The sequence below is a fragment of the Balaenoptera physalus genome, assembly GCF_965194825.1.
Source record: "Balaenoptera physalus genome assembly, chromosome: 2".
NCBI lineage: Eukaryota > Metazoa > Chordata > Mammalia > Artiodactyla > Balaenopteridae > Balaenoptera > Balaenoptera physalus.
Genome location: NC_138883.1, coordinates 78,814,619 through 79,391,334, shown reverse-complemented (window position 1 = coordinate 79,391,334; position 576,716 = coordinate 78,814,619). Strand labels below are relative to the sequence as shown.

At 38.8% G+C, this 576,716-nt stretch overlaps 5 protein-coding genes and 1 long non-coding RNA gene across 16 annotated transcripts in view; 5 read left to right on the top strand and 1 right to left on the bottom strand.

Annotated features, from left to right (window-relative positions):
• DPH6 (diphthamine biosynthesis 6) overlaps positions 1 to 77,829 on the top strand; it is a 306,643-nt gene extending 228,814 nt beyond the window's left edge. The window contains exons 12-13 of the mRNA XM_082452408.1: positions 57,985 to 58,047; positions 63,599 to 77,829. Of these exons, the coding sequence (XP_082308534.1) occupies positions 57,985 to 58,047; positions 63,599 to 63,772 (237 nt within the window). The 3' untranslated portion in view covers positions 63,773 to 77,829. The remainder of the gene's footprint in view (positions 1 to 57,984; positions 58,048 to 63,598) is intronic.
• Positions 77,830 to 144,947: 67,118 nt separating this feature from the next.
• LOC309656287 lies at positions 144,948 to 294,307 on the bottom strand. 3 transcript variants are annotated; one of them, XR_014261253.1, is made up of 4 exons: positions 294,081 to 294,304; positions 293,301 to 293,367; positions 155,054 to 155,247; positions 144,948 to 154,312 (listed from the first exon to the last, which is right to left on the bottom strand). It is a non-coding gene; the product is annotated as an uncharacterized lncRNA (long non-coding RNA). The 3 variants fall into 3 exon arrangements; XR_014261252.1 differs by lacking the exons at positions 144,948 to 154,312; positions 155,054 to 155,247 and adding exons at positions 162,291 to 168,894; positions 168,988 to 169,120 and having other exon boundaries at positions 294,081 to 294,307; XR_014261254.1 differs by having other exon boundaries at positions 144,948 to 155,247; positions 294,081 to 294,299.
• Positions 294,308 to 294,347: 40 nt separating this feature from the next.
• Positions 294,348 to 302,928, top strand: ZNF770 (zinc finger protein 770). Of its 2 annotated transcripts, none has more exons than XM_082452378.1 (2): positions 294,348 to 294,454; positions 298,398 to 302,928. In XM_082452378.1, the coding sequence occupies exon 2, from the start codon at positions 298,454 to 298,456 to the stop codon at positions 300,533 to 300,535; it is 2,082 nt and encodes a 693-aa protein (XP_082308504.1). In that variant the 5' UTR covers positions 294,348 to 294,454; positions 298,398 to 298,453; the 3' UTR covers positions 300,536 to 302,928. The 2 variants fall into 2 exon arrangements, with proteins under 2 accessions (XP_082308504.1, XP_082308505.1); XM_082452379.1 differs by having other exon boundaries at positions 294,356 to 294,482.
• A 5,501-nt stretch (positions 302,929 to 308,429) lies between these two features.
• Positions 308,430 to 432,623, top strand: AQR (aquarius intron-binding spliceosomal factor). Of its 7 annotated transcripts, XR_014261212.1 has the most exons (37): positions 308,430 to 308,737; positions 311,141 to 311,197; positions 313,296 to 313,336; positions 319,761 to 319,796; positions 323,713 to 323,833; positions 325,861 to 326,001; positions 327,713 to 327,781; positions 328,837 to 328,937; positions 331,327 to 331,403; positions 334,591 to 334,655; positions 335,789 to 335,905; positions 337,660 to 337,773; positions 339,266 to 339,369; positions 344,569 to 344,671; positions 347,215 to 347,335; positions 350,608 to 350,749; positions 353,645 to 353,823; positions 357,330 to 357,497; positions 358,843 to 359,012; positions 362,275 to 362,516; positions 364,525 to 364,671; positions 365,461 to 365,530; positions 367,817 to 367,927; positions 370,669 to 370,778; positions 382,712 to 382,847; positions 384,740 to 384,949; positions 387,080 to 387,217; positions 390,715 to 390,786; positions 392,156 to 392,343; positions 393,038 to 393,209; positions 395,156 to 395,326; positions 398,156 to 398,241; positions 402,947 to 403,121; positions 406,428 to 406,541; positions 409,561 to 409,923; positions 410,761 to 410,852; positions 428,503 to 432,623. XR_014261212.1 is itself a non-coding variant. In XM_082452349.1 (36 exons), exons 1-35 carry the CDS (start codon positions 308,663 to 308,665, stop codon positions 409,873 to 409,875), a joined length of 4,458 nt encoding a protein of 1,485 aa, XP_082308475.1. In that variant the 5' UTR covers positions 308,430 to 308,662; the 3' UTR covers positions 409,876 to 409,923; positions 428,503 to 432,623. The 7 variants fall into 7 exon arrangements, 5 of the variants coding, with proteins under 5 accessions (XP_082308475.1, XP_082308473.1, XP_082308474.1 ...); XR_014261213.1 differs by having other exon boundaries at positions 409,561 to 410,852; XM_082452349.1 differs by lacking the exon at positions 410,761 to 410,852.
• Positions 432,624 to 460,997: 28,374 nt separating this feature from the next.
• Positions 460,998 to 466,332, top strand: ACTC1 (actin alpha cardiac muscle 1). Its single transcript, XM_082452442.1, has 7 exons — positions 460,998 to 461,155; positions 461,695 to 461,845; positions 463,028 to 463,352; positions 464,033 to 464,194; positions 464,325 to 464,516; positions 465,289 to 465,470; positions 465,997 to 466,332. Exons 2-7 carry the CDS (start codon positions 461,717 to 461,719, stop codon positions 466,138 to 466,140), a joined length of 1,134 nt encoding a protein of 377 aa, XP_082308568.1. The 5' UTR covers positions 460,998 to 461,155; positions 461,695 to 461,716; the 3' UTR covers positions 466,141 to 466,332.
• A 27,832-nt stretch (positions 466,333 to 494,164) lies between these two features.
• Positions 494,165 to 498,094, top strand: GJD2 (gap junction protein delta 2). 2 transcript variants are annotated; one of them, XM_082452461.1, is made up of 2 exons: positions 494,165 to 494,743; positions 495,800 to 498,094. In XM_082452461.1, the coding sequence occupies exons 1-2, from the start codon at positions 494,673 to 494,675 to the stop codon at positions 496,692 to 496,694; spliced, it is 966 nt and encodes a 321-aa protein (XP_082308587.1). In that variant the 5' UTR covers positions 494,165 to 494,672; the 3' UTR covers positions 496,695 to 498,094. The 2 variants fall into 2 exon arrangements, with proteins under 2 accessions (XP_082308587.1, XP_082308588.1); XM_082452462.1 differs by lacking the exon at positions 494,165 to 494,743 and adding an exon at positions 494,754 to 495,657.
• Positions 498,095 to 576,716: the final 78,622 nt, after the last annotated feature.

The window sequence follows — 576,716 nt, the reverse complement described above, 5'->3', positions numbered from 1 at the left end:
CTTAGACAAGACTGAATTCAACAGACTGGTGGAGAGAAAAGCCTGATAGCTATTGGTTAAAGTGCAAGTGGGAGAAGAGACAGTGGTTATAGACGACACTTTCAAAGATTTTTGCCATATAGAGGAACAGAAATAGGGCAGTTGCAAATTGGGGTCAAGAGATTACTGTTTTTCAGGTGGAAGTCACTGCAGCATATTTTTATGTTAATGGGTATAATCCAAATGAGAGGATAAAACTGAACACATAAGACAGATAAATAGTATTTTCAGAATCCAAGCCTTTGTGTTGGCAAGATGGATGGGAACTTTAAGTGGAGTGGTTAATCTTAAATAGAAGCAGGGATGATTCTATTGTGATCTAAGGGAAGGTGCAATATGCGGGCTCATCTCTTTGTAGATTTGGTACTGGGAAAATGAAATAAGAAGCCAGGTCATCAGCTTAGAGAAGATGAGGAATAAAATTGTCAGGAGAATGGGAAAGTTAAAATACTAGGGAAATGTAGTAGGACTGGGCAACAAGAAAGGCCTGCTTGAAATCTGTGATCATAAATTTAATGTGGTGCCTGCCTACACAATCATGTGTTTTTCTCCAGCAACATTCAGCAGCTTGGATGGTGGCACAAAGCAGTTGGAGAGTTGGGTGTAGCTTTTGGGGTTTTGACAAAAAAATAAAACTGAATAGCAAAGGGCAAAGGACTTAAAGGTATGATGAAAGTAATAGAGCCTGGAATCTGAGACAGGCAAGGAGGGATGAGAGCATATGAAGGGGGAGGTAGGAGTACAGTAAAAAGTGGTAGAGTCAGTGAATTGGAAGTCTTCTAAAAAATCTAGAAGGAGGAGACTGGAACAAGTAAACTCTAAAGTTAGAAGGTGGTAGTTAGCAAATGGGATGTTTAAAATCAAGATTTTGAAAGTAATTTGGTTATTGGTGATGACAAAGTTGGTCAGTGTTTTTCACACTTTTTGGACTGGACACAGTAAATAATATGATTTTCAAAGCAACTTAGAATGCTCATATGTATATGACATGTAACTGAAAGAAATGTTTATGAAACAATGTTTACCTTAATGTAATAAGCTAATATTTTAAAATCTAATCTATGTTATACTTAAAAGAAAAAAAACTGTTTATAACTCATTAAATCAAATCAAAGATTATTTATTTTTATGATTACTAATGGACCAAAACTTGTAGTTTTGTAAACACATTAGAGTCTACATTAGAGTTTGTACTCTAATGACCCCAGGAATGGGTAGTTAAGGTGGAGTGGGGACACAGGTTGTTGGAAATGTACGATTCAGACCCCTGAGAGTCCACAGGCAGATGGATTATCTGTCTCAACATGGAAGCCACCAAGGATGACAGGAGTAATGGCACAGTGGAAGACAGTGAAATAGATGCTCTCTTAGTCCATGAATGAGTTCGGTGATAAGGTGATAGGTGCTTGACGATATAAAGTAGGGGAAGTGGTGATACAGTCTGCTGGTGGTTTGTGCTTCTAAGAGGCCATAGGTTTTAAGGAACTGGAAAGGACACACCAGCCCCAAGTCCTAGAGTGTGGGGTGGGAAAGAAAAAAAGAGCTCCATTTTGAAAGCCTCAGGGGAAGATGTGGACTTGGAATATAGCCTGGTTTCACTGTGAGCAATAAGGTGAAGAGAAATTTGAGAGAAGGGATAGTGGATATGGGGAATTGTATTGCTGTGAGATGGTTTGGGCCTTCTGTAGGGCCCAGGGGGAGGCTTTGGGAGGTCAGAGATGGGTGGGAGATGGAGTCAAATGAAAATGACTCGGGAGGCTTGGACTGAAATGAACATGGATCTGATTATTCTTGATGATAATGTAGGGAGAGGTGGGAGGTCAGTCTATATGACCTCCCTGACCAGACTCTTACAGCACCTTGCACCTCACCTTTAATCTATTTATCCATGTGTCACAACTGCAGTTTTACGCCTATCTGTGGGATTGTTGTATCAAACTTGACTCCTTTACTAGACTAAGCTCCATACAAAAGGGACTATACCTGCTTTTGTTCACTATTGTATCTCAAGCACAGTGTATGGCATATAGCAGGTACTCAGCAATGATAAATTGAATTAATGAAATCAGAGCTAGAAGATGTTGATGACCAAAAAAGGCTGGGGGATAGGAGTGAAGCAGTACAAAGGGAGCTAAAGAGAACCAACAGGAGATACTGTTGAATTTGCAAGGAGGACATCTTGCTGCAATTAGTGAGGCTCCTTTTGAAGGTTTACAGCTCAATCCTCATGGACATAAGCTAGCCGATCTTGAAGGGACAATACTGTGAACCTAGTGTCTGAAGGCAGAGAACTATCTAAAGACTATATTAATTACCAATAATCACCAGAGGGGTTGTTAGATGGAAATTTGGGGGGAAAACAAAAATCTAGAGACAACTTCAAAGATAACTCCTGTAAGAACCTAGTCCTGACTAAGGAAATAACAACTGTTTCAGTTCTGTAAGTGTCTGAGGGGACAGGGTGCACCTAGGAGAGAGGAGGTGCTTTTGGCATGGGGTGGAGCGGGGTGAGAAGAATGGGAGAACAGGATAGAAAGTAGCATTGCAACATTCTGAAGCTGGGAAGCAATGGGCCATATTTGGAATCGATTCAGGAACTGGGACACTTCAGGGAGTGTGGCCATGCCAAAGACAGTTATTTGGGAAAGACAGAGTTGGTCAAGTTGGAGCAAATGATTTAACTACCTGGGTTGTGGGACTCTCTCCTACCTGAGTAGGACTTGGAGTCTAGAGGTTGGAATGCCAAAGGTTTGTGGGAACTGTACTCTTCCCTTATGCTACCAAGTGTCACCCAAGACAAATATCATAAGACAGTAGTACAGAGTTAGCACATCTTTGACAAAAGTCATAACAAAGTTGAAGAATCACCTCCAGGGAAGATTTCATTCTGTTTCCATTTTAGTTTTGTACCGGTCAGGAACAGCGTTACATTCCTTTCACACCCACCCCCTCTGTGCATTCATAGTGCATACTCTTCATTTTTCTTGTTAAGACCTGCGTGTGAGAAGTGATTTTTTTTCCTTACTGGATCATCATTCAATAGCAGAGTAGGAGACCTCTGAGCAATCACTGAGTTTCATCTTTCTGTCACAGAGGAATTCAGTGACTCACCTTTTGCAACTGCATTAACTCCTTCAGGCCAAGAGGCCACTGGCCAGCATTTTGGAGGAAGTAATTTACTAAATGGTGCCTTTGTGGCCAGAAAGGCTTAACACACATAGAAGAGAGAAACCACAAATTCCATTTCTTCTCTTCAGAGTGTTGGAAACAATTAGGATTAATTATGTGTTTTTGTGTGGAAGAGATGATATGAATTTCAATGGCATATAGAAAAAAAAAAAAAGATAAACCTATTTTTTAAGGGAAATAATTCCAGTTTAGGTCCATTATAGCTACACAATATCATTATGAGATATGAGAAGGAGATAACTAAATTATTCATATTATAATGTTATTTGTATTCTATTCCTTATTTTTCCTGTAAAATGTCCCTATTTGTTATTAAAACTAGCATGTTTTGTAAAGAGATTTATGTTAATTACACAGAAAGATGCCTTGCTTAACAGCAAATTCTATAGTGAATTTCAGGGTTTTTTAATGTGTGATTTCTATGGTGTAGAATATTTCTTGCTAATGGTTCATGCCATCTATATATTTAGTGATCTTTGAGCCCCATGTTCATTATTATGGTTATAGCTGTACCCAAATGGCAACATATTATTAAAATACGAAGCACTGATAGAAGAAACTAGATATAATTATGCTTGTAAGGAAAACAAATCTTCTCGGAGTTTTTAGAAAACAAAATAATACCTTTAAAATGTTGTACTCAAAGTAAACACATTATGACAGATGACAAATACCAGGTTTTCAAAAAAGAAGGAGAGAGACTGAACACAGTATCAAAGGCCATCTCAAAAAATTCGCTCACTTCAAAAAACTGTACTTTTGGGGCTTCCCTGGTGGCGCAGTGGCTGGGAATCTGCCTGCCAATGCAGGGGACACGGGTTCGAGCCCTGGTCTGGGAAGATCCCACATGCCGCGGAGCGACTGGGCCCGTGTGCCACAATTACTGAGCCTGCGCGTCTGGAGCTTGTGCTCCGCAACAAGAGAGGCCGCGATAGTGAGAGGCCTGCGCACTGCAATGAAGAGTGGCCCCCGCTTGCCACAACTAGAGAAAGCCCTCGCACAGAGACGAAGACCCAACACAGCCATAAAAATAAATAAATTTTTAAAAAAAAAAAAAAAAAAAAAAAAAAAAAACTGTACTTTTTTAATAGGAGGTGTCCCAGAATTTTCTTTTGATAGATTTGAAATGTTTTATTATACAAATGAATAAACATAGTCATTGTTATTTCAGCAAAATCTGAAGTCCTACCACTGGGGAGTGTCATTCCTAGCTTTGTGCTATTAACTTTTAGCCCAGTAGGTCTATTTCTGTGTCATGAAGGCTAGGAGCCTGAAAAAATAATGAAAACTCGTTCCTGTCACCAGCTGAATCAGTTCCATTATCATAATAGTGCTAACAGTTCAGGGAGAAAAACAGGTATCAAATACTCTCATATCAGGCTGCAGAAAGATCTTGTCTTACAAAAGAGACCCAGACATGGAGGGCTGAGCTTAAGCTAAATGTCCTATAGACTGACCAAGAGTTGATCATTCATCTACTGAATTTCTCTAGAAGGGGATATATTCATCACTGTTTAGGACCAGATAGACAATTTACATTCACAGTATATTTTTAATGTAATAATGGCTTAATAACACTGCCAGATGTTTGCAAAGTATGTTTACTTTGGATACAACTAAAAGGAAATATATTTTTAGCACAGTAACATTTTTGCCTAAGTATATTTTTATTAAAATAATTATTTATTTATAGAAATGTGTTTTGGGATTGCATGAATATTTGAATGTTTGAACTTTTAACACTAGTACTCTTTTTTTTTTTTTGGCTGCATTGGGTCTTCGTTGCTACGCGTGGGCTTTCTCTAGTTCTGGGGAGCGGGGGCCACTCTTTGTTGTGGTGTGCGAGCTTCTCATTGCAGTGACTTCTCTTGTTGCAGAGCATAGGCTCTAGGCACGCAGGCTCAGTAGTTGTGGCTCGCGGGCTCTACAGTGCAGGCTCAGTAGTCGTGGCGCACGGGCTTAGTTGCTCTGCGGCATGTGGGATCTTCCCGGACCAGGGCTCGAACCCATGTCCCCTGTATTGGCAGGCGGATTCTTAACCACTGCACCACCAGGGAAGCCCTAGTACTCCTTTGAAGGCTTAGTTCTGAAAGCTTTCTGAGAAAGGGAAAAAGTGCTTATATGAGGAAGCACGTAAGCTGGTAATGAATCAAGTAGTAGGGGAAAGGGGTGGCGATTGCTGAGGTCAGAAAAAAAGAGTGAGCAAAGAGAATTGAACAAAATCACAAGAAAAACAACAGTGGTATATGAAATCAGAAATAAAGAAGTGAAGACTATCTCAGAAGAAAAGAAAAAATAAGACCCAGAAAAAAAAATGTACGTATCATAAAAAGTTACCACCCTGACAGCATGATTCCCATTAAGCTCTACCCAAACACCTTTCTTCGTATCTGTCTGGTCATTCATAAACAGACAAGGCTGAGCTATCTGCCTTAAGCCCTAAGGTATTACAACATCATCTTTTGTAGCTGGGATGCTGGAAGTAAATCCTGGAAAATTGGGAGGGACTGCGAACATTAAGAGTTTATAAGAAAACTTCTGCCACTTACCCTCCATTAGGTCATAAGAATATCTTATCCAAATAAGCAGAAAATATGGAAGAAGAGCCAAAAATTTTAAAATTACAGGATTTATACATAAAAACAATTTAAGAGTGTGATATTGTGGAGTTTTATCATAACATAAAAATCTATAGGCCGAACTGTGTGAGAATATTGTGCTTCCCTTGTTATTGTTTACCTAACCAGTGTTTAACATTTTTCCTACTCATTGTTGATTGTCAGGTCATAGGCATGTAGGTTTTTATTTTAAATTACTATCAAATTGTAAAGACAAAACACAATGTCAGTGAGGTGATTTTCTGTAACTCCTGGTTTCACTTCTTTGAGGAATAAGTTAATTCTCTGCTAATGGTTTTGGAGCCTAGGTAAGCAACTTCCCCTATTGCCTGTAAGTAACTTACATAATGGACATTGTTTCTTTTAGACACATTTGACTTGTGTTGGGAACTTTTAATGAAAACTACCTGAGAATGGGATGAGTTTAATTATTTCTTTTGCCTTCTGAAATCCATTGTAATTGATTAGCGGGGATTATACTGCTACCAAAGAAACAAATAAAAAATACCATGTATCATATAAACCAGAAGTGAAAAACACCCCAGCCTTCTAGTGACCAACACTATGGCATGCACAAAGGGCGATGCATTAGGTGGCGGAGGGAGGGACGGAAGTGGATAATTATTTGTAGCAATGCTTTTACTGTTGTTCGAATGAGACAGACTAACAGTGGCAGCAGTCATTTTGCTGAATCAAAGTCCATGTTAGTCGCATTATACACTGCCACAAAAGGTTGTTAAGGCTGGTATTAGCATGTACCACTGAGGACATTGGAAGGACTCGATCTGTCACACTAAATCGCCTTCTTGCCCTCAACCATTGAAGTCTCCAGCTCCTCTGACATGTTCTTTCATTAATGGCCTGGCCTTGACAACTGATCCTAATTGCCTCTGAACCGCACTTCATGTATTATTGGTGTCTGCCTGCCCTGGTTCATGTCAACAAGCCACAGAATGCACAGGGTGTGCCCAGTGCCTTTGCTGAAGTCACGCTCACATTGTCTATTCCTCTGAGGGGTCTGGGTCTCACTGGGAGTAAAGTAGAAAGCTAAAGATCCTCCTGTCTCTTCTTAGTAATACTTTCCTGTCATTTTGTGCTGTGTGCTATGAAGCTTCTTTACGGACCCACTAAAACATTAAACCAGTAAGGCAGCATTTTATTAAAGCAGAGATATAAATGCTGACTTAAATTTGCCCTTACTTCAGTAACTAGTAAAATGTGTGTTTATTGTAAAATCCTTTTTCTACCTTAGATAGTACAGTTTACATTCTTTCTTCCTTGATTATGCATAGCAATTTCAATTTGATACATGATAATGGCCAAAAAAGGTCTATAATATTATGTAGTTTCCAGGTGGAATTACACATGAGACCATGATTCCCCAAAAGTAAATTATTGAAGGTTTGAATAGGATATTTTACTCCTAACACTTATCAACAGATTTGTATTTACTGCATTTTCTAGAAGTAGTTAAAATAATCAATTTTAGTGCATTACATGTATTTAAAAGTCTTTATTTTGTTCTGACATTTTCAGAAGATACTCATAAATACAGCTTAGATGTATTTTAATTTACTATTCTATAAGGTGATTTATATGCAGTGAAATACTTTAAAATCTGAAACATAACATTAGAAATGCTCAAGATATTTACCTTTTTTTTTTTTTTTTTGGCGGGGTGGGGGAAGTGTCTCTGCAATTTAAAATTTACCTCATTCCTGTGACAATTTTTTACAATCACATCTCCAAACAATAATATGAGATTCTTTCAATCTTTTCATCCTTTTTTATTTATTGAAGACAGTTTTCTGGTGAGCCTGTTAAGCATGCAAGTTCTACCCATGATCATAAAAAATAAATCATAGAAGCTCTTCCGTGCTAGGTATCATTTAGCCTAATCTAGACAGTGACATTTGGGCCACTAACAGCATAATCATGGTTATTGCTACAAATTGCTCCATGTTTGAGTTTTAATGTTATAAGTAAATTATGCCACTGGATAAAATATATGTTTCTTTGGGAATTAAACATGTTTATTTCAGCAATGTGGTCATAGAATTTCACATAGACTTTAGACTTCTTTCATGTAGTAATACTGCCACCTTCTGAAGCACAGAGGGATTGTCCTCAAGGTTAGCTGTCTGACTCTTAAGACTTCTCAGGTGGCCATTTGCAGTGACCCAGCAGCAGAAAAACTTCCAATCAAAAGCATTCCAGTCTAGAAACTGTCTGATTTTTTTAAATGATAAGTTTGATCTTAACTCTTCATTTTAAATAGCTAAAAATGAATAGAGTATCCAACAGTCAGTAAAAATGTTTTCTCTTTTCATTTTACCACCAAATGCCTTTTATTTTCTGGACTTGAGAACTATCTTGATTGGTGATTATGTATTTTTCCTGTAAGACAGCTCAGTTGATATGAAGTTAATAATTCTCATATGGAAGTTACACAGCAAGAGCAGTTGCCTGGCAGAAGTGAGGCAGTGGTGGCCACAGCTGGGGTTGTGAGAAGGGGATGGCAAATGTTGTTTTCCTATCATTCAATCAGACAGTATGCCCTTCAGCAGAACAGCAAGCCCTCCTGATTCTTTAGAATTAGTGAGATTAGCATGAAGCACGTAATGCAGGATGATGGAATTTGTCATAATTTGCATTGTCCTGGAAAAATGCGGGTTGATAGAGCGATGCATCTTGGAGCATGTCATGTCCCACGGGCAGGTCACAGAGGAAGCTTGGCAGAAATAATTTTATGATATGTGCATCAGTTGCAAATGCTTCATAAATGATTTGTCAAAATAAAATAAAATACATAGGAAGAGGTTAGAAAGGTAGAGAAAGTAAGGTCATTGCGGAAGCATCTCAAAGAACTGGATAGGCCATCCTCTGGTATCGGCAGGCATTTTCAGTGAATAAATGAAAAGATGCAGAATGATTGACTTCACTCTTTTTTCAGTTTGACATTACTAAAGCCTTACTGGTAAGTCTTTCCTTTCTCCCTGGTCTAGGAGTCAGATCTTGGAAAATACCTCTGTGTTTCTGCAAAGCTTATTGATGGAAGCCCCTTACAGAAATTATCAAATACAGCCACATTAAGAAAGGTTATCTGAGAGATTGCTTCTGACCTTGATAATGTTCCCAAACTGCAGATAGGAAAGGATAATCGGCATGTAGTTGACAAAATGAACATGACAGTGTTACTTATCTGCAGCAGCATTTCTGGAAATGGGCATGTAGAACTCAGACAGGCAAGGAGAGCATGCTTATTTAGCATAGCAGTGCAAGAAGGAAAGGTCCAATGTCAGGAACTGTCCATGGTTTATTTATGGAGCACCTGACAGTGATGCCACTGTCTTTGATATTTAGGAATTTCTTCAACCCAAGAACATTATAACTAGTGTTTGCAGGTTATATTGTTTATCATTCCAATATCTGCTTCTACTTCACAGAGACATTTTGCCATGTCTCCTTTATTTGTCTTTCTTTATACATTTCAAACAAAAGATTAATGCTGGCAGTTCAGTAACACTGATCTTTTATGACAGTTGAACATTTGTGGGTTGAGGGTCTAATAAGAAAAAAATTTTTTAAGTAAGGAGTTTAAGGAAAATGAAAAAAAATCACTTGTGAGGATCAGGCTTATAATAAAAATGTTTCTTCTTACTACAGTGTTAGATAGGAAGAGTACTCATTTTCTCAGATGGTTATAATTGTGGAATTAGGTTTTACGAAAACTAAAATTACCTCAGGGCACAGCTCAACATGAATAAATCTTTCAACACCCAGTATCGGGAAACATGATACATATGAAACTAATAATGCCCTACAATTACAAGTAGATCAAGAAGAACTGTGTGAAGTTTTTAAAAAGTATTATTTATTGAGTTCTATAACATGAAAGTGACTCTGAATAATTGTTAGTTCAGACCATTTTAAATCATTTGTTGTTTGTAAAATAATAGCCCTCTATATAACCTTCATATGTTTTAAAGCTTGCCCTCCTGTCTGTATTCTTCAAAACTGATTGCTTTCAAACAAACTGTTTTAATAATCAGAGATAATAACTGCTTTATGGTCCCAACTGTCCAAAGGTAGGTTTTTTTGTGAACATTTGTTTCTCTAATATATCATCTCTTGACTCATAAAAAGATTTTTTTAATGAAGCCTGTTTGCTGGGTTGTAACATTTCAGCCCAAATTTCAGCATCGTGCCCATAAGTAGATATCCTGTACAATATTTGGTGCATTTGGAGTTGGGATTGTAGACTCCATTTTTATTGTCTATGCCACATTTTAACTACTTTTTCCATTATCTTCTTTTCGATGGAGACTACTGTGAAAAAAAGAAAAAGGCACCTGTTGCTTCTGCGAAATTTCTTTCCTTGCAGGAAATGTGCTTGCAGTGCCCAATAGTCTGCCTAGATTAGAACTTCTTCAGCGTTTTCCCCTAAATGTCAAAGCCGTAGTACTCTTACATAACCTTCAGAGGAGAAACCAACAAACAAAAAAGCAAAGAAATTATTAGCTTTCTTTGCAGAATATTATGACAAATGATGAAAAACTTTTTCAAATATGTATGTTTCACCACCCACCTCCCAAAATTTTTAATAAAATAAGAGTTTTAATTATATTTTTCATATAAAGTTTTCTAAATTGATTAACCAGCGTAATGCAATAGATAGATCAAATTTTGCAGTATTTTTAAGCTTTATTCTGTTGCTCTACCTAGTGACCTCTAACCTAGCAGTGCTAGTTTAACTCCGCTGTCTTATGAACTGTTTATTCAGTCATTCGTTCACTCAGTCAGTATATTCTCCTACTATTTATGGTGCCTCCTCTGTGTCCTATGAAGGATAGCATGCTAGAGTTTATTTCCCAGAGAGATGGAGTGAGCAGAGAAGGCCCAATCAGTGAATTTAACCAAGAAGTATTTACCGAGCAAAGCACTGCACCCAGAGTTAATGGCGTTGCCACTCTGCAAATGAGCCTCGGAAAATGAAGAGGTAGCTAAAGGAATTAGCTTATTAATGCGCTGTCATTACACCTGGACTCAGTCCAGTTCTTGGTGCTTGCCTGGAAAATGCATTGTATTATCAAAGGATAGGGTGATCTTCAAGTTAACAAAAGGATATCTAGTCTATGGTTCTCTGTCCACCTAGTCTGTGATGCAGCCCAAATCACTGGTTTATTTGAGAATGAAGTGATGTTTTTCCTGGTACAATTGACTTAGGGAAGATAACTACATTCATTTTCCATTCTACTTTCATTGACCTGTCTTCTCTAATATACTTAATGCCTCAAAGATTATTAATGGTGTTTGGATGCTTTTTCCATTTTGCCCTAGCTTCAATAGCTGCCCCTATTAACTCAATCATTTTAGAGTTGTCCTTTAGGATTCTCTATGGTGGGCAAGATGTCTCAAGGAAGAAAATCAAAGATAAAATGATGATTGAGTCAGCCAAGAATGTCATTGAGCCTGTGCCATAGAGACATCTATTGTAGGTATTTCAAGGTAGATAGGTAACTTCCTTAAATAAATGAGAATGTTAACTAAACCACTATGCACAGAATTTAAGGCTAAGTATTCATTTCTAAATATAAAGGAAACAGATTAAGTAATTACTTAATATTTATTGGATTTTTATATAAAAGTTATGTTTTAAAGAAAAATATTTGGTTACTATAAATTCTTTAAAAGTCGTTAGTAATGGGAAACAACTAAAAAATAATCAAGGCAAGGAATAAAATATGCTTATTTTAAATACAGTTTTCTTTTCACCACCAGGGTAGATATCTCTAATACATTTCAATGTATATAAGTTTTGGAGGCTCACCCAAGAATGTTCCTTTTATATCTGTCATAAGTTTTAATACAAAAGTCATTGTACTTGTTTCTGGCTCAAACTTGCCATATAAGCTCTGAAGTCCTTTTACTAAGATTATGGGGAAAAGAAAGTGTTCCTTCCCTCACTTATTCTTACTTTTCCACCTTCACCATCCACCCCACCCAAAAAAAGTAAGGGTCTATTGCCTGTTATAAAATAATTTATAAAATGTATGTATAATTTATATTCTAAAATGTTTCTGAAGTTATAAAATAAAGCAATGTGTTCTCTCATTTTTTTTCTTCATTAATTTTTAAACCACCATCTTTATTGCCCAGACAGTTTTTGCAGTCTGTTAGTCCATGATGTAGACAGGCTCCTTGTAGCATTTCAGATAAGAATTTAGCAGAATGATAGTCATTTTACCTTAGGAATAAAAAAAAAAGCATCACTTCATTTCCTTCACACACAGTAATTTTATCCCTCACAGATGATTCAGAGGATGTCTTCTTACGTATACTATGTGGGAAATATATTATTTGTAAATATCTAGTAAGATCACACTGAACAATTTTTAGGGTGGGATGTCATCAAGCTCTCAAAATGTCTGAAAGTGCATGGCAGTTGATGAGTGACAATAGATGACAAAAGAAAAAAAACCACTAGTCTTACTGTGAAAGGTGATCAGATCACTCTTACAATGGAAAGCTTCCCTGTTGACACAGAACAGAACTGTGTCCAGAAAAGAAACAGTGTTCCTAGGTCCTGTTAGCCCCTTGGAACTGGATTAAAACTCATGGATTCTAAAATGTATGCTTGATGAAAGACTAAAGCATCTGAAATTACCACAGCACAGATGGAGCCTAAAGAATCACTAATGTAACTCTTGGAGAACTAGTTCTCCCCACCATCAATTTATATTGCTATGGCATATATCTTATATACAGGTGTCAAAACTAGCTTTCCAAGGCATTAGAAGTTGTCTGGACTGTGTGCTCGAGCGCATGCATGTGCTCAATGCTATATGCCCAATGAATATAGGTAGACCTTTCTTGCCAAAAATGGTGGCCAGTGGTTATACTTTAGGTTGAAAGTGTTTTGGTGTTGATGACGGGGTTCTATAGGATCTTACCCTGGAGTTGGAGGAGATGGATGGACCATAGGAGTCATGAGTCATTTAGGAGCACCAAGAAAAGTGGAGAGAGCTGGACCAGTAAAAGGAAGTTACATGAAGCTTGCTTCTGGCCAGGAAAGGGAGTTAATGTGATAATGTCAAGGCCAGGAAAAAGATGACATGCCCCTTAAAGGCCATACGGCTACTAGGAGAGAACATCCAGAATGTAAATGAGAACAATGAGTGAAGAAGGCTGGCTCCACTGGATAGCTGGACCATTCTTAACTGCAAGGTAGTTCAGATCTAATAAAGAAACTGGTCAGGGGCCAGGGGCAAAGCCATAGAGACTCAGTGTATTCTTCATGCTAAGCTAAACATTTGTCATTTAATCCTCACAGCCATTCTTTCAGATGAATGTTATTGTTCGCATTTTCAGGTATGGAAACTGAGTTTCAGAGAGGTTGTGTATTTTGTCCAGAAGCACATAGCTAGTAACTGGTGGAATAAGGGTGTGAATCTCAATTTTAGCTGACTTCAAATCTATGTTATTATCATACATTATTTTTCAAGTTTGGGAAAGAAGGAAACCAATAAAAAAGTAAAGACTAAGCCCCTTTAAAATCTATGTGCAGAAACTGCATCATGCCTTAGGAATAACAAAAGCAAGTAAAGATCTGGAATATTAGTTTTTTATGAAGAGAGAACAGAAGATTTGGGGATTGTCTTGGAGAAGCAAGGACTAGTAAGATGAATTGAATAATATTATACTCTTGAATATTCTCTAAATCCTGAAGCATTTTCAAGAAAATAATACCAAAGTTGTTCTTTTATTAATTGAAGACAATATACAAGGAAATGAATGTAAGTGAAAACAAACAATAAAAAACCAGTTTGTGGCATGTGACAATATCTTAACCAAAGGGTATTGAAAGGCTGACATAGGCTACCCGAAATATCTACAGTATATGTCTCTACTGTGCATTCCTCCTTAAGCTGTATCGGCTCTTTGAGATTCTTTGCTTAGAATCTTTGCCTGACACTTACAGGCAAATAAGTGTTTTAGGAATGAACAGATAACTGAATGAATGAGAACTTTTCCTACCCAGCCTGGGAATTCATGAATGCCTTCCTAAAAGGGATGATACCTGAACAGTGGGCCGATTTTTTGGAAAGAAGAATGAAAATTGAGAGGTCATGACTTTGCTAAAAGCCATAGAAAAGAAAATGACTTCCCTGCCTGCCAGCCGCCTGCTCGGGTCAAAAGGCATGTCTCCTCTAGGACATTTTAAATGACGCTAACAAATGTATTATTAGCACATGTTTTCTGAATTTAAAAAAATTATTTGGGGTCAAAGTATGTTAATGCATATTTAAATGACACTATTTAAATAATAGTTTTCAGGCAGTGTCTTTCTTGGGTCTTATGAGCTATTTGGGGGAATATACCTGATAAGTTTGTTTTAGAATGGGTTGATTATCTTTAAAGTTTTAAAAGAAAGTAGTGATGAAATTCACCCTTGAGATTTGTAAATAAGAGTTTGCTTAAGGGAACAAGACTTACGATGCCCTTTTGATTTTTACAAGATAGCTCACTCAGAATTGTAAATGAAGTGGTACAGATAGGCAATTGTTTGTCTATTTTAATATTACATTTGAAGAAGCATTCATCAGTAGAAGGCATAGAATTATCTGTCCAACAAAGACCTAGAAGAGCTAACAAATTTTCTGTGATATCTGAGAGAACTTGAACTTTTTAAAAAACTGATGCTTTGCAATGAGAATTATGAATAAAATTGAGAGAACTCATGGGATTTGCATCCTCACTGAACATAACACAAAAGAGAAAAATAATTTTTACCTTACCTATTTAACAATGCCTTAGGTTTTATTACAGCATCTAGATATTTAAATTTGAGACTTGTGCCTTTATTTAATATGTTTAAGATACATTGGAAAATAGTTCTCCATAGCTATGAAAAATATAGAATAATCCAAATTTCATATTTGGATTATTACCACTGAGCCTGATGTGTACCTGCTGTGGTGTGCACAGCGCACACAACTCTGTGCTCTGGTCTCTGCTATCAGTGCATTTTCACTCTCTCTACCTTTTAAAAGTTTAGTCATTTTCAAGTTCCAGCTTAAATTCCGTCTTTTCCATGATACTTTCATCCCAATCATGAGCTGCAAGTGACTTTTGTCTACCCTAACCTACAGTGTCGTTTATTGGTAAGACTCTTTGGTTATCAATTACAGAAGCCTACTTAGACTATTTAAGCAAACAGTAGGAAATATACTATGAGGATGCTGTACTATCTCCTAGAACCTCAAGGTACGAATTGGCCAGCCCTCTGAAAATCACTAGGAGCTAGAACTAGAACCAGGAACTGAAACCAGAAAAATAATGATAGCAAAGGTTTATGTCATGTGTATTGGTCTGCTTAGGCTGCTAGAGTAAAATACCATAGACAGGGCAGCTTAAACAACAGAAACTTCTCACAGTTATGGAGGCTGGGAAGTCCAAGATCTTAATACCAGCCAATTTGGTTTCTGGTGAAGTCTCTCTTCCTGACCAGAAGCAGCTTGCAAATAGCTGCTTTCTCTCTATGTCCTCACATGCCTTTCCTCAGTGTATATACGTGAAGGGAGAGAGAGAGAGAGAGAGAGAGAGAAAGAGGGAGAGAGAGATCTCCTTGTAAGGCCACCAGTCCTATCAGTCAAGGACTCCATCTTTATGGCCTCGTTTAACCTTAATTACCTGTTAAAAGTTTTAACTCTTAGATATAGTCACATTGGGGATTAAGACTGCAACACATGAATTTTGGGAGAACACAAGTCAGTCCTTAGCATCTTACTCCCTAGGTACCAGGCCTTATTATAAGCACTTTACATATATTAGGTTATTTAATGCTCACAAGGATTCTATGAAATAGGGACTATTATAAATAGATAAGCAGAAAAAGGTTAAGTAACTTGCCCAAGGTCACGTAGTTTATAAATGATGAAGCCACGTTTACACATAGCTGTCTGGCTATAGAGTCCATGCCTTTGAACACTGAGCTAAACTTCCCCTCTGGAAGCCAACAGGACTCCCTCTGTCATCTGTCCTTCTATCTCAGTATTTGTTCATCTTGCAACATAGCTTCCTCAGCTTCTTCAGTCCACAGAGAGGAATATAGGCAGCCCTCAGCCCCAGAGTTTCCATTATACAGTTCTTTTAGGCCCCATCCCATATGTCTGAGCAAGAGAATTCTACTACCAATGTAGATCAGCTTTGCCCTGCATAGTACCTAACAATATTGATTAAGGAAGTAGAAAAACAGTCACTATGTGTTGCTGTTATGCTCAATATGTGTTGCACTAGTGGTCAAGATGGGTGAGTCATGCTCTGCCTGGGTTCACTCATCTTCTTTTACTGTTGTTCCCCCCTGAAATGGCCCCTTGATTCAGATGCTTTCCTTTGAAGTGAGTTTAATTGTTGAGGGTGTTTTCATCGGATGCTTGTTTTATCTTCTTGCCTAAGGAAATATTTGCAAAAGATATGTTTTCTTTCTGCTTGTCTTCAAATTGTGAAAAGCAAGGGAGCCAACTGGAAAAAGAAAAAACAGGAAAGATGGGTAATGCTTAGTTGTTTGTTTGGCTCAATTTACCTCTATTTGAATCCCTCTGCTCCTAAGGGAACTGTCTGTGGTTTGCGCAGCTTTGTGGGGATAAGGGTTAGCTCCACGATGTGAACGAAGTTTGTCTGAACTAACCCTTTTCAGGAAGGCCTTACATTTGGCTGATAGTGGTTTCATAGGCATGTTCATACCCCATCTCAACTTTCACTCCTTCTCTCTATCTGATCAGATAAAAACTAAAGAACAGGGATTTGTAGGTAGACAGTCTTGGCTTCAACCCCCACTTCTGCCATTATACAGGCGACGTGATCTCTGACAAGTTACTGAACTTCTCTGAGTCTGTTTACTGAGCTGTAGCATGGAAATGATGCTTATATCATAAAACTGCTATGGGAATTAAATGAAAATATATCTAAGTATTTTGTCTGTGTTAGAAGCTCAACAATAGTGGCTTTGTTTCCCAGTTTCTTTGTTAAGAAAATATGACCGTAATAAAAATATGTGGTGAACTGGATCCTTCTAGGCAGTTGCCGTTCCCTACATATGCAAGAGCGTTTTGAAGGAACAGTTAGTTCCTCAGGATATCAAAGGGTGTTTGAGAAACAATTGAAACTTTTCCTCGATGGCCTTAAAGAAATAAAATAGACAAAGTTTCCACTACTGTGGACCAAATGCATTGTCTAAAAGCTGTACAGAAATAACTACTAAAAAATAGCCATAACTGTATTATCAGCATCCTACTACTTGAAGTACAGTTTTTGAAGGCTGGAAAAAATTTGTAACATTCAACCTCGCCTACTTCCTTCCAGGATTTGGAAACCAATGCCCAGATGCTTCTGTTCACCTTTGAAATTACCTTGCCTTTACCTTACTATACAAATAACAAAATAGCTAACAAGACTAGCAGGACGGGGTGCACTCTGTCCACAATATTGCTTCTCTGAAAATGACTTTCCACTTCAGCATAGCACAGACTGAAGATTATAGTGAGATTATAACAAGCTGTTATTTCCATTGTTTCTTTTTATTGCATATTTATTATTTTTCTAGTTGGTGCCAGTGAATAGAATTCTAACAGCTCTATGGATTGTTACATCTTGTATTCCAGTTAACATTTTTAAGAATTTAACAACATACCCTTGATAATGTTAAAAAAAAAAATACAGAAAATGAGGTCCTGAAACTCAATGAAATAAGTTTATTCTTACTGACTAATAAGTCTAAACAGCTCACTGTGTTGAAAGATTTCAGGGATTGCGTAGGTTCTCCCTACTCCTATAGATTTAGGCAGACCCTATAATCAGAACAATCAATAGCTAATAAATTTGGGAGAGTTCATAGGGCAGCAGTGAAGAAAAAAAGGAGTATAGGTCTTAAGGAATTGAAATCATTTAACTTAGGAATGACTTCAAGAATAATTAATAGTCTTCAAACATATGAAGGGGTTTCATTCAGGTGATCCTTACAATGTGCTCTCTACTTTCATAGGCTACAGGGAATGAGTCTGAATAGCAGCAAAGGACTTTGGGATTGATATGAAGGAGTTATTTTAAATGATGCATCAATATAATCATTTGCTAAGTGATTTATATAATCAAAAAGTGGTTTTCATGTTGATAACATCCATCTTGGCATTGTTTCACATGTAACCTACTTAATATTCCTTATTTTAATTGTATATCATTCTCCTTTACCTAACTAATGGCCTTTCCTTGGTCTCCTCCTACCTTACCAGCCTGGCTTTTTCTATCTTTTCCTCCTCATGTACCCTACCTGTGGTTACTCCCACAAAGTCCAGGTACTGGCCCTTTGTTCCTTTTTAGACCTTCTATTTATTTTTTTATACCCTCTATTATTTAGCCTATCTGTCCTTATGGTTCTATAGCATGACTTCATGTATAACTTTGTGCCTTCTAATCTTGTGTTTCAGAAAAATACGGTGTTAGAAGATATCCTGTAGTCACCTCACCTTCACTAAGTTTTTTCTACATCTCCCTTTAAAAAAAAAGGAAAAAAAAAAAAAGAGAGAGAGAGAGAGAAAGAGAAAAGACTCTCCTCTTTATTGCGTTCTCTTTTTTTTTTAATCATTGTTTTATTTTATTCTTTAAAAAATATTTATTTATTTATTTTGGCTGCACTGGGTCTTCGTTGCGGCATGCGGGCTCAGTTGTGGCATGCATGCGGGATCTAGTTCTCCGACTAGGGGTCGAATGTGGGCCCCGTGCATTGGGAGCACAGAGTCCTATCCACTAGACCCCCAGGGAGGTCCCCCCAGTGTTCTCTTTAATGCTATAAAATCACCAGCCTTCCAGGCTTCCAAAAGAGGAGCCTTCAAGTCATCTCTGCATATTTCATCATCACATCTATATCATATTTGTCACCACGCTCTGCCATTTTTTCCTTAATCATGCCTCTCAGATCTGCATTTCATCATCCTTCCTTCCATTGCCATCCTTATTACCTTAGATATATACTACTGCAATTGTGTTCCATCTGGTCCACCTGTCTCCATCTCCCTTCTTCCTAATTCTTCCTGCAAATATGACTACAAAACTATTTTATTATTGATTCTCTACTGTTCAAAATCCCTTCAGTTTCTTTTAACATACTACATCAAGTTCAAATTATTTTGCCTAGCTTCTGTTAGATTGAATTGGTAGCATTAAGATCCTGTTAGAGCATTGCCCTAAGAGACCCAGGAGTTTCCATATCCTGTCCTACCATTCACACCTTGCCCTCGTGAGGTTCTCAAGGGAAATAAATATACAAAGCCTTCTCTATATAAGCAAATTCTTAAGGTATATTTATATGATACTGTTAAATAAAATCATAATGAAAGTATGTAGTCCGGTCTACCTCTTTTAGGTATTTAACGCCAACAAGGAATAATATTCAAAATATAGCAATCATTATTGAACAGGCACTGACCGATGAGAATGGATTTTTGACTGGTACAGTATCAAATTTATATTAATCGATTGAAAGTACAAAATCCAGATAGTTCAGAACTAAAATAAAGTTTAATTCCTGCTTTGTCACAGATTAACAATGGGTCTGTAGCCATACCTTATATATCTTAACTGATTTTTTCATTATATCTACCTATAAACCAATGAAAGCCAATCAAGCTAATTTAATACTTAATCTGACCATGCTTTCTTTTCTCCCTCCTGCAACCATAGCTCTCCTGTGTATGTATACTATAGTATGATTGCCTATTCCGTACACTGTCTATTTCAAACTTTTGTAGACCCATAAGCATCATATTTGGGGTGTCGTGGTCCACAGTATATAATAAGCATCTCTATTGGCTACTCTCATAACTATGCATTTGGTACAATAGCAAACACCACTGAACAGCAGTCCATGCCTTTCATGATATAATGAAATGCTTTTGGATTACTTTCTATGTAGAAATTACTTTGGGCCTAGATGTTTTTATATTACACATACTTTTACAAAAATATATTCCTTACATGTGTCCTGAAGTACTTGTATTCAGAGTCAATCAGTTGAAACAATAAACGTGGACTATTGAGGTAGCCATCTACACTCTTCAGCATTAACAAAGCAATTTAGGTGTTCTGTTACATTATTTCAAAATACTGATAATGCCACAACTGTCATATGACAGCAACATAAAAGAAAGACTATGTTGGGTTTTTTTAACCTGTCAAGTAGTGAAAGTTAGTATCTGTAAACTGAACTCTAACATAGTATGGGGATAAGTGTGTATGTTTTTAAAGACAACAGATTAGTCTCAATCCAAAAGTGAAAGCTATGTAATTTTTTTAAAGACAGAGAGATGTCTTTCTGGGTGCTAACACCTTCAGAAGCTATTATCACAGTGTAGCAGAGAAGGACTATCTTGCAGATGGAGAGAGTAATGTTAAGATTCCCACCAGACCTTGTCCTTCTATGCCTTTTCCCCTGTGCAAAGGAATCTGTCAGATCTTATTCCTTTCTTTGAAGAAATGCCTAAAGAATGTCACTTCAGTCTGGCTACACTTAGGCATCATGTGGAAGATTGTGGATGCCTTCAAGAAAGAGACACATTCTGAAAAATGTAATTTAATTTAAGGATTACCAAAAGGAAGTTTTTTGGCTTTTTATGACTGGCTTGAAAGTTTACTGCTTTTTCATAATAATGGCTTCTCACATTTGTATTGTGCTTTTTCCTTTTTTAAAACACTTTAGAATTATCTTATTTGATTCTCATTATATTCTACATTTAATTTAAAGTTATCATGTTTATCGTCAAAAACAGTACTGTTTTTGTATTTTGTATTTGTGACCACTAGAGCCTGTAGCGTAGGTTTGGTCATTTTTCTAGTAACCATGATGGATTATTTGTCACTGTGTGGACTACAGACAACATGACCCAGTCTAGAAGGGCGTAATTGTTTCTCTCAATAATAATTATAAACATTGACATATACTTTCAATCATTTCTGAATGTTCAGGAGGATTCTCCAAACCCTTCCTTTCATGTTATGCTCATAATCAGATGATAGAGACCAAATATCTCATCAAGGAAGTCTTCCCTGACCCCCAACAGAGCTAGATACTCTGCCTTTCTGCTCTCAGAACCCTTTGCACACAGTATTGGCATTATATTGGGGTCCCATTATGGTCCTGACTATGTTGTATTTATCTCTGTGTTCTCAGTACCTAGCTCAGTAAATGTTCATTGAATGAATACATGCACAAATGAATATGTGTGTTGTGCTTTGTTTTGTTAAACTGATACCTCGTGCAAAGGCCACTCCACATGACTATTGCTCTGTTCCCACCCACTGAGTCTGAGGGTAAGTTCAGCAACATGACTGGGACATGCAGGCGCTACTTAAGCTACTTAATTTCTTTGTTATCTACAATTAAAGTTTAAAATAGCACACCTTTTTATTTTTCAAACAACACTGTATACCTGTATTTCCTGAGAGTAGAAGAGAGTCCATTATGGTTTATGCATGGCCACAGGGTAATATAAAAAAGATATTAAAGTATTGGGTTAGGTCAGAGTGGAAACTTTAAATGCTATTTTGAGCAAAGCTTTGAAAATATTGAAAGGGAAATGTGGCATTGCCTGTAGTAGGAAAAAGAAAAATTTAGGTGAAATAAATGTCAAATTAAATCTAATTTCTAATGAGCAGATAGTACTAAAGAAAACAAACAAAGCTTTATTCTTTATTTTTATAAAGCATTGGAGAAACACACTGCATAAGTTCTTGAAGTAGATTTTTTCTCCTTGCTCTAGAGGGAAAAAGAAAACTGTAAGAAATACTTATTTTAATACTTGTATCCTTCCTTTAATCCTGAATTGTAAAATGAGACTTGATCCATATGAGTGAAAAGTCAGAATGGACTAGAAAAAAGGTCATTAAAAAATTATGAACTGTTATGTTCCATTTAAAATATTTTCTTGGTATTATCCTCTTATGAATTTAGAGAAAGTATGAAACAATCTTTCTAGAGTCAATTTATACCTTTAATATCCCCAGGTACCATAGTCTCAGTGGGGGTTTGTGAAGAGTAATGAAATGTTTATAAGAAGTCTGAGATCGCTGGATGAAGTGTGATCTATAGATAGAGTATTATTATTAGTTGGTATGATAAACTAGTGAATAAAATATTTTCCTTAGTTACAAAAGTAATGAGTTCAAATCCATTGAGCTATCTCTCTTCATTAGAAAGTTTTCATGTCTTTTTTCCTTATCATATCAAATAGAGATCTTACTTTTGGCACTTAATTATCCACCCTGAGCTGAAATTCCCCAAGACTCAGATATTTTAAAGGGGTATTCCTTATTCGAGGGTAAAATTTTAATTTTCTAATTATTTGTAAGGGCAAAATTTTGCATGGTTTTCCCATTTTAGTTTTCTTCTTTAAGACATGTAGGCATGAGAGTAATCTAGTGGCAGACTCCTGGAAAGTATCTTGGTAACGATCTCTCTAGAGGTTGGCAAGAAAACAAAGAGGTATTTGTACAATTAGGAAGTAAAGAAAATTTTGCATAAATGGCTATTCATCAAGATTTCTAAAAAATCACTTAGAAAAATTTTTAAAGAATTAGGAAAAATTATGGGAATATTTTTTCTATTTTTCCAATTTTTCCAAAATTACTAGGAAAAGTTAATGTTGATTAAATGTATTCTGAGTTACTATTAGAATTAGAAATTTTTATGAAATGTGTTCATCTTATTTTTGAAGCACTTTGGAGATTACATGAAAAAATTTGGTATCACTTTTCAAATAGGAAATTTTAAGGGTGTTGACTAAAAAGCAATGCACAACCTGAGAACTGTGAGTTCAGTTTTATTTGGGGACTTATTGAGGACTGTAGCCTGGGAGACAGCCTCTCAAATAATCCCAAGGAACTGGTCCAGGGAGGTAGGGGGGAGGTCAGTGTATATATGATTTGGCAAAGCGGGTATGTGCAATCAAGCACACATCTCAGTAGAAAGTTGCTACTACTCACAAGGAGCAGATGTCTTCATTAATGATTTTAGTGCTTTTCTAGGTATGAGGAGATGCAAGAAACAGGGTTCATAAAATTCCCTCCCGAAATTATCTAACTATCTGAAGGCCTGTTCTGCCAGTTTTTCCCAGAGCACAGAGTACCTCATTCCTGATCTGCATCCTGAATTCCTTTCAGGATGTGTTGGAGTCAACATCTGCAGTGGCTAGTGATCTAATTCTTGTAGAGCCAGATGGCAAGTGAGTGACATTCTTTAGTTGGCAAGGGGCTCTAGTAATAAATCTAATTTAAGTATCTAATGAAATGAAAAAATGGTACAAATGTATATAAACTTATTGATTGTTGTAGAATCTTGAGTTATAAGTAGTCTTTCTAACATATTTATTAGTCGTTTTACATAAAACTCCCAGGATACTGAACACAGATAAGTGCAAGGGCCATACACAGTAGTTCTCAAGAGGCCCCCTTATTATATGACTCGACCCTATATCACCTTTTATATGTACATGGTATTCACTTCTCTTTCACTACAGTAAGTTCAATGAAAACTTTTTAAATCCATGTTTTGGGTCACTTTAACTTAAAATTTTCATTCTTTTCTGTAATGCAAAGGAGGAGTTTTCTTTTTCCCTAACTTTCTAGATTTACTTTTCTACTTCATCCTGAGATATCGGTTTACTTAAGCCCTTCCATTATATATGTAAAGTTTATGCCTAATAATTTGGAGTAATTAAATCTATATCTGTGACTATCAAGGTGGAACTACAGAATACTGAGAAATTATGCAGTGGCCTCTGCAAAAGATAGTCAACATGAGAAACAGGGCAAAACAAGATTTGAGAGGAGGGAAAAAATGCTTAAAGCCAACAAAGACTTCGAGGTAATACCGGATTTCAGATTAGCTGAATATTTCTAGTTCTGCATGACAGCAAAGACAGTGGTGTGGTTATGGGCACCATGCTCGGAGGCACGCTTTATCGCTGAGCTGCATCAGGAAGGATACAATTTCTCTATAAAAGCCTAGTTAAACTGCATAAGGAATGTATTTTGGGCATCCCATTCTAGAAAAAAACTAAGTCATCTGGATAGGGGATGGGGCAAGAAGGTATGCAGAAGTGACTTCCAAGAGGAGATGATTTAATAGAATGTGGGCTTTGGTTTCTGGATTTCTTTTCATAAATCAGTAGTTAACCTGTGAATAACTATAAGGGTGGATAGGTGTTAAAATATTATATATATAGAAAATACATAAAGTGAAAAGAATGACTTAGCGTTCTTCCAGAAAAAATATGAATATCGCTAAGTAACAGTTTTGCTGGAGTCCTCTACACATCATACTGATGTCCTTAGGCCCAGTGCATCCAGAAACAAAAACAAACAAACAAACAAAAAAGGATACTCTGAAGGAATTGAGAGGCTTTCTCAATTTTTGTTGTAAGGAAGTCTCCTCTTGAGATAGGGAAGGAGAAAAAAGGAACTAGGTAAAATAAATGAAAATTTGTATCATCAAAGCAAAAGTGAGTTGAGGAACCACTGTACAAAGCTACTTCATTTATTCTAAATTCAGAGGAAAAGATACTCCATGTAAGTGAAGTATTTAGATTACTTATGTTATTTAAATATTTTAAATAAAAAATCTTTTAAAAATACATTTCACTTTACCCTGCATGATAAAAAGAATGTACAGAAGATTTTATTTGTTCTTAAAGATTTGTGGTCACATGAAGAATATTAATTATTTTATTCTAAAGCAGTTCTCCCAAAAGCGGTTGAGGTTAATAGGACCATTTATCCCTGCTTGGATTTCTGGGTATTTGTACTTGCTTTATGTAGCCCTTATATCCCCTCCCTGGCTACTAGTTTACTGGCTGTCGTTTCTTGTTATCATCCGTGAGCCTGAGTCTAGTGACTTCCTCCCTGCTTCTTTCCAATTTGTTGGATCTAACTTGTTGTGGGCAGAAAAAACAGACAAGAAGCTTGGTGTAACCATAACTAAAGTAGAGTGAGTTTTGAGGAAACATCTGAGAAACTATACTAAGATTGTGTAAACTTAAGCATATGACTCTTTTAGGACTGAGATTGGCTGCTTATTGCTTTTTTTTTGCAGGGGGGTGGGGGAGGAAGAAGGGAAGGACCTTGCTTCAAGGCTCTTGACTGCATTCTGCATAGTAAACATCATGGCATTACTTATTTCTGTATATCAGCTAACTTGTTTGAAATTGTCAGTGTATTCACTATTGCAAATGTAAAAGGGAGCTGTAGAGCATATTCTAGAAGAGATCCTGTGAAGCAGTGCTTCATAATTGAAATCTTATTATCTATGTTATATTACTTGTGAATAAATACTATCATTAATTACAGGAACTTATCCTTTCTTTATATGATAGGTTATGTGTCAAAGACAGCACCTCCTCATGGGAAGTGCAGTATACATGCATAGTCACAGTTATATTTGTAGCAAAATCTCCACTTTGAATAATTCACCCTTAAGCCAATAATTCTCTTCTGTCAGTTGCCCCATAGATTTTGAGAGAAGTGGGGCAAAAAGTATTGGCTTAAGCTTGCCTCTACAAAGATGTGATAGAAATTAGAAGACAGCCTAATAGATTTCAAGCAGGGAAAGGGACAGAAGGACGATCACATAGGAGGAATCTTAAGGAAAAGAAGACTATGGAGTACTAGGGGCAGTAAATATATAAGGGAACGTGAAAGGATTGGGGAGGTAAATAAAGTATACCATCAACTAGTGAAAACAAAGTCTTTATGAAACCCTGAGAAAGATAAGTGTCCAAGTATTGGAGAAAAAGAGTGAGAATGGTTCATAGAAAATTGAATTTCTATCTTGATAAGGGTTTATTGCTACATTAGCATATCTCTAAGCTTCCTGAGACAGCTTGGGATAGAAGAGGGACATTACGCTCTAAGCCTAGCTCTGTTCTAAAGAAACTTCTGGCCTTTAACTGACACTTAGCAGACACTTAACCCAGACTTCAGTTTTCTCACTAAAAAAATGAAATGAGAAGTTTATATAGTGAAAATTTACATATTATATAACTAAATACTTCAGTATACATTTACATAATGAAAAATTATGAAATGAAAAGTGTAGACCAGATGATTTTTAATATCCTTTCCAACTCTAAAATTCTGTGATTTTCTGAGGAGCAGATTTTAGAGTATTGGCTTAGAATTTGTATAGCCAACTGATATCCCTATCACAGTGTCTTTTTTCATGTCTTACACTAGTCTTTTACTCTTGTGGAAGCTGCCTTCTTCCATGGTTCCCTTCGAAGAGACACTGTCCTGTCCATCTCTTTTACAGAGAAAGTTCTAACCTGCTCTTTGTGCAGAGTATGAGCCCCACACCTATCTCTCACACTATCAGTGACTTTTTGTCCAAGGCTCAAGGTCAGTTATTCCATCCGTCATCCAGTGACCTTATCAAATGGCTTGGCACAAACTAAGAGGTGACAAGAATAATCTCCTGCCCCAAAAGATATGGGTTGGGCTAGTATCAGACTGCTAAGGTAGAATGCATAAAAAGATATCATAGAATAGGGGGAAGCATAATGTTGCATAGGAGAGCTAAAGTTGTAATCCATGAGAAACCAGAACCTAACAGGAAGAGAAGCTCTATGGAATGGTGGGTTACATGGCTGTTTGGAGAAGTTCCCTTTATTGCTTGCGTTTATGTTCTAAGGACAACACATTTAAATTATTTAGGAGTACCACCAGTCAATCCATAGAAGTAATTATAGGAGAAGTGAGAAAATACACACTCAAAAAAACTGAGACCAAGAAAATAACTGTATATTTGTTTGAATGAATAGAAAATTCCTGAACAGCTGCTATAGAGGTTCTTAAAACCGCCTTCAATCCAAAACAAGACTTTAGTTCCAGTACTCATGAGACGTTTTTCTGAAGTTCTTTTCCTATAATGCCCCTTGTATCCCTATATAAATCCCTATTTCTTAAACCTGAGTTGAATATAACCCAAAGAACCTACTTAAGAAGTCGTTATACTTTCAAAATCATTCCCACATCTACACAGTCTCACAGCAACCTCTTGAGGTATGTTGGATCCTATTTCATGGTTATGGAAACTCAGAGAATGTAAATGATCTTTCAGGGCCTTTTGGCTCTAGCCTATATTTTTCAGGCCTATAGATAAGCAGTTGTCTAATCTGGTGTATCTCTGACTAGATCCTTTACCCTCTCTGAGAAAAATCCCACCCTATAATTTTTTTCCCAAAGATATTACATGTTCCTAAGAAATAGCTTACATAAACATGAAAAACTAATACCCTTGGCTATTAATGGAGCTTCTACTATTTTTTCTCCTCCTTTCCTGGTTTGCAATACAGATGTTGTCTCTAGGGGGTGATACCTGCTCTTGTCATTACTGACACTAAATGAGGGCACAGAATTTTATGCTAATGGTACCCATTCTTTTCCCAAGTCACCAACACTCTCCCGAATCACTACCAAACTACTAGCGTTCTATCAGTGGTGAAGTAGTGGGCCCACTGCCTCTAATGTCTATCAACAGACTCTTTTAAATTTTTCTTTATGCTCTTTTTGCATATTTCTTGCCATAAAATTTAGAAATGATATGGTTGAAATCACCACTACCCCTATTCTCGCCCCTACCACACAAACACGTGCATGCACACACACACACACACACACACACAAGCTTGCCCAGGGTCAATGGGCAAGCTTGTTTCTGTGTGTGTGTGTGTGTGTGTGTGCATGCACACACGCGCACACACACACGTGTGTTTGTAAACTTCTCTGTTTTCCCTTAGGTCAGATGTATGTTCTTCCACTCCCATCTGTAGCCTCCTGACTCCCACTTTTGCAAATGGATCCCTAGTGGACCCAAACTACCAGTCCTGTAGACATGCCCAGACATAGCTAAATCCTACAGTGAATACAGATCTTGGCATCTACTCCACTATTAATTAGTAATGGGGGCCTTTCTGTTACATCCACACAGCCGCTTTTGTAGATTATTACTGATGATGTAAATAACTTGCCTTTTATTTCTAAATAAACAAAATATTATATTTTAAGTACATTGAATATCCTGAGAACTTTCAAAGATAAAAATATATTACTTATGAGAATGGCAGTTTACTCCTGTGGTCTTCCTTGCAAAAATCCATAATCGCGGTCTAACCATGAGAAAAACATCAGGCAAACCCAAATCGAAGAACAATTTATAAAGTACCTGACGAGTACTACTCAAAACTGTCAAGGTCATCAAAAACAAGGAAAGTCTGAGAAACTGTCAGTCAAAGGAGCCTAAGGAGATATTATGACTAAGAGTGGTATCCTGGATGGGATCTTGCGGCATAAAAAGAAAAAAGAACATTAGGTGAAAACTAAGGAACTCCCCAAAAATATGAACTTTACTTAATAATAATGTATCAATATTGGTCCACACGTTGTGACAAACGTATCATGATAATGTAAGATGTTAACAATAAGGGGAACTGGATGCGGGTTATACAAGAACTCTCTGTACTAACTTTGCAACGTTTCTGGAAATCTAAAATTATTCTAAAATTTAAAATTTATTATATATACACACAGATATATAATGTGTGTATACATACACATACATATTTATTTACATTTATTCATTTATATGTAAATGTATATCATTATATCATTTACTTTTATATCATTTACTTTTTATATCATAAATATAAAAATATAAAATATATATAATATAATGTAATATAAATATATATAAATATATTATATAAATATATAAATAAAATATAATATAAACAAAATATTAAAAATATTTACTTTTTTTATATCATTTACAATTTATTATTGCTTAGTTGGACAACATTCATCCTAGTTGATAGGATGAATAATAATCTAAGAATAACATTCAAATTATTTAGCAGTACCCTCACTTAACTAATAAACTCATTTGGTTAACTATTTAGCAACAGGCAATGATTTGAAAAGTCAAAAAAATTTTTAATACAGGTTTTACTGAAGCCAGTGGGAGTAAACTCGTGCATCCAAAATCGTGAGGACACATTCAAATTCTCCAGGATTACTCAACAAAGTTTGAGCGACTTCTAGTGGGTGGAGAAGTGACGCCTAGATAATGATTAGAGAAAAATATCTGTGACAAAAGTAACAGTTACCTCTTGGGGAAACAGCTTTTTAAAAAAAAAAATCAGTGTTAATTTTTGAAGAGGTCATAAAAGCATTTGAAAGGAATATTTTCATGCTGATAACTATTGAATTTCAGATCACTCCTCATGAAGCCTTCTGTTAGGCATAATCTTTAGCCCTCATTTATCTTCACTTATACTCTATTGATTCTCAAACTGATGGATGATTGAAGATTTTGAAGTATGGTTTCAGAGCAGCAGGTCTATTTAAGTAGATTTGAGGAGGCCCCAGTGCAGGACTAACATGCAACCTCCTTTTCATTATGTTAATGTTTATTTGCTAGATATCTTGTCATAATGGATCATTTGACTGTCACCTAAGGAAGTATGATACCGTCTTGTTTCATATTTCTCTTTTCAAAAACCCCAAGTAAGGCAGGAACACTTTTGCATCACCTTTTATGCTTCCTATTTTCTAGACCATTGATGCTTCTAGACTGCAACTGTAAACCACAGTTGCAAATTGGGTTGCAAACAAATTTTGCTTGAGGCACAAACCATAAATTAAAGTAATGATCACTTCAAGATGAAACTTTTTTCTGTCTTTTGAAATCAGGATGAAAGTAGGTCAATGAAATTTAGGATATTTTAGAATATGTACAGTATTGTATTGTTTGCCAGTACCTAATTTACAATTACAGAGCTCCATGAATATTGAAATGATTCAGCTTCCCATTATAAATGTATGTGGCAGTTTGGTTGTTGATCAGTTTATGAAGTTAATGCAAATGGAACTGTCTTCCTGTCAGCATTTGAAATCTATAATGCAGTCATGTTGTATATTCAGGGACAGGCCATTGACAGTCAATTAACAAGTTTGATTGGTATGTCAACTCATTCTTTTGAATTGTTAATAGTATGTTAATAGCGTTCATTTCTTTGTGCAGTCCCATTTGCAGCTTCATAGTTACAGCTATTTTTTGTGATTCTGAGTAACCTGAAATAGTGCCTTAATAATAGATTATTAAACACCTGTCTAGTGTAGCTTAGGGAGGTTTTTCTAGACTGGGAGTTTGCAGTGGATCTCTTTGATATTCAAATCAACAAATGATAGCCTTTTTATTCAAAACGTAAATTCTTTTGATGGTTAGCTTGTTAAGAAATATTCAGCTCTAGTCTGACCTGATCTGGTTTCCCATGGAAAAGATCTGATGCCGTTTGAAGGTTCATAAATGGAATGCCAATGACAATTTGTTGTTGACGTTCTGCCGCCTCAGCCCTCAGATGCTGCTGGTTGATGTGCCGCTTTACCTTCACCAAATAATCCTGGCAGGTAAATGATCTATGAATTGATCAGATAGTTTCAAAGCAAAGAGGGCCCTTCTGTGGTCTGGATTTTTAGGCTTGGAGGGATACTTAAAACGATGCATCAAAGTTGACAGATGAATCTTAAGGCATAGACTGATGGGAGAAAGCAGAAATGTGGGAATATTTTTAAGTGACTAGCATATTACTTAGAGTTTTGAAAACCTTCAAATGTCTATCAAATCTGTTCCCCATAGCAGATTTATTTCTACCTTGGTTTTTGTTATGGTTGTTTTGTCTGTGTGCACAGGTTTACTCTCACTTTTCTGGGGAAGTTGATGAGACATTAAACGTATTATTCCCGAATGGTGCTTTGGAATAAGGTTGCGAGTTCATTTGCACAGCCATGTTTTATTCATATAGTTCCTGTACACCAGAATATAAGAATCTGCCATTTCCCTAGCCTAAAAAAAATTGTCTTCACCAAGGAAGCAGTACAAATTTTACTTTATTTTTCCTCCTGTTCTTCACTTCTCTTGATGATGCTCTCCACGACCTACTATTTATATTTAATTTCTTCGGTAGAAGTTTCTTTATAATATGGAGAAAGAACTCCCACCAATGTAGTTTAGATATTTAGTTAATATTTTTCTATTCTTCAGTGAATTTGGAGGAGCAATTTGCATGTATTTGAATTTTAGAATTAGATTAGATTGAGAGATTGCTACTCAAAAATTCTTAGCATACAGGTAAAGAAACTGAGGCATGTAGTAAGACCTCGCAGCTAGTTGGTGCATACCCAAGTGTCTTTATTCCTAACCCTGTACACATCCCGCTTGCTGCCTTTAGAAACACATAGAAGCTCAATTGAAGATTGATACAATTCTAATGTACATTTCTCAACTGGACATAGAAAGTTGCTGAAGTTTTCTAGCTATAACATAAAAACCTTTATACTATAATTTAAGATTAAGAACTATACTTGACATCAGTAAAAAAAATTATGAAGAGTATGTATTTCTTAACATGTAATTAAAGTTTCTGTAAATCTGAATGAAAGAAGGAAGAAAGGAAACTAACTACTGTCTTTGACAGTTTGTTTACCTCTGCCCTTAGGCAGAACCACAGAACTTGTGACCTAGCTCAGGATTGGGGGAGGAGAGGAAGAGAAAGAGGCATGCAAGTATTAATTGATAACAGATTTTATTACCTCAACTTAACTAACCCTCCAGCAGTGTTTTTTAAAGTGTGTTTCACGGATCTAGGTCCACAAGATGCTTGGCCACCAAAATGTTCTGTGTCTAAAGAATCTGGGCATATATATATATACATATATACCCTTAATGGAGTTTCACATTATCACAATGCTTGTTGGCAGAATAAAGACTGTAAGTCTGCAAGAAAGAAACTTGTTTATTTAACCCAGGATTTCCAAAAACAATTTGAACGCAAAATCTTCATTTGTTTGTTTATATGTTTATTTCTTTTAAAACCAGTGAACATTATTCATGGAAATTTGGGGGTACTTGAATGTCCCTGGGCAAATAATTTCCCTATGGTTCAATTTCCTCTTTCTATAAATGGAGATAATAATAGTATCTATTGGCATGAGGTTTAAATGAGCTAATATATGTAGAGCAGTTAGAACAGTGTCTGTCACATTGTGTTATATAAGTATTTGCTATTGGTATTGTTTATTAATAGTAATATTGTTAGTGTTACCATTGAGACCAACGCCATAGTTTCATTTGGTTTAATGGATGTATATATGTATTAAACGGTACACAAGGCATTGGGTTGGAGCTAGAGATTTTGAGTAAGATAAGGCAGAAATAAAGGGAAGCAGACAAGTAAGCTGATAAATTACTGAGCAAAATGGTAAAGGCAGCTACAAAGATAAGCTCCAAAGCACTATGGGAATGCTGACGACAAGAGTCTATTGACAGCTCAAAGAGACACCAAAGATTATACCTAGTAGCTGACAAGCTACTGGATGTCTCAGAAACTCCCAGAGGAAGAAATAGGGAAATTCCAAAGAGAGAGAACAATTTTGCTTTCTGTGAAAGAGACTAGTTAATATGAGGGGGGATGAGGATAATAAGTACAGGGTCTTGGATGTGGCAAGGGCACATAGTGTACTGGCAGGGTAGATTGGAGCCCAAGTGTGAAGGCCTTTGTATCCAAGCTCAGAAGTTTGAGTTTTATCCTCCAGACAACAAAGTAGAGAATTCTTACGTATGAACGTGACATGATCGGCCTTGTTTTTTGGAAAGAAAACTTGACAGCTGGGTTTGGGAGGACATGAGAGAAGAGAGGCAGGGAAGCATGGTGGGAGTCTGGACTGAGGCAATGGCAGTGGGAACTGAGAGGACATTGACAGATTAAAGAGACCTGTCTGAGGGAGAATTGACAAGAACCCATGACCAATTAGTTGGGGGAAGAGGAATTAAAAAACAGAGAAACCAAGGATAGGGCTGGTGTGTCTAGTATGGGAGGTTGTGTAAATGGTGATTCAATTTAGTTTTATAAATAGAGATACTATTTTTCAAAATCGTTTCTCAAAAAGAAACCTCCAGGTGTCCACAGCCTGCCATCAGTTTTATAACAATGACCTTCTTCTCAAGAGGGATTAATGGAATATATGTGTGGATTGCTTGATACTACTCATGAAAACTACTGGTAATACAAATCAAAAGTGACTAACCCACCTCACTAAGTGACTTACTGGAAATACATGGGAATACACATTTAAAAATTAAGTGTAAAATGCCATATGCAAAATTAAAAATCATAGTGAAAAATTTCTTTTGTATCTGCATGATTACAAAGTTTTACAAATGGCTCAGCTAAAGCACTTCTAATATATTTATTATATTTATTATTTCAATGCTTTCCTCCACTCTCCTCTTCTCTTTCTTATTCTGAGCTTCTTGGATCCTGGATCTTGCTTGTCTGTATTTACAGATTCATCCACAAATGATACATAGTAAGTGCTTAATGAAAGGTTTAAATACATAATACTTGAAACACCATTACTCTAATTTCATTCTTAAAAGAGAAATGTAAAAAATATTCAACAATATTAGTTATAAAATATCATATAGGAACTTTTGCATAATGTGTTTCTTGTACCTTCAAAACCTTGAGACTATATTGGCATGTAGCATAAATTTGGGCCACCATGTTACATGAACATTAGTGGAAAAATAAGCCCAAACTCATAGTTTGATGTTTGTTAAATATCAAAGAAACTGACATTTTGAGTCATCTATTTTAACAATAAGCCTCTCTTCCCTGTTGTGGGACTCCTTGTTGGCATGGCCTTCTGTTTGAAGACACAGGAAACTCTAGTCTTCTGGGGATGTTAAGCCATTAGTTTATATCTTATACAATTTTATCAGAAGTTGGTTGACTGCTGTTCCTATTACCTCATGCTGTGCTTGTAAGTATTTTCATCTAATTTTATGTTGTGCCAGTTTTCCCCATTCCCTAACACATCACACAAACTTAAATGATAGCAGAAAAGACATTATCAGCTCCAAATTCAGGACTAATAAGCTATTTTTAAAGTTGTTCTTAACTCCCAAATTGGAGCAGCATATTACTTTCTACTCTCCACTCTATTTAAGTAGTACCAAGATTATAAATCTGTCCTGTAAAGAGACGAGAAGTAAAAAATAACCAATATAAAGACTGTGGAAGGTCTTAAAAGTTTTAATAATTATTCATTCCACCATAAAGAATTTTTACATAAAATAATTTATCCATGCCTTTGTTACCCCCAGGAATGTAGATTTATACCATGTATTTCTTTAAGTATTTTTAAGATTTCTTTTTATTTTGAGGAAAGGAATTTATGCTTTGAAAAGGGAATGCAACCATGAAAATTTCTCTCATTCCCAAACCTAGTATTTTTAACCTAAATACTCAACTTTTTCAATCTAGATATTTTTCTTTACGTCTTTCCTAACTCCCTGTAATATGCCAGGTTTTGTCCAGGTAGTGGAGTAATTTCATCCACAGTAATGAATATGGTTCCGTAAGAGGCTGCTATCTCGAGGGACAACATTAGAGACTGTAGTCCCTGCAAGTACGTGGGCCATCCTGTTGTTCGGTAAAAGGAGCACAGTTCTAATTTGTTCAGCCACTATATTAACCTCTGTATGATAGGGACCACAAAGATTCCAAAGATCTGGAATTTCATAATATAATTCTACAGCTTCCTGTAGTCCTGCAAGCTCACCATCTTTATTCATTGTTAATTCTTATACTTTAGATATGTTTTCATTAGGGTTATTACTAGAGCAAGGGAGAAAAATTACAATGCATGAAAATTTAAGAATTACTTGCCCTTTAATGATGTGACCATTATTGGGAATTATACAAACAGCTCCTCTTGATTGGGTAAAATTCTAATTTTGTTGGTATGTACATTTGTGTGATAAGTCTTGCCATTTAAATAAGTCAGAGATAGTTTGTGACTTGCATACCATATGCCTATAGTAACATGTGGATTTCTAATATATACTTTTTGTACATAAGGATTGCATCATGGACAAACTGATGTGTTATGCCCTTTGCATTGTTTACCATTGATTTTATACTGTCATCCACACATTTCCCCTTAAAAACCAGTCAAATTTAACTGTTAGACAGTTAATCCAGGTTTCAGATTTGGGTCTATGAATGTATGACAGCTGAAGCAAAACAGTAGATGCAGTGATCACACCTGGCCACTTTGACCTTTACCTGGTTTTTATTTCTTGTTTTGATGCACAGCTTTTTACTTTTATTATTAATATTTTTAAACTAGCACAGTGAAACTAGTTTGAAGAACCAGAAACAAATATGTCAAGGGAGCAAAGAGATAAAGATTTAGAAATCGCATGCATGTTACTTTATCTTTGGCATGGAATAACTGCAAACTAGAGAAATAGCAACAGATCTGCGTTTGGGTATTTCCCTTCCTCTCCCGATTGAAGCAGATCTACTATAGTTCTGAAGTTCCTATTAAATACTTGGGGCTAAAGAGATTCATTTTCAGTAAGTTAAGAAATCCAGATTTATTTTGTGACTTGGTAGAAGTTACTTGGTGGCAAGAAAGTGAGTTCCAGTAGTGAAAGCTGGCAGGCCAGTATTTGTGCTCCACTCTGTTGGCATATGAAATTACAGCACGTCATTCAAACAAAATCAATAATCCAACTTTTATGTCCTTCGCTAGGTACAGTGAAAATTTTATTATTCTGTGATCATTTTATTCTTCCTGGATTAGGTCATGTTCTGTAGCAGTAAGAAGCATCTCAAGTAGGTATAATATGCAAGATCAAAACTTTTGTTTTTACCCATGTACCAGAATGCTCATATAATATTCAAGGAAAGATGCTATAAAAGTCAGACTCTTATTTCCTTAAATCATCCCTGTAATACCCTGAATGATATTTAGAGGTTCAGTTTACCTGAAGAAAGGAATTTTGCCCCTCAGTGTGGAATGAGGTTTATAAGCTGTGGTATTCTTTAATTGAGGCAAACAGAACAGAAAGAGATAGTTTGTTTCAACATCAAATTTGCTCTACATGAACAAGGAGAGAAAATCGGATCATATTCTTGCTCCTTTGGTTTACCTTCTTCTGTGTCACTCTTTCTCTATGGAACAAGAGTATTTTTATAGAAAAGACAGATTGTTCTTAGGGAAGGTCTACAGGGCCATAAAAGCCAGGTAATAAATTTACTTTAAAGCATCAGTTCCTAAAGTATGTTTGCATAGTAAAGTATGGACCAGGCCAAAATCCAGGCTTAAACAATTTTCTCCTTGTTATCACCTCGTTAAGCTCCCCACCTCTGAGCCATGCCTCCTACAGTCACAGGTATGATGCCACTAATTAAGAAAAAGGGGCTCATTACCAATTCTCATTAACATCAATTGGAGTTTTAAAGCCAAATCCCTGGACTGAAAATTTACCCCCTTAATGTTCAACACAGGTGAACAAATAAAATCGTTTAAATGCCTGTTTCATGGGGTAGTGCAAATGTGCTCTCCAAGGATGAACAAATTGCTTACTGCAGTATGGCACTAATCCCATTGCTCAGTTAAAGACAGGCAGAGCTTCGAAGAAAATACTATTCAAAAGGGAGATTCTCACAGGGAAACGGGTGGAGCATGGGAACTGATATCACAATATACAAGTTATCGTCTGAATCTGTGTCATCTCTAGTAAGGATATATGGGTGAACAAAATTAACAATAGATTGTGCCTGACAACTAAGTGCTCAACAAATATTACCTGAATTAATGATTGAAGAAATAATGTTCACCAGTATGTTTTAACCTGCTGAAGAAACTTATCTCTCAGACTCTTTTAGCATTTGCTTCAGAATGTCCTAGATCACATTCTTTAAGCCTTCTTATGTGATTTTAATTTCTTATAGATAACACTGTAAGTTATTTTATTGTGGGAGGCTCTTGAGTTAAAACACTTCACAATGCTTAATTTCATGAAAAGTTAAAATGTGTTGATTTGGTTGATTTGAAAGAGCTGTTCCTCAGTTCATTGAAGTGATAAGCCATATGGAAATAAGTCTTCTTGGAAAATAAAAACAACCTTCCCTTGCATCAGATTAGGCTTTCTCTCGTTTGTAAACCCAAAAGCTAGCCAGTTTTTAAACTGAATTTCTACTTTCCCTCATAATTTCTCTTCCTTACCCCAATGTAAACAATGACCCAGAAATATTCGCAAGATTAATGTTTGCCCCTAAACTATATGTGGATTGTAGACTTTTTTCTGGTTTATAGAATCTTGAGTTATATGATAGATTACTTTATAAATTGTCTATATTTTTCCTGAGTGGGCATGTTTTTCATATTTAAATCACGTTCATGATTTGTACCATGATTAACCTCCCCGCAAAAGTGTACTGACTTTGGTCTAAATTTCTCATGAGTGTCAGATTTCTTCATAATGTTACTACCTGTCGGTGGCAGTTAAGGAATCATAGAGTATTGTAGCTAGATGGAGCTTTCAGAGCCATTGAGTTCAGTCCTCACATTTTACACATAAGGAAGCTGAACTCCAATAAGTTAAATTTACTTTCCCAAGCTCATAGGCAATGATAGGACCCTAACTAGAATTTTGGTCTCCTTACCCCCATTGTAGCCCTGGTGTTAATAGCTGACTCAACCCAAGTATGTAGTAGAAGTCTAGCTTCACTCCCCCATCACACGCTACCTTCTTTCATAATTCCAAAGTTGTCTTGAAATTGTGATTAATCAGAGTAGAAGAAACCCTTAGGGAAACACTCTTCTGGATATATGTGAAGATACGCCTGCCTTATAAGCCTTATAACCTTATAAGCATTAACTTTTCACCTGCTTAAAAATGGAAAGACAGTGATAATGGATGCATAAATGCATCATGGGATGGAGAAATTGTGTGAGTTAGAGAAGAGAAAATGAATGTGTTCGTGAAAGAGTGAGCACGTCAATCAGTGGTTGCACGGTGTTTGCACCAGTGTGTCCAGGGAACACCTCACCAATCAGTCATTCAGGAAGCTCCCTCCAGCTTTCAGGAGAAAAAGATTTCACAGTAAAGTGCTATAGAGAAAGCATCTAAAGAGGTCATTCTAGGGACTCTTCAAGTTCCCAGAGGGGAGGAAAAAGAGGATAGGGAGCAAAATGCCATAGAAAGCCTATAGTTTGGAATTTTTTAAAATGCTGATTGTATTATGAATCATTCTCATTTTATACTGACTCAAAGGCACTAATTAAACATCATGCGGTATATTCCACTCTTATCTGAGCATAAAAATATTGACATTCCTGCCTTCAAGGAAAGCTGAAAAACTGGAAACAGTGTTTTCTCCTCAAACCTTCCATCACTGTACTGAATTATAATCCAATACTGCTGTTGTCCTTGAACATTAAACATACAAACATTCATTGGAAATATTTCAGTTTTGTGGGTCATTCATCCAATAATTGTTGGTCACGTGCAAGATACTACTTTAGCTACTGCCTTGAAGTAGCTTACATTGATAAGGCAAATAAAATTAGTATGTGAATAATTATGATGCAAAAGAGAAGGAGTTAAATGACAGAATTGTTTAAGCAACATTGTCTATTCCCAAATTTCCAAGAAGATAAAGAGAACCACAGAAATACGAAAAGTTTGTCCAAGATAGTCTATTATTGAATTGCAGATCTGGGAATTTGCTTCCCAAGGAACTCAGTTCTCAGTAGTATTATACTTGCTCCTGAAGGTGGTGTACCATTTGCATAGCTAATTAAAGCAGGAAACATATTGAAATGTCTTAATAAAATGTTGCCCATCAGTAAGGAAAGGCAGCTACTGCCAATAAAGTGATTTTGTGAACAGGAAGTAATTCTCGCCACACAGTCCTGACAGCATGGCTTCATTTACTGCTTGCAGTCACTCTTTCTATACTGGCTTTTCAAGTCAGAAACTGGTAGAAATTCAGTGTAAGGATTACCATCAAAGTGTAATTGCAGAGGAAAATGCAAGCAGCCAAACAATAATGAAATGTATCCATTCCAAACCAAGGAAACCAGTATTAATTGTGATATACAGTATGAAAACAACAGCATCTGAGACAGTGTACAGTTTAGTATAGAAGTTGAAAGCACAAACTTGGGGATTGGACGGACAGGGTGTTAATTCTGCCTCTTCCATTTGTTAGCTGCATGGCCAAAGATTTCCCTTTCTCATCTGTATTAACATCACAATAAAAAACGGTAGTGGTTTCTGTTTTCCTTCATTTTCCCCCTTTATGACTCCTAAAACAGAGAACAACCATTTATTTAAAAACATGAGTACTTATCATACTTTGTCTTATATTATATAGGTTGCTGTAGGCTCATCTGTTGCCCTGCTTGCTTGTAAACTATTTGGGGGTAAGGATCTCTTGAATTCTCTTAGTGCCTAAACAGTACCATACACATAAGAGGCACTGAAAAATTTATGGAAGATGACAATGTAGCCAACTGCATGTAAGGCTATGTGAACAGTCCATAAATCCTTAATAACCATTCCAGTTTGACTGGTATCACTGTGGATTAAGAGTAGCATTCAACCCATAAGTAGTTTTCTAATCTCAAGAGTTTTCTACCAATAACAAAAATAACAATAATAGCTATCATTTATTGAGAGTCAATTATAAATTTGGTGTTTTCCCATACATTAGCTCACATAGTCTTCACAGTCACTTTCCATAGAAGATATTTTAATCCCCTTTTTAATATAATCAAAATAAGACTTAGAAGGACGTTAACTAGGTGGTCCAAGGTCACACAACTTGACAGTAGAAAAAAAAAAACAGATTTTTACTTAAGTCTAACCCTAAAGGCCAGGTTTTTTCTTACATTTCTTTATATTGATATTTGCAACATTATGAGTCTTAGATTGAAGACTAATTTCCTAGTTGTATTTTATTGAAAGTATGATATCCACTAGTGAAATTTACAGGTGAGTATAATTTTTATAATTTAAAATTAATTTTAATTTAAAATTAAATTATAAATTTAAATTATAAATTATAAATTAAATTATAATTTAAAATTATAATTTTATAATGCTTACAAGTAGCATTTTATTCAAATGTCCCTAAGACGTTCTTAACCACTTAACTATTCATTTGAGAATTCTCAGGTCCAGTGCCCTCAACGGCTCACCAGATGATACAACTTGGGTGAAGCACTTATTATTTATCCATCAGTTTTGTCCACTGTGAACTTCAAATAGTGTTTATTAACAGAATATATTCAGTGTGTCATGGAAAGCAGTATGTAAGAATCCAGGTCTTGAAGATATTGAGTAACTAAATGACTTCCAGATCATATTATTTAATTAAAGCAGCTATTCCTATTACTGATTATTTATCTAAACTCATCAAATTGCACCAGCTTATAGGTAGTGATGGTCTACAGAAAGAACATCAAAATCCTGGGTAGATTACCATTATAATACATGTATAGGGGCTTCCCTGGTGGTGCAGTGGTTGAGAATCTGCCTGCCAATGCAGGGGACACGGGTTCGAGCCCTGGTCTGGGAGGATCCCACATGCCGCGGAGCAACTAGGCCCGTGACCCACAATTACTGAGTCTGCATGTCTGGAGCCTGTGCTCCGCAACAAGAGAGGCCGCGATAATGAGAGGCCTGTGCACTGCGATGAAGAGTGGCCCCCACTTGCCGCAACTAGAGAAAGCCCTTGCACAGAAACGAAGACCCAACACAGCCATAAATAAATAAATTAATTAATTAAAAGAAAATAATAATAATACATATATAATACATATAAATAGTAAATACCTCAATATCAACAACACAAAGTTTTCTAGCCTATGATTACAATAAGGCAAATTCCTTTAAGAGGTTCCATGGCCCATCATTATTACTTTTTTAACTATCCAAAATTACTCCTATTTGAAAAATTTCACCAAAATCCAACTTGAAATTTCTTACTTTTTGACCACTTACATTGACCTATAAGTCAACTTTATAAAATGAAATGATTAGTTTTCCATGAATAGTGTAATGCTGATTTAATATGTCAGATATGTGATGTCTCATATTTATACATATAATGAGACTAAGAATATAAAACCTAAACCAAAAAACCTTCACGGTTCTATATAAATAGTAGATTAGAAAGCACTTAGTTTTTAATCTAATCACACATTAAAATCAGCATATGTGGGTATTATTTCAGTAAACTATTAGTCACAGGGGGTTTTCTGGTTATTTCTTTTTTCACTAAGAAAATATTCATAACACAAATTAAATTTTGAAGGCACAGTCAGTAATTTCTAAGTTGAATATCTTGCAACAGCAGTATATTTTCCTACAACTCAGACAGCAAATCCCCCACGGTGAGTACAGCACACTGTGGGAAAGAATCATGCTGTAAGCACTGACCTTGGTACATAAGAATTCAAGTATTTAAGAAATAATTCTTTATTTTAAAAAAGCTAAAATCTTATCAGTGTTTTACAAATTTGAAGTTTTAAAACATTGTATATTCTGGGACATACACACACTCAACATTGAATTTTTGATAAAAGTCTGTGGAATTGTCTTGCAGTCAGGCTCTCTCTGTTCTCTCTGGAACCAATTCAAATTAGGCAAAAGAAAAACTTCTCTTATCATGGTTCTAATATTCTTATTGCACCCTTTCTGCCAATGATTGACACTGGCACACACATTGAGGTGTCTTAGACCAGACCCTTAGATGAAAATTTGTATGCAAGTGATCTATGAGGGAAGCACAGACAGGAAACAGAAGGAAGGCTGGCATAGTGCAGCCTCAGGGGAACTCTGGAGTACACATTATGCCACAGAGTTGTCCCAACCGAGGCAAGGGAAGTAGACATCCCTACCCCTGGACTACACAGTCTCTGATACTTGTGGGCCAAGTGGCTCTAGCAACCCAAGAGGATGTGGCTATTACACCAAAGGGTGAGTGCACAGAAACAAAAACAGTAAAAAGGTTTCTGGGCAGAGCATTGACATTGCAACAGGTTGTACCCCAGATACCAGACATGGAAATAGAACCCAACTTAAGATCTATGTTTTCCTTGATGTCCATTAAGAGTATTTTGACTTCAGGATATAGAAATGAATAGATCTCACTCCAGATGTAGCTTGATCCCATATTCACACAATATCATCAGGTTCCATCTCTTAACTCTACTTTCTCTGGGTTTACTCCATCCTGATGGGATCTCCTAGCAGCTCCTATCTCTCTCCTCATTGCCGTTGCAGTTCCAAGCTTTATATCTCCATACACGAAGCACAGGTAGAAATGAGGGAATCCATATCTCTTTTTCACATCAAAAATACTGGATTACTTGCATTGATCCAGTGTAGATCACATGTTCAATTCTATTCCAATTGATAAGGCCATAGAAATGTAATGGATTCATGGGCTTAAGCCAATGTTACATGCCCATTCCTAAATTTAGCTTCAGTTCATTAGTTGAGTCAATATTATTCAAATGTCATAGTTTGGAGGTTCAGAATAATATTAGAAAGGAAGAAGAGGAAAGTACCTGCTAGGAAAGAAAGTAATAAATAGCCACTGGTCTCTTGTTTTTACTGTAAATTTGAATTTGCTGTGATCTGAGCCTAAGTAATTTCAAGCTATAGACATGACAGTGTTTCAGCCAAGTTGTGAACCCAGTTGGAATTAGCAGAATTGGGTTGAGTGGAAGGAGAGACAGAAAATTCCCAGAAGTTAGGCTATGGTATGTGAAGCATGGGATATACCACCTCTATGATCACTACCACCACCATCACCTCATCACCCTACCCCTGCAAACAAGAAAACAAGCCTTCCTACCATATTTACTCAGTTGGAATAGAGGTTTGCAATTAAATACAGCTTTTGAAATGGATATCCCTGGAATTTCCTATAGGCCCAGTCTGGGCCAAGACAGAAGAATGAGGCTTAGTCAATTAGACATATGACTATCTCTTAACTGTTCCATCATTTATTCACTCAATAAATATTAAACACCTATTATGCACCAAGTACTATTCTGAATACTAGAAGTATAGTGGTGAACAAAACATAGTAGGTACCTACTGTCAGCAGGGGGTTACAGACAATTACAAATAGGCAATAAGATATCTTTAGAGAGTGATAAATACTATGAAGAAAATAAAAGGGAATGAATTTGAGGTCAGGTAAGTGGAGCATTTATCTGAAAAGGTGATATTTGAGCTGAGACTTGATTGATAAGAAGAAGCCAACCATGCAAAGATCTCTAAGAGCATTAAAGGCAGTGGAAATAGCACAAAGGCAAGAAGTAGGAATAAATTTGGTATTATTAGAAAACAGGGGAAAAAACAGTGCCTGGAACATGGTGAGTGATGTGGGGAGAGGTGGGTGCAGTTAGGGTGGACCTATGGCCAGACCCACGCATGAGTCCTCTGTGTCTGTCTCTAAGGGCAGTTGGTGTTCAGCTGGAGATGAACTTCAAATTCCAATGGTCTTCATTCTTCAACTCTGCTCCCAAGTCACTTGAGTATTCCACAAAACCCTAATGAAATCATAATTGTTCATTTTAGCCAATGTCTTTATCTTTTATTGATTTTGTACTAAAATATCTTTACTTTTTAAATTTTAGAACCTGTAGAAGCTTTTAAAATCCAGGAATTTAAACAAAAAATTTTTAACAACAAAAAGAACTTACCTTGTGCATACATACCATTTTATACCTTACCCCACCCACACACTTAATGAGATACCATGGGCACTATCTCATATCTTTACATACACCACCCCCTTCATTCTTTTTCATGGTTGCATGATATTTCATTGATGAGTGTATGATAATTTATTTCACCAATTGTCTGTTGATGGACATCTAGGTTATTTACAGTTCTTTTCTATTGTAAACACTTCTGCAGTTGAACACTCTTGAACAAATGTCTTTACATTCTTGTACAACTATTTAAGTAGGATAAATTCCCCATAATGAAATTGCTGAGTGAAAGTACGAGAATCAAAGCAAATATTGCCAGACTGCCTATGAAGATGTTGTACCATACTCTTCCCACACTTGGCCAATACTGGAACCTATCGATACGTTTCGTATTTGCAAATCTGATAGAAGGAAAATGTTGCAGAAGTTCTTATTTTATTTATTTTTATTTTTTTATTGAAGTATAGTTGATTTACAATATTGCATTAGTTTCAGGTGTACAGCATAGTGATTCAGGTGTTTTTTTGCAGATTATATTCCACTATAGGTTATTATAAGATATTGGGTATAATTCCCTGTGCTATACAGTAAATCCTTGTTGCTTATCTATTTTATGTATAATAGTTTGTATCTGTTAATCCCATACTCCTAATTTGTTCCTCTCCTCTCCCCTCTTCCCTTTGGTAACCATAAGTTTGTTTCCTATGTCTGTGAGTCTGTTTCTGTTTTGTATATAGGTTCATTTGTATTATTTTTTAGATTCCACATATAAGTGGTATCATACAGTATTTGTCTTTCCCTGACTAACTTATTTCACTAAGCGAAACATCCATTTTACTGCACATGGCAATATTTCATTCTTTATTATGGCTGGGCAATATTCCATTGTATATATTATATATATAAACCACATCTTCTAAGGTCAATCATCTGTTGATGGGTACTTGGGTTGCTTCCATGTCTTGGCTATTGGAAATAGTGCTGCTATGAACATTGAGGTGCACGTATCTTTTCAAGTGAGAGTTTTCGCTTTTTCCAGATATAGACACAGGAGTGGGATTGCTGGATCATATGGTAGCTCTATTTTTAGTTCTTTAAGGAACCTCCATACTGTTTTCCATAGTGGCTGCACCAATTTACGTTCCTGCCAACAGGGTATGAGGGTTCCCTTTACTTCACACCCTCTTCAGCATTTATTATTATTATGTTTTTAAGAAATTCACGTTCTTTTATTTATTTATTTATGACTGTGTTGAGTCTTCGTTTCTGTGTGAGGGCTTTCTCTAGTTGCAGCAAGTGGGGACCACTCTTCATCGCGGTGCGCGGGCCTCTCACCATCACGGTCTCTCTTGTTGCGGAGCACAGGCTCCAGACGCGCAGGCTCAGTAATTGTGGCTCACGGGCCCAGTTGCTCCGTGGCATGTGGGATCTTCCCAGACCAGGGCTCGAACCCGTGTCCCCTGCATTGGCAGGCAGATTCTCAACCACTGCGCCACCAGGGAAGCCCAGCATTTATTATTTATAGGCATTTGATGATAGCCATTCTGACCAGTGTGTGGTGATACCTCATTGTGGTTTTGATTTGCATTTCTCTAATAATTAGCGATGTTGAGCATCTTTTCATGTGCCTGTTGGCCATCTGTATGTCTTCTTTGGAAAGATGTCTATTTAGGTCTTCTGCCCATTTTTTGATTGGGTTGTTTGTTTTTTTGGTATTGAGTTGTATCTGCTGTTTGTATATTTTGGATACTAACCCCTTATTTGTTGCATCATTTACAAACATTTTCTCCCATTCAGTAGGTTCTCCTTTCATTTTGTTGATACGCTCCTTTGCTGTGCAAAAACATTTAAGTTTGATTAGGTCCCATATGTTTATTTTTGCTTTTATTTCTTTTGCCTTGGGAGACTGATCTGAGAAAATATTGCTATGATTTGGATCAAAGAATATTTCACCTATGTTCTCTTCTAGGAGTTTTATGGTGTCATGTCAAACATTTAGGCCTTTAAACCATTTTGAGTTTATTTTATGTGTGTATATGGTGTGTGTTTATTTTATGTGTATGTATATGGTGTGAGGGCATGTTCTAATTTCATTGATTTACATGTAACTCTCCAACTTTCCCAACACCACTTGTTGAAGAGACTGTCTTTTCTCCATTGTATGTTCCTGCCTCCTTTGTCATAGATTAATTGACCATTGGTGCATGGGTTTATTTCTGGGCTTTCTATTCTGTTCCACTGATCTATACAGAAGTTCTTATTTTAGTCATCTGCAGACCCTCAGATTATTTCCCCTCATTCCTTACATATTTTGACTCCAGTTTCTCTGTCAAGTCTTGGTGACTACAATATCTTTCCAAGGTAGACAAGATAGTCCTTCCAGTACCTACCTGCTCTTCTTCATTGACAGACACTAAATCTCATGGTTATGCACTGAGCCTTGTCATTTTACCAAAAACAGCAAACCCTCCATAGTCTCATTTCAAGCATCTAACACTCTGATTGCCCCTCCTCTCTTTCCAGTTCACTACCTGTAGTATTCTAATCCACTACCTGTAGGATTCTAATCCACTGTAGGACTTATAATCATTAATCCTACATCTCTTAATTCTTCTCAGTCCCTCCTTGTCCTTCCTTCATAGCTCCCTGCTGTCCTTCCTTTGTTTCCCTGGATAGATGTAATGGCCCATCTTTGTGATCACTCCATGCACTTACCCCCATCTTCCTTGTGCTTTCCCCACCCCCATTACACTCACCTGACAAATCCCAGCCCTGGTGTAATCCAGTTCACTGCCCACTCTTTACCTGCCCCTGGGCATCTGTAAACATAGCTAAAGAAAAACCACAGTCATGCTGACTGGTATACTTTAAATCTGTGAGCATTTACCATTACTGAGCACTTTCTGCTAACCCAGAAATCTTACTGTATTCTCTAATCCATTCACTCTCTGTCAACTCCTTGATGACTAGTTCACAATTTCTCCTCTCATCCCAGACCTCCAACAATTTCTTCATCCTCTTGACTCTTTGATGATGATCTTAATTCACAGAGATAATGGAAGCAATCAGAGGAAAATTCCCACACCCTCCTGCTCCACATTTAATATTCTATTTATATCTGACTTCCTCCTGTTACTGCAGATGAACTGTCTGTGCACATATCTAAGGCCAATTTTGAGACAAGGAAACTTGAAGTCATAAATAGGAATACTAACAATGGAGTAAATTAATCTTTGTATATGGAATAGTTAAGGTACAGAGTGCTAGATTTGTTGTTCAGCTCTTTCTGTACATTGACATCATAGTGAACATACTCTAATGATTCATGTCTCCATGGAAATGTACAAGACCCCATAAGTCAGTTGGCTACCCCTTCATTTTACAAGTTGAGACCTAAAGAAGTAAAATGACTTTCCCAAGGGTATAGCTTTTTTTAATGGACCACAAGAGGAAAAATGGCAAGCAACATAAGAGTAGTTTCACAAAATTTGTTTCTGTAGAACTTACCAAAAATTAACAAAAGAAGCAAAAACAAAAAATTGTATGACCAGCGCTATAACTAGGGAAGGATAAAAATGCATGATCCGAATACGGAACAATTTAAGTCAAATTAGAATAAGATCTTTCTACACAGAGTTCCTCTTCTAGAGAGTAGTGTAATGAGGAGATAATATGAGAATAAAATTGTTTTTAGAAAACTCACTGATACCCTTCCAATTTTATCCTAAATTTAGAGGGATAGAAATTAGGGGTAAAAATAGGGCAAATAAAAATATGTTGACTATTCCCTTTAGGAGTACCAGTCCCTTATTATTTCAATAAAATAAGCTGGAACCCTGACTTGAAGAGCCACTGAGTTTGGTCATTTCTGTTCTCGGTCCGAAGGAGAGAAGGAGTGAAATGGGGAATAATCTCTACGGAGCAGTTGGCTTGGTCAAGACCAGCAAACAGCAGCCAACAAAGTCAGGGAGGCAGTGGAAAAAAATGTGTTGTTCATCCATACAGACCACACAGGAAAATATCTAAATTACATAGGAAAACAAAGTGAAGCCCATAGTATTTACCCACCTCCAAACTCCACTAATGTATAAGGAGAAAGAAGGAAAGGCTATCAAAAACAGAATTCCCTCACTCTTCCTCCCATCCCCTCTGATATCTGAGACACAAAACAAATAATACTGAACATTGGTATATGGCCACTGCATATATGCTAACAAAGAATTTACCGAGCACCTAGGCATTCAAAAAAGAAAAAGCTTGGGGAATACAACCACACTATTCTGGAATGAGAGAGGGTTGGATAAAATGGCCCACTCAGAAATGAGAGCTATCAAATAAATTTTACTCCCACCAAAAAGAAAAAAAAAGGAAGCAATGAATTACAACATATAAAATTCAGATAGAGATGATAGTTTGGAAGAAAATGCAGTTCAAAAATAGTATAAAAATCTTGCAACTGCTTTGCACACTCAAGAAAATTGAGAACTTGGACTTTATGAAGTAATAGATCAAATATGGGATAAGACAAGGAATAAGGTGAAAAAGAAGGTCATAGAACAAAAGAAAGAAATTGGGAGGAAAGTAACAACACAAGAAAAAAAAATTAATGTATTTAAAAAAGCAAAGAGACTCAGCAATGTAGAAAACCCAGACAGGATTGAGGACAGGATTGTGAAAAGTCACACAAAAATAAGAAGTCATAACGAGTCAAGCACTCAAAAATACCAAAGTATCAATAGATATGAAGAAAAGTGGAAAGCTAACATGTGGTTATTATATGCTGGGGGGACAGAATAAATGAAACCTTCAAAAATATAAAGAAAAGTCTCCATGAGTGAAAAAAAAAATACCTTGAAACTATAGATCAAAAAGGTTCAATTTGTTTTAGAAAATGCTTATAAAGAATGGCCAATATCAAGACATATTTTAAGTTATTAAACTGCAAGGATAAAAAATGCATTTAGAAGATCACTTAAAAGGGGGATGGAGACTTAGGGACTCAGATTTTTTCAAATTACAAATGTGAAGATGCTGGAACATTGTCTATAGAATTTTCAGGTTAAAACTATGACTGTCAGCCAAATGGATATATTTGAGGAAAAATTATATTCTCAAACGTGTAATGACTTAGTAAATGTGTCACCCATGTCTGATTTCTCACAATCGTACTTAAAACATAACCCAGACTTCCATTTCTGACAATATGATGGATTAAATTCTAGAGCTGCCAGATATAGTAAAAAAAAAAAAAAAAAAACAGAATGCCCAGTCAAATTTAAATTTCAGATAAACAAGGAATACTCTTAGTATAAGTATGGCTCATGTGCTATTTGGGATACACTTATACTAAAAGAGTATTCCTTATTTATCTGAAATCCGCACTTTGTATATCCTGAGTTTCTTGCAACCCTAGGTAGTCTGAAAAATATCCCAAAACATACAACTAAAAATAGTGGATTTTTTTTTTAAAAAACAGACAAAAATATCCCTTAAATTCTGTGACTGATCTCATAAGAAAGTAAAATAAATCTCTAAGGGAACAAATGGAAAAGAAATTGGTAAGCTGAACCTGAAATGATGAGAATTATTTGCTAAGCATAGTGACCAAAATGCTTGTGTTTGAATGGCCATTTAGGACAGAAAATGGTGCTTTGGAGCTGCATAAAATGAAGAGTAGGATCTGAGGCCTCTCTATAAACCAGCATCCTTGGAGGGCTGTAATTTCTGAAAGGATGATCTGGGAAAATATGCTCACCAGAAAAAGGAGACAACAGGAAACTTGTGTGTCTTGGCTTAGGCTCTAAGTAGAAAACAAAATACATTCCCCTGCGAATTCAAACACACAGGTTTTCCCTGAAACGAATTTGGACTTGAAATTGCATGATCAGTGAGGTCCTGGAGACCCCAAGCAGATAAATTAGTTTCAAGTAGTCCCAAGTTAGTAAACTGGTAATGTGGAGCAACTGGCAGAATCAGATAGAAATTCCTCTGAAGAAATGCACACTGAACCCAGGCTTTGCAGGCATTGCACAGATAAAGCCATGCCAAACATTAGTTCACCATCCAAAACAACAGAATGCATCAAAAAACAGACTACTACAGAGAAGAGTCATCAAGAGTCATCAGGACAAAAAATGAACAAACAAAAAATAAATACAAAAAAAAAAGATAACAACAGAATTAGAACCCTAGGAGCTTTTTTGGATACATTATTGTTGGATACATAATATGAAGTATTCGGAAAAAACAAGAGACTACTAAAAGTGGGCGAATGTTTGAAAGAAAAAAAAAACTGAACATTTAGAAATAAAAACTATAATCATTAAAATTTAAAATTCTGGGAATGAATTAAGCAGAAGATTAGACACAGCTGAAAGAGAGACAGAGTAAATTGAATATAGAGCTGAAGCAGTTATCCCATATGCAGCACAGCAAGACATAGTCATGGATAATATGAGGCAGGGGTTAAAAACATGAAAGATAGAAAGAGGGGTCTAACATGTCCAGTTATGCTCTGGAAAAAGAGAATAGGGGAAATAAGGTAAAATCAGTACTCAAAGAGATCATGAGTGAGGAGGTTTCAGAATTGAGGAAAGACTTCTGATGCAGGACAAGTAAGAAATCCTCACTTAACCATATGGTGTTTTAAACTCAGAAACAAAGATAGCAAGAAGATTTTAAGAGAATATTCTCCTGATGAGAGTGTACATTTATCACCCTTTTCGAAGGACAGTTTAACAATATTTATCCATGATTAAAGTGTTCATATCTTTTTACCTTGTGATCCTCCTCCTAGAAGTTTATCCTAAGGTTATACTCTGACAACAAGGATGTTGATCTCCATATATTTTATAACAACAATACTTTGGATACAATTTAAATATCCAGCAATAGGAAAGCTAATAAATGAATTATAGCATAATAGTTCCCTGGGATATTATACAGCATTAGAATGGCTGGTATATGTGTATATCTACATTTATTGATAAGGACAGATCTCCATCCTTATCAATAAATAAAGCAGCAGAAGAGCAAATACCATGTGGTCCCACTCACATAAGGTTACATATACATTTATGTTTATATTTAAGTTGTCTTGGTGTATTGCCCAATGTGGGTGTATATAAATAAAAAAAGGTCTAAATGGACATTGGAATGGTCTAAAAGATTGAAAGTGGTTATCTCTGAGTAGTGGGATTTCAGGGAATTTGAGTTTTCCTTCATATATATTTCTTCAGTGTTTAATTTTTTTTCTTAGGAAGCATGGTTAAACATACATACATCTACACAGGGAATATTCCACATTTCTTAATTCCCAGTATAGTTTTCTTTCCTCAAAACACAAGACCATTTTGATGATATACCATTTGACTGGTATGGATAGGGCTATCCATACAACTATAATTATGCTACACTTTCCTGTATGTTTTTTAATGTATCGATATATAGGAATCATCCTCCATTACCACTCCCAAATGTCAGGTAACTAGTAAATGAATTCATTTTGGTTACCTTATGTAGGTAAAGACTAAGGAAATGTATTCAGAAGTTTAAGTAGAGAAGTACACGGGACTTCCCTGGTGGTGCAGTGGTTAAGAATCCGCCTGCCAATGCAGAGGACACGGGTTCCAGCCCTGGTCTGGGAAGATCCAACATGCCATGAACAGCTAAGCCCGTGCACCACAACTACTGAGCCTGCGCTCTAGAGCCCGCGAGCCACAACTACTGAAGCCTGTGTGCCTAGAGCCCATGCTCCACAACAAGAGAAGCCACCGCAATAAGAAGCCCGTGCACCGCAACGAAGAATAGCCTCCACTCGCGACAACTAGAGAAAGTCCGCACGCAGCAACGAAGACCCAATGCAGCCAAAAATTAATTAATTAATTATTTAAACAAAGAAGTACAGATAATTATACCAAAAGACCGTAGTGTTTTTTTAGTTAAAAAAACAAAATAATGACTACAACACTACACTAATAAAACTGAATGGATATATGATCATTTACAACTATTTCTGATGTTTCTGTCATTTTTTAAATAAATTATTTTTATAAAGGTCCAAATAGGGCTGAGTAAAATCACAAATAAAAATATTATTGAAAGTAGTATAGTTTTTTCTAAGACATTGGATAAAATGGAACAATTAATGGTACTTTTTTTTCTTTTCTCAAATGTTTAAGAAAAGTTGAATTTTCAAAGAGTGCTTCTTCATGTCACATTCTTAGTGATTATCAAGTTTAAAAAAATCATTGTGGTAGCACTGCCATGGCAGTGAGCACACTGGCATCTGGATCTTGCTTTCTAAATACCACTCCCAAATAAGAAGAACCAGGACTCCTTGAAGAAATGGCTGACTCTATAGCTGAAACAGGGAGGATACAAGATGAGCCTGGAGAGTCTTATAATGTCAGAAAGTAAGAAAGTGCTCAAAAAACAACAGGATGGGGACATATCAAGTAGACGGGGAGCCATCCCGAACAAGCCTCCAATGATCAAAGCTGGAAAAAAAATTTAGTAACAAAGTCCAAAGTATAAAAATAAATATACATGAGTCCATACTGATATAAATAATTCCCAACCCTCAAGTATGCACTGGTCTTAGTAACTCCCTTCCAAAGAACAGAGTATGAAAAGGGAGGAATAGTGACTTTACAGTGAAGAAATCTGGCAAACACTACCTTAATCAGAAGATCAAGGAATATCACCACTGATAAGTTATGTTCATTGCATGTACCCCCATTGTATGATGTAATGAGAAGGACACTTCACCTGTGTGGTATTCTTCCTCAAAACTCATAACTTCAGTCTAATCCCAGGTAAACATCAGTTAAACCCAAATTGAGAGGAATTGCACAAAATGACCCATACTCCTCAGAGCTGTCAAGGTTATAGAAAACTAGAAAAGACTGAGAAACTATCACAGACTAGAGGTGATTAAGGAGATATGATGAACTGAATGCAATCCTGTATGAATCTTGCAACAAAAGGGTGACAATGATGGAAAGACTGATAAAATCTGAATAAAGTCTGGAGTTTACTTGCTATCAGTGTATCAATGTTGGTATCTTCATTTTGATGAATGTACCTGGTAATTTAAGGTGTTAACATTGGGAAAGACTGGGTGAGGTATATACAGGAAGTCTCTGTATTATCTTTGCAACTTTTCTCTAAATATAAAATTATTCCAAGATAAAAATTTGCTTTAAAAATAAATTAAATCCACTACACAACTATCAGAATAACTAAATCCAAAACACCAACACCAAATGCTCGTGCAGATGTGGAACAACAGGAATTCTCATTTATTATTCATGGGAATGCAAAATGGTACAGCCACTTCAGAAAATAGTTTGGCAGTTTCTTAAAAAATTAAATGTACTCTTACCATATAATCCAGCAATCATGCTCCTTAGCATTTACCCAAATGAGTTGAAAATTTACATCCACACAGAAACCTGCACATGGATGTTTATAGCCACTTCATTCGTCATTGCTAAAAATTAGAAGCCACCAAAATGTCCTTAGGTGAATATTTTTCAGCACTAAAAAGAAACGAGGGCTTCCCTGGTGGTGCAGTGGTTAAGAATCCGCCTGCCAATGCAGGGGACACGGGTTCGGGCGGGAAGAGCCCACATGCCACGGAGCAACTAAGCCCATGCACCACAACTACTGAGCCTGCGCTCTAGAGCCCACGAGCCACAACTACTGAGCCCACAGGCCACAACTACTGAGCCCACACGCCACAACTACTGAAGCCCGCCCACCTAGAGCCCATGCTCTGCAACAAGAGAAGCCACCTCAGTGAGAAGCCCACACACCGCAACGAAGAGTAGCCCCTGCTCGCCGCAACTAGAGAAAGCCCGCGCGCAGCAACGAAGACCCAATGCAGCCAAAAATAAATAAAATAAAAACTAAAAAAAAAAGAAATGAGCTATCAAGCCACGGAAAGACATTGATCAACTTTAAATGCGTATTACTAAGTGAAAAAAACCAATCTGAAAAGGCTACATACTGTGTGATTCCAACTATATGACAGTCTGGAAAAGGCAAAACCTCAAAGTAAAAAGATCAGTGGTTTCCAGGAGTTCCTAGGGAGGAAGAGATGAATAGGTGGAGCACAGGGGATTTTTAGGGCAGTGAAACTACTCTGTAAGATACTGTAATGGTGGGTACATGTCATTTTACATTTGTCAAAACCCATAGAATGTACACCACCAAGAGTGAACACTAAACTATAGACATTGGTTAATAATAATATATCAATATTGGTTCATCAATTGTAACAAGTGTAACACACTAATCCAAAATGTTAATAGTGGAAACTAAGGAGGAGGGCTTGAGGGGGAGATGTGGGAACTGTGCACTTTCTGCACAATTCTTTTGTAAATCTACAACTGCCTCCCAAAAATAAAGTCTATTTTTAAAAAATACAAGCAGTCAATCTAAAAGAAAAACAGTTGGTGGTAGATGGAAAGATATATGATACAGCAGCTGTAGTGAAATGCTAATAGTGGTGATGTATATGGATGTTCACTATATAACTCTACTTTGCGCTGTTTGGCATTTTTCATAATAAATATGGGGGAAAAGTCATTGTGGTTAATATTAGGAGAAAGCTTAGCATAGAAAGGTCAAAATAAGCCTGTGGGATTTAATTTAACTCCATCATGGATTTCTCATATGTTTCTGTACAGAATAGGTAACTTGATTTAATGACCTGAATTACTCATCTAAATTTTGAATCCCAGTCGGCCCTGTCTTCAAAGACCAGTCTAGATTAAACTGCCTTATTGTTTGAGAAATACAACTAGATATTAACTAGTTAATATTGTTTGAGGAGTACAGCTAGTTAATATTGTCTGCGAAATACAACTCGTTAATACATTTTGAGAAATACAACTAGATGTTAACTGTATGTCATCTCATCAGTAGAGAAAAATGAGCAGTGCTTTGTAGTTTTTGAAACAGTACTGATGACATGGTAGTGTAATCTGCGCGACTACTGTGCTGGACTTTGTCAGTGTCCTTGTTATGATTTAGCACTATTTTATTTACTATCCCAAGACATACATTTTTATTACTCGCTACAATATGACAATAACAACAGTTTTGAATGGTACATATTTCTCACTATGAATCTAAATACACAGAATGTTTGCTCTATTCTGAGTCACTACACTGTGTAAAACTAGTGTATTAAAAATAGTATGACATATTTGCATATTTATCTGTATTAAAACCCCCATGAAACAGTTATTGCAGATAAACAGCTGTTGCTTTTTAAGTATCTTTTAAAGGAACCATATTTCCTCTCCTATATAAATTATATGCATTTTCAAATATATCATATGAGCCAAAGGAGTTTCAAAGCTTTAAACAGGAAAACATGCTCTCAGAGGAGAAGAATGTTAAAGGAGAGGAACTGTAAATTTTTAGTCATTGTGGCCAAATGATAAATTTTTAACCTAAAATGATGAACTTGTCCCTTTGCCAACTCAGATATTATACATTGTAAACAGATAGTAATTCTGGATGCGTCTACAAATTATGGCCATATTTCAGCACGGAGACTGTTTACCTAGTCTACAGAGCACATAAAGAGATGCTGCTTTATATCGATCAAATTACAGAAGAGAAGTCTCCACTTTGTGACTTAAAAGTGGCAAATTCTGTTGTAATGTAAAGAACTTTTTCTTTTAATAGCATTCCCATATCTTCATAAAAGCCAATAGTAGCATTTTTCTTTTTAATTAAAAAGGAAACTATGCCCCTGGAATGCTAGCTACTATCATCTTGTAGTTCCCAGAAAAAGAGTCCCAAACTGAAAAATGATTCTATCAAATTTCATTATTTTCTTTATAATTTTAATATGTACCAAAAGGTTTTAGGAAAACATGTATATTCTTTCAACTCTGACCATATTCAGTTGATTAATATATAATTCAGATACACATGAGAAGTTCTCATTTTAGTATCTGAATTACAGTTTGTTTTAAGACTTTTAAACATAAATAGTTGAATCAAAGATGTCACATTTCATAGTTCAGTTTCACCGTGTTAGCTAAATAAGGGGGGTATTAAAGGAAAGGATTTTCATATGTTAAATTAAAAGTTTGTCACTTTGCAGCTCTAAGCCTGTTTAAAAAAAAAGATAATTTCTGTCCAATTTAATCAGCAAGAGGTCTTTATTGCCTTAAGTATTAATTGATCAGGTTCTCATTAAGGTCAAAAGTACACTTAGCTGCCCAGAGATGGCCAATTAGCACATTGTCAACCGCGCTTATTTATATTGACTGAACATAATGGTAGTCATTTGACTGTCAAGTCAGAAGGTCACTGAATCTTTTGTACACTTTGCCCTCCAAAAGGGCAACAGTCATTTAGACACGAGAAAGCATTCATAACAAAGATTTAGTTTATTACTTATTGACTTAAATCACTCTTAGAAACAGGTGTTCTATTCTCTTTGGACAAATGATATATCATTTCTTTGTGAAATGCTTGAGGTCCAGTTGAAATCCTGTGGTTGATTGTGTCTGAAGATTTTTGTTCAGCAAGCAGCTTGCACTTGAAACTCTAAATAGCTTTTTTAAAGACCAAACCAGTTCAATGATTATAATCCTTTGCGATATAGACTTTTCTCCTGCTAAGTGACTGCAGCAAGTTGAAACAAGTTGGACACACAGGTGCTGAAATGCCTCTGGGGCACCAGTCTCAAAGTTGAAGGTTAGAACCACATTTGAGTCTCACCTTAATGAGGACATTGGTATGCTTTTTAAATGCACTGGTGCTGCCATAGATATTGGATATTTGCTACAGAACAAAAGAGAAATAAAAATTCAAGGTTATTCATGAACCAGTAATCTAAAATTTCTACCTATAGTCCCAGTGATTTTTATCATCGTAAATCATTACACCTAACTTATATAGTGATGATATAACTAGTTGCATTTGCTAGCACTTTATTTTTTCTATTTATCCTCTTCCACTTAAATTTAACATCATTCTCCCTTACATTGTTCTATTATTGAATGAAATATCACTGATGATTCCATGAGTTAGATTTTAAGGAGAAAGTATTTTTGTTTAGCACATCACTTTTACAGCTTATCAAATTAGAAACCCATGAGTCAGCCTAGATTCCCCCCTTTACACTCTGCCCTCTCCAAATATGTGTCTCATCAAGCATCACATTCCATCAGTTCTAGTTACTGAATAGCATCAATAGATATAAGTACTTCAACCCACTGCCACTGCCTCAACTTGTTGTCTCTTTATTAAATTGCTGTGATACATTTTGATGGGTCTTCCCAGTGATTCAGTGACCCTCTAGTGGTCTTCTCACTAGACTGGGACTCCTTCAGAGTAGGGTGATATATTTTTATTGTATCCCCAACCAACAGTTAGTGCCTGGCACATACAGGCATTCAGTAAAAATATACTGAATAAATAAATGAATGACCACAATTAGCTTTATGCTACATATAAATGTAAACCTTGATAGAATTTGCTATGATTTAAGAACTCATTAAATCAAACCTTTTCACTAGTATTAAATTATTAATACTTTCTCAGACTATTATAGGAAGCAATAAATTCATCCATATGGGTAAACCAACAGCATTGACTATGAAGACAGAGTGAGAGCCCAAGTCAAAGGAAAAAGTTACTACCATAATTCTTGAGTAATTAAGCTACCAAGTATATATAGAAAACAAATCCATATACTATCAAAACATGTGCTTTGTCTGTGGTATCATATTAAATAACAGTTACTATTTATATATTGTGCACTTCTTATACATTAGCTATCGTCCTCTCAAGGACCATGTAATGTAGATATCATAATTGTCATTTTACAGATAAGAAAACTGGTTTCACAGGGTAACTTATCCAAAGGCACATAACCCAGGTCTTGCTTGCTCCAAAGCCCAAGTTCTATCTACCACACTAAAGTTTGCATCCTTCTTTAGAACTTTGGACAACCTATTTCACATTATTCAAAAACTTTACTAAATGTTGTATAGAAATGTTTCATATCCATTGTTGGGTTGGGTTGGGTTGGGGAGTGTGGGGGAGATAATCAGAGTCAAAGATGAGAAAAATTACAGTGGAAATGAAAGGTAATATGACTTAGTAGTTAAGACTGCATGGGCTTTGACATCATACAGCGCTACACTTGAGTCCCAGGTCTGCCTTGTACTACCTGCATGACCTTGAGTGAGTGACTTGACCTCCAAGTTTCAGTGCACTAATGTCTAAAAGAGAGATAATAACAGTAACTGCCAATTAATTTGTGAAGATCAAATGAGCTTATGCAGATAAAATGCTTAGCACGGTTTTTACTTAAAACAGTTCTTACTGTGTTATTTCTTTTAGTTATATAAAAGACAGGCAAATAAAGCAGATATTTTATTGCTTTTTCCTCATTTAATGACAGGTTATTGGAGGCTCTATAGTTAAGCAGAAAAAGAAGAAACAAGGTGAATTCACCATACTGAAAGTATGTTGACTTGTGCGTTGTCTACTAATTAATAAGCATTTATGGAATACCTGCTGTGCTAGATGTTGGGGATAATATACCTGATTCTGCAGAACTCATTTTCAGTCAAATTTAAGTAGAAATGCAACACTGATTTATACTCTTACTTAAGAGAAAATTTCAAAATTTTTAAATACAATTCAGCCATTAATATCAGGTTAATCTCTTGTTAGGATATCTTTGGAATGACCACAGTTTGCATTTAATATTTGGTATGCAATCTTAAAGGAATGAAATTTTTAGATTTTACTATTTTTAGCATGCCTAGCTCAGTCCTTTACTGCATCCTATTAGATAGTTATTCTAAACTTTTTTCTCATCAACCATTTCTTATTCTATAATAACAACTATGGTTGCTTCCCTAGTTGTTACCTATTTTCTCTATGCTCATCTAAAATAAAGCATGACAGTATGGATTGCCTTTTTTCTTAATCTTTTGGTTTATTTTAAACTAAGGCATTGTATACATTGACTGGAAAAAGAAGGATATTCCTTATTCTTTTTTCGGTTTTTACAGTGTTTCCCATGACTTTCAGTATATGTTCTTGGCTAAACCCCTTCCTTATCATTCATTGTGTTGCTTCTGAAATGGATTCTTTCAGCAAATATTTATTGAACACTCACTATGTGCTGGGTTCTATGCTGCTGCTGTCATGGAACTTGCATGCTAATAGAGGGGAGACAAAAAATAAACAAGATAAGGGAGATTGAGAATGGAGATAATGATGTAGAGGGAGAAGGAAGTTACAATTAAATAGGGTCGTCACGGATGGGCTCATTGAGAAGTGTCTTTTGAGCAGAGACCTGAAGGAAGTGAAGGATTTAGCCAAGCACATTACTGGAATATGGCAATCCAGGCAGAAGAAACAGCCAGTGGAAATGTGATAAAGCAGAAGTGCTCAAGGTTTGAGGCTTGTTTGAGAAATAGCAAGGAGACTAATGTGGCTAAAGCAAAGTGAAGTTACAAGAGAATGATAGGCAATGCCATAGAGGTAAGAGGAGAGGGTCGGATTTTGCTGGGCCTTACAAGCGGGGAGGCGGGGTAGGGGGGAGATTTGGGTTTCACTCTGAGTACTGTGGGGAGCCAAGAGGGTTTCGAGCAGAAGACTGACCTGATGTGATTTACATGTTAAGAGTGTCACTTAGGCACTGGCTTGAGCATGGGTCCTACCAAGAGTAGAAGCCAGTGGACCAGTTAAGTTATTTCATTAATGCACATGAAAAATGATAGTGACTTGGATCAAGAAAGTAACATTGAACTTAGTGAGAAGTGGCTGGATTCTGGATATATTTTGAAGGTACAACTGACAGGATTTCTTGGCAGATAGAAAGTGAGGAGTAAAAAAATAAAAAGAAAGAAAGGATTCAAGGATGATTCCAAGGTTTGGGGCCTGAGCAACAGAAGAACATAAAAAGGGTGAAAATCCTACACACTCTGTGCTCCTAATGATTCTATATGTCAACTCTATTTTTTCTTTTTTTTTTTTTTAATTAATTAATTTATTTATTGGCTGTGTTGGGTCATCGTTTCTGCGTGAGGGCTTTCTCTAGTTGCAGCAAGCGGGGGACACTCTTCATCGCGGTGCGCGGGCCTCTCACTATCGCGGCCTCTCTTGTTGCGGAGCACAGGCTCCAGACGCGCAGGCTCAGTAATTGTGGCTCACGGGCCTAGTTGCTCCGCGGCATGTGGGGTCTTCCCAGACCAGGGCACGAACCCGTGTCCCCTGCATCGGCAGGCAGATTCTCAACCACTGCGCCACCAGGGAAGCCCCATGTCATCTTTATTTATAAAACAATTTTAACTTCTATTTTACCCTCTGATATGTAGACAGTAGAAATCCAGCCAACTCAAAAGTTCTAACAGCACTTTGAATGCTCTTGGTAAATCTGAAGTACCTATATGTAAATCAGTACACTAGCTGTCACTTCTGAGGACACCACCACCTCTAGTATTTACTGGACAACATAACATCAACATGAGGATACTTGGAACACACAGAAGAATTAGATGACATGGCCCCTGTCTTCTTTAAGTTTATTGTCTATCTCACCATCTAGGTAAACAGAACTCCAGCTCTCTGCCTGGGTTTGGATCTTAGGCACAGGGCCTGGATGTAAGGGTAGGTGCTTTCAGTTGGTCTCTGTGTGATGTAAAGGGTGGTCCAGGTGAGAAGTTCCAGGTGAGATGGCTTTAGGGAAGTGGGAACCACTGTAAATATTAAGTCCCAAATCAAGGGGTCAGGCTAACCCTAAAAACCAATCAGCAAGAAAAGACCTGCCCCAGGACACTGTGTATATTTGTCCAGTTACCTCAGAAGGCATTCTATCTCTTTTTTTCTAAATATTTAGGAAAAGCCTTGCTGTAGCCTTCAAACACTAACAGCAAGTTTACTGGGAGGTGGGGGAAAGGTGAATACATAGAAAGAGAAATATGAATAGATGTCAATAAGCATAAAATGTGTGGTATCACAAAATTCTTATCTACAGTGAATTCTCTTTATTATGCTTCCTCCTTTTTTATTGTATGGACTTACTTTACTGTCACTTTAGGCAACAACTATTAACAGCATCTCTTTTGATAATTTCAAATTTGTTGATATCTTTTTTCTAAATTTAGTTGAATGCAAAGAAAACCTTTGAAATGCAAATAATTAATCATTTCTCGGGTCTCTAAGAAGGTTTGGGACATGGCAAACCTTGAATCAGTCTTGGAAAGAATCATCTAATTCCAGTAAAGTTTAGGAATCCCAAGTCTAATCCTCAGACAGATAAGGGCTAGCTGGACATGAAATACAAACTGTGGCCAAGTTTAATTTTCCCAAATCAGATTTTCATGAAACATTTTCATTTCTTTGAGTGAGACAAATGAATTTTTCTAATATTTTATAATCCATTGTTAAAATTCAAGTAAAAACAAGTCTACAGTCAAATATAAATTACTTTGTTATGTTTAATTTTAGATAATCCTCTTCTCCTTTCTTTGGCATTAGAACAAATTGCAGTTACTGAAGCCCGAAGATTATAAAGCACTATTTAAGCATTCATGTTTGATATCAAGATTAAAGGAGAATACAAAGACTAGCATTAGAGGATAAAGTTTCTGAGACCAGATGGGGCAAGTTTAAAAAGGTTTTAGGGAGAAAATACAATAATCAATTTTAGAAGGAAAGGAGGGGAGATAACATATTTTAGCAGTAACTTAGGCTTTTAGTACAAAGGATATTATTTGGTCTTTGTAATTGAATATAATAAAACACTTTGCCCTTTAACATAAAATCATATTTCCCATATGTATATGAGTACACTTCTCTGAGACTAAGCAAACTGTTTGTAAAACAGGAATTGAATTGAAGAGGGATCATATTCTTTTAAATAACTTTCCTCAGCCCTTTCATCAGAGAGTATGAGTCAGCCTAGGGCACTCAGCACCAGGACAGACCCTACCTGCTTGTATTTCTTTTGCTGCAGAGCACAGGCCCATAATCCTGATTAAACATTTATACGTCTCATTCATCCATCTACTCAAGTTGACCTCTGACAGAATTCTGGCTGTTTTTCTCTCCATTTCGGAAGAGAATTTTCATTTTAAACTCTTCCAATTTAACAGAGGGAAAAGGTTAAAAAGAAAGTCAACCTACACCCCCCATTCAAAAAAAAAAAAAATCATCCACAGTTTCCCACTGAATTGGAGCCAAAATCTCTGCCAATTTTGCTCTCATATCTCCAAGTTGTTCCCTGACCCTTCATATGACCAGTGGGGCTTGTTACAAAAGCTCTCTCTGGGCGCCTTTCTAAAAGTGCTATCTTCGTCCATATTTCAAAACACTCACAGATATTTTATCATTAATTAGTATTCATATTATGTCTCAAACAATCTGTTCACGAACAGGGGAAGTGAACTAGTTGAACAGCTCTTCTGTTTGTCTAGTGATTAACATGGATGATGTATGTAGTGCCGAAGACCTTTTAAGGCAGGAAGCAGTCAAATGTTGGGTAGGTAACTCTTGGAACATTTAGAAGCTTACCTGTTTTGGAGGCTGGACCTCTCCAGAGAAACCAGACTTGGCAAACAGGATGGGGAGACACAGGCCCCTTTAAAAATAGACCCATGCCTCTTTGATTCACAGCATCCTGGATTTGCTTTTCATCATGTTAACATGCCACTTGGGAGCTGGCTGGACTCCCTTGTTCAGTGACATATATTTCATAGTGTTTTTTTTTTTTTTTTTTAAACCCATTTGTTCTTTCAACCACAACATGCTTTGCATTTCTCTTTCAAATTTGAGGGTGTATATATAGATTGATCAAAACAATATTTTTAACATTCCAAACAATTTAGAAAGCTGGTGGATGGGTGTCAGTTAATCTATTATGTTCATCTTTTCCTCCTCCCCCTCTTCAGCTGCTAATCTTAGAACTTGTGTGCCAAATTGTGTAAGATATTCTTCCAATAGCTACATGTGTGACTCTTTTGTGAGCTCAACAGACAGTTATGAGGACAGATTTGGAGTTGCATATGGGACTGTCACATGGTTTGATTGCCTTGTCTTCCAGGCACTGAGATTTCTTTTCACTGAGCTTTAATATTGAGGAATTTTTAGTTATGATAAAAGTTCAGCAAAGTCTCTATTAAATTATTTATACACCTCAAGAATGGAGAAGAAAAAAAAAGTTTTTACTCACCACCACTCTGTATTTGGCATCTATATATACTTAACAGTTCCTATGTTTACTTTTTACAGTAGTGAAAAAAATTCGCAGAATTTTTATGAAAATCAGAGCGTTAAGAGCCTTTATTATCCTCCTTGCTCTTTTGGAGCAAGATCTAGTAGATGTCTCGACAGAAAAGAAAGCAGATGCTTTGTAAAATGGTCTCATATAATTCATGTCCAATTATAGAGGATGATTTGTAGGAAAATGTGATCTATCAATTGTTAGGAGCCAAAAATCCTATGTCTTTAGTCTCTGAAATGGTAAGGTGCAGATAACTTTATACACACATATTGAAAACCCTCTTTCAGGACCCAAACACCACAGCCCTTCATCCCATTGAACCATAGTGCCACCCTCGAGGGACACACAGCCTTACAACAAGGTCTTTCTCCTAATCTTATTTCAAATACTTTGCAAGAATGAACAATGTCCTAGTGATAGCTGCATCCAATGAATGAAGACATATAATATTAGAAAAGCATTAATCACATATACTTGTATTAATTTCACCCTGTAAAACAAATACAATGGTTAATTATTCAGAGCTGCGCCTTTATTTGCTTCAGTCTTAATTCAGAAATATTAATGATGGCTACCATATACTGATTTGCCTCTGTGAGACTAAACTCTATAAAACAGATGTTTTACATACATTACTCCTAATCCTCAGAATAACACACCAAAGTAGGTGTTATTATTATCTCCTTCTTCCCAGTTAAGTTAGAACTCAGAAACAGCTTGAATGAGGATAGAAGTATATTTTCTTTTTTCACACTTTAATTTCCTTTTCCTGTTTTAGGTTGGAGAAGTCATGTACCCTGCTGGGCAAATTGCACTAGTACCTAGCACAATGAAACTTGTGAGTGGCAGAATACAAACAGAAGCTTCCATGTCCTTGAGCCACACCCTGAAAATTCTGGAAGCTCTGCATAGAGGCACTGGACTTCACCACATTCTCATGGCTCACTGTTAACATAACAGGCAGCAAGTTCATTGCGACTGCTCTGGATACCTGGCAGAAGAACTTACGGACACGTAAAGAGGTACCTAGAGTACCTATTTTATTTCTAGTCTACAGAAGAGCAATTTATGAAGAGGTTTCCTCCAGGCAATATCAAGTCTTTCTCAGTGTATTTCATAAGGGTTTGAACTAAATCCATAATAAGGTTTGACTGAGCTGTTACGTTCTGCCTCGTAAGTGGCAGTGCACAACTGAGAAAGAAAATTGCTTAATAGAAAGTTATAGTCATCACTAACTTTATCTTAATTCTCCAAAGCAATAAGTTAAGAGTTCTATAAGAGCAGCTTAGAGCTCTTAGAAAATGTTGAAAAATACTCTGTTTAGAAACATTTCTGCTCATATGTCACACTGTACTTTCTGGGGATGGGCATTTATTTTTCTGATACTTTGCTCACTTAGGGTAAGTTTTATCGTGTGTCTCCAAGGACGTTTTAAAAGGGCCTTATCTATCCATTCTTCTAAAATATTTAACAGAAATTCTATTTTTCAGCATGAGATCTGTACCCTGGTTTGGGGTTGTAACTCCTAGTTATCCCACAGACATCAAAAGCCATTTCTGAAATATATTGAATTTAGATCAAAGCATTATTTATACAGTTGTGTCATCAGAAAGTAATGGGCTGTTTAAATGAAAAATTGATTAAGCTGATGACTGGAATTTATTCTAGGAAGAACTTACAAGAATCTGTTCTTTCTTAACGTTAAAAGTTATACTGACAATGCAATCATTATTTGCAGGTGACATTGTCTACCTAGTAAATGCATGAGACATGAGAACCAGTAAAACTAGTAAGAGTTTTAGTAAGTTTAGAGTTTAGTAAGATTGCTAGGTATGAAGAAAATTCTAAAAATCTTTTACTTTCTAAATATCAGCAATTACCAATTTAAAAAGATAATGGGAGAAAAAGACACAATGTACAGTAGCATCAAAACCTATAAGAAATTTCAGGACCTCAATAAAGAAAACCATAAATCTTTATGGCAAGATGAAGCTTTAAAAAATTGGAAAGGTATACCATATTTATGAATGGAAATGATTTAAAGATACCTGTTTTTTTATATTTTTATTTTAAAAATAAATTTAATTTCATTAAAATCAAGTCTCATAGGGAATGTATTTAACATAATGATTCTGAAATAGATATGGAGAAATAAAGCAGGCAAAAATAGACTGGAAATTTTTAGCAAAAGAAGAAACTGAAAGGGAAAGAGGAGTACAGAGGAAGAGGAAGAATAAGAAAACCTTACACTGCCAGATATTAAAATATAATGTAAAGATCCAATTAAAATCATGTAGCATTGGTACAGTAACAGATAATAATCAGTGTCTCAAACTGGAAATTTCTCTTAAAACTATGTGCTTTCATATTTGTAGAGGTGGGAGTGTTTCTTTAGCTCCAGCAGGAACACAGAGGTCATGTTGCCTGTTGCTGATTTGGCAAAGCTTGGTTTGGCGATGCCTCGTTTTCCATGAATGAGCCTGCTCATTGCTGCCTCTACTAACAAGGTGGAGTTTGCTAGCCGTCCCCACAAGCTGCCTCTTACTCTGGTTATGACTTGGAGTTTCTCCGAATCCAGTAGGGTCTAAGGCTTGCATATCTGAGAGCCTTTCCTCTGCACGTGACTCATGGGGTCTGTAGAATTCTTATGAAAGTTGCTTTCTTTGTGCTTTATTTAATTTTTGCTGTGGCTGACATATGTGAATTTGAGCTATTGCACAGATTCCCTCCCGCCTCCGCCCTCAGTGGCTTCATTTGGTATTCAATGCCAGTTAAAAATAAGACAATATAAACTTCTATATTATTTAAGCTAAACTTAAGTTTTGATATAGAGTGAACACATTTATTAATAACGTATTTCTTCTTACATATCCACAGATGTGGGTTCCAATTTGGAAAGAGTTTCACTAAGGAAAGTTTGTAGAATATTTTCATTGTGGCTAAGGGGCAAAAAATACTGGTCATCTTTATAGATTTTGAAAACTAAAGTAATTCCTAGGCAAGCCAACCATACCCACCTTACAACTAAATGTAATGCAAATTACCATATCAAACAGAAAATTTGAGTGTTCCAGTTAGTGGTATTTAGTTTCCTGCTTATTAATGTCAATTTAGGTGCTGCTTAGAGTAATTTGCTACAGAATCATTGTATGTCATTATTTTGCTGTTGGAAGAGATTACATTTTTAGCTAAGAAGGAAATGAGTTTGGGAAAGATCATTTTGCCAAGTTGAAATTTATGGCCAGGACTGTAAGGTATGAGAAATATATCTAGTTTTGCTTTAACAATGACTTGCTATCAGAAGTTAAGTGATCATTTTATAATTTTCTATAAAGTGAAAGAAAGGTGTTTTTAATTTAATTACCCATGCCTGAAAGGATATTTGAGTATATTCTTATTGGAATAATTAGTAATTGGAACATATCATAATAAGCTATTATATTCTTTCCAGAAATTTTTTGGTTCTTTGGTTTTCTTTGAAGGTGCTAGGAGAGTATACAGACTGCCATAATATTATTCAACATACTGATACTTCTTAGGATCGTAATGTTGGTTGTTAAAACTTTACTAAATTGACTTGACACTTTCAAATTAAGTATCATCTTGTGTTTTTCCTTTCTACATATCTTTTTAATGACAGTGTCGTATAATATGATGGTTTTATGAGTGGTTTTGGTATCTCATTCATCAGAGTAATCAATGGGGAAAGGAGCCATATGGGTAGTTCATTTGTATTGGATAGGACAGATGGCATTATTGATAGATGGAAATATTCCAAATATTTATTGTATAATGATACCACAAGGACTCTGACTTCTGAATTTTAATGCTTTAATTTCTACAGTAACTGGCAAAGTGAGTAATTTATTCAGTTGCCACGTATCCATTTAATGATATCAATGTGTGAATTGTAGCATTAATTACCTTTCAGTTAATACTGCATTTTATATGATGGGTATTTCTTTTTCTAAGCCTTTTGTGTTTACTTATCTGATTTCTGACCAAGCTATCAGTTTGGTCTTGAGGATTTTAAAGTTGAAAGCAATATTTGGAGCAGACAGTATGTAAATATAGGATGCAGAAGTGAGCAAAGTGAAGATTCAGTAATGGTTCTCTCCCAGTATCACCTCTGTCCTGTGGGAGGCCAAAGGGAAAAGGTACCCTTAAAGAATCTTTACATTTGCCTCTTGCATAAGTTTTTACTCTCAATAGATTTCTTAAAATTATGTTCTAATATAACCATAGACAAAAGGACATAAGGATATAATTCAGGATCTACTTATATTTTATTACCTCAATTTGAAATTGAGTTATTCCAGGAAGGGTTACTGCTGGATGGTTAATACACCATCCTCTCAAATGTTTGACACCATTCCAGAATCACATTTGCACTACTAGAAATAAATGAAATCCAGTGAAAAAGAGGTCTTCACTTTTTACTTTTGTATTTTATATTTTTGTATTCTTTAAATGCATACTGAATGCATATAGTCATGCCTTACTTTTGCAATTGCTAAGTTAAAAATGATAGTTTGAGTCATTCTAAAACTTCTGTTGCCATTGTTTTATTTTTAAAATACTATCAACCCCTAGTATTGAAGACCTACTATGTATTTAAACACTGCTGGGAGCTCTCTGATATTACCTCCAGGTTACTTACTATTTTACTTAGGAAGTAATATAAATTCCTTGAGTAGTGACCTTTTTTTTCCAAACTAAAAATTAGGACACATTGTCCAACAGTGTTTTGTTTTTTCATTTTGTGAATTTGTTACTGTGAAAAAAATTACAATGGTATTAAGAACTAAAGATTATTTACATGTAAGTTATAAATTTATCAAGTTACCTCCAATACTGACTGACACCACTAAATTCCCAGTATCCAGCTCACTGCCTTGCACATGTCAAATTCAATGTTTGTTGATTGCATAGTGATAAACAAGGTAGGATAGTTTACATCCATAAAGATGATTGGAAATAGAGTTTAATTATATGCTTTCAAAATGATAGTGTGATCCCACTAACGAAATAGAAGCTTTATACTAAATTTTGATAAGATCAATCTTTTTAAAAAGTTCTTATAGAAATAGACAGTGTAATTATATTGGAAGAGTAAGTTGACCAAGCTTTATTTAGTCAAAATATCTAATAGTGTGCAGTGGGTCAAGAGGACAAAACAACTTAGACCTATCCAGAGACATCCCATTCAAACAGACTGTCTTTGTATGATTTAGGGCAAAACTTCTTGCATTCTTACTGCCCTGGCAAGTACAAATGGACCAAATACACCCTGATGATCCCAGATTTCTCCAACACTCTAGGACAATTTCAGAAGCATTGATGAAAATGGCATAGATAATATTCTGATAGAAATCTCAGGACCAATAATAAACCAAGAAAAAGGCTGGCACTAACTGAAGTGATATGGAATTTTAAATATTCTATATATATTTACTGTTCCTTTAAAAAAAGTCAAAGTCTCAGTAAAATAAAATGCATGAATATTTTGTTGTCACTAAAGCCTTCTATTTCCTTTATTTATGGAATAAAATATATGAGTGCTTTCCAGTAAAATTTGGGAATAATTTTTAATCTGAACTTTGTATCATATTTGCAGCCTTGAACCTTTGCTGATCTTTTCTCACTTTTCTCATTATCAGTGTTTGTTTCTCTCCCTCTCTCCTTTCTCCCTTTATACTCTTTTAGGCATTGAGAGACAGAATGAAAAACTGACAGACAAATAAGCTATTACTTTGAATCTCCAAACAGGAAAACTTCCTCTCAGGCAACACTGCAAAGTATAGTCATATTGTTATGTGATTATTGTTATTTTAGGAAGATTTTATTTTTCTCTTCTTATTTTAAATTTTATATATTTGGAGAAATTTTGTTATATCTTTCCATTGATAGAAAGTCTAATTACATTTATAGTGAATGAATGACTCTCTTCACTGTATTTTGCTAGAGCTTTTTCTCATAAAAGTTCTTATCCAGACTTTTGGGTATGACCCATACTCCCCTACCCCCCCAAAAAAGATTATACATTCCTAAAAGTAAGACATGAAAAGTAAACCTCAGAATTTAATTTGTGTTCCTGTAATTTCATATGACCCCAAGTTATTTAGAGACAAACAAAAGATATTACAATTATGTTTTAAATAAGCAAGGCCTGTGTGGAAGCAAATTTTTTTAATAATGTTTTAAGAGCACCAGAATATTTATCCAGCTAATCTTCTTTAAAGATGTAATGCTCTTACAGAGGAAATAAAGGTGCTCAATAATAAATTTCTAAATTTAGTCCTGAGCATTCGGACTTTGATTTAATCAAATTTATCAGAAAAAAATAATTTTCCAGGCAACCCACTTAATTTCTGAAGACAGGATAATAGTAACTGATCATGCTAGTGAATAAAGAAATAAATGTTGGCATACTAAGGCAATATATAAGCTGAAGTTCTTGAACAAAGCAGCCTGTCAACTACAGTACGTTTAAGTACAGGAACGATTGATGTTTGCCAAATGTCAAATCAGAGAGAAGAAAAATGTTTTCAAGCTTAGGAGATTGCCAACAATGAAAGGGAAAATAAATAAAAATTTAGATGTACAATATTGTTTTACCTTGTCAAGGAAATGTTAATTGAAATCAGGCCTCCTTTTTGAAAAACATAATGTAAAATTTCCACCAAAAGACTACTCAGGAGTCTGACAATTAATGCAAAACTAGAATTTTAAAAGACACAAAGTGATGGCTGACATTGACAAAAATTGTGCTGTTAGATTATCAAAAAGCTATGCCCTAGATTTCATTGTCAATGATCTCCTACAGAGTAATTAATATAATCGGTTATGTTTTAAAAGAAAACTAGGAGTTCTGAAAAATGTCGACATGAACCATGTGAGACTTCATCATGAATTCAGTAGTTAAAATACACAGGTTTCTGTTTATTTCTTCTGCGTTATCAGGTTTATGACATTTATTTGGTAGCTAGATATTGTTTTGAATGTGCAATGATTTATTAAAAGACAGCTCACTTATGATCCATGTTAAGAACATGCAGTGCATTCAAATAACTAGGTAACGTTAGGCCTTTCACCTCCGAGCATATGTTTCATTTTCCTAAGGTTGGGATTAAATTGAGATTTTGTATTCATTTGAAGTATAATTGTAATGAGAACATTTAACATGGGTCAAATGGAGAATAGTGGCACCCTGGAAGTGCTTAGAAATCATTTGCCTTTTTTATACATTGTTCCACAGTAGGATTGAAAAAGATTACCACTCCCTGTTTAACGATGTTATATTGCTCTATCTGTGAATCTAATGAAATCTTTGGCAGAAAAGAGCACAAATTTCTCAAACGGATTTTAGAAAATAAGAAGGCACCTGAATCAAATAATTATACATTTGAAATACATGAGATACTGCTAACAATCTTTATCTACAGAAAGTCAGAGATATGTATATATATTTTTTAACTCTTAATGTTTCCTTTTTATTCCCATAATGGAAAGTGGGGGAAAATTGTATTTTATTTGCCCACAGACATGGGAAAGAATTACCCAGCAAAGCTATGTACCCAAACAGATTTTTCCAGACTCCTTTTTTACCCTGAAGCAGTCTTTTTATTTGAGAACCATAAGTGATTTTCCATCTTTCTCACTGAAGTGCTCAGATATATTAGCACCACTCTCCCTCTCAGGACCTTGACTTTGTTAAAGCCAAGAGGAAATAAATTATTTTTTTGTGCTGCTTGTCTGTGAGTGCTAAACTGGATCAGCCTGTGAGCAAAAACTGGCCTGTCACTGAATGACCAGCTACTGAAAACCATGTAAAAATTATATTAGATTGGATAGTATCACAGATCTTAAAGAATGTTTCTTTATGAAACAATGCAAATGTCAATAAAATTCATTAAGCTCTACGTGGTATTCAGCAACTGTTTTATTGCTAAAATATACCAGTGATTGCTTAGGGCTAGATTATGCTGTCGCAAAAGAAAATGATAAGTTAGGTCACTGTAACAAGCTAAAATAATACAGTATTTTCTTAGAGAGTTACAGCCTTTTCCCCTAAGTGGAAATGTATTTTTGTTGAGCACATTCTAGGATGGAAGCTTGTTTGAAGGTCCCAATAAATCCAGTCACTACTTCAGGACACAAAGAAGTATTGCTTACCCAAGAATTATTAAAGAAGGGAAAGTGTTCCATTCGGTAAACTCCCTAAGGTAACATGAAAGTTCTGCTGTATGACCACCATCCTTGGTCTTCCCAATACCACTGGAAGTAAATATATTAATACAGTTACTATTCATTGTTTATGCTTGATGAAAGCCTTTCAAATGTGCCTAGAAAACAGCCACTATATTGTGCATAGTAGAGACAATCCTCATCAAAATCTGGAACAAGGCAAAGATGCCTAGCATAGCACTATAATTTAAAATTATTCTGGAAGTTCTAGACAATTCAGTAATGTAATGAAATGATACAAGATTTATTAGAAAAAAGGAGAGCAAATTTTCATTGTCATGAAATATATAATCACATACAATATAATTTACATCAAACATACCTAAAATTGCCCAGGGCTTATTCATCCTGTTTCAGAAGAATGTGATAAATTGGGATAATGGGAATGGGCTGACATAATATGCCTTTTCTGATACATTTTCAGACTCCTACCTTAAGTACACAAATATTTATGTTGCTCACATTATAACATGGAGAAACCCAAGTGAATCAACTGGAAAACTACTTGAACTAAAAAGAGAATTAATTAAGATGGCAAGATACAAAATAAATAATATACTTAAAAAATGCCTGTCTATCAATAGTATCTTGATTTTGGGGTAAGGAAAAGGGAAAATAAATTCATGGTAACAATCACAGTTATAAAATATCTGGTAATATCCTAATACAAATTGCACAGAAGACCCCTATCTGGAAAGAATTACAAAACTTCCCTGAGCAACATATAAAAAGACAAATAAATGTAAAGAATGATGCTTCTGAATGGGAATATTGTAAAGATAGCAGTTAATGTATAGGTGTAACGTTAGCACATCAATCAAAATCCTAGTGGGATTATTTTAGGAGCATGAAGAAATTATTCTAAAATGGTTAGGATTCAGAATAGCAAAGGTGAAGTATATATTAAATATATTAATATCATATTAAATATGAAAATATTTTCTAACACCATATTTTAAGTGGCATGATATGACTACAGCCAGAATCTACACTTATATTAGTAAAATGGAACAGATAAGCATGAAATTAACCCTAGCATTTCTTTGAATCAAATATGACAGAAGCTCCTAATAATGTAGGTAGGATAGGTTATTCAGTGAAGGATAGTAAGAGATCTGGCCAGAATTGGGGGAGGAAAATAAAAAGAGTGATACAATGGAATTCAGACACTATATATAAGTTTTAAAGAATTTTAGTTACATAGAAATGTTCATAAAATAGAGAAAATATGAAAATATTTATACAATATGAGCTGAGTCTGGTAAAATACATATATATATATATATATATATATATATATATATATATATATATATATATATATGAAAACGGAGAGGAGTTGTTGGTATGACTGCAGGTGATTTTAGTTTTCTTCTTTATACTTTTTTGTTATTTCCAACTTTTTCCTTCAATTATAATATATTACATAATCAGAAAGATAAACATTTTTGCCTTTGTTATTTAAAGCAGCCTTCATGTTATCTAAGTACAGTTATCCCTTGGTATCCATGGGTTATTGGTTCCAGGACCTTTTGCAGATGACAAAATCCTAGGATGCTCAAGTCCCTTATATAAAATGTCATAGAATTCGCTCATAACCTATGTACATCTGCCTGTATACAGTTGATCCTTGAACAACATGGGTTTGAATTGCATGGGTCCACTTATATGTGAATTTTTTTCAATAAATATAGAGTCAGCTCTCCGCATCGCAGATTCAACAAACTGCAGGTCAAAATTTCCATCCGTGGTTGGTTGAATCTGTGAATGTGAAACCCGCGGATATGGAGGGTTCGCTGTACTCATTGTACTACACCATTTTATATAAGGGACTTGAGCGTCCGTGGTTTTTGTTACCTGCAGAAGGTCCTGGAATCAATCCCTGGTGGGGATTAATCATCTCTAGATTACTTAATACCTGATAGAATGTAAATGCTATGTAAATAGTTGTAAATAAAATGCAAATGTTATGTAAATAGTTGCTGTCCAGGCAAATTCACGCTTTGCTTTTTGGAACTTTCTGGAATTTTAGGGGGAGATATTTTTGATTTGCAGTTGGTTGAATCCATGGGTGCTGCACCCGCAAATATGGAGGGCCAATTGTACATAATAAATATTATATATTTTCTAGCATAAAATACAGACTTTCTTCAGGAAGATACTGTTTTGTTGTTGTTTTAGTCTCTAAAATCAGCAGACTTTTATTTTCTTTTCCTTTTGCAATGATGTACAGTTAGAATAAGATCTATAAGCGGGGAACGTACAGCAACGCTTACCTTTATATTTCCAACACCTAGCATAATGGCTGACACATAGAGGGCATGCAATAAGTATTTGACTAAAGAAATAACTAATCAATACAAAACTCACCTATTTCCAAAAAGTATTAATGAATTAGCTCTTTCAGATAATCTTTTTTATGTTGTCATTTGTTAGGATACAATCTAATCAAGAAATGCCAATCATTTGATTATCTAGTATCTAACTTGGACTAGTTAAAAATTTTTCCTGTTTTTATTTAATCTATTTAGATGTGGTTTAGTACACAAGGCAAGAACTGAGATGACCAAAGAAACATCTCACCACCTTACATTTTGACATGCTAACCCTAGAATTTGGTAATCTTCCTGGGGATCTAACATTTCTTTTGGATAGGCCAAGACTTCTCTTGTGGGAAAAGAGAAACCACTCAACTGCACCTCTTCTTTAAAGAGCTCAATTTTTAATTCTTAGAGAACCATTTTGCATTAAAACAACTCCCTGGAATATACATTATAATGACATCACAATACTGGACCCTTACCTTTCTCCCAGTCCTGGTGCCCTCATCTTGAGAGACATTTTTTTTCTCTTTCTTCTATTATATACCCACTCTCCTTTTGCCTTCCACTGAGCATTGTCTTGTTCTGCTCCGAGAGGCTCTTCTTCCTCCAGAGTCATTTATATTCAGCTATTTTGCTGAATTATATTAAGCCATTGTGTTGTAATTGAATTACTGCATCCTTTTTTATGACACAAGGACTCTCCAGATAAAAGCCTGATAATGTCATCCTTGACTTACATTAAAAAAAAATAATGACATGAAAAAGAATTGGTCTAGAAGTCAAGAAATTTGGAGTCTAGTCTTTATTGTTTTTCTCTGAGTCACAAGTTAAATAAATGGCAGTTAAATCAACTGTGGCTTCAACTTTCTTAAAAAAAAAATCTTAATATTGCCTTCTATCGCTAACAGTCTTTGACCATTTCATTGATCTATTTTTTCAACCAATGCCATTTATTGAATTCTTGCTAATTCCTCAGCACTGTGCCAGGTATTTATTTGGGACACAGAAATGATTAAGAGATAATTCTCACCTCCATGATACAGTTACATTGCTTCCTTTATGAAACTGTGAGGGAGATGATTATTCTATAATTGAGATGTTGAATCTTGATTTCTGATTGAGCTTCCTAGGCAAGGACTTTTGAAATGAGAGCATTAAATTTTGTGATACCATTCTATCAAGAGGGCAATACATTATTTTTAAAATAATTTCTGTATTTAAAAGTATTTGGAATGTTATTTTATAAGAATGCATTTATATCTTTATAATCACTTCTTGGTTGTACATAGAGTAGTGTACTACCAATATTCAACTTCTAAAAATTATTGAGCTGGCAACTTTCTTGCATGATGACTTTTCAGATAAATACTTCTGATCCTGTTATGCTTGCTATTACTATCCCTCAAGAAAAACTTAACACATTTCATTTTTGTTCACCTGAGGAAATTGCTTTTAAAAGAAAATACCCAGATAGCTTTTCAAGACGAATAGTGCTTCCTGATTTTCACTTGACTCAAAGGGTAGAATAAATGAATAATTCTGTATGCAAGTTTCTTGGTTTGCTTACAACTTTCTGCTAAGACTTCAGAGACCTTTAAGCAAAGGATTCCACCAATTACATTTGTTGTATGTGTATGTGTGTGTACATTTTTTTCAGAAAGCATATGTTAGTAGGGCTATTAAGCAATTAGCTTCATGCATATAGATAGTTCGTTTTGCACCAAACCATATGATGTGATTGGAATTTATAGAAAACCATCTTTCTTGCCAGGAATTGAGGCGAGTTAATTCTCTAGTTTGGAGAAGTGTGGTCTTATGGCTGCAATCTGTACCCTTAAAAATTAGGAACCTAGAATTCTATATTCAATAGCTTAGAAAGGCACATAAAATGTAAAAGTTTTGTCTTTAATAAATACAGAAATTGGAAAGAGAAAACCCAAGTAGAGTACCTGATTCATGTTGCATGCTCACTACATGTTTGTTAACTTACAATGAAATGAAACCAGCAAGGGTTGAGATTAGGGTTTTTTAAATATAAAATGTGTGCCATGAGGTCTTATGTCCTTGCCAGATTTGGCTCTGAGCTTTCTAGCAGTCTATGCAAAAAGGGAAATGCCATCAGCGAAGGAATCTGTAATGTCAATGAGATAAAAACAAACTGGCTGCTCAGGAGAAGCCCAGCTATTTCAGATATTTAATAACTATTTCCAGAATGAATGAATGATGCTGACAGCTGAGAAAAATTTCTCCCATTTGCATTTTTAGGAGGTCACTTGGCTCTTCACCATTTTTCCAGCAAATAGCCGAGAACTTCACGTGGCTATTTTTCAGATCAGTGCGTAAGAGTTGTTCAGGAAAACTGCTATTATGGACGTGAAACACAGTCACAGCCTGATAATATGCCTTAATTCAAACAATATTCTGAAATACCTAGAAATCCGGAAGCAGAGGTAGATCGATTGCATATACTTCAGGCATGTATATATTTTCCATGTGTTAAGTAAGATTCATGGCCACCTTTTGAAGCTCTAGTTGCACTTTACAAAAGGAGTGTGTTACCATCTTGTCTCATTTTTATAGCATTCACAGCCCTGGCCACAGCGTTAATCATTTTTTTTTCTTTTGGGGGTGGTGGAGATTATACTAAAACTCCATGGAATGTCTACTACAAGATGTAAAATTCTACATGATTGGCCTTTTGTAAATATTAAGCAAAACCAGTAAATCAAAATGATCAGATTAACATATTTTAGCAGAAGCATCCATATGAAAGGAAATGTTGACATTCTTTATGAAAGCTGTTTTTTCCCTTTACTGCTGCCATTTTTTATTGTGGATTTCCCTGTTCAGCACTTAGTTCCAATTTTTTTAATGATCCATTTCAACACTAGACAGCAATATTCTTCCAGTCATATGAGTTTTTGGTTGCGTTTTATTACGTTAAAGATTGCAGAGCTCTACTGTGAATTACAGTATTAACATTCCCTATATTTTAGAGGACTGGGCTCACAAGCATTATGACTGGGTCCAGGAATTCTTTGTTTGGGCCTTTGAAGAGAAAAGTCCAATGCAATTTAATCTTTAGTAGTAACTAGGTTATGGATTTATTGTATTTACAATTACAAAAAATTTGGAAGTACCAAAAACAATGGATAATTCATTCAAGAATCCCAAAGAAATGTTTGATTTAAAGGAGGTACCCAGTTGAAAATGGTAAAATATTCAAGTAATAAACAATTCACCTAAATATAGATTCTCAGGGCTTTGCTTATAACTTAACTGGTTTAGCTCAAAATGCAGTTTTCTTAGAAACAATGCTAAAAATTCAGGTCCATCCTAAATGGATACTTCATTGCCAGTGCTATCTCTACCCTTAAGAACTTGCTTGCTGGTGGTGTGGAAAAAATAAGGCAAGGGCACAAATAACTCAGCAAATCTCTTTTCAACACATTGTCAAGTGCCTTATAAAGCAAGCTCAAACATGGCAGAAAGCCACCACTGAATTTCAGAGTAGAAGAATGCATAAACTGTTACAAGCGTATTCTATAGATCAACTACCCAGAATTTGGGAGGTTTGCGCTAGTACCTTACTCTCAACCCCCCTTGTCATTTCTTCTTCTCCCAGCATAAGTACCTCACTGCCCACCTACTCCCCCAAAACGAAGGGACAGGTATAAACCTGTTCCAGCTAATATTCCAGCTGATATGATCATTGGACCTTTACTGGATTTCAGAACTTTACTCTTTTTATTAACCTTGGAATCTCTACCAAGGACTCTGCTATTGCTTAAGTAAATGAGTAATATTGATCCAAAAAATGACAAATTGACAAAGCTTTAGAGATTTTTATCTCTTCACTACAAGTGGCAGAGTTTCTGAACCATAATCAATTTTCACTTGTGATAATTTTATGATCTAGACACTTGTTAATATTTTGAGAATTGTTTATACTGTTTTACCTTAAATTTTTTTTTAATTGAAGTATAGTTGATGTATATATTATATGTTACAGGTGTACAATATAGTGATTCACAATTTTTAAAGGTTATACTCCATTTATAGTTATGTGTACCCATGTTGTACAATATATTCTTATAGCTTATATTATTTTATATCTAATAGTTTGTACCTCTTAATCCCTTAATCCCTTACCCCTATCTTACCCCTCCCACTCCCCTCTCCCCACTGGTAACCACTAGTTTGTTCTCTATATCTGTGAGTCCGCTTCTTTTCTGTTATATTCACTAGCTTGTTGTATTTTTTAGATTCCGCACATAAGTGATATACGGTATTTGTCTTCTCGGTCTGACTTATTTCACTTAGCATAATGCCCTCCAAGTCCATTCATGCTGCTGCAAATGGCAAAATTTCATTCTTTTTTATGTCTGAGTAGTATTCTATTGTGTGTATATATATATATATATATATATATATATATACACCATCTTCTTTATCCATTCATCCGTTGATGGACACTTAGGTTGCTCCCATTCCTGGAAATTGTAAATAATGCTGCTATGAACATTGGGGTGCATGTATCTTTTCCAATCAGTGTTTTTGGTTTTGGTTTTCTGGATATATACCCAGCAGTGGTACCTTAAATTTCGTGTTTGCATTTGGAGACCAGTTTTTCTTTTTCCTGTAGATCCCATTTAAATGTGATTGAGAACCCTATTCTATTAAATGGAGAATACCTCATTTTATCAATACTTGCATTTTTCTCCTGGTCTCCCAATCAGAGATGATATCTTAAATATTTACATCTACAATAGTACCCACCCCAACCCACCAGCCAGCCCAGACTTCCAGATTCTTCTGTCTCTCCCTGGCTCCCTCAGATTCCTGTGGAGACTGAAGTTGCTACAGCTACAAGGACAGGACAAGGGCCAGCCAGCCTGTGGGGATCCCTGTGGGAGCCACTGGCAGTAACCAGGAGGCAAGGCTTTGAGAGACTGGCTCAGCATCGATTAGTCAGAGTAGGTTTCTGGAACCTGGTTAACTGGGCATATTAACTCATTAGTTGTTATATCAAGAGTATCCTGGATGAGAAACCAGTGTGGCCAGGGCACTTTTACCAACCTGGAGGGGATGTTTAAAATATTTTAATAATCTGTGTAATCAGTGGAGATTTACCTATAAATATTGGCTGAGTATCAGACCTACTCAGAACCCATCATAAGAAATTGAATCTCCAAACTTAAGGCAGTGAGGATAAACAAGCATTTTAGCCACCTATCTAAATGTTTCCTTGTCTTCCATACTTGAATCAGACCTTCTGCTTTGAATGTGGGTTTAATGCCTGCAAGACTCTTGATACCTGTTTACCCAAACTTTTGACTTTTTCCTTCTAAGCCTCAGTTTCCTTTTCTGTAAAACAGTTAAATTAATAACATTTCAACGTACTGTTACTGTGAGGTTTAAATGAAACAATGCAAGGGAAATTCTTAGTACAATACCTGGAATACAGTTAGTGTTAGCTATTATCTACTTTTCACAGGGATCTTCAATTAATGAATTTTATAATCCTATATGCAGGTTCATAGCAAATCGGTATATTTGGTTACACGAACACATGCTGTGCATTGTGTTAGAACAAAAAGATGACCAGAAAAATAGGTTATTATTGGGTATGAGAGGTTTTCATGCTTTCAGACACTATAGGGCTATTATTGTATACTCTGATGACTTGAAGAAGCCAAGGGTTGCAGGGACTGATGTCAGTTTGTGGCTTCTGGGCTTTTATTCCTAATGAGGAAGAGCTCTTCTCTCTCTAGAAAGAGGGGGATCCTTTGTCAAGCTTCGGGTGTCCCTGTACTCATATATTATCTTTTCCTTTGACTTTTGCTCAAAACTGGGGAATAGAGCATATCTTAAAAGCACCAGTGTCAGGAAACCCCAGGCTCTTTTGTTTCTGGGCAACATGAATAAGAAGACTGTCATAAAAGATATGGAACCTTAGGAGGAAATAAATAAAAATGAATCCTAGAGGGCAGCAAAAAAAAAGTGTATAGAAAAACTCTGTTAACAAGTAAATGAGTCTTTTTAACAAGGTTGTCTTGTCATCCTCTTAGACTGGCATTGAGTCTTCATTTGAACCATGTCACATTAGGTGCTCTGAGCAAAAGTCAATTATATTCTAGAGACCTCATGAAGACTAAACATCAAAATAAGAGTTGGAAGGAAACACTGTGGCATGCCATTTGCTGAGAGCTTCTTTGAACCATGTCTGTTTGCTTCCTCTTCCCCCCTTGGTCATATTCACAATATGGGGTTTTTGTTTTCGGACTTCCCTTCTCGAAAGTCTCGTTCACAAGTGTGTGTCATTGTCCCAATCACATATTGGTTTAGCATTGACTAATTAACTTTTCTTGATGTTTTCTTCATCATCCACGAGGTGGAAAAATTCCTCAGATGCCTTTCAAAAACTCCCAGCTAATTCTCTAGTGATTTCTAAACCAAAACTGTTTGCATTATTCTAACTCTAAAATTTCTTAGTCTGAAAAATATGTATATGATGATGGTCCTTCTTTGAAGCAGTCTTATTTAAACCACTTTCCTCCTGTTCTTTCCATGCAGCTATCTTCATTACTGCCAAGGAACAACTGCCATGACCATCTAGATTAATAAGTGAAAGCCAAACATAAAAGAAAGAAAAATGTAAAGCTGGACTTATATATGAGAAATTATTAAACCATAATTGCAGATGTTAAAGAGTATCCAAATATTATTGATTCATCTTAGGTTTGCATGTCTGTTGATATGATTTTCTTTAACTGAAAAAATCCCTGTCTTTTTTGTAAAGTTGGGATCATTTAGCAAATTCAGATTTAGTGAATGTCCCAATTTCTCTGTCTTTGCATTGTTGTTAGAAAAGAGGAGAGATCTGAAACCCCTCTTTTTGTTTTAATCATACAAATTTATTTCTTTTTAACATCTTTATTGGAGTATAATTCCTTTACAATGTTGTGTTAGTTCCTGCTGTATAACAAAGTGAATCAGCTATATGTATACATACACCCCCATATACCCTCCCTCTTGTGTCTCCCTCCCATCCTCCCTATCCCACCCCTCTAGGTGGTCACAAAGCACCGAGCTGATCTCCCTGTGCTATGCAGCTGCTTCCCACTATCTGTTTTACATTTGGTAGTGTATATATGTCAATGCCACCCTCTCACTCCGTCCCAGCTTACCCTTCCCTGTCCCCGTGTCCTCAAGTCTATTCTCTACGTCTGTGTCTTTATTCCTGTCCTGCCCCTAGGTTCTTCAGAACCATTTTTTTTTAAATTCCATATATATGTGTTAGCATACGGTATTTGTTTTCCTCTTTCTGACTTACTTCACTCTGTATGACAGACTCTAGGTCCATCCACCTCACTACAAATAACTCAATTTCATTTCTTTTTATGGCTGAGTAATATTCCATTCTATATATGTGTCACATCTTCTTTATCCATTCATCTGTTGACGGACACTTAGGTTGCTTCCATGTCCTGGCTATTGTAAATAGTGCTGCAATGAACATTGTGGTACTTGTCTCTTTTTAAATTATGGTTTTCTCAGGGTATATGCCCAGTAGTGGGTTTGCTGGGTCGTATGGTAATTCTATTTTTAGTTTTTTAAGGAACCTCCATACTGTTGTCCATAGTGGCTGTATCAATTTACATTCCCACCAACAGTGCAAGACAGTTCTCTTTTTTCCACACCCTCTCCAGCATTTATTGTTTGTAGATTTTTTGATGATGGCCATTCTGACCAATGTGAGGTGATACCCTCATTATAGTATTGATTTGTATTTCTCTAATGATTAGTGATGCTGAGCACCCTTTCATGTGTTTGAGGGCAATCTGTATGTCTACTTTGGAGAAATGTCTATTTAGGTCTTCTGCCCATTTTTGGATTGGGTTCTTTGTTTTTTTTATATTGAGCTGCATGAGCTGCTTGTAAATTTTGGAGATTAATGCATTGTCAGTTGCTTCATTTGCAAATATTTTCTCCCATTCTGAGGGTTGTCTTTTCACCTTGTTTATAGTTTCCTTTGCTGTACAAAAGCTTTTAAGTTTCATTAGGTCCCATTTGTTTATTTTTGTTTTTATTTCCATTACTCTCGGAGGTGGGTCAAAAGGATCTTGCTGTGATTTATGTCATAGAGTGTTCTGCCTATGTTTTCCTCTAAGAGTTTTATAGTGTCTGGCCTTACATTTAGGTCGTTAATCCATTTTTAGTTTATTTTTGTGTATGGTCTTAGGGAGTGTTCTAATTTCATTCTTTTACATGTACCTGTCCAGTTTTCCCAGCACCACTTATTGAAGAGGCTGTCTTTTCTCCATCGTATATTCTTCCCTCCTTTATCAAAGATAAGGTGACCATATGTGCGTGGGTTTATCTCTGGGCTTTCTATCCTGTTCCATTGATCTATATTTCTGTTTTTGTGCCAGTACCATACTGTCTTGATTACTGTACCTTTGTAGTATAGTCTGAAGTCAGGGAGCCTGATACCTCCAGCTCCATTTTTCTTTCTCAACATTGTTTTGGCTAATCGGGGTTTTTTGTGTTTCCATACAAATTGTAAAAATTTTTTTGTTCTAGTTCTGTGAAACATGCCAGTGGTAGTTTGAAAGGGATTGCATTGAATCTGTAGATTGCTTTGGGTAGTATAGTCGTTTTCACAGTGTTGATTCTTCCAATCCAAGAACATGGTATATCTCTCCATCTGTTTGTATTGTCTTTAATTTCCTTCATCAGTGTCTTACAGATTTCTGCGTACAGGTCCTTTGTCTCCTTAGGTAGGTTTATTCTTAGGTATTTTATTCTTTTAGTTGCGATGGTAAAAGGGAATGTTTCCTTAATTTCTCTTTCAGATTTTTCATTGTTAGTGTATAGGAATACAACACATTTCTGTGCATTAATTTTGTATCCTGCTACTTTACCAAATTCACTGATGAGCTCTAGTAGTTTTCTGGTAGCATCTTTAGGATTCTCTATGTATCATGTCATCTGCAAACAGTGACACTTTTACTTCTTCTTTTCCAATTTGGATTCCTTTTATTTCTTTTTCTTCTCTGATTGCAGTGGCTAAAACTTCCAAAATTATGTTGAATGATAGTGGTGAGAGTGGGCAACCTTGGCTTGTTCCTGATCTTATAGGAAATGGTTTCAGTTTTTCACCGTTGAGAATGATGTTGGCTGAGGGTTTGTCATATATGGCCTTCATTATGTTGAGTTAGGTTCCCTCTATGCCTACTTTCTGGAGAGTTATTATCATAAATGGGTGCTGAATTTTGTTGAAAGCTTTTTCTGCTTCTATTGAGATTATCATATGGTTTTTATCCTTCAGTTTGTTAATATGGTGTGTCACAGTGGTTGATTTGCATATATTGAAGAATCCTTGCATTCCTGGGATAAACCCCACTTGTTCATGGTGTATGATCTTTTTTATGTGCTGTTGGATTCTGTTTGCTAGTATTTTGTTGAGGCTTTTTGCATCTATGTTCATCAGTGGTGTTGGCCTGTAGTTTTCTTTTTTTGTGACATATTTGTCTGGTTTTGGTATCAGGGAGATGGTGGCCTCATAGAATGAGTTTGGGAGTGCTCCTCCCTCTGCTATATTTTGGAAGAGTTTGAGAAGGATAGGTGTTAGCTCTTCTCTAAATGTTTGATAGAATTCACCTGTGAAGCCATCTGGTCCTGGGCTTTTGTTCGTTGGAAGATTCTTAATCACAGTTTCAATTTCAGTGTTTGTGATTGGTCTCTTCATATTTTCTATTTCTTCCTGGTTCAGTCTTGGAAGGTTGTGCTTTCCTAAGGATTTGTCTATTTCTTCCAGGTTGTCCATTTTATTGGCATATAGTTGCTTGTAGTAATCTCTCATGATCCTTTGTATTTCTGCAGTGTCAGTTGTTACTTCTCCTTTTTCGTTTCTAATTCTGTTGATTTGAGTCTTCTCCCTTTTTTTCTTGATGAGTCTGGCTAATGCTTTATCTATTTTGTTTATCTTCTCAAAGAACCAGCTTTTAGTTTTATTGATCTTTGCTATTGTTTCCTTCATTTCTTTTTCATTTATTTCTGATCTGATCTTTATGATTTCTTTCCTTCTGCTAGCTTTGGGGTTCTTTTTGTTCTTCTTCCTCTAATTGCTTTAGGTGTAAGGTTAGGTTGTTTATTTGAGATGTTTCTTGTTTCTTGAGGTAGGATTGTATTGCTATAAACTTCCCTGTTAGAACTGCTTTTGCTGCATCCCATAGATTTTGGGTCATCATGTTTTCAATGTCATTTGTTTCTAGGTATTTTTTTATTTCCTCTTTGATTTCTTCAGTGATCTCTTGGTTATTTTGTAGCGTATTGTTTAGCCTCCGTGTGTTTGTAATTTTTACAGTTGTGTTTTTCCTGTAATTGACATCTAGTCTCATAGCATTGTGGTCAGAAAAGATACTTGATATGATTTCAATTTTCTTAAATTTACCGAGGCTTGATTTGTGACCCAAGATGTGATCTATCCTGCAGAATGTTCCATGAGCACTTGAGAACAAAGTGTATTCTGTTGTTTTTGGCTGGAATGTCCTATAAATATCAATTAAGTCCATCTTGTGTAATGTGTCATTTAAAGCTTGTGTTTCCTTATTTATTGTCATTTTGGATGATCTCTCCATTGGTGAAAGTGGGTTGTTAAAGTCCCCTACTATTATTGTGTTACTGTCGATTTCCCCTTTTATGGCTGTTAGCATTTGCCTTATGTATTGAGGTGCTCCTATATTGGGTGCATAAATATTTACAATTGTTATATCTCTTCTTGGATTGATCCCTTGATCGTTACGTAGTGTCCTTCTTTGTCTCTTGAAATAGTCTTTATTTTAAAGTCTATTTTGTCTGATATGAGTATTGCTACTCCAGCTTTCTTTTCATTTCCATTTGCATGGAATATCTTTTTCCGTCCCCTCACTTTCAGTCTGTATGTATCCGTAGATCTGAAGTGGGTCTCTTGTAGACAGCATATATATGGGTCTTGTTTTTGTGTCCATTCAGCCAGTCTGTGTCTTTTGGTTGAAGCATTTATTCAACTTGTATTTAAGGTAATTATCGATATGTATATTCCTATTACCATTTTCTTAATTGTTTTGGGTTTGTTTTTGTAGGTCTTTTCCTTCTCTTATGTTTCCTGCCTAGAGAAGTTCCTTTAGCAATTGTTGTAAAGCTGGTTTGGTGGTGCTGAATTTTCTTAGCTTTTGCTTCTCTATAAAGGTTTTAATTTCTCTGTCAACTCTGAATGAGATCCTGGCTGGGTAGTTATCTTGGTCATAGGTTTTTCCCTTTCTTCACTTTAAATATGTCCTGCCACTCCATTCTGGCTTGCAGAGTTTCTGCTGAAAGATCAGCTGTTAACCTAATGGGGATTCCCTTGTATGTTATTTTTTGCTTTTCCCTTGCTGCTTTTAATATTTTTTCTTTGTATTTAATTTTTGATCATTTGATTAATATGTGTCCTGGTGTGTTTCTCCTTGGGTTTATCCTGTATGGGACTCTCTGTGCTTCCTGGACTTGATTGACTATTTCCTTTCCCATGTTAGGGAAGTTTTCAACTATAATCTCTTCAAATATTTTCTCAGACCCTTTCTTTTTCTCTTCTTCTTCTGGGACCCCTATTATTTGAATGTTGGTGCATTTAATGTTGTCCCAGAGGTCTCTGAGACTGTCCTCAGTTCTTTTCATTCTTTTTTCTTTATTCTGCTCTGTGGTTGTTATTGCCACTATTTTATCTTCCAGGTCACTTATCTGCTCTTCTGCCCCAGTTATTCTGCTATTGAGTCCTTCTAGAGACTTTTTAATTTCATTTATTGTGTTGTTCATCATTGTTTGTTTGCTCTTTAATTTTCTAGGTCCTTGTTAAACGTTTCTTGTATTTTCTCCATTCTGTTTCCAAGATTTTGGATCATCTTTCCTGCCATTACTCTGAATTCTTTTCCAGGTAGACTGTCTATTTCCTCTTCATTTGTTTGGTCTGGTGGGTTTTTACCTTGCTCCTTCATCTGCTGCATATTTTTCAGTCCTATCATTCTGTTTATCTTACTGTGTTTGGGGTCTCCTTTTCACAGGCTGCAGGTTCATAGTTCCTGTTGTTTTTGTTGTCTGCCCCCAGTGGCTGAGGTTGGTTCAGTGGCTTGTGTAGGGTTTCTGGTGGAGGGGACTGGTGCCTATGTTCTGGTGGGTGGGGCTGGATCTTCTCCTTCTGGTGGGTAGGGCCGCGTCCGGTGGTATGTTTTGGGGTGTCTGTGAACTTAGTATGATTTTAGGTAGACTCTCTGCTAATGGGTGGGGTTGTGTTCCTGTCTTGCTGGTTGTTTGGCATGGGGCATCCAGCACTGGACCTTGCTGGCCGTTGGGTGGAGCTGAGTCTTAATGTTGAGAGGGAGATCTCTGGGAGAGCTCTTGCCAATTGGTATTACATGGGGCTGGGAGGTCCCTGGTAGTCCAATGTCCTGGACTCGGCTCTCCCACCTCAGAGGCTCAGGCCTGACACCCAGCCGGAGCACCAAGACCCTGCCAACCACATGGCTCGGAAGAAAAGGAAGAAAAAAAAAACAAAAAACGAACAGATAGAAAACCTCATACCAAATGGGAAAAGCAAAACTAAACAGACAAAATCACACAAAGAAACATACACATACACACTCACATAAAGAAAACAAGCAAACAAAAACAAAACCAAACAGAACTCTAGGACAAATGGTATAAGCAAACATAAACAGGCAAAATCACACAAATAAACATACACATACACACTCACAAAACAAAAAGAGAAAAAAGGAAAAAAAATTTTTTTAATTAAAAATAATAATTAAAAAATAATTTTTTAAAAAAGAGAGCAACCAGACCAATAAACAAATCCACCAATGATAACAAGCACTAAAATCTAAACTAAGATAAACATAAAAACCAGAGACAAATCAGATGCAGAAAGCAAACCCCAAGTCTACAGTTGCTCCCAAAATCCACCGCCTCAATTTTGGGAACATTCGTTTTCTATTCAGGTATTCCACAGAGGCAGGGTTCATCAAGTTGATTGTGGCGATTTAATCCACTGCTCCTGAGGCTGCATGGAGAAATTTCCCTTTCTCTTCTTTGTTTGCACAGTTCCTGGGTTTCAGCTTTGGTTTTGGCCCCGCCTCTGCGGGTAGGCCACCCTCAGGCATCTGGTCCCTGCCCAGACAGGAAGGGGTTAAAGCAGCAGCTGATTAGGGCTCTCTTGCTCACTCAGGCCCAGGGAGAGGGAGGGGTACGGTAGTCACAATTGGAATGCAGGGCAAGCCTGTGGCAGCAGAGGCCAACATGACATTGCAACAGCCTGAGGGTGTGCCATGTGTTCTCCTGGGGAAGTTTTTCCTGGATCTTGGGACCCTGGCAGTGGCGGGCTGCACAGGCTCCTGGGGGGGTGTGGATAGTGACCTGTGTTTGCACACAGGATTCTTGGTGGCAGCGGCAGCAGCATTAGCGTTTCATGCCCATCTCTGGGTTCCGAGCTGATAGCTGCAGCTCACGCCCAACTCTGGCGCTTGTTTAGGCGGTGCTCTGCCTTCTGTGGGCACATGGAGCAGGAATCCCCTCTCCTTGCGCACCCCGAAACAATGGTCTCTTGCCTCTTAGGGAGTTCCAGACTTTTTCCCGACTCCCTCCAGCTAGCTGTGGTGCAGTAGCCCCCTTCAGGCTGTGTTCACGCAGCCAACCCCAGTCCTCTCCCTGGGGTCTGACCCCCGAAGCCCGAACCTCAGCTCCCAGCGCCCACCTGCCCCGGTGGGTGAGCAGACAAGCATATCAGGTTGGTGAGTGCTGGTCGGCACTGATGCTCTGTGTGAGAATCTCTCCGCTGCACCCCTCTTGCTGCGCTCTCCTCTGTGGCTCCGAAGTTTCCCCCCCTCCCACCCCTGCTCGTCCCCACCAGTGAAGGGGCTCCTAGTGTGTGGCAACTTTTCCTCCTTCACAGCTCCCTCCCAGAGGTGCAGGTCCCATCCCTATTCTTTTGTCTCTGTTTTTCCTTTTTTCTTCTGCCCTACTCAGGTACATGGGAATTTTCTTGCCTTTTGGGAATTCTGAGGTCTTCTGCCAGCGTTCAGTAGGTGTTCTGTAGGAGTTGTTCCACATGCAGATGTATTTTTGATATATTTGTGGGGAGGAAGGTGATCTCCACGTCTTACTGCTCTGCCATCTTGAAGGTCTCCCCCAGTAATACAAATCTATGTAAATATTTTACTATTTGGAAATTAATCATAGATATTATGTTTACTTTCTTAACACTTACATTATATTTGCTACTGGTATTTGTTACTGGTGTTGAGATGGAAGATAAGCATTTAGTGCTACAAACGTGTGAAACACTCTTTTTTATCTATTAGAACTGTTCGTATAATTCAATATAGCACATCATTTTGAGTTACAGTATTAACTTATATCTCTGTTTCATCACCTTCCCCTTCAAGGTTGGTGGTTTCTGGATAGAAATACCTTGCCTGCCTTATGTTCATTCCTTATCATCATACAGGTTCTTGTCATGGTGCCTGGCAAATAGTGGGTGCTCGATAAATGCTGTCATTAAATAAATGAATGATATTGGTGTTATAGAGGCATAAAAATTGTGTAGAGTTGCTATAAATGTTCAAATTCAATAGTCTTATAAAACTGTCAATTAATTATCCGTATCTTAGTGTACATCAAGAAACAGCAAAGAACCCTGTAAAGACCAATACTCAAACTTAATCCCAAGCAGGTTATATGGCTCTATCCTATGTAGTGAGAAGGATGTGGTCACTAAAGACCTTCCCTAAAGTTTGGAGTGAGACTTCCAGCTGTTGACACTTGTCGGGAAATAATGATTAAACTTAAAGTAATTGTTGATAGGGAAAAATAGAGCTAGTCTGCTTTCAAATTGGACCACCCCTTAGAGGGAGGCAAGTCATGGTCAAAGGACAGGGTAGAATGAAGAGGGAACTAGTATGTATGATCTACTTTGTGCCAGCAACTAAGCCAGGAGCTTTACATGTTACTTCCTATAGTTCTCACAACAGCAATAGGAGTTAGATAGTATTATTCCCTTTTATTAATGAGGAAACAGATTCCTCACAGCTACCAAGTAGGAGTCCTGGAATCGAAACTGTAAAATCTAAAACTCTTTTTTTTTTCACCATAGCAGAGTACATGATTGTGTTTCACTCCTGTCTTAAATCCTTTCTAGAATAAGGCAGGGCACAAATCAATTATACAAATTATTCCCACCAGCTTTATTAGAAGTTACATCCATCTTAGCAGTGGGAAGAGTGAGTGTCAAGGAGGGTCTTCACAGTGGAAGAGCACAGACTTTGACTTGAAATGGACTTTGATCTGTATCCCTGTTCTGCCTCTTTCTTGAGCAAGTTAGTTAACCATACTAATCTTTGATTATATCATTTATGAAATGAAGATGTTCATAGAATTTCCAAATGGACAAGTACAATGCCTGAAGCAGAGAAGGCCTTCAAAACTGGTGGTTGTTTCAATCACTATTTAAGCAAAATAGTAATTCATTCTTCTTTCTGGGGATGCTACTTAAAGAAGGACTTTCCATTAGAGCAGCACAGAAAAAGAAAACGGCTATCTCTAGGGAGGGCTTAGCTGGTTTTATGACAAAGGGATATACCTCAAGGTATGGGTCAGCTTGATGTAAAATGCCTTTGACACACAGTGAAATATGGCTGGAATTTATATTTTTCCTTGTCATTTGCTTCATTAAAAAGTGATTGACAGGACTTCCCTGGTGGCACAGTCGTTAAAAATCCACCTGCCAATGCAGGGGACACGGGTTCAAGCCCTGGTCCGGGAAGATCCCACATGCTGTGGAACAGCTAAGCCCACGAGCCACAACTACTGAGCCTGCACTGTACAGCCCGTGAGTCACAACTACTGAGCCCGCACACCACAACTACTGAAGCCCACGCACCTAGAGCCCGTGCTCCGCAACAAGAGAAGCCACTGCAATGAGAAGCCTGTGCTTGCCACAACTAGAGAAAGCCTGCATGCAACAACAAAGACCCAACGCAGCCAAATATAAATAAATAAATACTTTTTTTTAAAAAAGTGATTGATAATACATCTTAAAATTCATCAAAATTTTGAACAAACTATTTTTGAGAAAAATATTACAAAGGTACCTCAAGGAATTTGCAATATAATATACTGTAAATTATAATCAGTGCCATAATAAATGCAATGGAGAAGTCAAAACAGGGAAAGATAATTCCAAGTTTAGAAGATAATTCTAGATTTGGGGTTTTCTGGGTCTTAAATCATTGGAATGGACTCTCAGAAGCTAAAGGAATATGAGAAAAATAGAGAAAGGGACACCAAGACAGTTACCTTCCTATGTGGTACAAACATAAGAATAGGGACAGAAAAACTAAAGTGTAGTATAAACTAAAGCTGGTGACAATGCTAAAATTTAATCATGACAAGTCATTTAAATGCAACTTTTAGAGTGAGAATTAAAACAAAGAAGTGATCATCTCACTGGTTGGGAAGCATACCGTAAAGTTAAAAGTTGAAAGAAAACGTCATCATCATTCACTTCCTATTCTGTTTCTGTCATCTCCAACCCATGATGATCTTCAAATTGGAAAAGCAGAACAATAACAACACTAATAACAATAGTAGTTTGTTATTGACACCATGCTTTTAATGCTTCTTCAAATCCCAGAGCAATTTTTCTGAAATCATAGTGGACAGAAATCATGAATTCTAATTCTAACTGGTGAAAAGTAGAACTGTGCCCTTGACACTCCCTTAAATTAAATTACATTGTATGACTACTTTTTAAATCATAAAATATAATAAATCAATAATAATAAAAAAGTAGACCCAAGAAGCAGTAGGACATAAGTAATTATAGACCACCTCCCCAAAAAACAGCTAGACACAAACACTTAACACTAATGAAATTTAAACCATTGCATCTGTCAGCTGTTCCCCAACTTATAAATGGACCACTAGGCAATTCTGTCCAGTTCGTCTTCAGTTAATATCAATGCTTTCAGCTGTTGACAGTGCATTTACAACTTAACGTGGCTAAATCATTCAGACTGGAATCCCACTCAAAATTACACCATGATTAAACAGTGTCTTGTAGTGGAAAGGCTCAGGCTTTAAAGACAGATGTGGGCTTGTATGCAGGCTTTCCGAATTATTAGCTGTGTAATTATAAAATAAGGATAATAGTACCTCCTTGTCAGTTATCATGGTAAATCAATGCAATAATATTTTTAAGGAAACTGATATTTACTGAGCACCTCCCATGAGTCAGGTAGCCTACTATTTAATCTTCTAGGCAACTTAATGAGGCAGATATTAGAGTCAGGCTTTGAATACAAATCTTAGTTCAAATTTCATGTGCCTTCCACACCTTGTAATAAGATGCCTGTCGTGTACAATGTTGTACACACCAAATGTCTAGGATTTTTTCATTTTGCATGACTAACACTTTATACCCGTTGAACAACTCCTCCAGCCTCTGGCAACCACCATTCTACTTTCTGCTTCCATTAGTTTGACTACTTTAGAAACCTCATGTAAGTGAAATCTTGCAGTATTTGTCCTTCTGTGAATGGCTTATTTCACTTCTCATGATGTCCCCAAGGTTCATCCATACTGTAGCATATGACAGAATTTTCTTCTTTTCTATAAGTGAATAATATTCCATTGTATGTATATACCATATTTTCTTTATCCATTAATCCCTTGACGGACACTTAGGTTGTTCTTACCTCTTGGCTATTGTGAAAATGATGCAATGAAAACGAAAATGCAGTATCTCTTTGAGATTCTGATTTCAGTTCTTTTGGATAAATACCCAAAAGTGGGATTTCTGGATCATATGGTATTTCTCTTTAACTTTTTGAGGAACCTTCGTACAGTTCTCCATAGCAGCTGCACCATTTTACATTCCCACCAACAGTGAAAAGGAGTTCCAGTTTCACTATATCCTCACCAACACTTACAACATTATTAATAACAGCTCACTTTTGTAAAGCCTATCCAAAATATTTAGCTTAATTTTTATAGAAACAACTCTGCTTTGTTTTACATTCATATTACAGAGGAATATGTAATACTTAAGAGAAAGTACAAAATGCCAATAACAATTGCAAGTAGCATATTCAAGTTTGGAATAAAGACAACTGATCATTTGTAAATGAACAGCTCAACTGGTAGGGACAGAGTGGTGGGAATCTAGAGAAGAGCCAGAAGCCTAAATAATTCATCCTTCCATGAGTATCAATGAAGTGTTTATAAAGAGAGTGGAAAGGATTACTCTTGTGAAGGTGAGTTAAGAGAGAGCCTACTCCTTGAAATGAAAGGGTTGGACAAGATGACCTCCAAGGGTCCTTCAACATCAAAATAAGCCTTTGTGGTAGACTAAAAATGATAGAACTGGATTAGAATTTCAAAGCTATCATCAGGGTCATATATTTAATAAGCCCTTGAAGGTTTTAATTGAGTATACAGATTTCATACCTTGCAAACTGACCCCTCCCCAGATTTTCTTTGAAGATATAAAGGAATTGTACAGGCTTTCTTCTAGTTTAAGAGGTTACACCTCTATTTGAAAGCTGATGCGCCTAAAATGCACTCTGAGTAGGGTTTATAGCTAGATCAAGCATACAGAGATGTGGCTTCACGTGCTAACTCTGCTTCTGACTGGTGAGCAAGGCAGGTTTTTCTGCAGTTCTGTTTCCCTTACAAAATGAGAAGGTTTAAGAGATGATGACTATGGCTTTGTCCAGTCCTACAGTTTAATAATTCTATGATTTTTAATACTTTCTGCACTCAGAAATTTTGATGTGAAAATTGTCACATATTTGGTAGCGGCTACCACCTGAAAGGTTGATCACTTTTTGCAACTCTGTCTTCCAGGCAGTAATCAGCCTGAAGTTTTTTTGTTTTTTTTTTTTTTTACTGAAGATCAACAACTCCATTCCTTGTAGCTACATACCAGGCTGCTCTGTCACCAGTGTCATAGTCATCTACAGTGAAATCCAGATTGCTCTAGTTCCTGCTTCAATAGTAATTTAGAGCATTTCTCTGCCCTCTCTGTTTGGCAATGTCACACATTAGAACGCTATACTCCAGTTCCTTGAGTATCCTGCTGTTGTCTCCTCCTCATACAAGGCCAATCAGCAGAACTGTGTTTCAATGAGCATCCCTTTAGTCCTGGTGGTCAGGCAGCTTTCAAGGACTTTGTAGTTATTACTCTTTTCTTGTCATTTGATTTTTCAGGTGGGATGAAATTATTTCAAAAGGTAGATATAATGTCAGCAGTTGTTCATGTTTACATACCTGTTGAATATCAGACAGCACTGGTTGTTTTTGTGTGTGATTTGCTGTGGATTGGGTTTCTCTGCCACATTAGAGCTGTATTTTCTGTCAATTTTTCTACATATGTATCTCTTTCAATTCAATTCCATTACCCTTAGTCAATATCTAATGAAACCTTAAAGCAGAAATCCCTGGAAGTTTTCAATTTCATACCTCCAGTGGAGAACCTTAAACTGCCCACACGATCTATGCTGGGGATGGCTAAAGGAGCTCAGTTGTGTTTAGAGCTACTGAAACTGCACACCAAAATGCTAATACCACAAAATGACCTATTGTCTGAGTACCCTTTAAGGACACACAAGTCCTAGGTGACTGTTACCACAACTTCAAATGTTACCTACAACCTATTGAGTTTGAAGAATAACCCACATTCCCAAAGGCGTGATCTAACTGATATAAACTCATAGGACCCAGTTGTATCTGAAGATACACAAAAATGTTTGTATTAAAGAAGATGTGTCAGGAAACCCAATTTCTCTCCTTTTCCAATGGAAAATGGGTCAAGCAATTCAGAGCAGTCAATCAACCTTAGTACATAGGTGACTTTTTTTTTTAGGTCAACTTTTCATACTACAATGATCCTCATGACCTTGCCATTTTAATTTCCATGAAATGGGGCAAGTTTAATTAACCTTGCTTGTAGGCTTAGATCTGCTCCAGGCTTTGATGCCAGTCCTGTTACTTTGCAGAAGAAGGATTATGAATTTATTTTCGTAGCCTAGAAGATTCAGAATATGGGTTCCACTCTCCCAGGCATTGCACTTCTTAGTTTCTTTTTCTTTCTTTGAAAGATTTAGAGTAGCTTTCCTAGAACACTGTTAATGTCATTCTTCTAAAAGCATCTTGTCTATCAGATGTGGCTGAATGAATCCATTGCAAAAACTAAACCTACACAAAAACAGCAAACAAACATAGAGCATCAGCTTTGAGAGTAATTTACAGAATTGTAAGAATATACAGATAAATTTATCAATTGTTAAATTTACATCTGTCGCAGTTTGATTTGTTGGAAATTACATCAATTGGATTCTACAGCATGTGTTTATTTTGCTGAACAAATTGTGTCCCAACAGTCTATCCTGGATATCCAGAATCTAGCAGGTGAATTTATGCTGATGGTTTGTCTCTCCAACAGTGTTTTGGCACATCTAAGTACTACTTTTAGCCCCAGGAAAGGATTCTAATCTCTAGAAAAGATTTTTAAATAAAGCCTTGCTAATATTCACCTCTGTAGGCACCTCAATTTGGCTGCTATTTCTGTTTCCTAAAAGATGGTTCTATTTTAATGTTGCACATGAAGGAAGAAATCCTAGTTTAATAATTTGAGATTATGTTTTATCTGACAGAATTCATTTGCTTTTAGTTTATATCATAATCAGTGTATTTATTGCTTTGGTCCTTACACAGTTATCTTTTACCAGTTGTGTAAAACGTTATACTGAATGTTAGATATTGCATGATATTTCAAGGAAATTTAACTTGAGCAATTATGGATTTCATCCAGAGTCTGGTGCCTCATTTTGTCAAGAAGTTAATGTTTTTTTAAAGATAAAATGACTTTATAATCTATAATTATTTTCTTATCAATTACAATTTTATAATCTCCTGATTAGCTGGCACTTGGTACTTAACTTTACATTTTAGCTCTGCAGGGTCCTTTTAGACATTATTATTGCAAAGAAAAATCAAAAATCAGAGTGAATTCTTAGTATTATACTTGAAGCAATAAGGTGCAATTGCTGAAACAGCAGCCAAGCATTGTGCTGTAGAACTAACTCACAGCTTGGTGCCCAGTCCCTGCTGAGAAGGAAATGTAGGGGAACTGGCAGAGTTTTACTACATCTGCTCCCTGCTGCTAATGAGCTTTAACCTGTTTCATTGTTGTTATGCGTACTGTTTAGATATTTTGCTTGCAAAATTAATTCTTTAGCTGAGAGAACACATGAAAGAGGATATGATTTATAAAGTAGGACTGTTTAAAAATTAAAAGGTATCAGCAAGGGAGACTAGAGGCCATAATGAGTGATATGGTTACTTAATATCAATTCAAGGGCAGAAGCTCAGATGGTAACACTGGAATTGTTTCTCAGTTTCTGTAATGTGGGCTCCAGCTTCAGGAGGTATAGTCTTTGTTTTGCATTGTGCATCTATACCAATATGCTTTACATTTATCGAAGATATTTAACAGTATTTTTTTGCTTTGAAAGCTTCCTTGGTCCTCTAAAAAGTGCCAGAGTTTTAGTGATGTGTAGCCTCTGCAAACAATCAGGTTTCAGCAATAGTATTTTATTATAGTCAAGAACTAATGAACTACCTATGCCCAACTCTTGTAACCTATGCCTGATCACCCAAACAAAAGCAACAAGATCTCAGAGAGTAAATAGGCCCTGAGATTATTGTTAATGAAATAATAATGTCATTTTTATAGCTATAGACTCTTGCTATTTTCACACATTCCTTTGCTCCTCACCTTAACTTTCTAAAGCAATCATATAGGTACTGTTCATTTTATAGATGTAGAACTGGAAACTTGAAAACGCATCTTATCATAAGTGGATGAAAATTCTCAATGGGTCTGTATAAATCAGCACACATCCTATCGATGGGGAGTAGGATGGTCATCTTTAGATTTGCAGAATCATCCTCACCACTCTCATTATTGTCTTTATCAATAATCATCCACAAAGCTATCCTACTTCTTGAATAGAAGCCAAATGTATTAGCTTTTCAGCCAAAACTGCACATTATTTTTGGCAATAACATGGTTTGAAACATTCTGCAAAGAGAAGCAGGTTACTCTACTACAGCATTTCTCAAACTTTTTACTCTTGAAAGTAATAAAAAATTCTTGCAGCTGTCCAGTTGTGGCCTGTATTCTTTTTATTATAGTGTTACTTGTACATGTAACACTATAAAACTAGCTATGAACTCCTTTACCTGTAGCTTTTTATCAGCTATACAATGAAAAAAACATAAAGGGTAAATAAAAATAAACCTACAAAACCAGTACAACTATGATTAAGGCATCGCTTTATTGTGACACATGCTGTAGTTAATTTTAAAATTATATAATTTACACAAATGTATACATCTTTATTTAGAACAATTATTTTAATAATCCTAACTGATTAATAAAGAAACATCATTAAACAGATATCCTATTATATATTTATTTCTACACACTGCTAATGAACTACTGCAAATTAATACTTAAAAAATAGGACTCATAATATATCTCCTAACCAAATAGGTGCTGACTCCTATGGTTTGACTTCTTTTCTGGCTGGTTTAGCTATACTGCAATGTGAGACAGGTAAGGACTCATTTCTCCCACTATTTCTATGTGAACCACTATAAAACCTTCTTTTGAGCAGAATGTCATGATATCATTTGGCCTCTACTTGGCACTAGGGCATCATTTATGTGTTAAGTCCACCTAAGTTCTCTTCCTGTTAGTGTAAGACCCAGTAGTACATTACTGTACTGCAATATTAATATCTTGATGTCAAATCATAATCTCAACTTACTAAATGTTAGGAAGCTAAAGTTTTATTCTATTAAAATATTTTTAACAGTGAAATTTTACTACAAAGCAGAGTTTTGTCCTTATAATTGACAAAAGACTCTGAGAGCAATAATAGTGAACAAGAATGACTATAATAGTCAGTGCCCATCTTTGTATATGTTAGTGGCAAATGAGCACTTTAACCGTTGGTACTTTTTTTTTTTTAATTTACTGAGTGCAAACATTTATTGGGTGCTCAAGCCTCTGTTTGCTGTCAGGGATATAAAAGGAGAGAAGACACAAACATCGCTTTCAAAGGGTGGAGCCTAGTAGGGTAGATAGACATGTAAACAAACAATGGTAGGGCAATGCCGGCAAGCTATAATAGAGATAGGAGTTAAGTGATGCCCAGAATCCCAGAGCAATTAACACTGTCTGGGGGGAATACAGACTGGAGCAGGGATTCTAAAAGCAACATGTAACTGTTGGTACTTTAAATGTTCACTGGCATCAACACAAATGTAAACATGGTCATAAATATATGTGGCAGTATCCAAATATAAGGTGATCATGTAGACGAATCTAAAAATGCTTCTATTATTCTCATAATGATGCTGAGATGGGAATTGGTGTTATCCCCATTTTACAGGTGAGGAAATTGAGAAGGTAAATAACTGTCCTAAGATCACACAGCCAGTACATGGTGGAGCCAGGATTCAAGCCCTAGTTGTCTGGTGAGTATCGATGTTCTTAGGCATTGGAGTTGACAATTGGAAGAACAGTAATGTCAGCACAACTGCATTCATTAGTTTGTTAAATGCACATGCTTATTTTGCTATGTTCCCTTTTTTAATGGAAAATACATAGAAATAAAATTTTTAAAATTACTTTCAACTGTGGGTACAACTAATATATTATTTTTTTTTACTAAAATAAGATCCAACTTTTTCTTTTTTCAAGAAAATAAAGTAAGCAAATTTATTATTTGACTAATCAGGCTTTGTAGAACTCAATGGGCAAAAATACACATGTGTGTGTATATTCTAAAATCAAGTGTCTTATTTCAAAAGGCAACCCAAAACTGAAAAGAGGCTCTGGGGTTTCTTATATTGATTGTAAATATAGCAATTTCCATTTGAGAGTATACTTCAGAGTCTTTCTCAGAACTACCACTTTTTTTTATAAATTTATTTATTTATTTATTTATTTATTTATTTATTTATTTATCTTTGGCTGCGTTGGGTCTTCATTGCTGCGCATGGGCTTTCTCTAGTTGCAGCGAGCAGGGGCTGCTCTTCTTCGTTGTGGTGCGCGGGCTTCTCATTGTGGTGTCTTCTCTTGTTGCAGAGCACGGGCTCTAGGCACAGGAACTTCAGTAGTTATGGTACGCAGGCGTAGTAATTGTGGCTCGTGGGCTTAGTTGCCCCGAGGCATGTGGGATCTTCCCAGACCAGAGCTCAAACCCGTGTCCCCTGCATTGGCAGGCGGATTCTTAACCACTGTGCCACCAGGGAAGTCCAGAACTACCACTTTTTAAAGTCATTCATTCATTGACTTGCTTACTTATTCATTCGACATTTTAAAAAAAAAACATTTTTTCTGATTATGATAGAAATGCACATTCATTACAGAAATTTGGAAAATCCATTAAAGTACAAAGAAGGAAATGAAAATCCCCTTCTTATTTCTGTACCCACAGCTAATGACTGTCTCATATTTTGGTGCATTTTCCTTCATAAAGATATCCCCAATGTGGGCGGGCCCCTCAGGCAGCCTTGCTTCTTGCCCCTCAGCAGGACTCTGCACCTGGTCACCACCCCTCAAAGAAAATCTACCTTTACAAAGTATAAGAGAAAAATAAAGTTTTGCTGAAGTTTTCAGGAGGAGGCAGAGGAGAAGGACACAATATGTACTGCACAGAAAAACTCAATAGAGAATCTGCATTAGACATCTGGGTTCTTTGCCATGCCCCTAATTCCTGTTAACTGCCGACTGCCATAGATCCCTGCCCATATTTAGTCCTGCTGCACAGAGCCGGGCTTGTCCTCAGCTCCAGCCTCTCTTCTCTCTGCATCCTCACACAGATCTCTCCACTCATTAAATAAGGACTCATCCCAACACCTTCTATCTTTATAAGCCAGCAGGGGTTTGCAAGAAACATGCATTTGTTGGCTTGGTCTTTTTTCCTTATAACAGATCATTTTTTTCTGTCTCATTCAGATATGTATGCATGTATATATGCACACACATATTGTGTATGCATTTTTAAAAATTGTACCTGCTTTTCTTTGAACTGCTTTTTCTCCCACACAATATATTTTATTTTCCCTTATAATTAAATTTTCTTTGCAAACATGGTTTTTAATAGGTTATCTATAAAAAGATTTCACTGTCTGATATACTATAATCTATCTGACCAGTACTCCACTGTTGGATATTTTGGTTGTTAACCATTTTTGCTATTATACATAACATTACAGTAAACATCCTGTATATCTCTAATTATTTCCTTTGTGCACATCTCTATTTCATTAAATTTCTAAACTTGGAATTTGAGTCAAATTGAATGAGCATTGGGAAATTCGATATAAATTGCCTTCCAGAAAAGTGTTAGTGTGAAGCATTCGTTGAGGACTTATTGAGTACCAGGCACCATGCTACCTGCTGAGGATTCATAAATATGTAAAATGTATTCTCTGTTAATGAAGAGCTTGTAGTTGACTATTTGTTTTAATTAGATGTTAGGCCTCTGCTACTTTCTCTAAAAAGTCTATCTGAATTTCCACTCAGTGAAATGGTTGAGAAGCTGCTGGCTCTGGTCCTAAATTTATTGCTTAAATATATATATCAAAAAAACCCCACTCAGGGCTTCCCTGGTGGCGCAGTGGTTGAGAATCTGCCTGCTAATGCAGGGGACAGGGGTTCGAGCCCTGGTCTGGGAAGATCCCCCATGCCGCGGAGCGGGCCCGTGAGCCACAATTACTGAGCCTGCGCGTCTGGAGCCTGTGCTCCGCAACAAGAGAGGCCGCGATAGTGAGAGGCCCGCGCACCACGATGAAGAGTGGCCCCTGCTTGCCACAACTAGAGAAAGCCCTCGCACAGAAACGAAGACCCAACACAGCCAAAAATAAAAAATAATAATAATAATAATAATAATAATAAATTTAAAAAAAAAAAAAACCCACTCTAATTCTTGAAGCCAAATAAACTTTCATATGCAATGTTTGCCAGCATCTAAAACCGTGGGCATATAAAATAGTTCTCACTTTATCCCCAAAATTAAGTTTTTTTAAAAAAATGTATTACTGTTTATTTATGGATTGAAAATTATTTTAATTTGATCTTGAAAAGGAAACCATTGTTTTGTTCATGTAAATATTATATACGAAAACTACCATTTTAAAACTTGGTTACAAATGAATGGACATCTGTTAAACCCATGGACTTTGAAGTTTCAGCAGAAATGTACTTAATACTTGTTTTCTCAAGTCTGGACACAGTAAACATTTACAGGCCATTTTTGGGATTACCAGAATGCAAGGGATATAAGGAGGGGTGGACAGAAATGCATTAACCTTCTGGAAAAGGCTGAATAACAGTGATTTCCCAGATTAGTAGAATAGTAATGTAAATTGACAAATATAATTACATTTAACCCTATGAATAGAACTTTAAGCCAAACAGTCCTTTATTGCCAACATTTTTAGGCAGAATCGTGTTATATGTTGTCTCTAATTGTCTCTTAAAAATGCAGAGGGACAGTAGTCACATTTACATTTCACATGTCATCTGAAAAACATGATGGTCTGAATCTGGTAGTTAAAATAGACTATTTTGTGCAATTAAGGTTGCTAAATAATCTAAATGACAATAGACTCCTTTAAAGACCTTAAAATGATTGAATGATGGTATGCTAAAGAAACTTGAAAGGCTAGGAAAGAAGATAAACGATGACAAAGGTAGGCCTAGCAATAGTCATGCTTTTAGATGCCCCTCTCCTTCCTTTTTTTCCATTTTAGATGACTAAATGGTCCTTATTTTTCTAAGTGTGACAGCACTTTTCTTAGGCCTGAATTGGAGATAGTTATTTTAAGAGGACCTAAAAAACATAGTAGTAAGAGTAAGGATAAAGGCAGTTTTAATTTAAACAGCTCTACCACAATGATATACACAATACCTTACATTTTAAAAGGGCTTACCATACTCAAAAGGAAAAAAAAAGAAAAGAAAAGAAGTATGTGGGTGTTGTGTGTACAGTGGCTTAGACAGAATGATTATCATTTGCTCTCTGGAAATGAACTCCATCTTGGCCTTAAATTCTTATATTTCTTCCCAGAGTTGAAATGCCAGGTGAAGGCATTCAGAAATTTAAAGTGACTGATTTAACAACCTTGGACAAAGAGAACATGTCTGAAAGTTTGTCTCAATGTTTGACTTGACCTAGGAGAGTTTCTCTGAGACTTATTTTCTGAACAGTACCCTAGCACCTTGGGCCAGCAAAATGGCCTTTAAGCTTGAATGAACAAGGTATTTCTTTTCCTGTAGTGCAAAGCCTCACTATTTCATCTTTTCAAACTCCTTTACTGCACTCAGTGTGGAATTATATTGACAAGGGTAGAATTTATCTCCTAGAGGAGAATGCTGTGCTTCTGTTAAGTGCTAATATAACATTTATGTGTTGGTACCTTAATAACAGCCCCAGCTTACCTAATGAAAGTTGAAAGCAAACAGTACTCTCTGAGATTTTATTATGACTGAAGTGACTGCAGTTTGAGGCAAATTATCCCTATTTTTGTTCCCATATCAAAAACAGAGATGCTAAAGCAATTGCTACATGTTTGGTGTGGAATTAGTTTCCACTCTCATTAATCTACAAGGAAGAGCATTTTTCATGTAAACAGCTCACGAGGGTCAGAGAGAAGAACTGTTTCTGTGAAAAATGCTCGTCAATAACTTTGTGAGTGAATTTTGAAATAAAGTGCCTGTAACCTGTCATTATTCCTTCCTCTCAAAGTCGAGAGTGAGTGGATGAAAATTGAGCCTGTGAATTGAAAGCAGGGTGAGTGTTATGGCCTTATCGACTTCAGGTAAAATGACTGTTTCAACTTGTTATTATTTTTCCATTCAGAGGTCAGGCAATGTACAGTATTACCAGCATAGACTGCAGTGTAAGCAAATTGGTATACAAAAAGGCTAGTACCCACACTCACAAAGCAGAGGAAAGTGTAAGTCACTAATATCAAGTGGACTCGTGATCTCTACAAAAACGAAATAACCAACAGTGCTTTGAAAAAGAATGGCGAAGGTATGTAAGTGTGAAGCATCTTGGAGGCAGGAAATATAAACCTGTTTAAATAAAAAGGCATATGTTTAGAAGGCAGTGACCATTTTTTAAAATCACATATTAATCGTACTTGTTTTGCTAAGGAATTACGGGACCTGAATACTGAGTGTTAAGCACCCCAACTCTATGTCACCTTAAAATTTTTTCCTGCCTCAGATCATCTTAAAAGTAATTAGCTGCTGAATTTTTCAAGTCCATCTGATATATTCTTATCAAAAGCAAAATATTGCTGTGGTTTTCCTTTTCACCTAGGAAAAACAGAACTCAGTGAGGCTTCAAAACACCAAAAACCCTTTCCTTGTCTTCTAGATTTTTATTTCTAATTCTGAAGAACAGCTTAAGAATTTAGCATGGCTATTTTAGGTTTGCAAGAAAAACATCTTTTCTCCAAGTAATCTCAGGCCCATGGAGAGTGTACATTTAATACTATTGTTCAAACAGTTAAATTTTTCTATTTCAGAAGACCGTCTAGTGTTTTTGTCTTTGATACTGATTTTTCCATTATAGACTCTGTTGGTCAGAAAATGAGAAGATTGACCTAGAAATTAAAAGAGGTTATAGAAGGACTCAATGACTGAAACCAAGTTTAGGGGGAAAAAGTATTACATTTAATTGTGGAGACATGTTCATATGCCTATTTGGCAGATTTCCCCAAATAATGTCAAAGGTTTGGGTTCTTTTACTTCTAAACAAGTTTTCCCTGGCTTCAAAATAATTTTAATGACCTAAGATAAAAGAAATATATTGCTTTGCATTTGCTCAGTTTATTCATTTATTTAAACAAATGTTTACTAGTTGGACATTGTGCCAATCATGGTAATACAGTAACCTCAGGAGAGTCCTTGCATTCATCTAGTGAGGAAGAGAGTCAGGAAAACAGTGAGATAAGTTGCCATGAAGTTACTAGAAGAATGCAAGCTCCATGGAGGCAATGGTCTTTATCTGTTTCTGTTCAGCAACGTATCCTAACCACCTAAACCAGTACCTGGCACACAGCAGACACCTGACAGATACTTGCTGAGCGCTGAATGGATGTGACTGGAGTATGCACAGTGTGCTTAAGAGGCCATGAGAGGGTCAGGGAAGACATTCCCAGGGAAACATAGGTCTAACATCCAGGAATGTTGACATGATTAAACTAGACAAAGTTGGAGCAGGGCCTTCTGTATCAAGGGAGCAAAGAATTCCAAAACTGAAGTTAGCAGAGAATGGACGAACTGCTGTTAATTCTACATGGCTCCAGCAATGCGTGAGGGGTGGGACAGACAGAGCTGGTTGAAGTACATGGGGGCCAGACCTGAAAGGCCTTGGAAACCATGCTAAGGAGTTTGAAGTTAGGTCAAAAGTCATTGAATGATGGTAAGCATGCAGGGCCTTTTTTTAGAAAAGGCAGATATATCTTAGAAAAAGATTATTCTGGCTGAAGTGTAGCAAATGGACTGAAGAAGATTGGAATTGAGGAGACCAGTTAGGAGGCTTCACAGAAATCCAAGCAACATATAAATGACAGTGACCTATATTAAAATAAAAGTAAGGGGACAGAAATGAATAGGCATATTTTAAGTGATTTAAGGAGTTAAAAATGACAAGACTTGTGGCTACTTCGAATGAAGTAGGGAGAAGTTACTAAGGAAGACAGAAGAGACAAGGACAAGACTCTGCTCTCCAGCCTTGGACAATGGAGTGGATAGATGACATTTCCCAAGGCGAAGAAAATGTATTTGGTAGAGAAGGTGGCAAGTTTATTCTTAGATATGCTGAGATATTTAAAGCATCAAGTTGTTGCATCCCAGGTTTCTATACCAATTCTCTTTTTTCCTACACTCCCAATCTAGAGTTGCAAAAATCCATTGCAAATGGATGAAATAAACCTAAGGACCTATCATAGTAGTTACGAGCATACTTTTCTTACATACAACACAAATTGCATTTTTCAATATAAAAATATTCTTCTTTCCTCATAAGTCTTTTTCAAATGCAAAGGAATACAAAGAGTAAACTATTTCTAACAGTTAATTATTCTAACTATCCTCAATTGTGACTAGTCAATGAAAAACATGACAGCAGAAACTAAGGCGCCACAAATGAGGTACTGTTCCCTTAAGGAGTTAATTTTGAGTGTATCTGTATAGGTAAAAATACTTCAATATTTTTGCATTTATAGTTGTATGACATGCAGGGACTAAAGTTATAAATTGAGTTGAATGTCTGTGCCCACATATATATTTGAATATATATGATTTTTAAGCTTTTCTCTCTCTTGGTTCTATCGAAGACATGAAAAGAAAGATTCAAAATGCAAACATATATAATAGGACTCCTCCTAGTTCATATTGGTTAATTAATTAATTAAGAGCTAGTAAACCAAAATACTTTATACAGCTCCTGTATTTAAGCTGTTTTCATTTATTACATAATTATTTAATTGACTAAATTCTTACTCAAGTGTGTATATGTAAACCTAATAGGGTTTCTGAATTATAGCAGATCCATTCTGACATCAACGTCCTGATTATTTCCTTTTATTTCCAGGAGGAACATGAGTGTCATGGCAATGCCAAGGACACAGGTGGCATCCTGGTGGTAGTGGTACTTCCCCATCTCCCCAGAGATGCTGCTATTGGGTGGCACGTCACTGCAGTGGCAGATAAGCCACCTAGAAGGAAGCATTTTGCTTTGTAGAAAATATCTGAGGCTTTTCAAGTTGAATGTGAAGCTGTGACTTCCAGTTCCGTGTCCAGTGCATCTGTCTATCTCCATTTCTTTAAGATGGACGTCGCCATCTATGTCCTCACCTGATTTAAACAGGGCTCTAGAAGACCTGATGACTGTGTCTGGGCAAGCAAGGAGAAGACTCTCCAAAGACAACCAAGGTGCACCACTGTGTTTAGAATATTCTACGAAAAAGACAGCATTGGTGCCCATGTACTGCAAGCAGGTACGAGAACTATCAGAGAGGTGAAAGTACAGACTGTGGCATCACATCATATATGCTTGTCACAGAGAGAGTTTGAGAGAGAGAGGGAAAGAATAACATAAGTAGTGTGGGAGACATTTGTTCCCAGTCCAGTTAGAGAGAGTGAGTGTGAGGCGGGAGATGTGAATCCACTGCTTCCTTTGTTGATCTCTGCTCTCTTGTGCCTTTTGTGTGAACCTCTCACTGCCCTATGAATGATTCTAGTGTTTAAAGATATTTTTCCTGCTATATAACCCTCTTTATTATATTCCAAACCATATTGTACACATTAAACATTTGTACATACATATCAGAGAATAGGTTTGTGGACACAGTACCTTGAATATACTATCCTTTAGAGATGACTCATGGGATTTAGACCAACCCCATGTAAATCTGACTCCATGATACACACACAAAGCGAGCCAGAGTCTCATCCCCAAAATCAGGTCTGACTCAAAGAAGAGCCCCGCTATTCATGTTCCAAAGGCATTTTACTAATATGGCTTTGAGTCATCCTTCTAAGAGACAGAAACAACCAACGTGCACTTGGCATATTTCACCATGTGGCTGGCTATTAAAACAAGAGGTCTGAACCAAAAGACACACTTCATTCTCATTAAGTGAGTCACGGTCAAGAGTCAGAACTCATAACCTACCAACTGGTTAATTTCCAACTTGAATAGCAGTGGGAAGTTCTCACTCTTCCCAGGCCCATGGAAGTTTTGGTTTTCATTGGACCAGTGTAATGTAAACAAGACTTAACTGAACAATCAATCCAAATTTGATATACTATTCCTTTATCGTATTAGCCTAAATTGTGTGCAAAGTCCCTCAGTGGGTTTGCAAATGCAGTTGTACCTCAGGCCTTGCTACAGGTGAATTTGAATTCAATATTTGCAAATTGAATTGTGTTTTGAACATTGTATGGAAGTTAGCTTTTAAAATGCATTATTTCTTATAGTAGATATTTCATAAGTAAGGTGAATAACTCCCTGCTCATTTTGTTTAAATACAGATTTTAATATGTAGAATCTGTCTAAAGCAAGAACCTTTCTGTAGCTTCTCTTTAGTCTTTTGGTGACTGTTTCTTTGCAGACCAAACGGAATAATAACAATTGCGTCACACCAATCCTGTGGTATTATTATCTTTATAATATGGGGACGAGAGTAAGTCCCAGGTGGTTCTGATCACCACCCCAAGATTGGTCACCTGGCTCCTTAGAGGACGGTAAGGTACAGAAGCCTCGTTATCTGTGTTCTGAGTCCACATCCTTTTCACTACTCCAGGGTCTGCCACAAGAAGAAAGGGGAAATAGGTGTATGGAAATTAAAGAAGTAGCTGCTTCCACGTGTCATTAGAAAGCCTATCAATGGCTTTGAAATTGGCTCATAAAGGGAAAAACAGAGACTATACTAATAACCTCAGTGCCTGAATCTAAATCATTTTGCAGCCTTGGGATTTTCATAGTTTAATCCTTTGTGGAATAAAATACACCATAATGGCCATCACAAACCACCTTGGGACAACTTTAGTTTTGGAGAAACACTGACTACATATATCTTCATAAAAAATAATTCTGGACATATCTCTTTGTACCTGTATGCTAGCATTTAAGGGCAGGGTCTATACATTCACATTTTAATGAATATGAATATGATATGAAATATTAATCTGTGTTAATTTCATCATGTAAAAGGTGGTGCTCCAAAGCCCCAGTATCCTATTTGAAGCAATATTAGAAGGATATTCAACTTGACATTCTTTAATATATTTAAAAAGATAAAGCAATGAAAATGTAGTAAAGAAAAAACTCCTCTCATTCAGGAAGGAAGGAGTAAACATAGAGCCTGACAGAATCTGGTGGTGGTTCTATGAGGACTAGTTTTAGAGGAAAAAAAAAAAATCAACCAGGTTAAATGTATTTCCTTTCTGCAGCATGCCTACTTGCTTGCTGACAATCCACAGTCTCATTTCTGAACAAATTATACTCATTTTGTTTGAAAAAGAAATTTAACACATACTTAAATAGAGCAGTTTTGTGGGGGAGAAGAACTGTGCTGAGCTATGCGTTATACTAATGGCATAGGGTGCAGAATGAGTCATCGTGGTTTTTATTTATTCATTCATCCTTAGATCCTTTAAAAAGTCTCCAAGGCCCTAATGACCATCATCATTATCATCAGTAAAATCTGCTTTCTGGTGAAAAGGCAATAGGCATTAAATTTAGAGGCAGCATTAAATTATCAGTAAAGAGGACTTGAAATAGTACTACACGCATATGCCAGGACACAATATACTGAAAGTTTATACAGCACCAGTCAGGCACTCTTCTTTATAAAGTCTGAGATTAAGATGTTCTCTTCTCCTTTACGAGGCAATGTCATTTAGCGCAGGAGAAAATTAAGTATAGGCCGGTTTCCTATGCTACAGAGTCAAACATTGGAAGTCAAAGGTATGTCATAAGAAGGTTCTTAACTATAAATAAAATTTTAAGAATTATCAGTATCAAAACTTTATTTCGAGCATTTCCCCTACCCACTATAGTTCTTTGCATGTATTAAATAAACACTATCCAGTGAGTGAAAAAATCAGTGAGAAGTGTTTTGAACTAAACCTTGGTAAGTCCTTTCTGTCTCAGAGGTATTTTAAATATTCCATTATCATTCGGCAAACATAATAGAGGCTTTACTACTTCTCTGTGTAATCTCCAGCAAAAGAATGAGAACTAGATTCAAAGGGTCAAATTCCACTCATTTGGGTATGAACTTAGTGTGTCATCTGAAAACAGGGAAAGTTAATACCTTGTGATCAATCCAGAGTGTCTTGATGCTTGTCAGTCCCCACCTTCTTCCCTTACCCACAGTTCCATCACAATGTGGGCAGTTGATGCAGTTCAGAAAGTTACCATGAAAAGAGCAGACCAGAGAAGATGACTTCATTGCTTTGTGGAAACCTTGTAGGTGAGTGCAAAGTGTTCTGAATTTGGAGCAAGACTGTTAGAGATCATTCTCTGCTACATATGATCCAGTCCCTTTAACTCCCTAAACTTAGGGGTTGCCAGATTTCTGATTTGGAAGCAGATGGTCAGGTATTTGAACTTTCTGCTTTGTAAAAACAAAACCAAGACATAAAGCCCCATTATGAAACAAAAGAAGTACCTTATAATGTAAAATGTAACTTTTAGTACCAGCTACTGTTGATAAATTTTCCATCTCTATGAATGTGGTTCTTTTTTAATTTGATCAAACATTTTTTTAATCAAGAGTGACAGGTATCTTTTTGAAAGCAACTGGCAATTTCTTCAAAGCCTCAATGTCCTTTTCCATAAAATGGAAATGCTAACTTAACCTTGTGCACACTCAGGGTGCTAACAGTGATCAATTGAGGCAATGGATGTAAAAGTGTTCTTGTTCATTGTTGTACCAGTGTAAATTGTTGCTTGTTGTGTTTGTGGCTACTCTTCTGAGATTCCTAGTGGCTTTAAAAAGAGTATAATTGGGGTTTCACTCTGTATCACATTCTTTAATAAATAGGCTTTTGTTTGCCTCCATATTTAAAAGCATAGTTTAAAGATACATTTAGTTTTACTGTTGATCTTTATAAATTTTCCTAATCCAGGCATATACGGAAATAGAGGTTCTCAAAGGGAATTCACTTCCATTCATGCTCCTAATTCTTCTGGCTCCTTAGTACTTCTAAAAAATGGAAAATATTTCCTTCCTTGATCAGGACCTTTCCTTCTCTTGCCTTTTGCAAAATGCTTATTTCCCTTAAACTCCTCTTTCTCACGGCTGAGAGTGATAGGATTTTCAATGTCCAGCATGCCCAGCTTCCCTTACCAGAGCAGATGGGCCAGTGCCTTGTCCCAAGTAGCAGACTTATAATGGGGTCCCCTATGTGAAAGGAGTCCTACAATTCGATGTTTTTCAATATTCTTTTTGTTGTGATCCTTAACATCGGAATCCAAGCATTTCCTCATTTCTTAAAAGAACTTTGAATGAAGTGTAGGGCAGGCTTCTTTTTGCATTCTTCCTTGTTACACTGGAGCACCATTATCATCTTTTTTTGTGTTTTGTTATGTTTGTTTGCGTGATTGGTTTTTTTGGTGCTGAAACCCACGAATTAGCCATTACCGTCTTTTTTAATTCTATAAAATGTTAATGGGGGCCTAAGTGAGATGTTGTATTTCTGTGATTAATGGTTTGGGGCTGGAAAAATTCTTCTTAATTATTGGTTTCAAAAGTGAAATAATGCTCTGTGCTGTCACCAATTTTAGTGTGTATGTTAAGAATCCAGTATATAGAAGTCCTCTTAATGGTGTTTTGACAGTAATTGGCTTATTTTTGTTACTATAAGACCCAGAGTTATTTGAGATGAGATGTATGATAGTTAGACTTTGTAGACATATAGAATTTTACTGAACTCCGGGAGTTTCTGAACAATTCAAAACCTTCTAAATCTTATATACTCTACAGACCTCTGAAGTAAAGTTGCAGTTCTGCAATTTAGGTTGTTCAGAATTCTAGACTAAATTACCTGGCTAGGTAGACTTGGGTCTTCGAATTACTGATCACAGTGACTTAACTAAACAGGGTTAAGCTAATTAAAGTTTTTAAAGCTATGTTTGCAGTTAAAATAACTTCTGAGCTCAGCATTTGTTTTATTTTACCATACTAGGGGCATGGTAAAATAATCCTCAAAATAGGTTAAGTTGATGCTGGCAAATTCAATTTAACACAGAATCTACAAGTATATTTATATAGAACTGAAATTAATTTGTAGAACAATTTGAGTTTCAATACCTGTAGTTATAAAACTTGAAACTGTAAAAAGCAGAGAGCATTTATTGTTATCGATATACTTGAAGGGTTCCGCATTGATCCTACCCTCTTTGGCAAATTCTTAGATGGTTTTAAAAAAAATTCTTCTCTTCAAAATTAATTTTAGTTTCCTAGAAATAAATCAAAGGGTGTTTTCTGCCAGAGTGAACCATATAAGATGAGGTATTGTTTCAACCACACAAAACTCAAAATTCAACTTGAGAAACATTTATTGGGGTACAGAGATTAATAGCCCCTGCCCACTTGCAATTTAAGTCTTAGAATAAAGCAGGGATATGCAATGAAGGTGTTAGGCTGAGGGCTCAGTTTGTGTGGCTACTGTATGTGGGTAAGCCTAGTAGTCCTAAATACCAGTCTGGAAGATGGCCTAGAAAGCATTTCTTTACCACCCACTCTTTTACTCATGATGAAATAAAATTCATATTGCAAGGCCAAAGAAGAAAAGTTTAAACATAAAGTCTTTTTCTTTCCCCGTTTGAGCCTCCTTCCTCCCTTCAAGCGTGCATTGTTGTAGAGTCAAGCCACTCAAATTGGCTGTTCCCTTGCTCCCTGTGCATCCCCTGCTCAACCAGGCCCTGCTTCACTCACAGGATTATCCAATCCTCTTAATCATAGGGCTGAATTAGTAACTGCCTATGTGCTTGCCCCCTACCCCAGCTGCTGGTTTCCCTGGTAACTAATGAGCCAACCTGAAGACAATTCCCCCTATAAAAGGTAGCCTCCTCCTCCCCAGAGTAGTGAAGGTTGTTGCCGTGTCCTGTCTGTTTTCCGCCGTACCCAGTGGGATGTCGCTCCAGGACCTTTGCCTCTGGCGTGTAAGACCCCTGTCCAATAAGCCCGTGATGTCTCCGTTGCTGTCTCTGGACTCTTTCTTCAGTCGTGAGGCTGAGCAGCTACAGGGCTTGCAGGCCTGCGGGGTGCAGCCCGAAAATTAGCAAGCCAGCTATGAGGCCAAGGAAACTCCCGTGAGTGCCAAGATGTCAGGAAATAAGGATGGGAAACAGAAAGTTGGGAGCTAATCCCGAGGTGGCTGATCGCTAGCATGTGGGGGGCCAGTGGCAGCTGACTACCATGAGCGATGTCTTTCTCTTCCCTTATAATGATGATATCCTGTTAGTCTCAGAATCTCTTTCCAGTTTAAAAGTAGCAGCCCCACGCTCGTGGCTCATCTGACTGCTCGGGGATGACTGGTGAATACAGACAAAACACAAGGACCTGGATTATCTATCAAATACTTGAGTGTTATCTGGTTGAGTGAGACTCGTATACTCCTGGCCCACCACCCCTGAACAATTACAGACACAGGCTTTAGGGATATTAACTCAGGGACAGGCTTGTGAATTGGGCGTGGCCAGTTACTCGCAAGGTGTTGCCTGGGGCCTGTGATAACAGCAAAATAGTAAGAGTATCCTTGCGTTTCTGGCCCCAGCTATGGAAGGGGGTGGAGCAACGATACAGTGTGATGGAACAACAGCTGTATGCTTCGACAATGCGTTGCAACAGGTGGGAGACCTTACAAAAGACCCACCTGAGTCATGGAGCAACGTAAAAAACATGTGCGACGTACGGGACCCCCACCCCGCCCATGGACATCAGTAGCAACAAAGGAACCCACTTTACTGGCTGTGAAGTTCAGGAATGGGCCGATAAAAATAACAAACACTGACCTTTCCACCTGCCTTGCAAACCCCACTGCTGCTGGGCTAATGGAAAGGATGAATGGACTACTTAACAATTGAGATGGAAACCCGTTCTCTCCTCTGTGGACCAGAGGCTAACTCAAGCCATCTGAACTATAACTGAACATCCCAGGAGCAACTGTCCTAGTGCCTACGTCATGTTCACCAGAGGCAACTGATCAACACCATCCAAGTTCAACTGCTGACCGCCGAAGAACTGTTGCCACCTATCCGTCAGGACAATAACTCCCTTCTGGCCCTGCCTCCGGATCTACACCCAGGGGAACACACTATAAAATGGCCCTGTGACTGGCAGGTAAGTCCCTGGTGGTTTGGGTTTGCCACCCCACGAGGAATAGGATTAGAAAATGACTTAGAGACCTCACCTGTCTTCTACCAGGCCCCACCTAAGACTACTAAGGTAATTAATCAGGGCCCCTACTGGAGAAAGGCGCCATTATGTTAACCCTGTGGTCTGTTGTTACCCCACCTCTCCAGTATTTGGCCCCGGCTGAGGAGACTGAGGGTGGACAGGCGGTATGGTACCTGAATGGTCATGCTCTTCCTATATCGTGCCTGTTAAACGTCTTACATATTGTCCGTTGTCTGAGCCAAGGGAATCTGTTCACGGAGTGGGCGACAATGGTGGCCTCACTGAGAAATCAGTCTGATTGCTGGGTCTACGGTGAGATGCCATTGTCATACTCCTCTGGACTTCCATGAAAAATTGACCCGATAAGCGCCTGGCTTACTCTTTTTTTTTAATTTTTATTGGAGTATAGTTGCTTTACAATGTTGTGTTAGTTTCTGCTGTACCGCAAAGTGAATCAGCTATACGTATACATATATCCCCTCTTTTTTGGATTTCCTTCCCATATAGGTCACCACAGAGCACTGAGTGCCCTGTGCTATACAGTAAGTAGTTCTCACTAGTTATCTATTTTATACATAGTAGTGTATATACGTCAACCCCAATCATCCAATTCATCCTACCCACCCATCCTGCTTCCCCCCTTGGTGTCCATACATTTGTTCTCTATGTTTGCGTCTCTATTTCTGCTTTGCAAATAGGTTTTTACTCTTGTTACTCTCTAGCTGCTGGTGTCTGTAGTGCATGTGTGGTATCGGGTTGCAATGCACCTCTACATGCCTGACCCCAGGGGTATCACAGAAAGGGGCAGACCAAGATTGTAAGGGCTGTGCAGGGTAAGTAGGGAGGCCTTCAATGTGGCTGTTCTCTTGGTCTCTACATCTCCTGCTCGACCAGGCTCTGCTTCACTCACATGACTATGCAATCCTCTTAATCATAGGGCTTAATTAGTAACTGCCTACGTGCTTGCCCCCTGCCCCTGCTGCTGGTTTCCCTGGTAACTAACGAGCCAACCTGAGGTCATTTACCCCTATAAATGGTAGCCTTCTTCTCCCCCAAGTAGCGAAGATTGCTGCCACATCCTGCCTGCTCTGTGCAGTACACCATGGGGTGTCTCTCCAAGACCTTCGCCTCTGACGTGGATAGGAAATCTTACAATAAACCACTGACGTCTCCGTTGCTGTCTCCACTGATGTCTCTATTGCTATCTCTGGGCTCTTTCTTGGTTTTGAGGCTGGGCAACTACAAGGCTTGCAGGCCTGCAGGGTGCAGCCCAACAGTTGTGCAGCATTAACCAGACCTCACCAATGGCAGAAACACCTGCTCAACCATAAAGATCAATTTCTTTTTCTGGCACTAGCCATTTACCTCCATAGAAGATAACATTCTTTTCCCAGTCCTGTAAGGGGTCACAGTGACATACCACTCACCTTTTTACATGCAGAACTTTATGTACAACACCAATGCATCATCTGCTGTAAAGATAGTCATTGGTGTGGAACAGACCAGGTCAGATAACCTGGAGAAATATTGGGCTGCACCTAATGGAAGTTCTTAGCTTAAATACTTACTTATGACCTTACTAATATTACTAGCTAATTACTGTATCCTGCCTATTTTACAAGATTATTGTTTCTTGCATTACCAAATGTATGGCCTCTGATAAAAATAATGATGACTAGCAACTTGAAACGATTGACCAAATAATACAGTTCTATAAGATCAATGATTGTAAGAGTGTAAATCTAGATATGGGAAGAAGCAACAAGAGGGAACCATTTCCTGGACCATAACAGACTAGTAAGACAGGCGGTCCAGAGGCTACTGTTAACAGGGCCTAGTCCAGTAATAGAACATTGAGTGGCCTATCAACGAAATCCTCCCCTGATCTGGGAATGAGCATTCCTAGTGCTATGGGACCAATTGGTCATGAAATGCCTCCCAAATCTTGGTCAAAATTATGTCCAAAAGGGGAAGGGATTGTAAAGTTAAGAATGTTGCCCACCATCCTGTTCTGTACGAATCAAGTCATTGGCCACTGCAGTTGCTGACCTATAATACACCCTGAAAGGAATTCAGGGTGAAGATGGGTATGAGGCTTCTGTGCTCTGGGAAAACTGGCAGAACTGGCCTGTAGTAGTTAGATATTTTCAGGAGAAAATTTTATGAACCCAGTTTCTTGTATCTTCCCATACATAGTGAAGCACTAAAAACCATTAACTAAGATACCTGTCCCTCGTGAATAGCAGTAACCTTCTACCAAGATGTGTGCTTAATTGCACGTACCCCTTCACCAAAATCTCATATATACTGCCCTCCCCACTTACCTCTTCAGAATAGTCCTCGGAGCTTTCTAAAAGACTCTCCTGGATTATAATCCTCAGGTTGGCTTCATCAACCCTCACAATTGGGATAGGCCTCACATAAGAGAAAATGTTACATATGTAAACTTAGCAAACAGGTAATTTTGGAGGGGGAGAAGAGGTAGACTTATTCCATTATAAAGTAGGGGGGGGGGTCAAGCTCTTTTCTAAAAAATGTATTGTTAAGGTCATTTAAGTAGCAAACGTCTGTGGTGACAATAGCACAGAAACAATTTTGCAAAAATTCAACTTAATTCAATTTTCCAAAGGTGACAGCCCATAAGACAGCCTAGGATGGTGATGGTTATAGAGTGAACGTTTTGTATTAAGAGGACATCTTTCAAAAGTTGACATATTTGGTTGGTATTATTAACTCTTAAACTGACAATATACCTGATCACCTCAGCTAAAGCCAAAGGATAGCTATAAGGCACGGGGTGAAAATATGGCATGTGACCCTTCTACAGTTTGGCTTTTCTCCCCACCCACAAAAAAATACTATGTTATGACTGAAAACAATATGGGCAATGAACCTTTTTTTTTTTATACCAAACTGTTAATTTAAGATGAATGCATTTAAAATAAAAAACTGGAAAACTGTTGCTGATTGCATAGAGGAGGAAATTTCACAGCTGATTCTTAGTTTTTTAAGAAAGCAATGATTTTGCCAAGTTTCATAGTTCCGGCATCAGAACTCTGCTGCTGTTCCAAAAAATAAAAATAAATAATAACTAGTTAAACTAGTGTTTGGGGAAATGGATTAGAGTGTAATGTATGCAAGCAATTAAGCAACATAGACTTGATTCACTGTGATGTCTAAAATGGCATTTTAAAAAATGAAAGTAGCTAAATTTGGCCCTGATAAAATATATAGCAGCAATGGGTTAGGAATTTTGCAGTTTTGCCCAAAGAGTCCAATCAAACAACCCATATATTAGGTAGCTGTTAACATGCAGCTGAATTCAGCTGGCAGCTGAATTTTTTACATCAGTTTCCAAGGTTGCACAGTAATTACATCTACTGTGAGTCATTTTTGCAGCATATTTTATAAAACTTTTACAGGTTTGCTGGGAAGGAATTATTCAAAGTCACCTTTTATAGATTCTGCCATGAATATTAGTTCTTTGAAAATGTTAGTGTTTACCACTTTTATTGCTTCTGGGTTAAGCCTAGTTGGCATTTGAGGGTTTAGTATGGTATATGAGTGGAGCTTCCTTTTCTGCGTAGACCTGCTGTTCCCTAGCATTGCTAGTTTATGTTCCCACTGAGCTGCCACCAGAATAAAATAAATCCAGTTGCCTTTTGCTGCTCAAGGCCAACCTAGCAACCATGGAAAGAATTAGTTGCTCTGAGCACTTGTCCTAGGATGTCATTGGAAGGTGGTGATGTGCAGTTTCATGGTCAATACAGTCCACAAAGGGTTTGCTCATTTGAACGGCTGACTAATTTAGATTTAATATTTTGGTACTTGTTCTTTATTCTTATTCACAATTATATCCAGTCAGTGCCCAGAGATGTATTGAAGACTGTGATTGGATAAATTACTTAGCATAACATTTAGATCCACTGCTTATTAAGTCAAATGTGCTTTAGTTTATTCTATTTGCATTAGTACATTTTCACATCTCAGTGAAAAGTCCTGGTTGTTTCTTCAAGTCAATATTTTAAACTTACTGTTTTATTTCATGGATGGCATTGTATTCACTTTAGAATATAAAAGCCTGGTAAGAAATATGAAGTTACATTTTGGAGATGGTGCGTGATCTTACTGGGAGGTGATATCAGTATTGGAATTTAGGATGGAGGAAGATAAATGGCAGGAAAGCTGGGGCTCTATGGAAAGCTAAAAGGCAAGAGGGAAGGAAGCAAACTGGTCTTCTCTGCTGGAGTCATTAGCAGCCTCAACAGAATCTTCAGTAAAGCTCAAACGAGGTGTAACAACTCTAGTTCAAAAGATGTGGGGATGAGAAATTGCGGTTGCACAGTAGAACCAACCTCTTTCACTCTGCTGCTCACTCAAGGATCCAAAAAGCACATGTGATGTTGTTTTCTATACTTACTTTCTCACGTTTTCTGTGAGCATGGTTGTAAAGCTCTGCTGATACCTCTACCTTTGCCACTCTGAATCTTCTTGTCTCACAAAGAACTAGTCCTGGCTATTGTGCCATTTGTGTTTTTTTTCTTCTCATTCAAAGAACACATTTTTGAAAACAGGTTTCAAACCTTAAAATTCGTAATTAGCAATGTCAGTATCTTTGGAAACACATTTGAGAACTTCATTCATTCATTCAACACATCTGTTGAATGTCTGCTATTTACTGGGTGCTCTTCTAGGCACTGGGGATTCAGTGATAAACGAGACAAAGATCTTGCCCTCATGGAGCCTGGCCTTGGTGAAGAGAAAGTTGATAAAGATATTATTATAAGTGCAATGGAGATAAGTAGAGCAGAGAAAGGGAGAGAGAGAGACAGGGGAGTGTCTATTTTAGATTCAACGCTCAAGAGAAACTTTTGTGAAAGGTGCCATTTGAACAGAGACCTAAAAGAAGTGAGGGCATGAGCGCTGCAAAGCTCTGGGAGGAGAGCGAGTCAGAAGGAATGAAGAGCTCCCGCAAGGGTCCCACGGCAGGAACAAGACTGGCATATTTAGAAGCAGCAAATGTAGCAAGAGCTAAGCAAATAAACAAAAAATTAGAAGGAAGTAAGGATGGAGAGACAAACAGTCGTCAGATTATGGAGGACCTTGGAGGTCACACTTAGGTATGATTTTAAAATCCAACAGGTAGGTTGGATTTCATTCTGAACATCCTAAGATACCACAGAAGTTTTCAGGCAGAAGTAACACTTTCTGATTCTTCCTTTCTAAAAAATACCTCTGCCTGCTGTGTGGAGAATATTGGGTTGGTTTGGGGGATGGAGATATGAAAGAGTGGAAGCAGAAGAGCTGCTAGGAGACTTTGCAATAGTTTATGGTAAAGATGTAAGCAACTTGGGCTAGGTTGGTAGCAGTTGAGGTGGTAAGAAATGGTCAAGATTCAGGATATGTTTTGAAGGAAGACCTGATAGGATTTGTTGCTGAATTTGGATGAGGAATGTGTGGTGGCGGGTAGAGTCAAGGATGCCTCCTGGCTCTCTGGCCTAAGCAAGTGGATACATACTGGTGCTGCTGCTGCTTATCAAACTGGGATAGCCTGGGGAGGAGCAAGTTGGAAGGCAAAGGGAAATGTGTTTATCAGCACAGACTTCCATAACAGGATACTATATACTGAGCTTAAACAACAGAAAATTATTTCTCATGCTTCTAGAGGCTGGAAAGTCTGAGATCAAGGTGCTGGCCACTTTGGTTTCTGGGAAGAGCTCTCTTCCTGGCTGATAGATGGCCACTTTCTCATTGTGTTTTCACATGGTAGAGAGAGAAAGTGCAAGCTGTCTCATGTCTCTTCTTATAAGGGCACTAATCCCATCATGACGAGCCTCATGACTTCATTTAACCTTAATTACCTCCAAAAAGCCCATCTCCAAATACCATCATCTTGGGGTTTAGGGCTTTGACATACTAATTTGGGTGAAAATTCAGTCCTTAACTGGGAGATACAGTTTTGGCCATTTTTCTGCTTTTCTTTACTTCAGATGCTGACATACATATCGACCATTTAAGTAAAAATGAGTAGGCAGGTACATGAGTATGAAAGTTAGGGAGACTATGAGGCTGGAAATATAAATAAGGAAGGCATCAGCATTTAGATTTTAAACCACAAAAGGGATGAAACATCTAGGGAGTTGAAAGCAAAGGAAAAATATTAAGAACTAGGGCTCCTTTTGGAGGTGAAGGAGTTGTAGGATTCAGCAAAGGAGACTAAAAAGGAGAGGTCTCTCTGAGGTAACAGGAATGCCAGCAATGCCTGGTATCTCAGAAACCAAAGAAGGAAGAATGTGTTTCAAGAGAGACAGCTTAACTGTGTCAAATTCTGTTGATAAGTCCAGTAAGATGAGAACTAAGAACTGACCATTGAATTTAGCTAGAAGGAGAATGCTGGCGGTCCTGATAAGAATGGTTTCTGTGAAGCAGCGGAGGAAAAAGGCTGAATGGAGTGGGTTGAGGAGAAAAGGAAGTGGAGCGATGGATGTGGAGAGTACAGACACAGAAGCCTTTTGAAGATTTTACTGCAAGGGAAAGCGAAGAAATGGGACAGTATTTAGAGGTGATGTGAGGCCTAAAGAGAAGTACTTTTTTTTAGCGGGAGCTATTACAGCCTGTATTTATGCTGATCAGGAATAATCCAGTAGAAAAGCAGAAATTTAGGATACAAGAGAAAGGTAGGATAATTGTAGGAGTGAAGTCCTAGAATGGTCCAGAGGGAATGGGATCCTTGTACAAATGGAGGGGTCGGCCTTACATAGGAACATGGTTCCCCAGTGTAAAGGAAGAAAAGGCGGGGTATATGGAGGCAGATTTGATAGTGAGAAGATGAAGTAATTCTCTTATTTCTCAATTTTGAATTGAAATAACTGGTAAGATCACTAGCTGAGAGTGAGGAGGAGAGACAAGTGTGAGAAGTTGGAGGAAAAAGGTAAGAGTGTGGGTGTGAAACTTAGTTTAGAAAATAGAAGAATAAATTGACCAGGTAAATGTAATAGGATTGTTGAAGGCCCATTTAAAACCAGTGAATGTAAATCTAAGATGAGACCAATGAGAATTTCTCTATTTAAAATAAGGTTACCTGTGTTTTTTCCTAACCACCTTTGCTGTTTGGTGCAGGCAGGAGTAGGTAGAATGCTGGGTTTTAAGAGAATTAAGGTTTTGCCAGGCGGGTAAGATAGAAGAGAGAATGGATTTTTAAAAATCATTTCTAGTTGTCTTTTGCTAAAACCAATTTCCCTAACTAAAACCCACTGTGTATGCTGGTATGTAGGCGTTCAATTTTTTTCTTAGTCATGCCATTACTAAAAAACTGAAAAACAGCTTTCCGAACATAAGCACTATAATTTTTTCTATCTCTCGCTTATTTAATTCAAGTTGAGGACTCTATTTTTTAAATTCTTTTTACCAGTTTTTCTTACATAATACATAACAGCGTAAGCTGTAGAGAAATAATTATGGATGTTATTAACATTGGTACTTTTGAGTTTCAAAACAACTTGTTATAAGAATGTTCAGAAAAATATGCTATTCATACAAGGAGGTTTATTTAAAATTATTCAGATTACACTAAGTGAATGCATGTAACTCCATAATTCCATGAAAACCATAAGTGAATTTAGTTTCATTGAGCACCACGATGAAGGTAGCAATTCAAAACTGATCAGGCAACTTCCGGGGGTGGCAGGGGAGATGGCTATGTAGCCTAACCAAGATATAAAAGCAGAGATCTTTGTTCATTTGAAATGTAGCCTTTTGGTCTCACCTCTTTTTTTTTTTTTTTCATTTCTGCCCTTCCATCCCCTCTAGAGAGGGGCCAGGAATGCACACTGGGCACATATAAAGAAATTGGACACTATAGAAATACAAAAGACAGGAAGTTGTCACAATTGGAGCCCAGGCAATGGCAGATATTTCCTCCCCTTCCTGCCTGGTTGGAATATGGTGGTATTTTAGTATTATCTAGGGATCCTAAGTAAGTGAAGTTTTTTTAATAGGAAAAGCCAAAGAGATTATAAATCTAGCATACTTGATAAAGAGTTTTTTGTTGGATAGATTTCAGGTCCTGTTAGTAAGTGCCTTTGACTTCCGATTGCTATAGCTTCATGTCCAGGCCTAAAATTCAGAAAACCGGCTTGCTCTAGGCTCTTAGCTTAAGAAGGAGAGTGAAGAAGAAAACTTCAGTTCCTTTCTTCGTTGTTCAACTAATTTATCAAAAGCAGGAATGACAGTTACAATTCAGGTGGGTACCTTATTCAGAATTAAAAAGTGGGCATCCAATAGAAGCAGCCATTCTGTATGTCTCTCATTTTTAACTTGATTATGCCTGCATAGGAGCATAAGACCAAGAATGAACCTCAACTCTAGGCATAGTGGAGAGGATTGAAAGAAGAGCCAGGAAATAAGGGAAAGGAGTATTTAAACAGTCTCTAAGAACTTCTGTTTTAATAGTCTCAGGTAAACTCATCTGCTTATTTATTATCAGTGATTCTTAACTTCTGGGGTGTAGGAGTGGTGGTGGATTCCTTTGAGAATCTAATAAAGGCTATAGTCCAAACACATATGCAACCCCAAAATTGTATACATACACATAAAGCTTAGAAAACAATGTCAAAGGTTCATGAACCCAAGAGTAGGGATACCTGCATTACATGATCTTAAAAATGCAAGCAGCAAGTAAGTTACTTATGATGTGATGTTCTGAACTTGATGTGTGGGTGTAATGATATCTTGGGTATATGTTTTTTGTGAATCACTTTTATTTTCTTCGTTAATTTGAAAGATATGCTGAAACAGAAAAGTTAGCACAACCACTAACTGAAACATTTATAGAATGTAAAAGAAATACCATCAGAAACTTCCCGGATATTCTTCAGGCCTAACAATCTGTATTCACCCTTCTCAGCCTCAGTTCCATCTCATGCTATAGAAACTGCTTTTCTGAAATAGATTGGATCTTGATTACCAGAATTATTATACAATCGACAAACTCAAAATTATAGCAGTGTTGTCAAGTGCTTCAGAAGGTAATGTTTTTTAAATCTCCAAAATATAGTTAAAAGAAGCATTTTCTCCAGTGGGATGTACCTATTCAGGTTCTGTAAACTGGCTATAATTTCTAAGCTGTGGTGCTCAGAAAGTTCTCTGTGATGGACATCTCCCTCATAAATGTGTAGGTTAACACCTACTTTCAACACAGAGTACCTGCAAACTGTATTTCTCTATTCATGGCCCAATGGGGCTTTCCTGTGCATCAGACTTCAAATAGCAATAGGATTGCTGGGGCAAAGGGAGAAGTGAATAATCAGACGAAGGCAGGTAATCCATGTCTCCAAATCAAAACAAAAGTAAAAACAGCTTTTCTCAACTAGCTTGAGTGAATTTGCATTCCCTGGTCTTTCTGGCCACATTTTGGTCCCCATTCCCTCCTGTACCCCTTCCTCCAGAGCCTCACACACATGTGTGTAGAAAGTTCAGTAATGCTGTTTTAAACTTAAAAAGAAGGTATTATTACCATGCTTTTCTCACATATCATACTACTTCAAATAAGAGGATTTAAATGTTAACATTCCAGATGTTTAAAAAAGGAAATTTAGTTTATGAATTCCAAATCAATTTGGGTTTTTAATTGTCAAAAAATCTTGATATAGGCCATGTATTTCATATTTAATATGAGAAAAAACGTAATGATTTCCTTAAATCTGGGCTGGGTTTCTGTAAGAGAATCCAAGAGTCATTAAGTATTCAGGATTCCCTTAACTTCTCAAATGTGAATCTCAATAGAGATGAAAGAAGATAAAGTCATTTAAGTGTTATCTGTGGAGGGGACCTTGGTCAGACACCAAGTTTGCTCCAGATCTTTAGAAAAGATAGTTGATTCTGTAATATAATAATTTTCAAGATAAGCTTTATTTAAAATACTTCAAACTATGCCCAGAAAATATAAACATTTAAAAATTGGTACACGTTTATTTTCAGTGAAACAAATATATGATTCAAAGTAACAATAGTAGCATCTCATAAAATAGTGCCCTAATCATGGAAGAACACATGATTCAAACAAGATTAAACTTCATCTGTGGTTACCTTTTTCATAAATGTGACCCAGTCTCCCTCAAGCTGAGTGTCATTTTTACATGCACATTCAAACATGATAAATGTCATCTTGGCATGTGTTTCACATAAGGATGGCCAAGCCCTTGGCTAACACAATGCAGGCCTGGAGATGTGTAGTCTCCCTTTGCCCTTTACCCTGGGGATTCATGGACCAAGACAGGGAAATGTGGTAGAAAGATCAGTGGACACGGAGTTGAAAGACCCCATCCCATCTCGGCACTTTCTAACCATGGGAAAGTAGATGAAACCCTTAATTTCTCAGTTTCAATGTGCTTCTCTATAAAATGGAGGGCAGTTACGCCTGCCTGCCTCATAAAGTTGTTATGAGAATCAAATGAGATAATGTAAGTGAACATACTTCAAAAACCACACGACACACAACAAGGTAAAGGAAAATCTGGATTCAAACTTTTATAGTTCTCTGGCTCTTATTTGAGTTATGAGGAGTTTCATAAGTCCAGTCTTTTTTATGGTTAGCTCTAACACTTTATAATGATGCAAAAAAGGGTTGAGAATGTGTGCTACAGTCATGCAGGAGAAGAGCTGGTACTTCTTTTCCATCTCAATTAACCTCTGCTGAAGGTCACAGACAGACCAGAGCTAAAGGTCCATTTTCCTTTTTGATCTTGTCATGCCTTCAAATGTAAAGGGAAGAAGTAGCTGTTGTAGGATATTCAGTTTTCTGAAATACTCTGAGGAGAAAGGAACATTTTCCTTACGTGGCTCCTTTATTCACATTTTTCTTAAATGAATAGATTTTTTTCTGCTATCTTCTTTGTCTCTTTGTCTCAACCAAACTTGTGAGTGCCTGATTATAGTCATCAATGGTCTGTGATATTTCTGAGTAATATTTTACAGCAGTGGAGGGCCAATGTGTCTCCAGGGCCTCATAGGTTTGATAATATTAAGGCTACTGTAAGAAAAAGGAACTTACCATTATAATAATCCTAATTTCATAACAGTTCAGGCAATTTGTCTTACTGGTATTCCTTTAAGTCATAATCAAAATGTAAAAGCGCAGCACTTTTTAAAAGGTATACATTATTTCACAGTGCGTTAACATTTGTCATGGAGAGAGAACTTTTCTATTTATATGCAACAGATACTGTTTGAACACCTACTATGTGCTTGATTGTATGCTGAGAACAATGAAATAAGAGTAATGGTAACAATATTAAGCATTAGTTGAGACCCTGCTATGTGCCAGATATAGGGCTACAAGCTTTATATGAATGATCTCATTTAAGCCTCACAAGTTAAGTATTCTTGGCCCCATTTACCAGTTGAAGAAATGAGACTTATCAAACTTAAGAAACTTGTGCAAGCTCACCATTCAACAGACATTGACTGATTGTGCAAGCCAGATATCAGCTGTGCTTTCCTTCCTCTGGAGATATAGGTGAGACTGTCTTGAACCACTCAATTATGCAGCTTTTGAATCCCAGTGTCTTCCCAAACGTCCTGCTAATTCCCCTGTCTCCCTTTGTCTCTTGGGTTCTAGCTATGCCTCACCCCCATTAGGAAACTCCATCCTTCGCAGCTTTTCACAACAAATCCCCTGCCAAGCATTCGTGTCATTTGCTGACTTTTGGTAGGTTTTGAGGACCCTTCTCGAGGGCTCACGTTACTCATAATCTTCCATTCATTCATTCATTCATTCATTCATTCTCTCTCTTCCGTCTTTTCCTCCAGGACTGCCCAAATTCTTCTTACTTTCTTTCTTTCAGAGAGCTCTTTCAGTCTCCACAATTCCTGGGTCAAACTTACATTCTAAACCCACTATAATGCTCTGCAGAACCAGAGGTCTTCCATTTCACAAGCTCTATACTTCTTCAGAAAGATGTAATTACACAAACAATGTGGATTCCTGACATAAATTCCTATTGGGTATTAGCCATGAGAAATAGTTACATACGAATACCTGTTATACATTTATTTTTTTAGTTCAACAACATTACTAAATAAGACAGGGCCCAATTCTACTGATTCTCAGATAATAAACTTTTTAAATTTAAAAATTGGGAGGAAGGGGCAGAATAATATATCAAAAGCCCATGTACCCTCTACCCTTTCCTCGTTTTAAATGTATGTCCTTCAGGCCCATTATGGCAGTAGTTGGCACATTATTTTCCTGTAAAGGGACAAATAGTAAACATTTTTTTACTTTCAGGCCATAGTCTCAGTTGCAACGACTTACCCTTCTTTCCTACAAAGGCAGCAGCCATAGACAACACATTAACAGATGGACAGGCTTGTGTGTGGATAAAACTTTACTTATGAAAACTGAAATTTGAATGTCACGTAATCTTCGCATGCCATTAAATATTCTTCTTTTGGTTTTCTCCAACCATGTGAAACATCAATTTTTTAATATAAAATTTATTTATATTTATATTTAAATGTAAAATTTAAATAAAAAGCCATTTTAGCTTCATACCAAAAAATGACCATGAGGACTATAGCTTGCCAACCCCTATCTCATATCTTTTATAGTTGTGAAAAGAGCATACTAACCTTAATTAGTAAGAGCTTAATTAGTATGCTCTTAATTTAGTAAGAGCATACTAAATTGTTACATTTTTTTCTGCCCTGCCCTAGCTACATCTCAGAAGAGTTAATATACATTCTAGAAAAAAATGATACTCTTCCCACTAAGTACAATAAGCCCATCATTTCTTACCCCTTCCTCTCATCTCAAAAATGCAATGTAATAATTTTTCTCAAGAAATAGATTTTGGAGGAATAAATTAAGATGGGTGTACTCTTCTTTGGGCTAGTATTTCCAAAAGTGTATATCATAGAACTCAAACTCCCCTAGATTTTAATGTGTTAGAAAAAAAAGAGTGGATAGGGAGATGCTATGGTATTTACCATTTAAGTTAAGTAAATGCTCACAGGAGTAAAGCTAAACATGTTTTCTTTTTACAGACCCTTAAGTTTTTCAGAGCTTTTAATATTAATATTAATTGTAACTAATGTCAATTATGACTCATCAAGAGGATGATATAGTCAGTGATTCCTGTCTACTAGCCATAGAACTCTTCTTTCTTGAAGCATTTCAAGGAACTAATAGTCTCAGATCTAGAGGTCTGCTACTCAAAATGTAGTCCATGAACCAGCAGCACCAGGTGTACCTGGGAACTTGTTAAAAATACTCTCAGGCCACACCCCAGATCAGACTCTTCTGAATCAGAATCTTCATTTTAATATAACACACAGGTGTTTTGAATGTACATTAAATTTTTTAAACAATGCTATAGACCATAGTTTTGTAAACAATACTTTAAGCTAAAATAATAGCATAGATCCAGAAGCTAAAATAAATTACAACAAGAATTACTAGAAATTTTGGCTACTATGAACATAAAATACACTTCCATGGGTTAAAGTTCAGTACCTCGGACTTGTTGCTTACATTTTTTACTTCTTCCTTTCTCATCGTATTCTGATGTTTGCTTTTATTTCCCTTTTGTTTTTGTGGGGTTGGGAGAGCAAGAGAGAGACAAGGCAATTGAAAAATACAACTTAACAAAAGATACAATAATTGACTCCATGTTCTGAATGTCTTCAAAGCCTTAAACAAAAATCATCATCGTGGAGCTAGAAATGTAAAATAGAAATAAGCCTCTATTTTTGTTTCTGATTCTTAATAGAAACACTAATCATCATCATCTTTCAATAGATCCACAGTTCTCTCCAGGAGCATCTGAATCTTTATTATTTCTATTACTTTGAGTGAATACAATGATTTTCCAGGTGAAAGTCCTAACACATGTTCTTCACCACAAGCCTGCGTATGTAGGTAGGAGTAACAACTAAATCTGACTGATGTTTACTGCAAGTAGATTTCTAATGGCCTTGTATAAAATTTACAGCACAAACTCTGCCTTCCAGACATATATCTGTTTAAAACCCCCGTGATCCATGGGCAAATAGTTTTCTTATATTTGTTAAGTGCTTGTTATGAATAACAGCTGTGAAGTTGTTCTGTACTTCACTATTGGCAGATACTGTTTGGAAATCAAATGAGGCTCTTAAATGGGTTCATATAAATTTTCATTGTGTACCACTAGTTCAGATAGCTAAGGAACTTCTCTATTGCTATTCTCAAGCCCCCCTTTTGTTGTTACTGTTATTAAATTGTACCATATGATAAGAAATGTGTTCCTGATTTTATTCTCCAGTTACAGCTCTGGATCTGTCATTCTCTCTCTCTCTCTCTCTCTCTGACACCTCAGAAAGAGTAATCTGATTTTAAAAGGTGGAAATGAGGCACAATTGAAAATAACATTCACATTGTCTCTATTTGCAAAAATCTTTCCAGTTTCCAATTTGTTGGTCCCTTTTGTAAAATGATTCAGCATATAAGATTAAAAAGTCATAAGACTCCCAGAGGACTGGATCCTCACTGTCCTCAGAGAAAGCCATTGAGAGTATTCTGCGTTAAAGAGATACGTGGGCCATGTAGCAGAACAAGCATCTGGATCACATATGTAGCTAACAAGGATGGATATATGTAATAAAAATATTTCTGCACTCACCGTGCAGTAGTGGCACCGAAAAGACCCTAACTCCAGCAATAATTCTTCAACACAACTCTAATGCAATGATAGCCTGTGAACAGTTGACCCTAGCTGTGCTCTCCTGCAGGATACTAAAGTGAGGCTTGTTCTTGTGTACATTCCTTGATGTTTAAGGCTTTCAGTTGTTATAAAACTCATGTGCTCAAATGTATCAGCCTAAGATTCCTGTAAAACTGAAACCTTTGGATCATATTTGATGATTCCAAAATAGTCAATAACTAGTTATTCAAGTATTAGGTAACAAACTTGAATTAGACCGCAAGTTCTTAAAGGGCTAACATGTGACCCATGTTGACTTTTTAATTCAGTTTATTTAAACTAAAACAAGAACAGTTCACCCAGTTCTCCCACCCTCCATCCCCCACCTCTGGCAACCGCCAGTCTGTTCTCTGTATCTATGACCTTGATCTATATAAATACATATTTTAGATTCCACGTGTAAGGGAGATCATATAGCATTTGTCTTTTTCTGTCTGACTTATTTCACTTAGCATAATGCCCTAAAGGTCCATACATGTTGTCACAAATGCAAGATTTTATTCTTTTTATGGCTGAGTAATATTCCATTGTGTGTATATACCACAATTTCTTTATTCACTTATCCATCTTTGGACACTGAAGTTCCTTCCATATATTGGCTATTGTAAATTATGCTGCAGTGAACATAGGAGTGCATATATCTTTTCAAGTTAGTGCTTTTGTTTTCTTCAAATAAATACTGAGACGTGGAAATACTGGATCATATGGTAGTTTTATTCTTTATTTTTTGAGTAACCTCCATACTGTTTTGGATAGAACCTCCACCAATTTACATTCCCACCAACACTGCACAAGTGTTCGCCTTTCTCCATATCCTCACCAACACTTGTAATGGCTAGTATTTTTGATAATAGCCGTTCTAACGGGTGTGAGATGATATCTCATTGCAGTTTTGATTTGCATTTCCCTGATGATTAATGATGTAGAGCATCTTTTCATGTACCTCTTGGCCATCTGTACATCTTCTTTGGAAAAATGTCTATTCAGATCTTCTGCCCATTTTTTAATTGGATTATTTGTTTTTTTTGCTTTTGAGTTGTATTAATTCTTTACATATTTTGGATATTAGCCCCTTATCAGATTTGATAAGGAAGATTAGCCCCTTATATGATTTGAAAATATTTTCTCCCTTTCAGTAGGTTGCCTTTTCATTTTATTGATGGTTTCCTCTGCTGTGTAGAAGCTTTTTAGTTTGATGTAGTCCCATTCATCTAATTTGATATTGTTGCTTTTGCTTTTGGTGTCAGATTAAAATAAATCATTGCCAAAACCTATGTCAAGGAGCTTACCACCTGTGTTTTCTTCTAAGAGTTTTGTGACTTCAGGTCTTAATCAATTTGAAGTTAATTTTTGTGTATGGTGTAAGACAGTGGTCCAGTTTGATTTTTGCATGTGGCTGTCCAATTTTCCCAGCATCATTTATTGAAGAGACTGTCCTTGCCCTTGTATATTCTTGCCTCCTTTGTCATAAATCGACCATTTTTGTGTGGGTTTATTTCTGGGCTCTCTATTCTGTTCCATTGATCTATGTGTCTGTTTTTATGCCAATACCATACTGTTTTCATTACTGTAGCTTTGAAATATAGTTTGAAATCAGGGCATGTGATGCCTTTACCTTTGCTCTTCTTTCTCAAGATTGCTTTGGTTATTTGGGGTATTTTATGGTTCCATACAAATTTTAGGATTTTGTTCTATTTATGTGAAAAATACCATTGGAATTTTGATAGGGATTGCATTGACTCTAGATTATTTGCGGTAGTATGGCCATTTTAACAATATGGATTATTCCAATCCATGAGCAGTGAATATCTTTCCATTTATTTGTGTCTTCTTCAATACCTTTCATTAATCTTATAGTTTTCAGGTATCTTACCTTCTTGGTTAAATTTATCCTTAGGTATTTTATTCTTTTTTGTTACAATTGTAAATGGGATTTTTCCTGAATTTCTCTTTCTGATAGTTCATTATTAGTGTATAGAAACACAACAGATTTTTGTGTATTGATTTTTTGTATCCTGCACCTTTAGTGAATTCATTTATTCTAACAGTTTTTTGATGGAGTCTTTAGGGTTTTCTATATATAATATCATGTCATATGTAAGTAGTGGCAGTTTTTTTTTTTTCTCTTTCCAATTTGGATGCCTTTTATTACTTTTCTTGCCTGGTTGCTCTAGGTAGGACTTCCAGTACTATGTTGAAGAAGAGTGGTGAGAATATTCACCCCTTTCTTGTTCCTGATCTTAGTGGAAAAGCTTTCAGCTTTTCACCATTGAGTATGATGTTAACTGTGGCTTTGTCATATATGACCTTTATTATGTTGAAGTACATTCCCTCTATACTTTCTTTGTTGGGATTTTAAATCATAAATGGATGTTGAATTTTGTCAAGTGCTTTTTATACATGTGTTGAGGTGATTGTGTAATTTTTATCTTTCATTTTTTCAATGTGGTGTATCACATTGACTGATTTGTGTATGATGAACCATTCTTGCATCTCTGGAGTAAATCCCACTTGATCGTGGTTTATGATCCTTTTTTAATGCTTATTATTGAATTCAGTTTGCTTAATACTTTGTTGAGGTTTTTTGTATCTATGTTCATCAGGGATATTGGCTTGTAGTTTTCTTTCCTTGTGGCATCCTTGTCTGGTTTTGGTAATCAGGGTAATTTTGGCTTTGTAAAAAAAGTGTGGAAGACTTCTCTCATTTTCTGTTTTTTGTAAGAGTTTGAGAAGATTGATATTAATTCTTTCTTGAATGTTTGGTAGAATTCACCAGTGAAGCCGTCTGGTTCTAGACTTTTGTTTGTGAGAGATTTTTGATTACTAATTCAGTTTCCTTGCTAACAATTGGTCTGTTCAGATTTTCTGTTGCATCATGATTCAGTCTTGGTAAGTTGCATGTTTCTAGCAATGTATCCATTTCTTCTAGGTTGTCCAATTTGTTAGCATATAGGTGTTCATAGTAGTCTCTTATGACCCTTTGTATTTCAGTAGTATCAGTTGTAATGTCTCCTCTTTCATTTCTCATTTCATTTATTTGAGTCCTCTCTCTTCTTTTCTTGGTGATTCTAGCTACAGGTTGTAAATTTGTTTATCTTTTCAAAGAACCAGCTCTTAGTTTCATTGATCTTTTCTATTGTCTTTTTAGTCTCTATTTCACTTATTTCTGCTCTAATCTTTGTTGTTTCACTTCTAACTTTGGGCTTTGATTTTCTTCTTCTTCTAGTTCCTTGAGGTATAAAGTTAGGTTGTTTATTTGAGACTTTTCTTGTTTCTTGAGGTAGGCATATATCGCTATGAACTTCCCTCTTAAGAACTAGTTTTGCTGCATCTCATATATTTTGGTATGTTGCATTTCCATTTTTATTTGTCTCAAGTTTTTTTAATTTCTTTTTGATTTCATCTTTGACACACTGGTGTTCAGATACATGTTATTTAATCTCCACATATTTGTAAATTTTCCAGTTTTTTTCATGTAATTAAGTTCTATTTTCATACTATTGTGGTCAGAAAAGGTGCTCAATATGATTTCAGTGCTCTTAAATTTATGAAGATCTGTTTTGTGGCCTAACATATGATCTACCTTGGAAAATGTTTCATGTGCACTTCAGAAGAAAGTGTATTCTGTTGCTTTTGGATGGAATGTTCAGTAAATATCTGTTAAGTCCATCTGGTCTAATGTGTAGCTTCAGGCCCATGTTCCCTTATTGATTTTCTTTCTGGATGATCTATCCATTGATGTAAGTGGGTTATAAGAGTCCCTTCCTATTATTTTATTGCTATTTCTCCCTTTAGGCCTGTTAAAATTTGCTCTATATATTTAGATGCATCTATGTTGGGTACATAAATATTTACAAATAAAACTTCTTGCTGAACTGACCCCTTTATCATTATGTAATGCCCTTATTTGTCTTTTATGACAGCCCTTGTTTTAATGCCTATTTTGTCTGATATAAGTATCAGCTTTTTTGGTTTCCATTTGCATGGAATATCTTTTTCCATCTCTTCACTTTACGTCTGTGCGTGTCCTTACATCTAAAGTGAGTCTGTATATGTATGCTGTAGGAGCATAAAGATAGGTCTTGTTTTTTATCCATTCAGCCAATCTGCCTTTTGACTGAAGAATTTAGTCCATTTATATTTAAAGTAATTATTGATAGGTATGTGCTTATTGCCATATTATAAATTGTTTCTGGCTGTTTTTATAGTTCCTCTCTGTTTCTTCTTCACTTGCTCTTTGTGGTTTGACTTTCTCTAGTGGTATACTTATATTACTTTCCATTTATTTTTCGTGTATCTGCTATAGGTTTTTGCTTTGTGGTTACCATGAGGCTTACATATAACAACTTTTATCTATAACAGCCTATTTTAAATTGATGACAACTGAAGTTTGATCCCATTGTAAAGCTGAACATCATTACTCTCCCCCACAACATTTATGTTTTTGATGTCACATTTTACATCTTTTTATATTGTGTATCCCTTAACTAATTGTCATCATAGTTATTTTTTACTACTTTTGTCTCTTAACCTTTATAATAGCTTTATAAGTGATTAATCCACTACCTTTACTATATATTTACCTTTCCAATGAGATTTGTTATTGTGTTCTTGTTACTAATTAGTGCCCTTTCTTTTCAGTTTAAAGAAGTCCCTTTATAACACTTCTTGTAATGCTAGTTTATCAGTGACGAACTCAGTTAGCTTTTGCTTGTCTAGAAAACTTTATCTCTCTTTTACTTCTAATGATAACTTTGCCAGGTAGGATATTCTTGGTTGGAAGATTTTTTTTCTTTAAGCATTTTGAATATATCATGCTACTCCTTTCTGGCCTGCAAAGTTTCCTCTGAAAAATCTGCTGATAGACTCTGTGGGGGTTCCCTTGTGTGTAATAAGTTGTTTTTCTCTTGCTGCTTTTAAGATTCTCACATAATCTGTAAATTTTGACATTTTAATTATAATGTACCATGGCTTGGGTCTCTTTTGGTTCCTCTTATTTGCACCCTCTGGACTTCCTGGATCTGTATATCAGTTTCCTTCCCCAGCCATTATTTCTCCAAATAAGATTTATGCCCCAGCCATAAGTTTTCAGCCATTATTTCTCCAAATAAGATTTATGCCCCATTCTCTCTGTCTTCTCTTTCTGGGAGCCCTATTATGTGAATGTGAAACCATTTGATGTTATCCCATAAGTCCCTCAAGCTATCTTCATTTGTTTTTTCATTCTTTTTTTCTTTTTACTGCTCTGATTGGGTGAGTTCCACTGCCTTGTCTTCAAGTTGACTGATCGTTCCTCTGCTTCATCTCGTCTGCTCTTGCACACACGTAGTGTATTTTTTAGTTCAGTGTTTGTATTCTTCAGCTCTGTGACTTCTATTCGATACTTTCTTATATTTTCCATCTCTTTGTTGAAGTTCTCACTGTGTCCATCCATTCTTGTCCCCAGTTCATTGAGCATCTTTATGACCATTTCTTTAAATTCTTCATCAGGTAAATTATCTCCATTTCATTAAGGTTTTTTCTTAGCTTGTTCTTTTATTTGGAACATATTCCTCTGTTGCTTCATTTTGCTTGACGCTCTGTGTTGATTTCTATATAGTAGATGAAACAACCACCTCTCCCAGTCTTAAAGGAATGGCCTTGTGTAGGAGTTGAAGCTTGACATTGAGTCCTGCCTCAGGTCTTGGTTGTCTCTCAAACATTTGTCTTTGTCCAAGCAGCCTACTACATGTTCAATAACTACCAGTAGTTGAGGATGTGCCAGTACCTGTTGGTGCCCCAAAGGGGAGGACCTCAGCACCTAGATTCAGGCTGACTAAAAGCCAGACCCTTAGACATCATATTTTATTTATTTATTTATTTTAATGTCTTTATTGGAGTATAATTGCTTTACAATGTTGTGTTAGTTTCTGCTGTACAACAAACTGAATCAGCTATATGTATACATATATCCCCATATCCCCTCCCTCTTGAGCCTCCCTCCCACTCTCCCTATCCCACCCCTCTAGGTCATCAGAAAGCACTGAGCTGATCTCCCTGTGCTATGCAACAGCTTCCCACTAGCCATCCATTTTACATTTCGTAGTATATATATGTCAAGGCTACTTTCTCACTTTGTCCCAGCTTCACCTTCCCCCTCCCCTGTGACCTCAAGTCCGTTCTCTACATCTGCCTCTTTATTCCTGCCCTGCCACTAGGTTCATCAGTACCACTTTTTTAGATTCCATACATGTGCATTAGCATATGGTATTTGTTTTTCTCTTTCTGACTTACTTCACTCTGTATGACAGACTCTAGGTCCATCCACCTCACTACAAATAACTCAGTTTCATTCCTTTTTATGGCTGAATAATATCCCATTGTATATATGTGTCACATCTTCTTTATCCATTCATCTGTCGATGGACACTTAGGTTGCTTCCATGTCCTGGCTGTTGTAAATAGTGCTGCAATGAATACTGTGGTACATGTCTCTTTTGGAATTATGGTTTTCTCAGGGTATATGCCCAGTACTGGGAATTACTGGGTCATATGGTAGTTCTATTTTTAGTTTAAGGAACCTCCATACTGTTCTCCATAGTGGTTGTATCAATTTACATTTCCGCCATCAGTGGAGGAGGGTTCCCTTTTCTCCACACCTCTCCAGAATTTATTGTTTCTAGATTTTTCTGAGGATGGCCATTCTGACAGGTGTGAGGTGATACCTCATTGTGGTTTTGATTTCCGTTTCTCTAATGGTTAGTGATGTTGAGCATCCTTTCATGTGTTTGTTGGCAATCTGTACATCTACTTCAAGAAATGTCTATTTAGGTCTTCCACCCATTTTTGGATTGGGTTTTTTTTTTTTTTTTTTTTTTGGTATTGAGCTGCATGAGCTGCTTGTAAATTTTGGAGATTAATCCTTTGTCAGTTGCTTCGTTCACAAATGTTTTCTCCCATTCTGAGGGTTGTCTTTTCGTCTTGTTTATGGTTTCCTTTTCTGTGCAAAAGCTTTTAAGTTTCATTAGGTCCCATTTGTTTATTTTTGTTTTTATTTCCATTACTCTCGGAGGTAGGTCAAAAAGGATCTTGCTGTGATTTATGTCATAGAGTGTTCTGCCTACGTTTTCCTCTAAGAGTTTTATAGTATCTGGCCTTACATTTAGGTCTTTAATCCATTTTGAGTTTATTTTTGTGTATGGTGTTAGGAAGTGTTCTAATTTCATTCTTTTACATGTAGCTGCCTAGTTTTCCCAGCACCACTTATTGAACAGACTGTTTTTTCTCCATTGTATACTCTTGCCTCCTTTGTCAAAGATAAGGTGACCATATGTGAATGGGTTTATCTCTGGGCTTTCTATCCTGTTCCATTGATCTATATTTCTGTTTTTGTGCTAGTACCATACTGTCTTGATTACTGTACCTTTGTAGTATAGTGTGAAGTCAGGGAGCCTGATTCTTCCAGCTCCATTTTTCTTACTCAAGATTGCTTTGGCTATTCGGGGTCTTTTGTGTTTCTTTTGTGAAATTTTTTGTTCTAGTTCTGTGAAACATGCCATTGGTAGTTTGATAGGGATTGCACTGAATCTGTAGATTGCTTTGGGTAGTAGAGTCATTTTCACAATGTTGATTCTTCCAATCCAAGAACATGGTATATCTTTCCATCTGTTTGTATTGTCTTTGATTTATTTCATCAGTGTCTTATAGTTTTCTGCATACAGGTCTTTTGCCTCCTTAGGTACGTTTATTCCTAGGTATTTTATTCTTTTGTTGCAATGGTCAATGGGAGTGTTTCCTTAATTTCTTTCTGGTTTTCGTTGTTAGAGTATAGGAATGCAAGAGATTTCTGTGCATTAATTTTGTATCCTGCTATTTTACCAGAGTCATTGATTGGCTCTAGTAGTTTTCTGGTGGCATCTTTAGGATTTTCTATGTATAGTGTCATGTCATCTGCAAACAATGACACTTTTACCTCTTCTTTTCCAATTTAGATTCCTTTTATTACTTTTTCTTCTCTGATTGCCATGGCTAAAACTTCCACAACAATGTTGAATAATAGTGGTGAGAGTGGGCAACCTTGTCTTGTTCCTGATCTTAGAGGAAATGTTTTCAGTTTTTCACCATTAAGAATGATGTTGGCTGTGGGTGTCATATATGGCTTTTATTATGTTGAGGTAGGTTCCCTCTGTGCCCACTTTCTGGAGAGTTTTTATCATAAATCAGTGTTGAATTTTGTCAAAAGCTTTTTCTGCATCTTTTGGGATTATCACATGGTTCTTATCCTTCAATTTGTTAAATGGTGTATCACACTGATTGATTTGCGTATATTGAAGGACCCTTGCATCCCTGGGATAAAACCCACTTGATCATGGTGTATGATCCTTTCAATGTACTGTTGGATTCTGTTTGCTAGTATTTTGTTGAGGATTTTTGCATCTATGTTCATCAGTGATATTGCCTGTAATTTCCTTTATTTTGTGACATCTTTGTCTGGTTTTGGTATCAGGGTGATGGTAGCTTTATAGAATGAGTTTGGGAGTGCTCCTCCCTCTGCAATATTTTGGAAGAGTTTGAGAAGGATAGGTGTTAGCTCTTCTGTAAATGTTTGATAGAATTCACCTGTGAAGCCATCTGGTGCTGGGCTTTTGTTTGTTGGAAGATTTTTAATCACAGTTTCAATTTCAGTGCTTGTGATTGGTCTGTTCATGTTTTCTATTTCTTCCTGGTTCAGTCTTGGAAGCTTGTACTTTTCTAAGAATCTGTTCATTTCTTCCAGGTTGTCCATTTTATTGGCATATAGTTGCTTGTAGTAATCTCTCATGATCCTTTGTATTTCTGCAGTGTCAGTTATTACTTTTCCTTTTTCATTTCTAATTCTGTTGATTTGAGTCTTCTCCCTTTTTTTCCTGATGAATATGGCTAATGGTTTATTAGTTTTGTTTATCTTCTCAAAGAACCAGCTTTTAGTTTTATTGATATTTGCTATTGTTTCCTTCATTTATTTTTCATTTATTTCTGATGTGATCTTTATGATTTCTTTCCTTCTGCTAACTTTGGGGTTTTTATTTGTTCTTTCTCTAATTGCTTTAGGTGTAAGGTTAAGTTGTTTATTTGAGATGTTTCTTGTTTCTTGAGGTAGAATTGTATTGCTATAAACTTCCCTCTTAGAACTGCTTTTGCTGCATCCCATAGGTTTTGGGTCGTTGTGTTTTCATTGTCATTTGTTTCTAGGTATTTTTTGATTTCCTCAGTGATCTCTTGGTTGTTTAGCAGCATATTGTTTAGCCTCCATGTGTTTGTATTTTTTACACAGTTTTTTTTTCCTGTAATTGATATCTAGTCTCATAGTGTTGTGGTCGGAAAAGATACTTGATACGATTTCAATTTTCTTAAATTTACCGAGGCTTGATTTGTGACCCAAGATGTGATCTATCTTGGAGAATGTTCTGTGTGCACTTGAGAAGGAAGTGTATTCTGTTGTTTTGTATATAATGTCCTATAAATATCAATTAAGTCCATCTGGTCTAATGTGTCATTTAAAGCTTGTTTCCTCATTTATTTTCATTTTGGATGATCTGTCCATTGGTGTAAGTGGCATGTTAACGTCGCCTACTATTATTGTGTTACTGTCGATTTTCCCTTTTATGCCTATAGCATTTGCCTTATGTATTGAGGTGCTCCTATGTTGGGTGCATAGATATTTACAATTGTTATATATTCTTCTTGGATTGATCCCTTGATCATTATGTAGTTTCCTTCCTTGTTTTTGTAGGTCTCTTCCTTCTCTTGTGTTTCCTGCCTAGAGAAGTTCCTTTAGCATTTATTGTAAAGCTGGTTTGGTGGTACTGAATTCTCTTAACTTATGCTTGTTTGTAAAGCTTTTGATTTCTCTGTCGAATCTGAATGAGATCCTTGCTGGGTAGAGTAATCTTGGTTGTAGGTTTTTCCCTTTCATCACTTTAAATATATCTTGCCACTCCCTTCTGGCCTGTAGAGTTTCTGCAGAAAGATCAGCTGTTAACCTTATGGGACTTCCCTTGTATTTTATTTGTTGGTTTTCCCTTGCTGCTTTTAATATTTTTTCTTTGAATTTAATTTTTGTTAGTTTGATTAATATGTGTCTTTGTGTGTTTCTCCTTGGATTTATCCTGTATGGGACTCTCTGCACTTCCTGGACTTGATTGACTATTTCCTTTCCTGTGTTGGGGAAGTTTTCGACTATAATCTCTTCAAATATTTTCTCAGACCCTTTCTTTTTTCTTCTTCTTCTGGGACGCCTGTAATTCGAATGCTGATGTGCTTCTTGTTGTCCCAGAAGTCTCTGAGACTGTCCTCCATTCTTTTCCTTCTTTTTTCTTTATTCTGCTCTGTGACAGTTATTTCCACCATTCTATCGTCCAGCTCACTTATCTGTTCTTCTGCCTCAGTTATTCTGCTATTGATTCCTTCTAGAGTATTTTTAATTTCAGTTATTGTGTTGTTCATTACTGTTTGTTTGCTGTTTAGTTCTTCTAGGTCCTTGTTAAACGTTTCTTGTATTTTCTCTATTTCCAAGATTTTGGATCATCTTTACTATCATTACTCTGAATTCTTTTTCAGGTAGTTTGCCTATTTCCTCTTCATTTATTTGGTCTTGTGGGTTTTTATCTTGCTCCTTTGCCTGTAAGATATTTCTCTGTCTTCTCATTTTGTCTAATTTACCGTATTTGAGGTTTCCTTTCTCCAGGCTGCAGCATCATAGTTCCTCTTGCTTCTGTTCTCTGCCCCCAGCGGTGAGATTGGTCCAGTGCCTTGCATAGCTTTCCTGATGGGAGGGACTGTTCCCTGTGTTCTGGTGTGTGGAGCTCTTTTCCCTCTGATGAGCAGGGCCTTGTTAGGTGGTGTGTTTTGGTGTGTCTTTGAGCTTAGTATGACTTTAGGTAGTGTGTGTGCTGATGGGTTGGTTTGTGTTCCTGTCTTGTTTGTTGTTTGGTGTGAGGCGTCCAGCACTGGGAGCTGCTGGCAGTTGGGTGGAGCCAGGACTTGGATTCAGATAGAGGCCCCCATGAAACTTCTCAGCAACTAATCTTCCCTGGGGCCAGGAATTCTCTAGTGGTCCAGCATCCTGGAGTCGGTGCTCCCACCCCAGAGCCTCAGGCCGGACTTCTGGTCGAGGGACCAAGACTCCACAAGTCGCTCATCCTGGCAATGAAGGGGATTAAAAAAAAAAAAAAAAGACTAATAAAACCCCAGACAAATGGTAAAAAGTAAAATCAAACAGACAGAAACAGAAACAAAAACAGAACCAAATAAATCAAAAAGCAATAGAACAACCAGATAAACAAAAGAACTCAAGAACGAAATCAAACAATTAAAAAGAAAGCTGACAAAAACACAAAACCCAAAAACAAAACCAAGGCAGAGTGCCAACTGAAGAATGAAGCAAAGAAATAAAACAAACCGACAAAAATGATTAAAAAAAAAAAGAAACAGAGAAAGGGGATAGAAGACAGAATAACAGAAAAACAACATAGAAATAGAAAAAAAAACCGAAAACAAATAGAAAATATATTTTAAAAAAAGACAAACAAAACCCCAGAGAAATGGTAAAAACAAAATCAAACAAATAAAAACAGAAACAAGGAAATGCAAACACATGTAAAAGAAACAAAAATAGAGCCAAATAAAACAAAAAGTAAGAGATCAACCATACAAATAGAAGAAGTCAAAAACGAAATCAGACAATTAGGATTAAGACTAACAAAAACACATAACCTAAAAACAAAACCAACACAGTGTGCCAACTGAAGAATAAAGCAAGGAAACAGAACAAACTGGTAAAAATGATTTAAAAAATAATAAAATAAAATGGGACAAACACAGGACAACAGAAACACAAAGTAGAAATGGAAATATTTTGTTAAAAAATATATATTAAAGAAAAAAGAAGAAAAAGGAAAGAACATAGAACAGAAAATCAAAAATAGAAATGTATAAAAAATTAAAATAAAAAATATGTTATAAAACATGGAGATCCCAAAAGACTAAATTAAAAAAAATTAAAACAACAAACAAGAAAGAAAAAGAAACCAAAAAAAAAAAAAACTAGCCAGAACCAACAACAGAATGAATCAAAACATAATAAAAATAATAGTACTAATAGTGTTTTCCTGGTGTCTCAGCTGTCAGTGTCCTTGCACATGCTGTGAGCCACAGCTCACCTCCTCCTTCCCAAGAGGCTCTCCTCTGCCTCTGGGCTGGTCTCTGGACCTGCTGTGAGCCCTTGGGGGACCACTCAGACTCTGATTGGGCCCAATTCCTGTGTGTGCTTGCCCTCAACGTCCACAGCTGCCAGAGCTAGACCATTTTCATTTGTGGGAACACTCATTATCTACTCAGATATTCCATAGATGCAGGGTCTACCCAGGTGATCATGGGGATTTAATCTGCAGCTTGTACAGCTGATGGAAAGATTTTCCATCTTCTTCCTTAGTCACACCATCCCTGGGGTTCAGCTTTGGTTTTATCCCCACCTCTGCATGTGGTCCACCCACAGGAGTCTGGTCCTGAGGCTGCCTTGGAGCTCTTGGGTCTGCCCCTGTGAGGACCAGGCGCAGAGGTGGTCTGACTGCTTGGATCTCGGGAGCCCCAGTGGTGCCAAATGCACAGGGAAACCAGTGGCCATGGGCGCAAGAGATATGGCCCTAGTGAGGGCCTTTTCTGGCGCCTGGCAGCAGGTGCACGAGGGCCAGCCCTGAGGGGGCTTTTTTTATTGCTCGGCAGCCAGCGCGCAATAGCCAGCCCTGAGTGGGCTTCTTTTATTGTCATTGGCAGGCACCAGCGTGCAGGGAAGGAGAGGCTACAATAGTGGCTCCTCCCCCTGTGTGTGACTTAGCAGTAGCACCCTGCTTCCATGGCTGTTCAGTCTTCCTCCATAGGCATTCCCTGCTGTGGATTTCTTCCCTCCCATCTCCTCAGTCCATCTCCCCACAGCCAACAGCAGTTCTTGCTCTCGGCCTGTTCTACCATCTCCATGCACCAGCTCCCAGCCCCCTTGCACACCTGTGAACACACATCCCAGTCCAGGGCACCTAGGGCCGAGGTACGGACCATCTGTGTATTTCTCACTCTGTCCCATCTGCCACAGATTGGCCGCTTCATCCTCTTCTGACAGCTTCAAATGCTTCCCTTCTGTCCCAATCGATTTCCCTGTCAGAGAGGGGGTGTCCCCAAATTCGGGAATCTCTCCTCTGCTTCAGCTCCCCCACCCCAGGGTGCAGGTCCCATCCCGCTTCCTTGCCTCCTCCTTCTCCCTTCTTCTTTCCATCCTACCCAGTTATGCAGGGATCTTTATAGTCCTTTCTGGTGTCCAAGGTCTTCTGCTAGTTTTCAGCCGGTGTTCTGTGAGAATTGTTGCATCTGTAGATGTATTCCTGATGCATCCGTGGAGAGAGGTGAACTCCACATCCACCTACTCCTCTGCCATCTTGAATCTCGACATCAGATTTTAATAGTATGCAAATATATACAGACCTGTAGGACTGCAGGTTTTGTAAGTCCTACTGGCCACCAGAGCCAGGCAATCTGGAGGTGTCCTTTGGGCAGTAGTCATAGTAATAAGGTCTTCAAACAAATGTAGAAGCTCTTTTCTGGGTGATACCATGAGCTGGAGAAATGTAAAGGGAGAGCCAAGATGGTACTGCTCTTGGGAGCACCAACATGATGTCCATAGCCCTCACTCCTTGAGAGCAGCTCTGTCGGACACTAAATATGTGCCAAATCTGAAGCCTGCCCCTCAAGATGAATCTCCAAGATAAGCAAAGAGGCCTTCTTCACAGACGAGGACTATACCTTAGTCTGCTGTCTGTGCAGTGCCCTGGTGGTGATAGCCAGCCAAGAATTGTCTGTCTGACTGCCATAGTCCAATGGGACCCAGGAATGTAAGCCTCTTCAGCCACCAGAGCCAGGCCATCAAAGGGTGTCCCTTGGGCAGCAGCGCAAAAACTAGGGCACCAGGCATAAAAGCCAAGGCATCAGACACATGAAAAGCTGCCTTCCAAGAGACACTGGTGCTCAAGAGCATGGCAGAGGATGAACACGAAGATAGAACTGCCTTCTGAGGTCTCTGGAGAGTATTACAGTGGGCCTCAAGATGCAAGTGTAATTAGAAGCCTGCCCCTCAGGCCACAATCATGATTAGCTAATAGGCCTCCTTCACAGAAAAACTAAGCTCTTAGGTGTGTTGCCTCTTGCTATGTCCTGGGGGTGTTAGCTGTTTAAGAACTCTTTCTCCTTTGGTTACAGTCCTGTGGTTCCCACAACTGAAAGCCCCACTGGCCACCAGAGCCAGGTGAAGTACAAGTGTCCCCTGGCAGCAGTCACAAAATTGGGGTATCAGACAGGGGTATGACTTCCTTTCTGGGTGACTGATTATTACAGTCTCATGGGACCAGTACAACCAGCTCCCCGGGCCTCCAGAGCCAAGCAATCAAGAAGTGTCCCCTAGGTGGCAGCCACAAAAATTGGGGCACCAGACAAGTGTAAAATTTCTCTTCCAGGAGATACTGGTGCTCTGGAGAACGGCAAAGGGAGAGTACCAAGATGGTACCCACCAGTCTCTGTCCCTGGAGAGCATTCCAGCAGGCTCCTAGATGTGTGTGTTAAATGAGATGCCTGCCCCTCAGGCTGATGCTTCAATATAAGCAGGGGAGTGTCTACTTTAAGTCTGGGTGCTATTGGCTGCTTCTGAGCTGAGCCCTGGGGAAGGTGAGCCTGAGTCTGTGAGCCCTTTAAGAGACATTTCTCAGATCACTACAGTGTGTTGGGTCTTGGGATGCAAGCCCTGTTGGTTTTCAGAGTTAGATGTTTTGGGGGCTTATCTTTCAAGTGTATGTCTTAGAAGTTGAGATGCCTGATGAGGGGTTTGAATGCTTTGCTCCTCAAGGAGAAGCTCTTGAGTTTTGAGATCCCTCCCAGTCGTGGGGCACCGCACTAGGTGTGGGGTTTATGGCAAGATTGTGTCCCAGCCTCTTCTACCCACTTCGATGTGCTTTTCTTCTCATTTGCTCGATGTGTAGTCATCACTCAGCCAGCCTTTTTTTTTTTTTTTTTTTTTAAGAGGAAATTGTTCTGTACGTAACTGTAGACTCAGTGTGTCCGGGGAGGAGGTGAGTTCACGATCTTCCTATGCCTCCATCTTGAACCAGCAGTTATTCCTGGGATACCCCACGTTGACAGAATTAGGATTTATACCATATTTTCACCCTTTTACTGATCACCTTACATCTTTCTGGACCTACCTCAGATTCTGCTGTTTCCATTAGATCATTTTTATTTCCCCAGTCTGATAGCTCTTCCTCTTTTGAATCTCTAAAGTATGTTGTATCTCTCTCAGGGAACATATAATGCTGTTCTGCCTTGTCCTATGTTTATGTTCACATGGAAGTAATGAGTACCTACTTCAAATGGTTGTTATAAGATTAAATGAGTAAATATATGTAAAAGTCTCAGAACAGTGTCTTGCACATTGTACATGCTATGGAAGTATTAGCTTCTAACATTATTGATTGTAATATTTAGAAAGTCCTTTACACTTCAAATTTATAAAGGAATTTGCTTGTGTTTTTTCCTAGAATGTTTGATTTTTTTACATTTAAATACTTGATCCATGTGGTCTTTTATTCTGATGAACAGGGTGAAGTATACAACTTTGTTTCTCCACATTGCTACTATATAATCTCACTATCACTTATTGTCTTCCATTTCTCCCCCACCGATTTGAGAAGCCACTTTTATCATAGACTAAATTCCCATAGGTAACTTGAGTCTCCTTCATATGCCAGAATGATACAACTCTTAAAGTTTATAGCTTGTTTCAGTATCTGATAGGTATAGTCTCCGCATCACTGATCTTCCTCTGGTGACCTTTGCAATAAATTCCCAAATGACTAGAATTAGCTTTAGTTTGGGGGGAAGGGTAAGAACAACAAAACCTGGTGGTATTTTTTTTAGGGGGTGAGGATATTGTTAGATTTACGAACTAACATATATGTGTTGTTGAGCTTCCCTAAGTACATGACTTATCTTCACATTTGTTTCAAGTGTACTTTTGTGTATATCAGGACTGTTTCCTCATATGGCTCTCTTACATTTTTTGTAGTGTTTATTCCTAAATATTTTACCTTTCTGTTACATTTTTTGTACTGTTTATTCCTAAATATTTTACCTTTTTGTTACTATTTTAGTAAGTTTTTTCTTCAGTTTTATCTTCTAAATGGATATTTGTATCATGAAGCCTTTTTTTCAGTATATTAATTTAACATCAAGCATCTTCCTAAACTATCTTATTGTATTTAGTGATTTTTCAGCCAAGTTTCTTGGGTATTCCAGGTATATAATCAAATCATCTGCAAACAGTACAGCTCTGCATCCTCCTTTACAATTTTTACACCTGTCTCTTATATAATTTTATATCTTTCTCTTATACAATTCAATAATATGAGTATATTATTATAATCTTGCATAATCACTTTCTCTTATACAGTTGTCTTGCCTAATATACCAGGTCATTGTTGAACAGTAGTATCATGGTAGTATCCTTGTCTTGGATCTGACTTTAGGAAATATCTCCAGCATTTTCCCATTAAGTTAGATGTTGGCTTTGGGCTGAGATATATGTATTTTATTAAGTTAATGAAGTATCCTGATTGCTTTTGTATTGAGTGCTTTTTTAAAAAAATAGCTATTTAATTTTGTCAAATGCCTTTTGAGTGTCTTATGGAGATGATCATGATTTTCTCCTTAAAGTTATAATATGATGAATAATATTAACCTACTTCCTAATATAGAACCATTCTTGCATGTCTGGCATAAATCCCTTAAAAACAAACATGATTCTGTAATTAATAGTTGGATTCTATTTGTTAATATTTTATTTTTTTGCAGTAATATTTATAAGTGAGCCTGTTCTGTAGATTCTTTGTACAATATTTGCCTATATCCATTATTTCATAAAGGGTGAGCAAAACAGTATTACAATTCTATCATTTATTAATAATTAATTCTATTGATTATTAGATGGAATACATCTATAAGGAGAAATTTTCCTTCATCAACCACTTGGTTACGCAGAGGTCTAGCTTATACTGAAAAGGCAGGTTAAATGCCCCATTTACCATTTTTTAGAATAATGAGTTTGTTTCCAGTATTCTCCAAAGATAACCAATGAGGTTTTGTGGATTTCCTTCAGTATTTCTATGAATTATGAAGTTTTAATGTGTCTGATATGTTTTAACCATTGCCATTATTCTTATTGACACTCAAATTGTCCCATTTTTGGCAAGTGGAAGTCTCTTCAGCTTGGCTTCAGAGTCTTTGATCGTTTCCCTGCTATCTTGTGTGCCAATGTTTCCAGATGCACCTTGTACAACTTCCCTCTTAGGCCAGAGCATCCAGATCTTCACACTCCCCCTTGCTCAGCCATTGGATCTGGTCCTACAAAAAAGGCATGACCTTGGGCAAGGCAGTTCAGCTCAGGCTGACCCTGTAGAGCTGGCATTTGGAGGCTGTGTGTTGACTGCACTCACCTCAGGTGGGTCTTCAGTCCTTCCTGAAAGGAGACTGGGGTAGAGCATCCTTCTGTTCACTATACATGTAAATGTTTAGTCATGTGAATATGGTCACCAGGAAGAGTGTACAATGTTTAGCCAACAGTTATTATGTGTTATAGCAACATTGGGGTAAACAGAAGAGAAGCCCACAGAGGGAATGGTAAAAAAGACGAACGAAGTAGAAAGAAAAACCAGGAAAACACAGTGTTACTGAAATCTATTTATTTTTCCCCCACAATTGTATCTCCTTTGCACTTAGAATAATGCCTGGCCTATAGAAAGAATTGAATAACTGTTAAATAAATGAATGGTCCACTGTGTCAAATCCTATAAAAAGCTAAGTCACGGAGAAGTATTCATCTGCTTTGTCAAAACAAAGGTGATGGTAATCATTATGATGGTAGGGCAGAAGCTACTGTGGGTTGAGGAGTGCACGGTGCTCAGGCAGTGAAGAGAGCCCATGCAATGGTCTGCTCTGGAAGTAGCTCGACTAAAGATGAGAAACTTAAGGATGATTAGAAAGGGGGGGAAGGAAGGACATTTTCTCAGTTTAGGGTTTTTGTTGGTTTTGTTTTGCTCTATTTCTTAAGTTGGAAGACACCTAAGGACATTTATAGGTTGAAGGGGAAGAGCAAATGGGGTGGGGGGATGTTACATACTGGAAAGAGGGGGTATTATTTCTGAAACAAGACTCCTGAGGAGGCAAAGCAGTTAAGGTCCATAGTGTACAGGTAGAGAGATTAACCTGAGCCGAAGGAAGGCCAAGGTTTCTCCTGAGACAGGAGGAAAAAGAGGGAAGCATGGTGAATAGTCAGTAAGAAGTTCTTCAATAAAGCATACGAGTAATAAGTTCAGAGCTTGGTGTCATAGGTAATACATATATATTTTTTATCATGAATTGGTGTTGTGATATTTAAATTTATTTATTTATTTATTTATGGCTGTGCTGGGTCTTCGTTTCTGTGCGAGGTCTTTCTCTAGTTGTGGCGAGTGGGGGCCACTCTTCATCGCGGTGTGCGGGCCTCTCACCATCGCGGCCTCTCTTGTTGCGGAGCACAGGCTCCAGACATGCAGGCTCAGTAGTTGTGGCTCACGGGCCCAGTTGTTCCGCGGCATGTGGGATCTTCCCAGACCAGGGCTCGAAGCCGTGTCCCCTGCATTGGCAGGCAGATTCTCAACCACTGCACCACCAGGGAAGCCCCATAGGTAATATTAATAGTCTTTTATATACACTAATACTAGCTGGTATTTCTGTGCCTTTTTTCTAATATTTGCAAGGAGCTTGTGTTTATAATATTTTATTACATAGTTACATATTGAGACAGATTAGAATTAAAACAAAGTTCCTTTCTCTAAAAGCATCATAGCAGATCAGAGAGAGGCTGAACCAGGAATCAGAAGACCCAGGTTCTGGACTCAGCAGGACCATATAAGCCTCTGGGTCCATAGAAATAATTAGCCTCTATGAACTGTATACACTATAAGATATTTAAGAGATATAATCAAGAACACATGTTGATTAAATATGAAGTGTGAAGGGAGAGGAAAGAATCAAGAATGACTTCCAGTTTCTAACTTTGAATAACTGGATGGATGGTAGAAATACTGGAGAGAAAATAATAATACCAGATTATGAGGATCAAATGAGATATATTTAATCTATATGTAAGTTAAACAAATTCTACAAAAGACAATATATATTTAACCTATATGTAAATTAAACAAATTCTACAAAAGATATTAATGTTAAGAAACTGATACATAATGTTCACTGAAAATGTGTAGAATAAATTATAATTAGCTAAAATGGGGAGGCAAACTATAGTACAATCTTATAGCATGTGAGGTAAAAGGAAAAAAAATAAAATAATCTTACTGTTAACTTAAAAGAGATGGTAGGAATAGGTATAGAGAATTTTTAACAATTTAAAATTTCCTATATTCTTATTTATCCTGAGGTGCCATTGGTCTTGTTGTTTAACTACCTATTATTTCTTCTGAAACAATTGCATCACAGTAAGAATAGATAAATATAACCCTGGAGTACTGTAGATCACTGAAATGTTGGTTGCTTTAAACAAAAAGAAGTATAAAATCAAGTCAGTTTCTAGATTGCTGTTGTCCTGGGCAGTGGTTCATTTTTCAGGGCTGTTAAAGGGTCTTGCCACTCCCAAGCTTCTGTGACACACTGGCTAACTGTTTGCAGCCCAAGGCATTGCATGTCCCACTTTTAAAGACATCAAGACAAGCATCTTCTGAATTATCTGATCACTCTAATTCTATATTAATGGCACAGTAATGGTGTTTTAAGTTCCTTTGTTTTATGTTAGAAATTCTCACCTGCTGGGGTTTAATCAAGTACTCACTCTACCCACAGATGATTCAAATTATTTCAGACCGTCTGTCTTAGTGAGTTTCAGAGACATTTTTAAGCTATTCCTATTTTGGATAACTTTGTAGAGCATAAAAAGTATCTTGATCTTTGGTCCAAACCTCTCAGAAGTCCAGATATATGAAGTCTTTCCAAATTTCCCCTGCTTTTGGTGACCTGGCCGTCTTCGAAATCCTAGAGAACTCATCTGAATGATTCCTTTATCACAGCTTCTATTGCCTGGTATTGTTTACAGTTTTATATTGTTTACCCTGTCTTTCTCACTAGGTTGAAAAACTCTAAGGACAGAAACAACTAATGCCTTTTTTATACATTCCTTGTGCATAGCATAATACTCTGTATATTTTTAAAAATATGATCAAATATTTACTGATAATATAATAAGGTAGGATAGCATTGGGATTAAGAGAAGAGGCTCTGGAAGTAAACTGCCTGGTGTGACATGCCATCTCTTCTCTATAAGAGCTCCATGACTTTGGATAAGTTTTCTAACATTCCTACTCCTCGGTTTCCTCATCTATTAAACAGGGATTCTATTGTACCCATTCACAGAATTACCAGAGGAAGAAACAGGTTAATATATGTCAAACATTTAGATCAAATTCTTGCCATATACAAAGTACCATATAAATGTTTGCTTGACAGTGATAATAATCCCTATTCAACTCTATTTAATTTTAGAGCTTAATTTATTCAATAATGTGACACAACTATATGTAATATACATTAAGCAGTGTTTCCTTCAGGAAAAAAAATAATCAGGAGCATCATTCCTACTTTAATTTGTCTAGAGTTAGCAACAACTGCCCCCAAGACATCTATGAACAGACTAACATTAAGCTAGATCAGCAGGATAGTCTGATTAGCTGCTTGGTGACATTTTGGATGATAAAGTAATGGTGTACATTCACTAAATGAATACCATTTTAAACAAAGGAACCTAGCCAATTTAGAGGCTCAATATACCACTAAATGTGCAGACCAAAGCAATGCCAAAACACTGTGATGACAAACATTGTCAAGTCTTTCAAGTTCACCTTCAGTAGCACCATTACTTGCTACTTCTGGGATATGGCAAATCAACGTGATTATTCTAGGAAAGAGAAGAAAAGAGGGGGGAAGGAAAGGGAAAGAAGATATAGAAGGGCAAAGAATGGTAAAAAGATGCACACACACAAAACGATAAGCCATTACATTCATCTAACCTTTATATACATCTTAGTGTTTTCCTTTAAGGGTTTTGGGGTTTTTGGGTTTTTTTGTTTTTTTAAGATTTTTTGATGTGGACCATTTTTTTAAAGTCTTTATTGAATTTGTTACAATATTGCTTCTGTTTTATGTTTTGTTTTTTTGGTCACGAGGCACATGGGATCTTTGCTCCCTGACTGGGGATCAAACCCTCACTCCCTGCACTGGAAGGCAAAGTCTTAACCACTGGAAGTCCCTCTGTTTGTTTTTATTTGGGTACACATCTACGAAACATTACACAGATACTATTACAAAGAGGATTTAAATATTTCATTATGCTATTTGTTTTTAAATCATTCCTTATTTTTAAAAATGAAGCTATTTAGGAGAAGTGTTCTGTGCCTCAAAAAAGTACATAGATAGATAGATGGATATATAGATAGAAATATCTCCAGCTATCCTTTTCATAGGGCATAAATAAAATTGTTCTTTGATTGCTGGTTAAGGTTACTTTAGAACTTGAAGCTCTTTTCACCTCTGTGTGTTCCAGTGAAGAGACAGTGATTGTTAAGTGTTTGGGACGATATTGCAGCAAAGAGAGAAATGGCAGAAGAATTTTGACAAACTGAAGGGATCTGTCACAAGCAGACAGGAAGAGGGAACACATGTTTCTAAGAAAGCATGTTCTGAGCCTTCTAGAGGGGGCTGCCACCGTAGAGAACACAGCAAGAGTTGGCTCCCCAGAACACTCGCGTTGTCTTTATCAGCTAACCAGCTCCCAAGCAGCATGTCCACCTCCTAACTCCTCTAATAGAGAGTAATGTCAATTGTTAGTCTTCCTGAACACAGGCCAGTGTATTTTACAAACAGAGGAAGTTTAGTTAAGGGACACTAGGAAAGCAAAAGACAAAACTCACTGTGAGTGTAAAACATGTAAAACATAGAACTTCCATGCTATGAAATCTACGATGAGTCACATGGTAATGCAGGTATGCACACAAGAAGCTGAAAGGAAATTCACCAAACGTTAAGAGGTTATCCCCATATAAAGGCGGGATTAAGATGATTTTGGTTTTATTCTTTATATGTGTATTATGTTGCAGAAAAAAAATATAGTAAAAAAAATCAGAATAATAATTATTTTAATGATAACCTACAGAAGAAAGATTAAGATGTAATTAACCATAAAGTCAGGGTTATTTCCCTATACTTAGATCTCAATGAAAATCTTTGCCTCAGAATCCTTAAAATTCAAAGTTCTTACCAAGAAAAGAAAAAGGACAAACCCAAATTCACTAAAAACAATATACCTTTATTATAGAAAAAGCTCTCTTCAGTGCTTTTGTTTTATTTATGTTAACAATTCTAGTCAGGCTCTAACTAGACCAACAACTCAATTGCTAAAGCCCTTGGTTTCTTAGTATGGCCCACTAGCCCAGATTAACAATTATGAAAAATTCCTATCTATTGGCAGTGGTTTTAAATAAATGAGTTGGATTTTTGAGAGGAAAGGAGACAGGAAAAGTCTAATTTTCAGGGTAGATGAAAAAGATATCTAACAAAAGATAGCTTTCCCATAAAATACTATGCACTTACTGGAGGTGATAGAAAGTAAGGCTTTGGGGTAATGGCCCCCAAAATAAGAAAATAATTAATATTTTAAATTAAAATTAAAAATTAAAGATCCCTAAGGCAACTTCTAACATGAAAAATCATTAGGAGGTTAACAGCTTCATAAAGTTATCATTAATAAAATAGATTCCAGTCTTTCTTAATAGTTTACACTTTTAAAAATAGAATCCTGTAGACTATAAGTAATTTCCAACTACATTAAGTCCCTTAGAGTTATCAGTGTTTGGGGGCTTTTCGTTTTTATGTTGTCTTGTTGCTGCTGTCGTTTTTTTATGAGTTTTCTGGTCCAGTTTGTATTAAATTTAAGTTAAATTAGTTCTTCAATGGTTCTCAAAATGAGCCTTCTTCAAGGAAGAATGAGAGTAAGACTTAATCACATTCTCCTTGTATTGCTGTGATAAGATTTATATTTAGACCAGGTATATATTAAGTCTAAGTTTATTTAAAGTTGAATGTAGGGACTTCCCTGGTGGTCCAGTGGTTAAGACTCCACGCTCTCAATGAAAGGTGCTCAGGTTCGATCCCTGGTCAGGGAACTAGATCCCGCATGCCGCAACAAAGACCCAGTACAGCCAAATAAATAAATTAATAAATATTTTTTAAAAATAAATAAAGTTGAATGTAGACAAGTTTAGCAGGCCATGAATCAACCTTGGGTGCCTTCATTTTGAATGTTCTTTTATACCCTTCATTTTGCCTGTGAAATAGCGTAGTAAGAAAAAAGCCCAGGGCTCATACTAACAAAGGGAAGATGGTTACCTTAGAAGATCAAATATGGAAGTCTTAGACCGGGGCGGGGGTGTGTGGGGTGCCCAGGTTAGGTTCCCAAAGGCAATAAAGGAAATGGTAAGAGGATCAAGAGAGTTAGAGCCTAGCAGTAGGAGAGAAGAGTCTGTCCAGTGTCTGCCCCACCTTTACTCTCAGAAATCAGAATTTCCTCCTTTCTTTGAGGGATTTTTAGAATATAAATTACAACCTAGATTAAACTATTGTTCTGCTAACCCTCACAAGGATCACATTTTGAAACCAGGGAAAACTGAATGATTATGAAGTTGCTATGAAACGCTGACTAGGAAAGTCTATCCTGAGGTCTCTGAAGCATTTGCCTTGTGAATTTACCCCAACATTGCTTTCATGTGTCCTTAGTCCTCTTTGCATTGATGCTGTGAGTCCAATTTCCACTTCGCTTAGAGATTACCAAACCTGAGGGTCTCATGATAGAGACAAGTTGTGTATACACATTCCCCATACCCTGAGGAAGGACCCTTCAGTCCCAGCCACGCCTGAAGAGGGATATCCAGCTGGAAAGTGGACACATCACCAAGTACTACACTACATCATCTGACCTGGTTTCCCTCCTTGTTTCAAACAAATTTCAGGCACCTCTGTCTGGGTCCCAGTCTCTTTTAACTCACACTAGCACTTCAGCTAGCTGTATCTTTACAACTCTATCTTCAGTTGTATCTTTATAGCACTTTTAAAATGCAGAGTTTTCAAGGTTTTTTTTCTTTTCTTCCTAGAGTAGTGTGTATATTGGAATAACTATATAGCTTTACCCGGTAATAAATAACTCTTTGGAGAAAAAGAAATGCTTAAGATGAATATTCTGCAAAACTCAAGAATTATTGTGAAATCACATTTTTATCTACCATTTTTAGAGCCCATTTGATTTATCCCAGCTTGGCATATTAGAGTAGATATGGGGATACAAACAGCCTGATAGTTAAAATTTTGTCTGCATATGAATCTCCTCTGGCTTCCTTCTCTGCCAGGAAAATTTTTCCTGTTGTCAGTCAGCTGATCCTAATATCTTCTTGGAACAGAGCAAACATTTTAAAGTGCAAAGCAAAATTCCTCCCCCAGCCCTGGAGAGAAAACTTTTTTTTCCTTGAGCTGTTGATGTCTTTAAGAGAAATGACTTTAGTTGGTTCAGTCAGATGACAGAGGATACAGTTAACTCCATGTAAAGGAAAAATGTTTGAATACCAGTACCACTGATTTCAAGGAAGGTTTACTTGGGTAACATTGTTTAAGAAGCTAATCTGAGTCATAAATTGCACAGGGGCTAAATCCCTCTTAAGCAACAGCAGAAGACTAATTTTGTTGTAGTTTTGAATTTTGTATCTCTACCTTGAAAAAGTCCCATATGAATATGCATTTTGAAATATTTTATCAGCTTAGAAAGGAACTCAGTCCTCCTGACGTGGACTGCATTGCTTTAATTAACTGATCATTTGCAGTTCTTTTTAGAGTTCTGGTCAGAATTAGTTACTCTGAATCTAAAGAAGAAAATGAAGACACAGCTTTATCTTAAACACCAGTAAAGGGTCTTATTTTAAGGTAGACAAAGCAAGTCTTCTTAAGACAGCCTTATGGTAATTGATCCAGAGTCTTTGAGCTTATTTCAACTATTATCCAAGCACACATTATTTTAACTGTTGGCTAAACATAAATTTATAGAAAACAGTCACCAGGGAGAACACTTAAAAACCAGAACATAGTAGTGATAGTCACAGAAAAGAGACTTAAACCAAAAAATTTGAAAACTATGTTAGGGTGTCTATAAAGTTCTTCAATGATCTTGTATTTTAGAAAAATGAAGTATGTAATAGGGATGATTCATGGACTGGATAGGAAAGTAGTGAGGAGTTGGGTGGAGGTGGAGAAAGAAACTCAGGGACAGGAATATTGGGGTAGAAAGAAGTTCTTTTGAGCTTTGAACATTTTTGTTATCAATTTGAACTAAAAGGAATAAAATATTTTGGATCAATTTAAATAAAGCAAGTGAAAAGTGCCCAAAATGAGAATACAGAATTACTTTTTTTCAGAAGTAATCAAGGTTAATGTCTTATTTGTAAGGTGTTTGGGCAATAATAGCTATTTAGGCAGGGTTTGTCTGAGAGGAACAGAACCAATAGGAGATGGATCTATCTATCTGTCTGTCTATCTACCTACCTACCTATCTATCTATAGAGAGACAGAGAAACAGAGATTTTAAGGAATTGACTTATACAATTTAGGGGCCTAGAAAGTCTAAAATCCATAGGGCAGACCAGCAGGCAAGAAACTCAAAGAAGAGTCGATGTTGCAGCCTTGAGCCCAAAATCTGCAATGCAGGCCAGCAGGTGGCAAACTTGGGCAGTGTTTCTATGCTGCAGTCTTGAGGAAGAATTGCTTTTTCCTCGAGAATCCTCCATCTTTGCTCTTAAGACCTTCAGCTAGTTAGATGAGGCCCACCCAGATTATGGAGGATAATCTGCTTTACTCAAAGTCTACTGATTGTAAATGTTAATCACATCTAAAAACTATTTTCATAACAACCAAATAACTGGGCACCACAGCCTAACCAAGTTTACACATCACAATAGCTTTAGAGACTACCCTTAATTTTGTACATTTCAGTTTCTCATAGTGTCTAGGAAGAATAAGATGATGTATTAAGTATTAAGTGGAATGTTAAATAGCATATGTATTTCTGAGACTTTGGAGTCTGATGTGCATGTGTGTGTCTGTGTGTTAAAGTTTGTGCCATATGCTCAGAATTATTAGTGTGTATTTCTAATTTATACTTTCAAAACAAGTATATGCTACCACAGAATTTCTCCTGCAACTTTCCAAAGGAATATAATCTATACATCTCAAACATACCATTGAATATATCTCCAATAATAACATTTAGTAAAACCTCACTGCAGATTGTGAATCATACGGCTAATATCTTTGAGGGGGAAAGTGTCTAAACATAAAAGAAATAAATGGTCCATTAGGATACATGACTTCAGTAAATCTAGACATTGATCTTTTGTCCTTTAACATTAGCAAGATAAAAAAATAGATATATGAGAGAGTTCATTCACGCCATTTGCATCACTTTTCAAAAGTGCTTATAAACTTAAATGCTTTGTTTTGTTTATTTTTTTGTTTTTACTTATATTTATGTTTGCAGAGTTAGTTGAGTGATTGGTTGGTTGGTTTTTGGATTAAAATTAAATACTTTATCAGGCTTAGAAAAAAAGAACCTATGAATATAAATAGGAATTTAGAGAATTATTTTGAAGAAAATGATCATAGATTTTTAAGTTGGTTTTATTGAAAGTACCATATCTTAATAAGTATAAACAATTTCACTAGCTTCTATAAAATAATGAATTTTTATCTCTCCAATATCTGCCTTTTTGCTGAAATTGGATAAACAGTATATAAAGGAAAACCATCAAGAGTACCATAACAAATATATTTAAGTAAGCCAGAGTATCTAATTTGCAATTTATGTAATGGAAATAAGTAGTTTAACAAAAATGGCACCAAAAGATGAGAGTAATGGGCTTAAATCATTCAAATGATTAATAAAACTAATCATATTAGCAATTTAAATATCTATTTAAACTTTGGTATATATATTCAAGTCTCTTTTATAGATATTCAGATTTACATCCATTCCTTTTGTAGTCAAAGCCAACAAATAAAAGCAGTCTTTCTTTGCTAGGTTTGTAAAATACATTCAAAGAAATTTTTAGCGTTAACCTTAAGGATTATTTTATTCCCTTCACATTTTGACAGCCTTTCTCTCTCTCTCCCTTTTTTTAAGAAATCTGTTTTCTATGGCTGCTATAAAAAATTACCTCAAACTCAGTGGCCTAAAACAACACAAATTTATTATCTTATGGTTCTGTAGGTAAGAAATCTGAATTAGGTCTCACTAGGCTAAAATCAAGGTGTCGACAGGCCTCCAATCCTTCAGGCTGCTCTAGGGGAGAATCTGTTTCCTTGTGTTTTTCAGCTTTTATAGGCTAGCCACATTCCTTAGCTCAAGGCCCCATTCCTCCATCTCTCTTCAACAGCATCAGCCAATACCTTCTCACATAGCCATCTATCTGGGTCTCTCTCCAGTGCCTCCTTCTTGCACTTACAAAGATGCATGTGATTAGATTGTTCCCACCTGGAGAATCAGGATAATCTCCCCCATCTCAGCGTCAACTGATGAGCAACCTTAATTCCATGTGTAACCATAATTCTTGCTTATCACATAACCTAACATATCAACAAGTTCCAGGCTTTAGGACATGGACATCTTGCAGGGGCCATTATTCTGCCCTGTAAGTTAATAATTCTTGCAGCTAGGTGATGGGCACACAGGATACTAATTTATCAACTTTTATAAGTTTTAACTTTTCCAAAATACAAAGGTAAAACAAATAAATTTAGGATCCTATATCACCCAAGGAATTGTGTCCAGAAGATAATTCTAAATTCAGTTACAACCTCATCAGTATTCATCCTCTTAGGAAATTTCCATATTTATTTCCAGTGAGCTATCTGAAAAAAGATAAAATAATGCAACAATTTTAAAACTTAAAAGTATAAAAACATAGGCATACATTTTGCCTCTAGCAAACAGCTCTTCCTCAGATTTCATGCTAAAACAACAACAACAAAAAATTTTAAATAATTTTTTAAAATACTCATTAAAGATTCTTAGAACTTTCAGGTTTGGAGAGCTCTTTCATACCATCTGGTCCAAGAAATATCTGACACATGACTTTCATGTCAAATGATCATCCACACTTTTATTGAACATCTCCAGAGGTAGAGGTGGGTCACAACCTCCAAAGTAGTCTACTGGACAACTATGATTACTAAGATTTTGTCCCACCCATATGACTTTGGAGAAAAAGTATACTACTACTTCTATATAACATTCTACAAATATTTGAAAGTAGCTCATATATCACCCTGAGGCTAAATACCTTTAGTTCCTCTAGACATTAGTGGCAACCTGAAATTGGTAAAGAATGAAGACTATGTCCCTATGGAACTTTATACTGGAGGAAAATTTGTCAATTTAAATGAAAGTCCTCCAACAACTCATTTATCTGATAAATTGAATCACAATATATTGGGAAAATCTAGAGAATATTTTACTCATAGCTATACTCCAAAAGCCAGTCCCACAGACTTCCTGGGATTTTTAACCTTCCATAGAAAGGATATTTCAACTGCGTGGTTAAGTAACCATTTTTGTCCTCAGTGAGTCCTGGACATAGCTGTCCTGCACACCTGTGAGCTGTGAGCACAGATGAGGGAGCCACGGAGGCCAGAGGAGCTCAAAGTGTGGTATGATTGATCTGAAGGGCTTTCAACCTTCACTGAAGATCTTTCATTAATAAGGACCAGTTGAATTTCTGCTTCTGTAACTTGAGAGAGAAGTTGATCTCTTTTCACCAATTAGCAGATTTGAAAACCAATTTTACCTGAAAAATAAAATTCAACAGAAAATGCACATTCTATGTTTCACTTTTCTAGTACCTAACTTGACAAGATTTGCTGAGAAGCTTACAATGACAAAAACCAAACAAGAGGCCATGGCCTTGTAAAATTTAAAGCTTTTAAAGCTTATTTAACACAATTTTATTACCTCAGGAAAACCTTAGTTCTAATAAAACCTGTAACAGGACCAGAGCCATGCCATTAGATTTCATTAGACAATATGGATAAATTCTAGACAGAGTTATAGGTATGAAATGAGTGGGGAACAATTTATAGAGGCTCAACTGATGGGCAGGAGGCTCAGTTCTCACCACCTTACAAGACAGTTAACTGCCTCAACTTTTGTCAATCAGGGCCTCATCCTGTACAGCCAATTGAAAATATAAACCAATAAAAGCCCTGGTTAAGACATTTTGCCCTGAAAGCTATTCAGTGACTTTTCAGAACTGAGATCTTTCCTCTTCAATAGCTTGTTTTACATGTTTATTGACTCTGGGCATAGTGTTGATAGCTCCTGGTGCGACTCTATCGTTCATTCTATTTTCAGAAAGGATCCCCTCTGTTCCCCCAAATCATACACTTATTAGACTGCTGGACTGTTCACCCAAATTATACACAACCCACGTGCCTGACCAATTATTGGCCATAGTTACGCAGGCCTTTAAACTTAGCTATTGTGCTACAAACAGCCACCACACTATCCTGCCATTTACCACTTCATGCGCTATCTACCAGAAGCACTTTCAGATTACGTGCAGCTTTTATTAACTTTTGCCTCTGTGGACAGGAATTAGTTATGGGTCAAGAAATATGAGCTCAACATATACCACTCTCCTCACCCTATCCCTATATTTACACAGAAATAGATTACTGACCCAAGAGTTAGTGTTACGTGGGATGATCTTTTAACACAGCACTTTATTTTTTCATAGTTTGTGTTACCCTCTTCTTTTGAACTTGTTTCTAAACAATCTTAGAAGCATGTCTGGATATACTCAATTAAAACTACCTTATAACAGAAACTATTTGGCTAATGCAATTTAAGTCTTGCAAACTCAGAATAGCCTGAACAGGCAACCGCCCCTGATAGCTAATCACTGCCAAAAGGAAAGGTTACATGTCAAACATTCTAAAACCAAAGTTAGTGTATTTGTTAGGTGGTGTTTAAAAATAACAAGCCAACCAGTAAGTTATTTATTTGGATTGGTATAAATGTCACAAATAAGTCATCTTGGCAAATATTCAGGCAGTAGAATTATTAAAGACAGGCATTACATGAGTACTTTATTAAGATTGTGTTTTGGTGAAGGTGGCATCTGGTTATATCTCCTTTAAAAAAAAAACAAACTCTTTTTGAACGAAAATCATACCCACTATGCTACAACAAATAGGACATTATGGCCTCTATCACCCATCTGTCCATCTGATTAAATGACTCCAAAATCATTCTTTTGAAATATCCTGGCCTTTCCAGTGGGTACAATTTCAGCTTACTCAGGGGGTAGCTTGGCTTTCTCTCCTAAACTGGTTTTTTAACTTCCACACAGAGATGTAAAATAGCTCTAGTGTCTGCCAAGGTTCACCGATGTCTGCTCAGCTAGCCTTATTCCTAACTCCATTATATCCTCTCCCTCATCTTTTCTCTTCTTTCACTCTCATTTTTACTCACTCAATGTATGATTTCTGTGTGCTGCTTAAAATCCTCTATGTATATATATTTAATAAATGAGTAGATGCACAGACAGAGGAATAGATGGACAAATTTGTTCTGCTTAAGAATGAACCTGAGCCCTTTTCTGTAATACAGCTTAGTGTTTATTACACACACGCCAGGAGATCTTTCGAACCCCACCTCTTGACATTTTCCACCACATCCTTCACACACCAACACATTGAAGAGTTGCAACTCTGTAAACATACCAGTTCTTCTTTGGGACAAATTTCTTAACCATCTGGGATCTGATATCCTCATCAGAAAAATGGAATAATACTTACCCTTTAGGGCGGTTGTAAAGATTAAAAGCATTCCTTTATGAAAAGCTTATAACACGGTGCCTGGCACATAGTAAGTGCATCGCACATATTAGTTGTTTTTGTGACTGTTGTGATAGCAATGATCGTATTTTTCCCAAAATCCATGGTTTTATACGTATTTTTCTTCTCCCTAAAATACTGCCTTGTCCATCTGGCAAATTCATATTTATTTTTCTCAGTGAGGCCCTCCTAACCCCTACAGGACAAGTTAAGGTCTTCCTTCTCTGTACTTTAAAACATTTTTATAGACATTTATTTTTGTATTTAATACATTATACTCTAATGATGTCTGATGTCTTCTTTTCCCCACTAGATTGTTAAAGGTGGGGGACATGTCTCCTTAGGGATATCCCTGACACTTAGCACAGAACAGATCATCAATACATGGGAAGAATGGAAGGAAGGAAAGAGAGGAAGGAAGGAGCAAGCAAACAAATGAATCCAGTCTTCTGACAGCTATCCTGTCCTCCTTCATTCCTGGATGATCCCCAACAGTGATGCATGGACCTCATTTACAAATTCTTTCAGTGTGCTGATAGACAGTTCCCAAGTTTATCACTCAGAGCATAAATAACTCCAGTTCTGCAAGATATTAATTCATTTGCAGTGACTAATTTGCCTCCTATTTGATGATAATGCCAACTATTGACTAAGGCAAAATCCCTCAGCTTGTCAACCAAAAAAAAAATCGCTTACTCAGAAAATGGCTCATATAGGAAAGAAGCAGCTGCTTTTGAAATTGACACAAATGAGCCAAAATTTGTTTCTTTAGAAAAAAATCTTATCCCGGTGATTAATTTAGCTCCAATGGTGAGGTTTTGGTGAAGACAAGTGGAAAATGAAGGTTAAGGGAGCACAGAGTAAGTAAGCATATCGATTTTCGTCATCATTTGCTTTCTCTCTGATAATTTTCCCTGTCTAGATTTTCTAAGTTATAGATGCAGGGTTCTTATTGATCTAGCCTGTTATATCAGAGAAAGAAAATTCAGTCAGAAAAATAAAATTAATTGTAAACTGGAAACATTTTCTCATAAAGAGCAACAGTTTTTCTCCCTTGATGTGACAAAGATCCTCTTTACGAACATCCGTTTTGCACACACTGTTCACTGGCAATAGAACTCATGAAAGTGAGTAAAATTTTCCCATTTTATGAAACAATATTTCAAGCTCTGAAAATGCTACAAACATATACGTTTTATCCGATAGCCTGTTAGATGATCCTAATAGTAATAAAGGTTGCCAATTTTTTTTCTATGGTGAAAAGATGTGTGGTAACTAAAATATAGATGAGGTTGCTTTTCTCACACAAACACACACATGTTCTCTTGCCACCAATGGAGGGAATGACCAAATGTAGATCACAAAGTCGGCTGTCTTCTTTCAAGCCAGGCTCTTCTCCAAGCCAATTTGTTTGTGGGACCCAAGCACAGCCCTGTGGAGAGCAGGCTCAGTCCTTCTCCCAGGAGCTCGTTGTACTTTCTGCTTTCTGCCCTCTGCATCCTCTTCTCAAAACTACCAACCAAGGAGCCGTCTAAGGTGAATCCTACTCTACTCTTACTCTTTCCATCTTCAAATAAACACTTGTATTTTCTATCTGTATTGTGTTTGATCTCTTTTCCTAACTCTCTTTGGCTCTTTTATAATTATTCTTGTGTCTTTTGACTCTCTCTTATATCTCTCCCCAAATCCTACTGCAGGCATGTGATTTCTACCCCTTCCAGCCCATCCTACACACCAGTGCCATAGTATGTTTCCTAAGTCACAATTCAGAGAGAGTTTAAATTTCTTAGCTCTTACCGTAAGCCTTTTGCAGTCTGGCCACAGTAGCCTATTTTTCAGCTACATCACCCACCATTTGGACTTTTGATTATCACCCTCCTCACCCAGAACCTGCTCCCTCTACAGTCTTCTCTGCATCAGTAATTGACATGAACAGCCAGCCAGTTACTCAAGTGAAGAAAATCCAGGAAGTTTCTTGGAGTCCTGCCTTGCACCGCCACGTCTAATACATCCCCAGGCTCCTTGACGCTACTTCCAGAGCATATGCCCACTCTGTCCATTTCTGTCCATTTGTGCTACTGCGTATCCAAACACCGTCATCAACTGAGCTCTGGACTACTACAGTAGTTCCTATTTGGTCTCTCTTGCCTCTCTACAATCCAGTTCCCACACAACACCAGAGAGCTTTGTGGAAACATAAATCAAATCACATCATGGCCCCTACTTCTGCCCTATGTCATCTGGCTCATGTGAACCTCTTTGACCTCAGCCTTTACCACTTTATCTTCTCCTACTGTGCACCAGCCAAACTGGCCTTCCTTATAATCTTCTAACCCACATTTTCACCTGAAAGCCTTAGCACTAGCTGTTCCTTCTGCCTGTGATGTTCTTCTCCCTAAACTTTGCATGGCCACTTATCTTTGTCATTCAGCTCTCAGCTGAAATGTCACTATATTCTTTACCCAATATATATATTCTTTACCCAATATATATATTCTTTACCCAATATAAAGTAGTTGCTAGGTCACTGTCATCATACCCTGCATGGAATTTATCTGATATTTCTTTGTTTTTTGTTTGTGTGCTTATCTTCACTTGTTCACTGCTGAATTCTCTCATATCTAGAACAGTACTTGGCTCTCAGTATGTGTTGAATGAATGAATGAAACTTCCTTTCCCATCTCTATGCCCTGTCCACAACACTGCACAATATTCCTGATGGAGAATAACAGGACCGACAACCAGAAGTGGATTGAGTTGCTATGGAGACAGTAAGGCTGAGGAAGAGGAAGAGGAAAAACCTGACTAGAGGGGAGCATCTTTTTTGAATGATAGTTATGAGATATGATCAACTAGGATCAACATCAGATTCAGGAAGTTGGGATCAAACATGATGTTATAGAGGATCCTTCTTAGATGTGGGGAAACAAAAACTGAATTCCATGAGGTCAGTGATGTTTGTTTTGGTCAATACTATAAACCCAGTACCTCAAACGGTACTTAACACACACTGGGTGCTCAATAAATAGTTGAAGGCGTAAGTAGGTGAACAAACATGATATAATCTTTAGGATTCTTATTTAGAAATGGTTTATAAGACCCAAAAGAGATAAGAAGACTGTAGAATAAAATTTCTCAAAATCTGGGCAATGGATTATATTTAAGTGATTAAAATCCAGTTTCCTGTGCCTTTCCTAAGACTTGCTGAGTGTCATCTAAGACTGGGATCAAGAATCTGAATGTTATGAGTTTCCTGTGTATTTTTTAATATGCACACTAAAGTTTGAGAATGACTGCCCTGGGAGAGGTAAGATGATGAAAGACCTGAAGTAGGATCTGTATTTGAGGAAATTAGTGAAAGACAAGCTGCCAGAATTTTGTGAAGTAGGGGAAAGAGTCAAAATAACTGTTTGCAACCTGGCAGACAGAGAGAATTACACTGTCATTGGTAAAATATAGGAGACATGTGCATCATTTTAAAAACATGTAAGGTAATAGATTTTCACCTTTTGGAAGACAATATAAAGGCATATATGTAAAGGTGAAATGTGAGCCTAAATTAAGAATATTATGGGTTCCCAAAACCATGGGAGGAATTGCACTATAGTAAGTAGCAAAGGTATTGCCACTGCATTCCATAGTGTGAGAGTGCTAAAGACAAGTAAGTCTCATTTCTTACTGTCAAAACCTTTATTAAAGTCATGTAACTCCTGTTTATTTCATAGCGAAAGCACTGCATATGTCTCAGTAAATAGTTCTTTGTGCAATAGATCCTTGAAATTGGCTTCCTCCCAGCCATAACACTGGAGAACTGCTAGAACACAAGAAAAGATCTAATTAGAGGAAAGATCTGAGTGCAAATGTCTCTGGTAAATAGTAACATTATAGAAAGTTGTTCTGTTTTCCATGGTTCAGATTTTATTCATAATTCATAGGCTTCAGAATCTAGAATCCATACTTAGTATCAGATTTTTTTGATATAAAGATGGGCTGAGGCCAGTGAAAGTGACTCATGAGATAAATCTTAAAACTTGGAACTACTTTTGTCACGTTAGCCTTTGTACTTTTTTTTTTTTAATAAATTTATTTATTTATTTTATTTTTGGCTGCATTGGGTCTTCATTGATGCATGCAGGCTTTATCTAGTTGCAGCAAGTGGGGGCTACTCTTCGTTGCAGTGCACGGGCTTCTCATTGCAGTGGCTTCTCTTGTTGCAGAGCACGGGCTCTAGGCGTGCGGGCTTCAGTAGTTGTGGTGCGTGGGCTTAGTTGCTCCGCAGCATGTGGGATCTTCCCGGACCAGGGATCGAACCCGTGTCCCCTGCATTGGCAGGGAGCTTCTTAACCACTGCGCCCCAGGGAAGCCGCAGCCTCTGTACTTTTGTGTTAAGAGTAACCTGCCGTTTAAAATACCCAGTGAGTTGAATACCCAAAAGTAAGTTAGTCTTTCCCACCATGATGGACAGATGTTTAATATATACTTGCAGAATGATCATCATAAAACCACAACTTCCTCTTGTCAGGTTCTAGTCAATCACTATCATATGAAAGAAGTAAAAGAAGGGAGGTCAGCTGATAGAAGCAGTATTATACTGCTTCTATACTCAGGAGACTGCTTGCTTCACTGCAACCATTGTAGAGACTGATTTTTTGAGTCTGTTGCAAAAGTAGAGGAAATATATTAAGAGATTCTATGTGAATTGTTCTGCAGATAAGACCTTTCTGGTTTTTTTTTTTCTTTAACTTGAATAAGAAGTAATGTTGACCCCAATTTTTTAAACAACAGCAGAGGAAAAAAATGAAACTACTGCTTGAAAATTTATGCCACAAAATTTGGGTCACACATTAGTAAGGTGTGGGATACTATAACTAATCACTTCATTGTTCCTGTTAAGGGAGCTCTGAGTGTGTCTTGGCAAAAAAAAATGCCAAAAGCTAAGTAAGGCAGCATACCTGAGAGTAACAATTCCCGCCACCCCCCTAGAAATGTCTGGTGAAGAGAACATATTTAAACATAAAAGAGGAGCAGAATTTCCTTCATGGGGAGTTCTATGCTTCATAGATGACCATTCCTAGGGCAACTTTCATACAGGAATTCTAGATCAAGAAACTAAACTGATGAGGGAAATAGTTTAAACTCTTTAAAGTGTGCTAAAAATTACTACTGATCAATACCAATTCAAATATTGAAAGAAGGATCTTGGGGTTATTTATGCATTCTGTCAATAAATATTTGTGTACAACTTTATCTCTGCATGATATAATTATGTTTCAATATCAACTATCAGAGTCTTACTCAGCTTGATCCTGCAATAAGAAGAAAGGAAAATGACTCCTTGAAGATCCTTAGATCTAAACTACTAATTGTCTCAGACCTAAACAACTAATTAGCATACAGTCCGTGGCCTCTTTTGCTTGGTCCCCTCAGTACCCAAGCTACCTAGAGGATGTCCAATGCAGAAGCAGAGGAGGAGGAAAGAAGTGATCCTTATCCAGAGGCTTAGAGCATTGGACATAAAGTCAAATGTTTCAAAAGACAAAGAGCTTTTCTGTGTCTTTGGCTTGTTGTGAAATGGCTCACTTTAAAAATATGAAGGGACTTCCCTGGTGGCATAGTAGTTAAGAATCTGCCTGCCAATGCAGGGGACACATGTTCGAGCCCTGGTCCGGGAAGATCCCACATGCTGTGGAGCAACTAAGCCCGTGCACCACAACTACTGAGCCTGTGCTCTAGAGCCCATGAGCCACAACTACTGAGCCCGTGTGCCACAACTACTGAAGCCTGTGTGCCTAGAGCCCATGCTCCACAACAAGAGAAGCCACCACAATGAGAAGCCTGTGCACCGCAACAAAGATCCAATGCAGCCAAAAATAAATAAATAAATAAAATAAGTTTATTAAAAAAAAAAACAATATGAAGATCCTCTCCCTTCATCTTAATACTGTAATACTTCTATTATTTTTATCACTTTCTCCCACATGGATAAAGACCAGTCATACACTAGAAGGAAGAAGTGTTTTTTTTTTCTGAAGAGAGAGATGTTTTCTATGTGTCAAGGACAACTGAGCTCAGAAGGCATAAATTAGATTTATTTAGAGGCTGAATTTATATAAGACTAAATTGTGATATTTTATTTCCCTCAAGTTTGGCCTTAAAACCATGCCACTTTGTTCTGAAGGTATATTTTTATTTTTGTAGATATTAGATTTATAGGCCTTTTGTGAATGACAGATAACATTGTTACATTTAGGTATATTTTAATCATTTAGCAATGTGCTAATAACCAACTGCATTTAGTGAATGAATATTTTTTAAAAACTTCGAAATGCAACTCTTTAAATCTACTGTTGATATTTACATTTTTTCATCAGAGTGATTGTGCTATAATTACCTAGAAATAAATAGCCCCTAACTAATTTTGCCCATGTCTAGTCCTCCTTTCAACAATAGCTAATCAAGTATGTTTAGAAAGCAAAAATTAAAAGAAAATTTCATTCATTATGCTCAACAACTATAAAATGCTTTTTAAATTTTTTTGTCAGAAGATTATAATGTTTTTTTGTAGGGCATTAAAAAGGCATAGAACCAGAGACATAAATATAAGAGAAATAAGTCACTTTCAATAATTTAGTCTAAAAACAATTAACTCTGGGTCATTTCTCAAAGTCAGTATTCTAGGTCAGGAAAATGGAAAGTAATTTAGAGAAGCGTAATACCTTTTACTAAATATTTCAAATCCAGGACGTCCGTCTATATTATAAGTAGATAGAGAAAGAATTATTTAACAGCAGTTCAGATACTTCCCAGCTATGAACAACCAACTTGCAAACATCAACTCGTGAGTAAAGGGATGTACACTTTCCTCTCCTCACTGCAACAAAGCTAAATTGGTGCTGGTTAAGGGAACTTCCTAGTTTGCATCTCTTCTCTATCCCTTCCATTCTTTATCACCAAGAAGATTGTACACAAACCACACACAGCAAGTTAGCAGGCTTCTCCGAGATGGAGAGGGACTCAGAACCCTTCCATTTATTGAGACTCCCAGTATGTTGAAATTTTTAAATGTGTTAAAATGAGGTTACAAAATTTGTAGCCAAATTTGTATTTTAAATGTTCAATCCTGAAAATGAGTCTCAATGACAGTGTGGATAACCTCATTAGGAGACAATATCAAGTGTCTGAATTTGAGGCCCTCAGGAGGATGAGAAAGACCAAACAGCTCTCCAAACTCTATTATTAGCCCTGCTATTTACTACCAGGTTCCATTCTCTTGCAGTTTTCTGTCAGGTTTCCCTGCCACCAGTATTTCATACCTCCAATCTATCCTCCATAATGCTGCCAGAGTGATCTTTCTAAAATGTCCATTTGAGGACTTCCCTGGTGCCACAGTGGTTAACAATCCACCTGCCAATTCAGGGGACATGGGTTCGAGCCCTGGTCCGGGAAGATCTCACATGCCGTGGAGCAACTAAGCCCATGAGCCACAACTACTGAGCCCACGTGCTGCAACTACTGAAGCCCACGCGCCTAGAGCCCATGCTCCACAACAAGAGAAGCCACCGCAATGAGAAGCCCATGCACCGCAACGAAGAATAGCCCCCACTCGCCACAACTAGAGAAAGCCCGCGTGCAGCAACGAAGACCCAGCACAGCCAAAAAAATAATAATAATAAATAAATTAAAAAAAAATTTTTTTAATTAAAAAAAATATATAAAATGCCCATTTGATGATGTTATTCCCCTGTTTAAATCCCTCCTCAGATTTCCAGCCATCTGTAGGATAAGGCAGGCCGCTTCACATGGGGACCACAGTCCCACCTGGCTCACCCCTCCATTTCTGTCTCCTGGCACATTCCTTCTCTCCTCTCAGCCTCTGTACTCAGCGCACTTTCATTTGCTCACAGTGTTCCCACCTTCTTTTTTTTTTTTTTTTGGCTCCACATAGCCTAGTTACTTTTTCACAGTGTTTATCACAACTGTTGCACTTAGTTGCTTATGAGTTTGACTCACCTTACTACGCCTGAAGTTTCTTGAGGGCAGGGACTGTGTTTCATGCATTTTTTTTTATCCTCAGTACCTGAGCACAGAGGGTACTACATTAATTCATATTACCATATTTTCATCTCTGTTGTTGCTGTTCCATTTACTTGATTTTTCTTCACGTTTGTTTCTTTTCCTCTTTTCACCATTCTATTTTTGAATTTTAAAAGGCACTTTCATCTTAGCTGGTAAGAGTTAAAATAGTGTTATTCAAAGACTTTTATCACGGATAAGCAGAATTATGTTTTGAAGGGGAATTCTACATAATTTTTAAAAAGCCGTCAGCTTCTAAATTCCTCGAGAATACAAGCCTCTCCATGACAGTTTCCATACATCTCTTCTTCTCATACTTAAATCTGCTTCTCTTCAAGCACTGAGGGACAAGAAAATTTTAAGGTTTTATTCAATTTTATTATTTCTATCTTGGTTTTATTGCTGCAGTATTTTTTTTTCTGCTACTTGTTCATTTTATATGTATAATGTTTCTGCTACATTGTAGATTAAGTGACTTTCATGGCAGGAGCTGGCCTGCCAACCCCTGTACCATCCATAATAGCTTTTTCTGTGGAGAAATATATTTTAAGTTGCAAACAATATGCCTCAAAATTCTTTTGGAATTCAGCATATTTGTAGGTTGTGGATTCTCCACTAAGATTCTCCAGTGAGATCAGAAGACTTGATACGTATTAATTTGTTATTCATTCAGCAAGTATTTATTGATTAACAGCATTTGTCAGGATGAACTTCAGGCTCTGAGGATAGGGACTGAGATGAATTAGGTCTCTGCTTTCAAGGGGTTTGCAATCCACACATATATTTTCCTAAAAGTCAGCCTGCCTCTCCAGTATTTATTGCCCCTCATGCAAACACATAAATTCTATTTATGATCATAATGACATAGAAAATAACTATTATGAAAATTATAACAACTTTCATCCTTCTGAGAAACACTTCATAGATATAAGAAATATCTTGTCATGTTTGTTTCCTTAAATAACTCATTTGAGATCATAATCATCCAAGAATGGGTTTTTTGTTTTGTTTTATTTTTGCATGTTTGTTTTCTGGCTGCGCTGCACAGCATGTGGGATCTTAGTTCCCCCGACCAGGGATTGAGCCGTGTCCTCTTCAGTGGAAGCATGGAGTCTTAACCACTGGACCTCCAGGGAAGTCCCAAATGTTTTCCTTTTTAATGAGCTTCCCTCCTTCTCAAAGAGACTTGTGGTATTTTGTTATTTCATAATATCTACATTGACCCTTGAGTGGAAGGATTCCTCAAACTGTATACTTGTTTTTGTAGCCCTCTTTTTCTTTGGTCTAGATGGATGGATCCATCCACTATTTAAGGCTCTCATGTATTGTCTTCTACCAAGAGAAAAAAGATAATGGGTCTGGAGATGTAAGGTCTTTAACAATGTACAATCCTAAGCATTTAGTATGTGAATTAGTGGTCTTACATGGTTATCCTTTAATCAGATCAGAATTATTCTTGGCAACTAATGGATGTATCTGTAAAATGAAATTTGTTCATTAATGATAGAAAGGTTCCTAAGGATCTTTTAACACGAGATAAATAAAGCAGCAGATCAACAGAAGATAGGTACATTTCATAATAATCACTCTGAAAGAGCTATTTCAAGTAATAATTACCTACTCAGGAATGATGGGGAATTTCTAATGGCTGTAAGTATAAGAATCACTTACCATGTGGCAAGAAAAACCTGATATTTCTCCAAGCTTAAAATGGAAACATTCTTTAATGGGAAAATAATGTCTTAAATCACTCTCAAATTTTTTAAAGTAAATTAATAAAATACAATGTTTTCATCTCTACAGTTGTACTCATTATTTTCCTAAGGATAATATATTTTTTTAATTTATCCTCCAAGAATTAAAAGCTGGCAAGACAGTATATTCATTTTCTGTTTCCATGGAAGGCTTTCTTCTACAAGACATAGCTTACCTTTCCTGATAAAGTATTTAACCTTTTCACCTCTCGGTGGTCTTTTTCCCTAAATCTCCAGTTTAAATCAGTTTATATTTTGTGGCTTGTCTAATTGTGGAGACCTCCTTCTCTGAAAAGGTCATACTACCCAGAAAAAAAACAAAGAATACAGTTTTTTTGGTGCCAGTCTGAGAGGAACAAAGAGGTCAGCTCCTACTATTTAGAGTTGAGTAAAGATTAGGAAATTGGCACCATCTTTCTGGCCAGTCTATTCATTTGTTGCCTACTCTTTCAACTAGTATTTACCAAATATCTATTCTAGACAGGTACTACTAGCACAGGGAACTGAAGGGAAGCCAGGAATGTCAACACACAACAAAAATTACTGTACAATACAGGACAAAACACCAGAAGTTTATGTGTGGCACTCCAGCTTAGGAAAAGAGCACTAAACCTTCACAACACTGTTACAATGATAATTAAACAGTTTTTGTCCACTTAGTAGATTCTACTCTTCCTAAGATTTCATGGCTTATCTTACCAGGGAACTTCTTAATTATAAGAACCTGTCAAAAGACAGAACTGATTTCGGAAACTCCTTGGAAAGCTTCTAAAAATAACCCCTCGTATGGTTTTTAGAGCATCTATAGACCAACTTTCCACTGTTACCCTATCATTATTTTTATTGAAAAAAATGCATAGATCCTCAGCAATCATAGACTGAATGTTAATGATTTTTACTGTTCTCAGATAACCTGTTATAAGAAATCCACTGCATTTCAAGCATGTACATATGCTTAAGGCATCTACTGAATGAATCTAGCAACACCCCCTAGAATCTTATACAACTAACTCAACCAGACTTGTTTGAGACCAGGTTTCTCAGTATGGGTGCCATGGAACCTGAAAGATATTAATCATAAGAAGAGTTAATCTACCTCATGGGTCGATCAGAAACCTGACCTCAGAGTCTTGCCCTTTGTGTTGTACTTCCTCCTTCTGTACTACCTCTAGCCCTTGAATTTCTGGTCAGGAAGACCTTCTAACCTGCTTTAGTGATGTGGCTCCTCCTTGCCTGTCCTGCAATAGACTGAGCTTTGGTATTTTTCAGCTCTGATTATCTTTATATGTTGATTTTGACATGTCAAAGACCTATAATGTGTATTTTTCTAATTTAAAAATTATATAATGTTTACTACACAGGAGACATTGTTCTTAGGACTTTGCAAATATGAACCCATTTTAGTAATGATTTGTAGTTTTTTTGAAGCAAGGACTGGAATCACAGATACTTTTTTTTTTTTTTAATAAATTTATTTATTTTATTTATTTATTTTTGGCTGTGTTGGGTCTTCGTTGCTGGGCGCAGGCTTTCTCTAGTTGTGGCGAGCGGGGGCTACTCTCCATTGCGGTGCACAGGCTTCTCATTGCAGTGGCTTCTCTTGTTGCAGAGCACAGGCTCTAGGCACATGGGCTTCAGTAGTTGTGGCACACGGGCTCAGTAGTTGTGGCTCGCGGGCTCTAGAGCGCAGGCTCAGTAGTTGTGGTGCACAGGCTTAGTTGCTCCGCGGCATGTGGGATCTTCCCGGACCAGGGCTCGAATCCGTGTCTCCTGCATTGGCAGGCAGATTCTTAACCACTGCGCCACCAAGGAAGCCCCACAGATACTTTTAAGATGCATCACTTAACCAGTGAATGGACCTACCTGATTGTCCAGTATTCATCTCACCATCTAGCACCTCATTACTGTTCAGCTTTGTTTTTTACTTGTTTTCAACAGTAACTGTCATGAAGATTTATGAAGAAAATGACTCAAAAAAGAAGACCAACTGCTAAGGCTGTTGACAGAAATAAAAAGGAAGCAAAGTAATCTGGGGAAATAATGTTTCTGGATCAGATGTGTAACATGAAAGAATTCACAAAACCTTCTACAAAGAACAAAAGAAAACTATTTTAGGGAGAAACCATTTCATCTCCCAACCAATGCAATAGTTGCACACCATAGGGAAGAAAGGTCAATGAAAGTTGAATTTGTTTCCTTGGTGTTAGGAGGCTATGTACCAGAAAGAACTATCAATGCAAAAGTAACTAAGGAGAAAGCCAGAAGTCAGAATAAAGTCAGAACAAACATTCCCATAATATATAAAATTGGGGATTCACAAAGGTCCCCAAATATCTTTGTAAATGTCAGGGGTCTACCACACTGTGTAAGATGCTTGAATATGACATAATTTTTGTTATTCAGTGTGAATTTTTAAATTTTTATTTTATATTGGAGTATAGTTGATTAACAATGTTGTGTTAGTTTCAGGTGTACAGCAAAGTGATTCAGTTATACATATACGTGTATTCTTTTTCAAATTCTTTTCCCATTTAGGTTATTACAGAATATTGAGCAGAGTTCCCTGTGCCATATAGTAGGTCCTTGTTAGTTATCTATTTTAAATATAGCAGTGTGTATATGTCAACCCCAAACTCCCAATTTATCCCTCCCCCACACCTTTCCCCTTTGGCAACCGTAAGTTTGTTTTCCAAGTCTGTGAGTCTGTTTCTGTTTTGTAAATAAGTTCATTTGTATCATTATTTTTATATTCTGCATATTAGTGATATCGTATGATATTTGTATTTCTCTGTCTTACTTCACTTAGTATGATAATCTCCAGGTCCATCCATGTTGCTGCAAATGGCATTATTTCATTCTTGTTAATGGCTGAGTAATATTCCATTGAAGATATACCACATCTTCTTTATCCATTCATCTGCTGATGGACATTTAGGTTGCTTCCATGTCTTGGCTATTGGAAACAGTGCTGCAATGAACATTGGGGTGCATGTATCCTTCGAACTATGGTTTTCTCCAGATATATGCCCAGGAGTGGGATTGCTGGATCATGTGGTAGCTCTATTTTTAGTTTTTTAAGGAACCTGCATACTGTTTTCCATAGTGGCTGTACCAATTTACATTCCCACCAACAGTGTAGGAGGGTTCCCTTTTCTCCACATCCTCTCCAGCATTGTTTTTTTTTTTAACCATCTTTATTGAAGTATAATTGCTTTACAATGGTGTGTTAGTTTCTGCTTTATAACAAAGTGAATCAGTTATACATATACATATGTTCCCATATCTCTTCCCTCTTGCATCTCCCTCCCTCCCACCCTCCCCATCCCACCCCTCTAGGTGGTCACAAAGCACCGAGCTGATCTCCCTGTGCTATGCGGCTGCTTCCCACTAGTTATCTATTTTACATTTGGTAGTGTATATATGTCCATGACACTCTCTCACCCTGTCACATCTCACCCCTCCCCCTTCCCATATCCTCAAGTCCATTCTCTAGTAGGTCTGTGTCTTTATTCCCTTCTTGCAACTAGGTTCTTCATGGCCTTTTTTTCCCTTAGATTCCATATATATGTGTGAGCATACTGTATTTGTTTTTCTCTTTCTGACTTACTTCACTCTGTATGACAGACTCTAACTCCATCCACCTCATTACAAATACCTCCATTTCATTTCTTTTTATGGCTGAGTAATATTCCATTGTATATATGTGCCACATCTTCTTTATCCATTCATCCGATGATGGACACTTAGGTTGCTTCCATGTCCTGGCTATTGTAAATAGAGCTGCAACGAACATTTTGGTACATGACTCTTTTTGAACTATGGTTTTCTCAGGGTATATGCCCAGTAGTGGGATTGCTGGGTCGTATGGTAGTTCTATTTGTAGTTTTTTAAGGAACCTCCATACTGTTCTCCATAGTGGCTGTATCAATTTACATTCCCACCAACAGTGCAAGAGTGTTCCCTTTCCTCCACACCCTCTCCAGCATTTATTGTTTCTAGATTTTTTGATGATGGCCATTCTGACTGGTGTGAGATGATATCTCATTGTAGTTTTGATTTGCATTTCTCTAATGATTAATGATGTTGAGCATTCTTTCATGTGTCTGTTGGCAATCTGTATATCTTCTTTGGAGAAATGTCTATTTAGGTCTTCTGCCCATTTTTGGATTGGGTTGTTCGTTTTTTTGTTATTGAGCTTCATGAGCTGCTGGTAAATCTTGGAGATTAATCCTTTGTCAGTTGCTTCATTTGCAAATATTTTCTCCCATTCTGAGGGTTGTCTTTTGGTCTTGTTTATGGTTTCCTTTGCTGTGCAAAAGCTTTTAAGTTTCATTAGGTCCCATTTGTTTATTTGTGTTCTTATTTCCATTTCTCTAGGAGCTGGGTCAAAAAGAATCTTGCTGTGATGTATGTCATAGAGTGTTCTGCCTATGTTTTCCTCTAAGAGTTTGATAGTGTCTGGCCTTACACTTAGGTCTTTAATCCATTTTGAGTTTATTTTTGTGCATGGTTTCAGGGAGTGTTCTAATTTCATACTTTTACATGTATCTGTCCAATTTTCCCAGCACCACTTATTGAAGAGGCTGTCTTTTCTCCACTGTATATGCTTGCCTCCTTTATCAAAGATAAGGTGACCATATGTGCGTGGGTTTATCTCTGGGCTTTCTATCCTGTTCCATTGATCTATATTTCTGTTTTTGTGCCAGTACCAAACTGTCTTGATTACTGTAGCTTTGTAATATAGTCTGAAGTCAGGGAGCCTGATTCCCCCAGCTCCATTTTTCGTTCTCAAGATTGCTTTGGCTATTTGGGGTCTTTTGTGTCTCCATACAAATTGTGAAATGTTTTGTTCAAGTTCTGTGGAAAATGCCAGTGGTGGTTTGATAGGGATTGCATTGAATCTGTATATTGCTTTGGGTAGTAGAGTCATTTTCACAATGTTGATTCTTCCAATCCAAGAACATGGTATATCTCTCCAGCTATTTGTATCATCTTTAATTTCTTTCAACAGTGTCCTATAATTTTCTGCATACAGGTCTTTTGTCTCCTTAGGTAGGTTTATTCCTAGATATTTTATTCTTTTTGTTGCAATGGTAAATGGGAGTGTTTTCTTAATTTCACTTTCAGATTTTTCATCATTAGTGTATAGAAATGCAAGAGATTTCTGTGCATTAATTTTGTATCCTGCTACTTTACCAAATTCATTGATTAGCTCTAGGAGTTTTCTGGTAGCATCTTTAGGATTCTCTATGTATAGTATCATGTCATCTGCAAACAGTGACAGCTTTACTTCTTCTTTTCCGGTTTGGATTCCTTTTATTTCTTTTTCTTCTCTGATTGCTGTGGCTAACACTTCCAAAACTATGTTGAATAATAGTGGTGAGAGTGGGCAACCTTGTCTTGTTCCTGATCTTAGTGGAAATGGTTTCAGTTTTTCACCATTGAGGACAATGTTGGCTGTGGGTTTGTCATATATGGCCTTTATTATGTTGAGGAAAGTTCCCTCTATGCCTACTTTCTGCAGGGCTTTTATCATAAATGGGTGTTGAATTTTGTCGAAAGCTTTCTTTGCATCTATTGAGATGATCATATGGTTTTTCTCCTTCAATTTGTTAATATGGTGTATCACGTTGATTGATTTGCGTATATTGAAGAATCCTTGCATTCCTGGGATAAACCCCACTTGATCATGGTGTATGATCCTTTTACTGTGCTGTTGGATTCTGTTTGCTAGTATTTTGTTGAGGATTTTTGCATCTATGTTCATCAGTGATATTGGCCTGTAGTTTTCTTTCTTTGTGACATCTTTGTCTGGTTTTGGTATCAGGGTGATGGTGGCCTCATAGAATGAGTTTGGGAGTGTTCCTCCGTCTGCAATATTTTGGAAGAGTTTGAGAAGGATAGGTGTTAGCTCTTCTCTAAATGTTTGATAGAATTCACCTATGAAGCCATCTGGTCCTGGGCTTTTGTTTGTTGGAAGGTTTTTAATCACAGTTTCAATTTCAGTGCTTGTGATTGGTCTGTTCATATCTTCTATTTCTTCCTGGTTCAGTCTCGGCAGGTTGTGCATTTCTAAGAATCTGTCCATTTCTTCCAGGTTGTCCATTTCACTGGCATAGAGTTGCTTGTAGTAATCTCTCATGATCTTTTGTATTTCTGCAGTGTCAGTGGTTACTTCTCCTTTTTCATTTCTATTTCTATTGATCTGAGTCTTCTCCCTTTTTCTCTTGATGAGTCTGGCTAATGGTTTATCAATTTTGTTTATCTTCTCAAAGAACCAGCTTTTAGTTTCATTGATTTTTGCTATTGTTTCCTTCATTTCTTTTTCATTTATTTCTGATCTGATCTTTATGATTTCTTTCCTTCTGCTGGCTTTGGGGTTTTTTTGTTCTTCTTTCTCTAATTGCTTTAGGTGCAAGGTTAGGTTGTTTATTCGAGATGTTTCCTGTTTCTTGAGGTAGGCTTGTATTGCTATAAACTTCCCTCTTAGCACTGCTTTTGCTGCGTCCCATAGGTTTTGGGTCATCGTGTCTCCATTGTCATTTGTTTCTAGGTATTTTTTGATTTCCCCTTTGATTTCTTCAGTGATCACTTCGTTATTAAGTAGTGTATTGTGTAGCCTCCCTGTGTTTGTATTTTTTACAGATCTTTTCCTGTAATTGATATCTAGTCTCATAGCATTGTGGTCGGAAAAGATACTTGATACGATTTCAATTTTCTTAAATTTACCAAGGCTTGATTTGTGACCCAAGATATGATCTATCCTGGAGAATGTTCCATGAGCACTTGAGAAAAATGTGTATTCTGTTGTTTTTGGATGGAATGTCCTATAAATATCAATTAAGTCCATCTTGTTTAATGTATCATTTAAAGCTTGTGTTTCCTTATTTATTTTCATTTTGGATGATCTGTCCATTGGTGAAAGTGGGGTGTTAAAGTCCCCTACTATGATTGTGTTGCTGTCGATTTCCCCTTTTATGGCTGTTAGTATTTGCCTTATGTATTGAGGTGCTCCTATGTTGGGTGCATAAATATTTACAATTGTTATACCTTCCTCTTGGATCGATCCCTTGATCATTATATAGTGTCCTTCTTTGTCTCTTGTAATAGTCTTTATTTTAAAGTCTATTTTGTCTGATATGAGAATTGCTACTCCAGCTTTCTTTTGATTTCCATTTGCATGGAATATCTTTTTCCATCCCCTCACTTTCAGTCTGTATGTGTCTCTAGGTCTGAAGTGGGTCTCTTGTAGACAGCATATATATGGGTCTTGTTTTTGTATCCATTCAGCCAGTCTGTGTCTTTTGGTGGGAGCATTTAATCCATTTACATTCAAGGTAATTATCGATATGTATGTTCCTACTCCCATTTTCTTAAATGTTTTGGGTTTGTTATTGTAGGTGTTTTCCGTCTCTTGTGTTTCTTGCCTAGAGAAGTTCCTTTAGCATTTGTTGTAAAGCTGGTTTGGTGGTGCTGAACTCTCTCAGCTTTTGCTTGTCTGTAAAGGTTTTAATTTCTCCATCAAATCTGAATGAGATCCTTGCTGGGTAGAGTAATCTTGGTTGTAGGTTTTTCTCCTTCATGACTTTAAGTATATCCTGCCACTCCCTTCTGGCTTGCAGAGTTTCTGCTGAAAGATCAGCTGTTAACCTTATTGGGATTCCCTTGTGTGTTATTTGTTGTTTTTCCCTTGCTGCTTTTAATATGTTTTCTTTATATTTAATTTTTGACAGTTTGATTAATATGTGTCTTGGCGTGTTTCTCCTTGGATTTATCCTGTATGGGACTCTCTGTGCTTCCAGGACTTGATTCACTATTTCCTTTCCCATATTAGGGAAGTTTTGAACTATAATCTCTTCAAATATTTTCTCAGTCCCTTTCTTTTTCTCTTCTTCTTCTGGGACCCCTATAATTCGAATGTTGGTGCGTTTAATGTTGTCCCAGAGGTCTCTGAGACTGTCCTCAGTTCTTTTCATTCTTTTTTCTTTATCCTGCTCTGCATTAGTTATTTCCACCATTTTATCTTCCAGGTCACTTATCCGTTCTTCTGCCTCAGTTATTCTGCTATTGATCCCATCTAGAGTATTTTTAATTTCATTTATTGTGTTTTTCATCATTGCTTGGTTCCTCTTTAGTTCTTCTACGTCCTTGTTAAATGTTTCTTGCATTTTGTCTATTCTATTTCCAAGATTTTGGATCATCCTTACTATCATTATTCTGAATTCTTTTTCAGCTAGACTACCTATTTCCTCTTCATTTGTTAGGTCTGGTGAGTTTTGACCCTGCTCCTTCATCTGCTGTGTGTTTTTCTGTCGTCTCATTTTGCTTATCTTACTGTGTTTGGGGTCTCCTTTTCATAGGCTGCAGGTTCGTAGTTCCCGTTGTTTTTGGTGTCTGTCTCCAGTGGCTAAGGTTGGTTCAGTGGGTTGTGTAGGCTTCCTGGTGGAGGGAACTAGTGCCTGAGTTCTGGTGGATGAGGCTGGATCTTGTCTTTCTGGTGGGCACGTCCACGTCTGGTGGTGTATTTTAGGGTGTCTGTGGCCTTATTATGATTTTAGGCAGCCTCTCTGCTAATGGATGGGGCTGTGTTCCTGTCTTGCTAGTTGTTTGGCATAGGGTGTCCAGCACTGTAGCTTGCTGGTCGTTGAGTGAAGCTGGTCTTGATGTTGAGATGGAGATCTCTGAGAGATTTTTGCCATTTGGTATTACATGGAGCTGGGAGGTCTCTTGTGGACCAGTGTCCTGAAGTTGGCTCTTCCACCTCAGAGGCACAGCCCTGATGCCTGGCTGGAGCACCAAGAGCCTTTCATCCACATGGCTCAGAGTAAAAGGGAGAAAAAATAGAAAGAAAGAAAGAAAGAAAGAAAGAGGATATAATATAGTGAAGTAAAATAAAGCTATTATAAAGCAAAGCTATACAGAAAAAAATCTCACCCAGAAGCATATACATATACACTCACAAAAAAAAGGAAAAGGGGAAAAATTAATATATCCTGCTCCCAAAGTCCACCTCCTGAATTTGGGATGATTCGTTGTCTATTCAGGTATTCAACAGATGCAGGCACATCAAGTTGTTTGTGGAGTTTTAATCCGCTGCTTCTGAGGCTGCTGGGAGAGATTTCCCTTTCTCTTCTTTGTTCGCACAGCTCCCGGGGTTCAGCTTTGGATTTGGACCCACCTCTGCGTGTAGGTCGCATGAGGGCATCTGTTCCCTGCCCAGACAGAACAGGGTTAAAGGAGCAGCTGCTTTGGGGGCTCTGGCTCACTCAGGCCGGGGGGAGGAAGGGGTACAGAGGAGGCGGGGCGAGCCTGCAGCGGCAGAGGCCTGCGTGACGTTGCACCAGCCCAAGGCGCGCTGTGCGTTCTCCCGGGAAAGTTGTCCCCGGATCACGGGACCCTGGCAGTGGTGGGCTGCACCCGCTCCCGGGAGGGGCGGTGTGGAGAGTGACCTGTGCTCGCATACAGGCTTTTTGGTGGTGGCAGCAGCAGCCTTAGCGGCTCACACCCATCTCTGGGGCCCGCGCTGATCGCCGCGGCTTGCGCCCGTCTCTGGAGCTCGTTTAGGCGGCGCTCTGAATCCCCTCTCCTTGCGCGCTGCGAAACAAAGAGGCAAGAAAAAGTCTCTTGCCTCTTCGGCAGCTGCCGACTTCCCAGACTCCCTCCCGGCTAGCTGTGGTGCACTAACCCCTTCAGGCTGTGTTCATGCCGCCAACCCCAGTCCTCTCTCTGCGATCCGACCAAAGCCGGAGCCTCAGCTCCCAGCCCCGCCCGCCCACCCCGGCGGGTGAGCAGACAAGCCTCTCGGGCTGGTGAGTGCTGCTCGGCGCCGAGCCTCCGTGCAGGAGTCTCTCCACTTTGCCCTCCGCACCCCTGTGGCTGTGCTCTCCTCCGTGGCTCCGAAGCTTACCCCCTCTGCTACCTGCAGTCTCCGCCCACGAAGGGGCTTCCTAGTGCGTGGAAACCTTTCCTCCTTCACAGCTCCCTCCCACTGGTGCAGGTCCCATCCCTATTCTTTTGTCTCTGTTATTTCTTTTTTCTTTTGCCCTACCCAAGTATGTGGGGAGTTTCTTGCCTTTTGGGAGGTCTGACGTTTTCTGCCAGCGTTCAGTGGGTGTTCTGTAGGAGTAGTTCCACGTGTAGATGTATTTCTACTGTATCTGTGGGAAGGAAGGTGATCTCCGCGTCTTACTCTTCTGCCATCTTCTCCTAGAGCCCTCGCATTTTTTGTTTGTAGACTTTTTCATGATGGCCATTCTGACTGGAGTGAGGTGATATCTCATTGTAGTTTTGATTTGCATTTCCCTAATAATTAGCAATGCTGAGCATCTTTTCATGTGCCTCTTGGAAGATCTAAATAGACATTTCATACAGAAGATCTGTATGTCTTCTTTGCAGAAATGTCTATTTAGATCTTCTGCCCATTTTTTGGTTGGGTGCTTGTTTCTTTTATGTTGAGCTGCATGAACTATTTAAATTTTGGAGATTAACCCCTGTTGCTCGCATCATTTGCAAACATTTTCTCCCATTCTGTGGGTTGTCTTTTCATTTTGTTTATGGTTTCCTTTGCTATGCAAAACTTTTAAGTTTAATTAGGTCCCATTTGTTTATTTGTGTTTTTATTTTTATTACTCTAGGAGATGGATCAAAAAAAGATATTGTTGAGATTTATGTCAGAGTGTTCTGCCTATGATTTCCTCTAAGAGTTTATAGTATCCAGTCTTACATTTAGGTCTTTAACCCATTTTGAGTTTATTTTTGTGTATGGTGTTAGAGAACGTTCTAGTTTCATTCTTTTTCATGTAGCTGTCCAGTTTTCCCAGCACCACTTATTGAAGAGACTGTCTTTTCTCCATTGTATATTCTTGCCTCCATTGTCATAAGTTAATTGACCATAGGTGCATGGGTTTATTTGTGGACTTTCTATCCTGTTCCATTGATCTATAAATCTGTCTCTGTGCCAGTACCATACTGTTTTGATGACTGTAGCTTTATAGTATAGTCTGAAGTCAGGGAGCCCAATTCCTCCAGCTCCATTTTCTTTCTCAGGATTGCTTTAGCTATTTGGGGTCTTTTGTGTTTCCATACCAATTTGAAATTTTTTTGTTCTAGTTCTGTGAAAAATGCCATTGGTAATTTGACAGGGATTGCATTGAATCTGTAGATTGCCCTGGGTTATATAGTCACTTTGACAGTATTGATTCTTCCAATCCAAGAACATGGTACATCTTTCCATCTGTTTGTGTCATCTTCGATTTCTTTCATCAGCATCTTATAGTTTTCAGAGTACAGGTCTTTTGCCTCCTTAGGTAGGTTTATTCCTAAGTATTTTATTCTTTTTGATGTGATGGCAAATGGGATTGTTTCTTTAATTTCTCTTTCTGATCTTTTGTTGTTAGTGAATATTTTTTCTTATTTTTTATTTTGGTAAAATAAAGTTTACCATTTTACCATTTTAAAATGTACAGTTCAATGGCATTAAGTGCATTCCTACTGCTGGGCAATCATCACCACTATCCATCTTCAAAGCTTTTTCATCAACCCAAACTGAAATTCTGATTTCATTAAACAATAATTCCCCATTCCTCCCTCCCTCCAGCTCCCTGGTAACCACGACTCTACCTTCTGTCTCTCTGAATTTAACCATTCTAGGTACCTCTTATAAGTGAAATTATACAATTTCTCTCCTTTTGTGTGTGGCTTATTTCACTTAGCATAATATCTTCAAGTTTCATCCATACTGTAGCATGTATCAGAATTTCTTTCCTTTTAAAGGCTAAATAATATTTCATTGTATGTATATACCACATTCTGTTTATTCATTCATCCGCTGATGAATATTTGAGTTGTTTTCACCTTTGGTTATTATGCATAATGCTGCAATGAACATTGGTGTACAAATAGCTGTTTGAGTCTCTGCTTTCCATTCTTTAGTGTGTATACCCAGAAGTGGAATTGCTGGATCAATGGTAATTGTATAATTTTTTGAGGAACCTCCATGCTTCAACAGAAATATTTTAATAGAACTAATGAAGTTAGTATAATGGTAGCAAAGCTTAAATTTAAATAATAATTATCCCCACTACTAATTTTTGTAAACTAATTAAAACAAAAATCACATCCGCCCTTTAATAGCCCTTATTTGCTGGTGCAAACATCTTGCACACATTCCATTGTTTCTAGACCAGATGTCTATAGCCGTATGTGTTCTTCTCTTTCTCTCTGGAAGCTGTCCATTGATTTTCCTTGGTGATTCATGGCCTCTGATTCTAATTATTAACTCTATTTTGATGGTAGAAACCCAAAAGCTGGAGAATTATCTACTGTGAAACTTGCTCATCAGAATTTAGGTTCACATTTTCTTTTGCATGTAGTTTTTACTTATTTCCTCATACAAGTCAGAAATAAATGACAGTTATGATCATGATCTGTTAACTTTTGATAGTTTATTTTGCAATGTTTTCTGTCCACATTTTTAAGGAAATAAATTACTTAAATGGTTGGGGATCTTTTCTCCTTCTTTGATTATAGCACTGTCAATTGTATTTGGGTTGGCCAAAAAATTTGTTCGGGTTTTTCCATAAGATGTTATGGAAAAACCCGAACAAATTTTTTGGCCAACCCAATATTTTCAGTTGGTTTCCTGAGTGTTTTAATGTAACAATACACATATTACCCATCATAAAGGCTTTTCAGAATCCTTTCAGATCAAAAGCCTAGCTCAAGTATTCAATATCCACTAAAGTTAATACATTTGCGAAAAATAGTTTTTGACCTCAAAGTTTGTATAGGAATCAAATGTCAGACAAACTGTTTTGTGTCTCTCATTAACAGTAATACTGTGGTTTGTTTTAATACAATAATGTCAGTGATGAAATATGCAGGAAAAGCAGGGAATTAAAATAAATTTTAGTGAAACTTTTTCCCTAACCTATTTTAGTTATGCATTACACTGCAGCCCAGTAATGAACCAGATTTCTGGAATAATATTTACTTCACCCTGAAAATATGTGTAGCATTACATGTTGTGATAGTATAATCAAATTAGATGTAATATTCTTATTCTGGGTCTGTGATAGTATATTGCTCCAAATTTGAAATCTGCTTAATTTTCTTTGCTTTAGAGCCTTAAATCAACTCTGATATATAAGTGTGTAGCTCCATTTATTCTGAACAAAATATAATTTCCTTTTTAGGGAGGGAGTGTCTTTAAAAGGCTCATTAATAAAATCCTAATGAGGTATCTCGGACTTAGGAGAATACTCATGTCATTTTTATGAGTTGAGTTAAGTACAAAAAGTTATAAAATATACAGACAAGATTTCCTATCAAATACTCAATAGCAAAATGTTCCTGACAAAGTCAGAACATTCTAAAATAGTTGAAAACTTTTTTCTAATGCCTTTGAAAACACCAAAGCAATTATGCTGACACTTTATGAACCAAAAGTCTTATTTTCTCATTGTGACTTGAGTTCAGCTGACACACCTTTAGAAAGAGAAAGTGGCACTCCTCATTGGATTTGTAGTTCAGGTGGCCTTACGACTTTAAGGATATAAATGCTCTATTTCTAGAACCATGTAAATACAGAAATAAAATACATGCCAATTTACAAAATGAAAGGACTAGCTGAAGAAATGTAAATATAAGAACATTAATAGGGATCCAAGGCTGAAACTAAAAAATATATATACATATCATATATCATATATATATGATATATATATATATATATATATATATATATCAGACTATGGATAAATAATCATTGTAATAAGAGCAGAACTTGAACCCAACAGCAATAAAATTTTACCTAAGGCTATTTGTTGGCATAAAATTGAGGATCACTGATAACAGGAAGCATAGGAAAGGCATAGAAATTTTGGAGGCTGTTAAAATCGTCAAAGGTCAAAATGCTTTTTTTAAATTTAGCAACAAATCCATTCTCCAACTAGGCTCACACATGGCCTTATGCCTGTTGCAGTTTCAAACTGGCAGCTTACAGTTTATTACTGGCGTCTGAAATACTGATAGAAATAATCACAGAATCATTGATCTGCAAAGAACCTCAAGAAATTCTGTTCTGCCCCCCAAACAGGAAGACACCTAAACCATTTAAGACAAAATAGCAACTCTGTAGTTTTAGAGGTCTTCAGGAGAGTTGCTGCTGCAGTTCTTTCTGTTCAAAGGTGATTTAACACATTTACCTGTTTTGCTTTGTGTCCCCTGAGTTCACAACATAAACTACAATTATGTTTAATTAAACCAGCTTAGAAAGTTTTGCTTTCTGCATTTTCTCTTTATTTGATCCTCAAAACTGCTGAGCTGATTTTAATATTGAAAAAAAAAAAAAAAAAAAAAAGCTTTACTCCTAGGCTGTAACCCTGCATGACGAATTCCAGCCCAGAGCAACATTTTATGATCCAGTGTCAAGTTCTCGAAAAATGAAAAATGAGAGGAAAGAGAGGCTTAACTGTAACATGGATACATTTTGGACTGGATGTTAGCCATTTGAATAAGGTGTGTGTGTTTAATCATAAAAACTGACTGTATTTTCCTTTTCTGGTTTGAGCATGCAAAACCTGTTATTTTCATAATCAGGGCCAAATGTATTTTGTACTCTGAAATTGAACCAGAACTCAAAAGGGGGATGAAAGAACATTACCCATGCAAGCAATAGATTTGAGGCAAGTTTTAATTGAAAAGAAAAATCCCACCACCTATTCATTTTTAAAGCATGAGCTGCATTCAACACACAAATCCTTCATTATTCATACATGGAAGTACGTGTTTAATGATTAAGTCTCTAAGGATTTATTTGACAGAATAATCTAAATTTCTTTTTTTAAAAAGAGGCAAATGAAATGTGGTCTTTAATTCTTTAAAGGACAAGTTACAAAGCATGTAAAAATATAACACAGGCTATTAGTTTTTAAAACTATATCTGCAATTTGCCTATCCATTGGGTTGTTCATCTGGATATCAGTAACATACAGACTTGATCTAATAATGGCTAATTATGCAGTTGTTTATCAGCTCATTTGAAACAGTTTGAGATTCAGTCTAGCTCAGCAAATTACTGTGCTTAAGGCAGTTCCTATATTCTAGAAAATTATAATATCCCCAGAAGGCAAAGAATTAATAAAAATCCTCTTTTGTAAAAGATTATCATTGCAGAGCAAATGGAGCACATCTTCTCTATCCTACTGCATTTAATATTCTCATTTTTTCCCTGAAACTTTGATGGGGAGGCAATGAGAATATCTCTGTTTTATTAACTTATTAAGAGGCACATAGAACTCATGCACTATATTGATTCCTAAAGTTGTGGCACTGCTAAGAGCCAATAATCACAGAAGAGTAGGATGATTCAATTTGTTATCCCAGAATGTTTCTGAAATTCAGTAGAGCCCAAATTTTCACCCAATTCAGAAAGCCTGGGTATTTAACTTCTGTAAGCTTCAATTTATTCAACTGTAAAATAGAGGTAATAACAAAAGACAACCTCTGAATGTTGTGAGGAATAAATGAGACAGACAGTGAATGCAATGCACATAATACAATGCCTACATATAGTAAATAATGTTAGTTTTGGTTATTATTATGGTTAGTATTATCATTATCTCTTGTGGCTCAGGAATCAAATACCTATGCATTTAATTAGCCATTTGCCTAATATTTATTATACTTTACAATATAAATATTTTCATATCAGCTACAAGTTTAACATGAACTTTCTGCTCCAGCACTTTTTAACCCAGAACTGCTTCAACAAGCTAACATCAAACCAGCCAGAATAGGTGGGCTACTACTATACAAGATAAATCACCTAGGCTGTACTTTGGAATCATTCCAACTTCATAGCAGCTGGGCTTGACAACATAGTATTTTAAAAAGCACTTGATGCTGCCTCTATTGAACTGTGCCAAAGAGTTCTGAACTTTTTCTTCACGATTCAGATTTTGTTGTAGATTTTGCCACCTTCATTTCCTCCACATTGGATCATTACATCATATTTTAAGAAGAAAAAATAATCTTTAAAAACTATCCAGATGCCTTAGTTGGAACATATGAGACTATTTGCTTTATAACATTATTTGCACAGAATACCTGTACCACTTCATTTACTTTGTCAACCAGGACTACTTTTGGACTTCCTGGTAAAATTCAGTGTGCTACCTTTAGTTTATAAATATGGTTGAAGCCTACATAGATATATACATATATATAATTTTTAAAAACAAACTACATCTTCATTTGTATATTTGAAGAACTAAGTTAATAAGTGTTCCCTAAAAACCAAAAGTCAACCCTAAAGGTAAACTTTGGAACTGACGGTGACTCAATTTCCCAATTCCTGGCTTCTAGATATCTCTGCTTCTCTTGGTTCAAGAAAACAACTCGTAATGCAGAGCATTTCAACCTGGTGGAAATGGACACACTATTGAGCTTTTTCTGCCCTAGTATGTGAAAAGCAGACTATCCAAACCTCAGGGACAAACTACAGAAGTTAGCTGCTCTTTACTTCATTCTATATCCAGTGTTAGACTTCTTAAATTTTAAAACATGCAAAGACTTTTTAAATTTTAAAACATGCAAGCAATTTTTCTTAAATTTTAAACCACCCAGGAATAGCCTCTTCTTTATTATTCCTCAAAATTTCCTAGGGAAAATGGAATCCATTACAGGGGCTACATATGAAGAAGAGAAAAATGAGACCACAAAAATTAAAAATCCATGTAGGGTGCACCCAATGTTCATTGCAGCACTATTTACAATAGCCAGGACAAGGAAGCAACCTAAATGTCCATCGACAGAGGAATGGATAAAGATGTGGTACATATATACAATGGAACATTACTCAGCCATAAAAAAGAACAAAATAATGCCATTTGCAGCAACATGGATGGACCTAGAGATTGTCATACTGAGTGAAGTAAGTCAGACAGAGAAAGACAAATATCATATGGTATCACTTATATGTGGAATCTTAAAAAATGGTACAAATGAACTTATTCATAAAACAGAAAGAGTCACAGATGTAGAAAACAAACTTATGGTTACCTGGGGGGAAAGGGGGTGGGAGGGATAAATCCGGAGATTGGGATTGACATATACACACTACTATATATAAAATAGATAACTAATAAGGACCTACCGTATAGCACAGGGAACTCTACTCAAAACTCTGTAATGACCTATATAGGAAAAGAATCTAAAAAAGAGTGGATATATGTATATGTATAACAGATTCACTTTGCTGTACACCTGAAACTAATACAGCATTGTAAATAAACTATACCCCAATAAAAATTTATTTAAAAACCAAAAAAAAGAGAATACAACATTGTAAATCAATTATATGCCAATATAAAATAAAAATTAAATTAAAAAAAATTTTAAGTGGATATATGTATAACTGATTCACTTTGCTGTACATCTGAAACTTACACAAAATTGTAAATCAACTATACTCCAAAAAAAATTTATTTTTAAGAAAAAAGAAAAAAAATCCATGTAGGGTACAGAAGCTAACAGCTGTAAAAAGTGAAAACTTGCTAGAAAGCAGTGACTCTGGAATGCATGTTTACTCTGTAGGCTAATGAGACTTCAGCATTCTGGAGGAGAATGTTTTGAGCCCTTTCCATTACTAAAAACTGTTAAAATGGGTTATTGTCACTCTGCTTATTATACAGGTGGTTTAGGAAAGAGCTAGCCTGGAGAGGGTAAGGTGTCTTTCACCAAAGGTTTCCAGAATCCCAATCAAACCCATTGGCATGGGGCCATGAAAGCACCATCTTTTCATCACTACCAACACAGCTGTGATTGCGCTGTTGTTATTGTTTGATCTCTCCGTGTTCAGCCTGCTATAATCACCATAATTCACCCTAATGTTACACGATTAGCAGCCTCAGTTGTGGTGAAAATTAAACACCACTCACATAGCGTCTGTGACCTTTCACCCCTCATGGAATGGGTCAGGGTTGCATTCACTGAGAGACAAAATGCAGAAACTCACACGGTGCTGCCTGCACTCTCTCAGGCTGGGGAATCAATGGAAATTTCACTTTTCAACTGTATGTGTTGATCCCTCAGCAGCCATACTATGAAAGTTCAGTTCTTCCACTTAATTTATTCTCATCCTGTGATTTCAAAAGAATTTTGTAAAGTATTGCTGTAGTGCCTTAATGCAGAGGCAAAGTATCATTTTTAACAGGCAAAAGTTCATCAATTTCATTCACACCATAGTCTGTAAATTAACTGAATGTTGGACATATTAAGAGGTTTGGAGAATTTGATGTTTCTTGGTCTTACACTGAAGAGAGTACAGACGTTAAAAGTCCACTGAATGACAACTGGCAAGAACGTACAAATAACTAACCATCATCTTTTTCTAAAAGGAATACATTTCCTTCCATGCTAGAGTCCTAAGTTTTGTGGAACATTGATAGTAAATACTATAGAAATCTGTTATTAATTTACAGACCTTTTAGATCACAGCAGCAATTAGAACTAGAAAATTATTTCCTGACAACTAATATGGCAGGGTGAAAGTGGTAAATTTTTAAATATATGAAAGATTAGGCATTTATAGAATGTTGCTATTTATCACACCTATACTTTTAACCAGATTGACAATATGTGGCACGATGAGTGTAATTTTCTATAGCACAGTACAGACTCTCTGCATTTTTTCTAATTACCACTTCCTACATGTCAGCTCAAATAGGAATAGACTCACTTGGTTCAGCTCAATTTCCACAGCCTGACAGGCACTGATATCAAAATTAATTCAAAAATGAAACTTCATAAAAGAAAATCCTATTTGACAGAAGAACTACTGGGCTTGAATCACAGTTGCACTTGCATCGTGAAGTCCCATTTTTATTTTTATTGTATATAAAGTAATGCCAAAGGAGAGACTGAACACCCAGAGAGAGTTCATTTGGGGCATCCTGCGAGTATCTGCCATATGCAAGTAAAGCAGAAGCCATTTTTATGACATCCTGAGAACTTGAAGATTGAATTACAGTTTTAGTAATCATCAGTTCCCCTTCTCCAGTGTCACTTTTTGGTAATATATTGCATAGAAAAGATTTATGGTTCCAGTTTTATAAGCTTGCAATAAAAATATAACAACTGTTGTATTAAATTATTTAAGTTGTAAACCATTGTGAAAAAGGAGAAAAAGTTTTATTGACATAGAGGCTGAAAAACTGATTATAATGGAGAGCAAAATGTATTGTGCTGATTATTCCCAAGTTTTTCCCTAGTTTAGCATATTGTACATCTTCAAGATATCTTTCAAATCAAGGTCTGGGTATATAGGGGTTTTTTTCATTTGTTGCTTATTTAGAACTGGCCATGGTGAAAGACAAACAACACCTATATAGTTCCAGGTACCAATTTATTTTAGCAGAGTTGTGAGTGCAAATAAAGTAAGAAAAAAAAAAGATAATATAAGAGAGACTTAAGGTTAAGTAAAAGATGCTAACTGAAAGAAATCTAAATATGAAATGACTACATTTCTGCAGAGCAATATAGACTCAAGAGATTGTCATGTCTTTCCAGAATTTTTTTTTTTATTTTATATTGATTTTACAGTCACTCAGTACTACTACTTTCTAGCATACTATACTATTCTGCTGCTGTGTACAAAAGGTACTAGGCTAAGGTGTTTTCTCTTCTCCAGTGTTCCTCCATTCCTCTAATAGGTCTTCCCTTCTAGTGCCAGACTTCTTCCAGAACTTTCTGTCCATAAGGTGCCTCCTTTCCCTTGAATTTCTAGGCCCCACCTAGGAATCTTGGAGCATTCTCTGGCTTGGTCAGAATGTTGGCATTCCATACTTCTGCACTCCCACACTCCATTCTCTCTCTGCCTCCACGATTGCTGGATATTGAAACAGCTCAAATCAGCCACCCACACCCATACCTACCCTCCCTCTCACACACACAGACACAAACAGATACCTCTTGGCCACCTGGAAGAAAAAAGGGATCCCCTTGACTAAATAATCATATTTATTTCTCTAAAGGAAATTAGAATAAGGAAGTCCCGTATTTCCACCTGGTAAATCAAATCATACAGAGGATGCACAATAACGATGGGTTAATAGATCCTTTAGTCTTGTCCACAACAATAACTCTGGCCCTCTTACCTGCTACTACAGATGTTTTCTCTCTCATCTACACCCAACAATAACAAACTGGCCATAGTCTCACTTTGATGGTGATGGTAATCATAGTGTAATTTCTATGTGCCAGACCCTATACATTAACTTATTTAATCTGCACAACATCCCTATGAAATAAGTATTATTCTGATTCTACAGACATTTAAGTAAGTCTTGCTCAAAATCACATAGCTAAAAAGTGTCAGAATTGTAATTCAAATTAAGCACATGGCATCCACATGCTTACCAACTATACTATATTAATGTGGAATGATTCAATGTCTAAGACATCATCACCAAAAGGAAAGAGTAGGGTTAAAAAGAAGTGTGGGGCTTCCCCGGTGGCGCAGTGGTTAAGTATCTGCCTGCCAATGCAGGGGACAAAGGTTTGAGCCCTGGTCCGGGAAGATCCCACATGCCGAGGAGCAACTAAGCCCGTGAGCCACAGCTGCTGAAGCCCGCACACCTAGAGCCCATGCTCGGCCACAAGACCGCAATGAGAAGCCCACACACCGCAACAAACAGGAGCCCCCGCTCGCCACAACTAAAGAAAGCCCACGTGCAGCAACGAAGACCCAATGCAGCCAATAAATAAATATATTAATTAATTAATTAAAAAAAAAAAAAGAAGTGTGGAAGCCCCAGTGTTCCTCTCTGGTTTCTCCTATTCACTCACTTGTCATACATTTGTTGAGTACAGGTAATGTGCCAGTCTATCCCTGATCTGAGGCTGTAAAGATGAATAACATACAGTTACTGTCCTCATTATCCATTGAGAAGGAAAACCAGGTAAACGGTTGTAGTTCAGTTTGATGTTGTAATTGAAATGTATATAAGTTATTATGGGAGGACTGGGAAGAAAATAAAGCCCAAGGAATTCAATGCTTTTACTAAACTTATTGGCAGCCTATCTCCAGGAGAATAGTAGATCCTCTAAGGGAGAAGCCAGAATAGCTCCATCCTCAGTTGAGAAGTTTTACGAAAGTAACTGTCTGCTTCCCCTTCCCTAGACTAGGAAGGAAAAACACTTAGCTAGGTCAACTCCATTCATTTCCTTGAAATCAGAGGATCTTCCTTCTTCCTTCCACACCTACAGCTCTATGAGCCAGGAGGACTCAGATCCATTTGGAGCAATTTTTGTCAGCAGTCTGGAATTGGCTACCTCCCTGACATCTAGAATCCCTGAAAGTACACTGCTTGGTTTAATTAGAACCTCCTACGTCTTCACTTCCAATTCCACAGCAATGAGACTTGAAATTAAGTAGCCATAGACACATGGATAACTGGTAATTCCCTTGACCCCCTCCAACACATGATCTCTATTACTGAGACATTCTGCCAAGCTGGCTTCATTGTATATACATGGCCCAGGAGTACAGAACCATGCTGTTTCCTCCACAACATCCAAAGGTTACCATGAGCTCCCTCTGAGAATACTTCAGAAAGCACTAGATACTTCCTATTCTTTATATTATTAAAAACCATGAACTTGAATTCACAGTACAGCAGTCAGTATAGGTACCAGTCACTATTTTAGCTTCCTAGATGTATAGTGTCATAGGAAAGCCAGAAATTGAAAATACCTTAGTAAGGAAAAGCAACAAAACTTCATAAATAATCCAGGATAGCTAAAATCTCTTTTCTTTTGTCCTGAGTAACCAGGGTTCTTTCTTTCTCTTCTAAATAAGAATGGCTAATATCTTTGTAATAAAACTCTATTAGTTTTTCAACCAAGCCAGGAAAGAAACAGGGTGTTTGGCCCCTGGCAACAAAATCTATGGTACTACAGCTAGAAAGATCTAGAAAACAAGTTTACCTAACTCACCTTGAATAAAGAAGGCTATTAGGAGCTTCAACCACATTGAGGTCTGAAGGAAAGAGCACCTTCAGATCTTTGGCCTAGTGTGATGAGCTCAAGTAGCCAAAGATCAGGGCCTATGCACTACCCAGCAGATCACTATGGATGCCCAGGTTGAGATTAAAAGCCTCCTAATGACTGAGCAAGTGAAGGATAATCATCTAAACCAAGAACTGCTAGGAACAATATTTCTTCAGAGAAGCCATCTCTCTGGAGGACCTGGACCTGGAGTTTTTATTTAATGCGAAAAGATAAGAACATTATAACCTTCACTTTATTTATTTTAATAAATTTACTTATTTTTTTTTAAATTTCTGGCTGTGTTGGGTCTCTGTTGCAGTGCGCGGGCTTCTCATTGCGGTGGCTTCTCTTGTTGCGGAGCACGGGCTCTAGGTGCGTGGGCTTCAGTAGTTGTGGCATACAGACTCAGTAGTTGTGGCTCACAGGCTCTAGAGCTCAGACTCAGTAGTTGTGGCGCACGGGCTTAGTTGCTCCGTGGCATGTGGGATCTTCCCGGACCAGGGCTCGAACCCGTGTCCCCTGCATTGGCAGGCAGATTCTTAACCACTGCACCACCAGGGAAGCCCTTAACCTGCACTTTAGAAAAGACCTGAAAAGCAAACAAAGGAAGGAAATACACACATACAATCTTTAGAAAAGAAACATTTCTACAAAGGAAAGAATATATAATAGTTTGAGGCAACCAATCAGGGATCAGCTGGTTTCATTTGCAGGAAAATGTCATACAGAGATAAATATTCAATAACTGGATACAGCAGGCCTTGAAGATAGCAACCATTATTGTTTACCATAGGAGACTATAAATATAAACATATCTATGAATAATAACTAGCACTGCTGATAATGCAATAATTTTTCACCTTACATATACCCTCAGACAAGCATGATAGTGTCTTTGAATGTAAGAGACAATGAGTCTATGTGAAGGACTTAGTTCAAAGTACTGGTTTGTTTTACACCAACTGTCAAATAGGCCTCTCAAAACTCCTCTAAGTATTGGAAACAGTGACCTGGGGGTGAAAGGCTTGTAGCCCAGGAACTGATCCCTTGAGCCACCCAGATCTCAATCCCTGACGATTTTGATTAATCCATGCTGACTAGCCAGATTTGAATCAATAGAAATTATCTGTAACAAGAAACTAATTGTGCATTTAGTAAGTTCAGTGAAGTTTTTGGTGGCTTTAAATTTATATGGAAAAGACCCTACTGACTTTTGAAATCAAAATTCATACCACCTTAAGGCAATATTGCCTTGGGTTATAATAACTTACAGTGTTCTACTTTCTCTCTTGAGTAAAGTATGGTCTGAAAGCATCTAATCTGTTTACTCGTAAACTATGAAAATTCTTTCATTGTTGTTTATGGAGACTTTAGATGTATTCACATAATGTAAAAAAGCACAGAACATGTACCTCTATACTACTTTCATACACCATCCCTGTTTAAATGAAGCAGCAAATCACAGCCAATTTCAAGCAACGTTACAATCTCAGCTCAAATTATGCAGTGGCTTAGAATAGTAAAAAGATGTCCCTAAAGTTGCATCATCTTTAGGAGACAGGAGACCTCAGGTGTTAGAGAGCTGCTGAGAGGCAAAGTGGATGAACCAATGAACCAGTGCTGAATTTATATTGTACTTTTCACACAGGAAGATTATCTAGGCCTCCAGTACACCTACACGTGAATGCACGTGTGACATCTAACTCTTTTCACTTAATGTCCTTATGGACCATTTTTCTGGAAAAGAAGATGGAAAATTTCAGCCAGCCACAAATGGACTGAGACCCACCAATCTCATTTCACATTGAGCAGGTGTCCCAGACAGGGTTTGAAACCAAGCTACAAAGGTGAAAAAAAATAAAAAGAAAATACTATTAGAGCTAAACAGATGGCCCTTCATAGGAGCTATGGCACCAACTTAAACTGGGTTTGTCTTAGTATCTAGAGTAAAGCCTTGCCTCATAGTTCTTTGCAATTCAATATTATTAAAATCCTCTTTTTAGCACAAACTGCTAACATATCTAATAGAAGGACCTTACTAATCATTTCTCTCTCAAGGAGGAAAAAAGTCTAAAGGCCAGAGCTTGAGGTCACAGGTCTATGAGGGAAGGCAGCAAGGTCTGTACTTTATCAAATGCGGGAACCACAAGAAGCCTTCACCTCTTAACCAGGCTGCTCTTTTTGTGGCCCAAAACAGAACTGTTCAAACCGTTCTTTGCCTTAAGTGGATAAAAACCCCTTTGAATATTCACCAGAACCCTCTAGCATGCCTGCATTAGTTATATTAAGGATCTTAAGCAGACTATTGGTATTTGTTCTGAATAGTTGCACCACTGTACCAAGCACATGTAGGGCAATAGGTGAAAGGGTAAAGAGCCCCTGTTTAATAGAATTTACATGCTGTGTGAGTCTAAACTGTTTAGCTGCCTGATAGAATTTTTATAAAGCCTAAAATAAATATCCATAAACTTAGCAGATATGCAGGAGAACTAAAAAACTGCTTGTTTTATTTCTTCAAAGGTCACACTTTTTTCCCATGACGTAACAGTAAATAGCATGAGAAAATGCCTTCAATATATCATAAATTATGGAAAATAACCATTGACTTTTCTAGATAGTTTGGGATATAAATACTTGGGACATTAATGTTATAGATGCTTTTCAAATATGAGCAAGAAGTATTGCCAAACTCATACGGTTCAAATAAATCATGAATGTGATAAAAATTAAAAATTAGAATGATATTGGCCACACTTAGAAAAAATGGTTCTAGAATAGTCCAATTTACTCATAAAATACATTGGGTTGAAATTTCACAAATTTGAAAAACATTGACAGTGGACCCAGGACCACTATTAACATATCTGAAAATCTATTTGATTTTGTCCTCTGATGTCTCCAGATTATAAATTCCCTGGTTTAGTGGTACCATCTAAAGATTCAAGTAATGCCTCAGCCCACTAATGTATTTACCAACTATCCTAACTAATATCATTTAAAAGAAATAACAAAGTAAAAGCAACCTTAAGAAGATACAACAGTAGTATCCTAGGCTCTCTTCAAAAATATTTATCTATTCTCTAATCCATATCTCCAGCCCTGACTTGTCACAAAGCCCCATTCCTGTGTGTCATCTACATATAGCATATTTCCGGTTGAATTTTCCTCAGTATCTCAAACATTATAAACCAGGGGAAAGCAATCTATGACCTATGGCCAACTTTGGCCAGCAGCCTGTTTTTGTAAATAAAGTTTTATTGAAACTCAGCTACCCATATTCATTTACATATTGTCTATGGCTTCTTTTGCCCTACAGTGACACAGTTGAGTAACAGAGATCATACAGCCCACAAAGTCCTTTACAGAAAAAATTTGTCAACCTGTTATAAACACAAAGGAAAACTTAGGATCTTTTCCCAAAAACATGTGCCTCTCTTCAGTTCCTACTACTATAACTCTAAGTTGGGGGCTTATCATGACACGTTCATTTTATGGCATAGCCTCCATTCTAGTTATATATTGCCACATAACAGAATACTCCAAAACTTAGTGACTTAAAACAACAACCATCGCTGTTTTATATTTCTTGATTCTGTGAATCAGAAATTTGGGCAAGATTCTGCTGAGCAATTGTTCTGCTCCATGTGGCATTAACAAGAGTTACTCATTGGAATTTATCTGATAGCTGGCTTGTCTGGAGGGCTCAAGGCAGCTTCATTCACATGTCTGGTGCCTTCAATGAGGACAGCTGACAACTGGATTCAGCTAGGCGCTTTTGCCTGCCCTACAGTCTCCAGTTTTTGCTTATGTGACACCATCATTCCTTGGTGACTGTCAGTGTGTACATCTTCCCAGTTTTTGAGTTTGTTGAGGATGCCTGTGCTTGTTTCCTGTTCCCCAGAGTTCCCAGCACAGTGTCACTCAATAAGTGTTGTCCTACTTAACAGGCTTTAACTTATGACCTATTTGCTTCAATATAATATCTTCTAGGTCTGACTAATTTCTCTTAGGCATCAGGGCTAGGATAATCTGCACTCCTGAACATCATCCTAAGTGAATTTAGGAGGGCTTTTCTGTTTAGTGCTACTATTACCTTTCGCCAGCCTGGATGAACATGTTATAACAGACAGAGAGAGACAAAGTCATTTGAGGTGGGGGTGGGGGAAGGAGGATGCAGGGTATAATTCAGTGTCATATATGAAGTAGATACCAAATAAATATTAAATGAAGACAATAAGCCCACATCATGACAGATAGATTTGCGTGGAGAAGCCAGTGAATGAAAATTTTAAACATGCCACAGTCCTTTGGACACTTTTATAAAGTATAATTAATTCTGGTATTGAAGAACAAATATCATTTATATCTCTTTAAATAAAATCATAATAAAGGGGAGAGAAAGTACTATAGAAAAGAAGTAGGTGTAATTAGCTAATTTAAGATTCAACCTTTTAACTATGTTCCACATTTCTTACGCCCTGGATCCATATTTTGTTTACTGTTTCCCCAGAACCTTAACAGTGCTGGAAACATGAAGGTTATTCAAGAAATATCTTAACTGTTTGAAGCTATACTTGCCATGCTAGTATTCTATATGCTGTAAAACCAAATTAAATAGATGGTGTTCCTATCATGAGTTGCAAAACTATCTGAAGAAAGGGACTATTTTAGGCAAAATTGTTCCATTTGGGGGTTATATTTTGCAAAGTAACTACAAATAAGAAAGTTTGCTGTTATATTTACTGCTTTAGAACCAAAAAAAAAGGATATCTATTTTGGACCAGAATATGGCTCAGTTTGAGTTTTTAAGATCTGGTATACCTGACTTGGTTTCTGGTGTTCTAAGATAACATCAGAAGGAGCCTTGCCTTCTCTTACAGAAAAGCCTAATGGCTAGCTAATTTTGTAAACGAATTTCTTCCCTGCTGCTGTTCTTAACCACAGAGACAGTCATTTGAATGCTTTACAAAAAAGGCCTCAAGCCTCCTCGTGTCTCACCTTTTCATTGCTCTGCCGATCATTTAGAGGGCAGACTTGTTCCAGACAGCTTTAATTAAACTGTACCAAGGACGCAGATAGATGTCAATGGAAATGATCCATAACATGAGGCTAAGCATGTATTTAACAGTGTTCCATCCAGTTCAATCACCTTCTAGCATTTCAGTGGCTTTATATTCACGTAGCAAAGAATGAATGTGTATGTGTGTTTTTTTTAATCCATCCCATTAGTGGCCATATGCTTGGGCTTCACTGGATACAAGAACTGTCTGCAATCTGCCAGGGATTTAGGGACATCAATAATTTGTGAATAGTCATGTTGGTACTGGTCGAAGGGTTAAGTGCTCTGCACACCAGGGGCACCTCTCAGGGGATTTGAACTCTTAGTTGACTGTTAGGAACCTTATCCCCTGTGAGGTTTCCTACTACATGCTGCTTGTCAGATGCATCCAGCTGTAGCTGGGAAGCATTATTAGCTCTGGGATTTAAAGATCTGTGTTAAGTACTGATAGAATGGTGTCTTTGAGTTAAAAAGCAGGGAGAGTACATTGTGGCAAACTCAAGGAGGTTTTCATGTTCCATGTTTAGGATATATTCTTTCCTTTTGCCTATTCTTTCATACATGCCTTATGGCTAGATAACACAGCATCCTTTTGAGAAAGAGCTTATGTTTAACACTTGTTCCTACAACTTTCTGGTAGATTCGACTGTATCAGCCAAAGTAGAAAGATAAATGTCTCTTTAAAATAAGAGAAATTTTGCCATGAAAAGCTGTTCTTCCCATTTCCCTACCAGAGGGTGAAGAATAGGTAACATGAATGAATTTTGAAGTTTGGTCTTCAAAAATTTTTGAAGTACTGGTCTTGCATGAACATTTCTCAAATACAGTTATTTTAATACTGAAAGCAACAGAGATTTTATAAAACCTTTTGCCTTATGTGCTAGCCTGTAACTTCATGTATACCTAAGCCTTGTCTGTCTTACTCACTGTTGTAGCCCCAGCACTTGGCCCAGTGCCTGGCAGATAGTACTTAATAAATGCTTGCTGGGTGAAAGGATGGAGGGAGGGAGGGAGGGAGGGAGGGATGGATAGGAGAAAGAGAGGGAGGGAAGGAAACACTTGGGAAAATACTTCTGTACGTCTGACCTGCATGCAAGTAGTTGCTCTCTAGTATTTTCTAGAAGCTGTTTTGGATGTGGCAGTGGATGTTTAGCAATAAAACACGTTTCAATAGTTTTAATGAATGTGCATTTCAGAGTAAACTTACACTGTTATGACCTCTTAGTAATACTAGCACTTGGTTTTCTTGTTGGGTAAATTATAGGAATAATTATGTTGTGATGACAGGTTTCCAGATTATTTTTTCTACCACATACCTAGATGTGATTTTGTTTTAATATGACTGAATACTACCAGAGTAAAGCATATTGCAGTTTCTTAAAGGAGGGTAATGATGATTAAGCACAGGGATCTTTAGTCTTTCCCTCCTTAAATATCTAACTGATCTTAAAGACAGAGATAGTTTGTCTAGCTGACAGCTGATATTCTATGTGTGTTTGTTTCCAGTAATTCCAGCCTTCTTACCCTGGAGTAGTTTTATCCATCCCTTAATTTTCCCTAGCTGATGTATAGAAGGTCTTTTTAAACTTCTTAACTGCACAATGAGGCCTCAGTGGACACCTAGATTGTGTCTGCTTGGGAAGATGCCAAGCACTAATGAGTATTTTGTTTAATGTAATGGAAACTGAAAGTGCATGGCGTCTTCCTTGACAGATCAATGCCCACTTCTGTTGTTTGAATGTATCTATACATTCTGAATTCTAGAAGAAAGGTCACAAGGGGGCAGACCACTTAGTGTCTGCCTAGGAAGGACTTGAAGATTCAGAAATTGTGTTTATATGGCGCTCAGTAGAAGTAGAAAGTACTTGAGTTAGTACTTCAGCCCCTCCTCCTCTGTTCAGATATGCCATCCTTTCTTTCAAACCCAAATTCCATAGTCTTAAACTTTTTCATGTTAATTTTAAAATGTTCATGTTAATTTATTCCCTAATTATTATTTTTAAAAATTATGTTGTTAAATTCTAGGCCAAGCAATATATATTTCTAAGTAATTATCTATTTCATCATTATTTTATTATTATAAAATAATTGATATATATTATATTTACTTTATTGTTTGTTTTCAAGTTTAAGTCACAATGTGTCCAATACAAATTTTAAAGTAAATAATTAAAACACTATTTCTTAGTTATATAAAAAGTCAGATTTGCTGGAAAACCAACCTTAAGCAACTCAGTAAGCAACATGATCAAGTATGTTTGAGTAAAAACTAATGATTTCCATGTGCTACTAATGCTCTACACACAACTAAGTGGAAAGTGTAGAGGGCGTTTCTGAGATTTCATTGAACTATATCTTGTTGAACAGATACACAGCTCCCTCTGGTTGTATTTATAATTTATAGCCTGCTTGAATGTGCTAGATAATTTTCAAAAGTAAAGATTTCAAGCTACTTAAAAACTCAAAAGAGATTTACCTCTCATCTAAAGCTTCCTGGGTTTAAAGATTTCATAAAAAGTCTGTGGTAAGAAAAGATGGGTTTTGAATCTGGAGAATGGAAATATTAATACTTCCTCAACTTTGAGTATAATGACTCACTTTCTCTTTGTTTATTTCCAAACTATCATCCTGCTTCAATCATACTATCACATGTCTTACTATCACATGCCTTTGGAGACTCTGGAACTATGCCTCCCCAAGCCTCCCTTGAAATAGAGTTTATAATAGAAACCTTGCCTGACCCTTAATAATTGTTACTTTATGGAAATACTGCAATACCTAAACTAAGTTGCTTATTACACCAAACATGAAGTCCTTTGACCCTTAAGGTTCAATATTGATCAGCCCTACTTCTGTCAATACTCACCTCTAGTGTCAACAATTTTCAATGTGGAATAAATTCAGGAATGGATAGTCTTCTTAATCCACAGAAATTCATAATATTTCATTCCTATGCATTACAATTTTTATCCAGTTAAATAATTTTCTTATTTCTTCCATACTCTGCATGATTGGAGATTGGGCATCATTGTGATTATATCATTAAATGTGATTACAATAAGAAGTTAGCTATAAATGATCCTTACATTGGGTACAGGATTCATGTAAAAAATTTCACTGATAAAATGCTTCTCTAAAGAAGACTTAAAGCAAATGTACTGCAAATTCAACAAAAGTGGCTGAGCTATTTTTTAATCCTGAGATCATGATGGGGGAAATGCTTTTAAAAAGGATATGCAAGTGCTTGCTTTGCCCTTGGATAATGCAATAGCAGATTCATTTTTTTTTAAGCTGCTGTATTTTTCAGATTGTCAAGTGCATATCAAAGAGCTATTCTCTTGGCAAATTTTATGAATTTCAGTTCCATTTTCTTGACAATTTAAAATTCAATTATTCCGATTATAACTAAAGGTCATTAGTCTAATGTGGCAACTTCGTGACAGTTTTAGTTACAAGAGAATTTCTCAGTTTAGAGAGGAAATTCTGCCATATGAGAAATTTTTATTTACCAAGAAGTTGGATGATATTAGAAAAGATTTTTGTTTTCTTCTTTTGCTTTTATTATTTATTAATAAAAATATATACTTAGGGGATTGGAACCAAGATGGCGGAGTAGAAGGACGTGCTCTCACTCCCTCTTGCGAGAGCACCAGAATCACAACTAGCTGCTGGACAATCATCGACAGGAAGACACTGGAACTCACCAAAAAAGATACCCCACATCCAAAGACAAGGGAGAAGCCACAATGAGACAGTAGAAGGGGCGCAATCACAGCAAAATCAAATCCCATAACTGCTGCGTGGGTGACTCACAGACTAGAGAACACTTATACCACAGAAGTCCACCCACTGGAGTGAAGGTTCTGAGCCCCACGTCAGGCTTCCCAACCTAGGGGTCCGGCAACAGAAGGAGGAATTTCTAGACAATCAGACTTTGAAGGCTAGTGGGATTTGATTGCAGGACTTCGACAGGACTAGGGGAAACAGAGACTCCACTCTTGGAGGGCACACACAAAGTAGTGTGCACATCGGGACCCAGGGGAAGGAGCAGTGAACCCAGGGGAGACTGAAACAGACCTACCTGCTAGTGTTGGGAGGGTCTCCTGCAGAGGTGGGGGGTGGCTGTGGCTCACCGTGGGGATAAGGACACTGGCAGCAGAAGTTCTGGGAAGTACTCCTTGGCGTGAGCCCTCCCAGAGTCTGTCATTAGCCCCACCAAAGAGCCCAGGTAGGCTCCAGTGTTGGGTTGCCTCAGGCCAAACAACCAACAGGGAGGGAACCCAGCCCCACCCATCAGCAGTCAAGTGGATTAAAGTTTTACTGAGCTCTGCCCACCAGAGCAACAGCCAGCTCTACCCACCACCAGTCCCTCCCATCAGGAAACTTGCACAAGCCTCTTAGATAGCCTATCTACCATAGGGCAGACAGCAGAAGCAAGAAGAACTACAATCCTGCAGCCTGTGGAACAAAAACCACATTCACAGAAAGATAGACAAAATGAAAAGGCAGAGGGCTATGTACCAGATGAAGGAACAAGATACAACTCCAGAAAAACAACTAAATGAAGTAGAGATAGGCAACCTTCCAGAAAACGAATTCAGAATAATGATAGTGAAGATGATCCAGGACCTCAGAAACAGAATGGAGGCAAAGATCGAGAAGATGCAAGAAATGTTTAACAAAGACCTAGAAGAATTAAAGAACAAACAAACAGAGATGAACAATACAATAACTGAAATGAAAACTACACTAGAAGGAATCAATAGCAGAATAACTCAGGCAGAAGAACAGATAAGTGACTTGGAAGACAGAATGGTGGAATTCACTGCTGCAGAACAGAATAAAGAAAAAAGAATGAAAAGAAATGCAGACAGCCTAAGAGACCTCTGGGACAACATTAAACCCAACAACATTCGCATTATACGGGTCCCAGAAGGAGAAGAGAGAGAGAAAGGACCAGAGAAAATATTTGAAGAGATTAGAGTCGAAAACTTCCCTAACATGGTAAAGAGAATAGCCACCCAAGTTCAGGAAGCATAGCGAGTCCCATACAGGATAAACCCAAGGAGAAACATGCCAAGACACATAGTAATCAAATTGGCAAAAATTAAAGACAAATTATTGAAAGCAGCAAGGGAAAAATGACAAATAATATACAAGGGAACTCCCATAAGGTTAACAGCTGATTTCTCAGCAGAAACTCTACAAGCCAGAAGGGAGTGGCATGATATACTTAAAGTGATGAAAGGGAAGAACCTATAACCAAGATTACTCTACCCGGCAAGGATCTCATTCAGATTCAATGGAGAAATCAAAAGCTTTATAGACAAGCAAAAGCTAAGAGAATTCAGCACTACCAAACCAGCTCTACAACAAATGCTAAAGGAACTTCTCTAAGTGGGAAACACAAGAGAAGAAAAGGACCTACAAAAACAAACTCAAAACAATTAAGAAAATGGTCATAGGAACATACATATCGATACTTACTTTAAATGTGAATGGATTAAATGCTCCAACCAAAAGACACAGGCTTGCTGAATGGATACAAAAACAAGACCCATATATATGCTCTCTACAAGAGACCCACTTCAACCTAGGGACACATACAGACTGAAAGTGAGGGGATGGAAAAAGATATTCCATGCAAATGGAAATCAAAAGAAAGCTGGAGTAGCAATACTCATATCAGATAAAATAGAGGTTAAAATAAAGAATGTTACAAGAGACAAGGAAGGACACTACATAATGATCAAGGGATCAATCCAAGAAGAAGATATAACAATTATAAATATATATGCACCCAACATAGGAGCACCTCAATATATAAGGCAACTGCTAACAGCTGTAAAAGAGGAAATTGACAGTAACACAATAATAGTGGGGGACTTTAACACCTCACTTACACCAATGGACAGATCATCCAAAATGAAAATAAATAGGGAAACAGAAGCTTTAAATGACACAATAGACCAGATAGATTTAATTGATATTTATAGCACATTCCATCCAAAAACAGCAGATTACACTTTCTTCTCAAGTGCACACAGAACATTCTCCAGGATAGATCACATCATGGGTCACAAATCAAGCCTCAGTAAATTTAAGAAAACTGAAATCATATCAAGCATCTTTTCTGACAACAACGCTATGAGATTAGAAATGAATTACAGGGGAAAAACGTAAAAAACACAAACACGTGGAGGCTAAACACTACGTTACTAAATAACCAAGAGATCACTGAAGAAATCAAAGAGGAAATCAAAAAATACCTAGAGACAAATGACAATGAAAACACGACGATCCAAAACCTATGGGATGCAGCAAAAGCAGTTCTAAGAGGGAAGTATATAGCTATACAAGCCTACCTCAAGAAACAAGAAAAATCTCAAATAAACAATCTAACCTTACACCTAAAGGAACTAGAGAAAGAAGAACAAACAAAACCCAAAGTTAGCAGAAGGAAAGAAATCATGAAGATCAGAGCAGAAATAAATGAAATACCAACAAAGAAAACAACAGCAAAGATCAATAAAACTAAAAGCTGGTTCTTTGAGAAGATAAACAAAATTGATAAACCATTGGCCAGACTCATCAAGAAAAAGAGGGAGAGGACTCAAATCAATAAAATTAGAAATGAAAAAGGAGAAGTTACAACAGACACTGCAGAAATACAAAGCATCCTAAGAGACTACTACAAGCAATCCTATTCCAATAACATGGACAACCTGGAAGAAATGGACAAATTCTTAGAAAGGTATAACCTTCCAAGACTGAACCAGGAAGAAATAGAAAACATGAACAGACCAATCACAAGTAAAGAAATTGAAACTGTGATTAAAAATCTTCCAACAAACAAAAGTCCAGGACCAGATGGCTTCACAGGTGAATTCTATCAAACATTTAGAGAAGAGCTAACACCCATCCTTCTCAAACTCTTCCAAAAAATTGCAGAGGAAGGAACACTCCCAAACTCATTCTATGAGGCCACCATCACCCTGATACCAAAACCAGACAAAGATACTACAAAAAAAGAAAATTACAGACCAATATCACTGATGAATATAGATGCAAAAATCCTCAACAAAATACTAGCAAACAGAATCCAACAACACCTTAAAAGGATCATACACCATGATCAAGTGGGATTTATCCCAGGGATGCAAGGATTCTTCAATATATGCAAATCAATCAATGTGATAAACCATATTAACAAATTGAAGAATAAAAACCTTATGATCATCTCAATAGATGCAGAAAAAGCTTTTGACAAAATTCAACACCCATTTATGATAAAAAACTCTCCAGAAAGTGGGCATAGAGGGAACCTACCTCAACATAATAAAGGCCATATACGACAAACCCACAGCCAATATCATTTTCAATGGTGAAAAACTGAAAGCATTTCCTCTAAGGTCAGGAACAAGACAAGGATGTCCACTCTCACCACTATTATTCAACATAGTTTTGGAAGTCCTAGCCTCGGCAATCAGAGAAGAAAAAGAAATAAAAGGAATACAAATTGGAAAAGAAGAAGTAAAACTGTCACTGTTTGCAGATGACATGATACTATACATAGAGGATCCTAAAGATGCCACCAGAAAACTGCTAGAGCTAATCAATGAATTTGGTAAAGTTGCAAGATACAAAATTAATGCACAGAAATCTCTTGCATTCGTACACACTAATGATGAAAAACCTGAAAGAGAAATTAAGGAAACACTCCCATTTACCATTGCAACAAAAAGAATAAAATACCTAGGAATAAACCTATCCAGGGAGACAAAACTCCTGTATGCAGAAAACTATAAGACACTGATGAAAGAAATTAAAGATGACACCAACAGATGGAGAAATATACCATGTTCTTGGATTGGAAGAATCAATATTGTGAAAATGACTATACTACCCAAAGCAATATACAGATTCAATGCAATCCCTATCAAATTACCAATGGCATTTTTTACGGAACTGGAACAAAAAATCTTAAAATTCGTATGGAGACACAAAAGACCCCAAATAGGCAAAGCAGTCTTGAGGGAAATAAACGGAGCTGGACGAATCAGACTCCCTGACTTCAGACTATACTACAAAGCTACAGTAATCACAACAATATGGTACTGGCACAAAAACAGAAACATAGATCAATGGAACAAGATAGAAAGGCCAGAGGTAAACCCACGCACCTATGGTCAACTAATCTATGAGAAAGGATGCGATGATATACAATGGAGAAAAGACAGTCTCTTCAATAAGTGGTGCTAGGAAAACTGGACAGCTACCTGTAAAAGAATGAAATTAGAACATTCCCTAAGACCATTCACAAACATTAACTCAAAATGGATTAGAGACCTAAATGTAAGACTGGACACTATAAAACTCTTAGAGGAAAACATAGGCAGAACACTCTATGACATAAATCACAGCAAGATCTTTTTTGATCCACCTCCTAGAGTAATGGAAATAAAAACAAAAATAAACAAATGGGACCTAATGAAACTTAAAAGCTTTTGCACAGCAAAGGAAACCATAAATAAGATGAAAAGACAACCCTCAGAATGGGAGAAAATATTTGCAAACGAATCAACAGACAAAGGATTAATCTCCAAAATATATAAACAGCTCATGCAGCTCAATATTAAAAGAACAAACAACCCAATCCCAAAATGGGCAGAAGACCTAAACAGACATTTCTCCAAAGAAGACATACAGATGGCCAAGAAGCACATGAAAAGCTGCTCAACATCACTAATTATTAGAGAAATGCAAATCAAAACTACAATGAGGTATCACCTCACACCAGTTAGAATGGGCTTCATCAAAAAATCTACAAACAACAAATGGCTGAAGAAGGTGTGGAGAAAAGGGAAACTTCTTGCACTGTTGGTGGGAATGTAAATTGATACAGCCACTATGGAGAACAGTATGATGAAAGTTCCTTATAAAACTAAAAACAGAATTACCATATGATCCAGCAATCCCACTACTGGGCATATACCCAGAGAAAACCACAATTCAAAAAGACACATGCACCCCAATGTTCATTGCAGCACTATTTACAATAGCCAGGTCATGGAAACAACCTAAGTGCCCATCAACAGACGAATGGATAAAGAAGATGTGGTACATATATACAATGGACTATTACTCAGCCATAAAAAGGAACGAAATTGGGGGCTTCCATGGTGGCGCAGTGGTTGAGAATCTGCCTGCCAATGCAGGGGACACGGGTTCGAGCCCTGGTCTGGGAAGATCCCACATGCCGCGGAGCATTTAAGCCTGTGAGCCACAATTACTGAGCTTGCGCATCTGGAGCCTGTGCTCCGCAACAAGAGAGGCCATGATAGTGAGAGGCCCGCGCACAGAAACGAAGACCCAACACAGCCATAAATTAATTAATTAATTAATTATTTTAAAAAATCAAAAAAAAAAAGAGGAACGAAATTGGGTCATTTGTTGAGACGTGGATGGATCTAGAGACTGTCATACAGAGTGAAGTAAGTCAGAAAGAGAAAAACAAATATCGTATATTAACGCATATATGTGGAACCTAGAGAAATGGTACAGATGAAGCAGTTTGCAGGGCAGAAATTGAGACATAGATGTAGAGAACAAACGTATGGACAACAAGGGGGGAAAGTGGTGGTGGTGGGGGTGGTGGTGTGATGAATTGGGCGATTGGGATTGACATGTATACACTGATGTGTATAAAACTGATGACAGGGCTTCCCTGGTGGCGCAGTGGTTGAGAATCTGCCTGCCAATGCAGGGGACACGGGTTCGAGCCCTGGTGTGGGAGGATCCCACATGCCGCGGAGCGGCTGGGCCCATGGGCCACAACTACTGAGCCTGCGCGTCTGGAGCCTGTGCTCCACAACAAGAGAGGCTGCGGCAGTGAGAGGCCCGTGCACCGTGATGAAGAGTGGCCCCCACTCGCTGCAACTAGAGAAAGCCCTCGCACAGAAACGAAGACCCAACACAGGAAAAATAAATAAATAAATAAATTTATTAAAAAAAAAAATTGATGACAAATAAAAACCTGCTGTATAAAAAAAAATGTATACTTAATATTTCTTCCAATCCCATATTTATAATGTATAATATCTCATGCTTCACTCCCATGATTAACATCATGAAATTAATAGCAAATGCCTTCTAATATTGCTGGTTTTATCATCGCTATATTTTGTCTTAAATGTTTCTTTTGGGTTGTATCCCTTTTCTAATTTTAAATAACCTTAACCTGAACATAATTCTCAGATGTAGGAAAAGACATTTTCATTTCAATCATGTTACAGGTAGAATTTCTGTTAAGATGAAAAAGCAGAAAAGTTGGAGACCTGGTAAATATTTTAACATTGGTTCCGCTTGGTATGATAATGGAGAACTTCTCAAGCAAGACACACCACAGAACCAGACACAGTGGGTGCTGGGTGTCAGGCCAGTACACGACACAAGAGTCTTTATCCCTGTCCTAACCCCAAAGAAATTGACTTTGCAGTGGTAGATAAATGTATTCAACAACTATTGACTGTGCACCTGGTCTGTGCAAGGTCAACAGTGAAAACGCATCATTTTTCTGTTTTTGCATTTTAGAGTTCCAGACACTGTTGGAGGCAGAGATGGACAAGACTGCACCTACACTGGTTCTGGTACCCGTGACCCATTTACACAGAGGAGAACTCATCCATGTGGCATGCTGGCTTAGCACTTAGACCACCAAACAAGAACTCCACCACTCTGCTTGAGGAGCAAGCTCTTCACACTAACTGCTCTCAGCACCATTCTGAAATGTCTTTGTCTCACTGAGGCACAGCTGTCCTAAGGATTTTAATACTGCAATCCACAGGGCTTTTGTTAAGCAATAAGACCCAAAATGACCTTTTCTACCTAGGTATCAAGATTTCAAAACTATTCCCTATCAGCACAAACTCTCTGAACTTTTAGCTTCCTGCTAGAGCTGTGTAAAGTCAGCTTCTTCTGAACCACTGGTTGAAACTTGTAAAGGGACTGATTTTTCTGGTATTATGGTTTACCAATTGCATCATCATTATCATCTCTTGTCCACTGACAAGAGACTTTGTACTTGTAGATGACAGTTGTATTTGCATTCTGTATGGCTTCCCTATCAACGCACTTTTGAGGCCCAGTATTTAGCAGAGAATGTTCTTTTCTATATAGCAGATTATTACCTTCATCCACTACTGTGCTAAGCATGCATTTTAGCTGCATTATTTCATTTAATCCTCACAGTGATCCTCTATGGTGCGAAGAGATAAAAATGACTAGGACATGGTCACCACAAACTGAAGAACCAGGACTTGAACCAGGGTGATCTGACACCAGAGCTCTCATTCTTAACCACTTCGTTTATACTGCTTCTGCAAGAATGGCCTTTCTATAATTAAAATTATATAATGGACTTTAAAAATCTGTTAGAAGAGTAAATTCTAAGAACATGAAAACTAACTCTTGGTCAAAATGGAAGTTTTTTATTAGTGTGCTGAAAATAGAGCTAGAGAGGCATGTACATTTACTTCTAATTTACAAGTTGGTACACAGGAGCAGAAAATGTAGTGATAAAAGACTGCTTCTGTCTTTGTAGACATTTAGCAAATTCTTCTACCACCTAATTGTGTGGGTACATATTCTGCAGTGTCCTTCAGTATCCCTACCACAGTCAAAAGGTTCTGTATATCTATTTGCATATATGTGATAAGGTTTATTTTGAATAAAGAGTGAATGTGATTTCATTTTTCCCTGTGATATATAAACATGAATCAATAAAGATTCCTCCTGAAACTTCTCCAAGGAATGGCATGAATTTCCAATTAATCTCATAACTTGTCTTTAACTGTTTGGCCATATTCCATAATTGATAGATGTTATTTTAATTCAGATACAAAGAGAAAGAGAGAGAGAGAGAGGATATGCCCAGGCCAGAGAATGGGGTATACATCAAGTTTTAGACACATTTTGCTCACCTAGTCAATCAATGTTTTTTGAGACCCCAAAATACTTTGGCTGATCCCTGTGAGTGACTGTTTTGTCAGTTATTAACAAATTGCAAAAATGACATGCCCTAAAAAAATCCATCAGATTGGTGACAAAACTTGCACAGGGTCTAGGACATCAAGGCTATCACTTTTCAGCCACAAGTGTGGCTATCACCACACTTTTCAAGGGTGGGGGGGGTCAATGGAAAATCACTTAAGCCTCTATAAAAGATGGCTTTTAAGGAGCAGTTTGGCTGATGGAACCTGGTGGATTGGGAGAGAGAAGGCACTTGAAGTCTGAGTAAAGATGTGCAATGGAAGTGAAAAAAACGTTAGGGCAGAAACTAAAGAAATACTGAGATAATAAAAACAATATATTTTCCTTCATTATTGCCTACATGATAGCACCCAAGTCCCTTCACACAGCATTCAAGGCCCTCTACAAGTTGATGCTAACCTAGTTTTCAGGTCTTAGTTCCCAGAACTCTCCCATGCGTCTTCTGTCCTGCTATCACACTGTGTGCTTTTTCCCAGTGACATGGCGTACCTTCATGTATGAGCGCCCCTGACGCCTTTCCTCCTCTGTCCCCATGTCATCTGCTTCACAAAATACCACTCTCTTTTTATGAAAATTCTGAAAACTCTCCTCTCCCCAACCTCCACTCACCACACCCAACAAGCAGAAGTAATTGCCTTCTCCCTGAGCGTCTCTAGTTCTTTCAGTAACTTCTTTATCATGTCGACATGTGCTAGGGGTCAAAACACATCTCTTGTTCACCTTGGTACACCTCACACATAGTCAGCATTCAATACACTTTTAGTGATATGTGTTGCTTTTGTGTGTCCAGGCTGGTTTCCACCCCCTGGCTCCTCCATGATACCCCTTCTCCCTCCCTTTTAGTTTTAGAATGTTCTCCATAATAATGATGATGATAACGGCATGTGTATAATACTCTATCAATTACAAGCACTCTCAAATCTGTATTAGTCTTCTAGGGCTGCCATAACAGAATACCACAGACTGGGTGCCTTAAGCAGCAGAAATCCAAGGAGGCTAGAAGCCCAAGATCAAGGTGTCAGCAGGTTGGTTTCTTCTGAGGCCTCTGGTCCACGGCTTGCAGATAGCCACCTTCCCACCTCCTCACATAATCACCCCTCAGTCTGTGTTGCTTGCGTCATAATCACCTCTTATTATAAATTCACCAGTCATACTGGATGAGGGCTCAACCATATAACTTCCTTTTACCTTAAGTACCTCTTTAGAGGTCCTGTCTCCAAATCCAGTCACATTATAAGGTAGTGGAGGTTAGGGCTTCAACATACGAATTTTGGGGGAACACAATTCAGCCCATAACAATATCCACTACCTGATTTATCCTTACAAGCAATAGCTGTAGCCTCTCTGTACCTCTGCACTCTTTTCATGGTGAGCGTCTTCAAAATACAGCACTTCTATGCCTAACTCTACTCCTTCCAGCTTCCACAGTCTAGATCTCAAGTCTATTTATTTTGGAAAGGGGTTTTGTTCCTCAATGAGTGAGTAAAGACAACGGTTCCAAATTCTAGGGTTTCGTACAGAGTTTAAATTGTCAAAAGCCAAGCTCTCACGTCAGTATAAGAAGAAAAAGAAAAGCTGCCCATTTTTTAGCACTGAGAAAATAGGAAACAAATATCATATTTGGGGGAGGTTTCTGCAGTCATTAAAAGCTTGAGAAAGGGATCTAGAAGTACATATATTAGCCATTTCAACTGGACAAATGCTGGCCTAGTTAAGAAGGATGACCGGTACTTACTACTGAGTACATTAGCCTACACTCTGACCCTGGGACCTGTGAAACACCCATTGACATGAATGGCTCCTTTCATGTGAAGAAACGTGCTAACTTTTCAAAAGGGTCTTGATTCCAGGCCAAAGTGAGGAGCATCGTGTGTACTACAGTATATTGACTAAAGCCTCCTTAGAATTGTTGCCACATTAGTCAGGGGTAAGCAGGGCACTCTTAAGCAGTATGAAGACACTAGGTTTTGCAGGTCTCACCCATTTCTGTCTCCTCCCTCATAAATCACTCTCATACTGGGTCCAGAAAAAGCAATCACCTGCAATCCAATGCATTTCAGCACTGCATTTGAGCTCCAGGTGGAAGACACAGTGGATGAAACAGTAACCGTGACCTAGATTTGGAGCTGGCCCAATGTTGGGCCTGCCTTACTTCAGAAGGGGAGTCACTATCCCCTGTCCTCTTTTCACTCAAGTGTTGAAAAGTGGGGAAACAATGCAAAGGTTCAAGACGTGATCATGTGATAACTCCTCTCCAATCAAGAATCATTTCCCTTCCTTTTATGAGGTGGGAAAAACTGAAATCATCCCTGTGAGAAGGATAGTTTTTGAAATGTTTTTGGGGGTGAGGGGCTGCTGATTCTACCCTTACCAAACCACTATATTCTTGTCTTCCCCTTTATTCTCCCTTTCACTTCCTCAGGATTTTAACAGAAACAGTTTATATCAGTATGGTGATGCAACTTATGTGTGTAAATAAATGCAAATAGCTATTAAATGTTCAGGAAGTAGCATAACCATCTTTTAACACAATTTATACTGGTGAGTATTTTTTCATAATTTTCCAGATCTGCTGCCAAAGAGCATTTCCCAGAGACCTTTGTAGCAATGTATGCATCCAGACTATGGTTGCAAGAAATCCAGGATGCTGTATAGACGGGATCACTTTCAGGGTTTGAAATTTAAGAAATTTTTGCCATTAGGTGATAGACCTTCACATCAATATTTAACTAGCAGGGTTTTGATCTTGGGGTACACAAATATATATTTGACTTTTGGTTCTGGAATCTTCTAAAAATATATATTTGGGCCAATTTTATTGTTTCCTTGATTTTATTAACCATGCCCTCTTTTCAGAATAATTTAGATTTTAGTGATTGTATCAAAATTAGTCTATGCTCATTCAGATGGCCAACAGGCACATGAAAAGATACTCAATATCACTAATTATTAAAGAAATGCAAACCAAAACTATAATAAGGTATCACCTCACACGAGTCAGAATAGCTATCATCAAAAAGTCTACAAATAATAAATGCTGGAGAGGGTATGGAAAAAAGGGAACCCTCCTACACTATTGGTGGGAAAGTAAATTGGTGCATCCACTATGGAGAACGGTATAGAGCTTCCTTAAAAAACTAAAAACTGAGTTACCATATGATCAGCAATCCAACTCCTGGGCATATATCCAGATAAAACTCTAATTAGAAAAGAGTCATGTACCCCAATGTTCATAGCAGCACGGTTTACAGTAGCCAAGACATGGAAGCTAAATGTCCATCAACAGATGAATGGATAAAGAAGATGTGGCAGATGTATACAATGGAATATCACTCCACCATAAAAAAATAATGAAATAATGCCATTTGCAGGAACATGGATGCACCCAGAGATTATCACACTAAGTAAGTCAGAAAAGGCAAATATATGCGGAATCTAAAAAATGATGCAAATGAACTGATTTACAAAACAGAAATAGACTGATACACATAAAAAACAAACTTACAGTTACCAAAGAGGAAAGGCAAGGAGGGAGGGAGGGATAAATTAGGAGTCTGGGATTAACAGATACACACTACTATATATAAAATAGATAAACAACAAGGACCTACTGTATAGCACAGGGAACTATCATCAATATCTTGCAATAATCTACAATGGAAAAGAATCTGAAAAAGAATATATATGTATATATGTATAACTGAATCACTTTGCTGTATACCTGAAACTAACATAACATTGTAAATCAACTATATTTCAATTTAAAAAAATTAGTCTATGCTGATGACTATTACAGCATCCAAATTACAAAGTTGTGTTAGAAGACTCTATCAGTGCACAAAGTTATAGGCAGTTATGGGAAAGTATTTTTTTAATGAGCCTTTATTTCTTGCTTATGTATATCAGGCTGTGAAAATATCTATTAGTATTTTTTTCCAGATCTCTGCTGTGTATGTGCCTGTCTGCCTAGTATGTCTCATGCTCTCTCTTATCACTCCTTAAGAGTTCTGCCTGCTCTTTCTCTAATTGCTGGGCAGTAAGAGAGATGGACGGATCAGGCTAAGCAAGTAGAGCTTGCAGAGAGCAGAAACAGATTTACTAACTTTGATGATGGCTTCTAGTGAGTCCTTACCATACACATGGCCGGGGTGCCATAAAGCCAGCTGAGCCGATCACCCTAAATAGATTAAAAGATGACACAGACAGATTTAAGCAGAAATGATTTCATTCTCTCCTCTCACCAGCTACATGGTTAGCTGTTTCATGCACGGATTCGTTACAGCACACAGGGCTGGCTCACAGTCCCTGCCTTCTGAGATCTTGATGGCACTGGAAATGGACTGTCTCCTGGGAATGTGCAAGAAAGAAGGTCTGAGCTCCTCTCCTCCAAGGACACTCTTTTCAATCCATTATCTCCTACTCACGTGCAATAGTCTAGTCTATCAAAATACAGTGATTGAATAAAACTTTTATTTCAGATAATGAATGCATTGATTTAATAAAGGGTTTGGACTACATGGTATTATAGTTCCCTAAATGAACACTGAAATGCTAAAATGGAAAAATCTACCATTGGTCCAAGTTAAATCATAGCCACTTCTTTTAAACTGCATACCCTAATAAGACACCAACCCATTTGATACTTATATAACACATTTTTTAAAAAGTGCTTAACATTTTCCAGCTGTTTTAAAGCCAACTGTTTTTCCTGTCATAAGTACATCTGGCATCAGGCAAACAGATTATAGCCATGGACAACTGACTAATTTATGATGTTTTTATATTTTCATATTTTTGGCAGACTAATCCTGGTTGATATATTAGCCTAGCTTTCAGAGGTGAATCTTAAAATCTTGTACTCTTAACAACCCTTTTACCTTTTTCTCTCCCAAACCCTAGAATATTTTTGGCATGTCCTAAAATTTAATTAAAAAACAGAGACAGGGAGAATGAATTGAACCCTTATGCTCTGTCCTCTAATGTCCCTTCTGTAGCTGACTTCCTAGAAGGAATTACAAATCTGTGTACCCGTGCTAACTTTGAAAGATCTTTGTACTTTTGACCACTCTCCTTCCTAAATTCATTAGGTCACTGCACTTGTGTTTGCATCCTACTGTGAGAATTGCGTTTGTCCAAATGTAAGGGGAGTTTGGTAAGTCAAACCAAGCAGGAGAAGAACCAGTTGCCTGCCTTTGCAAAAAAAATACGAAGTTTTAAGTCATAGGGAATGGAGGCAAGACTATTTTCTGTGGTGGTTCTGTTTCTGCATCTTGAGTTAGAGAGGCCAGGTCCACTCACCTTCTCTGAACATCTTTTTAATCTGACATCCCCTAGTGGGCCATCCCTTAGCTATTTATGTGGAATCATAACTGCTGGATTGAATATGCCATATTCTTCCTTTAAATATCCACTCAAGGCCTCAAAGTAATGGACGTGTTTTTAATAAATCTAATATATAAATCATTCATCAGATACACTTCAAAACACAGCAGCTATCAGAACACCCTGAAAGATTCATTAGAACATTTTTTTTTTTTGCAGACATGTCACCAAGTTAAATAAATGTGGGTCAACTCAAAACTGAGATGAGAAATGGCAGAGTGCTTTATGGGTTGAGTCAAGAATAGAGAAATTCTAGTCTTGTCTCTATTGCTAACTTGTTTAATGACTGTAGTAATGTTTATGACTTACTCCTAACTACTCTTCCTGCTGGCCAAAAAACAGAAGATGTCTACATAGGATTTTGAGCTCCTAAGAGGAGGGCCCTAAGTAAGTTTAGTTGGCAGTAATAAAGGCTTGCTTTTATAAGCATGGAGTCAGCTTGCCTGGATTCAAGTCCCAGCCCCATCACAGCCTGGTACTCCACCTTGGGTTAATCCCCCACTGAAGTGCACTGGGTGGTCTTTTGCTATTATTCGTAAAACCACGATGAATATCTTTTAACATGTAGATACGTTTATGCATTTATATGATTATATCTATAGGGAGAATGCCTAAAGGTGAACTTCTTCACTCTAAGGTTAGGGAAATTTTAAATGTTCATGTATATTGCTAAATAGCCCTCCAAAGAGGCTAGACCAAATTGGTACTCCTGACAGGATACGTGGATTCCTATTTCTCTACACCTTTGTCCACACTGCTCACTGGCAATTTTAATTTCTTTATCTTTATCAGTCTCAGACGTGAAAGATGGAATTTGACTTTAATTTGCACTTACTTAATTTTGATCTAAGATACTCATCTTTTCATATTTCACTAGCCATTCATTATTTTGTGCATACCCCAATCCCCCTTTTCTATTGGATACCTGGTGGGTTTCTTTTTTTTTAAATTGATTTATAAAGTACTTGGTAGAGTAAGATTAAGATCTTTGTAAAAAATGATTTGGAGAGCAATTCTGATTAATTTCCGTCATGAGGGATATTATAAATTAGAGAATTTTGTGGCAATTGGCATTACTAACTGAAAAAGGACAAAACCTCCCAAGCATGAACAGTGAAAGGATATCACCTGAATTATTACAATAGTCACTGAAATAATCCAGATTATATGTAAAGCACAACGCAAAGAAGTCCAAGGTGTGATCTCTGCTGTTAAAGCATTCATAGTAAAGAACAGAAGATGCACTCACATGAAATGATAAAAATCTGAGACAGTAAAAGGAACGAGTGATATAGACCATAAATACTCTAGGAATTGAGGAAGGAAAGCTCATCTTCATCAGACTGGTTAAAGGACATTGCTTAAAAGAAAACACATGCTTGAATAGACAGAGAGAAAGATTCAGAAGTATAAAAGTGAAAAGCAAGGAAAGGAAAGAGTAAAGAGACAAAGGTGAATGGAATAGAGGCTTGGATGGGGGAATAGGGGAAAGTTTATACATGGAAAGGTGGGTTGGGGTCAAATTATTGAAGGTCTTGACTGTCTGCTTTAGCTTGGATTCTATGCTGTCAGAGCAAATGAATGTTTTGGGGAAGAGCATTGATATAATAAAAATAATTTTAGGATGATAATATTGACCAGAGAATAATGAATGAGTGAAGAAATGAGTGAATGGAAAATATTGAGTTGGGAAAGGGGATGACTATTGTATTAACACTTTCTGTGGGAGAGAATCAACTAATTAAAAAAAAAGTGGTTTATATTTTCTTCAATTTATAAAACTTAAAGCTGTTAATGGAACTAAGCCTACATAATGTTACCTAAGAAAATAAGACTGATCAAAACCCAGAATTCTTTGTGTATATGTTGAACATTCCAATGCAGTGCCTTTTTCTAAATCTGTGATTCAGCTTTCATACTCCTTCACTCACTCATTCTAATGACAGTAAGCCTTTCTTTGTTGGGTCTGGAACTCATAGGGGTTTTTTCACAGACCTAGAAATTCCAAACATGCTTCTGTCATTACACCTCATCTGTCATCCTAAGGAATGGCTTTATTTATTCTTGTGATTTGGAGCAATAAGGTGATTGCAGGAGGGGTTTAGAATAACGGGAGGAAGGTGTTGGCTACATAGAACCAGCAATTCCTTTCTTACTTTATTTCCCTTACATGTTAGTGAGGGTTAGGTAATGGCTCTGAGAGCCCCCTGTACTGCAAATGCAGCATCTATTCAACAAGTATTTACTGAGCACCTAAAATGTGTCAGGCACTGTGCAAAGCGCTGGGAACATATAGCACTGACTGGAGGAGAGTTTAAAAAATAGAGCCAGTCTTTGCTCTTATGAAGCTTACAGTCTGGCGGGACCAATATAAACAAGTGCACATCCTATTGCTGCTCCTTACAGGTGACAGCGGGCTGGGCTCCTCTCTCAAAATCTTCCTACATGTAACAACCCTATTCTGTTGTTAGGGCTCTGAAAACCCCATCTCTAGTTTACTTCATGTATTCCTATGTGTACTGAGGTATTTAATTCACTTCTGATGGGCATTAAGAGGATAAAAGGAATTCAAATAATAAATATCTGGCAAACGTTGTGAAGTAGCAGATGTGCTAGTCCTATGGAGATCACCAAGGAGTAAAACATGGACCCAAACCATAGAATTGGAGAGATCCAGTAAACGCATTTGCAAAAGTGAACTTTCTAGTGTGGATAATAAGTCCTAAATTGATGGCACAGATAGTAGGTGCTATGGGAACTCAGAAAAGGAGGCGTCACTTGCAGAAGGCACTGTGCCTCAAAGGATGGGCTGGGTTTGAATCAGGTAGAGGACAGAGGAGGTGTCTGTGGGAGTCAGGGAAGCCCAGTACAAACTGCCTTACGCAGGAGTGGCCCTGGGACTCCCAGCATGGCTGCGATCATGGGGTCCCACAGTTTAAACTGGTTTCTCTTTCCCTCTTCATCTCTTGGTTCTGCCTTCCTCTGTACCAGCTTCAGTCTCAGACTGACTGACTCTATGTGGTAGTTGCCAGGCTTACATCTTGCTCCCTTAACCACCCAAAACAAAAGGCAGCATCTCTTTCCCAATAGTCCTAAACAAACTCCTGTAATTTACCCGGACTGGCCAACTTATATCATTTTCCCATCCCTGAGTCAACCTCTGTAGCTAGGGGGGTGGAATTCACAGATTGGCCAGGTCTGGGTTATGTCTCCACCCCTGGAATGGAAGCAGGCAGGGTCAGCCCCATCTAAACCATATCAGAACAAGATCAGGGAAGGGGTTAGTGGTTCCCCAGAGAAAAAAACTGTACTGCTGTAATTAGAAAAATAACAACAATCATCATCACCATCATCATCATCATCATCATCATTGGAAACACTCTATAGTAAAGAATTTACTATGTACTGGGTACTATTCTAACCAACTTCTGTATGTTACTTATTTACTCCTCCTATCCCTGTGAGGTAGGTAATCTTATCTCATTTTCAGATGGGGAAACTGAGGCAAAGAGATGTTAAGTAATTATCACATGGCTAGTAAATGGCAGACCTGGGAGTTGAACCCAGGCCACCAGAATGCCAAGTCCATGGTTTTACCCGCTATAGTATATTAAAATTGACTTCTATATACACAGAGAACTAGTTAACACTGAGGCTCAGAAATGAGCAAAGTATATGAAGAGCAATGAGAAGACCAGAAGTTCAGCAAGATGGTAATTTTGGTCTGTTCTCAAAGCTATGGAAACAATATCCAAAAAGCTGATAGGTTGTGCCATCCTCATGAAGAGGTCAAGTTCTGACAAGATCCAGGCAACCACTGACTGAACTTCCAAGGGAAATGAAATGGTCACCAGAGAAAACTGAATAATTCCCCAAAGGCTGCTCCAGCCCAATCCTCTCAACAGCTTGTGATTCACACTTTTATACAATTTACCAAGGACTGATTTCCTATCCATATCTGATTCTCAGTCTCTTTCTCTCCTGCTTTGAAACATCATTCATGCAACATATATAAATCTTAGTTAAAACTAACAATGCATTCAAAAACACAAACAAAATCAAATGATTGCCATTTGGCATTGAGAAACAGCAGACCCAGGCTTGAGTCTGTTTACTGTGCATTTCCTGCTGCAAAGAAAAAGCAAGCACAGTCTAGAAAACACCACAAAGCATGATACGGCGACAGCTCATGCACTTCAGAAGAGAAGTGGATACATTAGGAAAAGTTTTTCTCCCTTTGATGTAGATTATGTTATCTTTTTTTGTATTAAAATGGGAGTTAACTTTAAATAAATAAAATTCAGCCTGTAGGCTTCAGAAAACTAATGCTCTCTTTTGATAGTGTCATTTCTCTGATCCCTGAAAGCATTATGGGAGTTAACTTGGGCCTTCATCATGATTTCCCTTTATGGTGTGGACAGCACATTACTTTTTCATCTCTGTTTTATTGATTTCCCCTCACTTCCGCCCACATTTTCTCTTCGCCAGCTGTTACCTCTGCCCCTTCTGGTCCCCCAAGTGCTATGAGGGCAGGTAGAGAGAGTTTCTCCTGTGTCTTTGGCTGCGGGCAGTCCAGGCACTGCTGCCTTAGTGCTCCATTCTAAGGTGAAAACCTCTTAGCTGCATGGTTTTTGAAAAAAAGATAAGCCAAGGGCCCTAGACCTGCCTTCAAGAAGAGATCAGAATGAGCTTCACATTCCTATAATGAAACAGTGGAAGAATGTGCAATTTGTAGTTAGCATGTCTTTAATTGGACTTGAGGATGTACCCCCTCCATTCACGATACAGAGTGCATGAGCCTGGTAGATGATGAACTTGTTTTCTTTTATGATTTTCCCAAAACAAGATGAACTTGTTTTCTTTTATGATTTTCCCAAAAGAGCCCTGAACAGTCAAATATCATGTAATCTGAGCCCTCTAGAATTTGGTAATAGAATGAAGCCTTTTTTGTTTTAAACAAAATTACTTTTAGGTAAATGAATATGCAAAAATCTCAAAGGTGTGCTATGCAGCATGAAAAAACCACTGATAACAAGTGTTTTTACCCTTGTAATTGTCCATTTTGGCCCTTCTTAGTGTTCTAGTAATTGCTTCTAAAAATGAGTGGATTTGAAAGATACATGCAAGACTACAGTTGGAGAAAGAAAACTCTTTAATATAAAAAAGTTGCTATGATTAGAGTTTTTCAGAATTTCTTGGTTGTTAATAAGATTTGAAAGCTTATAGCTTCTACAGTTTAACTTTTGAAACAAGAGGTATATTTGTGTGTAAAGAAGGTGGGGATTCATGAAATGTTATGCAAAACCATGCATGCATATGCATATGTCGTGTTCTGGAGAAAGACTTCATAGCTTTCATCAATTCTCAAGAGGGTTTGTGACAGGAAGAATTCTCAATTTGCCTGTCTCACTTTCCTTCCCCACACCAACCCTCCCTTTCTTCTTTGTAGTCAATAGCGCTCTCTCTGTCTTGCCAGCTTCCTACTTATCCCTTCCCAGATGAATTGTTCTTTTTGTTTTCTGACCAAGTGAGGCTGAGCCAGAGGAGCTCAGGAGCTGGTTCCCTGATGATGATGGTGGCAGACAGATGGCAAGACTACTGGGAGTGTTGCAGTGAGCGGCCTCTGGGTGAGCTGTTAGGAAGATGGACGGTGCCACCATGACCCATCCTGAACAGCATCTTCTAGGAGGGAAGTGGGGCATCCAAGATGCCACCCATGTAGGCAAACTTCCATTACACTGAGGATACTGTCAAGGGGAAAAACTGAATTGGGCAGTAGTTTTCCCTGAATACTTCACTGGTATCTATTCTTTTAATTCAATTTTATGTTTTATTTGATTTTGGGGGGATTTTTTTTTTTTTTTTTTGCCATTTTCCTTAGCTTCTGTATCCATTACAATATCCTAACACTCTAATTGGCTTTCTATGGGACAAACAGGGAGCACTGCTTCTGGCAAGATAGAATTTTCTGTCCTGTTGATTGATGGGTTAATTTTTATTGAGCACAGTGTGCTAGCAGAACCAAAAATCCAAGACAAAATTCCAGCTCTAGGAATTTATGTTCTAATGGAAAGTATGACAGACAACAATGCAATCCTCCCAGTTTCTTTCTTTTATGAGTATACCCTTCTATTTCTCTCTTTTAAGACAAGTCTACATAAGCAAAAAGTATGTACTGAGGCAACTAGACAGATAACTTGAGCCCAGAAATATGCTATTTAAAAAAAAAAAAAAAGGCCTTCCCTGGTGGCGCAGTGGTTGAGAGTCTGCCTGCCAATGCAGGGGACACGGGTTCGAGCCCTGGTCTGGGAAGATCCCACATGCCGCGGAGCAGCTGGGCCCGTGAGCCACAACTACTGAGCCTGCACGTCTGGAGCCTGTGCTCCGCAACAAGAGAGGCCCGCGCACCGCGATGAAGAGTGGCCCCCGCTTGCCGCAACTAGAGAAAGCCCTCGCACAGAAACAAAGACCCAACACAGCCATAAATAAATAAATAAATAAATGGATCACCACGTTTAAAAAAAAAAGAGCCAATTGGATCAGGTAGCCTGGTGGGGGGATTAGTTTCCTCAAAAGAGTTTCACTAATCATATTCGCTGAGTGGCTACTCAATGGCGAAATTTAAAAGAATCCAACATTTCTCCAGATTCTTTTGGTTCTATCCTATGTCAACTTACATTAAATTATGTAAGGTTAAATTTCTAAAAGTTACATTTTTGGACTATGTAGTAGCTTAACCCCACACAGAAATCCTTCACTGAAATACAACTCAATAAATACTGTATGGCTTAATTTCATGAAGGGCTGATGATTTTTTTAAATAATCATTTAAAGAATGTTCATTGTCCCTCTGTGTCCATGATATAAGGATCCATATGATCATTTCTTCAGTAAATGGCCCCCAAAAGGAGATTCCCTTTCCAAACTATTCTCTTTCCTTTTATCAAGCACTCAAAGCTAAGTAACCTAGAGTGTTTTCCAATTTGCTCAGAGCAAATTTCAGTGCTCAAATGAACTGTTTCACCTCTGAATCAGCCACAGTATTTCTAAGCCACCATTTCCTCATCTATAAAATAAAGTGTATTGGAGATAATGATCTTTAAAATTCCTTCCAGCTATGAACCACCAACACACACACAGACATACATACACATACACACACACATACACACACACACACTCTCTTATATGATTTCTGACTTCATTCATATCTTTATTTAATTACAATAGAAGCTTCTTAAGAGCCCAGCCCGTGTCTGTCTTATTCACCTGTATACCCCTGGTTCCTGGCACATAAATGGAGTACACTAAATATAACTTGAATTAATATAATTACCCAATGTTCATAGCAATGTGTTCTGTTGCATGATGCCTTGAATCCTTCTCTGGAAGGAAGCAAAGCCTATATTATAAATTCACACAATTTATTTGTATATAATTCTTACACCATATTTTAAAATCTTACATTTAATCTGCCTGTTTAGCTGCAGCTAAAATTTTGTCATTTCTCTTCCACTTTTCTCTTACTGAACTCACTGTCTTGCACACTTGTTCATAAAAGGCCCAATTTAAAAATAAAGCTAAAACATAGAACATGGAACTTGCACGTAGGTGACTGGAGCTTGGACTGCTGGGAAAGAAGTGAGCATGGTCCCCACGCCCATGGAAGCCAGGTTTGCTGCCACCAAACTTACCAGCTGACAGCCTATCCAACAACACACAGAGGAAATAAAGCTCCTTGCTCCCTAACTTAACAATGTTAAACTCCCGTGCCCCCCCCCGACAATGAGTCTGATCCTGAAGAACTAGGCAGAATGAGCGAACCACAGCCCCCAGAGACCCCCAAGATTCCCATTACCCACTGAAAGGGTCCACGGTGAGACACAGGGTCAAAACACCTCCAACAAGGTTAAACGTGCTGACAATTTTTTCCTAATAAGTCCGAAGTTCTTCTCTAAAAAGAAAGCCTAACCAGAACACTGAGACTGTGTCCTCGGATAGGTGGACGGCAGGGAGCTAAAGGGTGGGTTATGGGGAAGACAGAGGAGGAACAGGAAACAGAGATGGCAGAGATGTATTACCTGTGAGATTGATTTTCTTGCGCGAAACCTCCAGTACATTTGATAGGCAATGCTGCTCTCTAGTGGCCAAGTGGGATGAGCACAGGTTCCAATTAAATGCCCACACAATTTAGGGGCATTTTTTGTTGTTTGTATCTAGTTTTAAGATTATTCTGTTTTTAAATCTTAAAGTGAAAAAACAGACATTTTACCAAAACACATAACTTCTTATAAAAGAACTCATGTGACTTTTCTCCTCTTCCTTTCTTCATTTATTTTTCCATGATGCCCCTTTATACCTGGGCAGTGTTATAGGCTTTCCCAGCAAACCACTTGGCCTTGGTCCCTGAAATGGCCTAGGGAAGCTTGGCATCTCTCATACACCTCAGATGCTTCCTTCTTGAGGACCACAGGGGAAGGCATAGGGTGGAAATTTGCCCTCACTACTCCCTTTGATTGGAAGGCTCTGTCCTTACTTCCTCATAATGGCTGTTTCCTTCTCATCACTTAGCTCAGCTCAGAGGCCACCTGGCTACAGCAGCCCCAATCCACCCCCACCTTCCCAGGGTGTCAATCCCTAGCACATCATCATTCTTCTGGCTTCATACAGTTCATCACTTTTCCAAATTATGTTGTTTACTTGTTTCCTTATTCTCTCTCTCTCTCTCCCCCATCACAATATAAGCTTTATTAACAGCAGGGACCTTATCTATTTTTTTCACTGATATATGTCCAAATACTAGAAATTGTTGCAGGTGCTTGGCACACAGCAGGCTCCGAATAAATATTTTTGAATGAATGAATGAATGAGTGAATGAATAATAGAGAATATTTACCTCCTAAGCCTTCTCTTCCAATAGCAATATTTTTGTCTAACATCTTGCCACCTCTCATGTTGGAAAAGTGGGACATGGAAATGCAGAATTTCACTTGGGAACAGTAAGGTATAAAATCTCTGGCCATGCATCGGCAGAGGTAGCAGATTAGGACTGAAAATTACTAGTACTAGGTTTAATTTAATTTCTTAAGTCTGATTATGTATGTTTCTCCCTGTCTACACAGCAAAAAGTCCTATTATACTCAAGTACAGTTTTCTAAAACAACAGAAATACACAGAAAAGATACGGAAAAGAACAAAATGATAAAATTCTCAGTCTTGTTAATAACCTTGTTATTAAATGTCAGTTGGTAGTATAAGTCAGTTTAATTGATTTAAGAAGTGATATAAACTTAAGAAGATATACAACCCCATCATCCCAGGACAGTTTTTAAGAGCACTGTACCCTTTCTTGGTAATAACAGTATATACTATGTTGTAGTAACCACAATACCTGCCTCCATTATATCTTTTAAAGCAAACACTTCAGTTTCTTTACTTAATTGTAGAACCATCTTTGTAAGACTTGTTTTGATAATCTCCTTATATCAGGGCTATTTTTTCTTTTTGTTTCATGTTTCCTTCCTTTTTTACCCCATATAGAATATAATAATATAATATGCCACCCCAGTGCATTAAACAAAAGAATTCTAGCTGCTCTGGTGAAAGCCATGTTAGGGTCCCAGAGTCCCGCCCAGTGAGCCTCTTCCGCTCTTCTGTAGCATATTTCTACATATCTTGTGCTCTCCCTCTCCAACCCTCCTCTCACTGTGAAAGCTACTGAGTTCCCTCTGTGGGGCTACAGGGCTCCTGAATTCAGACAGAAGCCAACAGGTGTAGATCATACCCATAGTGATCCCAATACTTAAAAAAAATATTCTAATATCCTACTATGAATAATGGCTAAAGAGTGGCACTTATTAAACAAGCTAATGGGTTATTTCCATACATTTGTTCATTCAGTAAGTACTTTATTTGTGGATTATGTTCTCACCATGAGTCAGGCTCTGCTAAGTGCAGGGAATACCTGCAAGACAGACAGGGCCTCTGCTTTTACAGAGGTTAGCATAGTGGGAGATAGTAGTAAATAAGCAGACAATTATAATACAAGGTAGCAAGTGTGATGACGGGGCAGATACAGAGGGGAGCGTACAGGGAGTATACCCAGCAGGAGCTTCGCAGATCAGGAAAGGTTTTCTGGAGGTGGAGATATAGATATAGATGGCGGAAGAGTTTGGAGAGAATTTCCAGCTAAGAGGATAACAAGCACACACGCAGGCCTGGGGTGAGAAAGAGCATGGCTCAATCTGAGGAACCAGAAGAAGCTCTGTTTCAACGGAGCCTCAAGTGTGTCGGGGGCAGAATAGGGAGAGGAGGGAAAGACAAGGCTGGAGAGGCGAGCAGAGTCACATCACAAAGGGTCTTATAAGTCATTGTAAAAAGTCTGGACTTTAGCTGGAAGGCAAGGTAAACCTCTTGAAAGATTATAATAAGGGAAATGATGTGACCAATTCAGCTGCAGTGTGAAGCATGGCAGCAAGACTGATCGAGGTGATAAATAAGGAGAATGTTGTAGCAATGGAGATGAGAGACGATGGTGGCCTGAATTGGAAAACGGCCATTGAGATGGAGAAGACAGATGGATTCAAGAGATACTTAAGATGAGACCTGCTTAGTTGAATGTGGGAGGTGAAGGTAAACAAAAAGAAAAGGATGATGCCCAAGTTTCTTGCTTGAGCCACTGAGTGGATGGAGATTGCATCACCAAAATAGGGTAACTAATATGGGCAGAAAGATAGTCAGCTTTACTGGGACGTGTTGTGGGACATATCTGAGGGACAAGCAAGTGGAAATAATCAGGATGTAGTTGTGTATGTGGATTTGAAACTCAGAAAAACTGTGAGCTAAAGATAAAGATTCAGGTGTCATCAGCATATATGCTAGGTGGTCCTTGAAGACATGAAAATACTTAAAATACCTGGAAGATTTTGTAGAGAAAGCACAATAGGATCTAGAATAGAACTTTGTGGGACAACAACACCTGTAAGGGGCAAACAGAAGAGGAGGAGCCCCACAGGAAACAGAAAAGGAAGAGACAAGGAGACAGAAGGCACATTTTTGGAAGCCAAAGGAAGAGAGTATTCCAAGAAGGAGAGAGTGGTTGACTATGCTGGATTTTGCTGAGAGATAACTGAGCTATGTTCTTTAGATTTAGCCAGAAGGCATCATTAGTGACCTGAGTGAAAACAGTATTGGTGGAAGTCATAAGAATAGAAGTCACATTCTTATAGGGTCAAAGGAAGATGAGAAAGTAGAGACAATAGTGAGACAATTCTTAGGAAGCTTTACTATATAAAAGTAAGAGATATGGTGATAAAACAGAAATGTGAGCTCAAAGGAGGTTTTTTGTCGGGTATACGTAGAAATACTGATGGAAAGGAAAGTAGTATCATTTCTATTATATAGAAAATCAAAGAGGTTAAGCAATTTGCCCAAAGTTATATAATCAGCAGAGCTAGGATTCAAACCTAGGTCTGTCTGGCTCCAAAGTCCTTGTTCTTAACTATAAAGAGTACACAACTCAATTCTAGGTACTGGCTTCCCAACAGAATTTACCATATTAGAATCATATTCCAATTAGTACTAGGGGAAAAAAGCACGTATCATGTACCCCAGCCCTATTTAATAGACCAGGAAACTGAAGCCAACAGTGCCTGGCTTAAGCTTGCACAGCTCACTGGCGGCACATCTCAGCTCTAAAGTTCAGTGCTCTTTGCCTTCTTTTACTCTAACTCTCATAACATTTCCACTTGGTTTAGAAGCAGATTTGGAGTTGGAAAGTAAAGCGTAACCGATTGGGTTATGCTATTTAGATTTGCTGTATGAGTATCTACCTATGTCACTCTTTGCAAGGCTAAAGTGACCTCTAAAAACTCTGCTTAGCATGCTAAGATATAAATAAGTAGAATTCTGAAGATATATACTGAGCCTCCCATATATTATATGTCTAGTAAAAATTATCAAAATTAGCACTTTCAACTCAGTCTCAGTTGGTGTTATTCACCCAGCAAAACAAGTACGTCATTATTGCCAAAGTTATCCTCAGGGAAAGGAGTGTATCATTTTTGCATTCCTGGTTTGGTTTACCTAAAAGGTATGTTAAGTACAGATTGGATAATTAAGGGAAGTTTTAAAAATGGGAGGATATAAAATTGTAGTGAAATAGAAGATAACTATATATAAAGTTCTGCAGTAGAGATGGTCAACCTTTTTGTAACACAAAACTCTAAAGTCTATGTGCATCAGATTCAGTTCAGTGACACAGTGGTTTCAAACATGGAAATTAATAAGTGGTTTTAAACATGGAAATTAATAAGTAGGTAAGTGGTGCCATCCAAACAGCGTAAGCCCTTGGAACCTGCCTAAGTACCTCCTAAATAAACCTACCTGCACCCAAGTTCTTGTCTCAGATTCAGCTTTCAGTGATCTAAACTAAAACACTACTTGCACAGAGCATGTGCTCTGGAATCAGACTGCCTAGTTCAAATGCTAATCACACATGTACTAATTTTGTGAGCTGAGGCAGGTTACCTACCCTCCCTAAGTCTCAGTTGACTCAGTAGATTCTGAGCGTATTCACAGTATCTATTTTTGGGACATTGTTCTCCATGAGTTTCTCATATTTCTACATATCTTGTGAGACACTGACTGCTCTTTGTTCCAGACTACTTTCTCAAGAATTTTGTAAACCAAGCAGCTGTGGAAGATAGAAATAGCATCCCCCTCGGAGCAAAGGGCAGGCATACTCACTGCTCATTATAAAAGATTTAGGTTTCCTAAGCTTACCGGCTCCCCTCCTATAACACCATACACTATATGCTGGCATCCACACAGAACTTCAGGGCCAGAGGAACTATGCACATATGCTGATGCTAATGCTGTAGGCTCAGTTGTGAGTAATAAAGTCCTTTTTTCTCTGACCCAGGAGTCTCCTGTCTTCTGCCAGCATCCAAAAACTTGCAAATAGAGCACAATTTCAGATCCTTTGCAGTTCTTGACACCTTATAGAATTTAAAGATGAAATGAGTTTGTTCATTGAAAATGTTTAGCATACCTCTTGGTACTTGGTAAGCACTCACTAAATGCTAACTCTATATTATAACCATCAAAATATGAGTATGCCCATGGGATTGCCACATAAATAAAAATGTGTGTGTGTTTGAAATCCCACTAGCAGAAATTCAGTCCTGTGTGTTAAGGCTTTGTGTATTTCCAGATGTATACTTTTATACATTCCAGGTACAAATGCCCACAGGGAGGTGACTTATGTAACTCTTCTTTGCCATCAATACCTCAGTGACTACCAGTATTCATTTCTCACAGCAGAGCCTGGCAGGTGAAGTCTTAGGACAGGTTCATTATATGTGATTGGGAGAGAGATTTTGAACATGAGGTATTGCCCAAATAAACAGACCTGAGTAGGAGCCAAAGGTCTCATCATGAGGATGGTATCCATCAGTATCTATCTTGCTTAGTACTGTATTTCCAATATATAGCACAAGGCCTGACACAGAGTAGAGGTTCAGCAAATCTTTTTGGATGAATGACTGCTATCCCAGAGAGAAGTTGAGGGAGCCTTTCTTTGCCATCCAGAAGTAGACTTCTGAGTCATTCAAGTGTTCCTGTCCTCAAATTATCCCCACCAAAATGGCAACCATTTTACCCACTAAAAGGAACTCCATCAAAAGGCTAAGATAAGAAGAAACAATAAAATAACAAAACAAACTTTTGACCTACTTTGTTATGCATTGAAAGGCACACTTTAGCAGACAAAAAGGCTCAGTGCTATGTAATTGTCATCAGTGTTTCACTTAATATTTTAATGAGCTGAGCAACTGACATCCTGGTTGAATACATGCCTTTTGTGGGTCTTGTTACTAAGCAAAAAAAGCGTATAAAAACTTGTCCTTTAAAAAAACCCATAATTCCTTAAAACGTAAATACACCCCAAATGCCACTTGGATTTAACACAAAGATGATTCCTGTCATCCTTCCTCCTTCCTTCCAAGCCAGCTCTTCTCATATTTTCCTTCTCCTGCCTCAGAGTTGCTGACTTGGGTTCCAGACTCCTTTGCTGGTTCCTGGATTCAGAGCAGATCTTTCTGAGCCAGGACATGTTTGCCAGGACAGGCAGTGCCATTTTTAGCTATTTCTCTTCTCTAGTCTCCCAAATCCTTCCCAGAAAAACATTGATACATTTATTTTAATATTCCTTCTTTCCCTTCAGCTGGCAAAGGTTTCTCTGTATCTGATGTTTGCCTCTATTTGCTCTTCTCTTCTTTCTTTTTTTCCCCCTTTCATTATCCTCTCTCTGGGGAGGAGTGATTGACTGGAAACCCCAGGGCCATCAGGAGGCAATTTCAGAGAAGCAGGGGAGACTGGTAACATGGTTCTAAACTGGGAGGGAACAATAGCAAACTGAATATTCTTTAAGCAGTGTGGAATTTACATTCCTTCTTTACCAGCCTTGGAAAATAAGCATTAAAATTCTTCCCATCACACAGATGGGAAAACAAAGGACTGAGAGGTTAAACCACCACGCCAAGTCTAACAGAGGGTAAATGGCAGCACCAAGATTGGGGCCCAGACAGTGTGACTCCAGGGCCCATTCTTACCCCTGTGCTTCTCCCTTGAACTCAGATTTGAGGGATGAATATGAGTTACCTGAACAAATAAATAAAGGAGAGGGCAAGTTCTTCCAGGCAGAGGGCAGAGCATTATACAGAGGCCTAGAGATGTGAACCAGCTTAACAAGTTTGGGGAACCACAATGACCACAGGGAAGTAACCAGGAAACAAAAATACCTAGCAAACTTCAGATACTCATTCATGACATAGCTGGAGAGTGGTAAAACATGTAGAGTTCATATTCATGAGACTTGGGTTGGAATGACAGCTCCATTTCTGGTTAGTGTGTTATTTAAAGTCTTTAAGCATCTATTTCCTCATCTCTAAAACTGGAATGACACACATTTCACAGTTTAATAGCAAAGATTTTTAAAAGTTAACATATGAAAAGGCTTGTAAACTGTGGCGTTCTATGCAAATATCTTTCTCCCTCTGTAATGGAAACTGGGTTCAGCACAGGGACTCAGGAAGCAACTGTAGGATAAAGGACATTCCAGGGGCCTGGGAAAATCTTGCAGGCAGCCTTCAGTCTAGAAGTTATTTTTTTCTAGCCTGAAGTCTGAGAGGTTTATAAGACCCATCCTAACCCAGCAGTACAGAGAAAACAGTTTTGCCAAAGGCATTAGTCAAGCATTTTTCCACCAGAGGAAAGTTGCACCTCTGACCTTCAGCATTTTATGGATTTTATGAAATACGATAAGAACAGAAATGACTAAAACAAAGAAATACCAGACTCTATGTCTTAAAACTGAACTTTGCAAAAATAACAAAGAATCTCCAGAATCTGTATATCTGCTCTAATCCAGTGAGCTGGTGTACGATGCAGGGTCAACCTGGGACACAGATTGGGGTGAGAGCAAGGCTGATTAGTAGGTGAAGAAGCGGCCTGTGATGGAAGAAGAGGCCACAGCCAACACAAGAGTCGCTTCCCCCAGCCACCACTGGGTTTTAGTACATGTAATGATTTGGAGATATTTGCAAGTTGTGTAATACCAGCTGAAAGAAAGTTCAATCTGTCATGTTTTGAGGGCTCTTCTCTGTCCCTAAGCTCCACTCGAGGCACCTCAGCAATAAACAGGAAATATTACTGCTCTCTTGCAGCTTATGTTCTAGGGCCCAGTTGGGTAGGGATAGGGAGTACAAATGAACTGGAACCAGGCTGCACAGCAGAAGGTGAGCAGCAGGCAAGCAAACGAAGCCTCATCTGTATTTACAGCTGCTCCCATCGCTCACGTTACCGCCTGAGCTCCGCCTCCTGTCAGATCAGCGGCACATTAGATTCTCATAGGAGCATGACACCTACTGTGAACTGCACATGCGAGGGATCTAGGTTGCGTGCTCTTTATGAGAATCTAATGCCTGATGATCTGAGGTGGAGCTGAGGCGGTGATACTAGCGCTGGGGAGTGGCTGCAAATACAGATTATCATTAGCAGAGAGGTTTGACTGCACAGAGACCATAATAAATCAGTTGCTTGCAGACTCATATCAGAACCCTATCAGTGAGTGGCAAGTGACAATTAAGCTGCATCTTACGGAGTTGACTGGACATAAGCAACACACTTCAGGTGTCACTGTCTCCCATCACCCCTAGATGGGACCATCTAGTTGCAGGAAAACGAGCTCAGGGCTACCACTGATTCTGCATTATCGTGAGTTGTATAACTATTTCATTATATATTACAATGTAATAGTAATAGAAATAAAGTGTACAATAAATGTAATGCACTTGAATCATCCCCAAACCTTCCCCCCACCCTTCGGTCCATGGAAAAATTGTCTTCCATGAAACCGGTCCCTGGTGCCAAAAAGGTTGGGGACCGCTGAACTAGACAATTTCAGATAAAGTGCTAAGTGGCACATAGGAAGTGCTCAGTAGTATCTGTCACCTGGACAGACAGATTGATGAGGCCTAGGATTCTCTCAAAAGACCACCTTTGAGCAGCAAGACAGTAAAAACACCTGCCTTCACTGGCGAAGCCACTTAAGGCAGTGATTCAAATTCATTAAGTCATTCAGCCAACAGTTCTTAAGTATCTAGTCCATGCCAAGCACTATGCTAGGGACACTAGGGATACAGAGACAAAACATATCCCAGACACTCAACAACCCTTTTATTGAGAAATCAGCTTCTGTTTGTTCTATCTTTTACTAAATTTGCCCACTTTCAGATTCACCTGCATGTATCTCTTTCCAGGAGGGACATAAAAGGCCTGATGCCTAAAGGCTTTCAGAGCCTGGAAGGTCCAGGCTTCCCAAGTAGGAAAAGTAGAAGGTGACATTTTCACAAGGTAGGTGGTTCCTTGCTGGAGTTTCCCATAACACTCAGAATCTCATGTTGAACTAGTAGTGAGGATGAAAGTTAAAGATCAATCAAGGCAGTGACCAATTCTCTCCCAAGCATGAGACCACATGTTATTTAATTTGTAGATGGGTGAACCAACCACAGAATGCTCTGGAAGCCTAAGATGTCTAGAAACCTAGAATGTTCAAGAAGTATAGAAGTTTGCTTTCTAGAAAGAGGAGTGGAAAATCATTACAGAGGAAGAGTATTACTGGCTGCTATTTCCACAGAGCAGAGAAGAGTCCTGTGACTGCGGTATAGGTCCCCTTACCACTGGCTCTCTGAGCTCACAAACATGCATAGAGACACATATAATTAGGATGGCTCTGGCCATCTTATTATTAACATTTAAGATATGTGAGGAAACAAATCCAGCCAGTTTCTTCTCTAAATCCCATAGTATCTTTGGGGAAAGCCTAATCTGTCTTCCCAATATAGAGAGCTTCTTCCAGGTGCCTGTTAATCCTCCTTTTTATTTTATTGTTTTTAAGTGAAGAGAGTTTATTGAGCTGACAAAACCATTTAACTTGTGATTTCAAAATTGTGAGCAGAGAACACTGAATTTATGAGTTGTTTAAAGGTCTGGAAGATGGAAAACAGCCCAGACAAGCAGCCAGGAAGGCTGAGGAGGAAACACAGGTGCTGAGAATGGAAAATAATCTACCCCCAGAGGCAAATGAAAAACACAATACAGAACAAGAAAAGAGCACATGGGTCGACCTGAAACTTGTTGTCAATCTCTTTTCTCCAAAAAAAAAGATGATTTAATATGTAAGAACAAATGTATGTGTCAATCGGGGTTGCCTTCTGGAAGAAAGTCAATCCATAAATCCAAGACATAAATAAACAAGCCACCATCTTAGACAATGTTCTTGAAAAACTGACAAGGGAAATCTGATTTAAGTTGATAGGCTGAGGTTGGAAAAGTGGCCCAGGATTCTGTTTGCTTTCCCCTGATTTGATAAAGGTCTATAATTGCTGTTCTCCCTAACCTCCAGCCCTCCACTTCCTCCATCCATATATAGGCACCCTTCCCAGAGATTAATGTGACTACCTTTGTAGCATATTGAGATATCATGTTGAGGTATCACACTGGCCTCCCTGGAGCCTAAGAGTCAGCAGATCGGTTTTTCTAGATAGGCTTTGGTTTGATTTCTTCAGTGGTGGGAAAAAGTTTTTTATTTGAAATTTACATGTATCATCATAGGCCATGAGTGAGAATAGTAACATGACTAATGTAAATTTTATATTCCATAATATTATTAGCATGGACTTTGGTAACTCTAAGGGTTCATTTTTATTTTGTTTTGTTTCAGCTATGGAGGAAACCTAATTATGACTTAAGCTTTTCTTCAAGGTGGAAAATTCTATCATGAACCCTAGATTCAGTACTCTGAATGGGAACCTCAGCCCTTTTCTTGGATACTTGGTAAGGTTGATGTATTCCTGGATAGACATGGGGAGAGGGGGTGGTCCCTGAATACAATCATTCCTCCTCTAGATCAGGAGCTTTGTTTCGGGCCTTAAGTAACAGAACAAACTCAGCTGTAGCAGGCTTGTTCTGAAAAATGCAACTGAATATTGTTCTAAAGAATGAATCCTGGAGGGGATAAAACAGACCGCGCAGATGAGGGCTACGTTATCTTCAGTACTTTGTGCCTGGCATGGAGGAAATGTTCTATAAATAATATTTTGAATAACTGATAGTACCCTCATCCTCACTGGTATATTCATCAAGCATCTGACAAAACACCAAAAACTGAAATCACCACTTTATTCAAACTTCTCAACCTCCCTCACTAATGGATATTTTGCCAGCATTCCCAACGGATGGCAGAATGAACGGACTGGACTCTCCTGTGCCCAACCTCTCTCTCACCTTTAAAAGCCAAAGGATCCCTCACCTGTAAGACCCGTACCAGCCTTAGCTTGACTGGCCCTTTTCTGTTCCATAGCCCATCACCATATCTTTCCTTTCTGCAGAAGAGCAGTGACATGTCTAAAAGCCAGAAAAACAAAGGTCTGGAAAATTTACAAACAACCTAGTCATCCCCTGAATAATAAAATGTCCAAGGCAACGTATGATTTTCTGTTGGTTTGTGCTCCATTGTGTGTATGTGGGTTTTATATATATATATATATATATATATATATATATATATATATATATATATATATATATATATAGAATGCCCTGTTTGGAAAGTGGGTGCTATACTTTTATCCTACCAAGAAAAGAAGCTTTTGTACTTGAAAATATTTTTTTACTTGATAGAAGCAATAAAAAGGACAAAACCACTAATAGCTTATATTCATTTATGGCCTTCCTAACCCTCTACTCAATTTGTTTCTTTGCAGCAGTTAAGTATATTTTGCCTGAGTGTCACCAAGATGGTGAGCACACACTCTGCCCCTCCACACCCATCTTGAGGCCAGACTTGATATTCCATTGAATTAAAAAAGAAAAAGAAGAAAGAAAAGAAGGAGGAAGGAAGGGAGGGGATAAATTCACATTTCTAAAGCATTAATGATTAGTGTAGACTCTCTGAAGAATGTTCCAAGAAGACAGAGATGTTCTATGGCACAGGAAAATTTCATCAAAAACCACCAACCATCAGTTCTTCCTTTCTATATACCAGTTGTTCTCAAAAATATACAGGTAGGGCCCACCCAGACTAATTGAATTTGTATCACCGGGACTAAAATTCAGGTTTCCTAGTCTTAAAAACTCCCCAGGTTATTGCAATGTGACATCAAGGTTGAAGACCGCTCTACCCTCCCCCACATCTCTTTTCTCATGCAAACAATTTAACTCTCTTCTCCCTCAAAAATTATATCCTCAACCCCTTTACCCTACTCCACAAACCAAGATTCTTCACTAAGATCCATCCTCCTTAGAAGGCTATAGGTAAGTGGAAAAGTATGTAGTTTTCCCCATGACAATTTCCTTCTGGTCATATGTAGAATCAGCATCTTTTAGAATGAGCAAGGCATGTCCCCTTTTATTGAATCCAGGAGGCAGAACTTGTACAATACAGCAAGGAATTTGATATAGTATTTTACAAACAAAATCCTTGGACTAGACTTTAAAGATGCACTCACTTATTCTCAGGCATAAGGATTTGCACTCAAGCCCTGCTAGTAGGTCGCCTATCCTCTTTGCAAATAATCCAGGAGAGGAGATTTTACATTCCTTCAGCAAACTCTGATCGTCATGAACAAAAACATCTGCAAAAATGTCAACTTAGCTGGTCTGGGAAGAAAGAAGCCAACAGATCAGATTCCTTTTTTGCATTCCCCTTCTCTTTGCTACCTTTCTCCTGAATTAACCGCCATGTTTCTATCCTTAGGAAAGGCAATGAACTATGGTAGAAACGACAGGGGGCCAGTCAGAGTCAGGGATTATAAGACTGCAAGAAACAGAATCCTATTCAAGCTAGTTAAGAATCACCTGGAAGACTCTAAAAAAATCCCTGGTGGTTTTCATTCAGTGGGTATGGGAGGGGGGATCCATGCATTTGTAGTTCTAAATGCTGCACCATGCACCTGTCCCTCAGCAGCCTCTGGTCTCTCCTTCTCTCTGCATCTGCTTCATTCCTGCCTTACAGAGCCAATTCCTTTGCTGATTCCTACACTATGATACCAGAGGGCCTGCGGCTTTGGTTTGTCAGGGCACCAATTCTGGCCCCCACTCTGCAGAACCTTTCAGAACTGTCTCTCAGTTCAAATTACAGAGCAAATACACCTGCTCACTGCACAACAAGTACATTGGTTCTTCTTTGATCTTTGTTCAAATGTTAATCCCACCACCTCTAGATGTGTGACTTTGACCATGATACTTAGAACAGAGGAACAAATTTCCACTTCATTGGACTGCTGTGCGGATTAAGTGCAAATGTATAGGGACTTCCCCAGTGGTGCAGTGGTTAAGAATCCGCCTGCCAATGCAGGGGACACAGGTTCGATCCCTGGTCTGGGAAGATCCCACATGCCACGGAACAAATAAGCCTGCGAGCCATAACTACTGAGCCTGTGCTCTAGAGCCCAGGAGGCACAACTACTGAAGCCCGCATGCCTAGAGCCCGTGCTCCACAACAAGAGAAGCCACCGCGATGAGAAGCCCGCACACTGCAACAAAGAGTAGCCCCTGCTCGCGGCAACTAGAGAAAGCCCGCGCGCAGCAACAAAGACCCAATGCAGCCAAAACATAAATAAGTAAATAAATAATTTTTAAAAATGCAAATGTATATCTTACAACTATCACATTGCCTGGCACCTACCAGATTAGTCTCCATATCCTTCCAAACACAGCGGCAAGGCTAAGAGTCCGACTTGCTGTTTCTCTCTCACACTGACACCTGAGTTACCACCGCCTATAGTCTTTCCACAGATGCCCACAATGTGGTCTGATGAATCTTGTTGCTTCTGCCCTTCCTCACTTTGTCAATAGCCATTTACATAACTCATTAGTACAGAGAGAGAAAAGAAAGTTTCTGAAACTCAGAGTAGTTTGATTTACTTTTGTTAGACTCTCTGGTTGAGAAGAAAATTAAAACTAAAAATCAAAATGAAATTTTTGTTTTGGGCGTCTGTGGATTTAATTCATCTATGCTGTCTTAGTTCAGGTAATAACAAATTACCACCTGGGTGGCTTAAACAACAAATATTTATATCTTACAGTTTTGGAGGCTGAAAGTTGAAGATCAAGGTGCTGGCTGATCCAGTATCAGGTGAGAATCCGCTACCTGGTTTGCAGTTGGCTGTTGTCTTGCCATGCCCTCCCACAGCAGAGATCAGAGAGCACAAGCTTTCATGTCTCTTCTTGTAAAGGCACTAATGCCTTTACAAGGCACTAATGCCTGGCTCCACCCTCATGACCTCATTATCTCCCAAAGGCCCTACCTCTTAATAAAATCAAATTGATGGGTTAAGATTTCAGCATATGAATTCTGGGGGACAAACATTCAGTCCACAACAATGCCATCTGTCACTCCTGTGGCCTTGAAAAATGGAGACTCTGCATGTATTCAATATTTTCATTTTTACTTGTTTTAAGTTTTGTAAGTCTTCTGAATGTAGACAAGATTAAAAATGGGTAATAAGTCAAACCATTTTTCCTCTTTTCTGCCTCTATCTCCTGACATGTTTCTTGTTTCTTTGTAGGGTAAAATTAGCATCTCCCGTTAGTTTTTAATAGCTCCATAAACTCTCAGTTCTACCCAGCCCTACTTTGACTTAGTCTGTCTTGTTCCTTTTTGCTTTTGGTCAGTGGAGAGACTCTTCAGCTTGTCAGGATATGCCTCTGTAGGATGGGAACTAGAGAAAATTCTGACAAGTAGAGTTTTTATTTGATAAGCTCTCTCATGTGAAGTCAAGTCCTCTACTTGCCTTACCAGGACAGGTGGTAGAGAAGCTTTTTAGATCTTTTTTCTTCTAGGAAACGTTGCACATCTGGAGAAAAAGTCTCCTTTCTTATCTTTTGCCATATTGTTCAAAGCTTTTAGGAAAAAAAAAAAAAAACAGCAAAGAGAAAATCGGTTTTCATCCAGAGATGGCTCCTTTTGGAAGCCCTGGACTGCACAGAGATATTTAGGAGGCAGGAGGTCACTTTCTTTTGAAGTCAGACAGCTGTCTCTTTATCATACTGACAATTTCTGGCTGGGAAGAACATCTGAAAAACATATTTCCCAACATGAAAGTTGAGGCAGCTCTTTACCCTGACATTTCCCGCTCTGGTCTCTACAGGAGTTCCTCCAAACAAACCTCATGTTATAAGAGTGGCAGGCCCACTCCTTCTATCCCATTCTGCTTTGCAGCCTTTTGAAGGTCCCCTCTTATCCTCCTCTCTCTCAACCCCACTTCTATAGGTGTTCTGAATTTTAGAGATGAGAGGAAAGTCTAATGTCTCAATGACAACATGCAAATGGCATTTTGGCCCCTGTAGAAATGAATAAAGCATCACATCCACTTTGAAACTGGGAACTGAGGGGGACTGTAGACTATATGAACGTTGGGGACCTCACTCAGAACTCTCAGTAAGATTCCGAGTGATGCTTTAGGAAGGCATTTTATGTAGACATGCCATGATCCTGCCTGTGGCTTTGAAAGGACATAGGGACACCATTTCAACTAGTCAGAAGGCCCAGGGATGGGCCTCTCTGAGACAAAGGAAAATAATTTATGGAATAAGTATTTAAATAATAACAATCAATTTTATTGAACATTTACTCTGTACTAGGTACTATAAAGTGCTTTTATAAGCATTATCTCATTTAATCCTGCCACCAATCCTATAATTTCTTCACTTGCAGACGAGAAAACAGAAATAAGTGCAGCAAACCAGGAGTGGATATGTATATGCAGTGTTTGTAGTAGCCATAAACTGGAAACAACCTGACTGTCCATTAATACAGAAATACTTAAATATGCTTTTTAGTAAAAAGGTAATTTATCATATAATATTGATTTTAAAAACAACTCTTTTTTAGCCAGATAGAAAGAAGAGAGAGAGGATCAAAGAAAATTTGGTGAAGTGAATACATAGTAGGAGCTAGGAAGCCCAATGCCTCTCAAAGAAAACTTTTGCCCAATTCTAGACCAGTTCCTTGGTCCTTAAGAAGCTTTCTGTATAGTTAGTATGTTTTACTGGACTGTCAAGCATAGCACCCTTGGGATGCTGATGAAAGGTATAGTAAGGTGAATAGGTAAGGTGACAATAGAATTTATCATCCAAATCAGGACCCTTTTAAGAGTAAAAGGGGTGTTACCGTAACTGCCTTGGGCAACAGGCATAACCCAGGAGTATCCTAAGCATACCAGAATGCATGGTCTTGTGCACGCACAGGGGACCCTCCAGAGAACAAGCTTCAGACAATCCCACAAACGGCTGTGACTCTGATTCCAGGTTCTGCCCTCCCCTGGCTCCAGGGCTCCATCCTTAGATATCTAACAATCTGCTACTACATCTATGTTTTCAAGTGTTATGTCTCTTTTCTTCTCATCCCCAACTTACCTCAGGTACCTCTGCCCCAACAAACTCCCTGGGGTTAACAGCTTCTACTCATGTCTGCAAGGGGATGAGACCATCCTCTACCAAAGACAATAGAGCCACAGAGCCAATAGACCCTGTCTCACTCTCTCATCCTCTGTGAATCAATACGTGACCACTGCCATCTGCACAGACTCACAGCAAGGCAAACAAAGCAGATGGCTGAACTCCATGAGGAGAAGGAGGCCAGTCACAATCTCCTCAGCTTTGCTCAAGAAGACCAGATGGTCCTAAGCTCCAGGGGACTCAAGGGAAACCAAAAAAAAAAAAAGGCTGAGGAAATCCAGAAAGTAAAACAAACTCTATTCCACTCAAATTGTCTCAATCATTCGCCAGGAAGAAAGCCCTGACCCTAAAATAAAAAATGCTCACTCTAGCCTCTTCAAAATGAAACAGAATGCAGACGGGAGATTCATCCTCTCCTTTCCTTGCTCACCCACCGTCCCATATCCCATTAGTCACGAGAAGCCTCTTACGCCACATAAAATAGAGCCCAGGAGAGGCCAGGCCCACTGATTCATGAACTATATTTGTATCCATTTTATGGGGTTCTAAGGAATCCTATTTTCATGGAGTAAAAAATGTCACTTAAAATACTGCATAGATGATTTATTAAATCCTCCCTTTTCTTTTTTTTTTTTTTTTTAGGTGGTGACTGCATAACATTGTAAATTTATTAAATGACACCGAATTTTACACTTTAAAATAGTTAATTTTGTTAGGTGAATTTCACCTCGATTGAAAAAATGCCTTAGACCCATATAAAGAAACAGAATTATTTTAAAACCTTGGAATGGACCAAATTATGATTCTGAATTAAGGAAAAGGCTTCTCGCTTAGGAGTGATTTCAGGTGTATTTCTCCAGCTTCTCCCTTATCTTTTCAATGGTCGTTTCTTCTGCTTTGAGTTGCTTGGGTCAGTTGAAACAAATGCTAAATATTTTGTCCCAAACAGCGAGACATGGCAGAAGCCCTCTCTTACTCAGCTTGTTACCCAGGTCAAATCACGCAAGTCAAATCACATGCCATGGAAAAGAAGAGCTTCCTGTGAAAAATGCCCCACCTGGCAGCTTTAAGCAGGTGTTTGCCCTGAGTTCTCATCCTAGTTGAGGTGGGGGGTGGGATGGGGAGACATCAAAAGGACCCCAAGAACTTGGCTGTTCCACCCAGAGTCCCTTGCCTCTGTAGTTACAACCCCACTGCAAGGTCGAGAGTGGATGCGGTGCAAAGGGTCAAGTTTAAGGAAAGTCACCCTCTGGTGGGGGGCAGAGGAAGTAAGTGGACGGGCAAAGCAACCAGTGCTTTCCCTTCTCACACACCAACCCCTGTGCTTTACGAATAATCGTTAACACAAATGACTGAGCTACCTTCAGTACCCTTAGCTTTAACTCGGTACAGAGGAAGATTCACAGAGACATCTACAGGTCATAGTTGGAACTGGATTAAAATAAAGAATGGTGCATACTAACTTGTTGATACTCCAATTTGGATGATTCCATCAAACACTAGGGTCAATTTACTGGGAGTTAATTGGACTAAATTAACTAGGAAACAATTTGTCATTTGTTTATCAGTGTGAAAATTATTCCGTGTGGCGAGGAAAGAAATTGATATTTGTTGAGCATTTACCGCGTGACAAGCCTTGCACTGATTAACTCTATATTCAGATGCCATTTGATTTCAGAACAGGCCTCAGGCGTAAGCAGTATTAAATCCACTTCATAGACAACCATGGCTCACACATGTCAAGCAACTTGCCCAAGTTCCCACAGGGTGGGAGCCCAGTGGAAGAGGCAGGTTCAAACCTAGATCTACGTGGAGTTAGGGCCCACCCTCTCTCCACTCTCCCACTACAGCCAGAAGCTTTTAAACGTATGAACTAACTAAACACAAGGCTACCGACAATCATCTACATGTTATGAGGTTGTAATTTACTCACTCCTCTTATTAGATGGGTAAAAAAGAAAACTGGTAGTTTTAGATAAATAGATGAACATCTTTGTGAATTCCCAGCTGCTGAGTAACTAGGAGAAAAATAATTAAGGTCCAATCTGCTATAAACCTTGGTCCAAAGAAACCATTTAGAGTCCCCTTGTATAATGCTCCACCTTTCTAGTTAAAGGTACTTGGTGATTTCTCTGTCTTCCATCCCCCTTTCTGGCTCCTCTGCAAGATGGCACCTGAATACATGAGTACACATGGGATTGGGTTGTTGTTCCTAAACTTTGCAAGCTCGTGGTAGGTGGGGTCAGGCGCCTCAAGCATGACATCCTCTAGCTCCCTGGTCTGCAGGTCCTGGTCATCTGTCTATCCACTGGCTGTTGTCTAGCTAACGTCTGCTGCTCCTACTGCTTGCAACTTGTCCTCTGGTTTCTCCTTAAGCTTGGCCAGACCCAGTAGTGCCTCCTAGCTACCTAAAAGCCTCAACTTCTTGCTGGGGGTCTTGCCTTGCTGGGGACCCTGATGTCTTCCTACAGACCTCATTTGAGCTCCAGACCAGTGCTGCCCTGAGCCTCCCCAGACATACACACTGACATACGTAGATAACACACGTGCCAGGTGCCCCACTCAGCCCTCTGGCAAGCTTGCCGGCCAATGCCCTTAGCACTGTCAGTGTTTCTTCTGGATACACAGCCACCCCTGGATACCTTCAGGGTATGCTGGAATCTGGGTGAGACCCCTGGGGGAACTCAGGCCCTCCCTTTGTGCCCACTTGAGTGTGCCGCCACTTCTACTTTGATGTGGTCGCCCCCTCCTCCAACATCAGCGTGTAGAATATTCAGTCAACTCTTCAGACCTCTGCACCCACTCTTAGGTTTATTCAGCAGCACAGCCAGCCCTGGCAAATGTGAGCCTTAATTTTTTTTTTCTTTTTTTTCTTAATATTTTTATGTAAGACAAAAATGAACATCAAGAGAGGCCTTAAAAGGTGAGTGTGTGGGAGGAGTAGGAGTGGGTTGTGACCTCAAAGGCGGGGCCGATCTCTGGGCTGAAAGATGACTGGAAGGGGAGACGGGAAGAGGGCCCACCGGACGACAGATTAACAAAAGTGGCTGGAGGGAGGGCAGGCCTACTTATGTATGAGAGTGGCTTTTCTTTCTCAATTAAATTTTTGTCTTCTTCTTAGTGCCAACAAGATAACTTCCTCCTAGGAGCCCTGCGATATCTGGTCACTGCAGGCCAACTGGGCCAACACAGAGACGAACCTCGTTCTAGGGCTGGCAGCACCTCGACCACAGTCTCGTCCACTTTCCTGGCCAGTATCTCCACTCCTGCCCTGTCTCCTCTCAGGGCCCCCAGAGAAGTAGTCAATGTACAGGGCCTGCCCCTACCTTGCCCAGTCCTACCCTCACCCCCCCAACAGGTTCAACATTGCAGGCTGTGTTTTGTGCCTGGCAGATCTCAAATAGAGCTTTGACTGTCTTCGATTTTCAAATATTTAAACCTCTTTTTTTGACAAATAAATTGCAAAAATACCAGAAGTATAAATGTCCAGTATTAGAAAGTATGTCTTTTCTCAAAATGTAACTTTAAATTTTATTAAAGTAACCAAGTGTTCCTAAGTATTTCCAAATCTATAACTGCCTTTGTTTAAAGATCCAAATAAGACAGTTCAGGCTATCATGGGAAGGTCAGAAAGGCCCTTCCCAGGGGCTCAAGTTCCAGCGTTACCTCTCACTTGAAATGTCTGTTCCCACTAAATCTTGGTGTTACGAGCTCAGCATCTCATTGTTTGAAAGCAGCACCCTGTCTCATCTGCACTCAGCCACTTTGCTTCATTTCCCCCAAAGCACTACTCACATAAGAATGTTGTAAATGCTAGATTTTATTAGTTTGGGGAATTCATTCATTCATTTAACAAATATGTATTAGGCATCTACTACAGACTAAGCCCTGTTTGGGCTCTTGAGATTCAGCAGCAAACAAAAAAGACAGAAATCTCTGCCCTCATGGAGCTGACATTCCAGGGTAAACACTCAGATAATACATACAATAAATAAGACATTATAGAGTATGTCTGGTAACAGTAAATGCACAGAGATTAAAAAAGCAAATAAAGGGGAAGCAGAGTGCTGGGAAGAAAGTTGATTTTTAAATAGAAGACTCAAGAAGGCTTCACTGTGAGGCCTTTACATTGAGCAAAGTCTTGAAGGAGGTGCTGGAGGGAGCCATGTCCCTACCCGGGGGAGGGACGTCCCAGGCAGAGGGAGAAGCAAGTGCAGAGCCCCTGATGGAGGAACAGCAGGAGGCTAGTAGGGCTGTGGCTGCAGTGGGAATGAATGCAGAGAAAGCCAAAGTGTGATCAGAGGACTTGGAAGCTGATTGTGCAGGCCAGTAGGTCAGTATAACATTAGCTTTTACACAGAGTCAATTGGGAAGCTGTCGCAGGCTTTGGCGTAGAGGAGTGATTCGGACTTACGTTTTAGATGGACCATCTGGCTCCTGGGTTGGGAAGAGACTAAAAGAGGCAAAGGTGAAAGCTGGATGACGAATTTGGAAGCTATTAGAATCACCCAGGTTAGCGCTGGTGGCTGGAACCACTGTCCCAGCAGGGTGATGGTGAGTTTATGGATATACACTGAAGGTCTGCCAGCAGGGTTTTACTGATGAACCAAATGTAGATGTAAGAGAATGAGAGGTTTTGGACCTGTGTGAATTCAAGGATGGGGTTGTCATTTACGGAGATTGGAGAGGAGAGTAGTAGTAACAATACGGTTCAGGAAAGGATGTCAAGCTGAATGTTAGGCAGGTGAATTTTTCCCTGGTTATGTTCCTCCGGAGTCCCAGCTTCCGGCTTTGTTGCGGGGCTCCTCTCTTTCCAGATTCTTTTTTCTCTGCCCTCTCACCCAGGGTTCCAACTGCCAACGTTGAGCTGCTCGACTAGAAACTCCAAGGTTCCTATTTTTTATTATGTGCCAATGAACAATCTAGTTCTTTCCATATGATGAAAAAACGGAAGAAAGCAAGTTCTCAAATTGATTACAAGAAATGTCAGAGTTCTATTCCAAGCTTGCTGCAAGCCAAACCAAACAATTCTCTCTTGGGAGAAACATTTATGGAAAAGAAGAAAAAGAAAAGGAAAAAGAGGAGGAGGAGGAGGAGGATGCAAAGGAGGAAGAAGAAGGAAGAAGAAGTTACAAGAAAGAAGACAAATAGGAAGATGAATCAATACAAGTCTGGTTGAAGCCTGTCAGCTTGACACTGTCTGTCGGTAGGTGGGCGGCTAGCCAACCTTCCAGACGAGGTCCTTATTCAGTAATGTTAGTCCAGCATTTGATTGGGAGGCTAATTACTTCCCATAAGAGGCCTAGTACCTTTTAAACTAAGTAAGAACAGTTCTGTCCACGGCAGGATTTGGCACCATGTTCTTTCTCTCTTGTTTCCCTTCTCTCTATCCACAACCAATAAACTCCAAGTTTTTTATGAGTGATGAGTGCTACCCTTTCACTACAATGCACAGAATGACAACCACTTCTTTGTGTCTAGCCATAATTTCTTTCTTCTCTTATGTTATGCTCTAAAGGAAAGGTTTTGGCTGACACCATATTAGTGTATCACTTCTACACGTGTTACTGTAACTGGCATCACTGCTCTCCAACCTGCTTTTTTACGCACAGAGCTCCACTGGCTGTGGGCTCTAGAAAAGGAGTTTGGTCAAAGAGGTAATGAAAATACCAACAGCTCAGAGAACCGATCTCGCTGGCATCGTTTTATTTACACTTTCTATTAAAGAGAATTCTAACATGTACAAAAAGTAGGCAGACTTGTACGAGAACTTCCACATATTCATCACCAAGCTTCAATAATTATCAACTCAGGCTGATCATATTCATCTATATCCACCCACTTCTCTTCCTCTTGTATTATTTTGAAGAAAATCCTAGACATCGTATCATTTAATCTGCAAATTTTTCACTATGTATTTCTAAGGTTAATTTTTTTTACAGATAAACTCAATACCATTGATACAATTTAAGAATTAACAATTCCTTAATATCATTAAATTTCCAGTAAGAATTCAAATTTTCAACTGCCTCATGAATATCATAATTTTATTTTATAGAGAGTTTGTTTGAATTGGGATCCAAATAAGGTCTACATGGTGTGATTGATTGGTAAGTTTTTTAAGTGTTTTTTATAGGTTCCCCTTTCTCTTTCTCTCTCTCCCTCTCTCTCTCATTCTCACCTTGCAATTTCTTTGTTGGAGAAATCATTTGTGGTCCTGTAGAATTTCCCATGGTCTTGATATTACCACCCCTCCATGGTATAGTTTACCATGTACTGCCTATTAATTAGTGGATAGATCTAGACACTATCGGCTTGTTTTAAAATCACACGTGCAGGGCTTCCCTGGTGGCGCAGTGGTTGAGAATCTGCCTGCCAATGCAGGGGACACGGGTTCGAGCCCTGGTCTGGGAAGATCCCATGTGCCGCGGAGCAACTAGGCCCATGAGCCACAACTACTGACCCTGCGCGTCTGGAGCCTGTGCTCCGCAACAAGAGAGACCCGCGCACCGCGATGAAGAGTGGCCCCCGCTTGCCGCAACTAGAGAAAGCCCTCGCACAGAAACGAAGACCCAACACAGCCAAAAATAAATAAATAAATAAATAAATAAATAATTTTTAAAAATCACATGTGCAGTCTACTCTAGTACTATTTCCATTATGAAATGTTACTGTTTCTCACAAGTGTTGCATTTCACTTTCACATTTTTCAAATCTTGCAACATTTTTTTAAGGTAAGAAATATTTGATAGTTTTATTCCAAAAGGACTAACCACTTAAATCAAATATTAAGAAAAAAATTATTATTTTAGAACAAAAAACTGATGAGAACTTTTGGCACAAAAGTTACATTCACACTGAGAATAAAAATTGTCCCAAACCTGGTCTAAGGCAGAACTTTTTACATGATATAATTCACAGCCTCCTCTGGGATGTAACAGGCATTGCTGTTAAAATGCTTCAGCAATTTTCTGATAAACCTAAATAAGATTAAGGACTTCTGGGAAGCCAGGGTTACCCATCCAGCTGACTGGTTAGCCTAATAATCTTAAGCGAGACATATTTTTTCTTGTATTTGGTTTAACAATAATTAACCATTCACTTTTCTTATGAAATCCCTAAAGGGAATCTTGAATCAGCACACTTAAAGGTCTCATCCCTTGTGGCTAGCTTGAAATAAAGTTTTGGCCCAGTCTTTTAATCCATTTGTCCAAGAAGCTGTTTTAACATCATTTAGGAAGAAACACTGTATTTTTTTTTTTTACTAGTTTGTGTGGCAAAGAATTTTCATTGAAAGGTGTTAAATGTATATATAAGAGTCTTTAAATTTATGGAAAATTGGTTTCTTTGAAACTTCTGAGCACTTTGATTTGACTAATGGAGAGAAATTTCTACTTTAGATAACGTAATTCAAACTTAGCTGTTACCGTGGAGAAAAAGATCTTCCTTCAGATTCTTTCTATAAGCAAATTGGTGCCTTGGACGTGGGTTCCATGGGCCTTGAGAAAACATCTCTTGATAAGTGGAAACTGGTTTGACATCATGATTTAATTGTTGTATCAAATGTATCATGGATAATCTATGGACATTAATGAATTTAACAGGTGAAGGCTAAATTGGTAAGAAGTGCACTTTACATCTGCATTTAAAAAAAATATATTAACTCAATGGAAAGTAATGATGAATGTTTGGATAAAATTTTAAACTTGATCATAAGTAAATATTGAGTGAAAACATAATAAAAGGACAGGCTGTGTATACAAGTATGTATTTTAGAAAATTATTTTTTATCATGTCTGTACAATAATTTTATTGACATTATCTGGAAACTTTTTTAGCAGCCAAGGAAAAATATACAAGTTTCCAAATGTATATATTACAACAGAGTTGAGCCCATACTCCTATACCTTTCAGAATGCTGGATTGTGTCAAATGGCTCAAGATGGCTTAAATTAGACCTGCATACCTCAAGGTCTGAGCAGGGCCACCAAGGGTAGGTTGGGCCTCACCTGATCCTCAAGGGTTGACCAGCTAGAAGTCTGCATACAGGATTTATGCTGGTATGCAAAACAGCTTCCCCGTTCTGGGAGCCAGCCCAGGTAATTTATACTGGCTCACCTGCTTTCATCAGCCCTGAGTCTACACCAAAAGAGAACAGGATTCCTGTATTAAGGAAATGACTGTAACGGCAAGGGGGAATAATAACAACCATTTCACAGAATTTTTACAAGGATTAAAAGTAATAATATAGGGCTTCCCTGGTGGCGCAGCGGTTGAGAATCTGCCTGCCAATGCAGGGGACACGGGTTCGAGCCCTGGTCTGGGAAGATCCCATGTGCCGCGGAGCAACTAGGCCCGTGAGCCACAATTACTGAGCCTGCGCGTCTGGAGCCTGTGCTCCGCAACAAGAGAGGCCGCGACAGTGAGAGGCCCGCGCACCGCGATGAAGAGTGGCCCCCGCTTGCCGCAACTGGAGAAAGCCCTCGCACAGAAACGAAGACCCAACACAGCCAAAAATAAAATAAATAAATAAATAAATAATTTTAAAAACAAATTAATTAATTAATTTTTAAGAAAAGTAATAATGTATATAAAGTACTTAGCACAATGTTCAGTGGACACAGGAGGTACTTACTGTTTATTATTGTTAATACATTAAATTATTAATAAATGTATTAAATATTAATGAACATACTAAATTAATAATATTTTTTAGACCCTTTTCTTTCCCAAAGTTGAGAGATCCACATGTGCTCAGGGTCAGGGATTAACAATGAAGAAAGCATGACGTAACCAAAATAAGTGTGTCTGCACAGTGCTTTCTAATCTACAAAAAGCTTTACACTTTTGCACTTGAACCTCAGCTCACCCATAACCACGCAGAGTGCTCTGTGAGACAGGAATAAGTACATTCAGTTCACGCTCCCTGGGAACCTGGAGAAGAAGGCCGTGATGTCGCAGCCACACTCCTAGTGGAGATTTGACACTGCAGGTTCTGACTCTCAGCTATGTCACACCCACAGTCCAGGCCTCCCTCCACATTGCACAGTCGCAAGATTCCAGTCCCTGTACTGAGTACAGGGATTCCCAGGATACCAGACTTCCAGTGCTAAAAACAGCAAAGTCCCAGGCAAACCAAGACGAGTCAGTCACCCTAATTCCAAGAGAAATGAACACCAAAGTCTATAGACCAAGAGTGCAAAAAACATTCGCCATCAGAGCCATAGGAAACATGCTGCTCAGCATACGTTGTAGAACTCCAAGGTTACACGGCATGAGAACTGTACGTGTTGCTTGGTCTGGGCAGACAGCTTCTCAGATCTCTCAGCTCTCCAAGGGAGGCCGGGAGCAGGCTACGAAACGTTTCTCACCAGGGCTCCTGTCGAGGGGTCAGCGCTGGTGTTAGCCCCACTCCACGGTTTAATTGCACTCTTTCTGAGGCTTGGCAGGTGTGTCTCAGCATGAACTGGGTGATCAGCCAGCTCGGGCTTCCCCTCGCAGAAGCAGATGTCTACAGGAGGGCCAAGCAGACCTGCTACAGCTCCTTTACAACAGCTGTAATGAGAAATTGTGTCACAATGTAAAGGAGGGGGAACCATCCCCAAACCTCTCCTTTTAGAGAAATCTAAAAACTCCCACTTGTCATAGAATTTTAAAACTTTATGCATTAAGAAACAGTGACATCCTTTCCTTTCAATGCTGTCCCTGACCCCTGTTTTAGAGCCTGTATCTGGAACTCATAGTACATTCCTCTGCCCCTTTTGGATCTGGAATATATGAGTTCACTGAACTATCTCCAGAAGAAATGCTGACTCATAAAGCTGCACAAGCTCAAAAGAGGCTATATCTAAGTGGGTCTCCTGCCACTCAACTCAGCAACATCTCAGTTCCTGTCTGGAGAATCTGCTTCTCTCTCCCAAGATCAAAAGACCCTGTTTTCAAATTCTCCATAAGCTGGCGGGGGGTGGGGGGCAAGAGGAGGGAGAAATCCCTCTAAGGCTTCCTATAATTACTAGACATGTCTCATAAAGAAGGTTGACCTCTAGTGTAAGACAGTGGAGGACAGGAGTTTGGTTTGTGGTTTGATATCCATTGCTGAAAGGAATACAACTAAAAAGGGCATCAAAGAAAAACCAGTTTTTTCGTCAATGCAGCTACGAGGGGAGCAACTTCCACAAGATGTGGGAGGCTAAAGAGCTACGAGACAAATGTGCAAGCCAAAGACCCAGGGAGACCCTAAGGCCATAGGGAATCTTCTACTTACTATATTATTTGACTACTTTAGAAAAATAGCTATTCACAGAGGGAAAATGACTATATAAGCTTCTAAGAGAGTTCAGTGACATATTCCACTCACCACAGTGAAACCCTCTTATGGTCTAAAGAGGCAACCTCAGCTGAGGATCAGTTACCCACTGTGCCAGATATCTTCAGCCCCAGCCCTCCAGATGCACCTTCCGCCCTCCCCAACCTTCTCTGCCCCCTGAGAGGCTGACGTCCGCTCTTTGCATCCTCCCAGCTCCTTTCCCCTCTGCCTTCTGGTTGGATTCAGATAATAGGAGGTGCTTGCAAGAGATGGGCTGGAGATGTGAGGATGGGAGAAGAAGGAGGCAGAGTAAGGTCAGAGGTCCTTCCTTGCGTGACCGAGGGTGGGCAGTGGCTTCTTCCCTCAGGAGAAGTCCATAGCCCCCACCATGCTACAGATACAGATCTCTCTCAATGTTCTGGTAGCTTTTCCTTCCTCTGCCCCTAAAAGCCTATCGCTGGTGAAGATTCCTAGCTGTTGCTAGCCCTGGGGATATCTCACCATCCTTTTTTGGTTTCCCTTAAACCCGCCTACACCCTTATAAATAGCCTCTTTGTTAAACTCCCCTAATAAGCCCCTTTGAATGTGCCTCTGTTTCTTGGAACTTTGACTGACACCCTCAGCATATCGAGGATGGTGCTAGTCTGCATGGGGCAGTGCAGCAAAATACAAAAGCCAACAGCAAGTGAGAGACAACACAGAGGTAAGCTAGGACTACCTTCCTCCTCTTTCCTACTTTCACCTATCAGCCAAGGAATTCATACACTGAAAGGGGAGTTTGGTAATAAACAAGGGCTGTATGGAATTATTCTGAGATTTTGTCCCAGGATCCTAAGTTCCTGGCCTGAATGACCAGAATGAAATGATCCAGAGGAGCTTTTCCAAGTAAATTAAAAGGATCTTGCATAAATAATTTTGCTGATCCTGAAAAAGTTGGTTAACCCTCTCTTTTTCCAATAGAGCAGCACATCTGGGTTTCTCTTACTGTCTTAAACAAAACTGAGTGAGTGGGACAGTCAGACAAACTGAGAAGCCTGAAACCATCTGGGAAAAATGGAGACTTTCAGGGTCTGGGAAGAGTCAGAGATCCACACAGGAGGTCATCATGGCCAGAGGATGATTGTTTTAAGAAATGAGATGTGAGTCTAGGAAGTGGGGCTAAAACAAAATATCAGCCCAAAGGAGAAAGGACAAGGAAGACACAGTGTAGACTCTTGAGGACTAGAGAACAGGTGTCTATCCAAGCAGGCACAGAGCAGGCAGTTAGCAAAGATCTTCACTAGAGGCAGTTGGTGGGGTCAGTGAAGGCACACAGACAGCAGCTGATATCATTTCCCCGTACGGCACCCAGCCGTGGAAAACAAGAGGAAAATAGCTAAAGCTCATCCTAGTAGAGCCAACAGAGGACCAACTCAGAGATGGCATGGGGCTCCTCACTACCCCATATTAAAGCCCACATTAGATCTCCATTCCTGAACAAGGAAAGCCCATAGGTGTGGGTTAGGAGCCCACTGCTAGAGCCAGAGGAATAGAAACAAAGCGAACATTGCAACAAAATTGATGTACCATAAATAAAGTTGGTGCTGAAATGTATTCTTCTATCCTGCCTAGATAAAAGGCCACAGGACAAATGATTTCTTTCAGCTGAGTCTTCACAAAAAAGGAAAGTATTCTTTTTTTTAAAAGTAATTTTAAATTTTATTTGTTTATTTATTTATTGGCTGCGTTGGGTCTTCGTTGCTGTGCGCAGGCTTTCTCTAGTTGTGGCGAGCAGGGGCTTCTCTTGTTGCGGAGCACAGGCTCTAGGCACGCGGGCTTCAGAAGTTGCAGCACATGGGCTCAGTAGCTGTGGCTTGCGGGCTCTAGAGTGCTAGCTCAGTAGTTGTGGTGCACGGGCTTAGCTGCTCCGTGGCATGTGGGATCTTTCCGGACCAGGGCTCGAACCTGTGTCCCCTGCATTGGTAGGCAGGTTCTTAACCACTGCGCCACCAGGGAAGTCCCAGGAAAGTATTCTTATCTTACTTTCGGCATTTGTTTAAGTAAAACTACATAAGGCCCAATATTTCTCCAAATATGACATATCAAAGAGCAAAGTTAAGGAATGAATCCCTGCTAGAAATCTGACCGGGTATTTTCTATGCAACTTACAGGTACGAAATCAAGATTCTGAGTTCGTATTTTCCTCCTCATGTCAATTGGCTCTCCTTTATCCCCCAAAATTGGCAATCAAATATAGTTAGGATGGTGGTCAGTAGGCAGCTGAAGTTGAAGCAGCGAGCAGTTGAAGAAAATACACACAAAACAGGTATGTGGCACATAATTAACAAGTCAGAAATATTTACTAACTGAAGATAGAAGACAATATAGGCTCCTAAATGAGACATGGATTTTAGTCATGTTGGGAAGGAAGAACAAGAGCAAGAGACTTGAAGGATCTCACTCCTTAAAATGAAAGGAAATTTGGGAATCTGATCTTTCTCAGGAGTCTGACCTTGACCATCACAGCTACATCATCGTAAGGAGTTGAAACCTAACATAGCTACCTATTATGTATTGGCTTTGTATTAACACAAAGACAGTACTTCCGTTGACCCAAAAACAATTCTTTTCTCATATCACATGAAGGATTCTCTTTCCTGGAATTCTGAATTCAAACATATATATGCTAAATATATTTTATATATAATACATAAACATATCATATAAATAAATGTATATCTATATACCTATACATACATTTATAATATATAAAATGAATGCCTATATATCTATACTCATTTATATTCTATATATCTATATATCTGTACTCATTTTATATATCTATACCCATTCATTGAAGAGTAATTGGCTATCATGTTCAAAGCCCTATGTTTGATGCTGGAAAGGCAGAAATGAATAAGATGTCTTCTCTATCACAATTTAATTGGAGAAGCTGACTGATACAATATATCAAATTAAAATCTAATGTGATAAGTGCTATCAGAGAATATAATTAATAATTAGGTACCTAGTGTCCACATAGTACCATATACATACATTTATTAAAGCTCATAACACATTATTCAAGACATGTGTCCTCACAGTCTCTCCCCCAACCTCTCAAAGAAGAAGCTTGACTACAATACTTATCACAGCGCCCAACAAGTGTCTGGTGTTTTAATAAGAATTAAATAGATAATGCTATGAAAGTTCTCTGAAAAATATAAATATGACACAAATACGGACAACTGTCATTGTTTATTCAATAGAGTTGAAAATAGAGAAATTGGGTTTGACATATATACATTATTGATACTATATATAAAATAGATAACTAATGAGAACCTACTGTATAGCACAGGGAACTCTACTCAATGCTCTTTGGTGATCTAAATGGGAAGGAAATCCGAAAAAGAGGGGATATATTTATATGCACAGCTGATTCACTTTGCTGTACAGTAGACACTAACACACATTATAAAGCAACTAGACTCCAATAAAAATTTTAAAAATAAATAAACCCATTAAAAGATAAAAGAGAGCCAACTCTTTTTTTCTTAAATAATGTCACTGAGAAGAAGGTAAGTAGTATATTAACATGTCCAGGCAAAATGAATCAAAATGGAACAACGTCTGCTGGAGACCTGATGGTCAGATTTTAAATGATCACTCCATTTGAGTGATCAGGAAAATTGTGAAATTTTCATTATCCTAATAATTGTGTTATGACTTAAAAAATTAAAGAAACCACCACATTCCAGCTTGCTTAATATTTCCACAGTGGAAATAAATGGTAATACAGGTTTTACTGAGAACTTCCATTTGTTGAACACAGCAGGAAAGTCGGTGGCAGCTGAGCTCTGCCAATGAGAAACCAGTTTGGGTTAGACTGATGTGAAAATGAAACTACTAACTACTGTAGTGTATCAGAATGTGGTAAAGTGCTTTTAAATCCTAGCCTTAGTGATTTATTGAAAAGCAAGAAGTGACTTATTAGAAAGAAAGAAGTAAAGAAGAAGAGTAGCAAGAGGAGTTAATGATGATGAAAGATGGAAGAAACGATCGTGAAACCAGCCAATTCCTTCCTTCAGTTTTTGCACCTGTGTTTTATTGCACTAAAAGGGAGAGCACAAAAGCTGAATTTATTTTGTCTTATTTCTTCCTCTTTTTTAAGCATAGGAGAAAGAGTGATGGTAAGATAGAAATAAGAAGGGAGAGTTGTGAGTAAAAATAAATGAATTGGTAAAGAGGAGCAAATAAAAGACAGAAATCTGAGAACTTAAAAAATGGAGGGATAAAAGTAAGAAAATTGGCCAGGAAACAGACAGAATTCGTTCCTTTTTGTAACATATTTTAGCCCCTCAAAATGGTGAAACAAGTACCTTGGTAAAGGTTTAATATTTTCTTTTTTCTTTTTCTAATGTGTTAACACTCATCATCCTGCTTCTTGTTCTAGAATGTTAAACACTAACCACCATTATCCCCTCCTTCCTACTCTATCCTTTCATATTTTAACTGCTTTTTTAGGCAAGAATTTCAAGATCATATAGCCTAAAGTTTGGAGCAACTGGGTTGGGATTACTCATTTCCAGAACAATAACACCAATTCTATGTGGTGAGACAAATCATCAAAAATTGACAGTGGCCCAAACTGTTGGAGTCCAAGCCATCCAAAGATTTTAGAAATGGTCGATTTGTAGGCATCATCCCTAAAGCTGGGATAAATATATCTGTAGGTTACAGAACCTCTGTAAGAATGAAATGAGTTAACATTTATAAAGGCACTAGCAGAGGTCAGGCAATAGCAAGGGCTCAATAGTTGGATTTTGATTCAGTTTAAAATAAGGATTTGTGCTTGAATTGTTTCAATAACTGTAGCATCAAAGACTTAAATTTTCTTTAACTGGAGGAAATGCTTGTTTTTGATACCTTCTTATTCTTTAACACCTTTGAGATGTAAAATCTACAAAATAAAAACCACTCCGGGCTTCCCTGGTGGCGCAGTGGTTAAGAATCTGCCTGCCAATGAAGGGGACACGGGTTCGAGCCCTGGTCCAGGAAGATCCCACATGCCGCGGAGCAACTCGGCCCGTGAGCCACAATTACTGAGCCTGCGCGTCTGGAGCCTGTGCTCCGCAACAAGAGAGGCCGCGATAGTGAGAGTCCCACGCACCGCAATGAAGAGTGGCCCCCGCACCGTGATGAAGAGTGGCCCCCGCTTGCCACAACTAGAGGAAGCCCTCGCACAGAAACGAAGACCCAACACAGCCATACATACATACATACATACATACATACATACATACATACATACATAAAAAGAATGTAAGCAGACAAGAATATCATTAAAAAAATAAAAAATTAAAAAAATTAAAAAATAAAAATTTTTAAAAAAACAAAAAAAAACTACTCCTATAGAGGTGCTCAAAGAAGGAGTGATGGGAACTTTCCTCTAATGAAAACCTGGTCCAAGATTTCCTCCTTTTTCAAAGGAAAATCTGTCCTTACACTCATTTTCTGACATCATGACTTTATAATCTTTCCTGTCCAGAAATGATCTCCAACCTTACATTTTGTAACTTTCTTTTAAACAGCACAGGCATGATGGCACCTCTCCAACTTTCTCCCAGTTTTCCTCTAGCGGATAGATAGCATAGGCAGATGTTTACACATCTAGCTGTCTTGCTAGAGGAGTACTATAAAAATAAATTCACGATGGCAATTTCCTCAAAGGAAAGGGTAAAAAATGTGCCAAGTAATTTAATTTTAAAAGTGACTTTAGGACAGGAAATCAGGAGCTGGTTTGTGGGAAACTCAGGGAAGGCTGAGGATTGTGGTGAAGGCACAGACCCTGTACCACCCCGAACTGAGTGGGGTTGACCCCTGCAAGGAGAAGCTTGTAAGCCCTTTGTAGAACAATATCTTATTTTCAGGCCTCTGACTGCCAGTCCTCCACTCTGGTTAATATCATCAAGGGAATCCTTGCCTGACAGAATGCAATTTAGGATCTATTAAATATGATTACTTGGCCTTGAAAATGATGGATATTGGACAGAATTATAGAATCACTTTACACAAGAAAGGTCTCTTTTACATCCTTTCTTGTGGAGCCTAAAATGAAGCCTGGGGAAATCCCTCAGTGGGGTTGTGGCATTTATAGGTTAGGTTTATGAAAAAGGGAATTGATATTCATACTAAAAACTGTAAAAATTGAGCAAGGTGAAGATAGTGAGTATGCAGACAGCTGTGACGTGTGTCTGAAGGGTGAGTGGCATGTTGCCCAACTGATTTACTTGCTTTAATTATATTAGTAATGTGAAAGTTGACATGATTTGAAACAAGCTCTTTGGGTTTTTCACTCAAATACTAGTCCCCAGTGACTACTTTTTACCGTCCTCCCAACTTCCAATTACTTAAATGTTCATAGCTAAAATACTTTAGAGTTCATTGCTGGGTTTGCTTTGGAGGTGGCCTATGCTTGAGTTTTATTTAATTACATTTCGTTCTTGGTTATAAAAGCAATATATGGTCACTGAAAAAATTACAAAACATAAAAAATTGCAAAAAAGAAATTAAAATCACTAATAATTCTGCCACCAAGAGATTACCATTAACATTTTGCTGTATACCTACTAGACTTTTCTTTTATATATGTATATATCTGTATTATTTTTATTACTTAATTGATATAATGTCATATATACTATTTTCTAAAATTTTAAGCAATATTATAACATGATCATACTCCCATATTTTTAAGTATTATTCTATTATGAGATATTTGATGGTATATGAGATATTCGGTGGTTATAAACTATTCATTGTATGTATGTACCATCAATTTTTAAACTGATGTGCAATTGAGGAGAATTTAGAATATCGATTTATATTTCTTAACCGTAATCAGATAACTCTTTGCACACATCCCTAGTTACTGCCTTAGGATACATTTCCAGAAAAATCACTACAACCAAAAGTTTTCAAAATATTCAGCCTTTTACCTGTAGTTGAATTGCAAATTCCTCCTATCATTCAAAGTCTATATTACTGTATTTTTTTACGACTTCTTCTTACTGTTTATCTTACAAGGACCAAAACAATGCAAGTAGCAGATAGAATTGAAATTACCACCATTGCACTTCTGGTTGGCAGTGAATTTTGTGTTAGGGATAAGGCAGGAGCAGTATTAGAATTCTAAATTATCTCAAAAAATGAGGAAGCAGGAAGGGGGAATGGGGAGTTGTAGTTTAATGGGTACAGAGTTTCAGTTTTGCAAGATGAAAAGAGTTCTGGAGATGGATGGTGGTGATGGTTGTGCAATAATATGAATGTACTTAATACAACTGAACTGTATACTTCAAAATGGTTAAAAGAGTAAATTTTACGTTAAATGTATTATACCACAAAAAAAAAATAGGGAAAAAATGAGGAAGCAAATGGGAAAAAAATCTCTACTACTTGTGTTGCAGAGGAGCACATTTGGGAAAAAGAAATAAGTTCCCTGTATTCCATGATGTTATGGTAGAAGAAGCCATAGTCATAACAAACATTTATATGGTGCTTTACAGTTTACAAGTGCTTTTGTACATGTAATTTCATTGCCACAACAGCCTTGTGAAATACTTGATTATCCTCATTTTGTATATGAGAACTCTGAGACTAATGTAAAATAACTGCCCAAGATGGTATCGCTGGCAAAGAGTGGAAGAAATACATCATTCCAGGGCCCCAATTCCTTGCCCAGTCTCTCTCCTATGAAACATACTACCAAGACGGCAGTGAAGCTCTTGAGCCGGCAAAACCACTAAGTGTTTTCACTTGACAAGTCAAATGTTTCATATATAAACTGAAAAGAGCAAATATTTAAATTGCACTTAAAGAAAAACTTTAGCTTAGGAAAACAACTTATTTTTGTAACAGCTTTAGAAAGTTTAATGAAATATCAATTTTATTAATATCAATAACAAATAATACTCCACTGTTTGATTCCTTATTTTGTGCTTTTTGCACTTTCAAATATTGATTTAATTTTTAAAATTTTCCCTCTATAATAAATGTATCATTCTAAAGGGGGAAACATGCAACGTGACCAGTTATTAGTGTGGCCAGGCAAAGTTGTAGAGAGGAAAATTGAGGAATTGGCAACAATTTAGCCCTTTTCACTACCTCTTATCCTATTAAAATACAAACAGAAAAGTTACATATTTCCAAATTAAATATTAGCATAAATGTAGATTTTTTAATGTAGATTTTTCCCTTGTTCCTCAAGTTTTCTTTGTCTATTTTTGGATGCAGGATCTGATCAAAGATTAAAAACTGTTATTGGCTCTTATTTCTGTTCAATATCATCTTGATTTGTAATAGATGATTTCTCCGACTTTTCAATATCTCTTAGAGTTTTGTGTTTAGATGATTTCCAGATAATTTAATCTGACAAGCAGATGTTTTTGGTAAACAGAAATCTGTTCTGTGAGATTTATTTTGTCTGTCAGCCCATTTATCTTTGGAATTACAAGCATCATAGGTATCATGAACATTTCTTGTTCTCATATACTGACTAACCACACGCATTCAATACCCATTATTATGGACCTGCTATGTGCCCAGTACTGCAAAAATAAAGACACAGTCCCATGAACTCTCACCATATTAACAGAAAAACTAACACATACACAAATTATTAGAATGAAGTGGAATAAGTGTAATACTAGAACTATGTGCACATACTCTGGGGGTCATAAAAGTATTATTTTTGCCTCTGTGAGTAAGAAAAAGCTTCACAGAAGAAGAATCATCTGAGTTGGAACTAGAAGGATGAAAAGGTTTTCATAAGGAAAGGGATGGGAAGGTTTATACATATATATTTGTCCCTTGTCTAATGATTAGATGCTTTTCTTCAATGAATAGTCTGGAGCCACACGCTATCTGACACTCGGACTGTAACATTAAAAACATCTTTAGGTTTCATAGCCAGTTCAGCACTTTTTTGTACAGTCTGCATTCTCTTTAGATTACTAAACTGTCTATCATTTTCCACTGTGCCTGCCATTGAGTGGGTTGATAACAATTTATTGTTGCTCAATAAATATTAAGCTTCACCATTAACTTCTTGATTCATTTACCACTGCACTGGTAGGGTCAGGATGCCCAGCTCCAGGGGATGCCATTCACATGAACACCATCTATGGGGGTTGGGCGGTCTTCACATCTGTTTGATCTAAGGTATTTATCTCCATTTTCCTTGTACACAATTCTACTTTAACGACTGCATTTTCCTTTCCAGTTGAACTTCACTTACAGCAGAATTTTAAGAAAACAAAAATTGCTGCCGATTATTTATGCTGCTCACTTCTCCAGCTAATTTGATTAAACAGAATTTCTAGAACAGTAGTAATGACTTTCTAAGATACTGTATCATCACTTGTCCTAATCTCTTATTGGTATTGATGTAACGTGGATCACTGGACAATGTAATCTCCATTGTGTAGTTGATATTGATGGTTTCTGGTCAACTGATATATACCAGATTTATTCAGAAATCATACCAGCTTTGAGATTCCTGCTCAACTATGCTGAGTATTCTCTTTTAACCATTAATTGAATTTTGAAAAGGAATTTGATCTACCTCTAACTTCTTTTTGATGGTCAGTCAGGTCATAAATGGTCTATTGTCTAGAATCCTGAATGGCATCTACCTTACTTGTTCTTTGCTAATAAATATTTCAGGTTACTTTAACCTATAGCTGGGTTTTTTTGCATATTTGAAACAAATGGATAATAGGCCAATACTTAGACGGTTCCTCTGTACAACTTAACTTCATTTTACAAAGTTTTATTTTAAATCTTCTTTATACCATTAGATTCCTTTAACTTTGATATGTCTGCCGGGCAAGGGCTTTAAACAATAGCATTTTCCCTGCTTCAGGTTTTTACCCATCAGAGGCCATGGACTTTTTCTAAGAAAAAGAAATTCATGTGAATAGAGTGGTTTGAACGTTCAAATTCACTTATAAGAATGAGTTCTGTAGGTCTTTCCAGCTCTAGGATTCTGTTTGTAAAATGGCAGAGTGGAAACAACAGATTGTAGTTGTACGAATGTTACCTGTATTACATCAAGGAGAAAAACATCAAATTCATCCTCAATCAGATCAAATAGAACAGTTCAAAGAATTTTGACAGAGGTGAAAACTTAGTCAATTACTTGAATTGGGAGTTATAATTTTCAGTGTTTAGACATCACTGAAATATTTTGCTATGTGGCACATTAGCGCTGAGGTGTCTGTGCAAAGCCACATGTAATCACCCCACTGTAATACCTCTGTGTGGGGTCTCTCACACAGTGACCTGTCCCCTGCAGAAACAGGAGGTCAAGAAACCAGTGATTCTTCCATGAGTACAGACAGAGGAAAACAGATTTTTCTGTCAATGGGTCAGCCTCTTTCCAATTTTTGGAGGAGAATTTCTCTGCAGGTTATTTAGGAACAAATCAAGCACTTGGTCAATGCAAAATCAAATCTATCAGTTAATTATTTTTTTTAAGTCAGTAAAGGAGTGGCTTTTTTCCTGCACCCAGGAAAATATGTCTGTTTTCTTGTAATTTGCATGCAGTTGCATGGAGTTGCCTAGAGCGTTTCATTAGCAACACATACAGTTATGTTTTAACACTACACGGCCAATAACCCACCTAATACAATCTTGTTCTCTTTCTAAGCAAATCTGGGCATGAACAATAAAAATAATAATTTCTAAAAAAAAACTATTGACATCAGGGTGATGATTAGCTCATAGCCATAGCCTCTTCCATACCTCTCAGTAAATGCCAAATCTCACCTCAGTAGCCTTTTCTTTTCAAATGTTTCTCTAATGTTGTATCGACTTATACTAAATCTCTTACCTAATAATAACAAAAGCTAACTCTTTTTGAGCAATCAATATATATTGTCCCAGACACATAAGTGTATTATCTCATTTAATCCTCACTACAACTCTATGAGGCAGGTCCATTTTAAACATGAGTAAATTTACATTGAGGCACCAGGTAGCTGAGTGACAGCTTGAGGTTGCATAACCAATAAGTACAGACAGTGTATTAAAAGTCAGGTTGTCTGAGAGATGACTGATACTCAGCAAGCGAAAAAAATGCTAGTCTTATAAAACAGTGAGAAAATTAAACAGTTTTCCTTCTGCCATGTGAGGATCATAATGGAATTTTTCCTAAAAGATTATTTTAGAAAGCAGGAGATGCACCATAAAATTATACATGCTAAATTTGGGAGAAAAAATTCTCCCAGGCAGTGACCTTTATTACTAAGATTGGATTTGGAAGCCAATTTTTATAGCTCAGTTAAAAACTGCTAAACCCAGGCAACTTATATAATAGAAATGCTGATGTGACCTTAATTCCAGAGGTGCAAAGGGTATAATTGAATTTAAGAACAATGTATCTCCTCCATTAAGTCATTAAATAGATCGTAATAATCTGACACATTTGGTAAGTACTACATGAAAGTGGTTAACAATGGTATGCAAATAAAATGAGCTTGCACTATTAGCTACTGTATTTTGCTTGTGTTTGCCAAATATTACATTAAATTGCAATACAGTCATTTAGAAAATATTATGGCAATATATTTTAAATGTTCCTGAACATGATGCCAACACAGCGAGAGGAAATGTTAGAATATACAGGATATTGCCAAGTGCCTATGTGTAATTTAGATAAGTTATATTTACTGTTTGTAGAATTAAACTTAATCAGAAATACATTGTTTTGACCCAAACTTCCGGAGTTGCCCCAGTGGTGTAGTGCACCTGGTTCAAGAGCATATATATAACAATGGCAACTAAATGCCAAAATCAGAACATTCCTCCACACAGATGTATATTTGGCATTGTTGAGGAAAAAATCCAGATGTTTGGCATCATGCAACTAAATGCATAAATACAAGTGAAATCATGAGTTAAACACACATTCAGGGAATTTAATCAATATAGACAACCAGCTGGGCTCATTCTAGATCAAACAAAACAAAGCCAAAACCCCTCTCTTCTTTCTTAAAGGCAGGGCTAGAGACCTAGATTTTCAATTTATATTGTCGAAAATCTTCATTTAATCTGTTTCTAGGACCAATAATGAAGTGTACTAATAATTTCAGTGCAACAGAGAATCCAGTAGTGCAAAACATAATTCCAACAATTATTTTAACCAGATCTTCTGTTTGTTTTATTTCCTTACATAAATCTAAATAACAAATAAGAGTTAATAAATAAGAATATATCTAATAGATTTTCTAGGTAACGATTGCTCACAATAACTGCAAACATTTTCAAATGTTTTATTTTAGGTTTATATACAGACAGCAAGTCAGGGATATGAATATGTATGTTTATGTAAGAGATATATAATAGTGATATAAAAATTGAAAATGTCAGAAATCACTGCCATAGTGAAATAGATTAAAAAAAAAAAATCAAGGGTTTAAATTGCATATAATTGACTCAGTGTCAGATTGCAAAAATGGCTCCAATTTTCCCCACTTCTTACAAGGTGTTTATACAGCTCCTCCCATCACAATGTGACATTTATTTGTCCCACACTCCTACGCCTTGAATTAAGCTGTCTTGCAGCTTGTTTTGGCCTCTAGAATGTGGTGAATGTGATGAGGTGCCATATTTAGCTGAGCTCTTAAGGGGTGTTATGCACACTCACCCCCTGTCTTGCTCTTCTTCCTCTTCCCCCACAACTCTGGCCTGGCCTGCTGAATAATGAGAGACTATGTGAAAGAGAGCCAAGTTGTCCCAGGTGGGGCCCTCCTAGACCAGCCAGCCAGCCTCCAGATGACGCACCAGCTGATCACAGATGCACAAGCAAGCCCAAGAACAGCTGAACCTGGCACAGACCAGCAGAACCCACCCAGATGATTTATAGGCTTATGAGAAACAATAAATGGTTGTTTTAAGCCAATAAGTTTTGAGGTAGTTTCTTATGCAGCAATAGATAACTGATACAATCAGCATCAGACAGTATTTTTGTAGCAAAATATTGCAAATACCATGGCTATCTCCAAATATTAATGATCCTTGAACTTATATACATTTAACATTTTTTAATGCACTGTCACAGACTTGACTTGTGTGATTGGAAAGACAAATATGATTATCCTCATTTTAAAGATGAGAAAATTGAGACAAAGAAAAATTAAATCATGCAGCCAGCTACTGAGGAAAGGAGTGAGGGTAAGATAAAGAGTAGAAGACAGTCGTTTTCTCTCTAAATCCATATCAATTTCCAATAATCCTTATGATCTTAACTGGCTTCATTATGATTTTGACTTAAGGATTAAAAATATCAGCAGTCTGGTACCCCAGCTAATGTGGCAAGTTCTATCTTCACCATTAGGAAGACTAGGGTATCACAGACTCAAATAAATCCACTAAAATAAAAAATGAGAAACAAAAAACAAAAACCTACACATAATTTAATGTTGACTGTTGTTGTTTTTGTTTTTGAATATTTTAGAATTCTGTGGTGTTTACCCTTCCTTCAGAAGAAAAAGGAGCAGGAGGAAAATTCACCTCTCTTACTTTGGTGTCAATCTTGGGACTATTTAATAAACCAATTAAATTAAAGATTCAGAATGTACCAATCTTTATACTGAGATAACCACTGAGCAATCAATGATAATTAAAAAAATCAATTGGTCTTCTGTAGTAATTAAATTTGTCCACTTAGATATAATTGATATTGTTCACAACTAATTATCCAAGTACAGGCTCTGAGGGACTTTTAGAGACTAAAGGATTGAGCCGAAGATTCTTCCTAATTTGAAATTGGACTGAACGCCATGTTTTCTCAAAAACTGATTAAGTCTTCCCTAGAAACACAGTATTGAACAAACTCAAATACAGTCAGGAAATCAGTATTTCATTAGGAGCAGTTTAGCATACTCTCCAGTACTCTCTGTGTAACCATGGGCTAATCACTTAACCCCTGTGTTTTAGTGCCCTCATCCATAAAACCGAGATAATAACAGTATCTACCTCATGGAGGTGTTGTTAGCATTAAACTATGAGTAGTAAAGTGTTTAGAACAGTAAGCACTGTGTTAACATCATTATTAAGTTCTCTTGGAACTTTTTTTAAGAAAGAATCGTAAGATAGTCACCAAGCACAAGTTTATTCCATTGCTTTATTCTCACTTGCACCTAATTCCTGTAGGCATTTTACATTCAAGGATTACTACTACCCTTTCCCATATTACAAGATTCAGTTGTTCTTCTTGGGATAAAAGATAGCTAAAATAGGGAAATGGGAAGTTCACATTTGCTGTGTGCCACATCTGATCACAAGTTATTAAGCCAATCTTCCCTTGCCTCTCATCAGCAATTTATTTCTCAGCACCAGCGGGAAGGAATAACAATAAAACACAGGATGATCTTATCACTGATGCTTAGCATTTGTATATTCACTTAAAAAGGTGGCAGAGCAATTTACTGCAGCTGTCAGGTGGCCTAAATGACATGTTAGCAAGTTATATAGATTTGCTATTACCTATTTATTCTGATATTCAAAGCAAAAATGTCAGGGAGATCCCTACTTAAGTACACTAAATTACTGACTCCTGGGGCTGGGAAGTACACTGAGAAGCTATTAGTTATTGAACCCATCCCCCAGATAAGAATCTATGGCCCGTATAGATGCAAACCTTTCCAAATTCTAGAGAAAGCTATTAAACTATCTTCTACATTATGATCCCCACTCTTCCAGGAAATTCTTTTCAAGATATTCTGACTTCAGCTTAGGTACACGTGCATTTGTTCTATCATTTGATGGAATGAAAACAGCTGGTGAGCCGTCTGACCCCCCGCAGTATTTCCTTGAATTCTCTCCTTTATCCCAGCCCTGTATTTCCCAGTACCAGCAAGACAGTTTTATCTGAATGTCATCCACTTATCCTATAAACTGTATTCTCACGTGAGATTAAGTTTAAAGTATCCTGTGCACTCTGATTCTGAAAATGCAGGAATCATGACTTGAGCTCTGCAGTCCAGATATGCCTTCTCCAACCTTCTGAAATACCCATCAGTCATATAAGGGTTAAGGAAAAAGAACAGCCCCAAGGTCAGACCCTTCTCTATTGTTACTGCCAATAGTGGGCTAAACTATCTGGCCAAGGATCAGAACTTGAGCCAGAAGTCCAGCAACAACAGATCATAATAGCACAGTTCATGGCACACTGTAGCTCCTAAGTAAATGTAGAATTGAAAACAAGTAGATGTATGAATGAAATACAATAAAAAGCTCTTGGATTTCTAAATATATTTCTTAATTAAGAAATTAAGAAATTCTAGCATTAAACAACCTGATGTTTCATGTAAGGAAAAACCAGATTTTGATTTTTGATGATATTAAGAAGGCTTTATAAAGCATCAGTTTCAAAATGGCAGACTGAGCACATGTATCTACCGCCATTTCTTTCCAATGTCATTAAAATTCCCATTTATTAATACACATTGTGCTACAAAACAAGAAAAAGATCCAGTATCAGACTACAAAGTTTCAAGAAATATTACAGGAAAAATTATATATATATATATACTTTTTGTGTGTGTGATTATACACACACAATTATATATCTGGTGAAATCTGAGTAAGCTCTATGGATTGTACTGATGTCAATTTTTTGGTTTCGATATTGAAGGGGATAAGAATATGCCATCTCAAAATATGTCATTTTGGCAAATTGATTATTTTGAAGTGAAGGCACTCGAGAAAAAACAGATGAATGAAGGGCACTCTGACTTCCCACTTTCTGCCTAAATGCAAGTTATAAATTTTCCCATGAAAAAGGTGCCCTCCCTATACAAGGAAGAGAAGAACATTCTATCACCAGAGATGAGGAACTGACCTGCACAAACAAACCTACTAAGATAACACTTATCTTCCACTGGTTTCCCCAGATATTTCCTAGTCACTTTCCCATAATTTACCACCCCTAGAAGCTTAATCCCCTTTTCTTTTGTCTTGTCACTTTTTCACAAGTTTATCATTATTTGTTAAAATGATATACAAATTCGCAGGTACATCCCTTTCTTTGAGTTTTCAATTTTTTCTTTTCATTGAATCTATTAAACAAGAACAGCCTGCTGTGAAAAAAAGAGGAATAAGAGAATAATAACATAGAGTGCTAGGAAATCAGAACTGTGATTTTTGAAATTTAAAAATTCAACAAGTTCTAAAAATAACAAAATAAAAATGAATTAGACATTAATGAAAAGACACTATATGAAGAATAAACTGGGGCTCCCCTGGTGGCGCAGTGGTTGAGAATCTGCCTGCCGATGCAGGGGACACGGGTTCGAGCCCTGGTCTGGGAAGATCCCACATGCCGCGGAACAACTGGGCCCGTGAGTCACAATTACTGAGCCTGCGCGTCTGGAGCCTGTGCTCCGCAACAAGAGAGGCCACGATAGTGAGAGGCCCGTGCACCGTGATGAAGAGTAGCCCCCACTTGCCCCAACTAGAAAAAGCCCTCGCACAGAAACGAAGACCCAACACAGCCATAAATAAATAAATAAATAAATAAAAAGAATAAACTGGACAGTATTAAAGATCAAACAAATAATAAGGAAGGTAAATGCAAGGAAATTTTCTATGATGTAAAATTGAAAACCAAAGAAACAGAAAATATGAAACAAAATTGAGAGACAGTAGATATATGCAGAAAGGATCCAGGAATTTCAACATATTTTGGCCCAGAGACAATAGGGGTGGGGCACAGTCGGGGACAGAGAAGGAAAAAAAAGAGGAGAAAATTTTTCTGAGCTCAAGAAAAATATGAGTCTTCAGGATAAAGATACCTACTGAGATAACTGGATACACATGAGGAAAAAATAAAATGGATCCACTTCTCACACAAAGGCAAAATCCAAATAGATCATTGTGACCACCTGGAGGGGTGGGATAGGGAGGGTGGGAGGGAGGGAGATGCAAGAGGGAAGAGATATGGGAACATATGTATATGTGTAACTGATTCACTTTGTTATAAAGCAGAAACTAACACACCATTGTAAAGCAATTATACTCCAATAAAGATGTTAAAAAAAAAATCCAAATAGATCAGAGATTTAAGTGCAAAAAGTGAAACCATACAAGTACTAGATGAAACTATGGATAAATTCCTCTATAACCTAGGAGTGAGGGAAATTTTTCTTAACTATGACCCCAAATCTAAAAGCATTAAAAGAAAAGATTGATAAATTTGATTACATACAAATTTTAAATAATGTGGGTTGGTTTGTTTGCGGGGCAGGAGGGTTGCTTTGTTTTGTTTTGTTTTGTTATGGCCAAAAAATGTACCACAAAGTAAAGGTCAGAGGATGTATTGAAAAAAAAAAAATCTGCAACTTATATCACAGACAAATGGTAAAAATTCCACAACTTATATTACACAGGGTTAAAATTTCTAGTATATAAAGAGCTTCTAAAATTACTTTTTGAGAAGATATAGACTAATGATCATGTTAAAAGAAAAAAGGACTAGAGACATGAGCACACATTTTACAGGAAATAGAATGCAAATTGCAAATTGCTTTTAAACATATGAAAGGATGGTCAAAAACACTTATTATAAAACAAATGCAAATTAAAACTACAGTGAGATACCATTTCTCACCTTTGCTTTTGGCAAAAATCCAAATGAAAATTCAAGTGTTTGACAATGCATTTTGGAGAAGTTATGGGAAAACAAGTACTCATATATACTGTTCGCAGGAATACAAAATGGTACAACCCTCTACAGGGAGAGATATGACAATATCTAGCAAAAATATATATATTCATTTACCCTTTGACCCAGCAATCTCATTTCTATGAATTTATCCCAAATACTCTCAGATATACAAAAAAAAAAGTAATGTAGGCACAAGGCTATTCATTGCACCATTATTTGTAATAGCAAAAGACTGGAAACAACTCAAATGTCCACCAATGAATGGACTGATTAAATAAAGCAAACATCTATACAACAGAGTATTATGCAGCTGCAAAAAGGAGTGAAGACTATCTCTGGACTTCCCTGGTGGTGCAGTGGTTAAGAATCTGCCTGCCAATGCAGGGGACATTGGTTCGATCCCTGGTCCAGGAAGATCCCACATGCTGCAGAGCAACTAAGCCTGTGCGCCACAACTACTGAGCCCGTGTGCCACAACTACTGAAGGCCGCCACCTAGAGCCTGTACTCCACAACAAGAGAAGCCAGTGCAATGAGAAGCCCGCACAATACAATGAAGAGTAGCCCCCACTCGCCGCAACTAGAGAAAGCCCATGCACAGCAATGAAGACCCAACGCAGCCAAAAAAAATTTTTTTAATTAAAAAAAAAAAAAGTCTGGGACTTCCCTGGTGGCGTAGTGGTTAAGAATCCGCCTGCCAATGCAGAGGACATGGGTTCGATCCCTGGTCCAGGAAGATCCCACATGCCGTGGAGCAACTAAGCCCGTGCGCCACAACTACTGAGCCCACGTGCCACAACTACTGAAGCCCTCATGCCTAGAGCCCATGCTCTGCAATGAGAAGCCCGTGCACCACAACAAAGAATAGTCCCCACTCACCACAACTAGAGAAAGCCCGCGTGCGGCGATGAAGACCCAACGCTGCCAAAAATAAATACATAAATAATTTTTTAAAAAAAGACTATCTCTATGTATTGTTATAGAAAGATCTCCAAACTATAATATTAGGTGAAAGAAAGCAAAGTAAAAAAACAGAAACAAAAACAAAAAAAAACTCTTTAATAAAGAAGGGGGATACAAATATATTTTTGTATTTGCTTAACTAAAAACAAAAAAAGGAAGTATAAACCATAAAGAAATGTTTATTTTTGGGGGGAAGCAGGAAAAAAATGATAAAAGAACAGGCATAGAAGCTAAACTTCTCTGAATATACCTTATTCAATAGATTTGACTTTGGAACCATGGAAAAGTTTTGCATAGTAATAACAAAGTCATATCGAAAATATTAAAGGTATTTCTAACACTCAAAAGCAAAATGATACAAATGAACCTAACTGTATATCAAATTGGTGACTTAACAATGCAGAGAAAATATATTTAAAATGACTTTAAAACACAGTCATTTGACTGTGTATCCCTGGTGAGATCTGACTTATGGTGAAGGGAAAAACCTTCAAAAGTCCAAAACTTTTCTCACTAATCACATTGTTAGTATTATAATTCAGGAACCATTATCCAGAGAGAAGGACAAAGTAAGTAAGCATATTTAAGTACGAAGAACAAAGATTTCTGAGGAAGAGAAAAGAGATACTAACATAAAATCAAAGAAGTTTCATAGACCCCTGTATCAGAAACCAGACCAAATTAAGTCCCTTTGTTGTAATTTGTTGATAGGTTTCTCCTTCCTTTTTTCCCCCCTTGTAAGCTATTTATTGAAGAAACTTGGTTGTCCAGTTGAATCTCCTGCATTCTGGGTTTTTTGTTTATCCCCATAGTATCGTTTAACATGACCCTCTGTCTCTGTATTTCCTGTAAACTGATAGTTGGATCTAGAGATTGTCTAATTTAGGTTAAATATTTTTGCAAGAATACCTCTTAGATGGTAGTGTGTACTTCTTTCAGGAGGCACATAATACCCAGTTGTCTTTCTTTTTGTGATATCACCTCATCAGCTACTTTGTTACCCTGAATTGTATTTCTTATGGGAAAGTATCCTAGGTCAGTTTCCTGGGAAACAGACTCTGAGATGAAGATTGCATGTCAGAGGCTTAAAAAGCAGAGCACTAGGGCTTCACTGGTGGCGCAGTGATTGAGAATCTGCCTGCCAATGCAGAGGACAAGGGTTCGAGCCCTGGTCTGGGAAGATCCCACATGCCGCGGAGCGACTAGGCCCGTGAGCCACAACTACTGAGCCTGCGTGTCTGGAGCCTGTGCTCTGCAACAAGAGAGGCTGCGATAGTGAGAGGCCCGCACACCGCAATGAAAAGTGGCCCCCGCTTGCCGCAACTAGAAAAAGCCCTAGCACAGAAACTAAGACCCAACACAGCCATAAAAAAACAAATAAATTTTTTTTAAAAAATAAAGCAAATAATTAAAAAAAAAAAAAAAAGGAGAGCACTAGGGAACAACCGCATTAAGGGAAGCAGGGACTGGGTGAGGGAGGAGTTGAACTGTGATGGAGTTGAAAAGGAGGATTCACTCAGTCAATCCCACAAGGAGCTTTGAAGCTGGGGTAGCCCTTCGAAGTGGAGGCCGTGCCTTTGTACCCCCTCCCACTCTTGCATCGACTAATCATTTTTTGTGGGCTGCCCCTAGGTTGAGGATGTAACCTTCGGTAAGATAGCTCCCTTTACCCAAAGACAATTCCTGGGGATGCTCCTGGCAGTTGAATGAGTGTCTCAGTCCTGAAGAGGGGGATCTGGGTGGTGCACTGGAGTATCCAACACAAAAAGGCAGGTTAAATGCTTGGTTCTTTCTGTTTATTTACCAGATTTTACATTTATGAGCTGGCTCCTTAGCATTCTCCAAAAGTTACCAGTGAGATTTTTTTTAACGTTATAAACTCATGGATTTTAACATATTTGATGTGTTTGCAATCCACTGCAGTAATTATTTCTGTTGATTTCCATCTTTAGCCAGGGGAAACTTCCTCAAGTTAGCTCATGAACCCTTTGACATGACGCCCAATCAGTTTGTAGGAAATACAGAGACAGAGAGTCATGTTAAATGATACTATGGGGATACAACAAAAAACCCAGAATGTAGGAGATTCAATTGGACAACCAAGTTTCTTCAATAAATAGCTTACAAGGGGGAAAAAAGGAAGGAGAAACCTATCAACAAATTACAACAAAGGGAATTAATTTGGTCTGGTTTCTGATTCAAAAAAAAAACTATAACAAATTATGAAACTATATAATCAGGCAACTTTGAACTCCCATTAGATTTTCGATAATATTAAAGAAATGCTGGTGGTTTTAGGTGTGATTATGATATTGTGGTATTGTGAACATTTTTAAAAGATCTTTATCTTTTTAGAGATATATACTGAAATATAGTAACATTCCTTCTACTTTTATATACATTTGAAATTTTCAATACAAAATAAAATAATACAGAAAAACAATCCCACTGAGTGCTGAACAGAATGAACGAAATGCAGTGCCCAACATTTTCCACTGTGTAAAGTGGTGATTTCTTTTACTTGCCTTCAAATAATACATAGTAATACATGGTATTGAACTATAATAAAAGGAGCATAATGATAAAAATCCTTATTGATTTAAGGTTGAAACACAGATCTCAAGAAATACACGAAATAATTAAAAAGGTAAATTAACCCTAATCTCCTATATAAAAAGATGAGTGAAAAACAATGGCTATTTTGAAGGGAAACATAATTTTAAAGACACTAAATGAGCTACAGAACGAATATTTCTATTGAACATTTTATTTTTTCACTGTGGAATAATCAGAACAGAACTAAGGAAAAAGGAGAGGCCTTCCATTAAAGGATGCCTGATAAGATACAGGTTACCCAATTAAATTTGGACTTCAGATAAACAATTAATAATTTTTTAGTGTAAGTATGTCTTAAATATTTTTCTTTGCAAAATCTGGCAACTCTACTTCTAATTCCTTACCCTGTTTTTTTCTTTTCTAGCCTTATTGAGATATAATTGACATATAATATTGTGTAAGTTTCAGGTGTACAACATGATGATATGGTGTGTATATATATATATATATATAGTGAAATGCTTTCACTTATTTCTATAGTTGATTTTTTTCTTTCTTACCACCATTTGACTGCCTGTCCTAAAATGTTATCCATATGGTACTTCATTAAAGCAACTATTATTTAAAACCTCTCATATTGAGAAGTCAAGAGCGATTTCTAGCACTATCACCTTGAAGATGGCAGTTCTGGTACAGGTATTTAAGTTTGAAATATCAGCAGAAAAATTATCCCCTAGAGAATGAGGGATCTGGAAAGTGTTTTTGACAGGTCCACCCCATTCTTACACCGGCAAATGCTGCCACTTACTTGGTTCTCTCTCCTCCTCCCCTTTCCTTTGTAATAACACACAAACTGTATTAGTCAACCAGATAATGGTGGTGGTGAGTGGGGGTTGATGAGGGCTCCACTGTACTGACTGCGCTGACTCAACCAGACGTGGTTTGAGGTGGGAAAAATGGGAACCAGAGCGAAGTCCCTTAGTCCCAAGCACCTTAGTCTCTTAAAGATGATCCCATCTCTTCAATGTCTCTACTACTATTAACTCATATTATTTTCAAAGAACTTCCCTACACTTTCCTTCGTTACTCAGAAAAGGTCTGAAAGATAAAGAGGTTAAGCAACTGGCCAAAAGTCACACACCTGGGTGAACCCTGTAGTCCTGAATTTCATTCTGGAATTCTTCGTAGCATAATTTGGAGTATGGCTGGGTTTTGGTAAGGTTAGGGATTCTCTCCAGTGGAATTCCGGTGACTTGATCGCAGTTCCAGACCCGGCCTTGGATCCTTCTAAGTGAGGGGCTTACTCTGCACATAGCCTCAGACTCTCAGTTCATTCAGTCCTCAACACATACTTAATGAACACTGGACTAGCTATGAGGAAACAGTGGTGGACAATACAAAAAAGGTCCTCAGTTTAGGCGCCAATAGGCAATTAGATATGAAATAACAATGAAATGTGGTGACTATGACAGACAGTTGTCAGAACTATATGAAGAGTCTCTAACCTCTATGTTAGGGAAGCCTCCCTAAGAAAGGCATGCTTAAGCTGAGACCCACAAGACTAATAAGAATAATATAAGTGAAGGGAAAGAGGATGAGAGAGAACAGAAGAGTATCCCAAACAAGAGTATTCCAAAGACCCGGAGGAGAGAGGAGGTAACATGGGGGTGGAGTGAGAAAGAGGGCAGGACTAAAACATGGGGAGGCATGAGCCAGGTCAATGATTTTGTGCTTTTTCAAGCCAATACATTTAACATACTTGCTAAATACTTACTTAAGGGAGAAGATGATTAGCCTGGAGAAAAAGTAGTGAGGAGAACACAGGTGGCACCTCAGCCACTCCACTCTGGTCCTAAACATGGACACACTTTGGCCCCAAACCTGCAAAGCCTCTCAGCCAAATACAAGCTCTGCACCTAGCAGGACCTGCCCTCCTTAGAAGCTGTTTAATGACCATCTATTGTTGCTGAAACAAACTGTTTGGGGGGCCGGTCCCCTCTTCCCACTCACTACCCCAAGAGGTTTCTTCTTTTCTTGTTTTCTTTTTTTGTTTTTGGTTTCTTCTTGTCAATTTTAACACAGTTCAGGTCTCAGTGAAGAGTTCTATTAAAAATAATTTCCTCTATCTTGGTACACTTACATGTTTTGGTTTAGCACTCTTCCCAATTGGCTGGCTTTCCCCGATTTTGACTTTGTGAGAGAGACAGATGAAACTGAAGAAGTGACAGGGGCCAGGAGTGGAGGATTTTGTGCAGGGTGTGCAGTTCACATGTAATATTTCCTCCAGCATCGCTCACTCATTGGGTGGAGTCTTCAGGTCCATGCACAAGAACACATCCTGTCTCATGGCTGACATGGGAGCAGCAATGTGGAATGGAGCAGCGGTCCTCGAACCTCCCTGACCAGCAAATCAACGAGGCTTTTTAAAGTACAGATTCCTTGGTCCCATTCCCAACCTACTAAATCATGAGAATTTCTAGGGATAGGACTTAGGAATCTGTATTTTCAAAATTCTCCTTGAGTGAATCTGGTGTTAAACAATTCTGGGACTCGCTGAACTTTACTGTAAAAAGCACAAATTTCAGAGCCAGTAAAACCTGATGTCAAACTCCAGGTCTAGCATTTATTAGCTGTGTGATCTTAGACAAGATTTTTTGCCTCTCTGAGCTTCAGTTCTCCAGTTTAAAAAAAAAAAAAAAGGAGGAGGAGAAGAAAAAAGAAATAACATGACTTAGCTCATATTTTTAGAGGATTGAATGAGACCATGACTAGCAAGTACTTGACACAGCAATCCATAAGTGGTAGTAGTCACCTACCTTATCTTACCTTACCAAGATGCCAAGCTAATTCTGGTCCTAGCCCCACTTGCACCCCTACTTGCTGCCTTCTTGTATTTCCCAAGAACCTATTTTAACCCTCTTTCAACTTACCAGCAGCTTCCATGGGGAATGACATGAGATAATGGTTGCTGCCTGCTGAGAAGAGGGGCTGAAATTGAAGCCACAGAAAAAAAAGTCTGTCTACACACTTCCCACCTTGGGCACAAAGACTTTCCCAAAGAGCTAGCTATCCCTCCTGATGACTGGATAAAGTTGCTATATAACGGCCAAGGTCTATTTGACTTTTTCTTGGACACAAGGGTCTGCAAACAAAACTAGCTCTAAAGTGGTAGTGGCTATATACTGTGCCCCTCTAATGACTGAGATAATTACTTCCAGGCACCTCCATTCATTATTAAGAAAAAAAGCTATACATGGAGACATACGTCAAAATTTTCCTTTAACATAAATACTTGGATTGTTTAGCACATGTCTGTCAGAATTCAATTTTTAACTCCTATTATTTCATTTTCCTCACAACATCCTTATGAATTAGGCTAAAGCACATTCTTTCTATTAAAAACAACATCTTTTCCTAATGGTAAAATTAGTATATGTTCATAAGACACAATTTGGAAAGTAGTGAAAATACTACATAAAGAAGAAAATTAAAACACATCTCTAATTACCACCTAGATAAAATAAAATTAACATTTTGATGTATTTGTTTCAAGTATTTTATAATCATCTATTTTTTTTAATTGGCATAACAATATATACAGTTTCTGAATCATGCTTTTTTACTCAACATTATATTATGAATTTCTAGTATATTGCTAAAAATTTTCAAAACTGACATTTTTAATGCTGACAATATTGTAGCATTTAAAAATTCCATAATTTATTTCCCTGTTGTTGACATTTCGGTCCTCCCCTCCTTTTTTTTTTTTTTTTTGCTGTCATAAATATTAAGAGCTAACTTTCTTATTTGCTGTTTACCTTCGGGAAAACCAACTTACAGAGGTTAAACGGCTTGCTGCAAGGTTAGGTCTGGAATACAAATTCTGTACTCCAGTCTAATTCTTTTTTTTCATAGGTCACAAATATTAATTTATTTTAACACTATCAATCAATGCTTAGACCATACTTGCCACTTCAATACATTTTATTTCCTGGCCTTCATTTTTGGGTTTTTTTGCCTTAATGACATATTCCTTTAATGAATGTTAGAGAAGGAAAGACCCATGCAAGAAAGGCAATTTCCACCTCCTGTCTGTCTCCCTGAAAGCAGGAAATAAATCTCTCCTGTGAAAGGTACACCACCTGGGGGCCAAGGCCTAAGGGTGGAAGGCTGCAGGCATGCTGACTCCTGCAAATCAATTCATTCTGGGAACCTTCCGTTGGGACGACTGAGGTGTCAGTTAGCTTTGTCACAACCAAAGCCAACTCCACTCTCTGCCAATTTCAGAGAATGGTCCATATATATAAATCTTCTTTATCCAACTGATGGACACTTTGGTGGCTTCCATATCTTGGCTATTGTCAATAAAGCTGCCGTGAACTTAGGGGTGCATGTATCTTTTTGAATTCGTGTTTTCGCTTCCTTCAGAAAGATACTCCAAAGTGTAATTAACAGCGTCATATGGTGGTTCTATTTTTAATTTCTCAAGGAGCCTCTGAACTGTTTTCCATAGTCATAGTGGCTGTACCAAGGAACATTTCCAACAAAATGTATGAGGGTTCCCTTTTCTCCACATCCTCACCAATACTTGTTATTTGGTGTCTTTTGGATGACAGCCATTCTTTCAGGTGTGAGGTGATCATCTCATTGTGGTTTGGATGTGCATCTCCCTAATAATAAGTGATGCTGACCAGCTTTTTATGTGTCTGTTGGCCAACTGTGTATATTCCTTGGGGAAATGTTTGGTCTTCTGCCAAGTTTTTACTTGGGTTTTTGTCTTTTGGAGGTTGAGTTGCATGAGTTCTTGGTTCATTACGGATATGAACCCCTTTTCAGATATATTGTTTGCAAATATCTTCTCTCGTTCAGTAGGCTGCCTTTTTGTTTTGTGGATGGTTTCCTTTGCCGTTGAAAAGCCTTTCAGTTGAAGGAGTCTCACTGGCTTATTTTGCTTTTGTTTCCCTTGCTTGAAGAGATAGATCCAAAAAAATATTGCTAAGACTGATGTCAAAGAGCACGCTGCTGATGTTTTCTTCTAGGGTTTTGTGGCTTCAGACCATATGTTGAAGTATTTGATTCGTTTTGAGGTTATCTTTGCAGAGAAAAGGATCCCAGTTTGATTCTTGTGCATGTAGCTATCCAGTTTTCCCAACACCATTTATTGAAGAGGCTATCTTTTCCCCACTGTATATTCTCACCTCCACAGAGGAATTGACCATATAAGCGTGGCTTTATTTCTGGGCTCTCAGTTCTGTTCCATGGATCTGTGCGTATTTCTCTTGTGCCAGTACCATGTTGTTTTGATGATTCTAGGTTTGTAGTATAGTTTGAAATCAGGGAGCATGATATATCCAGGTTTGTGCTTCTTTCTTAAGATTGTATTGACTCTTCAGGTTCTTTTGTGTTTCCCCACACATTTTAGAATTCTTTGTTCTAGTTCTCCAAATAACCCCATAGGTATTTTGATAGGAATGGCATCAAAACTCTAGATTGCCCTGGGGCGTGGAATAATTTTAACAATACGAATCGTTCAACTCCATGAGCATGGCATATGTTTCCATTTGTTTCTGTCATCTTCAATTTCTTTCATCAGCGTCTTATAGTTTTTGGAGTACAGGTCTTTTGCCTCCTTAGGTAGGTTTATTCCTAGATATTTTATTCTTTTTGATGCGATGGTAAATGGGATTGTTTCTTTCATTTCTCTTTCTGATCTTTCGTTGGTAGTGTATAGAAATGCAACAGATTTCTGTGTATTAATTTTGTATCCTGCAAATTTACCGAATTCATTGATGAGCTCTAGTAGTTTTGTGGTAGCATCTGTAGAATTTTCTATGTATAGTATCATGTCATCTGCAAACAGCGACAGTTTTACTTCTTTTCCAGTTTGGATTCTTTTTATTTCTTTTTCTTCTCTGCTTGCCATGTCTAGGACTTCCAAAACCATGTTGAATAAAAGTGGTGAGAGTGGACATCCTTGTCTTGTTCCTGATCTCAGAGGAAATGCTTTCAGCTTTTCACCACTAAGCATGATGCAGAGAGTTACTCAGAAATGTGCACAGTTTTTCCTAGGCCCCTACTAGCAGTGGAAAAACAGCCAGATCATGTAGTTCCTCACAGACCAAGAGGAGGATTTTCATGGCTCTCACCGTGAATGTGAGGGATAATCACTGGAGCTGAGAAGCAGCCATTTCCTCCTCACCTTCCTCCTGCTCTGGGTTGTTGTTGTTTTTAATAAATTTATTTTATTTATTTATTTATCTTTTGGGCTGCATTGGGTCTTTGTTGTTGCACACGGGCTTTCTCTAGTTGCAGAGAGCGGGGGCTACTCTTCGTTGCGCTGTGCGGGCTTCTCATTGTGGTGGCTCCTCTTTGTTGTGGAGCATGGGCTCTAGGAGCATGGGCTTCAGTAGTTATGGCTCGAGGGCTCTAGAGCGCAGACCCAGTAGTTGTGGTGCATGGGCTTAGTTGCTCTGCAGCATGTGGGATCTTCCCAGACCAGGGTTCGAACCTGCATCCCCTGCATTGGCAGGCGGATTCTTAACCACTGTGCCACCAGGGAAGTCCCTCTGGGTTGTTTTCTCATCAATATTATGTGGAGGAATTACATCAGCATCTTGAGAATATACCTTCAAAGGTTCCAGGACATCTCCTTCTTCCTGACCTTCATTTTTAAAACAAACATTACTGACAGTGTAGGAGGGTATGAATGAAGTTGAAATAGAGTCCCAAAGTAGTGGCAAACAGGAGTGAGGGACTAATTCAGACACCCTATAGCTCCCTTCCTCATTTCTACCTTTTCTCATTGTACCAAGTTCCCCAATTGAACCGTCTAATGATGATATCACTTCCTGGTTTTGACTCATAAAAAGAGATAGAGCTTCTCTGATGCTCAACGTCCCCACCAAGACATTGGCCCCTGTATTTTAGTGCTTCCCCTCTCTTTCTTTACCTGATTTTCTATCTCTCTCTCTCTCTTCCTCTCTCTCTCTCTCTCTCTCTCTCTCTCTCTCACACACACACACACACACACAGAGGCTGACTGATCTTTGATTTTCAGTAGAAACCATTGGTATTTGCCATTCTGCTCTGTCACACTGTTGAAAAGACTTACTTACAGTATAAGAGCTACCCTGTGGCCATCTTTCTTCCATCTTGGCTTACAGTTTTACATCAAAGGGATTCAGCACGGGGTTGTTGAAAAAACCCAGTCCTGAGAACCTGGCAGCCCAAGTTCCCAGTTTTTGGCTGAGCTCTATTACTAACTTGCAGTCTGACCCTGAGCAAGTTGTCTGTCTTTGTAGTCTCATTCCATCTTTATTAGCTGATCTTGAATATTCCTTTCAGTCCTGACACGACAAAATTTTGAACAGTCTTGTTCTTTTAGATGCTTTTTTCAATCTCTTGAACCTCCCGTTTTAAAAATGACTCCTTTCTGGCCATCAGACATCTTTGATTCCATACTCTGTACAGGTCCAACCCAAGACAATGTCTATAGGAGGGCTCCATCCCAGAGTTTTTTTGTTGGCAGTACTGCTCTTGATCCAATTAACCAGAACTTCTTTCCTGGGTCCCATGCTTTAGAAGGCCCTCTTCTGGCCCTCCTCCTCCCCGCAACATGAACAATGGTGGGTCTGTGAGTCCAAGGGTGTTTGACCACCTGTAACCTTCTTATCCTCTTCTAGACCAAGCTCTCCCTAACTAGGATGTCCAGAATTCCCTTCTCATGAAGCTCTGAGCCTACTTCCAGGGCCTGCTTGGGCTTTTGCTCCGCTCTGTACAATTAGGGGCAGACCATATTGCCCAAAGTGTAGTTAAGAGGTAGTTGTTTGTATAGTTTGTGTTTGGAGTTATGGACAGAACTTGAATATGTAGGGTATAGTCTGCACACTTATACACAAGTTTCTTTGAGGTCAGTATGAACAGAAGGGTAGGTGGCCCACTTAGGGGGGATTTGTGAAAATAACCATTTGTGCATTCACCTCAGGCTCACAAATATTAGAGATGGGCCTGTTTGTGGGATACACTATCCTGCAAAGAGAGGCATACAGAGGTCAAGAAGAGTGGCTCTTCAAAGATTCTGTGAGTTATTTGTGGCTACATAGACAGACTCACTAACCGGTATGAGTGGGCAGCAGAAAGAGAATGGGGAAGCTACAGACTTTTCACCTTTGGCTCTTGCTAGATGCAAGTTATGGACACAAAGGTAATTTATAATTTCTTACTGGTCTTCATTTTGCCAAACTAGAGTTATGATCTTGTAGGCACAAAATGTGATATTATATTAATAGTAATGACAATAGATTATTGAACCTAATCTGATTCCTATGTTGACATTATTTCTCTCTATTTGCCTTGGTTCATTTTCCCTCAACTCCCTCCCTCACCAAAATAAAGGTCATTAGGTAAAGCAAAGCAATCTCTTTAGGCTGACCTAGCCAACCCTCAATTAACTCGTACATCTGAGACCAGCATTGTAAGAAATGGTCTATTAAAAACCATGTTAATTCCAAACTTCTTTAACAATTTCTCACATCACAGTGTTCCTCAGAATTAGGAGTCAAGATTTTGTAAATTTGATTACTGTACATTATATCCATATGATATTTCAAAAGGACCAAGAGGGAAAAGTATGTGGCCTTTAAAATGGTTTTAGTTGTAATTCTAGTCAAGCCAAAAAAATTAGCTTGGGAAAATTCTACCCGGTTTACAAATTAGATGGATGTCACTGAACAAGACATTTACCCTCTTGGGGACTCAATTTCTTTAACTATAAAATGAGGGGGTTGGATTAAATGGTCTCTAAGTTTCCTTAAAAAAAATCTAATGTTTTATGGTTGCCTATGATTTTATAAGCAATTATGCCTAGAGCTATTTAGCAGAGAAAACTGCAGAATGTGAAAACCTTTAGGACTTAGCTAAGAAATAAAAAGACCATTCATCAGGAAACGGGGTCAAGTTAGAAAGTAAAGGGTATAGTTGCCTGAGCAACTCTAATTTTAAAAGAAATTATTACAGAGTTAAACACAGGCCTATGCAGGCCAAGGAGAAGAAAAGAAACAAGAGCTCCATCTTTTCCTGTTGTTGTCCTGGAAGAGGAATCATGTGATAACTGCTTAACTTTCTGGAACAAGGCGGAGTATAAAAGAAACAAACACACACAATACCCAATTACAAGGTGGCTACAGTTATATCTGCTACAGCTTCTTTCCTAGAGGTTTTTTTTCCTTCCTAGTGTTTTAATCAAGTCTGAAAGTTTGAATGCCAACTCTCCATGGGTACTTCAGTGGCTACCCACAGCAAGGTAATTTTCCCTCCCTCTTTCAGTATCAGAAATCCTCTCCAAAGTCCTACAAGCACGATTCTTTGCTGAAGTTGGTATTAAAAGTTGGCGTCAAGCCTCCAAATCCTGTTAGTGATAATACGAGGAAGTAAGACATTCAACTCTGTTGTGAAACTAAATCATAATACATCAGACAAGAATATAAAACTGCTTGGTCACAGTGCTCAGCCCAAGGCTACAGTCAACTACTCCAAAGAATACAGAGGCCCCCAGAAGGAGGGGCCCTTTCATTCTGTACCTTCCTGCTAAAGAGGAAGTAAAACACTACACAGTTTCCCTTGGAAGTCTAAGCATATTAAGAGAAACAAATCTCATACCTGACTTCGCATGCTTTGAAATTGATCAAAATGCAGGATATTGCAGGGGCAGGATGAAAAGAAAAGAGTAACAAAAGACTTGTAAAATCTCAGATCTGGCTAACCAGCTCTTGATTAAATAAAAATTGTCTGTATTTCTAATAGTTATAATAATAAAATCTGAAAATGTGGGTTATAGGAAATCCCTGGAGGTCCAGTGGTTGGGACTCGGTGCTTTCACTGCTGGGGTCCGGGTTCAATCCCTAGTGAGGGAACAAAGATCCTGAAAGCTGCGTGGTGCGGCCAAAAAAAAAAACAAAACAAAAAAAAAACGAAGAATGTGAAAATGTGGGTTATAAATATATACTGTCAATGAATTTTCTATCATTTTCTTATGTTCAGAAGGTTATGTTTCCTGACAATCCAATTTGTTTCTGTACTTATGCTTCTGAAATCTGACTCGATTTCTTCTATGATATGTTTTTGCAAATCTCCTCTTCTTGTTAGACTATTCTGTTGAACAAAAAGAATGTGTTAACAACTGTGAGGAAATAGACACCCAGTATCTGTCCATTTTATAACCTGCTTTTTTTTAACCTAAAGAAAATATCATTTCTTATTAGAAGTTAGAAATCCAGAAAAAACCACTGAAATATAGGGCTTCTGTGAGTACTGAATAGAGAAAGCTCTATAGTGAAGGTCTGATAAGGAGGAGAAGGGAGATTTTTCACATGATATTTTGAGCAACTTCAGCTATATTTGAACTTTGGAAAAGTTTCATGAATAGTTGCTCCTTCAGGAGACTTCACAGTGCCTATAACATTGTGTATTTTATCTAACAAATACCTATATAGTGCTTTTTATATGCCAGGCCCTGTAAGTGCTTTATAAATATTAATCTCCGATTTTTCACAACAACCCTACAGAGTAGGGAATATCATCATCATCATCATCACCATCCCTGTTTTAACAGATGAAGAAACTGCAGCACAGAGAAGTTAAGTCATTTGCTCCAGGCCCACAGCTAATGAGTGCGTAAGTCTACGCTCCTAGCCACCACACACTGCTCCTCTCAGAGGAGCTCATTATTTGAGGCAAAGGTGGAAGCAGAGAGTTAGAAAATGTCCTGGGTGCCACAGCCCTTTAGCATGTCACTTCCCTAGTGTGGAAACACCGCTTTAACTTCTAGCAACTTCCACCTCTTTAACCTGGAGATTCTTTCTCAGGTTTGTGCCTCTTAGATGTTCTTAAGATAAAAGATATGATGAAGTAAACACCAAAGAAGAATTTTTTTTTTTTTAATTAATAGACTTTTACTTTTTTTTTAAGTATTTATTTATTTATTTATTTATGGCTGTGTTGGGTCTTCGTTTCTGTGCGAGGGCTTTCTCTAGTTGTGGCAAGCGGGGACCACTCTTCATCGCGGTGCGCAGGCCTCTCACTATCGCGGCCTCTCCTTGCGGAGCACAGGCTCCAGACGCGCAGGCTCAGTAATTGTGGCTCACGGGCCCCACTGCTCCACGGCACGTGGGATCTTCCCAAACCAGGGCTCGAACCCGTGTCCCCTGCATTGGCAGGCAGACTCTCAACCACTGCGCCACCAGGGAAGCCCCAAAGAAGAATTTTTTAAGAGTAATCTCCAGAATGACCTTGCTTAAGAAACTGAGATTAGTGAGCTAAAGGAGAAAATAGCAAGATATTAATGATGTCTACCGGGTCTAAACCCTCTTAGTCACTTTTATCATTTGCCTAAAATTCAATAAAATGGTTTTTTGTTGCTGTGTTTATAGGTTAATATGAATGACTTCCAAGAGAAGGTTTAAGAAAAAAGAAGTTATCAGTTCCTACAAAATATATACTTTGGCCAAAGACCTTAGAGAGCAAGGTCTTTCAAGTATTTACAACTAAGAAGTAGTACAAGGATGTTAATCTGAAGGATTATTTATCATAAGGAAAACTTTTAAAAGAGCCTATTTACCATCAGTTACAGAATGGTTAAATTAAAGAAAATCCTTGCAATTGAACACAAAGCAATCATTAATATTTACATGAAGATACATGTAACATATCAAGTGAAAAAAGCAAGTTGCAGAACACTCTCATGGTATTATGCCATCTTTGTGGGAAAACAACACAAGAAACAACATTTGGTTTTGTATGTCTGTAACATATAGGAAGGTTTGCATACAAACCTGAAAAAATAGAACACACCTCTTAAGAGTGGTTACCCCTGGAGAAAGTGTTGAAGGGGGAGGGGGAGGGGCGGAAAGGAGATAATTTTTATTTTATAGACTTTCACTTGCTTGTGGTAGGTGAGATTCACTAAATGCACATGAATTAAAACACAAGCAAGCATATGGAAACCATTAAACAATTTGAGAAAGATTAAGAAATAATCAATTATAAATAAACTGTGAAATAAGTTTGACAAAGTGAGCCATGATATATCATATAATCACTTTGTGCACCAGTTTTTCCATAATTATGCATAAACTACTGTGCTAGCTTTACTAGACTTTTATTTTGCTTAATGCTATAGATTTTGAGGTTTTATTTTCATTAAAACTTGAAGAAGAAAAAATTATACCTTCCAAAGACTGATAAGTCAATAGTTAATGCACTAGTCTTTTACTTCTATATTTTCTTTTTAGCAACTCAAGTACACATTTATGTGGACCATCACCATATTGCAGACTGACTGGATGGCAGTGTGGTGTGATAAAAACAACACGGCCCAGAGTTAGAAGACCAGTCCAGATTCTATCACAGACTCACTGGGTAATTACTGCCACTTAATGCCTGTGGGTCCCTATTCATTCCTCTTAAGAAGAATATATGATTCAAAAAAGCAAGGGAACAGTATCTCTCTTGGCTGACGAGCAATGAAATATATCTGCAATGCTGGCAAAAGCCTTGTTAAGCAGCTTACTAAGCGGTGCTGAACATGACATCTGAAATTGTTATAGTGTCCTCTTCTGGTCCCCAGCAGGCGTTTCTCTGATTCTTCCACGTTCTGTTCAAGCGTCATCCGTGCAGTTGTGAGTCACTAGAGCCAGCCTTTCACCCCTCCCTGCCTCCCTCCCCCGCTCCTTCTCTACTCTGAGATACGAGAAATGCCAAACCCAGGCCATCATATGCTCTGCTGCCCAGGAGAATACAACGCAATCTGTGCATTATAGCCAGAGTGATCTTTGTAAAACACATGCATAACCTTGTCATCCCCTTTAAAAGTCTATTATCGATCCCCACCATTTACAACCAAGTCCACACTCTTGGCCTGACATAAAAGCCTCTTTCTGTCATGGTTCCAGTCCACTTTTCCAGCCTCCTCTCCTGCCTTCTAACTCCCCACGTACAAAATCTTCTAGCCATAAGGAAATGTCTCCAGTTTACTGTTTGTAGGTATGCTCTTAAAAGAAACCCCAGAGACCACAAGCGTTTTAGAATTCATAACTTTTTAGATTTTCAACAGGTAATCCCATGTATAGATAGATAGATAGATAGATAGATAGATAGATAGATAGATAGATAGATAGATAGATGTCTATGTATATATGTTACATAACACCCCAGATGGTCTAAGGCATCAACTCGTATCAAACGCATAAATGTTTCTGCAGCAAACCTAGAATATTCACATTAAGTGTAATAAGGTCACAAATGGCCTCAGTCAGTTGGGGTCTGGTTTTGCCACTGAGCCACTTCCCTTGGCTCCTCCAGATCTGTAATCCGCCCTTTTGCACCTGCTCTGTGCCTGGGAAACTGACCTATCTGCGCTTCAGCCCCACACTCCACTGCCCCCAGGTTTCTAATGGGATACAGCCAATGGGGAGCCCAGCAGGCTATCCAGGAGTCTGGGGTGTTTCCCTCTCCTGACAGACAGTCATCTGGAGGCAGTTGCTCTTTAGGCAGTCTTCTTCCCATGACTCCTTCCTTCTGGCCTCCAAGAACCACTCTCTCCTCTCGTCTCCTAGGGACGTGTGTCTCGGGATCACAGCTCTCCTGTCCCACTATCACATTCCTATCCCTGTGCCAGCACTCCCTCCACACCTTTGAAGGAGTCTCTTTATTAAATCCTCTTTCAACGACCCCAATTTGAGAATACCATCTGTTTCCTGATGGGTCCCTGACAAATGCAGCACACCAATGAGTTAAGATTGAGTCAGGTTTTCCTGCCTAATGGATTAAGGAAAAGCTTTCAGCTTTTAGAACTTCTTGGATTTCAAAATTACATGTAAGATACTGTGAACCATACAATCTACTATTTCTTTCTTCTGTTTAATATATACTGCTCCTTCTACCTGGAATGCCATTCTCTCCTTGTCCAATTGGCTAACTTCAATTTAGTCTTTAAACACCAAGTGAACTTCCAGTGAACTTCAACAGTGAACTATCCACTGACCAATCCCCTGTAGACAGCACCTCATCCAATAGCCCTGGACACTTGTAAAGTCCCTGGAACAGCCTTGGAAAACTTATGTGAGTCTGGGACTTGAAGGGAAAACCCCACCCAAGGAAGTGATGGACTCACAAGTACTGTTACTGTTACACAGATTAAATATACGATGAATGGAAGGCTTAACATTTCTTAATATTGCTGTATGATTCAAGAAACATTGGGGAGTGCAGTCATAATAACTAAAATTTGGTGGTTTTAAATCTCATTTATTCACCCTCTTGTACCAAAGACTCACAGACAAAGCACAAACAGAAATTTCTGAAAAATACTCATCCTTAGTATGTGCAATGCACTCTGGCATTTTCTAGCCTATTGTAGTCAATATCACTTTTAAAAAATATCAATCACACCCTAGAAATGTGTCGTGCAATACACAGTGTGAAAGACACCAAACTAAACAGTATTCACGGACAAATGCTTCCACACTTTGTCAAACAAAGAACCAAAATATTGTAACCATGCTTTAGTTTTTTTGCCATTTATACTTTCAGGTTGTTTCCCCCCATTTTCAGTTATTTGCTCTCCTGAGCAGGGGGAGGAATTCCTGTCCTAAAGCTGGATGACATCTGGCTAGAACCACAAGACGTGTGCTGAGACAGAAACCAGAACAGCGGGCAATCTGGGAGTTGAGGCTGTCTTAGCCAATTTTGAATATTTGGTCACCTTATCTGAGATTATATGTAAACTCAATTTTTCCAGTCTCTCAGAAGGCAGCTTTTACTGTGTAATTTTAAAAGAATTGTTTTCTGTGTTGTTTAATGATTTGCGTTAATTTTAAACCAGGGTTTATGAATTGTGAGCTAGTGCCAGGAAAATGTGGATCAATTGTTGCTTCCCTAGAGAAAGTAGCAGTGCTTTTAATAATAGATCCTAGTAAAGTATCTATAATTCTTCTACGACTTAAAAGGCAAAGCAAAATATGGATTGGGTAAAAGGATTTTTTTCTTTCTTTTTTTTTTTTTTTTTGGTGTGTATGTAGAAAATATACACAAGGTCTGACTAAGAAAAAAAAATTGTTCTAATGAGACTCTTGTTTGCATCAAGCCAGCATTCATTTAGGTGCCCTTGAAAGAAAAGGAGTTAATTATATGGACACTGTATCATTTAGGATTAACACAGGCTACATGTGACAGAAATTGAAAATAGTGGTGGATAGTAATCTTATCTTAAATAAGATAGTTTTAGCTCTCTTGTAACAGACAAGAAGTAGGAAGTCCAGAACTGGCATGGCTTCAGGATGTCAAAGGACCAGGGTTCTTTTCTGCTACCTACTACTGAGATTCCTGTCAATGCATATAAATTCTAGACAGTTGGAAGGAAGAAGCGAGGAGGAATTACACACACAATGTCCCCTACAGCCCATTAAACAGAATATCATCACAAGGCTATGCTTAGCTGCATGGAAGGTAAGGAAATGTAGTCTTTTTAACAGGAGCCCAGCTAACAAAGGAGGAAGATGGCAAAGACAGATATTGTGGAAAACAAGGAGTTTTTCCCACAATTATACATGACCTGAAATTGAGAAAACTTTAGGCTTGATTTCTGCAGCCTTTGCCTCTCCTTCTCAAATAATCAGTCTTCTCCTTCTTCTTTAGTCTACAGTTAAAGGGAATTACAAAGAGCACCAGTAGTTTATATAGCTTAGTTGATTACTTTGCCCCTATATGGCAGAGACTGCCATGCCAGGACAGCGTGTGGATGGCTGGAACTAGAGCCAATCAAACCCTAACCACAAGGCTGAGAAACAAGGTCTAGCCAGGAATCAGGAAGAGGGAAATGAATGCTGGGGAAGCAGTCAACAAATATCTTACCACAATGTCTAAGAGGCAGCTCTACATTAACATGTTCAAATCAAAATTCTTGCACTCTCTGTCAGTTTCCACCTCCAATGCACTACCATCCACCTAGTCATTTAATCCAAAAAACCCAAGTGTAATCCTTAAGCCTTTTATTCCCCTCACTCCTCACATCCATCAGGACCAGCTACACAATATGTGGGGCCCAGGGAAAAATGGAAATGCAGGGCCTCTTGTTGAAAAATTATCAAGAATTTCAAGACAGCAACAGCAAAGCATTAAACCAACTGTGGAGTCCTTCTAAGTATGGGGCCTGGTACAACTGTACATGAAGCCAGACCTGCATCCAATATAGATCCATACATTTTGTAAGTTCTACCTCTGTGATAGTTAAGTTTATGTGTCTATTTGACTGGGCCACAGGGTACTCAGACTTTGGTTAAACATTATCTGGGTATGTCTGTGAGGGTGCTTCTGGATGAGATTAACATTTGAATCAGCAGACTGAGTAAAACAGACTGCCCTCCCTAATGCTGGTGGGCCTCATCCAATCAGTTGAGGGGCTGAACAGAACTAAAAAGAGTAATAGGGAACTCCTTCTGTCTGACTATTTGAGGTGATACATCAGTGTTTTCTTGCCTTTAGACTCAAACTGAAACATTGGCTCTTCTCGGGTCTTGAGTCCGCCAGCTTTCATACTGGAATTTACACTATCAGCTCTCCTCGTTTTCAGGCCTTCAGGCTCAAACTAGAACTGCACCATCAGCTCTCCTGGGTCTCCAGCTTGCTGACTGCAGATCTTGCGACTTCTCAGCCTCCATAATTACATGAGCCAATTCCTTATAATAAATTTCTTTCTTTTCTCTCTCTCTATATACATCCAATCAGTTCTGTTTTTCTAAAGAACCCTAATACAACACCCAAAACAATTCTTAAATTGGTACACCTCTCTCCATCTCCATAACAATATCTCTGTATCTCTGGTTCTGGACTAAATGGTATTGGCCACTTAACAAGTGCACCCGCTTTCACTTTTGCCCCTGCTTCAGTGGTGTTCAATCAGAGAAGCAGAACCATAAGGATAGATGCACATATACACACACACACACACACATGCATATATAAAACAAATATATAATATATAAAAAATATTTTTATATGTAATAAATATTTAAATAAAATAAAACATATTTCAAATACAGTATATTTAAATATATAATATATATATATTTTATAACTAAATATATTTACATAAATATACTATAATCTTTTTACATAAGTATAAAAACTACAAAATTTATATAAATATATAAAATACACACACACACACACACACACATATATATATATATATATACACACATATACACACATACATATGTATATGAATTTGTTATAGGGCTTTGACCTTACAACTGTGGAAGCTGATTAAACAGTGCACGTGCCAGCCCCAGGCTCTGGCACTTAAAGGGATGATGAATATAAAGAGGGAGATGTGAGGATCAACTGGAACCTGTGAGAACAGACTTGAACCTACAAAGATAGACTCGGAATTACTGTCATTCTCTCACAACCTCTGAGCCTCCAACTTTGATGAGAGTATGTGTCTTGCTGGAGAAGCTGATGCCCTTAGTCATGGAGCTAAATATGATCCTGGCCCAGGGCGGAGCGAGGCTGAAGGAGAAAATCTGGCAGGACTTGTGGGCCAGATGTTGTCCCAGGCCAGTAAGGTGAGCAAGCAGATTACAGCAATGTGGGTGCATTGCAGTGGGGTCTTGTGCCCTGCTCTGACCTTCCAAGTGTTAAAAGCAGTAGGCTACTGCTTCCTTTCTGCCTTCCAAATAGCGTACAAAATGCTCCTTGTGAGGCTCACTACCCCTGAGCCATGCAGGGAAGGGAATTTTGGAAAACATAACTCAGGTTTAGCTAAATTGACACCATACAAATCCTCCCCAACCCTTCACTTAACTACAACATAGCAGCAATAGATATCACTTAAAAATTCAAATCAGACCAGTTTTTCTTCTTAAAGCCTTGCAAATGCTCTCCCCTACATCTAGAATAAAATCCAAACTCTTTACCATAGTTTACAAGGCTGCACAGGATCTCACCCCTACCATTCTCTGAGCTCATTCATTTTGTACCACTTCCTCCTTGAGCACCATTCCTGAGTCTTCTACTTGTTCCTTAAACACATGGAGGTCTTTACCGTCTCCATCTTCACACGGCCTTCTACTGTGTGTCTATGTGTCTCTCTGTGTCCTTTTCTTAAAAGGCTAATCATCACTGGATTTAGGGTTTACCTTAAACCCAGGATGATTTCATATCAAAATAATTCATTATATCTGGAGAGACCCTATTTCCAAATAAAGTCCCATTCACAGTTCCTGGGGTTAGGACTTGAACATGTCTTTTTAGGGGACACAATGCAACTCATTACAGGTCTAAGGAAAGATTCCTACTATTCCTGCTTCTTCTACTGGGACAGGATCCTTCAGAGATCTGAACTTGGGACTGACTATCAGGACCCCTAGTAAATGCTACATGCCACAAGAAACTTAGACATTTTCAGGTAATGCAGAAAGGAGGATTTTTACATTCCCTGAACAATTAGAGAAATGACAGTTGGGATGTGGACAATAATTAAAGTTTGCAGGATCCAGAATTAGGAATTTATGTGATCACAAAGCTTCCAATGCATCCCTTGGGGTATGGGTAGCTGACTGCTTAACAATACTTGAACATGTGGTAAACTGCCTGGATTTGTAAGTCAGATTTTTGACAATGTAACAGCTGGAAGGAGAAATGACCTTTGCGCTTGTGTTAAAACTTAAGCAGCTTTTGCCACAAAGCATTCCACGTTGCTATTAGAAAGCAGTTTGGAAAACTCAGGCTTGTTGAAGAAAGTTGCTGTAGGAGGATTTTAAAGCAAAACATCACAGGAGAAGCTCAGAACTTCCTGTGAAAATGTGAGTTATCCTTCCCACTCCTTGCTCTTAAAGAAGTCATTCAAGGGGAGGAAGACAGGGAACTGTTCAGGGTTAGAAATAAGGGTACAAATCCAGCCGAGCAGAGGGTGGAGCTCAGTCACTCAAGTTCAGATTTCTAACACCAAAGCCCCCTCGCTACGGGGTAAGTGACTTCCTTACTTTGGATCAGAGAACATGCTAGAAAAATCCCTGGGCCTTAAACATGAACCATGACTACTGAATTTTTACCTAGCTAGGAAGCCAGTCCTAAACAAGAGATCAGTAATATCTTACATATTTGCCCCTGGAATCTAGCAGCCGCTGGCGACAGTTTTAACATCCACAGCACCACTTAGGGGTGGAGGCTACGAAGAGAAATACCTCCATATGTTCCCACTCTTGTGAAGATGGGTATTTTTTGGTGGAATGTGCTTGTGAGAAGAACAGTTCTCCAGAAATTAAGATCCAGAAACAGGAGAAAGGTCATAGCATCAAGCTCTCCTGACACCATAAACAGAAAAGCTTGGTAGATACCATAGCTCTGCCCTCCCTCCTTGGTTAGCCTAGACCCTGGTATTATAATAGTTGGAGGGGTCTCCATAGTCAGTGATGGTCCAGTGGTCAGCCCTGACTTAAGGATGAACAAATGTGGTCAAAGTCCTATATTGGGAATCCTGCCTGCTTTTAGGGTAACTCTAGAACCCCAGTGCTACTGAATTTGAACCAACACGTAGAGAGTGGGGTAGGATGGTGCTACCTAACTAGACCCAGAGATCCAATAGGCATTATCTCCAATGGAGCTTTTGAGAAAATTTCCAGCAACGCTTTAGGAGATTGATACTAGCCTGTGAGTTGGAGGTGGTCCAACTACTTTAAGTAAAATACAGCTGTACTACATTTTACGTTCTGATCCCAAATGACCACTCCCCAACCCCAGCCACTGCCACCCTTCCCTCAGAAGCCATGTAGCAAAATATACAGAGACGGCAAATATTTTTCTCAAGGAAATACATGATGATGAGGAGAAGATTTTCTTCACCAAAAATCCTCTTAGAAATATATGATGAGAAAGAGATTTTATTCACCAACAGTCCCCTTAGAAAGGGAGAGCGGTCTTTGTTAGAAAAATCCTTTGAAAAACACGAATTCAAAAAGATGTATGCACCCAATGTTCATAGCAGCATTATTTACTATAGCCAAGATATGGAAGCAACCCAAGTGTCCACCAATAGATGAATGGATAAAGAAGATGTGGTATATGTATACAATGGAATATTACCCAGCCATAAAAGAAAGAAATTTTGCCATCTGTGACAACATGGATGGACCTAGAGTATACAAATACTGTATGTTTTCATTTATATGTGGAATCTAAAAAATAAAACAAACAAACAATTATAACAAAACAGAAGCAGACTCACAGATACAGAGAACAAACTAGTCATTACCAGAGGTGGCAGTGGTGGGAAGAGGGGCAAAACAGATGAAGGGGATAAGAGGTACAAACTACTAGGTGTAAAATAAGTAAGTTGCAAGGATGTAATATACAGCATAGGGAATATAGTCAATATTTTATAATAACTGTGTATGGAGTATAATCTATAAAAATATCAAATTATTATGCTATATACCTGAAACTAATAAAATATTGTAAGTCAACTGTACTTCAATAATAAAAAAAATTCTTTGATAATTGGGAGTAGAAACTGACACCTGAGGGATACAGATTTTGGTGGATTAGTTGCAGGTGACCAGATGGTTTTATTGGTTGCTCCACAGAAGGAGGAGGAAGAGGAGAGAGGAAAGATAAGAGGTGGAATGAAAACAGCAGGTGTAAGCTCTCTGCTAGGCCAATCACTGGGGGGCAGGAACAGGCTTTAACAAGCATTAAAGCTCAATGTGGGGGCTTCCCTGGTAGCGCAGTGGTTAAGAATCTGCCTGCCAATGCAGGTTCGAGCCCTGGTCCGGGAAGACCCCATATGCCACGGGGCGACTAAGCCCATGTGCCACAACTACTGAGCCCACGTGCCACAACTACTGAAGCCCGTGTGCCTAGAGCTCGTGCTCTGCAACAAGAGAAGCCACCACAATGAGAAGCCTGCGCACCGCAACGAAGATTAGCCCCCGCTCGCTGCAACTAGAGAAAGCCCGCACACAGCAAGGAAGACCCAACGCAGCCAAAAATAAAGTAAATAAATTAAAAAAAAACTCAATGGGAATAATATTTGCAAATAATATGACTGACAATGGGTTAATATCCTAAATATATTAACAGCTCATACTACTCAATATCAAAAAAACAAACAACCCAGTCAACAAATGGGCAGAAGATCTGAATAGACATTTTTCTGAAGAAGACATACAGATGGCTAATAATGACATGTAAAGATGCTCAACATCACTGATTATTAGAAAAATGCAAATCAAAGCAACAATGAGATATCACTTCACACCTGTCAGAATGGCTATCATCAAAAAGTCTACAAATAATAAATGTTGGAGAGGATGTGGAGAAAAGGGAACCCTCCTACACTGTTGGTGGGAATGTAAATTGGTGCAACCATTATGGAAAACAGTATGGAGGCTCCTCAAAAGACTAAAAAAAGAGAATTAGCATATGATTCAGCAATTCCACTCCTGGGTATATATCTGGAGAAAACCATAATTCAAAAAGATACATGCACCCCAATGTTCATTGCAGCACTATTTACAATAGCCAAGACATGGAAACAACCTAAATGCCCATCAACAGAGGAGTGGATAAAGAAGATGTGGTATATATATACAATGGAATATTACTCAGCCATAAAAAAGAATGAAATAACGCCCTTTGCAGCAACATGGATGGACCGAGAGATTGTCATACTGAGTGAAGTAAGTCAGACAGAGAAAGACAAACATCATATGCTATTTATACATGGAATCTTAAAAAATGGTACAAATGAATTTATTTACAAAAAAGAAATAGAGTTACAGATGTAGAAAACAAACCTATGGTTACTGGGGGGGAAGGGAGGGAATAAATTGGGAAATTGGGACTGACATATACACCCTACTATATTTAAAATAGAAAAAAAGCTTAGAGAGAGATTCTTGGGGGATACAGAATTTCAGTTTTTAAAAGAAATAAAGAAGGTACTTGGTATTTTTATTTTTTTATATAAAAGCAAAAGAAGAAGAATTGTGTATAATCAAATATCTTCTTTAAAAATGCAATTTCTGGCTTTTTCTTAGAGAACATAAATTTAAAGTGAAATAATTTTTAATGTCCAATACAAAATTAAGAAAACCCACCAAAGTTTTGTGTAAATATTCGGGCATGCATTCATTCATTAACAAATATCTGCTGTGCATCTGTTACATGCCTGGTACTGCTTTGGACTCTGAGGATGCAGAGGTGACCAAGACAGATCATGTCCTTGACCACATAAATTTTATAGAGCTTAATGATTTAAAATTTCTGAGAAGAACTATAAAGGCAAATAAAACCAACACCTGAACTAACTGCAACGCAAATTCAAAAAAAAAGAAAAGCTTTGAGAATTGACTAGACTTACCCTTAAAAGTCCAAGATAGTGACTGAGATACAAGCTTGGTCATGGCATACACATCAAAGTCAAGGAGACAGGCACAAGAATCAAATGTATGACAGGAGGACAATTGGGTTGCAAAAATGTCTTCAAACAAATATTCACCATGCTATCCAGTTAAGGTTCTGAAAACCCTGGGTAACACATTCTACCTACAGGAAAAACAAGGTTCAAATTCAAGGTTTTCTAATAGCTAATTAAAAGAAAGCAAGAGAGTAACCACAAGAGAACAGAGAGAGAGGGAGGGACTGAAATTAAGATTGAGATTCTGTCTGTCATTGGATAAAAACAAGCAGCCATCACCAAAAAGTGTACAAACAGTAAATGCTGGAGAAGGTGTGGAGAAAAGGGAACCCTCTTACACTGTTGGTGGGAATGTAAATTGGTATAGCCACTATGGAGAACAGTATGGAGGTTCCTTAAAAAACTAAAAATAGAACTACCATATGATCCAGCAATCCCACTCCTGGGCATATATCCAGAGAAAACCATACTTCGAAAAGATACATACACCCCAATGATCATAGCAGCACTATTTACAATAGCCAAGACATGGAAGCAACCCAAGTGCCATGAAAAGATAAATGAATAAAGAAGATGTGGCATATATATATATAAAATATATACACATACACATATATATACACACACACACATATGTACACACAATGGAATACTACTCAGCCATAAAAAGAATGAAATTCCACCATTTGCAGCAACATGGATGGACCTAGAGAATATTATGCTTACTGAAATAACTCAGACGGAGAAAGACAAATACTGTATGAAGTCACTTATATGTGGAATCTAGGAAATAATACAAATGAACATATATGCAAAACAGAAATAGACTCACAGATATAGAAAACAAACTAGTGGTTACAAAAGGGGAGAAGAAGAAGGGAGGGGCAAACTAGGGGTATAGGATTAAGAGATACAAACTACTATGTATAAAATAGATAAGCAACAAGAATATATGTATAGCACAGGGAATTCTAGCCATTATCTCATAATAACTTTTAATGGAGTATAATCTGTAAAAAATACTGAATCACCACGCTATACACCTGAAACTAATATAATATTGTAAATCAACTCTACTTAAATTAAAAAAAAAAACTCAGTTTCAAAATTTCTGTCTTTAAAATATTCCAGAAGGCATGACAGATGCTGAAAGTGTGAACTTTCAAATGCAATTATGTTGAATGCGCTTGGTACTGGTTGACTTGCTCCCAAGGTCCCACATACTTTCAGTTGAAGCCCCATCCCATAGTGACTCCTAAATCTTCAGTAAAGTATTTAGACACACACACACACACACACACACACACACACACACAACTATGAGTGAGTGTTTTTCTAGAACTTGATGAATAAGTTCTATATTCAATGGTTTGCTAAAAAGGAGATAGCCCTAAAGGTTAAGGACTACAGAGGACAGACACACACTAGGAGCAAGCTGTGAGAACTCACAGGTATCATGAAGACTGTCACATGCCACAGAATTAGATTTTCACCCAAGTTAACCAGGTATTCAAGGAGGAGGAAGCCCCCAGATGACAGCATGGCTATTCTAATTTTGCCTCCTCCATTTCATTATCCATATAACTTCTGAGTGAGTTTTCTAAGACACAAATCTAAGCATGCCCTACCTATGATCAAGATTCTTCGATAATTTCCCATTGCCTACTGGATTAAAAAAAAAGAAGAAGAGGGGCTTCCCTGGTGGCGCAGTGGTTGAGAGTCCGCCTGCCAATGCAGGGGACACGGGTTTGATCCCTGGTCTGGGAAGATCCCACATGCCGTGGAGCAACTAAGCCAGTGAGCCACAACTACTGAGCCCGCGCACCGCAACTACTGAAGCCTGCGCGCCTAGAGCCCGTGCTCCGCAATGAGAAGCCACCACAATGAGAAGCTCACACACTGCAACGAAGAGTAGCCCCCGCTCGCCGCAACTAGAGAAAGCCCACGCACAGCAGCAAAGACCCAACACAGCCAAAAATAAATAAATAAAATAAATAAATTTATAACAACAACAAAAAAAAGAAGAAGATAAAAACCTTTGCAAAGCATTTAAGGCCTTTCCCAGCTTCTTGCAAAGTGCCTGGTGAGCAGTGGGTTCTCTAAACATGGAGCATGAGCATGGTTTCCTCTTTCTATCAGGCCTCAACTCAAAAACCACAGAACTTCTCTGAAAGGTCACCCCTGGCCATCTACTAGAATGCCAACAAGTCCTCTCCCCCAAATTTTCATAGCCCTCTTCTATACTTATCTTCTCTCCTCAGTTCTTTCAATATCTAACATATTATATACTTTACTTATTTAACTTATTGTCTGTCACCCTCAGTAGGCATATATAAAACATCAACTATAAACATAATCTCTAAGTAGACAGGGATTTTTGACTTTTTAATTTGTCCACTACTATCTCCATTACCTAGAACCGGGCTTGGCACACAGCACGTGCTTCATAAAATATATGTAGGATGGATGGGTGTGTGGATCATTAAAACCTCGACCCAAAAACCAGTTCCACCTGAAGCCTCCAGGAAGATTTAGATATTCCTGCTTCTCTCTCCTTCCCTGTACATAACTTCTCTTATCATATTGTACTTCTTTGTATGTTGAGCTGAAAACTTCATTGAAATCAAGGGCCTCACTTTCATTTGTATGTACTTAGAAGTGACTCCTTTGTGCTTGGTACATGATATGTCATTGAATAAATGAATGATTGATTATATCCTTATTTTAAAGATGAGGAAAATAAGGTTTAAGAAGGTTAAATAACTTTTAAGGACACACACTAGTAAGTTGCAGAGGTAAGATACTAACCCAAACGTATGCCAAGCCATTCCTTTATTTTTCCTTGTCACTACTACCATATCTCCCTACAATGTTCTATCCTGTCTCACATTTTCTATTATTCATATCGTACCTATTACTAAGTCCCTGTGCAAATCAAATCCCACCTATTCAATGAAATCTTCCAGATGACTCTTATTCACAGTAATTTCTCCTTTTTTTTTTACCAAGAAGTTCCTGAGATAGCTCTCAGGGTAAATGGGGGAGGTTATAAGGTAAGGTTTGTGGCCTTGGAGAACAGCTTATCCACTTGTGTTCCTCACTCCATATTCAGGCTCTTGGTGCAAAGGCCTACCTGTTTTGCAGGTAATGCACCCTCCATTGGTCCCCAACCTCAGGTAACAGTCTCTCATGATCTGCATATCTCTCCTAAGGACTTATGTGGCTGGTGATGGATGCAATTGTTTCCTTGGTTTGACTGAGCTGAGCTTCCAAGAGAAGCTGCAGAATGAAGCAACTCTGAATAATCCGCATCCCCACCCTGGGATTAGCACTCAGGGTACATAAAGCTTTTCCCCTCCTCTCTCCGTCTCTGTTTCTGTTGAAAGAAAGGGTTTCAACCTTTCCCAAATGTGACTCTTCCAAGGTTGTTTCATGAGAAGCAAAAGCTTATTTCCTATTAGCCATTTCCTCATGTTACCACATGGAAAATAGACTTTTCATTGGCCCAACTTCTCCCTTTTTAAATAGAGGCGCATACACCAACATCAGAAATAACAATTTTTGTTGTCAATGGTCCTTGAAAAGTAATGTAAAGAGATACTTACAGTTGAAAAAATATGCTTGTTACTTGTTCTCATTTTCTCATCTCAAGCTGACATATACACTCAGAACCTGCAAAAACCACAATAAATTCTTCTCTAATGTCTTCCGTACTTAAAATCTTCAGTACACACCCAACCATCTTATTCAGTAATAATGTGCCACCCTAGTTTGTAACTGCACTACAACATTTAACCCTTAATTGTGTCTACATAAAATGTTGAGATATCCACAATCTGAGAAGCCGTAGTGAATTAAAACAGCAGGACTACCTGTGTTCAGATCCCACCTCCATCATTTATCAGCTGTGTGAAGTTAAGTTCCTTAAAGTCTCAGTCTCATTTCCCTCATTTTAAAATGGTATCCTATCACTTCATAAAGTTGTTATATTTAATTTGCAAATAGTAATTAATAAATGATAGCTATATGGGAGTTTATTATGCACCGGGCACTATGTTGATCTAACTGTCAGAGAAATCTGAAGAAACTCAGAAGCTGAGCACAGGGCTTGGTACATTGTAGACAACTAAAATATACTGAAGGAATGAAGCTCAGAGAAGCTAAGAAGGTCCGGGGCTATCAGGATATTGGTAGAGCTGTGAGTGGAGCCCAGGTATGCCTGACCACAAAGCCCATGTCCCTGACCCCTGCGCTATATTCTGACAACGTCCAGAGTGCCCAGGACAGGGCTGGCACAGAAAGGCCCTGATACATGGCGTTTTGTTTACCATGGGCCCTCTGACATTAGAGAGGACTAGAAGCGTGGTCTTTGAACGCGGGCTCACCAGTTTCCAGCAGGGCCTTGAGCCCACTGGTCAAGGCTACGTGGTTTTCCTAGCCGAGGACCGAGGTGAGATGGAAAATGCACCCTTCTTCACTCCTCTATTCTCTTCCCCCCACAATTGCAGTGCCGGGTGAGCGGCCCGGGGGACGCACTTCTGGAACCCCTTTTTCCTCTGAGACTAGCAGGCTAGCCGAAGCGACTGCGGCCCTGGGTTGGAGGGAGCCTGTTCCCAGTCGGACCGCGTCCGGCGGCGCACCCGAGCTCCGCGCCTGCGCACTCAGCCCGTCGCCGCGCCGGCCCTGAGGACGTGTGCACGCTGCCTTCGCGGCTCCTGGGCCTTGAGATGCGCGGCTCGCGGGCCCGTGCCAGCTCCAGGTGCGTGAGGAGGATTTCAAGAACCCAGGTGTGAGGTGGAGCGATCCCCCGGGAAAGGTCGGGCCTGCCTCGGTCCCTCCAAGGTGCCCGGGGACCCAGCACGGGGGCGCCACGACCTCAGCTCCTTTGCTTTCCCCACTTCCCCGCCTCCTGACTGCGACTCATGGGGAGCGCGAATCTCTGAGAGGAATTGCAAAAAACGATACTTTCCCCTGCAGTGGGTCGTATCACATGTGGCATTTTTCCCCCTCTCTGTGGCCAAAGCAGTTTTCACCCTTGCCTTTCCTTTCCCGATGTGGGATTTTGCAGTCTCTGGACTCTGGCTCAACTCCTAGGTGCTTACTGGTTGTGGGCAATTAGGGCGAGGGCCAGTTTTCAGGGTCTGTGTCCTGTGCACTCCTTCTGAGAGGAAGAGGTGAGGGTTCAAGGTCAAGAGAGGGGGCCGGGGGAAGTGGGGCAGAAGAAGCTACAGAGAGGGAAAGGCTGTGATAAATGTCGCCCGAGGTTATTCCGTAACTGAAAGTTCTCTAACTTTCTCTCAGTTCTTGTGTTTCTTGTTCATTTACTTTTGTGATATGCCCACCTCGTTTTAATGGTGTTCGTTAAGACTGGAAAACTAACAGGCTTTAGGCCTTGAAGTATCGTTGGAATTTTTTGAGATCGGTTTTCACAGTTTTACAACGGAGTGTATCTTGCTGTTGTCAGGATAATCTTGGGGTTGACCCATTGAGATTTACCATCTTTTATTTTTCACTTTAACATAAGAAAAATTACACGCTGTTGGATTTGTTTTTGAAATATTACTGACAAAAAAAGTCATTTGAGAACACAGAGAAATCAGTAGAAGTGGGATTTGGAGTTCTATCATATTACTGTGCATATGCTTAAGTATACGTGGGACTGCATTTGGAGCTTGGGGATCCCTTAGCTGTCACTTATAAATAGCAGATGAGATCACTGCTTGCCACCAGTGATTCTAACAATATAGGGCTTCCAGTAAGTGCTTTCCCACATGGTGTGGACACAACTGACAATAGTATCCGGTCTTAGTGCTAGTGTTAGTTGATAAGCCATAGTCTCTTTTTGGCCTGGTAACTATAGGTCGTCAATTCCTGTTATAATCAGAAATGGTTGTCATGTGTGTGGTTCTAGTGTGGGATTTTTTTCAAGTGTTCCAAAGAAACTATTAAAGGAAAGAAGAAATACACAATAGGAGCTGAGGAGCCTGGCTGCAGGCCAGAATCCTATGTGTGATCTTTCAGGCCCAACCATAGACAATTGCGTGGCTTTGTCTGGCTGGCCTCTTTGGGGGAAGCTGCTCTTGCCACACCAGACTTGTGCATGGCCAGTGCACTGCAGTTTTCTGGAGGGAGTTGCAGTCAAGGACTCACCCCTTCCCTCCCACTAGCCATGCTCATACTGTATTGCATTCCTGGCTCAGGTACTTCCATTCTGAGGGCCTTGGCCGAGGTACTTCCCAGGTGCCTCCACCAATACCTCCTTATTGCAAAGGGAGGGAAGGTGGAGGGGGCAGCCTTGACTGAGGTACTTTTCTCCATTTTGACTCAGGACCATTCCACTTGTAGCTCTTCCTTCCTCCTCCCCTGGCCCACAGGTCCATAAAGAGGCAGAAACCTTTTGTTCCAGCCTCCTTTGCAGAGAGGTGATTGTGTGCATTGCATCCACCTAACCCTCACCTAGTGTTGTTCCATTTAATCGACCACTGGGGAACCAGTACTTTTTTAGCCTCTTGCTTGCACTGTCGCAGTAAGTGAATAGACTCGATTATTACTTGCAGTTTGGCTCATTGTCCTAATTGACACCTCAACACCTGATTTTGCCTGACGGGAATTAAATAAATTGCCAAGTTCTTGGCAATTCACTTAATTTTAATTCTCATAACTGCTGCTGTGTTAGCATTTTAAGGGTTTGGAGGCCATTCACCTGTAATTTCTCTAACTCAGTGTTGTGAAAGTGGATAGTAATAGCATCAACAGCTGATTGTTTTTAACGTGGATATCTGGGTTATATGGTGTATTTTATAAATTAATATAGTGGCTTGCAGTCAGATTATTTTAGTTATTTGTGGCATATTACCTTTGGCCTCTAATTAGATTTTTCTGATAAATATTTTGGGGTTATATGGGTCAGTTGAAGAAAATTAATAATCCTTAGTAATCCTGTCTCATCCTATGGGCCCCAATCTTACTTAATAGATTACTTGGCCACTTTGAATAAAGTGATTGATTTGTTGTAGGTCCCTCTGTCTAGTGTGTAAAGAGATATGCCAGGAACAGGTTTCACAGTTTTTTACCTCTTCCTATAGAAGTTTCACAAAATAGTATTTATGGTTACCATATGTTATGCAACCTGATATTTTCTACTCTATTAAACAAAAATGCTGATCATGACACACTAAAGTGATTGCACAATCCACTAATGGGTAGTGACATGCAGCTTGAAAAACACTATAATAAAACAACTAGAAGATAATTTGCTCAATAAATGAATTTTTTTTCTGTTTTTATATCAGATTCCTGAAGAGAACCACAGTGGGAGTGTTTGTGATTTTGTGTTTAAGGTGTCTTCTAGGAAAAAATAGATAATAGCACACAGCATATATGTTGGATATCCACTAAATCATCTGACAAAAGAACACTGAGTTTCTGGTAGATTTATCAACTCTCTGATCTCAACTAGAAGAAACAACATTAGAATGAGAGAGCTGGAACAGCTTTTTTTAATCTCTGGCTTCCTTATTTAAGGAAAATGCAGTAGAAGAAGAAGGATGAGAAGAAAATTGGCTTTTCAGTTAGGAGAAGATAGGGTATAAAATGGTTTTGAAAGTTCCTGGTTAGCTTTTGCATGTGTCCTACAGAGGTATATTAGGAAAAGTATCTTTATATTAACTGAGACCAAAATGACCTTTTTATTCTACTGCCTGAAAAGTAAACTACACTCAGACTTTCAATTACTTAGCCATAGATAAGTATGTAAGTAGCCAATGTGTCAATCTCATTGCCTCTGTACTTGTCTTTTAGGACTTCTACAACAAAGTGGAAAGGAGAAATAAAAAGAACTGTACGTTTAGTGTATTTATCTCTTAGTTAGAAACCCTAAAAATGATATTAAGTAGATAAGGATAAAGTTTTTAAACTTGATTAGTGTTGAGCTAAATAATACCTTACATTTATACATTGCTTCAGTTTTCCAACACATTCAGGTGCATTATCTCCATTGATTCTCACAACTCAATGTGGTAGGCAGGCCAGGAGGCATTTTCCCTGACTCAGAGATGAGGAATCTGTATTTCCTTCTTCTTGCCACCAAGTTCATATGATGGCAGATCCAGGACTAGAATCCAGGTTTTCTGGGACATTTTCTCCCAGTTGTTTATGTTATCTTTGTTGATCCAAAGAAGTAACTGAGAGTAAATATTGCTAATGATGTGGCTAAGAATTCTGATAACTAAAACATTCCATTCTCAGATCATGTCCAAGGTATTCTATAATTGAATGCAGATATGTCTTATTTTTAGTATTATATTTTATTTCTTACACTCTTTATCTTTCTAGCCCAATTTTTGAAAAATGACAAATCTACTTAATAGTGGACTAGGAAAATTAGAATTAAAAGATTTATTTAATGTTAAGAAATTCAACTCAGTCCCCTTTTAACGTATCATCTCAATTAATTAGAAATATAGCTTAAAATTATATACATTTTTAAGTATTTCTTTTAAAGACTCCTCATTTCTCTGTATGAGTAAAATTAGTTTAATGATTCTAAAGTATCTAAAATGGTTATTAACTTACTTTTAAACATAGGAAAAGTTGAGGTTCCCTATTGCCTTTAATACCTTTAGCCAAGGAACAGCTTAAATTATTTCTTTTCATATGAATAAGTAATTTTTAATTAATACATTTTTATTTTTAATTTTTAGACATCTGTGGAGTGTAAGAACACCATGGAGCTCATCAGAGTATATCACTGAAGAATATGATGGCTGAAAACAATTTGAAAATGCTAAAGATTCAACAGTGTGTAGTAGCCAACAAACTGCCTAGAAACAGGCCATATATTTGCAATATTTGCTTCAAGCATTTTGAAACACCCTCAAAATTAGCTAGGCATTATCTCATTCATACTGGTCAAAAGCCATTTGAATGTGATGTGTGTCATAAAACCTTTAGACAACTAGTTCATCTGGAAAGACATCAACTAACTCATAATCTGCCTTTTAAATGTAGTATTTGTCCACGCCACTTTAAGAATCTGAAGACATTCGTGAAGCACCAACAGCTTCACAATGAAACTTACCAGAATGATGTTAAACAGGTCAGAAGACTGCTGGAGGCCAAGCAAGAAAAGCCAGTGTATGGAATGTATCATGCTCTTACCACAGAGGAGAGATGGGCATTACACCCGTGCTCCAAGTCTGATCCTACACACAGCCCTACAAAGAAAAAAAAGAATATTCACGCATGTACAATCTGTGGCAAGCTGTTCCCATCACAGTCAAAACTTGACAGGCATGCACTTATTCATACTGGTCAGAGGCCTTTTAAATGTGTCCTGTGCAGTAAATCTTTTCGACAGTCAACTCACTTGAAAATCCACCAACTCACACATTCAGAGGAAAGACCTTTTCAATGTTGTTTTTGTCAAAAAGGATTTAAGATTCAAAGCAAACTTCTGAAGCATAAACAAATCCATGCCAGGAATAAGACTCTTCAGACTATTTCATTAAAGGTGAAGAGTCCAGAATCAGGCCCCCTGCCTAATAAATTAAATGCAAAGCAGGATAGTTTTGAAAACGGTGATATATGTGAATCTGAGGAGAATAATCAACTTGATGTCCACTCTATTTATATTGTCCCTTTTCAATGTCCAGAGTGTGAAGAATGTTTTGAATCAGAGCAGATTCTCAATGGACATAAGTGTTTTCCTGCCAGAAGTGGCAAAATTCCAAGCAGGCTCAAAAGAAGCTACAACTATAAAACCATTGTTAAAAAAATCTTGGCTAAGCTTAAACGTGCTGGGGGTAAAAAATTAGATAATTTTCGATCTGAGAAAAAAGTATTTAAAAACAGTTTCTTGAAAAATTGTGATCTTATTTCTGGTGAGCAGAGCCCTGAACAAACCCAGAGAACATTTATGGGTTCTCTTGGCAAGCATGGAACATATAAGACAGTTGGCAATAAAAAGAAGAAAACGTTGACTTTGCCATTTTCTTGGCAAAAGCACTTCCAGAGCCAAAATATGGGAAAAAACGTAAAAGGTATTCTTACACCAGAGAACATGTTAACTATGGATAATTCTGTGAATAATAAAGATGTATCTATCTATGGTTCATCAGGTGAGGAATTCTTTGAAAACTGCGAAGTGCTTCAGTGTGGTTTTTCAATTACAAATGAAAACATCTATACTGGACATAAGATGTGTCCTTGTGACAAATGTGAGAAAGTGTTTCCTTCCGTATCTAAACTACAAAGACACTATTTAATTCATACTGGACAGAGGCCTTTTGGCTGTAATGTTTGTGGGAAATCTTTTAGACAGTCAGCTCACTTGAAAAGACATAAATTAACTCATATTGATAAGATTCCATATAGAAAATCTCTTTGCCAAGTAGAATTGGAAAATTTGAACAAACTTTTCATTCATCAAGGTGATAATGTTAACTATAGTGCTTCCCAACAATGTCAGACTCTTGGTTTTCAAAAATACGAGGTCTCAGAGTCAGATCAAACATCAGAAATAAAAGTTAAGGCAGAATCAGAGGATTTCATTCTTGGTACCCCCTATAGGAACAGGCAGCCCTGTCTCTCTAGTGCACTTCTGGAACCAGAGCAGAGCCATCATAGTCATTGTTGTAGTTATTCAGGGCGTACTGAGAGGAACGATGGCCTTCTTTACCAATGCAGTGTTTGTTCTAAAAGTTTTAGATCCCCATCGAAGCTGGAAAGACACTATCTAATTCATGCAGGGCAGAAGCCATTCGAATGCTCGGTTTGTGGCAAAACATTCAGACAGGCTCCACACTGGAAGAGACATCAACTTACTCACTTTAAGGAATGACCACAAGAGAAAATGGTTGTCTTAAAGTCAGTTATGTAATTGACAGACCCACTAACACATGTGTGGTCTTTCTGGTGACCTTGCTCTTTAGCCTGTATCATTTATAATGTATTTGTATCAAAAGGCCTGCATTAGATTGAATGATTTCGTAGGCACTTGTTGTCTGCATAGTCAGAGGTAAGATACATAGAAATGTAATACGTTTTAGGAACAGCCAAATTAATTTTTAGGGGGAAGAACATGATTTGATGCCATAAAGCAGGTATTTGTTTTATTTTAACATATACTTTGGCTGTATTGAAAATGTTGTAAATCCATGATGTGGTACAAATAATTCAGCCTCATTTTTAAAGGAATTATTCCTTAAGACACGCCATCTCCTTTTATATATGCTCAAAAGACTGAGAGGCAAAAATTGGTTTTTGGCCACTACAGATAGCCCCACTATATTATTTCATGTATTTTATACCTATGGTTCAAATTACATTGCAAAATTTTTTCTTATAAGCTAAAAAATATAAAGGCGATAAAAGTGAAAGTGGATGAGAAAATAATAGCATTATTTTCATTGTTCTTTTCCAAGCTGTTTATTCTTAGGACTCCGGTAGCTTCCCCCCCTATTCTATAGGTGATTTGAATTGTTTTTTTGCCCAGCCTGCTGTTATCTTTACCCCCAAAATGTAAAAGTAGGAGAGAGGCTAGGATGCACCTCTATACATTTACCATGTTTACTTATCAGGAATAATGTTCAAGTGCCATAATCTTTTTGATGATATGTATGCAGTGTCATCTTTTCAGAGGAATGAATGCAATTCATCTACATGCTTATTAATGATTGATAGCAGTAGTTGTAGACGTAAGACTCACCTGTAGATCTGCATCTCCATAAGACTTTTACATTTACCTTAGTAAAACTTTCTTTTAATACCTCTTTGAGTGGTCCTATGACTAAACTAAATATTCTATTAAGTTTGATCAAACGGCAGTGACTAGGTGTAGTTCTAGTTTTTATTCCTGTGTTTTCCAAGATTCTAATGCTAAAGAATGTTATTTTGATCATTAGTAAATTGTTATTTTAATTAGTAAGGTAATCCCATGTAGGAATAAGATGCTTATGGAATTGAGAGTATCATTCTAAACAGTACTGTCATGATTTGGGGAATATTTAATCAAACTGTAAAAGGCTTGTAATCACACATTGTCCTTCACATTTGCCATTTTTAATAAAATCTTTAAGAATGACATTTCCTAGCAATAAGAGAAAATAACCATTATCTTTCTAAGGTGAAAAGAACAGGTGGGTATTTATCCTAGCACTCTCAGATATATGTAGTGACAAGCCCTCTACTGAGAATGGATAAAGGAACAATTTTACATTGTACTGTAAGAATTGTCTTTGTGGGGGGGGAGGGGGGAGGAGAAGTCGGCCTGCTTCTTTTACAAGTGAATTTTGAGAAACTTGGGTTTAATTCATAGAGATTAAACTTAACAATACAGATAAAAGCCCAACGATGTACAAATGTGCAGGAGAATTGTGTTTTAAAGAATAATTTCTCATGTTTCCTTGAGATGTGTTCCTCCAGTGCTAGCAAGGTGATGTTTTATATAATTTGCTTTACACAAAACTTTTTAAGAACACATCTATTACGTAAAAGCAAGGGATAACTAGTTCATGTTTTCCAAGAATAAAGGTTCAAGGGTTTTTTTCTTTAATATGTCTGAAATTATATATTTGGGGATTTTCCTAAGCTATTTATGTAATTTTATTTGAAGTAAATGTCTCATATACTACTTTCCCAACCCTAACAGGAGAATCCTAACAGTGTTGTGCTTGTATGATTATTAGACTTTATTTGCCTAAGTGATACTACTATACATTTTTTTTTTTTTGGCCCATGCCTTTTTAAGCTGTTTCATATTGAAAGTTGGAATATTGTAAAAATTTTGTCGAAGAGGTACTGTAGTGCTATTTGAAGTACCTGTAACGAAATACTTATTTACTTTTATTATCACTACAAGCTGTGGAAACTTTATAGGAATGAAAATAAACTGTATACATCCATGATAAGAAGTTTAAACATTAGATGTTAAATGATGACTTGCTGCATGCTAGAACCGTTATTATTGTTGAATCAGTTGCTTTGGTTTTCTGAAAAAAATAAACTTATAAATATCTGTAAAGAAAATTAGAAGAATTTTTGTTTGGGCAATTCCAGGCTGTAGCATGATTATTTACTGAAGTAGTTTGATTGACTTAGTTAGTGAAATTATTGTTTCTTGTTTTGTACTACAATAGGGCCTATTAGGACAAAATGTGTGTTGAAGGAAAGTAGATGGTGATTCTTGAATAATTCAAATTTTAGAATATTTTAAAAATAAAGTTTCTACTTACACAGTTTGAACTTTTTTAAAAGGGAAAATCACATAATACAGGAACAAGGTACTGATCGCCAAACACTTTCCTGGGCCCACTCCAATCTACTTTCTACCTTCTGAGCTTTCTACATGGATAGTTAATCGTTTACTTCCTTGTTCATGTTAAGTTTCTTTGATAGCTCCTTATCACCTACAAATGGATATGTTAACACCATTGCATGTCACATGATTTATCTGCTTATCCATTTATCATCCTCTTTGGCCTCCCTCTCCAGATTTGTACTAAAGAAACAAAATTAGTTCCTCCAATACATATTCTTGTTATTCCCGCTTCCATCTTATCTATGTAGTATTAATTTAAATTAGATACAAACTCTCATACTGTATTCAAAGAAGAGATTTAGTTGAGCTAGGTTTTATTTGTTTTTAGTCTGTGATTATGGAAGAAAAATAACGTGTTTAATTTGCAGAAAACAGATTTCAATTTACGTTATGTGAGATAACCAATGAGAATTATAGACATTTTTAAGGGATAGCACCAGTGTTTGAAGTCTGCATATCTTATAAGAATCCTTTGTTAGAAGTGAATTGGCAAGGGCTGTTTCATGCAGAATATCTGCTCTTTAGAAGCAGTGAAAGGAAACATTTAATTCCTTTCTTGTTGAGATTTCTCCTATTGCTAGTTAGAAGGGCTTAGAGTTTCAGGGCTAACTGCTAGAATTCTATTAGAGAACAAAATTCTATTAGAGGAAAAAAGATAACTGAAAAAGAAAAGTGGTACAATGGTATTATTAAACAATATGGAACATGTAATACTTTGCATCTGTATCGGCTAACTTCTATTCATTCTTTGAAGTTTGAGCTTAAACACTGCTTCTCTGGAAGCCTTTTTGATTTACCCTAGCACTCTATTCCCTGTGCTCCCACTGCTTTTTGTTCATAACTCTATTAATCGTCACTGTTGACTAGTGGTTTTCAAACTTATAGTGTGCACTAGAATCATCTAGAGGGCTTGTTAAAAGCATAGATTGCTGAGCTACACCCTCAAGAGTTTCTGATTCAATATTTGGAGTTGGGCCTGAAAATTTGCATTTATACAGGTTAGCTGTTATTGCTGTATTGAAACTACACTTTGAGAACCATTGAGCTAAACTACATGTTTCTGGAAAGCAAGAGAATGCATGATTTTATGTTTTATACATAAAGTATAAAGCAGTATCTGTAATGTTTTTACATCCTCAAATATATACTGGATGTATAAAGGAAGAAATGAATGGAGTCATTATTACAAACTCTTACCTTCTCTGTAAATCTATAATTTCGTTGAGAGCCTTTCATTCATTCTTGGAATAGTTTGCCTTCTAAGATGTTGAGATCAAAGCCAATCCAAAACTTTCTAAACTTCCCTCCTCTTCACTCAAAAATGTCTATCTTTACTCCTTACTTTTCTCATGTATCTCAGAATAATAATATTCTTCCACTTTTCTGAAGCTAGCTTTTCCTTGCTCTCTTTCTCCTGGGAGCTTCATCATTAGTCCCTTCTTTTTTCTGGTGTTTTTAATTTTTCCCTCTCATTGGTTTCCTTAAAGAAAATTTCATGTGTTCCTTATTCAGTTATGTTGGTTTTGGCTGCAAGTAGCAGAATGCCTGACTCAAACTGCTTCTTGCAATGGGGACCTTATTGGCTTATACAACTTGAAGTCCAGCAACTAGATAAACCTTAGGGTTGTTAAATCATATAGTTGACTCTGGTTCCTTCCATCTGCTCTGCCTTTCACAATGACAAGGTTATTTTCCTTATGGTTTTAGGATGCTTTGTTTGCAATTAGGGCTGCATGCTTCCTTCATGGGGGGAGGGTGGGACAGTGAGTGAATGAGAGACCCAGAAACTCCCCCAAGAGCAAAGATAACTTTCCTAGATGTCTACAGTGAACATTACCTCTCTCACCTGCCAGAATTGCTTCACAGCCACATTCCTGAACCAGCCACTGACAAAGGAGATAGAATTACGTGGAGCTGGACCTGGGCCTCAGCCTACTTCCTTCAAGCACAAGGTTGCCTGAAGATAATACAAATACTGGTCAAATTTGAAGTTGCATTTGGAAAGAAGGGAGGAATGGATAGGCAATCAAAATTTCCACTGCACCAAGCTTAAAAAGATAGCAGTTGGGCCAAATAACTTTAGTTTTACCTATTATTTTGGTTACTGTTATATTTTACTCTTTGCCTTTTAGGGTCAGAGAGATTGAAAATTCATTACACCTACTTCCTCCATTGCCTTTTCGTTCATTAGCTTCTTAGCCCTTTATTACCTAGTGTTTTCCTCACCACCTCTTGGGAGCTGTTCTATCAATGATCATTGTAGTAGGCATTGTTAGTTGCAACCACACCTTCTTTCTTTCACTGTGTATCAGCCAGGTATTCTGGGTAGGACTGATCTTAACTGCAGCTCCAGCAATGGTCATGATCAGTCTAACTCTATCAGAATATTCATCATGATTTAAAGGGATGGGTAACCCAAGTCTAAGCCAGTCTATGCACAGTGCTACCTTAGCCAGAGTAATTGGCCTGGAAGAACTGACCTAAGTTGATTTGATCAGAGTGAAACCTTGTACTTATTTCAGTGATTGAGGAAGGAGAAGTGAGTGTGGAGAAGCTTTCTCCGTTTAGGTACCGTGAAGAATGCTAGTCTGGGGATGACGTCAAAACACAAAGCAGAGTAGGGTGGGAGGAGTAGAGGGAGCAGTGCCAAAAGAATGGAGCTGGAAGCCTGATCAACTGCCTGAAGCCTAATTTATCTCTAGACTTTATTTATACCTATAGATTTCCTTTACTTTAAAATCAATTTGAATTAAATTTTCTTTTTCTTACTACAACAAACTGATAATGGTCACCAATGGTCTCCTAATTTCCAAACCCATGGACTTTTTGAAGTTCTTGTCCTTTTAGATTTCTTTGAAGCATTTGACACTACTGACAATCTTGTGTTTTGAAACTCTTCTTCCTTGATTACCTGGTTTCTTTGCTTTCTCCCTTCCTTACTTACAAAACTCATTACAGAAAGCTTGTAAAATAAAAGAAAAGTTATAAAATGAACATATTATAATTTTAGGATGTCCAAAACCATCATTCAAAAACTTGGCTAAGAAAAGTGATATGAAAAGAAGAGAGAGCGGGAAAAAGAGAGAGGGAGAGTTTGAGAGAGAGAGAAGGAGAAAGATTATGATACTGCATTTTTTCATAAATCTACTAGATATTATAAATTAGAACCTTTCACATAGTTAGATCCACATATGATCTGGAGCTTATTGGCTTAATAACCTCTTGGCCACAAAATCATAAGATAAATTACAAATTTAATAAATGTTAATTGGCAAATAAATTGCTCATCACTGCCCAGATCTCCTCCTGCTACCTCAGACTGTGTCTCTATATAATGGAACTATCTTTTCCTTTTAAAATCTACTTCTACCTTCTGTCTTCTCTGCTGGTACAGGGTTCCACTATTCTTTCAACTGCTTAGGATGAATTTCTCTTTACTCTGGTTTTTCAGTGTCTTCCATGCTTATTCCTTCCTCTTCAATTTTACTGCCAGAACCCAAATTTAGGCCATGTTGCTTTTGCTTTAGATTTGCAATAGTCTCCCAACTGGTATTCCCATCCCCACTTTACCTATTCCAACCCCTCTAACAAACTACTGAAAAGTCATCTTCCAAAAGTAGATTTCCAATCAGTGGTTTCCCATTGCCTTCCACAATAAATACAGTCTCCTTTCTCTAGCTTTTAAGGTTTTGACATGTTAAGCCTGATGGCTCACTCCCAGCATGACCTGCTTTCATGGCTTTATCTGTGCTATGACTATACTAGAAATATTGTCCCTGATGTTTTTGATTATCAAAATCTTATCTACCTTTCAAGATTCATCATAAAAGCTATTCAGAACATCTTATTTTACCTCTTGTTGTATAGACGCCATTTGTAAATAAAGTGTAATTAGATACTTGATTCAAAACCTGTTGCATTTAAAATTAGGATCATGCAAACTTTCATCTTTAGCTCCATAAATAAACTTTATACAATAGCAAGTAGAAGGAAAAAAGGATTCCACATTTAAATTCTATATCTACAGACACTTTTTTGTTTTTTCCTTCACAGCTGTTTATTTTCAAACAGGCTATAGATGTTACAAAATTCAAAAGTTTCAAAAGGGTGCAAAATGTAAAATAAGACCTCCCTTGCTCCTGTCCTCCCCTCCCCCAGTTCCTCCTCCCTAGAGGCAACCATGTTACCAGTTTCTTGCCTGTGTTCATCCAGGGAAAGTCTACGAGAGGTACATGTTTAATTTATATATGGATTTGGGAGTGGTAGAGGTATGCATTCAAACTCAGTAATAAGAAAACATGCAATTCAATTTAAAAATGGGCAAACAATTTGAATAGAGACTTCCACAAAGAAGATACATGGATGGCAAATAAGCACATGAACAGACATTCAACATCATTAGTCATTAGGGAAATACAAATTAAAGCTACAATGAAATATACCACATAACTATTAAAATGGCTAAAATTAAAAAGACTGACCATATCAAGTGTGGGTGAGAAGGAAGAGGAACTGGAACTCTCATATACTACTGGTGTGAATATAAAATGGTACAACTACTTTGGAAAGCAGGCAGTTTCTTAAAAATTTAAACATACACATACCATATGATCCAGCTATTCCACTCCTAGGTATTTACTTAAGAGAAAGGGAAACACATGTCTACATTAAGACATATATACACGAATGCTCTTAGCAGCATTATTTGTAGTAGTCAAAAACTGGAAACAATTAAATGTTCATCCATAGATGAGCAGATTAACAAACTGTGGTATGTCCATAAAATAGAATACTACTCAGCAATAAAAAGGCACCAACTATTAATACATGCATCAACATGGATGAATCTCAAAATCATTATGTTGAGTGAAAGAAGAAAGAAAAAAGGTACATACTGTATTATTTTCATATTTATAAAATTCTATAAAAAGGATACTAATCTATACATCTATAGCGACAGAAAGCAGATCAGTGATTGCCTGAGAATGGGTGGGTAGAAATGGGATAGGGATGGATTGCAAAAGGGACTAGGAAAATTTTAGGGACATTGGATATGCTTATTATTATGACTTTGGTGATGGTTTCACATATGTATGACTATTTTTAAAAAATCAAATGTTACACCCTAAATATGTGCAGTTCATTATATGCTAATTTATATTTCCATGAATCTGTTAAAAAACAGTTAAAATCAAGCCTCGCATTCCCCGTTTAGCTTTTTTTTCACTAATGCTTTTTATAGGGCTGAAAGAAACTCCAAGTCTCCCTTTCCCTCCCCGACCCTACCACAAGAAAACCTTAACCAACACCATCTACCTGGTCACTGAGACATCAATCCGGTCTCCCTGGGTGTTTTCTCTCAGCTTCCCGCTAGGGGGCAGGAGCGGAGGAAGTCGAAGCCCTTGCCTCTCTAGCTCAGAGCCAGCGCTTGCATGCCCTTCCGGCCCCGTTCTGTTCCGCTTCTCGAAGAATGTACGAGCTACGGTGCGCGTTCCCTGTGGTCTGTAAGCGTTGAGGATATTCTGCTTCGCGGGTTTTTGCATCTCGGAGTTAGGCAGCCGCAGTCGCTTCTTAGGGGGAAGTGTATCGGGTTCACCGCTGCTCGGAGCGGTCCATTTTTTTCCACTGGAGCGGAAGGAGAGTGCTGCCATGACGGCCCCTGCTCAGCCCAAGAAAATCGTGGCCCCTACGGTGTCCCAGATCAACGCGGAGTTCGTGACTCAGGTGCGCTTGGGCGAGTCTGGTGTGTGTGAAGGGGTGAGGACGCTGAAGCCCCGAGGCCAGGAGGTGGGATTTTTCTTGGGAACGGGAGCACCGAGGAGGCATTCGTTTGTCAATTCATACACTCAAGTCTTTTTACTAAAGAGTACGTGCTGTGTGCCAGCAACTGTGGTAGCTGTTGGGGAGACCGTGATGAAAGAGGCTCTGCCCTGAGGAGTTCATGTTCCAGGGGAGACAGACACATGAAAAGAAAGCTATTATGCGAGCTTTGCTATGTTAAGAGTTCTTCGCAGGAGCGATGGATTCACAGAAGGAACACCCCAGTCACCTGAGACGGGCAAGAAGGTTTCATAGCAGAGGTGATACTGAACTGAGGGTCGAAGGAGGGATAGGCTTATTCTTAGCCTTAGAGCAACCTAGATCTTTGAAAGGAATGGTGAGCATCTGACAAGACACCTGCTCCAAATACATGCATCTACGAAGAGAGCAATCCCGTGGTCGGAGAGCGTTCATTTAAAACCTGTTTATTGTGTTGCATGGTGAACCGCGGTTGGCTTTGAATAGGGAAACATAGCCCTGTAGCGCTCAGCAATTTTCCTAATCCTTATTTGTTGCTTTGGGTGTTGGATAAGAGTGCAAGTAGCTCTGTGCAGAACTTATTACTCACTTGCTTCTTTCTTCTCTGTGCCCTGTTTCAGCAGATTTGCCAAGGCAGAAGCATAAGAGTCATTTTGAATCCTTCCTTAAAGAGTTCTAATTGCCCTTAGGATAATGACTGGAATCATTCACCTTGTTTTGTGATCTGGCCCATGCTTATATCCAGTTTCCTCTCTTTTTTTCTCCTTTTCTAACAGTGCTTTAGCCATACTGAACTGCATTTATTTGTGCCATGCAATCTTTCACCTCCTGGCACCTCCTTTCAACATTGTTCCCTCTACTTCATTTTTTTCTCTGCCTTTTCTTATATGGTTAATTCATTGTCATCCAATCTACATTAATTTGGAGAGTTTTTTCTGGACAAGTTAGACTAGAACTCCCTTTTCCCATGTGCTTGAATTTTTGTGGTAAAAGTTAGTAGTTTCCTCCCCTCAGGGAGCTTACATTTTAGAGGGATGAGTGAGAGAAATGAACAGTGTAGTTTCAGACAGTGATTATTGCTATCAGGAAAATGAAACGGCATTGTAGCAGACTGGGTGGGGTTTATGAAGAGCAGTCAGGAGAGTCCTGACTAAGACCCGAATGAGCTAAGACCTGAATGCAAAAGCTAAGACCTGAATGCAAAAAAGGAGCCAGTCTGGGGAAGAGCAGGGAAACAGTCCAGGGAGTAGCAAGTGGAAATGCCTTATGGTGTGTATGTAAAGAAGCCAGGAGAGCGAACTTAAGAAGTAAGAGGGAGGATGGTATGAGATGAGGACAGAGAGTATGTAGGGATCCTACCATTTCCCAGCCCCTCCTCCTCCATTATTTCTGAGTACCTGGCACACCTGACCAGAGAAGGGGCTTTTTAATTATTATTGAATGAGTGAGATGTAGAGGTTAAAATTTAGTTTTAAGAAGATCAGATATCTGAACTCTGTGATCTCACTTTTTTAAATGATGGTTAGCATTTTTTAGCAATAACATTTTTAAATTAAGGTATGTACATTGTTTTTTTTAAGACATAATGCTATTGCCACTTAATAGACTACAGTATAGTGTAAATTATAACTTTTATATGTACTGGGAAACCAAAAAATTCATGTGACTTGCTTTATTGAGGTAGTGGCTTTATTGTGGTGGTCTGGAACCAAACCTGCAGTATCTCTGAGGTACCCCTGTGTATATATTTAAATTCACATTTTTCAGGTAAAACCTGCTTTGCTGAAATCTAACATACTGACTCTTTTATTCTTGGTAATAACCCACTGATAAACTACAATTTTTTTTAGGTTTTGTTTAGGTGTGCCTGAGTGTGTACTAATCACTTAAAGATTATTGTTTTGCAAATCAACATTCCTGAGGATTTTGAATCTGTTTTTTAGTACTGGCTCACCTGTTAACTAATTGTAGTCTAGGGCAGCTCATTTAATCTTTCTAGACCTGGGTTTCATTAGCTCTATGCTGAAGATGTTTGACTGTGGTTATTAACTTCACCCTATTGTTTCCATAGGAGTAGTTTAAAAAGTACATAGTGGCAGGGTGCCATGCAGGGTATTACTGGCATTCAGTGGTTTGGGCCCAAAGATGCTAACTGGTCTGCAAGCCCATATCGTCCCCTTAATAGGTAAATTACTCTATCGCCTCGCCCTGCGCCAGTAGCGCCCTGTTAAGAAACAGCTTGTCACTGAATGATCTCAGTCTGTTAGGGGTATGAATCTACAGTGGTATGAATCTATGACTTACTGTTTATACTGTTTACTTTTGCAGTTAGCATGTAAATACTGGGCTCCCCACATCAAGAAAAAATCACCTTTTGATATAAAGGTAGGTATTTTTGGTTTGCCACATCCCTTTTGAATAGGTATGCTCTTTGTATCTTTTTCAAGAGCTAATTCGACAGAAGCTCTTTATAATTTTTTTAAAAGTCAAAATGAATGGTTTTCTAAACTAATAATTACTCATAATAGAAAATTTGGAAAATACAGAAGCTACACATAAGAAAATAAAAATAACTACCCAGAGATAACCTCTACTATCATTTGTTTTATTTCCTTTAAGCTTTTTAAAAAATGTGTGTGGATTTTGCTATTTATAGATTCTTAGATTGTTCTGATTTATCATTATTAGGTGATCATGTAATGAATATCTTTGTAAATACACATCAGTTTTCCTACAGTTTTTTTGACAGTTCATCTAGGATAAAATCTATTGTTTTCTCTTTTAGTTTTAGGCTGATGAACTGAAATAAAGATCTGTAATAATGGTGGAAGAGGTGGGCGTTGTTTAGAGAATTAGATGACTGAGGGCCAATCATATTCAATTAGGGAAGGGACTTAGGATTCAGGTGACACAATTTAGAGTAAACGAAAGGCAGAATTCCTAATGGAGGATTAATTCTCATTGACATAGGTTCTTAAAGAGAGGTCTTATAGAGCTAACATATGCATGCCATTTAACAAGTAGTGAAGACTCACTTTAAGTTTGCCATTGTCAATTGAATTGTGATACTCTAGGCACTCTTACTAAAACTGAACTTAATCCCAAACTTCTCACATTATTTGAGCTTAAATGTTTTATTTATAAATAAATTTTTGTTTTGCCAGCAATCCCATTTTATTCATCAGGAGGATATTCATAAATTTGACATACATTAATTACTCTTAATTATCAGCCAGGTTGCTTTATCTTACTATATGCTGTTTGTGTATGTTTGTGCTTGTATATGTTGGGTCTGGGGGTTTCTAGGGTTATTTTTCATTAATAACAAAAATATCTTTACGACACTACTAGATTGAGTTGAACTTAATTAGATCAAGGTTTTTAGAAATTAAATTTATATTCAGATCATTTTAGTTAATACTAGATGAAGCTATGTATGCCTGTTTAGAAGAATTTTATTATAAGTTGGTATTTAAAGAAGATTATACCCTTCATTTTATTATTTAATTTGGATTTTGATAAACAGAAAAGCAATGACAGAAAATTTCATACAAATTTAAGACTTGCTTGCCTCATTGTCTTCCTCCCTTTACCACCCACAAACATTTATTTGAGAAATATACTTTGAACAGTTAAAAGACATAGTTGCCATAAAATAATATTATACCATGTTAAAGTACTTCATAATTTTAGAGTAAGTTTTTTTTTTTAACTACTCTTGTCACTAGCACTACTATTACTTCTGCTACTGATAACTGTTATTAAAGGCTTACCATGTGCCAGGACCTGTACTGAATTCTTTACATGTGTTGTCTTATAGCAACCCCACGGGATACTTCTTATTATTAGATCCTTTTTGTATACTGGGAAACTGAGCCTTAGAGCAGTCATGCATTTGCAAAGGTTGTAGTCTTCAGCAGTAAAGGTGGATGGTTTGAACCAGGCTTCCAACCCCAGAACCTGAATTCTTATGTATTATACCATCCTACCCACCCTAACCCAAGTACATGGAAATTCTGAGGTTTTATCATATGTGCTTGGAAAACAGGATGTAATGATTAGCATTTGCTTCTGTTATGTCTTTGCACTTGCAATTTACTTTCTGGTTTTTGAAAGCACTTAACTTAGGTGGAGCCTGATAACATTTATATACTTTGTTAAGTTTTAAAAAATATCCTGATCTTGTGAATTTTTATTTTCCCTAGAAATGAAATAAATACAGCATTTTAATAATTATTTCTAGAATTATTTTTATTTAGATATATTTTATTTTTTTTTTCTACTACTTTGCTTTCTGTTATTTTACATTTTGAGGGATATAATGGGATTATAAAAAATCTCTTAAGTGTTATTTCAATAGCAGTGATATTTGATAGCTTTCCTAAACCACCTTGTTTTGTGTAATCTCAGTAATTGAAAACTATCAGTTTAGAGTCTGAAAAAAAGTTATTTGAGATATTAAACATTTTTATATTTTTAACAGGTGATTGAAGATATATATGAGAAAGAAATTGTCAAATCAAGGTAGGAATGAGTTGGAACTTTCCTTCCTTTTTTTGATTTGGTCATCAAGGAGATGGTGACTAGAAAAACCATATCTAGCTGCTGAAGAGGCATAAGATATTTTTTTGCCTTTTAATTTTTGGCTCAGATTAGAGGGATTAAGTTCTTGAGGGTTTATTTTGTTTTTGAAGGAATGTGAGGAAGAGTAAATATGGAGATTTTAAAATTTCAGTTCAATTAATACTAATTTTCTTATTTTCTGATAAATCTTTTTGGAAGATTATTTAAAAATTGGAAAAGTAAAATATGCATGATAATAATTAAATACAAAATAATAAAATATGTATTTTGTACATAATGTACAAACTATATATATAATAAAAAATAAAAATTATTTTAAACAATACACAGAAAGGGTAAGTTTTAGTACATCTTCTTCCCTGTCCCTTAACTCTCAGTTTCTTTATTTATGTATACATCTGTTCCAGTTCCCTACCCCTTTGATTTTTTTTTTAAACAGCAAAGAGTTTATACTCTACATACCATTCTGCATCATGACTTTTTTTTTTTTTAAATAATTAATTAATTAATTTATTTATTTATTTTTGGCTGTGTTGGGTCTTCGTTTCTGTGCGAGGGCTTTCTCTAGTTGTGGCGAGCGGGGGCCACTCTTCATCGCGGTGCGCGGGCCTCTCACTATCGCGGCCTCTCTTGTTGCGGAGCACAGGCTCCAGACACGCAGGCTCAGTAGCTGTGGCTCACGGGCCTAGTTGCTCCGCGGCATGTGGGATCTTCCCAGACCAGGGCTCGAACCCGTGTCCCCTGCATTGGCAGGCAGATTCTCAACCACTGCGCCACCAGGGAAGCCCATGACTTTTTTTTTTAAGCAATGTGTCTTGGGCATATTTCCATAGCTGTGCCTGTAGACATATATGCCCAATGAGCATTTTAAAAGGTAACTTACCGTTTTAATATGAAATAGAAACATTTGTGTTATGAATGTCATAGACCTTATAAAATCTCAGATTTTATTTTTTTCATGTGTTTGAGTCTTAGGAGGTAAATTTTACTAAATATTGTAAAGGCAGTGTCAAAATAAGAGGCCAGTCGTTTTTTAAAAAATATTTATTTATTTATTTATTTATGTTTGGCTGCGTTTGGTCTTCGTTGCTGCGTGCGGGCTTTCTCCAGTTGCGGCAAGTGGGGGCTACTCTCCGTTGCAGTGCTCAGGCTTCTCATTGCGGTGGCTTCTCTTGTTGTGGAGCACTGGCTCTAGGCGCGCAGACTTCGGAAGTTGTGGTGCGTGGGCTCAGTAGTTGTGGCTCGCAGGCTCTAGAGCACAGGCTCAGTAGTTGTGGCGCACAGGCTTAGTTGCTCCGCGGCATGTGGGATCTTCCCGCATCAGGGCTCGAACCTGTGTTCCCTGCATTGGCAGGCAGATTCTTAACCACCGGACCACCAGGGAAGTCCCTGTGCAAACTATTTTAAGAAACAAGTTTTCGGGCAAAATGAAGACAAGAAGAATCTAAGAATGCAAACAACATAAGTAAAAGCACTTAAAAATAAAAGACTATTTTACTGACATTGATGATTAATGTCAGCATGTGGGGTCTTCCCAGACCAGGGCTCAAACCCATGCCCCTGCATTGGCAGGCAGATTCTTAACCACTGCGCCACCAGGCAAGTCCTCTAGTTGTTTTGTTTTAGCAATCGATTCTTGAGCCTGTAGAAGTAGGTAGGGCCAAAGACCATGTTAAGGTTTGTTTTTTTGTTTGTTTGTTTGTTTTAAATTTGAAGAGAAATAGGAAACCAGTGAAGCATGATGGTGGTATTTTAAAATTTTGGAGGGAGCAAGAGGCAGGAAATTAGTTAGGTGAACATTGTTGTAGTCAGATTGAAGATAATGATGGCACGGACTAGCATGGAAAGTTGAGATAGAGGAGTTACCAATCTGAGAGAGATAGAAGTGGTTGGTGGTTGGATGTGGTGAACGCAGGAAGGGAGGAATCAAGGATGACTCCAAAATTTTGGGCAAAGGTTGTCAGGTGATTAGGTGCCATTACTGACTTTTGCTGTTGGTGGTGGTGGTGGGATTGGGTGTAGATCACTAGTCACTTTTGGAAATGTTGAATTCTAGCCACTAAAGAGCTATAGAGAGAGATGTAGAATAAGCAGTTGGGTATTTAGGTGTAGAGTTCTGAAGAGAGGACTGGGTTGAGCCTACTTTGTATCAACCACCATTTCAATGCTAAGGGTGCATCAGTGAACATGGCAGATGAAGCCTCTACTCATGAAGCTGTGTCCTAATTCTTATCTAGACAGACAAAATATATACAGTATCAGCAGGTAGTAAGTGCTGTGAATTAAAGTGGGATTAGGGTATAGCGACAGGACTGCTATTTTAGATTGATGATCAGGCAAAGATCCTCTCTTAGAGTGAAGTAAGTCAGAAAGAGAAAAACAAATATCGTACATTAACACACATATGTGGAATCTAGAAAAATGGTGCAGATGAACGTATTTGCAAAGCAGAAATAGAGACACACACGTAGAGAACAAACGTACGGACACCAAGGGGAGAAAGCGGGGGTGGGATGAATTGGGAGATTGGGATTGACATATATACACTACTGTGTATAAAATAGATAACTAATGAGAACAGAATGTGTAGTACAAGGAGCTCTACTCAGTGCTCTGTGGTGACCTAAATGGGAAGGAAATCCAAAAAGAAGGGGATATATGTATATGTATAGCTGATTCACTTTGCTGTACAGCAGAAACTAACACAACATTGTAAAGCAACTGTACTCCAATCAAAGAAGAAAAAGATATCACATTTGAGCAGATATGTAACATATGACTTGTTGGTGTGAGTGTGGGTATGGAGGAAATTGCCTGAGGAAAGTTAACTGAAGATGAGTGGGTAGATAAATTCTAGGACCCTTTTTTATTATATATTAAGGATATACCAATCTGGAATTTACCTTGAACCTTCAGAACTAGTTCTCTGCCTCTTTGTAGAACAGGGTTTCACTCCAATGGATTGCTTAGGGTTTTTGGGGTTTTTTATTTAAACCTTTGCTACTAATATTGCTTCCTTGAATATAATTTTTATGTAATTAACAACTAAAAGCTGCTGGTGACTTTTAAGTTACGTAGACTTGGCTAAGTCATTTTTAATTGCTGAAAGTAGTAACAGTCGTTGGCGGGGCTCCCTGAGTCTTATCACAGCACTCTTAACAGCCATATTCTCATCTTGTACACATTTAAACACTTGAATAAAAGTGAACTGATTGCATTTTGCCCCCAAATCTCTAAATTCAAAAAAGTTAAATAATGCACCTGTGTAGCACAAAAACTGTAGTGTATATTTAAAAATTTAAATGACCATTTTTTTTTTAGACTAGTGCCTTGTGGAAGCTGTTTTGCAGAGTTATATGCTCGTAGCTTCTTCATTATTGGGGAATGGCTTAATGTAAGATTTATTAACTTGTTTGTAGGCTATCAAGATGGGCAGTTTATAGCCATAAGGCACTCTTAATATGATACATTAAGGTTCTTATAATATACATTTTTTTGTACATCATCCCTATTTCCCTAGGAGGCATCTGGGAATTAAATCAATCAGTTCTTATATTCTTATGGTATAAATGATCACTTCTAGAATCTCAAAATTAGATAGATCTTAAAATACCATACCATATTGTTCAATCCCCATTGTAGTGTGTGGTATATTACACAAAAGATTCATATTTGCTATCCTTACCATTATCAGATTTGGTGAATTTGGTGAATTTGTCTTAATGTATTTTTATCTGTTTGATTTTAAAATATTTAAAGTAACAGTAATTGTCATTTCTGGAGTGCTTACTGTGTGCCAGATTCTGATCTCAGCACATTGCATATAGCAGCGTATTTATCCTCACAACAATTCTGTGATAGTTACTGTTATCCTCATTTTATGGATGATGAAACTGAGGTATAGAGAGATTAAGTAACTAGCCCAAGGTATTTTACCATAGATACAGACAGCGCCAGGTTGTTAAATCCTTGTTCCCTGGCTCTTATCCAATACTCTGTTCTTAAATAGGACAGGGTCTATTTGCCCTTTAGGACTCTCTTAACCCACACACTTTGGTATGATTATTAATCCTGTTAATCCATCCAAGTGATTTTTATACTGAAAGAAAAAAAAGGGATGACTTTTAGAGCAATTTACTTTTGCCAGTGTTTATATTTCTTTTTATTAAAAATGTTTAAACCTCTTTACTATGAAATTAACAGAAAGCACATAAAATGTACAGAAACATTTAGCCTTCTGAATTTTTACCACCACTGAGGTAAAAAAACCAACCTTTTGGCATCCCACAAACCCTTATGTGCCCTTTGCTTTACCATTTAAATATGTAAGTATGCAAACGTGAACACTATAGTTTAGTTTTGCTTGGTTTTAAACTTTAAATAAATGGAATCACATGGTATGTACTCTTTTATGGCTGGCTTCCTTTGTTCACAATTATTATTTGATTTTTTAATCATCTATTTAACAGTAAATCTGGAGTAGGTAGTTCAGAAGTTCATAATGTGAGGGTCTTTGTCAGCCTTTTAACAAACTTTCTGGCTTTCCCTATGTGGTTGCAAAGGGGCTGCCACAGCTCCAGACCTCATGTTTTCACACAACCATATCCCAAGAGAGATAGCAGAGGGCAATTATAGCAGCAAAAAAACCCCCCTTTGCCTACCCCTCCCCACTCTTTTTTTTTTTTCTTCAATCAAATTTAATCATCCAGTTAACAATACAGTTAATAGACCCAATGTATTGTACATAAATTATCCAGCTTTGGGAGGAGTTAATGAAATGCATGTTAAACCCTTGACCAGAGTCAGGCTTTACAAAGCATGCTCTCAGTAAATATTGGTAACTTAATAAAATAACCGTCCCCAAATCCTTTATTTATATTTCTCATTATTTCTTATAACTTTTCATCCTTATCTTTAAAGATTTTCTGGAATAATATCTAGTCTCTAGACCCATTTTTATATCTTATATGTATACCTTTAGTTAAGTTCTTTATCTGTCTCAGGAAGTTTACTGGCAGAAGTGTAAAACCCCCAATTTAATGAATACCACCAAGATCGCTATAAGAGAAGTTGAGTGTTTTTGCATTATCTTGCCCCATCAAAACTGATTTTTCACTTGTCCAATCATCCATAGGAAAAAAAAATTGACCACTTCACCTCTTTTGTACATGAGGAAACTGGGTCCCAGGGTGTTTAAAGATGTTGCCAAGGTAACACTAAATCATGACTAGAATACTGATCTATCTCGTGAGCCAAGATTTTCTTTCTTTCATCAATGAGGTCCTATATGTGGCTGAAGAAATGAAGGGTGCAGGTATTTGCATAGCAGGCCCTGAATTCTGTTGTCCAACACACATATAAAGTGAAATGCCTGCAGCTGGAGATCTAGAGTGTACCACACAAGCTCTTGTATCCTCTCAGTGGCTTGGCTGGCTGTAGAAGCCAGTGCCTTGGCAGTGTTCTGTCTTTGTGCTATTGCACAGTTAAATCCTTCATTTCATTCTCACTAAAGTTCTCTGACATTGCTTGCTCAGTGAAACTATTTAAGAGATCAGAAATCAGTGGAATAGGATTTTGACAGGATAATGGTCTCTTGGGGTATTATAAATTTATAATGCATACTCATTTAATTTTCAAAGCTGGAGGCTAATATCCAGTGGCATGGTTCTGGTCTGGCTACTTTATTTTCAATATACAAAATGATAAAACTAAATTAGTGGACGTTTGAACCTACCTTTGGAAGGATACCCTGTAACTACTGCATCATTTATCCATATAAAACAAAACACTCTGATTTTTAAAGTGTATAAAGAGATATCTGATATTCCCGCCACAATTTTCTAATATTTTAAACTTAATGTCAAGGCTACAGAAGCCTGATTCCCATGTTTGTGATATAGATACATGTGTCCCTTGTGCTTATAGGAGGGCATGACTTCAGCAGAATGTTTTCATTTGATTATTAAATGGAAGAATGTTAGTCAGTGCTTAAGAAATTGAGACAGGCTAGCTTTTGGCAGTTGTGATTTAATATTATGAATATTGATGAGCACTTGTGTTTTGATTAAAATTACTTGGCTTATTAATCTATGTGTTGTATCCTCGTATGTCATGGTGCTGATTGTGTTTGTTATATGGGTAGGATATAGGTAACTGTTCTTAGACAGTTTTTAAAAGTAAAATAAACTATCTGAAACAAAATACAAATAAAAAAATTTGCTTTTTTCAATGCATAAATAAATATAATTATTCTGATATGTGAGTCAATATTAAAACAAGATTCCAAAATACATCTGCATTAGTAACTCAGAAATGTTTATTTTCTCTATTTAAATATTTTTACTATTTATTTTTATATTTTTAGGTTTGCCATCAGAAAGATAATGCTCTTGGAATTTAGGTGAGTTTAAAGGCTTTACTTGATGAAGTTAAAGATGACAGTGTGACTTAACTTTTAGCTAAGTTTTCTGTACATTTCTGTGAGTGTATAAGAAAATAATTATAAATTTTAAAAGATTTATATTTTTGTGATTGGCTTATTTTGGAATACGTGTATGATAGCCTTTGTTTTCAAAGATGATGTTCCATTATTAGTGTAACTTGTATTTTGAGTTGTTTTTCACTAATTAAGATAGTGTGTGCCGAGCACTTTCTGAACTCTTCTTTGGTTCCTCTAGTGATAATGGGAGTAAATTGGAATGCATTCTGTAGCCATTTTTTCCTTCCAGGCTAACTTGTTATTACTAAGCCAGCATTGTTCTGACCTAAGCCACTGATAAATATTTCAGACAGAAGAGAATATATAATTTTTAGGTTACAATTTAGATTATATTACAACCAGGTGTTGCCAGTAGGCTGGAAGTAAAAGCCAAGGTTGCTGTTGATGATAGTAGTATCTGCCATTTATTGAACTTTGTGCTAGGCACATTGTTAAACATTTTACATACAGAGCACTCACAGAAACCCTGCAAAGTCAGTATTATACTCTCCACTTAGTGAAGGAAGAAACTGAGGTCAGAGCAGTTATTTGTTAAAGATAATGCATTTAAGTAATTGGCAGAGCTGGGATGCCAATATCTGATGCCAAAGCTCATGGTTTTTCCACTTCTCCACACTTCTTGAGGTCTAGTCTGCATCAGAAGTCAGTCTCTATTAACAACTGTTTCTCCCTACATACACTGATATGATCCTCACAAAAAATGTCATGATATAGGTGTTCTTATTATTTTTACAGAGAGAAATTGAAGTTTATAGCTATGAATTAACTTGTAAGTAGACTCCTACTATATCCTAAGAACTGTATTGTCACTGAATACTTGATCTCATTTAATCCTCATAATAATCCCAGTAAGAGCTTCCTTATTTTATAGAGAGCACTGAGGCTAGAAATTGGGTCCATCTGGCCCTTAGATTAATATGCCCTTTTCATCATATCATGCCATCTTTCAGAAGAAAAGTAAATAAAAATCAAGAGGATGCTGATATATGATTAGGATAAAACCAGAATTCTATGGTCCTGGCAAATATCAGATACTAAGAGAATTGCAGGAACTGAAGGAGAAAGCAGCAGAACATATTGAAGGCACCAGTGACAGTGAAAGATTTTTAATAACTGAAAAAGGGGGTTGTTACCTTCCAGGAACTTTTTTTTTTTTTTTTTTTTTAGGAACTTTTATGTATAATAATTTCTGGGTGAAAATGCCATTTTCTCTGTGCCAGCCTCCAGACATAATGAGTCTCAAGTTTGTAGTAGAGATAATTGATGGTCTCTTGCTAGAGTGGAAAGTGAGATGGCATGGAGGAGGTGCCTGGGTACAGGAGAGTGATGAAATCAAATCTTTGATGAAATGTGTCAGAGGGACATGTTATTATATAGATTACATTTGCTGCGATTGCCAAAATAGAACCAAGGAATTATTGAACAGTCCTTAAGTTTGGGTTAAAGAGATGTAGTTTGGAGTCAGGTGTGTATCATCTGTATATCATGGAGATAACTGCATCATCTTGGGCAAATCATTGACTCTAATATTCTCAGATTCATCATCTGAAAAATGTAAAGAATAGGTTTGGAGTTTGCTGTGTAGTCAGATAATACCCAAGACATTACTGTTAAAAACTGTGGCAAGCCAATGATATCTGTGGGGCATCTGGCAGGAACAAATATAAAGATACTCTGAAAGGATATATATTCCAACTATACTGCAAAAAAAATCCTATAGCTAAAACCCTGGTAAAGATGAGTTCAAACTCCCAATTACAAAGGACATTAAAGCAAGATTTAGTTGAGACAATAAAGAATAGAATTAGATATCCCCCAGAAAATCCCAGGTAATTATATAATTAATACACACTATCAAATCATGTTTGAAATTCTTGTAGGCATAAAAGAACACATAGAATATGTGAACAAGAAACAGGACACTAAAGATGGACAGTTTGGGGGAAAATGAAAATAAAAATCATTGAAATTACAAAACTCAATGGGCAAATTAAATAGATTAGACACAGCTAAAGAGGGAATTAGTGAATAGGGGTTTAGATCTGAGGAAATTAACAAATAATAGCAAAGAGAAATAGAGATGGAAAGTATACAAGGCAATTAAGATATCTAGATGCTAGAATGAGAAGATCCATTAGGAGTTTCAGAAGAGATTTAGAGAGAATGAGGGAGTATCGTTTTAGAAGAGATGATGGTTAAGTATTTTCTACAGTTGAAACATATGAGTCTTTTAGATTCAGGAAGTATATATAGCAAATTGTGAACAGAGCAACAGTGACAGGGTAAAGATCTTAAAATCTGCTGGAGAAAAAAAGACAGATTACTCAAAGAGGAAGAAAAACAAATTGATTGTAGACTTCTTAATTGTAATGACAGAGAAGATAGTAGTATGAGACTAGTACATAGAAAAAAAGTAGAACTATCAACCTAGAAAGAATTCTATCACCAGCTAAACTGCCATGAAATGAAGAGATTTCAGACAGATTCACACTAACAGACTTGGTAATGGAAGTTCTAAAGGGCATAATTCAGGAAAAAATTTAAGCTTATAAGAAAGGAATGATACGAAGTTTCATGCATTTTATTTATGAAAGAGTAGTCTCTAACTTGGAGCCTTTTGGCCATTGTTTAGGATAAAATACTATTTACCGGTTTCATAGGCTCTTGCAAATTAAGCAAGAATGATTGCTAAAGATAGACCCGTAGAAATACCAACGTGAGCAGACCTTTGAAGCATAAGAGAAAGTAGAAAAATTATATGCTACAGCAGAATCTAAAATGCATAACTCTGTGTGTGCATGTATGTGCCCGTGCACTTGTAACCGATTGAAAAGTAATACGTGTGGAGTGATTTACAATGGGAACAAAAAGTTCTTCTTTTTTTTTTTTTTTAAGAGTATTAGTCATTTTATTTTTATTTATTCATGGCTGTGTTGGGTCTTCATTTCTGTGCGAGGGCTTTCTCTAGTTGTGGCAAGTTGGGGCCACTCTTCATCGCGGTGCGCAGGCCTTTCACTATCGCGGCCTCTCTTGCTGCGGAGCACAGGCTCCAGACGCACAGGCTCCAGACGCGCAGGCTCAGTAATTGTGGCTCATGGGCCCAGTTGCTCTGGGGCATGTGGAGTCCTTCTTTTTTGCATTAGTGCTTGAGAGTATTTTACAACCCCGTACAGTAATTAATGTTTATAATTACTCTGAATAAGAAATGGCTAAGCTTTGTTTTAGAAATCAGAAATGCTTATTTTGTTTAGGAATATTTTCACCAAAGTCTTAGAATAAGAATTTTGGCATCTTGAGGGGGAAATGCCAGTTTCCTTGAAAACTGACTTATGTTGAATACCTTGTAAATTAAGTAACAAATCCTCTTTTTGATTGTTAAGCCTCTTAGTTTCCAGAAATCATTTGGTCCTGATGTGAGTTCATGTTAATTTCTCAGATACATTTATCTGTGAAGCTGCCCATCATATCATTTCATTTTAGAGCTGATACTTGTCAGATATTTTTATTTTTTACCCCACGAAATGCCTTAGATAAGGGAATATCCAGTGCTCTAATGGTGATAATTATATATGTCAATAACCTTTGAGGTCTTCCTACTTTGAAAGTTTAAGACTCATTCTCCAAAGCCACATTTGCTACATATGTTTGTAGTAGGTAGCACTGACCTACATTATAGGTAAATTTGTGAAGGATTCTCAAACTATAAATATAGATTTTCAAAAAGTTATAAATAATTAGGCTTTTCCAGGGAAGTGATATATTACAAAGAAGTGGTGGTAACTAATGAAATATTCTATGCCTTTTCATTCTTCCACAGCCAGTATCTTGAAAATTACCTCTGGATGAATTATTCTCCAGAAGTGTCCAGCAAAGCCTATTTAATGTCAATCTGCTGTATGGTGAATGAGAAGTTCAGAGAAAATGTCCCTGCCTGGGAGGTAACAGATTTAAATTACTTCATAGCTTTCTTACTGTGCTCACTTAAGCCATTACGAAGTAGCAAACTTTTTACCAATAATAAATAATGTTTTTAGAACAGAACTTTATCCAATAATAAATGTTGAGAAAAAGAATGGATGTATGAAAAATAATATTAGATTTCTTTCAGTTTCAATACTGTCTTTAAACTAATTTACTGTGAATTGAAAAATTATGAATGTGGAGTTATTTTTCTGCTTTGAACTTAAAACAGAGTGGCATGAGTTATAAAGACTTTTACATCAGATAAAGTAAAATTTATATTAAGTAGCACAAATAGATAATGCTCAAATGAGATAATATTTTTCAGTGCCTTGTTTCACAGCAGGGGGTATATATTGGTAGTTTTATGTGAATAAAGTAGTGTTTCCAAAGTCGAGACAGATATATTGTAATTTCAATTTTCTCTTTGTCTCTGATTTGTGATCTGTTTTCCCTTTTTGACATTTCTAATTGACTGCGCTACTGTAGCTACTGTAGTAGCACCTCTACTGTAGTAGAGGTCTCAGCTAGTAGAGGTCCAAAATCTTGGCTTTCTTTAGCCACCGTGAAATGGTCAGCTCATCAAAAGAGTTTCTTTCCCTCCAGTCGTACTTTTTTAAATGAAGGAAAGGCATGGATACTTGTCATCTCTTTTGAGGGGATGGTCTCCAAAATGAAAAGGTGTTAACATTCTTTAAGATAAAACCATGGACACTTCACTCAAATATTCATTAAGTGACTATCATCGTATGGCAGATTAGAACCCAGAGTAAACTAAGGGCCTAGTCTTATTGAGAGATCTTAGGGATTTCTTGAAGTTGCTTCGAACTACCAAAGGAAGGGAGAGGGAAGCCAGAGAATGACTTGATCAGTTTGCATGTTATAAAGAACACTTTGGTGATTAGACCTTGAACCAGAGAAAAGACAGTACAGATAAAGAGAAGAGGTTACACACAGATTTGGAAAGTAGAATTGATTGGACTTGATAATTGAAGTAGCTTTAGCAGGGAGAGGTATTATTTCCAATAACCTTCCAGGCTTGGGCAACTAAATGTAAAAGATGAGAGTGCCATTTACCAAGATAGGTAGAAGAGGGTTGAGGAATACTTTGGAGGGTACAAAATTATTGAATTGAGTTTTGGACTTACTGAGTTTAAATTGCTTTTGGAATATCTAGGTGAAATTGTCTAGTAGACAAAGGAATCTAAGGGTCTAGAGAAACCTGGACTGAAAATGTGTATTTAGAATCATTAGCATATGGTAGGTGAAGTAATGGGAGGGGGAAAAGAAGAATGAGGCTAGAACCCTAGGAACACTGCTCTGTAAAGTGACAAAGGAGGAGGAGCCTTCAGCACATTGAAAAGGGGTTGAGTGTTGGTAGGAGTCCTTTGGACTTGACAGCTGTAACAACTTCAGGGAGTGCTGTGGGTGGAAACCTGTTGTAGAGAAGTAAGTGAAAACAACTAGCGTAGGCCACACATTTGGAGCACATGCCTGTGAAAGAAGGGAGAGGTAACAGAAAGAAACTAGGTGGGGAGGTAGATCACAGAGAGGCTTGAATATATTTACATTATTTACCTTTTTTTTTTTTAATGTTATATGTTAAGAGTAAAGAGACAATATAAAGGAAAGGCTGTCTTTGAGATTAGAGTGGGAAGACTTCAGTTTTTGCTAAAGATGTTGTTTCTTTTGTTTAAATTAGAAGAGTTAAAACACTTTAGATCTTTAATAAGAAAAGAAAGCCTAAGCTAATTACCAGCCTAATCCTTGAAGAAAAAATAAAAGAATTGAAGCCATTATTTTATTAGCTGAACGTTTCTTCAACTCTCACATAGTCCTGCCAGAAACCTATATTTGACTTGCTACCGTTAATGAGAAAGCAAATAATCTTTTTATAATTATTAGGTATTGTTAATGGACTACTAAAAAGTCCACCAGTGTTTGCTTAAAGGAGAAAAAGAGGTGAGCAAGCCATTTCAAAATGAATTTTTATTTTTCTTTTCAGACTTTTAAGAAGAAGCCAGATGACTTCCCATTCTTTTTCAAGTGTATCTTGAAAGCGGCATTAGCTGAAACTGATGGTGAATTTTCACTCCATGAACAGACAGTCTTATTGCTTTTTCTTGATCATTGCTTCAATAGTTTGGTAATTTTACTTTATCTTTTGGGGAAACGTTCAAGTTTTCTTGTTGTTTTCAGTTGAATGTAGATGAGATTACCTCTGTAGCCAACTCTTCATAGTAGTGGGGAATGAGGGTAATACTAACAGCTTGATTTCAGCCCCTTCTCAGTAAAATCTTTTTATAAGATCTGTTTGCTTTTTAATAGATTTGGACTTGATCCCTCCTTTTTTCTATCTAGCCTCTAAGTAAAATGATAATAAGAACTGAAATTCTCCAAACGTAGAGCAGCAAAGAGTCTAATATGAACATGGAGTAATGAGATCTGTGTGTGTAAGCTATACACAAAAACATGGTTTCATTACTTCTCAGTCATACTTCATGCATAAGCTGGCAGGTCAGCAGGAGAGTTATGTTTTGAGTTGACTGTTTAAGGGTGGTTATGGATGATCTTTGAAAGTCTCTTGGGTTGTGTATGACACATTTTTCCTTCTTCATAGGATTATCTTCTAAAAAATAAATATTTACAGTAATTACTATTTCATTCGTGCTTCTCTACTGTGGTTATCTGAAGGTATATACCTATTTATTTAAAGATCGGTGCTTCTGAATTGATAGTGCATTTAGACCCACACAGGAGAATGCGTGGGGTTTTTTCTTACTCTGAAAACAGTGTTGGTAGATGGAAGATTATTATCTGTTTCCATGTAGTACCTCACATGGATCTTGTAAAGACATAAGAAAAAGATTTATGATATGTCACTATTATCTCTGTAACATTTATTAAATTTAAAAAAGCAAATATAAATAGATGTGATTCCTAATCAGCAATTGAACAAAAACAACATTTAATTAGTATTAGTAGTTTGGTGCTAGGTTTAATTAACTTAAAAGCTAGCTTATTATTGAAATACTTTATTTTTTTCAGCTTACCATCAGTTCTCATTATTTGAGGTAGCTATGCTCTATAAAGTAGCTGCGAACACTGAATTAGCTATAAGTGAACCATTGCTCTTGGGGAAAATACAGGGTTAGGTTCATGCAAGCCTCTGGTCACAACAAACTGATCAACGTATAACTTTGTTTTATGTGTTTCTGTTTAAAGTCACCTTCTGTAATATATGTTGTTGATTCATTAACATTGAACTCATGGTCAACAGTGCTGTAACTTAGAACAAACCTCATCTAACACACATATTTCCTCTGTAAGGCACATCACAGCCTTCTTCCGCCCAGGAACACTGGACGACACTTCAGTCCTGTGCTTGGGGCCATTTTAAATAGCAAAATCACCAACAAAAAACACAATAATGTGAAAAAGTAGCACTAAATAGACCAAAAAAAGATGCCAGTGTATAATATGAGAGCTGAAGCAAGAAGGCAGAGCATCACCTTGTCCATCCTCAGCTGGAAATGTGTGTGTTGGGCAGCTCACATTTTTCTATGCTCTGTGCTGACAATGAATGACAGCAAAAGCATCGGGAATATTGAATTGGGGATTACAAATACATTTTTGCAAGTGGATGAATTCACAAATGTGGAATCTACAAATAATGAGGCTGGACTGTATCTTTTTTAAAAAGTATTGAACTTCTTAATAATATAATATCATTAATTTGAAAGTACTGATGGCATGTTTTACCCCCAGGACTTAAAAAGGCAGTACGCACCTTATGTAGAGACTTAGGTTAAAGTGCTGGTGTGTTTATAAACTTGGTTTCTTCATGCTTTAAACAGGAAGTAGACTTGATACGGAGTCAAGTACAGCAGCTTATCTCCCTCCCAATGTGGATGGGCTTACAGCCTGTAAGTATCTAATTTCAGAAACTTACATATATTTATAAGTGGAACATGTGGTTTTAGACTGTGTAGCTTTAATATGGATATAAAATGGTAGCTAAAAATCCCCTTTCCTGCTTACAAAATTTGTCTAATTTACCATGCATTAACTTATCATAGATGTAGTTTTTTCAGTTTTAAAGTTTTTATATGTAGGCTAGTATACGTTTCACCTAATTTCATTATTGTACGGTGAAATAAGGTAATATCTATTGCGCTCAGAGAGGAGTTAATTTAGTAAAATATTATTACTCGTATATATGTCTTTGGATGAGACTAAATACAGACTTGAATTTTTTATTTTCCTTGATTGGAATGTACGTACAGCTATCGAGAAGATTGGAATTATGTTTAGTATTAGCAACTTCATTTTTTTCATCAAATTCTTGTTGGATAATATGTGCCAGTATCAAATTAACGGATCTTAGGGAATAAAGTTAAAACTATCAAATTTCAGTATAATACTGTATTCAGAATTCCATTTCCTGCTCGTGGGTGGTTTTGTAGACGCCCAGATATGCAAGCTCATTCATAGGTACCAGTTGATGAAGGTGAAAACAGGCACGTATAAATAATTAATACTAAGTTAAAAATAGATAAGTGCAGTAAGAAAGAATGTGGTGGTGTGGACATTTCCTTATTGTGATAGCTGTTTTATGTTCATTGTTTCAGACCCTTTTTTTGAACTTTAATGCTCCTAAATGTTAATGCTCATATTTTTCAAATTGAAGTCCTTAATTTTAGAAATAAGAAAAAAATTTATTATTGAGCTGAAAATCTTGACTAGAAAAGGCAGTTTCTTTTGTCTTATTTTTTTCTATTAACAAGTGTCAGAATTGAACAGTTCTTTAAAATATAGGTATTCGTTTCTTAGTTTTTAGGTTTTGTCATGTTACTTTCTGGTTTTATCCCATTGCTCTATATTATATCCATACATTAGAAAACTACCTAATAGTTGATCTAATCTTTATCCTTGTAAGCTTTGGGGTTACTGATGATTTAATGTCACATCACTCTTTCAGGCACGATTGGAATTAGAATTAAAAAAGACACCTAAACTAAGAAAATTCTGGAACTTGATTAAAAAGAATGATGAAAAGATGGATCCAGAAGCAAGAGAACAGTATGTTGCCAAAGCTTTGTTCCACGTTGGTTTCTTATGCTGGGTTGTGAGTCTTAGATGTTGCTGACTTGATTTGTTGTTTCCTTTACATACTGCTGAACCAAATAAATGATTAAGAAGCACTTAGACTGTCACAGGAATATTCTTCTCAGAGGTCCAAGGGAGAAGCCAAAACATCACCACGTTTTTCTCCTTTCCCTTATCTCTGCTCCAGTCATAAGTGTATCACTGGGTCTTCCCCTTGCCTGTTGTCCATCATAGTCTCTGTCGTGGATGGTTCTCAGTTTTCTCCACAATCTGCAGGCTGTCAGTCCAACTTACCTTTCTTTTTCTCACTCCTGCACTCTTAACAATGACTAATACACTCCATTTTATACAGTTCATTCATTCCATAAATATTGAGTGTTTATTATTTTGCTGAGTACTATCATAGGTATAGGGTTTGTGGCAGAGAAGAAAATGGAAAGTAATCCCTGCTCTTGTGGAGCTTACATTCTAGTTGGGGAAGGCAGCAAATAACAGATGAATTATATGGTATATTATATGGTGGTCCATGCTAAGGAGAAAAATAAATCAAGTATCACAATTAAGGAAGCAGATGAGGGTTGCAGGGTATTTTAATAGTAATTATTACCAATTGGATAAAAGTCTGGCAGCAAGCATTTATTTCATCAAACAAAGTGCTGTTAGGAGGACACAGGGGAAGAATCTGTATACTCTAAGAGATTTGTTCCTCTCTCTCTTTGAGGCTAGCTGGTCTAACTGTGCTCTTGCCTTATTTACTCTCTGACTCTTCTAGCAGTGATCCTTTTTCTTCATCTTTAAGTGCTCTTTTCCACTCACTATTTTTTCCCTCTGCTTATATGCTTAGGACTCGCTTCCCTTGGGCCTATGATAACTTCTTCTGACTCTATTTTTTCCTCCACTTAGGAAAGTAGTCTGTATACACCTGTAGATAGCAATTGAAGTCATGAGTATGAGTGAGATTATGTAGTGAGTATGTAAACTGTGAAAAGAGGGTTGAGGACAAAAGGAAGTGAAGCTTGGAGTTGTGCTGGTGATTACTGAAAATGAGAAGAACTGAAAAAAGCTGGATATCAGAGAAACAAGTTTGGGAGTAAGGAAGTGAGAGCTCTAAGGACAGGATATTAGGGTCAGAATAGGAATATCCTTTCTTTAACTTCGAACTCCAGTCTCATCTCTTCCATGGTATCTTTCTAACCAGTAGCCTCTTGATTGGGCTAATTACATGATATCTTTGCATTATTTGACTACTTCTAAAAAATTTAAACTCTCTCTTCCCGTTACCTCAATATGATTTAATTCCAAACCGATAGATTATTCATTGTTTTGTAAACATTCCTTCCCTAACTACCCTTTCCACTCTACTCCACTTAATTGAAGGGTAACCTTCTAAATGCTCTTCCACACCAACTACTTTAGGCCACAGTGCTTTCTTCTTCTGAACTCCTAAAACAGACTGTGTTTCTTATTGAAACATCAGCTCTTTTCATAATGATTAGACTATGTATAGTTGTTTAGAGTATAGGTTCTACAATCAGACTTAACTAGGTTTCACACTCACCTGCCGTGTAACTTTGGGCAAGTTACTGCACCTCCTTGAGCCTCAGTGTGAAATCAGGACAGTAGTACCTGTTCCGTAGGACTGTCGTCAGTATGAGATTATTTTGTATGATGTACTTAACACAGCTCACATCCTGGCACAGTAAGTGCTCAGTTAATGTCAGCCAGTTTTATTACTGCTGGCTTGTGCTATTAATTATATTTTATGACTTGTCACTTCAAGTATATTTGTCATTCTCCTTCTTTTTATTTCCACCAGGACTGGCATAATCATTTGTAGCCATCCAGTACCTGACGATTGTTTTTTGATTAGTTAGTACATAGTGCATCTTAAATTAGTAATGAGTAAAAAGTTGTTTTTTAAACTAACATTTAATTTTTATAAATCGTAATACTCTATTATGTTTAATAGTTTAAACATATTAAAGTATGTAATTGCTTATCTCATTTTAACTACATACTTAAATGTTAGATTTTTAATGTTTCAAGAGCAGACTGTAAATGAAAGTTTGAAAACTTTCTAGTCCTGACCTTTAAATCACAAGTGAAAACTTTTACAGTAAGAAGATAGAGATGCTTTCTTGGCTGGTTTATTAGGCCAGTAATGAGGCTCTTCTTTTCTTCATGTAGTGCTGTATTTACATTCAAAGAAGAAGCTATGTGTTTAAATTATGGTCCTGATTTCAGAGAGAAATGGAACATTTTGAACAGTGTAAGGAAGGCTGTTCAGCATTTAAATTTTACTTTTGAAATAATTATTTCTCAAAAATAATTTGGTCACTGTTTGTTATCTCTCTGATTTTAGAGCCTATCAAGAAAGAAGATTTCTTTCACAACTCATCCAGAAGTTTATCTCTGTGCTGAAATCAGTCCCACTTTCTGGTAACTATATTCCTCTTCTCAGCTCATTTGTGAAGTTACCATTTAGATGCCCATACAGTATTTACTAATCTTTAGTCTAAAAACTGCTCTCAGAATGATTTTAAATTATATTGACAAGGGGTTATGTCCTTCCCTTTTCAAATAAGTTACCAGTCTGAGTATTGTGGCTGCCTTAGAAATTCACGTAATTTAGGGGCACCAGCATGGTTATTAAAATGTTCATTTATTTATTTTTGGAGCTTGCTTATAAGCCAAAGGTCCTGAACAAGGTTCTGGGACATGGTGAACAAGACAGTCACAGACCCTATCTACATGGCATTTACAATTTGCTGAGTAGTGTCTTCAAGCAATATCAAATATTGTTAGGAGGGGAAGAGGAGAATTATTTTGAAATACGAGCTACAAGATGAAATGGGAAGGATTTTCCTCCATCGTGGCCCCCATTTATTGATGAAACAAATATAAATATATGCTATGTAGAGTATAAATTTCAAAATATATCATGATTATACTGTATATAGATAGATGTGTGTGTGTGTGTGTGTGTGTGTGTGTGTGATAGACCTATGTGCCAGGAAGAGCTAATTACATTATTCTGGGTTGGCAAGATCTTTATAAGGATTTATGTATGCTATGTATGATATGTCATTGGTTGTTAATATTTTATTTTCTAACTGGAATATAATCTAAGAACAATGCTGTAGGTGTACCATATTTATATGCAGCAGAGATTATAGCATATATATGAATCAGATTGTAGCTTTGTTTAAACTGAAATACAATTATTTACTTATAAATGTTGCCCCCCGCCCCCGCAAGTAATAGTTTACAACCGAAAATCACACCTGTAATTCAGTGACGAGTAGATACTAATGCTATAAATGCTAATTTATGGTACCTGATTTGGGGCATAATATCAATATTACTACATCAGTATAAAGAAAAAATTGTCATATGCTTGTAATCTAAGTCACTTAATATTTGTGTATTTAAATCTTTCAGTTAAGAACCTTAAACCTGGAAAGAGGACTTAGATTTGGTTTCCTTGGCACAAATAGTAATAATGAGAACCAGTAATGTCTGTAACAATTAGGGTCATAAAAATTGATGTCATCTTGGGAATTCCTTCGTGGTCCAGTGTGTAGGACTCAGTGCTTTCACTGCCGTGGGCCTGGGTTTGATCCCTGGACGGGGAGCTAAGATCCCACAAGCCACGCAGCGTGGCCAAAAAAAAAAAATTGATGTCACATAGAAAGGTTTGAAAGTCAAGTAAATACAACAATATAGGGCCTGCAGTAATTTTAACATCCTATAAACTACTAACTGTTGCCATTGTCATAATATATTGTCAGAAAACAAAATTTCTTAGATTGATCTTGAGCTTTAATCAAAATTTGTTAACTTTCTGGCAAAGGAACCAACAAGGTGATGAAAATAGTGTGCCAGTTCAGAGAGGGCATAAAAACAGATAAAATATATAGTTAGGAAACAGAAAACTAATTTATAAGAGAGTAAAAAAGATTGTGTGTAGTTTCATTTTACAGGGTCATTACAGACAACCTGTCCATATCAATTGTTATAAAGGAAATCTGTGTAGTATGGTCTGAGATGTCAGGACTGCTATCAGAAGAAAGGAAAAATACACAATACACATAAAAAGCAAACAATAAAGATATATTGGTGTCTGAAACTGAAATAACAGGGCTTCAGCTCTGAAGAATTATGCCTAGTAGGGCCAATTAGTGTAAAAATATACTGTTTTATCCACCAGAACGCAGAAATTGAGTACCAAGCATCACGTTCTAATCTTAAACAGGCCATTGCCAGTAATTTTCTCAAGCAATAAATAAAAATACAAATACAGCTCTTGTTCACTTTTAAAATTTTGGAAAAAATTATTTTCCCTTGACAGTAATAAGAACAAAAGATACAACAGAGGACTGATTTGAATGGATTTAATTTAAAAGTCGCTCCTTTAAATTCTTTAGTTTTAGTGGCTGTGTGACCTAGACTGTGTCTCAGAAAACCTGGATTCCAGTTCTCACCAGCCATTACTTTGTTCTATACTTTTATCAAGTCATTTTCCTCTGGTCCTCAGTTTCTTACCTGGAAAATGGAGAGCTAGTACAGATGTTCTGCGAGGTCTTTTCCAGCTGTGAAATTCTATAGTTATGTTATTTTAGGGTTTGGATTATGGGCATGTGTTAGTCACAAAAGTATTCATATTTCTTTCTTCACATAAAGCCTTCTGTTTTCCTGTATGCTACAAGTAAAAAAGTGGATTTATTTAAGCATTTGTAGGATGCCTTCTACAGGTCTAGCACTGGTTTATTCGCTGCTGGGAGTCCTTAGCCTGGGGACCCTGAAATTATCTCCTTTTCAATTGAAACAGTCTTGTCAGGATGGTTTCAGCTGGTAAAACAGCAGAACATTTTCTGACATTAGAAAAAAAAGACATTTGTATTCTGAAAGCATGTCATGTCACAAGGTTGTAATTCTTTTAAAAACAAAAATGTTTTTAAAAATAGTACATTAATGCTCGTGAGTAACACAAGATAGTGATTTTAAAAATATTTTATTGTTCTATGCGTCATTGACATTTTAATGTCAAAGTTAATACATGTACAGTGAAAAAAAGTCACAAAAATTGTCCCTTTAATTAGTTTTTTTTTGTATCTTCCCCACCCATTTTCTGTGCATTCTAAAGATAGATATATATATATCTCTCTTTGTGTGTATACAGGTACACATACATGTATGTGTTTATGCATATGAAAGAAGTTCTAGATGTTTAGTATGTGAAGAAAATAAGGAAAGTAGGTCAATAACTGTGATAAAACTGCCTTTCTAGTTTTTCTATTCAAGTTTTTTCAAAATCTAATCATTTGGTACAGATTTTTAAAAATTAACACTTTAAAAATATTTTTGCAGGTCTGATTTTTAAAATGTGTCTCTCACTTAAGCTACATTTTTCATTTTCTCATATTTATAGAGCTTACTGTAAGGGTAAGGCCTGCCCTTTTTGAAATATATGTGAGGTCTGTGCTCTGAACCATAGTTAGTCCAATCCTGATGAATGAGACAAATAACCTTGTTTAAATAACTAAATAACTGCCAATTTTAAGATATAGTACCATAGAACGCCCTAAGTAAGAAAGTTTTAACATGTTTTCTCTGTTATGTCTAGAACCTGTCACTATGGACAAAGTTCATTACTGTGAAAGATTTATTGAACTTATGATTGATCTGGAGGTAAGAAGTGTACAGTGACTTTTCTGTTACATTATCATTAAGGAGGCTAAGATTAAGCCTATGACTATATATGAAATATTTCTTTATCACCTCAAACTGGCCTTAGTTTGTTTGTACCTATTTCAAAATGTCTTATAGAGAAGAAAGTCAAAAGTGATTGACCCTTGAAGTTTTCAGATGACTGTCAAATGGCTGCATTTGTATAAAAAACATTATTTAGTATAGTCATTAAACATGAGTCCGGCAATGGCAATTTATTTTGTGTCACAGTTAATACCCCTACGTAGAGTTTTAAAAAGGGCTGAAGTTATAGATTTATGGCCATCTCTTTAATAATCTCACTTTTCTAAATGTGCCTAATATTATTGATGAAGAAAGATACAGCTGCTTGCTATAGTCAATTTTTAAAATTAAGATTTTTAAAAAAGATTTCATGCTACTAGGTGCAAGATTTGGATACAAAGTTCAGACGCAGAGTTTGTATAGTTCAGATTGAATTCATTTCCTTTCCTTTCCTCTCCTTCTTTAATGCAGGAAATTGAAAGAAAATCCTTTCTGTTCATTCCTTATCAGGAGAGCTAGGGTGGTTTCTAGACACGAGGATTAGAGTATTGGACTATCAGTCATTCATGAGGTCCTCATTGAGATTCCAGCTCTGCCAGTAACTGTAATCTCTGAGGATCTCAGTAACCCCCCCTTTAACGTGAGGGTATTTGACTAGATTAGTGGTTTCCCAACTGTGATTGTCATAGTTTCTCAGTATTGTCTTTCTGACTGTCATAGGATGATATGGGAAGAGGAAACTGAGAAAGGAATCTCCATTTAGGGTTTTCCACTCCCTTTTCCCCATTTTTAAACCTGCACACAATACATATTGGGATTTCATATAGGATTTTGTTTGAAAACTAGTGGCCAGGATATCTGAGATTTCTTCCAGTGCTGGATTTTATTTAGAAACATTACCACTGAATTTATTTACAGCATGGACCAGACCCTTTGCTTTGTGCAGAGTGTCTTTTGGGGGGCTGAGGGTACTTTGTATGTGACTAACACTTCTGCGCCATGTATCAGTAGACTTCACCTGTAGCTGGGAGAGCATGCAGACTTATTGCTGTGGTGATTATTTTCTCTAGGCCCTACTCCCCACAAGACGCTGGTTTAATACCATCCTGGATGACTCCCACCTTTTGGTTCACTGTTACCTTTCCAGTCTTGTTCGTAGAGAAGAGGATGGCCATCTTTTTTCCCAGGTGAGCACTGGTGGATCTGAACATACTTATTGTTTTCATTTCTAAGTCAATCTTTGCTTTCTTTGCCATGCACCTGGGAGTACTGGGGCATGGTGCAACGTATATTTTGCTAAATATTGAATTGAATGATGTAAATTCCTAATGAGTCATTTTAAAGTAAAACCAAGTCTTAATATACAAAATGGATGCCTTCTTGTATAGGTGGCCTGTACTAATTTTAATTATAACCTTTTTTCTCTTCTGAATATTCATTTTATTAATGTAAACAGTAAAACAATTAAGCATTATTAAATTTGAGGGGAATAGGTAATTCAAATAAACGTTTTGTTAATCATATGTGATTTTATTATTGGACTAAATTATGTGTGATGTAGTCCCACATACTCATATATATTTTGATTCTATGTCAGTAACCACTGTGGACTATAATAGATGATAAGCATTAATTTCGAGTGAACTATGCCCTAATATCATGGCTCTCTTTGCATAAGACGATGGTGACAGAGGCAGTTGATAGTGTGGAAGTACATATACACTTAGACTGCTGCCTTGAGTTGGAAGGCAAGTGAACTTTGTTTACTGCCTTGGGTAGGAAGACACGCTATTAAGGTTTCCCATTTCCTGTAATGTCATCCAGAAGAAAAGTCTTCTAACAAACATCTAACACTCGCCTTTCAGTGAGATCACAGCTGGAGATAAAATTTTCGTGTGTGTGTTTGCACACTGTCCTAAGAATCCTTTTATCTTGTATCTGTGAGCATTCCTTTTTTTTCCTATTCTCTTATTAAATTTTACCCAGTGATTTGTTGCATATAGTAAAATACATTAAAATCCTAATATGTGGGGGGTGAGGGATAAATTGGGAGATTGGGATTGACATATACACATTACTATATATAAAATAGATAACTAATAAGAACCTACTATATAGCACAGAGAACTCTACTCACTACTCTGTAATGACCTGTATGGAAAAAGAATCTAAAAAGAGTGAGTATATGTATATGTATAACTGATTCACTTTGCTGTACAGCAGAAACTAGCACAACATTGTAGATCAACTATACACCAATAAAAATTAATTTAAAAAATCCTAATATCTGATCTGCCATAGATTAGAATTAAGAATAATAAAAATTTGGAGCAAATGGAGCCCCAAATTCTGTTGATTCTGTTGATACTGCCAGCACAGGGGGAAAGCAGGCCTTCTTAAAGCACCAGGAACTAAGCCAGAGAAAGCTTGATGGCCATGGAGACCGAAGAGAGGAATGAATAACTTAGCTTTTCCCACCTTGCTGTTTTTTCTAATAGAAGCATAGAGAAGAGTATCTCTAATTGTGAATTGCAAAACCCTTGTCAGAAAATTTTAAGTGGCATAAGACCTCAGGAATTCCCTCTAATGGTATAGTTCTATGTAGATAGATTTTTTTTTTCCATTAAAATGATTGACTTCCTTTGATTAGTTCCTTAATGTCTCTTTAGTATTGGGATTGCAGTTGAAGTTCTTTCCTGTAGAAGTAGACCATGTGTATGAAATAGACTTAACAGTTTGTTCACAAGGCATATACTTTATGCTCACATAAATAAAACACGTTTGTATATGTGCTGAAATGTTTGTTGCAATGTTTACATTCCAAAGCTTTTCAGTACCTCTAAGAAGGTATGTGGACTTGTTTATTATTTTTAATACTGTCTATTTTTGCTTTCTTGTTCTCATGTTTACACAGTTTATTAATTTAAATGTATCCTTTCAGCTTTTGGACATGCTTAAGTTCTATACTGGTTTTGAGATTAATGATCAGACTGGGAACGCTCTGACAGAGAATGAGATGACTACGATTCACTATGATAGAATTACTTCTCTACAGGTAATTGAAATGCATTATAGCCTTTGCGTCTGCTGCATGAAGTTGAGTCATAAATAATTTAGGTTTTATATAGTACAAATAGGAAAGATACTAATTTAATAGTGTGTTCATCTTGAATTTTTAAAATATTGCTAATTCTGATGGATTCATGAAAAAGAATGCTTTCTTTTATAGTTCTCAATCTTGAGAACCAGTATATTGATATTTGACACTCAAAAAATATTAGTTACTGGGCCAGTTTAGTGTGTTTAAGTATCAGTTTTATTTTATGAAAGAGTATTTCAACTTGACAAAGTATGTGTAAGTGCTTTGTACATTTTAAAGATAAACACATGTAATGGGACTGAAATTTACAAATGCAGCTCAGATATGCCCCCAAAGTACCTTTGTTTCTATTACTGAGCTCATTTTGCTCTTGAACTCAGTTTTGTCTGGTGGCAGCTTTTATTTCTCAATTTAAAGTAATTCAGTTCTTTACATTTTAAAGAGTCTTTTTTTGGGTAAAGACTCAGCCAAACTTAAGTTCAAATTGTCTTTCATAATCAGCTCAGACATCTTTTCCTGCTTTTCTCAGAACATTAGTGTTTTTGTCCTTCTGCCTCTGCCCTTGAAGTGACCACAGCGGGTGTGGTGTGTGGCTGTTCTCATGGCCACCAGCAAGGCACAGTGACTGCTGCCTCGGGGCTGGGTTGTCAGCCTACTGACAAGGCCCCAGCCCTTGTTCTTGATGGTGCTGGAGTCCCCCTGGGAGCGGACTCGCTTTCGTTTCCCAGCTCAGGCAGCTCACTTCCAGGCTTGGTTTCAGGGTCATTTTGCCATTGCCTGTAGTTGTTTCACGGCAGGCTCATCGATAACCTTGGCAACCTTCTGTGTCATCCAGTACAGAGCACATGAAAACTTGTGGCTCTTCCCTGTGCCACATGAGCATTGTGGAAGACTAAGGATGTTATTTCACACACACTTAATCAAGCCAGCATCATGCTGCTCTTTCTGTTTTCTTGCAGCTTACCCCACGTTGGCTGGAGGTGTTACCCTGCGAGGTTCTCTGTTTCCAGAGTTCCAAAGTAAAGCAGGGCACAAGCATACTATGCTGTAGGCCTCTCCCTTGAGATACCTCTTCATTGGGGTTGCCCTTGAGACTTTCGTATAGTTTTGTTAGGCCAGTTCTTGATCATAAAGTGTTTTGTTTTGTTCTTTCTCTTCTCCTGTCAGTGAAGCTGGCCTTCCTGGCTATTTTCTTGTATATTCAAAATACAGTTTTAGAAATCAAAAACTGAACATTGATTCTTTGTACTCTCCGGCTAGAACAATTCTGGGTTTTTTCCCCATTGTGTCTAATGCTTTTGAATAAGGCAGAGGTCACATATGAGAAGCATATAAGAAAGAGAATTGCATTAATTAAAAAAAATTTTTTTTCCATTATGCAGTATATAAGTTGTAATTTATTATATTAATATGTAGGCATTAATTAATTAATTCTGTTCTTTTCTAGAGAGCTGCTTTTGCACATTTCCCTGAACTCTATGATTTTGCCCTCTCAAATGTTGCAGAAGTAGATACTCGGGAATCCTTGATCAAGTTTTTTGGACCTCTTAGGTAAGGCAATATGAAAGGACAACTGAATTTTAATTTTCTTTTTTGGTTTTAGTTATTTTTGCACTACTTTAGGTGATGTTACTTGTTACACTACTGTTTATTGACAACTAGAACTAGTGCTTCTCTCTAGCATTTGTTATCTTTGAGTCACTTAAATATAATTATACATCTTCTCTTTATTTTGGTAAAATTTTTATTTTTTGTAACATATATTTTTCCTAGATCTTAAATTTTTTTAGAGTAGAATATAAGCTGGTATCCCATCAGTCGTAAATAACATACAACAGAAACCAGTAAATATTCATCCTATGTGATGTTAGAGGTTAGGCATAAGAAAATTTTTGCATGTTTAAAATTTATTAAATTGTAATGTTCTCTGGCATCTCTGTGAGTATACTTTTTTGAAAATAGCAATAATAGCATACATTTATTTACTTTGTGATAGGTACTCTACTAGTATGTAAATAATTAAATCCTCAAAATATTCATGTGAGAGGAGTAGGTACCATTTTACATATAAGGTAGCTGAGGCACGGAAGAGTTGAGTACTTTGACTAAGTCACACAGCAAGTAAGTGGCAAAGATAGGATTTTTTTTTTAATATAAATTTATTTATTTATTTTATTTTATCTTTGGCTTCGTTGGGGCTTCGTTGCTGCGCGCGGGCTTTCTCTCGTTGCGGCGAGTGAGGGCTACTCTTCATTGCAGTGCATAGGCTTCTCATTGCGGTGGCTTCTCGTCGCGGAGCACGGGCTCTAGGCGCATGGGCTTCAGTAGTTGTGCCACACGGGCTCAGTAGTTGTGGCTCACGGGCTCTAGAGTGCAGGCTCAGTATTTGTGGTGCCCGGACTTAGTTGCTCCGCGGCATGTGGGATCTTCCCGGACCAGGGCTGGAACCCATGTCCCCTGCATTGGCAGGCAGGTTCTTAAGCACTGCGCCAACAGGGAAGCCCCAAAGATAGGATTTGAACCTAGGTAGTCTGACTTCTGAGCCCTAATTATTTTTTTTTTTGAGGTATAATTGACATAAAACATTATATTAGTTTCAGGTGTATAACACAATGATTTAATATTTGTGTTTATTGTGAAATTGATCTCCACGAGTCTAGGTAGCATTTATCTCCATATATATAGAACTTTTTTGGTCTTGTGGTGAGAACGTCTAAGATCTACTTTCTTTGCAACTTGCAAATATGCAATACACTGTTACTAATTATAGTCACCATGCTGTACAATTACATACCCATGACTTACTTATTTTATAACTGGAAGTTTGTACATTTTGATCTCCTTTACCATTTCACCCACCTTTGCCTCGGGCAACCACCAATCTGTTCCCTGTTTCTGTAAGCTTGGTTTTTTTTGGGGGGGGGGGTTTGTTTTAAAATTCCACATATAAGTGACTCATTAAATTCCACATATAAGTGACCCATACAGTATATGTCTTTCTCTTTCTGACTTATTTCACTTAGCATAATGGCCTTAGGGTCCATCCATGTTGTTGCAAATGGCAAGATATCATTCTTTTTTATTCTGAGCCCTAACTTTTGACGACTGTGCTCTGTTATCTCCTCATTTTCCTTAACTCTGGGGAGAATTTATGTGTAGTTAATTGGCTATTTAAACTGAAACGAACTGAGATTGGTTTGGTCATTCATTTTCATATGAGGATATGTAATAACTTATAATAATACACAGGTCTACTTCCTTCTTTTAAATAACGGCATTGAGTTCTGTTGAACAGGTCTACCATACTATTTTTTAATCACTCGCCTGTTGACGGATCTTTAATTTTTAAATTTTTGACTATAACAAACAATTAGACAATGAACATTCTTTTTACTTCTATTTTAAAAATTTTAGTACTGATTCCCAGAAGCAGAATGGCTGATTCAAAGGGGTTATGTGTTTAAATTTTGTTACATATTGCTAAATTATCTTCCCAAAAAATGCCAATTATACACTTACATCAATAGTGTATGAGGATTTATTTCTCTCCCTTCCAACACTAGGTAAATTCGTTTTTCATTTTTGCCAATCCAAGGACAAAAAAATTCTCATTGTTTTACTTGCATTCTGTGATTATATGTTACTTTCTGGTTGTCATCCTTTGCTATTTTGTATTCCATTGTTTGTCATTTTATTGATTTTTTAAAATAAGGAACCTTTATTCTGGATATTAATATTTTGTCTAGTTCTGTTGCAATTATTTTGTCTCAGTTTCTCCCTTTTAAACTTTGTTTATGGTATATTTTGTTATTACAGATGTTTTAAATTTTTAATCACATCTTTCAATCTTCTTTTTAATAACAATAACATGTTTTATTTAGAAGGCCTTCTTCACCAAAAGATTACAAAAATATTATATTTTTAAAGCACTTTTGTAGATTTTTTTTCATACATTTAATGTAATAGCTGTATAGTCTGTCCAGGAAATTTATTTTTGTCCATAGAGCTCCTTTATACTCTTGCAAATCATTAAGGATCACAGAGAACTTTTTTAATGTGGATTATAGCCATTATATTTACTATATTAGAAATTAAAAGTAGAGGAATTTTAAATATTTAATTTATTTTAAAAATCAAGTAAAATCCATTGTATATTTCATACATATTGTTAATGAAAAATATATACTCCAAAATGAAAATAGATACATAGTGAGAAGAGTAGCATTGTTTTACAGTTTTGCAAATCTTTTTAATGTCTGGCTTAATGAAAGACAGTTGGATTTGCAGATCTACTGTTGGTTTCAGTTTGTTGTAAGATGTTATTTTGCCTGAAGTAAATGAAGAAAATCCACTCTTACACAGAGGGAAGTTTATTTTAAAAGCTTTTTCAAGTAATTAGGAATATTATTCTTTGATACATATCAAAACTTGACAGTTGGTAGGTTTCTTGAAAGTTAGTTTCATTGTGGTATCTGAAACCATGTTAAGGCAGTCTGTGCAATTAAAGTGAATTGATTTTAAAAATGGAGAGGTACACCTTGTTCATGGATGAGAGGACTCAGTTAAGGTGTGAATTCTGCCCAAATTGATCTATAGATATAATTCAGTTCCAGTCAGAGTCCCAGCGGGATATTTTATAGAAACTGACGAGCTTATTCTAAAACTCATATGGAAAGGCAAAGGAACTAGAATAGTCAAAACCATTTTGAAAAAGAACAAAGTTGGAGGATTTCCACTACCTAATTTCAAGACTTACTATATAAAGTTAAAGTCATCAAGACATTGTGGTATTGAAAACAGGGTAGACATTATAGATCACTGGAACAGGGTCGAGTTCAGAAATAGACCACACATATACATATGGTTAGTTGGGTTTTGACTAAGGTGCCAAGGCAACTCTGGAAAAGAGATAATTTCAGCAGTGGTACCGGAACAATTGGACAGCCATATGCAAAGTATGAAACTTGACCCATTCCTCACATCTTATACAAAAATTAACTCAAAATGAATCTTAGACCTAAATATCAAAATGAAAACTTAGGAAATATAGGAGAAAATCTTAGTGATTGTGCTTTGTGCAAAGATTTCTGTAGACACCAGGGCACAGTCTTTAAAGGAAACAACTGATAAATTGGACTTCATCAAAATTAAAAATTTCTATTTGAAAGACATTGTTAAGAGAATGAAAGACAAGCCCCAAACTGGGAGAAAATATTGGCTAAATACATATCTGATGATGGACTGGTATCTGGAAGTCTCAGAACTCAATTATAAGAAAACAACTTAGTAAAAAAATGGCTATAGATTTGAACAGATACTTCACCAAAGAAGATATATAGATTTCAATAAGCCTATAGAAAGATGCCTAACATCATTAGTCATTAGGAAAAGCAAATTTAAATCATAATGAGATACCATTATGTACCTATTAGAATTGTTTATAAAAACAACAGTATATTAACTCTTGACCGGGATGTGGAGCAACTGGAATTCTCATGCATTGCTGATGAGAATTCAAAATGGTAGTGCCACTTTGGAAAGATTTGATAGTTCCTTGCACAAACATGCGCTTACTGTGCGATCTAGTGTTCTCACAGACATACCCAAGAGAAATGAAAACTTACATTCACAGAAAAAATCTGTACAGAAATATATATAGTGGCTTTATTTATAGTTGTCAAAAACTGGAATATGTAAATATGCTTCAGCTGGTGTGTAAACAAACACATTGTGAAATATCCATATAATGGAATATTACTCAGCAATAAAAAGGAACCAACTACAGACACACACAACAGTGTGGGTGAATCTCAAATGTATTATGCTGAGTGAAAGCAGCCAGCGTCAAAAGGCTACATAACGTATGATTCCATTTATTTGACCTTCTGGAAAAAGCAAATTTATAGAGATTGAAGACACATTAGTGGTTACCAGGGACAGGGATAGAGAGTTTGAGGGGCTTTGGGGGGTAATGAAACTGTATTTGAGTGGTTGAAAGCTGTCAGGTAAGTAGTGGCAAATGCAAGTTTTTCAAATTTTCAGTTTTTCGCTCTGAAATTCAAATTTTATCTTTGGCAACATATACTGTCAGTTATTTTCCTTAAGGTTAGGTTTATTTTGTTCAGATTTTTTGCTATTATTCAAGTCTGAATAACTGAAGTTTGTCAGTCGTTCTGACAAACGTTCTTTTTCCACAAGTAAAAATTGTGTGCAAAATGTGTAGTTCCCACTCTGTCACACAGATGTTTTAAAAAACAGATACTCAAGTCCAAATTTAATAACCTTAATAATTTTTTACTGTTTCATCAAGGACATTTTTAAACAAAACTGGTGGGGTTTTTTTGTTTGTTTTAATAACTGTGTGTCACAGTGAGGAATGCTGTGACCACTTATTGTACTGGTTGGTGCCACTGCCTTGATCCATGCCACCAGTTTTACCCATTATCGCACTGTCACTGTATATGTAAAGACAGTGAGAAAAAAACTTAATAATGTCTTGGTATTAATATGAAAAAGTATTGTCCTTGTAGCTTCCCTGAAACAATCTCGGGGACCATGAGAGGTTTGCAGAAGACACTTTGAGAATTCTGTATTAGGGGTTTAACTCTTTGCTGATTTCATATATTTGTTGCTTGTGTCATAGGATTATATTTTCTACGTAAAAATTTTTAAGCCATCTGTAAAATTATGTTTCAAAAATGCATTAAGTTGTAATAAAATATTCTGATCTGAATATTCTTTATTCTGCAGTTCAAATACACTCCACCAGGTGGCATCATACCTCTGCTTGTTACCAACTCTTCCTAAAGGTGAAGACACAACTTCTGATAAAGAATTTCTTCTAGAATTGTTGGTAAATATTAATGTTCTTTGAATTTTGCATGTGGTTTTCCCTACTTTTTTGAATCATTCTTAAAGATGTAGGTTGGTACAGATTTTTTTGGGGGCTAAAAAATTGGTAGGTAATGCCTACTTGTTTGGGAACTGTATCATCTTTTGATTTTGTCAGATTTTTTTTTCATCTCTTAGATTTCTTTTTTCAAGTCTCTTACCTCTTAAAACTGCTTTATAGCATGGATTTGTTCCATGCACATATTTACGAGCAACATCTGTGTCAGGCACTGGATTCAAGCACTGGGGATACAGAGATGGCCGACACTGTTCCTGCCTTTAAGAGATCACAGTTATACCTACACACACACACACACACAGATAATACGTATATATTCGTATTTATTTATCTGTTTATTTTTAAGTTATTATTTAAATATAGTACCTTGAATATTAAGCCATACCTTTATCACTAGCGAGCTCAGGAATGTTTAAAAATAGAAAAAGTTATTACCGACTTAGTGGTTTAAGAATTCTAAGGGATTTCTCAATCATTTTGGGAAATGAGTATTAGTTTGAGCATCAACTCTTAAACTAATACTTTTTTGTGTGAGGTTTTATTTTTTTTAGTACAGTTTCAGGTTCATAGCAAAACTGAGGGGAAGGGATAAACTTTATTTTTTAAACTTCCGTGAGATATTTCATAAAGTGGATGAGTATTTAACCATACGCCACTATGAATATCTAGGTTGTTTGCATGCTCACTAGTACAAATAATGATGCAGTCCTAATACATGCCTCTTTGTGCCCATATGTGGACATTTAGGAGAGGTACCCAGAAGTGAAATTATTTGATGTGCTTATTTAAAAGATAAAAGATGCAGCCAAACTGTCCTCCAAAAGCTGTATGTTCCCATCAACAGTGTATTAAAGTATGTCTCCTTAAGCTTTTATCGGCATTGGACGCTATCAGTTGCCTCAGTTTTGCCAGTCTCATGGGTTAACAAAAAAAACTTGTTTCAATTTTTTGTTTGCTGACTGCTATAAGGTTGAGTTGTCTTTTATATGTTTCAGACATTTTTTATACCTATACAAATGTACACTACATGGATTTGTAAATACATTTTTTTACACATATGGAACAATAACGGGCACATGTTTTTGTAACATATTTCAAGCTAATACTTCTAATACAGGGTATAAAATACAGTTCCTTACTGTAGAGAGGAAGATAATATGCTTATTTTGGGGTAGTAACAGGAAACTATTTGTAGCAGGTGTTTTAAGCCTGGTGACAGGTGTTTAAGTGCCATTTGGAGAGAAATCCTTGGGAAGGGTTTTAAATTAACTCAAGTATAGAAAATACTTTTTTATCGATATATTTACTTGCATGAAATGTATGTCTTGGGTCACTGTCTTTCCCTTCCTTCTTACAAATCACTTTTTGTTGTCTCTGACTACAAGTGCTTTCTAAAAATTCCTTGTCCTGTTTTCTGATAATGTAAAATCTTCTCTGGTAAGTCAGGTTTCGGAGATTAATAATAAATCCTTACTATAGAAAGAAATGAGGACTTTTCCAGGAACCTTTCTAATGGAAAATAGGTTTGAGTATAAAGTTGATCCTATCTATGCTTTTTAGGGTCTTATAGTTAAGATTTCATCCTTAAAATTTAAATAGTTATGTGAAAAGAAAGCAGTTTTAAAAATTTATGGTGCTACAGCATTATCTTTCACTTCCTCCCCCTCTTAAAGGATTTTTTCAGGCTTTGGATTCTTCTAATATCCAACCAAATATGATTAAAAAATTCAACTATGCATATTGTTTAGATGATATCACACTGTCTTCTTTCCTAAAACAATGCTATCTCTACTGAAAAGAATGTGACACATTTTTCAAATATATCATTATTTTAGCATCTCTTAATTAGGTAACTAACTTATTTCTGTATATGAGATAGATCACTGCAGTATTAACAATGGAGGGGTACATAGAGAACATCAAGTACAACTCTCTCGTTTTACAAAGAAGACTGAGGCCAAGTTATTAATAAACTTATCCAGAATATTTAGCTAGTTAGTATAAGAATGAAAACTGTAACCTAGGACTTAGGGCTCCCATTTTTTTTCTTACATTGGTGAATGCTGTGTTGCTGTGGGTTTTAAGGTCTTGGCATGTGCCAGACACTTTGACATTATTTTACAATATTCCACTTCATTTTCATAAGAAACCTAAGAAGGGAGTGGTATTTTAATCTGCTTTACTGAAAAGGAAACTAAAATCAGGGAGGTTGAAGTAACTTGCCCAACTTTCACATAGCCCATAAGTAGAGGTGCTAGGAGTTGAACTCAGATCTGTCTGATTCCAAAGTCCATCACAATCAGTACCTCTTTCTTCTTTGATTTGTGGAGAACATGAAAAAAGGAAAAAAAAAATCTCTTGTTAAGTGGTACAATAACTCAAAGACATGAAACTTCTCATTCCATACTTTGTGTTGAATTTCTCCATAAATTATTTTGATTGAAAAAAGATGCTTCTAACTTTCTTTCTAAACCTGTTTCCTTTAGGTATCGCGTCATGAGCGTCGAATTTCTCAGATTCAGCAGTTGAACCAGATGCCTTTGTATCCAACCGAGAAAATCATATGGGATGAAAATATTGTCCCAACTGAGTACTACTCTGGGGAAGGTATGGTAATGAAGTACAGTATTCAGATGTAACATGAAACTTAGTTTAGAATTCATCATATATAACTGAACATACTCCTATCTGCTATATACATTAGGGTAATTTTCTGGTACCCTCAAGTTCAACTTTAGAAGCTAGAAACTATTCAATGTTTTGAATGCTTAGCATTAAGGATTTTTATTAAATTTAAGCATTGCCTAATGAATATGGGTTTGTGTGTGTGTGTGTATCATCCTGTATAAAATGTGCCCGTAAAGCTGTGTTTTCAGGAGACCTAATAATACAAGAAGTGTAGCTTTCATTATGTCACTGTAACAGGCTTTGGTAGTGTTTTATTTTTCAAAGCCTTTTCTAGAGGCTCTTTTGAATTCCTTGTAGAGCCAGCTAATGACCTCCAAAAGAAAGACATTGTCATTAGTTAAGATAAACCCTTAGTTTTGATCCAGAGTAGTATTGCCTAGTATGTTCATCTACCTCTTTCAACAGATTTGTTTCTAAATGCTCATCCTCTAATGATGAGAATTTGCCACAATTGAGTATATGCCAAAGTGCATTCTGACACATTTTGAAGGCATATTTCAAAAAAAAATTCCTGGAAGATTTTTGAACAACAGTGTCATGATTAGTAGAGATGTGGCTATTTTAAAGAGATCGCCAATATAGGTATTGGTATATTTATTTAAAAGAAAATTGTTTCTTCAGAGTCATATCCTGGAGCCATAATTCCAATAAACCCAGTACACTAAAATTGTACTAGATTTCAGAATAATCAGTCTTCATATCTTTTTATATTCTGACAGTGATTAATGCATTGTTTTCTCACTTTTCTAATTTGTTCATACTAAAAGCATTTGTGACCATATATGTATGAATATCACTTAAGAATATTTTGTCTTTTTTTTTTTTAATTTTATTTATTTATTTATTTATTTATGGCTGTGTTGGGTCTTCGTTTCTGTGCGAGGGCTTTCTCTAGTTGCGGCAAGTGGGGGCCACTCTTCATCGCGGGGCGCGGGTCTCTCACTATCGCGGCCTCTCTTGTTGCGGAGCACAGGCTCCAGATGCACAGGTTCAATAATTGTGGCTCACGGGCCCAGTTGCTCCACAGCACGTGGGATCTTCCCAGACCAGGGCTTGAACCCGTGTCCCCTGCATTGGCAGGCAGATTCTCAAACACTGTGCCACCAGGGAAGCCCAAGAATATTTTGTCTTTTTAATGAAAAGTTTGTGTCCTTGAAAATGTAAACAGTCTTATGTCTAGCTTTTGGTACTATTCAGTGATGTTGGTCTGAGTTTAAAACATATTTTGCTTAGTATAAAGTGTTGCTTTTCTTTCGCTCCTATGATTAATGAAGTTAAATGAAAAGAATGACTTCTCAAAATTTGTCTTTGCATCTTGTCTTGCCATGGTTCTTCACTGACCATGGGTGAAACTGTGCTTGTGGGGCACGGTATTCAATGCTGTGAGATAGGCAAAGATCAGAGCTAATCCAGCACAATTATGTAAGCTGCTTCCAGCTCCCAAGGAGAGAAAATAAGTGTGGAATTGGGACAGATATTTTAAAAATATAGTATAAGAATTGTAAAGAAAGTCTTTGTAAAGTGTTGCCTTTTTATTGTAAAATAAACACAAATATAGAAAACCCACACAAAATAAAGATAGAGCTTTACTAATTATCTTAAGGGAAATACCCTAAAACCCTTATAATCACCTTGTCAGCTATCCCAGAATCCTCCTATGTATCTCTTCCTACTTACTGCTTTCTTCCTCCTCTGGAAAGTAACCATTTCTTGACTTTTATAGCAATCACTGTCTCACTATTTCTTCATAGTTTTATCACCCAATTGTGCATCCCTAGACACCATAGTCAGTCCTGTACATTTTAAGATGCCTTTTATTTTACAGGTACCCACTGTATCCCTTTCTCTTCTTTCTGTTGAAGACCCTGAGTTGTTTGATCTGTATAGTTTTCCACAGTCTAGATTTTTCTAATTGACTACTCACAGTACAGTTCAACATGTCCCTCTGCTCTTTATTTTTTCTACAAATTGGCTTGATCAGGCGGAGATATTCTCTCTTTGGCAAGATCCTTGTTGGTGGTGTATTCTTTCATCAGGAGGCACATGATGTCTGGTTGTCTTTCTTTTTGTGATATTGCTCTTTAATACCTAGATTTGTTAATTCAGGGAGGGTTACAAAATAGTGATATGTTAATTTTTTTTTTTTTTAATATAAGTATGCTATCAAAAGAGATGCTTTCAGCTTCTGGCTTGAAAGAAATTGAACTAGATTATAAGTCAGAGTTTACTAACAAATGATGTGAAATTTTTGTACATTGATGTTTCTTGCTTTTAGGTGCATTGTTTCTTTGGTAAGTATGGATAGGGATGATGAAAATAATATGATTTGCTAGTGAAATGTGTTTGGGGGTTCTTTTTTTTAAAGATTTTTTTGATGTGGACCATTTTTAAAGTCTTTATTAATTTGTTACAGTATTACTTCTGTTTTATGTTTTGGTTCTTTGGCTGCGAGGCATGTGGGATCTTAACTACCCGATCAGGTATCAAACCCGCACCCCCTGCACTGGAAGGTGAAGACTTCACCACTGGACCACCAGGGAAGTCCCTGGGGTTCTTCTTTTTTGACCTTTTTGATATTGGTGCTGAGTGCTTGGTTACTTATTATCACAGGGAAATAGTGTTAGGTGAAGGTAATGGAAAGAATGTGGTTCATTAATGTTGTCAGAGAAGGGAAATAACTCCAGGAATAACATACAATCAATGCCTTATCCTTAAAGTCTAGCAAAGGTTCAGAGCACAGTAGTGATCACTGAAGACAGAGTTGTGTAAGGTAATATCCTAATTCAGTTTTCTTGGTAAATTTGGTCATGGGCTATGTTTATGGTAGCATTATTTACTTTGAGATTTGCCAAATACAAATTAGGTGGTAAAGAAAGAATTTTTAAACTACTTGTGTTAGTTCTAAGTGTCTTTAAATACTTTTTAGAAGCACTGTTTGCATATGAGTCATTGATGTGCAGATTACGTGTATTAATGAAATTCATCCTTTATTCCCTGTCTTAATAGATGGCATTTGTTAACTTGGTTTCAGTTTCTGTGTGGAAGTAAGAACACGACCTTATCAAATACGCTGTATTTTAGACACCATTAAACTAGATTCTTAACAAATTTGTGCTGCCTTGTTTTAATACATAAAGCAGATGTCTAATTAAAAAAAATAATTCAAATCTGGATGTTATTTTCCTTTTCAGGTTGTCTTGCTCTTCCCAAGTTGAATTTGCAGTTTTTGACTCTTCATGATTACCTCCTAAGGAACTTTAATCTCTTCCGCTTAGAATCAACTTATGAAATTAGGCAGGACATCGAGGATAGTGTCAGCAGAATGAAGCCATGGTTAGTAAATTGGTTCCACTTGCAATGAAGAGATGCAAACAGTGACTGACATACTTCTGTCAGAAACCTCACACGTGTAATTAGAAATAATATATCTGTCGTGAAGATGCCTTTTAAAATATGAGATACTTACTCTTTGAGAAGTTCTTGAATGTGAATTAGATATATCCAAAGTGCTAAAATAGAAAATATGTATCTGGGTCGTTGGAAGTGGGGCTGAGGGTAAGGGAAGAGAGGTCATTGTTCTGGGAAGTGGGGCGGGAGGGAGAAATGTAGGGGGGAGGAGGTTGGGCATTAGAAAAAGGGTAAAGAGGGAAGGGTATGGGCTGGCCAGCAGGCCTGTACTAGGCAGGGCAGTTTAAGTCCTGGGAGAAGCTTATGGTAAAGGGGTATTCTGTTACCCCAGCCGCTCTTGTGGCTGTCACCACTAGTCTCAGTCAGCCTCTCTGAAGGACCTGGCGGGAGATGAGGGGCATAGCTGAACACTGCACAGAGCGGAACATTGGAACATCTTCCCTGCCCTCCATCCATAGGTTGCCCTGAAGAGACTAAATCATCAGCATTTACTTTTAGGGCCTGTTGAGTAGGTTTCGTTATTTGAAGAACTTTTCTGCCTAAACTCAACTTTCCACCTGCTAGCCTCTGTCTGGAACTCCTTTAGCTAAGAAAAGACTTTCATTCTGTTGTAGGCAGCTCTGCATTATAAGATTTGTGAAGGTTCGTTTTGCTCTTTAGACATGACTAACCTTGAGTAAATGCCCTTCATTCACTATTTCATTCTAAGTATGAAATTATTGGAGATAAGTTATATATCACAGTTGACTGTAAATGGGTAAAATAATTCTGTAAAATGAATTTTCATTACATTCTTGTCACACCATGCATACATATGTACAATTATACTGCATTCTATGTGAAAAGCTTAACATATTTTGAGTGTGAACTGATTCAGGTATCTTCCCAGCTTCTCTCCTTACTAATTACAGAGAGCTGCATGGACACTGTGATTATGATGTTTTTTTCACTTCCATATTTTATTTCATACACAGTTCTAATTTTTGATTAATTATTATGTGAAAAGTTATTCTGGGTGAGAGTCTAAAACACAACAAAGTATTTTTGACTTAATAATCAGTTGAATCAGTGGGCAGGCTAGCGCTGTGCAATTTGTATACCCACTGGCTGATCGTTTCTGCCCACAGCTTTGCTGAAATTATTGCCCATTGTTTGGACCCCAGGGGAGTGCTTGATCAGAAAGCTCCCTTACAATTTATGGTTACCTTGCACTTATATGCTCAGATTCTGGACCTAATTTTGGTCATTTTGCAAAGTAGGGACTTAGTAACTAGCAGCTCATCAAGTAGAATGCATTTATATTTTACTTAAATGCCAAATAAAGCAGTAATACTTGGAGTTCTTATGGTTTATTAATAAAATAATATTTTTTAATTATTTTCTGCTAGTGGAAGAAAATGTTACTTTTTGGAGATAACTGTTGGTAATAAATTTTTCTAAATTTTCATTCCTAATTGCCTATTATTGGAAACTGTTAAAAAATGAGATCTAAAGGGGTAAGGCTTCCTTCTGTTTCATGTCTTGAAGGTGGAAAAGTAGCAGAGGCATTTTTACTTATTGCGTAGTTCTAATCATTTTTCAGGCTGCTGAAACTACTGAGCAGTGTAAAAGAGGATGTGCTTATAAGGATCAGAAATCTATACTCTTTTAATGCCTCATGTTGCAGGTAGATTTTATAAAGGAGGAAAGAATTGGGGAGAGTAGATTAGTGGTTGCTTGGGAGTAGGAAGGGTTGACTGCAAGTAGACAAGAGGGATCTTTTTAAAGTATGATGAAGATGTTCTAAAATTGGATTGTGGTGATGGATGCACAACTTTGTAAATTTACTAAAAGTTATTGTACATTTACAGAATGAATTTAATGGTATATAAACTATATTGTAGTAAAGTTGTGAAAAATGGGGGAGGTGATAGAAAGTTATTACAAAAGCTTTTAGACACAAGGTAATGCCTTTTAGAAATTGTTTTAATACTGACCAAGTCATTGGATTGCAGAACTTTTATTTTTAATTATTTTCACTCTTTGATGTTATGAAGTTTTATAATTTTTTGTTGTTTACAAAAGCCTTTACTTAGGATATAGATTCTCTTTATCTTTGTAAGCATGTCATTTTTGGCAGTACTTTCCAATTTTGGAGTGTTGCTGCAGTTTTTATATTACAGATTTCCCAAATACACTATTTAATGTAAAAGCTAAAGCACCAATATAAGAAGAAAGAATGAATATTTGCTTGTTAGTGGTTCTGGTTATTACAACTAGCTTGATGATTCCCCACACTCCCATCCATAGCAGTGTCTTTTCAGTGTTTTAAATATTATGCCCGAAAGAAAGCATTTGCATAGATATTGTCATTTGCTTGTTTTTAATTTCTTAAAGTCTAACTTGTTCTAAAACATTTTTGAAGCAACTTATAGAAATATTTATAATACATAAGATAAAATGTAAACAGTTGAGGCTATCCTGATGAAGAGGGGAAGAGGGTAAGAATATAAAATAAAACTGAATGTGCTGGATTATTTCATTCTTTGACACAATGGCTCAGCTCTTACGTAAATAGAGTTATATGTTTTTCTGGGGATGTGGGGGACATTCCTCTACTTCCCTTTCTTTTCTGGACCATGTTTGCCTGTTTCATCCTACCATATATACTTCCTAAATATTGAGACTTAGGGGTTTCTTTGAGTTTAGAAATAAGAGTTACTAATGTTAGGGCTTAAATACTAGCTAACCATGTATTCTTAGTTACTAGTTTAACTTGTCCAAAGTTGGGCAAAAGTTATTTTTTGCTTGGGTAATCAGCCTTCTGCTTCTGGTTTCCAGGCAGTCTGAGTATGGCGGGGTGGTATTCGGTGGCTGGGCGCGAATGGCCCAGCCCATCGTGGCGTTCACCGTGGTGGAGGTTGCCAAACCCAGCATAGGCGAGAACTGGCCAACCCGGGTTCGCGCAGACGTCACCATCCATCTGAACGTCAGAGACCACATCAGAGATGAGTGGGAAGGTAACTTTGCCTTTCAAGAAGTGGTCACCTTTTGCTTTTTCAATTTATAGACTTTGGCTTAGAGCATTAGCAGAGCACATTCACCAGATACTGCCCTTGTAAATTTATTAAATTTTATCTTTAAAATTTGTTTTAAAGAATGGCAATTGATTTATAGTTATTACTAGTAAAAATACCAAAGCTCATACAAGAATAATTACATACCTTAATACTCTGATAAAGAGCATAAAATAGCACGTATATCAGTGTTTTGAAAATTGCAGTCGGCAGAGCTGAGAGGAGAGCATTTTAAATCGTAAAATTTAGGAAGATAATGTTTATGAATTTATAGGATCACTATAAAAAGAATAAAATATTTGTGTTCACAAAAGAAAGGGGGGAAACCCACATATAACTTGCACACATGCAAAGCAAGTAAGGAAAATTGGTATTTTTAAGAGATAAAAGCAGCCAAAGTAAAGTGAATAGGCATGTTATTACAATTTGTGGAAAATACAGATGCAAAATCAAAATTAGACAAACTCAAAGCAACTCAGAAAGAAGCAATAGTTTATTTGTACCAAAGAGAAGAAGTCAGATAAAAAAAATCAGTGAAACCAAATGTATTCAAGGATAAATAATAATTGCAGGAAAGTTATTTTCCCTATTCTTTACTAAGCAAGATTTTAGGGATGGGAGTTCTATGTCACAATTTTATTTAGAGGCAGATATGTTCTAAGTTACTAAGTCAAATGGAGTTAAAACATCAATACCACCTGTGCCAGAAATGACACGTAAACTGATTTTTAATTGGCACTTTTGTATTTTTCTCCCAGCTGTCTATGAGAGCTCTTGCTGCCCCATTATGAGAAACAGGAGCTGGTAGGTTTTATCTCCTTCTACCTTCTTGGCATGCCAGAAGGAAACGGATGGTCCCTTAATGGATCAGTTTTCAGAAATTATTGCTCTCGATATAGCTGTTTATAACCATAGGGACTGTATGATATATTTATCAAATAATTCTGAAGGAATCCAGCAACAAAGCTGGCCAAATGTTTAACATATGGCCACCATAGTTGGTATAGTTTGTGACAGATTGTTTTTGTGGCTCTTGTATCCTTCAAAATTGTTCAAATCTGGTGCATTACACATCTAGAATAATATGTACCTTTATTATTGCTGAATTGTGAGAAAGTCATTCAGTTGCTGAAGAAGGTTTTACATTTATTGCCCCTTGGAGCTTAAAGAGGTGTTAAAATAAACACCGTTTTATGTAGTGGGTAATGAACTGAAATAACTTATTGGCCACCCCTAGAAGCAATGATGGCTAGAAGTAAAACCTGAAGGAAAAAAAAGACCCTTTGTTTGTAGAAATGTATAGATGACAGATGACAAGGCTGCATTATGGTGTTAAGGAAAAAAAAGGATTTGTTACCCCAAACCCCTTACGAGTCTCTTACCTCCATTACTTTGGAGACTGGTAATCAGAAGGCCATCAAATAGTCTCTCTTGTTTTTTTAAACATAGGCCTCTGGTAGATGAGAAATAGAATCGGTAAATTTTGATGGGCAAGATAGGGAACAGTAGGGTATTGTAGGACAAGCCATTCATCCGGGGCATGGTGGGGAGAAGAGTGTTTCCTGGGAGACCAGAGCCAAAATGCAGGCCCTTTATTGATTCCAGATAGAGCAACCAAGTAAAAAATGAGAGGGAGGTTCTGTAAATAGCAAGGAACACTGTCCTGTAAAAACAGAAAATTTTTGAAGAATTTAAGCTAAATACTGTAAAACATTGTTGTCACTTCAAGAAGGTGTGAAGCTCGGGCCCTTATCTTCTCCATTACCCCATTTAAAATTAAGGAAACAGAATTAGTGAAACTGAAATGTTGGATTCTGCCCTAGAAGGTACAGCCAGGAGTAAATGCAAATGGTTGAAAGGAGAGTTCAGCTTATTGTAATACAGGTATTTTTAATGTGGATGTAAGACGTCCCACAGCATCCCTCTGTGATGCCAAAAGGTAACATTGGTAGGGATTAAATTACTTCTCAGGCCCACTTCTTTGGCTCTGAGACTGGGAAGTTTTAATGAGTTGTGCAGATCAGAAGTCATATAGGCGGTACAACTCACATAGTAGATCATTTCCCCTTAGTTTGCATTGTTCTCCTGCTTCTTTGCATAGAATTTGTTGGGAAGTAAACAATCAAGTCATAATTATGAATCAGTTACTATTTCTAGCACACTTAAACCCTATTCCATATTGAAACAAACCAGAATGGTGCTAATACTATAAGTAAAGCACTCACATGGCTGATTTGATTTAGTTGTATCTCTTATTACCAAGGTTATGAGCAAGCAGACTGTTTAAATTTGCATTTATACTATACAATGACTAACAGAAGTGACTCGGGGGACTTCCCTGGTGGCACAGAGGTTAAGAATCCGCCTGCCAATGCAGGGGACACGGGTTCCAGCCCTGGTCCGGGAAGATCCCACATGCTGTGGAGCACCTAAGCCTGTGCGCCACAACTACTGAGTCTGCGCTCTAGAGCCTGTGAACGACAACTACTGAGCCCACGTGCCACAACTGCTGAAGCCTGTGTGCCTAGAGCCCGTGCTCTGCAACAAAGAGAGGCCACCACAATTAGAAGCCTGCATACCACAACAAAGAGTAGCCCCCGCTCACTGCAACTAGAGAAAGCCCGCGCGCAGCAACAAAGACCCAACACAGCCAAAAATTAAATAAATAAATAAATAAATAAAACTAAAGAAAAAAATGAATCGGGGGAAAAAATTGAAGATTAAGTGGTGTAACATTACGTGCTGTGTGGTCTAATTTTGTGTCCCTCGTCTTCCAGTGTGTATTTTTAATAGAGCTGGGAATCCAGTTGAATCCATTATTTGAGCCAATGGCTGAGAAACTACAGACTTTGGCACAAGTCTCCTCCTTCTTGACATTTGCTTATAAAAATTTCAGCATTTGCCAACTGAAGCAATATATATTCAGCTGTCTTCTCAAGATGCTATCTATAAACAATGCTTTTGTGCCTTGATGAATTATTCTAGACTTGACCTCTTCTGGTGAAATACAGTTAGACTGTTGTTGAAATGACACTGATGGATGATTTAAACTGATGTTAGAAACCTGCTAAATACGCTATAGATGGATTATATGCCAACCATATTTTTGGTTACTTATTAAGAATGTTATAAATAAGAATGATGACAAGCATCCAGTTTTGGAGCTGTAGCATGATCTGGAGGACTTATTCAGTAATGTATATACTGCATAAAAGTTTCTAATTTTAATATAAAGAGAAATTTTTATTTAATTATTGCTGTCAAACATTGAGTATTGAAGGTTATAGGAAAACCCGTAATTGTATTACAAAGCGCATATAATCATTGATCACCTCTGATATTTTAAATGTTTTTTATACCTTTTCAAAAGATAAGAGGATGAGAATTTGCCAACAGGAGACAAAGCGATGTCATTCTAATAAGTGAAAATGTCTTTTGTGTTTTACTAGGACTTCGGAAGCATGATGTATGCTTTTTAATCACCGTGCGTCCCACAAAACCTTATGGTACCAAGTTTGACCGGAGGAGACCTTTTATTGAACAAGTTGGCCTGGTTTATGTCAGAGGCTGTGAAATCCAGGGCATGCTGGATGATAAAGGGCGTGTCATTGAAGACGGTATGGTGATCTGTATTTTTGAAAGAGTGTGTATACATAATGATAAATTTCTTTGCCTTTTTTCCTTTTTGTGTCCTAGGTGATTTATTTTAGTTGTTTTATATACTAAATCAACACAAAGAATTATATATAGAAGTGTGTAGGGTACCTACCACCCGGTTTTAGAAATAAATAATATGGTTTCTAAACTTCTGTTTTAGATATTGGACAGGATCTTTTGAAACTGCCTATATTTAAAATTCTTCCTTATATGATACTTTACAATATTGCTTTCAAAAACCTCTAAGCACCTCTTATAGTTGTTCAGTGATATATTTTTCTAATTTTTCCTTTTTAAGTTTTACTGATTTGATTCATGATAGCAGTGGTTCTCAAATGGAAACAGCACTACCCTGTGTTTCAGAATACATGGTGGTATGTCATATGACTGGGGTAGAGGAAGGGGATGGTGAGCTATTGGGGTTTGATGGATGGGGGTCCGGGATGTTGAGTATCTAAGCAGAACTGTCTTCTAGAAGGAACTGTCCTGCCCAAGATGCCAGCATTACCCTATTTAGAAACGCAGTTTGATTTCTTAGACTTAACTGATTGTTTTTTGAAATTCTTTCTTTTGTTGTCCTGACTTTTTTGATAATACTTACTATTAAATTATAACTGCATCTGTGTCCAGTGCTTATTTTACAATTTGTTTATGAAACTTCTCTCAGAACTTGAATCAGCTTCTACTACCTGTGATTTCAAGATCAAATCATTGCTAAGGGGCTGAAAATAAGGCTACTCTTATCACTAGAATAAAAGAAAATAGGAGAAGAGAATGGAGGACAGGTAGAATAAACATAAGGCCACGTCATGGGACCAGAGTTGGAGGTCTAAGGCAAAAAGAGAGGAGAGAGGGCAAATGGCTTTCAGCCATTAGTATATGAAATTTCCTGTTACACTAGTGATGTTACACATGGAATGTGGAAGGACATAAAGAGTAATCAGCCGAGTACCTACTACATGTAAGGCGATAGGAGGAGCTATGAGTCACTGACACAAGTAAAGTTCTTTGACCTCTAAGGATCCTATTTTAGTTGAGGGCATACACAAATAATTGCAATTCATGGCATGGCACCATAAACATCACAAGACTGTTCTGGGAAGAAATAGTGACAGTTTAGAGAAAGGAGAAAATATTTTCAGCTTGGAACTCAAAATGGATGAGTGGAAGGCATTCTAATTGGGGGAATTGCTGGAGTTAAATCTGGACACTTTACTCATCATTTCTAGAAAAGGAATTCTGCTAACTTACTATGATATTTGAAAAGAATATATTTCATTTAACAAACTTTAAAAAAATGTCTAGGACCTGAACCCAGACCCAATCTTAGAGGAGAATCAAGGACATTTAGAGTGTTTTTGGATCCAAACCAGTATCAACAAGATATGACCAATACGATACAAAATGGAGCAGAAGATGTGTATGAAACTTTCAATATAATAATGAGGAGAAAACCGAAGGAAAATAACTTTAAGGTAATTTGGGGGCTGTCAACTAAAAGTAGTATTTCATAATTTGAATAACTTTTAAGACAAATATATAGATCCTAGGTTAAAAAAGATTTGTTAAAATAACGATCACTGCTTTTGTTTAGATTCTAAACAAATCTCTTAAATTCTTTAACATATAGATTAAATCTAAAAACTTAAGTAAATTTATTTGCTAAATCTTACTTTTTCTTTTGATGAGTTTGGAAACTTAAAATATAAATTAATCCAGGTGTTATTTTAAAAATCAGCCTCCCTTCTTGCTTTTTGTATATTAGATACTCAGTTTATGCTTCAGTCTGAGATGAAGAAAACTGCTTGTTTGTTTACTGAGACTTCTTTTTTAAATCAAATGTAGGTGTATTTTCAAATTACTTTAAGAGTACAGATGTGGAACCTCAGGGTTCTAAATTACTCTGTGATATTTTGTATTTATACTTTACTCATTAGTGGGAGAAGGGAAGTTTGGGGGCTAGAGAGTTTTACCTTTATAATAACTTTATGGAGAGAAAAGGAGTTTTAGTAAGGAAGAATTTGGAAGTATTATTTGAAACTATATTATAAAACTTAAACATTGAGCAGTTCTAGCATGTGATAACACTAGCTTTTGCACAAATGCCTTTCTTTTCTCTCTCCCCCAAAACAGTGCTTCTTATACATCATCACTTTATTACCGTTTTTAAAAAAAGAAAATCTCATATACAAAGGAATTTATTTTCTATCTCACACTCCACATCCAATCCATCAATCAGTCTAACTACCTCACCACCTCCACCGATGCCATGTGCAGGACACCTTCATGTCTCACGTGCCTGCTTCTCTTCTTGACTGCTCCTCCCCTTCTACTCTTCTCCACATAGTGACTGAATGTGAATTATACCTTGGTACCCCTGTTCACACCCTTTAGTGGTCTCCCATCGCAGTAGAAAGTTGTTACCGTAATCCAAAAGTCCCATTATTATCTGTCCTCTGGCTGCCTGTCCAACACCATTTTCTAACACTTTTTCCTTCTTCACTCCACGCCAGTCACCGTGACACTTTTGCTCCTCTTTAATAATGCAGGCTTCCATACGTGGTATTTCCGCTTACCTAGACAGTCTTCTCCAAGGTATCTACACGGTTTTTTCTTTCACTTTACATGGGCAGCTCTGTTTAAATGTCACCTCCTAAGAGAAGTCCTCTCTGACAACCTTATCTAAAGTAGCATTTCCCTTTCTCATCGTTCCTTATCCAATTATCTTTATTTTTCCTCAGAGCTTTTATTATACCTGATGATTATATATTTGTTAGTTATCTGACTTTAGAAGGACTTTATATTTGTTATTTCTCTAGCATTAGAATGCAAACTTACGCGGTCAGGGCCTCTGTTTGGTCTGTCTCTGTTTTATTGCTCAGTAATGAGTGAATTTCAGTTAGTTTACTAAAAGAAAAATAGTTCCTTTCTTATATTCATTTCTTTCACCATTTTATTTAATGTCTGTTGTGTGTCTAGTATTGTGATAAGTTATATGGAGCTAATAAAGATGAGTAAGACACAGCTTATACCTTCAGGGAGCTTAGACTACTAATAAGAGAAGTTAGAAATATAAACAAGTAACTACTGTGAAAGGTTAGAAGTCATAAGAAGGATGCATGGAAGTTCAAAATAGGCATTCAGTTTCTGATTCAAGGAAGAGAGGGAATGATTAACTTGCCAATGTTGGGAAAAGGAAGAACACTCTTTTGGTATCTTTGGTGTTTCACTGTATAGCTGGGCAACATCCCTCGTCTATTTCCTTCTCTCTTTCAGTATCCTGTCCTAACCCGGATACTCTACCTCTTGCCTAAGTAGTTGCATTAAATAGCCTCCTCTGTCTCTACTCTTATTCTCCTCATAGTCAGTCACCTGTTTTACATTCACTTCTACTGATCATTTCACTCTGCTTCTCAAAACATTTCTGTGACTATCCATTAATGGTGAAATAAGCTCTTCCACAAATCTTTTACTTGAACTAAATTGAAATGCCACTGTCCTGCTTGAAACCTTTCCTAATGTCAAAAGTCTCCACTACATCCATTTCTCACCCACTTTGAACTGTATTCCTATTGTATTTTGTAATATTCTTTACAATTTGCCACTTTCTGCTGCTTTGTATCGTTGTGAAAGACGTATTGTATCTCCCTACTAGAATCGTAATTACCTTAGGGAGTAGAGCCCTCATCTGGGGGCTCCATTATGAGAACATACTCATTTATCTGTCCATCTGTCCATTTACCTATCCCGTATTTAAGCTGTTCTAGATCCCTGCTCTCATTGGAAATTGTATTCTGATGGGGATTAGACAAATGATAAACAAGTAACCAGTTCTCTTATGACTAAGAGAATTTTAGGTAGAGGTAAGTGCAAGAAAATAAAATAAGGCAATATAAGTGTGATTAACATACACTATCCTGTTATTTTATTACCTTGTTAGATGTGTAGCATTTATGATATAAAAATGTCTGGTTTGGTTATTTTATTCTTTGAAATTAATAGCCTAGCCTTCTGATTTCCATATGTGGCATAGATCGCTTTGTTGAAATAATTATTGGAAAGTTTAAGAATTTGCCTTAGCTTTTAGCAACTACTCTTGACAATGTATATATTAACTGCTATAATGACCTTTTATTGTAGTTCTGATTCTTTCATTCTGAAATTTTGACGTTTCATTTTTATCATTGTTCACTTTATTTTTTATTTCTTTTTTCTAGCAATGTTAATTTTAGTATTTCTAAATCGTGGTGTGTTTCACAATCGAGGCATACATTAATGTGCCTCTGGTTGTATGTGGTCTTAGCATTGAGGAACTATGGGCTATAAAGAGGAGAAAACTCCAGTAATTTCTAAGAGGAAGCATTTTTTTTAAGGGTTTGTTCTATAGTGGTCTATAATTATAGACCACATCAGGTCTATAATGTGTAGACCTGATCAGACTTTCATCCTGCTCAACAGAAGTCAAGTGGTAAACTCATCTATGACATTCTCTCTAAATGAACTACTAATGGATAAACTGTTCTTGCTAAGTTTGGTCTTTTGTTTAACTCAGTGTATGGTATCAGCTGAAAATATAGCTGTTGATTCAGTCTAGCCAAGCACCTGTCAGCAGAAAATAGCTTCTTGCCCTGAAACACTCAGGAATTCTGGTTAGTGCAGCCCGCTCGGCATTCCATGGAAGTGCAAATGTTTGAGATGTCTTCTCCACAAAATCCGTTTTTGTCCTCTTACTGACAGGCTGTGCTGGAGACGATTCGGAACCTGATGAATACTGACTGTGTGGTACCTGACTGGCTGCATGACATCATTTTAGGTTATGGGGATCCAAGTAGTGCACATTATTCCAAAATGCCCAATCAGATCGCCACCCTTGATTTCAATGATACGTTTTTCTCCATTGAGCATTTAAAAACCAGCTTTCCTGGTCATAATGTTAAAGTAACTGTGGATGACCCTGCTCTACAGATACCCCCTTTCAGGTAAAGTCAAAACTGGATATACTCCTTTTAAGCTTTCTGTAGTCAGTCTGAGTTAGGCCATCAGGACTGTAGCTAAAGTAAGTTTTGAGCATCATATCTGGGTTATGTTTGGGTAGTCTTTACCCTCACCATATAATCACTGGGATAAATTTATGTTATTTGACTCTGTTTCTAATTCTTTGTGTAGTAGCTATTTTAAGACCACAGTGAAAGTAGCCTCATGTCTTACAAGGGTTCAGTAAATGCTTTCTGTCTGAAGAGTACTATATAAACGTAGTTGTAACGTTCGACTGAAGAAATACGTGCTAATGAATACACATAGCCATGTGATTTTGAACTTTCTTTCGTTTTAGGAAAAAATTCTCTTTTTTTCTTTTAACCCTGATTGCTTTTACAAATTTTAAATATTCATAATATAGTTATACTCAAAGTTAAAGGAGCTTTGGTTTAATTGAGTAGAAAAAGAACAAAGTACCTGAAGTGCTGATTGCTTCATGAATTCCGTCATATGGATTAGTGGCGAAGCACTAAGTATACCTTGGTGGTAGCAGAGGACTTAATTACTTTCTTAGTTGCGAATTAGAACGTTTTTAGTTAACTGTTATATATAAATATAATAATTCTGCATATTAAAAGCATGTATGCTTTATAACTCCCAAACCTAGTCTTCCTCCATACTTTCCTCATCTTGTTAATGGCAAAATCATCTTGAAATCTCAGCAATGTTTTGTAATCTTTCTATTCCCATAACTCCTGCTGTGTCTTACAGATTCTGCCTTAAAGGTACATTTTTTTTCAAATGTCAGTCCTGACTGCTACCTCTCTGAACCCTCAACACTTCAGTCTTTATAATGGCAATGTCTTTGCTCCCTCTGTCTCCTTGCTTAAACCCATTACATGCCTTACTGCTAGAGTCATTCCACTGTCTAACTAAAAATTTGATTTTTCCTGTTGCTTATCAGAATAAGAGCTGACCATTTAGCTTCTTTGGTTCTTAGCTTTTTTTTTTCTTTTTTCTTTTTTTTTTTTTTTTTTGGTACTGTCTGTTTTTTCAGAATATGAACAAAGACTGGAAAAAGTACAGAGAGAGAATTAATTTTTTAGTTTAATTTTAGGGTATTCATCGACTTCCTCAGGTACCTATGGGAAGTTGCCTCCTGAGGTTTCCCTGACCCCAGGCTAATAACTTCTGCCTTAAAGGCTTGATATTCCAAAGGTGTCAGAACAAGGCTCCAGCCTTTCTCTCTAGCCTTATTTTCTCTATTGTATCCTACACTTCAGCGGAACTGGCTCCTTCTTTCTTCCTGGAATGTCTTTTGAAATTCATTTTAGATGCCACCTTTCCCATAAAGCCTTTTCTGATTAAATGAAAGACAGTGTGTAAGGCACTTTACAGTGCATGTGCCATAAGTATATAAATTTTCTTTTGTGAACATGCTAAGTGAAAGAAGCAAGACAGAAGAAAACAAATATTGTATGATTCCATTTACATGAAATGTCCAGAATAGGACAATATAAAGACAGACTGATTGCCAGAGGCTGGGTTTAGGTTGGAATACAGAGTGACTACTTAATTGCATGGGGTTTCCTTTGGACTGATTAAAATATTCTGGCATTAGAGAGTAGTGATGACTGTACAACATTGTGAATGTACTAAAACCCATTGAATTGAACCTTTAAAATGGTAAATTTTATATTATGTGAGTATTACCCCAATTAAAAAAATAGTTAATTATTTCCCCTAAAAAAAACAAAGTAAATATATAAATAAATGTTTCTTCTTTGATTCTCCTTTAATCAGATGACTTTTTCGTAATCTAAACACCCTTAACTACATTTTAATGCTTTTAAATATACTTTTTTCAGAATTTATATGCAGATAGTAAGTTCCTTTAAACTATAAATGCTTCTTACTCATCTGATTATCCTCTGTACACTGTCATGCACAAGATAGGTGCTTGGTAAATTGTTGTTAATTGTAAAGATGAACAAGGTTTTGGTCTTGTAGGATAACTTTTCCAGTAAGAAGTGGAAAGGGGAAGAAAAGGAAAGATGCAGAGAAGGAAGATGAAGACACTGAAGAGGCAAAAACCTTAATTGTTGAACCTCATGTTATTCCTAATAGAGGTCCTTATCCTTACAACCAGCCCAAACGGTAATTTCACTATTTCTGCTAATTGTAATAATGAATAATAGTTTGCTATTTCAAGTGGATTAGTAATATTTAAAAATTTTTCTGATTTTAAAAATTATTTAGAAACTTCTGTTTCTGGACCCTGTTTACTTCTCTTCTGTTAGTTTTGGCCATTTGTAGTAATATTTTTGGCCACTCTGTAGTAATATTTCAAAAAGAAACATTTTCAGGTACTATGAGAAATAAATATTAGCAGTCTACCTTAATGTGAGCACAGGGTTCTTACTTCATGACCATGTGTTGCATTTAGCAGCTACCCTTGTGCTTGTGTGCCATGACTAATAAAGTGGCATTGTATTTGGTGTTAGATTTGGAACTAGAATTTAGACACTCCTGTTAAGATCTGGGCTGGGCTAAACATATTGAAAAATAACTGTAGTCTTTTCTTTCCACAAAATTCATTCAGTTTTAATTGGTCTGTGGAGGGGCGGAGGTAAAGAGAGTCATTCAGAAGAGATTGGGTCAACCATGTAGGATGTAAAGTTCTTGAGATCTGCTGTGCAACAGTGGGCTTATAGTTAACAACACTGTACTGTACATTTAAAATTTGTTAAGAGGGTATATCTTATTTTATGTACTTTTTACTGCACACACACCCACAGAAAGGGCTGGATTGGGAGGAGGAAGAAATTGGGAAACAAGGGGCAAATATAGAGCAAATGTTCAGACCTCTGGTCATTGTTGTCTAAATTCTTACTAACGTCATCCATCTTTATTTTTAACAAACTTCTTATCAACTCTTATTTGCAGGAATACAATTCAGTTCACTCATACACAGATAGAGGCCATCCGTGCTGGAATGCAGCCTGGGCTAACTATGGTAAGAGAGTTACTGTTCTACAAGTTCTTAAATGGATTCAGACTAGAAGTGTCAGATTTTCAGAGTATATTCTGTTTTAAGCCCAAAAACCCAACTGAATTAAGTGTTTATAAGTAATTGTGGCATCTTATGTGTATGGACGCTACTCATTTCAACGTTCATAAATAAAGTTTTGTTAGAACCTCGCTGCGGCCATTCATTTATGTATTGCCTATAGCCATTTTTGTGCTACCACAGCAGAGTTTAAATACTTGCAGCAGAGACTGTATGGGCCACAAAGAGTAAAATGTTTACTTGCTGGCCCTGTACAGAAAAAGTCTGTCGACAATGATTTAGAAATGTGTTTAATTTCCAAGTATTTGAAGGTTTTCCTGTTGTCTTCCAGTTACTGATTTCTGGTCTAAGTCCATTATGGTCAGAGAACATACTTTCTATGATTTCAATTTTTTAAAATTTATTAAGGTTTGTTTTATGGCCCAGGATATGATCTATTGGTGAATATTCCGTGTGCACTTGAAAAGAATGTGTGTTCTGTTGTGTTGGGTGGAGTGTCCTGTTTATGTCAGTGAGATCCATTTGGTTGATGCTGTTATCCAGTACTTCTCTATCGCTGATGGTATTCCACCTACTATTGCTGTTACTGACTGGAGAGGAGTATTGAAGTCTCCAACTATAATTGTGAATTTGTTTCTCCTTTCAGTTCTGTCCATTTTTGCTTCATGTATTTTAAAGCTTTATGGATATGTACATACACTTTCAGGGTTGTTGTGTCTTCTTGGTGAATTGACACTTTTCTCATGTATAATGTCTGTCTTCATCACTGGTAATTTTCTTTACTCTAAAGTCTACTTTGATATTAATATAGCCACCATAGCTTTCTTTTGATTAGTGTTTACATGATATATCTTTTCCCATCAGTTTACTTCTAACCTACTTATTATATTTGAAGTGAGTTCCTTATAGACAGCATATAGTTGGTGCATTTTTTTTTCTCCATTCTGACAAGTCTCTGCTTTTAATTGGTGTGTTCAGTCCATTTACACTTAATGTACTTATTAATGTGTTTGGGTTTAGGCCTACCATTTTATTATTTGTTTTATGTTTGTTCCCTTTTTTGTGTGTTCCTGTTTCCCTTTTCCTGCCTTCTTCTGAGTTATTTGGATAGTTTTTAGTGTTTCATTTATATTTATCTATTTTGTTCTTTTATTATATCTCTTGTATAGGTTTTTCTTAATGGCTGCTCTAGAGAATTACAATGTACATACTTACCTTTTCACAGCCTACTTAGAATCAGTATTCTGTCTCTTAAATTGATTGGAGGATCCTTGCTTCTGTATAGGTCCCTTTACCTTCCCCTTTTATGTTGTAGTTGTCATATGTTTTACCTGTAAATACACTGAAAATACCATCAGGCAATATTAGAATTTTTTCTTGCAGACATCAAACATATTTTAAAGAACTCCAGAGGAGAAGAATAGTCTGTTATATTTACCATTTGTCCTTTATTCCTGATATCTCAAGTATCCTCTGGTATCATTTCCTTTGTCTGAAGGATTTCTTTTACCAGTTTTAAGAGCAGATCAGCTAGCAGTGAATTACCTTTGTTTTCCTTCATATGAGAATGTCTCTAATTCATCTTCATTCTTTAAAGATATTTTCACTGGACAAAGAATATTGCATTGATAGTTTTCTCCTTTCAGCACTTTAAAAATGTTATTCCACTTCCTTTTGGCTTCCATGATTCTGATGAGAAGTCCACAGTCATTTGAAACATCTTTTTGCTATATGTAATATATCATTTTTCTCTGGTTGCTATTAAGATTTTTTTTCTCTGTCTTTAGATTCCAACCATTTAATTATTATGTGTCTGGCCTTAGATTTCTTTGGGATTATTCTGTTTATGGTTAAATGAGCTTCTTGAATCTGCGATTTATGTCTTTTGCCAGATTTGGGAAATTTTCAGCCATTATTTCTTTAAATACTTTTTCTACACTGCATGCTTTTCCCCCTCTTTCTAGGATTTGAAAGATATGTTATACCTTTTAATATTGCCTCATAGATTCACAAGGCTGTGTGTATTATTTTTTTAATCTTTTTTTTCTGCTTGTTGTTCAGGTTGGGTGATTTCTATTGATTTGTCTTCAAGTTCACTAACTCTGTCTTGTCCATTCTGCATTGAACTTACCCAGCGAATTTTTTAATTTATTTTACCTTTCAGTTTTAAAATCTCCATTTTCTAGCAATGTGATAACTTAGTAGTTTGCTATGTGTTCATCTGCTTTTTAGGTTGTGGGCCCACCAGGTACAGGAAAAACAGATGTGGCAGTCCAAATCATATCCAACATCTACCACAATTTCCCAGAGCAGAGGACTCTGATTGTTACTCATTCCAATCAGGTAAGAGAGAGAGTGTGTATGCACGCCTGCGTGCACGCACGTGCACACATGCATGTATGAAGTGGACATGCGTGTATGGAGCGGGAGATGCATGAAAGCACAATGGAGATTTCTGCTTATATGATAACCTGATTATGAGCTCACAGAATACCAGGAAAGGCTGATGAGCATAGTGTTTGTTTATCACTGGTCATAACCAGACCATATTGAGAAAAATATAAAAACATTCTTTTATTTCGAATAGAGGCAGTCCAAATGTGGAAAAGCTGAGAAGAATATTTGGATATGTGGTAATTGCCTTTTTCTCCCATCATCCATGCTTACTTTGAGATCAAAAGCATTACCCCTTACTAGTAGTATTTTTCTACTAGTAGAATGGATATTCCTAAAAGACTAAATCCAGATCATATTAATACTGGATTGAATTTTAAATCCTTATAAAATATGCATATGAATATGTATATTACATGGAAGGACAATTTTAGGTTGCAGGTCTAATACATAAGGCATTTATAAATAGCTAAAACAAGCAAAACAAACTCCTTTCTTGTAAATAATGGATGAAAAATGGTCTTTACATCTGTATGTGTGCTGAGGTAATTATTCTGAAGCTGTCACTACCATAGAAATGAAAAAGAACAAGTGATATTAACTCATGTAAAATGTGACAGGGAGCTAGCTCTCAGAACATTCTGAAACACGTTATGAAACTCACATGGTAGTCTAAATCTCCAAAGGTACTTGTTTTCTCTGAATATGTATTTACAATAGTGATTTCAGTTGACCAGTTCTTTAAAAAAGTTGGTCTACAAAGAAACACTTGAGTTTTTAGAAGGCTAAATGTTATTTACGGTTATTCATCAACTTAATCTCAGGATTTTAAAATTAATACTATCCAGTTCATTCACTTATGTTTTTATTTCTTTAAAGTTTATAAGTAACTGGCCTGGTGTACTAATATTGTGCACAAGAGAGGGTTAAGACTTTATCTTGATAAAAGAAACAAACTGTGTAAAGACTTTTTTCTTCTATTTAATAAAATTCAGTCTGTAATAATTTTACCTATTTGCAGATTCTTAGAATGAATAAGGAATTATTCAGTGTTGTTGTTTTTTTTTTTTTAATTAATTTATTTATTTTTGGCTGTGTTGGGTCATCATTTCTGCGCGAGGTCTTTCTCTAGTTGCGGCAAGCGGGGGCCACTCTTCATCACAGTGCGCGGGCCTCTCATTATCGCGGCCTCTCTTGTTGCGGAGCACAGGCTCCAGACGCGCAGGCTCAGTAGTTGTGGCTCACGGGCCCAGTTGCTCCGCGGCATGTGGGATCCTCCCAGACCAGGGCTCGAACCCGCGTCGCCCGCACTAGCAGGCAGACTCTCAACCACTGCGCCACCAGGGAAGCCCCAGTGTTGTTTTAACATAATATTTTTTAGTAAATTTTGTCATAACTTGATAATGACTTTCTATAGTATCCTCTACTTATGACTGCCTTGTGTAGCACAATTATAGAGAAGGTTATTTTGCAAAAATAGCCAAAGACTTCTTTGCTCCTTTGATAATCAGACCATCCTCTTTAACGCAAACTGTTGATTTTTCACAACTGTTTTGTTTACCAGATCTTGGTTCCCATCTATAATTCAAGCAGTTCTCCAACATCACTTTAATTCACGATGAAATCTTGCAGTTTTTTCTGAGATTGCAATGTGGTAGTATTTTTTGTCCCCTAAATCTGTGTGGTTCGTGAGTTTGGATAGGAAAGGTTTGGACAGTGAGTAATGCCATGTGGTCTGATCTATTGCATCTCAAGTTTTAGATGGAAAATATCAAGAGTTTAGATTGTGTGAATTTTTTTCCTTAAGATTTATGTTTATCTCATCAGTTTCTGAGCTCTAATTGCTAGAATTTTGATAACAAAGAATATCTGTATACCTTATGTAGCCTGGATGTTTACAAGACTGGATGTTGACCTCACGGGTGGGGTTAAACTAATGGTAAATTGGGAGAAATATTTGAGTGGGGGATAATTTTTAAATGTCATCTTATTAGCGTATCTTTCCATGCAATGAAACTTTTGCCTTTCTGCAAAACCTTATAATTGCAGATGTTCAGATAGTAAACACTAGGATTTCAGGGAGCCCCAAATACGAGCATTTCATAGGTAAGTGGCTTTCATCAGAACAGTTTGCGATGAGTGCTCTGCTTGTTGTATAGAGCGCTAATTTAGACTTTCAGTCTAAGATTTGAATGATGCACTTTACCTTTCCTCTCTGTGATCCTTTTGAAGTATTCTACCCACACATCTCCTAAGAGGACTTCTCCAACCACAAAAACTTTTCAGTTTTCTGCAACTCATGGAAATTCTGTTAAATAAAATGAGACTTAATGTGATTGTTAATTACTTTAGTAATTTTTACTACTTGAGAGAAATACATACTGAGCCAAAGCCTTCTCTTTTCTTAAATTATCAGAGATGTAATGGATAGATGGTTTTTATGATTTCCAGTTACTAATTTGACCAAGTACACGTATGTAGCAATATCAGAAATCAGTAAAAATACTATTTTGTTTAAATTATAAATGGTCTTAATATAAGATGTTTCCTTCTGTGTTTTGACTTTGATTCTTATCTGACTGGGCAATGCTCATTCTTTTCTATCCTTCTGATTGTTAGTTTTTGTTACTTTTAAAGGAGCCTACTGATTCTATAAAGTTCTCCATCATTCTTTTTTTTTTATTTTCCAGGCCCTGAACCAGTTGTTTGAGAAAATCATGGCTTTAGACATTGACGAGCGTCACCTCCTGCGTCTTGGTCATGGAGAAGAAGAGCTGGAGACGGAGAAAGATTTCAGCAGGTGAGCAAATGGGGATTAGTTTTGAAACGGTATACAAAGAATTTTTAACCTTCTCCTCTTTTTCTTTAATAAAGAACAGGAAAACAGAGCAATGAATAATCCAACTGAATTCTGAAGGGTTCTAGTGTAACCTACTTAGGCTATACTAATTGAACCCAATCTGTTCAGGATTTCCCTCTGCTCCAGTTCTGCATGTTTATGCCATTTTTTTCCTCATACAGTTATTTCAGTGAAGAGAGTTATCTTTTCATCTTTTTTAAATTGCAGATATCCATTTCCTTTCTATTTATTGAAGTAATTTTTAATGTTGCCAAACCCAAACTGTACATTATGCAATTCCTTTTCACATTTCATCTACACATTTAATTTGCATTTATTTTAGGCACCAATTAGCTGGATTCATTTAATGAAATGCAGTTGGAGATTAATGATAGTATAAGCTTTGGGGTTGTAAGTATTATTTCAGGAACTTATTGCCAGTTTAGCTGGACTTTAAGCTTAATATTACATATTGTAAGGTTACTAAAACTTTAGAAGTCAAATTTCTTCTGCTGTTAGTATTTTTGTTTTTTTCCTTTAAAGTTGCTTTATGTTAGCTCATTTCATTTATATTTAAATTCATTTTTAAAGCATAATTTCAGTCAATAGGTGTAATTAACAGCTGTACAGAATAAATACAGCCTTTGACTACTGAACATTACTTTTGACTAAATAGATTATAGACATCAAAAGAGCTAAAAGAGTGTTAACTTACTATGTTGCATTTATTTTGAGTCCTTGTATTAAAGAGATCACCCAACAGTTTTTTTTAACCTCTTTATTGGAGTATAATTGCTTTACAGTGTTGTGTTAGTTTCTTCTGTATAACAAAGTGAATCAGCTATATGTATACATATATCCCCATATGCCCTCCCTCTTGCGTCTCCCTCGCACCCTCCCTATCTCACCCCTCTAGGTGGTCACAAAGCACCAAGATGGTCTCCCTGTGCTATGCAGCTGCTTCCCACTAGCTATCTGTTTTACATTTGGTACTGTATATATGTCAGTGCTACTCTTTCACTTCATCCCAGCTTACCGTTCCCCCTCCCCATGTCCTCAAGTCCATTCTCTACGTCTGCATCTTTATTCCTGTACTGCCCCTAGGTTCATTAGAACCATTTTTCTTTTTTTTTTTTTTTTTTTTTTGGATTGCATATATATGTGTGTTAGCATACAGTATTTGTTTTTCTCTTTCTGACTTCACTCTGACTTCTTTATGACAGACTCTGGGTCCATCCCCCTCACTACAAATAACTCAATTTCATTTCTTTTTATGGCTGAGTAATATTCCATTATATATATCTGGCACGTCTTCTTTATCCATTCATCTGTCGATGGACACTTAGGTTGCTTCCATATCCTGGCTATTGTAAATAGTGCTGCAATGAACATTGTGGTACTTGTCTCTTTTTGAATTATGGTTTTCTCAGGATATATGCCCAGTAGTGGGATTGCTAGGTCATGTGCCAGTTCTATTTTTAGTTTTTTAAGGAACCTCCATACTGTTCTCCATAGTGGCTGTATCAATTTACATTCCCACCAACAGTGCAAGAGGGTTCCCTTTTCTCCACACCCTTTCCAGCATTTATTGTTTGCAGATTTTTTGATGATGGCCATTCTGACCAGTGTGAGATGATACCTCATTGTGGTTTTGATTTGCATTTCTCTAATGATTAGTGATGTTGAGCGTCCTTTCATGTGTTTGTTGGCAATCTGTGTATCTTCTTGGGAGAAATGTCTATTTAGATCTTCTGCCTATTTTTGGATTGGGTTGTTTGTTTTTTTGATATCTAGCTGCAAGAGCTGCTTGCAAATTTTGGAGATTAATCCTTTGTCAGTTGATTCATTTGCAAATATTTTCTCCTATTCTGAGGGTTGTCTTTTCGTCTTGCTTATGGTTTCCTTTGCAGTGCAAAAGCTTTTAAGTTTCATTAGGTCCCATTTGTTTACTTTTGTTTTTATTTCCATTTCTCTAGGAGGTGGGTCAAAAAGGGTCTTGCTGTGATTTATGTCATAGAGTGTTCTGCCTATGTTTTCCTCTAAGAGTTTTATAGTGTCTGGCCTTACATTTAGGTCTTTAATCCATTTTGAGTTTATTTTTGTGTATGGTGTTAGGAAGTGTTCTAATTTCATGCTTTCACATGTAGCTGTCCAGTTTTCCCACCACCACTATTGAAGAGGTTGTCTTTTCTCCATTGTATATTCTTCCCTCCTTTATCAAAGATAAGGTGACCATATGTGTGTGAGTTTATCTCTGGGCTTTCTATCCTGTTCCATTGATCTATATTTCTGTTTTTGTGCCAGTACCATACTGTCTTGATTACTGTAGCTTTGTAGTATAGTCTGAAGTCAGGGAGCCTGATTCCTCCAGCTCTGTTTTTCTTTCTCAAGATTGCTTTGGCTATTCGGGGTCTTTTGTGTTTCCATACAAATTGTGAAATTTTTTGTTCTAGTTCTGTGAAAAATGCCATTGGTAGTTTGATAGTGATTGCATTGAATCTGTAGATTGCTTTGAGTAGTATAGTCATTTTCATAATGTTGATTCTTCCAATCCAAGAACATGGTATATCTCTCCATCTGTTGGTATCATCTTTAATTTCTTTCATCAGTGTCTTATAGTTTTCTGCATACAGGTCTTTTGTCTCCCTAGGTAGGTTTATTCCTAGGTATTTTATTCTTTTTGTTGCAGTGGTAAATGGGAGTGTTTCCTTAATTTCTCTTTCAGATTTTTCATCATTAGTGTGTAAGAATACAAAAGATTTCTGTGCATTAATTTTGTGTCCTGCTGCTGTACCAAATTCATTGATTAGCTCTAGTAGTTTTCTGGTAGCATCTTTAGGATTCTCTATGTATAGTATCATGTCATCTGCAAACAGTGACAGTTTTACTTCTCTTCCAATTTGGATTCCTTTTATTTCTTTTTCTTCTCTGATTGCTGTGGCTAAAACTTCCAAAACTATATTAAGTAATAGTGGTGAGAGTGTGCAACCTTGTCTTGTTCCTGATCTTAGAGGAAATGGTTTCAGTTTTTCACCATTGAGAATGTTGGCTGTGGGTTTGTCATTTATGGACTTTATTATGTTGAGGTAGGTTCCATTTCTGCCTCCTTTCTGGAGAGTTTTTATCATAAATGGGTGTTGAATTTTGTCAAAAGCCTTTTCTGCATCTACTGAGATTATCATATGGTTTTTTATCCTTCTATTTGTTAATATGGTGTATCACATTGATTGATTTGCATATATTGAAGAATCCTTGCATTCCTGGGGTAAACCCCACTTGATCATGGTGTATGGTCCTTTTACTGTGCTGTTGGATTCTGTTTGCTAGTATTTTGTTGAGGATTTTTGCATCTGTGTTCATCAATGATACTGGCCTGTAGTTTTCTTTTTTTGTGAAATCTTTGTCTAGATTTGGTATCAGGGTGATGGTGGCCTCATAGAATGAGTTTTGGAGTGTTCCTCCCTCTGCTATATTTTGGAAGAGTTTGAGAAGGATAGGTGTTAGGTCTTCTCTAAATGTTTGATAGAATTTGCCTGTGAAACCATCTGGTCCTGCCCTTTTGTTTGTTGGAAGAATTTTAATCACAGTTTCAATTTCAGTGCTTGTGATTGGTCTGTTTATATTTTCTATTTCTTCCTGGTTCAGTCTCAGAAGGTTGTGCTTTTCTAAGAATCTGTCCATTTCTTCCAGGTTGTCCATTTTACTGGCATATAGTGGCTTGTAGTAATCTCTCATGATCCTTTGTATTTCTGCAGTATCAGTTGTTACTTCTTTTTCATTTCTAATTCTGTTGACTTGAGTCTTCTCCCTTTTTTTCTTGATGAGTCTGGCTAATGGTTTATCAATTTTTTTTATCTTCCCAAAGAACCAGCTTTTAGTTTTATTGATCTTTGCTGTTGTTTCCTTCATTTCTTTTTCATTTACTTCTGATCTGATCTTTATGATTTCTTTCATTCTGCTAACTTTGGGGTTTTTTTATTCTTTCTCTAATTGCTTTAGGTGTAAGGTTAGGTTGTTTATTTGAGTTGTTTCTTGTTTCTTGAGGTAGGATTGTATTGCTATAAACTTCCCTCTTAGAACTGCTTTTGCTGCATCCCATAGGTTTTGGGTTGTTGTGTTTTCAGTGTCATTTGTTTCTAGGTGTTTTTTGATTTCCACTTTGGTTTCTTCAGTGATCTCTTGGTTATTTAGTTGTGTATTGTTTAGCCTCTGTGTGTTTGTAGTTTTTACAGTTTTTTTCCTGTAATTGCTATCTGGTCTCATAACATTGTGGTCGGAAAAGATACTTGATACGATTTCAGTTTTCTTAAATTTACCAAGGCTTGATTTGTGACCCAAGATATGGTCTGTCCTGGAGAATGTTCCATAAACACTTGAGAAGAAAGTGTATTCTGTTGTTTTTGGATGGAATGTCCTATAAATATCAGTTAAGTCCATCTTGTTTAATGTGTCCTTTAAACCTTATGTTTCTCTATTTATTTTCATTTTGGATGATCTGTGCACTGGTGAAAGTGGGGTGTTAAAGTCCCCTACTTTTTTGTGTTACTGTCGATTTCTTCTTTAATGGCTGTTAGCATTTGCCTTATGTATTGAGGTGCTCCTGTGTTGGGTGCATAAATATTTACAATTGTTATATCATCTTCTTGGATTGATCCCTTGATCATTATGTAGTGTCCTTCTTTGTCTCTTGTAATAGTCTTTAAAGTCTGTATTTTCTGATATGAGAATTGCTACTCCAGCTTTCTTTTGATTTCCATTTGCATGGAATATCTTTTTCCATCCCCTCACTTTCAGTCTGTATGTGTCCCTAGGTCTGAAGTGAGTCCCTAGTAGACAGCATATATACGGGTCTTGTTTTTGTATCCATTCAGCCAGTCTGTGTCTTTTGGTTGGAGCATTTAATCCATTTACATTTAAGGTAATTATTGATATGTATGTTCCTATTACCATTTTCTTAATTGTTTTGGGTTTGTTTTTGTAGGTCTTTTCCTTCTCTTGTGTTTCCTGCCTAGAGAAGTTCCTTTAGTGTTTGTTGTAAGGCTGGTTTGGCAGTGCTGAATTCTCTTGGCTTTTGCTTGTCTGTAGAGGTTTTAATTTCTCCATTGAATCTGAATGAGATCCTTGCCGGGTAGAGTAATCTTGGTTGTAGGTTTTTCCCTTTCATTACTTTAAGTATGTCCTGCCACTCCCTTCTGGTTTGCAGAGTTTCTGCTGAAAGATCAGCTGTTAACCTTTATGGGGATTCCCTTGTATGTTATTTGTTGCTTTTCCCTTGCTGCTTTTAATATTTTTTTCTTTGTATTTAATTTTTGATAGTTTGATTAATATGTGTCTTGGCATGTTTCTCCTGGGATTTATCCTGTATGGGACTCTCTGTGCTTCCTGGACTTGACTATTTCCTTTCCCATGTTAGGGAAATTTTCAACTATAATCTCTTCAAATATTTTCTCAGGCCCTTTCTTTTTGTCTTCTTCTTCTGGGACCCATATAATTCGAATGTTGTTGCTTTTAATGTTGTCCCAGAGGTCTCTGAGACTGTCCTCAATTCCTTTCATTCTTTCTTCTTTATTCTGCTCTGTGGTAGTTAATTTCCATTATTTTATCTTCCAGGTCATTTATCCATTCTTCTGCCTCAGTTATTCTGCTATTGTTTCCTTCTAGAGAATTTTTAATTTCATTTATCCTGCTGTTCATCATTGTTTGTTTGCTCTTTAGTTTCTCTAGGTGCTTTTTAAACGTTTCTTGTATTTTCTGCATTCTGTTTCCAAGATTTTGGATCATCTTTCTTATCATTACTCTGAATTCTTTTTCACGTAGGCTGCCTATTTCCACTTCATTTATTTGGTCTGATGGGTTTTTACCTTGCTCCTTCATCTGCTGCATATTTCTCTGTCTTCTCATTTTGTTTAACTTACTGTGTTTGGGGTCTCCTTTTCGCAGGCTGCAGGTTCATAGTTCCCGTTGTTTTTGGCGTCTGCCCCCAGTGGCTGAGGTTGGTTCAGTGGCTTGTGGAGGGGTCTGATGCCTATGTTCTGGTGGGTGGGGCTGGATTTTGTCTTTCTGGAGGGCAGGGCCGTGTCCATTCGTGTGCTTTGGGGTGTCTGTGAACTTAGTATGACTTTAGGCAGCCTCTCTGCTAATGGGTGGGGTTGTGTTCCTGTCTTGCTAGTTGTTTGGCATGGGGCATCCAGCACTGGAGTTAGCTGGCCGTTGGGTGGAGCTGGGTCTCAGCGTTGAGACGGAGATCTGTGGGAGAACTCTTGCCGATTGATATTACATGGGGCTGGGAGGCCTCTGGTGGTCCAATGTCCTGATCTCGGCTCTCCCATCTCAGAGGCTCAGGCCTGACACCAGGCCAGAGCACGAAGACCCTGTCAGCCACATGGCTCAGAATAAAATGGAGGAAAAAAGAAAGGAAGAATGAAAAAATAAATAAATAAATAAACATATTTTTTTAAAGTTATTAACATAAAGAAAATAATAAAAATTAAAAATAAAAAAGAGAGCAACCAAACCAGTAAACAAATCCACTAATGATAACAAGCACTAAACACTAAACTAAGATAAACATAAAAATCAGAAACAAGTCAGTCTCAGACAGCAAACCCAAAGTCTTACAGTTGCTCCCAAAGTCCACTGCCACAATTTTGGGACGATTCATTGTCTACTCAGGTATTCCGGAGAGGTAGGGTACATCAAGTTGATTGTGGGGATTTAATCTGCTGCTCCTGAGGCTTCATGGAGAAGTTTCCCTTTCTCTTCTTTGTTTGCACAGCTCTTGGGGTTCAGCTTTAATTTTGGCCCACCTCAGCGTGTAGGTCGCCCTCAGGCATCTGTTCACCGCCCAGACAGGAGGGGGTTAAAGGAGTGACTGATTAGGGGGCTCTTGCTTATTCAGTCTGGGGGGAGGGAGAGGTGTGCTAATTATAATTGGATATGGGGTGAGCCTGAGGCGGCAGAGGCTGGCGTGATGTTGCAACAGCCTGGGTGGGCCATGTGGTCTCCTGGGGAAGTTATCCGTGAATCACGGGACCCTGGCAGTGGTGCGCTGCACAGGCTCCCGGGGGTTGGGAGGGGGAGGCGGGTGTGGACAGTGACCTGTGCTTGCACACAGGCTTCTTGGTGGCTGCAGGAGCAGCCTTAGCGTTTCATGCCCGTCTCTGGTGTCCGCACTTACAGTTGCGGTGCACGCCAGTTTCTGGAGCTCATTTAGGCGGTGCTCTGAATCCCCTCTCCTCGCGCACCCCGAAACAGTGGTCTCTTGCCTCTTAGGCAGCTCCAGACTTTTCCCCGGACTCCCTCCCGGCTTGCTGTGGGGCATTAGCCCCCTTCAGGCTGTGTTCACGCAGCCAACCCCAGTCCTCTCCCTGAGATCTGACCTCCGAAGCCCGAACCTCAGCTCCCAGCCCCCACCCTCCCCGGCGGGTGAGCAGACAAGCCTCTCAGGCTGGTGAGTGCTGGTCAGCACCGATCCTCTGTGCAGGAGTCTCCACTTTGCCCTCTGCACCCCTTTTTCTGCGCTCTCCTCCGTGGCTCCAAAGCTTCCCCCCCACCCCCGCCACGTGCCGTCTCTGCCAGTGAAGGGGCTTCCTAGTGTGTGGAAACTTTTCCTCCTTCACAGCTCCCTCCCAGAGGTGCAGGTCCCGTCCCTATTCTTTTGTCTCTGTTTTTCCTTTTTTCTTTTGCCCTACCCAGATATGTGGGTATTTTCTTGCCTTTTGGGAAGTCTGAGGTCTTCTGCCAGCATTCAGTAGGTGTTCTGTAGGAGTTGTTCCACATGTAGGTGTATGTTTGATGTATTTGTGGGGAGGAAGGTGATCTCCACGTCTTACTCCTCTGCCATCTTGAAGGTCCCCCTCCCAAAATTTTGTAGCTTTTGAAAAGTCAGAGGGCAAGATCAACACACATTAATTTATTTAGGGCTGTAGATTCTTAATTTTGGATCAGCTTGTAATGCTTCCCTGAATTCTTCCCATGGGTATTTCTTGTTATTAAACCTAACTTACACCAGTGGGCTCAGCTGTAAAGTCTACCAATCCATAATTCATCGAATGTATGGGTGCTCATGGAATGCTAAATAGGGTAATTATAAGTGTGGTGCAGTTCAGTTTCTGGTATTTAAAGATATTATAATAGAAAAGCAGCAGAATTTTTAAAATGATCTCAGGTACTACCAAGTTTCTCAGGAAAAAAGTACTTTTTGCTTTCTGATAGGCAAGTCAAGCTCCAGATCTTGTTAATAATGTGTGTGCTTGTTTGATTGTGCATTTATTTCATATTTCTCTCACTGTCATAATTTAAAAGAAAAATAGTGAATATTGTTTCACAATAAAATTAATATCACTTTCCCTAAAGAAAAATTTTTGTATCTAGTAAGATAGCAGAGAGGGAGTGATCACTCATAATGCTACTTCTCCCAAACAAGTTTTTATTAGTCTCTTTTTCAATAATCATCTGTAACTATGCTATTATTTATAATTGTGTACAGGCATACCGCAGAGACTTTGCAGCTTCAGTTCCAGACCATCATAATCAAGTGCCTATCACAATAAAGCGAGTCACATGGATTTTTTGGCTTCCCAGTGCATATAAAAGTATTGTTTACACTATACTATAGTCTACTAAGTGTGCAATAGCATTATGTCTAAAAAAACAATGTACATGCCTTAGTTAGGAAATACTCTATTACTAAAAAATGCTAGGCATCATCTGAGCCTTCAACAGGCTGTAATCTTTGCTGGTGGAGGGTCTTGCCTCAACGTTGATAGCTGCTGACTGATCAGGGTGGTGGTTGCTGAAGGTTCGGGGGGCTATGGCAACTTACTAAAATGAGACAGCAATGAAATTTGCCATGTGGATTGAATCTTCCTTTCTCGAATGATTTCTCTGTAACAGGCAATGCTGCTTGGTAGTATTTTAACCCACAATAGAACTTCTTTCAAAATTAGAGTCAATCCTACCAAACTCTGCTGCTACTTTGTCAACTAAATGTATGTAATATTCTAAATCCTTTGTGGTTATTTCAACATTCTTCATGTCATCTTCACCAGGAATAGATTCCATCTCAAGAAACTTCTTTCTTTGCTCTCCCATAAGAGGCAACTCCTCATCTGTTAAAGTGTTATCTTGAGATTGAGGCAATTCAGTCCCATCTTCAGGTTCTACTTCTGATTCTAGTTCTCTTGCTACTTCTACCACAACTACAGTTTTTTTTCCTCCACTGAAGTCTTAACCTGAAAGTCATCCAGGAGGGTTAGGATCAACTTCTTCCAAACTCCTGTTAATTTTGATATCTTGACCTCTTCCAGTGAATCACGAATGTCCTTAATGGCATCTAAAATGGTGACTCCTTTCCAGAAGATTTTTAGTTTATTTTGCCCAGAACCATCAGAGGAATCACTGTCTATGGCAGCTATAGTCTTACAAAATGTATTTCTTAAATAATAAGACTTGAAAGTCGAATGACTCCTTGATGCATGGGCTGCTGAACAGATGTTGTGTTAGCAGGCCTGAAAACAACATGAATCTCATTGTACATCTCCTTCAGAGTTCTTGGGTACCAGGTGCATTGTCGATGAGCAGTAATATTTTGAAAGGAATCTTTTTTCCTGAGCAGTAGGTGCAAACAGTGGGCTTAAAATATTCAGTAAACCACGTTGTAAACAGATGTGCTGTCATCCAGGGTTTGTTCCATTAACTCAGCGCAAGCAGAGTAGATTTAGCATAAGTCTTAAGGGCCCTAGGATTTCTGGAATGGTGAATGAGCATTGGCTTCAACTTAGAGTCACCAGCAGCATTAGCCGCTAACAAGAGAGTCAGCCTGTCCTTTGAACCTTTGAAGCCGGGCACTGACTTCTCCTCTCTAGCTATGGAAGTCCTAGATGGAATCTTCTTCCAATAGAAGGCTGTATTTTTTCTACACTGAAAATCTGTTGTTTAGTGTAGCCACCTTCATTATCACAGCTAGATCTTTTGTATAACATGCTGCAGCTTCTACATCAGCACTTGCTGCTTCACGCTGCACTTCTACGTTTTGGAGACAGCTTCTTTCCTAAAACCTCATGAACCAACCTTGGCTAGATTCAGACTCTTCTGCTGCTGCTCCCTCACCTGTCTCAACCTTACTAGAATTAAAGAGAGTGAGTTACGGCCTTGCTTTGTCTGGATTAGGCTTTGGCTTAAGAGAAGGTTGTGGCTAGTTTGATCTTCTGTCCAAACCACTAAAGCTTTTTTCATATCAGCAATAAGGCTGTTTTACTTTCTTATCATTCGTGTGTTCACTGGAGTAGCACTTTTTTAAAATAATTTATTTATTTATTTATTTATTTATTTTTGGCTGCGTTGGGTCTTTGTTGCTGTGCGTGGGCTTTTCTCTAGTTGTGGCGAGCGGGGGCTACTCTTCATTGTGGTGCGCGGGCTTCTCATTGCGGTGGCTTCTCTTGTTGCGGAGCACGGGCTCTAGGTGCGTGAGCTTCAGTAGTCGTGGCTGGCGGGCCCTAGAGCACAGGCTCAGTAGTTGTAGTGCACAGGCTTGGTTGGTTGCTCCGCGGCACGTGGGATCTTCCCGGACCAGGGCTCTAACGTGCGTCCCCTGCATTGGCAGGTGGATTTTTAACCACTGCGCCACCAGGGAAGTCCCTGGAATAGCAATTTTAATTCCCTTCAAGAACTTTTCCTTTGCGTTCACAACTTCACTAACTGTTTGGTGCAAGAGACCTAGCTTTTGGCCTGTCTCAGCTTTCAACATGCCTTCCTCACTAACCTTAATCATTTCTAGCTTTTGATTTGAAGTGAGACATGCAACTGAACACTGAGAGGCCATTGTAGGGTTATTAATTGGCCTTAACTTCAATATTGTTGTGTCTCAGGGAATAAGGAGGCCTGAGGAGAGGGAGAAATATTGGGGAATGGCCAATTGATGGAGCAAATCAGAACACACACACGACATTTATCAGTTAAGTTTGCCGTCTTACATGGTCATGGTTTGTGGCACCCCAAAGCAATTACAATAGTAATATCAAAGATTACATATCACAGATAGCAAATGTAATAATAATGAAAATGTTTGAAATAGTTCAAGAATTTCCAAAATGTGACACAGAGACATGAAGTTAGCAAATGCTTTTGGGAAAAACAGCACTGATAGACTTGCTCAATGCAGGGTTACCACAAACCTTCAATTTGTAAAAAATGCAGTATCTGCAAAGCGCAATAAAGTGAAGCACAATAAAATGAGGTGTTCCTGTACCTTGCTCTTTAAAATTAATTAGTAGACTTTTTTTTAGTATAGTTTTAGATTTACAGAATAATTGAGCAAATATTACATAGAATTCCAAATTTTAGTTTTCTTACTCATTCAGCAAACATTTATGAACATACTTGGTCCAGATGCCAAGCTCCATGCTCTGTGCCAAAGAATGATCAAATAAATTTTAAAATTACTTTTCAAAACCTTTAGAGCTAATCAACTTTTATGATGGTGCTATTCAGAGTAGCCAATCTGTAAACTATATTCTGGTCTGTTATGAGATGCACTAGCACCTGAATGCACTGTAGTGTTTCCTTTTCTGTGAAGGTCTTTTTATGAAGAAAGAAAAAAAAAAAAGCTGAACCAGAGGTGTGTTTAGTAATGTAGCTGATTTTCCTGTCTCACAGACCACTAACACATTTGCAGATCAGCCCTGATCCATAGGGTACATTTCAAGTAGCTTTAGTATAATATAACTCAAGGACTGTCACTTATAGTAAATACAAACTTATGTTTTCTACCGTTCTTTTTTTCTCTTTGGCCATTTATCGTTTCTCTTATGATTTTCTTAAATATTTTGCTGACAGTTTCCTTGCAAGTCTCTTCATTATGTAATTTTGCCTTTTTGCTTAATTGAAATTTTTAGGTATGGAAGAGTTAATTATGTCCTAGCTCGAAGAATAGAACTTTTAGAAGAAGTCAAACGATTGCAAAAGAGTCTAGGGGTTCCAGGAGATGCTTCATATACTTGTGAAACTGCAGGCTATTTCTTCTTATATCAGGTAAGAGATTAAGGGTTTTTAAATCATACTTTATTGTAATATGGTCTTCAGTTGGAAACTGGGATGGGTTCTGGAGATCCTTTCTTGAAAGCTTACTTTTTTGTTGAGTAGATTAACATATATGCTATTGCCAAAGCTATGTTTGTGAGTGTTAAATGTTTGTATTTCCTGTTATCTTCACTTTTGTTTGCTAAATAACTTTGCTTGATGACTTATTCAGTGAAAGGCCAATGTTGCTACTTTAAAATCTTTTTTCTTTTTTTTTTTCTTGCTATTGACAAAGTTTCTAGTCTCTCTCTCTTTTTTTTTTTTTTTGTTTTGTTTTCATTACTATAGAACTATAACCAAACAGTCTAGCTACCCAGTGGTAACAAATACAGTTCTTTAACTTACTTTTGCTCTGCATATTAATCAAGTAATGAAGAAAAACATACTTTCTTTTTAAATTTCTAGAAGTACATTTTGTTTTAGAATTAATTTCAAAGTAGGAGTTTAAGTTAAACATTCTTTGACTTCAATTTAGAGGCATGTTTTTGCTTTTGTTTGGGGGTGTGTAAATTAATGAGAAATGTAAAGCCAAATAAAATAAATAAAAATAAACTTTAAAAGTCAACTGGTTTACTAATAATTTTAAATGGATTAAACATAAATAATGAAGATTTTTGTATAACTATATTTGTTCTCTTTGTTCTAATGCTATTTGTATATTTTAGGTATAAATCATAACACTGAAATTGTAAAATGTATATGAAAAAAAGTTTATGCTCATTATAAGCAGATAAACCAGTTGAGTCCGTTCAGAATGAGCTGATTTCATGGTTCCTTGTGAAACACAGGACATATGCATGATCTTGCAAAGTTGTCTGCATTAGACTCAGACTGTTAAGAACTTTGAATAATGGAATAAAGATCATGCTTAAATGCATGTTTGTCACAACATAAAAATCACTAGGCTCTCAGTGAAAACTAGTTTTAAAAGTAATAGAAATAATATATAAATTATAGAACCTTAGGTAATAAATTTGAGAAATATGAACTTGAGGCCTCACAAGGCCTCACAATTTTGAACACACAATAATCACATTGGGAAAGTTGTTTAAAAAGGGAATTCTCAAGCTCTGTCCCCAGAGACTTTGTTTTAGTAAGGGGTGGCATCCAGGTATCTACATTTTTATTTAGCTTTTCAGATATTCTGCCTAAGGACCACACTTTGAGAAACACTGAAATTATAACAGAAAAACTGAGAGAATTACAAAAATGGACATTAAGCAGGAACTGAGTAGAGCCATAGTTAACATTTATAGCAGGAGGTAATTGAACTACCTATGTCACAAAAGTCATAAAATGAGCTTTCAAATATATACGCAGCTTAACCAGAAGTTCTTTATAAGTATACTAAAGAGAATTGGAAAAATTATGAAGGTCTAGGATAAGGGTTGACAAGTGCTAAATTGATTAAAAAGCTACTAGAGCTGAACTTAACCATATATGGAGAGAAACTGAAATAGTGAAAAAATGAGGAATTTCTTTGTCCAGAGAGGTTATTTTTTTTTTGATCATCAATCATAAATTGTTTTGAATATGTATAGAAAATCTGAAACGTCTGAGATAAAGTCCCATGAGATGATCCTGAGGTTCTTTCTCATCCCATCCGTACATTTTTTATCAAAGAGGTTTTTTTCCTACAGTCTTAAAGGTTACTTTTATAAAAGAAGGGCAGTGTATCAGTGACTTGGATAAGAAATAGTCCTGTTGGGTCAAAGATTGCTTTTCTTTTCCTTTTCCTTTTCTTTTACCTACCAAATCTTATTTTTACTCAATTCGTTTTTTATTTTATTATTTAAAACATAAGAGCTGGCAAATTTAACCTCAAGTCTCTTTTTTTCTTACAGGTAATGTCTCGTTGGGAAGAGTATATCAGCAAAGTGAAAAATAAAGGTAACACGTTGCCAGATGTCACTGAAGTCTCCACTTTCTTCCCTTTTCATGAGTATTTTGCAAATGCCCCTCAACCCATTTTTAAAGGCCGATCTTATGAAGAAGACATGGAAATTGCTGAAGGATGTTTCAGGCATATTAAGAAAATCTTTACTCAGCTTGAGGTAAGGGTTCTCAAGTTCTTTTAACTTTCCTTTAAAGGTTTTAAGCTTAGTTTGTTGTTTTTTTTTAAAATGTAGTAAGTGGAATATTCAAATCTAGCAAACCAGATTATTACTTTTAAGTGAGATTATTGGAAGCATTTATTTTTCTAGTTGAAGAAATAAGTAAAAATTAAGATATGAATTGAATCCCCATTTTTCTGGCTTTTCTGGTGTGGAAGTCTTAGTGTTTAAGAAAGGAATGCTTTCATTAGGAGATTTAACAATGGTTCTTTGATTTGGAATTTGGCCATTCTAAGTTCTTTATGCCTTTGATCTGTAAACAAAAAATGAGGTTGCTATGTTAGCCAGGATGACTGTTCCTGATTATTAAGGTGAAATAAGAATCGCCACTATATAAAGGGGACAGAGGAGAATATGTTTGGAACCCAGGGAGCCCCGGGATGCTTCATAGTTTTCTCATTCCTTATTGGAAACATCATTGGAAGACTACAGCAGTGCTGTAAAAAGATTGCATTCAGGCTCAGATTCCTCAGTAAGAACGTTTAGGATTACTTCAGATAAAAAGGACAGAGACCGTGTCTTTTTTAAAGTCTTTGTACCTTTTAGATATGATTTTATTCCTACAACAATACCTGGCACATAATAGATGTTCAGAAAACACTGATGTATGGTGTGAGTAGGTGGATAGAAATGGATGGATGGTAGGTACAGAATAATAAATATATAATGTATATACATATGTAGTATATATGTAGTATGATAATGATAAATAAAATTTTAAAACCTGCAAAACAGTATTATAGTATGTTTATGATTACATAAATAGAATGTAAAAGGATAAAAACATATAATTTATAATAGCTGTCTGGGGAGAGAGTGGGAAGAAGGATATATGCAGGGTACCTCCACCTGTACCTGTGATGCTTTAATTATTATTTTTTTTTTTTTTAATTTTTATTTATTTATTTATCTATGGCTGTGTTGGGTCTTCGTTTCTGTGCAAGGGCTTTCTCTAGTTGCGGCAAGTGGGGGCCACTCTTCATCGCGGTGCGCGGGCCTCTCACTGTCGCGGCCTCTCTTGTTGCGGAGCACAGGCTCCAGACGCACAGGCTCAGCAATTGTGGCTCACGGGCTTAGTCGCTCCGTGGCATGTGGGATCTTCCCAGACCAGGGCTTGAACCCGTGTCCCCTGCATTGGCAGGCAGATTCTCAACCACTGCGCCACCAGGGAAGCCCCGCTTTAATTATTTTTAAAAAAACAAAAACAAATGTTTGAAAGTCTGAAGTAAGTATGATATAATGTTCCGATTTGATAAAACTTGATATTAGGTGCTCTGCATGGGCTTGTTTGCTCCTCACATCCACCTGTTGTCCGTTCCCCTCCTCTCCTCTATGGGGGATCCTCTGCCATGGTCAGGGCTGAGACTGGTCCTTGGAGTTTTAATTTTCGAGCCTCTCATGTCAGCTGACTTTTGTCTGGGTTTAGCCAATGAGAAATGTGGCAAAAATAGAATAAAGAGAGAAGCCAGGATATTTCTGCACCAGCTCTCTCGGCCTGAGGTTTCGTCTCTTCCGTGGCTCCAGTTTCTGCTGACCTGGCCCACCGCAGTTCCAGCTTATTCTGGTACCCCAGCTTCTGGGCTCTGATAACACTTCCTCCTCATTATCCTTCCTAGCCTAGGAATGGTCATAATTTCCTGCTGTTGCCAATCTCTGGGTTACTTTGCCATTCCCTGGTTGGCTTTTCTGCTCCTCCATCACCTGTATAACGAGCTCCCTGCAATAAATTCCCTTTGTTATGAATGCTTGAAGTAGTTTCTGTTTTCCTGGAGAGACCTTGAGTAATATAGACACAATGGTGATTGATATTTTATTCAGTATTTTTGTTGATACTGTAAATATTTTATCTTACACCAAAAAAAACAGTCCAAATTGTAGCTTGACTGTCAGTTATTATTTGAACTCAATTAGTACCTTATTAATCATGGACAGAATTACGATTCTTTAGGCTTAGTTTATGAGATATTTATATTAATTTCTCATATTGTCTCATAAACTGGATTGTATGAATATATGCATGAACTGTTTATTTTCCTAAAATAATATCTCATTGTTCCCCCACTTCCATAGGAGTTTAGAGCCTCCGAACTGCTTCGAAGTGGACTAGACAGATCTAAATACCTTTTGGTGAAAGAAGCCAAAATCATTGCTATGACCTGTACTCATGCTGCCTTAAAACGACATGATTTAGTCAAGTTAGGCTTCAAGGTAAAGACTTATATTTTAGTTCCTTAATTCATCTATGCAGCTGTTAGTTCTCTTCCCTTCCCCTGCCCCTCCCCTCCTTTCCTCTCCCCTCCCTTCCCCTCCCCTCCCTTCCTCTCCCCTCCCTTCCCCTCCCCTTCCCTTCCCTTCCCTAGGCCATTTCCCTTGGACATCTGCTTCTTACTGAATTTTGCATTTATAGTTACTTTAAAATGTCTCTTTTATAAGTGATGATAACCTCCCATGTTTATATGATTAGTAAACTCTATATCTAATTTTTCTAAATTTAGTTATCAGACATATGTCCTTTAAGTAACATTATAACCATACGATTGTCTAACTAACTTCTAATACTTGTTAAGGTACATTAATTTATTTTCACTACGTTAAAAAAAATCTCCAAACAGAAGTAAAAGCTTTATACAAATAATATTTGACAACGTTTTTCACCTATTAGAAATCCGTACACTTGTTTACCTTTTAAGCACACATCCACTCCCAGTTATTTGTTCATTCAGTAAATAAGAAGCCATCTATGTGAGGATGTGTAATACAGTTATTTAGACTGTCAAAGGAGATATTTAAATGACTTCATCTTAAGATAAGGACTGGAGAGCTAAAGGGCAAGACAGCCTGTTACTTGTTACTCAGTTGAAATGGAATGTAATAATTGAGCAGTAAATTTGAACTTGCAGACACTTTATGACTTTGCTATTGATACTGACTAAACTCTGATTTTAATGCACATCATTTAACTTCCCTGCAACTGTTTTATCTGTCATTACTTATAGTGTTTGTGTACTGGTTTGAATTTAAAGTTAGCAAAGCATTTGTTGTTGATGAAAATAACTGACAATTTTTAAATGTTATGAGCTCACTGGAAGATAAATGCTAAATAAATTCAAGGTGATAGAATTATTGTTATCTTGGATGAAAGTTTCCTCATTTGCAAGGTAGGACAAATATGATAATTTATTAAAAGGTAGTGTGAACTTACCTAGTGGCGTGAATTTACCTTTTGCAAACTAGTGAGAATTTTTCACCTAAATGTTTTTTTCTTGGGGCTGACACATAAAATATACTTTGGATTGATATTAAATTATATCAGTTTAATAATACAGGGAAATGATGCAGTTTAAGTAGAGCATTTTATGCTTTCATGCAGCTGTTCACATGCGTATTCTACAAAACATTACTTGTAGCTTATCACATTTTCATTGATCATTTTCTTACATTGTGCTATATACATCTAAAGGTAGTTAACATGAGTGCTGATAGTATCCCTTACATCTTTTATATTTTTAATTTTGAAATTTTATTTTTATCAAACTAACACATGCATCTGATGTAAGAGCTTAAAAACTTTGTAGATCTACTTAACGTTTAAAAAAGGCGGTCCCCTACTCCCCTGTTGCTCTCTAATTAATCTTTCAACTCTTCTAGTATTTCCTTTGTCCTTTCATTTATATCAATAAAGAATGTTAAATTTCCATTAGGCATATGTTTTGATTCTGTGCTGTCCCCAAGGAAACATGCAAGCACATTTGTGTACTCTTTTCCTTCCTTAAAACACCCAGTATAGTTGTGTCATAATTTTGCTTTGTGATTAAAATCTCCTTTTTAACAGAATCTATAGATATATTTTTGTAAGTTAAATCACATTAGATTTACAGAATTATTTCTCAGGAAAGAGGCTCTTTAAGCTGTCGTCTTTGAGCTGCTCCCACTCTGTTTTCCACATTGTGTCTATCACCTTCAGAGTCCACGTGGGAACTTCTGAGAAAACATGGCTTTTTGAACCCCTCCTTCTCCCAGGTTCCCACCAGGATGACCTAATTAATCATTGTAATAGGGAAATTTAGCATTAGATAGAGCTAGAGAAGACACCCATCCACATGCCTAAAACTTTCAGGTAGTTTCGATAGAAACAGTGCAGAACTGAACCTTAACTTTATCATGTACAGTGGAAATCCAGCTCAGCTACCAGTCTTGAACAAATATAAGCATATTTTGGTAAAATGAGTAGCACAGAAATTAGAGGATATATGAACAATTAGTTTAAAAGAGTTAATTAAGTATTAAGAGCAAATATGCTCCCCCTACCTTCCACTTCCTTGGAAAACAAAATAAGGGGAGAAAACTTTGAAAATAGAAAACAAAGGAGCTCTAATTGTACTTAGTGTGAAAGTCTCAAAGAAAGTATTTTACCAATAAAACAAGGAATAGGATATTATACTATCATACGTAGCAATCAGAATTAGAAGTGGAAGGGAAAAGATAAAACCTGTTGAGAATAAATCTAGAAGAAAATTGGGCACATAGAAGAGGAGGTACATGAAAGAAAGAATGAAATTTCCTTAGGTTGGAGAAAGACTTGATTTTTCATTATTTTACAAATGTGCAGTGCCTAACATTCCTGGAAACTGGGCTAGAGGGAAGATTCAGGCATCAAACAAGTACATAAATATACAGACAGAATTATAAATTGTGATGTGCCGTGAGACAAAGGCACAGAGTACTGTGAAACCCGTTTTAGATTGAGAGGTCAGAGAAGGCATGGATAAAGTGGGTTTTAAGCTGATACTTTAAAAATGAGGAAGAGCCAAGCAGACAAAAAGTGAAGAGAAAGTAGCATGTTCAGAGGGCCTGAGGCATGAATGGTTTTACCATTTCTGAGAAAATGAAATAGGTCAATGTAGTTGAAGCTTAGTGAGTAAGGAGGAAGGTGACATGTAAAGTATGAGAGGAAGGCAGGGGCCAGATTGAATACAGGCCCTAGTTAACACATCTCTTACAGTCCACATTAAGAGTCCTTTTTTCCTAGGACAGGTGGAAACCAATGAAGGGTTAGAAACCACGTGACGTGTTGTGATGACTGTTATATGAGTGGTTTAGGGGAGGCAAGACAGGAAGGAGAGGGACTAGTAAAGAGATTGCTGGCAGTAGTCAGAGTAGCAGCTTGGATTAGAGTGGCGGTGGTAGTAGAAATGTAGAAAAACGAATAGATTCTAGAGGGAGTTTTGAAGGTAAAATTGACATGCTTTGGTGATGGATTGAATGCTGGGGGTGGGGAACAAAAGGAGATTGTTGAGTGCCAAGTAGGATTCATAAGGGAAAAAAATTACTGCAAAATACTACCTAGGATAAGAGTACCAGTGGAAATGACCTCATATATAATCATAGGTTGATTCTTGCTTATATAGAACTTCAAAACTGAACTGAAAATAACTAAATTGATAATCGCAATCCAGGAAATGATAAACGAGGCTTCCTTAATGTAGAGTTGTATGTTTAGGGCACTTCCTTAAAGTTAAAGACTTGAATTGGAGAAGCAGTAGCATAATGGTAAAGAAGATCATGAAATTTCTGTTTGAATAATTTGTTGTTATTTTGATCTGAATTATTTGAGGGGTTTTGGGATGCTTATTACAGTCATGGTGGTAGCTGTTTGGCTTTCAGGCTCTCTTTTTGACAAGCTTTCTTTTTTCTCCCTTTCTCAGTATGACAACATTTTAATGGAAGAGGCTGCTCAGATTCTGGAGATAGAAACTTTTATACCTCTTCTTCTACAGGTAAGATACTGAGATTGAGACAAAGAAAGTAGAGTTTTGGGCTTCCCTGGTGGCGCAGTGGTTAAGAATCCGCCTGCCAATACAGGGGACACGGGTTCGAGCCCTGGTCCGGGAAGATCCCACATGCCACGGAGCAACTAAGCCCGTGTGGCACAGCTATTGAAGCCCGTGCGCCTAGAGCCTGTGCTCTGCAACAAGAGAAGCAACCGCAATGAGAAGCCCGCTCACCACAACTAAGAGTAGCCCCTGCTTGCTGCAACTGCAACTAGAGAAAGCCTGCATGCAGCAACGAAGACCCAACATAGCCAAAAATAAATTTATAAAAAAAAAGTAGAGTTTTAAGAATTCTGGGGGGTAGCATCAGAAAACTACACAGTTTGGGGGTGCTAATTGCTATGATTATGTGTTCTCCTTAACTTCATTATGTTTGGTATTCTATTTTAAGCATGTAAACTTCCTTTAATCTATTCACTGGTTATTGAGTAGTTTGTATTGTTTGGGAGCACTATTTAAAAATTCATAGTTATCTCTAAGTTTTGAAAAGACTTAGTAATTTTAATCAAGAAAATTACATTGTTAGGCAGTTTGGAGGGAAGATGAGCTCCTTTTTCATTTCGTTTATTTAGAGTTGTTTCTGGAATTGTTTTTGATCCCTGGGTACATTGCTTTTCTTTATTTTGTGCCTGAATTTTTTTAGATAAATGATGATGTTTAAGAATGTTTTCTTATTATACAATAGTCTTTACTATGGAGCATAAAAAACAAAATGTGGAATTCCTAATTGAAGAATAGAGGCTACTCTAATTTATAGATAAATTGGGTTCTGAAAGTTGTTTTATAAAGCCAAGTTATTTGGGACTTGTATTTTATCAGAATATGTTACAAGGAACAAGGAGACAGGTAGAGTAGGAAACTGAAGTATTAGTGTAGGAAATTAAAGAAGGTATAATTTCTACTGCTTTGGGGGGTTCGCAAACTGGCTCTTGGCGTAATTGTGATACAAGGTATTTACGTTGACATCTTTCCGTTTCCCTGCTTGGGCATCTGTTTCTTTCTGTGCACCCTTTGCCTAATTATGACCTAAGTCTCCCAGACCCCTTTGGGTTACCCTGCATATTAAAGTACGGTAATTCCATGCTTGCCTCTCAGTCCCTCCATCCTCCCTCACACACTGTCAGCCAAGAGCAATGGTACCCATACAAGTCGCTCTATAAATTTGCCAGATTCTTTTCTGTGGAACTGGGGAAGAGCAGGAATTAATAAGCTGTTAAAGCCATCTTGTGAATAGCAAGAATCTTGTGCAGTAAATTGGAGATTAACAGGGTAATATATTAGAATATTTTGCCATTTCCTCACTTTTTATTTCTAGAATCCTCAGGATGGTTTTAGCCGACTGAAACGTTGGATTATGATTGGTGATCATCACCAGTTACCTCCAGTCATTAAGAACATGGCCTTTCAGAAGTATTCAAACATGGAGCAATCTCTCTTCACCCGCTTTGTCAGAGTTGGAGTTCCTACTGTGGACCTCGATGCCCAAGGGAGGGCCAGAGCAAGGTAAAGGAGACAGGGCAATGGGGGGCAGGGAGGGTGGATGTTAGGGATATTACTTCTATTTAAGGACATCATTTCGATGATCCAGGTATTCGATAACATCTTCTGTATAGACTCTTATCTGTTATCCAGGAACTTGGATACAAATCTACAAATTGGAAAGTACCTTTATTACCTTCAGCATGGGGTGTGAATTGACCAAATTATAGCCTTCATTTTATTCATTGAGATTAAGTGACTTATAAACTAAGAGCTTCTTTTCACTGTCACCTCCCTTTTCTTCATGCCCCCAAAAGATACACGATTAATATCATTTTGAAATCTAAAGCTGGAGGTGAACAAGAGGAGAACACACTAATTCTTACTTCATAAAATGTACAGGTCCCCTCTCATAGTTACCTCAAAAATTTTTTCACTGTGCAGACTTCCCTGATTTTTTTATTTAAGGAATAAAGGTAGCATTTACCTCAGAGAACGTAATGGAGCCATCATTTCTTGTAATATCATCAGTCTTCTGATTTGGTTACTTACAGGGAGACAAAGGTTGCAAAAGCATTATTGCTAAAAAGAAGAGCGCAACGTGGATAATATGAAAATTAACAGGAAGAGCCCATCCCTTAGAAACCCCCTTATATATATTAAAAGGGGATTTACAATGCTAATATTTCCTGTTTTGGGGGGGATTTGTCTTTGAAAGCTTGTGCAACCTCTACAACTGGCGATACAAGAATCTAGGAAACTTACCCCACGTGCAGCTCTTGCCGGAGTTTAGTACAGCAAATGCTGGCTTGCTTTATGACTTCCAGCTCATTAATGTTGAAGATTTTCAGGGAGTTGGAGAATCTGAGCCTAATCCTTACTTTTATCAGGTAAGAAAAAATAGGAAACTTTTAAGTTTATTTTGCATTTTCCTGGCTGAATTACTACCTAAATCAGTATTACTGAACTACTTGGACAAACCATTAAATAAAGCAAAGTTAGATCTCCACCTCACACACAACACACAAATTTCCATTTCAGATGGGTTAAAGATATATACACCAAAGAAAAGAAACTTACATAAACATACTAAAAAAGAAGAAAATAATGATGAATATATAATTTTGGGGTAAGAAAGGTCTTTTTAAGCTCATTACCAAAATCATAAAGAAAAATATTGCTTGATTGAGAGCAAAATTTATTTTCAGCCTTTAAAAAACAACAGGTTGAAGTCTGGATGTGTATAGAACTCTTTAAAATCACTTATAAAAGAATCAACCTCCCAACAGAAAAATGCAATAAGGACTAGAATACGCAATTCACAAAAAAAAGATACAGATTTGTAGAAGTATAAATCACTGGAATATATTTTCACCTCTGTTGGGTTAGGCTTGGGAAACTATATTCATGCAATGCTCGTAGGAAAGTAATTTGGTGAACATATTGTTAGTATGTATTAAAAGCAGTACTCTCACTTCTAGGACTTTATCCTTAAAAAAAAACGGACAAATTTGCAAAGACTTATATGCTAAAATGTTCATCACATCTTTTTTGTATTGCAAATTATTTTTGAAAGGAGAAACAACCTAAATGTCTTATCAGTAGGGATTAATTACACTTTTACCTATTCCATATAATACTGAATAGCCACTAAGAGTAACATTATAACTTGGTTTACTGACAGGGAGAATTTCTATGCTATATTAATGAAAAAATCAGCTTGCAAAGTGTGTCTATAGTATCCCGTTTTGCTTTTTAAAAAGCAAAACATATGTATAGAAATATGTACAGATAATCTCTACAAAAAGATCTGGCTGCATATGCACCAAAAGATTTGTTCTTTTATCTATATTAGCTGATGCTTAGATAAATGTAGTTTGTTATCAATATAGAAAATGGAAAGATTTACACAGTCATGTGGCTCCTGTCTTCCAAAGAACGAGAAAATTTAGATGAAGAGTTAACTGAAGCTGTGTGTCACCAGAATACAAGTGATTTTTCTGAAGGTCTTCCTGTAATTTTCCTATTGCCTTTACATGAAATCCAGCTTCTTGTCTTTTTTGATTTTCATGTTATGTTTATGTTCTCATTTTACTTTCTTCTCTCATCTGTTACTTTCAATTTAGTCTCTGTTGAACTGGACTAAGCAGCCTTATGTATGCTTTCTCACTCTCAAGTAGTGTATTTAAGTCTTGGTTTTAAACTCCTTCCCATCCATCTTTACCTAGACCCTCTAAGGTCACAGCAGGCCAGAATGATCAATTTGAGGCCACATCCTCTTCTCATCTAAAGTGGTCTGGTAGAGGTGGCAACCATTAGTAAGAGAACAAACATAATACACACACAAAAAAACTAAGAAGTATGAAGGAAAAAGGAAAAACATTGTGTAAAAATTGAGAGCCAACTACGGTACTGCTGGATGTATATGTTAGACTGGATTTTCTACTGGCTTCTAAGATAGTTACCTTGCTTCTTTATGTTACTATTTCTTTCCATAACTATAGTTGCAGTACACTGTAACAGGATATTATTGGTCTGTACTGTGATTGTTGTGGTCCCAGAAATACTAAGCCTTTAAGTTGGTAACTTTTATGATTGTTCCATGTATTGCAAATATATTGCAAATGTTAAAGGGAAGTAATTACCACATACTCTATTTTTATTTATCATTGTTAATTTAGGATAAGTTACTGCTCAGTTTTATGAGAAGTATTCACTTGTCCAAGATATTAACTGTTCACTTCTTGAGGTGTGATAAATGAACAAATTGTGCTAGTTAACTGTTTTTTCTATAAAGGGAAATAAATGCACAATCTGATTAATGCTTTCATTACAGAATCTTGGAGAGGCAGAATATGTAGTGGCACTTTTTATGTATATGTGCCTACTTGGTTACCCTGCTGACAAGATTAGCATTCTAACAACATATAATGGACAAAAACATCTTATTCGTGACATCATCAATAGACGATGCGGGAGCAATCCATTGATTGGAAGACCAAATAAGGTAATTTTACAAGTATAATACGTTCTCTTATTCATGTTGTTGGCAAGATGGAAAGATTTATATTTATTTTGAGTTATTTATGTTATTCTACCTTGTCTCTTTGCTATCTCCTTTTAAAATATGTGAGAAAATGAAATAATAGGAACTATAAATTATTCTCTGGCAATTCTATCTGACAGTGTTATTGGTTTGCTGTGAACATCTGTCTCAACTATCACATTGAAGATTTTTGTTGACAGTAATCAGAAATAAATGTTTCTGAAACTTTTTGTTGGTAAAATGATGTCTAATGAAACTATTTATGTCCTTTATAGTAGAAATAGAAATTGTAGTATTTTTTTATTTTGTTTGTTTTACAAAGGTATAATTTGTACTGCTTCTTATTGTGTGTATGTGTAGGGGGGTGTTTTTTCTTGGGAATAAAGGAAAATCATAAAGTACATTCAGACCTTAGGATTTTTTTTATACTTCTTTATGTGATATGATGGAGTAATAGCATATAAAAATGAAGATGCTTGATTTTGTCAATACAGGTTTGAAAAATTAGAAAGAAAAACAAAACATAAATATAGTATTAGTAATGATGCAGTTAGGACTTTGGTTGTGAACATAGCTATATAAAAGCTCTTTTACCTTTTCTTGGAAATCATCCACAAGTAAGAGAAAAATGGGAGGAAGAAAAAACAAATTCCATTTTTAGTGAGAGGACATGTGACTAAGATCAAGAAAAAATGGGAAGAGAATTTAGGGGACCAGTCTTGAAAGTGCCAGCAAAAACACACTTTCTGAAAGTGGTGGCATACTTTGAAGTATAAGAGCCACATCCCTATTATTCAACAACAGATATGGGTATTGGGGTGAGCAGAAGCCTTCCTGGTTCCAGACTGATTAAAAGAAGACTACAGATGAGCTATATTTGAAAAAAATACACCGTCTCTATAGTAACAGTGGAAAAGAGAACCATCTGTTGTTAAAATCACTGAGCCTTTAGAAGAAAGTTCTGCTCACCCTAACCTAACCTCTTGTGCATAGCTAATCTGAGAAACCCGCCTAATCAGTGGTAAAATAGAGGAGAAAAGGAAACTAGCACAAGCTCAATTTATAAATGAGGGAAAGAGCATCCGAACAAACTAATTGACAAGATAACATACTCCAGAAAACATGTTGGCCTAGAACAGATGAAAATTTTGAATGCATATTTGGGTATGAATTTTAAAGTACTTAATGAAGTACGCATTTCTGTGAGGGAAGGCTACAAAACAGAGAAATTGAAGAACCCAGGAAGAGATGAAATGTGAACTGGCAGAAAATAAAACAAAATCAAGAAAACGGAGACAAAATTAAAAGGAATGGGGAGGAACAGACACTGTAGAACACTCCATAAGGGATATAGAGAGTGAAAATGAGAAACTAATAACTTTGAAATATAGGAAGTTTAGAAATAGAAGAACCTCAGTGTCTGAGTCCTTTTATTTATGAGTAACAGAAAAACTTAAACAATAAGGAAAGTTACTCTCTCTTATAACAAGAAGATGAAAGTAGTGTGGCTCCAGGTTAGGTTACAGTGTGACTGAGTGATGTCATGAAAGACCAAGGTTCATTTCATCTTTCTGCTCTGCTGTCCTCAGTCTGTGAGCCCAGTTCTCAGACAAGCTCTCCACATGGTCAGGATGACAACAGAATTTCCAGGTATAATAGCCACACATAAGAGCAAAGGACTATATCCAGAATATATGAACTCCTATAAAAGTCATTGTAAAATATAGACAACCCAATACAGAATTGGCAAATGAATTGGGCAGCATACAAATGGACAATAAGCACATGAAAAAATGCTTACCATCACTAGTTGTCAGGGAAAATGCAATTAAAACTACAGTGATGGACCACTACACATCCAATAGAATGGCTAAAGTTATAGAGATTGACAGTATGCCAAGTGTTGGCAAGGATGTGGAGCAACTAGAACTCTGGAACTGGAACAGTGCTGGTGAATGTGTGTACAGCAACTTTGGAAAACAGGTTGACAGTTTCTTAGAAACACCCACACAGTCCAGCAATTTTACCCCCAGATATTTATCCAAGAGCAATAAAAACATATTTACACAAAAATATTTATACATGAATATTCATTGCAGCTTTATTCAAAATAGCCCTAAACTAGAAACAACCCAAATTCCATGAACAAGGGAATGAATAAACAAATTGTAGTATATTCGTTCAGTGGAATACTATTCACCAGTAAAAAGGTATGAACTTCTAATTTATGATTCCATTTTTATGGAATTCTAGAACTGGCAACAAAATAATCTATAGTGACAGAAAGCTGATGAGTGGTTGCCTGGGGCTGGGGGATACAGATTTGATGACAAAAGGGACTGAGGTAATGGAAATTTTGATTGTGGTAGTGGTTATTTGGGAGTATATATTGTCAAAATTTATCAAATTGTACATTTAAAATGTTGCTGGGCGTCAAATTGGGATATCAGGTGTATAATTAGCTGAACAACAGTCCCTGCTTTCATGGAGCTGAGTAGTCTAGTAGGGGGAAGATTGTTAATTCCACAAATATAATAGTTACTTAGGTATCTGCAGAGTTAAAAATGAGTGCTGTAAATGTGAATAACATAGGGACATAGCCTAATCTGGTTACCATGGTTTATTTCATAGTGTTCATTAACTTTTTTCAATTCCAAGTATATAGTCATGTTCTTTTGGGATTGATTATTTTAAGGGTAAGATTTTTATTTCTAGCACTTTATTTAAATGATCTCTCTAGAGTTTTTGCTTTTGAAAATATACCATATTCCCCCTTTTTTTTTGCCTCAGGTGACAACCGTTGACAGATTTCAAGGTCAACAGAATGATTATATTCTTCTTTCTCTAGTACGAACCAGGGCAGTGGGCCATCTGAGGTATGTAAGGAAACATTTTCATAATAGTGTTGAACTTTACTGTATGCTTTAATTTTGAGCTTCTGTGTCTAAGTAGTTTTAAATTTTATGTTGAAAGTGTAATTAATTGTTATGGCAACTTTTGGTGCTTTTTGTTGGACTGTAGCAGTATCATATTCTTTGTATAGTTAGTTAATCATTGCCATTGCTTCTGAATTTTTTGAATCTTAAATGTTTTAGTAATTTTAACTTTTTTACTCTTCAGGAACAGTCAGAGATAGCATTTAATCATAATATATATATATGTGTATATATATATATATATGTATGTATGTATGTATGTATCTCCTATGTCTGTTTGAAACTTAATGTCAGAAATTAAAGGAGGTAAAGTGGTAAAAAGTCTAAGAGTAAACTTTTCATTGCACAGGATTTCTCACTTTTCCCTACACAGTCTTTTAGCTTCAGTGTTAGGATAAAGGAACCATTTGTTCTCCCAGGATTAAGAATTGTCAAAACAAACAGTAATATATTTTTATCATTTATTGTGGTGTATTTATGTGCTGGAGATTTATGGGAATAATGTCTCCTTGTTAAAAAGCAGCCATTTAGTTTTATATAAACCTTCATCTCATATGACTTACTAGCAAAACTATAAGGAGAGTTCATTTTATTATTTTATTTGATGGATATAAAAAGAAAATTCTGCAAGCTCTCATAATGTTGTCATTAAGTCAAGATCTATTTGGTGCTTAACCCAGAGTGATCAGGTGCCATTAGACCGATAACTTTTATGTAAGAGTAAACAATGATGTAATGTTTCAAGAAATTGTTTCAATACTATAGCATTCTAAAATGCAGTGTGTTTTTACTTAAGTGTCAAACATGTTTTGGAGACTAACTTTTCTAAAAAGCGGTTCCATTTCCACGTTGAAATTTATAGCTGCTGCTGCATAGGGTATCATTATGATTTACATAATTAAAATCTCTTACCCAAACTCACAGTATGAATACGTGAATACTGCTTCCTCCCCTTCCCACCTTTTTTCTTACTGTGTAGTGCTTTTGTCTTTTTCACATTCCCATGACTTTATTTCTATGCTGTTTTTTACGTGACTTCTGGAAACTTAAAAAAAAATGAAGAGAAAGATGATGATAATAAAATGCTTATAAATGAAGGCTTAAAAAAGAACCTGATTTCATTGTTGTCTTACATATCTAAATTTTCTTTATCCAGATAAATTAGTCTTCCTTGTATTTGCCAACTTCCCTTTTGGAAGTCTAGCTTCTTCTTCAGGGGCTGCTGGTGATGGTGGTAGTGTTGTTAAAGCATAGAGGGGAGAAAGTCAATTGACCTATGATTTACGATTCAACTATCCAGGTAGGTTAGGTATCTTAGCTAGAATTTTATCAAACTCCTCATAGAATTTTTTGGTTTGTAGATACAATCTTTCATATCTTTCTTTTTCTAGGAAGTAGTAAAATATTTTGTTTTTCAAGTTTCAAGAGACCAAGGAAACCTACTTTCTTCCATATTTCTCTTTAATAATAGCTTTATTGGGATATAATTCACGTACCATACAATTCACCTATTTTAAGTGTACAGTTCAATGATTTTTAGTATATTCATAGTTATGCAGCTATCTTCACGATTTTAGAACATTTTTATCACCCCATCACGATTTTAGAACATTTTTATCACCCTATACCTGTCAGCAGTTATTCCCCTCCCCTGTCCCCTAAGCCCTTGGCAACCACTATTCTACTATATGTCTATAGCTTTGCCTATTCTGGACACTTCATATAAATGAAATCACTTAGCATAATGTGTTCAAGATTCATCCATGTTGTAGCATGTGTCAGTACTTCATTACTTTTAATTGCTAAATAATATTTCATTATTTTCTGTGTGAATTTTTTACTTTTTATTTATCCATTCATCAGTTGGTGGACACTTGGGTTGTTTCTACTTTTTGGCTATTAGGACTAATGCTGTTGTGAACATTCATGTAGAATTTTTGTGTGGAAGTATGTTTTCCTTTCTCTTGGGTGTAGACCTTGGAGTGGAATTGCTGGGTCATATAGTAACTCTATGTTTAACCCTTTAAGAAACTGCTAAGCCGTTTTCCCAAGTGCCTGACTTTCTTCTTTTACCCACATCTTTTTTTTCATCCAGGATAGACTAATCAGGTGATTGTTTAGGAGCCAGGCTATTCAGCGTCCAGCGTCTGTTCCAGAGACCTGTTTTAGGACACTGTGGAGCTGTTTAGAAGCTAGAATAGTGAGACATTTCTGGTTCCTTTTCCAACATTCGTTGTTCTTGTCCCTACTGACTTGAATAGACCAGCTACAAATAGAAATGCTTGTGACTTGTTCAGAGCAAAGCAGTGGAACTGTAACTTTCCTGTGTTGTCTCCTTGTAGGGGCTCTATCAGAGTGATGGCTTGTTGTTTAACAGTGCTGTTTCTGTCCAGCCGTCTTCTGGGGACTATGAAAGAAGGTGGTAGTTCTCATTGCCCTGGTTTCAAGATACAGCTCCAAGGAACCCTGGCTTTTCATGCTGCCACCCTTTACTTTTTTTGCCTGGTAGTTTGTTATGTTTATAGTGTTTGGTCATTCATTTAACAGATGTTCCCAGATCCTCCTATTATTTGGCAATGCGATGGGTTCTTGATATATAGTCGTAAATCTAACGTTCGTTATCTCTGTCCCCATGGAGCTTAGAATCCAGTGGAGGAGACATTAAACATGTCCTTGGAAAATATCTACATTTGATTCTGCAGAAGATTTTAGTCTAACTCTCCTCATGTACAGCGGAGATCGAGCTTAATAGAGCCACTTAACTGGCCTACAGTACTAAGGACTGGAGGGAAAAGTTCCTCAGAGGAACAGGTTCATTGTCACTGCTCTGCCTAGAGATAGAGCCTTCTGGATGAGAAAGGGAGAACCGAATATCATAATACAGGGATTACCATGAAAACAACAGCTTAGGTCACCTCCTTCCACCATGCCTGCCCCACCTTTTTCCCTGACAACATTGTTTTAACAGTGTTTTTATTAAGTTTATAATACTTAGGTGAGAACTCATGCTAAGTATTTCCGGCATTGTACATCCAGTTACTAGTTTTGGAACCACCCACCTATAGCGTGACCCCTCAGGCTTCTAAGGGATGTGGAGGAAGTAAAAACAATTTGGCCTGCAGTGACCTAGAAGGTGACATTTCCTTCGTGAATCCAGGGTGTCACAAATGTAGAAATTCCTCAAAGCTACTGAAAATGGGTATGCTTTCTCCTCATACCTAAATGAACTTCTCTTAGTTTGGATTGCTGGGAGGCAGGGATACCCCCTCAACATAACTGCTATTATATATGATGTTGCACAGTCCCTCCTGATAAGGGAAACTAGATCCTTATCAAGGCCATAAAACACAATAGAAAATGAGGCTGAATTAGAGGTATTCCCCAAATAGCTTGCATTATGCAGAGACAAAGAAAAGCCATTTGGTAAATATTCCAATTCCCGATTCTCTGTCTGGTTATTATATGATCTTTGTTACATTTGATCTCTGTAACACTCTTCAACACTTTCTTTCAGGAGTTAGGGATGACTGTACCAGATTTTATTATTATTCATGAAAGTCCTCTCTTTTGTAGAATACTCACAAATTTAAATAGCCGTCTAAGAGCATCTCAAGAAAACAAGCTGTCCTCTGTATTTGAAACCAAAACTATATTTTCTTACTAAAACACATTCTAACTAATAGTGAAGTGAAATTAAACTTACATAGCCACTCTTTTATAATTTTTTTTCTTTTTACACACAGCCACTCTTATGTAATTTTTTTTTTCTTTTTTACATGGTCCTTGTTGGTTATCTGTTTTAAATATAGCAGTGTGTACATGTCAATCCCAAACTCCCAGTCTATCCTTCCCCACCCCACTTCCCCTCTGGTAACCATAAGTTCATTCTCTGTTTCTGTTTTGTAAATAAGTTCATTTGATTCAAGTAAATTCAGATAAAGTTTTAAGAACATATTCTTTCTGAAAGATAAAGAAAACTGCCATCGTACATCAGCTACATGTATAGCTGGATCATGCATTTTGGCATTTTTGTTACTGTTTACGTGAACACTGAGACCTATTATAGTCCAGCCATTGGGCGAAGGTACTAGAGTAAATGCGTGAATAAGAGATGTTATTATTATGTTATATCATTCGTCATACTGTATTTCTGTTTGTATTTGTAATTATTATTATAAATAAGTATAAAACAGTATGATAAGAGTTATCTAGGAAGTAAAATTTGACCCATTAACCTTGACAGAGCGTGGGAATTTGGTAGGTGAAATGGAGCAAGGGCTGGTTTGAATTGACTCAATGGTGGTGATACAGTAAATTGGTAACTGACAACCGAACTATATCGTAATACTAGTATAGCAACTTAAACCTTTTTAATCAGTCATTGGTTATTTTGTGATTCTCCCCACCCTCTCCCCGCAAAAAAAAACATAGAAGTTGGTAATAAAGCATTAACTTCTTACTTGGTTAACTAGTTACATAGCATTGATTAACTTAATGTTTATTCTGTTAAGTTTTTAAGAAGCTTAACTCTTTATTGCCACAGCTTAACAGGAATATTTACTGGAATATGTTTTAAAAATAAAAGGCTGCATAAATATGTTACTAATCTTGATATGTTTTAATTCATTTTGTTTGTTTCTCAAAGGGATGTCCGTCGCTTAGTGGTGGCCATGTCTAGAGCCAGACTTGGACTTTATATCTTCGCCAGAGTATCCCTCTTCCAAAACTGTTTTGAACTAACTCCAGCTTTCAGCCAGCTCACAGCCCGCCCACTTCATTTGCATATAATTCCAACAGAACCTTTCCCAACCAGTAGGAAGGTAAGACCACAGGTGACCACGTTAGCAAAGAGCATCATCACATAAATCATCTGAACACTGGTTTAGAGTGCTGCTTATGCTAAGGAACTGAATTAAGATTTTCTATGTAAAAATAATGACACCAGCTAACATTTACTGAGTACTCACCACATATCAGGCAACTTCTCTGATCCAATTTCCAACATATGGGAAATGGGGTTAATAAGAAAACCTATTGAACAGGTTACCAATAGGAAATAAAATAATGTATGTCAAAGCTAATAGCCTGATACATGGTGGGTACTCAGTAAATGTTACATTACATACGTTATCTTATTTCATCTCAGTAACAGCCCTGTTCAATAGGTTTTCTTATTAACCTCACTTTCCATATGTTGGAAACTGTGGATCCGAGAAGTTAAGTAGTTAAGCCACGCATCTGAGTAGATGGAGAGTCCAAGATTTAAAAACCCAGGCAGCCTGACTCCAGAGTCCATGTTAATCATCATCATACTATACTGCCTCTCTTCAGCTTTGTAAGGAGAACTTAGCTAATTACTTGATAACAGTAATAACTGGTTTAGCTCTTGGAGAACCCTTAAGAAGCTTGCATTCTGGGAGAAGGTGTCAGGGAACAGCACAAACAGTTAACTCAGAGAAGTGCCACTCTCTCCTCATCCCTGCTACCCATCTCCTATCTCCCCTTCTTTCTTCCCTTTCCCACCCTCAGCTCCCAGAGGTAACATTATCTCTTCAGTTTCTGGCTTAGCCTTACTTTTGCACAAAGGAGCAGGTAACTTTATTTTCTTACGTTGTTTTCTTTCTTACATGAAGGTCAGCATACTATAGACTTTTGGGCTTGTGTGTGTTTTTAATTTAACGATATGTCTTGGCGGTCCATTGAATTTTAAATAAAATTGTCTTAAACGTTCACAGTATACTTCTTTTCCCCACCTCTCTTTTTTCTATTTTTTAAAAAATTAAAAAAAATTTTTTTATTTTTTCATTTTTTGGCCACACTGTGTGGCTTGCAGGATCTTAGTTCCCTGACCAGGGATTGAACCCGGACCCTCGGCAGTGAGAACATGGAGTCCTAACCACTGGACTGCCAGGGTATTCCCCCCACCCCTCTTTTAAAAAAAAAATAAAGTTAAATTCTGTGCGTTTGTTTTGTAATAATGTTAAGAACTTTTTTTTAATTGTTTTTTTTTTTCCTTTAAATAAAAGAAATGCTGCTGTGGAGGAATAAAAGGGAAAGGATGGAACGATACGATGGGGTGGGACCATGTGCAGCCTTGAGTGTCAGGCTCTGAGGTCTGGACACAGTCCTATAGCTATGAGGTTCTCAGTCTTTTGTGGACTGATTATTAAACAGGCACATTGCTGATGAGAGGTCTGGGACAGAGGCTAGGTATCTTCAGGTTTAACACACTCTCCAGGTGCTTCCTAGCCAAGGGCTGCAGACACACCTGGAGGCAATAACAAGGAACAGAAGGTTTGGAAAGCGGTGCTCTAGGCAGTACCATGGACTCAAGCCCTGGGGGCTGAGGGCTGGGAACATCTCCCCATCCTCTGCTCAGGAGACAGTGTGAAGGGTGAGGAGGACTGAGCAGCCCTGAATCTCAGGAGAGGCTGCTCCCAGCAAAGCCGCCAGATAATATGCAAATACAAACAAACAGAAAGACTTCCATGCTTTAAAGGCAATATTCCATAGTTGTAACAGCATGGCAGTCTTTGCACACAGAAGTTGTGACCGTTACAGAAAGTGACCACCGTCCAAAGAACACCTGCTTATGTGTAATACCACCGTCCTGCTTAATTCTGAGAAATGCTATTTAATGTACTAAATATTTCTAACTTTATGTGCTTTAAATAATTTGCCACTTTAAGGTAAAATCCTTTTTCTTGATATGTTTTTTACCTCTATGATTTTCTGAATTGTACAGTAAGAAAGGATGAGACTTTATAAAAATTTTACAATTGACTTTAAATAGGAAAGTTCTTAATCTTTATTCTCAGATGGTTTAGAAGAAGTGCAGATTTTGTTTTCTTCATTTGCTTTACCACTTTACCTACACCGATAGAGTGGTGTTTCTCAGATTGTTGTCAGAAGCTACTGCATCAGAATCACCTCGTTCTCCCTCAGACCTACTGAATCGAAATCACTGGGGGCTACAGCCCAGGCCTCTGTTATTTAACACTTTCCCCACATGGTTCTGATGGATACTACAAAGTTTACACCTTAGACTACTATTTGCCAACATTTTTGACCATATGCTTTATTAGTAAAGAAAAAAAAATCTTGCAGGAATTCACTGGCGATCCAGTGGTTAGGACTTCACGCTTCCACAGCAGGGGGCACAGGTTTGATCCCTGGTTGGGGAACTAAGATCCCACAAGCAGCATGGCATGCCGAAAAAAGAAAACTGGCAAATATTAACCCTCATGACTAACAGTCTATATATTAAGTAATAATAAATGATAGCTTCTTATTTTTTAGAAAAACATAAATGGGAAGCACAATTTTAATATTTTCTTTGTGAATAGCCTTGACAATTGCCTTTGGAGCATATGTGGTATTGGAGACCACTACTTTAGACCATGTTGATTTTTTTTTTCTATTCAAATGATTGCTTATTTCTTATGAATTCTTCTGCATTAGTTAGTAGACCAAAACTCATGTTTTACTTACCAACTTGAAATTATATTAAAAGCTAGTGACTCTTAGCTCTCTCCTAATCTCTACCTTTTCTAAATTTAAATTGAATCACTTCTCTTCATGAAATCCTTATTCGACTCTTAACGCTTATATCTTAATGTCCTCTTACTGTTGTTATTTCCTCCAAACCCTAATAGTCAAATAGTGTTCATACATAAGATGGAGACATGCACTTCTGTTGAAGTGTTAGCTTTCAGTGTCTTTCACTCTATACTTAACTTTCTTTTTCTTTTTTTTTTAATTTATTTTATTGATGTATAGTTGATTTACAATGCTGCGTTAGTTTCTGATGTACAGGAAAGTGATTGAGTTATACAGATAAACACTCTTTTTCATACTCTTTTCCATTATGGTTTATCACAGGATATTGAATATAGCTCCCTGTGCTATACAGTAGGACCTTGTTGTTTATCCATTCTATATATAATAGTTTGCATCTGCTAATCCCAAACTCCCAATCCATACCTCCCTTACCCACCCCCGCCTTGGCAACCACAAGTCTGTTCTCTATGTCTCTGAGTCTGTTTCTGTCTCACAGATAAGTTCATTTGTGTCATATTTTAGATTCCACATATAAGTGATTATACTTTCTTTTTGCCGTCTTCTAGAATGGAGAGAGACCATCTCATGAAGTACAGATAATAAAGAATATGCCCCAGATGGCAAACTTCGTATACAATATGTATATGCATTTGATACAGACCACACATCATTATCATCAGGTAAGTTTTCTCAAAATTGACTCTTATTTTTTTTGCTGTAGAATCTTCTCTGTTGCCGAATAAATCTTTAACGTACTTGATTCCTTGCGGGAAACCAGCTAAACCAAAGTAGATAACTATTCATGTAACATCCATATTTTAAAAACATCTTTTGTAGATATAATTTGGCATACAATAAATTCCACATATCTAAAGTATACAATTTGATATGTTCTGATATTTGTATATATCCATGAAACCATCACCATAATCGAGATGATGAACATATCCATTATCCCCAAAAGTTTTCCACGTACACCTTGATAATCCCTCTCGTCCCTCACCAGTTCCTTTTCCACCTTCTCCAGGAAACCAAGGATCTACTTTATGTCACAATAGATTAGTCTCCATTTTTTAGACATTTATGTAAATAGACTCATACAGCATGTACTCTTTTTTCCTACTTTTTTTCAGCATTATTTTGATACTCATTTATGTTTCAGAATGTATCAGTAGTCCTTTTCCTTTTATTGCTGAATAAGTAATCCATTATACAGATTACCAAGTTTACCCATTCATCCACTGATGGACATTTGGGTTGTTTCCAATTTTGGCTACTACAAATAAAGCTACTATGAACGTTCTCCTACAAGTCTTTGTACTTTCTCTTGGGTAAATTTCTAGGAGTGGAATGGTTGGATAGTATGGTAAGTATGTATTCAACTTCTTTTAAGAAACTGCCCGCCTGTCTTACAAAGTGGTTGTACCATTTTATATTCCCACCAGCAATGTATGAGAGCTCACACACTCTTACTACGTTTGGTCTTTTTATTTTAGCATTCCAGTAGGTGTGTAATGGTCTCATTGTGGTTTTGATTGGCACTTCTCTAATAACAATTGATGTTGACCATCTTTTCATGTGGTTATTTACCATCTGCATATCTTTGAGGATGTGTCTGTTTAGGCCTCTCACTCACTTTTTCGGGTTGTTGTATTATTATTGAGTTTTGAGAGTTTTAAAATTTATTCTGACTACAAGTTCCTCATCAGATGTTTGTTTTACGAATAATTTCTCCTAGTCTGTGACTTGTTTTTTCATTTTTAAGTGTCTTTCAGAAAACAACAGTTTTAAATTTTGACAAAGTCCCGGTGTATCAAGTTGTTCTTTTGTGATTCATGCTTTCTATGTTCTAAAAGAACTTAGCCTGACCCAGAATTCAAGTTTTTTTTTTTCTAATGTTTTCTTCTAGAAGTTTTATAGTTTAATTTGCTATTTAGAGGTATGGTACATTGTGGGTTAATTTTTTTTTATATGGTGCAAGGTAAGGTTGCATTTTACTCATTTGCGTGTGGATATCCAGTTGTTCCAGCACCATTTCCTGAAAAGGCTGTTTTTTCCCTCTGTTGACTTGCCTTGTCGTCTTTTTTTTTTTGAGATTAAAAAAGCAGTTTTTCAAATTGACATATAATTGACATATAATTTTATATTAGTTTCAGGTGTATAAAATAATGATTTGCTATTTCTATATATTGCAAAACAATCACCACAATAAATCTGATTAACATCCTTCACCACACAGAGTTACACATTTTTTTTCTTTTTTTTTAAAATTAATTTAATTTATTTATTTGTGGCTGTGTTGTGTCTTCGTTTCTGTGCGAGGGCTTTCTCTCGTTGCAGCAAGTGGGGGCCACTCTTCATCGCAGTGCGTGGGCCTCTCATTATCGCAGCCTCTCTTGTTGCGGAGCACAGGCTCCAGACGTGCAGGCTCAGTAATTGTGGCTCACGGGCCTAGTTGCTCCGCGGCATGTGGGATCTTCCCAGACCAGGGCTCGAACCCGTGTCCCCTGCATTGGCAGGCAGATTCTCAACCACTGCACCACCAGGGAAGCCCTTTTTTTCTTACGTTGAGAACTTTTAGGATCTCACCTTGTTGTCTTAGTAGAAAAATCAATTGGCCACGTATGTGAGAGTCTACTTCTGGGCTTTCTATTCTGTTCTTTTGATCTTTGCATCTTTCCTTTTTGCCTTTATTACACTACCTTTGTTAGAGTTTTTTTATCGTAAATCTTGAAATTAGATAATGTGTGTCCTTCAGTTTTGTTATTTTTCAAAATGGTTTTGGCTGTTCTAGTTCCTTTGCTTTTCTGTATAAATTTTAGAATCAGCTTGTCTATTTCAACCCCCAGAAAAAGCATGTTGAGGTTTTGATTAGGATTTTGGAGTATTACTGCTTAAGATCAATTTGGGGAAATTAACATCTTAACAATATTGAGTCTTCTTTCCATGAATATGATCTCTCTCTCCACTTCTTTATGTCTTTGAATTCTCTCCTCAGTGTTTGGCAGTTTTCAGCATACAGGCTTTATACATATGTTGTTAGTTTTATTGCTAAGTATTTCATATTTTGTGCTGCCATTGTGAATACTACTTTAAAACTTTTTCAGTTTCCAACAAGAGAAACAGTTCCTGAAGAGAGAAGCCCAGCTTTAGCTCCAGGCTGCCATGGGGTAAAAGGGAAGCCAGGCATATAGAGCTGCTCTAGTGTTCTGGTTAAGTGGGACAGAAGCCTTGTGCCCTGCTGCTCTCTCCCTGCCATGGCCTTGTCTCAAGGCTTGGTTCCTTCTCACCCCTCACAGGGCTCCTTGATTGAAGTTGGTCCTTTCTTGAGTTGGTGTGGCAGTCAGTCCTAATCAGCCACTGTTTTTCCAGAGTGTTACAATAAATTCCTTTGCTAAAAAATTTAATAGCTTTTGATATTGTTTTTCTCCCTGAGGATGTAATATATGATCTCATCATTATTATCTGATATCTATGGAGGCATATTCCATGGAGTCAGTAAAACTTAGGCCATTATCATCAGAGTTGTTACATCTGTAATAGAAAATGGCCAGCAGTGTTTTGGAGAATTCTAGAGTGACAGTATCAATTAGGAAGATAATGTTAATGTGAGAACTTAACTGTATAAGCCAGTGTCTTTCTATTTGGATTCATTGATGTTTTCTCTCTCTTTCTCTTTCTTTTTTTTTTTTTCTTTAGACTTTATTACAGCTACCACCTGCTATGGTAGAAGAAGGTGAAGAAGTTCAAAGTCAGGAAACAGAATTGGAAACAGAAGAAGAGGCCACGCCTGCTCAAGCTGACATTGTACCTAGTCTAACAGATGCCAGCTCCAGTCAAGAAACCTCAGCCTCTCAGACTGAGACCATCCCCAATCACACAGGAGCCAGTTCCAGTTCAGAGGCCATCCCTACTGAATCCGAGATCACTGCTACTGTGGCAGAACCTGTAGCTGTACCAGCGGAGAATAACACCCCTCAAGATGCCACATCCGCCCCCAGAGAAACCAAGTAGCCAAACTGTAGCCCTTCTTAGGGAGGACATTTCATTTATAAAGTCTAGGTAAAGTTACCTTTTGTATTTTACATATGCTTCTGCCATTTTAATGGCACTAATTAATATTCAGTCCTTATTTTTGTTAGCTGATCTCAATGTTTGTCTTATTGTATATATGAAAAAAGAATGTGTGTGAACAACTCCAATTTTATTTGTTCAGTCAGAAGAGTAAATAACCATTCCTTTGATATTTTGATTATTAAATAACTATATCTGTAATCATACCTACATTAAAAGAATTTTCTACAGAGTAATAGTTCACATTTTTAGTGAACTTCTCTAAAGAAAAGGACAAAATATACTGGAATTAAATACAAATTACCTCAAGCAAGTGTCCAAATTGGGGAGGAAATCATTTCTTCTACCATAATGTAAGGTGCTCAAGTCATGTTTCTTTCTGTCCCTCCTTTCTTTGCTGTCTTCCTTGATGGAAAGGCATCTACACCATAGGATATAAGTTGCTCCGATCCATTAAAGAAGACATGCATTTCCTTCCCCCAAATCTCAGAATGTGTAAAATCACCTAGAATGTCTCTTTATTTTGGGGGCCACTCCAGACCTAATGAATCAGAATCTCAGGGTTAGAGCCTAGGAACCTGCATTTTTATTTTTGCAGGTGCTACACAATTAGTGTTTGAGTTGCTGGCTGAATGATAGCAGATAAGGCTGGTGAGGCTGGGCCAAGATTTGTCATTCATCTAAGCAGGAAGGATCTGGCAGATCCATTTGGGCAGGAACAAAGGTCCAGGGTCCGGGCAGTGAAAATCAGTGAACTTAATTAATTCCTGTATTCAGGATGGATTTCTTCCAATGCAGAGCTTCTGAGTTTTCTGCCCTGTTTAGTTCTCTTGATAGATAACCAGCCATAAGGAGACCTTAAGGTAAAATGTGCTCCAGACTTGAGAAGGCATCTGTACTAGGACCTTGCTACTCAGGTATGGCTTGCAAATCAGCAGCATCAGTGTTGCATTGAAATTTGTAAGAAATGCAGAAGTTTGGGCTCTACCCCACATTTGTTAAATCTCAATCTGCATTACAGCAAAGTCCCCAGGTGATTCCTATGCACTTGGTAGTTTTAGAAGCGCTGTACTGAGATTACTGTGCTGTCCTCACATGAATGAGAAGTAGAATGGTGATCCTATGATGGTAGAGTTTACAGTGAGTATGACTGTTTTCTGACAATGGACCTCTGCTTATAAGTCCCTGGGCATGGTGACCAGAGAAGAGATGAATATGTGTATGTGGGGAGGGTGAACTTGCCCACTAGTTCTCTTCCCCATTCCCACATCTGCTAGAGTGGCTAAGGGGAGCATTTCCCCAAATCTAGTGCATCTACCTTTAGGCTTGACCGTGTCCAACGAACTTTTGAAGAATTAAGCAAGAATTGCACACTGCCAGTGACAAGACCAGTGCTTCTCATCTTGATATTTTGAAGCAATGATGAATTCATAAGGAAATTAAACCCAGAAAGTCAAGTCAGTGATATTTTTGAGTGACTAATGTTTGCTTAGGTTTACCAGTCTGTGGTGGGTATAATTTAGACTCCTGTCTTACAGTGCTCCTTGCAGCATCAACAATTGTGTTGGGTGGGGAAGGGGAAGATGAAAGTGATGGGATAATAAGGGAGGTGAAATGCCAAGGAAACGAACGTAGGAAACCTAGGTCTGTTTGTTATCAGAGTTAGGATGGAGCCAAATGGTCTGCTACATAATTTCTCTGAGTATAAGAATTTGAAAGCAGGTGTTATGGGCATCTGTATGAGGACTTGCACTCAGAATTATTTTCATTTGTGAATATATAGTATCAGGCTAAGCAAGAGGGAAAGAAGCTTTACCATATTACTGTCTTTCCTGGAAAAGACTGATTTTTCCCACTACCCTTTAGAGGAAATGAATCATGATACCTGCAACCAAAGTAAGCAAAACTGCTGTGCTGCTTTCTCTTTAAATAAACCATTTTCCTAACACTGTATATCACTCTGTCTAGCTGGGTGACTGAACTTTTTTCTCTGCTGCTTGATTTTCTATCACACTAAAAAGAAAATTTTAACTGGAAGATGAATAATTCCTTTGCCTTTGTCAAATTAAGAAAGGGATGATGAAAGTGGGACTTGCATTATTTTAAATTGTTTATTCACTGGAAAGGCCAGTGAACTGCAGTTGACTATAGAATTGTGGAATTTTTAAAGGAACTTAAGAGATCTTTTCTAATCTTAGATAATGAGGAAACTGAATCAGATGGTCTTAACCAGGGTGGCAACTGTGGGAGACTGGGGTAGAATCCAATCTATAGTCCAGGGCAGTTTTGTGCCTTTTTTTTTTTTTTTTTTTTTTTAAATCAACCACACATGAGTAATTGCTTCATAAATTCAAAATTTTTCTATTTAATTTGGGATTACTACAGACACAGTTATTCTAGCCAGGTGACCATTTCAGATTAGTGTTCCCATTGCTCTCCATCCTGTTTTTCAGATCTGAATATGTCATGATTTTGGAGTTTATTTTTAAAAGCAAACCAGAAAGACACATGCCAAGAGAAAGAGCATGAAATGAAGCAATTCAAGTATTTAGACTTTTTTTTCACAAAACGCTGAGTTAAGAAAGTACATTACCAGCAGTTGAGAATAAATAGCTCTATTGATTTGGGCAAATGAATGAGAAGATCTAAATATTGTCAGGTCTCTTGAAGTTAGTGTGATGATAAAAGTTGATATTTTGCTAGATACTGAGAGAAATGGTATAAATGGGCCATTTGTGCTCCTATAAAAAATGAAGTTTTTATGATCAGGGGACAACATGATATTGTAAAACAGACTTTGGACTCATCCAGACCTGACTCAAATTTTACGTAATTTGCTCATCAGCATTTGGTTTGACCTTGACAAGTGTTATAACCTCTCTAAGTCCCAGTTTTATCTACAAAATGGGGGAAAGATCTGTTTGTTTGTTAATGGGATAATGTTTATGAAAACATCTGGCACCTGGGTGCTCGGTAAATACCAGTCCCACCCTCTCCATTTTCCCCCAAATCTTTGAGACAGTGCAGGATATTGCCAGCCAGTCCTCTGACTTGAGTGCGTAGCTATGCCCCTATCCAGGGAGCATGGAGGAGGATTAAGAAGGGAACACGTGGTGGCAGTTGACTTTTGAAGATCAAGGGTCAAATTTACTGATTGGAAACCTCGAAATCAGCCCATGGCAGCATTGAGGATGGTCTCTGCTGAAATTAAAATTTCTAGCAGAACAGCCTACCCAGATGGAGATAGTAGGTACCATTGTGCTTGGGATATATTGATAACATCAATTCCGTATCCTGTACTCCCCCACTCCAAGATCATCTATATTATTGCACTTACCTAGCTTGAATGTGCTTTTTCCTTTTTATCTTGCAGTCACTCACATGGTATTTTAGAGATGTTTCTTCAATTAAAACAAGATAAAAAAGATTTTTTAAAAAACGCTGACCCTTTTGCATGCACCAGAAGAGCAGTTAAAAACAAGCAGTGCCTTGCTTCCTGTGAAAAATGCCTGGCAGTTAGCCTTTGTAATTATGAAGCAATCATGTTAATAGATGTTTAAGAATAATACAACTGGAGCTGTACAGAGCCAAGGATGGAAATGAGCACATGAGACCATTTTTTCTTTATCCATTGCTATTCTTCAGTGCCCGAGAAGGGGTTTTAATTCAGCGGTAGCCAGAAGCTTTGGACACTTTTTTTCTTCGTAGGGACAATCCTGAGCTCAGTCCCCTGGAACATGACTCAGAATGCAGCACAGTTACGGCTGACTGCCAGCTTTATTGCCAGCTCTACCTTTTGGCTTACACTTACTTCGTTAGCTACTTAAACTTTTGCACTTACATATAAAAGATGGCTAATCCCAGTATTTCTCAGCATATGTTACAAAACCACCCATCTTCAAAAATACTTTGAAAAACATGTTCCATGGTTAAATAAGTTTGAGGAACACAATTAATTATCATTCCCCATTTGCAGAATAACAATGCATTATTAGCTAATTAAAGGTTCTTTCCTGCAGGAAAAAATCATGTTAACTTTGTTTAATCTAGCATTTGATTATCCCAAGCTTATTTGACCATAGAACTCTTTCTTTCTTTTTCTTTTTCTTTTTTTTAAAAATAAGACATTCTAGAGAACTAGTTCCTCAGAACAGTTTGGGAGCCAATATTTTTACATTAGTAAATGAACTTTGATTCCCCCTTAGAAAATTAAGGGGATAAGAATATACCAGCCCCAATATGCTACTTTGTCATAAGGATTATTTTGAGCTGAAGGCAGTTGAGAAACAGCAGATACAGGAAGTATTCTCTATCCTTGCGCTTCTGCCTAAAAACAGGGCATAAATTTCCCTTTGTAAAGATGACATAAATTTCCATTTGTAAAGGTGTCCCCTCTCTCCTGTACCAGGAAGAAGACACCAACCCTTATCACCGGACACAGAGATGATGCTATGAAATGAGTCTGCATAAACAAACCTTACTAAAATGACCCTCATCTTCCATTAATTTCCCCGAGTATTTACTTTCCCACAATTTACCACCCCTAAAAGCCCAAACTCCCCCCCTTTTTTTTTGGCCTATTTACTTCTCCATAATTTATTGTCCTTTGTTAAAATGGTATATAAGCTTCAAAGCCTAACAACTTCGGGGGGGAATTTTTACTTTTCTGTGTAGGCCCTGGAAGTGAAGTTAAAAACATCAATTAAATTTGCATGCTGTTTCTCCTATTAATTTGTCTTTTGACAGTTTAATTCACAGACCCCAGGTACAGACCTAAGAAGGTAAAATCTTCCCTCCCCTACAAAAATAAGACTTAAATACATCGTTTTTCCGTAAGTAACCAGAGGCTAAAGTAACACAGCTGAAGAAGAATGTAGAGGTGAAGTGATTTGGACAGAATGTCATATTATAGTGTAATTTGTTGAGTGTCACATGGTATTAATAGCAACATCCTGAAAATACAAATGAATACAAGTTTGATCAATGTACCATGACATTTGTTCGTGTGAGCCTTCTAAGAAAAGGTCACTGAGCATTCTCTGTTTACATTTTAATTTGAGAGTCCAGGATTTCACACTAACCTTTTCTCATTTCTTACTGTGCAGTAAAAGAACAGTCCATATTTCCAGTGTGTCTTGTTTTCTCAGTTCTCTAAATGTTTGTTTTCTTTAAAAGTCTGTTTCAAAAAGGGAAAAGATTTAGTATGGTAAATAGGGGTGGACAAGAAATAACAGAAGAAAAAATGGTCCCCACCATCCTCTTTCTCTCTATCTTTGACTTACATCATACATTTACCCAACACTCTTCTTGCAGTAAATCTAAGTGCAAGAACCTCAATGGTAGCTGCTTCTCCTTGGGAGATACCTTGTTTAATATAAATGGCTCTTTTGAGAAACTGATTTTATTGACCTTTTTAAAAAAGTCAAGAGTTCTTGATAGGAAGTGGTCATATAAAATATTATCTTTTTCTACTCTCATTCATTGGTTCATTTTGAGGGGAGTTTTCTTCTGGTTTTTAGTTCAGTTATTTACAATAAATGTGGTTACTGTATTATGGTATTTTCATTACCCCTTTTCTTCTAGTAGCACTTTCCAGTGCTGATTTCTTCTGATCCCAGACTTCCCCAAGAATAGTAGTGGAACAAGAATAGAGCTAGTTAATTTGCATTTTATTTTGCTGGTTGACTACTTTTCACAGAAGTGAATTGAATTAAAAATAGTAAAAAGTTGGAAGATGTCTTTGAAACTATCTAATTCTTGTGCATTCAGAGACTGAGTACCTACTGTATGTCAGGCAACAATGCCATAGTTCATAGGTGAGAACACTGAGGCATTGGGTGGTTTGCCTAGGAGACTATGGTTAGTTGAACTGGGACCAGAACCACCATCTGACATTCAGGCAAATCCCTTACCTTGCTGTTCTTTAAACTTATTTGCTTGAAACAAATCAAAGTAGAAGGAGCCACACTTAATATTTCACAGATGAGCAAGGCAAGCCTACTAAAGAATTCCTCTCAGGCTTAGAATACCAGAGAGGAGACCGGGTTGCCAAAATCAGGATAGGAAATAAGAGGTCTATGAAAAAATATGCTTTAATGTTACAGTGTTTATACTTACAGGTGAAAGCCAAATTAATACTTGTTTTGGATTGAAAAAGGTATGAGAAACATATAATGGGGAGAGGCTATAGTAAGTAGTATTTAAGTGCCAAAATGCAAATTATCCTAAAGCTGTTTTAGTTTTAGACCAAGTCAGAACAGGTTAAATAACAACAGTTTTAAAAGAATGTAATATATGATAATGGAAAAGTTAGAATTTACCTAGACCTGCACTTTAAATTACCATTATAGGCAAACCTCAGAGATACTGTGGGTTCATTCCAGACCACTGCAACAAATTGAATATCACAATAAAGAGAGGCACACTAATTTTTTCAGTTTCCCGGTGCATATAAAAGTTATTTTTATACTATACTGTAGCCTATTAAGTATGCTAAATAGTATTATGTCTAAAAAAGCATACATACCTTAATTTAAAAATACTTCATTGCAAAAAAAAAAAATGCTGGGCTTCCCTGGTGGCGCAGTGGTTGAGAATCTGCCTGCTAGTGCAGGGGACACGGGTTTGAGCCCTGGTCTGGGAGGATCCCACATGCCGCGGAGCAGCTGGGCCCGTGAGCCACAACTACTGAGCCTGCACGTCTGGAGCCTGTGCTCCGCAACAAGAGAGGCCGCGATAGTGAGAGGCCCGCGCACCGCGATGAAGAGTGGCCCCCGCTTGCCGCAACTAGAGAAAGCCCTAGCACAGAAACGAAGACCCAACATAGCAATCAATCAATCAATCAATCAATAAATCTTAAAAAAAAAAAAAAAAAAAGCTAACCGTCATCTGAGCCTTCAACAAGTTATAATCTTCTTGCAGTAATAACACACAGGATCACTGCTCACAGATCACCGTAATAAATATAACAATAATGAAAAAGTTTGAAATATTGTAAGAATTACCAAAATGTGACACAGAGACTCAAAGTGAGTAAATGCCAATGGGGAAATGGCACTGATAGACTTAACTTGACACAAGGTTGCTTCAAACCTTCAATGCATTAAAAACATAGTATCTACAAAACGCAGTAAAGAGAAGTGCAATAAAATGAGGAATGCCTGGTTCAGCCTTCCAGTTTAACTCTACCTGCCACACACCCAACGTTAGCACGTTTGGGAGCTGAAAAGAACATCTGTGTGAGCTCAAGTTCCCAGGAGCGAACGTCTGTTTCTAAAACAACTCAAAGCAAGATGCTCTTACGCAATTACGGAAATCAGTTGCGGTTTTTTAGAGGTGGCCATTGCAACTCTTGGTCTAGTTGGGCTCACTAAATGAATGGGCTCATCTGAGCAAGTAGAGAATGTGTTTCCTCTGCAGAAATACAGTCGTAGCTTTGGTGAAAAGACTCATGAATGTCAACTGTCATTGACACTTGAGAAATTAAATTGGTCAAGTGGTTCTCTTAAATTGACATGGTACTATGAATATTGGGCATGGGTAGTTTGGCCTGCTTTTGAGCTACATAAAAATGGAATCATACAAAATGTGCTTTTTTTGGTCTGCCTTCTCAAATAGATCGTAATGACATGAGGTAGGGATCAAGATTAACTGAGCACTATTTATTAGATCGTTCTTTCCCTCAACACACTATACTGTAATCTTTGTCATAAATCAAGTAATTGTATATGTGTGGGTCTGTTTCTGGAATTGTTTCATTGGTATATTTTTCTTTTCTTGTGCCAACATTTAACTGTTTTAATTACTGTAGCTTTACATTAAACCTTGACATCTGGTTGTGTATTCTCCCTTAACTATATTCTTCAAGATATTGGCCACTCTTAATCTGTGTATACACTTTAGAATCATCCTGTCAATTCTAAAAAAAAGCAAAAAAAGACTTGCTTGGATTTTTATTGGGATTGTATTGATTCTATAGATCAATTTGGAGGAAAATTGATGTCTTTATCATTTAGGAATATGGTGTTTCTTTCCATTTACTTAAGCCTTCTTTAATCTCAACGTTTTGTAGTTTTCTAGATAAAGGTTTTGGCCGTCTTTTGTTAAATTTATTCGTATTTGATTTTTTATGCTACTATAAATGGTACTTTTAAAACTACATTTTATTATGTTTTGTCATTATTTGTTACTGGTATATAGAAATACAGTATCTTTCTTGTATGTTGCCCTGGTATGTAGCGATCTTGTTGAATTCACTTATTATAGTATGACAGTAGATTATTTTGGGTTATCTACATACATAATTATGTCATATGTGAATAATGGTAGTTTTATTTCTTCTTCTTTGATCATTATACTTCTTATTTCCTTTTTAATCTTTGTGCCTTTTACTTCCCTTTTCTGCTTATTGGCTTATTGAAGACCTCCAGTACAGTGTTGAATGGAGGCAATCAAAATGAGTATCTTTGTTTCCTCCCAATCTTAGGGACAAAGCTTTTAATATTTCACCTATTGCTATAGGTCTTTGTGACACCCTGTACCAGATTTTGAGAGTTTCCATCTATGCCTAGTTTGCCAAGTGTTGTTGTTGTCATTGTTTTTAACATGAATGGATGTTGAAATCTCAAAAATACTTTTTCAATGTATCCTCAACATGATTATATGCTTTTTCTCCTTTATTCTGTTAATGTGGTGAATTGCATTGGTTTATTTTTCAACCTTTTTTTTTCTTTTTAATTTAGTTTTGGCTGTGTTGGGTCTTCGTTGCTGCGCGTGGGCTTTCTCTAGTTGTGGCGAGGGGGGGCTGCTCTTTGTTGTGGTGCGCGGGCTTCTCATCACGGTGGCTTCTCTTGTTGCAGAGCACGGGCTCTAGGCACGCGGGCTTCAGTAGATGTGGCACACGGGCTCAGCAGTTGTGGCTCGTGGGCTCTAGAGAGCAGGCCCAGTAGTTGTGGCGCACGTGGTTAGTTGCTCTGCGGCATGTGGGATCTTCCCAGACCAGGGCTCGAACCTGTGTCCCCTGCATTGGCAGGCAGATTCTTAACCACCAGGGAAGTCCCTTGGTTTATTTTTCTATTGATTTTTTTTTTCTTCTCGTCATGGGCCAAAATTGCTACTCTTTACATGCCGAATAACTTTTTAGTTGAATACTGGAAATTAAAAATGCTGTGTTGTTGAATGTTTGGATTTTGTTGTCTTCCTTTAAAGACTGTTGAAGTCTATTTTAGCAGGCAGTAACTTGTGGGTATTAGTTGACCTTTTTGATGTTTGTTTTTAAGCTTTGTTACACAGGTGTAGAGTACTTTACTCTAGGACTAGTTTAGCTCTGTCACTAAATTGTGACCTTTCTGTGGTCACTGCCCCAGGTGTTCAATGAGGTGTCTCTACTCGAGCTGGTAGAAATTTAAACCTTGATTTTCATGTGAGCTCTGGGAAATGTTTAGCTTATAGCTCCCAGGTAGTTGATATTCGATTGACTTCATGGAGTTTCACACTGTGCATGTATAGATTAGTATTCAGCCAAAGACTTGAGGGGACCCCTCTTCAGACTTCTGGAGTTCTTCCTATGCATAACTCTCTCCTTTCATAGACTCTGCCCCCAAATTCCACCCAGCTCAACCTCCTCACGTTTTAGTTCCTAAAGTTGGTGAGACTGCTGGGCTTCTACTTAGGTTCTCCTTCCCTGTGCTGCTGTTTGGAAATTACCTCTCGGCAAAAAGCCAAGGCAATCACAGGGTTCACCTTGTTTTGTTTTGTTTCCTTTCTTTCAGGGATCAAAGACCTTTGCTGCCTGTTGTTCAACGTCTGAAAATAGTTGCTTCGTATATTTTGTCCAGTTTTCTAGTTGATTATAGTGGGATGATGAGTTACTATTTCATGAGCAGAAGCAGAGGTTCTCACATTGATTGGTTTTTCAAATATTAAAGTGACCTCACATTCCTAATAATTTTTAAATAATTGCTGTATTAAGTTACTAATATTTTTATTAGGATTCTTGCATCTGTGAGAATTATAGAGATTGTTCTATAATTATTAAGATGATGATATTACTTTTATCAGATTGGGTATCAAGATTATGCTGACCTCATAAATTGAGTTGAAAGTATTCTCTCCTTCTTCTTTTACCGGAAGAGATTTTGAAAAAGTGGTGTTATTTCTTTTTTTAGCATTTGGAACAATTTACCAGTGAAGTCATCTAAGCCTGGAGATTTTTTTGTGAGGTTTTAAATTTCAGATTTAATTTATTTAATGGTATAAGACTATTCTGTTTCTTGTTGGTTTTGGTAAGTTGTGTTTTTATAGGAATTGTCCATTTAAGCTGAATTTTAAAATTTATATGGGCAAAAGTAACGTATAATAACTTTTCAGCATAGCTTTAGCTATATCGTGCACATCCCATATCATGTTTTCATTAACATCCAGTTCAAGATGTTTCCTAATTTCCATTGGGACTTTTTCAAACACATTTTTTCATTTTCTCTGAAAATGTTTTGGAACTTAATAGAGGTGGTGGTTACACAAACTTGTGAATGCACTAAATACCACTTAATTGTTGTCTTTAAAATGGTTAACTTTATGTTATGTGAATTTCACCTCAATTTAAAAAAAAAAACAAAAATGCCTTTTAAGAAGTGGGTTTCTTAATTTCCAGGCATTTGGGCATCTTTCTTATCTTTTTGTTATTAACTTCTAGCTTTGTTCCACCATGGTCAGAGAACATACTCTGTATGATGAAAATCCCTTGAAATTTGTCAGGACTTTTATGGTACATGTTTCACATGCACTTGAAAAGATTGTGTATTCTGTAGAAGTTAGGTACCATCATATGTATATACACACACGTATAAATTAGTGTTAATAAATTGTTAATTATTTTGTTCAAATCCCTTATATTCTCACTTTTTTTTTTTTGTCTGCTTGTTCTGTCAGTTACTGAGAGAGGTGTGTTTTTAAAAAACATCTGAGTGTGTTATAGGCTTATTTCTTCTTTTAGTTCTATCAAGTTTTGCTTTGTGTATTTTGAGACCATGTTATTAAAAGCATACAAACATAGAATTATTATACCTTCTTGATGGATGGATTTTTTTCAATTATTTAGAAATGTCTCTCTTTAAGTCTAGGTATGCTTCTTGCCTTAAAGACTACCCTGTCTAACATTAATATAGCTATACCGGCTTTCATTTGGTTGCTTTTTGCATGGCATATTTTTTCCGTTCTCCTACTTAAACTTTCCAGGTCCTTATATTTAGGGTTTTCCTGTTGTAAGTAACATATTCTTAGGTTTAGGATTTGACTTTACCTATTTATAAGTAATAAGTTGACGACACAAGGCTTCTGGGTGAGAAGCGGAAGACTGCATCACTCACAGAACAGCAAAGAGCATGGGCATCAGCATGTTTGTTTGCAACAGTTCCTCTTGCACCCCAAGTCCCACAGAGGTGACATGGAGGGCCCTACTGCGTCCCTGCATAGTCATGGGTTGTGTTATAGGAAAGGAGCACTGGGGAATCCCCCACTTTTACCGTAAGCAGCGAGCAAACCTGTTTGTTGTCCCAGAGGGAGGCGTGTCCTCACCCCTCATGGTTTCTTGCTGCAAACTCAGCCCTCTTGGGAAATGACCTGAGTGAAGAGCTGCCTTGTATTCTTGACACACCCACCAAGAGCATGTTGGGATACCCTGAACTTATTTATTTCTCCTTGTAATTCTGTCATTTTTGTTTGATGTATTTTGAGACTATTTTATTAAAAATATACATATTTAGAATCATCATACCTTCCTGATCAGCAGACTTTTTTATCATGAAGAGTGTCCCTATTTAGTAATGCTTCTTGCCTTAAAGTCTACCTTCCCGTATATTAATTTTAACTACACCAAGTTTGCCTTGGGTTAGATTTTTCATGCTGTATCTTTTTCCATCCCTACTCAGTCTTTCTGTGTCCTTATATTTAATTTTTTTCTTTTGTAAGCAACATATATAATTAATATAATAATCTTTGTCTTTAGAGTAGATCATTTTAGTTTTATATAATTGATATGTTTGGGTTTATTTTAACCATTTTACTCTCCTGTGTTTTATGTTCACTTTTTCTCATCTTTCTTGCCTTTCTTTGGATATATAATGTATTCGTTATTATTTTATTTTTCCCATTCTTTTAGTTTGTTAATAACACTTTTTTTTTTTTTTTTTGGCCACACTGCTCAGCTTGTGGGATTTTAGTTCCCCAACCAGGGATTGAACCCGGGCCCTTGGCAGTGAAATCACCAAGTCCTAACCACTGGACCCCCAGGGAATTCCCAATAATACATTCTTTTACCTGTTATCTTCAAAAGTACAACAGGCATTCTTGACTTATTATAGTCTACTAAGAATTAATACCTATTCTACCTCTCACATGATACTAATACTTTGTAATACTCATTTTATTAAACCCCTCCTACTTAGTTATTATTGTTATACATTTTATTTCTACATAAATTTTTGTAGAAATTTTTCTATACTCCAATAAAAACATTATTATTGTTTTGCAAGTTAATATTTATTTTGATTAACCCATACATTTCCCCTTTCCATTGCTCTTCTTTCCTTCATATATATTTATTTTTCATCTGGAAAATTTTCTTTCCTTATGAAGAATTAAATCCCTTTAGTATTTCCTTTAGTGTAAGTGTGCTACTGACAAATTTCTCTCAGTTTTTGTTTATCTATTTCACCTTTGTTTTTGAAGGCTATTTTCCCATGTATCTAAACTGTCAATTATTTTCTTTGAGCACATAAAAAATATTTTATTTTCTTCTACTTCCATCTCTCTTTGGAAAAGTCAGGTGTCAGTCTTTTGTTGCTTCTTTCAAAATATCTCTTTTCTCTAGCTGTTTTTTACAATTTCTAGCTTTGTTGTTGATTTTTAGCAGTTTGCCTAGGATGTGCCAGGGTGTGCAGTCTGGTGGTTTTCTACTCATCTACCTTCCACCCCACTAATCCTATCTTCTGCTCTGCTCTATTTGCTGTTAAAGCTACCTATTGAGTGCTACTATTAGTTTTTGCATTTTCCATCTCCATAATTTTCACTTTATTCTCTTTTAACACATTCCATTTCTCTGTCTTGTAATCTATTTTCTTGAATATATTAATCACAGTGGTTTCGGTGTGTCTGATAACTCCAGTATCTGGATTACCTGTCTGTTTCTGTTGCCTGTTTTTCTCTCAGTCCTGTTCCTTGCTATGCCTGGCAGTACTTTAATGAATGTCTGACATTGTATGTGAAACATTGCACAGGCTCTGGGTGATGTTTTCTCCTTCCAGAGAGGATTTATCCTCTGCTCTCACAGGCAGCCTGGAAGCAGATCACCTCAATCCAGTTGGGGCCACACCTCTCCCAGGCTGGTGTGCTGTCTTTGGGAAGGTCAGTCTAGTTCTGGCTCACTCTTATTCCTAGGGTGTAACCATCTAGACATCCCAGCTGAGGGCCTGAGATATTTTGGGGGGCTCAGTCCTTTTGGGTAGGTTCCAAATTCAGGTTTTGTCTCCATAGCATTATGAAATTGCCAAATATTCTGCTTTGCTTGTTCACCCACTTTCTGTTTGGCTCTAAGCCTCTTGCCTGCACAACTTAATCAGTAAATAACTTGAAGAAAACTTATGCTGATGTTGGGATCACATTTTTGCACCCCTCTTCTCTAGGATCTTGATTCTACATGTCCTAATTGCCGTGGCAGCTTCAAACTTCAATTTTTATCTTCCCAGCCCCATCAAATTACTGCTAACTTCTCAGCCATTTGCCCTGCACCGAGAATTGCCAAATGCCCTGTCTTATTCCATGTGGGTTGCTATAACAAAAATACCATAAACTGGGTGGCTTAAGCAACAAACATTTATTTCTCACAGTTCTTTAGACTAGGAAGCCTAAGATCAAGGTGCTGGCAGATTTAGGTCAGGTGAGAGCCAACTCCCTGGTTCATAAAGGACCACCTTTTCTCTGTGACCACACACATTGGAAAGAGGGCAAGAATGTTCTACGGGGTCCCCTTTATAAGGGCGCTAATCCCATCCACAAAGGATCCACCCTCATAATTATTTCCTAAAGGCCACACCTCCAAATATCATCACATTGTGAGTTAGGATTTCAACATAAGAATTTTGCGAGTATACCCATTCAGTCCATTGCATGCCCCTAGGGGTAAAGCAGTGTGCAAAAACTTGGGATCACCTCAATAAGTCGCCTCCCTTCAAGCCCTGGCTATCTCGGCAGGTTTCTAGTGCCTTCAAACAGATTTTTTTCTCTTTTTCTATCCAGCTTTTTCAGTTGTTCTTGGTGAGTATTGGTCAGGCCATTCCATCACAGCTGGACTGGACCACATTTGAAAAACACTGATTTAATGCCTTTCTGTTCCTATTTTGTAATGTCTCATTTCCCTTACTGAACTCTAAGTCTCTAGAGAATTACCATTAATCCTCAGATTGATCAGACTCTGCCTCATTCCTGATAACCACTGACTCTTCTTTTCATCAAGGAATGTTTAGACCCCACCTGCAGGTATAGCCTTATCCTTGACCTTTGACCAATCCTGGGACTCATTAGAAGAAGGTGAAAGAAAGATCCACAGCTTCAGGTCACCACTGCTACCAGATGGGCTCAGAGCATATTCATTAGACACGGGCAGTTCCAGGTTTTGGTGGGCCCAAAGTGTATACAAATTTAAGAGCCATATTTAAGAAAAAGGATGCAAAATTATGAACACAAAATTAGGCATAAGGTTTTGGAAGGGGCCATGCAAGAGAGGAGTCTTGAAACTTAACCTTCATTAGCTTCATACTAACTCTGTCTCTGGTGTTGGTTTAAATTTTTGGTCCTGGCTTTCTTTCTCCACCATATTTAAACCCCTATCTTAAGGAGCAACTACTCTAGAATTGTTTCTTTCACACAAGGTTTGGGGTCCTGACATGGAGTTGGGTTCTATTTCTTTACCTGGCCTATTTCCCTGAAAGTGGCTGGCAGGAAGGAGTGTCCTAAGGTCCTCCAGAAAGGAGAACCATGGAGCCAGGAAAAGGAGGCTCAGAATCAATGGGAGACACTGAAGATTGACTTTCAGACAAAATATTAAAGATGTTTACTGAGTATTTACTATATGCCAAATACTGTGCTTTTACATGCCTTCTCTCATTTAATTTTCTCAATAACCCTCAGACTTTGGTATTACTTTGAAATCTCCTCGGTACAGATGCGAAAACTTCTCTAAGCCTTATTTGTCCAAAGTAACAAAATTTATAAGTGAGAGAACTGGGATTTGAGCTTCGACTCCAAAGTCCATCATTCTCTAAACTGCTTCAGAATATAACCACAGAGGCCTGGCTCAGAGGTAGGTTGTATTGTCTGTGACGATACTGGAAACGTTGCTTTATGATGTGGAGTTCAGGACACGTTGGAAATCTACTTTTCTCTCCGTTTGCTGGAGATGATAATGTTTTGCTTATAACAGCCATAGAGTTTGCTTCAGGCAGGTCCCCTTTGGTTCAGTCACCATGGTTATGAATTTATTTACATCATTTGTATTTAAGCATTTTTTAGTTATTTGTGAATCAAGTGTCAGAGAACTCTCCATTGCCATTTATTCCTAACTTGTACCATAGTGCGCTTAATCTAAAATATCATAGAGGGATACAGACTCATGATCATTTCATTATTAATTACCAGAAGAGTCAGTATTCCTCTAGCACCAGAAGAGAAACCAAACAAACACTATTTCATCTTAGCAGGATCTGGAGTCGTACTGTTGCCTTTTGTCAGCTCTGCTTATGTAACTGGAAAGAAGAGCACTTACCACTGTTCAACAGACTTTTTCTCAGACAGGGCCTGGGTGTGCAGCACCCTGCCAAGTTTCCCATTAGTTATGGAGAAAAGCCATTCGTATTCTGAAATTGCAAATCAGCCAGGCAATCACCACACAGAAATAGCCCCCATGAAAATACAGCAGTGCTATATTTGAAACCTTAATCATGTATATTTATAGACCTGAGTTTAGTTCTATTTGGAAATTTTCACATTATACAGTAACATTGTGATTACCAACATGCTCAGAGGGTGAAGGGGGATGGGATGTTTGATCCACTTAAATTTTCTGAGTAATGGGGAGTTAGTCACAAAGAACTTTTCTGTCCATCTTTTGCTGAATGCCTTTCAAAAATTGCTTTGGTAGGCTCATAAGGAGATCAGAAAGCCACCTATGAGGTATTGGGGGTGGCAGGAGTAGGGAAGTGTGTCCTCACCAGATTTGTCACTGACATATAGAAATCCACCATTAGAGATTCAGTTTTGTGGCTTAGGACCTGTTCCCACAGTGAGACGAAAAGTACTTGGGTTGGCCAACGCATTGCACATATTAGTGTTTATTAGCACATTTCCTGAGAGAAGATTTGAAAAGATGTAGGGTACCTGAGGCCTGTGGTACCTGAGTTAGAGAGCAGTTCACCTGTTTCCAAATGCTGCCCAGGGCCAGGCCTGTTGGCGACCGTCTGCCCTTCTTCAGGGAATACTCATCCCTGATCTGTGTGACTCAGATTCTGTTGGCTCCTCAGACTCACGTGCAGAATGACTCGTCAGCTTCCCACCCTCACACCTGCTCCTGTGACATTCACTGTCTTCCTGTGTCCTAGGCACTCACGCTGGTGAGGGAAGGCCCCACTGAGCAAACGCTGGAAGAGGGTGAGGCAGAGAGAATAGCATTGGAAGGCCCTGACCCAGGACATGGCCAAGGTGTTTAAGACAGGTGTGGGGGGGTGTGGTGCCAGGCAGACCTAAATTAGAAGTCCCTGAAGGAGCTCTGCCGCTCGCTCACTGGGTGACCCTGAACCACATCGCTTTAGTTTCCTCATCTGCATAATTGGGGTAATAAGACTTTCCTTGAAGAGTTGTTATAAGGATTAAGTATGTGGAGATACAGGATTGACTAGTATAATGCCAGACCCATAGTGGGAACGTGGTAAACCATAGCCGTCATTTCCATGATTATCATCTACCTGAATGGTGGCGTTACCACATGATGTTATAGTTCCTTGCTTAGGGATCTTCTTCTCTCCCACATTAGATTGGATTCCAGAGGGGCAGGTTTCAAGCAGGTTAGAAGCCACCTGCTATAAAGAAGGAATATGTGACTTGGTTTGCTAGACAGAAATTTTTCAGGAATCATTTATTTGGCTAAAAATGTTTAGGGCATCCTTACTGTGTAGCAACATCCTTCCGTCAGACAGACCAGTAGTATAATAAATATGTGCGTCCGAACCTGCTGAGCATGGTTTTCAGTAGTTGAAAAGATCTGGTCAAGAAGGTTCCTTCTCAGTCCTGGCTGTGTCCAAACCCTCCACTTTTGTCATACCTTGGTTTAGCAGAACAATGTCAGGGAACAACACATGCGACGGGGCCGCTGTCGTCTGGCTCTGACGCAGAGCAGGCATGATCTGGGGAAAAGACCTGAGATGATGACAGTGATGGTGTTTATTGAGTATTTATACATCAGATGCTGCGATACGTGTTTTGTTTTTTTTTTTCAAATGTTGAGTTTCTTTAGGAGTTTTTGTTTAAATTCCTCTACTTTTTTTTTTTAATTAATTTATTTATTATTCATGGGTGTGTTGGGTCTTCGTTTCTGTGCGAGGGCTTTCTCTAGTTGCGGCAAGCGGGGGCCACTCTTCATCACGGTGCACGGGCCTCTCATTATCGCGGCCTCTCTTGTTGCGGAGCACAGGCTCCAGACGCGCAGGCTCAGTAATTGTGGCTCATGGGCCCAGCTGCTCTGCGGCATGTGGGATCTTCCCAGACCGGGGCTCGAACCCGTGTCCCCTGCATTGGCAGGCAGATTCTCAACCACTGCGCCACCAGGGAAGCCCGCGATACGTGTTTTACACAGATGGTTACATTTGATTCTCACAACAACCCCAGGGTAATAGATTTCCTGTTTTATAGATGAGGACTTCGAAGCTTAAAGAAATTAAGAAACCCATTCAAGGTTGACCCAGCCAATAAGTGGTGGAGCCAGGATTTGAACCAGGATATTTGAGTACAGGTCCTATAACTGTGACTGGTTCATGCGTGGGGGTGCTACCCAGAAGGGCAGACCCACGTTGCAGGAAAGGGGAGGGGGCGGCTGGTGTGTAGAGCTCTGTGCCACCAGGAAACAAGGTGGAGGCTCTGGGGGTGTGGAGAGGGGACTGCTGAGAGAAAGCAGGCACGGAGTCCATTTTCATCTGTTCCTGAAATACGTGTAGTGGGTGAGCAGCTCACTCTGGCCTCTCAAATGAGCAAAAGCACCCCTTGGCTTTCTGAAATGTATTTCTAGTGGCGGTGGTGCCCTGGCAGAGCCTCACGTGTTGCTGCTGGGCAAGCTCTACCTATGCTTTGGCACCATGGGCGGCAACATCACTGACGGACAAAAGGTATTCAAGGAGCGTTCGTTCCCCAGCCCCACGCTGCTCTTAAGATGTGATTGCTTTTATTAGTAAAACACATAATGGGTTCACTCACATCTGTTCTGAAGGGGAAAAATCAGCTCCTCCTCCATCATTTTTCTTTTTTCAGAAATGACTAGAGACTTGGCTTCAAAAAAGGATGCACAACCGCCCAGCGCTGACTCACCGCTCAGCTGCAAGTGCCTGGCCGAGAGGGAGGCCGCGGGCATCCGCACAGGAGCGCATCCCACTAAGGTGGCATGTGCCGGGGGGCGCGCAAAGCCTTCTCACGGCCCAGGCTCTCCCCTGGGTCCCTCTCCCCTCCTCCTTGTCAACACTTGCTGTGACTTCCAGTGCCAGAGGTCTTGAACTCCTCACTGCGCTCCCCAGGCCCATCCCAGTCACCGTGCTCACCGGCCTCTTGTCTCCTCCAGCGGAGCCTCCACTCCTTCATTCCTGCACGGGGCAGGGAGCCTGTGCTCACCTCCTTCCCTTCCCACGCCCACCTTGGCCCAGCCGAAATGTTTTCTCCTCTCCTTCCTTCACTGTGGTAGAGAAGCTGTCCAACAGCATTTAGATGAAGACATCACAAAGCACATATCCAATCCCAGTGGCCGTGCCCTGAGCTGCTCTGGTTAAACCCTGCCTGGAGCTTCGAACAAAGAAGACCTTTGCCATCACGGACGAACTAAAACGTCAAACATTTGACCACTGGGAGGAAAGTGGTGCACATACTGACATAGACGTTCGCATGGAGAGAGGAGCTGTGAGAAAGCGCGTCAGCTAAGGTCACCTGGGTGGCATGTGCGCCGAGCCCTGCTGGGATGTTACCGCCTGAATTTCTTTTCAAGCCTGGGAAACTAGCACAGCCCCATGTAACAGCTCAACAGGGACAGTGCACTGATCCTGTGGCCGTGTGTTTGGAGCATCTGAAGGATGCCAGCCGTCCTGCAGCTTTATAGTTGCTCACGGTCAGCATCAGTCATTACCTACTAAGCTCCAAATGCTCGCTCACCTGAATGTAGTGTGCTAATGAAATCTTGAAGTGGTGGAATTTATAATTGGGTATCTATGCTTCTCCCCAGTCATTTAAAAACATTCATTCCCATAGCTGGAGAGCCAAAGAAAGGCCATAATATATTTCTCGGCCACTGTCATCACCACCACCTTTAGAAAGAGTGAGAGGAAACCGGTCAAGGGTCCCTCCCACAGCCCCTCACTGCTCCAGACTGCTGGCAGTGTATGTAATCTATACAATCTGGGGAGTAAATTAAATAGAAGTTCTGTGCTATTGTTGATTTGAGGAAGCATCAAGGTGCTGCACAAAAGCTTCTTCAAACAGAAAGAGACTTTTATGAGGAAACTAGATGTGAAGGCCTTCCCATACCTTTGTCCCAGGAAAACAGAATGAAACTTGCCTTGTCCCCGGCTCCCGAGAAGGAGAAGACCCATCATGCCCGTGTTAGAAACGTGAAGTTGCAGGACTACTCAGGTTAACAAAATAATAATGACTCAGTGCTTGAAGACAGTCTATAAATAAATGCATCCTGTGAAGACCAAATCTGGAAACCATGATCCTTGAAGAAAAAGTCAGCATTCTCACACAGATCCATGCCTGCATGACAGAAATAATTTGCACCATAAAGGTGGGTCCAAATTCAGTCCATTCCCCACCCACACTGGTTAAGGGTTACCAGCAGCTTCTTCATGAGGCAGAACATGAGATTGATACTGGAATCCTCTGTGTTCCCTTTACAGTACAGTAGGGTGTCAGTTGAAATTCTCCAAAAATACCCTTTGTCATTATCATTAGGTTTTGTCAGAGGTAAGCAATCCTTTTAGGCACAGTTATTTATAGATAGCCAAATCTTCTTACCCCACTGTGGAAAGAAGCCTTACATAAAAGAATACATATGTTATGATTCCACTTATATAAAATTCAAAAACATGGTCACTGGAATCTGTGGTGATAGGAATCAGAACAATAATTGCTTGTGGGTATAGAGATTGACTGGAAGGGGCCTAAGAAAACTTTCTGAGGTGATAGTGGTGTTCTGTATCTAGACTGGGGGTACTGGTTACATGGGTGTAAACATTTTTTAAATTCATCAAGCTACACACTAAAATATGTACACATCAGATTTGTAATTCTAAGGAAAATTTATAGAATATTAAGTCAACCTAAAAGGAAAAAAATTACTCAGGCCCTTAGGTTACTGTAGTGGATAGCATTTTCTAGAATAGCCCCTTCATCAGAACACATTCTTACCTCTCAGGTTTTCAGTTGCCTCTTCCTTTTTTTCTTTTTTTTTGCTTTTTTTTTTTCGTTTCTTCTCCCCATCCCCCCACTCTTCCTTTCTAGCATCTGGAGATTTTCTTTCTTTTTTTTTTTTTTACAGAGACTTCTATACACTTTAAAAAAAATACTCCTATTTTCTATCCAACATTTCTAGTTGTTTTTCCTAGGTTAGTTTAAGATTATCCTGGTACACTATCTGCTGGAACCAGAAGTCTTTACATTCTGTAATAACTTTGTAGTATCTTTTGCCTTGCATTTGAAATATATTATATATACATATTTATGTGTGTGTGTGTATATATATATATATATATATATACACACACACACACACACACACTCACACACACTTATATGTAAAATGTCTATCTTCTTTTTAGTAGCCTTGAGCTTCTTATCTTGGATTAAAACATGTGCTTTAAAACCATTGTCCAAAATCTGCTAGGGGACAAGCCAGGTTATATATCAGGGATACCTAAAGGCAGTCACCTATTATCAGTAGTGTCTGTCTCAATCCTATACCTGAATGTTGCTTACTGAACAGCATGCTGCTGGGTAAAGCATTGAAAAAGAAAACAGAAAACACCATCGTGAAAACCAACATATCCTTTGGGAGCTGACAGATGGCTATGTCATCTTCTATTCTTGTTTATCTTTTCTCCTTTGCCGTATATTTTTCTCCTGTGGTTAGGAGCCATGTTTAACTTCCCCCACAAATGTCCCATCTAACCTCTTTACTGAGTTTTAGAAAGTGATTGTTCCTAAATAATTAAAATTATATAAATCAACATAAAAAGAATCCAGTCCCATATGTGATATGATTTAAATGCCTCTAAACACAATGAAAATCAGTGTTGGGATCACTGCTATTTATATTTAGCTGTGTTCACATGTGACGTTTAGAAGTTCTTCATCTGCTTTGGGAATTTCCTGACAGCCGTAAATTTAAACTAACCATGATATCATCGCACTGAAATTCTCATTTGCACTGTAATATCTAAAGAAGGGAGAATGGTACCCAAACTGTGAAAACTGCTCCACTTATGTGAGAAATGTGCATCTACTGATGGCATGTGTTAATCAGGATGTGAGATTGAAATATATTTACTGTGATGTTGGAGGCTTTCCCACATAGATAATGATGACGATGGTGTGTGTGTGTGTGTGTGTTTGAGAGAGGGAAAGATATTAAAATATATATAGGTATGCTTATGAGAAAAAATACACATTATATATGTATGATATATATATGTATGTTTATAAGAAAATTATATTACCTGGATTCTAAGATGTACCTTTCTCTCTATTTTAACATTTATAACCATGTATACATTTTATAGAGTGGCTTCTTTTTTCCCAAATATCTATTGTTGAATTGATGGTGGATTTGCAATCGATAGCCTCCTAGTCATGGGAGTACCGTGTGCACACATGCAGAACTGAGACTTTTGGTGGAAGGGGTGGCATCCAAGCATGCATTTCATCAGCGCCCAGATGCTCATACCTACTCAACCAGTGGGGAATTTCACAGACTCAACATTTTCTGTTTGTCAGGTTGTGCTTTCTGGGGACTACTTCGAACGTGCTTTTCAGATCATTCAAGCCCCCCAAAATACCACATTTGAGAAATACTTATTTTAATTAAAGGTCAGTTGGTTTGACCGATGTTTCTTCAAAGAAGTTAGGTTAAATGAACAAATGTGTAACCATTTTTATGGCATTTTAAGATGTATAGATTGGATGCCTGTAAGAGAAACATTGATAGGTAGAAACAAGGAAATACATTTTAAAACTTAAGAAACTTGGAGAATAAATCTTCCACCTTTCATTCAACCTGTTTTAGAGTAGCAAGCACAGTGTCTTGCACATAGTTGATATACAAGTATTTATTTAATGATTGCAAATATTTATTTAGTGAATTATATTTAGCTGTCAAAAAAGAATAATTTCAATCTTTCAATGAAAAACAATCAGTCTGCAATGCTAATACTTTGCTTGATGCAGATATGATCTGAGATGCTTTTTCCAGTATCCTCTCTTCATAGTATTGGCCGTTACATTAAAATGTAGATATAGCTGAAAATTCTGGAGTGCATGCATGCTGAGAAGTGCATTTGGAAGACCTAAGACTTGGCCCCTTATTTGAGATTCATTTCTTCCACTCTAGTTAGGGTTACTGAGTTACTGAGCTGATTACTGAGCTGATGAAATCATGAGCAATATTGTTTTTTAATACAAACTTCATAAGTTGATTCAGCAAAGTAATAGAAGTTGATTAAAATGAAGTGTGGGCAATCTGAAAACACTCTAAGTGGGAAATATAACTGTAGTAGAGCGTAGGTGGTGGCTTTTCTTATTTCAGTGTGTAGTCCTAACTGCCCAAAATATCTACCAATATTAGCATATCAGAAATAAGACCCTATGCTAAAATAACGTAACTTCAGACCTCGCTGCTTTATATGTAAATGTGGGGACTCTTAGCTGTAATGCTGAATAGAAGAAAAAAACAGGCTGTTAAATTTCCAACAGTGATGCAGCTGACTATTACAAGACTCTAGAAAAACTCTGCCAAGATCCAGCCATCTTTCCTCGTCTGTTGCTTGCAGAGCTGTGCGTTCTCCAGTTCATTCAATTCAATTCATTCCATTCCTCCCATATTTTCAGAACTTTCTAATGAGATTGTTACCTTTGATTCCTCCTCCACTTCCACATAATCTTTTTGGTTTTGTGGTTTGTTTTATTCCTGAAATATTAACAAAGCAAGTCAGAAGTGCATCTGATTCTCTATTTTGGAAAGAATTAGATTTTTAGCAGACATTTCATAGTCACATCTTTTACTAGAATTTTCTCTTTTTGCCAGTTTTATAATCTATGTCATGAAAATATTACCCTTATCTTTATTCTGGCTCAATGGTCTGTAGCATATCCTGCAAAAATAGCATGTGTCTTTTTCTTTTCTTTTATCCCTAGCCAAGTGTTCTCTGCTGTATGACTATCCATGACCATGGATTTCCATGTGATTTAAATACGTTTTAAAAATGTAGTCCTATACAATGCAATAGCAAAAAAAAAAAAAAAAATCTGATTTAAAAATGGGCAGAGGAATTGAATAGACATTTTCCGAAGAAGACATACAAATGGCCAACGGGTACTTGAAAAGGTATTCAACATCACTAATCATCAAGGAAATGTGAATCAAAACCACAATGAGATATCATCTCATACCTGTTAGGATGACTGTCATCAAAAAGACAAGAGATAACAAGTTTTGGCAAAGACATGGAGGAAAGGGGACCCCTGTGTACCATTGGTGGGAATGTAAATTTGTGTAGCTACTATGGAAAACAGTATGGAGTTTCCTCAAAAAATTAAAAATAGAACTACTATATGATCCATCAGTTCCACTTCTGGGTATATATATGAAGGAAACAAATTGCTTTTTTGAAGAAATATCTGCACCCTCATGTTCATGGCAGCATTATTTACAATAACCAAGACATGGAAATAACCTAAGTGTCCAACAATGGACGAACGGACCAAGAAGATGTGGTGGTGTGTGTGTATATATATATATATATATATATATATATATATATATATATATATATATATATATATACACACACACACACACACAAGGGAGTACTATTCAGCCATAAAAAATAAGGAAATCCTGCCATTTGCAACAACATGGGTGGACCCTGAGGGCATTATGCTAAGTGAAATAAGTCAGACAAAGAAAGACAAATACTGTATGATATTTATATGTGAAAACCAAGAGAAAATTAACTCATAGAAGCAGAAAGCAGATTGGTGGTTGCCAGAGGTAAGAGGTAGAGGGTTGGAGAAATGGGTGAAGGTGGTCAAAAGATACACATTTCCAGTTATATGATAAATAAGCTCTGTGGATATAATGTACAGCATGTACATTACTTTCAAATATACAGTGTTTATCTTGTTATATACAACTATAGTTAACAATACTGTATTGTATATTTTAAAATTGCTAAGAGAATAGATCTTAAAAGTTCTCATCACAAGAAAAAAATTTGTATGGATGGTAACTAAACATGTATTATTTCACAATATATACCTATATCAAATCATTATGTTGTACACCTTAAACTAATTCAATATTTTATGTCAATTTTAACTCAATGAAACTGAAAAATATAAAAATGCAGTTCTAGTCCCCTCAGATTACTTTCAGCATCTTCTAGTTATGAGTTTTATTTCACCAAGTCCATGACCGCTAGGAGATAATTCCAAGTTTATTTAATTTATTGTCCACTAATGTGTGGAAATACATAAAGAACTCCCAAATGAGAACAGTGGCTATTTTTTTCACAGCTGTCTATAGTAAGGGACTCAGCCACCTTCACTGGTGTTTGGCAGAGACTCAAAGGCAGGTAGGAAGTAGAAAAGCTTCATAGTACAAAAAGGAGGAGGCCTCAGGTATGCACTGATTGGAGGCTGTTCACCTGTGGAAGCTGGACGCAGGCTAACTAGAAGCGGGGCAGCTTACGTGATTGGCTTGGGGAGCATATTGGGCTTTCTCTGGTTGGTCCTGCACTGCAAGCTGGGATTAAAGGTAGGGAAGGTGGCAGTCTTTGTCCAAGTCCTGATCCTTCTGGGCCGATGGCTACAGAGGTTGAGGTTTGGCTTCCTGGATGGGTTGCTGCAGACCTTGTGGGTCTATTGTCCTATATACTGTCTTACTTTACTGTTGTCTGTTTACATACTCATTCCCTCAAATGTCAGAGTTTTGGCTTAGTAGCTGTTTGACTCAGACCCAGGAATGGCTGGTAACTGGGTGGGTTCACCGGGACATGGCATGCGAGTTGGGACAGGTAATGGAGCATCCTGACCTCTGACAGCCAAATTCTATGTAGTAGACAATGGACAAAGTAGCGCGGATGGGGGAACATATGTAATGACCTCAAAGACCTCCTTCAACGCTAAGAATCCCAAGATTCTGTGAGATAGTTGTTGAGAAATGCAGTCTTTCAACTCTTTCACAGCCACATAAGAATGGGCCTTGGCCCTGGAAACCTTCCTTAAGAAAATAAAAAGCCCTCACAGCCTGTGCTGGGCCTATTGCCTTGTGCGGGAATATCTTTTCCTGTTTTAGACTCAAATGTACTCCTTTTGTTCTGTGTAAGCCTGTGTGTCATATGGCACCTGCTTAACTCCTCTACTATAGTCATTACTGGTGAGGAGGGAATCGGGTCCTTCTCTATTTTTTTTTTTAAATTTTATTATTTATTTATTTATATTTTTGGCTGCGTTGGGTCTTCGTTTCTGTGCGAGGGCTTTCTCTAGTTGAGGCGAGTGGGGGCCACTCTTCATCGCGGTGCGCGGGCCTCTCACTATCGCGGCCTCTCTTGTTGCGGAGCACAGGCTCCAGATGCGCAGGCTCAGTCGCTGTGGCTCACGGGCCCAGCTGCTCCGCGGCATGTGGGATCTTCCCAGACCAGGGCTCGAACCCGCGTCCCCTGCATTGGCAGGCAGACTCTCAACCACTGCGTCACCAGGGAAGCCCAGGTCCTTCTCTTGCAGCAGGAGAAGGGTGTGTGCAGACCATCACCCTGCATCGGCGGCAGGGCGAGACCCACTGGCCATGGGGGAACCAGTATCCAACCACTGAAGCTGATCTTGCTCTTTCTCTCCTCTATTTGAGGGAAACGTTGTTCCATCCAGTTCCTGCCTGAACTGTGTCTTTCTTGATGACTTTGAACCATGGAGTGGGTTAACAGCCTGGGACTACTGCTCCTGGAGGTGACAGTGGGTGTCACTTGCCTAATAGTTGTCATCAAGGAAATCTGGCTGTAGAAAGAGGGAACCCAGCCATGAGAATAGGATTCCAGAGGAAGATTTAACCCCTAGTTCCTAGAGTACTACCAGGTACATAGTATGTAGATGAATGAAGGGAGGACTGAGAAGAAGAAAAAAATCAACCTTATCCAGCAACTTATGAGGATAAAAAACGGTGCTAGATCTGGACAATAAGGTTCTCAGACAGAACGCAGGCACTATGCATCGAACAAGAACATGAGGTCCCGCTTGACGCTGAGCTACTCGAAATTCCTCATTAGAAATTAAATGGACCCCAAACAACTCTATGTGAAACTGCGGCTGCCTGCCAGGCAACATCACAAGCCTTGGGTCTCCATTAGGCCCAGGGCCGAGCTGCCTGCAGGAGACTGTTGAGCTTGGGTTATTCATGCTGATCCTCCCAGCACGCACTCTCTCTCCTTGCCTCCTTTCCAGAGTCTTCCTGTGCCTCCAGAGAATCCCCCAGATCCCCAGTTCCCACAAACCTTTTATTCAAATGTCTCAGCCCTCCACCTCCCCTGGTTTCTCCCTGAGGTCTTCTGCCACCAGCCCATCAGAGGGGCAGCTACCCTCCTCTCACACTCACCCAGAGTCCTTTCTTTCCACTTGTCACCATTGCTGTCCTTTCTCTTGTAACCAGCCTCCTTCTTTGAAGCTATAGTACCCTCTTCCTTCCTCTAAAACCTGTCCTTTCACTGTTTAAATCCTTTGATATCTTCTAATTTCTCTTAAGATAAAGACCAACATCCTTAACAAGGCCACGTCAGGCCCTAAGTGAGCTGGCCCTTGCCAACAACGTCAGCTGAGGATGAATAAGTTCCCACGATGCACATGGATTTATGTAGCAGAGAGTTTAACCTAAATGAATATGCTCCCTACTGCCAGGCATAGAGACCTCCACCTCAGATTCTTGAGCCTTACACTCACCCAACAAATATTTATCAAGTGCGTACCTGGCACAGGACACTGAGGCAGACACTGAGGATATAGCAGTAGAAAAAAACAAAAAAAAAAGCACGTGTGATCCTTGCCCCTCAAGGAGTTAAGACTCTAGCCCATTGGCTCTCAAACTTCAGTTTGCATCAGAATCACCCTGCGGGCTGGTTAAAACCCGGCCCCAGCCCCAGAGTTTCTGACTAAGTAGGTCTGGAGTGGGGCTGGAAGATTTGCATTCCTAACAAGTTGATAGGCTGATGCTATCGGTCCAGAGCCCACACTTTGAGAACTCCTGCTCTAGGAAGGCATAAAAGTAGAACACAATTAATTACACAGTACTTCATTAATTACAATATATGCTGAGCAGAAGCATAGGGTATTATGGTCTAAGTTAGCCAAGGCTTCCTTGAGAAGTCATTGAGCTGAACCTTGGGAATGAACCAGAATGGGCTGGATGAAAAAGGAGAGGGATTAAGATCATTCTAGGCAGAGGGCCTTTGTGAAGTTTTGATGCATTTGGAGAATTGAAAAAAGGCCTTGGCTGGAGGTCAGAACAAGAGTGAGAGCATGCTCTCAGGTGAAGTTGGACTCTTACCTTCCTTTACCAACCTGCTTAACAGGTGGTGTTTCCTGCTGGTCAACTAACAGAGCACTTCTCTACCCGGGATGCACATTGGAATCACCTGGGGAACTTATAAAACTGCTAATGCCCAGAAATTCTGATTTAATCGGTCTAGGTTGGGACCTGGATTTTGATAATTTTAAAAATCTCCCCAAGTGATTCTACTTCGCAGCCAGGGTTGAGAATCTAAGAAGATTGCAATTTCCATCTGTTGTATCCCTTCTCCAAAGGACTTAGGATTTCTTAGGATTTTCTTCTTTTCCAGTAGCTTGACATATTCTTGAATACGAATTCTTCACTCCCTCTTTAAGATATATCCCCTGGGATCCGTTGTAAGATGAGAGAATGCAACACAAAATTCACTAGTAGTTTCTTCTTTTAAGCAATCAACAAAGAAAAAATTGAAACAGGAGAGAAAAAGAAAGACTGATTTTAGTCAGCTGAGAATATCATTTTAAGTCGTGGTCAGTGACTTTTAGGCCATAGAATTTCTGTTTGAGGTTGAATTTTTCCACAATTTAATCTTATTTAAAGTAAACGTTTTGTTGTTGCTCATACTTGTAGTTATAAGCATCTAGAGAGAAGGACTGTGTCTTACAGAGTCAGATATTTCCCACATAACATAATTTTCAATGACCGAATAAAAAGTTAATGTAGAAGTGGTCATTATTTTATATTTCTATCCCCATTTACCTGTAGGCTCATTGTTTTTCCCCGTTACACTTCTTTAAGGGGGACCAATAATATTATTCCACTCTTCCCTCACACTGTCACTACAGTCAATAAACACTTATTAAGGGAAAGAAGAGAAGGAAGGAAGCCTGAGAGAATGGGAGCAGGGGCAGGAGAGAAAAAGCACCAAGAGCAAGGCTGACCTCAGGAGCCTGCCCACATGGCAGGAAAGGAGAAGCAAGGGGGGCCATCTGTGGGTGGAGTGTTGAGGCACTCCGCACGCCCTGCTTCATTTTATCCTCCCAAATACCCTGTATGATGGGTACTATTATTCTCATTTTGCCCACAAGGAGCCAAGACTGAGAGAGTTTAAGGTCGCACATTTTTTACTCCATGCTAGACACTGTGTTAAGTGCTTCCCATGAATTGTTTTCTTAAACCCTTACAACTGCTTGAGTTGGGCACCACTATCCCCTTTTTACAAAGAAATCATTTTGGAGAGGCAAAATCACCTACCTGATCATACATACCTAATCAGGGGAGCAAGTGGGATTTGAACTCAGGCAGGACCTTCTCACCCCACTTCCAGGCTCTTCACACTATGCTGCTTCACATGCTGAAGCTGGGAAGGATGTGGTTCTCTATGACCCAGGGTCCCTGGCGTTTTCAGTGATACCACATTGCAGGGGAAGAATATGTTTGCAGCATAGAAAAAGGAAGGTCTGTCAAGGAAGGACTTAAAGAGGAACAGGGGGAAGACTTCCCTGGCGTTCCAGGGGTTAAGACTCCGCGATTCCAATGCAGGGGGTGCAGGTTCGATCCCTGGTCAGGAAACTAAGATCTCACATGCTGCGTGGAGCGGCCAATAATAATAATAATAATAAAATCATTTGAAAATTAGCCTATCTATGTGGACTGACAAAAATTTTTTAAAAAAAGGAACAGGGAAGATGAGACACTAGAAGACACTGGTTGACACTTATGAATGTTGTCTCCCTGGGACGACCTGTGTGGAGCTACATACCTGGCTCCGAGCAGAGGACGAAAGGGAGAAAAGTCACGACTTCTGTTCTTAAAGACTCAAGAGAGGATGTAAATAGATATTATGTGCATGAGAACACAAATGGAAAAGGGACACCGTGTAAATAGCCCCAGTTAAAAATGCACATGTGCTAAGGGCACTGCGGAAACTGGACAGAGGACCTGGAACCAGGGAGTGTAAGCTGGGACCGGAGGTGGGTTGGTGGGAAGGAAGGGGTGAGCAGGAGAAATGCTTTGAAGGTGACTGTGTGAGGAGCAGAGGATGTGGGCTTTGCCAGGGTGGGATGTACTAGTCGACAATTTAGCCAAGATGTGGCAAAAAGTGAGGGCAGTGGGGTCACAGAGTTGAAGGGCTGGCAGACCTCGCTAGAGTCCTTAGAACTGCTGAGTGTTAATGAAGAGTCCTACTCAACAGGCCAACCAACCTTCTCCAACCAGAGTTGGAAAGGACCTTAGAGGTCATCCGGTCTGCTGCTGCTCAAAGTGTGGGCCTCAGAGCTTGTTAAAGATGCAAACGCTCAGTGCCCTCCCACTCCTGAATTAGGATCTACGTTTTAACAAGATCCCCTGGTAATTGTACAAACATTGAAGTGTATGAAGCACTGAAGGAGAATTCATCAGGGATAAGAGCTCTTGCCTCCTGTCAGTGTGCAAAAGAACTATGCCCAGAATGCTAAGGAACCAGAATTTCGTTGAAGAGGGAAGAGGCTTTTTAATGCTTCTTGTTGTTAAATGCTTCCCTAACATTGCCTGGTCCTGCTAGAATACTGAACTTCATGAGAGATGAAAGGTGAGCCCTAACCCCTGGAACAGTAAAAGATGTGGTTTAGCATCCTACAGGTCTAACGTCAGTGATTTCAGGATACTTCAGCCAGCTGATCCTGGTTGCTGCGACCCTATTATGAAGCACAAAACCCCTACAAAGGCCAGAGAGTAGAGGCCCCTGGGAAGAGTGGTCTGAGGAATGAGAAGGGAGCCCGATGTGACGCAGGTGATTCAGAGAGCCAGACCTGCCTCCCAGGGTCTTGGTGGTTGTTAAATATTTCAAGCTGGTGGTAGCTTGAAAGCAGCTGTGGTGGGAATCTTTATACCACAGAAATCAACAAACGCTAACAAATCCAGGCTTTATTTCTTTCAGGGAGCCAGTTTAGCAGCACACCACTGTGGGAGAGTACAGGTGGGAGGAGAAGAAGTCCAGGAGTTAGTACATGTAAAGTGTGGAGGGAGAAATTCAGGGAAGAAGACAAGTGAAATCCTAGGAAATGATGCTACCAGAGGTCGCTCATTCCAAACTCCTGGTGGTAACTGGGATTCATCCAGTAGCCTCACTTCTAAAAGTCCTCTTCACAGGCCTGTCTCAAGAGTGGGAGTTCACTGAAGCTTTGAAGAAAGTGAAAAGGTGTGAATTAATGTGGAGAATAAAGTCATGAACTGACTAGAGAAACATATAAAGATGGCTGGGCAGCTAATGCTCTATGTGGGTAAAAGGTCCTGGTAAGTTTTCATCTGCTGGGGTATAAGCCTGGAGAAGGTGCATGGTGGGTTCATCTAGGATGGGGGCTTTTTGTCAATCACATCGATGTGTGTTTCATTCTTATTATGTTTGCATCCAAACCAGTCTTTTCTGGTGACTTAGATGTACCCCTTGTGCTTCTGATATTATCATTACTTCTGGTTAAAAAGCAAGTTTCTGATAAAGAAGCGTGTCATTAGAATGCATCTCTCTCTCTCCTTTTAATTAAGTTGTCAAATGCATTTAATAAACTATATCCCCAAACAGCTCTGCTGCAGCCAGGCCACGTTCCTTAGTTTCCATTGAAAATGTCTTGAACTTTCCCACCTCTAAGGCTTTGCTTCTTCTGTGCCTCTTGTTTGGGATGCCACTCCCTTTCCTGTCCTCCTTGTCTACTCTACTCAAACCTCAAGACCGAACACTACCTCCTCCAGGAAGTCTTCCCTGATCACTCCAGCCTGTAGTAAACTTTTTCTCCATTCAACACTAACTGTCTGGACAATGTCCTTGGGGATTGTATCTTCTATTTTTTCAAATGAATATCAGGAGGTATGGTCTATCCATTGCAGAGTTCCAGCTATGCAGACTTATGACAGTCAACAGTTGCCTTCAGGAGGGCACTTGATAAAAATAATACACATTTTCCCCCTTCACAAATCTTCTCTCCACCGTCAAGTTCCTCAGTAGTCTTCTAAGTATGCCTCCCCTGTGCCAGTTATCATTCTTCTCTGTTTGTTGTTCTAAAACTAGACATTGTGACAATACCAGTGGCACCGCTGCCCTTCCTTTCATCATACCAGCCAGCTCAAGCCAGCAAAAAGGATCAACTGACTTTGGTTCCAATCGAAATCTTTGCTTTTAGATGATAAAATAACATAAAACCTAATTTAAGTAAACAAGAATAATGCATTTTTATAATACAATAGGCTTACCCTCACTGGGGCAAAGGGAAAAAAGAAATACCTTGATAATCCCAATTGAGTCTCTAATTAGCTAAACAGAAAGGAATATAGTTCTGAGAACTGGGAGAAGGGAGCAGGGCAAATATTCCCAGACCCCCTCCCTGACACCCCCAATGGCAGCACAGTTAGGTAGTAGGGAGGCCTGATCGTGTAGGCACCTTTCTTACATGTACAGGGATTTTCCTTGAAGAGAGGATTTTTTTTTTGCCTCCTGGTGCCTCATGAAATACTAAGACTGGATCGCGTCACACATGGACGTGACCAGATCTCTGGAAGAGCTAATTATAAACATGGTGTTTATTTTCTAGGCCTCGTGTCATCTGATTTTCTTTTTATTTATGTGAAATAGGAGACATCAGCTTTGAAGACTTGCTGACACTTTAATGAAAAGAACTTTCGTTGTCAGTTGGTTGCTTTTTATTTCTGTTTCCATGCAGTCCCTAAATTGAATATCTCAAATTCACTTTGGAGGTGAGATTCACATCTTACTTTCTACTAGAGAAAATCCATAAATTAGCACAGGATAGGAATCTCTCCCTGACTCCGAAGGCAGGGCAGAGGGACAAGTCCAGTACAAGTCTCTGATACACTCATGATTTCCCCTCCTTTGTTTGGCCAAGGTTAACTTGTTCTATATTGTATTGACACAATATTATACATAAGCACCCAGGTTACAAACCCCTTCCTTTCCTTCCCCCAATTTACACATACCCTAATTTTTTTTCAGAGCAACTCAACAGAACCTGGAGACAATTTATCACAGGATAAGAATTCTTTCTCAGTTCATTGCTCAGAAAATTTATAATCCTTTGGTGGTTTTTCAAGACCATCAAAGAAGTAAGTTGAAAATAAGCAATAGCAAAGGCAACTAAATTCTTAAATAGTTTTTTTCACATTCAAATATCCTTAAGAGTCAAAATATAAAATAAAACTTCCTCCTTAAAACAGATTAAAATAACATTCTTAAAAACTGTTGTATTTTTCTTAGCTTCACTCAATCAAAACTATACCTCATTAGCAGGCTGTGAGGGAGATAATACACTATGGTTCCTGGACTTTGGAAGCCAACATTTCAAAAGAAGAAAACGGATAAGCACAAAGAAGTTATTAAAGACATCTGACTGAAGTGCATGTGTTTATGACCTGCAATAAACATAGAACAAGCAACCTGTATCTGTTAGAAGATGGGAGAGCAGGGGCTGGCTAGGGGTGACACACAGGAAGGAGTGTTGGGAATCAAGTTGGCTTGATGTTGTGCTGGAAAGATCTTTTGAAAGGGAATGCCTACACAGATTAGAAGAAAAGGAGAAACGATTTGGCAGGAAAGATTAGAGATAATACTTATGTAGGTCTTCTTTAACTTATTGTATAAACGTTTTCTAGTTTTGTGTATAGAGGTCTTAAATATCTTTAATTGGCTTTAATCCTAGGCATTGATGTTTTCTGATGGTATTTTAAATGGCATATTTTATTTATTTAAAAAAATTTTTTTATTGAAGTATAATTGATTTACAATTTTGTGTTAATCTCTGCTGTGCAGCAAAGTGACTCAGTTATACACATATAAACATTCTTTTTATATTCGTTTCCATTATGGTTTATCACAGGATGTTGAGTATAGTTCCTGTGCTATACAGTAGAACCTTGTCATTTATTCATTCTATATATACTAGTTTGCATCTGCTATCCCCAAACTCCCAATCCTTCCCTCCCCCACCTTCCTCCCCCTTGGCAACCACAAGTCTGTTCTCTATGTCTGTGAGTCTGTTTCTGTTTTGTAGACAGGTTCATTTGTGTCATATTTTAGATTCCACATATATGTGATATCATATGGTATTTGTCTTTCGCTGTCTGACTTACTTCACTTAGTATGATCATCTCTAGTTGCATCCATGTTGCTGCAAATGGCATTATTTCATTCCTTTTTATGGCTGAGTAGTATTCCATTGTGTGTGTGTGTGTATATATATATATATATATATATATATATATATATATATACACACACACACACCACATCTTCTTTATCCATTCATCTGTCGATGGGCATTTAGGTTGTTTCCATGTTTTGGCTATTGTAAATAGTGCTACAATGAACATTGGGGTGCACATGTATCTTTTTGAATTATAGTTTTGTCCAGGTATATGCCCAGGAATGGGATTGCTGGATCATATGGTAATCCTATTTTTAGTTTTCTGAGGAACCTCCACACTGTTTTCCATAATGGCTGCACCAATTTACATTCCCACCAACAGTGTAGGAGGGTTCCCTTTTCTCCACACCCTCTCTAGCATTTGTTATTTGTAGACTTGTTGATGATGGCCATTCTGACCAGTGTGAGGTGATTGCAGTTTTGATGTGCATTTCTCTAATAATTAGTGATGTTGAGCATCTTTTCATGTGTGAAATGGCATATTTTAAATGTTTTATTTTTTCATTTGTTTATTGCTGGCATGTAGAGATAGAGTTGATTTTTGTATATTGTCCCTTAATTCACTGACTTTGTTGTATTCATTTATTAAATTAGTTTGGCCATAAATCCTTTCATATTTTTTACAGTCACTATTATTACAGCTTTGTTTTTTCCTTTCCAATTCTCATAGCTTTTACTCTGTTTCTTGCCTTAGTGCTTTGCTTAGGATCACTGGTATAACGTAGGATAGAAGTGATGCTGCCAGGCATCTTTGTCGTCTTTACAGTCTCAGGGAACAAGGCATAAATGTGCTCTCTGCTTTAGCTTTGATGTAGATACTCTTTCTTAGACTCAGGGTTTTCTTCCTATTCTTTATTTACTAGGAGCTTTTATTATGAACGGGTGTTAACTTCTATCAAATGTGTTTTCTGCATATGTTGGATGGATCACATGATTACTCTCCTGTATTCTGTGAATGTGCTGAATTACACAAACCGATTTTTAAATGTTAAACCAACCTTGCTTTCTTTTGTTCTCTATGCTTTAGTTCTCTATCTTAAAGCTCGTTAATCCTTCCTTCAACTGTGTCAATCTGCTTTTCAGTTTATCCCAGTTATTATATTTATTTTTTTTAAATTTTATTTATTTATTTATTTATTTATTTATTTATTTTTGGCTGTGTTGGGTCTTCGTTTCTGTGCGAGGGCTTTCTCCAGTTGCAGCAAGTGGGGGCCACTCTTCATCGCGGTGCGCGGGCCTCTCACTATCGCGGCCTCTCTTGTTGCGGAGCACAGGCTCCAGACGCGCAGGCTCAGTAGTTGTGGCTCACGGGCCCAGTTGCTCCGCGGCATGTGGGATCTTCCCAGACCAGGGCTCGAGCCCGTGTCCCCTGCATTGGCAGGCAGATTCTCAACCACTGTGCCACCAGGGAAGCCCCTATTATATTTATTATGTGTTTTAGTTTTACAATTTCATGTGATTCTTTTTCATAGATTCCTATTCTTTGATAAAATTCTCCATTTTGCCATTTATTTTCTTGAACATATTAATCAGTTTTTTAAAAATATACTTAACATTCATGTCAGATAACTTCAGTGTCTGGATCTCCTGATGGTCTCTTTCCATTGTCTATTTTTTTTTTCTTGTGGGTTTTCAATGATTTGGTCTTGCCAAGTACTCTTTTATTACATACCAGACATTATGTATGAAAAACCGTAGAGATTATTTAAAGCTCTGTAGTATATCTTCCTCCAGAGGTTACTGACTTTTGATTTTGACAGATAGGGTAAGGCCAGTCACTTTAAACTATCCCAGGACTGAGCTGACTCAAAGTCTGTTTACTGTCAGTCTGGCTTTACTCCTGAGGAGTATCTCCCTGTGGGTCTCAGCTGAGGCTCGGACTTTTACCTGGGCCAGTCTTCCTTGGCAAACCCTATACTGCAACTCTGCCTCTCCCCGACCCCAGCCCACGGAGACTGTTTTCATCTCTGCTCAGTTCCTAGCTTCTGGCTGCCACGTTCTTCTCAGCTTCTGCTGTAGCTGCCATTCCCCACCCCTTACAAATTGGCAAAGCCCTCAAGGGGAAAAGCAGCAACAAATATCAGGCTACACTCTTTTTTTTTTTTTTTTTTTAAACATCTTTATTGAAGTATAATTGCCTTACAATGGTGTGTTAGCTTCTGCTTTATAACAAAGTGAATCAGTTATACATATACAATATGTTCCCATTTCTCTTCCCTCTTGCATCTCCCTCCCTCCCACCCTCCCCATCCCATCCCTCTAGGTGGTCACAAAGCACCGAGCTGATCTCCCTGTGCTATGCGGCTGCTTCCCACTAGTTATCTATTTTACATTTGGTAGTGTATATATGTCCATGACACTCTCTTACCCTGTCACATCTCACCCCACCCCCTCCCCATATCCTCAAGTCCATTCTCTAGTAGGTCTGTGTCTTTATTCCCGTCTTGCCACTAGGTTCTTCATGGCCTTTTTTTTTTTTTTTTTTCCCTTAGATTCCGTATATATGTGTTAGCATACTGTATTTGTTTTTCTCTTTCTGACTTACTTCACTCTGTATGACAGACTCTAACTCCATCCACCTCATTACAAATACCTCCATTTCATTTCTTTTTATGGCTGAGTAATATTCCATTGTATATATGTGCCACATCTTCTTTATCCATTCATCTGTCGATGGACATTTAGATTGCTTCCATGTCCTGGCTATTGTAAATAGAGCTGCAATGAACATTTTGGTACATGACTCTTTTTGACCTATGGTTTTCTCAGGGTATATGCCCAGTAGTGGGATTGCTGGGTCGTATGGTAGTTCTATTTGTAGTTTTTTAAGGAACCTCCATACTGTTCTCCATAGTGGCTGTATCAATTTACATTCCCACCAACAGTGCAAGAGTGTTCCCTTTCCTCCACACCCTCTCCAGCATTTATTGTTTCTAGATTTTTTGATGATGGCCATTCTGACCGGTGTGAGATGATATCTCATTGTAGTTTTGATTTGCATTTCTCTAATGATTAATGATGTTGAGCATTCTTTCATGTGTCTGTAGGCCATCTGTATATCTTCTTTGGAGAAATGTCTATTTAGGTCTTCGGCCCATTTTTGGATTGGGTTGTTCGTTTTTTTGTTATTGAGCTGCATGAGCTGCTTGTAAATCTTGGAGATTAATCCTTTGTCAGTTGCTTCATTTGCAAATATTTTCTCCCATTCTGATGGTTGTCTTTTGGTCTTGTTTATGGTTTCCTTTGCTGTGCAAAAGCTTTTAAGTTTCATTAGGTCCCATTTGTTTATTTGTGTTCTTATTTCCATTTCTCTGGGAGCTGGGTCAAAAAGAATCTTGCTGTGATGTATGTCATAGAGTGTTCTGCCTATGTTTTCCTCTAAGAGTTTGATAGTGTCTGCCCTTACACTTAGGTCTTTAATCCATTTTGAGTTTATTTTTGTGCATGGTGTCAGGGAGTGTTCTATTTTCATACTTTTACATGTACCTGTCCAATTTTCCCAGCACCACTTATTGAAGAGGCTGTCTTTTCTCCACTGTATATGCTTGCCTCCTTTATCAAAAATAAGGTGCCCATATGTGTGTGGGTTTATCTCTGGGCTTTCTATCCTGTTCCATTGATCTATATTTCTGTTTTTGTGCCAGTACCAAACTGTCTTGATTACTGAAGCTTTGTAATATAGTCTGAAGTCAGGGAGCCTGATTCCCCCAGCTCCATTTTTCGTTCTCAAGATTGCTTTGGCTATTCGGGGTCTTTTGTGTTTCCATACAAATTGTGAAATTTTTTGTTCTAGTTCTGTGAAAAATGCCAGTGGTAGTTTGATAGGGATTGCATTGAATCTGTAGATTGCTTTGGGTAGTAGAGTCATTTTCACAATGTTGATTCTTCCAATCCAGGAACATGGTATATCTCTCCATCTATTTGTATCATCTTTAATTTCTTTCATCAGTGTCTTATAATTTTCTGCATACAGGTCTTTTGTCTCCTTAGGTAGGTTTATTCCTAGATATTTTATTCTTTTTGTTGCAATGGTAAATGGGAGTGTTTTCTTAATTTCACTTTCAGATTTTTCGTCATTAGTGTATAGAAATGCAAGAGATTTCTGTGCATTAATTTTGTATCCTGCTACTTTACCAAATTCATTGATTAGCTCTAGGAGTTTTCTGGTAGCATCTTTAGGATTCTCTATGTATAGTATCATGTCATCTGCAAATAGTGACAGCTTTACTTCTTCTTTTCCGATTTGGATTCCTTTTATTTCTTTGTCTTCTCTGATTGCTGTGGCTAACACTTCCACAGGCTACACTCTTTACTTCCCTTCTCTCTGATGATCTTGGCCCCTAAAGTCTGCCCTGTCTTGATAGATCTTCGGTGCCGTCAAATAAATGTTTTTTTAAAATGCTTTATCCAACTTTCCTAGTTGTGCTGGATGGGAACATGCTAGTCCGTCATAGCCAGTGTGGAGGTTTATATCATTCGCAATTAAGTGTTCATTGACAACTTAGAATCAGAGGAATTTTTCAGGTGGGAATGGTTTTCTATGAAATGTCACTGTGCCAATAAACCTTATGTGAAGAAGTCTTAACTCCTCGGCTGTTTAAATTGAGGAGATACAACAGGGAGGTCAGAAATGTAGCTATACTTTCATTTTTTTTCTCTGAAATGAAATGATGTGCCTATTTTATTTGTTAAGTTGGGTTCTCAAGCTACCGTACATGGTAATGGTCTAGTTTTTAAACCAGATATTTCATGCATTATTTTCTTTGCACACTTATGAAACTTAAAGGAAAGATATTTTTTCTCAAACTATAGACCATTCTACTTGAGCTGCTCCAACTAATATATTATAAATTCATAAGAAGTAGCATTGAGAGGAACACTAGAACAGTCTAAGACATAGGAGAATACAAAATATGTTCAATTTAAAGCATGGAACTCAGACTTCTGCCCCCAAGAGACTGTGATTCCATAGATTTGAAGTAGGAAATTTCCAGATGATTCCTTTGCAGGTAATCTGAAGATATACTTTGAGAAACACTAGTTTGTAGATTTAACCCTGGTAATTCCCAAGGTCTACTGTTACTCAACTGTGTTATATTTATTTCATGAAAACAAGAAACTGATCTGAAGTTTTTGGAATTCCATGTACATTTAATTTTTAATGTGATTACTGTCCAAAATAGTGAGTATTCATTGCACTAGTATAGTGTAATACTTAAATGTATGCGTTTGGGAATCAGATTGCCTAATGTTCAAATTCTAATCCCGTCCTAACTAGCTGTGTGACTTTGGACAAGTAACCTAACTTCTCTGAACCCTGGTTGGGGATTAAATTGTTGAAATATATGCAATGCGTTTATCATTGATAAAAGCACTTTTAAAATACTAATTATTACAACAACCTTATGAGTAGATGGCATAATTTTTCTTGCTTTCCTAATGGGGAAATTTAAGTCTAGAAAATTTGAGTAAACTATTTAAGCTGAAGTAGTTACTGAGTGGCCGAGGCAGTGGTGAGGCTCAGGTCTTTATGAGCCTATTCATTGGCTCTTACTCTAAACTTCTTCCCACTATCCAATGTCCCCGACACCCACACCACCTGGTGGGTATAAATGTTATCTCAAGAAACATTTTCCCTAGCTCAGTGCCACTCAGAGTGTTCCTTCAGCATCAGTATCATGCAGGAACATTTTAGAAATGCAAATTCTCATGCCCCACCTCAGGCTTACTGAATCAGAAACTCTAGGGATGGGGCCCAGCAATCTGAGGTTTACCAAGCTCTCTGGGTGATTCTGCTGTAAGTTTAAGTTTGAGAAGCACACAAGTAGATCAGTGGTTCTCATCTTTGGCTAGTCATTAGCATTACCTGAGGAGCTTCAAAAAAAAAAAAAAAAAGAAAAGAAAAAACCCAGATGCCAGGTGCAACCAGACCAATTAAATCAAAATCTATGGAGGTAAGACCCAGCTATCAGCTCCCCAGGTGATTCTATGTGTGGACAAGATTGAGAACAACTGGCCTGGATTTTTGTCTGCTAGATAGCCCCTATCCACAAAACTGATAGTTCCTTTCCCTATCCCTTACACACTCCCGCCTTTTTTAGGTTCCCAACAGTCCCTGGGGGTATCTCATAGATGCTCAGGGTAAAGTATAGACTATGCTCTCTGGCTACTGCCACACCTAGTCTACCCTGGCCATCATTTGCACAGCCTGTGCCACTTGCTCCCAGCTGCCAACATCCCAGCCTCATAGATGCCTTGTCCTGGTGCTGCGTCTCAGGCTAAACACCATTCACTGCTCAGTGGTGGATCTGGACCAGAGCAGGAAACTGGCTTCCCGTCCTCTAAGTTCTGCTCTTTTATTGTGGGATGGCTCTCTTTGTTTGCAAAATAGGCCTTTCAGTTCAAAGTGTTCACCTGCTCCTGGAGTAGCTCAGCTGAGATGTTTTAAAGGGCTACCACGCTATTAATCAGGAGCATCTCTCCTCTCCAATCTTCAGGTCCTATTGCTGAGCCTTCTCGTTGTGCCAGATTCCACCTTAAGTAGGTATAAACCCTCTTTCTGGAGCTCCTCCATCACACTGTGGTTTGCCTACTGTCATCAGCATCTTATTCATCAGACCTGCCCATGGACGTTGGAACCTCTTCAGCCTAAATGGCGCCTAACTGCACCTGCCATATCTATAAATTGGGCCAGCCAGTATTCTTGCTATAAATATAGGGGATGAGATATATTTAGTGAGGCTAGTATTTAAATTTCATAACTATGGTAACATGAACATAGGAACTAATTCATTCAGAATCAGACTGAATGGAAAAATGAAAAAACTGGATTTTGGTGGGTGTACCTTATATTTTATTTTCAATACTTTTATATTTTGAGATCATTGTAGATTTGCATGCAATTGTAAAAAACAATTGAGAGAGCCCGCATAACCTTCATCTAGTTTCCCCCAGTGGAACTAACTGTGGACCCATATCACAGCTAGGAAACTGGCACTGATACAATCCATCAGCGACATTCAGAGATCACCAGTTTTAGTTTTACATGCACTCGTGTGTGTGTCTGTGCATGTATTTAGTGCTATGTAATTTTATCACACACATAGATTGATATGGCCACCAAAATACAGAACATTTCCATCACAAGGATCTCTCATGCCACCCTGCTGACACCACCCTGGTGGGAGAATAGGAGCATTGCCTGCTTCCAACAGGCAGGAAATGTAAGATCAGCTCCCAGATCAGTCCTACTAACACCACCGGGCAGGAGAATTGGAGTACCACCACCTGACTCTGCATGGATGGGGTGGGGAGGAAGACCAGCTCCCAGTGAAATGAAGGGTGAGCAGGTTGAAATTTCCCCTTAGGGTCTGGCTAGGGTAGGGCGGGTATTGCCACAAAGCCTTTCCACGTGAGGCTTCTCTTTCGTTGGTTCCTTGACTGGAGGAACAGACTTTTCTTAGAGCTTACTTTATCTGTGTCTGTTGGCAGTTCCAGGATGGAGGCCACTGAAGTTCCTGTCTGGGATTTATGGAAGGCAATGAAGAAACCAAAAAAACTCATCCCTCATCACCATCCCAAAGTCCCTAGCAGTCCACCTTTTTCTTTCTTTTTTTTTTTAATAAATTTATTTATGTATTTATTTTTGCTGTGTTGGGTCTTCGTTTCTGTGCGAGGGCTTTCTCTAGTTGCGGCAAGCGGGGGCCACTCTTCATCGCGGTGCGCGGGCCTCTCACTATCGCGGCCTCTCCCGTTGCGGAGCACAGGCTCCAGACGCGCAGGCTCAGTAATTGTGGCTCGCGGGCCCAGTTGCTCCGCGGCATGTGGGATCTTCCCAGACCAGGGCTCGAACCCGTGTCCCCTGCATTGGCAGGCAGACTCTCAACCACTGCGCCACCAGGGAAGCCCTCCACCTTTTTCTTTCCTCCTTGGAGTCTTCCTCTGTTTGCTGGTTGTGTTATGTCCACAGTTATAAGAGGCAGGACCTGGGAGGAATAAGATGCTCCATCTTGGCTAGAACCAGAAGTCTGATCTATACTTGATTTTTAAGAGGAATAAATAGATAACAGGTATGTTGATACCAATAATTAATTCACAGAAGCAACTTTTCACGATGTTATCATTTTAGTTTCACTCAGTACTCTACATCTGTCATATATATTATGCCATAGTAAGTGACAAGAATTCATTTTCAAAATGAGACTATTCTGTAAATAACTCCTGAGACATCAAAGAAAATGAAATTTTCTCTGTAGTTTTGTGTGGGTATACTTAGATGAGTTTAATTCTCCAAACAATGGTTGTTTTCCACTTAACAAGAAACCTAATAGCGAACCAATTTGGCTAAAAGATTTTATTGCACTTGGAAAACTTGGAGCAGAGTTAGATAATTGACCAAATATGAGGACAGTTTTAAAAATAGCACCACTGAAGATAAAGATCCTAAACAACACTCAGAGATGCAATGTCTTTCTTCAAGTATGTGGAGGTTATTATGTAGAAATATCCACTGGCTAAGCAAGACAAAAGCCTTGATTGAATAAACCACATCTTGATTTCAAGGGAACCCCATTTAGCCACAAAATTGGATTCTTCCCCTTGTTCATATCTACATTTGCAAAATAAGCAACACTATTTTGATTCTGTTTAGTTAGAAATAATGCTTTTTCAAATCAGAGAGCTTATTCCTTTAAAATATTTTGGTAAGTGATTTTTAAAATGAAAGACTAAGAACACTTTTGAGTTTCCACACAGGTGAAAGCAAGCCTGAATCTCCCCAAAATTATTTGAAGTCCTTTGTTCAGAATCAGTCACTGAGAACTGAATATCTTCTTGATTGATGCTGAGAATTTAGATAGTGTTCAGAAAAAAAAAAATAGTGTTCAGAGAGACTAGGAGGGTAAAAGATACTTTATTGGAAATGACACAAGCTCTGAAAACAAGGTACTATATTTTCCTAGCAAGACACGTTTTCTGGTAAAAGGTACATTGGTACACATCACAGTCTCAGGGTGGTGACATTATGAAATGTTAACTAGACCTTCTACTCCCACAAATATCTGAGGAAACAAAGAACATTTGTTCAGTCTTAACCACTGCCCAAGACCAACTTTTTTTTAAATTAAATTTTATTTTTTTTTATTGAAGTATAGTTGATTTACAATGTTGTGTTAGTTTCAGGTGTACAGCAAAGTGATTCAGTTATATACACATTCTTTTTCAGATTCTTTTCCCTTATAGGTTATTACAAAATATTGAGTATAGTTCCCTGTGCTATACAGTAGGTCCTTGTTTTTCTATTTTACATATAGTAGTGTGTATATGTTAATTCCAAACTCCTAATTTATCCCTCCCTGCCACCTTTTCCCCTTTGGTAACCATATGTTTGTTTTCTATGTCTGTGGGTCTATTTCTGTTTTGTATATAACACCAACTTTTTAAAAACTCTGTCTCCGTGATTGCAACTGAAGCAGATGCTTTGGGAAGGTGTGCTTGGTCTCTCCACAGTGATCTCCCTATGAAATAGAGGAAACAGAAGGAATAAAACTTTTACTCATGACGGATTCTCTCAGATTCACGTAAACGTGTTCCACGTGAGAAAGTAGGCAAGCTTAACATTTAAGCTTTCATATTTAGTCAGAATAAAGGTTAGTTTCCAGGTAGATCAAAGAAAACTCTGACGACACAAAGATATAAACTATGGAACAATATTTTAGGGTTTGCTCTTTAGGCCTGAAGCATGGACCCTTCTAGAACACTGGAGCTGTTCTAATAAACAAGGGTTTCTGCCTCTTGGGATCGCTTTTGCCACTTCCATTACCATTTCGGGGCCCACACCCCTGAGCTGGACAAAATGAGCACAGTTTACCTAAAATTTTCCATTGCCCGGTGTGGAAGCAAAGCCTCAGCCCTTGTACCAGTATCTACAATGTGTTTCTGATTGATCATTTTCAGTTTTCTATTCGGATAGAAACTCATGGGAAGGGTGGAGGGGATACAGGTCTGTACCCCCATCACCGTCTCCCCACCTGCTCTCCTCATCTCTCCCACCACCTTGGGCTGGCGGTTTAGTGATCTGATCCTTGAGTGGACACAGAAGGGACTGATTGTGCCAGTCTAAGGGCTCCCTTTCTGCGCCCTCAGGAGCAGGGCTCTGGACAGAGGATGCAGAGTGAAGATGGCTATACCCACTGGTGGAGAGATGAGCCTAGCATGAATCTTTCGTGACAGTTATAAATATTGAGCCACAATATTATACAGCAACTGGAACCTCTCCCTGGAAAATAGCATATTTAAATAGAGTTTGCAAAAGGGTTAACTGAACAGAGGACACCCTTCCTGTTGACCCATAAAGAATGTTCTCACCTGAGGACTACCCAGTCCTTGCAGGTACTTCTTGGGTGATACGATACTTTATCTGGTTACATCCTTCGGGTCATGCTCATGATTGTTCTGACCACTTGTCAAAGCCACATCAGGGGTCGATGACAGATTCTTTTCTCAGTTCTCAAAGGTTAGCTCGTCTCTCTGAAATGCCACACACATGGAGACCTACTTATTTGTGTGAGTGCCAGTATTCTCATTCAAGTAACAGCTCGAGACACCTTTTCAGCTGTTCGTATTTTGGAGGAACGATCTCGGTTTCCTGCCTCTGGTTAACACAGGTGATTGGCTTTAGGGAAAGCCTTTATTTTTATTATTTTTTAATTTATGAAATTAAGTTAGAGTCTGTAAACGTAAGAGGAATTGGTTATTTGTAGACCTAACCAAGAGGAGTTTGGAAATACTCCTCATGAAATAGCTGTAAATATTCCCTAAAACAACCGCTTTCAGACTCTCCACAGAAAGACAAAGCCTACAGCAATACATTTACGTGGTTTAGTTTTATGTTCATGATAGATGCCTCTTTTTAGACTGTAATTCTGAAACAGTTCAACAGCTGAGTTGGCAACTAAAACCCACCCTCTAAAATATATAAGTGAAATGTGGATGCTATAATCCTAAGGGCAGAGCCTGCTCCCAGTTTGGCATTCTTTGGTTCCAGCTGTTGACTAGAGATAATTTAGATTATAACAGTAAAACCAAAAAATGCTTTTAATGCAAATTCCTTGCATTGCATGTCTCTCTTTAAAGAGCAAGTGGACATTCTTGCAAACGACCAGAATAGGAGGCTATTTGTCTTTTCTCAGCCCAGTGATTGTAAGTAGATGTGGAAGGCGAGGCCTCATGAATTTTATGTCACATTTAATTTTATTTTAAGGAGGTTAAAATAGAGGGCTTTAAAGCCTCAACCAAACATGTCATTTTCTTTGTCCTTCTCTGTTCAGTGTTTCCTAGTTCACCACAACAAGCACTTACAATTTTCATAGTGAGGGAAAGGTTATTTTAGATCCCCAGTTATACGTACCATGACGTTAAGACGAAAATTAAAATGATACGATCCCTTATACAGTACCTTATATAGACAAAGCGTGTTTTCATGAAGCAATATATGCTTGCATTGGGATGGAAGAAACCGGCAGACATACGCAAGACATCTTGGGCTCTTGGATACTTGTACAGTGATCACCCCAATTTCAATTTCAAATATTCTCTCCATGGTCCCCATGAGTGCATTTTTATGTCTATCTATCTATCCATCCATCCTTTGTTTTCTCTCACAAAAGATGTATGGCAGCTTACAGAGATAGATGGACAAATAAAATTTAAAAGTGGAAGAAAAAGGAAAATGAAAAATAGATGTGGGTGTGCAAGATAGACGATAGTGATTTGTAATCATGTTAACAATTGGGCCACAAGTGTAGTTTCCTAAGGTTTTTCTTGGCCGCTGCCAAAAGAAACATCTGGTTGGTCACTGGATTCAGGATCTACGGGATCAAAACAAACCATTTACTTGGTAGAAGCCCTTTGTTCTTGGAACCAGAGCCAGACAGGAAATTCTTCTAAGAGGCTCATAAAGAAGACAGCTCATCCTGTGATGAACACCTGTGACAACATCTTTGCAATAGAGGCGGTGACCTATTTCTTACACAACCCCCCCATGTAGGCTGGTGACATCATATTTAAAAGCAGGTCTGTAAAAACGGATTCTGCAGCTGGCAGTCAGTCCAGCTTCATCTAGAAGCTGACCATGTACACGTATGAAGTCTCAGGGTAGTGCATGGACCCAGTATGTACTTAATAAATGTAAGCCATTAGTATTATTGCTACACACTGTTGCGCGTCAGATGTGTGCCTACTTTTGATGGGGAAGAGATGGGCTCCGCACATGCAGCGGAGCGAACTTGGTGGGCAGGAGCATCTCTGAGCTCACAGCTCTCACCTCCCATGCACTTGTGTGATCTCAAAATGCAGCCGCGTTCAAGTTGGGTGATGCCACATTTGGGCTCTCTAGGGAAGACAGGCTTGCTCCAGGTAACGCTTGAAAAGCCGAAACTCCATAGTTACTGCCAGTATGGGAGCAAGCCAAATCTGAGCTAAGTGGAATACCTTCCCAGCACAAACCTGCAAGCTTCAGCACTTCATTCTAGGAGGATTCAAACTCCTTTTAAGGAGTGAAAAAGATGAGAAGTCCTTTGTGATTTCCCAGGATAGAAGAGAGTGAAGGTTTGGCTTTTCGCTCATTAGTCCCAGGTGACTCCAAGATCCAGAAGGATCTCCCGTCTACATTCTGTTCCCCTTCCCTCATCCTCCTTGTCTTGCCCTCTTTTTCTAAATCTCGGTAAATGGTTCATCACAGTTGGTCCTATCATGTCAGAAGGCAGTGACTGCCAGAATCTGCCTAGAACAGAATTCATTTGGACTTGAAATACCCTCCCCCTGGGTTAATCTCCTCGGTGGTTGCACATAAAGCACGGGGCAGCATGTGGTGGAGATTAGGCATGCCTTGGTATTGAATTCTGAGCGCCAGGATGTGTGTGGGCCTGCATCCCTCACAGCCACATCACTTTCTTCTTTTAATGAAAGCTGAAACCCAGCTCCTGCCAGAGGACAGTGGGAGCGAACAAATGTGTAGGAAAAGAAAATAGAAATGGTTAGGAAGGCTGGCTCCCCGACCCCTGGTCTGGGCTAGAAACAGCCCACCCCCTCCTTCCTAGCCCATGGAATGCAGGAGGGGCTGCAAGAGGAGCCGGGAGGGCTCCTGGGGAGGCATTAAGTGTGGTTCGGTATGTTTCTGGCTGCTCTGTAAATACTGGACACCTCCGAATGGAAGAACAGCTGAGAAAAGTGACTGCTAATCCCCCAGTGCCAGGAGGAGGCCTGCCCCTCCCTTCTAGATCCCAGCAGATGGTGGATGAAACAGGCTTCCCTCGAGGCAAGGGCAGCAGGGACTGTCCCACCTTCTGTTCCTTCAGCCAGTCCGGCACGTCTCCCTCATGGCATGTCCCTGCCCAGAAGGGCCTCGCTGGCCCTCGAGAGCCTTGGGGACACGCCCCGGCTTTGGCTTTTACCATCCGGCTGGGATGCTCAAGGTCAGCCAAGCTGGACTCGGGCCAGCGCTGGCAGCTTGGGCAGCCTACAGCAAGACTCCGCGGGCCTGGGGAAGAACAGGCAGGCAGTGTCGCCGCGTTTCTCCCTCTGTGAATTACCTGGGGAAGAGGGGTGGTGGCTTATTTAAAATGCACATGCACTCTTCCAGGATGAAACCTGGGAATCTGAATTGCTGTTAGAGGTAACTTGGCTGCAAGTGCTTCTAGCGTTCTACTTGGAGAAACAGCAGTCCAAGTGGTCTGGAAGGCATTTGGGGTGGTGGGTAGGAACAGGGTGTAGTCTGGTGCCTGGATCTGAAGCCTTACTCTTCCATTTGCTCAGCCGTGTGACCTTGAGCAAAGCAGGCACAACAGCTCCCTACCTCATAGGATACAAACCAGTCTTTCTCAAACTGCAGGGCACAGCCTTTCTTGGGTTTTGAAATCAATTTAGTCACAATTCACATCAAAAAATGTAACTGGGAGGTTGGCTACACAGCAAGGTGAATGTACTTAACGCTACTGAACTGTACAATTTTAGTTGGTTAAGGTGGTACATTTTATGTTATGTATATTTTACCAAAATTTAAAAAAAAAAGAGAAATGTCTAGACTACACCACAGAAGGAAGTCATTTTTATATACTTAAGTAGACACAACAGAAGCCAATATCAATTTTCAAATTAAATGGATCCCTGAAAAAATTGTGTCAAATGAAAATCAGTCATTGAATCTTATTTTCCATTGACTTATAATTTAAGTAAATATATAAAAATAGGGTTTAGAGTTTTAAAACGTGGACATTGAGCAGTATTGCAATGAACAAATATCGAACCGTCATAGATCTTGAAGGGGAAAAAAGTGTTCTTACCATAAATGTAGTGCATAAGAAAATATGTTTTGTTCTAAGTGGGAAAAAATGAAATTGTTTTTAAACATTTTAAGGGTGAAGATTATTTCATGAAACTGGTCTCAGTATTCCACTGACCTACCCACCCCTGCTCCCGGGCAGACTGATTCCTAGGTCGGTGGACTGAAATTGGCCTCCTGAGCCCTGGAAGTATTTACAAAGGATTCAGGGAATAACCATGGTGTTCAGTGATCTGCTAGACTTTCCAGGAGTTCCCTTTACACATATGGCAGTGAATGTGGGAATGTGCCACCAGTCACTCCCAAGGAGAAACTCTTTCTTTCACACAAATGTTAATGCACTTCAGTCCTACTCTACTTAAATAATGAAATACTTCCTCAGGAAGGCTTTCTCTGAACCCTCTTTTGAATCCCTCTTTTTGTGACTATCCCAATGATTCCCTCCTTGTTCTCCCTAGCGCGTACCGTAACTGTCTCTGACTTGTCTGTAGCTGCTCTGCAGTATGAGTCCTGCTCTGTTTTATTGTTGTCTTCCAGCGACTAGCACAGTTCTTGTGCCATAAATATTTGCTGAATCAATAAGTGAATGACATTGACCCAAATCTTCAAAAGTGAGAGCTATAGCGGCCCCCAGAAGTATCATTATTACTGAATTGTAATAGTTACAATTTGCTTTGTATCTTCTATGTGGCTTATATCACTTGTCTCTAATTATTACAATAACTAATAATCTCTGCCTGAAAAGAGTTACTGTGTCCTTTTTCAGAGGGGAAAATTGGGGCTTATGAAAGTGAAGTGACTTGCCCAAGAGCAAACTAGGTAGTAAGTGATAGAGGCGGGATTCAAACCTAGGGATGTTGGGCTGTAACACCCGTCCCATTTCTCCTTTTTCTTGGTTCTTCTGCGTCTGCCTGAGCCAAAAGAGCTCTGCTCTTTGCATCCTGTCAACAGGCATTTTCACTGAAAAAGGCCTACCGTGTGGCAGAGGGTGATTCCAGCTGGCGTGACCCTCACCTGGCTCCATCACCCAGCTGCCCTCATACTTTCTTCTCCAGACCAACCCAAACATGGTTGGGGAGCTCAGCGGGGAGGGCCCAGCATTCCCCAGTCTGGACAAGTATCTAATCAGCAGGCCTCCTTAGCATATCAATCCAAGACCACTCCAGAGATGGATGCCTGGGCCCAGTTTCTATTTTTAACTGGTGTGAAGGGGAGGAAAAACACAAGCATTAAAAATCAAAGTGCCAGTCAAGAACTGAGAATACAGGGCAACTCAGGGCAAACCAGTGATCTGTGTCCTTCTTATGTCTCTCTGTTTCTTTCTCTTCTCCTTGATTCAAGTAATCCCTTTCTCCAAAGTCTCAAGATCCTCCACAAAGAAGCTGATATCATTTATACCAATGCTTCTCACACTTCAACATACATATGACTCAACTGAGCATCTTGCTAAAATGCAAATTCTGATTCAATAGTTCTGGGGTGGGGCCTGAGACTGCTTTTCTAATTCATTCCTGGTTATGACCATACTGTGCATCCCGGTGATATGTTCAGTTGGTTGAAGTTGCTGTTATCTTCTTGACAAGAATATTTCTCTTTCAGTCTTGTCTTTGTCTGGAATAAACGCTTTTGCCCCCAGTTTATGGACGTTCATCTCTCCACCAGCAAGTGGACAAGCAACCTTTGGCATTTGTTCCTTCATTCCCTTTGGCAGCAGGGGAGTCTTTCCTGGCCTAAAGGCAGGAGTCTGAGTTTGAGCAAAACCGTGGAAGCATGGAGGAGAGCTCCCTGATGTCCCAGCTGGGGTAAACCTGCCCTCTCCTCCAGCAAGACTGGGCAGGCTCTCACAGCAGCTGTTTCCAGCCTCTTCCCTAACCAGCCCCTGAGCCATGAATGAATTGGGGACCAAGGTAGCCTTGGTTAATCTCAGCTTTCTGCACAGCCCCAGCTCTCTGAGTTGTCATGCAGGTTGGTGGGGACTAAGCCAGGAGGGTGCCCTGTCCCAGGCACCCCTTTTCTGGCCACCCAAATGTACTGCTGTGGTGCCCTTTGGGCCCATGAGGACTGCCAGGGCTTTAGCTCCCCCAGCTCTCAGTCCGGGAAGATGAGAAGCTGCCGTCACTCCCCCGCTGCCCTGGCCCAGCTGTCAGGACCCCTCCGCAGAGGGCGGGGTGTCAAGCCTTCCCACTTGTGTGTGGCTTACTGTCTCTTAGGCTGGCGGGGCTGCGGAGGAACCAGCCCACAGCATACCCAGGGAGGACCTCCACCCAAGAAGGGGGAAGGGGGTGGGCTGGCGTCACTCAGTCTTCCCCTGCCCCCTACCCTTCACCGCCTGCCCCTCCCTAGCTCCCTATTTGGCCATCCCCCCTGGTTGCCCCCTCCCCTTCCTTACATGGTCTGGGGGGCCCCCTGGCTGATCCTCTCCCCTGCCCTTGGCTCCATGAATGGCCTCGGCGCTCCTCAGTGGTGCAAAGGCGACCAAATAAGGCAAGGTGGCCGACCGGGCCCCCCACCCCTGCCCCCGGCAGCTCCAACTGACCCCGTCCATCAGCGCGCTATAAAGCCGCGCGCCCCGCGCGGGGCACCAGCGCCTGCCACCGCCCAAGCAGCCGAGCCGAGCCCGCCCCGCGGACGGTGAGTCAGCCGCGCCCGCCCCGCGCCCATCCTCCCGCCCCGCGCCCATCCTCCCGCCCCGCGCCTGGAGCCGGTGTCCCGCGCTCCCGCCGCTCCATCACTTTTTTTCCCCTTAAGACCAAACTTTTCATTTGGTTCTAACTTCTTTTGTCCTGGGTCTCGGTCTTCACTGGAGACGGGCGCGTGGAGGGGGAGCCTTGGGCCCCAGTGGGGCTTTTGGGGTCCCCGCTGCCGTGTGCTTTTCCCTCCAGCTGGGGCTCGAGCATGGATCGGGCTGTGGATGGGGCCGAAGTGGCTTCCCGGTTCGTGAGAAGGCGAAAATGTAAAGGGCCGGGGAGGACCTGCTAAGGGGTGACCGTCCCTCTTGCACTGGGGCAGGGGAGGAGCGTCCTGGCCTGGGAGCCTGGGTGGTTCCTCTCCCCTGCTCGGCAGGTTCTTCCCGCCCTCCTTTTTCTGCCCTGTCCCTTCCTCCGGGGACGCAGACGAGGCCAGCTCCGCAGGCACTGAACTTAGGCCGCCTTGCTCTCCTCCATCCGTAGACCCCACTGAAGCTGCGCCAAGATGTGCGACGAGGAGGAGACCACCGCCCTGGTGTGCGACAACGGCTCCGGGCTGGTGAAGGCCGGCTTCGCGGGCGACGATGCGCCCCGCGCGGTCTTCCCTTCCATCGTGGGCCGCCCGCGCCACCAGGTAAACTTCCCGCCCCGCACAGCCTGCCCTCACCTGGAGCAGTCCCCAGCCCCACTCCACACCCCTTCCTGCCACCTCTTCAGCTCAGCAATCGAGGAAATGTCTCACCTGCCCCTCCCGTTCCATGAACTCATTAGGTCAAATAGGAAACGCTGGATTAGCTTCCAATCTGAGCCCAGACAAGCAATACTCACACCCTCCAGCATACCAGGAAACGTGCAGCGCCCCGCCCCCCCCCAAGTCCACTTCAGGGACACAGCTCTGCCAGGGGTCCAACTTCCTCCTGTGAAGAGGCAGCGGCTTCTCTCCTCCACTCCTGACCTGCATTTTTAGTCCTCAGTATCTTTAGCTCTTATACACTTCACTTTACTCCTTGGCCTCCCTTTTCAGCCCTGTTCAAAACTCATAATAATATAACATATCCCAATCAGCCAGGAGCCAAGCCACATTGCTCCCTCCTGTTCACAGCCAGTTTATAGGGCTCCCAAAATGTAATCCATCTGTTTCCTGGCTGTTGCATTTTTAGAAGCCAGGCGTGACAGAGGCAGTAAAGTGCCATGGTGATAGTGACATACCACCTTGTTTATTAAAAGAAATGCCACGCTCTCTGGCTTTGCCACAGTGCCTGCCCAGACAGGCTGCCAGGGAGGAGAGTGGCATTCCTCAGTGTTGCTGGACCATGGGTACTCCAGGAGAGCTCTAGGAAGGCTGGATTTCCCGGACAGGAAGTTAATAGCATATCAGTCCATCTTTTTATGTTTACTTGATGAATGTCAAAATCTTTTCTTGGGAGAAATACAATGTGTCATTAATTCAGTCATTCCACAATGTAGTCATTTATATTCCAGTTGACATAGGTGATGAGCTTAATAATTTAATGAAGGCATTATGGTATTTTCAAAATGAGGTGAGGCTCTGCTCCTTCGGTGAAATAGCTCCATTTCTCCCCATCCCTAGTTATATTCTAAACAATAGAATTATACCTCTTGGGGGTGGGGTGGGGAGAAGGTACAAGGTTAACTTTAAATGATATTTCTGAATTGGGATAAATTCCTATTATTTATTATTTCTCGTATTCATAAGATGTCACTTGACTTGGGCAGTTAGATGGAAATTAATAAGGCATTGATTATATTCCTGACACGGTGGAAGCTCGACTTTCTCATTACTTTCTTCTTGTAGGGAGTCATGGTGGGTATGGGTCAGAAGGACTCCTACGTAGGCGATGAGGCCCAGAGCAAGCGAGGCATCCTGACTCTCAAGTACCCCATTGAGCACGGCATCATCACCAACTGGGATGACATGGAGAAGATCTGGCACCACACCTTCTACAATGAGCTCCGGGTGGCCCCTGAGGAACACCCCACTCTGCTCACTGAGGCCCCACTGAACCCCAAGGCCAACCGTGAGAAGATGACCCAGATCATGTTTGAGACCTTCAATGTCCCCGCCATGTATGTGGCCATCCAGGCGGTGCTGTCCCTGTACGCTTCTGGCCGTACCACAGGTGTGTTGGGATGGTGAGATAGTCCCCGATTAATTACATTCCCAAGTCTTGGACCTTGCTGGGAATCAGTTTCCCCAGTGAGAAAGGAATGATCCCTTTCCTCACGCTCCGTGGGAAGGTGTCTCTGCTAAGGGAGAGGGGTAACAATAATATTCTGAGGTTGGTTTCAGAGCACACTTATTTCTAAGAACTGAAAGAATACGGAGTTAGACCCACCCGTTGCCTAAAGTATGTGATGTCACATATTGAGGCTTTGCACAAACTATCAACCTGGAATGCAGCAGTCATTGGTGTGTGTTCACACCGTCACAGCCCCTGGGCAAACATCCCTACAGGGTCTGAGTCAAAAAAGAGAGGAACATGTGTAAGTTAGATGAGAGGAAAGAAAAACACGCCTGGTTGCTTGCATAAGGTGCTAATAGCTGGTAAGAGGGATGGTCATTTGAAAGTGTCCTGGGAAAATTTTTCTACTACAATATTTAAAAGGATGAACTGTTGCTGGTTTCAGATTTGGCATCCATTATGCTCATTTTTATTCTTCATGTGTAAGGGATCTAATCTTATCTGGATCCTTGCCCAGCACTAGGATCTCTCAGCCAAGATTGGAAGTAGGCTTTGACATGGCTAAAGCAGTGGTGTCCTCAGAGATTTACCTTGTTCTTGTCTATTTCCTCTGACAGGCATTGTCCTGGACTCTGGGGATGGCGTAACCCACAACGTCCCCATCTATGAGGGCTATGCTTTGCCCCACGCCATCATGCGTCTGGATCTAGCCGGTCGGGACCTCACTGACTACCTCATGAAGATCCTCACTGAGCGCGGCTACTCCTTTGTCACCACCGGTGAGTGTGTGTGTATCTCATCTGCCACTGTATGTGTCTGGTTTTTTCCCTCCCCCAGCGAACCCACCTACCTCCTCAAGGTTGACTTCATCTTTCAGAGCTTAACTGTTGACACCCTTTATTTCTGCAGCTGAACGTGAAATTGTTCGCGATATTAAAGAGAAGCTGTGCTACGTCGCTCTGGATTTTGAGAATGAGATGGCTACGGCTGCTTCTTCCTCCTCCCTGGAGAAGAGCTATGAACTGCCTGACGGCCAAGTCATCACTATTGGCAATGAACGCTTCCGCTGCCCTGAGACGCTCTTCCAGCCCTCCTTCATTGGTGAGTTGTAGGGTCTGGTGCAGAAACACCGCTTGGTGGCTGCCAGGGTAAAAGCTATTATAATCAAGAACGATTAAGGGGCCCTTGTGTTAAAAGAAGTCATAGCTTGGAGTCCCACACAGTTCAGCCTCAGGTCCTGATGGCTTCTTACAGCGATGGCCATCACTGCTCTGTAGCAATGACATGATAAAGGATGACACACTGGCTTCATCTCAAAATAAGCAATGAGACAGAGTGGTAACTGAATAATCCATATCTGCAAGGAAGAGATGACGACTCAAGAGTGCTGACTTATTCTGATAGGTTCCATCACCAAGGAGCTAGACGTAACTTTCATCACTCATTATTAAGTGTAACAACAATCCAACTCATAGTAATAACTGGACTTTTGTATGTCACCAAACATCTTGGTAGGATGGAAGCCTGTCAGGATCTTATTTTAGTCCATAAATAAGAATTGCATTAATTTACCATAAATGTGTGTCTCATCCTTTTCTAATACATCTCCATCCTCTGATGGGTACAGCAAGTGTTCCCTCCAAACAGGTGCTAAACACAGTTGTTTGTTTCTTGGCAGTCTGTTGTGGATTTACTGTCTGCACTTTTAAGACACCTGTTCCGCAAAACCCTGCAATGTATCTTATAGCGGAACATATGTTTCAGAGACAAATGGTGACAGTTTACCGACATAGAGGAGTACTATTCTCTTCCCTCTACCCTGGCCCCCTGGCCTGAGCGCACTGTGATTTTTCTTTTTCACACTTGTGCCTAGGTATGGAATCTGCTGGCATCCATGAAACAACTTACAACAGCATCATGAAATGTGACATTGATATTCGCAAGGACCTGTATGCCAACAATGTCTTATCTGGAGGTACCACCATGTACCCTGGTATTGCTGATCGCATGCAAAAGGAAATCACTGCCCTGGCTCCCAGCACCATGAAGATCAAGGTAAAGGACCTCTGTGAGTGGGGGAAGCAAGGCAGGTCTCCGTATTCCAAGCAGAATTCCTAACTTCTTTCCCCTCACTGCTTAGCTTCCCATTTCCCATAAACTTTTAGCTTTTCTAACACTTTTTCTGATTTTTCTAGCACTTTTCCCAAGATAGGAGACTTGAAAACACTTTCAAGCAGTGGATAAAAATAAATCTTTGAAGGAAAAAAAAAATACCTAAATCTTTCAACACATTTTAAAAGACCCCAGCTTTCGGGCTAGCCTCCACCGTGCATGTAGCTTCTTGCCACATTATATTCTGTTTCAGAGAAGTGGGGAAGTTCTATTTTATAGCGACTTTGATAATGGAAATGATGAAATAGAGGAAATGCATTAAACTTAACTCAGCCATATTCATTTGTGGGAATGAAGTATCACATTACAGTGAATTGATCAGCAATATATTTTCTGTGAATCTCCTCAACATGTGCTCTGTTGCTTGGAACTTCAGAGTTCACTGGTGGTTTTTGTCTTCATTCTGCAGATTATCGCTCCCCCTGAGCGTAAGTACTCTGTCTGGATTGGGGGCTCCATCCTGGCCTCCCTATCCACTTTCCAGCAGATGTGGATTAGCAAGCAGGAGTATGATGAGGCAGGACCGTCCATTGTCCACCGCAAATGCTTCTAAGGTGCCTTCTCTCTTAGTCTACCTTATGTTCAGGATGACAGTATGATGCTTCTTGGAATCTTCTGAACCACCCTCCCTCATCTTTCATCAATCATTGTACAGTTTGTTTACACATGTGCAATTTATTTGTGCTTCTAATATTTATTGCTTTATAAATAAACCAGACCAGGACTTGCAACCTACAAAAGCAAACCTCTCTTATTTCTTTTTGGGGTTTGGGGTTCGGGGTAGGAGTAGGATGGGGCCAATGTTTGTGTACTCAGTCTGTGAGCTCGTGTATTGGCGGCCTTGACACCAGGAGCATTGTAATATCACAGCACCACAAAGTTCATCAGATGAATTAGTGTGACTTTTAGCTGGGAGGTACAATATTAAATTTTGATTTTACCCTTTGGGACAGAAGCATGAAGATCTGTCTGAAAAGCAGATTAGGTTTAGCTCCACATAAGCGAGAAACAGAATTGGAGAACACAATTCTCTAAGATTAGCTTCTATGATGACACTGAAAATTGTTGTTTTAGCACATGTTCCAGTTGTTTTTGTGACTTTGCAGAAACCACATAGATATTGGTAATGAGAAAGTCAAAGATTATTTTAAACAGATGAGTTTAAATTCTCAATTCTCGGTCTCTTCAGTTATCTTCCTGCGGGCCATGCATGTTAACGGTGAAACACGGAGGCCAGCTGACAGATAAACCCAGCCATGTCCCATTCCAAATATTCCCTAAATAAATCAAGACCACTGGGCATGTTCAAAACAAATGTGAGGAAACAGGCACCAGATACCTTTGCCTAATCAGTGACTAACTTCTGGGACAGACGTCTTCAGTCTCTTCAGTTCTTTGAAATCCTGGGATCTTGGGTCGAATGGAGTGAAGGCTATAAAATCCTGAGGAGTTAAGGGGAGCAGAAAGCCATAATATTCCCTTTACTCCGTGCTGGGCTCTTTGCAAAGTATGCTGGGTATAGTGCTGCATCCGAAAGAATCTATTGTGCTCTGTCCTTGAGGGGTTCACATACACACTACTCATAAACCCCCAGTGTGTGTGGTCTGGGAGGCTTCAAGGAGATGGACATATGAGACTGGGTCTTGAAGAATGCTTAAGAATTGGAGAGGTAAGAAGAGCAGGGAGGAAATTTCAGCAGAAGGCAACGGGGCAGAAGCCATCATACAAAGCACAGGGCAGGCTGGTGGGAGCCTTCTCTTCATTAAGGGTTAAAGAATAAATTAATTTAGTGACATTTATGTTAGATACGATAAACTTTATTGGAGATTTTCATTTTTTCCTGCAACTATTTCTTGTAGCACAGATAGATTGATTTAAAAGCTAGGTGTCAGGACTTCCCTGGTGGTGCAGTGGTTAAGAATCCGCCTGCCAATTCAGGGGACACGGGTTCGAGCCCTGGTCCGGGAAGATCCCACATGATGCGGAGCAACTAAGCCCGTGCACCACAACTACTGAGCCTGCACTCTACAGCCCATGAGCCACAACTACTGAGCCCGCGTGCCACAACTACTGAAGCCTGTGCGCCTAGAGCCCATGCTCCGCAACAAGACAAGCCACCGCAGTGAGAAGCCCACGCACCACAACGAGGAGTAGCCCCAGCTCACTGCAACTAGAGGAAGCCCGCGTGCACCAACAAAGACCCAACGCAGCCAAAAAATATATATAAATTAATTAATTAATTAAAAAAATAATAAGAATAATTTTAAAAAGCTAAGTATCAGCCAGAGACAGATTTGGAGCATATATGGGGAGATATGATTTAGCCAGTGTCTGTGTCTCTTTTTTCCTCACTTCTCAAATTGAGTATGTTAAGTATTATGAATTTTATCCTCTAAATACATTATTAATACTAGAGGTTTAGACAGCTGGCTGGGGTATCACCTGTGGTTCTTTCTATGTGTCAGTGTAAATGGAAAGGGTATTGCTGTCTCTACTTAAAAGGAGAAGCTTTCGGAATCAGCTTCTGATATTTGTATCAGAAGTGGTAAGCACACAGGTTGTCGTTGAATTCTGAGGTTTTCTCATCTCTGCTTGATGACAGGGTGTAAGATATTCGAACAACTGACTCTTGTAATAATTGTGCTTAAGAAAGGTATTAAGGCAATAGGGTTTTCTTAAGGCCACGTTCACATTGTATAAAGTAATTGAGATGTCTACAGTCAATAGATCTTTAGTTAAGATGCAATGTAACGAACCTATATAGATCATGATATTTTTCTCAATTTATAATGAAAAGAGTACTTTTATTAATTTCTAACACCCCCAAACACTATTTCTTTATTTTCCTTAACAATGCTCACTTCTTAGCAATGGTTATTATGTAGATGTGTTTAAATAATTAAGAGAGTAGAGTTAGAGAGAAAAGGAAAATAAGTGAAGAAAATGGACTATTTAGAGGGGTAGGATTGGTTTACTATACCCAGGGCCTAAAACAATGTCACTGGGCTTTCTCTCCACTTCTTCTATGAAATCTGTTATGGACTGAATTAGGTCCTCCCCAAATTCGTAAGTTGAAACCCTAACCCCCTAATGTGACTGTATTTGGAGATAGGGCCTTTAAGGAGTCATTAAGGTTAAATGAGGTCATAAAGGTGGGGCCCTAATCCAACAGGACTGGCGTTCTTATAAGAAGAAGAGATACCTGGATTGTGTCCATACAGAGGAAAGGGCAGGTGAGGACACAGCAAGAAGGTGACTGTCTGTAAGCCAGGTAGAGAGGCCTCACCAGAACCAACCCTGCTAGCACCTTGATCTTGAATTTCTAGCCTCCAAAACAGTGAGGAAACACATTTCTATTGTTTAAGCCACCCAGTCTGTGCTATTAAGTTATGGCAGCCCAAGCAGACTAATACAAGATTTTTCCATGTATTGGATATGATGGCCCAAGATTCATGGTCTGAATTTCTCAGCCTCTGGAACAAAAGTGTATCTTTCCATATAGTTCTGACAAAAATTCCAGGGAGCCTCAGTCTGGCCAGGCTTGAGGACTGAGTCATACCATTCCCACCATAGAAACCGATCAATATTATTGACTGGGGGAGGGGTAATTCTCCAAAGGAAGGGAACAAAACAGCATAAACTCTATTCCCAATGATCTAAAGCAGGAGAAAAATCACAGCAGTTTGTAGGGGAGGGACTGATTGTTGGAGAGCTCTAACTTCCAGTTCAGGAGTTTTATTTGATTTAACAGGCCTTGAGAAAGACTTGAGAAGAGCAATGACTTCACCCAAACAAAACTAGGGGCAAGACTAAGAAGCTTTGGATGGTGATATGTGTGACTGATCAGACACTCTCCAGACTCCACTGTGGCCCGGGGATCCAGAAACCCAACAATCTCTATATGACCAGATTAGCCAGGTGTTGAAAAGGAAATAAGAAGTCAGATTCATTTTATTAATTAAATGATAAATTAAATACTATAAATATTTCCTAGGAACTAATAGGTAGTGAAGAAATTTCGAGTCTTTTAGGCCTAAAATAGCAAAAGTTATAGCAAAAGTCTATGTTCAACTTGAGGTCTTCCAGGCTCATAATAAAAGGAATCTCTCCTTCAGGCAGAACTTGGCTGTTGCTATGGCAACCAAGCTCACACTAGGAAGATAAGGGGAAAAGCTCTTGGGGAGAATGCAAAAGTATATCTCTGGTTACTGGTGAGTCTGATGCTAGAAGATGTTCCTTGCAGTTCACTCATCAGCTCTGCATGCAATAGATGCAAGCAAGATTGACTAGGAGGATAAAGAACTTCCACGTAAGCGTAGCTGAGTCCTCGTGATTCTGGGCCCTCTCTCCTGCCCGGGAAAGGCAGCCGAGTCAGGTGAGATGTAAGCAGGGGTGGTCTGCACGTCCCTCAGCAGCTTTGCTGATTGTTCTGCATTGTTTTACTGCAGCTTCCATGGGCATCAGGGTTGGGGAGGGGAGGCAGAGAGAAACCAGACCCAAGGGAAGATTGCAGTAAAGCTGAACTAAAATGTGGCATTAATAGTAGATGAGAAGTGGACGCTGGAGTCAAGGGTAACAAGAAATTCAGTCAACAGGTTTAGTGTTGAACACAGAAAGATGATTTGAAGAACTCTGGAAATACTACTGGACGGTGACATCTTATAGCGTAGGATATGATGGAGTAGGCCACGTGTGGGAAATTTAAAAGCAAACCTGCCTTAGGCCAGATATTGAAAATTTCCCAAGGCATCTTTAACTCTACGATCTACCCTTTGGACTTCTTTTCCAGTGCCTTCCACCCAATGGTGGCTACCCGCGACAGTCTTCCTACTCCTCATATCTTTTTTTTTTTTTTTTTTACTTGCCTGTCCTTTACGTGCATTCCTCAAGAGCAGACTATGCTAATTAAGATATTAGTTACCTAATCTATGTTCCTGGGGAAAAGTTAGAACTTATTTTCCCACTAGAGAACATACTCATAATTTAACAATCATTTTCCTGTATATGTATAGTTTTTTATACTAACCTAAAGGACTGATGTTGCATGGGCTTTCAGTCAAAAAGATCCTAGAGTGCAAATCCTAGCTCTGCCATGGACTAATTGAGTGGGCTTTAGGTAAATTAATTACTTAGCCTCTCTGAACCTCAGAACAGAGGGGCTAACTAAAATCGTGGTCCGAGAGTTGTGAGAATGTGATGATATCATGCATTTAAGACACTAAGCACAGGGCACAGCACAAGGGCATTTGTGCTCCAGATAAACAACAAGAAAGTTTACTGTCCTTCCCTCCCCCTTTCTTCCTTTCTAGCATGGACTTTGGAGGCTGGGTTGGGCGGGTAGAGGGGGAGGTGAGCTGTAAATATCTCTTCACAATGCAGTGGTGTTTCTATAGATCCTGAGTTTTTCTTGAGCCAAAGAATCAGAATAGGAAAAATGAAGGACTAGAAAGCACAGGAGGGAGAAAACAGTTAAAGCAGATTTGTATAAGGAAATGAAGGAAGGCAAAGAGGAAACCAAGTCTCTTCCCTGGATACTTGGAAGACAAATTAAAGAGAGATGTGGCGTGGGCAGGGTGTGTGTACGTGCAGGTGTGTGTGCTCCCACACAGAACGCAGGTGAAAGCAATCAACAGAGAGCCAGGCTGTTGGCTGTGTGAAGAGGATTTCCTTTCTGTTCTTCTGTGCTCTTCAACACCCACCGCCCTCCTCACCCCTTCTTCTCATCCCCATTCAAGAGCCTGGTTTTCCACTCTTTACTTTGCATCTATAGAATCAGCACAGATGGACAAACAGATGCACGACTGTTTCACGAAAAGTTGACGTGAGAGAATTTGGTCCCACAAGGCCCGTCTTCCAGGTAACTCCTTTTCTGCCAGCTAGACCCATGCAGGAGTGAGCACTTAGGGAGAAACTTTGTCCCCATCCCACCCCCACTCAGCTTCCTGGCTCCGTGCCTTGTTTCAGCCTCACCAAGTTTCTCTTGTCTTCTTTAGGGCCTTGGGTTCTATGTTCTTTGGCCCCAGCTTCTGGTCAGTGCCCTTCTAACCTCAAGGAACAGAACCTCCCTTAAACCAGCTCAGGTTAGGAAGGGAGTTTATTAAAAATCTATAGAGGAGCTCCTAGAACCTGAGGACATAAAATAAGGCAGGACATCATAGGGAATGGGAACTTAGAACTAGAAAGCCATCAGGAGCTGAGGGCATTCTCTATCCCTTCAGTGGCCTTTCTCCATGAACCTGACCTGTGTTTCACACAACTCCTCCCAAAGGAATGACCCTCAACAGACAAGTGTGTTTCATGCATGACCCTCAAGACTAATGGGATGAGGAGGACAGATCTGACATGAGGACTTGGACATCTAAGGGCCAGCAACCAATCAGACATTTTTTTCCCTCTCTAGTTTGAAGAGGCACAGACAGGGCTGTTAGCTGTTTGTGGTTTTCGGAACTGACACAGAGCAGGTGGTGGCCAAGATGGGTTGAGAAAACTAAAACCTGCAGAGAGGAGTGAGAAAACGGGGCTGTTACAGCTCAGGGAACAAACACGACTGCTTAAACACACCTCTTGTGTTTAGGGATTGTGGGTAGGGATGTGTGTATCCGTCAGGCAGTTTCTTTATTGCGGTGGAGTTTGGGTGGAATAACACCCCCCATAGGAAGGAATAAAAGAGTGCAGTGAAAGGAGATTCTGGTGGAGAGGAGAATTCTGCTTAGATAAGGCTGTCAGGAAAAACCTCTTTGAAAAGGTAACATTAAATCTGAGACCTGACGAATGAAAAAAGCAGGCAGCGAAAATAGCACCTGCAAAGACCCGGATGTAGGAGAGTCTGTCGTGTTCAAAGACGTGAGAGGACCCAAGTGGATGAACAGTGATGGGGGCCTGGGGGGGAGTAGAGTACGCGATTCTGGAGGGGGGTCAGAACAGCCATTATACAGGGCCTTTAGACAGTGATGAAAGTTTAGATTCCAAGTATAATAGAGTGATGCTAAAGAGTTTAAAGCATGGAAATATAAAACATATATTTAAAAAACTCATTCTAGGTACCATGTGGAAACTGGATTGGAGAAGCAAGAGTGGAGGCAAGTAAACCACCGGGAGGCTCTTCCACTGATGTAGGTGGGAGACCCTGGGGCTCGGACCCGGGGGAAGCCGTGAAGATGGAGTGCAGTGTGGACATGGTCCAGATGGGTCTCATAAGCAGCAAAGACAGGGTGTGCTGGTGGTCTGGAGAGGGCCAGGCAAGAAGAGGGCAGGACCACGGAGGCTGCCCAGGCTGCTGGCTTGAGTGGACCATGTGTTTTCAAGGAAGTGAAAATTTCAAGGTAATCCAAATGCAGCTTCAGTCCAACATTGGAGAGGAAGGTTTTGCTCTCTCAAACCTCAAAAACGGGGTTTGCTCTGGGTCTTGGAAAGTGTTTTCTGGGAGGAAGGGAGGGAGACTGAATGAGCACAAGTGGTTTGGGGGACAGGGAGGCGGTGGGCAGAGCTGACTAGGGCAGGGAGTGTGTGTTGGGATACAGCAGTCAGGAGGATTGGGACCCTGTAGGGTGAGGGCAAGAGCATGGGTTTAGGAGACACAGGTGGGCTGTGTTCTTGCCTATAAAACACAAATGATGATAGAACTGCCCTTTGAAGTTGCTGTGAGGATTAAATGGGATAAAGTTGATACTAGGCTCAGGCCTTGACACACAGTGGAACATTAATTAACGCTCAATAATCGTTGTTATTAATGTTGTACTTATTGTTATTAATATTATACGTATATATATTTATATATAGCATATATCATTTATATTATACATTAAACACACGTGTGTGTGTGTATATTGTGGAAGAATCGAAAGACGAATGTAGGAATTCGGATGATATGAAAGGGTATGCGTTTTTTGTGATGACATTTCCTGAGAAGCGGTTCATTCAATGATATTTAGAGAAGGTGAATTCTGGCATCTGGGTCCAGAATGGTTTAGTGAGCAGAGATCCTTACTGAACGACCCAGTAGTCCAAGAGCAAGTAGAGAATGTAGGGAGCACATACTCCAAAGGCTGAGACCGTGGAGCTAGATTCTCCTTCATGTGTCAAAGGAGTTACTGACCTAAACAGCTTCAAGAAGTCAGGAAAAGTATGGCTTCATGATATAGGGTTTAAAGAGTTTGACTAATAATCACCATGGCCTCACATTACATGGACTGTTAAGAAAATCTAAATTGGCTTCCTGAATTCTCAGGGTAGGAAGCACTTTTTAATACCACTTGGAGCCTCCTCTCAAGTTGAAGGAATTTATTTTAAAACTGTTTAAATTCTACAGCAAAGGGTGGCCGTATTCTCTTTTATACTCATTACCCTGGAGTGTCAATTCCATTGTGTTATAATAACTGGTTTGATTTTAATATATAAAAGGAAGCTCCATCACTGAAATATGGTATGAGGATTCCAGTTTTTAAAAAGAAAACAACTGTAGGTTGGTAGGGATAAGGGATTCAGCAGGAAGAATTTGATGAGTGTTTACTCCAAATATAAATCATAATTGGGAGGATATAAAATATAAAATATGTATTCAAACTCTAAGAGAATGAAGTATGATACAAGGAATCAAAAATCTACTACAGGGGCCTCCCTGGTGGAGCAGTGGTTGAGAATCTGCCTGCTAATGCAGGGCACACGGGTTCGAGCCCTGGTCTGGGAAGATCCCACATGCCGCGGAGCAACTGGGCCCGTGAGCCACAATTACTGAGCCTGCGCGTCTGGAGCCTGTGCTCCGCAACAAGAGAGGCCGCGACAGTGAGAGGCCCGCGCACCGCGATGAAGAGTGGCCCCCGCTTGCCACAACTAGAGAAAGCCCTAGCACAGAAACGAAGAGACAACACAGCCAATAAATAAATAAATAAATAGAATACCATGGCCAAAAATTAGTAAAAATTAAAAAAAAAAAAAAAAATCTACTACAGGGACTTCCCTGATGGTCCAGTGGTTAACAATCCACCTTCCAATGCAGGATTTGACACAGATTTGATCCCTGGTAAGGGAAATAAGGTCCCACATGCTGCGGGGCAACTAAGCCTGCACACCGCAACTACTGAGCCTGTGAGCTCTAGAGCCCACGTGCCACAACTAGAGAGAAGCCCGCATGCTGCAACGAAGTGTCCGCACACCGCAAGGAAAGATATCGCAAGCTGCAAGGAAAGATCTTGCATGCCGCAATGAACATCCCCGAGGGCCGCAACTTAGACCCGATACAGCCAAAGAAAGAAAGAAAGATTTTTTAAAAAATCTACTACAGTGTTCATATGTTGAATTGAAGCCTCCATCAGCCTGGGTCCCCACAGGATTAGAATGAGCAGCGCCCCCTGCAGACAGAAAGCATGAGTGAGAAATAAACTGTTAAAGTACACCACTGAGATTGTGTTTGGTACAACTGCATAACTTAGCCTGTTCTGAATGTTATCACCAGCTTTTCACTCACCTCCCCAGGATTTCACTTTGCACTGGGGCTCTGAGGTGATTTCATGCCAGCTGAATAATACATTTCAAATAATAAATGTAAGCCAGGACTTTTGTTATTGGGTAATTTTATTCCATTTTTGGAGGGGAGGGCATGGAATTTTGTTGTTCTTTGGCATGTGAATGAAATAGAAAATCTATCTGAAGTTACTCTAGATACATCTTGTTGGTTCAACATGTGAGTAGGATGGTAAGAAGGTAAAAATGAAGGGTTTCATCCAGCTTACTTTGTTTTAGTCTAGGTTTAAAGTTTGCACCTGAACTGGCCTCATCATGGAATTATATTACCTAACTTTTTAAAGCTTGAAGATATAATTCACATATACAATTCACTCATTTAGAGAATACAATTCAACTGTTTTTTAGTAGATTCATAGATAAGTGCCACCATCACGCAGTCAATTTTAGAACATTTTCATCACTTTAAAAAGAAGCCTCAGTCCTAAAAAAGAAAAGAAAAGGGAAAGAAAAGGAAAGAAAAGAAAAAGCCTCAGACCCTTTAGCTCTTACTCCTTTGTTCCGCCCCCATGGAAGGAGTTGGTGGGATGATCTGGCTGCATATACTATCTCTCCAGAGAATAGTAAAATTGGGATTCTTGTCTTAATAAAGTCCTCTATTGCAAGAAACATAAAGAGAACAATCAGGGCCTTTGCTCGTGTGATTCCTTCTGCACCAGCCTCTTTCCTCGTCGCGGCTGAGAACCTTAGAAGACTTCTTGAGATACTCACCTCAGTTGGACTCCCACCTCACTTCCACTCTTGGTTTGTTTCTTTCATATCCTGTATTATATCACCTTTTGTTTCAACTTAACTTGATTGATGTGTAATTTAAATACAATAAAATGTGCCCATTTTAAGCATGAAGTTCAATGAGTTTTGACAAATGCATATACCCAGTAACCACCACCCCAATCAAAATATAGCACATTCCACCATCACCCTCCAAATTCCCTCCTGCTTCTCCAGATTTAACCCTCTCCACCTCAACTCCAGGCAACACTTTTTGTCATTATGGATTAATTTTCTCTATCCTCAAATTTTATAATAATCATAAGTTAAATTGTTCGCTTATCTCTTTCTTCTCTGTTTCTACCAGACCTTTTTTTTTTTAACCTTGATTTTCTAGCACCGGGCCAGTGTCAGAAGGGATAAATCCCAAATCATTCTATTTATCAGCTTTAACTTAAAAAATGGAAGCATCTAAATATTTGATTGTAAGAGTGAGGATTTTATTACGAGGATTAACAAACAAGAAGAGTCTTTTATTCATCTTTTTTGCTTTCTTGCCTTCCCTGCCCCACCTTTTTCATCACAACAATGTCAAAGGTAGCCTCGAATGGGAGAGAAAGCTGTGTTAGGAGTCACGTTCCTTTGCCTTTGGGCAAAATGTGTTACCATTTTGAATGAACAGGTAGGAAGAGTCTCATTCTTTTGTTTTGTGGCTTTCAACTTTGAGCTTTCGGCTTCCTTGATGAAGACATTTTTAAGGGTATCTTGCAAATCTATGCCCTTGATAACAAGATATGAGATCAATTCAAACCATATCTCTACTTCTGAAAAATACCTGAGACTTGTGTTCTACCAACAATATCATAGCAGCTCTGTTAATTTTTGACAAGCTATTTCTCTCACTATAATGTAATCAAACTTCAAATCACATACCTGTAAACTGGCCTTTCTCATCCACGCACAGGAGAGGAAGGGGTCGTGTTCAGCATCTCTTCCTTGTAGATGCAGGAGCTGAGGTACAGAGACGCTTCTACGGCTGCTTTTCCCTGCTTCCTTTGCGTGCATTCATTTCCGCTTTGGCAGTGTGTGCATCCTTCAGCCCAAGTTCTAAATCTCTTTCTCTCTCACTATCTAGGACACATGAGAATTAACCTACTCATGTAGATTACAGGGCCCCAGCCCTCATTAACCTTAATATTGAAAGAAATACAGCTTTTGCGGCAGGAGAAGCAGAAATGCCCTTCCTCTCAGCTCATGGCATGAGCTGAGTAGATGGGCTTTTTAGGAGGTCGTTCATCCAATACTAACATCTGCTTCCAGTCAGTGACAATTTCACGTGTATTATACTCCTGGATTTGTGGGCCCCTTCATACAGTATTGTAAAATTGCATCCCTGAGGTTATTTTAGAGTAGATCAAGGTACTGTCTAGTCTGTATTTTCTTCATGTCCTTTGAATTAATGACTCCATCCTGAAATTCTCATCTTCCTGCCCAGTGGGTACTCAACTACTACTTGTTGAAGGACTGAACAGCTGACATTTCTCTCTTAAATGCTGTAGTCAACGTACACTTGACCTCCTCTTTTCCAGACATCAGGTGCTCTGTCTGTTCCCTGCTTGCCGGGCCTGACTTTTGCATTAATGGGATTTAAGTACTGAGCAAATCTCAGCCATATCCTCATCCCTCCTCTTTGGAAGATGTTGCTTTCGTCGATGACACTGAGTTTAGGGAGGACAGTCACCATTTGGGGATGGAGAAGGGGGAAGAGAGGACAGGCTATAAATTCATAACCAGGGCAAGTTAGAGGAATGCTGAGGACAGACTTGAACCCCAGAGAAGGCAAAACCAGGAAACAGGTGGGAAGAAAAGCTGCTCAGAGCAGCCCAGGCCATGACCTCTAGCTGGCTGTACAATTTCTAGAATCAAACCTGTGTAAGAAAAGTTGGGCAATGGGCCCAGGTACAAAGAAATGGTAGCTTATGAAACTCTCTCATTTTGCTAAGCTTGATGACACCCCTTTGCCAGATGAGGGTCAGGCTTTTCCAAGAAGGCTAGGCAAATGTTCATTGATTGTCTTCCATCACTCCCAAAATAGTCACTACTCTTCTCTTGATTCAGGACCACAGGAAAATATTTAATTGCCCACCAGATGATCTGACACCACTTAGAACTGGGTTTTTCAAGCTGTGGATCATGATCAATTAAATGAATTTTGAATCAGTTGAGTAGGTTTCAGCTAGTATTAAAACAAAAACAAAAAAACAAAAAACCCAAGCAGGACAGAGAATAGAAAATATCAAAGTATACTGTACGTAGTGAGGGTAAATAATGTTTTGTGGAGCTCTGTTTAGTCTCTACGTATATGCACTAGGTTGCAACATGAAATGTTTTTTGTGGATCATGGTGAAAAAAAGTTTATCACCGGTTTACAATGATCAATTTTCAGATATTATTAAAAAACTTTTTATGAGGAAAAATTTCAAATATACACAAAATAGCAACAGTAGTGAGATAGACCCTGTGTATCCTCATCTAGCTTCCAAATTGTCTTTTGTAGGTAATACAATCCTATTTATTTCCTTCACTAATTTATTTTTATTTCTTTTCTCCATCCCTACCAAATGCAGGGGATACTTCAGGTAGAACTGAAGTAATCCTTCCTAATGGGTTGAGTTGTGAACATTTCAGGTCAGTTGGGAGTCTTCCTGAGAGGCTACAGGAAACTACTGGGAAAAACAAGTTTGGAAGAAAAACTTAGGCAAATCTCACAGATGCTGCTTGCACACCAGGCTCTATGCCTTTCTGGAAGAGTCAGTCATGTCACCTGGTTTAGTTCAAAGTTCCCCTTTTACCCCGTGCCCCTTACAGAATAGAGAAGAGTAGAGCTGGGTGGGATGTGAGAACACTCAGTCCAGCTTTTTGTTTTACAGATGAAGAAACTGAACTCTCTAGGAGTGGGAACTGGGTTACCCAAGAGAGCCTCTCATCTAATACCTCTCTCACATCCCCCATCTGATTTCAGGAGCCATGTATATTTTGGATGCAATGAAAAGTTTTTTTTTATACTCAGCCTTACTCCCCGTCTCTGTTTTTCCTACACTCTCCTGAAATGGGTGCCTGTTTTTCTAATCCATGAGTTTGCATTTTTTATACATTTACCAACTATCCACATAGCTACTAAATATCCATGTAGAAAATATAGGCTGTTGCTTCCTGTGTTTAACGTTTATACAAATGGAGTTATAGTCTACTTACTATCTAGCATCTTGCTTTTTTCATTCAATATTTAGTTTTGGAGATCTATCCTTGTTGATATATATAGATCAATTTCATTCACTTTTCACTTCTAGGTATTATGCCATCAAATGAATAAATCACATTTTGATACTTCTATCATTGAATTTTGTGTTTTTCATTTATCATGCTTTTTGTTTTGTTTCCTTTCCTTCCTTTACTGGCCGTTATGGACTGAATGTTTGTATCCTCCCAGAATTCATATGTTGAAGCCCTAAACCTCACGGTGATGGAGGTTGGGCCTTTGTGAGTAATTAGAGTTAGATGGGCTCATGAGGGTGGGACCCTTGTGATGGGATTAGTGCCCTTACCAGAAGAGACACCAGACAGCTTGCTTTCTCTCTTTCTTCTCTATCTGAGGACATAGCAAGAAGGTGGACATCTGTAATTCCTGCAATGCAGGAAAAGATCCCTCACTAGCAATCAGCTGGCATCTTGATCTTGGACTTCCAAAAACTGTGAGAAAATACATTTCTGTTGTTTAAGCCACCTAGTCTATGGTATTTTGTTGTGGCAGTTTGAGCAGACTAAGACATTGACCTCTATTGAACTGATGTTTTCTCTAGTAGTTTTCTTCTCTACTAGCCTGGAAATTTTACATTCCATTTCTATTCTTTTTTTATTTGCTATAAAGCTTTTATTACACATTTAACTAAGCACAAGCTAAAATTAATTTCTACGCTTCTCCTTTTATAGTTGCCTTGTTTTTATCCCTATTCTGCCTACATTAAGTATCTACAGCAGATACTTCTATAAACGAGACTGTCTTTCTTTTTTCATACTTTTTTGTCACATCCCACTCTGGGTTTAATTTCTTTCTTGACTGATAGTTCTTCATAATTCTTTCAGTGAAGATCTGTGCATAGGAAACGCTTTCATTCTTTGTCTCAAAAAAATATTTTCCTCTCCATCATTAATATAGTTGGGTATATAGGCATAGAAAAATAACTGCAAGGCAGTGATTATATCTGAATGGAAAAACCACTGGTAGTTTTCTTTAGTTACTTGCATGTTCTAATTTTTCTATGATGGATATTATTTGTGCAATTTCCCAAAAGTTAAAAAATTCACACCAAAATGCAGTAAGAGACAAAATACTTTGATCACCGGCTCATCAGATCAGTGCCAAATCTTCATGTATTCTGATCCTGTTTCTGTAAGATTTTCTTCAGGAGAACCATTGAAGGTGATGCTGTTGCCATGGCATCATACAAGTAATCCCCTTAGATATTAAAATGGAGGAGTCTCGTCATTCTAGGCTCAGGTTTCAGCTGTTCTGGGCAGCTTTTATTTGCACACCTTCAATGCAAATGTGCTTTTAATCCTGCTTTCTACTTGACATTAGAAATTCTTCTTTACGGTGATGGAATGCAATGTCTGTCTTCATGCAAGACTTGAAGCTGGAGTGTGAAAGAATCATAGCCGGCACCCACTGTACCTGGGAAGTGTGGCTACATCCCCTCTCTGTTTTCAAAGCTGATTTTTTTTTTTAATGCAAATGATGCTCCAGTTGGCCTTGACAGCAGCATCTGTGCATGAGATGGAAATCCAGAGCATAATCCAGGTCCCCTCCAAAGTCACCAAATTTCAAAGGACAACACTGAAAATTAGATTGAGAGAGAGAGAGAGAGAGAGAGAGATCACAGGCAGTGACACTGAGCTAACATCATTTTTCAGGGAACTGGTTAGCTGGAGAAATCTGAATTCTTTTCACGCAGAACTTCAGTTACTCAATTAGTCCACACTGCTATTTTATTTTTAGCAGATTATGTTTGGATTCTTGTTTTCTCTTGGGTTTAGGTTTTTTTAAAAATGGTTTTTTCCTGGCTCCTATCACACTGCATCCTGCAGATTAAATAGGCTCCAAATTAGCTTCTCCTCATATTTGTAGTCAGTAGATTTATTTAATGAGATTAAAAAAACACTAGACATAAAAACCTATTTAGTAACATGCATGTGCAAACGGGCCATGAGGGACTCAACAGAATGCAGATATTTTACCTGGTATTCAGTATATGTACAGTTTTCCGGGTTCCCTTAGTGGAGAATACCAGTGAATGCTTCAGTATGAAAAATAAAATTGTGGGACCTCCACATAACAGATGGAGGTCTACATGCATGTACTCTCATTTACTCTCATTCCCTTCAGAAGTCTCACTAATAAGACAGTAAAAGGATTTTAAGAAGGCATAATCTATAAAGGCAAAGAGAATAGAAAACTGGAAAGCAGATAGACAAGTGATAATTATTAAGCTCAGCTGTAGAAAAAGCTAAGCAGCAACTATTTTATTCAGCAGAAACCCACCTCTGCCCCCCAGTAAAGATTTAGGAACTGGGCATGAAGAGGAGGTAAGAATGTAGCTAAAATCAGAATGATTGTTTTAAAATATATTTAAGAAGAAACTAAAATTCTATATTTCCTTTCCCATTCCATATAGCCAAGTAACTGCTTTTCCTTCACCCTGGCAGAAAACTGGAAGTTTAGCCTCTGGAGGGGGGCCCTCTGGATTGGGGGAACAGTGGCCATAGTTAATGCTGGGGAGACAATATTGTCCACAGAGTGGTTAAGTGACCTCTGCCCACTGACTGTTAAAACCACCAGCCCACTACTCCTGGCTTTTATCCCCACCAGGCAGCAGGTTGGTAGATTCTTGTCTGTAGAATTGACCTGCCCAAGAGAAAGATTAAAAACAAACAAACAATAAAAAAAAAAAACAATCAGGGATTTCCTAGCTAACTGGTCCAATGAGATACTCTATACCAGGATTTCTCAACCAAAACTACTGACACTTTGGGCAGGGTAACTTTTTGTCATGGGGTTGTCCTGTGCAATGTAGGATGTGTAGCAGCACCCTGCCCTCTACGCACTAGATGCCAGCAGCACTGCTCTACACTGCAGCCCACAATCAGCGGGCCCCGCTCACGCACTTGGAGTTTTCAATCAGTTTCTTAGTGCTTCATTCACTCGCCATTGTGAGCTGACAACCAAAAGTCAGAAGACACCTGAAGAGGAAAGCCTCTAATGTGAAATATGGAGATGAAAATAATGGAAATGTGGAGAGGATGGTGCATTGGGGAACTGCACAGAGATCTGGTTGGCTTGAGTGTAGGCGGTGTGTGGGAAGAGGACAGACCATTAAATTAGAGAGGTAAGTTCAGGCCAGATCTAAGGAACTCTCATCACGGGTTTGTTCATGGTCAGGCCATTCAAGACGGCTGTTCTCTTGCTCTTTGGACGTCCCCTGCTTGACTAGTCCCTGCTTCACCTGCACTCTACTCATGTGAACGTGCTTGCCCCCAGCCCAAGCTAGTGATCATTCTAATCCTTAGGCCAGAACGGCTCCACCTGCTAGTTTATTTAAGGGAAACATCTGCCCTCGTGATCGTTGCTAATCTGAGTGGCTGTCCTGATGTGCCCCCCGTTGCTGGTTTCTCTGGTAACTGATGAGCCAACCTGAAGTCAATTCCCCCTATAAATGGTAGCCTCCTTCTCCGCGAGGAGTGGAGATTGTTGTCATGTCCTGCCTGCCCTTTGCCATACATAGTGGGGTGTCGCTCCAGGACTCTTTTGTTTCAGACTTGTAAGATGCCCTCTCTGATACAGCATTGATATCTCCATCACTGTCTCCAGGCTCTTTCTTCAGACTTGAAGCTGGGAAAGTAAGTCCCCTACATATGAACCTTCAAGTTGCGAGCTTTCAAAGATGTGAACGTGCGTTCCATCAACGTCAGGCGTGAGTGGAATTGCAGCTTGCCCTCTGTCTTCTATTGCTGACCATCCTTCAGCTCTACCATCTCCCACCTCCTCTCCCTCCTCCGCTGAGTAACTCTTCTTTCATGTTCACTCGATGCCAGCCCCTGTATGCCAGCTGTTGTACGGCACTACTGTACTTTTCAAGGTACTGTACTGTAAGATTAAAAATGTTTTCTTTATTTTTTGTGCTTGTTTTTTATGTATTATTTGTGTGAAAAGTATTATAAACCTATATACTACATAGCCGATTGTGTTAGTTGGGTACCTAGGCTAATTTTGTTGGACTTTCAAACAAATTGGACTTACAAACGTGCCCTCAGAACGGAACTCGTTCACATGTAGGGAACTTACTGTACAAGGCTTGTAGGTCTGCGGGGTGCAGCCCAATAGCTTCCTAGAGAGTCTGACCTACCCAGAAGGCCATAGGAAACAATGAAGAACTGTAAGTATGTTGGGCTATTATTGTAATAATATTCCTGGGAAACACACTTTGAGTGAAAGGTGAACCTATCCTGTATGATCTGTCCATTCATCAAAAAAGCTATGCGGACTCTCACCCCATCTTATCAACACACGCACTTGACAGTGTGAACCACAACCTATTTCAAAGTAGCTCCTCTTGTACACCACTTGGAAGGTCCCATGTAAGCATTACAGAGTGCCGCCAGTACACAGAACATTTCAGGAACTCACTTGTTATTCGCTCTGGGGCTGGCAAATATGTGTATGAATATTTTCGGTGATGGTGAACTCACTCTTCGAAGGGGAATCTGATTTCATAAATAGCCAAAAGCCATTGGATATTAAGCGACTACACAAGGAAACCTTCCAACTTGAATGCTGGAGAAGCAAAAGGAACATGAATCCCAGCTCACAGTTGCCAAGAAACTCTATATGATGCAGGCGCAAATCATTTTGCCTCCCTCTTTTAAATTCAGACTCAATTAAAATATGTGTTTTCAGACGTCACTAATGAAAATAAATGGGGTAATCAAGGTGGCTCATACAACTTGTAGTAAAAATTCAGGTGTGATTTTTCAAGTAATGAGGATTTTCTTACATGCTAACAAGGGGCTCTGCAGAGCCTCAGAACTAGTTTGAGTTATGGCACCAAATCTGGAGTAAATTTATATTCTCCTAGGGAGACAATTTTCATTCGTGTTCTTTGCAGGATTCCTTTTATCAACAGTAGTTTTGATCTCCTTCGTCCTATTTGATACTTGCACCATCTTTAAATGCTGCTCCTTAAAATGAATGGCCAAAAATCTCAGGAAATTCTTAAATATTAATGTCTCAACATGCTTTTCCTCCTTCCAAGGACCTCACCCTCCACCTGCACTTTGCTCTGGCTCCTAGTGAACTGTAGAACTCAGGCAAAACCTGAATTTCTAATGCAAAAAAAAGGGAGCCCTGGCCTCCCTGACTGGGGGACCCACTCTTACCTTTTCTTTAAAATTGCTAAGTGCCAAGGGACAACCCACTACAATTTGTTTACTGCGCCCAGAGATGAGCAAGTTTGAAAGGGGCATCACAATTTGCAAGATTCAGCAAATCATGGAGGTATTATGTCGACCGTTACAGTCAGGGCCCATTTATTTCCTACATAATTAAAGAGGATGATGAGCTGGGGATGGTTCCTGAGGAGTCCTCTAGTTAATTTCCCTGAAAGCAGAAAGGGTTAGATACTAGAGGCATTTCCTTGGTGTGGCCACCCAGTCTCCAAGGGAAGGAAGGCAAGTGCATGCGGGTGTTACTGAGTGTAGCCCATCAGCAGTGTTGGTGTTGTCACTGGTTTCCCTGCATCCACTGTTGCCCAGCCCCTCCAAACTGTTCTCTCCACGATGCAAATAGATTGGGCTTTCAAAAACAAGCCTAATCCAGCGATAATGAGAGGCCCGCGCACCGCAATGAAGAGTGGCCCCCGTTTGCCACAACTAGAGAAAGCCCTCACACAGAAATGAAGACCCAACACAGCCATAAATAAATAAATAAATAAATTTTAAAAAACAGTAATTAAAACAAACAAACAAACAAACAAAAAGCTAATCATGTCACTCTCCTCTTACAAGCCATCAAAAGCTGCACATTATTTTTGGAGAAAAAGCCAACCCCTTTATCCTGGCCTCCAAGGTTCTGCTTGATCAGATCCCTGCCTGCCTCTCCAACCTCCCCACCTGGCTCTGTGAACCACTCACATTAGCCCTTGCAGTTCTTTGGATGTGCTACTTTCTCCTGCCCCAGGGTCTGTTCACTCCTGTTCCCCCAGCTCACAAGCTCCTCTTTCACCCCTTTTACTTGGTTTACGACTCCTCCTTTAGATCTCAGCTAAAGAATGCCTTTTACCCCTGACCCTTCCCCACAAAGTAGGCCAGCCACCGCTTGCCCCATTCTATACTCAGGGCTGCAGATCTATCTCAGAGCTATCTACTGGTAGCACTTAGCCCAGTTTTAAACTTATACATTAGTATTTGAGATTATTTGATTAATTAGTATGTCTCTCCTAATAGACTTTCAATTCCATGAGGTCAAGGACCATGTCGTTCTACTCACTCTTGTATACCCCTGGCACAGAGAAGGAAATGAATAAATCTCCACTGAACAAAAAAATGAGAGGGCCAAGAATCTATCTGCAAAGATGAAATTTAACGGGTTGGTGGAATTTGATTGTAGCAATGCATATATATGCACACGGTAGATACACATACATCTCTGTCAATTTTTTAAATATATGCTCTAGGAAGGTAAAGAGGTAGGAGAGCACATGACGAGTTAAAGGCGTGAGTAGCATGTTAACTAATCCCTTCATCCATCTTTCATTCATTTTTGTTCATTCAGATGTCAAAAGATGGAAAGACTTCCTTTTTATTTGAACAGTTGGTACTATAATTTCCCTTAGGAAGTGAATTGTCTTGATTGCAGCAACACAAAAGACTGTGGTAAGTATTCAGGTTAAGAAGTGGGTTCCCCCACTCCCACCGGCAACCCTTCCCTCCTCCACCAAGAAATGGCAGAAAGATATAGTCTAGGCATGTGGCTTTCTGACCATCTGAGCTGCTGCAGAAACAACGCCTAGACAAACTAAGAAAAAGGTGATTAACTTAGCTCTTAGGTGATCCTTCTTGTATACCATCTGTCACAACTTGGTTATTGATATGAACTATATGATGGACATTTAAAAATGGAGACCACTAACAAGTGGTTTATGCTTTTCACTGAAATATCTATATTATAGATACCAGGCAGCAAAGTTAAAAGTTTATTGAAAGCAACAACATATTTGATTTATACTCTTACCTTAATGGAAGACCATCCCATCTCTGCATGAAATAGAAAGAATAACTTAATTATTGACATCCTGACAGAAACAGTGATGCTGGAGGGAATACATGGACTCTTCTTGTGCTCTGAATAAAAGATGTAATTGGATGCAATCATTTCATTAATACACACATGGCCCTGTAATAGGAATACAGGGGACCAGATGGCCAGGAGTGGACTGAGATGAAATGAAATGGGTGTTTGCAGTTTAGCAACTAACTACTTAGCCTGTATGGATTATACTAAGTCCTTACAGAACCACAGGAACACATTTTCAGTATGAAATTCTGGCTTTGTGTCCAGAAGCACCATTCCCAACACAAGGAGAAAGCCTAGTTTACGGAAGTCCTAGAGGGCTGTTGTGTATAAGTAGTTGATGGTGGGGATAACTGCACTAGTGCTCAAACTTGACTTCATATTGGAATCACCTGGAGAGTTTTGGTTTTTTTTTTTTTTAAATACCAATGCATGGGGCTCATCTACAGAAATGCTGATTTAATTGGTCTGGGGTACAGCCTAGGCACTGGGATTTTTCAAATTTCCCCAGGTGGTTCTAAGGTGCAGTAAAATTTAAGAACCACAGCATTAATGCAATTCCTGTATTTCCACAAGGAGGGCCACTTTATAGATCAATCAAACAAGCAAGCACTTGTGTGGTGTGATTTGGGAGGGCTCAGAACATCCCTGGCCCTCAAACAGCTATTCTCTCCTTCTGTGTAGTGTTCGGAAAACTACTTAGAAAAATTCATTTCTTTGAATGAAGGCTTTGCAACTTAAATGAGGATAATTCCTCTGAGAAGGATAATACATTAAGTGGTTATCAGTTATTAACACCCTGGTGTTCCTGTTTATCGGATTACTTTCCTTGATGGTGGTGGACTGAGGGGTGGGGAGTGAGCGAAGCATGATGGTGGGAAGCTCAAAGGTCAATAGGATGTGGATTTAAGGTGAATTCCAGGGGTGGGAGATATGACCAAAGACAGTCCACAGTCAACGTGGAAGGATAAGTTTATATCAAAAAGATAAATTTTTGCGTGGGGTTCTGAAGGTCAGAGAACACTGTGAACCAAATCCAGTGGGCAAGTTGGTGGGTTGCTCTTGGCAAACCCTCAGCTGACTATTAAAATACTGCAGCAGGGGAGCTGAACATGTGAGTGACAAGTGAGTGGAAGCCCCTTTCCAATCTCATCCAGCTCCAGAAACAGGAGGCTCTCTGGACCAGACTTGGAGGTTGGTGTCCAAGAGGGATCAGAAGGCATGTAGATTGACAAGAATTGGAAAATCACAAAAGCCTCTGGGTTGAAAACGCCCGAGTTGCCCGAGTCCTGACAAAAACAGGAATTGGCTAGATTTCAGGAGGTGAAGATACCAGGCAACCAGGAACATCCACGTGTGATTATGAGAGCAAGGAAGAACCTTGAAAATCAGGTCCTGGTCTCAGAGAATGCTCCTTTGGGGACAAATATCAACTCGACATAATTAACTTGGCTGTAGATATGAAGCAACAGGATGAATTCAACTTTTAGCAGCACACTCTGATGTGGAAAAAGTGCAGGAAGGGTGCCTTTGGGAACTAACATATATTCTCCCAGCTTAACAGTTCTGTCAAGGGTAGGTCCTACCCATGTGCATTTCCCCTGCAATTTCTTCATCTCTTCTCTACAGACTGGAAACACACTCAGCAGGAAGCCCAGCTACATCCTGCATGGCTGGGACTCTGGCTCGACCATGACAATGAGAGTGTGAAGAGGCGGGTCCTCAGACCCCAGGCAGGCTCTTCTGCTCTGTAGCTGAATGACTTTTGAATAGTGTTGACTTAAATCTCTTCCTTCAGGTTTAATTAGCCCCTCCTGGGAATCTCCTGTGTGAATGGGAATCACGACTTGACATAAACATGAAAGATTCTGTGTCAGCAGTGATGATTTGATTCTTAATGAGTGTTAATTTATTTGCTGTGGTTTCACACATCTGCTTTGGCCACAATGTCATATTACGTTAATCCCTGAGACATGACTACACATATGTATATTCTCTATACATAAGGTGGGGAATGGGGAATTTGTTCATGCGATTTTTTTAAAGGGATACATACCCTTTTATTCAAAGGACTAGCAGGCAGATGTTAGATTGCCCCATTATTTGGATATACAATCTCTTGAGGCTAAAACATAATTTGGCATTTGTGTCCATGACATTGCAGAATAGTTTTGAAGGTAACAGGCTCAGGGCAGTCCTAGGCAACACAGCAAGCCACCATATTTAGGGGTACTTATGATTGGTGGATTAGACAGCTCTACTCCTGTATGGAATATTAGTCTCTAAATTTTGTCTGGACAGTAAAACCCAAAAAGTGTTTCCCTAAACATTTAAGCCAGGGATTAAACAGCGGGAAGGAAACACACACACACGAAAAGAGAAAAATCACTTTGCAGCAAATAGGAGTCAATTTCATCTAGCACTTATGTTCTTTCAAAGTCTCACAAGACAGGTTGGGTTTGCCCTGTCAGAAGAAAATTTGATGGTTTCATTAGGAAACAGATGTACGTAGGCCACTGGGGGACATAAAGCTCAGTTAATCCTAGCTTTTTGTGAATGAAACGTGAAGGACTTCAACACAGAGACCAATCCCAAACCAAATGCAGTCCCTCTCGAGCCACACAAATCCTGGAGACTACAAATGCTGGCGCTTCCCGGAGCCTGTATATCCTGGGCTGTGATCAGCTTTCTGAGGCTGCCTCCTTGATGCTGTAGCCCAAGCCCGGCACTCAGCAGCATTTTCTGGGTTAGTTCAGCAGGTGCTGGGACCACAGTGAGTGACAGCAGCACAAAGTGAGACCAGGGGGCTGGTGGTCAGCAAGAAGGATTTCTAGTGAGGAGTCCAGCTGCCCCAAGTGTGTAGGGACTTTCACTTAACAAAGGGAACGCCTTTCTTTTCTTGGTTGGAATGTAACTTACGGTCTTGGGGGAGGCAGGACCCACCTCTACTCAAGGACCGTGCAGCCTTCCCAGGTTGAGGGGAATAGAGAGCCAGAATAGCTACGCTGTTCCTCCAACAAACTTAAGTTTCCACAATGCTAAAGACACTATGGAAAGCACCATGAGGTATAAGGCATGCCCTCTGCTCCCCAAGAATTTATGGTCCAGGAGAGGAGAGGCCAGTGGATTCACTAACATTCTTACACCTTAACAAAGTTCCTAGGGAGTTTCATTTACCAATTATTTAAAGCTACTAAGCTAACAGGTTCACCTGGGAATCTGTGGTTGAAAAGAGAATGAAGTTGGATGAAGGTGATCAAAAGGAACAAACCTCCAGTTGTAAGATAAATAAGTACTAGGGATGTATGTACATGATAAATATAATGATAACATGATAAATATAATTAACACAGCTGTATGTTATATATGAAAGTTGTTAAGAGAGCAAATCCTGAGTTCTCATCGTCAGGAATAAATTTTTTCTGTTTCCTTTATTTTGTATCTATATGAGTTGATGGATGTTCACTAAACTTGAGACAATTATTTCATGATGTATGTGAGTCAAATCATTATGCTGTACACCTTAAATTTATACAGTGCTGTATGTCAATTGTATCTTTAAAAAAACTAGAAGAAAGGAAAAGAAAAAAGAAAATTCTAAGCATATATAAGGATAAGAGCAAATCCAGATATATTCATGTGGAAAATTGGATTATTCTTAGTAACTCTCCATTCCCTCCCTGTATTAGAATATTTAACTGTGCCTTTTGCTATGTGCCTTTGCAGTTTTTTCCACTAGACATGGAGAATATTTTGCTGATCTGTCAATGGAAATTTCTGCTTGGTAAGACCTGGCTTCACAAAGCCAACAATCCAGGTATTATTTTCCTTTAGATGCTTGCAGGTGGCTACGTCCTCATGATCCAAACCACCTTAATTCCTTCTTCCTTCCTTAAAGGTCACATTTTCCATCTTTTAAAATTATTTGGTCCTCTTCTCTAGGACCCTTAAACAGCACTTTCTTCCTAGCTTTTTCCTTAGCTACTTGTCTGACTTGAGGTGCCTAATCTTTGGGTCAATTTTAACATCTATGAACCAAAGGGAAAGCATTTCCTGATTTCTAGGATTCCTTCCTGACCTAATACTCATGGAAATAAACGTTCACAACCTTTTATTGTTATCAGAGCCACTGGTGAGAACTTAATAAAAATGCAGGTACCTAAACCTCACTTCTATAGATTTTAATTTAGCAGGTTTGATGGGGGGACCCCAGCATGTGTATTTGTAATGAGTATCCCTACATGGGCTAATGTACACCAAAGTTTATTCTATGAGTTCTTTTACTTTTTTCCATCCAAAACTATTACTTTAAGAGAGTTGAATGAGTTTTAAATAAGAGTTAATGGAAAGAACTTCCCAACTGACTTAAATGGGATCTTCAATCAGAGGGGAATTGAGAGAGTCAGAATCTAGTTGGTTGAGACAATGTGCTGAGGAAACAGAGATGCCTAGCTCTACACAGAACCTTTTCATATTATTGCTGCACGACCAGGACAATTTATTAATTAAAAGTGATTGGGCTCCAAAAAAGGAAACACATAAAAGAATGAAATTTTGCCATTTGCAGCAACATGGCTGGACTCGGAGGGCTTTATGCTAGGTGAAATGTCAGACAAAGATGAATGCTGTATGATATCACTTATATGTGAAATCTTAAAAAAATACAACAAACTAGTGAATATAACAGAAAAGAAGCAGACTCACAGGTACAGAGAACAAACAGGTGGTTACCAGTGAGGAGAGGGAAGGGGGGAGGGGCAATGTGAGGTAAAGGATTAAGAGGTACAAACTATTAGGTATAAAATAAGCTATAAGGATATATTGTACAACATGGGGAATATAACCAATATTTTATAATAATTATAAAGGGAGTATAACATTTACAAATTGTGAATCATTATATTGTACACCTGTAACTTATATAATATTGTACATTAACTATACTTCAAAAAAAATTTTAAAGAAAAAAAAGGAAACAACATAGTAATGTAAAACAACAACTTATGAATGATTTTTTAAAATAGAAACAGTGTACTGTTTTCAAGGTGTAGTGGTGAGAATAAGGTTCTTATCTAAAAGCAGCCTACCAGGGAATTCCCTGGAAGTCCAGTGGTTAGGACTTGGTGCTTTCACTGCCTGGGCCTAGGTTTAATCCCTGGCAAAGGAACTAAGATGCTGCAAGCCATGAGGAGCAGCCAAAATAAATAAATAAATGAATAAATAAAAAATAATTAAAGGGGCTTCCCTGGTGGCGCAGTGGTTGAGAGTCTGCCTGCCAATGCAGGGGACACGGGTTCGAGCCCTGTTCTGGGAAGATCCAACATGCCGCGGAGCAACTAGGCCCGTGAGCCACAATTGCTGAGCCTGCGCGTCTGGAGCCTGTGCTCCGCAACAAGAGAGGCCGCAATGGTGAGAGGCCCGCGCACCGCGATGAAGAGTGGCCCCCGCTTGCCGCAACTAGAGAAAGCCCTCACACAGAAACAAAGACCCAACGCAGCCATAAATAAATTAATTAATTAATTAAATTTTTTTTTTAAATTAAAGAAAAAAGGCTACCAAATCTAATAGATGAGTCTTTTTCAAATATAGATTCTGTATATAGGTGTTTTTGTGTGTTTACACACATGTTGTACACACATGTGCTCATATGTTGAATCTATATGTCATGTTGATGTATATTTTAAAATAATAAACTAATTAATGGCCAACAATTTAGTCATCGCCAATGCTTCAAAACTGCATTGTGGGGATTTCCCTGGTGACACAGTAGTTAAGAATCTGCCTGCCAATGCAGGGGACACAGGTTCAAGCCCTGGTCTGGGAAGATCCCACATGCCGTGGAACAGCTAAGCCAGTGAGCCACAACTACTGAGCCTGCGCTCTAGAGCCCGTGAGCCACAACTACTGAGCCCACACGCCTAGAGGCGGTGCTCTGCAACAAGAGAAGCCACCGCAATGAGAAGCCCGCGCACTGCAACGAAGAGTAGCCCCCGCTCACCACAGCTAGAGAAAGCCCACGCACAGCAACGAAGACCCAAAATATAAATTAATTAAATAAATACATTTTAAAAAAACTGCACTGTGAGAACATTTAAGATGTCTTTCCTGCAATCTGTGTCCTTCAATCACCATCTTTAAGGGTTTGGGAAAGCCGCATGTATAAAACATAATGATTTTGAATCGTGCAGCCTATTTTGGGACATTTAATATGTGAAACAGATTTCCCTTGGGACTTTCTCATTCATTCACTTGTTGTCTGAGATCCTTTACCCCAAAGAGTCTGCTAGAGAAGGAGGGAATACAGGGAGCCAGAGCCTAAGGGAGCAGGAGAGAAGTCTGAGAAAAAACACCAAGTCTGAGTTGGGAGATCACCATTCCATCTGGAGGTGGATTCGATAATAGGATATCCAACCATTCCCATCTTTGCATCTCCTCTCTACCCAGCAGGAAATAAGGAGCACCTGCCATAACCCTAAAGTTCCATTTACACCCTATGCCTTTCTCCATTTTCAGTGGACTCTTTTACTCCTTTGCAGTGAAAAGTGGCTTCCTTGGGGTACAGGTGTCAGGTCTAGGCGAGATCTCACTGACCCCTCTCTCACTGAAGCTTGGGTTGTGCCTTTAAACATCATTTTATGAAGGGGTGCACTGTGAGTGAACCCAAACCTATGCTCTGTACCCTTCTTCCCAGTCGCTGGGCCGCCAGCTACCCAACCAACTCCTATGGTCTCAAACTGAAGTCTCATCACGGTGTGCCTTATGTAATACATATATATGTGCTATGATCCCTGTGGATAATTAAGGCTGCATTACCTGCCTAGAACAAGTCAGCAACTTTTTCACAGCTGTATATTTTAGAGGGTGACAACCACTTACTCACTGTGCTCTTGGAACATATACATGAAACACTCAACTGCTATGTCTCCTAATACTGACCCCCTGAGCTAATTAGCAGCCTGGTGTGATCGTTTTAATTTTCTAGTGACCAGTTAAGCAGTCGCTCTAGATAGAACTGACAGCAAAACGTAAACTTAAAAACACAAAGCAGGATCTGCTGATTGAGCGAGGAGAAAGCCGAGGTCGGAAAACGAAAGTGAGGGCGGGGTGAGACTGTGAGTGGCTATTCTTGCTAGTTGAATACTGGGCCTCCTTAGATTCAGATTAGATCACAGTTTACCCGAGAAGTACCCCCTCCTCCAAACAAACAAACAAATAAGAGATGGATAGATAGATAGATAGACATTTAAGAATAGCAGAGCGTCTGGATTTGCGCTGCGGAAGCGAGTCCTTCAACCATGGCCACCCACTCGCTCAAACTAGGCACCTCTTTGGCAGAGTCTTGTGCTCAGACCCCCATCCTCAGAGGCAGCTTCGCACCTACATTTAAGCTTCAGCCTAAATGGACTCTAATCAAGCTTTCCTCACCCCTGCATCGGATCCACGAAGGCACCGACCGCAGACTCACTCTTAGCCAAGCAGTCCTCTCCAAGGGAGACTGAAAAGCGTCCTATTGTTGCCCCCGTTCTCCTTCCCCCAGCCAGCATCTGCATTTAGAGAGGGAATTTCAGTTGTATCGCCAAAGACAAAAAGCAAAAGGTGAGGGATGCGCGGAGAGACCCTAAACTACCGACTCACGCCCCTCCCCACTCACCCGTGAGTCTCCTCCCGGCTGCCCCTCCTGCCGGGGGCTGGCGGTCAGGTGAGGTTACCTGGGCGCCCGGAGAAGCCCCGAGGGGCGCAGCGATCCTTCCTCTCGAAGTCACCCCACTCCCTGCCGAGGCCCCAGGACTCTGGCCCCCTCTCCCCCTGCGCGCGTCCCCTGCCCCTCGGGCTCCGGCGCGCAGCTACAGCCGCCGCAGCGCTCGGCTCCCCTCCGCCGACCTGGCGTGACGCAGGCGGAGACTACTTAAGGCCGGATTAGAGGCGGCGGCCGCCGATTCCCGAGCCCTGCAGCCGGCTCCGCGCGCTCCGCCCCGGCTTCGCAGGCGGCAGCGCGGGAGCGCCCGGTGCCCGCTGAAGTGCCAGGCGCGGGGGCTGGGGCCTGGACCCTTTTCCGGCCCCCAACCTCCGGGGGTGAGTGGGAGCCCAAGACCTCGCTCGGGCGGGCGGGAGCTCGAGCACCTGCACGCGGCCACCCCCGCTCCGCCCCGCCCCTCGCCCGGGCGTCCGCCGGCTCCAGACCTGACCCCCGGACGGCGCTGGAGGTTCGTGCCCGACCTCCGGACAGCGCCAGCTGCCCATCAGTTGGGCGTGCTTGGGTTTCCTTCCCCATTTCCCTCTTTTAAGTACAATAAAAGGGAGAGGGGAATCGTGGATTTTTAAAAATTTTTGTTTGATTCTTTAATTGGGGGGCAATTCGCTCCCAGTCGGGAGGTGAGGCCCGGGGAGTGGCCAGGAGCGGGGACGTGCCCGGTGCTGCCCAGTCTTTGTCTGCTGCCTCCGGATGCACAGCGATGGGGGAATGGACCATCTTGGAGAGGCTGCTGGAAGCCGCGGTGCAGCAGCACTCCACTATGATCGGGAGGTAAGGGCGCCGAGCCGGGCGTCAGCCGGCCCCGTCGGGCGGCCCCCGGGAGTCCTTTCTAACGTCCAGACCGAGCCCTGACAGCCCTCAGACCCTCCTCTGACCCCTTCCCATCATCCTTGGCCCGTGCGCCTGTGTTCCCGGCGTTGAGGGATCGCCTGATGCCCAGTGATGCCCTCCTCCTCCAGCTGCTCCTCTTCCCTTCCCTATGAGGCACCACCAGGGAATTCACTCTTCTCCCCTTAGCAAAGGAGTTATTGGCTCCGTCGTGGTCCCCCCACTCTCTGGAGTCGGAGCCAATCTTCATCCGGTTCCCTAAATAGAAGCTACAAAGAAGGCAGGATTGTATTTGGACAGAGAAGAGCAAATGGGGAGATGGATTTGCTCTTCAGAGCAGATGTATCTTTTCCCAACAAATATTTATTAAGCTAAACTGATTTGCCTGTTAAAACTTACAGTGCCAGAAACGGACACACCCAATTGACACTTTGTGTCTCTATATATGTATATATATATATATATATATATATATATATATATATATATATATATATATATATATTCACATACATAAATACTATATATATTCATGTATATATGTGTATATATAGTCATAGCTATCTGTTTATATAAAGCTTAAGTTCAATATTCATACTGAGGATAAACTAAATATCCTCTTGGGGTAGTTATATACATATTCTGTGTGTAGACTTTGTATTCTCTGTGTTCAGCTATTCCATGTGCATTTGCCATATCCAGAGTGAAGGTGTGTTTTGTGCCTCTCTACATTCCATGTAATCGATCTGTTGCAAATACACCATGTCCAGCGTATGGAGATACACATGCTTGAGATCCCTGTAGTATGAAGTGTTCCCAGTCTACCAACATCCTGCAGAAAGGGAAGAGACAAAAAGGTTTGCTGGATTCCCAGTTCAGTACCACGAAGGATGGATAGCTCCCCAGTCAAGGAGGGAGCTGGGAAGGGAGGAGTAGGGGTTTCCTAAGTCAGTGACTCAGCCCATGAGAACCTCTCTCCCTCCTTTTTCCACTGCTCAGGATCCTGTTGACTGTGGTGGTGATCTTCCGGATCCTCATTGTGGCCATCGTCGGGGAGACGGTGTACGATGATGAACAGACCATGTTTGTGTGCAACACCCTGCAGCCCGGCTGTAACCAGGCCTGCTATGACCGCGCCTTCCCCATCTCCCACATACGTTACTGGGTCTTCCAGATCATAATGGTGTGTACCCCCAGTCTCTGCTTCATCACTTACTCTGTGCACCAGTCTGCCAAGCAGCGAGAACGCCGCTACTCTACTGTCTTCCTAGCCCTGGACAGAGACCCCCCTGAGTCCATGGGGGGTCCTGGAGGACCTGGGGGTGGGAGCAGTGGTGTTGGCAAACGAGAAGATAAGAAGCTGCAAAGTGCCATTGTCAATGGGGTGCTGCAGAACACAGAGAACACAAGCAAGGAGACGGAGCCAGATTGTTTAGAGGTTAAGGAGCTGACTGCACACCCATCGGGGTTGCGCACTGCGGCACGATCCAAGCTCCGAAGGCAGGAAGGCATCTCCCGCTTCTACATCATCCAAGTGGTGTTCCGGAATGCCCTGGAGATTGGGTTTCTGGTGGGCCAATACTTTCTCTATGGCTTCAGCGTCCCAGGGTTGTATGAGTGTGACCGCTACCCCTGCATCAAGGAGGTGGAATGTTACGTGTCCCGGCCTACTGAGAAGACTGTCTTTCTTGTGTTCATGTTTGCTGTGAGTGGCATCTGTGTTGTGCTGAACCTGGCTGAACTCAACCACCTGGGATGGCGCAAGATCAAGCTGGCCGTGCGAGGGGCCCAGGCCAAGAGGAAGTCAGTCTACGAGATCCGCAACAAGGACCTGCCCCGGGTCAGTGTTCCCAATTTTGGCAGGACTCAGTCCAGCGACTCTGCCTATGTGTGAAAGGGCAGGTTTTGGAAAGGCCCTGGGAGATGAAAAGTAGCCCCAAGGCAGACGACTATGGAGAGTGGCTCTATCTGCCCTCATTTATGTGGCTGTCATCACTGAGATGTAGAATAAGGCTGGTTAAGAGAAGATCTTGCCTCAGTGGGAGAGGAGAGAAAGCAGAACGATTACTTCACACCACTGGTTCCAGAGACAGCTGGATAGAGTGATGAGATGGATGAGTTGGACTTCTTTGAGTCCTTTTGTTTTGTGGTCCAGTTTGATCCTGATCATAGTGGACTTGCACAGCTACCAAGTAGGACTTAGCTCTGCTAAGCTCTGTACTCTGGTGAATGGCATGAGTCAAATATTTTATTGGTACACAATTTGTGACCTATCTCAACACATCCTTTCCTCCTGGGCTGCAGGACAAACATCCTTGAGGCATCCTTCATGTACCTCCCCCATCAGCATGCCCCTCTCCCTCCACCCAGGATAGCATGCCAGCTTTTTTTCTCAATCTGGCCTTACAGTAGACCTAATATGGTTTATCTGCAAGCTAGAGGGAATTCCATGGGGTGCTTTTTGGAGAATGGCCATGGCAGAGGTTTGCATTACAGCCCCGTCTGACTGGCCCTCAGTCATTATGAAAACCTTAGGAATGTCTCAATATTTCCAGTTTTCTAACTCAAACTGCACTGGTGCTGTTTATTAGGGGCAGGGTGCTGGGTGGGAGGGAGGGAATTGAAATATGCAACTATAATAGTCCTGTGGGATGGTTGTTGCCCTGTTAGGCATGTGGTTATGAGCTTTGGGACATTTCTGCCTTCCAGATTGTGGACTTTGGACAGCATTAAAAATACATTTGCTGTTGTTGTTGTTAATATCAAGGGTGTCTACCCGAGCCACAGAATTTCTAACTGGTGTATTTCACTCATTTTCTTGTATAGTTTTGTTGTGCAACACAGCTGCACTTCATTTTGCCATGGTTTGAATTTACCTGTGTGCTCACACCAGAGACCTTAATCAGCCCATGTCAATCCTGATTTATTATTTTATCAGCTATTTTTGAAACACACACAATCACTGGCTTAAGAAACCTGGAACTAAACACTATTGGCTAACACGTGTTTATGGATGCTTATTTGAGATATATACCAAAGGTTCAAAAACCTGTTGCTTTGTACTGTGAATATATTTCCTTCTCTTCGCTCATATTTATTTAAGTGCCATACTGTACCTTGCACATCCACTGTGTATTTAGTTAAAGCATTGGCCAAGAATAATATTTGGCTAATGTGCTTTTATGAAGCCCTCTGTTTCCTTTGCATTATCATTATGATTTTTGGTTTAGATATGGATGTGGTGTAACACACAACTGAGGATTTGTTTAAAATAAAGTTCTTGCCTTTTTTTTTTTAATGGGAAGAGTCTGCAATTTTCTATTTTGATTGGGATTCTATTTATTTAAATATATGTTCAAACTGTTTTGTTACATATTCAAAAAAAAAAAAAAACAGAACTTTGGGGGCAGGAAGTGAAGGACGGTTGAAAAGTATTTGAGGGATGACTGATAAAGTCCAGCCACTAACAGATGAGAAGAGGCTGGTGCATTTTGTGAATGTTTAGAAGAGTGTGAGGAAGTATTCAAATAGTAGTATTTACTAACTCCTTTCCATTCTAGTCCAAGATTTCTCTGCTTGTCTAAGGATATTTCTTGTAATAAAATGTCAATGCTGTAACATATTAGTTTATTCCAAGAGTGGAATTATTTTTCCGTTTCCACCATACTTTCATGCTATCAGTTGTTACATCTAGCAGCATGCTGTGCTCCGTATCATCTCTTTAAGGCCTGATGTTTAAATGATGCTAACCCAATAGTCAAACAGAACCTTCTAGACCAGCACCGTCCAATACAACTTTGTGTAATGATGGTGATGTCTACTATCTTTGCTGCTCAGTATGACAATGACTGTTGAGCTCTTAGAATGTGGCTAGTGCAACTGAAGAACTAAATTTCTAATTCTATTTAATTTTAATTAATTTAAATAGCCATATATGGTTGGTTGCTACTGTATCATACAGCACAATTCCAGACTTTCAATCAAGCGTGTCTTATTGGGTTCTTTCAAAGGAGACTGATCCTTTGCTTATATGTCCTAAGATATTACATTTTACCCACACATTTTACTAGCATGTTTGGCATTTTCTGTCTACATGCGGTCCCATTAGTTCAGTAGACCAGTGTTCTTCCTCAGTTCTTAAATGCTATTCACCTTCTAATTCCAATGCGCCCTTTGTCTGAATATTGCAAAGCAATGCGGAATTTCCTGGATGATTGCTTTTCAAACACAATTGTTGCATCCTTTAACTATTGCAGTGCAGATGCCAATTTTAGAATGAAAATATGTTTATTTCAATCTATAGGTTTCCATCTGCAGAATAAACAGGCAGTTGAAAAGGATTATTCTTGAATAAAGAAACAGATCCTCCTCCGTTTTGTATTTGGTGAGCTAAAAATGTTTTAAGACACCTCCCAGAGATGGAGGAAGAGTGTTGCTTGAGAGCTCTTAGCTGACGCTTGGGTGTGAAAGAAGTAGGAAGCTGTGTGGAAAACAAGGGCTGTTGTATTTATGCCGTGATGTGAGATTGGAGATACGATAGTATTTCCTGGTAGAAATGCATCCCATATCAGTGGGGCTGATCTATTTCAGCTCTTCGATGCTTCCAAACACCCTCAAATGGTAAGATTATTAATTTACTTGTCGGTAGTGGAGCAGAGAACACACATTCCTCTCGGCATATAGAGTCATCCCTCAGAATGACTGATGTGTGTCAGTTTGATTCTTTTGCTTTCTATTTAATGAAGGAAATACACTGATAATTTGATGGTTCACATAGCTATGTGATGGATGTGACCTTAATCTGTACTTTTGATAGGACAATACCAATCTATTCTCTTAAATTTAAGAGCCTTTTGGCGAACCAATGGCCCTTTTGGCCCGTGTGTGCACAATGTGTGGGCGTGTGTGTGTGTGTGAATGTGTGTGTGGGCGCATGCACGTTGGTGGAGTGGTGAGTGCTAACGTGTGAACTGTGAGTTTAAAAGCTTGAAGAATAGCCTGGAGAGACTGAAATTACTTAGCCCGGGGAAAGGAAAGCTTAAAGTACAGAATTTGTCATTTTTAAGTCCTCAAATATTGAAAAGGGTTAAAAAATATGAGGGATAATAGCTGTACTCCCTGACCTCTGAGAGCAGAGGAAAAGGACTGGATTTAAAATCAAGGGTGTGGGAAATGAAGAAAGTACCAGATAGACCATGGTTTCTCTTTTACCTCTGCTTTTCTTTCTTTCTTTTTTTTAAAATGCGGTTTCTTCTGCAGGGAATACCTGTCCCACTACCTCCTCTCACTGGGTGTGTTCCTCTTCACCCACTAAAAATCAGTTTGGCTGTCTGTTCACACAGAAACCTATTCTAAACTCTCCTCCAGGCTAGCTAAGTGCACCTGCACTGAGCCTCCATAAAAGTCACTCTGTCCCTTGCTGCGTGGAGATGAGATGTTTCCAGATCAGTGTGTGGCTCCTTGAGGGTGGGAACCGTGCCTAACCCACTGTAACCATATGTGACATTCATTATCACCATCTCATCTACTACCAGAGAGATGGGTGCCTCAGTTTTCCATCTGGCAACAGTCTTACAGACTCAGAATATACGGATGCTAAAAGCATCCTTTGGAGACATTAAGTCAAGCCCTTTATTGAATGGTTGAGGAAACTGAAAGATTTAAGATCAAGACAGTGAGTTTCTTGGAAAATGATGTAAGCATTCGTGTTGGAGGATTGGAATATTTAGGAAACAATATTTATATTGGTTTTACTTACTTTATATTTTACCAAGTGTATTAGTCTGCTCAGGCTGCCATAACAAAATATCACAGACTTGGTGACTTGAACAACAAGAATTTATTTTCTCACAGTTCTGGAAACTAGAAGTCCAAGATCAAGGTGTTGGCAGGATTAGTTTCTTCTGAGACCTCTCCTTGCTTTCCAGATGGTCACCTTCTCTCTGTGTCCTCACGTGGTCATTCCTCTGTACATGTGCACCCCTAGTGTCTCTCTGTGTGTCTTAATCTCCTCTTCTTATGAGGACACGAGTCAGATTGAATTAGGGCCGACCCTAATGACCTCATTTTAACTTAATCACCTTTTTAAAGGCCCTATCTTTAAATACAGTCACATTCTGACCTGGAAGACACAATTTAGCCCATAATACTAAGTATTTTCAAACCTTAAGTACCCTTATGGTTGCAGGGGGGGGGCTTATATAATTTATTGTACAAAATGGGACACCTCTGAGAATGAAAGGGGCAGATAGCTAATTGAATGGAACACCAGAACAATGGGTGTAAATTGGATCTGTCCTGAGCAAACCAAGTTGTGTGGCTACTTTACTTAAGAAAATCAACAGCCATTGAGCTCCTGCTCCAGGGCCTGGAACCCTGGAGATAATAACACCTAAGTCTCAGCTCTTGAGAAGGGCTGTCAAAGCTGCTTCTCAGACAAAGAGATAAAATTTTATGTCAGTAATAATGGGAAAATAATACTTAAAGAATATGAATGCCTTTGCCCCACTCCAGACAACCTAAATTAGAATCTCTGATGCTGTAGTCTGGGCATCTGTATTTTATTTTCCAATTTCTAGGGGATCAAATGTGTAGTCAGGGTGGGGGACTAGGGATTCAGAAACATTAGCATAAAATTACGACAATCAGATATTTGGAGGAGAAATTGGGAAAGGGCCAGAAGGGAAGTGTGAGGTTCTCACAACAGAGCTGCCCTTGCTTATGCCATGTGCGAGGTTAGTGATGAGACGCTCTAGGTGGAAGGCTAGCAAAAATTCTCAGACTTTAGGAGTAGAAGCAGTGGCCCTGGCGGTGAGAGGGGCTGACCAAGGATAGAGCCTGGAGTGGACGGAGGAGGAGAAGCTCAGTTTGGGGGGTGAAAGGGCAAGTTGCAAAGTGGTTTCATAAAGTTCAGGGAGGTGGAATCTCAAGGAAGAAGACCTGTTCTGAGTATGCAACTTTAATAAGCATTCCAGCTAGATAAAATAGCTAAATACCAGATAGCTAAAGGCCTCGAAACCATCCACTAGACTTGGTGAGTGAGTGAGTGGGAAGTGAGAAAGCAGAAATGGTGAGCACAGACCATCCTTTGCTTTTCATACTCCCAGACCTCCTGCAGCTTCCACAGAAGCAATTACAATCAGAGCAGACGAAGGGTAAATTATCCATCCCATCCCAGCCAGGCCTCTGATACTCAATCAGGCATCGCGAGCCAGCTTTATGACTACTCAAAGATTACGTTCATTTAGGAGATTGTCACACACCAGACAGATTGTGTGTTAGCTCAAGAAGACCTGGTGGAACCCAGCCCAAATGAGTATTGTGGCTAAAATGTGTTCAGTGGCTCTTGTCAGCTTTGAGTCTTGGGGCTGTAAGCCAGATGAGTGTATAGAGAGGTGTCTGAGAGGACACTAGTGCCAAATACCAATGCACAACTTGCTGTTGTGAATCAGATCCTTGGTTCACCCAGGCCAGTGTTCTACGTGTCTGTCAGCTGGGGCAAACCAGTTCTGAGAAATGGATCAGTTCTTCTCTCTGACTCCAAAGACCAGGATGCTCTCTAAAACATGTTTATTTAACTTAATAAATAAAAGACCTATCATCTATAACTACACACCAGCTCCCCAATACCCAAACCCTTCCCTGAAAGTTCCAGTTCCCCAAAACATCATGCAATAGAAAGTCATTCAGTTCAATTGACTGCTTTCTTGGGCACTGATGGTGTGCAAGGGCTTAGACTAGGTGTTAAAGGAAATTTAAGGACAAGTGTGATGCCTCACAGGGCCTACAGTCTATCTGAGGGAAATAAGACAAGTTCCTAAGGCAGAATGTGAAGTGCCATGTTCAAGGCTCAAGGTATTCTGAGATCTAAGGAGGGAGCCATCACATCCAGTGTGTGTATGTGTGTGTGTTGAAGGCGGGGAGCAGGTCTAGAAAAATGTCACCAACGAGGTGGTATTGAGATGGGTCTCCTTGAAGAATAAAGAAGGAAGTGGGGGCAACATAAACATTCACCTCCAGCAGAGAAGTCTGGGACATAGCGGAGAAATGGGGGATTTTGTTTTGCCTGGACTTCACAGAGAGAAGTGGTGGCAAGTGAGTTTGGAAGGTGAGTGGAGTGGACCACATTGTACACCGGGCAAAGGAAGGTGCGCTGAATCGGGGAGAAATGTGAAGACACACCTTTCAGCAAAGCCTCTTAATGTCATCGTTTTGAGTACTTTTAGGTCCCCAGGCATCAGCCATACTGTCCCTTTCTGACCAAGCTACTATTCCATCTCAGGATCAGCCTTGATTTGGAAAACACATTTCAATCTCAACAGTAAAGGATTGGAGCAAATATCCAGGGTGAAGGTTGGGGATTTGGCAGCGTGACTCCATTAACATTAGTGGGAGTTAGTCAGCTAAATCCCAGACACTGAGCAGAATCCTCATGTTTATTCACCACGATGACATTTCTGCTGTGAATTGATACAATATTTCAGAATCACTTAGAACAGATTAAGCTTTGTAGCATCTCCCTCTCCTGAAAGGGATATCTTTTTGAAAATTGCTGCTCTGTGCACTGAAATGTCTGTATTTGTGGGCAACTCTGGCCAGTGGGAACATATGGGCACCTAAATATAGAATTGGTGAATTTTGATACCTCTGAGACATTTGATCTGGGGAAATTTTATCTCTTGTACCTGTCTCCAGGTAGGGACCAAGCCTTTTGCAAATGAATGCTTTCTCCAAAACACCTTTTTGTTTCCTTTTTGATTAATTTTCGATTTCCTTCCCTCCGTATTTTCTATTTTCCCAAATATAATAAAAGAAAAAATTCCTGAAGGTTTTTTTATACAAAATCTGAATGGTCTAAAGATTTCTCTTCATGATCTCAATAATAGCAAATACATGTTAAACACTTCCTCCTTAACCCTCACAACAACCCTGAAAGAAGAGTGTTATGTATGATTACCTCCATTTTTTAGATGAGGAAACCAAAATATGTAGATGTTAAATCAACTTGCCTAGGGCATACAGCTAGTCCATGGCTATGTCTAGACTTCAGCCCATGCAGTGTGATGTTGAAGCCAAGTTTTAACACTTCATGACATTACCATCAAGAAAGCTCTGCTGGATAAGGTCTCAGGAAACCTGGTGTCGTGGTCTGCTACCTTTCTCTCAGTACATCTTTCACTGGGACATTTCTCTTCCCCCTCCTCCCCACCAAATGTTCTTTTCTTGGCGTGTCTTGGTGCAACATGAGACTGTGAGGTTTTCCAAGGCATTGCCACATCACAGTCACCATTGTTTCTGCAGCTCCTGGCCCAGACAGAACAAGGCTTCATAAATGTCTATTGATTGAGTAAGTAAATGACCTTGAGGTGGGATGGGAAAGGTCATTCCATCCACTTCTTCATTTTGTAGATACAACTTAGATCCAGAGAGTATGCCTGAATAAAGAGCTCCAGGTTAGATGGAAGTTGAGGCAGGGTGGGATTAAGAAAGTAGCTTGTCAAGTTGTCAGGAAAGGATAGCCTGGGTGGACAAAGGTTGCTAGCAATGATTTGCAAAGTCAGAGGTCCTCTGACTCCTAGCCCATATCTCTCCAAGCACAGGTCATGAGAATCATGAGTTGGTGACAGTGTTGGAGAGAAAGAGATCTTGTCTTGGTTAAGCATATGGTCCATCCAGCTCTGAGGCACCATATTCCTGGGCTTGATCCAGGTCAGAGGATTAACTCAAAGCCAAAGACCTATGGCCTTTTTCCCCGGTTGTGCATGTGGGTAAACGTCTCTCTGGGAGCACCTTGGGCATCTCCACACTCCCTACTCTGAGAAACCATGTTCTTGAACATTTCTTCCAGAACCCCTGGTCAGTATGGGGGTGGTTACAGATGGAGCTCAGGCTCCCTTAGGCCATGAAGAATACCTCTAACTCTTACCCATCCTGACTGCAGCTTCTCTGCAGGTTTTTCTCTCTCTCTTCCAGGAGCCCATGGATGACCTGCACTGCATGCTCATTGGCCAGTGTTTCCCAGTGTTGTTTAGAAGCTTCTCTCCCTGCCCCATTTTTTCCATCACTATGCTTTGCCTAAAAGGAACTCAGAAAATTCATTTATTATTTTCGCACATATATACTGAATGCAGTGTTTATACATGCTCAGCTCTGAGCTAGGCACTAAGGATACAGAAGACATGTCAGAGAAAACCAAAGGAAGCAGCTTGGGGCTGGTCTTTCTTTACAAGGAAAAAGGCAGAAGTGAGAGACAGCCAATCACAGGTGGAAAAGAGAATGGGCAATAGAGTTCCAGAGTCTTCCTTTAGAGAAGCAAGCCGACTATATGCATCTGATGCCAAAAGTCAATCTTCTTTTATAAAAATGTAAGAATATAACCTCAATTGATGCTGTAGGCCAAAGATAACTTTGTGACCTGGACATAGGGATATTTCTTCTCCCTTTCCAGAAACTAAAGTCAAATTATAATATCAGCTATTGGTTTCTTCAGTTATAAGAGCTGTAATAGTGATAATAATGACCATTTTAACAATCATGATAGTGATAGTAAACATTTGAGTAGATGCTTTTTCTCACCTCTTCCCTGTGTACTGTCTTATTTGGTCTTTGCAACCCCTGTTTATGGAGTGGGCAGAGTACAGAATGGGTGGTACTTGCTTTTCCTTAAAGGAGCAAAACCTCAGAGCTTCAGTTTTGGTGGCTTGTCCAAAACCACTGTTAGTTTTAATACAGGTGAGGCAGAGCCCTGTTCTCTGACTTATAATCTGATGTACTTTCCATCTTGACTAGTCAAATGCTAAGCTTTAGATTGTCAAGAGAGATATCTAGAAATGTAAGGAGGGAAATGAATATATTCTCAGAAAGTGGTTTCTTATACTTCCAAAGAGGTTGCAAGGAAATGTGGCAGTCCAGTCTTTAGGGAAGGATGTCGGTCTTGGTCCCTTGGGAACTGCAATTTGTTCAGGACAATTAGAACAGTCTTTCACCTGGACTGCAGACCAGAGGAAGCTGAGGTGAGCATCCTGGCAAGGTAGCCAGGTCTGGCATTGGATCTTCCCCTTAGCTATTTTCTGTGATTCCAGAGATGAGAGAGGAAATAAAAAGCAGCACTTTTTCTTTTCAAAAAACCCCAGCACTTATTTCCCCTAATTACCAAAGTAATGCACATTCAGGGCAGAGAGAAGCACAACAAAAAAATTCTGTCACTCAAAGAGAATCATTGTTACCTGTGTCTGTCCTTTCGTGTACACCTGTGTAAGACTTCTATTCAGTAGCTAGAGAGATGAGTACACACAGGACCATGGATGCGGGGTTCCTAAAGGTAACATCACAGTGTTCATACTATTTTGTAGACTTTTTTCCACTTGGAAATAGATGGTCAGTATTTTCCACATCAAAAATACCTTTACAACATGTTTTTGATTAGTGGGTATATGTTCCGTAATATGGTGGTACCACAATCTACTTGAACAATTACCTAATTTTGGATATTTGGATTGTTACCAGTTGTCACTGTCATGCACAATAGTGAGGTTAACATCTTTGTACACTTCCTGGATTGCTTCTTCAGGATAACTGGATTACAGAGTAGGCACTTAACATTTGTTGCTACGTTTTGCCAACTTTTCAAAAAGTGACTGTGAGAATGTTAGTAGATGTTGGTCATTAATGAGAAAGTTCAAGAAGCAGGTAATTTCTGAGATTCTGGCAAAACTAGCTTATGAGACAGGAAGACACAGAAAGTCTCCTCAAATTTGTTTTGGGCAGAAAGGTGAAGGAAAAAATTTTTTTAGATTCATTTTTGTCTGTTATTGAAAACAATCAGCAAGTGTGTGTGTGTGTGTGTGTGTGTGTGTGTGTGTGTAATGGGAGCTAATCCTCTAAATACAAGATGTCAACACTGAGACTCTGGGAGGCTGTGACTCCTGAGATTGAGACAAAATTCTTGGTCCAAGGGTTGAGGATGAGCAAAATGCGTAACCAGGTCAGGGAAGCATCCTGGAGTATCCCTAAAAGGATGGCACCGTTGTCAGAAAACAAATGCCTATAATTAAATCCTGAAGCCCAGCTCATGCATTGGGTCATGAAGCAGCCTTGGCTAAAGGAATCGTATGGTTGGAACCCACACTAAGTGATCAAAAGCCAGCTGGTGAATCACAAGGAAGGGACGAAGCCCTATCTCCTAGGCACAGAGGTGGTGCTCCACTCAGCCACCAAGCTTTTATACGTCTCCTGTCAGGCCTATGCCTGGGCTAGAACCCAAGTGGCTGAGATGGAGATTTCATAAAGGAACCAGCGTAAAAACTTATACGTTACGTATCTGGGGATAAAGCTAGGCTAGAAAGGGCACATAAGATAACCAGTCCTTATTAAAAGGAACACATATTTCCAAAGGAACCTTTTTCTATCAAGTTACCCTGAAATTTATTTAAATGAAGGTGCATTTGATAAAAATAGCAGTTTCCTTCTCTGTGCCTGGGTGCTAATGAGCTCAGAAGGCACTGACTCCTCACTTTGATATATTCGCTCTCCTCACCACACCTCTCTCCGGCACTCCTAGGATCCCAGGGTGTTGAAATGAGGGTGGCTGGTACTTAAAAAGACTTTCCTGGGTGAGAAAATACAATGATGTAACAATTTCTTTTTTAAGGAATGAGGGAAGAAGGGAGGTGAGTGGTGGGTAGAAAGAGTATTGTTTTAAGAAAATTGGAAGGCCAACTAACTTCACTTGCCTGCATACTTTGTGGGGGGTAGATTTCATATCTAGCATGTGCTTGGGGGCTTTCTGGGGTCAAAGGAATAATAATAAATTAGGAATATGGGAGAATGACAGGTAGCTGGCAAGTAGTTGCAAGCACAGGCTTTAGAGTCAAATGCCCTACAAAAATAATAGCGACCTGCAATGTAGTAGTGTCCCATGATCATCTCTGATTAATATTGACACATTCATTCTACAGGTGTTTACTGAGACTCAGCTGTGGGTCAGACACTGAATTAGCTTCTTGACTCTCACTTTCGAGTTGTGTGATCTGGGCAATTACTTAACCTTGTTAAATCTCCGATTCCAGATCTGTGAAATGGAAATAATAAAGCCATCTATCTCATTGGTTGTTGGGAGTCATAAACTTGATTATGTTTGTAAGGAAATCTTCTCATTGCTTGTTACCTACTAACTGCTTAATAAATGTTATTGATTTATTTTAATAATGATTATTACTATTAATGAGACTCTAGGTGATTGGATGTGGCTATTGGTACATTGAATTTATCACAGCCCTGTCTGCAAGAGGATAGTGAAGAAGGAGAAAAGAAACATAGAAAGAGGAATCTGGCAAGGACATAAGCTTCTTCTCATCCCACAGTCTGTCTCAGGCCCGTGCCGTGACTCCAACGGTCAATTTGATGGGAGGACCAGGAGATATGTAGGGAGCACATGATTTAATCCAGCTTTGACACCAGAGAAGGTGGACTGGGCAGCCAGGACATTGGCCTCCTTGCTGAAGAAGTGGTTAGAAAGAGAAATGCAGGAGCTGGAAATCCCTTTTTATTTACCTAGAACTTGGCTCTGTTGCAAGATCTAAATAAACTACTTCCATTTGTGTAGACTTTTATATTGTCCAACAAGATGCTATCATCCACATTCTCCCACAGTCCTCCCTCAACAACCTTGTAAGACAGAATAGAAAATAGCCCTGTCTTACAGTTGAGAAAATGGGGTTTAGAGACACTTATTCTTTAATACCAAACAACCAGGCACAGAGTCAGGATTGAAGCGAAGCATGCTCAAAACCCAAACCTCCAGTTACTAGAATGTCTGCTATTCCTAATACTGATGCCTTTACAGTTCATGTGAATATCTGTGCTCTTCAGAGGGCTTTTCTGGGCAAAGGGAAACTTACTTTAACCTTGGACAGACAAGAACATGATTAAATAAACAAAACTTTTGGAGACATTGCAAAGCACATAGAACAAAGTCTAAAGCCACAGAGAAGAGAACAGTATGGAGGTTCCTTTAAAAACTAAAAATAGAACTACCATATGACTCAGCAATCCCACTCCTGGGCATATACCCTGAGAAAACCATAATTCAAAAAGAGACATGTACCACAATGTTCATTGCAGCACTATTTACAATAGTCAGGACATGGAAGCAACCTAAATGTCCATCGACAGATGAATGGATAAAGAAGATGTGGCACATATATACAATGGAATATTACTCAGCCATAAAAAGAAACGAAATTGATTTATTTGTAGTGAGGTGGATGGACCTAGAGTCTGTCATACAGAGTGAAGTTAAGTCAGAAAGAGAAAAACAAATACTGTATGCTAACACATATATATGGAATCTAAAATTTAAAAAACTGGTTCTGAAGAACCTAGGGGCAGGACAGGAATAAAGACGCAAACATAGAGAATGGACTTGAGGACATGGGGAGGGGGAAGTGTAAGCTGGGACGAAGTGAGAGAGTGGCATGGACATATACACACTACCAAATGTAAAATAGATAGCTAGTGGGAAGCAGCCGCATAGCACAGGGAGATCAGCTTCGTGCTTTGTGACCACCTAGAGGGGTGGGATAGGGAGGGTGAGAGGCAGATGTAAGAGGGAGGGGATATGGGGATATATGTATACGTATAGCTGATTCACTTTGTTATACAGCAGAAACTAACACAACAATGTAAAGCAATTATACTCCAATAAAGATGTTAAAAATAAATAAATAAATAAATAAAAGGAGAAATATAAATAAATAAGTAAATAAAGCCACAGAGAAATTTGAACATTATTGTTATTTATTATCCATGACCCTGATCTTGTTGAGGCACTGCTAATGGACTCATTTATTGAATTAATAGATGTGAAGTTCTTATGTACAGTGTCTGGCATATAGTACGTCCTCAATGAACTCCTGTATTGCTGAGTGAAAAAATAATAATTTTATTTATTGAGTGCTTATTAAGAGTTTTACATGTAATAAGGCATTGGTAACCACAACAAGCCCCTGGGTCCATTTTAGAGTTAGAGAAGAGGAAGCTGAGGCCCAGAGAGATTACAGAGCACTAAGTGTGGTATGAGCTCATTTTTGGCTGTATGTATTTGCATGTAGAGAAGTCTGCAAGGAGTATACTTGTCCTTGAGTGGTAGAGAAATTGGGGAAATTTAAATTTAATTCAACTTACGGATTTTCCACAAATAGAATATAATTTATGATACTTTAATATGATACAATTATGATATATTTAATTTTATAATCTTCAAGAATTTTAACTTACTGCATTTAGAGGAAAGTATGAGGTTTAACACTGTCTGGTCTTCTGTGGCTTAACTTTTGTCAATTGTTTATTCATGAAAGTCTTCTCAAAACACTCAGATTAAATATGCCACCAACGTCCAGCCTGGGCCCTGACTGACACAAGCATCCACTCTGTGCTACGCTAACGCAATATTCTTGTGAGGAAGGTAGTTTAGACCCAGTTTACAGGTGGAAAAACTGAGGTGAGTGGCTAGCTTGCCCAAGGCTACAAGGAAAGAGTACCTAATTACAAAGCCTTTTGCTAATTTTGTCTTCACCAGAATCTTATAATGGGCTTAAGGGAGCAACAGGAGGTGGAAGGGCAGAGATAAGAGTTCAAGTCACTGACAGGTAAAGAGGGGAAGGCTCTTGGCTGAATTTACCCTCCCCACTGATGATCTTAGAATTCTGAAACTTGGTGTGTGGGGGAGTTGGGTGGAGTGAGGGATAAGGTCGGGGAGGCAGTGGGTAGATTTGAAGGTAGAATCTCTACTGAGATTGGCCAGGTACAAAGCTAGATTATTGGGATGTTGGAGAGGAAGTATTTGTAAGACATACTCCACAAATATTTGAGAAATTCTAAAGGTGTCTCAGCCCTTATCAGACTTGGTCCCAAACAACTGTGCTGTGGGCAAAATTTCTCATAGACCTTCCTCCCTCCCTTCTCCCTTCCTCCTTCCTTCCTTCCTTTCTTCCTCCCTCCTTCCCTCCCTCCTCCTTCTTTCACTCTCTCTCCCTCTCTCTCTGTCTCTCTCTCTACTTCTTTCCTTCTTTTTTTCTTTCTGTTATGATTTTATGGGGTTTCCATCTTTTCTCTCTTGGGAGGGGGGAGGAATTTTTGTAAGTTCATTTACTCCAAGGATGAAGTTTGAAAATTACTACTCCTTCAAAAAAAGAAAAAACCTTAATAAAAGAAAAAAGTTTGACTCCCAAAGAGGATATTACTGATGATGGAATAATAGGTGTCAATGAAATATTTTTAAGCGTGATCTTTCTAGCTCACTCAAACAATACTACCGGGGGCTCTCCTACTTTTGCTTTTTAATTTATTTTATTCAAGTATAGTTGATTTACAATGTTGTGTTTATTTCTGCTGTACAGCAAAGTGATTCAGTTATATATATATATGTATATATATATATGTGTGTATATATACATATATATATATATAATCTTTTTCATATTCTTTTCCATTATGGTTTATCACAGGACACTGAATATAGTTCCCAGCGTTATACAGTAGGACCTTGTCGTTTATCCTTTCTATATATGATAGTTTGCATCTGCTAACCCCAAACTCCCAGTCCATCCCTCCCTCACCTGCCTCCGCCTTGGCAACCACAGGTCTGTTCTCTATGTCTGTGAGTCTGTTTCATAGATAAGTTCACTTGTGTCATATTTTAGATTCCACGTATAAGTAGTATCACATGGTATTTGTCTTTCTCTTTCTGACTTACTTCACTTAGTATGATAATCTCCAGGCCCATCCATGTTGCTGCAAATGCCATTATTTCATTCTCGTTGATGGCTGAGTAATATTCCATTGTGTGTGTATATATATATATATATATATACACACACCATATCTTCTTTATCCACTCATCTGTCGATAGAAATGTAGGTTGTTTCCACGTCTTGGCTACTGTGAATAGTGTTGTTGCAGGAAGGGGGACCCCCTTCCAGGGCCCAAGAGCGGGCTCTTGCCTAACACTCAGGAATGAATTGTCTGAGGAGACACATGTGCTGACAAAGCAAAAGATTTTACTGGCGAGGGGCACCCAGGAGGAAAGCAGCAGGAGAACTGCTCTGCCACGTGGCTCACAGTCTCAGGTTTTATGGTGATGGGGTTAGTTTCCGGCTTGTCTCTGGCCAACCATTCTGACTCAGGGTCCTTCCCGGTGGCGCGCGCATCTCTCTCTCAGCCAGCATGAGGATTCCGGGAGGTTGGCAGGACAAATCTCCTCCCTCCCATGGGCTGGCGTGTCCTCCCTCCTTTCGGCCCCCCCTGAATTCTCCCGGTTAGTTTTTGTTGGCAGCCCCACGTTCTTTATTGGGACCTCCTGTTGCGAGACAGCTGAGGCAGGTGGTTATCATTCTGCCTGGCCGAGGCAGGCGGTTTCAGTCAACAGTTCCCTAACAGTGTTGCTATGAACATCGGGATGCGTGTATCTTTTTGAATTATAGTTTTGTCTGGATATGTGCCCAGGAGTGGGATTGTAAGATCATATGACAACGCTATTTTTAGGTTTTTTGAAGAACCTCTCTCTATACTGTTCTCCATCGTGGCTGCACCAGTTTACATTCCCACCAGCAGCGTAGGGGGGACACCTACTTCTTACCAGCCGTTCAGCTCTCTCGTAGACTCACAGGCTCCCGGGGTGGCAGTGGTGTTCTATGCAGCTAGTCCAGCCTCTTCTTGGATGTTTGAGTTCCCTATACAGCATTCCTTCCCAGTGGCTGCCGCCATCCCTTCCCAGTGGCTGCCGCCATCCCTTCCCAGTGGCTGCTCCCATCTGCTGGTGAGGAACTGGTTTCCCTTCAAGAGAGTCTGCTTTATGTTCTGGCAGCTCTGATGGCTTGAAAGTTCTTCCCTGTGTTGAGCTGAAATCTCCTCCCTGGACCTGAGGCAAGAGCCCAGTAGAAAAAGCGTTTTTTTCTTCTCTGGTTTCTTCTCATTCAGACTCACACACATGGTTTGCCGCCTGAAGTGGAGCTAATGGCCACATGCTTTCCCCTGGAGAAAACTGTTGCTGCTGTGATGCCTGATACAATGTCCTCAGGAGGGAGGAGAGACTCCTGTAGTTGAGGGTTTGGAATTGGAAAAGGCAGGACATAGAGGTGTGTTGGAACATCAGAGGACATACACACTGGATTCAGTGGTCGTCTCTCTTTGCCAGGAGTACACATTTCACTCTGAAAAAATAGAGATAACTAAATTCAAGCAGCAAGAGTATCATTTACCTCCCACACAGGCAATAATACTTGTACCAGGTTCCCATTTGGAAAAATAGACAAGTTTGTTTGTTCACTCAGATTAAGTTGGTATCAACTAACCACAAGCTCCATATGTTGCTTTTTCTGTTTGGGTTGCTAGGCATGAGGAATTCATGGGGAGCTTACTAAACATGTTTGACACATTTTCGCATGTGAATCATAAATATTGGTGGATTCTTTTCAGGAGCGGCTGTCATTCAGAAATAGATCCTGACTGAAGCTTTCCTCCTCAAGAAGAAGACCTGGATTTCAGGCTGCACAAAGGCCTGACTGAATGCAGGAGGCAGGTCCCCCGGTGCGATACAAAAGAGTTGTAGAAATGTGAATCCTTTACAACGGGCATGGCATTTTGCAGTTAACAAAATGCCTCTTCATTCACAATCTCATTTGATCTCCCAACTCCCCTGTGAGAAAGGTATCAGGGCTGGCAGCTGCCTCCATCCCAGGAATAACGTCCTGAGCCCCAAAGAGCCGTGATGGGAGGAGAAACCCCCAGCATGAGAATCTCCTGAGAATGACTCTGGCTCATCTTGGCAGTTCTGGGGCTGTGCTTCTTCGGAGTGGGAAAATGCACTCCACTACCCTGCTGAGTCCAGCCATTTCATTTCTTATCTTGGTTTACTCAGTACCGAGCCAGTGGCACTTACATAAATGTCCTTCTGGCATGAGGGAGAGAGAGAGAGGGGAAAGAGAGGGAGAGAGAGAGAGAGAGAGAGAAGGGAAACAGCAGCTGTCAGCAGAGTGTCAGGCTGGGGACCTGCCATCTCATTGAACAAAGCTCCAGTCAACTCCAACAGTGTCCTGGGTGCAGCTCTAATCATGGGTGATGGGATTGTCCCCAGGCTCAGGATTACTTCCTGCCCTTAAAGAGAACAGGGAGAGAGAGTCCTTTAGCTGTTACCACGGTGTCACTTGTAAATCATTAACCAGGACAGAGAGGAACCAGAGCAGGATCAAAACAAGTGAATCCTGATACCAAGGCCCCTCAAGACCATGTCTCAGTGGTAACATCTGAGCATTAATCTTACTTGCCTATCACAAACAGGCCATCTGTTTAGGTGGGACAGTGAGGGCTACACTTCGCATTTCTTTTAACTCTAAAGAGTCTTCCAATATTTAGCATTTTCCACTGGGGCTGGAAAAACTCCCTCTTGTGTGATCTGCTCCACCTTCCTGCCTCTGACGGCACTGGAGACCCCTCTGCTCTTGGTGGCCGTGCTTCTGGAGTTCAATGCCTCTTCTTTTTCTGCAGTTCCCCATGGAGGAGACTGTGCAACCATCCTGTAGACCCCACTCCAAGGCCCCTAACCCTACAGAGTTTTCTTTTCTCTCTGAGGGCCCCCAGCTTAAAAGACCATCAAGAAACAAGATTGATGAATGTGGATAATGGTTGAAGCTTGTTGATTGTTACATGGGGAATCATACTAGTCTGTCTACTTTATGCGTGTAAAATCTCTATAATAAAAATTTTTTAACACCTTTATTAGAGTATAATTGCTTTACAATGGTGTGTTAGTTTCTGCTGTATAACAAAGTGAATCAGCTATACGTATACATATATCCCCATATCCCCTCCCTCTTGCGTCTCCCTCCCACCCTCCCTATCCCACCCCTCTAGGCCGTCACAAAGCACCAAGCTGATCTCCCTGTGCTATGCGGCTGCTTCCCACTAGCTATCTATTTTACATTTGGTAGTGTATATATGTCCATGCCACTCTCTCACTTTGTCCCAGCTTACCCTTCCCCCTCCCCGTGTCCTCAAGTCCATTCTCTACGTCTGCGTCTTTATTCCTGTCCTGCCCCTAGGTTCATCAGTACCTTCTTTTTTTAGATTCCATATATATGTGTTAGCATACGGTATTTGTTTTTCTCTTTCTGACTTACTTCACTCTGTATGACAGTCTCTAGGTCCATCCACCTCACTACAAATAACTCAAGTATAATACAATTTTTTTTAAAGACATAGCATCAGGATGACTGGACTTGACAGAATTACAAAATGGAAGTCTTGACTCAAGCTCTGAAATCTGGCTGGCCTGAGATCAAATCCCAGCTCTGCCACTTTCCAATAGTAATTGGACATGACACTTAACTTTTCCAAGACTTCCTCATCTGTAAAATCAGAGAAAGATTAGTTACCCCATCAGGTTTCTGTCAGCTTTGAACGAGATAATAAATTTTCTTTCTTTTCTATTTTTAAAAATTGAGGGGCTTCCCTGGTGGCGCAGTGGGTGAGAATCTGCCTGCCAATGCAGGGGACACGGGTTCGAGCCCTGGTCTGGGAGGATCCCACATGCCGCGGAGCAGCTGGGCCCGTGAGCCACGGCTGCTGAGCCTGCGCGTCTGGAGCCTGTGCTCCGCAACAAGAGAGGCTGCGATAGTGAGAGGCCCGCGCACCGCGATGAAGAGTGGCCCCCGCTTGCCGCAACTAGAGAAAGCCCTCGCACAGAAACGAAGACCCAACACAGCCAAATAAATAAATAAAAATAAATAAATAAATAATAATTAAAAAGGTGCTAATAAAAAAAAAATTTGAAGTATGGTTGACATACAATATTACATAAGTTACAGGTGTATGATGTAGTGATTCACAATTTTTAAAGGTTATATTCCATTAGCAGTTACTACAAAATGCTGGCTATATTCCCTGTGTTGTATAATACATCCTTGTAGCTTATTTATTTTATTCATAATAATTGGTACCTCTTAATCCTCTACTCCTATCTTAGCAAGTAGTTTTCTTAACAAGTGACAGAAATCATCTTTAATTAGTTAAAAAAAAAAAAGAGGGATTGCAGTATAAGGATATAAGGGTACTTCAAAATTCTAAGATGGGAGTGCAGCTGACTCTCAAGAGTGAATTGAAAGCAGGGACTCCAAGAGCATCAGGACCATGTTTGGTCTGACGTCTCTGTGCCTCTCTGCATGATCGTTCTACTCTCTCTTTACCGCAGACCAGCTTCCTGTTTGTCAGTCGGCACAGTTGAAAACGTGGCCCCCAACAGCAGTTCCCAGGTTTATATTTTCTCAATTCAATAGCACAGCCAGTCTGAGTTTGGATCCCCTGGTCTGGATTCCAAGTTTTCTGGGGCAGGTCTTTTGTCTAGCTTGAACAAGAAGTCTACCCCTATACCCAACAACGAAGGCTGGAGCTGAGGTCATGCTGTGTTAAAATGGAGGCTCCCACGGTGGCCATATGGATGGAGTTGGCCAAGAGAATTTCCCAGAGGAAGGGAAAGCAGTCTCCAAAAAGTTGTCGGGGTTGGGGTGGGAGTGGTACTGGGCAGACAACATGATGAGAGTCAAAATGCAAAATGCTCAGGACACAGCCATTTGTAGCTAAGTACTGGCTCCTACTCCTTTGAACTGACCCATCTCCGTGCCTCCGGGCAAAGTCTTAGGTTAGCCCATCTAACAAGATGGGAGGAGAACTACAGTTACGACCATTCATGCCTTCATTCCAGAGTGCCTACTCTGTACCAGAGAAAGAGGGTACAGCAGAGAAAAGAGAGAAAAATCCCTGCCCTCACGGGAACTTATAATGGGTGTGATACAATTACAAAAATTTTAAAATATAATGTTTTGCACCTCCAAGGAGAAATTGAACAGGAAAGTGGGATAGGAAGTGCTAGGGGCTATAATTGTAAGCAGGGTGGACAAGGAAGTGATAGTTGAACAATGGCTTGAAGAAGGTGAAGGAGTGAGCCTTGGCTCTCTGGGAGATGAGCGGTCCAGGTAGAGGGGCCAGCAGGCAACAAAGCCCTGAGTCAGAGGGAACAGCAACAAGGCCAGCGTGGCTGGAGGGGAGTAAGAGAGAGGCAGAGTGCAGGACATATAAGACCAATGACCTTCACTGAGGTTTTCAGGATTTTCTACCCGGGGAAGAGGAGAGGTGTGGTAAAAATACTGATGCTGGTGGCCAGAATATCAGCCTCATCCATTCTTTAGTGATCCGTAAATAATCCATTTCTAATGGAAAACAGCCTGTAATATGTCAGTTTCTCACACTGTAAGAATAACAGGAAATTATAGACAGGGTTGCAAACGGAAGGCCCAGCTGCATGGAAATGCCAGGACAACCCTCACCTCCAGGGCACTGTTCTTTATCAAGCAACTGAGATAGTTGCATAGTGCTGGCGGGAGAACCGAGGTTTTCATGAAGGGTGAATGTCCTTTTGCACATAGATGGGCCAGTGAGGGGAGAAAATGCAAGGTTGGCAAGAAAGGAATTTAATAACCACTTCTAAAAGATGCCAACATAATAATTGTTTTCAGTGCCTTTAATTCTGAATATTGATCAAGAGATGGTCCATGTAGTCCCAGAGGAGAAAACCCCTGTTATGTGATTGTGCCCTGGAGCCCTTTTTGCAATGATCACAGCTGAGTATTTTGAGGGATGACATTAGCTAACAAATAGCTAGGAGAAAATGGAAAGGGAGAGCCTGAGAGAAACCCTTTCATGTTCCCAGGAAATCAGTATCAACCCAAAGCCCACACTGATGTGCTCTTCTCTGGAAGCCATGATTTGTACAGTACAAGAGCAGTTTGTACTCTCAAACAAAATGCAGTTCACTTCTGAGCCTCGGACAACTGCATACAAGAAAGAATGTGTGGCGATTGGGTGAGGGATTCCAGAAGTTAAGCACCTGTCAAACATCTGGGCAGAATGAAAGAGGGAAAATGTAGTTTAGACAAAGGAAATGAATTACAAAGGAGAAGCACAGCAAATCCAGTCCTCCTGTAGCAAGTGGTCGAGGAAAGGGGGGGGGCATGCTACAAAATGAGCCTCTTAACAGACCTAGATTAGTAACGATATTCCCCCCTTTAATAACTGATTCCGATGATCAGAACAGAGAACTTCTTTCTGTAGTTTGGAATAGCTGGTGTCTCAAAGAGGAACCATTTCTAACAGGTAATTTGCATCTATCTTTAAACTCATGTGACAAAATGTATGTACAAACATACACAAAAATATTGGTTACAACGAGGAATGAAATGACCAAGGTAGAGGAAGTAGGACATTCTTTCCATGCCTTTCTCATATGTATGCACTTTGGTACATTGACCAATGGCACATGAATTTGGTTTTCTAATTATGATACGGATTATGATAATTACCATTTCTTTCTTCTGGGCATCTTTGATACCAAGAACAGAGGATTTGGGGGTAAAATATGCCAGATCACACTATATCACAGAGCATATCATCGTTAAAATGTAGGTCTATCTATCTACCCATTCTATCTATCTATCTATCCATCTATCTAATAAACGGTACAAATATATGGTACAAAATTCAAAGATTATATATTCTTTCTCCCACTCTATCCTCAGACTGTTTCCCCAGAGATAAGAGACATTATGTGCATCCGTTGTTTAGTGCTACAATATACACTATTCTCACATTGCCCTTTTCACTTAACAAAATAACATTGGGATGGGTCCATGTAGCACTGTGCCTCATTTTTTTTCAAAGGCTGCATAGTATTTCATTGCATGTTTGCTCCATAATTTATTTAACCACTCTCCTAGTGATGGATATTTTGGTTTTTTCTAAGCTTTTGTTGCTGCAAACAATACTCTACTTTGGGACGTTAGGCATTAGGTAAAGACAGTCAGTTGAGAAACTGCTCAATTTTTTGTTAGATAATGCTTCACTATTGAACTGAAAATGTGGAATGACAGTCTTGAGATTCAGCCTGATGTGATGGGGAGTAAAAAAGAGCTATCTTTTTCTACCATCAATTACCATGAAGTAAATGAACAGTGTTAGGAGGGAAGGAGTGAAGTATTCTTGATTATTTTTTAAAATCAATTTTCAGTCTTTTCTTCACCTGGACAAGGCAAGAAGAGAGTGGGTAAGGGCTTTCTATATTCCGATTTAAGGGATATTTTCAACACCTTTATTTAAGCTAAGTCTAGACATTAGTTGCAAGACAGAAAGGTGATACAATATGTTAGATTGTGCTATTTCAACTTGGGTTATGCTTATAATTACATGGTCCAGAGTTAGAGTTGGACAAAGAAGAAACTTGTGTGAGATTTGGAAGATGGAAGCAAATCAAATCACGAATGTTGTGTGATCATATATGGTGATGGGCAAAAGCAAGGCATCTGGCAGGTTCCAGCTGGTCCTTGTTCTCTTCTGCTCTGTTTCCCGGTCATCTTCTTAACCTCCAGAGTGCTTGGTTATGGCCCTAGATAGCTGCACAGAGGCACCACCATGAGCGGACCTTAGGTCTTCCCACGAGCTCCTCCTTAAGGTCCTACGTTGTCAGCTAGACAGCCCTGGCTTCTCAGATTTCCCTGAAAGGTCCGACATGTCCGTCCGTATCAGTTCTTCAAATGGACTAGTTGGTGATTCTTTCTTTAATCCTCTGACTCTTCCTTCTAGACCTTTATTAACTTCTCCTGTACTAGTGATGGTCTCACTCCTATAATAAATCCTTTAGGTCTGTCATCATCATCTTGGCTCTGCTTTCCTGCCTGAACCCAGACTGCTACATACAGGAAATGCACCATTAGTTATACCCTTCCTAAAACACCTTATTCATTTCTGGGCTCTGTGTTATAAGAGACAGATGAGAAACTTGACAGTGACAACAAGATGATGATGGCTTCCCATCTACTTCCAATTAGGCAGGAAAAAAGGAGCGGCTTAAGCTCTCATTAGGAGATGTCAATTAGATAGCCAAGGGATTTTGGAGGTCTTTAAGAAAAGTGCAAGTTCTCAGCTGAGATGGCTTGAGATCCTGCTTCAAGTCAAAGGGATGAATAAATGGCCATGAGAGTCCTTTCTAGTACTAATGTCATACCACAGCCACATAAAAACTCAAGAAATGCCACATTAAGTCAGTTCACTGGTCCCAGCCTGTCATCCTTTTTCTCCCCATGGCCCCAAGAGATGTTTGTGGGAGGATAGAGCTGTACTCCAGTATATCACCTAAAGGTGAAGGATGCCCTACAGCAGGCTTTCCCAAAATCTAATAACATCCTTTCTCTGCCCCCTATTTAATGTCTTTGGATATTATTTCATTGCTGTTGTTTGGAGGACATCCTTGTTTCCCTATAAAATGTTACTTGTCAAAATCAAAGTCTGGAAGTTAAATGTTTTCTATATGACTTTGCTGAGCTAAATACCTGGGTTAAACTTGGTTGTTGACCTCTCCCAAAGAGTGTTATTTTTCTTTTAAGTGAGACCTACTGGGTTACCCAATTATTTTTTTTCTTATTATAATAAAAATATATATAACATAAAAATTGTCATTTTAACAAATTTTAAGTGTAAGATTTAGTGGCATCGATTATATTCATGATGTTGTGGAACTATCACCACTATCTATTTCCAAAACTTTTTCAACCTCTCTTCCCCACCGCTTCTCCTGCAAACAGAAACTCTGTAACCATTAAGCAATATTTCCCAGTCCTTCCTCTCCCCAGTCCCTTGTAACCTTGAACCTACTCTCCATCTCTAAGAATTTGCCCATTCTAGGTATTTCATATAAGTAATATAATACAATATTTGTCCTTTTGCATCTGGCTTATTTAGCTTAGTATAATGTTTTGGGTTACTCAGTTCTTAAAATCCCAGACTCCTTCTGTTCAGATTGAATATAAGTTTCCCTTCTCCTCCTGTTTTGGGAATCTTCTTATGACTTCATTTTATCTTGGTTCCTTAACTGTCATCCCAGGAAGAGAAAATTGACCCAAATGTATAATGCCTTCTTCAGATGTGATGTTTGAAAAACATAAAATGATGAAGAAATAAATTCAACAACATGAAGATATTCTTTTACAAGTCCCAATAGCCTCAAAAACAATTATCATTCAGATGACGTATCCATGAAATATTTGCTTCTATCTTTGTATTGAGACAGTTGCAGTCATAGAGCTACTGATATAAACATTATTTCAAGGCTGCCAAGTCCCTGACTGTCTCATGATGGTCTAGAAGTATTTAAACACAGCCCAGTCCTTCGATATATGAGAGGGATAACATGTCCATGCATCTTTAATGTATGATTAATCTTTTTTGACATTTCTCTTCAGTGCCGAGGAAGACGGTTGAATTTGCTTGTGGCTGCATAGACAATAACGTATCTCTTTGTCTTTCATTCCTGAAGGGAAATGTCATAACAAGAACCCACCATTAAATAAAACATGTACATCACAGTTTTTTTTTTATTTCTGAAAAACAAAAGAGGCTGACCTCAGAGTCAGAATGAATTTATATTGAGCAAAGAAAAAGTGAGAACTAAATATAGAATCTGGTTTATTTGTTTTAGCATTTGCTATTTTTCCTGTAGCAAGAAACCTACTACAGAGTATAACACAACAGGAAAGTAGTTACCGTCCGCCTATGTAGGTAGATTGTAAAATTATCTACTTGTAGAAATATCAGTCCTGTAACAGGTATAGTTTATAGTTTGGTTCATGTAATCACTTATTCATCCAGCCAGCCAATAAATATTACTGAGCGTCTACTTTGTGCAAAGTGCAGGCATTGTCTGCTCTGTCCAGTGTGGTAGCCACTAGCCACATTGGACTTTGTAATGTAAATTGAATGAATTCAGTACAATAAAAAACTCAGTTCCTTTGTTGTACTAGCCATGTTTCAAGTACTTAACACTCACATGTAGCTTGTGGCTATGATCTTGGACAGCGAAGACGGTAGACCATTTTCATCATTGCAGAAAGTTCTACTGGGCAGCACTATAATAGAGTATAAAAAATGTATAGAGACTTCCCTCGTGGCGCAGCAGTTAAGAATCCGCCTGCCAATGCAGGGGACACGGGTTCGAGCCTTGGTCTAGGAAGATCCCACATGCCGCAGAGCAACTAAGCCCGTGCACCACAACTACTGAGCCTGTGCTCTAGAGCCAGCGAGACACAAAGACTGAGCCCACGTGCCACAACTACTGAGCCCTCGTGCCTAGAGCCTGTGCTCCGCAGCAAGAGAAGCCACCGCAATGGGAAGCCCATGCACCGCAACGAAGAGTAGCCCCTGCTCTCCGCAACTAGAGAAAGCCCACACGCAGCGACGAAGACCAAACACAGCCAAAAATAAATAAATAAAATAAATAAATTTATTTTTTTAAAAAAGGAGATCTGGAGGCCACGGATTGGATCTAAGCAATATTCCTACGGTCAAAAACTTAATAGTCTCCCCAGACTTCGAAGAGAAACTTTATCCAAACAGCATGACTTTGAGTAACAAATAAAACAAGAAAGGGAAAAATAGACTATCCAAGAAAGGCAAGGAAGTTTTGTCACCAGACATTGGTTTGGGAATGTTATGTTCATGAGCCTACCTGGTATCACTCTGAAAATCATCTGCAAGTAGAGACAAGCAATCCCAAAATAGCAAAATGATCAAGCTTTGGTTCTTCAGCTAAGTAGGGCAACTTGTTCCATTGAGTCAGACTCTGGGGTTAGCCCTGTTCCAGTCAGAGTATGGACTTCTTTGTCCAGAGTGACCTTTGCCACATGGAACAGTTAGATCAAGGGTTCTCAACCTGGAGAGATTAAAACAAACAAACAAACAAACTTGGAGCTGGGCCCTACCTCCAGTATTAAGATTTTAATTCTTTGGATGGAAATCTGGCATGAATAAATTTTCAGTACTCTAGTGATTCTAAAATGCAACCAGGACTGAGAAGCACTCATCTAGACCATTCTACAGCAATAACCCATATAGGACCAAGACATCCCTAGTTTAGCCTACACATTCTGAGGAGAGTTAGATTCTTACGTAATTTTGCCAGAATAAGGCAGAGCCCACATCCTTCCCTTCCTACTTTCCCTGTTTTGTAGCAACTCAGAAGTCTTTTAGGGGGCTGCTCTTCCCGCTCTTTCCTCCATAATCATGTGATCCCTGTCACCCTCTTCTTAGGCTAAGCCTTTGCTTTTTGAAGTACGGTCCTCAGACAAGACCCAGTGCTGTTACCTGGGTGCTTAATAGAAGTGCAGAATCCCAGGCCCAACCTAATGCGTCAAATTCTACACTTTAATAAGATCCTCAGGTGATTTTTGTGCACTTTAAAATTTGTGACTCACTATTCTATATCACCTCTAAATGGATCCCACTGGGATAAATGCCCTAACAAGGCCCTGACACTGGGACATTTGTGCACTCTGTTCCTTCTTTCATCTTCTTTCATCTTTCATCTGAGGTCATTATTTCTCTACCATAAAGCCTATTCTTTATATCAGTCGCTAAGTGAAATTAATGTGTACTCAGAGTCAAATATATATGTACATTGGGGAAAAAGAGGGCCACCAGTTGTCTCTGCAGTTGGCCCGACAACTGGTTGATGGAGGGATGAGTCTGGGGAGGGGGAGAAGCTGAATGCCAGAGCTCAGCCCTCAGTTATGCACTCAATGCACAACAGCTGAATGTGTGAGCTATTCAGATGCCATCCATCTTTCTTGAGTCTCTTGTTTTCTCCTTAATTTGTCTGGGGTCTCTCTTAGCTTGTGTCAGGTGGGATCTCTTTCCTTTATGGCTTAGTGACTGCAGGGCAGGCACTGGCAGCTGGATCTGAGCAATGCCTTAGGTATCTGACTATTTCAATAGGACATGCCAAGGGATTGCTGGATCCAAATTAAATCTCTTGAGCACACGCTGCTCTTCACCTTCTCATTATTAGTCGATGAAGGAGTCTTTTGGTATTGAGAGTAGAAGCCCAGAGAAGTTTAAGTCAAGGCGAGGTTCCTCTCTTCTTATACTCTCTCAACCTTGATCACCACCATTTAGTGAGGCCTGTGTCTGGTTCCACTGAGGGCAGCATAACAATATATAGCACTGAGATTAAGAATATGGGTTTTGGAGTCAGATAATTTTTGCTTGAATCCCACTTCTGCCACATCTAACCTTTGACCTTGAATATGTTCCTTCTTGTGTTAAATATACAGTACATAACATTGCATTGGGTATATAGAAGGGCTCCATAAATAGTATTATTACAATCACCATTATTATCATACTCTGAGTTATACACATTAGCAACCACTGTAGATCCAAGGTGAGTCTGGGATTCCCTTAGGGACTGTAGTTTTTGTTTTTTTTTTTTAATGAAGTATAGTTGATGTACAATACTATATGTTATAGGTGTAATATATAATGATTCACAATTTGTAAAGGGTATACTCCATCTATAGTTTTTATAATATATTGGCTATATTCCCCGTGTTGTACAACATATGCTTGTAGTTTATTTTATACCTAATAGTTTGTACCTATTAGTCCCCTACCTCTATATTGCCCTACCCCCCCTTCCCTCTCTCCACTGGTAACCACTAGTTTGTTCTCTAAATCTGTGAGTCCGCCTCTTTTCTGTTATATTCACTAGCTTGTTGTATTTTTTAGATTCCGCACATAAGTGATATATAGTATTTGTCTTCTCGGTCTGACTTATTTCACTTAGCATAATGCCCTCCAAGTCCATTCATGCTGCTGCAAATGGCAAAATTTCATTCTTTCTTACGGCTGAGTAGTATTCCATTGTATATATATAACACATCTTCTTTATGAATTCACAATTGATGGACACAGGTTGCTTCCATATCTTGGCAATTGTAAATAGTGCTGCTATGAACACTGGTGTGCGTGTATCTTTTCAAGTTAGTGTTTTCATTTTTTCAGATATGTGCCCAAGAGTGGGATTGCTGGGTCGTATGGTAGTTCTATTTTTAGTTTTTTGAGAAACCTCCATACTGTTTTCCACAGTGGCTGCACCAATTTGCATTCCCACCAGCAGTGTATGAGTGTATGAGTGTAGGAGTGTATGAGTGTATGAGTGTGAGTGTATGAGTGTAGGAGTGTATGAGTGTAGGAGTGTATGAGTGTAGGAGTGTATGAGTGTATGAGCGTGTAAGTGTAGGAGTGTATGAGTGTAGGAGTGTAGGAGTGTATGAGTGTATGATTGTAGGAGTATATGAGTGTATGAGTGTAGGAGTGTATGAGTGTAGGAGTGTATGAGTGTATGAGCGTGAGTGTAGGAGTGTATGAGTGTATGAGTGTAGGAGTGTATGAGTGTAGGAGTGTATGAGTGTATGAGCATATGTCTTTAGTATACATAGTGTTCTGTGTGAGTTGCTTTGAGAGTAAAGAACATAGTCACTCTTCTCCAAAAAACAGCAGGGATATTTAATAATACACGTGCATTTAGGCTCCTGAGGAAACACTCTTTCTGAAGAAAAAGGTATAAGCTGAAGGGGATTTGGGTGAGTCTTAGGAATCCACGAGTGTTCAGAAACAAAATTCAAGTCCTAATGCAACAGGATTTAGCACTGTGCATGTTTGTTTAAAGAAAGCTGCTACCACGGTTTATCACTGTGATCATTTTCAAGCCATGCTCTAGTTCCACCCAAGTCCTAGAGTGCATTCACTGTCCTCAGCCTGCTGAGCTTCCCTGTGACATCTCCAACCCCGCCTTTACTGGAATGGCAGAGATTAAAGGCAAAGAGTTTGAATCTCCAGATGCCAGGTTATTCTTGTCAATAATCCACCGTGGCCGGGATGGAGTCATGAGGCTCTGTCCTCATTGTTTGGGGCTGGAACTGGGAGTGATATCTTCTGTGTGGATTAACACAGGCATGGGTATCCCACCTGGGCACACCCCTGTGGATAATGAAAAGATAGAATGGAACCACTTTTTAAATAATAGAATCCTTTATCACACAATGAAGTAGCCCAATACATAAAACAGATAACAGTCTTTTGTTCTGGTTGATAAATATGTATGCGTGCATTAAGGCACTTTTAAAGCCTCTCTTTTTCCAGGTAACAGTCACCCCTGCATATCCATGGGTTTCGCATCCACAGATTCAAGCAACCTCGGATCAGTTGGTTGAATCAGCGGATGTTGAACCCGCAGATGCGGAGGGCCAACCGAATTTCGCCATTTTTGTAAGGGATGTGAGCATCCCAGGATTCTGGTATCCTTGCGGGTCCTGGAACCAATCCCCTGTGGACACCGAGGGATGACTGTACTTACTGCTGTGAGTACTTACTCACGCGTACTCAGTGGCCTCTGTTGCTTGCTACCCGAGGAACCCCAAGGCTCCTTGAACCTTGTTTAAGAATCACTGCACTGGGCTTCCCTGGTGGCACAGTGATTAAGAAGACGCCTGTCAATGCAGGGGACACGGGTTCGAGCCCTGGTCCAGAAAGATGCCACATGCCACAGACCAACTAAGCCCGTGCACCACAACTGTGCTCCAGAGCCCATGAGCCAGAACTACTGAGTCTACGTGCCACAACTACTGAAGCCCGCGTGCCTAGAGCCTGTGCTCCGCAACAGGAGAAGCCACCGCAATAAGAAGCCCGGGTGCCGCAGCGAAGAGTAGCCCCCGCTCGCCACAACCAGAGAAAGCCCACGTGCAGCAACGAAGACCCAACACAGCCAAAAATAAATAAATTTATTAACAAAAAAAAAATCACTGCATTAACTGATCTCCAAAACATACTCAGCTCTTGTTTTCCAATATACCAATGAACTCAATATAGCTTTGCGGGTATAAGAAGGGGTTGCATGTGCTGGGGTGGAGGTTGGGGGATAGAGTCTGTAAGAAAAGCCAAAGCTTAGAGAGCGAGCCTGCGGCTGAAGCAGAGAAACAGCAAAGGGCCAAGCAAGTGGAGGGCTGAGTGGGAGTGGTAGAGGTGAGTAGCTTTTTAAGAGCAAATGAGGCAGGAGCGGATTATTTCTGGGTTCTCAGGCATGAAACACGTACCATTAGCTCACCTGAGGCAGTGTTTGTCATCCACTCATGGCCTGGATTGTTCACACACCATCAAAGTATCAGATATGCTTCCCGTGCCCAGTTTGGTAAGACACCTCTCCTCTGTGGTCTGTTGCTTGTGTGGGCCGAGTAGGAGGCCTGGGAGGTTGGCAGAGGGCAGAGGGCAGAGGGCAGGAGGACGACCCAAGTTTCCATGCACTGACGTCCAGCTAGGACTCCACTGACGGAGTCTTAGAGAAATGAGTGGTCTAGACAGAAACAGGGAAAACATGAAGTAGTAACCGGGTTAGGCAAACACAGTGGTAGGATTAGAAAATTTACAGGAAAAGAATACCAGCCAACCACTTTTTTAAAAATTGAAGCATAGTTAATTTAACAAAGCTGTGTTAGTTTCAAGTGTACAGCAAAGTGATTCCATTATATAGGCCCCAAATACCCACAGAACCAGAGACAATCCATTTCCCCTCTAAATATCGTCAAAACTTCCATTTCAGATACTTAGTTATTTAAAGCTTTAGATTTGTAAAACTCTCTCACAGAATCTCTAATGAAACCTGTAAAAATGCTTTTCTCCATGATCCAAAATATGCTTCTTTCTGCCTGGGGGGGACTGATACTTACAAAGGAGTCATCAAGCCATGAAGATTGATTTCAAAGGCGATTTCCTTTCATAATTGGGCCTTTCTAACCCACAGGACCCCACCACTGTTTTTCCTTTTTTTTTCCCACTCCCCTCCCTGACCTATCTTGAGAGTGCAGTCACTGAAGGAATCACCGGGCTGCTCTGTCCAGTTCAATGCAAGCAGGGAAACAAATGGTCAAAGGTCATGGGAGGGAGGAGGCTGCAGGACAGAATCTCCACAGGGGCACAAAGAGCCTACTCTGCATCAGAAAGCGAGGACTTCCGGCCACCGAAACACCCTGAGATGGGACTACCCTGGGGGCAGCAGCCCTGAGTTGATTTCCTTTTCTTAATTTAGAGACTGGGGTGGTGATTGACGGCCAGTCATCAATTCCATCCTGGAGTGTGGACTGGGGCAGGCTCCCATATGGATTTAGGAGAAAATTCTGCTGTCATGGGAGAGGAAGCAGAGAGGCAGGAGGGTGGATCAAGAGGTAAGGAGTGGGTTGGATTTGTAAGGAAAGTGAGGTAACCGAGGTGGGTTTTGCAGGTTCTAAACATAGTCGAGGTAAGAGAGTTGGATTTCTCAGAAGGGCCCACCTAAGAGATTCCAGTGGCGCCAGCAAGTCTAGATTTGATTGTCCTAAGGCTTCGGCAGGGAACCGGCTCCCTCCGTGCAGTCCGTTTCTCCTCACCGGGCAGCGGGTGGAGTCGTGAGTGCAAAGGGGCCCGTGTGGGCACGTCCCCGTGTGCTGCCTCCGCGATGTGCAGGCTCTGGGCATCTGCTCCTACCGCCTGCCCAAAATAGAACATCCATTTTGTGATGGATTAGTCCTTTGGCTCGGATCCTGTCCGGGCCATCAGCTCAGCCTGCGAGGCGTGCTGGGAGGGCGGTGAGGTGGGGACAGGAGACACTTAACTCCTTCAGCACATTCCCTCTTCTCTCCTGCGGGAGTGCCCTGTCCAGTTGCTCAGCCCTTATGTGGACACAGAGATGGGGCCGGCAGGTGCTCTGATGGGCCTCCAACAAGAGGATTGTTTGCTTTAAGCGCCGTGTAGACCCCTGGGGACAGAGAACCCAAGTAAGGGAGACCTTTCCCTTCTCTCTGAACATTTACTTTCTACTTCTTCCTTAACCTATCTGTATCTCAATTTCCTCATCTGTAGAATGGGTTAATAATCTTACCTTACAGAGATAGTATTATGATTAAAAAGTTCATATACCTAGAGTGCTTATAACTTCACAAAAGGACAGATATTGAAGGATTCCAGTTATATGAGGTACCTAGAGTAGTCAAATTCACAGAGACAGAAAGTAGAATGGTGGTTGCCAGGGGCGGAGGGGAGGGGGAAATGGGGGTTATTGTTTAATGGGTACAGAGTTTCAGTTTGGGAAGACGAAAAAGTTCTGGAGCTGGATGGTGGTGATGGTTGTGCAATAATATGAATGTACTTAATGATATCAAACTCTACCCTTAAATGTGGCTTAAATGGTAAATTTTTTGTACGTTTTACCACAATAAAACACACACAGACAAACTTTCCCAGGTATGTAAGGTGCTATGTTCCTCTGGCTATTATTTATTATTATTATTCCCTTCTTACTTTATTTTATACACATTTATGTAGATATATTCTCTCAAAAAAAAAAAAAGCCTCTTGCTCATACGTAACTTTCCTGTCACCTCACTCATGGGCAGCTTCATTTTACCTGCACAGAATGAAAGACTATATTTGGGGCCAGACAATAGGATATCCCCAAAGTAAACTCTGTTGCCCTTAACGTCTTGACCTCAAAGGAGGCAATGTCCTCCCCCAGTGGTAATCCTGAAGGTAGCCCAGACGAGACGCTTGGAAAGGCTGCAACAGAGTGATGACTGGTACTGGTTCTGGAGTTTACTTGGTGAATTAGTTCTGAAGTTTAGGAAACATCAAGGTTACCCTGTGAGAGCTGCTCAGGGACCCACCTCAGGGCATCCTGTGTTTGGAAGATTGTTTGGAGACAGAGTCAGGATGGCAGGAACTCCAAGGGTTTGGGCCCAGCCTAGGGTGAATTTGAGGCTCCATTCAAGATTCCCTGATGCCTGTCTCCCAGCACTGGCTTCTAAGCAACCCAGCCTTTGGAGGAAGAAGCCGGGAGTTGTTCATCCTGCCATTCACTATAAAGTCGATCCTTTCAGAGGGCTGTGCTCTCAAATTTTCTTACCACCTTATCACCCATCCAAAGTGAGTGAGGAAGGGAGAGTGAGTCTGTAGTTTTCAGTAAGTGTTCCAAACTTAACTGTTGTCTTATGAGACACTGTTTAAAAAAAAGCCCTTGGATCAACTCATAGAATTCTTTGGAAAGATCCAGAAATGATTAACTGTATCTTGTAAGCTTGGAGGAAAACCAGAGGGAGTAATTTGAGGCTAGGTATGTGAAAACTCTTGACTTTAACACACTTAGCGCGAGGCTATTTTTGTGTGGAATATTTTCACAAGCTCATTGGGGTTGTGAGGCTTCATCAGAAAGCAACAGTTCACCTTGTGGGAGACTAAAGTGAATTTTCAAGGGCCTTAAATCACCTTTGGCCCTGGCTTGGGAGGCTGGGGAAGGAGGAGGAGTTGAGTGACACTGGGCAGCAGAAATGAGAAGCCACAAGGCCGATGATTAAAATGGTGGCTGAGGGCTTCCCTGGTGGCGCAGTGGTTGAGAATCTGCCTGCCAATGCAGAGGACACAGGTTCGAGCCCTGGTCTGGGAAGATCCCACATGCCGCGGAGCGACTAGGCCCGTGAGCCATAATTACTGAGCCTGTGCGTCTGGAGCGTGTGCTCCACAACAAGAGAGGCCGTGATAGTGAGAGGCCCGTGCACAGCGATGAAGAGTGGCCCCCGCTCGCCGCAGCTAGAGGAAGCCCTCGCACAGAAACGAAGACCCAACACAGCCCCCCCCCAAAATAATAAATAAATAAATAAATAATAATTTTTTTAAAAAAATGGTGGCTGAAAAGGGCAGGAGAATACGATGAGCCAATGGCTTGAAGATAATGAAAGAACATCCCATGGAAAAAGTTTAGGCTCTGGCCCCAGCCCTCCCACTGACCTGAATAGTTTCTGCCCCAGGCTGACCTCCAGTTTCACACACTTTGGTCTTCTAAAGCGGATTTTGCTTAAATTCCCTGTTAGCTAGAGATTACAGATGAGTCACTGTGTATAAAGGGTTGTACCCTCTGTGCCACCTTGGGAAGGCACATTCTGCTGGTGACAAGTCGATGCCTTGTCAGCCAAAGGCTCCCTTTTGAAGCCTCCCCAGGGGGCCTCTGCAGGGACGTGGGCAGGGCGGCATGTAGGAGCTGGGGAACGGGAACCGGATCTGAGCTGCGTGACTTCTGCTCCTTTGTGTGGGATCGATGTAAAGATGCTACCCTCACAGGGGTCCTGATCCACTCGGGCCCTCAAGATCGGCTTGGTGCACACACACCACAAGTGTGTGCACACACACACGCACACACCCCGTAGAACCTGGGACCAGCTTCTGAAGCCACGCCTGGGGCCCCATGGAACCTTGTTCCAGAAGGGGATGGAACTGCCTGCTAGAAATAGCAAGCTGCTGCTTCCAGCCATGGGACTGAGATACACAGTCCATGTGCACTTTGCATGCAGACAGAAATCCAAAATAAAAATTAATTCAAATAAAAATATTTGACATTCATGCTGAAGTGAGGAGAGGCAGTGCCCAGAGAATCAAGAAGCAGTCATTTTCTAAATCCATCTCTGCTGTTGGTGACCTTGAGCAAATAATTTAACCTCTCCGTTTCTTGATTTCTCTAAGTGTAAATCAGGAGCTGTGAGTTTGATCAGTTGTTCAGCTATGCCAAGGATAATTGGGGGGGGGGAGGGCGGACGAGGGGGAGAGAGAATGTTAGTAAAATTCCTTGTCTGTATGCAAAAGTATGAAGTGTTGAGGAATGCAGTAACGCTTTTATGGTGACATTTGGATATGCACGTTGTAATTTCATGTCTCCATCTCATATCTTTGGGCTAAGTGTTCTCACTAACTCAAGCTGAGATACACCCACCTTTCAATGCTGAGCACCCCATAGACACTACTTGCCCCAGTGATGACAGTGTAACAAAACAGAGCATAAAGGGGGCTTCCCTGGTGGCGCAGTGGTTGGGAGTCTGCCTGCCAATGCAGGGGACACGGGTTCGAGCCCTGGTCTGGGAAGATCCCACATGCCGCGGAGCGACTAGACCCGTGAGCCACAATTACTGAGCCTGTGCATCTGGAGCCTGTGCTCCGCAACAAGAGAGGCCGCGATAGGGAGAGGCCCGCGCACCGCGATGAAGAGTGGCCCCCGCTTGCCGCAACTAGAGAAAGCCCTCACACAGAAACGAAGACCCAACACAGCCAAAAATAAATAAATTAATTAATTAATTAAAAAAAAAAAAAACAGAGCATACAACCTTACCTGCCAACCGATCAAGTAAATCTCAGTAAGAGCCCTGGCTTATCATTATAGACATCTATACTTCAGGCTTCTTGTTTTGCTCAGGTTTCTTAGAGATCTTTCTCTCTGCATACTCCCAAGTGGCAGTCTCCATGTAAAAATGAAAATGTCATCATTTTATTAATTTACGTTTAATTTATCTAAGAGCTGACCACTTTGGGATTTGGATATAGAAATATTCAATTATTCTGCACTTGTCAGAGGCAGAAGTAATGGTTTCTCTTGAGAGTCATATTCTGTTTAAGGGGATTGTGAATTACAAACTAGCCTTTATTCATTCCGACAAAATCACATCTCTTATGAACCTCTTCTTCATGGCTTACATATTTAGATCTTCATGGGGATAGATTAAGAGAGAGAGGCTGAAGAGTATGTATAAGATCTATAACATTCTATCAAGGGATGGGGTAAAGGAGATTACTGGTGTAAATATGTCATCTATGTCCGATAGCCAATTTGTTTGAGACAGTGAGACCTAGCCTTTTTGCTCAGTCATCTACGGAGAGACTAATCTGGTATATTTCTGTTTTACTTGGAGTCTGTGCTCTAAAACGAAACAGTTAGTTGCTTTGAAGTGAAGTGAATTAATTTCTCTTTAGCCAATGCAGTTATTCTCATTGACTTGAATATTCTACACGTCTGTGTTATTTTCTACAGCATTTCAATATAAATGTCTAACAAGGTGACCAGAAATAATAAGCTCTTGACATTTCCCTCCCCCTCTCCAACAGAACCTAATTATTCCCTGACACCAACTTTCCTTGTCAGAAGAGTCCCACAGAGCCTAGAAGCAAGGACATTTCAGACTTTACAGATTAGCAGAGCTGAGGAATTTGTACATGTAGCTTTAAAATAGCTGAGGTGTCAAGCAGGGGTCAGTTTTCACGTAGGACATTTATGGTGAAGAGACTGGTAAGTAACTCACATTGCTTAGCATATTTATTTATAGTAAATTAACTATTGCCAAGCTTAGTCCCAATTTATTTCAGGGGCTGTAGGGAATTACACGCACGCACACACACACACACACACACACAAGACACAGACGTCATTTAAACACCAGTTCTTCAAGCTTATTCTACCTTCTAATAATGATTTAGAGAAACTGAGGGGAATTGCCAGAGTCAAATACCCGAAGACTTGATATAAAAACAAGGCTTTGTGCTTACAAAGGGGAATCTTCATTAGCTGGTTTTGCAGATTCATGTGCATCTTAGCATGGGCCCACCCTTCATGGAGCAGGGAAGGCTGTTCCTAGTTCCCTTCCTGGGCCCTTTGTTCCCATTTACTCATCCTAACCATCCCCCTCTTCCAAAGACCCGGAGCTCTTCTGTGGGATCAGGGCTGAAAGCAAGCTGAAAAGGTCATGACCGGTAAGATATTAGGTATTAACAGGGTACCCCTTTTAAAGGTATTTACATGTTAAAGGAGAAGCCTAGAAAAGGCGCAGCCTGAAAGAACTAAATCTCTATCACTGGAATAGTGGGGGTCTTGGTGGGATGGGGGTGGTGGAAGAGGGGTGTGATTGTTTTGAAGGGAGGGGCGTCTTCCCGATGACCTTAAAAACATACGATAGATGTCATCTTCTATTCTCCTTACTTATAAAGCCACTGCTTGGCCCTTCTAGTGAAATATGGTGTTTCAACAAACTAGGTTCAGTTCCATATTGCTTTCTTCGTTCCCAGAAGATGTTCGTATGACTGCAAACGTGTTTATTGGTAAGCATTGGACATGCTTTTAGCAGCAAGCTGTCTGATCAACCTTTTCAGGGTTTTTGGCAGATGGCCACCGTGCACCCCATTTCTGCTCTTTGTAAACTCTTTCCTGACACAGTTCTTCTCCTCCAGGAAACTCACTCAGTCCTGTCCATCTTATCACTGCTGTTGCTGGGCAAGTCTGCATCAAACAGTTAAACACTCCAAGTTCAAGGGGAGATGTATGTCAGTCCACTGTACACAGCGACCTGCACGTGGGGACAGCTGACATGGCATGCCAGGTCTGCGAGGCTCCTGCCTGAGGAACAACAGGGTCTTGTTCTGAAACACAGGGGACAGCATGGTCACCGGGGAGGGCTGAAGAGCAGCAAACACCATGTACTTTGCAGTCTCTGTCCGAGCCGTCCTGGCAGCTGGACAGAGCAGGGATGGCTGCAGGCAGCGAGGGCACGTCTGTTCACCAGCTCTGCGTCTCTTGAGCCACAGAAACAGTTCAGTTGTGAGGAAGCGTGTGTCACGGCTTCCCTCACCCGGGCACAAAGGGCATAGTCGTCAGAAACAATCATTAAGCATGGCTAGCTTTTCCAGTTAGAGCTGGGTTTTATACTCAGCCAAATTCTGGGGAGGGTGGTAAGGGTCTGGGCCACAAAGTTTAAGGTAGGAATTCATTTGTGTTACTGAACACATTTTACTCACTGTTGGTCTGAAAGAATGCTGGCCGCTGGTCAGGCGCCTTGGAGGTGTTTTGGTGGACGCAGCCTTTTCCCACCTTCTCTGCAGTTTAACTCAAACTCCCGTACCCCAGTATCCTTGGAATGAGCTCAAACAACTATGGACTCTTTCTGGTAGATTAACTCTGTCTGGTTAACTTGATTGTCCTTCACTTTCCTTCACACATGATTGATATTTCTCTAACATCACTGAGGTGGCAGGACTTGAAGAGCCTTGATTGCTGTTATTATCTGTCTTGGTTGGAGACCATTTTCATGGGGTCCCGTATGATGCAGCTCATGGAGCCCAGAATCCTGGTCTGGACTCTGTGCTTCTACACTACTTGAGAAAACCTCTTCCACTTTTCTATCTCGTTCTCCCATGTCTGAGGTAAGAGGGTTTTTTTAGTCACCCCTCTCAGGGATTCTGTCAGGTAGGGAGAGGAGGAAGTGCTGAGGCTTGACACTAAGGCCTTCCAAGAAGGTGACATGGGTTGTCAGGGGAAAGAGACTTTGCCTGGGAGACTTGGGAATAGCTTTAATCCCACCTCTGCAGCCTCTTCTACAGCAGGAGGGATCAAGCAGCCTGGAATTGGGTGTGGTGTGAAGTGGTCTTGTGGTTATACAAGCTGTACTGCAGGTGTGTTTACCCTGTGTTGTTTTCTTTCACTGGGACCTCAGTGCCTGGAAGCAGTTCAACAAGTACCTGTTGAATAAATGAATGAGTGGCAAAATGAAAATACCCTTTTCTGGACTTTAAGTGCAGTGCCTTGTATGCAGTGGCTACTCAGTAAGTGCTTGGTCGATAATGTTATATTTCAACTCACTGCGTGTACAGAACTTAGAGCCTAGTGTCAGCTGCTTTGGCATTGTGTTGTTTTAAGATGGACAAGGAGTGGTGCTCAGGGCTGCCCACACCAGCACCCTATTAGCAATGAGGGTGCAGCTATCTCTGCAGTGCAGTGAGAGGCGATGCAATTCTGTGGCTTCACCTGGGAGACCCAAGCAGTCAGGAAGTTGCTAGGAAGTCACTGTTGACTCTAAAGAACAAATGGATCCATTCTTTCAACTTCTCATGGAGCAAAAAAGCTGGATATAGCCATATCTAACTATGCCCAGCCAATACCCTCGCTGAGCCCCTACTCTTTGGTATTTATTCAGAAAACCCAGAACTGCATTTACGTTTAATTCTAGGTCCTTCTCCAGGTTGCACAGTGAGCGAGCACATCTTACTTACTGCACAGCTCCAGGTCCTCCGGTACCTGCGTGGAACAGAGGAGGCAGGTCCATACACCACTCACATGCTTTCTCCAAGTGAGAGCAGAGATGTGCTGGGCCTTTGGTCCTGTCTCATATGCAAGTTTTCATATGTATGTGGTCAAGACAATGCATCAAGGAAGTCCTTTTACTTGGACTGCCTCATGTCCATGTGTGGTTGCAATGCTGTTTCCATTTGACAAAAATTTATTGTATTAAGTATTAAATGAGTATTAAGTGAGTATTAAATGGGTAATTATTCTGGTTGCCAACAGATTCACCAGCCTCGGTATTTGTTAAGGTGAGTGATAACTGATCATAGAAGTGATCAGAACAGAAAAGACACCAAGTTTCAGGACTTTATCATGAAATGACGGGGGAAAATAATATTGAAATTGTGACAGAAGGCAATGGGAAATTGTGGCTGGATTCACGTAAAGTGACACGCACCTGAATGTGATGATTTCCGAAAAGCTTAAGAATTTTAGTTTTAACCACTAGCCCATTGGAATAAATATCTTATCATCTCTGAACCAGGCTCCATAAAGGCTATGCCTCTTTCCTACAAGGAAAGATGCTTGCCCGCATCTCTGTGTTGTGATGGGTGTAGAGTCTACCTTGTAAATGCTTCATAGGGACACTTAATATCAAATTACTGAAATAATAGTGCATTTTCCAAAAGCCCCTTCCACCTCCTCTGTTCCATCTGCTAAATGCGCTCGAGGCCTTGCATGGTTCAGCATTTAGAACACTCCAAACATTTGAGGGCAAAGTGACCTTCCCCCCGGTTGGAGAACTTTGTCCTGTGACCCAATGAGGACATTCCCTTCAGATCTGAAGGCCAAGAACCCCTTCTCCTCTGGATGCTCTCAAGATGTCTGCTGACCACCTTGGCTTCCACTCCTGTGCATCCCTCCACGTAGAGTGGCCTGTCAACAATTGAACAATATCCACTTTTCTTATGAGCCTGCACAATAAGGAAGGAGCTTCTGTAACTGCATCTGAAAATCAGTCTCATTACCATTGTTACACAATATATTGCTGTCAAACTGAGATACTTCCAGTTTCCAACTACAAATTCTCCTTTCCCAGTCCACACTCACCCAATTGCCCATCTCCTGTTTACCTTCTGAAGTCCTCCCTACCCTTTAAGGCTGAGTTCACATGTCCTTTTCCCACAAAGCCTTCCTGGTTGCCCCAGCTGTAAGAAAGTACTCCCTCCTTCAAATTCTTGGTTTTTGTTTTTAAATTTGAGCTCTAACACATAATTTGCACAAGTATTACATATTCATTGTGGACAAAATTTTAAAATTGAAGCCTAAAGAAAATAAAAATGATTCACACCCTTATTCCCAAAAGGTTTCATCTCAGTAGAACATTTTGCTGTTTCCCCTTCCAGGTGTTTTCCACACACATACACACACACATCTCACACTTTCTCTATCACCTAACTGGTCGTGCTTGGGTATTGTTTTGAATGGTAGATATATAGTCTCTATAATGCAGTGTACTTATAATTTTTATAATTATGCAATGTGCTTACAGGGCAATGTAGTCTATACTAGACTGTGGTCTCTCCATGGACCACGATTCTTTTTATTCCCCATGGTGCTGAGTACAGAGCTATACTGAGTACAGTTATGTACATGTTTGTTGAAAACCACAATGAATTAATACACTTCCCTGAACACCTGGGGGAACTCTCAATAAACATTATCCAGTGGCAGTTAAAGAGCTGTCATAAAAATTTATTTCTTTTATTCAATGATATACTCTTATTAGTTAATTGTGATGAAATGCTCAGGTTTTGAACCTTGTAAAGTCATGGGGAGCCAGTCAGCTAAGGCAAACAATAATCTGAGTTGATTTCTGGGTACCTAGTAGATTCACAGACTCCCTTCTTAACAGAAGTGGAAAAGATGTAGGAGATGTAGGGTCCTGGGTAGAAGTATGTTCTGGAAACTGTTCCTAGTCCAGCTCTTAATGTCCCTAATAAGGATGCAAGCTCTCATCTCCAGACTTTCCATCATTCCTGGGCAATAAGTGATTTTTAGATGAGAAACTGAGGATTATGGCTATCTCAATGCTCACTTTTTTTTTTTAAAGAATTTTTTTGATGTGGTCCATTTTTTCTAAAGTCTTTATTGAATTTGTTATAATATTGCTTCTGTTTTATGTTTTGGTTTTCTGGCCCCCAGGCATGTGGGATCTTAGCTCCCTGACCAGGGATCGAACCCGCACCCCCTGCATTGGAAGGCAAAGTCTTAAGCACTGGACAGCTAGGAAAGTCCCTCAATGCTCACATTTTTAAAGTACCTACCTGATCTTAGGACTGCCCTCTTCCTGTGCCCTGTGAAGCTTTACCCTAGCTCTAAAGGAAATGCCCATATCTTGTTTTTTTTAGCTGAAGCTAGTGTGGTTGCTGAGTGCTTATTCAGAAAATATCTTCACAGGAGTGGAATGGCTATTCAAGGGCTGAGCTGCCCAGTTCAGTTTTTCAGATGACTCATGTGGGGAGAACTGAACTGACCCGAGGGAGCCAACAGCCTGGATGCGGGGCTGGTAGGTGAGGCACTGCCCTGGCATTGGGTTGGATAGGTGAATCCATGCTGTCACATCCCTTTTTAGGAGCTGTGGAAAGGGAAAGGAATGTGGCTCTCAGAGCCACTCTAAGCATTTCTTAGGAAGGGGGAGAGGATTCTCTACTGGGGTTGTTCAGAGCCTGGCAATGCAAATTGAAGAGGAAAGTCTGAGACTCAGGAACTGTGAAGATGCTGATGGTGTGTTTTATTGTCCTTGTTGTGATTGTGTTTATTTGTTTTAGAAATAATACTTTTTTTTTTTTTTTACCAATTCAAAGTAAAGTGCAGGAAAAAAAGAGCAATTCTGATTTATTTAGAGAAAATGTTTGTTTATGGTGAAGAAGAGGGAGAAGGCATGTCTCATTATTTTATAGCCATATCTTACAAAGACATTTTTTTATTCTGGAAGTGTTAAGCAAAGTTCAAGATAAACAAATGGGGAACACTCAGTTATTTGGGGAGACACCCTCTGGTAATGATGATGTCTTGGGCAAATTAAAATACATATAAATGGGGGCTTCCCTGGTGGCACAGTGGTTAAGAATCCGCCTGCCAATGCAGGGGACACAGGTTCGAGCCCTGGTCCGGGAGGATCCCACATGCCGCGGAGCAGTTAAGCCGGTGAGCCACAACTACTGAGCCTGCGCGCCTAGAGGCCGTGCTCCGTAACAAGAGAAGCCACCGCAATGAGAAGCCCGCGCACTGCAACAAAGAACCAAAACAGCCAAAAATAAACAGATAAAATAAATTTATATTAAAAAAAAAAGATCTAAATGAATCTCAGCTACATGGACTGGACTGCTGTTTGGGTCTGAGCAGTTCTGCAGAGGTTGACATATACTGCAGGAAATCACAACTGATGCATCTGCCCAGGTGAGTCAGTACCTGTCAAGGAACAGCACCTCTTCCTTCAGGAAGGGAAGGTGAGATGTCTCCAGGATGAGAGTTTTCTCCTCGGAGGCATTATAGGCAGGATGCTGTGTTTCATGGGAACTAGTTCACAAAGTGAAGCTTTCTATTCTCGTTCATCAGTTTCCTAATATTGAGAGATTTATAATATTCCAGATATTAAGAGAGAGCTGCTCTCTGCAAGACACTGTACATAGTGCTATAATCTAGGTCTCGACTGAAAACCATTTTCATGGGGTCTCCTATGATGCAGCTCATGGAGCCCAGAATGCTGGTTCGGCCCTTGTCCTTCTACATGATTTGAGAAAACCTTTTCCACTTTTCTGTTTTGCTTCCCCCACATCTGAGATAAGGTTTTTTTTGGTCTCCCCCTCTTAGGGATGCTGTCAGGTGGGGAGAAAAGGAAGTGAGGAGGGGCTGAGGCTATGAAACTAAGACCCTCCAAGGTGACATGGGTTGCTAGGGGAGAGTTAGTCCGTCTGGGAGACATGGCCATAGATTTAATCCCACCTCTATAGCGTCTTCTAAGGCAGGAGGGATGAAGCAGCCTGGAGTTGGTCTTGTTGTTACACAAGCTGTTCTGTGGGTGTGTTTATCCCGTGTTATTTTCTTCATCACTGCGACCGCAATGCCTGGGAGGAGTTTAAGAAGTACTTGCTGAATAATTGAACGACTGGCTGAATGAAAATATCCTTTTCTGGACTTCAAGAGAAGTGCCCTATGAGCCTGGATGTTGAAGAAATGCTTGGTTGTTGATAAGCTGTTACATTTCAACCCACCTTAGGTACAGAATTCAGAGCCTGCTGTTGGCTGCTTTGGCATTTTGTTGCCTTTAAGATGAATGAGGGGTGGTGCTCAGTATACACCAGCACCCTATTGGCCACGAGGGTGCAGATACCTATGTGGTGAAAAGTAGCGGCATTCTATGGCTTCACTTGGGAAATGAAAAGCCTGGTTTTTGGTCTTTCTTCCACCTCACCTGGTTTAGGGCTTGGGCTTTGCAGTGAAGAGCTCTGTTGAAAAGCTAGTAGCTAGGAGACAGTCACACTAAATAAGTCCTGTTGAAATCTGCTAGGTTTCTGCATCGTAATGACCATGTTCATATGATGACAAAGAAGCCCCCTTAGATAAGAGTTAATGACCTTGAGCAAATGAGTTAATTACTGTGTAAGCGGCACAGTTGGAGGAGAGATGGGAAAGTCTGACGCCTAGTGGTCATCAGGGAGGGCCTGGAACTAACCACACATGATTCAAGGAGGAAAATGTCTAAAGAGCATTGCTGAATCCTAGATCTGGAAGGGATTTAAGAGAACCATTTCCACCTTAAAATTTTTTGGTTTGTTTTAAGACACCAGGTCTGAGATCCTGTCTGCACCCTGACTGTTGGTGTACATGGTGAAAAAAATTGTGGTGAAAAGGACTGATTACCATAAAAATATAGACCCATTTTTTAAAACAAGTCTAGAGCTTATAACACTGGAGTGGCAGGATGGCTCCTTGTCAAGTTGCAGACACCAGCTTCCAGTTCAAGGAAGGACTAAAGAGAGAAGCCCTTGAATTCAGAAATCACACACCTTCCTTCCTCAATTTGCTATAAAAATAGTAGACTTAGATGAAGTGATTTCAGTTGATACCTCCAGCTCTAAAACATCTCAAGTTTTTAACAGATGGATATGTAGGTACCTCAGTGAGTGACTGGATTATCTTCAGCAAGTCATTGAGATTCTCTCTATGCCATTGTCCATGAAAAAGTGAAAAGCAATTCTAGTCCCTGAAAACCTTTCTGGAAGGGAACTTAGCTGTAGGTAACACAGGAGTTTAAAAGTGCAAAAACCCTTTAATCCAGAATCTGGGAATACCTCCTAAGAAAGTAATCAAGTAAGTACTGAAAGATGTATAGATGAGTTATTCATCATAAAAAAATGTTAAAAACAGTCTAAATGTCCATCAATAAAGAATCGGTTAAGTAAGTCAAGTACTTTTATATCATAGAATACTAAATATAAAGGAATTTTAAAGAAAATACCAAACTAGGTCTATATATTCTAATATTGTAAGATGTTAAGAATGTCTTGATAAAAGCAGGCTACAAGACATTATGATCTTTTTTTGGCAGTGCATTTAAATATATATTGAAATGTTTGAAAATCGCAACACTCAGTAGTGGGATTATTTGTGTCATCTTTTACTCTTTATGCCCTTTTTTATTGTCTGATTTATTTTTGGCAATGAGCTTATATAACTTTACAACAAAAAAAAATCAATAATAAAACATCTCAAATTTTTCATTCCTATTCTTATATCGCCAAGAAGATGAAACGGTAAGAGGGGACAATGTATATGAAAACTTTACTCTAAGGCACATGACCCCTAATAAGGTACTTTTACTTATTTATGTTATTTTTTCTTAATAATAAAGTTCTTGTAGATTTCAAAAAAAAAATTTTTTTTTTTCCCAAGACAAAGCAAGGCAAGATATGTCTTCCTGTGATAGATGAATAGACACAACACTGATTTCAAGACTGCCTACTCTGCTCTTGGTGTTCTGTCTGAACACCAAGTAGTGACCCTGTTCCTGAAGTAGTGATCCTGTTGTTCCTGTGTGGAGCAGATGGCCAGAAGCCAACTGTGAACTTTGGAAAAGGGAATAGAAAAATGTCCTCCACTGAAAACAAGTAGACTTCATTCCTGCTTTTCTATCTTCTAGTTGGCCACTGCACACTACAGATAACATGGTTCCTGTAGTATCCTCTCTGCTCCACCCAATAGGGCAAAATTTATACTTTTACAGCCAGGCAGAACCTTGGTCCCTGAGTACCGTTCACCAGGAAATAGCCACCAATCATAAGTGGCTCACGAAGGTACTGCCCCTTGCTCTTCTGCCACTGGGTGGAGGTGGTAAGGAAGAGAGGAGAAGTGGACCCCAATCCCACTGTGAAGGAAGGGGGTCTGTGTATGAACATGCCACCCGGAAGAGGTTGGGTGAGTAACACAGTGGCAGGAAGTGGGGAGATGGTGCCATTGCTGACACCAAGTATCGGCCATCTCAAGGAAATAGAAGCAAGAGTCTAAAAATGACTACTTAGACTGCATTAGGGGAGGGTCAAGGTCCAGATAAGTCTTTGCCTACAAAGAACTGTACCAGAGAACTGAACTGTCTTCAGCTGCTGAAGAGCTCCTCTGTGCTGAAACTCTGCCCCCTTCCCATGTGATTTCTCAGAGCCCCATGTGCCATGTCCTCTTCAGGGCGCAGGGCACTGAGGAGGGACAAACACTCATGTGTGGTTCTCAGTCTTTGCCTTTGAAGCTCTTCTGGGCTATTTTGCTTGCTGTTAGGAGGCAGCTAAAAAGCAGGATCTCTCAGGTTGCAGAGATTTTTTATTTCCTCTTTTTCTTTTTTGGTTCAACTTGAAGACAAGATCTGTTCACCAAAAAAAAAAAAAAATCTCTAAAGAAAACCAAATTCTGTGAGTATTTGTAAACTTTGGGTCATGATCTGTCTGTTTTTATAAGCACTGTTGGTAATGATAATTGATGATGATGATGGTGATCCCCAGGCAGCTTGCTAAGTGGTTTTCATAGTGATCTGTTTTAACCCTTACTAAAACCCAGGGCATAGGTAAAACCGTTCTACAGATGAAGAAACCAAGGCTCAGAGAGGTTACCATAACTTCTATAAAACAACACTTGTCTCTTCTCACCCAGTTCTACTCCTAACTATGTTCTAAACTTCTCTAGAGAAGGTCTTATATCCTATTCATCCTTGAACCTTTGGGCCCAGCTGCTTCAAAATCACTACTGCAGAATCTAAGTCAACTTTTTTTTCTTTTTTATAAATTTATTTGTTTATTTATTTATCTATCTATTATTGGCTGCGTTGGGTCTTGGTTGCTGTGTGCAGGCTTTCTCTCGTTGCAGTGAGCGGGGGCCACTCTTCATTTCGGTGCGCGGGCTTCTCATTGTGGTGGCTTCTCTTGTTGCGGAGCACGGGCTCTAGGCGTGCAGGCTTCAGTAGTTGTGGCACACGGGCTTCAGCAGTTGTGGCACATGGGCTTAGTTGCTCCGTGGCATGTGGGATCTTCCCGGACCAGGGCTCGAAACCATGTCCCCTGCATTGGCAGGTGGATTCTTAAACACTGCGCCACCAGGGAAGTCCCTAAGTCAACTTTTGAACTTATCTCAGGAGTCAGTTATCATTAGTAACAACCTCAGCAGCTAATAGTTATTGGACAAAATGAGGGGCAGTTTAGCAGAATAGTAATGCATTTGACTTCTGAAATAAGAATTCTGGCTCCAAAACTTACTGGCTGTCCCGATGGGTGCAAATGACTTAACCTCTCTGTCTCTAGTTTCCTCAGTTGCAAAATGAGGAATGGAACCCTAACCACACAAGGTTGTTATGAGGAGTCAGGGAGTTGGTATCTAGAAAGTGCTCAATAGCGTGTAGTACACACCAGTAAACATTAGTCATCTTTATTATTATCATTACTATGTTCTTAATGCTTAGTATTTTGCATGCATCATCTCACTGAATCCTTGCGGTAAGTCTATTCAGATAGGACACTAAGGTTCGGGAGGTTAAATAGCCAGTGAAGGAGAAGGGACTAGCCTGTGAAAGGGCTGGGATTCCAACCCAGATCGGACTTCAGAGCGCACCCTCGGCAGCTGCTCAGGTTGCTCATCTGACCAAGACAGTAACGAAATACCATGGATGGAGGAGGACTGTTGAATTTGCTTTCCATGTTGTAACAGGAAGATTTATTTCAGAGTACAAGAAAATACTCAGGTTTGTTCCTGAGGCTAGAACTATGTGATATATTTTTTAAATGTTTGTGTAAGTCAGAACTTTTTCAATGAGAGTGACAGCAGCCGGTTTATTGGCTGACGAAATGAAATGCCCAAGGGTAGGTCTCCCCCATTTTCAGATGTGACTTGATCCAAGTGTCAAGTGATGCCACCAGGGATATTTCTCTCTCCATTGATTAGCTATCTTTCCCTCTGTTGGCTTCTTTTTCACTCAGGCTTTACCCTCTTAAAGGCAAGATGATCACCAAGGGCTCTGAGCTTATATCTTAATAGTCACATCTGTTGGACAAGAGCTTCTCTCTCCAGTTGTTCCAGCAAAAATCTGGATGGCATCTCATTAACCTGGAGTCACGCATCCCTCCCTGAACCAAACCCTGTGGCCAGGATGGAATACTCTGATGGTCCAGGCCTGGCTTAAGTCATACTCCTTTGCTCCCCCAAAATAAAGTGAGGCACATGGACTAAGAGTGGGGGTCAGGTGACTTTCCAAAGGAAACCTTAATTGGCTGTTACCTGAAGAAAGAGGAATGGATGCCGTTTAGGCAGCAAGGAACTATGTCCACTACCAGCATTCTGTTCACTGATGGAAGATGGTGCTGTAGACTGAAGGAGTCCATTGCTGACTAGCTGAGGAAACGTAACACAAATCCCTTAAGTCCACAGCTTCAGTTCTCCTGTTTGTAGTAACATCTAACACACACGTAGAGCCCCACGTACTCCTTATAGTAACCCAAGACTGTACACACTTTCATTAGTCTGTAACTTTCACTTTGCAGTTCAGAAACACCAAGTACAGACAAGTAAATCACTTGGCCAAGGTCACACAACTGGAAAGGGGCTGAGCCAGGATTTGAGCTCAGCCAGGCTGACTCTTGAGCCTCCACTGTTAACCACTAGGCTTTACTGTTATTTATCTGTATAATGATGAGACTGGACAAGATGAGGTCTTTTCTTTTTTTTTTTTTTGGCCTTAATGTTTGCCTCAGTGAAGAAGGAGAAGAACAGGAAGAATAGTTAATAATAGAATGGAAACTCCTGAAAGCCCCCATTTGACAATAAATGCTCATTTGGAGGGATAATGTAGACCTGGTCTCTTGGTTTCATGCATTCTTATCTTGAGTGGATGTTCTCTGAATTTGTTAACAGGAAAACAGTTGCTCGGCCATTTCCAAATGAATTTGGAGTCTGTCTTTTATAATAACCAACACACCAAAGGCTTTATTCACTGTCAGTTTAGCTGCAGAAATGTAATGATTTCTTAATGCAATTGTGTAAAACACACTACTTAATAAAAACTTAACAGCTGAATATGATTGTGAAGAGGATATTTTTCTGCCCAACAGTAACTTCCTTTTCATTGTTTCCTTTCAATGAATTATTGAGTAAACATCAAGCTGACTTAAATATTCTCCTGCTTTCAGCTGCTTATCTTCAAAATCTACTTCTGGAACAGTGCTTTGTCACCAGATGACTTAAGGTAAAAGCAGTCTATAAATTAGTAACTTACATCAAAGTGAAAAGTAGCTACTTATGTTGAATAATGAATAAGCCAAAGCCTTTCAAGGTTAGCAGTTCATGGTTAAATAAATAAAAATAGCCATGTAATGTGGAAAGTTAGCTTATTTTAGATGGTTCAATAACATGAAAGATTAAGCTATAGCTTTTGGTATAAAAATGTCAACATTAAATATATATTATATTCATTTTTAACTTGTCCAGCAAAAGAATACTTACCTTAAGCTTCTTGGTGTCTTGAAGAAATTTTTGAGTTTATAGGTTCCTCTGTGTATGTTCCAAATTGTCATCTTCTTTTTTGGGATTATTTATTCAAACTTCTCACCTCCATGACATATTAAGATTTTGAAGAGGTTACAACTGGTATTATGATTCTATTTTAATCGTCTATATGATAGTCATGTGACTTGTTCAGTACTAAGAAAAATATAGCAACCATGAATATTAATTTTCTTCCGAGTTCCCTTCCTAAAAACAAGAGTGGTATGGACTTCCCGAGTGGTCCAGTGGTTAAGACTCCGAGCTTCCACTGCGAGGGGCACAGGTTCAATTCCTGGTCGGGGAACTAAGATCCCACATGCAGCAAGCACAGCCAAACACCACCACCACCACCAACAACAAAAAAACAAGAATGGTACGTGTAATAATAACTACAAATATAGCATCAGCAACAACTCCTATTTATGTAGAATTTTCATTGGGCCAGGCTTTGTGCAAAGTATTTCACTTACATTTAGTCATGTAATTCTAGCAAGTCTATAAAGTGGATATCACTATATATTTTTTTACAGTGAGGGTAAGAGAAGTTAACTAAAATTCGCCAAGTCACACAGATGGTAAATGGTAGACCTAGGATATAAACTTTCTTAAAATCCTATTCTGAGGCTAATATCTTCCTCTCAGGTTCAGATAAATTTAAATTCCGGACTCGAACAGAGGCCGTGTATAAAATTTCCCCTTGCCACTCTGTTGAGAGCTTAAGAGTTCCTGAATAGAGAAGAATTTCTCTTTCATGGCCTCCCAAGGACCAGATCTATAGACTATTTTGTAGGAATAGTCTTGAGGGTGAAAAAAGGTGACCATGAATTGGGTCCCATACAGATCACATGTCATATTGAAACTGTGCTTGAATCACTGGGAAGTTTTGTTCTTTAAGCCACGGGCACTGATTTTATTTAGCACAAAACGCCACATGTATTATGCTGTCATCAGAGCCATCCTCGGTGATAATTGCAACATGCCAGCAATAAAAACACCCAGCCCTGGCTCCCATGGCCTATTTCTGAAAGGAACTGCATGGCTTTACAATTATCACTCAGACTGGCAGGGAGAAGGGGAGGGTGGCAGAGCAGCAGGAGAAGAAATCTTTTCAATCTGGATGAACAGATCAGCTGCCTTGGACACCATGCTGTTCTGGCCAAGCCAGGGTTCCTGTGACATCATGCCCCACTCTCATACTGTCAGCAAAATTCCCTGAGGACAACAGCTGCCACTGCCTACAAACGAGTGTATCTGCTCACTCCATTCAAGAATGCATGGCAATTCCTCCTTTCCGTGAGGTTGCTCATCTCCTTTCTACCCCCCAAAGATGCTGAGTTTAGTGAGGATGAGGGTGCTGGAAGAATACGTTTTCATGATAGTTGGAGGACCACAGGTGAGGTGGCCCAAACCTGGCCATCTCCAGACCTTCCCTGTCAGGGTGCCACAGATGGGTTCCAGGTGAGCAGAGATGTAGGTCTGTTTTACTTTTGAGCCAGGAGGAAGAGGCACTGAGAAGCCAGAGCCCAGCAGCCTCCTCCATTTTTCCAGGGTGCCATTCATGGATTATTATTTACTATTTGTGCCAGGATGTGAAAGAGTTTGGGAAGTACTGATAAAATGATAGGGAGAGACTCAACCTTTTTCCATCTATCGATAGATCGATCTATCTATCTAAAAATGTAATCACTTTGTGATCTATGTTAAGCCTGTAATTATGCCCAAATAACCAGAAAATGCAAGTGTCCAGGTTTTCATGGTTCAAAGTGAAGGTTCTGAAGCATAATCCTAGAGTGTGGTGGGATTATTAAGACCTCTGAATTATTGAAGGCTAAGGTGTTTCCTGTCGCTATTGGGTATTTGTTTGCAGTCTAATTCATCACAAAATTGTAATCCATTTATGATGTGATGTTAGAATATTTTAGTTTTATCACTGTAAGTCTAGCCCTTCTGAAGTGCTTTGACTGTGGTTAAGGTAATCTAGCAAATCCTCAATTATGAAACAGTGATTATGCCTTGGTTATGGAGTAGTGACTTTATCACGTAGAGTTCCTAACTTTGTTGCTTTGTCAAACAGCTTAATGGAGAGACTGCCTTGGTCTTCTACTCAACAGTCATTACGTTTTTAAAAAAATTAAGTATGGCAAATTTAAACATGCTGTATCTCCGAAGGATGATACCTAAGGAGAAAGTTATAAAGTAATTGAGACATATTTTCTATTAATCCTTAACTTCTATCCATTAGGGCAGGCGTCCCCGACCCCCGGGCTACGGACCCCTACTGACCCGCAGCCTGTTAGGAACCAGACCGCACAGCAGGAGGTGGGCAGCTGGGGATCCCCATCGCTCGCATTACTGACTGAACCACCCTCCCCCGCCCCTCCCCCGCCCCGGCTGTGGAAAAATTGTCTTCCATGAAACCGGTCCTTGGTGCCAAAAAGGTTGGGGACCGCTGCATTAGGGCATTAAGTTGATCATTGTGTCTAGACCACAGTGGATTTTTTTTTTTTCTTCACTCTAAAAACAGATCATTGCTGGGAATTTGTCTGTAGGTTCCTAGGATTCTAGACCCATTTGGTATCAAAAGTCTCTGGGATAATTTTCCCAGACAACAAAGTAACCCATCACTGTCTACATTTGACTGCTGGTCCTAAACCATCACTCTTGTTATCCTCTTGGGTTCCACCAGTCTTCATGTTCTACACTTAACTGCAAATGTCAAGACAGACTGTCTTATTAGTATGCTCTCTATATGTAGTATTCTCTGCTCTTAGATTTTTCAGTCAAGGTATCTTCTGTTCAATTTTCAAATAAAATTTCTTCTCCAACTCTTCCTTTCTGCATTCAGGAATCTAGTTTCTAAAGTGTGTTTACTAGTACTTTGTATATATCATGTCCTAAGTGTCCAACATCTTGCCTGTAACAAAACACCTGTTTAACAAAATCTTAGTTTACACTAGAGGCTGTTTTCTGAAAGTGCTAATGTTTGAGAAAATTGCTAAACAAAGATTTGAAAGCACCTCAAATGTGGTAGATGCTCAATAAATACTAAATTTTGTACATACAATTTATTTGATATTTGTTTTGCTGTCAGTCAATAAAAATTTATTAAACTGCAGCCTCTGCACTCTAGGGAAAATGACAAAGTATAAAATATTGCCTCTGCCTTACTGAACTGGCAATGAACTAGGATTAAAAACCGACAGTGGGCCCATGATGAAGAATACAAAGTAGTTTAAGGTCAGCTGCTGAATGTTTGGCAAAGACCATGCATCCTGCAGAGTGTAAAAGCATGGCTGACATCCTGAGGACTGGAGTGGTCAAGTATGGACTTCTGAAGGAGGATAGATGGGCCTGGGAAAATCTCAAACACAGGGAGAAGACAGTGAAAACATAAAGGCAAGAGCACATACAAAAACCACCCCTGAGCTTAACCATTTTCAATACATTTGGGTTAAATTAACTTAATTCAACTAAAAAGAGACATATTACTTGATTAAGAATGACTTTGAAAGGCTAACTGGTACACCCTCTTATCTTCTGATACGTCATTTCTTAGCCTACTCCCAGGCAAACACAGATTAGAGCTATTTTTAAAGACTTAAGGAGGCAGATTTCAGAACTTTCTTCAGTGACCTGGCCTGTTAACAGCCCTTGTTAAGAAGTAAGCCTGCATGTGAAAATAATATTATAGTCCTGCTACCCTGTAAGCTGGCTTCTTTCTTGTTCTGTCCTCTGTGATGTTAAAAAGACATGTTAGAAAGACTCTTCTCTTGGTTAGATGCCCTCCATGTAATTAAATCTCTCTTTGGCTTTCTCTTCCTTGTTCCCAAACTATTTCTGAGTTGAAGCATCCTTTTTCCTTTTCTGTCTGGTTTTCCCTTGTCCATTCTGCCTGTGGCAGTGAGAGACCCACGTCCCCTCCACTCCCTGAGGGCCTAATGAGGCGTGATGACCTGCCTGAGTGAAGACTGCCCTCTCCCCATGGCCACTAAAGTCACACTGTGCCCGCCCCTGTGGGCGCCTGGGACATGCAGCAGGTGAAGAGAGTAGTCTGGTTTCTAGCAAAGGCTAGGAAGTGAATAGATTATAGCTGCATCTCATTAGCAGCCTTTGGAATATCTAGCAAACCACATCACCGTGATCTGAGAGATGTCGGTTACAGGGAAGATGAGAACTGTTAAAGGGGAGAGAATTGCCTTCCGTTCCCATTTCTGTGCTATGCATCTAGGCCAGAGGGATGTTAATTTCCTACTCTAATTGGAAGCGTTCATTTTCATTAAATTGTCTGTATAATGGGAGGGAAGTGTCACTTTCACTAGTGATGACCATTGGTTTCTTGTCCTAAAGAAACTATGTTCTTCATAGTGTCCCCCAGCTCAGGATCATGACAATGGCTATCTCTCCCCTGTAGTACCAAATTGGAATTCCTTCGCCTGATATTCAAGACATTCAATAGCCTGGTCCAGTCTACCCTTTCAACCACATTTCTCATTATTTTCTGGAGGAAATCTTTGCTCTACCAGAGAGCTCTCTCCACCCACTCTAGCAGAAGCCACTATTGTTCCTACTAGTGTCCTTTGTTAATATGATATGGAAAGCTGTCCCTTCTTGTCTCCTCTCTACAAAATCCCATGAATTCTTCCAGACCCACTTCAATTTCCTCTTGGAATTACTTATTCTCAAATTTGGAAGGGATCACTAAGGTGATCCAATCCCAATCCAGCACCTAGCTTATAACAGAAACATTTTGTAAATATGTGTGGATGAATTAATTGGCTACATCTCTCCTAGAAACCCCAGCTGAAAAAAATATAAATAAAATATACTGTGAGTCAGAGCTAAGGCTAATTGGATTCTCCCAAAGAACTCACAGTGAAAACTTCAGTTGTACTTTTCAAAGATCTGGGAAAAGCAATTTGATGGCTTGTGTTGATTATTGTAATTCATTGTAATTATGAAAATGTACAATTGTTTCAAATGGTTAGAATGAACCATGGAGAGTGCCTTGGCTCAATAAGGCCTCCATCAATACTTAAGGAATTTTAGAGCAGGGAGCTCTTTGTGAAGGGCATTTACTCTTGCTAATTCATTCTCTTAAGTTGGCAGAAAGAGAGGACAGATAAGGAATAAGGGATGCCCACCAACGATGTGACTGAACAGATGCCATCTCATCTTTTAGGAAATACAGAGAGGACATACCAGAGCCAGAGGAGATACTGGAGTTTCCCCATGTGTAAACTGAGGAAGATTCACAGTACCTGGGAGGATTTTTGGAGAAAAGCAAGAGTTGCTTCAATCAAGCAGTAAGCACTGCATCTGCCACAAGGTAACTTTTCATTAAATGTGAGGGGAAAAAATGACTTATCTTGTAGAAGGGAAACAATGAGAACTAAAAGGGAGAATAGTAGGAGTTTTTCACTTTCTGAAACATCTCTTGTTGGCAGGGGCAGGGAGTAAGGCTCAGGAAGAGGAATGAATATTTTTCCAGGGCGAGGAGATGATAATGAATGAAAGATTTTGTAAATCAGGAGACACGAGGTCATGTGAAAGAGTTTGATGTAGCTTCACAGTGAGAACTCAGTGTTGTACAAACAGTATGGAAGGTTATTGGTGTGAAGTTAGTAAAAAGTAAGAATAGGTCCCTTGGAGCCTGGGCTGAGGGTTCCAGCAGAACAGCAGAGTTGGGAATGCGATGGGTGGCTTGAGAAAGGGGACAATTCCTGGGTATGAGAATATGGAGGAAAACAATAATCAAACATTTTATAGACTAGTGGCTGAAAGGCCCAAGGTGGAGTCTTCTCAGTGACCATTGGATTGGCCCAGAGTAAATACTCAGCCTTCCTGAAAGTAGTCCATAGAGGAGATGGGGCAAAGGAATGTGTATTGAAGGCAGGTGAAGGAGGCATGTGGTCGGGAGGCTGGGGCAACTCCACGGGTTTAGGGACCTGAGCTAACATATCGTTCTTCTATTAAGGTTCGATGTTTGGAAAATGGCTTCTTAGGGAAGAAGTGGCCCCACTAAAGGTCAGTATAAGCAGAATTTGCCTGCCGTACTTTACAGAAGTGTTCATCCTAGGGCATGCTCTAGGTAGCTCCAGGAGTTCTGAGCAAGGCATATATGCCTAAGTTCATGTTTGGTTACTCACATTCTGAAGTCACTGACACCTATTGGTCCATCTTTGCCCTTGAGAAAAGACTTTGCATTACAAGTTCTGCTTGGGCTGTTCCCTGAGAAGCCAGGAGATCAACGGGTGTTGGCTCCTTGAGAGAGGTCACTTTACTTGGTGAGAGACTACAAGTAAAAATAGAAGCCCCATTGTGGCCTCTTGGGCAAATGACTTATTCATGGGTTCTAAATTATTGAGGTCATTGAAGAGAGTGCTATTTTTAATCTTCGAGAGGGGAGAAAATGGGGTGAACTGCGTTTTAAGAAAGGCTGTGCCTTCATAGGGCAAAAGGTGGGTGGTGCAAACAGTGACTGAAAGAAGAGGGGTGGGTGTGCTCACCTATGATGGTCATGTGCTCCATGGGTGACCTTCAGAAGCCTTGTGTCTGTAGACCAGTCTGCCTCATCTGTGGCCCTTGCAGAGCTGGGCTGGCACTGCAGGCAGGCACTTTAGCGAGAGCGATTTTACAGAGTGCTGGGAAGAGCTCTCTGCCACCAAATACTGTCCCCACCTTTTGTCACTCCTCCAGAACTGGAAGGCCTTGCTTTTCTCTTTTTTTTTTTAGCAAGGTTTTTTTTTTTTAAATTTTATTTATTTATTTATTTATTTATTTATGGCTGTGTTGGGTCTTCGTTTCTGTGCGAGGGCTTTCTCTAGTTGCGGCAAGTGGGAGCCACTCTTCATCGCAGTGCGCGGGCCTCTCATCATCGCGGCCTCTCCTGTTGCGGAGCACAGACTCCAGATGCGCAGGCTCAGTAATTGTGGCTCACGGGCCCAGTTGCTCCGCGGTATGTGGGATCTTCCCAGACCAGGGCTCGAACCTGTGTCCCCTGCATTGGCAGGCAGACTCTCAACCACTGCGCCACCAGGGAAGCCCCCTTGCTTTTCTCTTGAAATGGAAGTGCTTGCTGAGGAGCTGCATACATTCATGATTGGTTTATCAGCTGCCACCTCCATTATTGGTGAACACCTTTGCAAACAAACAAACAAACAAACAAAATGATTTAATAGTTGATTAAGAGCAGAAATGGAATGCAGAACAACCCTTGAGGTGAGGGTAGGGGAGGAGGGTTGCAGCAGATGAAGGGCCTGGCACGTGGGAACGTAGAAATGAGGACCCTGAGAAAGGAGGGAGAAATTGACAAAGGCAAACTTCTGTTTAAAAACATAGTATTTCCCCTGCACTGTCCCTGAGCTCCTTAAGGAATTCCAGATGATTTTCTCTTCTATTAATTTTTCATCCTCTTATAACAACTTCTCACCCACATTGATCAATAAGTACTGCAGATAGCCTATAATTTATCAAGTCTGTGTGTGGATTTGCTGGTTCTTTCATTTAAGAGTCTTATAATCCTTCTTTCTTGGTGCCCCCTACCCATTTAGCACTCTTGTTGACTTCCCACTGAATTTCATTTCTAAAATTGGGAAATCCCCAAATTTGTGAGGCAGAGCTTATCTCCCACCGTAGAAGCTCCCTTGCAGCTATGACGTGAGCCCTAACCTACCCCACCCCAGATATGAGTGCCCACCCTAGACATGGAATTGGAGGGTGATGACCCAAGGAATCAGGGAGGCTATAGAATGCCCTCTGGGGAGAATGGAGGCAGCTACCTGCAGTTCCCAGAGACAGCATCCTGGGTCCAGCAATATGGCCTTGGCAACCTGCAGTGTCTGTTGTGTCTTTGCCCGTCACACCTATACTGTCTTCGTGGGACAGCTCTGTGGTCTGTCCACCTATTCCTCCCAGACATTCTATGAGGAGGCCAATACCCTCTGAATTAAGGTCCAAATCTGCTTAAATTGACAAGGACTGTTATTTGCCGTGTGCAACTTAGAGTTCTGATTTTTAGTTTATTTAACACATACAAATGTTTCTATGTACCAGCACTTTACAAATATTAACTCATTTAATCAATTAGCTCTTTAATCCTGATACCCAGTAGGGACTTATTATCATCCCTATTTTATACATAAGGAAACTAAGATACAGACAGGGCACCTCATTTGCCTTAGATAACTCAGCTGGTCAGGGGTAAAGCTGGGATTCAAACCCAAGCCCTTAACCACTATGTTCCCCTGCCTCCTAGGCAGATCTTTCCCCATTGTCTTCCTTGGCAATCTTCCCCACTACTTCTGTCTGCTTTCATGCTTGGGCTTCCACATCCTGTAATGAAACACAAGGGCCTGTGTCTCAGACTTGCCTGGTTACTTCACCAATCTACAAACCTAAGTTGTTAAAAAAAAAAAGGTTAGGTGTTTTGCTCCTGAGACCTAAAAACATTTCATTACAATTGTAAGAAACAATTTCTCCTGAAAGATCTTAACTAAGTAGCTGTGAGAATTTCTAATACCTTTAGATAAGGAAGAAATATTGCTATCAGTCTATCAGTTAAGGAAGAACAAGGCCAAAAGAAATACTGATATTAATTCAAGCCAATTTATGAGACCTTTCTCTGTGTGCAATAGCTTATGATGAAATTTTGAATAAAGTAGGTTATTTCTATGTAGGATATTGAATAAAGTAGGTTATTTCTATGTAGGATAAATATCAATGCTGTTTCTGATGGTGTTTTGATTTCTGTTTTTCACTGTCTGTCTTGGTCTTTCTCTTTCCAAGCCTTCTGTCTTCATATTAATTTGCTCATGATCCTGAGCAAAACACTAACTGGTGTCTAAGAGGACATGCCTTTCACTTGACAGGAAGCCATACAAGGAGAACTGTGTTCCCAAAGACCTGTCAGTGCTCTGTTATCATTTATTCCTTCCAGATCTGTCAAAGCCTCCTAACAACTTGATTCCTTCTGCTGGCGGTTGCTAAGTGTCCATCATTCCCTTTGAAGAGGATAAAAACCATCCCAATTACATTCCACTTAGGTCACATATACCCTTGAGAGATTTACCAGAAGGTTCCAGTATGTGAAGAGACTTTCCACAAGTGAGAGGCAAGAGTTGAGGACTGGGTAAGAGAACAGCGTTCGTCCACATCAGCAGGGGGATCTGAGTGAAAGGTGGAAGGGAATTCTCAGATGGTGAAAGGCAAAAATACTGCACAAGTGAGACTCTTGGATTCTCCTTCTTGACTCTTTTTTTTTTAAAGTACAGGCAATTGCCAGTTAGAAATGAGAGAGTAGAACCTGCCTCAGAGCATGAGTGTAGATATCCCACTTTGCCACCTGAGTGGCACTGATAGGCTGAGAGTATGTAGGGAGTGCCAGGAGGACCAGGGAGGGAGAGAAAAAGAGAAGAGAATGGAATTAGGCTTCTCTGTAGTGCTGTGCTCTTCAACATTCCCAAGGACTTTACAAAGCCTGTGTTTGAATTAACAAAAATGCCCATAAAGGGTAGCCAATGTACAGATGAATAAAAATGATAGGTTCGCATGTTCTGCAACGTAAGGAAATACATACTTTGACCCTAGGAACACTTGTAGCCAACAAAACAAGACTCTGGGTGGCATTTTAAGGAGTCTCTCCATTTATCTCCCCCAGTTGCATGAAATGCTATTTATTCCCTCTTTTCTCAAACCTCATTCGTTCTTTATGACCTGACCCAAACCCCGTCTCTTCCATGAAGCTGTCACTGGTGACTCTAAGCTTGATTAAACTTTACTCCGAAATCCTATTAAATTCAGAGTCTGTGCCACTCAGTGTAAAAAACAGATACTTATAATCTGCATTGGATTGTTTGTCCTTGTTTCCTGTAAATTAGTCTCATCTCCCAGTCAGGAGTTGAGCTTCCTAAGAGGCCAGTTTATCCTGTGCTTTTATATCTCCCAAACTCCCTTCAGAGTAGGAAACAACTGAACATTCAGCTGCAAGTAACGGAAATCTCCAACTCAAACTAGCCTAAACAATAAGGACATTGATTATGTCATGTAACAAGAGGATAGGCAATAGGGTGGGCTCAGGTGTGGCTTCCAGCTCCACCTCTCTCTGTGATACTGATGGCTCTACCTTCCTTTATAAGTTGATTTCCCCCAGCTGTAGGAAAATGGCTGTGGCCACTCCTGAGTCCCTTCAGTCATGACACTATCTGAGAGAGAAAGGGGACGGACCATTTCTCCCTGTGCCCCTTTTCTAGGAATGAGGAAACTTCCTCCACAGCTCCTCCAGCAGACTTTACCTCATACCTTCTTAGCCAGAATTGAGTTACATGACCTTTAACTATGCAAGGGGACTGGGATTACCAGGGTTAGGGTTAGGGACAGGCTGCCCCTAGAACTGAGGACAAGGTCATCTTCCTCCAAGTCACGTGTGGCGAAGGTGAAGGAGGTGAGATCTTTGAACACAAATGAAGGAACGAGCATTTGGTAGACAACCAGTGGTGTCCTGGGGCTGCCTTTTTTTTTTTTTTTTTCATTTATTTATTTTTGGCTGTGTTGGGTCTTCGTTTCTGTGCGAGGGCTTTCTCTAGTTGCGGCAAGTGGGGGCCACTCTTCATTGCGGTGCGCGGGCCTCTCACTATCGCGGCCTCTCTTGTTGCAGAGCAGGGGCTCCAGACGCGCAGGCTCAGTAATTGTGGCTCACGGGCCCAGCTGCTCCGCGGCATGTGGGATCTTCCCAGACCAGGGCTCGAACCCGTGTCCTGGGGCTGCCTTTTGCAGGCTTGTAAAACCCAACTGCTAGATTCAGGAATTTTGAGTGCTGGTGGTTAAACACAGTCATCATAAAAATTGAATTATATAATCTTACAATTAAAGTATATTAAAGCAAAGGTAATAAATACTCAAAAGTCATCACTTCCTAATTATTTTTACTACATCATACTATTACCTATGCTTCTGCTGTTATTGACAGCTGTGTATCTGTACAGTGGAAATGCTATAATGGTGAGCTACAATGCATCATTCCCAACTCTGCATTCAGTAACATCATGTTGGCTATTTGAAAAAGGCAATAGTGCTAGTATTCCACCATGGAAATAGTCAAATGATACAAATCAGGGCTTGATTTATTGTTTTGCTGATTGTCTAGATGCAAGAAAGTGACAGAGAATATGTTACTAATGCAGATTAAACTTAAAACTCTGCTGTGTCTGTAGACATTTTATTGTGAATAGTACAAAATACTGAAGAAGTATTCTTCAGTTTTCAAAAGCCATTATTTGAACCAGCGAAGTGATTCACATTGACAAATGAGTGAAGTTTTGACATATATCTTCTTTGTTTCACTTTCATATTACTCAGTAACATAAATGAAAATATCAACCAACATTCAGATCAGAATTACACTCATTTATTAATTGCAACCATAAAAAGATTGTGAATACAAGAGTTCAGAAAAAAATCAACAAAAGCATGCTGTGAGAATTGGTTTTATGGAATTTATAATGAAAAGTATTGTATACTTTATGATTATTTATAAGTTATATGTTGCACATCCTTTATATTAGTAAAATTTTTAACATATATAAGTACTAATATATAGTATAATACTAATATATGTATAGTATAATACCTGTGTGTGTGTGTGTGTGTGTATCTCCCTGAAAGCCTGTTATTACACATTTATCAGTACAACACTGGGACTGTCAATAGATTTAAAAATCTACAACATCCTTAACAACCAACCAACTATGGTTACTTTTCTTCAGGTGCCATTTAGAAAATATATTAATCTGATTTTAGATTTCCTCAATAAGTTAAAAAATGGTTCACTAAGTTTATCTTTGTGGAGGTAAAGGCTTGAATGAACAGCTCTCCTTTGGTTTAGTTTGGTGGTGATTTCAGCAGATCAGGGAAGTTTATTTCCCCACTGAGTCCATAGTTTGAATCAATTCAAGTTCCTGGTAATAATAAGCCACACTGACAAAGAGATCTACCGTAATCACATGATTCTGTCTCATCATGATGAATCCCCCAGGACATGGCACATCTAGGTATTTTGACACCCACTGAGCCAGTGTTCAGCTCTGAGCTTATATCAAGGGAAGCAAGGAACTTCATTCATAAAATGTTTCTTCCTCCTTTTTGAGTTGCTTTACCCAGGAGAACAGATTAGCGTTCACCTGCTGTTCTATACCTTTATCATGTTACCCGGTGGTGAGAGGAAAGAAGAGGTTTTGGCCCCTGGAAATGCACGTTCAAGATTTGACTCTCAGGAATTCCCTGGCGGTCCAGCAGTTAGGACTCAGCGCTTTCAGTGCTGTGGGCCTGGGTTAAATCCCTGGTCTGGGAGCTAAGATCCCGCAAGCTGCGCGGTGCAGCCAAAAAGAAAAAAAAAAAAAAAAGATTTGACTCTCTTCTCAGGCCAGATGTGAGTTGATGATGTGCCCTCTTTGGGGAAGTTGCCCTCTGGGCTTTTCCTGAGGATGGTTTCTCTTCTCAGTAAATGTGATATATGTTGAAATGGGGAATGAAGGGAACCCAGTCATTAATCTTATATGTCTTTGTTGCTTATTTCAGCAATGCTTCCCTTTTAGGTTCTCAACGTGGTTGAACAAATCTTGACACCTCATCTATGGTTGTTGTTATTTTTATTGTTATTATTAAAATAAGGGCAATGGCAGTTATTTATTTGTCCTCTGCTATGTGTCAGGCACTAGGCCAAATACTCACCCATATCTTCTCTAATACTCAGAACAACCGCACAGATAGAGATAATCATTTTCTTTTCTAAATAAGAAAACTGAAACCCAAAGAGATTTAATAACCAAGGTTTTATCCAGAGTCTGTCTGACTCTAAAGCTCTCATTTTCCCCACTATACCAGGATTTCTCTCCTCCCTCAATAACTCATTAGGGCTGAACCCTATTGGAGCAACATATCGAATGATGAAAAAATTCAAAAATTGCATTTGGGTAACATAGGCCAATAATCCACATTAGGACATTCTTACTTTAAGCTTGACCATTTGCTAATGGGTTCAACGGATACCGATTTTTTTTTTTTTCAAATGCACTTTCGGTATCCTTACAAGTCTACAAAGGTCAGGTGGAGCCAGGGCAATAAGGGCTCAGGGACACTTCCTGAAAACCTAGTGACTATCTGGGGCACAGAGTCCTCTGTTTCATTGGTTTCATGAACCTCTTGGTATTTGAATCTCAGAAAATAGGCTGAGGCCACACAGAATTTTTTCATTGTGTAGGTGTAATGCTGTAGATAGAGGTCCAGCAGTTCCAGAAACAAAATGTGCCCTGCCTGATGTGACTAGTTTTCCTGGTGGAATCCCAGCTTTCAGGTCAGAAAAGGAATGCATTAGGTGTAAGGCCAACCAGACAAGGAACCAGCAGCCTTTCAACAAGATGATTCTGTACTAGTTACAGGATATTATTCTATATCCTGCATCATGCAATCAGAAGAAATTTAAAAGGCCAGATCAGGCTTCCCTGGTGGTGCAGTGGTTAAGAATCCGCCTGCCCTGAATGCAGGGGACACGGGTTCGAGCCCTGGGCTGGGAAGATCCCACATGCCACGGAGCAATGAAGCCTGTGTGCCACAACTACTGAGCCTGCACTCTAGAGTCCATGAGCCACAACTACTGAAGCCCGCATGCCACAACTACTGAAACCCGTGCGCCTAGAGCCCGTGCCCTGCAACAAGAGAAGCCACCACAATGAGAAGCCCATGAAGCCCGTGCACCACAATGAAGAGTAGCCCCTGCTCACCACAATTAGAGAAAGCTCGTGTGCAGCAATAAAGACCCGATGCAGCCAAAAATAAATAAATAAATAAATAAATAATTTTTAAAATAAAAAAATAAAAGGCCAGATCATCAGCACGGAACCACGGCAATTCCTAGCACCCACAACCAAGTGGCATTAGGCCTAGAGAGAGAAAGGCTATTGCTGGCATCCTTTTTCTTCCATGGATTGCTTCTAAACATCAGAATTAAAAACAGATGGAGATGCTTTATATCATAACAATTGAGATGCTCCAATGTCATTACAGGTCAAGGTAGGCTTGTCCACATTTAGAAGTTCAACACAGTCCTCAGACACACAAGTAGGTTTAGCCTCACCCAAGAAGATTCTCTGCAGCCCTCATGAAATCATTGAAATGAGCAATCAGGGCAGCCTTGAAATAAAGGAGGTATAACTAAAGGGCAACCAAGCCTATGGCAGTGTATTCAAATTGTTTTCCTCCTGTACCCACTTAAAAAATTATGAAAAACTATATACCCCTGATGTATTTTTAAGTTTACAAGTTTTATCATCAATTTTTTATAGTTGCAAAGGATGTAGTTTCTGACATACCGTGTTGTACAACACATTGGCATTCAAGATCTTTTCAACAAAATCTTGAAGTTACAGAGCTAGCGGCGTCCAATTTATGGAAAATATCTACCATGTCTAATTGACAAAGGCAGTCCTCATTGTCAAACTAGTAAAGAAATCAGGGATAGTTTGTGTCAGAAAAAAACAGTAATGTAAAAACTTCAAAGTAAAATATGCATTTCCCCTTGACAGTCTTCTCCCTTCTGAATCCTAATTGTGAGAAAGAGGGAGATTGAGAGAAAACAGTGTGTCTCCTGCATGACATAAAGCCACTGCTGTCTCCAGTGTCTGTCATCCAGTCTTTCTTGGCTTTCTTGCAGAGGCCTCTCCTGCTGGAATGATGTGTTCTTGATTTGACCCTTTGTTTTTACTCCCAGAGCAATGGACCTTGGTAACATTGGGGGTGGTTAGTATTCTTTTCTTTTTAAAGTGGGAGAAGGTCTGTTGTGAAAGTGGGGGTGGGAAAGGAGAGCCTGTGACAGCAGGAAAGTTCTCAGGCAGAGTTTTTAGCAAAGGGTTATAAGGAAGCTGAGTCTGAAAATTTATTCTCTCAAAGCTCTCAATACTGTGTATGGCTTGGAAAGTCTTCCTTATGCCCAGCAGTGAGCAAACCATTTCTGAAAACCACTGTTCTAAGCCATGGAAACAAATAGGGTTTTGTTGCTAGGACACTGTGTTTATGAATTTTAGGGTCATCTTTCCTTCTTCTTCCCTCTTCCTTCCTCCCTCCCTTCATCAATGGATAGGATCAGGGAGCATGTGTTTCTCCTCCACTATCTGATATTCCCACAGCCATTTAAATTCCCTCCTCCCCAAAGGGGAGAAATCCTTCCCTACTTGCCATACCTTAGGGCTGACGTACAGAGTTTACCTTGAGAAATGGCACAGAGGGAAATTTACCAAGAAGCTCATGAAGATGAAGTGTCAAGTATCTCACTTTCACGGCCTCTTCCAAAGTCTTGGGAGGGTCCCTAGCGTGTGTTTACAATGTCATGTATTTCTGTAAATTCTTTTTTAAAAAGTATGTCTGTATTCTCTTACTTAAAGAGGATCCCTTCCCCCAAGTATAAGCTTCCCATCCCTTGAGGGTTTCCAGATTTAGCAAATAGAAATACAAGATGCCCAGTTAAATTTGAATTGAAGATAAATTATTAATAATTTTTTTATTATTCCAAATATTTCATGGGACAGAGTTATACCAAAAAAATTATTTGTTGTTCATCTGAAATTTTGTCTAGCAGCAAATTTTGTCTATCAGCTGCCCTACCTCTCTCAAAATTTTGATTCTCCACTGTTTTGGACACAAAATGGTAAGGTAAGCCTTGCTCTTCCCAAATCATGTGAAGATATATTGAGTTTATATTGTAAACTCTTCTCAAACTATAATTTGAGACTTTGAAAGTCAGTCCTGACCGATCTTATGCAACCTTATTTTTTTGGCACATTTTTGCTACAGAAACACAGATCAAAATAATTTCCCAGCTCTGTGGGAAAATGAGAAACTCTCTTGTTTGGTGAGAGACAAGAGAACAGTGAAATGTCACTGTTGGGCTTTGAATTGGGATCCAGTGTGGAACACGAGTGTTGGGAAAGGAAGCTCTGTAAGTGGCTGCAGGGAAGCAATAACTAGTGGGGGAGGAGAGAATCATGGCTCAAGAAGATTTGGGTCGCAATAGGAAGTACTAGAGAGTATTTCTCAATTTTACACCCTGACTTACAGTGAGAAACACATTTTCCATCGTGACCCAAAATTTACTTCCCTTTGTATGTGATTGAAACAAAAGTTTCATGAAACATTCACCATTACTACATGTACAATTACTGTGTGTAACGCACACTGATATTTTCTACTCTAACTTACTTGATTTTTTTTTTTAAAAAGCTAATTGCACTCAGTTGATTTCACAGCCAACTGATGGATCATGAACTGTGGTTTAAAAACCACTGCACGGGAGCACTGCTACTCAAAGCAACTGTTCAGGGCACTGGCTGTGATGGCCTCCAACAGAAAAGGAGCTTGTGGGAATTCCCTGGTGGTCCAGTGGTTAGGACTTGGTGCTTTCACTGCCAGGGCCAGGGTTTGTTCCCTGGCTGGGGAACTAAGATCCCATAAGCCATGCGGTGAGGCCAAAAAAAAAAAAAAAAAAAGAAGAAAAGAAAAGAAAGAAAGAGAGAAAAGGAGCTTGCGTCACAATGTAAATCAATGAGCTGCTTTCTTCATTGAGAAAATCTTTCTCTGAAAACCATGTCAGCTGAAGAGCATGCTTAGGGACAGCTGGGTCATCTTCTGGTGTGAGTTCCTTACCCTGTCACAGTGGGTAACAAGCAGTTCTCAGGTGAGAGCCAGTCCGCAGATGACCCTTTGAGAAGCAGTGTGAGCTAGAGTGTGGCACAGAAGAGATGACCTAAACCCGTGGAGCCGGGGGCCAGAGGAGCACAGACAGAATGCAGTCTAAAGTGTGAGGGGAGGGAAGCAGGAGCAAGTGCTACCTGCCTCTTGGAACGTCCATGAATACACATCACTGAGACCAAGGGGCCTGCTTCAGAGAAGGGCGAGACCCCTTTCCAGGGATGCCGTCCAACTGAAGGAGAAAGTCCGTTGCAAACAACTGGCTCAACAACAGAAATTTAATTCCTGCATTCAGAGGGATGGGTCGGAGAAAATGTGAAGATTTTACTGCCAAGAACAAGATTGGTCTTTCTTACCCTGAAGAAAGTAAACTTCATCTCTCACTCTCTCTAGCATCTATGTCAGACCCTCTCCTTTATCCTGGAATCACCAGTTCTTTCATTTGGTCCCCTCCCTCTAACTTAATGACCTTTCTTTACACTTCATAGAGAAAACAGAAGCCCATGTAAAGGAATTCTTTCATCTTTTCTCCACTAAACCCCACCAGTCCGCCAGCACAGCCCTCAGTCTCCCTCCCCAAGGAAGGTACTGCCTGGTGATGTGAAAAATTATGAGAACTTTCATTGCCCCGTTACAGTGGGGTCTATACTCCTTCAAGCCCAGTACACAAACCTTAAATTATATTGCTGTGTTCATTAACAGGGAAAAAGACTGATGACTAACACTTAACAAAACAGACCCATTCTGGCTGCCAAACAGCTTTACTCTCATTGCACTCTACATCTCTAAATTTAAGAAGAAAATAATATGGAACCACAAGGCCCATTTGTCTTTAGGTAGTAAAATATGTTAGCCACGCCTTTGGGAAGTTATCTCTGTGTCATATTGGTTGGGAGAAAACTATCAAATGCTAGTCCCTCCATTTGTGACAGGACCCTGTCCCATCTGATTTTCAAGCACTTGCACTGTTGATTACCTTCTCTCTTTTGCATCTTCTAGCATTCCCTCTCTACCAGATCCTTTCACAAGCACTCAGTATATCCCATCTTTTAAAATATGCCTCCATTTATTCCATGTCCTCCCCCAACGACTGCACTCTCTCTCTACACTCCTTCACAGATAATTTTCTCTAAAGAGTTGCCATCTCCATTTGTTTCCTTTTGCTAGTCTGCCTTCAGTACCTACCACTCCACCAAAAATACTCTTGCTATAAAAGTCATCAGTGACTTCTGTATTGCTGAATCTAACAGAGAGAGACTTTTCAATTCTCACCTTCCTCAACATTTTAGCAGCTTTAGACCCAGTTCCAGCTCCCTTCTCCTTGAAAAACTCTGGTCTTTGCTTCCCTGATAACACGCCTACTCTCCCAGCTTTTCCTCCTATCCTTCAGTCGTCTATTCTTTACTGGCTTATCCATCTTTCACTGATCTTTGCTTGTTGGGAGATCCCCTCCTTCCCTCAAGAAAAAGTTACTCCCTTCGTCTCCTCACCCAGGTAAATGGCAACTCCATTCATACAGTTGTTCCCTAAAACAAGCCCTCTTGATTCCACCTCCATTATACATCTCAGGTCTGTTCACTTTACTCTGTCTCCATTGCTCCTACCCCAGACCAAGCCACCATCACACTTCACCTCTACTCTGCAATCATTTCCTTATGGGTCTCCCTATTTCTACTTTTGCCCCCTACCACCACCCCACCCACCAATCTATTTCCCCTATAGCAATTCTAGTAATATTTCTGAAACGTAAATCAAATTATGTCACTTCCTTGTTTGTAAATAATAAATCATTTCTCACTGAACTTCAAATAGAATCCAAGCTCTTGAACATGGTCTGCAAGGCCCAGTGTGATCCAGCCCCTGCCTACCTCTCCAGCCTCACCTCCTTGCCTTTCCCCTTCGCTTACTACTCTCCTGCCACACAGACCTTCTTTCATTTTCTTATAGGATCAAGATCTTTCCTGCTTCAGGTTCTTTGTACACACTCTCCCCTCTTCTGAGATTACCAGCCCCTCCACTTCACCTGTTCCTCTTCTGCTCATCTGTCCTTCAGGCAGAAGTTCAAATGTTAATTCTTGAGAAAAACCTCTCCTGAGTCACTCACTCCCAACTCATCATCAATCTGAATTAAGTTCCCTTGGTTATATTCTCTTAGCGTCCTGTATTTTCTTCATAACACATACTGCAATTTATAATTAAACAATTAGCTCTGTGTTCTCTCGTTTGGGTAATATCTGTTTTCCCCATTTAACTGTAGGTCCTATGAGGCTAGTGCCTAGAACAGTACCTAAAACATTAGTAAACGCTCAACAATTTTTAAATGAATGAATGAGGGATATGGTGACTAATTTTTCAAATGTATGCTAAACATTGACAAACTGTATCTCTTTCAACCCCAAGGTTGCTGGCAAATATGCTTCACACAGTGGGTGCACAATGGGTCTTAACACCTCTTTATTAGCATCTATCAGTGGTGTGCTGGAGCAGGCTTGTGTAGGCTTGATAGAGCCGGTTCTGGGCATCTTTCTTCCCAACTTCACACTGAGTGACACTGTGTTGGTAGCCATGATAGGAGTATACATACCACAAAAATCAGCAAATGCTACAAATCACAACTTGTTTTTCCCTTTGGAGAGCCAGTTTACTGGCACACCACTGGTGTCTACTGTATATCCAACATGTTAGGTATTACAGAGACACCATTAAAAATAAGTCATAGTCCTAGACCAGCATTAGTTTCCAGTCTAATCTAGGGAATATGACATATATCAAGACTCAAGGAGGATCAGGGTATAGTTGTGCCATATGAGTGCATCCATGGTCAGAAAAGGATGAGATCAGTAGGGGCTGGAGTAAGTACCAGGGGGCATCCAGGAGGTGGAACCAATGCTGAAACTGGGGGACAGAGAGGATATATGTAGCTGAACAGGACCATGGAGGGTAATCCCAATGGAGGACCAGTAAGGACCCAGGGCTGGTCACGAGCCGGGGAAATGTAGTTGGAATGGAAGTAGGAAGAAGTAGAAGAGATTGTCTTAGTTGGAAAGAGTTTCCCTTGAAATTTCTTTTTGCATGTAATTTTGCTAAATCAGATCTTATTTTTTAAATGAAGAGTCCAGATGTTAAAGAATTCTTAAGGCATATCTTTTTTTGAAAGTGAAGTAAAGGGTAACTAATCTTCCTTTATTTTTCAGATTTAGGTTTTGCTGGAATAATTTTTCCTTGAAGCCATGCTCATCTCTACCACATACTCCCAACCACGTCTTCAATCTGTCAGATCCTCTGGCAGGCTGGGGATTTCTCCTGTCTTTGCCCTCAGTTCCTTATCTGTGAAATGAAATGGTCCAAGTTGATTGTTGCTCAGATCCTTTATAGCTCAGAAATATTGCATGGTTCTAAACGGTTAGACATGTGAACCCTATTTCTAAATGAGTCTAAGAAGAAGGCCAGGAAAACACGATTCTGAAAGGCTTTTGCCTGTGATAAAAGGATGCTCTGCAATTCCATTTGGGGATAAAAGGGTGAAGTAGAATGATCCCCTTGCTACAGAGTTAGGTCAGTTTTCTTTTGGCCAAAGAAGAGATTTGGCGTCTGAGGATGGCAGGCGATCTCCTGGGTTTTCCCCGTGAGCATCATTAGGTAAATCCTGTGGCCATTTGACAGGAAAATGAGGTCACAGGAAAAGGGCAGAGCAGCAAGATAGAAAGAACTGACTGGAGAAACTAATCGAATCAGGCTTGATAGAGCTGATGCTGCCTTAGATCGCCTGTGCCTAGAAGCCTGGTTGGAGCTGGTCTGCCACAGATCCTGATTTAAGATACAGGCTGACTCATTCACCTCTTCTGAGTAGCAATTCAGCTGCATGCATTTCAATTACACGAGGCTTTGATGGTGCTAAGTAGTGGCAAAAGCCTGGTATCTGCTGAAGGGACCTGTGCCCAGGCATCCATGGACCCCCAGGTAGGGCTGCTTCTGGGCCCCCAAGGCCCTCTTTTCCCTCTCCCTCTTTGCTTCCTCCTCATCCCTAAAGGCAGGAACAGCTGCTGCCAGGTTGACTAGTTCAGCCCACTCATCTCAAGCCTCCCTGAAGCTGCAGGACAGCAGGAAGCCAGAGTGATGTGCTTTCGCCATCAGCACAGCCCAGCTGTGGTTCTGCACTGCTGCAGGCAGCCATGTTGACATCTGGCTCAGAGAGAAGAAAGGCTGAATGAAATCTTCTGTGTCTGGAGTTACCCAGCCCAGGTGGCTGTGGCCCTGGCAGAAAATGTGGGTCAGGGCTTGGCCACCCCAGAGGGCAACTAGACATTTGCTTGCCCCTGAATCTTTTTTTTTAATTTTATTTTTTTAATTTTTATTTATGGCTGTGTTGGGTCTTCGTTTCTGTGCGAGGACCTCCTCCAGTTGCGGCAAGCTGGGGCCACTCTTCATCGCGGTGCGCGGGCCTCTCACTGTCGCGGCCTCTCTTGTGGCGGAGCACAGGCTCCAGACGCGCAGGCTCAGTAATTGTGGCTCACGGGCCTAGTTGCTCCGTGGCATGTGGGATCTTCCCAGACCAGGGCTCGAACCCGTGTCCCCTGCATTGGCAGGCAGACTCTCAACCACTGCGCCACCAGGGAAGCCCCTGCCCCTGAATCTTTTGATTTTTCCTTTTGGAGGATGAAGACAGTAAAAATCTGGTTCTCAGAATGGTTTGATTCACCATAGATTTAATAAGGGTCTGCACTAAGGGTAGACAGGTGAGTACTGTGGGCCAAGAGGAAGAAGAACACAGTTTCTGCATTTGAAGAGTTCATAGTCTCCTGTGTGACATTTTACATGAACACATACTTTCAATGAAACGAGACAAGTGGCAGCGTAAACATATGCACAGGTTGCTATGGGAGCCCGCAGGAAGGATCTTAGACCAAAAGGAGCTGTCATCTGACCTGTTTTGTGAAAGATGAGGAAGAGTCAGATAAAGCAAGTTAGAAAGAGAGTTCCAGGCAGAGGAAAGTGCACAAAGCATTAACAGCATGGCACAACTGGGGGTTCACAGGCAGTTTGGTGTAGGGAGGGTATAAAGTGGAAGACAGGGCTTGAGAGACACACTGCTAGGGAGGAAGTCTGCAGCCAGGTGGGGGCAGGACTTGAGAGCCTTGGTAAGGAAACTGAGCTCTGTTCTGTAGGAGTCTGGGTAAAGAAACTATAAAGAAGCAATATGATAAAGTAAAGTAAAGAAAGAAGTTATAAAGTAAAAGTGAAGAAAGAAGTTATAAAGTAAAGAAGTTACATGATCAGTTTGCATAGATGGATTCCTCTGGTGCATGGAGAGGATGAATTTAAAGAGAATGAGATGAAAGGCAGGCAGGTCCTTTGTGCAAAGGGATCGGTGCTCCAAGGCAGTAGTGGTAGATATAGAAAGGAGTGGGCAAGTCTGAGAAGCATTTAGGAGGTAAGCTCAGAAGAACTAGAAGAACTTGATGATGGCCTGAATATGTCGGGTGGGATGATGGGAGAGAGGGATTTGCTTAGGATGGCTGCCGGGTTTCTTGCCTGGGTGACGTGGGTAGATCTGCATTTCTCAAAGTATGTGCCTTGTAACACTGGACGTGAAAAGGTATTGTGTCAAGAGTGGCTATAACCTCAGATAAATCTGAGAAATGTGGGCTTAAACAAAAGTAAACCAGATCTCTTTACTATAGGACTTCGCAGAGCCCTTAATATGCTGCTACTGCTGCAAATAATAGTAGCTATCATTATTAAGCACTTACATGAGTTCCACTTATTATGTCTTTGAGCAATCTGGAAAGAAGGAAAGTCCCAAGAACACTGTTCTGAAACTTGAAAATAATGTGTGAGCAAGTACACAAATACAAACTAATAACGTAGTAATCTTGGTCACCAAGCAAGAAGCTCCTAGGGCAGGCAATATGAGCCAAAGGCACTGTGGGAAATGGGAGGTGCACGACTAAATATTTGTTATACATTATTTCAGGTTCCCATAACAACACTGTGGGGTAGGCATTTTGTACCTATTTTGCGTGTGGGGAAACTGGGGCTCATAAAGATTAAACAACCAACCAAAATTGCCACACATCTAGTAAAGAGTAGAATCTCACCCTTAACAATTACATCACATCATTTCTGTGTGCTGATGTATATAGTGAATCTGCAAGGAAGGGAAGGGTGTAGCATGCTGTGTCTCCTGTTAAGCTAAAACAATAAAACAGCCAGTTATTTTACCAGCAAAATGGGTTTATTTAGGAACAGCAAAGGATTGCAATTCAGGACATGCAATCTGCGGAAACCACAGGCAAGTCTGGAGAACAAAGGAGAGGAACGTTCTTTTATAGAAGAGAAGGGGGTGCTGGAAGGGGCTGTTATAAACAGAGTCCATTGGAGGAAACTGGGAGTCCTTTTTAGTGGTCGAGTTGTGACAGTCTCTCACTGGCTGGACTGTTGCCAGGCAAGGAGAAATTCTTCCTTCCTCCTGCTGGGTAGTAAAGTAGTAACCTTCTTCCCCCTGGAGATGGAAAGGTACATCTTTTCCTGTTGGGTATGCAATTGATGTTGAGTGGTAGGGTGTGAGAGCGCCCCCTTCTGGTCTCTTGACTCCATTTTAAATGACGCGTCTGTTTATTAATTTTCAAACTCCCAAACTTGTGACCACAGAACCCTGTGTTTATGGAGCATCTCACAGGATTAGTGGTACTTGGAGGGCATTTTGTGGAGAATAATGCTGTTAACGAAGATCAGGAGTACAGATAAGCGGGAAATTATATTTATGTAAGTCATGGTAATACAAGGTTGAAAGTTGCCATAGTAGGAATGTGGCTAAAAAGTTATAGAAATTCAAAGTGGGCCGAGATTACTTCCAATATCAGTGTTCAGAGAAAATGTTTAGTTAAAATGTTATCAGCTTCAATTAGCAGAAGACCCAACTAAAAATGGCTAAACAAACAAATTTATTAAAGCCCAGAACCAAAGCCCAGAGGTAGAACAATTCCACTGTTGGTGAATTCAGTGGTTTAACATCATCATCAAAGATGCAAGTTGTTTTTTTTTTTTTCTTATTTTTCTGCCTTGCCATTTTCAATATGTCAGATCATCCTCTGAGGCTCCAAGGTGGCTGGCACCGTTCCAGGTGCTGGATGCCAACAGCAGCACAGAGGACCAAGAATGCACATCAGGCTCTCAGAAAAGAGCGGTTGAAGAGGGAAGATATTAAGTGATGCTACTAAGGAAACATCTCCTTACACTGCAAGAAGAAAGTGACGCTTCCTCCTAAAAAGCATTTCAATCATTTCTTGAGTCCATTGCACATACAGACTGAACTGGGCAAAGTGCACCCAGACACAGTGCACTTGGGTTGAGAGAGACAGGCTACCACGAGCAAGCAGGGAGCTGGTGCTTCCCTGAGCCAAACCTCGGTGAGTACTGTCCTGAAAGCTAATTGTGAGTCAGCGTAGGATGACGACTGATAACTTTGAAATAAGGGCTATCCCAATGCAAGAAGCATCCTGCTGCAGTTGGCTTGGGCCAGGGGCATCGTGGGCCCAGAGACACAGAGATGATCAGAGTTGATTACCAGTTCCCTAGTGGATTGTGTGATAGACTATCACTTGGGGCCTCAGACAGGAGGTATGTTAGGAGTGGGCCTTCTGCCAGTTCTCAAAAATCCTTGTGTTATCTTCATAACTGAGCAATCAAAACACTTCATGGTTTGTTATTTGACATATCTGGACTAGGTGAGGTCTATTTCTGGCTCAAGTTGATTCTAAAAATCAAAATGAGCACGATTTAAGAATTCTGTCCTATGGAGGCTCGTTTCTGAATTACAAAAGCACTTGGTACACTGTAAGCCCCCATGCAAATAGGAGCCTTGTTATTAGGAAGCATGTTGAATGAGTTCTTGGCATGCACTTTGGAGGACAAGAAAATGCACACAAAAAAATGAGGGGGGGATGGGAATCCTCTGGCGGCCCAGTGGTTACAACTCCGAGCTCTCACTGCCAAGGTCTCGGGTTTGATTCCCTGGTCGGAGAACTAAGATCTCACAAGATGGGCAGCTCGGCTCCCACCAAAAAAAAAAAAAAAAAAAAAAAAAAAAAAAATATATATATATATATATATATATATATATATATATACATACACACACACACACACACACACACACACACACACACACACATGCATATAAAGTGGGGTGGGGATTAAAATAAATAAAATTAAAAGAAAGTAAATGTGTAATAATTTAGATAATAGACAACAAAAAAAAATCTAAGAGAACATCTCTGGTGTCAGTTTTCTTACAGATTATTTCTGTTTTTCTGTAGCATCAGAGATGTGGTAGAACTGATGGGTTCTCATTTTATGATGCACTAATCACAGTGTAATGGAGTATCAGGGCAAAAACAGTCCGAAGGCATCTCACACTGCAGCCTCTGGAACAGCTCTATCGTCTAGTAGTTTGGAGTTTCAAGTTTTAAGGCAGGAGATGACAGTAAAAGTGTACCCAGTTAATATTTCATCTGCAAGTGTTACAGAGTGCTGAGAAAGGAGTGCTCTGTTGAAGAGCAAAGTTTTCAAAAACAGAACAGTTCAACCTACAAAATGATATAGGAAAGAAGCTGCAGAGGAGTATGTGAAGGCCAAGGACCTAAAAAGGAAAAGCAGGCATGGGGGAATGGGGCTGGAGAGGCAACAAACATTTATGGGCATGCAGCTGCTCTGCTAAGTGCTTTCACATGTCAAAACATTTAATCAGGATGGTATCATTTCAAGGCCATATCAAATAACGTTTAGACTTGTAAAACAGAATTTATGTTGCAGGCTAAAAGCAATATCAAGTTCTGGAGGAAGAGACACAATGTCTGCCCAAGAGACAGATGTGGGAAGAACATAGCAATAGTTTGTCTCGGAATGACCCATAATAACCAATCACTGGCCAAGGTTATCAGGAAAGCAGTAGATATGCTGTGGTCAGAAGGAAAGACTTATTTGGGGCCTTATTAAACAGCAGGTGTTGTGGGATCTGGAGCATTTCTTTCTCCTGGTTTCAAGTTACTAGTGGAGGAGGCTATAGCTTCTTATTCCATCTATTCCTCTCTCTCCTCTACAAGAAAGGAGGAATAGCTCATATAATTGATGAGCTTGGGAGAAGCTAAAAGTGCCCATCTCAGCCCCTTTCTCCTTCCTCTTTGGGGATCTGCCACCCCTCAGAGAACACACATCCCTCCATGGTACCCACAGGGGAGACTTGAAGACCTGGCACCACCATGACTGACGGGAGCTTAATCTGAATCAGGGATGCACTTTGGGGAATCCATTGTTGCTGTGCTCAAAACCCATGTCCTCCAAGTCCAACCAACCCTGTAGCAGAAATGCAGGCAATATTTTTATTACTACCTGCCTGACTCCTACATCTATGTCTCAATTGTCTCTAAACCCAAGGGGACTGGGAGGGGTTTCTGACCATTTCTGACCCTCCTCAAACCCCAATATCCAGAACTGAGGAAGAAGAACCAGAATCAAAACTTTTAAGAATACAATCAAATGTAGTAGGCTTTAACTTATTTTACTAAATAAAATTCTGATTCTATTGCCTTGGCATTCAAGGCCCTCTATGATCTGATGCTATAAGCAGATAGGGTAGGGGGTCCATAGAGAAGGAGAACCAAGCATGGCTTTCTTGACATAAGAGAAGCCACTTTTGGCCTAAGCCATCTTGTGATCTAAGTCTGGCCACAATGCTTGGCCTTGAGTAGGTGTCTTGAATAATGATCTTAAGGGAACAAGAGGATAAACTGTTATCAGGCAAGAGAAGTAACAAAAGCAAAGATAATAAATCAGGTGTAAAGACCCCCAGTTCTGTTTCAACGGTAAAGACTAGGCTGAAGGACTGTCTTGAGCTGTTTTGCAGAATTTAAACCCCTCTCAGGAGTTCAACCAGCAGATCAACTGTAACTTAAGGGATGATGATGTTGACCTTTTCTGACTCTTGACTTCTGTCAATTGAAGCTTGGACTCTTTCTACCGCCCAAGCCCCTTCGTGAATATGCATGTACCTTTAGCTTAAAACGTCCCCAATTTTGCTGTTCAGGGAGACACTGCTTTGGGAAGGATCCCCAGTGATCTCCTTACCTGCTGCAAGTAATAATAAATCCCTTGTTCTCCTGATCTTTGGCTTGGTTGTGTCTTTTGGCTTGACAGCCACCAGGAGGTGAACCCAGTTTTTTGGGTAACAACGCCAATATATCCTTGCATGTGATCTAACACTACTTCCCCATATGCACACCACCATCTGATAGCATCAGGCAGAAGCACGTGCAGCGCCTTTCTGTCTCTGTGCCTTCACTCAGGGTGTTCCCTCCAAATGGAAAGACCTTTTGCCCATTTTTTCATGTCTATATCTGACCCATTCTTCAAGGACTAGCCCAAATTTCACCAAATCCATAGGTGCTTCTGTAGCAGGTTCTATTTAGAGGTTCCCTACCTGATAGTCACCCCCACTTTCTTCTTTTTCCACAGAAGCCCAATTTTTTTTTTTTTTTTAGTTTGTAGGTGGCTATACACTTCAGATGAGGCAGCGTCTCTGACTATCTGAACTAAACTAGGTAGTGCCATTCCCCTTGCCAATGACTGATTTAGGAGTGAATGTGTGACTTGGTTTTGGACATGAGCCATTTAGAAAGAAAATGTCTAGGCTGGGAAAATACTTTCCACCTGATTCTTGATACTCTGGAAACATTGTGTCAAAACTCTTCCAACATTGGAAGTTTCTCTTTTAGCAGCATTTTAACCTTCCTCCTTTTTCTCTCTGTAAGACTGCTACCACCCTTTCTCCTTTCCTTTTTTTTTTTTTTTTGTATCCTTAGGGACATTTCATTTTATTCTTCCTTGCCCTTCCTTGACTTTCTTTTCTCATAAACTTGACTCTTGACTTTGTTTTACCTACCCAGCTACCTCTCACCAATTAAGTGTATTCTAGTGAATTCTCTCCTAGAAATGTCTATTTTGGTTTGTGAATCCTTTGGCTCAACTCTCCTGCTTGAGAGATTTCTATATATCACACGTTCATATGTTCCACTTCTTGGATACCTTTTATTTCCTTCCTGTTACAGAAGAAATGTGCTGCTGTCTTCAAACAGGATTCACTTAGCTATTCCAGACCTCCATCTTTCACTTTACATCTAACAATGTCTAATCTTTCTTGCATACAAATTATAACAATTCACCTACTTACTCCCTTTTTAATGTAAAGTACAAATGGCCAAACTACAATAAATAAATAATGTTCAATCTTGTTTAATATCCTGATTCTAAAAATTTGGTTTCATGGGTCACTTCATTACTTCTATTCCTTCTGCCACCGACCCTCCTGATTGGATCCCCCAACAAGGGTCCCTCTGCCCAGGGTTGCTCGGGCCAATAGAATGAGACTGAATTCAGTGCAGAAGCAAAGGAAAGCTTTATTTTTGGATCAAAGAATGGAGAAGTGCAAGCTTGAGCTCTACAGGACACGCTCTCCCTGGCAGGCCATGGGTGGGGCTTCTTTAAGGGATTCTGGTCTGCAGGGAGGGGGTGGAGTCCTTGCGGTCCCGCACATGCGTGTTGCTCACAGCTCCGCCGCCGCCATCTTGAATCACAGTGTCCGGCACAGCTTCTGAGCAAGGGCTGCGGAGCCGAAGTGTCTGCGCAGGCTTATCGCACGAGGAACGAGGAACTCCGGTCTGAAGTGAAGCGTACAGGGCCTCTGCATGCCACCCGCTATGAGCAAGTGACGCTAGACTCAGCGTAAAGGAAAAGAAAAAAAAAAAAAGGTTAGACTTTATTTTTTTTACCCAGGTTCCATTTTTATTTCTCAGGAATTGTTAATGGGCTCTGCCGGTGACACTTTCACTTTTGCCCAAGGTTATGTTTCCAAATTTGTTCTAAAACCACCTTCCTGGTCTCAGTAGGAATGGCTCCCAAATCTTAAGAACCTGAAATCGTTTTCTCTTTAAGATTTCCTTATGGGTTGCGTGTGGAGGTGTTTCTTCCTAATTCACATGGCAATCCTATGTTCAGGGAAGTGGGGGAATGAACAGATTTATTAGTAACCGTAATTCACCAGCTTTCCCGTGCCCTTCTCCCCCTCCCCTGCTAGGACTAGGTAAAGGAGAATACACGAGCTTTCTTTTTCTAAGAGAGAGACTATTTAGAGATGGGAGCCCCTGGTAAAAGCTGGAGAAAGGAGCTAGGACTTAGCAGAGAAGCTAAGGTGATGCATAGAATAAAAGTCTGGGTGAGAAGGAGAGAAGACCTGGAGAAAAAATTAAAGGGGAGGAGGAATGGGGCGGGGTGGGGGGAAGAGAGAGAGAGAGATTTGTGTTCAAGAGGCTCCAGAACATCTTCCCTCCGGAGAAAACTAGGGAGGGAACGAACAGCTTTTGAGAAGTTCCTGGGAAGAAATTGCGGGTAGAGTAAGCCCACGCACGGGAACAATGAGAAGTCCATAGTTCTACTCCTGGTACAATCTTTTTATCAGTCTCACTTAATATTAAAAACAAATGGAGGGGCTTCCCTGGTGGCGCAGTGGTTGAGAATCTGCCTGCCAATGCAGGAGACACGGGTTCGAGCCCTGGTCTGGGAAGATCCCCCATGCCGCGGAGCAACTAGGCCCGTGAGCCACAACTACTGAGCCTGCGCGTCTGGAGCCTGTGCTCCGCAACAAGAGAGGCCGCGATAGTAAGAGGCCCGTGCACAGCGATGAAGAGCGGCCCCCACTTGCCGCGACTAGAGAAAGCCCTTGAACAGAAACGAAGACCCAACACAGCCATAAAAAATAATAAATAAAGAAATAAATACAGTGTAAATGCTATGTAAATAGTTGTAACACACGGAAAATTCAAGTTTAAAAAAAAAAACAAACAAACAAATGGAGGGGCTTCCCTGGTGGCGCAGTGGTTGGGAATCTGCCTGCCAATGCAGGGGACATGGGTTCGAGCCCTGGTCCGGGAAGATCCCACATGCCATGGAGCAGCTAAGCCCACGTGCCACAACTACTGAAGCCGGCATGCCTGGAGCCCGTGCTTCGTAACGAGAGAAGCCACCCCAATGAGAAGCCCGTGCACCACAACGAAGAGTAGCCCCCGCTCGCCAAAACTAGAGAAAAGCGTGCGCGTAGCAACGAAGACCCAATGCAGCCAAAACAAATACAAATAAAACAAATAAATTAAATAATAAATAAATTTATAATAAATAAACCAATGGAGATCTAATCAGAGCAGAAAGAATTGACCCCCCAAATTCTACATTTCTATGAATGTGTGAGACTTAGATTATTTTTAACAATGAACCTTGACCTTAATGTGTAATGTGCCTTCAGGTGTTTGCTGAAGTCATCATGGCTAACTCAATGTTAAAAATATTATTTCTTCCATCTTTAACTCATCCTTTGATGTGTTTGATTTAAAATGAGTGGTGTATACTAACACAGGAAAACATACATATGATTTATGAAGGAAATATAAGTATACTTGGAGGCAGGTGCTCAATTTTTTTTATTGATGGGGTTCATAGTCAAAATTATTTAAAGACCACTCCTTTATATTCTACACTAGTTGTAGGTCCAGTCTCCACTGTGTGGCCAGGACTTTCCAGGCCCTTTGCACTCTGAAAAATAGGTGGCATGAGGACATTAGATAATTAAGAGGCAGTGAAACATGAAGTGAATCTTCTCTGACCCTAATTTTTTTTTTTTAATAAATTTATTTATTAAATTTATGTGGATTCTCAACCACTGCACCACCAGGGAAGCCCTGTTGTCCACATTCTTATACTGCTTCCCCGTTGCCAGGAAGGGATGCCATGTCCCACCTCCCTGCCCACACAATTCGGGTGATCATTGTGCTGTACTTCATCTCTCCTCCCTGTCCCCTGATTCACACACACTTTAGGTTTCTGTTTTGAATATCATTTCTAAATGAATTGGTGTGCTGCACTGGGCCACGGCTGACTGTTGACCGGGTACGTACTTGCATCACAACTCGTAACTGATGAAGCCGTGCCTCAGCTAGGAAGCCTCACTCTAATGGGAGCATTTCAGGAGGGGGCAGAATCCAGAGCAGAGAGATTTTTGGTATTTTAGGGTTTCTTCACATCACCCTCTCTGGGCAGCTGCCTTGGTGTCAGCCTTCCCCCTCAGAGGTGTACGGACCACTCCCTTGTGGCTGCTCTTGGGTTTCCGGGAATTGCTGAGTTGAGAATTGGGCTGCTGCTGATGATCGGTAGGCACTGCATGGGCGCTGCTTTCCCTCC

Bases quoted from the DNA above. Each gene is read 5' to 3' on its own strand.
- GJD2 (XM_082452461.1), top strand. From the start codon at position 494,673: ATGGGGGAATGGACCATCTTGGAGAGGCTGCTGGAAGCCGCGGTGCAG. The intron at 494,744-495,799 runs GTAAGGGCGCCG...TCCACTGCTCAG, and splicing joins CACTCCACTATGATCGGGAG to GATCCTGTTGACTGTGGTGG.
- AQR (XM_082452349.1), top strand. From the start codon at position 308,663: ATGACGGCCCCTGCTCAGCCCAAGAAAATCGTGGCCCCTACGGTGTCC. The intron at 323,834-325,860 runs GTAACAGATTTA...TTTTCTTTTCAG, and splicing joins AAAATGTCCCTGCCTGGGAG to ACTTTTAAGAAGAAGCCAGA. The intron at 350,750-353,644 runs GTTAGTAAATTG...TCTGGTTTCCAG, and splicing joins GTCAGCAGAATGAAGCCATG to GCAGTCTGAGTATGGCGGGG.
- ZNF770 (XM_082452378.1), top strand. From the start codon at position 298,454: ATGATGGCTGAAAACAATTTGAAAATGCTAAAGATTCAACAGTGTGTA.
- ACTC1 (XM_082452442.1), top strand. From the start codon at position 461,717: ATGTGCGACGAGGAGGAGACCACCGCCCTGGTGTGCGACAACGGCTCC. The intron at 464,517-465,288 runs GTGAGTTGTAGG...ACTTGTGCCTAG, and splicing joins CTTCCAGCCCTCCTTCATTG to GTATGGAATCTGCTGGCATC. The intron at 465,471-465,996 runs GTAAAGGACCTC...TTCATTCTGCAG, and splicing joins CCAGCACCATGAAGATCAAG to ATTATCGCTCCCCCTGAGCG.